This window comes from Pleurodeles waltl, chromosome 1_2, assembly GCF_031143425.1.
Source record: "Pleurodeles waltl isolate 20211129_DDA chromosome 1_2, aPleWal1.hap1.20221129, whole genome shotgun sequence".
NCBI classification, from domain to species: Eukaryota; Metazoa; Chordata; class Amphibia; order Caudata; family Salamandridae; genus Pleurodeles; species Pleurodeles waltl.
In genome coordinates, this window is record NC_090437.1 from 166140178 (window position 1) to 166663557 (window position 523380).

The 523380-nt window shown below is 45.1% G+C and overlaps 2 protein-coding genes and 1 long non-coding RNA gene across 7 annotated transcripts; 2 read left to right on the plus strand and 1 right to left on the minus strand.

The window, feature by feature from the left end:
* Nucleotides 1-52311: 52311 nt before the first annotated feature.
* LOC138298625 (zinc finger protein 813-like) lies at nt 52312-218205 on the minus strand. Of its 4 annotated transcripts, none has more exons than XM_069236892.1 (7): nt 217638-218205; nt 160271-160406; nt 158737-158847; nt 141977-142090; nt 137835-137912; nt 114523-114618; nt 52312-59980 (listed from the first exon to the last, which is right to left on the minus strand). In XM_069236892.1, exons 1-7 carry the CDS (start codon nt 217677-217679, stop codon nt 59397-59399), a joined length of 1161 nt encoding a protein of 386 aa, XP_069092993.1. In that variant the 5' UTR covers nt 217680-218205; the 3' UTR covers nt 52312-59396. The 4 variants fall into 4 exon arrangements, with proteins under 4 accessions (XP_069092993.1, XP_069092992.1, XP_069092991.1 ...); XM_069236891.1 differs by having other exon boundaries at nt 137802-137912; nt 160271-160379; nt 217638-218204; XM_069236890.1 differs by having other exon boundaries at nt 137802-137912; nt 141977-142087; nt 217638-218203.
* On the plus strand, nt 217906-272344 carry LOC138298671 (uncharacterized). Its single transcript, XR_011204708.1, has 4 exons — nt 217906-217953; nt 249493-249544; nt 253136-253280; nt 272020-272344. It is a non-coding gene; the product is annotated as an uncharacterized lncRNA (long non-coding RNA).
* Nucleotides 272345-273536: 1192 nt separating this feature from the next.
* LOC138298682 (zinc finger protein 182-like) lies at nt 273537-414438 on the plus strand. Of its 2 annotated transcripts, none has more exons than XM_069236893.1 (8): nt 273537-273684; nt 315796-315922; nt 339182-339292; nt 356698-356814; nt 379219-379323; nt 380740-380829; nt 399600-399710; nt 404913-414438. In XM_069236893.1, exons 1-8 carry the CDS (start codon nt 273661-273663, stop codon nt 405647-405649), a joined length of 1422 nt encoding a protein of 473 aa, XP_069092994.1. In that variant the 5' UTR covers nt 273537-273660; the 3' UTR covers nt 405650-414438. The 2 variants fall into 2 exon arrangements, with proteins under 2 accessions (XP_069092994.1, XP_069092995.1); XM_069236894.1 differs by having other exon boundaries at nt 380743-380829.
* The last annotated feature ends 108942 nt before the right edge of the window (nt 414439-523380 follow it).

Consider the following 523380-nt stretch of genomic DNA (forward strand, 5'->3'; position numbering starts at 1 on the left):
ATCCTGGTCAACACCCGATCCGTCCACAGGCACGCCATCGAACTGTGGAACCTCATCAACTCAACGAACCCGGACATCGCCTTCCTCACCGAGACCTGGATGAACCCCTCCTCGGCACCCGACATTGCCATAGCCATCCCCGACGGCTACAAAATCATCTGGAAAGACCGCACCAACCGCATCGGAGGAGGCATCGCCATCGCACCCAAAAGCTCCATCCGTATCTCGACACACACCGACAACTCACTCCCCGACGCCGAACACCTCCACTTCGCGATCCACAGCGACCCCAAGACTACCCTCAGAGGCACCCTCATGTACAGACCACCAGGACCACGCACCAAGTTCAGCGAAGACATCGCAGACTTCGTCAACCCTCACGCACTCTCATCCACCGACTACATCCTCCTAGGAGACCTCAACTTTCACCTGGAGAACCACACCGACAACAACAACACCGCCTTACTGGACAACCTCACCAACCTGGGACTGAAACAGCTAGTCAACACCCCCACCCACTACGCCGGACATACGCTCGACCCCATCTTCTCCTCCAGCAAACACACCACCTTCAGCCACACCACCGAACTCACCTGGTCGGACCACAGCTGTGTCCACTTCAGCTTCAAGAAGACCACCGTGCATCACCACACCCAGCAACCACCAAGAAGACACTGGAACCGAATCACCACAGAACAGCTCGCATCAACCCTCTCCCAGAACCAACCCACCAGCACCACCGACCCCAACAAAGCCGCCTACAACCTCACGAGCTGGATCGCCGACTGCGCCAACCTCCTGGCCCCCCTTAAGACTCAAGCTAACACCAACAACCACAAGAAAAACTCCTGGTTCACCCCCGACCTCAAGGACTCCAAGAAAGAATGCCGCACCCGCGAGAAGACGTGGCGCCTCAACCAGACCAAGGAGAACATGTCAGCTCTCAAGGACGCCACCCGCCAACACCACCAACACCTCCGTGCCACACGAAAAACAGCCTACCAGAACAGACTCGACAACAACGCCCACAACAGCAAGGAACGATTTGGCATCGTCAAAGAGCTCTCCAACCCGGACGCAGAAAACAACTCCATCCCTCCCTCACAGGACCTCTGCGACTCCCTCGCTGCCTACTTCCACCACAAGATCACTGACATATACGACAGCTTCACCACCACCAACACGAACCCCCCCTCGGAACCCACCACCGACATCACCACCATCCTCACCTGGAGCCCAACCACCACTGAGGAAACCACCCGAGTCATGAACTCGATCCACTCTGGATCCCCTTCCGACCCCTGCCCGCACCACATCTACAACAAGGCCAACAACATCATCGCACCCCACCTCCGAGACGTCATCAACGCATCCATCACCTCCGCCACCTTCCCAGAGACCTGGAAACACGCAGAGCTCAACGCCCTCTTAAAGAAACCCACAGCAGACCCCAACGAACTCAAAAACTACCGACCCATCTCTCTCCTACCGTTCCCCGCCAAAGTGATTGAGAAAATCATCAACGCTCAACTCACCACCGCCCTGGAATCCAACGACTCCCTCGACCCCACACAGTTCGGCTTCAGGGCTAACCACAGCACCAAAACCGCCCTCAGATCCCTGACCGACAAGGGAGAAACCGTGGCCCTCATACTCCTGGACCTCTCTGCAGCCTTCGACACGGTCTGCCACCGTACCCTGATACACCGCCGCAGCAACACCGGCATCAGAGGCAAGGCCCTGGAATGGATCGTCTCGTTCCTCTCCGGAAGAACTCAGAGAGTCCGCCTGCCCCCCTTCAGATCTACAGCCATGGAGATCATCTGCGGCGTACCCCAAGGATCCTCCCTCAGCCCCACTCTCTTCAACGTCTACATGACCCCCCTGGCGAACATCGCACGCAAACACGGACTCGACCTCATATCCTACGCCGACGACACCCAGCTCATCTTATCCCTCACCAACAACCCCACCTCAGCAAGGACCAGACTACACGAAGGCATGAAGGAAGTAGCGAACTGGATGACAGACAGCCGGCTGAAACTGAACACAGATAAAATGGAGGTCCTCATCCTCGGCCCTACTCCCAACGCATGGGACGACTCCTGGTGGCCTCCCGCCCTAGGCAGCACTCTCCAACCCACCGACCACGCACGCAACCTCGGCTTCATCCTGGACTCATCCCTCTCCATGGCCAGACAGGTTAACTCGGTGACCTCAGCATGCTTCAACACCCTCCGCATGCTCCGCAAGATCTTCCGCTGGATCCCCACCGACACCAGGAAGACCGTCACTCACGCCCTCGTCACCAGTCGCTTGGACTACGGGAACACTCTGTACGCCGGCATCACCACCAAGCTGCAGAGGAAACTGCAACGGATCCAGAACGCTGCCGCACGACTCATCCTGGACATACCCCGCCACCACCACATCTCCGGACACCTGAGGAAACTTCATTGGCTCCCAGTCAACAAAAGAATCACCTTTAGACTCCTCTTCCACGCACACAAAGCCTTGCACAACCTCGGACCTAAACTCATCAACAACCGCGTCTCCTTCTACACTCCTCCGCGCACTCGACGCTCAACCGGACAAGCCCTGGCAGCCGTACCCCACATCCGCAAAGCCACCGCCGGAGGAAGATCCTTCTCTTTCCTGGCAGCGAAGACCTGGAACTCTCTACCCAGCCACCTTCGCAGCATACCCGATCACCTCTCCTTCAGAAGGCAGCTCAAGACCTGGCTCTATGAGCACTGACCCCCCCCCCCCCCCCCCCCCCCAGCACCTTGAGACCCTTTAAGGGTGAGTAGCGCGCTTTATAAATGCGAATGATTGATTGATTGATGGTTCATTACTCAAATGTGTTCAGTGGTAGGTACAGGTGCAGTGGATGGGAACACTAGATTCTTCACATGGTACCCACCTCCTTATACACCTGCTTTGGTAATCCGTAACAAAATACTGAGGTGCTGTTAACATATTCAGAACACTGAAATTGTTTCTGGGTAGGGGTCCACAAATCATAGAGCCAGTGCAGCTGGGTTTGTTGCTAGAAGGAGAATCACAGCTGGCTATGCCACTCACATGGCAAGACACAGGTATACCATATCCTGTATGAAATTCTATATGGCTGTAAAACGTATGTTCTGGCCCGACCTGCAGGATGACTCACGTCTTGAACCACTGCAATATTTTCTGGAGACCAGACAGTGCCTGCCCAATGCGCAAATGCCTAACTGCTCCGCTCTGTCACAGCACTGATTAGCTTAATACCAAAGCCTGGTGAACGAGTCAGTGTGCATATCCTTGGGAGAGAAGCCTTCAGACCTGGCCTCTATTCAGCTACATTAGTAATTCGGGTTAAGGGCATGGGAACTATGATTTTGCTTCTACTGCCTGGGGGCAAAAATTACCTCACACGTTTTGAACAATTCTCTGGCACCTCATCACGTGGCCTGTTCTTGGTGCATTCTCAGTAGCAGCTTGATACTAAATTCCTGCACACCATCCCATGACTGACTTGAAATGTTCATTTGTACTATACTCAATGTAGGTCCTTGTGTAGAGGGCACAGGTCTTGCATGGGGCTATGCGTGTGTACCAACTAGCAGAGAGGACATAGACTGTCCTTGCAACTCAAGCCTTGTTATTAGTAGCACTCGCACCAACACAGGAGATAAGTGAGATTGTGAACTTGTATAGAGCTCCTTGTGAAACTTAAGAAAGTGAAGGGTCCATTTACTTAGCTGCTGTAGCCTTCCTGCCATATACTGAAGGTCGAAAACAGGCTCATGCATGTGCCCCTACAGCAGTCTAGCTTCTTTTCGGCACATAGTCAGTAGGTATACACAACTCCTCAAAATGATGGATGAGCATTAACTACTGTTCTTGAAGATCCTGACCAGGTTCAAGGTGAACCGCATCTGCTATCTTCATCACATTGTGTCTCATAAAACGTATTCCCTGTTAACCTCACTGTGCTTCAGTCGTGGATGGCATTTTGTGGAGTGAGGTGCAACACCAAACCCTACGTTGAGAAACTCTTTAAGTTCCACAACCCAGGATCACATTGTGTGCACGGGGCCGTTCAGCAGTAAAATGGGACTTTGGGACTGCCCATCAGCTCCTCATGGAAATTCACACCTTTTTATCCTTTCAGGATGGTGATCCATATCTGGATACCAACAACTACACAGACCTGTACTGCTTTAACTGGTAGACAGACCGCTACCTTCATGTTTTGAATTCCATTCGAGATCTCTCCCTTTGTGCAGCTGGAGCATTCACAATCACACGTCGGCAACATACCACTCTTTGCTATAAAATCTCAGTATTTTTATATGAATGCACATTTTACTTCAATGTGTTGTTTTATTTAGAGGTACCTGAAAATCTGACTTATACTTTATTGGCACAGCATTGAGTCTTATAGTCTTCAATCAAATTGAGAGGTTTGATATGATGCTTGGAATAGAGCTGTGTCGTTAAAATGGGTACTGAACGTTGGCATCTTCCTCGATCATAGCAATGTTTTCCTGTATCATGGTTCTGCAAGGTGTCATCTTTCTCAAACACAGAGTTCAACAGAATGAGGGCCTCATTTACAAGAATCTGACACATCACTGTGTGCATCATCTGATTTCTTGCGCTTTCCGCACATCCCCCAACGACGCCATAGATGCGCTGTATTTACAATACAGAGCTCCATGGGACACGTTTTCACAGATGCGTTAGAAATTCTGGCACATCTGCTGGCGATAAACTCACGCATTGATGCAGTAGCGTTGTTAAACTGATGCAACTTCAGCAATGCGAGGAGTCTCCCATAGGGAGAAGCCCTGCGTCAATTTTATGCCTGCACTGAGCAGGTGGTAAAATTTTGACGCAGTGAAGCCGCAGAATAATGCAGTGAAATTTTGTAAATTTCACTGCGAAAGTTTTGCATGGCTATTCCCGTGGGCACAACTATCCTGCATACATTATACCTGACACACATATAATGTGACGAGGGCTTCACAAACTGGTGCCCAAAACGTCAGTTTGTAAATTTGGAGCAGTGTAGTGCACCGCAAGTGCCACTGATGCGTCAAAAACAAAATTATGCAGTGGTGGCGCAAAGAACTGGTAAATGAGGCCTTAAATGCCTTGGCTTTGCTACACTCACGGAGCTCCAGAAATATTTAGCTCTATAACAGAAATACTCCCATTCCCCACATTGGATCTTCATCTGAATTAGTAGACGATAATACTTTGAGCGTTTTAACAAATGCTTCCAAAGGAACGGCGTTGTGAGCGATTCAGACAAATTATTTAAAATGTTTCTTATTAAGATTTCAGTTCCTTTGGTGAGCCACCATGACTTCTAGCTGTACACACGAATAAGTGATAACATACAGTAACGTTAAACTGTGTCATATGTGGTGTCATGTCAAGTCTTCGCATTACTGTCCGCATTGAAACCATAAAAAGAAATGTGGATATTTATATTTTTCTTGCAAGCTCCACACATTCACATCAAACAGAAACAAGACCTCTAAGCCGTACCGGTGCCTATTTTTCTAAGTCACCTTACTCGCATCAAGAGACAGCCAAATGCATTTGGGACAGTGATACCAACAACACAATGGCTGCTATCAAATTAATAGACAGTGATTTGCAAATATTGAATGAAAGGATGGATTGTCTGAGCTCGCTGTTTCTTCTCTTACACTAGTCGGGGATGATTTGGAAACTTTCAAACACGAGCAGCAACTACACGAAGCCATTTTGAATCTCTAGTGGGCTCTACAAGCTTTAAAATTACTGAGTGCTTTGGTCTTTCACCATTGTTCTTTCTGCCACATGGTTTCAAAGCTCAACAGGGCTTACAGTAGACAAGAGTATGCCTCACTGTACACCAAATGTAACTTCAATCACTTACTCCGTTTGATACACCTCATTTGCCATATATAAATCATAGCATTAATTCCTTTCTGGTTACCATTTGGAATGTTGTTCACTGATAGAATCTTTAGGGTGTTCTCTACATTTAGCTAACACTTTTGTGCGTTATCAGTGGGGAAACTCCATGACCCTACCATTGCCTCCCTAATGTATGTACTACTTCACCCACTGACCCTTTAGTCACGGACTTTGGGTAAACAGGTTATCATACACTCTCCATGGAATGCTTCAGTCGGAAGGAAACTGTACCCTTTGAAAGTGGCCCATAGACCCCTCATCCTGAAAAACGTTTCCCTGTTGCAAAATAGGTTTATTTCCCTAACCCATGTTGTGTTCTAGGACCTGTGGTAATTTATCTTGTCACAATCTTGCCACAAGTGCAGTATTGTGGGTTCACATTCTTTGCACAACCATGCAAAGCCTCACTTTCATTCAGTGTTCACACACACTAACGCGACTGCATGTGAATTAATTGGTTACTGTATTATCCTTCCACCGCAGGTTACAAAGTTACAAAATCTGAATTACCCCCTTAACTTTATTCGTGTGTTTTAACAATTTTTTCTGCATTCGGTATGACTGGCTCAGCTGTCTGGTTAAAACACTCAAGCCCTGAGCCCCTTCATGCCCTTAAATTTGCTCTTGGTGGTGTGCGTAATGTAATCTGGTGCTCATATAAAGCTCTCTAGATTCCCTTGGGCTACGTTATAAAACTGCAAAAAAAAATCTCGCCATATCCTTCTGTGTACCTCTACTGGCTGTCTAATGCTCACTCATTGGGTGTGCCCTGACAGCAGTTTCTCCTTATGATTCTATAGGTTGTTTTTTTGTAAATGCCCACCTGGATGGGCGATGTAGGAGGCTAGCCCTCTATGTAGTGTGCTAAGCTAGCCACACTGTGCAGGAGGTCCAGGCAGCCACATGTTGTTTTACAGGGGTAAAGACTAGATCACCTAATGCTCTACATTTTATGGTAGCTTGGTTGAGCAATTTTGGAGAAGTGCAAAGCATTTGTTGTACTCAGAGTATCAATGATGCAACTCACACATTCAAAGGAATAACTCGAGACCAATTTATAAAAATACTTTAGATTTTTATATACATTTTAAGACCAAGATTATCAAATTTGGTTAAGTACTTTTGGAGATATGGATTTTTGAAGTTTAAATAAAATAGTCTTTCTCTCCGTAAATATAGACCATAGGAATCAATGGTAAGTCACCTTTAAAAATACATGTAAAATCACACAGTTGCTTTACCAATTTCAAGTTCTCCTTATGCAGGTTGGTTGAGGTTGTCGGTAGATACACTGTGCTAGCTGGAGAAGTTCAGGCGGCTCCCAGTTCCGGCAGGAGCAGCGGGAAAAAGTCTCTGTGGCTGATGAAGGGCCATTGCCGGGGACCACTTGGAAAATGGATGTGCAGGTAAGTTTAGAGGTGGTGCCTTGGGAGCCACTTAGAGTGTTGAGGTCGCAAGTGGTGAGGGACCCTTAGAGCACAGCAGGTTCTTTACTGCAGGGCACAGGGTGGCCGGGTGAAGAGTGAATTGGTGAGCCAGGAGCTGTGTGCAAAGATGCCCTTTGGATCTGGAGATAGGTCACTTTAAGGGTCGCTGACAGGACAAGGGGGCACTCTGGCCGAAGGTCCAGGGTGACCCTGAAGTCCCTCGACTGGGGATTCCTCCTGGTCCTTTTTCAGTCCCAAGTGGACTGGTTTTCTTGGTGTCCAATGACAGCTGACCAGTACCCAGAGTTTTAATACGGTTCGGCCACTGGAGGGCCACCAAACTTGGCACACTTGAAGAGTTTGTCCTTGTGGTCATTGGTGTGTCATCGGGTCTGGCTGTGCCTTCCAGTTCATGAGTTAGCAGCCAGTTAGTGAAGTGACCCTCACTGGGTTGCTGGTTCCTTCTTGGTTGCAGAGTTGTACCTCCACTCTGGAGGGAGTTCTTGGGCAATTGGTGAAGCCTGAAGGTCCTCTGGGTTTCTTGATGTCAGTCCAGGTGTCCATCAGCTCTTCAGCAGCGATTGTCGGGTCCTGGGTGCAGCAGGCAGGGTTTGGCGCCTTTTCATTGTGCAGCAGGTCCACAGTGCTCGTGCCTTGGATCTTCTTTGTGCTGGTCTTCTTTGTGTCCTTTGAATCAGATTATCTGGTCTAGGGAAGCCCACTAAATACTGAATTTAGAGGGTGTTTTAGGGGGAACCTGGTAGAGTCCAAAGGGACAATTACTTTTGGGTGGCTACACCCTCTACAGTGACCACTTTCAGTGGGAAGGGTTACTTTCCCTATCCCTGATTGGCCACTTTCCTTCCATCTAAGATGGAGGAAAATGAGATGGAGTGTGTACCTTGCAGGCAATATCTTAAGGGGTGGTGCACGCCAGGTGGGGCCTCTCCTCCTACCCTTTGTGTGGTTCCCCCCTTTGCTCCCACCATAAGTGGGGGTTTGAAAAGGGGCTCACCATCTGCTGCTAGCAGCATGCCTAGGGGTCGAGTTTCAGAGGTGGTAAGCCCTTTGAAGCTCGCTGCCAGGGCAGTGCACATTCCTGAGGGAGGGGGTGTTCGCACCTCCACCCAGGAAGGGCATTGTTCTGCAAACCAGAGAGACAGGGCTCTCCCCCAAGGTTTGTAGATTGGGTGTCTGGAGGTGGCAGGCTGTATAGAACCAGTCAGCAACCATGCCAGGGTTAGTTCTCTCCTCTAAGGTGACCCCTGTGTACATTTAGGGAAAAATCCAATACTGGTACCAGTTTGGATTTATCATTCTGAGTTGTTTGATACCAAACAACCCAGGATTCAGAGTGGCCATCATTTAGCTAGGAAATCCGTGTTGACCAGTGTCCAGTACATGTATTAAGATGGCTGCTCAGTTCACTCACTATGTCCCAGGTTTGGCAAAGACACAGTGGGGGCATATTGCTCATGCAGCTATGCCCTCGTATATAATATGGTGCACCCTGCCTTAGGGCTGTAAGGCCTGCCACAGGGGGGTCTTGCCCATAGTAAATGCAGTGTATGGTGGTCAGAGCACACAGGTATTGTGCCATGTTGAGTTTGTGTTCTAGGTTTGTACCAGGGCACTCAGCCTCCAATGGCAGTGCTGGGTGCATCTGGATGCATGGCCCTAGAGGGTGGCACAATCAGTGCTGCTGCCCTCAGTACCCCATGACCTGGGTACCTAAGTACCCATTTACTAGGTGCCTAAGTATGCATAGTACCCCATGCCCTGGGTACCTAAGTACCCACTTACTAGGTACCTAACTACCCATAGTACCCCATGCCCTAGGTACTAGTTTACTAGGGTTACTAGTGGTAGTTAAGGTTGTATCCAATTGTGCCAATGCATCACAACAGTTTTAGAGAAAGAACTTTGGCCCAGGGAACCTGGTTAGCAGGGGCCCTGGGAACTACATCTTCTAGGCTACATCAAACATCAGTCAAAAAGTGGGGGCTAACCATGTCAAAAAGAGGCCTTTTCTCACAGGCGATGCCCCTCCCTCTTCACTTTCATCTTGCGCCCGAGTGCACCAACATGCTGCACAGAAGACTAGGATTTCTGTTGTAGGTTCATTAGGTCTCCCTATAGCTTGCATCTCATGTCTTCTGGAATGAAAACATTTCCTTCAACAGTGTTGAAATGAGCACTGAAAAACTGAAATTTATGGGCAAGATCTTGTCGGCTTGATGATCTATGCATGTACCAGTAGAACAGGGTATTTTTCAATATATGTTCCATAACGCATGTTGCTGTGATGATGCCACAATTATTCGTTTATCCAGGAAAACCAACAGCAAAGCAGCCAGCACTGTTGTGAACACTCAAAGTGCGGAAATCAGGCCAAAATACAGGCTATAAAACTGAGATTGAACCATGCATCTCAGGAATTACTGATGCAGACGATATGGATGATGTATCTCCAAGGGACACCAAAAGAATTGTGTTATCCAGGAACATATTTTTCGACATCGCAAAGGCTACAATCCAATATGCTGGTCTTAGTGTAAACTTCCTGATGTCTTGTGAATGTTTGCATACCTGGAACAGCACTGAGTTAAGCTCATTCCCAGCATCCTGGCAGGTAAGGGGGTGACTGCAATCTACTCTAGCAGTGCTACTGGTCCACTCATTAGCGCCTTATCCTTGTAGACACTGGGGCCCATATTTATGGGCATTTGGTGCAGGGCAGCACAGCAAGTCACCTTGCTTTGCTGCCCTGTGTCAAAGCGAAAGAGTAGAAGTGCCCCATATCAATGGCATACTGCACATTCCTGTACTTTCCCACTGCGCTGGCGCCATTTTGGCAGCTGAACACCATGGCAGGCACCCTTGCACCAACACAATTCTGCGAGGATTTTTTCTTTTTCTGTGGCCAAGATTTAAGAAAAGTGGCGCTTCATTGCATGCGCAATTCATTCATTCATTGCGGCCCCTAACGCCACCATGTGTGCCCAGTATTAATGATACAGCACACCATGGCGCATGTTAGGATCAATAGCATCAGAATTTCTGATGCTATTGTGGTACTTTGCAGGATTAGCGCCAAACATTTTGATGCTAATCCTGCATAGTACATAGAGGCTCAATATAAACAATGATGTGCCTCAATTTAACGCCTGCACTAAGCAGGCATTAAAAATGACGAGAAATATGGCACAGTGGAATCTCATAGATTCCACTGCATCATTTTTCTGGGCCTCCTAACAGAAGACCCCCTCCCCTTGAATGCATTATGCCTGGTGCATGCATAATGTGGTGCAAGGGTTTACAAAGTGATGCAATGCGTGCATTGCACCACTTTGTAAATTTGTTGCAGCGTTTTAGCTAACCTAGCAGCATTTTAGCATAAAAGAATGATGCTAATGTGGCTCTACGTGGCGCTGGGCCCTTTCTAAATTTGGGCCTATGTGTGCTGTATTCTCCTTGTTGCGCCTCCCCTGGGAAGGTGTACATTTTTGGTACAGCCGCAGGTTTACAAGGTCTTGTAAATCTGGGGATGCATCAGAATTCATGGATGTTGCATGGGAACATCTACCTTATCGTCCATGGAACACCTCCCTTGCACAGAGTAAGGCAACACAGCGATTTGTGCTGCTTTGCCTTACTCCATATTTATGAGGCAATTCAAAGCCACACAAAGTGGTTTTGCGCGGCTTCATAGATATGAGTTCAAGGTTTGCCCCACCGTTGCATCACAAAAAGTGACACAACGGTGGCCCAAGGGGCTAGTAAATATGCCAATGAGTATCTTTGTTAAAACTGGAGAGGAACCTGCAGGTAAACATCGAAGGTTGATTAAAGTTGTCCCTCATGATCAGTTCTAATAAGCAGAGATCAAGGATTCATAACTGAAAGAATTGATGCATCTGAAAAGGAACCTGCACTAGCTGGACTAGCTGACCATCAATGGCATAGTCACAACTTTGTCTGAGCTGGAGTGAAAGTGAAATGAGGCTTATTTTGGAACACTGTTAGATGTCCTTGAGCCCTGTCAATTAAGGTTTTTTTCTTAAGCTTAACACCACCTAATGACCACCTAATTCAGGCACAGTTTTGATCAAATGAATGGCATATAAAGTGTCTTCTCTTTTGAAAGGCACTTGCCTTCCAGGACTGGCGTCTGAGATTGTTGCGCGTAAAACTCAAAGATATTGGCATCTAAGCTGTGGTTTGAAGGATATCAAGCATTGTTTTCAAATGTTACATTGCTTTGAGCTATATTATTTTCAGCAGGTTTTGTTCGTTTGCACCAGATTTGAATGCTTTGTGAGGAGTCTGAAACACATTTAGTAGTTTTGCTGTATATTACTTTTTCAGCGATCCCTCTGCATTTTTGTGAATCAGATCTGATGGACAACCTTCTACTGCAGTCATTTACAGAGACCCCATCAGACTGAAAAGTGAAGAGTCACTCTTGAGTGTTGAAAGTAACTAGTTTAAAGTCACACAGAGAGTATTGGTACAAAATAATGCCTGGCATGCTTTCTTACTGTATTTTCTTACACTCTCAAAGGCAGATATCGCACATTGCCTTATGCAATGGTATTGCGTCCTCCACAGGAAGCTTGAAGTAAGAAAATGCTTCTGAGATCTCTTACAGCACTGTTAGAGTAAGGCATCAAGTTGAGCAAACCTCTAACAGCTGGAACTGTCGCATAAATGAACTAGAAGTGGAAGGTCTATTCTCTTTTGGGCCTCTGCTCCCAGCTTACCTGCCAGTATCCGTGTTTTGGAAGTTATAGTAGAATAGTGACTGAGCATACCTGTTGTGACTTGAATTGTTGCTATGCATTCTATCCTTAGTTACTAGTTCCTTGCTCCTCAGCCATTGTGTATGTGAGGTCACAGAATGTTGATGAGTGGCTGGTTGTTGTGAACGGGTCAGTTGGTGAGAGTGGGTTGAGCAGCAAGGATGCTGCTCCTGGTGGGGTGTTACCTGTAACCTGTAACTAAGCTGAATAAACCCACATCTTACAACCTACAAAGGATCAATCTTTAATTACAATACCAATGTGTGGGAAGAGACGAAGAAGTGACCTCCAACCAGCAAGGAAGAGAGGGAATATTACTGCTTCTCTTCTGTTTATACTTTTTGTGGTATTTGTCAGTGGCTACTTTTGTTTGTCCTCAGAGTCTACATTCTTGGATGGCATCTTTGATCAGCTAACCCTTGCATAGAAAAAGAAGAAGAGTCCCTCAACAAATGCTTTAAAAGCACATATGTTCCTCACACTCACCCAACAGGCTCAGCCATCCTTCTGCCAATAACATTAAGCAGTCACTATGTGTGAAGAAGGCAGCTCTACAGTCGCCTCAGTGGGCAGCTCCGACCCTTGTGTTATTCTCACCTTCATGAGCTCCAGCCTTTCCTGCTGCTGCTCTAACCACTATGCCATTTACACACATCAGAAGCCTATAAGCTTAAGAGGGGCATGGATGTCAGTATAAGTCCTTCTCAGGGTCATCACACAACTGGCTCCTCCATGGAAGAGAGACAGTTCCCTAGTGAAGGCTCAGTAAAAACCACCTCTGCAAACCCAAATGAACATGCTTGTCTGGCTAAGTCACTGTCTCAGAAAAGGCATAGCAGGAATGCATTTATACATTTAACAGCAATTGAGCTGTGTAACATGCATGTGTACTGTAGTGTTGTGTGAGTTAGAAATGACGGAACCCTTTAGGCTCCTGAGGGACTCCATAGAACTGTTACATATGTGTTAGAGTGTAGTGAAGTGAATGCAGGCTTACAATGTTGAGTTTGCGGTTATACGCAGAGAAATAAAGACATGTAATACCAAGCTCATGTGTGGCGTAATCATTGGCAGATACGTAGGCTGGGGAAGACGCTACAACTCGCAACGAGATAGGGCAGAGGTTCCCAACCATATGACTCCTGGACCCCCACTGAATCACTACTGGAAGCCGGGGACCCCCGAGCAATTTGTACAATTTAAATTGTAAACATTAAAAAGGTAATTCACAAAAAATACACAAAGTACACACAAACCAAATACTCAAATTACTAAAGATACAATTATTTTATATTGAAAAAATTATAAACAAAATCGAAATATTTGAATGGGAAGGTTGGTGCTGCATCTCGGTGAATAACTTTTGAATGTTTGGTATTATTCCGAAAGTTGACTCCTCAGGTCAGATTCCACATTTCACAAGCAATTTCAGTATTTATTGTAATTATGTTTTAGGTACATAAGATCTGAGAAAGCTTTTTCACATAAATATGTGGTGGGTAAAGGAAGTAAAACCTTATGTGCCTCTCAACTCTCCATAGCCTCTCTGTGATGTCTTTCCTTTGTTTTATGGCACCTCTCATACCAGTGAAGGGTGCCAGAGCACTTTACATCACACAAGTACAGAGACAATGAATCATACATGTGTAAATCAGTGCATAGAAAATGTTATATAAGGCAAAGGGGACTACAAGGTGTAGGATTCACGTCATCTATACTGGTAGACATTTTCTAGGAGTGCTTGTTCTAGAGAAGCACAAACTCAAACTCCAGATCATAACACAGTTGTTAGGGTTGACTTTAATAATACAAATTTATTTCTACGTAAGCAAACCTTTTTTAGCAGCATCAGGATAATGAAAGACTGGGACAAAACATAAATGTATAACTTGCACCATGCAGTTTTCATGCAACTCTTTGATTGCAGTTTATAGCTCATTGTGCTAGATTAAAATTGTAACTTATGAACTGCACAATAACAGAAGAATCTCCGTGCCAAAATCAGTGACCTACTGGGCAATGCACATAAAATACTGTCCTTTGATATGCATGATACATGTTCTTTGCAGCAGGCATATTAACCATCTGCACTACTTTAGATGTGTCAAAACTGCCACTAGGCAAAACTCACATCTCTCTCCAGCAAGTAGATTATTCACCAGAGTTATCTTGATACTTTTATTTTTGCCGGCATCCTGCTGGATATACAATGAACTCTTTAGTGCTTTTAAAACTGCTACACAAATGAAGTAACTAATATAAAACATTCACATGTTTCTGTCGAGAGGCCCCAGCGGGAGAAGTGCCTTTCTGCTGGCTGAGGACTTGAGATGTCTGCAGGCCCCCTGTGAATGTGTCAGGGACCCTGGGGGTCCGCAGACCACAGGTTGGGAACTGCTGAATTAGGGGATTGACAGTTCTCTTCGAGAGAGCTTGCTGTGGTTCAAGCAAACAGCCTGTGCATGCCACATGTGCCTCCGTTGAAGTGCTGAATCAGCATTTGGGGTATGTGGAGTCAAAGCACAACTCCAGCTGGTGTGAAGCATTTGAAGATAAAGAAAAAAGCTTCACTGAGAAGTCTACAAATCACTGGCCAAGTACCTGCTGGTAAAGTCATAAAGAGACGTACTGTGCTACTGTGAAATCTAAAGCTTTGCATCATATGGAGTGATAATGCTAAAGGCAGATACAAGCAGGTTTTGAAAGAGCAGCAAATAGCAACATCAAATTGCAAGATAACTCTGCGATCAGAAGTGCTACAAGGCAGTGATCAACCAGATATCAGATAGTACAAAGAGATGCATAAAAGCAAAGCAATATAGATAAAAGAAACAATCACCTGCCTACCAGAACTGATTAAAGAGAGTCATCATACCACAGTGTTGGGTGAGGTGGCCGGAGAAGCAGTGGCCGGGGTTCTGCTTACAGAGCCGTCCACACATGAGGCGGCACACCACCAATCTGCAGGGTGGGTCCCCCAGCAAATCTAGAAGTCTCCAGAAAAGTGAAGGTCACCAATGGAGACCAACAAAGAGGTGAAAGTTCCAAAGACTGTCCAAGAAGATCCGGAGGCCAGCACATCACAGGGCCTTAGAGATAGTACAGAGGAAGTGGTTCCTATTGGACAGCAGACAGTATCGGAAAGAACTCCATTCTCAGTGTCAGCCAATCCTGTAAATTGTTATAATGCTGCCACCTGCCTGAAACTACCACCACCATTCGATACAACCAAAAAGCAGAATATTGATGACAGATGGACTGCTTGGATAGAGAAATTTGATGATTTCATTGATGCCTTAGAAAAAAACAGATAACAAGATGATTATCAAATACCTTAAGAAGCCTGCTGGTGAAGGTGTAAAAGAAGTCATTAAAAAAATGCTGCGATCTGACAACATCATATACCAACAAATCAAAGAAGCTTTCAATCTCAAATTTAATCCAATGTCAAATGTAGATTACGAAAGGTACATTTTCAGTCATGAATGACAGAGAATGGATGAAACCATAGACACATTTGTTGAGAGATTGGATAAGCTCATCAGACACTGTAAGTTCAGTGTGTTTAATGATGAGGCAGCATACGTCTACAAGTTATTGATGGATGCCTGTCAAATTCCTTCAGACAACAAATGCTGAGAGAAACTCTTAGCCTGTTGTGAGTTCTCACTACTGCCAGAGCTGAAGAGCGTGCTGATCGGCAAGCTACTGAGCATGGAGGCAGGAGGTGCCTAGAATGAGTCAGTCATGAATATGAAAATTAATCAGAAGCACAAAGCTGAAGGACACTGTGATGTTCTGAGCCCTAGGCCTGCATACCAAATTAATGAATGACACAGACACAGCGTAGTATTTTAATACAACTGTCCCCGGACTCGAGCGCCTGGTTTATTTTATTAGCAGGCGCCACGTCACTCGTAATGCCTGTGTTGGATGGGTGCGGGATAGGTGTAAAGCCAGCCCTCAGGGAGTCACTGGAAAACAGTTACGTGTCGGGAAACACGTATGTGTCTAGCAGGACACTACATTCTTCCCAAACTTTAATGAAAAGAACAAGAGCGAGCCCAACATGTGGAAATAAATAAAACAAATTAGACACCACTGAGTTTTTAGAGGCAGTTGGCAGGACAGCAATCAACAAATGGACAGGTGCAGCTGGCAGCACCCTAACATCACTGCTGACAACCATGGTTTAACCACTTCTGTGCCTTGGACGAGGTGGATCTGCCCCCGGGGAGGGGGGCGAAATCCACTAGACACCAGGGATTTATTTTTAGTGTAAAGTTTGTTTTGGGGGTGACCCCTTGGGCAAGGGTTGCCCCACTGGGGGGCTATTTTTTTTTGTATTTCGCCCCCACCCCCCCCTCTGGGGGCAGATCGCAGAATTTTCGGCGGATCTGCACTCAGGGGGGGGGCGAAATCCACTAGACACCGGGGATTTTGATTTTATTGTGTTTTTTGGGGGCAACCCCTTGGGCAAGGGTCGCTCCCCTGGGGGCTTTTTTTTTTTTCTGTTTCGCCCCCCCCCCTCCCCCCCCCCCAATAGCAGACCAGCCATTTTTTTGGGCGATCTGGCCCCCGGGGGCTGGAAGCACACTAGGCGCCAGGGATTGTGTGGTGTGTGTGTGTGTGGTGTGTGTTTGGGGGCACCCCTTGGGCAACGGTCGCCCCCCTAAAGTGGGGAAAGTTCGTATTGGCCATCTCTGCCCCCTTTGGGGGCAGATGGGCCTATTTTTTGTAGGCCCATCTGCCCCCAAGGAGGGTAGAAACCAACAATACGCCAGGGATTTTTTTTTTGTTTTGTTTTGGACTGGGGGTGCCCCCTTTGGGAAGGGTCGCCCCCTAAAGGGGGCACAGAGGTGTTGCCCATTTCTGCCCCCCTTGGGGGCAGATTGACCAATTATTTTACGCCCATCTACCCCAGAGGGGGGCAGGATCCACTTAGGTACCAGGGACAACTTCTAAGTTCTTGGTGGTGGGGTGTTTGTCAACTGGCGAAGTATTTGTATTTGTGATTATAACAATTTATTTCTTCTTTTTCTTCTAGTTCAACGCTTTTGCTTCCTTTGCTGTGGATCCTTGCGGTTTTGGCAGTAGTTGTCCTGCGGTTTGCATAGTTGCATGTTTTAGGTAAGTGAAAGCAATTTACTCCAAAGGAGTATTGTTGACATGCATGAATGACATGTTTGTAGGTGGTGTACTAAATGCAGTATTGTGTGTTTGACATTGTCCTTAGATTTGAGCACAGTGATGTTTGTGTTGTCATATGTCTAATTTTCTTTTTTCTTTTTTCTTTTTAGTGGGATATCATTGGTGATTGCTGTGTCTGTGCAGAGTAGTTGCTTGGTGAGTAGCTTTTTCAGGCAAGTGAGTGGTATAGTTTTTTGTAGTACATAACTCTTTGTGATAAAGCTACACTTTGTTTATTACTTATTTTAGTGCTAGTTGTTGTTGGCAATCCATTTGTTGTTAGTGAGGATCATGGCTAGCCGCAAAGTGACCGCTCAGCAGGTTGTTTGCATGCTCTTTGAGTCGTCTTCAGAGCATGATTACGACACTGACTCTGCATCTGAGGCAGAGGAGGAAGCAGGAGATTCTGGAAGTGAGTTTTCTGTCCGAGAGTATTCTTCTGATGAGGAAGCTACTCTCAGTGCAGATGAAGGGCCTGTGTTAGAGGAGGACATTGATGTGCCAAGAGTGCAGCAGCCTGGGGCTTAAGGGTTTCCCATTAGAAGACCTGACACCTGGATTGCCCCAAACATGGAGCAGCCACAGTTACCTGCATTTACTGGTCTCCCAGGGTGTAGAGTTAATACGGAAAACTTTTTGCCTATCTGTTAGACCTGACAGCCTTAGGGTAGTCACCCCTAACTTTTTGCCTGCCTCCCTCCTCTTTTTGGATACTGTTTTTGCTGGTTTTTAGACTCTGCGCACTTTACCACTGCTAACCAGTGATAAAGTGTATATGCTCTCTCTCTGTAAACATGGTAACCTTGGATCATACCTGATTGAACTATTTAATCTACTTATAAGTCCCCAGTCATGTGCACTCCAGGTGCCTAGGGCATATAGATTAAATGCTACTAGTGGACCTGCAGCACGGATTGTGCCACCCACTTAAGTAGCCCCTTTTCCTTGTCTCAGGCCTACCATTGCTAGGCCTGTGTGTGCAGTTTCACTGCCACCTCGACTTGGCATTTAAAAGTACTTGCCAAGCCTAGAACTCCCCTTTTTCTGCATATAAGTCACCCTTAATGTGTGCCCTGGGTATCCCCTAGAGCAGGGTGCTGTGTAGGTAAAAGACAGGACATGTACCTGTGTAAGTATATGTCCTGGTAGTGTAAAACTCCTAAATTCGTTTTTGCACTACTGGGAGACCTGCTCCCTTCATAGGCTAACATTGGGGCTGCCCTCATACACTGTTGAAGTGGCAGCTGCTGATCTGAAAGGAGCAGGGAGGTCATATTTAGTATGGCCAGAATGGTAATACAAAATCCTACTGACTGGTGAAGTCGGATTTAATATTACTATTCTAGAAATGCCACTTTTAGAAAGTGAGCATTTCTTTGCACTTAAATCCTTCTGTGCCTTACAATCCACGTCTGGCTAGGTTTAGTTGACAGCTCCTTGTGCATTCACTCAGACACACCCCAAACACAGGGTACTCAGCCTCACTTGCATACATCTGCATTTTGAATGGGTCTTCCTGGGCTGGGAGGGTGGAGGGCCTGCCCTCACACAAAGGACTGCCACACCCCCTACTGGGACCCTGGCAGACAGGATTGAACTGAAAGGGGACCTGGTGCACTTCTTAGCCCCTCTTTGAAGTCTCCCCCACTTCAAAGGCACATTTGGGTATAAAACAGGGCCTCTGCCCTACCTCATCAGACACTTGCTGGAGAAGAAACCGGAACCAGAAACTACATCCTGCCAAGAAGAACTGCCTGGCTGCTCAAAGGACTCACCTGTCTGCTTTCTACAAAGGACTGCTGTCTTGCTGTTGCCCTGCTGCCTTGCTGAACTCTTGTCTGGCTGTGAAAGTGCTCTCCAAGGGCTTGGATAGAGCTTGCCTCCTGTTCCTTGAAGTCTCAGGACCAAAAAGACTTCTTCCTTTCACTTGGACGCTCCGTGCGCCGAAAATTTCGACGCACAGCTTGTTTCGCGGCGAGAAAAACGCCGCACACCGACGCTGATCGACGCGACGCCCTCGGGACGATCGAGACTTCGACGCACAACCTCGCAAGGACAAAGCCGCTCGACTTTCCAGGAGAAATCAACGCGACGCCCACCGTGAGTGCGAAACTTTGACGCACGGCCTCGCAAGGACAACGCCGCCCGACTTCCAAGGAGAAATCGACGCAACGCCTGCCGTGAGACCAAACTTTCGACGCACGGCCTCGCAAGGACAACGCCGCCCGACTTCCAAGGAGAAATCGACGCGACGCCTACCGTGAGATCGAAACTTCGACGCGCAGCCCCGCAGAACGACGCGCAGCCGGAAAACAAGCAGGAGAATCCACGCACAGACCCGGGACATCTGGTAATCCCCGCGATCCACAAAAAGAGACTGTCTGCGCGCCGGAAAACGACGCCCGACTTCCCCGCGTGGAAAAGAACGACGCAAGTCTGTGTGTGCTGAGGAGAAATCGACGCACACACCCCTTTTTCCACGCATCTCTTCTCCTGTGGCCCTCTGAGGAGATTTTCCACCAGAAACCAGGTACTTTGTGCTTGAAAGACACTGTATTGCATTCTAAAGACTGAAGACACTTTATATCACTTCCCTGTGATATTTCTACAATTTTCCATTGCAACTTTATTCTCTTGGACCTACAATTATCCTGATAAATATTATATATTTTTCTAAACACTGTGTGGTGTATTTTTGTGGTGCTATATGGTGGTATTGTATGATTTATTGCACAAATACTTTACACATCGCCTTCTAAGTTAAGCCTGACTGCTCGTGCCAAGCTACCAGAGGGTGGGCACAGGATAATCTTGGATAGTGTGTGACTTACCCTGACTAGAGTGAGGGCTTTTGCTTGGACAGGAGGTAACCTGACTGCCAACCAAAAACCCCATTTCTAACATTGGTGATCAGCGGTGAGGATAGGACTTGTATTTGTGCAGTGACATACAGTAGCTAAGTATTTCACTACCTACCCACAGTTGAAGGTCAACTTGGTTTTTATCTCTTTTTGAAAATCCGTTTTTTCCTGACAATTTTCAAAAACTAAATCCTCACTCAACATGTCTCTGACTGGGTCTCAGACAGGGGACTTTGACCTAGTCCAGTTGGATACATACACGGTCAAACAACTAAGAGGATTCTGCAGGGCATTAAGGGTACCCACCCAAGGGGCCTCCAGAAAGGAGGACTTTCAAGTGGCGCTGAGGGCCTGGGCAGAAGCCCATTTAGAGGATGATGAGGAAGAGGAGCCAGAAAATGGCCCCTCAGAAGGATTTTCACTATCTATGGATGGTGTTACCACTGCAATTGTGCACCCTTCCAGACCAGGGAGCAGTGTCTCCATGCAAAGCCTGACCGCAGAGGAAAGGAGAGAGGAAAGGGAGTTCCAATTGCAAATGGCCAAACTGAAAATTGAGGCACAACAGGAAGAGAGGAGGGCAGAAAGAGAAGCCAAACAAGCTGAGGCTGAAAGAGCAGCCAAACAGATTGAAGCTGAAAGAACAGCCAAACAAGCAGAAGCTGAAAGAGCAGCCAAACAAGTGGAAGCTGAAAGAGCGTTGGCTGAAAAGAAACTATTGTTGGCTCATGAACTGAGTCTCAAGGAGCTGGAGATCAAGGCAAGACAGTCTGAATCCAGCAATAATGGTGGCAGCATACAGACAGGACCTGCTGGAGAAAAGAAGGTTCGTATACCCAAAAATGTGGTGCCCAGTTTTGTGGTGGGAGATGACATAGATAAATGGTTAGCTGCTTATGAAGTTGCACTAAGGGCTCATGAGGTTCCTGAAGGGCAATGGGGGGTAGCTATGTGGGGTTATGTGCCGCCATTGGGGAGGGACACACTTCTCACATTGGATCCACCGGATCAAAACACATACCCACTCCAGAAAGCCACTTTACTTGCCAAGTTTGGGCTGACCCCTGAGGGATACCGTCAGAGGTTCAGGGACAGCACCAAACAAACCACACAAACATGGGTAGATTTCTTTGATTTCTCTAGTAAGGCACTGAATGGATGGGTGCGGGGCAACAAAGTAGCAGATTATAAAGGTTTATATGACTTGATCCTGAGAGAGCATATGCTTAATGTTACTTATACCGATTTGCGCCAGCACCTAGTGGATAGTAAGCTGACTGATCCCAGGAAGCTTGCTGAGGAGGCGGACCTCTGGGTTAGCACCAGAGTGTCCAAAAAGGTACCTGGGGGGGACTCCCACAAAGGTGGTCAGGGTTCCCAACAGAAGAAAGAGGGGGGAGATAAACTTACAGATAAGGAACTCTCTAAAGGCCCCCAAAAGAATTCCCAGGGAGGGGGTGGCAACCCTTCCTTTTCCAAATTTGGGAAGAAGCCAGGGACATTTGACAGGTCAGGAAAATCTAGCCCCAAATGCATGGAGTGTTACCAATATGGTCACTACAAAGGCGATCCACAGTGCCCCAAGAGGGCACCGTCCACTACCGGACAGGCACCTGGGTTGACTAGTGTAGCACTCGGGGGGGAGATGGACCCAACTAGCTTTGGGGAGCAGGTAGAGATTTCCCTAGTGTCCCTGGGAGAAGGAGAAATGATGTCCAAGGTCCACATGCCTAAAAATACTTCCAAGTACCGGCAGTGGGTCCTCATTGATGGGCAGAAGGTGGAGGCTCTGCGTGACACAGGAGCCAGTATGACTACTATCAAGAGTCAGCTGGTGTCCACAGAGCAGATAATCCCTAATACATTCCACCAGGTCATAGTCGCTGACAATCGCGAGAGTCACCTACCGGTGGCTCGGGTTCCCTTTGAGTGGGGGGGGGTCTTTGGTACTCTGAAAGTAGCTGTGAGTCCTGCCATGCCTGTAGATTGTCTGTTAGGCAATGATCTAGAGCATACTGCTTGGAAAGAAGTAGAGCTCAGATCTCACCTGGAGATGTTAGGGTTACCTGAGTGGGTCTGCATGACCACCCGGTCCATGGCTGACCGAGAGGGAAGTCAAGGGCATCTGGAGCCTGGAACGATGGCCCAGGGAACTGCCCAGAGGAGGGACAAGGGGCGCGGGAAACCGGCCCCAGAAGTTCCCACAGTGGCTGACGGGGCTCCTGAGGAGGAGACTCCCGAGCCAACTGGGGAAGACATTGCCACCCTAGGTGACTTACCGGAGCTTGCTGGCTGGCAAGTTGAGGGTGGACCCACCAGGGAGGAATTCTGCAAGGCGCAGAAAGAGTGTCCCACTCTAGAAGGGTTGAGGAAACAAGCCTTAAACCAGGCAGCAGGTGACGCCTCTGGCAATCACCACCTATATTGGGAGAATGATCTCCTCTACAGTGAGCCTAGGGTTCCGGTCTTTGGGGCAGCACGTGTGCTGGTGGTCCCCCAATGTTACCGAGCCTTCCTACTGGGTCTGGCTCACGACATTCCCCTGGCAGGACATTTGGGACAAGACAAGACCTTCAACAGGCTTGTCACCCACTTTCACTGGCCCAAAATGAGGACACACTCAGACAAATTCTGCAGGGCTTGTCCTACCTGCCAGGCTAGTGGTAAAGCAGGAAAGAGGGTTAAAACCCCCCTGATTCCACTTCCTGTCGTTGGCACCCCCTTTGAAAGGGTGGGCGTCGACATTGTTGGCCCCTTGGACCCCAAAACTGCCTTAGGCAACAGGTTTATCCTGGTTTTGGTGGACCATGCCACCCGGTACCCAGAGGCAATCCCTCTGAGGACCGTAACTGCATCGGTGGTAGCCAGAACCCTGATGGGGATATTTACCCGTGTGGGATTCCCCAAGGAGATAGTGTCTGACAGAGGCACTAACTTCATGTCCGCGTACATGAAGCATCTGTGGGATGCGTGTGGTGTAACCTACAAGTTCACCACACCCTATCACCCCCAGTCTAATGGGCTTGTGGAGAGATTCAACAAGACCCTGAAAGGCATGATTGGTGGCCTCCCTGAGGCCATGAGGCGTAAATGGGACGTCCTCTTACCATGCCTTCTCTTTGCTTACAGAGAGGTCCCCCAGAGGGGGGTAGGGTTCAGTCCCTTTGAGCTTCTCTATGGGTACCCCGTCAGGGGACCCTTAAGCATTGTCAAGGAGGGATTGGAGAACGCTCCAAAGACACCCCCTCAGGACGTGGTCAGCTACATGTTGGCCCTCCGCAATCAGATGACCCGCTTCTGGAAAGAGGCCCAAAGTAACCTGGAGGCCAGTCAAGAGGTGATGAAACAATGGTATGACCAGAAGGCCACTCTGGTAGAGTTTCAACCTGGAGACAAAGTGTGGGTAATGGAGCCAGTAGAGCCCAGAGCTCTCCAGGACCGCTGGTCTGGCCCATTTGAAATAAAGGAGCGGAAAGGGGAGGCCACTTACCTAGTGGACCTCCAAACCCCTAGGAACCCCCTAAGGGTGCTCCACGTGAACCGACTAAAAGCTCATTTTGAGAGGTCGGAGATCAACATGCTTCTGGTCACAGATGAAGGAATGGAAGAGGAGAGTGAACCTCTCCCTGACCTCCTCTCTGCCCAAGAAGGTGATGGGTCCGTAAGCGGGGTCATTCTGTCTGACTCCCTGACTCTAAACCAGAAAGGAGACTGCTATGAGCTGTTGGAGCAGTTCTCCCCCCTCTTCTCCCTTACTCCTGGACTGACCCACCTCTGTGTTCATGATATTGACACCGGTGACAGTCTCCCTGTGAAGAACAAAATTTACAGGTTGTCAGATAAGGTGAAGGCCAGCATCAAGGAGGAGGTCTCCAAGATGTTGACGCTAGGGGTTATTGAGAAGTCCAGTAGTCCCTGGGCCAGCCCAGTGGTGTTGGTCCCCAAGGCTACTGCCCCAGGCGCGAAGCCAGAACTCCGGTTCTGCGTGGACTACCGGGGTCTCAACTCAGTCACACGGACTGATGCTCACCCCATCCCCCGAGCTGATGAGCTCGTGGACAGGCTAGGCGCTGCCAAGTTCCTGAGTACGTTTGATCTTACTTCAGGGTACTGGCAGATCGCCCTGACTGAGGGGGCTAAGGAAAGGTCCGCCTTTTCCACCCCTGACGGCCATTACCAGTTCCGGGTGATGCCGTTTGGATTGAAAAATGCCCCCGCTACCTTCCAACGGTTGGTTAACGGGGTCCTGGCTGGCAAGGATGCCTTCTGTGCAGCCTACCTGGATGACATAGCTGTCTACAGTTCCAGCTGGGAGGAACACCTGCTCCACCTCAAGGAGGTGCTTCAGGCCCTGCAACAGGCAGGCCTGACCATCAAGGCTAGTAAGTGCCAGATTGGGCAGGGTTCCGTGGTGTACTTGGGACACCTAGTAGGTGGTGGCAAGGTGCAACCACTCCAGGCCAAGATCGAAACTATCAAGGCCTGGCAACCACCTCAAACCCAGACTGAGGTGAGAGCCTTTTTAGGCCTCACCGGATACTACCGCAGGTTTGTCAAGGGCTATGGTACCATTGTGTCCCCCTTGACAGAACTCACGTCCAAGAAGCAACCTAGGTTGGTGAATTGGACAGAGGCTTGTCAGAAAGCCTTTGACGCCCTGAAGGAAGCCATGTGCACGGCCCCCGTGCTCAAGGCCCCTGACTACTCCCAGGAATTTATCGTGCAGACAGACGCTTCAGAGCATGGCATAGGGGCAGTCCTAGCACAGCTAAATGAGGAGGGCCAAGATCAACCGGTAGTCTTTATTAGCAGAAGGCTATTACCACGGGAACAGAGGTGGAGTGCTATTGAAAGAGAAGCTTTTGCTGTGGTCTGGGCACTGAAGAAGCTGAGGCCCTACCTGTTTGGGACTCACTTCCTAGTTCAGACAGACCACAGGCCCCTCAGATGGCTCATGCAGATGAGGGGTGAGAATCCAAAACTTCTGAGGTGGTCCATTTCCCTACAGGGGATGGACTTTACGGTGGAACATCGCCCAGGGGTTGACCACGCCAATGCTGATGGTCTCTCCAGGTACTTCCGCCTTAGCGATGAGAGCTCCCAGGAGGTCGGGTAACTCTCCCCACTTTCAGCTGGGGGGGACACATGTTAGACCTGACAGCCTTAGGGTAGTCACCCCTAACTTTTTGCCTGCCTCCCTCCTCTTTTTGGATACTGTTTTTGCTGGTTTTTAGACTCTGCGCACTTTACCACTGCTAACCAGTGATAAAGTGTATATGCTCTCTCTCTGTAAACATGGTAACCTTGGATCATACCTGATTGAACTATTTAATCTACTTATAAGTCCCCAGTCATGTGCACTCCAGGTGCCTAGGGCATATAGATTAAATGCTACTAGTGGACCTGCAGCACGGATTGTGCCACCCACTTAAGTAGCCCCTTTTCCTTGTCTCAGGCCTACCATTGCTAGGCCTGTGTGTGCAGTTTCACTGCCACCTCGACATGGCATTTAAAAGTACTTGCCAAGCCTAGAACTCCCCTTTTTCTGCATATAAGTCACCCTTAATGTGTGCCCTGGGTATCCCCTAGAGCAGGGTGCTGTGTAGGTAAAAGACAGGACATGTACCTGTGTAAGTATATGTCCTGGTAGTGTAAAACTCCTAAATTCGTTTTTGCACTACTGGGAGACCTGCTCCCTTCATAGGCTAACATTGGGGCTGCCCTCATACACTGTTGAAGTGGCAGCTGCTGATCTGAAAGGAGCAGGGAGGTCATATTTAGTATGGCCAGAATGGTAATACAAAATCCTACTGACTGGTGAAGTCGGATTTAATATTACTATTCTAGAAATGCCACTTTTAGAAAGTGAGCATTTCTTTGCACTTAAATCCTTCTGTGCCTTACAATCCACGTCTGGCTAGGTTTAGTTGACAGCTCCTTGTGCATTCACTCAGACACACCCCAAACACAGGGTACTCAGCCTCACTTGCATACATCTGCATTTTGAATGGGTCTTCCTGGGCTGGGAGGGTGGAGGGCCTGCCCTCACACAAAGGACTGCCACACCCCCTACTGGGACCCTGGCAGACAGGATTGAACTGAAAGGGGACCTGGTGCACTTCTTAGCCCCTCTTTGAAGTCTCCCCCACTTCAAAGGCACATTTGGGTATAAAACAGGGCCTCTGCCCTACCTCATCAGACACTTGCTGGAGAAGAAACCGGAACCAGAAACTACATCCTGCCAAGAAGAACTGCCTGGCTGCTCAAAGGACTCACCTGTCTGCTTTCTACAAAGGACTGCTGTCTTGCTGTTGCCCTGCTGCCTTGCTGAACTCTTGTCTGGCTGTGAAAGTGCTCTCCAAGGGCTTGGATAGAGCTTGCCTCCTGTTCCTTGAAGTCTCAGGACCAAAAAGACTTCTTCCTTTCACTTGGACGCTCCGTGCGCCGAAAATTTCGACGCACAGCTTGTTTCGCGGCGAGAAAAACGCCGCACACCGACGCTGATCGACGCGACGCCCTCGGGACGATCGAGACTTCGACGCACAACCTCGCAAGGACAAAGCCGCTCGACTTTCCAGGAGAAATCGACGCGACGCCCACCGTGAGTGCGAAACTTTGACGCACGGCCTCGCAAGGACAACGCCGCCCGACTTCCAAGGAGAAATCGACGCGACGCCTGCCGTGAGACCAAACTTTCGACGCACGGCCTCGCAAGGACAACGCCGCCCGACTTCCAAGGAGAAATCGACGCGACGCCTACCGTGAGATCGAAACTTCGACGCGCAGCCCCGCAGAACGACGCGCAGCCGGAAAACAAGCAGGAGAATCCACGCACAGACCCGGGACATCTGGTAATCCCCGCGATCCACAAAAAGAGACTGTCTGCGCGCCGGAAAACGACGCCCGACTTCCCCGCGTGGAAAAGAACGACGCAAGTCTGTGTGTGCTGAGGAGAAATCGACGCACACACCCCTTTTTCCACGCATCTCTTCTCCTGTGGCCCTCTGAGGAGATTTTCCACCAGAAACCAGGTACTTTGTGCTTGAAAGACACTGTATTGCATTCTAAAGACTGAAGACACTTTATATCACTTCCCTGTGATATTTCTACAATTTTCCATTGCAACTTTATTCTCTTGGACCTACAATTATCCTGATAAATATTATATATTTTTCTAAACACTGTGTGGTGTATTTTTGTGGTGCTATATGGTGGTATTGTATGATTTATTGCACAAATACTTTACACATCGCCTTCTAAGTTAAGCCTGACTGCTCGTGCCAAGCTACCAGAGGGTGGGCACAGGATAATCTTGGATAGTGTGTGACTTACCCTGACTAGAGTGAGGGCTTTTGCTTGGACAGGAGGTAACCTGACTGCCAACCAAAAACCCCATTTCTAACACTATCCATTTCTTTCACTTGTTTATGGACGATGTATTTTTGGAAGAGATTGTGGAGCAGACAAATGTGTATGCAGAGCAATATTTGCGGGACAACATTGCCAGACTTAAGCCTCAGTCTAGAGCTACTCAGTGGGTTCCCACATATCTGGAAGAGATGAAAAGGTTTTTAGGTTTGTCTTTTTTAATGGGGTTGATCAGGAAGCCGTCACTGGCTTCTTATTGGTCTACTAGTCCCTTGATGGCAACTGCTATATTTCCTGCAACTATGACACATAATCGGTATTTGCTTCTTCTTCGTATGCTGCATTTTGTAGACAATGCTTTGGCCTTGCCACGAGATCACCCTGATTGTGACTGTCTTTTTAAGATTAGGCCTGTCCTTGATCATTTTGTGGATCGGTTTTCAGAGGTCTATGTTCCAGGCAAAGAGATAAGTGTGGACGAGTCTTTGGTCCTTTTCAAGGGGCGTTTAGTTTTTAAGCAGTATATTCCTAGTAAGAGGGCACGGTATGGGATTAAATTGTATCTGCTGTCAGAAAGCAGTACAGGATATGTGTATAATTTCCGGGTCTACACTGGTAGGGATTCCAGTATTGACCCTCCTGGTTGTCCGGCCACTTTTGGAGTTAGTGAAAAAATTGTGTGGGAACTTGCTAGACGGCTGTTTAACACAGGTCACCATTTGTACGTAGATAATTTCTACACTGGAGTGCAGTTGTTCAAGGAGTTGTTTAGAGTGGACACTGTTGCTTGTGGCACAATCCGTTCTAACCGGAAAGGCTATCCAAGGGAGCTTGTCTGTAAAAAACTTGAGAGGGGACAGTGCAGTGCCTTGCGGAATAATGAGCTGCTAGCTCTGAAATTTTCAGACAGGAGGGATGTGTACATGCTATCGACCATACATGATGAGAGTACTTCCCCTGTGGCTGTTTGGGGTCAGGTTGCGGAAGTGCGCAAACCTGCGTGCATTTTGGACTTCAATAGGCACATGGGTGGTGTTGATAGAGTAGATCAGAGGTTGGAACCTTACACTGCTCTTCATAAGTCTTATGTGTGGTATAAAAAGTTGGCCCTACATTTCTTTCATTTGGCAACTTTTAATGCCTTTATTGTATACAAGGAATGTTCACCTGAGTCAAGGATGACATTTGTTAAATTTCTGGATAGAAAGCCTTATTGTGGTGATAGAAAGCCTTATTGTGGTGGAACCGGCAAGAGTTCCTAGAGTAGAAGTGGTGGAGGATGTGGCTAGATTGAAAGATCTGCACTTTCCAGATCACATTCCTCCCACTCCCAAAAAAGACTCGCCCACAAAGAAATGTAGAGTATGTGCCCGGAGATTAATCCGGAGGGAGAGCCGGATGTACTGCCCCGAATGCCCTTCAAAGCCTGGGCTGTGTGTGCCCGGCTGTTATAGAAGTTACCATACCAAAAAAAAAATCTGGGAAATACCGTGAGCGTAAGCTGTCTGTTTTATATTTTCATATGTTTCACGGTTGGCATTTCTGTCATGTATTTAGTTAGAGCTTTTGTGTTTGTAGTTTTGTGCTTATTTTATAATTAGTGGTTTCTTTGTTGTTTATAAACAAAAAAAGTGATGGCGGTGTGCGTGGGGTGGCGCTTGGCTGGCGGTGTGCGTGGGGTGGTGCTTGGAAGGCGGTGTGCGTGGGGTGGCGCTTGGCTGGCGGTGTGCTTGGGGTGGCGCTTGGCTGGCGGTGTGCTTGGGGTGGCGCTTGGCTGGCGGTGTGCGTGGGGTGGCGCTTGGCTGGCGGTGTGCGTGGGGTGGCGCTTGGCTGGCGGTGTGCTTGGGGTGGCGCTTGGCTGGTGGTGTGCTTGGGGTGGCGCTTGGCTGGCAGTGTGCGTGGGGTGGCGCTTGGCTGGCGGTGTGCGTGGGGTGGCGCTTGGTTGGCAGTGCCAGCCAAACGGCAGTCCACACTCCCATCAGCTGGTGTGATTCTTGTATCAGGCATGTGGGCGTATGTAAGTGATGGGCCCTTGAGTGGTGCGGTATGTCGATGTGAGTGTTGTAATGTGCTGGGCCCGTGGCTGGCGGTGTGAATGGTCTTGTGCGTGTCATGTATGAAAGGTGTGTGAATGGACTGTAAAGCGGCTGGTGCCTTGTCGCGGCTTTACAGCTCACGAGCTGTGCGTCATTAATTCCGTTTTTTGCCTTTCAGTTATTAGCAGTGCATTTCATTTTTGTGAAATCTCTTGTTAATAAAATTTGATCCACTGAACCATCACTCACCCTCGTGCCAAATCCAACCAGTATGTGTGGTAAAAATGACAAAACCTGATCCGCTGTAATCAGGCGTCGCAGCACACCTGTGACACGCTAGGTGCCTCGGGTGGGACCCCGATGATGAAGCATGCCACCAACTTGGTTGGTGGGTGAGGGGTCTTCTTCACATAACCTAAGTGTGTTTCCTTTCACAATTTTAGTGTTTGGCACATCACGGACGTATGTGCACACATCAAAATGATATTTCACAAAAATACCTGTGTTTGGGGGGGAGGGCCCACCTATGGTTTTGGTCCTGGGTGCGGCATTCATCTAGGGAAACCTACAAAACCCAGACATTTTTTAAAACTAGACACACCAAGGAGTCCAGGGAGGTGTGGCTTGCGTGGCTCCCCCAAAATTTTCTTACCCAGACTCCTCTGTAAACCTCAAAATTTGCATAAAAAAGCATATTTTCCTGACTTTTCTTAGTAGGATCACCGCTCCAGCACAAAATTCCTACTCCCCAGTTTTCCCCTCAGTCTCCCAAGTAAAATGACACCTCACTTATGTGGGTCCCCAAAGCAAAGTCCGTCTAAAGATGTATAAAAGAATATGCCCTTATAAACTTGCTGTGCTATCCCCTCTATCTCTTCAAGTTTTGGGCCTTATTCTGTTGCAGGCACCTGGCCCACCCACACAAGTGAGGTATCATTTTTATCGGGAGACTTGGGGGAACGCTGGGTGGAAGGAAATTTGTGGCTCCTCTCAGATTCCAGAACTTTCTGTCACCGAAATGAGAGGAAAGGGTGTTTTTTTAGCCAAATTTTGAGGTTTGCAAAGGATTCTGGGTAACAGAACCCGGTCAGAGCCCCACAAGTCACCCCATCTTGGATTCCCCTAGGTCTCTAGTTTTAATAAATGCACAGGGTTGGTAGGTTTCCCTAGGTTCCGGCTGAGCTACAGGCCAAAATTCACAGGTAGGCACTGTTTTCTTTAAAAAAAATTGATGTGTCCACGTTGCGCTTTGGGGCGTTCCTGTCGCGGGCGCTAGGCCTACCCACACAAGTGAGGTATCATTTTTATCTGGAGACTTGGGGGAACGCTGGGTGGAAGGAAATTTGTGGCTCCTCTCAGATTCCAGAACTTTCTGTCACCGAAATGTGAGGAAAAAGTGTTTTTTGGGACAAACTTTGAGGTTTGCAAAGGATTCTGGGTAGCAGAACCTGGTGAGAACCCCACAAGTCACCCCATCTTGGATTCCCCTAGGTCTCTAGTTTTAAAAAATGCACAGGGTTGGTAGGTTTCCCTAGGTTCCGGCTGAGCTACAGGCCAAAATCCACAGGTAGGCACTGTTTTCTTTCAAAAAATTGGATGTGTCCACGTTGCGCTTTGGGGCGTTTCCTGTCGCGGGCGCTAGGCCTACCCACACAAGTGAGGTATCATTTTTATCTGGAGACTTGGGGGAACCCTGGGTGGAAGGAAATTTGTGGCTCCTTTCAGATTCCAGAACTTTCTGCCACAGAAATGTGAGGAACATGTGTTTTTTTAGCCAAATTTTGAGGGTTGCAAAGGATTCTGGGTAACAGAACCTGGTCCGAGCCCCACAAGTCACCCCATCTTGGATTCCCCTAGGTCTATAGTTTTCAGAAATGCACAGGTTTGGTAGGTTTCCCTAGGTGCCGGCTGAGCTAGAGGCCAAAATCTACAGGTAGGCACTTCGCAAAAATCACCTCTGTTTTCTTTAAAAAAATTGGATGTGTCCACGTTGCGCTTTGGGGTGTTTCCTGTTGCGGGCGCTAGGCCTACCCACACAAGTGAGGTATCATTTGTATCGGGAGACTTGGGGGAACGCTGGGTGGAAGGAAATTTGTGGCTCCTCTCAGATTCCAGAACTTTCTGACACAGAAATGTGAGGAACATGTGTTTTTTTAGCCACATTTTGAGGTTTGCAAAGGATTCTGGGTAACAGAACCTGGTCCGAGACCCACAAGTCACCCCATCTTAGATTCCCCTAGGTCTCTAGTTTTCAGAAATGCACAGGTTTGGTAGGTTTCCCTGGGTGCCGGCTGAGCTAGAGGCCAAAATCTACAGGTAGGCACTTCGCAAAAATCACCTCTGTTTTCTTTCAAAAAATTGGATGTGTCCACGTTGCGCTTTGGGGCGTTTCCTCTCGCGGGCGCTAGGCCTACCCACACAAGTGAGGTATCATTTTAATCGGGAGACTTGGGGGAACGCTGGGTGGAAGGAAATTTGTGGCTCCTCTCAGATTCCAGAACTTTCTGCCACAGAAATGTGAGGAACATGTGTATTTTTAGCCAAATTTTTAGGTTTGCAAAGGATTCTGGGTAACAGAACCTGGTCCGAGCCCCACAAGTCACCCCATCTTGGATTCCCCTAGGTCTCTAGTTTTCAGAAATGCACAGGTTTGGTAGGTTTCCCTAGGTGCCGGCTGAGCTAGAGGCCAAAATCTACAGGTAGGCACTTCGCAAAAATCACCTGTGTTTTCTTTAAAAAAATTGGATGTGTCCACGTTGCGCTTTGGGGCGTTTCCTGTCGCGGGCGCTAAGCCTACCCACACAAGTGAGGTATCATTTTTATCGGGAGACTAGGGGGAACGCTGGGTGGAAGGAAATTTGTGGCTCCTCTCAGATTCCAGAACTTTCTGCCACAGAAATGTGAGGAACATGTGTTTTTTTAGCCAAATTTTGAGGTTTGCAAAGGTTTCTGGGTAACAGAACCTGGTCCGAGCCCCACAAGTCACCCCATCTTGGATTCCCCTAGGTCTCTAGTTTTCAGAAATGCACAGGTTTGGTAGGTTTCCCTAGGTGCAGGCTGAGCTAGAGGCCAAAATCTACAGGTAGGCACTTCGCAAAAATCACCTCTGTTTTCTTTAAAAAAATTGGATGTGTCCACGTTGCGCTTTGGGGTGTTTCCTGTTGCGGGCGCTAGGCCTACCCACACAAGTGAGGTATCATTTTTATCGGGAGACTTGGGGGAACGCTGGGTGGAAGGAAATTTGTGGCTCCTCTCAGATTCCAGAACTTTCTGACACAGAAATGTGAGGAACATGTGTTTTTTTAGCCACATTTTGAGGTTTACAAAGGATTCTGGGTAACAGAACCTGGTCCGAGACCCACAAGTCACCCCATCTTGGATTCCCCTAGGTCTCTAGTTTTCAGAAATGCACAGGTTTGGTAGGTTTCCCTGGGTGCCGGCTGAGCTAGAGGCCAAAATCTACAGGTAGGCACTTCGCAAAAATCACCTCTGTTTTCTTTCAAAAAATTGGATGTGTCCACGTTGCGCTTTGGGGCGTTTCCTCTCGCGGGAGCTAGGCCTACCCACACAAGTGAGGTATCATTTTAATCGGGAGACTTGGGGGAACGCTGGGTGGAAGGAAATTTGTGGCTCCTCTCAGATTCCAGAACTTTCTGCCACAGAAATGTGAGGAACATGTGTATTTTTAGCCAAATTTTTAGGTTTGCAAAGGATTCTGGGTAACAGAACCTGGTCCGAGCCCCACAAGTCACCCCATCTTGGATTCCCCTAGGTCTCTAGTTTTCAGAAATGCACAGGTTTGGTAGGTTTCCCTAGGTGCCGGCTGAGCTAGAGGCCAAAATCTACAGGTAGGCGCTTCGCAAAAATCACCTGTGTTTTCTTTAAAAAAATTGGATGTGTCCACGTTGCGCTTTGGGGCGTTTCCTGTCGCGGGCGCTAAGCCTACCCACACAAGTGAGGTATCATTTTTATCGGGAGACTAGGGGGAACGCTGGGTGGAAGGAAATTTGTGGCTCCTCTCAGATTCCAGAACTTTCTGCCACAGAAATGTGAGGAACATGTGTTTTTTTAGCCAAATTTTGAGGTTTGCAAAGGATTCTGGGTAACAGAACCTGGTCCGAGCCCCACAAGTCACCCCATCTTGGATTCCCCTAGGTCTCTAGTTTTCAGAAATGCACAGGTTTGGTAGGTTTCCCTAGGTGCAGGCTGAGCTAGAGGCCAAAATCTACAGGTAGGCACTTCGCAAAAATCACCTCTGTTTTCTTTCAAAAAATTGGATGTGTCCACGTTGCGCTTTGGGGCGTTTCCTGTCGCGGGCGCTAGGCCTACCCACACAAGTGAGGTATCATTTTTATCGGAAGACTTGGGGGAACATAGATTAGCAAAACACGTGTTATTGCCCCTTGTCTTTCTCTACATTTTTTCCTTCCAAATATAGGAGAGTGTGTAAAAAAGACATCTATTTGAGAAATGCCCTGTAATTCACATGCTAGTATGGTCACCCCGGAATTCAGAGATGTGCAAATAACCACTGCTCCTCAACACCTTATCCTTTGCCCTTTTTGGAAATACAAAGGTTTTCTTGATAGCAATGTTTTACTCTTTATATTTCAGCAAATGAATTGCTGTATACCCGGTATAGAATGAAACGCACTGCAGGGTGCAGCTCATTTATTGGCTCTGGGTTCCTCGGGTTCTTGATGAACCTACAAGCCCTATATATCCCCGCAACCAGAGGAGTCCAGCAGACGTAACGGTATATTGCTTTCGATAATCTGACATTGCAGGGAAAAGTTACAGAGTAAAACGTAGAGAAAAATATATGTTTTTTTCACCTCAATTTCAATATTTTTCTTTTTCAGTTGTTATTTTCTGTAGGAAACCCTTGTAGGATCTACACAAATGACCCCTTGCTGAATTCAGAATTTTGTCTACTGTTCAGAAATGTTTAGGCTTCTGGGATCCATCATTGGTTTCATGCCCATTTCTGTCACTGACTGGAAGGAGGCTGAAATCACAAAAAATAGCAAAAATGGGGAATGTCCCAGTAAAATGCCAAAATTGTGTTGAAAAATTGGGTTTTCTGATTCAAGTCTGCCTGTTCCTGAAAGCTGGGAAGCTGCTGAGTTTAGCACTGCAAACCCTTTGTTGATGCCATTTTCAGGGGTAAAACCACAAGCCTTCTTCTGCAGCCACTTTTTCCAATTTTTTTGAAAAAAACGAAATTTTCACTGTATTTTGGCTAATTTCATGCCTCCTTCAGGGGAACCCACAAAGTCTGGGTACCTCTAGAATCCCTAGGATGTTGGAAAAAAAGGACGTAAATTTGGCTTGGTTAGCTTATGTGGACAAAAAGTTATGAGGGCCTAAGTGCGAACTTCCCCAAATAGGCAAAAAAAGGCCTGGCACAGGAGGGGGAAAAGGCCTGGCAGCGAAGGGGTTAACCAGATGACTCTGGGCACGAACACAGTATAGATGGAGTCTGGATCTTTCAACAGCTTGTCGGTTGGGTTAAAGTCCACCTATACAATGTTAGTCAGTCCTGCCTGCTCTCTTGGTGTTGGAGTTGAGTGTAATGTTCAAACTGGGGTGCGCAGTGGAGTCCGCTGCAGAGTTTTCTCTTGGGATGTCTTGGCTCTGTGAAGAGCAACCCTGCAAGGATTGGGACGACATCAGCGATGTTTGAATGTCTTCCTCTGAGGCTCCGGTACCTGTCGGTGAAGCAGCTTCAGGCCAATTTCTTGTGCAGGGATTCCCTTGTGTGGGGATTCCTTTGAGGCCCTTTTCAATAGGTTTCCACGGGACCCCGTGTACTGTGCTGGGCTGCATGTGAGCCACAAGGAGGCCCTGCAGGATCACCAACAGCCATTGCTGAGTTATTTGTGCAACAACAAGGGTAGATGACACATGGTCAGGTGTGCTCACCAACGGGACCCAGGTGTGGGTGGGGCAAGTAGATAGTCCTTGGATAATTGGACCCCCACAGTGCCTGGAGTGCCTTCTTGGTCTCTTGGTGATATACTGGTGTAAGACTCCACTATGGTGGTGAGATGTTCCTTCGATGTTTACATGTAATGCACATGGCATGATGGTGTTGTTGCCATTAGACAGCCTGTACGACAGGTGATTAGGACTTGCAGGAGGTATGGTGAATGAAGGGACCTCGCCTCCATGTAGTTCAGTGTCTTGGTGCTGTTATTCTCCTTTGGCATGGGCGGTTATTGGCGGAGATGCCATTACCCATCAAGCTGCCGGTGATTGTTACCAGACGGTTGCACTGAGAAGCATAGGGCATTTACTGTTTCGCCCATGGGGGCATCTTTCATTTGGATTTCCCTCTGGGCTGTCACCAGTGCCTTTGCTCCATATCAGTGCTTGTTTTTGTCGGTGGGTGCACTCTCCTGTAGTGGTAAGACTCCTTGGTCTTATCACCTTTGATCATTTCTCCTGCGCATCTTTGGTCATCAGGTTCTTCAGTGTGACATGGCTGGTCACTCACCTTTCTCTCCTCTCCTCTCCATTTTCAATTGTCCTGAGCAATGTGGCCTCCTGCCACACTCTCTTCTTCTTCTGGTGCTAGCTCGCATCAGACCACGTGTTCCAAGTGTTCTCTTCTTCATCAGGTGTGAAGTGGTTTCAGGCCCTTCAGTGGGAAATGTCTGGTCAAACACTCTTCTTTCCTCTCCTTTTTCAGTTCTCTCATTGCAATGTGGTGTCTGGCTACACATTGCATGTATTCTCCTCTTCTTCTTATTGCAGTGGTTTTCTAGCACGGGCAATGGGACATGTACTGTGGACTCACTTTGGCGCAGGTAGGTGATGGAGCATCTTCAGAGACAAACTGCTGTTCACTTCTTACTTCTCCTCTCACAGGTGTATCAGCCTTTCATGGACGGTTCCGGAGGTAGGTTTGCTTGCTTTGATCCAGTCTGCAGCCTTCTCCATACTTTGCTTCTCCTGGCCAAAGTATCTTGGGTGCAACATGGTATTTCTATGGGGGCGAAGGTCTCCTTCTATTTGAGGTGGTGGCAGCTTGCCAGTACAGGACGTGCAACTCTCATCATGCCTGTAATGGGCCAACTAGCGACTCACTCTTCAGGCAGTGTGGGGGCACTCCTTCAACAGTCTCTGGCCCGCTGCGGGGTGGTGCGACTTGTAGTTAGGGGCAAACAAACCTCTTTCTGCATTCAGGGCACACTGGGCCTTTGCACCTCTCTTGTTTCTGGGAGCACTGGTGGTGCTGTGTATGTGTGTAAGGTAGATTGCAGACGGCCGTTAAGTTTATTATTTCTCTGGTCCTGTTCATGGGCAGTGGACCCACCTAGTAGTTCTACTCCTTTTTGGCCTCTCTGATATTGGTTTACTCCATGCTCAACTCTCCCTAGCAGCAGGCAGTCAATTTGTGCCCTCATTCTTAGCCACTGTGGCAGGTGGTTATCTGGCAATATGCGGTGGCAACGGATGACCACCAGGTGGTGTGCAGTACTCTACTGCAGCATGTGTGGGGGGGGAAACTGCCACAAGGGGCTATGCAGCACCCTCTCAGCTAGTCTCAGTTCTCTCAACTGTCTGTGTTGTACATTGGAAAACGGGGAGCTGTGCAGACCACTACCCGCATCTGGTGAGTTTGTGCTGGGGAAAACGTGGTTACAGTTCATTTTTAGGGTCGAGCCTGCGTTGCATGCGCTAGCGCATGCGTATCGCAGCAAGACGCTTTAGTGTTTAGAAAAGGGCTCGGAGCCCTGTCAACGTGACGTCCGTGTTTTTCATTGGTTCGTGGGCTTGCCTATTAAAATCTGCTTGCTTTCATTAGTCTAAGGCATGCATACGTCATGCCTTTTCCGGTGGCTAGCCCTCCTCAAGCTCATCGACCAAGTACAGAAAACATGCGAGGCTCGCTGTTTTCTGTCCGGCTCGTGGACTACTTTTTCTCTAATTTACTAGCGCGATTTCACTTGGCAGAAGTCGAGCGCTTTATATAGTTAATTGCACTTTTTCGGGTTACGTGCATAAATGCACTTTTGCTGATAGGTGAAAAATCAGGTTATGAGTTTACAACGCTATCAGCTCTAACATGAGCAAACGCGAGACCCGTTGCATTGCAAATGCTTGTTTTTATTGACACATTCTTTTGGGCAGAGGCATGAGCTGGGAGCCTCCTGTCTGGACCTCTCTCTTCCCTGCTGATTATGCCACTGCGGGTAATGTATATCAGTAAAGCAGGGCCTCTTTCATAGTCTCTGCCTTTTCGCTGCCTAAGGTGAGGTCGCAGGGCACTGCAGGCACTTACGTTGCCGGGCTACAAAGCGGCTTGTCTTTTTCAAATGTTACCCCCACCTGGGTTGCCTTGTATGTGTCACTGTCCACGTCAGGTGTGATGCAGGGAGCAGAATACAAGGTGGTGCTGCAAATACTTTAAACATGGACTGCAGCAACCTCACCGACGCTTCGGGCTGTGCTGTGTTTCTTTCACATGCAGGTGGAGCTACATGGTTGTAGGTAGTGTCTTCTCCACTAGGTGGTGCTGCAGCCACTTCAAAAGGCCTTGGCAGCGTTTCCAGTGCTGTGGTCCTTTTCACCCACATGGGCACTGGAGATGTTGATTCAGGGTTAGGTCACTCAATGCAGGTGCTGCCTGTTGTACTCTTGCAGACGGATCATGGCTCTTGGCCACCAGGGCTGCTGTGGGAGATCTCTCTTCCCCGCGGCAGTGTAGGCAAGTGGCCATCAGGGGGCATGCAGTGCTCCCAGCGCCTGTCCTGGCTGTTTCTCACAGCCTCGCTCTCCAGTCTAGCGAGGGAGTTGGTGAGCTGTTACGGTACAGCTGGGACTTGGGTGAGTTGTGTGGGGAAAAATGTGGTTCAGGTTTGCTTGTCTGTTTGCAGGCATCAGTCGCATTTTATAGAGAGTATGAGCCCAGAGCTTCATGTTCGGCCCCGTTCTCTCACTCGTATTCTGATTTCTTGGGCACCGTATGTGGGCATAGCAGGGGCTCTCTCTCACTTCAAAGTTACTCCAGAGGGTGCATCTCTTGCATGTACTTCCCTCTGTCTGGGCACACTGGGCCGCCTCATCAGTGTATTCCTCCACCTTGTTGGCATTGGAAGATGGCGCACCCAACTGAGACTGTGCTATGATGGCGCTGCACCTCTCTTTCTCTTCACCAGTGTTGGCCAGCACAGGCAGCAGGGCCTCTTCTCTGCCCTTATGTGGCTCTGCCTTGTGCCACTCTCCCCTGTTGCGGGCACTAGGCCTACCCACACAAGTCAGGTACCATTTTTATCAGGAGACTTGGGGGAATGCTGAGTGAAATGAAATTTATGGCTCCTCTCAGATTCCAGAACTTTCTGTCACCGAAATGTGAGGAAAAAGTGTTTTTTGGGACAAACTTTGAGGTTTGCAAAGGATTCTGGGTAGCAGAACCTGGTGAGAACCCCACAAGTCACCCCATTTTGGATTCCCCTAGGTGTCTAGTTTTAAAAAATGCACAGGTTTGATAGGTTTCCCTAGGTGCCGGTTGAGCCAGAGGTTAAAATCCACTGCTAGGCACTTTCCCAAAAGCACTTCAGTTTTCAATGTGACATGTCCATGTTGCGTTTCGTGTTGCGGGCATTAGGCCTGCGTCCACGCAAGTGAGGTACCATTTTTATCGGGAGACTTGGGGGAACACAGAATAGCAGAACAAGTATTATTGCCCCTTGTCTTTCTCTACATTTTTTCCTTCCAAATGTAAGACAGTGTGTAAAAAAGACGTCTATTTGAGAAATGCCCTGTAATTCACATGCTAGTACGGGCACCCTGGAATTCAGAGATGTGCAAATAAGCACTGCTTCTCAACACATTAACTTGTGCCCATTTTGGAAATACATAGGTTTCCTTGATACCTATTTTTCACTCTTTATATTTCACCAAATGAATTTCTGTATACCAGGAAAACCTATTGCAGGGTGCAGCTCCTTTATTGTCTCTGGGAACCTAGGGTTCTTGATGAACCTAAAAGCCCAATATATCCCCACAACTAGAAGAGTCCATCAGATGTAACAGTATATTACTTTTGAAAATCTGGCATCGCAGGAAAAGTTACAGAGTAAAACGTGGAGAACAATTGCTTTTTTTCACCTCAATTTCAATATTTTTTTATTTCGGCTGTTATTTTCTGTAGGAAAACTTGTAGGATCTACACAAATGATCCCTTGGTGAATTTAGAATTCTATCTTCTTTTCAGAAATGTTTAACTTTCCGGGATCCAGCATTCGTTTCACACCCATTTCTGTCACTAACTGGAAGGAGGCTAAAAGCACAAAAATAGTAAAAATGGGGGATATTCCAATAAAATGTCAAAATTGTGTGGAAAAATGTGGTTTTCTGATTCAAGTCTGCCTGTTCCTGAAAGCTGGGAAGATGGTGATTTTAGCACTGCAAACGCTTTGTTGATGCCGTTTTCTGGGGGAAAAACCACAAGCCTTCTTCTGCAGCCCTTTTTTCCAATTTTTTGAAAAAAACTACATTTTTGCTGTATTTTGGCTAATTTTTTGGTCTCCTCCAGGGGAACCCACCAACTCTGGGTACCTCTAGAATCTCAAGGATGTTGGAAAAAAAGGATGTAAATTTGGCGTGGGTAGCTTATGTGGACAAAAAGTTATGAGGGCCAAAGCGCGAAGTGCCCCAAATAGCCAAAAAAGGCCTGGCACCTGAGGAGGAAAAGGCCTGGCAGCGAAGGAGTTAACATCATCCTGCAGTCCTGCAATACTGCACTCATCTGAATCACTCTCAAAAAACGTCTCATAGAATAAATTGACATGCATCTAAAAAATTCTCTCACTGTATTCTTTACTCCTTGTACATACTGCACAGTATATTTATAGTCATGCAGCCTCATGGACATACAGTCAAAACCTATTAAAGCCTTGAGCAAGCAACTTGTAGAAGGACCTTTCATCAGAGGCGTATAATCGATTTTCAGAGCCATTTGCTTACTCCAAACACATTTTCGGAAGTATTTTAAATCCTATGCACACGCTAATGTCTGTCTTTTCTCTCCCTTTTACATTGTATTTTACTTCAGTTGGTACCAGCAAAGAAGATACAAAGGTAATCATTTCTTCTTTACTTCCCTTATCAATCTGGGTAAGTACAGCCCGAAACTGTTACCACTTGCATCCATGGTGATAATGCTTTTATCTGAAGGTTCAAAACCGTGTGGGTAGGGGTTATCAATTTTAATTTTTTAAATTATAGAAATCTCTTAATCATTCTTGGGCCCACATGAATTTTACTTTGTTATTCAGCAATAGTCTAAATGAGTATACTTTCTCCCAAAATATTTACAAATTTAGAATAGATTTCTGCTAAGCCTTAAAGGCTCATACATCATCCTTTCTTTTACCAAGTAGTGCCTCCTTGATCGCTACAATTAGTAATTTTATTAGCTTAATTCCATGTTAGCTTTCCTCAGTACGTCAGACTATGTACTGCAACTTTGCATTTACGATATGGTGCTGCCAATCTCTCCCGTTCTAAAACCCTCAACACTTCTTTCAGTCTCAAATTATACTCCTCCATGTTCCTCCCCATACAAAGATGTCATCTTCACGGAAGGTAACACTTTCTATGTCTTTAGACATGTCATACAATAGTGTTTGAAAGACAGCAGCTACTGAAATTAGCCCAACAGGTACCCTCATAAATTGAAAACATCATATTGGAGTTATGAAAGTAGTCAGCCTCATACTTTTAGGTTTTAAAGATATCTGATGACACGCAGCTGAAATATCAATGGTAAAAAACAACTGATACCTTTAGTCTTTGACAACAGCTTGTTAATTGTTGGCAGGGGAAATTTGTGCACCAAGCCATTAATGAATTCGCTCATGTTTATGCAATGTTTCATTCTCCCATTCACTAATCTAGGCACCACAAATGGAGTCACTCATTCTGATGATTCTACTAGTTCTGACATAACAGCATCTCGTAATTTGCATAATTCTTGCTTAACTGTATCTTTTAATTCTAACTGGTACACTCTTCACTTTGTGAATAACATATTTGTTGTTCTTTAATGTGATTTTATGTGTAAAACCATCCAGTGTCACGATTGTATGTCAGAATACCCCCCAGAAACAAATTCTTAATTCTTTCCCCTTTGCTCTCACTTTCATCAACAATAAAAACTTTTCAAGAATATTTGGGTCCAAAACTATGTCTAGCATACATTGATCCAATCACCCAAGTATCAAGAGTCCCTTCACAGCCACATATTGTTTGCCTACTACCCGTCTGTTCTTGAATTTTAATGTTGACTACTTCCAACCTAGTATTTCTATGGTTTTACATTAAAACTCTCTGGTCTGATGTCAGATGGTTCTACCTCATCCCTTAGTTTCCTAACAAACCTATCCTTCCAAACGTTCATGGTTAAATATTGTGTATGGGCATCCTAAATCAGCTACAGTGCACAGCCAGTACATTTCTGATTCACACATTGACATTTCTTACTCTGAGCTAGAAGGAACACGGTGCTAGGTTAATTGTGTTCTGGTTCAGGGAGGACATGGCTTTGCAGTTTGGGTTAGCCTGCTCCCATGCGGAGCGGGGTCAAGATTGATTTGCATATGACTGGGCCCAAACTGAGGTGACATGGAGAACAAAGAAGCAAGGGGTTGGGATGCTCCCCTGACCAATTGCCAGAGGTTAGACAAATTGGAAGCGTTCCTCCCATCACCCTTTGTGTGTTTCATGTACCACCCTAAGTGACATGGGTATGCTCAGATGTGGGTCCCATGCACACTGTGTCACTGGAACCAAGCTGTACCTGGCTGATGAGTCCATAACTAGAGCAAAACTGGTCCTGAGTTGCTCATGTTCTGGTATAGGGAGGTGCTGGCTTGGCAATTCGGGCTGGAATGTTCACAAGAGGAGCAGGGTCAAGACTGATTGGCACATGGCTGGGTTCAAACTGAGGAGGTATGGTGAACAAAAAAATTAGCCTGAGCAATTGCCAGTGGTTAGACAAATTGCAAGCATTCCGTCCATCACCATTTGTGGGTTTCAAGTATCGCCCTAAGTGTCATGTGTATGCCCAGACATGTCTTCCATGCTCACTGTATCACTGGAACCAAGTTGTACCCGGCTGATGAGCACATAACTAGCACAAAACTGGTCATGGGTTGCTTGTGTTCCAGTTCAGAGATAACCTGTCTTGACAGGTCCGGTTGGACTGTTCCCATGAGGAGCAGGGTGCATACTGATTATCATATGGCTGGGCCCAAACTGAGGTGCATGGTGGGCAATGGAACTATGGGTAGGGATGCTAACTCAAACAATCATCGGTGGTTAGTCAATTGCACGCATTCTTTACATCAACCTTTGTGTGTTTTATAAAAAGATGGGCCATACTTACACATCTGTAAAACCTATTACATATGTCACTACCCTTTTGCCATTCATTGTTCACATTCTTTGCATCCTTCGTTTTTTCTCTTGTACTTACATACCCATTATTCTTTATTATGAAATTGACCACGTTTGTTTGATATTTGTCTCCCTTATCTTTGCCCACTACGTTTCTTCACTCCACCCTTTCTAGCACTTCTTCGGCACACATTCTAGTTAAGTCAGTCTTATGTCCTATAGCCTACAACAACCTTCAGCTGTAACTCTCACTCAGCCATAGTCTACCTTGAAAATGAGGATTATCTGAGTGCATGATAATTTGATCCCTAATTAACTCATAGATTACCAAAGCAACACATTGGCTATTTTCGTTAGATTGGAGACATAGGGGGTCATTCTGACCCTGGTGGTCACTGACCGCCAGGGCCAACGACCGCGGAAGCACCGCCAACAGGCTGGCGGTGCTTCCTGGGCCATTCTGACCGCGGCGGTAAAGCTGCGGTCAGAAAAGGGGAACCAGCGGTTTTCCGCCGGTTTCCCCCTGGCCCAGGGAATCCTCCATGGCGGCGCTGCTTGCAGCGCCGCCATGGGAATTTCCGACCCCCTTCCCGCCACCCTGTTCATGGCGGTTGTTACCGCCAGGAACAGGATGGTGGGAACGGGTGTCGTGGGGCCCCTGGGGGCCCATGCCACTGGCATGGGCAGTGCAGGGGCCCCCTAACAGGGCCCCATAATGATTTTCAGTGTCTGGTTTGCAGACACTGAAAATCGCGACGGGTGCCACTGCACCCGTCGCACCCCAGCAACTCCGCCGGCTCCATTCGGAGCCGGCTTCATCGTTGCTGGGTCTTTCCCGCTGGCCCGGCGGGCGGCCTTTTGGCGGTCGCCCGCCGGCCCAGCGGCAAAGTCAAAATGACCGCCGCGTAGTCATAACGTATTATTATGAACGCTTGGAAAATGCACACTGTGCAATGTCTTCCTCATATGTGAATGTCATCAATGTCTCATACAGCATTTGTTCCATTTTATGAGCACAATGGTCATGAACCACCCAAGACGGTCTGCACATAGGATTACACAAGTGTGACCTTATGCATTAATAGTCACATGTCTGACGTCAGAATGTAAGCAATAAGGATTCCTTTTCCCAGGAGCTTTCTTTCCATCCATCACTATATCCTGATGTGAAATTCATGGGTTTCCAATCCAGTTGTCATTTTGTCAGCATTAATATAGGATTGTTGGTCATGGGTTTTTGAATTCCTGAGGCTAGGGGGCCTTCAGCTTGCATGTGTGATAAGATTATTATAATATCATGCATCTCCTGAGTAAGATTTAGCTAGCAAATAAGAGTTTGTTAGTATAAGAAAAGCACAGAAGTCCATGTTGAATAGCTCATAACCCAATACCACTCAAAGTTGTTTAGTTTATAACTTTCCTCTTCTTTCTTACTACCTTACTATCAAAAACTAAAGTTGTTTTACCTAACTAGTACCTGGCATATTACAGAGACCTTAATGTTTGCAGTATCTGTTATGATTGTTTATTCTTATGACTGAGAGTATTACCTGGGGTTGTCAGGATCAGTAGTGTACCGGATCCTAATACTTATTTTCCACAGATTATCAAAGTGGCCCTTTATTGCCCTCATCGTGGTTACACCATATTGACACAGCAAAACTGTTGATAGATGGTTAAAATTACAGAGCAAATTAATGGATTGTGGTAAGGAGATGTTGTAAAAAGGACCCCAGTCCCACAGCAGACAATCAACTATTTATAAGCGACAATTATAGTTCACTTTTGTATTTCCCACCCCATCTGAGTTCATTTGTATTTTCTGTGTTTAGACTTTTAGTAGTTTGTCAACTTAATTCCAAAGGCAATTGAAACACTGTTTATTAATGACAAGGGCTCAAGTTGAACAGAACCACACCAAGTTCTGCAAAGGCTCCATAGTTTGCTTTGTGTTAGGGAACACTACTAGAGAAGGGGTGCAGTCAACTTTGGTAAAGTCCAAACACAATCGCCAAAGGTATCTCTGAAAGAGTTGAACGAAAGTACAATCTCAAGAAAATAATAAATGCTGAACTGAGCCCATACCTTGGCATTAAGGGCTGCATAGGAACATAAGCTTATTTGTCTGTAAATAATTCTCCACAATTATGTACCATTTATGTTCCATTTACCTTAGACATTTTACCCCACACACATACTGTCAACTGGCGAAGGACAAGATGTGTGTATTCCTGTGACAAGAATAACAGAGAAAGTTTTACCTGTTTACATTCTTTGTCCAATTTTCCAAGCCCAGGAACAGACAGTGGCCTCTGCGTGATCAGCATGGAGACTTACAATTAATGTGCTTATCATGATTATTCAAATATAACTAAAATGTAACTGATCTCAAAAATTAATTTACGTATGCCTGTTTACTGCATCAAATGTTTGTTTTTACCAACATGTTCTGGTGACACAATACTTTTAATTAAAACTTATTTTTACTTTACAATCAACATCTCCTCCTCTGGAATTTGTGAAGACAATCAAAAAATATATCATTTGTTGAACCACTATTGGCGATCCAATTTTATAAATTTTGATAATTATCTCTCTATTGATCATAAAAGATCAAGGTAGTTAGGTCCATCATAGAATGTTTTTTTCCAGGAATGTTCCTATTCCTTACATCCAATGAGCTCTCTGGTTTACCTTGGTGAGACACGGTTACCTCATCTGACTGCAAAGCTCAAATGTTGGGCTTCAGGTTTTAGAACAGTGATTTGGTACAACTTTCATAACTTATAAAGTCTATATACCCAGGACCAGTACTTCATATCAAACCTTAGACTTAGATTGGAGCAGATGTATGAGTTAATGTTATTTTTGTCTTGCCTACCAGATAACTCTTAGCTGTAAGTGAAAGCCTCTTGTGAACCATACTAGAACCTTACAGTAGGATAAGAGCCCCCTCCCAACTGCTTACCATTGGTTGGCTTTATTGTCACTCTGATTTGTTACTTCTTATTCAATGGCTTGCCTTCTACTTCTTGAGTCCCTCCTCTAGTGCACAGCGTCTTTACCATCTTTCTGATTTGTTGACTAGTATCCTTTAACTGCTCACATTCAGGGAACTATTGTTTTAAAATTTTCGCTTAGCGTTTTCTTGCTCTCATTCTTGTACTGCTTCCCCTCTCCTCAAACTTAGCCATTGCTGTTCTTTACCCCTTGGCAACATAACTTATGATTCCATGACGGACACTCATTTTCTCTGAGAGTTACCAACTAGTTGTAGCTTGCCCTTAACCTTTTGTATATTTCACCTGCTATTTATTACATGTTGTATATTATTACCTAGCACGTATGCATGCGTGATTTGTAACCAAACAAGTTTCACCTGCAGCTTTCCTATAAATTACTCTTGACACAACAGTTTCTTTTATTCTTTTCTTTTTGACATGTTAAACATTTTATTGTTGGAAATCTCACATGTATCACTAACAATGACTGGAAGCTTCTCTCTAGTCAGGATGCATTCTTGTGTTGATTTTAATGTCTAGTCACTTCATCCTTTTTAGGTTCATATGTCCAAAACTATGTGTTTATTAGAGCGGTCAGATGTAATTTTCTTGTCTCTGTTTTGAAATGTTTTGTTTTGATTGTAATAACTTTTTTGTTACTATCTTTATTACCTTGATGACCAAAGCTCACATATAGGTCGCACATGATGGCGAGGGGTTGTGTCCAATTCCCTTCATTATAGAACATTGTTCCATTAGGAGGCATTTGCCTTTCTTTTCTTCAGTTTTTAAGGATAATTACGTTTTAGGAGAAAATGTCAAGAGCTCATGTCAGATACTGTGTGTGTATGTGTCTGGGGTGATGGGCCCACAGGGCAAACAGGGGCTACTGGGCCTCAAAAGTGGTAGTTGTGATAATTTCTTCATGGTGTCCTGGGGTATGTCCTCCTATAGATGTAAAAAATAATGGGCTAAGTAGAGCTCCTTACACACCTGACTCTGAAGGTAGTGAGGACGAGAATTTAAAGACGTCTTTGAAGGGTAACCTGTGGGCTAGAGATTCTGACCTCTAGCAGTCATACAACAGGAAGGATAATTCATTGTTCGGACCAGTGCTTTTCTTTTAGTATAAAAGAAGAACTTTAAACACAAAACCCAAGATACAAAGACAAAAAATATTAATCTTAACAGGACATTGTTCTACAACTGGTATGAGAGTTATCTACACAGAGATCAGTAATCTAGAGTAAAACGCAGGATCTTTAAGGTTGCCGATGACAGCTTCCCTGTGTGGCATATTGCGCTGACTCATGAACATCATAGTGGAAGTAGAATGTGAGGGATGCAATTGAATGTAGAATGGTGTGGGTTGAAAAAGAAGCTGGCAGTTGAAGATGTCTGGGGTGTCTGAATAAACAGTACCTGAAATGATGTGGTCTTCCGTCCTTCATTGGCTACATGCAACAATGACAACCCAATGTGTGGCGATCGTGATGGGATACAACAGACTCAGACACCTCAGCATGAAAGAAGGGTCTCCCAACCTCCTCAACATGAAAGAAGTGTCTCCTAAATTTCTCCTTTTTTATTTGGAATTTGACTGGAAGGTGAACTGTGGGTGAGATTTGAGCTGCAGCAAGTGGTAAAGGTTTGGCTCACTCAAGTCTGACATGAAATGTGTGTAGCAGACTGTCTGTTAACTAAGGCTGACTGGGTGTTAGCGCATGCTAGTCGTGTCTAGGTGCGCGTACATCCTACGGAGATTCGAGCTGCCTTTTGTTATGTGTTTACTGCTTCTGTTGATTTGCAGGGTGACTCGCTGTCATGGGGGCAGCATGTCATAGCGCTAAGGTAGATGGGACCATTTTGAGATGATGGCAAGTCGCTTTTTTAGTGTAATGAACTCCTACTGAAAAATAATCAAGCAGTGCTCTGTGACATTTTGAAACATTGGGAAGTTTTTGGTGAGCTTCCAATCTGCAGTATGACGGCAACTTACAACTGAAAAAGTACAAGCTGCGCAACATTGGAAACAGATCAGCCATTTTGTGAGGTTGGAAAACTGATCAAGGATGTCGAGGGAACTGATAAAAGGAAGATATCATCACAACATCCTTAGTTTGTAGGGACAGCTGAACAGTGACTTGTGGAGAAATGGCCGCCTACATCATGAGCTTCTGTAAATTGCATTTAACTGTGCATATGCAGAAAACGTACAGAAATAAGTTACACTAGGTAAACGGGGTAACTAGTTTAACAAATCTCACTATTCAAAATAGAGATTTTTAACCTATGGAAATTCCTGAGCAATAAGGAGTAGGGCCAATAAAATAAACTTCACAGTAATTACACTTTTGTCGATGTTTCAAAATTAGAGTACCTACTGTGGAATTTGACCAACATGCAGAATGTTACAGCTCCACCATTTTCCCTGCCATCTCCTGGTGAACCAAATCTCAAATGGAATTCTCCAAATAAGAGGTATATCCAGTGCCTATCATAATGAGGCTGTAGCAACTGATGGTGTAAACGTTCATATGAAATTTGATTCTTGTTCTCAAATTACTATAATGTGAAAGGACATGTATGATAAGTCCTTCTCTAAGGAAAAGAAACTGACAAAGATGGACTTCAAACCTGGTGTATATGGTGGCTCATCCATTAATATGCTGCCGTACTTTAAAGTGTGTACAGAAGTGGGAAACAAGTATACCACTAAAAAAGTTTACGTGGGGGACGATTGGCTAGGGCGGGCTCATCAGGGTACTTTGGGTGTCATTTTGAATCTCAACAAAGATCCACAGGTTCAAGTTGTATAAGGAGTATCAACAATCAACACATTTGTAAAGGAGTTTCAGAGTCTTTTTCAAAACAAACTTGTTTAGCTCATAGGCTATAAGCACCACATAAAACTGAGAAAAATGGCTATTCTGGTTGTGGCTAAGTTAAGACATTCTCCTCTAAGTATACAGAATGCAGTCCCTAGTGAGTTAGAAAAGTTGTGTTCTTGAGTGGGGAAGTAATTGAACCAGTGGAAGCTACAGACTGGTTGGCCCTCATAGTTGTAGTTGATAAAGGTAATGGTGATTTTCAGCTCTGTGTTGAACTTTGTGCAGTCAGCAAAGAGGTTAAAATCGACAAAATTCTATTGCCCAGTATTGAATAAATAATTTCAACCTTCCCTGTAGCCAAATTTTTAACAAACGTGGATTTAGTATCTTGTATTGTCAGGTATTACTGGATGAGGGGTCCCCAAACTTTGCAACTCTGGGTAGGGGGGGGAGGTGTATAAATATAAAATGATGCCATTTGGATTGATATCAGCTGTAGTAGTATCTCAGAGCCATGATATCAATAATAAATGGTATTCCTGGAGTCAAGTCCTACCAAGATGATGTGCAAATACACAGGACAACTGTGAAAGAGCATGATGAGAAAGTACGTGAGGTACTTATACATTGCAGCAGAAAGGTTAAACTTTGAAGGCACAGAACTGCATGTTTAGAGCCAATGAAGTGATTTACTTAGGTTACAAAATATCAGGGGCCGATATGCATAAATAAAGAATTAGTAGATAAGTTCACATTGTTGAACGAACCAGTGAATAAGGAAGATGTCATTCTTTCTAGGCGTGATTAAATATCGTAGCAAATTTGTGAAAGACGTTGCCAGTAAAACCTACATGAGAAAACCTTTGAGTAAAAAAGTAGAGTTTATATGGGGACCAAATGAGAAAAAGAGTTTATTTTTGTTAAAGAAGAACTCAGCCATGCGCCTTGTCTACAAGCCTTTATTCCTGGAAGTGCTACTATTAGACCTGTCATCTCTTGGCGTGGTTTCCCCTGTCTTTTTGACTTCTAATCTCCTGTTTTTGATCCTGTGCTGAATTTTGTTTTTGCTGGCTTTAAGACTCCAGGCACTTTACTACTGCTGACCAGTGCGAAAGTTCAAATGCTCTTTGTCTAAATGGTATTGGTGATTGGTTTCTCCAGGACTGGCATATTCAATTTACTAGTAAGTCCCTGGTACAGTGCACAGTGTGTGTCCAGGGCCTGTACTTCAAATGCTACTAGTGGGCCTGTAGCACTGATTGTGCCACTCACATGAGTAGCCCTGTAAACATGTCTCAGACCTGCCACTTCAGTGTCTGTGTGTGCAGTTTTAACTGCCAGTTCGACCTGGCAAGTGCACCCACTTGCCAGGCCCAAACCTTTCCTTTTACTACATTTAAGTCATCCCTAAGGTAGGTCCAAGGCAGCTCAATGGGAAGGGTGCAGTGTATTTAAAAGGAAGGACATGTACTTGTGTGTTTGACATGTACTGGTGTGTTTTACATTTCCTGATAGTGAAATACTGCTAAATTTGTTTTTCACTATTGCAAGGTCTATCTCTCCCACATGAGGATTGCCTTGAAATATCTTTCAAGTGTAATTTCCCATTGGGAGCAGATGGAGTTGTGGTGTTTGGGGTCTCTGGACTCACAATTTAAAATTACATCTTTTGGTGAAGCTGGTTTTTAAATTCTAAGTTTAAAAATGCCACTTTTAGAAAGTGTGCATTTTCTTGTTTAACAACTCTGTGCCTGGGTCAGGATGACAGTTAAGCGGTGGAGAGAATTCACTTTAGAAAGTCACACAAAGGGAGCTGAGGTGCACCGTGCATATTCTGATGGGTCTTTCTGGGCTAGAGTGGTGGGAGGAGCTGACACTTGCACCTGAACAGGGCTGTGCCTGTCCTTACACAAAGCAGTCTCCAACCCACTGGAGAGTGTCTGGGGCCAGGGAAGGAAAGGCAGGGTATTGTGCACTACAAAGACTTTCCTTAGAAGTTTACCTAAAGACACAGCAGCACCTGTTGCACATATCACTGCCCGTAAATCGGGCAGTGACCTGTGCGAAGGGGCTTTGCATGAAGGCCCCTGCACTGCCCATGCCAAGTGCTTGGGCAGTGCAGGGGCCCCAAGGGGGGCCCCGGAGCACCCCTTCCGCCAGCCTTTCCCTGGCAGGGGTAACCGCCAGGGAAAGGCTGGAGGAAAACGGGTTCTTTATCCAGTGGGCAGCGCTGCCCTGTTGGATAGAGAAATCCACCATCGTCAGGCTGCCTGTCAGCAGAAGCCTGGTGGTGGCGGAGGGCCACCTGTGGCGGTCTTCCCTTGTTTATTATATGGCGGTTCAGATCACCATGACGGTTGCAGTAATTTCCGCCGCTGCCGTCATTGCGGTCTGGACCCCCATTTTCATAATGAGGCCCATAGTCCTCCTATTAGAGAGTAAAACTAGTTTTTGGTCATCCTTTCAACTCTTAAAGAACAATTTATGCCTATTCGTTTCCTCCATGCAGTGCTTAATATGTAAAAGAAACCGTGCCGGTGAAGCCGGCGGTTGCGAAATAAATGTCGGTGCAGCTAAAGACAAGGCCAGTAGTCTCTAATCCACTACAAGATACTCGTTGCACCTTTTTCTTGCGCTTGCTGACTTCTGCCTTCTCCTTTTGTGACGTTTTTGCTGCCTTTCTCTTCCTCCATCTTTCCGACATGTTTTCCCACCTCTTGCTAGCGGGCAATATCTGATGAGGGGAAATAAGTGATGGTCCCCCAAAAAGTGCTGGTGTCCCTCACTGGCAACCAGCGGCTCAAATTCAGCACTGCACCAATGTTAAACAGAGTTCCATTCTGCAGACACTTGCTGATAGTAGAGATGGATACTTGTAGCAAAGATAAGGCTATGCAAACAAATGCAGGAGTAAGAAGAAAAATAAAGCACAATCTTGAAAGATCACAAATCACTTTTACAAAACAGGATTAAGTCACAGGGCTTCATTACCTGTTGTAATCAAAACAAGATAGATACATTACAATCAGCTTTTGTAAACCTATCCACATTTGTAAGTTATAGTAATACACTAAACCTTGATGTTACTAAATGAGGCACCATGTAAGCTGTGAGGAAGCATTAATTCATACCAATTGGCAAAACACTTTCCATCATCACAGACACATTGTTACTTTCTCATGTCTTATCTACATTTGGTCTTGCACTATTTTCATAGCCAGCATACAGCTTGACTAAATATACTAACTGAAATAAATTCAGACCTTTAAGGACGTTTCCAGTGCCCAAATTACTGCAAATATAAATATGACAGTCCACTAAGCAAATGAATACTGTCACAGTTTACCAAGCATAGGCAGCAGCAATTGGCCGATCAATACTATAACCATTTACTGCCAAATTATAAGCTTCCACACTAACCCCCTTTTAGTAACTTTTATTATTTTACATTTTGTACATTCATTATTTACAGCTATAAAAAAATACTTTATGAGTAGTTCTTTTTCACCTTGAGGCTGACAACCCGGTTGCCACATTATACAAATAAACCTAACCCATAAAACGACCATTTAGCAAATCATAAAACAGTTTGGGCAAATTTATTCTGAGAAATTACTGTTCTGCGCGTATCGCACTAAAAAGGAAGAGTGATACTTATTGATGAAAATAAATCACATTCTGTGAAACATTTAATTTTTGGATCATATCTTGTTTAAGCATTTCTGTCTTTTGCTCAAGGTATTACAAGTGGTTAATACCCTCAATAGAGAGATGAAGCTATTTTCTTCAAAGTGCAGTTAACAATGGCCATTGATTGGTAGTGGATTTCATGAATAGATTGTTGATAAAACAATGGTCACTCCTGGGAGTCAATAGATTTATGCCTTTCATGGATGCAGTTTTTAAATAATTTTTGATTTACAACTGTTACCTAAATTTGCAGATTTCACAAAAAGGAAAATGTTGCTTATCCTGTAAGCATTTGTTTGTGGCATGTAGTGCTGCAGATTTACATATTCTGCATTCTCTTGCCATCTAGTGTTGGATCTGAATGTGTGCAGGTTGTTTTTTTAGAAAGTTAGTCTTTTGAATCACAAGGTAGAGTGACTCCTTCCTCTAGGTTTTACTGCCCACGGGCATCGACGCATTGTTGGACTGTTTTCCCGCAAGAGGGTGAGAATGTAGTCCATACTAAGTGTAAGTAATGAGATGTCATTGTGAGAAAGAGTAGAATAAACTGGAACGGCCAGATGTCCGAGGAGGAAGGTGGGCACATGTGAATCTACAGCACTACATGCCACAAACAAATGCTTACAGGTTAAGTAACATATTCAGTTTGAGGCATGAGCGGCTCTAGATGCACATGCTCTGCACAGACTGTAAAGCAGTCCCCCTCAGAAGTAGTGGCTAACCTGCGGGTGTTGCAATTGTTTGAAAAAGAGTATGTAGCACTGCCTGACCTACATTGGCTTGTTAGCGTGCTAAACATCCACATAATAATGTTCGGTGAAGGTGTGCGGTGTGGACCATGTAGCTGCTTTACATCTGTCAGATTTGGGAATGTTTTCTAGAAAAGCCATAGATGCTTCCTTTTATCAAGAAAAGTGTGCTCTGGGAGGAGCAGGTAAAGTTATTTTGCCCTTAGCATAAGACGTTTGAATACATTTTACTATCCAGCTGGCTATGCCTGATTTGGATATAGGGTTGCCTTTATGTGGAGGTGAAAAAGCTACAAAAAGTTCTTTAGTTTTTCTGAAAGTTTTCGTTCTATCAATATAGATTATATAAAAATCTAATGTATTGAAAGCTCTTTCCGCAACACAATCTGGTTGCAGGAAAAAAAATTGGCAATTCAATTAACTGGTTGAGGTGAAATTGGGATACCACTTTAGGGAGAAATTCTGGATTTGTGCGTAGAACCACATTGTCTCTATGTAGTTGGAAGATAGCTTTTTCCAAGGTTGAAGCCTGAAGCTCACTATGATAGCGTCTAAAAATGCCACCTTCCAAGAAAGACATTAAAGGGGGCATGAGTGTTGGGGCTCAACTGGGGGGGGTGGCATCAGTCTTTTGCGAATAACATTGAGGTTCTATGAAGTTGCAGGTGGAAGTGAAGCAGGTCTTACCTATACACTGGATTTGAAAGGGTTGATTTGTTCGAGTGAAAGCAGCAGACAAAACTTTTCCACTTTGCTGCAAACCAAGCTCTAGTGGTAGGTCTACCGGCTTCTTTAAGAATGTCAATACATTCTGGTGGCAAATTAAGGTTACCAAACTCTATGACCTCAGGAGCCAAACTGCTAGGTTGAGAGTTTTGGGATCTGGGTGCCTGATTTCTCTATGGTTCTGAGTGAGACAGTCCGGCCTGTTGGGGAGCTTCTTGTGGGGAAATACAGAGAGGTCTAGTACTGAACCAGGGTTGACAAGCTCAGGTGGGACTACCAAGATCATTGTGAGAGACGTTTGCTTGAGCTTTCAAACCAGAAATGAAAGGAGAACGAGAGGAGTAAAACTGTAGGCAAATATCCCTGACCAACTCATCCACAGTGCGTTGCCCTTGGATAATGGGTGTGGGTAGCTGGAGCCGAAGTTTGGCATTTTGTGTTTTCTGAAGTTGCAAAAACATTATTTGAGGGAACCACCATTTGTGGAAGCATGGAAGTAGGACTTGTGGGTGGAGTTCCTATTCGTGGACTTGTTGCTGCACCCTGCTTAGCAGATCTGCAAAGTTGCTGTCAGTGCCTGGGAGATACTCTGCTATTATGTGAATGTTGTGACGCAGGTCTTTCAGATGTGCACTCCTGTGATCCTGTCATTAAGACCACTGATGATCTAGACATTCCTGCAAGGGATGCATGTTTAGACGGCCATGGGGTACTATAGCAATACAAAAGGCCATCATCCCTAAAAGATGCAAGACTGTTATTTCCTGGTTTGGTTGAAAAAGACGAAATGGACGTAATGGAGTCTGAAAATTCTGAACTCTTGTGGAACTGGGATAGGCTAGCCCGATTTGTGTGTTCAGAATTGCACCTAGATATGGTTGTATCAGTAGAGGTTGGAGATGGGATTTGGGAACATTAATTGTGAATCCCAGGCTGTGAAGTAGGTCAATTGTTACCTGACTACACTGGTGACATTGTTGCTGGGTTGTGGCTTTTATAAGCCAATCATACTGGTAGGGCAACATGTATATGTTGCCTACGGAGTTGAGCTGCTACTATTGCCAGACATTTGGTGAAGACCTGAAGTGCAGTTGTGACCCCAAACAGAAGGACTTTGGATTGGTAGTGTTTCCCATTCACCATAAACCTGAGATATTTGCGATGGGCTCGGTGGATTGGTATGTGAAAGAATGGATCTTTGAGATCTACTGTAGTCAAAGTTCGCCCAGTTGAAGCAGTGGAATCACATCCTGCAAAGTGACCCTGTGAAAATACTCTGAAAGAATATATTCGTTCCGTGGCCTTAGATCTAGGATTGGCTGCAGAGAGCCTTCTTTTTGGGGTATGAGGAAGTACAGAGTATACTCCCCGACCTTGGAGCTGAAGAAGTATGGGTTATTACAGTAGCAATTACTTTGAGAAGGACAGACTGAACTTCCTATTTGAGTAATGTTTGATGATTTATTGAGAGCCGATTGGTGAGAGGTGAAATCTTGGTAGGTGTTGTAATGAGCTCCAGACAATAACCATGTTGGATAATATCCAACACCCACTGGTGTGTTGTTATCTGTGGCCAGATGGGTAAAAAAGTGTGTATGCGCCCCCTGACAGTTGCAGTGTGAACAGGGGGAAAGTGAAGGTAGTCCTGGTTTACTGGTGGTGGCGGCACCACGTGGGGAAGCACTTTTGCCTCAACCTTTATTGTTCTTCCCTTTATAGGGGCCCCTGTAGTAGGACTTTGTGGGAGAGTACTGGCTCTGGCCACGCTGGTAGGAGACGGAGGCTTCTGGGGTGGTAGTCTTTGAGCCCCTGCGATAAATGAAGCAGTAAAAGGAACCCCGAGATGTGGGGGTCTGAAGAGCTCCCATGGACTTTGCTGTCTCTCCTTGTCCTTTTTTATTTTTTCAAACATTTCATCGACCTGTGGGCCAACAAGATGTTCCCTGTCAAATGGGGGATTTAGAATGCTCTGCTGGACATCAGGCTTGAAGCCTTGAACACGCAGACATGTTTGTCTTCAAAGGAGTATGCTTATATTAATACTCCTGGCTGCTGTGTCAGCCGAGTCAAAAGCACGTCTAATTGACATGTTTAAAATTAGTTTGCCTTCAACAACTTATTCCTGCCCCCCTTTCCTCCGCTTATCTGGGAGCTATTGAAGGAGATGCCCCATTTCATCCCAGTGAGCACAGTCGTATCGGGCTAGTAAGCCCATGAAATTGGCGACGTGCCATTGGTTTGCAGACTGCACTGCAACCCGTTTACTTGCAGCGTCAATTCTTTTGCTCTCTTTATCAGGCGGCGGGGTGTCACCTGACGGTTGGGAATTAACTCTTTTTCTAGCTCTTAATGCCACCAGGGAGTCAGGTGGTTCTTGACCTCTTAAGTATACAGGGTCTAAGAGAGAGGCCTGGGAGTGATAACGTATGCTCTAACATGGACCTTAAAGATGCCCTTTGTATGGGGGAGCATGCCTTTTAACATAGGCAGGTATTGTGTGCATCTATGAGTGGAAGAGAGTGTCTCAAATAAGAAATCCTCTTCTAGAAGTTCCTTTTGTAGTTGTAGCACATGGAAATTATCTGCCCTCGCTATAAGCTCCTGGTATGTGGCAGAGTCATCAGGAGGTGATGAGTGCCTTTGGTACAGGTCTGGTAACTTGGGGAACATGAGAAGAATCATCTGCAGTGACATGGGGGCTGGTGTCATCTCCAGGGGAACTTTGAGGGGAGATAGCTAACGGCTGTACATCAGAGTGTGGTGAAAGAGACATGGTTGTTAGAGGTGGTGGAGGTGGTTGTGGTAATGTGTGGTGGGGAAGGCAGTGACGTAAGCAAAGGGCTGCCTTTTTACTATTTAGATGCAACAGGTACATCCAAAGCTTCCTAAAAGGAGAGTTGCCTCTTGGAAGAAGGTGGAGGCATGTTTTTGGCTGCATCTGGATCTGCTGTTATTTAGAGTCCAGTCTTTCTTGCAGTTTGTGGCGAATGGGGTTCACAGCCATTTCAACAGTCTTTTTCGGCACCAACTTTTTTGTTATGGCATTGATGCCGTCAATACTTACAGTTGCGTTGTGTGGGGGGTGGAGGCCGTAGATGTTGTTGGCACCAAAGCTTTCGGCTATGAGTGATGTTTCCGCGCCAAGCCGGAGGGCAGGGCATCTGAACTGGATTATCATTGCCGACCATGGCCTACAGGCAGTGGTGGTCTGAGGGCCTCTTGATGTGGAGGCACGAGTCTTTCGGCAGGTTCGATTTGAGACTTAGGGGCAGAAGGTAGTGCATTTACTGCGCAATACTCCAATGATAAGCTGGTTATCTCAAACTTGAACTCGGGATCACATTCTTAGCTAGCCTCAACAACAAAAAAACACCTCTTCAGTCACTGAAGCCTCTGGGCGTTGCTCGTGCTCGACATCCTGATGTTCGAAGAGGTCGGGAGCGTTGTCATCAGATCTTCTCTGCAGCTGGAAGTGGCATGCTCGATGATCATGGAGTGTTTTCGTCAAGCAAAATGCCTGACAGGCTTCACAGTCAGCCTTTCTGTGGTCCAGGAAGGGACACAGATTACAGACCTAGTAGGAGTCGGTCCGGGGGTACTTTGCATGGCAACGCAGACAGAATCGAGATGGCGTTCGTTCCATCACCAGAAGGGCATTGTTGGAAAACGGATCCAGAGACGAAGATAGAAGGCCTCGAAGAGTGAGGCCCTTGACAAGCCGTGACAAATTTGCATTGACTTAGAAAATAGGATCAATAACAATATAGATAGGAACAGACTAGAACCAAAAGAGATCCAACAATGATCTTGACAGTAGCACACTTGTACAAACAAGCTGGCGGAGAAAAAAAAAAATCTAACAATAGAGTTGATGCCCATGCACATATCACTGAGAAGGAGTCACTCTACCTCATGATTCAAAAGACGTTCTTCAAAGAAAAACAACCTTCACACATCCGGACCCAACACTAGATGGCAGGAGCATGCAGAGCATGTGTATCTCCAGCCACAGATACCTCAAACAGGTTGTTTCTAGTCCTAATGGATGAAAATAACATGGCTACAGAAAGTGCAGTATAATTTGCCTTTTTTCATGATAATTCAAATAACCTTACTGCATACTTTAGATAATCTTGTTGCATAATCCAAGGGACTTTGGCAATGGTATAAACCTCTGCAAGTGGGTTGTGGCTGTCATTCTGAGGATGAAATCAGTATTTCACAGGAAAACATTACATTTTCCAAAATTTTAAGGTTCCCTGTGAAATGAGGGGTTTACGCCACTGCTTGTTGGGCAGTAAAAGCACCCAAACTTGATTATAGATTTAAACACAAAGAGTTAAATACGCTATTTTTACCATTGTTGACTGTGTTTATGGGAAATTAGTCTTGTGCTCTTTCCCTCCATAAAAAATGGTAACAAATTAAAAATAACACTCTGTGCATCTACATATACGGTTTATGGAATAGAATTGTTTGATGTGTATTTGTTTCAACAAAGACTACTTAACTCAACCAGAATGCAAAATATTACATTTGTGCAGTATGGTAAATCATATTGAGTTGATTCTCTGTGTAAATTAAGTGTTTTACACAATCTGTGAGACAGTAAAAACAGTTTTTCAGTGTCAAGTTTGCTGTAATGTGGTAATAAACTCAAATTTGGACGTTGCGCTGTAGTATTAAAATTCAATGTGAATTTATTAATATAGTTGCTCTAAATATCTAATTAACATGTTATTGAGCTACATTTATGTTCACTGTCATAGAATGTTTTCAAGTAAATATTTTTTCAACAAAAGCTTATTAACCAACACAAGGATTCAGGGGAGTAACGTTGTGATGAGCATTAGGATAATTGTTTCCCTGGGTTAAGTGAGCATTGCATGTATTTTGTGAGGCAGTAAACAGTGGTTTCATGAAGTCAGTTTTGCTATACTCAAATTTGATTTTGGCACTGTAGGAACAGCATTCATTTAGAAAGTAGTTACACTCTTACTCGTATAATATGTTTTGACAATGTGTAGTGATTTTCTGCCCTACCGTTCCCATCACTTACAATACATCTATAAAACACATTACCCATCTGTTTCTTTTGTACTTTTTTTCTACTCCTCTTCAACATTTTCTTTTTAGAAATCATAAACGTATTATTGGCAAAAACATCGACAAACTCTTCTGTGAAATGGATGTAGTCTTATATACCGGCTGTGCTCTCTTCTGGGGTTTGCTGTCTCTTGACATTTTTTTGAGTTTCTTTTGAGATTTTTAATTTTCAATAACATTATCCTTTTGTGAATTAGTGGTTTCACTTGATGGCAATTATTTTCAGTTAGGTTGCATTTAAGAATGAAGTCTTCTGTGTTTATCAAGGCGGCTTTTCCGAGTGAAGCTTCTGTCACATTCTGTACATTTAAATGGTCTTACTCTAGTGTGCAACAGTAAACGGTGTTCATTAAGATTGCTTCTCCGGCTAAAGCTTTTTTGACAGTCAGCACAAGTGTATGGTTTTTCACCTGTGTGTATTCTCCTGTGTGCACTAAGATTTCCCTTTTGACTAAAGCTTTTGTTACATTCAGTGCATGTGTACGGTCGCTGGTTTCGCTGGAGGTTTGGAACACGATTATGACATTTTGTATTCCTTCGAATGCTTTGACATTCATTATATGTATTTGGTAACTCTATTGTAGGAGTTATCTGATGCAAACCAAAACGTGTAGGGTTATTGAAACCCAACTGGAAAAGTGCAGTATGCTCTCCTTGAAACTCCCAACCGTCTTCTGTCATTGGCTGATTTCTAGAGGTCATTCCTCTGTGGGAACCTCGGTGCACATTCACTTCAGCTTTTGAAGCTCTGCAGAGCAGTCTGTCTTCAGAATATTTTGTAGAATCAATCCCTGTTCTTGGTCTTCGCAATCCTCCGTCTTCTGTTAGAAATGAATAAAATGGGTCATTAGTTTTCTACAAGTTATAAATCTTTCAAAGAATTAACAAACTGCAGCCCTTTATACAATGATTATTGTTCTGTTGCAATGAGGCCTGTATATATAGATATGCAGTCTCTATAGACAAGTGGGACAATATCATTAGCTTTTGAGCAGAGCTGGAAATTTGCAACAGATAGTACTGATGTCAAAGACATTTGTAGAGCATACTACCACCCCTCACTAACATGCATCCTAATGTGCACCTGCACCCAGCATGATTTTTTTTAAATGGTTGTTTGCGGCAGTACACAACTATTAAAAATGAAATCCACATTGATATAACGATTATATAACGAAAATATATTCCCAGACGGATGACCAGTGCATTTGCCCTGGACTCGAGTGCATAGTATGGTCAAAATATATTTATACAGTTATGGTTCTTACCACTTTGTTATGGAGTTATATGACTGTGAGCAGGTTCAGTTTTAAAGACAAGCGAGAGAATGCACCTCGTAGCAAGTCTCAAGGCTGTGTGGGGAAGGCACAGTGGTCAAAGTGCAGGGCTCAGGAGAAGACTCAGGCACATCTTACAGGAAGGGATTCATGGCAGGTTCTAGAGCAACATCATCTTCAACATCAACTTCACCAACAGGTAGTGCCAGTAGGGAGGGTGGACTGTCCTTCAAGATATGGCAACCTTCTATATTACCCCATTCAGCTTTTTCATCAAGCATAAGGGATTCTCCATCAGAATCAGCAAAGCAACAGCAACCTTCCCCCCCAATAGTGGGAAATATTATTAACAACACTGTAGTCATTAATCGAGGTTCTAAATTTTTAATTGAATAAGCCTGACGTGCAGATTGATCTAATGAACCTGATGGCAACCCATATCGCTACATAAATTTAAAATTATAGTCCTTAACAACTTTAGTCACAAGGGCACAAGTTGACCACCAATCTTCTCCTATAAATTCTTCTTGTGAATCAATCATTAATACATTTTATGACAAGACCGGAGACTCCTATTATGCGTTTCTTTTCTCGCTTTAATGAATCAGCAGCAGTCAAGAAGAAACTACAAATCCCATAAGGCTTAACACAGATAGCCAATGGGATCAAAAACGTAGTATAACACACATGAACCAATAGGAATACTGCCATGCCATTATGATGTCACTTGACTGCAAGCAGTCCTCTTTTCTTGCTGCTGCACTCAAGATAAGTCGCCTTTTCATTTCTCTCATATCTTTATTGATTACTGAGTGCACAGTGTTTTCATTGCTATTTGCTCTTATTGTGTATAAATTCCATGTTGTCGGCAAGTTGTCGCATCTTGCCTTAATCGTTCATTTCTTCTTGCTTTGGTTCAGTCTCAGACATCAGCGGTAGCGCTGTTTCTGAGCCGAATGTTTAGTTTTTTATGTTGACATTCCAGCGCGCTTCGCGCGTGCGTCGGCGTTCTTCAAATTCTTTCACCTCAGGCAGCAACCAGCATTCGGGTTGCACCTGAGGCGAAGATAAACCTCCTGAAGTGCGCGCTCGTTTATTTTTCCCTCTCACCTCATAAATCTTTATCCTTTGTCTCACGCTGCAAGTCCCCGTCTGGCCAACGACTCCTTTACTCATTCAAACTCCGCCCAAAGGAGGGGTTTTGGCCCTTTTCCAATTCCCTCTTTGGAATATTAACCCCTGCTTGCCTGATAAGGTTTTTCTTTACGGAAACACTACTAGAGCCTTAATTTTTGTCATTTTTACTGTGGTTTTTCTGTGGTTTGGTTTAGCTCCAAAAGTTATTTATTTTTCTATCATGGAGCCTGGTATCTCCACAATGGAACAGGGTGTTTCTACTGATTTAGAAGACATTAGACACGAACTCTGTAATTTTATTAGGAGTTCTGTCCATCAGGCAGTTTCGTCCTCTATACAAAAATCATCAAAAAATTTAGAAACCAATTTTTCTACAGGGAGTGCAGAATTATTAGGCAAGTTGTATTTTTGAGGATTAATTTTATTATTGAACAACAACCATGTTCTCAATGAACCCAAAAAACTCATTAATATCAAAGCTGAATATTTTTGGAAGTAGTTTTTAGTTTGTTTTTAGTTTTAGCTATGTTAGGGGGATATCTGTGTGTGCAGGTGACTATTACTGTGCATAATTATTAGGCAACTTAACAAAAACAAAAATATACCCATTTCAATTATTTATTATTACCAGTGAAACCAATATAACATCTCAACATTCACAAATATACATTTCTGACATTCAAAAACAAAACAAAAACAAATCAGTGACCAATATAGCCACCTTTCTTTGCAAGGACACTCAAAAGCCTGCCATCCATGGATTCTGTCAGTGTTTTGATCTGTTCACCATCAACATTGCGTGCAGCAGCAACCACAGCCTCCCAGACACTGTTCAGAGAGGTGTACTGTTTTCCCTCCTTGTAAATCTCACATTTGATGATGGACCACAGGTTCTCAATGGGGTTCAGATCAGGTGAACAAGGAGGCCATGTCATTAGATCTCCTTCTTTTATACCCTTTCTTGCCAGCCACGCTGTGGAGTACTTGGACGCGTGTGATGGAGCATTGTCCTGCATGAAAATCATGTTTTTCTTGAAGGATGCAGACTTCTTCCTGTACCACTGCTTGAAGAAGGTGTCTTCCAGGAACTGGCAGTAGGACTGGGAGTTGAGCTTGACTCCATCCTCAACCCGAAAAGGCCCCACAAGCTCATCTTTGATGATACCAGCCCAAACCAGTACTCCACCTCCACCTTGCTGGCGTCTGAGTCGGACTGGAGCTCTCTGCCCTTTACCAATCCAGCCACGGGCCCATCCATCTGGCCCATCAAGACTCACTCTCATTTCATCAGTCCATAAAACCTTAGAAAAATCAGTCTTGAGATATTTATTGGCCCAGTCTTGACGTTTCAGCTTGTGTGTCTTGTTCAGTGGTGGTCGTCTTTCAGCCTTTCTTACCTTGGCCATGTCTCTGAGTATTGCACACCTTGTGCTTTTGGGCACTCCAGTGATGTTGCAGCTCTGAAATATGGCCAAACTGGTGGCAAGTGGCATCGTGGCAGCTGCACGCTTGACTTTTCTCAGTTCATGGGCAGTTATTTTGCGCCTTGGTTTTTCCACACGCTTCTTGCGACCCTGTTGACTATTTTGAATGAAACGCTTGATTGTTCGATGATCACGCTTCAGAAGCTTTGCAATTTTAAGAGTGCTGCATCCCTCTGCAAGATATCTCACTATTTTTGACTTTTCTGAGCCTGTCAAGTCCTTCTTTTGACCCATTTTGCCAAAGGAAAGGAAGTTGCCTAATAATTATGCACACCTGATATAGGGTGTTGATGTCATTAGACCACACCCCTTCTCATTACAGAGATGCACATCACCTAATATGCTTAATTGGTAGTAGGCTTTCGAGCCTATACAGCTTGGAGTAAGACAACATGCATAAAGAGGATGATGTGGTCAAAATACTCATTTGCCTAATAATTCTGCACTCCCTGTAATTTGCTATCCAAATCTTCGTCCCAAACTGCGGGGGAATGCAGTAAACGTCCACCAACAAAGTCAGGTGTTGTGACGCAAAAGGAGAGTGAGTCTATCTCACACATGTCAGAGGACGCGTTTCCTCACAAGGCTCCTCCCAAGGAGTATAACAATATGGCTTCAAAACCTTCTTTAAAACGAAAATCCAAAGAACGTAATGTTGTTCTTCCTGTTCTTACTTCCACCATCCAAGATACAGATGAGGACATGCCTGATGTGGATTCAGACTCTTATATGATGATGATGATACTTTTTCCGTTCCTCCTCCAAAGAAAACAAAAGTAGCCTCTGCTGTTCCCTCTCTTTTTGATTCAGAAGGTTTTCCCATGTTTGATCCCTCTCACATTAATCACCCTAATTCTACGGAATGGTTTCCAGCTGACCATGTGGGTCCATATGTGGCTCAAAAAAATTTTCACCTCTAGATAAACAAACTGGGTCCAAGCTGAAGTCGGAAAGCCCTTGTCCTGTCCTTCCGAACAAGGCTACCATTACCCCTTCTATTGACCAGCAAATCTTGACCTTCTTTAATAAGCAGGGTAAGGACCCTCGCAAAGGGTTGGACAAAGCGTGGTCCTCCTGTCAGGACAAGCTTTTGGACGTTACTGGTCCACTTACTAGGATTTTCGATCTGGTTGAGTCGGCCAGGTTAGAGGGTACCTTTTTAGACCCAGAAGAGTTATCGTTGTGGGTTCAACGTTGCTTCTGTCTACTGGGGAACGCAAATTCCTCTCTTATTCATGAGTGACGCAAGGGCCTACTTATCAAACTGGATCCCAAATTAATTAACTTAGTGACCGTACAACCTCACATTCAAACAGATGGACAACTTTTGGGGGAATTTTTCATAAAAGACCTCAGTAAATACGTGGCTACATTTACTTCATTGGACAAAGCTCAACAGTCCATGAGAAAAATGTTTCATCAAGGTGTTTTTGCCAGGTAGAGGCAGGGGCCGCTTTACCGGCCGCGGATTCGCTAACCAAGGCTCCAGAGGTTACCACAGTTCCTACCAGCAGGATTTCAGGCCACAATTCTACCCCACGCGTGGCAGAGGTTACCGTGCCAGGTCCGCCAGACACTCCAGAGCCTCCAACCCAACAGGTCAGCCCTCATGTTGGTTTTTTCCCGACAGGGGGTCGTATCTTCCATTTTCTATCAAATTGGTTAACAATTACCGCAGATGTGTGGGTGCTAGACACGGTGCAAGGTTACAAAATAGAGCTTTATTCTACTCCGGTGCAAACTTTTTTCCAACCTCCTCCCCATTTCTCAATGGTACATCTGATATCTCTCGAGATAAACACTCTGTTACAAAAACAAGCGGTTTCAATCACTCGTCCTCATCCATTGGGGTTTACCAGCCCAATTTTTCTAGTTCAAAAGAAGAACAAAAAGATGCTTCCAGTCATCAATCTAAAACATTTCAACCAGTTTGTGGTATACCGACATTTCAAAATGGAGGCAATTCTCCACCTCAGAGATATACTTCTTCAAAACGACTGGATGGTCAGACTGGATTTACAGGATGCTTATTTAGTGGTTCCTGTACATCCGGAGTTCAGAATTTTTTTTCAATTTCAATGGCTGGGCCAAATGTATCATTTTACCTCTCTGCCCTTCGGTCTCTCGCTGCCCCTTGGTGCTTCACCAAACTCATGAAGCCCGTAGTTGCTTTTCTAAGAGCTCAGGGAATAAGGTTATTAATTTACCTAGACGATATCCTCATTTTAAGTCAGTCTCCTCAAACTCTTCTAGAACACTTACAAATGACTTTCTCTCTTTTAGAAGACTTAGGTTTCATAATAAACAGAGAAAAATCTCTCCTAACACCCTCTCAAATCATAGAATTCTTGGGATTCCAGATCAATTCCCTTTCGGCTACTCTTCTTCTGCCTACGACAAAAATAAAATCCATAAAGTCAGAAATTTTACAAATTCTTCGCAGTTCTCTCATTTCTCTCTGAACTTTAGCTCGAATAGTAGGCCTTCTCTCCTCTTCTATCCAGGCAATCTTTCCAGGTCCCCTTTATTACCGCTCACTTCAAAGACTGAAGATTCAACACTTGAGGAAGAGGCTATCGTATTCCGACCTCGATCCTTCAGACGTAGAGTCACGCACAGAGTTTCAATGGTAGATAGACCATTTAGATGCTTGGAACGGGAAAAGTATTTTTCCATCAGCCCCAGATCTTGTGTTAGATTCCGATGCAAGTCGTCTAGGTTGGGGGGCCCGGTGTGGTCCCATCTCGACTGGAGGTACATGGTCAACCGAGGAGTCCAAATTGCACATCAATTGTTTAGAGATGCTTGCCGGCTCCTTTGCAATCAGAAGCCTAGCAAAACACAAAGTGCATTGTGCAATCCTTCTCAGGATGGACAATATCTCTGCAGTCAGATACATAAATCATCTTGGGGGTACAAAATCTAAACCTCTGGCAGATTTAGCCAAGAGTTTTTGGGAGTTCTGCCTCTCAAACCATCTTTCGGTTCATGCAGAGTACCTTCCAGAACTCTGTGGCAGATTGGCATTCTCGTCATCTTCGAGACTCCAGCGATTGGAGACTCCATCCTTCAGTTTTCCACAAGATACAATCACTATGGGGCCCGCTCTCCATAGACCTATTCGCATCTCGACTGAACACACAGCTTCCTCAGTTTTACAGCTGGCGACCAGATCCCTTAGCCTTAGCATCAGATGCTTTCTTACAAAATTGTTCTCTTTCCGTCAACTACGCCTTTCCCCCTTTTATCATGATCAACAGGGTCCTAGCACACGCCAGACGTCAACATGCCTCTCTCATTCTGATTGTCCCTTTTTGGCAATCCCAGGTTTGGTTTCCTACCCTGTTGGAACTCTCAGTAGATTTTCCCTTACTAATTCCGTCCTTCCCAGATTTACTGCTGGACCCTCTTCAACATTCTCACCCCCTTATTGTGGACAATATCCTCACTCTATCCGCCTGGAAGATCTCGGGTATTCCCAATCTTCCCCTGTCATTTCGGCGGAGTCTTCCCAATACATCTCAAATTCCTGGGCCCCAGGCACCAAGAAAGCCTATAAGGCAGCCTAGTCTTTATGGAACGGCTGGTGTTTGGGAAGGCAAATTGATCCCTTTTCAGCAGATGTAATTTTTGTTGTTAATTTCTTGGCCACAGAAGCCAGTAAAGGTAAAGCATTCCGCACTATCAATCTCTATAGATCAGTGATTTCTTCCAACCATATCCATGTCAATGGGAAACCGATAGGCGAACATCCGATGGTATGCCAATTACTGAAGGGAGTAAAATTTTCCAAACCTCCTCTACCAAAGTATAATCAATTGTGGGACGTCAATGTTGTTTTAAAATTTTTGATTTCTTTGCCAGACAATCCAATTTTATCATTAAAGATGTTATCCGCTAAATTAACAATGTTGTTATGTTTGGTTTCCATTAAATGTTTATCAGATCTTAAAGCACTCGACGTCTCCAACCGTCAATTCACTCCTTCGGGGGTGTTGTTTTCGGTTGTATGACGTACCAAGACCAACTTATCGTCAGTTTTTTATCCTTATTTCCCGCAACATCCGAAATTATGTGTAGGCCAGTGTCTCAAGGTTTATGAGCAGAGGACTGCAGATTTGAGAACATCCTCCTCCCAACTTCTTATCTCTTTCAGGAAACCCTATAACCCGGTTTCGTCTGCTACGTTGGCTCGTTGGGTGAGATGGATTATGTCCTTAGCGGGTAATGACATTTCCAGATTTGGAGCTCATTCTTCCAGAGGAGCTATGGCTTCCAAAGCCTTCTGGGCAGGCTCTTGGTTAGAGGATATTCTGAAATCTGCAGACTGGTCTAATGATAATACTTTTAGAGTTTTTTATTGTAAACCTGTTGACAATGTTTCATTGACTGCAATTAATATGCTTTAAACTCGCATAATAGGAGCCTCCGGTCTTGTCATAAAATGTAGATTTTCCTAGTTTATGACGGAAAGTCTTAATTTTATTAAAGACACAGAGGCGAGTATTATCCCACCTCTGGAATAACTTTATTTTTTCTCCCTCCCTTTCTTCCAGCGCCAGTTTCGGCCACTCAACCAGCGTCCTAGTTGGATCTCCTCGCATCAACTGAATTCTCCGTTTACTTCAAGTTTTGGATCGTCTCCTCCTGTCTTTCTGGAACACTCCTTCCTTTCTAGGATTTTGGACTTTTGTTCTGATGTGTTTGCATTTCTTATGGCATTGTTTATTCTTTGTTCATTATTCCTGTTATTCATTACTAATTGACTTTATTCGCAAGAAAAGAGGGCTGCTTGCCGTCAAGTGACATCATAATGGCATGGCAGTATTCCTATTGGTTCATGTGTGTTATACTACGTTTTTGATCCCATTGGCTGTCTGTGTTAAGCCTTATGGGATTTGTAGTTTCTTCTTGACTGCTGATGATTCATTAAAGTGAGAAAAGAAACGCATAGTACTCGCCTCCGTGTCTTTAATAAAATTAAGACTTTCCGTCATAAACTAGGAAAATCTACATGGTCTTCACTTCCAGACATTTTGCAGGCAAAGTTACATTCCAACTGAGCTGGCTCTAGTTAAGGCAAACCTAACCAATGAATAAATAGTCTGGCTCAAAAATCTCCAAGAGTACACACTGACAAAGCTGGCTTTAAAGAGAACCCCATCATTGCAATTCAAAATAAGGACACTCAGGGTTTATCCACATCATTATAGGAACCCCCACTGGACAGGTTGCTTCCAACGAATACGCCACACAGAGAGAAGGTGGGCTGAGAAGAGGATGTGCAAGCATTACAATTAAATGGGACCAATTCAAGCTCCCCTCCTGCTAAACTAAGAAAAAGACAACAAAAACATGCAAGAAAGGCAAAATCTAAGCAGCCGCAACCTGTGAAGAAGGTTCGTAAACAAACACTACCCAATATTTACACAGAACATTAAAAAGACAGAAGATATATTAGCCATACGTACATCTTTAAGCAATATAAATGATCAAGGGATATCGTCCTTAGACCACCCACTCTCCCAAAGTAAAATAATGCAGGAAAATTATAATCTACATATTCAGCATCCTAGATCAAAGCAAAGGGCCAGATGTAGCAATGTCAGAATTTGCGATTCTGAAAATTGCGAGTCGGTGCGACTCACAATTTCAGAATCAAAAATCCTGATGCAGAACAGTGTCTCAGACACCATCTGCGACTCACTATGGGGTCACAAAGACCCACCTCATAAATATTAATGAGATGGGTTGCATTTTGCGACCCCATAGCGAGTCCCTGCACTCACAGGGATGGTGGCCTGCTGAAGTCAGCAGACCTCCATGTCTGTGACTGCTTTTTCAATAAAGCAGTTTTTAAAATTTTTATTTTGCAGCCCGTTTTCCTTAAAGGAAAACGAGTTGCAAAATAAAAAAAATAACGAAACCATTTGGTTTTGTTTTTTCAGTGTAGGCAGTGGTCCATAGGACCACTGCCTGCTCTGAAAAAACCTTTTGGGCATCATTCACGAAGGGGTCCCATGGGGAGCCCTTCCCTTTTGCGAATGAGTTACCACCAGTGTGACACTGGTGGTAACTGCAAATTGCTTTGCGACCGCATTCGTGGTCACAAAGCAATTCTGCATTGCGATGCGAGGCGCAAATAGGAAGGGAACACCCCTTCCTATTTGCGAGTCGCATTCACAATTTGCGAGTCGGTACTGACTCGCAAATTGTGAATGTGCATCACAGAAGGCTGTTTGCATGGCGCAAACTGCGATTTTCGCAGTTTGCACCGTGCAAACAGCTTACTACATCTGGCCCAAAGCTCAGTAAAATTTGCTCCAAATTACCTATGGTTCAGCCAGAAAGGGAGCCACTTTGGTCAGTGACTATTCTCAGATGACCGTTATCCAGTCAGCTGAAGCAGATCATGAGCTGGAATCAGGTGTGCGACAGAACAAACATGAGGGAAAGTCCACTAGCAGTGCACAAACCCCGAGCAGAGTTCAAACAACTATCGTTCTGCTCGATTTAATAACTTGGATGACGTACATTTCCACACAAGAAGTGATGCGCACTGTGGCTCTCTAATAGCTCCAATTGTAGATAAAGCAAGCCAGTCCTGTATATTGGTTTGTGTAGAGGGGCGAGGTAGACTTTTCCTTCAACAAAGATAGAGACCTTAAGAGATTAATCCACCATCCAGGCTGGCTCACAGCTGGCAAGTAAGCACAGCCCCCAGAAACACAGCCAAACGGACAATGTGCTAGAGCAACAAGCACCCCCCTGCTTACAGACCCTGTAAACAAAGTTCAAAGTTTAGCTCGTTCAGATCCTTTTAATCTGCAGGAAGTTTCAATCACAGTGGAGGGCTGTCCCTCCAAACTCCTGTTTCAGCCTGAATATCACTCTCGAGGACCACAAGACACTCTCAATAAGGGGGAAATATTTTAAGATTGTTTAAAGAGATTCCAGATTTAAGAGGCATAACATCTGCGGATCTACATAATTCCAACCTGCAGACAATTGTCCCAAATCAGAAGAGACCCTTACAATCTGGAAATCAACTGAAATTGCAAACCTGATTTACTTGTTCACCTCTTCATTCGAAAGCTGTGAAATTTCCCTGGAAAGACCTTATTTGTCATGGGTTCAGTCCAGGCCACTGAATCCTTCCTGAGGGGTGAAAGAAGCACCACGGCAGGGTCCCTAGAGCCTTCATGCCTGGGAACGCCTGGTCTAGTGGTTCCTAACCTTTTGACTCCTGAGGACACCCACTGAATCACTACTGGAAGCTGGAGACCCCCAAACAATTTGTATGACTTCAATTCCAAACATTAATACAATCCTTAGCAAAAAATACACAAACAGGTACACACCAAATATATACTCGAACTAAAGATATAATTATTTTATATTGGAAAAAAAAAGAACATCGAAAAATGTTAATGGGCAGGTTGGCGCTGCATCTCAACGGCTAACTTTTCAATGTTTGGTTTTATTTAGAAAAGCTGAATGCTCAGGTCAGATTCTACATTTCCCAAGCGATTTCTGTTTTCACTTTGTAGATACATAAGATTTGAGAAAGCTTTTCCACACAAATATATGGTGGGGAAAGGAAGTAAAACCGTAAGGGCCTCTCATCTCTCCACAGCCTCTGTGTCACATGTAATTAATTTGTTTTATAGCACCTCTCATGCCAGTGTAGGTTGTCAGAACAGTTTACAGAGAACTACAGGGTGCAGGATTCACATGTCATCCATACTGGTAGGCATTTTCTAAGAGTGCTTGGTTTTGGGAAGCACAAACTCAACATTCAGAAATTTATTTTAGGGCATTTCTGCCCCCCCCCCCCCGGGGCCGGCTGAGCTACAGGCCAAACTCCACAGGTAGGCACCTTGCAAAAAACACCTGTTTTCTGTGAAAAAATATGTTGTGTCCACGTTGTGTTTTGGGCCATTTCCTTTCGTGGGCGCTAGGCCTACCCACAGAAGTGAGGTACCATTTTTATCGAGAGACTTAGGGGAATGCTGGGTGGAAGGAAATTTGTAGCTCCTCTCAGATTCCAGAACTTTCTGTCACCGAAATGACAGGAAAAAGTGTTTTTTGGGTAAAATTTTGATGTTTGCAAAGGATTCTGGGTAACATAACCTGGTCAGAGCCCCGCATGTCACCCCATCTTGGATTCCCCTGGGTTTCTAGTTTTCAAAAATGCGCTGGTTTGCTAGGTTTCCCCAGTTGCCGGCTGAGCTACAGGCCAAAATCCACAGGTAGGCACTGCTTTTTATAAAAAAAATGTGATGTGTCCACGTTGTGTTTTGGGCCATTTCCTTTCGTGGGCGCTAGGCCTACCCACACAAGTGAGGTATCATTTTTATCGGGAGACTTGGGGGAACGCTGCGTGGAAAGAAATTTGTGGCTCCTCTCAGATTCCAGAACTTTCTGCCACAGAAATATGAGTAACATGTGTTTTTTTAGCCAAATTTTGAGGTTTGCAAAGGATTCTGGGTAACAGAACCTGGTCCGAGCCCCGCAAGTCACCCCATCTTGGATTCCCCTAGGTCTCTAGTTTTCAGAAATGCACAGGTTTGGTAGCTTTCCCTAGGTGCCGGCTGAGCTAGAGGCCAAAATCTACAGGTAGGCACTTCGCAAAAAACACCTGTTTTCTTCCAAAAATTTGGATGTGTCCACGTTGCGCTTTGGGGCGTTTCCTGTCGCAGGCGCTAGGCCTACCCACACAAGTGAGGTATCATTTTTATCAAGAGACTTGGGGGAACGCTGGGTGGAAGGAAATTTGTGGCTCCTCTCAGATTCCAGAACTTTCTGCCACAGAAATCTGAGTAACATGTGTTTTTTTAGCCAAATTTTGAGGTTTGCAAAGGATTCTGGGTAACAGAACCTGGTCCAAGCCCCGCAAGTCATCCCATCTTGGATTCCCCTAGGTCTCTAGTTTTCAGAAATGCACAGGTTTGGTAGGTTTCCCTAGGTGCCGGCTGAGCTAGAGGACAAAATCTACAGGTAGACACTTCGCAAAAAACACCTCTGTTTTCTTCCAAACATTTGGATGTGTCCACGTTGCGCTTTGGGGCGTTTCCTGTCGCGGGCGCTAGGCCTACCCACACAAGTGAGGTATCATTTTTATCGGGAGACTTGGGGGAACGCTGGGTGGAAGGAAATGTGTGGCTCCTCTCAGATTCCAGAACTTTCTGCCACAGAAATCTGAGTAACGTGTTTTTTTAGCCAAATTTTGAGGTTTGCAAAGGATTCTGGGTAACAGAACCTGGTCCGAGCCCCGCAAGTCACCCCATCTTGGATTCCCCTAGGTCTCTAGTTTTCAGAAATGCACAGGTTTGGTAGGTTTCCCTACCCACACAAGTGAGGTATCATTTTTATCGGGAGACTTGGGGGAACATAGATTAGCAAAACAAGTGTTATTGCCCATTGTCTTTCTCTACATTTTGTCCTTCCAAATATAGGAGAGTGTGTAAAAAAGACATCTATTTGAGAAATGCCCTGTAATTCACATGCTAGTATGGTCAACCCGGAATTCAGAGATGTGCAAATAACCACTGCTCCTCAACACCTTATCTTGTGCCCTTTTTGGAAATACAAAGGTTTTCTTGATAGCAATTTTTTATTCTTTATATTTCAGCAAATGAATTGCTGTATACCCGGTATAGAATGAAAACGCACTGCAGGGTGCAGCTCATTTATTGGATCTGGGTACCTAGGGTTCTTGATGAACCTACAAGCCCTATATATCCCCGCAACCAGAGGAGTCCAGCAGACGTAACAGTATATTGCTTTCGATAATCTGACATTGCAGGGAAAAGTTACAGAGTAAAACGTAGAGAAACATTTATGTTCTTTTCACCTCAATTTCAATATTTTTCTTTTTCAGTTGTTATTTTCTGTAGGAAACCCTTGTAGGATCTACACAAATGACCCCTTGCTGAATTCAGAATTTGGTCTACTTTTCAGAAATGTTTAGGTTTCTGGGATCCAGCATTGGTTTCATGCCCATTTCTGTCACTGACTGGAAGGAGGCTGAAAGCACAAAAAATTGCAAAAATGGGGTATGTCCCAGTAAAATGCCACAATTGTGTTGAAAAATTGGGTTTTCTGATTCAAGTCTGCCTGTTCCTGAAAGCTGGGAAGCTGCTGAGTTTAGCACCGCAAATCCTTTGTTGATGCCATTTTCAGGGGAAAAACCACAAGCCTTCTTCTGCAGCCACTTTTTCAATTTAAAAAAAAAAAAATGAAATTTTCCCTGTATTTTGGCCAATTTCTTGGCCTCCTTCAGGGGAACCCACAAAGTCTGGGTACCTCTAGAATCCCTAGGATGTTGGAAAAAAAGGACGTAAATTTGGCTTGGTTAGCTTATGTGGACAAAAAGTTATGAGGGCCTAATCACGAACTGCCCCAAATAGGCAAAAAAAGGCCTGGCACAGGAGGGGGTAAAGGCCTGGCAGCGAAGGGGTTAATCAGCAGAGTTATCTTGGCGCTTTTATTTTTGCCCGGAAGCTGCTGGAAGTATAAGGAACATTACAGTGCTTTTAAAAATGCTGCACAAAGGAAGTAATAAATATAAGAACATGCACGTGTTTGTCAGAGGCCCCCTCTGGAGAAGTGCCTTCTTGCTGGCACAGGCCTGTGAACCCCCTGGGAATGTGTCATTGACCCCTGGGGGGCCACGGAACACAGGTTGCGAACCACTGGGCTAGTCTAAATAAAACAGAGCTCAGCTGGAATTGGCTTCCAACAGCCTTAAACGCTTTTCAGTTTGCGTGAAGGACACAATAATTGGAGCAAGATGCGTTACACCTTCTACTGTGGAACACAGCCTGTGCAAAATCAGAGCTTCAAGGTGTCACCCCTCCAATGGCCTTGGCAAAGATGGAGATAATTGCCTTCAATAAACTTGGTCATTGGTAGATCTTCCGATGGAAGGGTTTTGCTCTTACCAAATTTTGGCCACTAAAACAACAAAACACAGCAGACCCATAGGTGGCCTTGTGGTCTACATCTCTCTTCGTTTAAAAATTATCATGAAAGAACTACCAAACGTGGATCCAAATCTTCCGATCATTAACTTGAATAACTGGTCGTAGTCCAACAGAGCTCCAGACTTACTGATTAACACATATGTCCATCCTAATAGTGCCAAGAAGAAATGGTTAATAGAAAAGGTATTATCCACTATATCTAGCTACAATTAACTCAATCCCACCTGGGATGTAATAATGACCGATGACTTTAACTCTAACTTAATGCAGACGTCAGAAGATGACAACTTACTCAACCATGATAATAAATTCTATAACATACAGACTCAGATGATTATTAAACCCAGGCATCAAGACCTAAGAGGTGGGACATTTGTTAGGTCACTAGAGTTTCTTAGGAAGAGGGTTGTATTATAGTCCGATGTCACAATTACTGATTGACTGTACAATAATCTCAGTATCCTTGCTTCCGTTGGTCAAACATTTTTCAATAAAATATACCGCAAGCAGTGATCATGCGCTCCAGCTTCTGACAGTAGGATCTGCTCCTTGCCTGCATGAAGTACATCCAGACCTTGGCCTGACTAAAATATCAAACCTGACACATGTGATGGTCGATTGACACTTTTCCCAACCTCGCTTGGCTAACCAAGCCAAAACATTAATCACTAACCTCATCAGCACATCAGAACACTATACATCTGCCTGGTTAGCCTTTTGAGAGGTTTTACTGATGCAACTCTCCACATCTACAACACAAACGTTTCAAGATTGTCAGCTCTGGAGAAGACCTAAATATCAGCTCTCACAACGGTGCTTACAAATAAAAACTGAGCAAACAAAATTAGCCAGGCAGCAGAAAAAGCATCCTTCCAGCAGTCTGCTGTTGAAGTGTCTACATGGGCTCAAGAAAACGTATAAAAAGCAGCTGTAGGAAGAGAAACGAATGGCAGAGGACTATTTTTGGTTAAAAATAATACACAACGCTAAACAATGTAATGCAAGAAATTTTTGGGAAACCATACATAGGTTACATGGAGGGTCAAGATTCTTAAAGACTCGAATATCCCCACAATATCCCCGAAATTGCATGGGTTTCCTTTCTTGCCACAACTTTTGCAATACATCATCAGCCTCCAAGCAAGAGGCAGAAAGCTCTCATAATCTGTTATCTTCTCCAACATCAACATTTTCCAGAGCAACCAAGAGTTGGAAGTACATACTTACCATCATCAGTAAACAAGATCTCGTGTAAGGGTCATCTAGAAAGTGCCCCTAGCCAAAATGGCCTGCCGCAGGCGATCTTCAAAGAGGACACAGATTTCTGGTCAACAACACTGGCCTTATTATTCAGAGAAGAACAGTGCCCAGTGGTAATATCTTGGAAAGCAGGTGGGGTCGATCATAAATCCTACCTTTAAGGCAGGGGACTGGGCGGACTGATCGCCCTCCTTGACTTGGAAGCCAAGTACTTCGTATCTCGGATGTTAGAGGATTAAACAGCTTGGTCCAGTAGCAATGAAATTATTCCACCAAACCAGACTGGTTTCAGAGAGGGAGTAGGAACAAGCACAAACATACTGGTCACATCTATCCCGATAGACCAATGCAAACAGGATAAAACCAAACTACACCTTGCTTTTATTCATTTCAAAGCTGCTTTTGAGCGTATGAATCGGAAATAGTTATCGCACAAGATGAAGAAATAGGCAGTCCCAGAACCCATCCTAATGGCAATTCAGTTATTATACATGGGTACATGATACATGGGTACTTATTAAAATAGGAGATGGCTCAAGATTGTCCGGAAAGATCCCAAAGTATCAAAGCCTAAAGCAGGGGTGCGTATTAGCACCCCATCTCTTCAACCTCTTCATGGCGGATCTTACGCCTGTCCTGGACCAGGAAAATAATCACCCTCCAAGACTGGGCCCGCTCCGTCTTACCCACTTATTATAGGCAGCTTTTCTAAAGCAGCCTTGCAAGTTTAGCGGGACCTCCCGTACGCAGTCTACGAATGTCACTATGTGGCACCCGAACGAAGTACGAATCGTCACATGATCTGGTATGCATCCCAAAAGTCCTCCTTACCTGTGGCGACAGGAAGAAAAAAAATATCCCCGACATATGAAACATAGCACAGTCTCCCGCATAGACTGGTTGAAGACGAGTGGGTTGTAGGAACTGTAATGTTTTTTCCCCAGTAGAACTTTGTGTCTAGATGCAGAGATCACCTTGAACTGAGTAGGCTTTATGTCCCCTGAGCCTCTCTTAGTACACTTCATAAATTCCAATAACTCAGACTGAAGAGGTTGATTGCTCTTCTAATTGCAATGTTTGCTAAATTTAGCAACAACAGAGGACTCATAATACTTTGATTTATTAGCAGTTGTTTTGCAAATGCTTCTTTCTTCCATGTCACTGTGAATGCCTGAAAAAAGACCCATACATACGTTTTTGATACTTTAAACTGCTAAGGTTCCCTCCACGTCTTGGTGGGCGCATCTGTGTTTAAAACATCTGCTTTATACCTTTAAAACAACAAGCTATAAAAAAATACATCCTATTATGGTAATTACTTTACTTTTTTAACTTCACAGGAGTTCAACTTTGGCCTAAAAGGCCAATCGTCAAAAGCATAATTATATTCACCTAAAAACACATGCCTATTAAGCTCCTTCCACTATATTTAAAAACAAACATATTCTGATTCTTTGTTTATTTGACTGTATTTTCTACTCTTGACAAAAAAACTACTCCTTTTTGCTGCCAAAGGAAAACATTAATTGCTCTTTTACTCACACATACTGTCCAATTTGTGCAATAACAGCAACTGCATTCACGCTCTTGTCCTTTACATTGCATTTTTTGGTTTGGGTCCCTTTAGGTACACAGCGTTTCTCTTCGTATACATACACAAAGCTTTATTTTTCAGAAAAAAACATTGCCACTTTTTTTTTTGTTTTGTTGAACCACTCCACAGGATGGCATGTGTTTCCAGGCCATCTCCTTGATGTGCTACTCTCCCTGGCCTCCATGTCCCTCTCTCTTACCCGCTTGCTTTTTTTCCCCTCTGTGTTGTTTCTTGCCCACCCTCCTCCCACTGTCAATGGTGCTGCTTGCCCCCACCCTCTGTCCATATCATGTTGTTGCCTGCCCGACAGGTTGTGGGTGTTGTTGCTTGTTTTCTGTGTTATTATTCTGCCCCTTGTTAATCCATGACGGTTATACCACCAGATTCATGGCAAACGCCCACCGTGGTGTTAGATACCAGGTGTGATTAGCACCATCCTGCTTCTTAATGCTATGAAATACCCATGAGTACTGTAACCAGGTGACTAGACTCCTTTTCTCTTGGACGCAACATGTCCGTATCTGGAATTTTGGGATGGAGGAAGAAGGTATAAATTGAAGTGTTTTAGTTATATGCAGGGCCACTGGAATTATGTGACAGAAAAAGACCCAATTATGAGGCAGGGTTGACAAATCTATTAACAAGAAAAGTCCAGTTATGAATTTACAACGCCAATAGCGTTAACTCAATCAAATGCGAGACCTGGTGCATTGCAAATGCTTGTTTAATCCTCTGATTCCTAAACTCCTGGAGCTCATTTCAACAATAAAATCACATCTTCTGCCACCTCCACTTGATACCACCTATTTAGCATCTAAAAGATGCACCCCCAACCTTCCTCTCTGACTGATCCTGATTAACAGCTGGTAAATGTAAGATTAGCAGTTAAGTTTGACAGCCATACCCTTTTCAATGATTTCTAGATATTTAGGGGGTCATTCCAACCCTGGCGGTCGGTGATAAAGCGGCGGCCAACCCGCCAACAGGCAGGCGGTCAAAAAAATGGGATTCTGACCCTGGCGGGAACCGCCAACACAGCCCGCCACTTTAACACTCCGACCGCCACGGCGGGACAAACAAACAGCGCGGCGGTCACCGGCAACAGGCAGGCCCACCCTATCACAACTCACCAATCCGCCACCTTTTCCGGGGCGGGAGCCCCGCCGATAAAAACACGGCGGAAACAGACTACGAACGGGAAAACGCTCACCTCTACACACTCCACGAGGACAGAGGACAGCATGGAACCCGAATTAAACATCCTACCATCTATTGTCTACCTGCTCACCTACCACGAGTACGAACGCCGGCACAGACGACAACGGTGAGTACTGCATCTACGACACAGGGGAGGGGGGAGGAGGAAGGGTTACGGGCACACACATACGCCATACACCCACCCCCCCACCCCAAATACCTACACACCAATGCCGAGCAACAAGTCAGAGTGACACCCCCCAAACCCCACGGAATAATGCAAAGACAAAATAAAATGATCATTAAAATTGAAGTATATAATAGCACAAATGAAGTAATGTGAAATATGAAATATGAAAGATACAAAATAAGGAATGAACATAGTTAAAAATATATACATAGGCAATAAGTCCTGCCCATTCTGTCAAAGTTCCATAGTCCGTGGGCCAATGTGCACAAACACAGGGGCAAAGCCCACACAGGAGACCCAAATCCATTGGAGAGAACACTGCTGGGGCATCAGATGATAAAACTACAGGCACCACAGGGGGAAGGGAAGGGGGGGCACCTCAGCCACATGAGTCCACGACACCAGATCCACGAGGGGCCTCCATGCCCACTGTACCATCCTGGGGAGTGCAAAGCCACAGTCTCACAAGTCTCTACAGTGGGTGGCTTGGCCACTGTGCCATCCTGGGGAGTGCAAAGCCACAGTCTCACAAGTCACTACAGTGGGTGGCTTGGCCACTGTGCCATCCTGGGGAGTGCAAAGCCACAGTCTCACAAGTCACTACAGTGGGTGGCTTGACCACTGTGCCATCCTGGGGAGTGCAAAGCCACAGTCTCACAAGTCTCTACAGTGGGTGGCTTGACCACTGTGACATCCTGGGGAGTGCAAAGCCACAGTCTCACAAGTCTCTACAGTGGGTGGCTTGACCACTGTGCCATCCTGGGGAGTGCAAAGCCACAGTCTCACAAGTCTCTACAGTGGGTGGCTTGGCCACTGTGCCATCCTGGGGAGTGCAAAGCCACAGTCTCACAAGTCTCTACAGTGGGTGGCTTGGCCACTGTGCCATCCTGGGGAGTGCAAAGCCACAGTCTCACAAGTCTCTACAGTGGGTGGCTTGACCACTGTGCCATCCTGGGGAGTGCAAAGCCACAGTCTCACAAGTCTCTACAGTGGGTGGCTTGACCACTGTGCCATCCTGCGGAGTGCAAAGCCACAGCCCATCAGATGGATTATTGACTCCACTGTTAATGGAGGAGGCATGGTGCCCAGAGTGCTTCGTGAAGCCCTGCTCGACACAGAACCGGCACTGTCAATGGGCCAGCGGTGCTTGAGACGGCGTTGCCCAGCGGAGCGGTGCTTGAGATGAAGGGCCCAGCGGAGCGGTGCTTGAGATGAAGGGCCCAGCAGAGCGGTGCTTGAGATGAAGGGCCCAGCAGAGCGGTGCTTGAGATGTAGGGCCCAGCAGAGCGGTGCTTGACAGGAAGGGCCCAGCAGAGCGGTGCTTGAGATGTAGGGCCCAGCGGAGCGGTGCTTGACAGGAAGGGCCCAGCGGAGCGGTGCTTGACAGGAAGGGCCCAGCGGAGCGGTGCTTGAGATGTAGGGCCCAGCGGAGCGGTGCTTGACAGGAAGGGCCCAGCGGAGCGGTGCTTGACAGGAAGGGCCCAGCGGAGCGGTGCTTGACAGGAAGGGCCCAGCGGAGCGTTGCTTGACAGGAAGGGCTCAGCGGAGCGGTGCTTGACAGGAAGGGCCCAGCGGAGCGGTGCTTGAGATGAAGGGCCCAGCAGAGCGGTGCTTGAGATGAAGGGCCCAGCAGAGCGGTGCTTGAGATGAAGGGCCCAGCGGAGCGGTGCTTGACAGGAAGGGCCCAGCGGAGCGGTGCTTGTGATGAAGGGCCCAGCGGAGCGGTGCTTGTGATGAAGGGCCCAGCGGAGCGGTGCTTGACAGGAAGGGCCCCTGTTCAGCGGTTCTTCTCACAACGGGGCCCAGTTCAGCGGTGCTTGTCACGGCAGGGCCCAGTTCAGCGGTTCTTCTCACGGCGGGGCCCAGTTCAGCGGTTCTTCTCACGGCGGGGCCCTGTTCAGCGGTGCTTGACAGGAAGGGCCCCAGTTCAGCGGTTCTTCTCACGGCGGGGCCCATTTCAGCGGTTCTTCTCACGGCGGGCCCAGTTCAGCGGTTCTTCTCACGGCTGGGCCCAGTTCAGCAGTTCTTCTCACGGCGGGGCCCTGTTCAGCGGTGCTTGACAGGAAGGGCCCCAGTTCAGCGGTTCTTCTCACGGCGGGGCCCATTTCAGCGGTTCTTCTCACGGCGGGGCCCAGTTCAGCGGTTCTTCTCACGGCGGGGCCCAGTTCAGCGGTGCTTGACAGGAAGGGCCCAGCGGAGCGGTGCTTGACAGGAAGGGCCCAGCGGAGCGGTGCTTGACAGGAAGGGCCCAGCGGAGCGGTGCTTGACAGGAAGGGCCCAGCGGAGCGGTGCTTGACAGGAAGGGCCCCGCGGAGCGGTGCTTGACAGGAAGGGCCCAGCGGAGCGGTGCTTGACAGGAAGGGCCCAGCGGAGCGGTGCTTGAGATGAAGGGCCCAGCGGAGCGGTGCTTGAGATGAAGGGCCCAGCGGAGCGGTGCTTGAGATAAAGGGCCCAGCGGAGCGGTGCTTGAGATGAAGGGCCCAATGGAGCAGTGCTTGACAGGAAGGGCCCAGCGGAGCAGTGCTTGACAGGAAGGGCCCAGCGGAGCGGTGCTTGTGATGAAGGGCCCAGCGGAGCGGTGCTTGAGATGGCGTTGCCCAGCGGAGCGGTGCTTGAGATGAAGGGCCCAGCGGAGCGGTGCTTGACAGGAAGGGACCCTGTTCAGCGGTTCTTCTCACGGCGGGGCCCAGTTCAGCGGTGCTTGTCACGGTGGGGCCCAGGTCAGCGGTTCTTCTCACAGCGGGGCCCAGTTCAGCGGTTCTTCTCACGGCGGGGCCCAGTTCAGCGGTTCTTCTCACGGCGGGGCCCTGTTCAGCGGTGCTTGACAGGAAGGGCCCCAGTTCAGCGGTTCTTCTCACGGCGGGGCCCAGTTCAGTGGTGCTTGTCACTGCGGGGCCCAGTTCAGCGGTTCTTCTCACGGCGGGCCCTGTTCAGCGGTGCTTGACAGGAAGGGCCCCAGTTCAGCGGTTCTTCTCACGGCGGGGCCCTGTTCAGCGGTGCTTGACAGGAAGGGCCCAGCGGAGCGGTGCTTGACAGGAAGGGCCCAGCGGAGCGGTGCTTGAGATGAAGGGCCCAGCGGAGCGGTGCTTGAGATGAAGGGCCCAGCGGAGCGGTGCTTGACAGGAAGGGCCCAGCGGAGCGGTGCTTGACAGGAAGGGCCCAGCGGAGCGGTGCTTGACAGGAAGGGCCCAGCGGAGCGGTGCTTGACAGGAAGGGCCCAGCGGAGCGGTGCTTGACAGGAAGGGCCCAGCGGAGCGGTGCTTGACAGGAAGGGCCCAGCGGAGCGGTGCTTGACAGGAAGGGCCCAGCGGAGCAGTGCTTGACAGGAAGGGCCCAGCGGAGCGGTGCTTGAGATGAAGGGCCCAGCGGAGCGGTGCTTGAGATGAAGGGCCCAGCGGAGCGGTGCTTGAGATGAAGGGCCCAGCGGAGCGGTGCTTGAGATGAAGGGCCCAATGGAGCGGTGCTTGAGATGAAGGGCCCAGCGGAGCGGTGCTTGACAGGAAGGGCCCAGCGGAGCGGTGCTTGTGATGAAGGGCCCAGCGGAGCGGTGCTTGAGACGGCGTTCCCCAGCGGAGCGGTGCTTGAGATGAAGGGCCCAGCGGAGCGGTGCTTGACAGGAAGGGCCACTGTTCAGCGGTTCTTCTCACGGCGGGGCCCAGTTCAGCGGTGCTTGTCACGGCGGGGCCCAGTTCAGCGGTTCTTCTCACGGCGGGACCCTGTTCAGCGGTGCTTGACAGGAAGGGCCCCAGTTCAGCGGTTCTTCTCACAGCGGGGCCCAGTTCAGCGGTTCTTCTCACAGCGCGGCCCAGTTCAGCAGTTTTTCTCACGGCGGGGCCCAGTTCAGCGGTGCTTGACAGGAAGGGCCCCAGTTCAGCGGTTCTTCTCACGGCGGGGCCCAGTTCAGCGGTGCTTGTCACGGCGGGGCCCAGTTCAGCGGTGCTTGTCACGGCGGGCCCTGTTCAGCGGTGCTTGACAGGAAGGGCCCCAGTTCAGCGGTTCTTCTCACGGCAGGGCCCAGTTCAGCGGTGCTTGTCACGGCGGGGCCCTGTTCAGCGGTTCTTCTCACGGCGGGGCCCTGTTCAGCGGTTCTTCTCACGGCGGGGCCCTGTTCAGCGGTTCTTCTCACGGCGGGGCCCAGTTCAGCGGTTCTTCTCACGGCGGGGCCCAGTTCAGCGGTTCTTCTCACGGCGGGGCCCAGTTCAGCGGTTCTTCTCACGGCGGGGCCCAGTTCAGCGGTTCTTCTCACGGCGGGGCCCAGTTCAGCGGTGCTTGTCCTGTGTTTCTAGGGAGCCAGACCTGGCCAAGACTTCCCGCTCACTCGGCATCCGACATAGCTGTCGCGGGGCCCTCCTGTAATGGAGTCCTGGGCCCGTGGGTGTCGTCCGTCACAACCGGAATGGGGCTGGTGGGACCCTCCTGGGCAGCTCGCCTGCTGCCTGACTTCTCCACCCTGCTGCCCTTGCCCTCCTTCGCTGAGGCTCTGTGGCCCTTGCCTCCCTTTGATGATGTGGCAGGTGACGGGGCAAGGCTACTGTCCTTGGTGGCAGCCGTCTCAGGCTTGTCGCGCTGGCTCTTATTTTTTTTTGTCCTCTTCCCAGGGGGTGGGCTGGCTGTCCCCTTGCTGCTGGCCGATGTTCCTGCCCTAGGAGCTGGTGGACTCCAATAGCCCTGCACTATGGTCACAGTAGATGCAGGGCTGGTGGTGGCTGAGGTGCTGTTTGGACTCTTACCAGATGGAGGGGGTGGGTCAGGTGAGGCAAAGAGGTTAATTTTGGAGAGGAAAAGTTTTTTAGGAGCAATGGGAAGGGTAGGTGCAGTGGGTATGGGAGTGGAGGAAGAGGATGTGGTTGTAGGAGAGTCAAGTGTGCTGTCTTTGGGTGCAGGTGCTTGTGACGGAGGCTGTCGTGAGGTGGATGACTGTTGGGTGGGTGGCTGCCTGCGTTTGTGTGGTTTGGAAGAGGGGGTGACAGACACACTGGAGAGGACACAGGGGACGTGTAAATGGCAGTGGGGGTGGTGACTGCACGTGTGCGGACTGTAATGGAGGGTGTGCTGGTGATGGAAGTACTGGATGATGGTGGTGTGCATGCAGGTGTGAGTGGAGACGTCACAGGGAGGGAGGAGGGAGATGAGGAGGTGGGGGACACAGAGGTGGTAGTGACTGTTGGCATGGCTGCATCTGGATGTTGCTTGGGTGAATGCTTGTGGGATCTGTGGTGCTTATGTCTGGATGAGCTGCCCTTGGGTGTAGAGGTGTGTGCAGGCTGGTCTGATGGTGTGGATGGGATAGGCAGAGGAACAGGAGACTGGGACTGGGTGGAGGGAGTCAGAAGAGGGAGGCAGGAGACAGGGACAATGGCTGCCGTCAGTGCTGAGGCCAGAGCGTTGAACGATCGCTGATGGGCAGCCTGACCCGAATGAATGCCCTCCAGGTATGCATTGCTCCGATGCACCTCCCTTTCTACACCCTGGATGGCATTCAAAAGGGTAGACTGCCCAACAATGAGCGTCCTCAGGAGGTCAATGACCTCCTCACTGAGGGCAGCAGGGGTAACTGGGGCAGGGCCTGAGGTGCCTGGGGTGAAGGAGATGCCCGCCTTCCTGGGCGAGCGGGCACGGAGCGAAGGCTGAGGGGCTGCTGGGAGGGCGGCGCTGGTGCGCTGGGTGGCGGCTGTACCTGTTGTGGCGGTGGGCACGGATGTTGCCGCCACCGCAAGGGAGCTCCCTTCCGAGGACGTGTTGGTGTCGCTGACGTCTCCACGGGTCCCCGTTGTGGAGCTCCACTCGCCCTCCATCTCACTGGTGTACTCGGAGTCTGTTGCATGGCCCTCCGGGGCCATGTGAGATGCAGCTCCCTCATGCGCCGATGCCACTTCTCCTCCGTCTGATGATGCTAATGCACACATGAACAGGAAGACAAAGAAAATGGGGGGGGGGGAGAAATGAAGACCGGTTGAGTGCATGCATTGGCAACACCGTTGGCGGAGAGGACAGACACAGAAGCCCCCTGCACTAGGCCGCACAATCGGGGTACACTACTCAGTTATTGTGACTAGGCCTACAGGTCTATGGACGACAAATGCACACATGGTTGAGGCCGGACCATGGATAGCTGTACTTGGCACCCTACAGAGGTGGGGGCCGGGGGCACAAGGCCATGCCTAACGGAGGGGCCTAGCCTACAGAATGCGCCCTGGCCTAGAGATAGCCACAGCCCTCCTCCCCCACCCAGACACCTTCACTGCGCGCAAAGATAACAGATTGTGCTGATACTCACCCCCTTGTGTCTGCTGTGATGTCCTCACGCGCCCATCCAAATCGGGGTAGGCCACCGCCAGGATCCGGGACATCAGGGGGGTCAATTGGCGGCTGGCACCCCTCCTACGTTGGGAGACCATCCCCAGCAGAGACTCGGCGGTCTTTCTGGTCCCGCGGCGGATGTCCTCCCACCTCTTTCGGCAGTGGGTGCCCCGTCTGTTGTGGACCCCCAGGGCCCGGACGTCCTTGGCGATGGCACGCCAAATGTCGATCTTCTGATGGGCGCTGACCTATGTGACATGTACAGGGTGGTAAAGGAAATCTCATTACTTTTCTGCCTGGTCAATGTGAGTGGCCCCCCCCTCCCCAACCTTGCCATGTGGCACATGCTCTCATCTTTCGTGCGTTGCACTCCTCATTCGCTCACCTCCCCACCAACTTACATCCACCCCACTCAACACAGGCATAGCCCATTCAACGTGCACCCTGTGTACTAACCTGTTGGTCTGGAGGACCGTAGAGTAGCGCATACTGGGGGAGGACCCCATCAACAAGTTTCTCCAATTCTTCTGAAGTGAAGGCAGGGGCCCTTTCCCCAGTCGCAGCAGCCATTGTATCTCCCAGACCGAGGTCACAGCAGCACTTGCAGTATAGGTCCTCTCCTGTGGATGATCAGGTCTCGAGTGATTAATCAGATAGAAAATGGCGGTCACGCCCGCGGCGGTGCGTATCGCCGCGGTGCGTACTGCGACCGCCAGCACACATCGTCATTGGCTACTGAAACCCATAGGGTTCAATGTTAACCAATGCGGCTTAGCACCGCGGTCTTCGACCGCCTACCGCCACGGTGTGCCACGCCAGCGCATTGACCTCACATCCCACTGTCACACTTCACAGGTCAGGCAGCCGCCATTTCAAGGGCCCACATGGCTTAATTTCTACTGCGTCACACAGGCCTAGGCCTTGCATTGCCACTCATACAAGCCTTTCAATGCATAGCGAATCGTGTACTGTGCAAGCTATGCGAACGAACCTGTGGGTTGCTTGACTGTGTGCTCCATGTTGTCCTTCCTAGGCACCGTCCGCTGGGACTTGCGAGGAGAAGGAGGAATCCTCCCGTGTACCGACCGCTGGTGGACCTGTCGACAATGGAAGAACGACATATCATACTTACATACCGGCTTGACAGAGCAACTATACATGAACTATGTGCCCAGCTGGAGCCAGACCTGATGTCCCCCATCCGCCAACCCACAGGGATTCCCCCTCTGGTGCAGGTTCTGTCAGTACTCCATTTTTTGGCAAGTGGGTCTTTTCAGACAACAGTGGCCATGTCATCTGGGATGTCTCAGCCTATGTTTTCAAAGGTTTTGTCCAGAGTGTTGTCTGCCCTGATGAAATACATGCGGAGCTACATTACTTTCCCTGAGGTGGGCGATTTGGCTACAGTGAAGGGTGATTTCTATGCCCTTGGACATATCCCTAACATCATTGGTGCAATTGATGGGACCCATGTGGCTTTGGTTCCCCCCAGTGAAAGTGAGCAGGTGTACATAAACAGAAAAAGTTATCATTCGATGAATGTCCAGGTGGTCAGTTTGGCAGACCAGTACATCTCCCATGTAAATGCCAAGTTCCCTGGGTCAGTGCATGACGCGTATGTCATGCGAAATAGCAGCATCCCTTATGTGATGGAACAGCTACAGAGACACCGTGTGTGGCTAATTGGTGACTCTGGTTACCCCAACCTGTCGTGGCTACTGACCCCAGTGGGGAATCCCCGGACCAGGGCAGAGGAACGGTACAATGAGGCCCATGGGCGAACTAGGAGGATCATAGAAAGGACCTTCGGGCTCCTGAAGGCCAGGTTTAGGTGCCTGCATATGACAGGGGGATCCCTTATGTACTCACCAAAGAAGGTGTGCCATATCATCGTGGCCTGCTGTATGCTTCACAATCTTGCTTTGCGACGCCAGGTGCCTTTCCTACAGGAGGATGGTCCAGATGGGGGTGTTGTAGCAGCTGTGGAGCCTGTGGAGAGTGAAGAGGAGGAAGACGACGGGGACGACACGGACAACAGGGATACAGTCATACAACAATATTTTCAGTAGCACACAGGTAAGAATCACCCACGCCATATTACATTTACTTAAGGCCTCATGCGTCTGTACTGTCTGTGTTTCCCCCCAGTTCCTGTTTACTGATTTGTGACTTTCCCTTCCCTTTTCAGAGCTGTATGACCCACTGCGTGACTTCTGCTTTGTTTGCCCATGGACTAAAGCTTATTGAAATTGGTATGTTGTCATCACAAAGTAACTGGACATTATTGCACCGTTATGTGTAATACATTTGTTAAGAATACAAGCAGACTCCTGTTTTTTTAAGTGCAATAAGTGATTTATTTTAAGTGCTACATATAGGTACATGATTGTAAAACGGTGATGGGTGGGGGTGGAGTAATGTCCATGGCAGAGTCCAGTTCTCAGACGCACAGGTGCATTGTCCATATGCCTGTGGAAGGATGGAGCAGGGGCAGTTAAAGGTTGGACAGGGTGGCAAGGTGGGACAGTGGGATGACATCAGGGGGTATCTTATGCTGGCGGGGGTCTTGCAATCCTACTCTGTCTTCTTGTGAGATCTCAGGTTCCGCTTGCGGGGTGGTTCTTCTTCTGCAGGAGGTGGGGTTCTGGTGGCCTGTTGTTGTGTGGGGGCCTCCTGTCCACTAGCGCCGGCGGAGGTGGTAGGCTGTTCCTGGCCTGGGCTAGTGACAGGGGCCCTTTGGGGTGCCACATGGTCCCGCAATGTGGTAACTATCTGGTTAAAGGCCACGACGATGGTCCCCATTGCGGAACCGATGTTCCTCAGTTCCTCTCTGAACCCCATGTACCGTTCCTACTGCTGTGCCTGGATCTCCTGGAACCTGGCCAGTACCGTAGCCATCGTCTCCTGGGAGTGGTGGTAAGCTCCCATGATGGAGGAGAGGGCCTCTTAGAGAGTGGGTTCCCTGGGCCTGCCCCCCCCCTGTCGCACAGCAGCCCTCCCAGTTCCCCTGTGTTCCTGGGCCTCTGTCCCCTGGACGGTGTGCCCACTACCACTGTCCCCAGGTCCCTGTTGTTGTTGGGGTGGTGGGTCAACCTGGGTGCCCTGTAGTGGTGGACACACCGCTGATTGACGTGTCCTGGAGACAGAGGCATGGGCCCGCTGGGTGGGAGCTGTGCTGGTGTTCCCAGAGGGGGTTAGGTCTGCTGTAGCCTGTGGCTGTCTGTGGGGAACAGACTGTCCAGAGGTCCCCGATGGGCCGGGCTGGTCATCTGGGTCCAGGGAGACAGAGCTGCTGTCATGGCTGGGGGCCTCTTCTGGGGGTGGGATGGACATCTCTGTACCCTCCGTGGCGGTGTGGTGGCGTTCGGGTCCTGCAGGGGTATAAGGGTATGGTTATTGCTTCTGTGTGTGGCATTTCATGTGATGGGTGGGTGTCCGTGTACCCAAGTGCAGGCATTCCCTTGTGGGGGCTTTTGTGAGGGTGGCTTGTGGGGGTGATGTGTGTGTGCAGTGGGCATGCTTTGGTGATGGGTGTCCATGCTTTGTGGTCGCATGCAGGGCTTGGTGTTGGGATGGGTGGGTTGTGATGGTGAGCCATTTGCAAGGAGTTGGTGTGATGGGGGTGGGGGTGAGGGTGGGGGTATGATTTGGCATGCAGGTGGGGTGGGGGGAATGAAGTAGTGAAAATTTGACTTACCAGAGTCCATTCCTCCGCCTACTCCTGCGAGGCCCTCAGGATGCAGGATGTTCAAGACTTCCTCCTCCCATGCTGTGAATTCTGGGGGAGTAGGTGGGGGTCCGCCGCCAGTCTTCTGCACCGCAATGTTGTGCCTTGATACCATGGAACGCACCTTCCCCCGTAGGTCGTTCCAGCGCTTCCTTATGTCATCCCGATTGCATGGATGCTGTCCCACCGCGTTGACCCTGTCCACTATCCTTTGCCATAGCTCCATCTTCCTGGCTATTGTGGTATGCTGCACCTGTGCCCCGAAGAGCTGGGGCTCGACACTGACTATTTCCTCCACCATGACCCTGAGTTCTGCGTCACTGAACCTGGGGTGTCTTTGTGGTGCCATGGGGTGGTGTGGATGAGGTGTGGGGTGGCGTTTGTGGTGATGAGTGTGGTGCGTGTGGTGGTGTGTGGTGTTTGGTGCGTGGATGTTGTGTGGGTGATGGTGTTGTGTGCCTCTGTGTTGTGGCATTGTCTATTCTGAGCTCTCTCTCTAGCCTTCGTCAATAATTTCGGGTCGTAGGGGTTTGTGGGTGATGTGGGTGTGTGTTTTATATTGTGTTGGGTGTGTGGGAGTGGTGTTAGTATGTGTATCAGGTGTGTGTGTTTCAAAATGACCAATGTGGCTGAGTTTTCTATGTGTGAGTGTATTTTGACCGCGGCGGGGTGTACCGCCAATGGAATACCGCGTTTGAAAGACCGCCGCGTGGATTCGTGTTTCGTGATAGTGTGGGCGTATTTCTGTTGGCGTGACGGTGGAGGTATGGTCATCGCCATTTTTTCGCCGACCTTTGGTATGGCGGACTTTTGTGGATGTCGGGTTTTTGGCGGTTTGGCAGTTGCGGGTCAGAATGACCGTGGCGGTTTACCGCGGCGGTGTTATGGCGGTCTTCTGACCGGCGGTAAGCGCCTTTTACCGCCGAGGTCAGAATGACCCCCTTAGTCTTGTACCCCTTTTTCCACTCACTGCGGAAATAAAACAAGCTGGCTTACTACGGGCAAGGGGTCAATGCATATCCTCCTTCCACTAATGTACAAATCCATAGCTCCATACCTGCTGAAGCCACTACCTTCCACAATGTTTACATAACCCCAGTGCTGCTTCTAAAGGCAAACCACCTGGTGCCATTCTGTGAATAAGAACACTCCACACCACCCTCAACTGGCAACGTTATCCCCCACATTCAATTTAACACAGAGTACTTCACTATTATGGTTAATCCCCACATCCCATTTTATGTCATTGTTCCTGTAATCTAAACAATCTAATATAATCTCTACAAAAGACATCTTTTGCTGGCTATCCAAATAACGTGTGGAGATTATGAAATCCGAAAACCTATTCATAAAACTATAAGCAGGTTCAAAGACAGCCATTCTTCGCTGATTATGGGTGCTACACAGTATAGGCTAGATGAACATGATCAGTGCTGAACAGCAGGGGTCCGCAGACTTCTGGCCTAGTGGACCTTGTGGAGAGGCTGCACACACTTCCTTCACACCCAGAGGCGCTTATACAAAGGACACTTTGTGCTCTTGCAAAGTGGGATGCATTGCTGAACAGGAGGGGGGCCACAGACTACCGGCCCCAGTGGACCTTGCAGGGAGGCCGCACGCAGTTCTTTCGTGCCCAGAGGCGCTTGTATGAAGGCCGCTTCATGCTCCCACAGTGCGGGATGCATTGCTGAACAGGAGGGGGGCCGCAGACTACCGGCCCCAGTGGACCTTGCAGGGAGGCCGCACGCAGTTCTTTCATGCCCAGAGGCGCTTGTATGAAGGCTGCTTCATGCTCCCACAGTGCAGGATGCATTGCTGAACAGGAGGGGGACTGCAGACTACTGGCCCCAGTGGACCTAGCGGGGAGGTCTGAGAGACAAGAGCTGGTCTGACTGCGACCGAATAAGGCCCAGTCCCTCCTCTTGCACTGAGGTTTTAAAAACTGGTAAGGTTTTCTTTGCTTCGTTTTCCTTCTTTCTGATTACTAACCTACTAGCCAAGGGGATTCGACATGGGCAAGCGTAAACTTACGGCAGGCACCGTTGGGAAGGGCACAAAACCTGGAGGAGCAGATATCTCTCTCACAAACTAGCTTTCTAACGCCATGGTGCTAAGAATAATCAAATAATCAATGCAGAAGAACAGCTGCCTGCAACTGAGACATCTTTGAGCACTGCAATTGAGGATACAAGGGTTAAAATTGCTGTTCTAGAAGGTGGACAAAGTGTCCCAAGCAGCCCAGTTGATGAGACACAACCGATAGCTAACACTTCTACCCGGCTGCCATGTGTCTCAAACACCCCGTCAGAGATATCTGTACTCTCATGCAGTAACAAGCTAACCTCTCCCCAGGCAAAGAAAAGCAGACAACCAACAGAATCCATGACAGACCTACAAATACTGGTAATTTTGTAAAACTCAGTAACAAGAGCAAGAAAACCCAAGGGCAGGACAGTGAGCAAACTTTAAATCATACTAAAAACTTAAAGGGGATGTTGAAAAAGGTACATGCCAAAATTGACATTATCGAAAGGAAACCCTTGTCCCAAATAAAAGAAGACACAGATAAAGTAGAACTAATAGAGAAAGCAGTAAAAGACCTTATAGACTTTTGCAAGGAAAGACTGTTACTCCAACAGCTGCACTGGATGTTTTATGCACCAGCTAGGGATTGGCTAACATCAGCTCTTGTGAACATTTTATGAGTGGCCAGCCCAGCTATAAGCCATCTAGCTTATCTATTATGGGTCATGCACGGGGGAATTCAATCTCATGCCAGGCAGTAAGAGAAGTTGCCTGATATTATAGACAATACAGAAATAATAAACTCAAAACCCCTAATATTGCCCAATACACTTCACATCTATTGCCTGAGGCAGCGCCATATGTAATTATCCTGCAAAATGTGCCAAAGTTGGCACCCCACGTTATAGAGTCCTGGAGGAATTTGGAAAAAACAAGATTGTACATTGGCTCTCGAAGCATAATTGTGATACAAATCTTTTATATCAGTAACTTATAATGGTGAGAAGAGTGAACGGAATAGGCTTTGATAGAAAAACATGCAAGAGAGCTTGTGTCATTAATTTTCGCTCACCAACTGTGGTTGAAGTCCTTATCAGCGACCTCTACTGCAGACAACAACCAATAGGATGGCAACCAGGTGTAATTACAACGGTACTACTTAATCTATTTTATAAACCCCCTGCGGGAAACTTTATTCATAAAAGACTGGCTCTGACATCATTTATGCCAAAGTCTAATTTGTATACCCCCTTACCTACATCTAACAGATCTGCCTTACCTAGAAGCTGTAGCGAGCTATGCTGACTGCAGGAGATTCCAGTACAGGAACAGAAAATAACTCTGAATTACGGTAGTGCCTCTCGTCCTGGGTGCCAACGATTAGATTGAGTTGCTATGTATGAATTCTTTGAATAAAAAAAGTATCATTAGATCATGGAATGTTGCTGGGGCTAGAAAAGAGCTAGAGGATGAAGAATGGCTGAACACGGTAATAACTTCTCACTTGACACGTTTGCAAGAAACCTGTCATGTGGGGGCTTTTCATATTGAAGGGTATACTTCCGTTTTAAAACCAGCTATAACTTCTAACAATGAAGGGCAAAGGGAGGTTTAGCTACTTTGGTATCCACAGAAGCCCCCTTGTCTCTAAAAAAGACCTAAACCAGTTCGCCATTTTTCCAGCTTCTATTGTTCCAAATTGCTGAAAAGATGAATATAGTATTAATACGTTTTTATAATAATCTCTTTGACAACACTAGAAGCCAAGTAATTGCAGTCCTGGAAAGGGAATTGGATATATTTACTAAATGTATTAGGTATGACTGTATTTATATATGGGCAAGAGATTTTAATTGTTGTAAATGTGATGCCCTAGCTGGAAATATCTTTGGATATAGGGGTGAACATGGAGATGCCCCTCCTCATTTTTCCCATAACCCCTACGATGAGGCAAATAATGAAATGATATATAGGTATAATCTAGAGCTCAGGGAGTCGACCCATGATGCAGGAAGACCTGTGCAAGTCTGAACATGTTTTCTCCATGTTAATTTCCATAGGTTTTTTTCAACAGGAATAGAGGCCGAACCGCTGGAAGGAATAACACCAAATTTGGCAGAAAGCTAGCGCTTGGTCCAGAAAGAGCCCTTTTCATTATTTGGTGCAAATTCGTTCAGTAGTTTTTTAAATATTAAAGAAAAAACAAATTTGTATATATAGGGACGCAAAGGATCCGCGAACCCTCCCAATCTTGTGCTGCGATCTGACTGGCTGCTAACACTTCAACTAGGACGTGTTGGAAGCCATTTTGGGACCCAGCTTCAATCGAGTCCCACAAAAAAAGATAAAAAATAAGAAAAGGGGCCGAGGTAGGAACAAAAAACACTTAAAAAAAAAAAAAAGTTTTTCAGCGAATTCACGACGGGGTCACGAATCTACAGCAAAAGTAAAAAATAAATATATATATATATATCCAAGAAATATATATACACCGTCTGTTTGAGTCACTTCTTTCTTGGATATATATGGAAAATGTCACTTACCGAGTCGACATCTGTTTGTGGCATGTAGTGCTGCAGATTCACATGCGCCCTCCCTCCTCCCTGGAAACCTTACTATCCATTACTATCCATCTGGCTAATCCCTGTTTTGAAATAGGATTACCCTTAGGAGGCTGCTGAAAAGCCACAAAAAGTATTTTGTTTTGTCTATATCATACATCAGAGCTCTTGTGACATCAAGAGTGTGAAGAGCTCTTTCAGCAGCTGAATCTGGCTGTGGAAAGAAGACTGGCAATTCAACTGACTGATTGATGTGAAATGGTGAAACCACTTTGGGTAGGAATTTTGGATTTGTCCTAAGTACTATTTTGTGTTTGTGAGTTTGGAAGAAAGATTCTTCTAAAGTGAATGCTTGAATTTCACTAACTCTCCTTAACAAAGTAATTGTTACTAGGAAAGCAACTTCCCATGAGAGAAATTGTAGAGTGCAAGAATGCATGGGTTCAAATGGTGGCGTCATAAGCCTTGTGAGCACAATGTTAAGATTCCAGATAGGGGCTGGTGGAGCTCTAGGTGAAATAACTCTTTTAAGGCCTTCCATAAAAGCTTTTATGACAGGAATTCTAAACAGAGAAGTATGCTGTATATTTTGGAGGTAGGCTGATATTGCTGTTACATGAATTTTAAAAGATGAATATGCAGGATTTGCTTTTTGTAAGTAAAGCAAATAATAGACAATATCCTGTACTGATGCTTTAAGTGGATCAATGTTTTCGGTTGACAGTAATATACAAAACATTTCCACTTAGTTGCATAGCACTGTCTAGTTGTAGGTTTACACACTTCTTTTAGAATGTACATACATTCTGATGGAAGCTGTAGATATCCAAACTCTATGACCTCAAGAGCCAAATCGCTAGGTTGAGCATACTGGGATTGGGATGCCTGATCTGACCTTTGTTTTGAGTCAATAGATCTAGTCTGTTTGGGAGCTTGTAATGTGGTACTACAGACAGATCCAACAGTGTTGTGTACCAGTGTTGACGTGCCCATGTGGGAGCTATGAGTATCATAGTGAGGGAGGTGTGATGGATCTTGTTGACCAGAAATTGAATTAGTGGGAGAGGGGGGAAAAGCGTAGCAAATATCCCTGACCAATTCATTGATAAAGCATTGCCCTTGGATCGAGGGTGCGGGTACCTGGATGTAAAGTGTGGGCATTTTGCGTTTTCGCTTGTTGCGAAGAGGTCTATGTCTGGGCTTCCCCACATATGAAAGTACTGTTGAATCACTTGTGGGTGAATTTCCCATCCGTGTATTTGTCGTTGCGCCCTGCTTAAGAGGTCCGCTAATTTGTTGTGTATCCTTGGGATATACTCTGTTAATAGTGGAATGTGACTGTGAATTGCCCACTTCCAAATTGTCTGTGCTAGAAGGGATAATTGAGATGAGTGTGTCGCCATCTGTTTTTGCAGAATATACATTGTTATCATGCCTGTGTTTATCAACACTGTTTTGTGGGTGATCTGTGGTTGGAATGCTTTGAGTGCTAGAAACACTGCTAGAAATTCCAAGTGATGTATGAGGTAAGTTTGTTGAATGGAGTCCCATTGTCCCTGTATGGTAAGATTGTTGAGATGGGGTCCCCAACCGGTCATTGATCGGTGGTAATTATGGTCTGTGCCACAGGGTCCTGAAATGGCCGCCCTTTTGATAACTTGGTGTGATCCCACCATTGCAGAGAGTTGTAAGTGTGGCGGGCCAACAACACTAGATTGTGGAGTTGTCCCTGTGCCTGAGACCATTGTTGCGAGAGACACTGTTGTAGGGGTCTCATGTTTAGGCGTGCATTGTGTACTATTGCTATGCACTATGCCATCATTTCCAACAGTTTCATGATAAGCTTTACTGTGTAAGTTTGATTGTATTGTAGCTGTGATATGAGATTGTGGAAAGCTTGAATTCTCTGTGGGATTGGGTATGCTAATGCTGACTGAGTGTTCAGAATTGCTCCCAAATATGCGCTGGTTGGCAGATGAGATTTTTAGTAATTGATTGTGAACCCTAGGCTGTGTAGGATATGGATTGTGTATTGTACGTGCTGTTGATAGGTTTGAATGGTGCTGGCTTTTATGAGCCAGTTGTCCAAATAGGGAAAGACATGCATATGTTGTCTACTGAGGTATGCTGCAACCACTGCGAGGCATTTGGTGAATACCCCTGGTGCTGCTGTTACTCCAAAGGGTAGCACTTTGAACTGGTAGTGCTTGCCTGCTATCACACATCTTAGATATTTGCGATGTGCTGGATGTATGGCAATGGGGGAAGTAAGCATCTTTTAGATCTAATGCTGTCATGTAGTCCTGTTTTTGTAGTAAGTGAATGGCATCCAGAAAGTGACCATGTGGAAATGCTCTGAGAGGATGTACTGATTGAGTGGTCTGAGATCCAGGAGTGGTCTGAGAGTACCATCCTTTTTTAGTACAAGGAAGTATAGAGAATATACTCCTTTCCTTTGTTGAGGTATAGGTACCATCTCTATTGCATCTTTGAGTAGAAGTGATTGTACTTCTTATTTTAATAGAATGAGATGCTTGTGAGTTAGTTTGTATGAGCAAGGTGGAATGTTTGGTGGAGCGGAAATGAGTTCTAGACAATAACCATGTTGGATAATTGATAGAACCCACTGATCCGTAGTGATGTTGTGCCATTGTGGATAGAAATGTACCAGTCTTCCTCCCACAGGGGTTGTGGGCTCTGTGGGGATGGTGAGAAAGTCACTGGTAATGTGATTGCAACGAACCTCTGGATGTGGAAGGTTTACCTCTTCCTCAATCACTGGATCCTCTATAGAAACCTCTAAATGATCCTCTAGTTTAGAATTGTGAGGATTGTTTTCGATGGGTAGTTGCTGTTTCCATAGCTGATGGTTTGAAACCCCCTCTAATTGTTGTCTACGAAAAGTATCCCTGATGGGTTTGGTATACAACGCCCCCATGGCTTTAGCTGTTTCCGAATCTGTTTAAAGTTTGTTTTTGCTCAGGGCCAAATAAATGCTGTTTATTAAAAGGCATGTTTAGGACTGCCTGTTGTATCTCAGGTTTGAAAACTTAACATCCTAACCAGGTACGTCTCCTAATAGGCACACTCGTGTTAAATAACCTTCCTGCTGTATCAACTGCATCCATAGCCGATCTAATAGCATTATTGGATATTGCTTGCCCTTCGTTAACTTTTTGCAGTCCCCTTTTTTGATGTTCTGGCGGGAGGTATTGTAACAGCTCCTCCATTTCGTCCCAGTGTGCTCTGTAATATCTCACCAAAAGTGTTTGTGAATTGGCTATCCTCAAGTGATTTGCAGCTTTTGAAGCTACTCTTTTTCCAGCTGCATCTATTTTCCTGCTTTCCTTATCATGAGGAGGGGCATCTCCTGTGGACTGACTTTTAGCCCTATTCCTCGCTGCACTAACTATAATTGAATCAGGAGGTAGTTGAGATCTTATGAACACAGGGTCGGAGGGTTTTGGTTTATATATTTTTTCCATTCTAGGAGTGATAATTCTAGCTTTAACAGGCTCTTGAAAGATATCAGAAGCATGTCTGAGCATGCCTGAAGCATAGGAAGACATTCGTATTGCTTATGTTGTGATGCTAGTGCGTCAAACAGAAAATCCTGCTCTATGTGGTCAGTGTGCATTTGCACATTATGGTAGGCTGCAGCTCTAGCCACTACTTGATCATATGCTGTAGTGTCTTTTGGTGATGGTCTGGCAGGATATAACTGAGAGTCATTTGATGAAATGGGATCAGATTCATATGTATCTCATGGATCTGTGTCCTGTTGGTCATCACTAAGATCATCCCCATGTGGTGAAATTGAGGATGTATTTGGTGTTAATTGTGCCTCATATGTGGGTGATGGTGGTGGAAGTGGTGTGGAAGGAGGAAGAGGAGAATGTGGTGGTGAAGGCTGTTTCTGCTTTGAAGTCTCTCCCTGTTGTTTGTCCTTGAAGACCTTCTTTGGTGGAGGTTTTGAAGTGTCTTTAAAAGTCAATTTCCTTTTAAAGGACATTGGAAGGGAGGCAATTATTCTTCCTGTGTCTGTTTGGTGTCCATCACCTCCAAAATAGGTTGAATGTCTATGGATTCTTGGGTAGAAGTAGTTTCTTTACTACTCATGGCTTTCAACTCCGAAAGCTTATGTTTTCGTCGAACTAAAAGTGTTGGCTCTGAAGATGTTGTAACTTTTTTTGGCTCAAAGATGTTACTGATCTTTTCAGCTCCGAAGATGTGGTTTCGGATTTTGTGCTCGACTCCAAGACTGGTATGGGAGTCTGTTTGGTCGAAGCCGAGTGAACCTTAGTCTTAAATCTTGGTGACGAACCTGAAGGCTGGTCATCCGGACTTTCTTTTAGAATCCGACTATGACCTGAAGGATCTTTTTAATCATTTTTGTGTGGTGTGATGGGGCAGTTGTACTCACGTACTGCGCCACAGCACGTAGTGGCTGTCGTCATCTGAATGTTCTTTGTAGTTTGAGTCTTGGATGAAAAAGATTGCCCCTTGTCGAACTTCTTCTTGGGCATGTTCTTCGCTGAAGATGTTCGCTGTGTCTTCTGTGGATTTTGACGCCATCTCGAGACAACGAGCTCTACAGTCCCGAAGAGTCTTTTTGATTGAAAAGATTTACAGGCCTCACAATTGTCCTCTTGATGGTCTGGAGATATACAAAGATTGCACACAGATTGCTGATCGGTGTACGGAAATTTAGGGTGACACCAAGGACAGAATGGAAATGGAGTTCGTTCCATCAGACTCACATTGAAGTAGGCCCTCAAAGGGCGTTGCCCTTGTAAGGACGAGAAATCCGTCCCCGATGGTCTAAATCGGATCGAGTATAGATGGAAACACGATCGAAAACAATACCGACGATATTATAGAAAGAGTAGAATAAGTTCTGAATTACCGAATCGAGATTCACCGGATCAAGAAGAAACACGTCCAAACCCAACAGCGGAAAGAAAACAATCTAACAAAGGACTTGATGCCCATGCACACTACCACCGAGAGGAGGAGTCACTCGATCTCGTGACTCAAAAAAAGCTCCTTTAAAGAAAAATAACTTGCAACACTCCGAGCCCAACACTAAATGGCGGACTTATGCATAACATGTGTATCTGCAGCTACACATGTCATCCAACATAGATATATCCAAGAAAGAAGTGACTCAAACAGATGGTCTCACTAAAGAACAAAAATATATTTCCACTACAACGTTTCAGCTTCCACCTTCCTCAGGTAGTAGAAGATGGTTTGCTCAGTGGCTGCACAGCTGATACTTGCAGCTTATATATATATATATATATATATATATATATATATATATATATATATATATATATTCCTAACCAAAGTCCACTAAATGCTGCTGAAACGCGTCTGTGGCGCAATAAATTGGATTTAAAGTACCCGTGAGTGTTCCATCTCTTCTTGTTTTATATATATATGGAAAATGTCACTTACCCAGAGTACATCTGTTCGTGGCATGTAGAGCTGCAGATTCACATGCTATGCATAAGTCCGCCATCTAGTGTTGGGCTCGGAGTGTTACAAGTTGTTTTTCTTCGAAGAAGCCTTTTTCAAGTCACAATATCGAGTGACTCCTCCTCTCGGTCATACTGTGCATGGGCATCGACTCCATTGTTAGATTGTTTTCCTGCAAAAGGGTGTAGGAAGGAGTGATAGAGTGTAGGAATATATATGTTCTATAAAATTAGTAAGTAAAAATAGATGTCCATGCAAATGTAAATGTATCTAAATATGTACAAATAATAAAACTGCAACGACTACAGGCTGCCGGGGAGAAGGGAGGGTGCATATGAATTTGCAGCACTACATGCCACGAACAGAATTACATTCGGTAAGTGACATTTTCAGTTCGATGGCATATGTAGCTGCAGATACACATGCTATGCATAGACTACAAAGCAGTTACTCTCCCCAAAACTTGCGGTGGCTAGCCTGTAGGAGTTGAAGTTGTTCGAAATAATGTTCTTAAGACAGCTTGGCCACCATTGGCCTGTTGCTTTGAAAATACATCTACATAATAATGTTTCGTAAATGTATGAGGAGTGGACCATGTGGCAGCTGTACATATGTCTACCATTGATATGTTTCCTAAAAATGCCATAGACACACCTTTCTCTCTAGTGGAATGTGCACTAGCTGTGATCAAAAGTTGTCTTTTTGCCTTAATGTAACATGTTTGTATGCATTTAACAATCCATCTTGCTAATCCTTGTTTAGAGATAGAATTGCCTTTATGTGGTTGTTGAAAGGCAACGAAAAGATGTTTTGTTTTTCTAAATTCTTTAGTTCTATCTAGGTAGTACATTAGAGCTCTTCTAAGGTCAAGCGTATGAAGGATTCTTTCTGCAACTGAGTCTGGCTGTGGAGTGAAGACTGGCAATTCCACTGCTTCGTTTATGTGAAAAGGTGATACCACTTTTGGCAGAAATTTGGGATTTGTTCTAAGTACAACTTTATGCTTGTGTACTTGGAAAAAAGGTCCTTCAAGAGTGAATGCTTGTATTTCACGAACTCTTCACAATGAAGTAATAGCTACTAGAAAGGTGACCTTCCATGTCAAAAATTTAATCTAACAAGAATGCATGGGTTCAAAAGGTGGGGCCATGAGTCTGGTGAGTACGATATTTAGATCCCAAGTAGGAACAGGTGGTTTTCCAGGTGGAATAACACATTTTAATTCTTTCATGAAGGTTTTTATAACTGGAACTCTGAATAGAGAGGTGTGCTGAGTAGTCTGCAAGTATGCTGATATTGCAGTAAGATGGATTTTAATGGATGAGAAAGCTAGATTTGATTTCTGCAAATGAAGTAGATAGCATGCAATATCTTGTATTGATGCTTTAAGTGGATAAGTATTTTCAGATTGACAGTAGTAAACAAATCTTTTCCATTTGTTAGCATACATTGTCTCGTGGTAGGTGTACGTGCGTGCTTGAGCACTTCCATGCATTCTACTAGAAGTTTTAGGTATCCAAATTCTATGACTTCAGGAGCGAAATCGCTAAGTTGAGAGCACTGGGGTTTGGATGCCTGATTTGACCTTTGTTTTGTGTTAACAAATCCAGCCTGTTTGGAAGTCTGGAGTGAGGTACTACCGACAGGTCTATAAGTTTGGTGTACCAATGTTGGTGTGCCCATGTTGGGGCTATGAATATCATGGTGAGAGATTTGTTGACCAGAAAGGGAAGTAGTGGGAGAGGGGGAAAAGCGTAAGCAAATATCCTGACCAGTTGATCCGTAGAGCATTGCCCTTGGATAGAGGATGTGGGCGTCTGGATGCAAAGTTTTGGAATTCTGCATTTTCGCTTGTTGCAAATAAGTCTATTTCTGGTGTTCCCCACTTTTGAAAGTACTTTTGAAGTACCTGAAAGTGAATCTCCCATTCGTGTGTTTGTTGGTGGAGCCTGCTTAGGAGATCCACCAGCTGATCATGTATTCCTGGAATTTATTCTGCTAATAGATGAATGTGATTGTGAATTGCCCATTTCCATATTGTCTGGGCTAAAAGGGACATTTGAGAATGTGTCCCGCCTCGTTTTTTCAGGTAATACATGGTCGTCATATTGTCTGTTTTTATCAGAACAAACTTGTGTTTGAGAAGGGGTTGAAACGCTTTTAGGGCAAGGAACAAAGTTGATAATTCTAAATGGTTTATGTGAAAATTTCTCTGTTTCAAATCCCATTCCCCTTGAATGGTACGGTTGTTGAGATGAGCTCCCCAACCTATCATTGATACATCTGTTGTTATTGTGGTCTGAGGCACAGGGTCTTGAAATGACCGCCTCTTCATTAAATTGCTGAGATTCCACCATTGAAGGGACTTGTGCGTTTGGCAGTCCAACAACACTAGATCTTGCAATTTAACCTGTGCTTCAGACCATTGTTGTGAGAGGCACTGTTGTAGTGTCCTCCTGCTGAGTCTTGCATGTGGTACTATTGCTATGCAGGATGCCATCATTCCTAGGATTCACATGATAAATCTTACAGAGTATTGTTGATTTGGCTGTATTTGTGGTATGAGATTTTGGAAAGCTTCTATCCTTTGTGTATTTGGATATGCTGGGGCTCTTTGCGTATTTAAAATAGCACCTAAGTAAGGTTGTACCTGTGCTGGCTGAAGATGAGATTTTTGGTAGTTGAGAGGGAACCATAGTCTAAGTAGGCCCTCTATTACGTATTGAGTGTGTTGTTGGCATTGTAAAAAATTGCTTGATTTTTTAGCCAATCAACTAGATATGGAAAGACATGTAGGTGTTGCCTTCTTAGGTAGGCTGCTACTACCGCTAGACAGCTGTTGGTATGCCGAATGGTAGAACTTTGAACTGATACTGTTTTCCTGCTATGACAAACCTGAGGTATTTTTTGTGGGCTGGATGGATGGGTATATGGAAATTCACATCTTTGAGGTCTAATGCAGTCATGTAATCTTGTTTTTGTGGTAATGGAATGACGTCCTGCATAGTTACCATGTGAAAGTGTTCTGACAGGATATATAGATTCAGAGATATGAGGTCTAGGATGGGCCTGAGTGTGCCATCCTTTTTGGGAATAAGGAAGCATAGTGAGTATACTCCTGTTCCTTGTTTAGAATGTGGGACTAATTCTATTGCTTGTTTTAGTAGTAGCGTTTGCACTTCTTGTTGTAATAGAACATTGTGTTCTGGGGACAGCCTGTGGTAATGTGGAGGAATGTTTGGAAGGGTAGAAATCAATTCTAGGCAATAGCCATTACAGATAATTGACAACACCCAATGGTCTGTGGTGATGTTTTGCCAATGGGAGTGGAATTGCTGCAGTCTTCCCCCCACAGGAGAAGTGTGGGGTTGAGGGATGGTAAATAAGTCACTGTTTAGATGGTCTAGTGGCTTGTTTTGAGGTTTGGAACTTGCCTTTGTTTCTAAAGTACTGGCCTCTGTAAGACCCTCTAAATCACCCTCTCTGGTATTGCTGCTGCTGTTGTTGCCCTTGCTTTGCCTGGGAGTTAGAAGCCTCAGTGGATTGTGGCTTGAATCCTCCTCTAAACTGATGCCTGCGAAAGGAGCCTCTATACGGTGCTGTGTATATTGCTCCCATTGTTTTGGCAGTGTCTGAGTCTTTCCTCAGTTTTTCTATGGCCGTATCGATTTCAGGGCCAAACAAATGCTTTTTATCAAAAGGCATGTTGAGTACTGCCTGCTGAATTTCTGGTTTAAAACCAGAAGAACGTAGCCATGCATGCCTTCTTATAGTAATGGCAGTAATGACACTTATGGCTTTTGTATCTACATGTTCCTGCCATCTAGTGTTGGGCTCGGAGTGTTACAAGTTGTTTTTCTTCAAAGAAGTCTTTTCGAGTCACGGGACCGAGTGACTTCTCCCTTTCGGCTCCATTGCGCATGGGCGTCGACTCCATCTTAGACTGTTTTCCCCGCAAAGGGTGAGTTAGGAGTTGTGAGTGTACTAGAGGTGCCCATGCAATGGAGTAGCAATGTATGTACATAGTGTGTATTAAAATAATAATTATATATATTTACAATTTTCATGCAACTAAAAACGGCTACAGGCTCCCAGGGAGGTGGGAGGGCGCATGTGAATCTGCAGCGTCTCATGTACACTGGGTAAGTGACATTTTCCGTTCAATGGCATGTGTAGCTGCATATACACATGCTGTGCATAGACTACAAAGCAGTAATCACCCCAAAAGTGGTGGTTAGCCTGTAGGAGTTGAAGTTGTCTGAAATAATGTTCTTAATACAGCCTGTCCTACTGTGGCTTGTTGTGTTGCTAACACGTCTACACAGTAATGCTTAGTAAATGTACGAGGAGTAGACCAGGTGGCTCACTTACAAATTTCTGTCATTCGTATATTTCCAAGAAAAGCCATTGTGGCGCCTTTCTTTCTAGTGGAATGTGCCCTTGGTGTAATGGGTAATTCTCTCTTAGCTTTAAGGTAACAGGTCTGAATGCATTTAACTATCCATCTGGCAATGCCTTGTTTGGATATAGGGTTACCTGCATGAGGTTTTTGGAAAGCTACGAACAATTGTTTTGTTTTACGAAATTGTTTCGTTCTGTCAATGTAATACATTAGTGCTCTTTATGTCTAATGTATGCAAGGCCCTTTCAGCTACTGAGTCTGGTTGCGGAAAGAAGACTGGGAGTTCCACAGTTTGGTTTAGATGGAATGGTGATATGACCTTTGGTAAGACTTTTGGATTTGTACGGAGAACCACTTTATGTTTATGTATTTGTATAAAGGGTTCTTGAATAGTAAATGCTTGTATTTCACTCACTCTTCTAAGTGATGTGATGGCTATTAGAAAGGCTACTTTCCAAGTTAGAAATTGGATTTGACAAGAATGCATGGGTTCGAATGGTGGGCCCATGAGTCGTGTTAATACAATATTAAGGTTCCACGAAGGTACTGGTGGTGTCCTTGGGGGTATGATTCTTTTTAGTCCTTCCATAAATGCTTTATTAACTGGGATTCTAAAAAGCGATGTTGTATGTTTAATCTGCAGATAGGCAAATATTGCAGTGAGATGGATTTTAATGGAAGAGAAAGCTAGATTAGACTTTTGCAAGTATAGTAAATAACTTACAATGTCTTCTGTGGAGGCATCTAGTGGCATAATTTGATTAGTCTGACAGTAGCAAACAAATCTTTTCCATTTATTTGCGTAACAATGTCTTGTTGTAGGTTTCCTCGCTTGTTTGATGACCTCCATACACTCTTGTGAAAGGTTTAAATGTCCGAATTCTAAGACTTCAGGAGCCAGATTGCTAGATTGAGCGATGCTGGATTCGGGTGTCTGATCTGTTGTTTGTGTTGTGTCAACAGATCTGGTCTGTTTGGTAGTTTGATGTGGGGTACTACTGATAAGTCCAACAGTGTTGTGTACCACGGTTGGCGAGCCCAGGTTGGTGCTATGAGTATTAGTTTGAGTTTGTTTTGACTCAGTTTGTTGACCAGATAAGGAATGAGTGGGAGAGGGGGAAAAGCGTAAGCAAATATCCCTGACCAGCTGATCCATAGAGCATTGCTGTTGGACTGAGGGTGTGGGTACCTGGACGCGAAGTTTTGGCATTTTGCGTTTTCTTTTGTTGCAAATAGATCTATGTTTGGTGTTCCCCAGCGGTGGAAGTGATCCTGTAGGATCTGGGGATGTATTTCCCATTCGTGAGTTTGCTGTTGATCTCGACTGAGATTGTCGGCTAACTGATTCTGAATGCCTGGTATGTATTGTGCTATTAGGCAAATGTTGTTGTGAATTGCCCAATGCCAAATTGTTTGTGCTAAGAGACACAGCTGTGACGAGTGTGTCCCCCACTGTTTGTTGAGATAATACATTGTTGTTATATTGTCTGTCTTTACAAGAATGTGTTTGTGGGCTATCAGTGGTTGAAACGCTGTTGATGCTAGAAATACCGCTAACAGTTCCAAGTGATTTATGTGAAGTAGTTTTTGTTGATTGTCCCATTGACCTTGTATGCTGTGACTGTTGAGGTGTGCTCCCCACCCAAGCATGGAAGCATCTGTTGTGATAATGGCGTGAGGCACTGGGCCTTGAAATGGCCGCCCTTTGTTTAAATTTATAGGGTTCCACCATTGAAGCAAAGAGGGTGTTTGGCGGTCTATCAACATTAGATCTTGTAGTTGACCCTGTGCTTGCGTCCATTGTTTTGCTAGGCACTGTTGTACGGGCGCATGTGTAGTCTTGCGTTTGGGACAATTGCTATGCATGAAGACATCATGCCTAGTAGTTTCATTACAAACCTTACCGTGTAGTGTTGGTTTGGTTGTACGCTTGATCTTACATTTTGGAACGATTGTACTCTTTGTGGACTTGGAGTGGCAATTGCTCTTTGTGTGTTGATTGTTGCTCCCAAGTATTGTTGTATTTGGGATGGTTGCAGATGTGATTTTTGGTAATTTATAGAAAACCCTAGTTTGTGTAGAGTTTCTATGACGTATTGCGTGTGAAATTGACATTGTTGTTGAGTGTTGGCTTTTATTAGCCAGTCGTCCAAATATGGGAATACGTGTATGTGCTGTCTCCTTATGTGAGCTTCTACTACGGCTAGGCATTTTGTAAATACTCTGGGGGCTGTTGTTATCCCAAACTGTAGCACTTTGAATTGATAATGTTTGCCTTGAATTACAAACCTTAGGTATTTCCTGTGAGAAGGATGGATGGGTATGTGGAAATACGAATCCTTGAGATCCAGTGTTGTCATGTATTCCCCCTTTTTTAGTAAGGGAACTATGTCTTGTAGTGTTACCATGTGGAAATGATCTGATTTGATGAAGAGATTCAGGGCCTGATTACAACTTTGGAGGAGGTGTTAATCCGTCCCAAATGTGACAGATATACCACCAGCCGTATTACGAGTTCTATAGGATATAATGGACTCATAATACGGCTGGTGGTATATCCGTCACATTTGGGACGGATTAACACCTTCCTCCAAAGTTGTAATCAGGCCCTCAGTGTTCTGAGATCTAAAATAGGCCTTAACGTTTTGTCCTTTTTTGGAATGAGGAAATATAGTGAGTAAACGCCTGTTCCTTTTTGGTGATTGGGTACTAGCTCTATTGCTTGTTTTTGTAACAGTGCTTGGACCTCTATATGTAATAGGTCTAAGTGTTGTGGAGACAGTTAGTGCGGTTTTGGTGGCACATCTGGAGGAAATGTTGTGAATTCTATGCAATAACCATGTTGGATAATTGATAGGAACCATGTGTCTGTGGTAATATGTGTCCAATTGTGGTAGTATTTGGTTAGCCTCCCCCCCACTGGTGACAAGTGTTGGGGTGTTGTGACATTGAGGTCACTGCTTGTAGGGCTTGGTTTGGCGGGCTGGAATTTCCCTCTTCCTCTTGGGAATTGTCCTCTATAGGAACCACGAAATGCCCCCCTTTGGTATTGTGATTGATAGGTGGGTTTTGTTTGGGAGGTGGAAGGTTCAGATGTTTGTTACCAAAACCCCCCTCTAAATTGTGGTTTCCTAAAAGTGCCTCTGAATTGTGGGGAGTAGAGCGCGCCCATGGCTTTGGCCATGTCCGTGTCTTTTTTCATTTTTTCGATGGCAGTATCGACTTCCGGCCCAAACAACTGATGTTGGTTAAACGGCATATTTAATACCGCTTGTTGAATTTCTGGTTTGAATCCAGAACTCCGCAGCCAAGCATGTCTGCGAATCGTTACAGCTGTGTTGACAGTTCGTGCTGCTGTATCTGCAGAGTCCAATGCGGACCTTATCTGATTGTTAGATATGGCCTGTCCCTCTTCAACTACTTGCTGGGCACGTTTTTGGTGTTCCTTGGGCAAGTGCTGGATGATGTCTTGCATCTCGTCCCAGTGTGCCCTGTCGTAGCGTGCAAGTAGGGCTTGCGAATTAGCAATTCGCCATTGATTGGCTGCTTGTGATGCCAATCTCTTACCCGCTGTGTCAAATTTTCTACTCTCTTTGTCAGGTGGTGGGGCATCCCCTGACGATTGTGAGTTCGCCCTTTTTCTTGCCGCCCCTACAACCACTGAGTCCGGTGTGAGCTGTTGCGTTATAAACACTGGGTCTGTTGGGGGTGGTTTAGATTTCTTTTCGACCCTAGGCGGTATAGTTCTTCCCTTTGCAGGCTCTTGGAAGACCTGTTGTGCGTGCTTGAGCATGCCCGGTAGCATTGGCAGGCTTTGATAGGATGCATGGGTGGATGCCAGAGTGTTGAAAAGGAAGTCATCTTCCACTGGTACAGAGTGCATCGTTACGTTGTGGAATGTAGTTGCCCTGGCTAGTACTTGCGTATATGCTGTACTGTCCTCTGGTGGTGACGGCTTGGTTGGATAACACTCTGGGCTGTTATCCGATATCGGTGGATCATATAAATCCCATGCATCAGCGTCATCTTGGGTCATCCCAGTATGTGTGGGTGAGTGCATTAACAGTGTTCCCACTGGTGACAAGTGTGGTGAGTGCAGTGGGGATGGTTGTGGTGAGACCTGTGGTGGTTGTGACTTGTCTCTAACCACTTTGGCCTTTGGTTGCATCTCTGTTTCTTGAAATGTAAGTTTTCTTTTAGATTTGAGTGGAGGTAAAGTCTGAATCTTGCCAGTATCCTTTTGGATATGTAACCTTTTGTAGACAGTCCCCACAGTATAGACACTCAGGAGAGGTAAATTTGGGTTTTTGAGGTAAGTATTTATTAGTAATTTGAAATAAGAACCGATGAAAAGTCAGTACGACGTTTAGCGCCGGTTTCTTCTCTGGAGTGGTGAATATCTTCCTTCTAATCTGTGTCCCTTTTCTTCCTTTTCTCTAGGTGGCGTACCGGATCGTCCTCATAAGGTCCCGGATGTGACATACAAGAAAAAGGGAACACATACCGCTGGTGAGTGGAACGAACGCCTTACAACACGTCTTCTACTTATTTGTTTTACTGGGGAAAAGGTTTAAGGAGGGGGGGGGGGGGTTTTATGTGTGATATAGGTGCCAGTGAGGACTTCAGGGCTTGTGTATATTCCGTACTTTACCCTTTTGTGCTCTCCCGGTGCTCTTTAAAGTGCCCTTCTCTCCTCCCTCCCCTCACCCTGCCTCCCTCCCTTCCCCAGCGTTTCTCCCCTTTTTATTGTGCCCCTCGGTTTGTCCAGAAGGACCGTACCTTGTAGAGCCACGACCCTCCAGGGTCGTGGCTGGCTCTGTGGAGGTCCTCTCGTCGGTCTGGGCTGGTCTCCCCTGCTTCCGGTCGGGCGCTGTTCCTCTGGGTTCGGGTTCCGCCGCTTCCAGGCCACTGGGGTCCTCCTCCGATGTCCTCGTCGCCGTCTCTCTCTTCTTTCTTCGGTTCGTCGTCGCCGCCGTTGTTCTCCTTCCTCTCTTCCTCCCCGGCTCTCCCCCTCTCGACCGGAGCTTCCGTCTTTTGGCCGCCTGGTGGCCAATCCGGAGCCTCCTCGTCATCGGAGGTTGCCGAGGCAACCTCAGGACGCTGGCCTCGTTGCGGACGCGTTCCGTTTCTGCCGGTTCCCCGCTGTTGCCCGGGGCGGCCCGGTCACACCTTTGTTGTCTTTGATCAGGTTCCTCTATATCCCACTCTTGCTCAAATCTATGTCTTTCCTTGAGTTGCATGGAAAGCCCTTGCTCCTCAGTGTATGAGGTTCGTTTCAGCTCCGAGGCCGCTTTTTTCGGTACCGAAGTTTCTAACTTAATAGTGTTTTTCGGTTCCGAGAAGCTTTTACGGGGTTTGGTCGATTCGATCACTCAGTGTCGAAATTTTTCAGTGCCGGAATCTCGACCGGAGTCAGAAGTCTTCGGCAACTCTTTGGCCTTTTTCGGTGCCGATGTTATCTGGTCACCTTCCCTTCTGTGGGTTGAGCCATGGCCTGCTGGCGGTGGCGTCCCCATGGCCTTGAGTTTCTTGGTGTGACCCTGAGTCTGGGACGGGGCAGGTTTACTTATGGTTTGTTGCACCGTCGAGGGTCGTTCACTGTCAGATTCATCTGAGTCGGTTTCTTGGATGGAGATTCTTCCCCCTCGACGTCGAGCTGTTCTTTCGGTTTCAACGCCATCTGCAGTCTTCTTTTGCGTCGATCTCTCAAGGTTTTCTTCGATCGAAACGCTCAGCAAGCTTCACAAGTATCCTCTCTGTGTTCGGGCGACAAACACAGGTTACAGACCCTGTGCCGGTCTGTATAAGGATACTTTGCGTGACACTTAGGACAGAAACGGAAGGGGGTACGGTCCATTAGTCTGGGACGACGGGTGTGGTCGGGTCGACCAGGCCTCGATGAAGAGTGGAAGCCCCGAAGGGCCACCGAAGTGGTCTTGATGTCGGTGCCGATACACTAACACTAAACCGGTACTGAACGAGAACAATACCGTCGAGTTTTCAATACTTTAGCTAACTTTCCCAATTCGAAATACGGAGCGAAAAGGAACACGTCCGAACCCAATGGCAGAAAGAAAACAATCTAAGATGGAGTCGACGCCCGAGCGCAATGGAGCCGAAAGGGAGGAGTCACTCGGTCCCGTGACTCGAAAAGACTTCTTCGAAGAAAAACAACTTGTAACACTCTGAGCCCAACACTAGATGGCAGGACCTGTGCATAGCATGTGTATCTGCAGCTACACATGCCATCAAACATATATAACAAAGGGGCTTAGTTATAGTTAGGAAAACATATTTTCCATATACAAACCAAGTTTAAACTACAAAAACTTTTAAAATTCTAAAGTTATAGGTATAATTTTGATTTACAGTTTATTCACAGCCTTCAAATTATTGTAAGAAGCAGGCCTCGTTACACACACTTTTCAGCTCGCTAACCAGACAATAGGTAGAGCGCTGTGTCATACAGTGGTGGATACTGTAAAGTGGAGTACAGTGTCTTACAATAGAGTGTACAGACACAGAGCTGAGTGCAAATTTGGATGGTGAGTGTACGTGGATAGAGTAGAGTCTACTGTAGTGGCATTGAGTGTAGTAGAGTTTTGTAAAGAGGAGTTGTATAGAGTGGAGGGCAGTACACTGGAGTTGAGTAGCATAAAGAATAGTGGTATAAAGTGAAACAGTGTAGAGTGGAGTAGTGTAGACTGGAGTGGTATACAATGGAGTGGTAAAAAAATGTAAGAGCGTACAGTGTAGTAGCATACAGTGGAGTGGCGTAAAGTGTAATAGCAAATAGCTTAGTAGCATACAGAGAAGTGCCGAACAGTGAAGTGCTTTAGACTGGAGTGGTGTACTGTGGGGTGGAGAAGAGTGTAATACCATACAGTGGAGAGGAGTAGAGTAAAATACCATACAGTAGAGGGGCAACGATTAAAGTTGTATACAGAGTAATAGCATGAAATTAAGTGGCATACAGTGGAATTGCATAAAGTGGAGTTCAAAGGAGTGACGTAGAGTAGAATAGTCTAGAGTGGAGTGGCATACAATGGAGTGGTGCAGAATGGGGTAGTATACAATAGTGTGGGGTAGAGTGAAGTAGCATATATTGGAGTGGAGTGGTGTAGAGTGGAGTGGTATTGAATGGACTAGCATAGACTGGAGGCGTAAAATGGAGTGGTGTACACACGAGTGGACTTGAGTGGAGCAGTGTATATTGGAGCAGCATACAGTGGAATAGCGTGGAGCAGGGTGGTGTACAATAGAGTGGAGTAGACTGGAATGGCGTATAGTGGTGTAGCGTACAGTACAGTGGCATACAGTGAAGTGGTGTAGACTGGACAGGCGTGTACTGGAATGGGGTAGAGTTTAATAGCATACAGTGGAGTGGAGTCCAATAGAATAGCATAGAATGAAGAGGCATAGAGTGGAATGCCATATGCTGGAATGGCGTAGAGTGAAGTACTGTATAGTGGAGTGGCATACAGTGGAATAGTATAGAGGGAGTGGCATACAGTAGAATGGTAAAGAGTGGAATAGCTACTGGAGCATTGTATAGTAGAGTGGCATACAGTGAAGTGGCATACACTGGAAAGGAGTGGAGTTGCATATAGTGTATTAGCATAGAGTGCACTGGCAAAGAGTGGAGCTGTGCAAAGTGTAATAGCATAGAGTGGAGTGGGGTATAGCGAAGTGTTGTACAACAGAGTGGTGTAGAGTGTAATAGTGTATAGTGGAGTAGCCTACAGTGGAATGGTGTATAATGGAGTGGTGTAGACTGGAGTGGCATACAGTGGCATTGGGTAGAGTGTAATAGCATACAATGGAGTAGCATACATTGGAGTGGAGTCGAATAGTGTAGAATGAAGTGGAGTACAGTGGAGTGCCATACACTGGAGTGACGCAGAGTGGAGTAAAGTGCAGTGGAGTGACATACACTGGAATACTGTGCAGTGGAGTGTTGTTGTGTGAGTGGCATACAGTGGAATAGGGTATAGTGGAGTAGCATCCAGCAGAGTGGCATACGGGGGAGTGATGTAGATTGGAGTGGCGTAGAGTAGAATCTCATACAGTGGAGAGGCGTAGAGCCAGGTGGCGCAGAGTGGATATAACGGAGTGGGTACAGAGGCATGGCATGACATACATATGAATCTGAAATTTAGCAGCAACGTAGAGTATGGTGTGTGGCAAATTGTGCTGCCCTGTGTTTCACCAGATTTACCAATCAACGCACTGTCACGTATGGTGGCCTTGTATTCCTTTGTAAATCTGACAGTGCTCATGCATCACCATGAGTGACGCAGGGGTACTGCAATCTAATAATACAGCTAGGTCTTAGTTATATTTTGGGCCATGGTATACCGTGATAACTTTGCAATCTACCTAGGTATATGGTCATGACAAGCCAGTATATAATTAGGTAATGTCTGTTTTTACAGAATGAAAAGTCAGCCATATTGTTTTACTGCACTTTGGCTGTGTTCAGTGTCAATACCTGTTAACTGTAAAAGGTGGTCTCTAACAGCAGTAGAGAGGCTTAGTTCAGTTTGTTTGTTTTTCACAAATGCTTAATCTGTAGTGGCCTTCAATGCTCGTCTCCAGGAAGTTCACCTATAACCTTACCTTAACAAATGGCTGATAAAGGTCCAGTCTCTGGAAAATGGCCTAGAATTTAAAGGTGGTATCCAACACCTTTCACAACTTAGGATGGTCCATAAACATCAAAAAGACGGAGTTTGTTCTTGCCAAAAGGCTAGGATTCTTTGGCACTCGTCTAAATACTTCCATGGGAATGGCCTATTTGCTGCCAAAGTGAGGAGATACTGAAACAATCGCCTACCAAGCATTAAAGCCTAGACTCTGGCATTGTGGTTTCAAAGGCTGCTATGCCTCAGAGGCTTATGCGGCTACCTAGTTCCTCTTGCTTGCCTGAAAATGGCAGAAATAGAGCCCTGTCTAAGACCAACTTTGAAATCTGCAGTCCAAGAACATTTTCATTTCAATTCTCATTCCAAATAAAATTAGGAACTATCTCTTTTAAGGGTCTGGCAGTAAGAAAATTATCTGAAAGGTTAAAACTTTCCCACCATATACTATTAAATTAAAAGAGGACAATCCATGCCCGTCATTGACCCAACTTGAATGCACAGTCTTTAAACAGACCAGCAACTGAAGCTCCATAAGGCTTATTTGGAACAAAAAACATGTTTCAGGGAATGCAATTATTTCTTCCTCATCTCGAGGGGGAATTGTCAGATTCCTCAAAGACAAAAAAGCAACTATGTTCGTATGAACAACACCATTCTTTGCAAACTGACTGATCATCTAAAGCACAGTGCGATTAATAACAACGTCTGCCATATTGTTTTTTTATCTGCAAGTGGAATGCAATATAAAAGCAGGAATTGGGTCCAGACTGTACAATGTCCAACAGGAGACAGCAGGGCATGCCTCATCTCCTCTGTTTATCATCAAATTACTCTTTTTAGGGTCAAGCCTGCGTCACATGCACTTGCGCATGCGTTTCGCTTGCAAGACGCTTTAGGAGTTAGAAAAGGGCTCGGAGCCCCGTTCACGTCACGTCAGTTGTCTTTCATTGGTTCGTGGGCTTACCTGTTAAACTCAGCTTGCTTTCATTAGTGCAAGGCACACGTATGTCATGCCTTTTCCGGTGGTTAGCCCTCCTCCAGTGCAGCGACCAAGTACTGAAAACATGCGAGGCTCGCTGTTTCCCATCAGGTTTGTGGACTACTTTTTATCTTTTGTTCGCCGAGCGATCTCGCTTGGCACAAGTCGAGCACTTTGCATAACATCGACCCTGTTACATAGTTCATTGCACTTTTGCCGGTTACGTAGATAATTGCACTTTTGCCGATAGGTTTCATTACGAGTGAACTGTAGCAGCGCTGTTTTTTTCTTTCAATGTGGAAAGAAAAATCTGGTTAAGAGTTTACAACTGATAATAGCAGCGTGATTGCGCAGTTTTTTTCTTTCAATGTGGAAAGAAAAATCTGGTTGAGAGTTTACAACTGCTAATAGTTGTAACTCAGAGAAATGCGAGTCCCTTGTGCATTGCAAATGCTTGTTTTCCTTCCAACTACCAAGGCTCTAAAAATATGTTAAAAATGTCCAACACCTTAGAGATGGTACTTTTATCACTATTCTTGTCAAAAGCGGTCTGTGACCTGCCCTTGCTATCCAAAGAAAGAATCTACCACAATAATAGTAATAATAATTATCATCATAAAAATAATGATAACTTACTTTTCACTTCATAACAGTTATTCTGTCCTTATGTATTGCAAATGATTGGTATTTCTATTACCTATCCTAATGGTACTCAATTTAACAACCTCAGAAGTTGGGAATTTAACCTTGCCAGGATTCACACTTGTGACATACCTGTCACAGTGGATGTCAGTGGCAAGGGTTTATTTCCCTCATCCACCTTGCCAGCTTGTCAGAGCGCAGAGCTCTAAAGCGCTTGGAAGATGGAAGCCTGTCTGTGTTGCTCAGACACTGCTCTATCAGAAATCAGGCACTTCTTCCAGATGGGCTTGTGGGGATGGGTCGCTGTGCGATCGGCGTACAGAGAAAGCAGAATCTGCATTTTAGTGAGCGTAACGGTACTTACTTGCCTCTGATGAGGGGACAATGGCAGTGGGAAGCTGTGATTGTCGGGGGGAAGCTACGGGATTAGTTTTGACTGTGGGTTCGGCATGGACAGTAACAGCAAATTTACAGGGCACACAGCCCTATGTAGTAAATGGAAGCCACCACACCCCAAAATTGTAATATTCGGGGCAAATACTCAGACAATATAGAGAACGTCCTGCTGACAACAACCAAAGATCTCTGTTCCATGTGTAATTACCAAAGATATGAAAGGGCGGCATGTGATACATACAGCTGCTGGTGGTTTAAAAAAAACTCATTCAGCCTATCATGATCGCTCGCACAACAAAGATCAAATGAACAATGATTCTTGGACGCTATAAGGTTGTTTCATGCTATCTCTAAATCAATCGCTCCCATTCACAAGGTCTGAAGCCTCCAGCTAACAATAAAATCCTGTATAGCACCGCCAGCACACACTGTGAAATGATCCTTTTGGACAACTTTTATGACTGAAACGATTCTCAAATAAATGAATAGTAACAAACAATAAGAAGCCCCCGTTTCTTCCAAGTATACAGCAATGAAAGTCTGGAGATGCCTGGCACCCCGTATTAATGTTAGCACACTGTTTGGCCCTAAACTTAAAATGTACTTCAAAACTTCACCGGAGGATTCTCTGCACTGACAAATGAGGCCACTGCATCTGTACATAAGGTAAAACTGTGACTTCCTGGGAAGGGATGTGAGCTCTAAAGTCCAAACACATCAAAGTAGCATATACTGCAGTATTCCATGACTTACACCCAGAGAACACAATCCCATGATTTTCTTTGCCCATCATAGTACTGGGCTTCTGTAATGCTTCCTTAACCTCTGTGTTACGACAAGGCCCCTGAAAGTAGCATCTCATGAGGAACGTTTTTAAAGGTTTGAAGCAACAGAAAAATGCTTTCCCCAACCAATATGCATGTGGAACCATCTCCCTAAGCAGTACATCTGTCTTCTACCTAAGCTTTTTCTTTTGAGCCTTGTCCAAACTGAGTACTTAAATATAGAAAAGGTCTCCTAATTGCACAGTGACCACATACTCAATCTGGGACAGTTACAGTGCTTGCATGCTCACCTGTGGTTATTTCTTCAGGCTGCAGCTGTTCCATAAAATGTGTGTCTTCTTTATTCTTGATGTCTAATGGAAACACAGAGGGGACGTCGGGTCCAGCTGGTGGCAGGAGAAAATAAAATATATTCTTCCACAATATAATAACAGTGAACTAGTATAAGGTTATAAGAACATCGCTTTCAATTGTCAAAGTCAGTTTACAAGTCAGATGTAAAAAAATATCAAAGCATGATCTGATAAACTTTAGTCTGTGGGAAAACAATTACACTTGGAAGAGGTAGTGTAGTCAACAGTAAAGTGTGTCAGTAGGCGATGTTCAGAACGACAAGCACCAAGTAGCCACAGAAATGTCTCCAAATGCAGAAGATTATTTTCCTTTTCAATGGCATTTTAGGAAAATAATCCTGGATGGATTCATTCTATTAGGAAAATATCTAAAGGATCATCTTGGAATGTTCAACTGAATGAGGCAATTTGATTTTATATCCCAAACTTCTTTCCACTATAAGAATTTGCGCTCTGTGGACCCAGGAGTCTGTGCAGCAGGAGGAGGGCTTCCCAGGCACTCTGGCCCTCCATATAAGCGCTCTAGGACTCATAGCTCATGGGATGCGTCCGGGCACGTGCCAGGGAGAAGATCAACCCAACAGCAGACAGTCATCATCAGGAGGAGGCCGAGATGGGCCACACCCTTTTCATCGCTCACCAGGTACTGTTGGTTATTCCTTTTATTTTTTAAAGACCTGTAATCCTTTCTGAAATGGGGAAGCACGTACCTTCGGAGATTACCCCAAAACTGCTCCTGGTACCCTTGACGATTTTGTATAGAGGGCAATTGGAGTTATCAATAAGGAGATTGAGTTAGCCAAACACCTTTTATCCCTCTCCTCCACCTATTTCACATCCCCTGGTGTCTCCTCGGTACCACAACCTGCACCAACCACCTATATAAGAGTGGCAGTTAACATCTGAAGTGGGGCCGGGTGCTATAGATATGCCAGTCAGCCCCCCCTACTGAGAAAACAGAGGAGGCAAACCCGAATCTTATCTATGTGGAGCCAAAACAAGGGGTAAAGTGGGTAAAAGAAAGAGAGCTGAAGTTGGGACTAAATCAAAGAGGTCAGGCCCTTCTATCCCCTCCTCTTGCAGGGACATTGGAGTAGCAGAAGAGGACAAACTAATGGACACAATGAAAGACATGTGCAGTAAAATACTTTAGTACTTGATGGGCAACCTTGAACCAATTTTGTATTGGTTGGGGGCAACAGAATTAGAACTGTGCAAGTTGAACTCTCTTTGTTGCCCAGTAGTCGGCGTTTGTACCACCTATTGTGCCATCTGCTTTTTTACACCAAGGGACCACCATCTCTCGCTCTGCTCCTACCCCACCGGACAGCAGCAGTCGAAAGTAATTCCTTGACTAGTATGGCCATAGTGCAATCTAGGGTGGCGGCGAGTGAGCAAGTAGCAACAGTTACAGCACCGCAGGAGGGGTCAAGAGGAAGAGGAAGGGAAATAGATTCTGGTGAAGCTAATTAAGCATCTGAAATCATGACAAATACCTTTCCTCTGCTTCCATCGGAGCGTACTCCGTATGTAATAGTCCTAAAGGTTGTTCAGACTCTAACATCATCTATGAAGGAAGATCACTAGGCCTTGAAAAATAAGGTAATCTACTAGTTAAGGAAATAAATCTGTGTGGTGCCTTGACTTTTCTACTGAAGTTTTAATTGTAAGAAGAAACTCCCTGGATCGGTCCTGATAATAAGGAAGTAAATGTCAACTGTGTGATTATTAACTTTAGATTACTAAATACAGGTTTAAAACACTTCTTAATTGTCTCTACAACTGGACACAAATTCCAGGATCCATTTAGGAGCTACCCTTTGGCTACTTGTATAGGCCCGCTGCCCACACATCCAATCATGCAACAGTAAAAGCCACTCACCCTGGGATTGATAGGTCAACTTACAATGTGAAAGCCCGGAATTTCTTTGAAATGCTGGCCTCTCTGGAAGATCTGGACTGACTCTGTCCCAAAATGGGGATGGAAGCACAGTACTGTCCCAGTACAGAAGTAATATGAAAGGAGGGTCAATTAGTTCTGGGGCAAGATGTGATCTCTGGAGTGGCTTTGTAATGGTCGTAGGTGACCCCAGGAAAATATCAAGTAGGACCATCAACGAGGCCTTAGAACCTTCTCATGGAATACTGCTGGTATTCATTCTAAGTTCACAAACACTGAGTGTCTCTCTCTAATTATTAATGTAGACACTGTTTCACTGCAAGAAACTTTGTCTATTGAACATTTTGTGTTAATGGTATCAGTACTATATGCCGGGCAGATATTTCATCACATGAAAGAAGAGCCAAGTGGGACTTAGCCATCTTGCTTTCTGTAAAAGGCGTAGATCTCTCCGCCAGAATAATTCATTTTACATCCAATTTCCAGTTGGTTGCAGACCACTTATTCATTTGATGCAATTGTGGTGAATTTTTATAATCATATTTTGACACAGGGGTTACAACTGTTGTTGATGATCTTAAGGACGGCTTGACAAATGTTTTAGATAATCACAAAACGGAGGCACCAATAGTTTAAACAGAGGATTTCTACACAAGAACATGTGAACATAGTGAACACTCGGTCTGTGGAAAAAGGTTGTTGGAGGGGGCAGACAGTCTACATTTCCAGCACACCACATTTGGGGACTCCTTGAATAGTTTCCAAACATTTGGCATTTGCTAAAAGATATGGGGTAGATGCAGTTTCTCTTGTCCCAACCTCCAATGGGTCCAATCCTGGTAGTGAGATTAATTTTATTATTCTGTCCTTGGATTTAACTGAACTAATATTGGAATATAAGGTCGTTGGCTCTTGTATAAGTGACAATTATCTGCCCGTCCTGGTCTTGATTTGCATCTGTCGGGTGATATCTGGCAGATGGAGAATTTGCCATTCACCTGTTCACGCAACAAGGGTATCAGGACTGAATGGGACAGAGTAAATAAGGAGGCTTTCTTGAATAAGCTTATAACAGATAATAGCAAAGCTATTTCACTATTGACCTCCTTTGAGTACATATTAGCAGCCTTTGGTACCCTATGCACTTCAGTGGCTAGGAGGCTGAGTCTAACTAAAGGTTCTAGAAACCCGCCGCCACTAGGCTGGTTTAATCATGCATGCACATCAACCCATTAGAATTTAAAATCTGCACTGTTCAAAATTCCATGCGCTAAGAAAAATATTTTGAGCGCAAGGAAGTTTTACACAGTTACCCTTGAGACCAGGAAAATCGAGTTAAGAAAGGCAGCTTAGGAGGAGCTAGAAAAGCTTGTTAAATTGAGGGATAGTGCAGTTTTTTGGGTCGAGCCTGCGAGAGCATGTGCAAGACGCTAGTGTGTACAGAAAAGGGCTTGGAGCTTGGCCGCAACTTACCATTTGTTGTGTTAACATCACTGTTCTTTACCACTTTACTGGCTCCATAACTGGCCAGTGCAGAGGAAACATCACTTCCAGTGCTTGCTGTGGACCAGAGACCAAGCACAGATGAATTCAAGTTAATTGATTCATGTTAATCTGTGCCTGTCCGCTGTTCCCGACGTGACTGAGGTGCTATTTCTTGACCCCACTCTTGCACCTTGCTGCTCTGTCCATAGCACTTGCATGCATTTCAAATTGCTCTCCCGCATGGCGCATTCCTGCTTGTCCTGCCACCCAATCATGCTCTTTCGTCTGTTGCTTCCTGTGCCCCCATACCTCTCCCACTGTCATGGGTGTTGCTTGTTTTTCCGGTTTTACTGATTACAACTTATTTTGAAACATTTTAGCCAACTGGCCACCACTGCCCTCAATAGCCATTGGAGGTCGGTCATTCTGAGCCAAAACCACATTATGTGTGACGTGCCCATTTTAACTACTAGAGCTTTGAGGAAATGTGGTCATTTGGACTGGATAAAATGCTGAAGGGAGGAGCACGCTCTATTGTTTAAGCCACTGATTCAGACAAAAACTCCGGAGTTAAATCTAGGATTCCTCCCTTCACCAAACTTTCGGATCCTGAACGGTGTGTTAACTCCAACTGTGATTCCTCTCTTTTGGCTGTAAATATTGGCACAGCTTGGAACGTGGCTACCAGTTTGAAGCCCAGTGTACACAGAAAAAGATATGTGTTCGTATTTGTCGATTATTGATCATGTGATACTAGATAAAAGTTGGCTTGGAAGAGCCTCTCTCTTCTGCAAAGTGCTTAAAAGAAGGTGATGCATTTAGTGGCTTGAACAGCTGCTGCGGAGACCTGTGTGTGACATCCAGCTCAAAGGTTCCAATCACACGGAGTCAACGCCGCCTTTCATCCTTCTCAATGGCACGCATCAAGCACAACATTGCAAACATGTCCAACACAGCACAGACAGGCCACATACTTGGCAAGTAGAAAAGTGCTGACAACGAAAACATACACAGCACATTTGTTACAAGAGTACACATTAAGACAGAACTCTGAAATCCTCCTCTGCCTAGGATGGAATCTATACACTAGCTGCAAACAACCAACAGCCCAGTCCACCAACAAACAGCAAAGAGCTTTGCCACTGCAATGTACATCACACAGTACAAAAATGTAGCGCAGGAGTAAACTCATTTCACTTCTACATTAATAACACAAAAATGACTATCCTAGGTATTTAACAAAGCACACACAACCAGACAGTCATATCATGGGAAACCCAGAAGCGTATGAAAATGCTAGCCGGACAGAAAAGTGCTTCAGTGCCATAACCTAATTGTAGAAGGCAGTTTAGAATTGCATATAACATAGCAAAGGCCACGGGGTGAACACGCACTGTAGAATCGTGGAACATGACTGGAGGGACACTGCAACACAGTACGGCTACATGGACACGGCCTCAGTAACCCACGCACTGGAGCTGAGGTCTGATGAGTCACCGACCCTGTGAAAGAGGCACTTCAGTGCTACAAGAACAGCAGCACTGTCACAGATTTATTCATGTTTACACATCAGTCATGCTCCACTAATAACAGGTTCCCTTTGTATTTCTCAAATTAGTTTCCACCTATGTGTGTATTACTCTCACCTTCAGCAGCCCATGCCGCTACTCCCTCTAACAATCTTCCTTTCTTAGCTGAACTGTCCCCCAGGCCCACAGAGAACCACCATCACTGACACCACTGTGAGAAAAACGGGTGCACCTGCTGATGGTCAAAACTGAGAGGTCAAGAAGGGAATCGGCATGAAATATAAGTTCCCCATTCAGCCTTCTGACCCCACCCAAGCACCTCAGTGGACAGCATGAATAGCTCATATTCCACCGAGGGCCCACAGACCCCACATCACTCATTCTGGCACCAAAGACCAAACCCATATTCTGAATTCTCATAAGAGCCTATAAGCTATTCACTTTGGGTGTAAATGTCGCCAGTCTCTTGCTGCAGATGTACTCCTGGGAAAGTTTGGATAATAACGTTACATGTGTGTGTAGTCATCTTACCCTAGACCACTTTACTCTGCATCACTCCACTCTATGCCACTGCATTCCACGCCACTCTACTCTTCACCACTAGACTTCACACCGCTGCACTCTACTCCACGTCACTCTACTCTACACCTCTGCACTCTACCCTGCACCACTCCACTCTACGCTACTCTACTCTGAAACAATCTATGCCACCCTACTCTGAAACAATCAACTCGACACCACTGCAATCTATGCCACTCAATGTCACTCCACTCCACACCAATGCACTCCACACTGCTTTACTTAAAACCAGTGTATAGTATACCACTAAACTCTACACCAGTCTACTATACACCACTAAACTTTACCCCACATCACTCTAGGCCACTCTACTCCACTCTGCTCTATGACACTACACAGTATGACGATCTACTCCATTAAACTACTCCACTGTATGCCTCTCAACAATTCTCTACTCCACTCTAGGACAATACTCCACCCTATGATGCTCACCACAACTCCCTCTGCGCCACTCCATGCCACTTCATTCTATTCTATGACACACTACTCCACTGTATGCCACTCTGTGTCACACCACTCTACGGCACTCTACACCACTCCACTGTATGCCATTCCACTCTACTATACTACTCCACTCAATGACAATCTACTCCGCTCTGCAACACTCAACGCAACACCCTCTATGCTACTCTACTCTGCTCCATGCAATTCTAATCCACTCTGACACTGTACTCCATTCTAAGCCCTTTCACTCCTCAACACTCTAATCCCTCCACACCACTCTATGCCACTCCAAGACACTCCACTGAACTCTACGCCACTTTAAGCTACTCCATGACTCTTTACATCACCCCAATATAGTCCACTCTACTTCTCAACAGTCCACTCCATTCCCCACCACTTTCATTTACCCTAGTAATCTTTAACCAGTCTAAACAGCAGCCACATTGGTGTACGACATGGCTAAAACATGTTGGCACAGCCAATAGCTCTTGCACAGGTGCAACCTATTTGCTTTGTCAATGCATTTTTTGAAAGGTTGTTAATCAACATTTCTTTACTGGTCACTGCTACACCGCTGAAGCATGGGTAGATCATTGTAATAATATTTTAACCCACTAAATAGACATTCCTATACAGGAAACTGAAATGTAGCAGGCTGTACTTTTGAGATGTGCTCCAGTTTTAGTGAGACCACTTAAGTTAGGGATGTAGTTGCAGCTATCAATCAAAGCCACTCAGGCAAGGCTCCTGGACCAAATGTAGTGCCACTGGACCTTTCCAAGGCTAATACTGGCTTGTAGGCTCCAAATTTAGCAAATGTTTTAAAGGCCACTATAAAAGGGACATTTGTCCTATCATGGAGGGAAGTGATAGTTGTTCCCGTTTTTAAAAAGGGGATAGGGGCATTGTAAGACTTGCTATCGCCCAATTTCCCTTATGTAAAGCTCACTTAAAACACTTGGCAGGATCCTGGCAGTAAAACTTGAGGTATGGCTAGAGAAACATCAGGCCTAGTCGAGAATGCATTATGGGGTTCGCCCTGGGGTAGGCACGGCGAAACAAAGCTTTAACCTCCAGCTGATTATACCTTTGACATGGTGAATAGACTGAAGGTCTGGGATATTATGGCAAGGATGGGAATTGACAGGCTCTAATTTTATTAGTTCAAAGGAAACATTGGGACACCATAGTTATGGTCAGATATGGAATAAATAGTGAACTCTCCCCCACAAATAAATCTTTACTAGGGCTCTGGCAAGGATGTGTGATGACTCCTTTACTGTGTTATTTATACTAATGGCTTAGAACATCACTTGTGCAAAATAGGGAAAGACCTACCCAAAATTAAATCCTGTGCTTTACCAGTTTTACTTTATGTGGATGGTGCAGAGAACTGCAAATAGTCTACAACTCCTTCTAGATGCTTTCTTTAGTTTTATGAGGAGTTAGACCTTAAAACTAACTTCGGTAAATCTTTTGCAATTAGCACAGATCCTAAAAACGTCAAAACAAGATTTTTTCATTTGGGAGGGACAGAAACCTTTAAGTGAAAACTTTCACCTATTTAGGTTTTCCCTTGGACTCTAACTTAAACTGGAACTGTTTACTTAACATCAGGGCTACTCAGTGCCAAAGAACTGTAAAGTCAGTCTTCTGTTTGGAGCTAGAGTTTGGGGGTCAAGAGTGCTGGGGCACTACAGCAGGTTGAGAATAAATGTCTGCGTAGAATCCTGGCAGTCCCTCAATCTGCACCATCCTTTATGTGCCACTCTGAGGTAGGTCTGGCCCTCGTGGTGGACAGAATTAAGCTTGAGACTTTACTTCTTTGGTTCAGAATCTGTGGAAAACCTGGGAGCACACCTTTCTAGGGACATGCTGGTAGACTGTCTTTTCTTGGACAACACCATGGCAATCTTGGACAACTCCATTGCAATTCCCTGGATTAATTATGTCAAAAATGTTTTTTCTAGATTTAGGCCTCCCTGACCTTTTTTTTAATCCTGAGAATGCAAAGGCGAGAAATGTGCTGCAGGTGAAAGCGGTATTTAAGGAAAGGCAGGGAAGATTCCATAAGGCGGAGTTTTACAAATATGTGCTCCAGTTCAAACTATAATCTAATCAATCGTCTCTGGGCTGTCAGTTTTATTTGAAATTGTTTTTTAATGTTAATTGTACGTTCTGTCTCACAAGATTTCATTTTAACATGTTACATTTTTTAGTGGCATTCCCCAGGAAGGCTGGTTGGAGCTGAACATTGCCAAAGTGCCCATGAGATAATGTTTTCTCTCAAAGCACACAGCACTTTATTCTCTTCTATTGGTTATATTCCTACATATGAAAACACTTTTTGGTTACAAATTTGTGTTAATCTAAAATCAGATTACACAAGGAGGCTCTAGTCTTCTTGCAACAACTAAGCAGTAAGGAACTGTGCCAAAATGTGTCCATTGTGCCTTGAGGATTAGCAATACATGTGGGTCTACTTAAATTCATCTGTACTTTAACTTTCAGATATTCTTCCTATTTTACTGGGTTTTATTTGTGCTTTTTTTTTTAAAACTTGATTATTTATGCATAAAAAGAGACTCATATAACCATGCGCTACATCATAGCATATTACATTGAAGGAGATTTGCTGTCAGTCGACCATCCAGCAACTGTACACATTAGAGGTCCCCATCCAGGTTCAAGAATTGTTCCTTGTCCGTATTAAACAGAAGGAAAGAAACACTTATAGTATCAGACATGGTCAAGTCCATCAAAATCAACATAATGGACCCATTCGTTAGTGTCGTCAATCGCTATACATTTCGTGTAGTGCATTTCAGTCCCACAACTAACAAACAGAGCAGAACACTGTAATCATAAGGAGAACTGATCGAACAGATAAAGTGAGCATCAACGTCCATATGACATCAGTGTTTAATTGTTACCTGCATCCGAACAGCTGTTACCTCCCCAAGTGCCCCCACTACCCTATGCCAAAAGGGTTGAACAGAGCTACAGACCCATGCCATATGCACAAAAGAAGCCGACGGCGTCCCACAGCGGCCACAGCTGTAAGGTCTCAAGGGGGATATTCTATGCAGACGTTGGGGCATCAGGTATGCTCTATGCAAATAATAGAAGTGTGTCAATTTAAACCGAGCATTGCTAGTCGCATCTTGTACCAGTGAACAGGCCCTATTCCATTCCCCATCTGTGAGCGCTACACCCAGGTCAGCTTCCCAGCAGCCTCTGATTCTCTGCATCCCCGTTAGCCTATCTCCCTTAAGCGCTTTATACATTTGGGACAGGAGACCTCGTTCACCCTCCGGGTCCAGAAGAGTGACCAGGAGATGAGACTCCGCCGGCTCCTCCAGAAAAGTCGTCCAAGTCTCTCTGGCCGTTCGTGAAATATTCACATACTGTATGAACTGCACCCCTGCCTACTCCGAACAGGGATTCCGCTCCTTCATTTATGATGAACGCGCCGTTTTGGTACAGGTCACCCACATTAATACAACCCCCTGCGTGCCACCTTTCAAAATCCATCACCTCAGCGGCTTTTACAAAGGACCGGACCCACCATAACACTAGTAGACGCGCGTATGGGCCCTGCAGAGAACCCGCACAATCGCACTCTCCCAGGCTCTCAATACCTGTACAATCAGATAAGGTATGCCCTGCAGAATCCTAGAGCCCCCCATCAAGATATGCAGGAGCTGCTCCACCCTGATCGAGCCAGTCAACAAATCTATTTCCCAGTTAGGAGTATCCTCACACCGCCGGACTGCGTACTGTAGTAACCCGGCCAAATAATATAGACAGAGATCTGGCAGTCTCAGCCCCCCATTAGCCAGGTCCAGTTTCAGTACCTCCAAGCAGACCCTGCACAGCCTACCTGACCAGACCAGGGATAATAATAATAATCAATCTAACTGCCGAAACAATGATAGAGGAAGCTCACAGAGGGAATTCTGCATGACATACAAGCATCTGGGGAGAACAATCATTTTGCTAAGTGCAACTCTACCCATAACCGATTATGGAAGTGAGGTCCAGAACTGAACAGAGAATCTAAGACTTTCCAATACTCTCCCCATGTTTAACGTAAACTGCAGCTGAGGGGAGTGCGTCACTCGAATGCCTAAATATGTAAAGGACTCTGTCTCCTAAGACAGCCCCACAATTGGTAATTCAGGAGTCGCCGCTTTCGATAATCCTGTTATTGGAAGTAATACCGTTTTGCGTCAATTGATTCGGAGGCCTGACATCTGTCCAAAAATATCCATCATACCCAACAAGAGGGGAACGCTCACTCTGGATCAGTAAAGTATACCAGGGCATCGTCAGCATACAATGATATTATATGCGTTCTGGGCCCCACCCAAATGCCGTCCAATCCAGATCGCAACTGTATGGCTAGAGGCTCCATGGCTAACGCGAACAGCAGTGACGACAAAGGGCTTCCCTGCCGCGTGCCATGCTCGATAGTAAAGACTCCGACACTATCTCTCCCGTACGGACTCTTGCCTGGGGCACTGTATACAAAAGACGCACCCAGGATAAAAAGACCGGCCTGATGCCCATCTGACGCATCACCTTCCAAAGATATTCCCAGGATAACGTATCTAATGCTTTCTCCATATCAAGAGCCACCAGAGCTGCGGGAAACGCGGAATCGCAAGTCTCGTGTAGCACATGGGCTAGGTGCCGTATGTTCATATGAGTCCCCTTCCCTTGTATAAATCCACATTGATCACTCTGTACCAAATGGGACACCACTCGACTCAAACAAGAGGCCAAGACCTTGGCCAACAACTTAACATCTACATTCAACATAGATAATGGCCTATAGGAGCCAGGGTCGTTTCACCGCCTTCCCAGGCTTCGGTAGCATGACTATCTGCGCCTCACGTATATACTCTGGGAGAAGTCCTGCACCACGTGCCTCATTGGGCGTCTACAACAGATGCAGCAGAGTCGCAGCTGGGTAAGTACGGTCAAATTCAACAGGTAGCCTGCCGGGACCAGGTGCCTTCCTGGATGCCATTCCTCCCAACGCTTCCGTCAGATCATCCAATGACACCTCCCCCTCCAGTTCCTCCGACTGGGTCTCTGTAAGGCGAGGTAGCCACAGACCATCCAAGTACTCCCCCACCCGGGTCACATCTACACCCCATGGTGCGGTATAAATAGCCCGCAGGTGTTCCCTCAGGTGCAAATTCACCTGTAGCTGTCCCAGGATCAATTCACCAGAGAGACCACGGAGCATCTGAATAATAGGAACAGGGTGTTCCCGCCAAAGAATCCAAGCCAACATATGCCCGAACGGTTCCCCTCCCGATACAACCGCTGTCTATAACTCCGGCGGACATAACTATCCAGTCTATCCCAGAATTCTATAATTCAAGGCACACCGATTCCGACGCGTCGCCATTATCTATTTGCCGCTGCAGGGCTGTCAATACATCCGCCTGCCATGTAAGCTCCTGGTCCAAGCGCCTCCTGATACCATACGTTTTACTAAGGCTTTCCCCTCTAATAACTACCTTCAGAGCCTCCCATTCGACGCCCCGGATCGCGGCCGTACCCCAATTAGTACTAAAATAGGCATTCAGCTCCCCTTGGAGGTCTTGTTTATATTCGGGATCACTCAGTAGGTCTGGCCGCAGATGCCACAGGGGGACTGCTGGCTTGGGTACGTGTGTTTCACATTCCAGAAGGAGAGGGGCATGGTCTGATGAAAACCTGACCTGATAGGTAACACGGCGAACGTTAAGCGATCCGTCATTGGCTAGAAGGAAACGATCCAGGCAGCTATAAGCCCCATGGGTGGGCGTGTAACATGAAAATATTCTGGAGGTAGGGTACATGTCCCTCCACACATCCGCAAAATGTAAATTCCTCATAACCATCTGCAACTTGGTAGTCATTTGCAACTTAGTGTTGAGCTTTGGCGGGTCTCTATCTGGAGCCCCGTCCAGGACACAATTGAAGTCACCAGCCCACAGAATAGGCATCCCTGTATAAGATATTAATTCCTGTTGGAGCTGATGATAGAACTCTCCATCATCAGTGTTAGGGGCAAAAATTTTCAATAGACAAAGCTCCCGGCCATCTAGTACCCCATGCAGGAATATATATCAGCCTTGAAAATCCGCCTTTAAGCTACTTATTGTGAATGGAGTCCCGCGGGCAATCCATACAGAGACCCCCCTAGCGTAGGAGGAGTATGTTGCTGAATAAAACTGCCCCCTCCATTTTTTCTGTACTTTTTGTGCTTCACTTTCTATCAGATGCGCCTCCTGTAGGAGCGCAATGTGCTCTCCAAGCCGCTTAAGATATGTGTGTACTCTGTAGCGCTTCTCAAAGGAGTTCAAGCCTCTAACATTCCATGTAACTATACGTGTCAGAGTACCAGCCATATTTTGGTCCACACCACCCGAACCCTCACCAGGTTCAACAGCCCCTGCCCCTACCCCCCCCCCACATTTAGTCCCTCCAACCCCACCCCCGGCCACGGCGCACGTGCAACCCAATGATCTGATACCTTCTCAGAAGGAGAATGCTCAAAATGCTCCGCTCATTAAAAACAAAATACCAACACCAACTAGAACCCACATAACACTCCCCCATCCCACCCCGAGTAAACACCACCCACAACTAGTGTCTGCCTAATCGTGTGTGTACCCCGCTACCACTTCCAACGCCGCTCCCACTCGACAGCCAGTGTCCGGTCCGAATTACACTGCACTCCATCAATCGTCCAGACCGCACACACACTCCCCCCAACAATAAACTAACAACGGAGGGGGGTGGGTTCACAGGCTCACCACTCTGCCACGGCCCCCATCCAATCACCTAACCCGGACCCCCGCTTCCCCAGCACTTAAATAGAACCAACAGTAGGAGGACCCCAGACTTGACCCCAAACCAGGGTACTTGAGACTAATCACACAAAAGGTCCAGTATATTGGTCAGGTGATCTTGGCTTCCCCCTCCGGAGACAGACCACTTACGGCACAGGGGGAGCCGGAGTGCGAAGAAGCCTCTGACGTGACAGTTCGTAGCAACAGTTTTGCCTCCTCGGCTCCTGTCTCTTCCACTCAAGGATCAGAGTACCGTCCGAGCGCATAATCACTTGACTTCCACGGCTGGCAGGATGGCGCCTGGTGCTCCTGCGCGCCGCAGTTCGCATTTCCTCCTGCACCTGGGGTCTTCCACCACTCGCCCTCCGCGGGGACCCCAGCGGTCCTGTCCCATCGCTCCGCTCCGACCAGTCCCACACTGCTTCAGGAGATTGAAAGAAGTGAGCATGGCCCGCATGTAGAACCTTCAGCTTTGCTGGATACAACAACAAATAAGTATAGCCCAGGTCTCTTAGCTTTCGCTTAGCACCAGCATATGACTGTCGTTCGAGCTGTACCGCCCTAGTATAGTCTGGGAAAAACAGATAGTGTGGTTCTCAAATGTGGGATCTACATGCTTGCGTACTTCCTGCAAAATTGCATTGAGGTCTCTGTAGTTAAGGACCCTGGCTATGATCGTACGCGGAGGGGCCCCCGGCGGCGGCGCCAGAGCCCTGTGTGCACGCTCCACCATAAACACAGCCGACAGAGGGGCAGCCGGCAGAGATTTCCGGATCCAATCCTCAAGGAAGGCCTCAAGATTCGCCCCCTTCACTCCCTCAGGGAAGCCCACTACACGGAGGTTACAGCGCCTCGCCCTACCCTCCGCATCTTTGACACGCGCCTCCAGTTTGCGTGTTTGGGCATCAAGGGTGGCCACCGAGGCCTTCAATATGTCCACATCCGTCTGCACGCAAGCCACTTTTTGCTCAGTGGCCAACGATCGTTCCGCCACTACTGTCATATCAGCTCTCAGCAGGTTGACATCTACTGCTATGGCCGCACTCTGGGCCTGCGTTGCCCGGCTAGAGGATTCAATGGCAGCCAGGATCTGCGCCCCGGTGGGCTCCGCTCCTTTCTCCGAAGTGGCAGGGGATTCCCTTTGCGGATTTGCTTCCGTGTTCTGCGCTGTGTATTGGTCCATCCTTGTTTGCTGTGGTCCCTTGTTAGCCCTGTCCTTCCCCATGGTGTGTCCCAAGTGTGGCTCCCGCCACAAGCGGTAACTCACAATGCCGTGCCTCACACTACCAGGTACAGCGCAGTGGTCGAATCTCGTGTCCCAGCCACACACCATCGTTGGGATCCCAACTGTCACACCCGTACCAGTGCACCGCGGGGTGATCACCATCATTGGCAGGGTCCGCACAGGCATCGTACTCCATTCAATGGGTCTGTCTTACCACCAGCCAGACCCGCCATCCAGGAGCCGGCCAACACAGGGCTGCCCACTCACCCGTCCGCCACAGACGGAGAGGCTAGGGAAGGGGGGGGAATCCCTGCAAGCTATGTCCAGCAAAAGACCTCTGTTACTGCCGCCCCTTCCGCGCCGCCCCGTCCCCCACCGGCCCTCCAACTTCCTCCTCAGATGCTCAAGGGACGACACCCTTCAAAGGTCAGGTTACTGCGATGGGCCTCCAGGCCTACCAAGAGGGCACCTCTAGCTGCAAGCGGGGGGAGAAGGGAGGGAGAAGGGGGGGCTTTAGGTGTGGCACAACACCGGAATCCCACTGCAACCACATCTTGCAGGCCCCCTCAACTAGGTCACTCCCCCTGAACCGCGCCCCCACTTACTCCACAAGCAGCGGAATTCAATTGCTGCTCAAAAACACACCCGCGATCGCGGCCATTTTGGGGTCAGGCTCTCACCAAAATGCACTCCCCCCTGCGGCGTGATCGCGGCGCCGAAATACAGCTCCCAATAGTCTCACCACCTCCCCATCGCTCCGGGGTGGGGGGTAGGTTCCAGGTCCCCACTGCCGACTCCACCACAGTCCGCAATGGCCTGATCAAACTGCAACCTTGTCCGCGATCACAGGATCAGGCACCCACCTTGTGTGCTCCCCGCGTGGCACCCAGCTCCGGTCGTCGGTACGCTCCTTGCCCTTCCCTCCGCTCCGTGGTGCTGCAGGGCTCGGATGCTGGGTCCGCGGGGGCTCCAGGTGGCAGGATTACAAAGGATGTCAAATCTGGGGCCTGGAGCACTCCTCTAGTGCTGCTGGTCGGCCATCTTGCCAGCCACGCCCCCTCCTATTTTACTGTTAATTTATTAAATCTGATTGTAAAGTTTTTAGATTTGTGTCTATGAACAGATGTTTTTATTATGAGCTTTAATGGCTTTATTTTAACAAGCTGAATAAAGTTCACTGACTGACTGAGAATTTATCATTCAAACAGCAAAAGGACATTTGGATGTCAGCAGAGAGTGCTGGGTGAGATGGTATTTATAAAATAAAAATAACAGCCTCCTCCTCCACCACACAAATGTAAGGAAACAGGCTTTTTGCAGGTTTCCCTCCACCTTTTGCCCCCATTTGGAATATTAGCTGCTGGTTATTTGAGTCTGAGAGTGCACCGAGACCTGCTGTCCAGACCTCAGTGACAGTGTTCAGTCTCTCAACAAACGTTATGTTGAATTGGGTGATCCTTATTCTGTCTATTAACCTTAGTCTTATGCTTATTCAAATCCAGTGTCTAGGAGGGGAGATTCCATGTTAGTTAAATTTCAATACGATTCTTGCAGGAATAGAGAGACCAGTACACAAGATTTGGATGTGATTTAGATATACACACAAAGTGGTGAGTGTGATTTAATTATATTATTTAATATAATGAAAGCGTTTTTTGTGAACCTTGGGCAGGGCTTATTGCCTATTTAATAATATACATGAGAAATTATTTGTGTTACAGCCGGATACAGTAGAAATTAGGATACTCTAGGATACACTCTTTCGTCTCTGTCAAATATATAAGTGATTTGAGGTACGATTAGTCGGACTATGAGTCACATATTGTGGATCTTTTGGGAATGTATTTGGTTTTTTTTAGAAACACATTGGGAGCACAATATTTTATGTAGGAGATTTGCATGTTTATGATGATAAGTTTGATGGTTATATCACTTGCAATGGTGTAATTGTGCTATCTAGAGGGCTAATATAAATTGATCTCATTACTAATGATAATAATTACTCAGGTTCCCACTGTTTGAATTTTAATTAATTTTATATTTCGCTGTTTAATTCAATATAATAAGTCTTAATCTAGACTGGCATGTAACTGTAAGTGATTTATTGTAATCTTTTTGTATAACACCATTTATGAATATGTTATCACAGGAGGTCCTGAAGAAGTCCGAGGGATACTCCCCGGATGAAACACGTGTTGACGTTGATGTTGGACTGAATTGTTAATCTTTGGGATCAATTACGTAGGAAATACATACTGGATATTTGGAAGAGATTATTTGGACTCTGGAGAAAAAATTTGATATGAACTTCAATGGATGTTGAATCCAGGACTGTATACATTGGAACATGTATGTTAGGAGGTTATGATTGCACTAATCTAAATATCTGGATGTCAGTATTCTGATGATATGTAATTTACTTTAAGTACCCTAATATAAACGATTTTGGAGTAATTCATATTGTTCATGTGTGCAGAGGTATAGTACTTTGTGTAGATAACTTTATGTTATCGTTTTTGGGGGATATAGTGGGTGTAACCCCTGTCCTTTGCACCGTGCTTTAGATTTGTGTTCAACATAATTTCTTTAGAGTAGGAGCGCCTAATACTCACTAGGCACACCCCTAATGAGTGGATTGTTACAACACATTCCTTTACCACGCAAGTCGTTTCACAACATGCCTTAGGAAAGCACTGGAGTTTGGAATAGTATAATTTACTATTCCAACTGCAGTCTGCCCAACAGTAAGGGATGTGTTGGACTTAAAATCCAACACCAGTCCACCAATGCATTCCCGAAAGCAAGTGGTTGTAAAGACTTGCGTGATTCAGGAATGCGTGATAAAGACACATTTGTTGTTGAGAATGCGTTCTAAAGGCACTGCATGGTTCCCGCTGCGTGGTAAAGGCTCTTTCCCCTCCCCACAGGGTTGCAGCATTGGTTGTGTCACCTGTGTGTGACAAAGTGAAAACATGGCACCCAGCCGGCCACTAAAAACTGAAACAGTGTCACACTCTCAGTTCAACTGCCATTGCCATTAATGGCAAAGCCACCCTATCCCTTAACAACATGAGTAAGTCTTCCCTAAGGAAGGCCTATAGAACCCTTTGGCACGGAGCTGTACTTTGTTAAGTAAGACATATATTTTTCATCTGCCTTTGCAGAAACACTTCCAAATTGTCATTTTGCTGTGGAAAATGTTAGTAGCTCCATTGGCTAACAAAGGGTTACCGCCTGCAACTCCAACCCGGCTAACTCCTGAATTGGACTACCTAACTGTGTCACTTAAGGGATCATATTAATCATGGAATTACATGCGACTTAATGGTCAAGTCAACATTTATGTCACTTTTAAAGCTAAACAACTTTTAGGAATTTGCCAAACTGTGCCCCAGCTAATCCAGTGGCCTCACAAAGGCCCTGGCACACAGACAGCTTACTGACCACCTGGGGAGACGTGTGAATGACTCCCAGGCTCAGGAACAAAAGCAGTAGTCACAGAGTGAGGAGTGACTTTCTCCCCCAGGAGGACCAATCTGGGTATTAGCCCAAAAGGCAAGCTTCAGAGGGAAAGCCGCCTTTGAAGGGCAAATGGGGATAACACTCCTAGAGCAGGCTGACTTTTTTTTCTGTAGACAGACGGAAGATAGGGACAGAGAGGGAAATCCAGTGCTCAAACCAGTTTAGCCTTAAGTTAGCCACCCCTCTGGTGCTGGCTACCATGCTCCTGACGACGAAAGAAGGGACGTGGCCATCTTGAAAGAGGCAACCTTTTTGCAGTCTGGGATAGCCAGATGCCACTTCATCACCCAAGAGGTGGGATGTACTAGCCCACTGGCTAGAGACTACATTGTCCCCCAGGGGCACTTTGAAGGGATGAATATGGCACCCTTGGAACCCTAGACTTCAGTACACTGTCAATTTGGAGAAAAGCCTAACAGAAGACCATCCTGCTAGTGTTGAAAGTGCAAAAAGAGATGCTGCACCATTTGAAGGATTGCACTTTGGGCTACTACAGTTTGGACTGTGTCCATAGCTCCTGGCTTAGAGAAAAAGCTGACTCCCAGCCCTAGATCGAAGCAGTGACTCGAAGGGGCAGTTGGCCCTCTGGAATAGCATCACAAACATTAGAGATAGAAGAGCCCAAATCGCCAAGTTGTTAGCCACCGCAGAGGTTTTGCAGCTACCGGACACCAGGCACTTCAAAGACTTATCTGAGATGGCATGTTTTACTCTGCAACATTTTGAAACTGGGACTTATGATACATTCACATGTAGAATTCTCTAGACCTTTTGGACACATAATTCTTAGGTGTACAACTGAATGCATTTAGAGGATAAAATCCCAATTCTGATTAACAAAATCAACACTGGTTGAATTTTACTCTGGCAAATAGGGCTATCAATTATGGAAATTCGTGGGGGGTTTATATGTTTGCACATGTAGAGTGAAGGACAGGTTTGTGGAAAATCCAGTGATGTCCTACCTGCAAACTTATGTGAAAACCTACTATGTCTGATGGCACTCACATACCCTCTGAAGAACGTTTACCACCCTGCAAAATTCATTCTGGCAAGGGCAGGATTATAAATAAGCATTTCCAGGGTGAAAATTGAGAGGGTTAACAATAAATGTAATGGGGGATTACAGACAGGGGGAAAACTCACACTTGCTTCATATTTAAAAATGCATTTTTTTTTTCAAAGGCTGGAAACGCTACAAGAGTAAATATCACAGTTTTCAAGGTCTACTTTTGGAATGTTTTGAGAATTTCATAAACAGACGGAAACGCAGGAGTATGTCTAGGGAAGCCACTTTCTTAGTTGATTTATTATACTTCCGGTCTGCTAAATGAATAATTGCCTTTGCTCAATTCTGTTAGGACATTTTACACTGATTTAGGCTTCTGCTCATTGCTTCGCACTGTGTTCAAATTATGGGTTATGAAATTTTCCTAAGAAATGTGGAATTACATAGGTTTCTTGTCTCCATTCTTTGTAATATTTATTTGCATTTTAAGTAACATCTTTAGTATTCTGAGTGGGCTTTAGCACTCATTCGTCTTAAAATTACAGAACATGGGGACAGATGTACAAAGCTGTTTAGATGTCACAAACAATTTGCAACATCTAAAAAGTTTTTAGGCATGTACCAATGCAAAATTGCAATCCATTAACCTGTGACCGAAACACAATTTGGCTTTGTGATTTGGTATTGGGGAGGGGTGTGTTTAGGGCATCCATTCCTAATACCGAATCGCAGTAGTATGTTCGAACGTTTTGCAACCAAAATGCAGTTGCAAAACATTTGCAAGTTACCTCCAATTTCAAATTGGTGGTAATCCATTTGCAAATAGGAAAGGGTCTCCAAAAGGGCCCCCTCCCCCTTGTGAATGTCTGTAAAAGCATTTTTTAAGCGCAGACAGTGAGCTCCTGGACTCCTGCCTACTCTTAACCCCTTCGCTGCCAGGCCTTTTTCCCCCTCAAGTGCCAAGCCTTTTTTCGGCTATTTGGGGCAGGTCGCGCTTAGACCCTCATAACTTTTTGTCCACATAAGCTACCTATGCCAAATTTGCATCCTTTTTTTCCAACATCCTCGGAATTCTACAGGTACCCAGAGTTTGTGGGTTCCCCTGAAGGAGACCAAGAAATTAGCCAAAATACAGCACATATTTCGTTGTTTTTTTTTAAATAGGAAAAAGGGCTGCAGAAGAAGGCTTGTGGTTTTTCCAAGAAAATGGCATCAACAAAGGGTTTGAGGTGCTAAAATCACCACCCCAGCTTCCAGGAACAGGCAGACTTGAATCAGAAAACCCAAATTTTCAATACAATTTTGATATTTTACTGGGACATACCCCATTTTTATTATTTTTTGTGCTTTCAGCCTCCTTCCAATTAGTGACAGAAATGGGTGTGAAACCAATGCTGGAGCCCAGAAAGCTAAATATTTCTGAAAAGTAGACAAAATTCTGAATTCAGCAACGGGTAATTTATGTAGATCCTACAAGGTTTTCCTACAGACTATAACAGCTGAAATAAAAAATATTGAAATTGAGGTGAAAAAAACAGCCTTTTATCTCCACGTTTTACTCAAACTTTTTCCTGCGATGTCAGATTTTTTAAAACAATATACCGTTACATCTGATAGACTCTTCTAGTTGCGGGGGATATATAGCGCTTGTAGATTCATCAAGAACCCTAGGTACCCAGAGCCAATAAATGAGCTGCACCTTGCCATGGGTTTTCATTCTATACCGGGTATACAGCAATTCATTTGCTGAAATATAAACAGTGAAAAATAGGAATCAAGAAAACCTTTGTATTTCCAAAATGGGCACAAGATAAGGTGTTGAGAAGCAGTGATTATTTGCACACCTCTGAATTCCGTGGTGCCCATACTAGCATGTGAATTACACAGCATTTCTCAAACAGACGTCTTTTTTACACACTGTCTTACATTTGGAAGGAAAAAATGTAGAGAAAGACAAGGGGCAATAACACTTGTTTTGCTATTCTGTGTTCCCCCAAGTTTCCTGATAAAAATGGTACCTCACTTGCGTGGGTAGGCCTAATGCTCGCAACAGGAAATGCAACATGGACAAACAACATTTTTACATTAAAATCTGAAGTGGTTTTTTTGCAAAGTGCCTAGCTGTCGATTTTGGCCTCTAGCTCAGCCGGCACCAAAGGAAACTTACCAAAACTGTGCATTTTTGAAAAGTAGACACCTAGGGGAATCCAGGATGGGGTGACTTGTGGGGCTCTCGCCAAGTTCTGTTATCCAGAATCCTCTGCAAACCTCAAAATGTGGCCAAAAAAAGCTTTTTCCACACATTTCGGCGACAGAAAGTTCTGGAATGTGAGAGGAGCCACAAATTTCCTTCCACCCAGCGTTCCCCCAAGACTCCCGATAAACATGGTACCTCACTTGTGTGGGTAGGCCTAGTGCCCGTGAAAGGAAATGCCCCAAAACACCATCTGGACACATCAAAATTATCAAATACAAAACTACCTGTTTTTGTGGGGGGGCCTGTGTTTTTGGTCCTGGGCTCAGCAGCCATCTAAGGAAACCTACCAAACCCAGATATTTCTTAAAACTAGACACCCGAGGGAGTCCAGGGAGGTGTGACTTGCGTCGATCCCCCAGTGTTTTCTTACCCAGAATCCTCAGCAAACCTCAAATTTAGCTAAAAAAATAAAATCAAATTTTTCCCACATTTCTGTGTGGGATCACCACACCGGGAAAAATGTTCTACCACCCAACGTTCCCCTCAGTCTCCCTGTAAAAATGATACCTCACTTGTGTAGGTGGGCCAACAGCCTCTGACAGGGAAGAGCCAAAAACATGTCGAAATTGAGGGGGAACTAAAGCAGATCCAAAAGGACTGTTTGGAAAAAAAACATTTTTAGGCTGACAAGTGGGGCAGAATTTTTATCGGTATAGATGAGACAATGCTGGGTGGTAGGAATTTTGTGGATTCCTGCAGATTCCGGAAGGTTCCATCACAAAAATATGGAAACAATGTGTGATTTCCAGCAAAGTTGGAGGTTTGCAGGGCATTGTGGGTAAGAAAATGGTGCAGGGTGCATGTGAAGCACACCACCCTGGACTCAACCAGATGTTTAGTTTTCAGATGTGTCTAGGTCTTGTAGATTTTTCTACATGGCAGCGTCCCAAAGTCCAAAAAGTGCAGCCCTCACCATTCCAAGTGGGACGATTTTGAGAGTTAGCCAAGCTCTCATGGCCCAAATGTAAAACCAAAACCCAAAATAATCAAATGTCCTCTTGCTTGCCATTGGTAAGATGTTATTGTGTGCTGGCGGGGGGAGCTGAAAGACTGTTACCCCCTTCAGTTGGGTTAGGGGCATAACCATATCCCTACTAGTTGGTAGCCACCACCACACAATTGTTTTTTTTTTTTTATCCCCTGGCATCTAGTAGACTTTCTGCACCACAGGGTGTGGATTGTGGGTAATTGCCCAATCTGCCCACTGGTGAGCAGAACAACTTTGGCCCCATTTCATTGGGGTGGGGGTATGGCCATACCCCTGCCCTCTTATTTTGAAAAAAAAATCTTCCCTGGTCTCTGGTGGGCTTTCTGCACCCCTTGGGAGCGGATGGGCCTTCCAAAAATAGGCCAATCTGCCCCTAAGAAGGGCAGGTATGGCCAACAGTAATGTGCCCCCATGGGTAGCTACCCTTGCCCAAGGAGCTTCCCCCCCAAACAAAACACCCACACCAATCCCTGGTGCCTAAGTGGTTTCTTGCCCCCCCCCCCCCCAGGCAGGTCGGCCAAATGGAAATAGGCCGATCTGCCCACAAGGGGAGCAGAAATGGCCTAAAATAAATCTGGCCCCCCGGAGGAGCGACCCTTGCCCAAGGGGTCACTCCCCTTATGTATCAATATAAATAATAAAAAAATCCCATGGTATCTAGAGGTTTCTGCCCCCCTTGGGGGCAGATTGGCCTAATACAAATAGGCCAAAGGGGGGCAGAAACAGCCTAGAATTAATTTTGCCCCCAGGGGAGCAACCCGTGCCTAAGGGGTCGCTCCCCACATATAAAAACAAACAAACAAAAAAAGATCCCTGGTGTCTAGGGGTTTCTGCAACCACCCCTGGGGTGGATCGGCCTAGTTAGAGACCGTTCAGAACAGAAATTAGGGTATGCAAATGAGCCCTCAAAAAAGATGTATGTGAACATTTGTCAGGAGGGCAGATACAACTTTTATAACTGTATCTGAATTATCTCAAAGTAAAAACAGTTCTGTATTCCTTCACATCTAAAAATATATATTGTCATTAGTGAAAAGTACTTGTCCAGCCCTTAAGATGAAAAGCAAAATGCCAGTATTGTCCAACACTTGAAACGTTTTATGAAGTATTTTCCCTGTCTGCATATTCACCACCTACCCTCTTCCACAGGCACATGTGCCTTAAGGCTTCATGGTTGCATAAAGAACTGGTGACCAGCGGCTATTAGCAAGACACAGTGAGCCTCTCACACTCATAAAATCCATTGAGATGTAATCGGAGAGTATCAAAAGACTTGTGACTTCATAGCAGTGGTTAAGCATATTTTTAGAGTACATGTGCATTGCACGTTATACAGAACTCAGGCTTACCCAGTTGGCTGGAGTTATTGCAAGGCAGATATTGCACCCCATTGAATCTAAGGAAGTTAAACCCTTTTTACTCACGTATTAGATTACAGGTAGATTCTGTTCTCTCACTTTCATGATGATCCATAGCATAGGTTTCTGCTTCTTCTTTTATGCAGAATGAAACAACAGATGGTATGACTACTTGACCTGTTATGAACATAACACATTTAATTAGAACAATAAGTGAGATTCAAACATGTTCAGTTTAATAGAAATGAGGGCATGAAATCACACTGCACATGTTTATTGGGCGTAACAGAATGGGAAATATAAAGGAAAATGTATCATTTAGGGCTTTCGGTCTGTGAGTTAAATGGCCAAATACTCTTAAGTGAAGAAAAAATAATATTCTTTTTACCTTTGACATTATCTCAAAACAATGAAAAAATAAAAGAGAATAGTCCACGACTCAGGGGTCCAGCTATACTTAATGTTTAAATGGCCTTATTATTGCCACTTGCATGTAGTCCGGAGAATTTATGTTAGCTGTGAGCTCCTGGTTCCTGTATGTCATACAAAACAAGACTTGTGTCTTCTTAGCAAACATCATGTAGCTCAATTTCCACATGCATGGTCTTTTAACATGCCTCCACTGGCAGCAAATACCCATGCACTGCTCTGTCCACTAGCGCCTACATTGGTGCCTGGTGCCCCCCCGGAGAAAGATGGTGAAGATGTCAGCTCACCCTTCCCCTACATGCACTGGTCCTTCTCCTGCTCTTGACAGTCGTGGTCCGGCTCCAACGTACCGAAACGGTTGTTCCTGTGGTCTCCCACCCCCTATTCAGATTGTCTCCCACTGGCTGACTTGGCTGTCATGCAGAGGCTCTGCCACTTCCTAAAGTGTTTTTCTCTCCTCCTTTTCACTGTCTCCTTGCTCTCGAGGTCTTTTGTGGCTTCTAAATGTCCTCGTGCTTCCTCGTCTTCTGTTCCCGTATGTGGCAGCTGGCTGCACCTGGAACTGGTGACAGACGTGCACCTGCAGCTCCCCACACCATCACGCGAGCCCACCTCAGCAACAACCCACCCCGATCAAGCAGATGGGGTCCTGTGACGCTGCAGCTGTGATCCCTCACACTACATTATCTACCTAGTGCAGAGGTTCCCAACCTTTTCACTTCCCGTGGACCCCCACTTTTATCATTACTGGAACCCAGGGACCCCCCCCGATTCATTATTGGAATCTGCGCCCCCCCTCTGACCCCCCCCCCCCCATTGAGCCATTAATGAAAGCCAGGGGCCTCATCTGTTAATATTGTATTTTCTATGTAGTCGCGGACCCCTGTAGAGGCTTCACAGACCTCTAGGGGTCCCCGTACCACAGGTTGGGAACCACTGGCCTAGTGAGTACATTTGGCAATTACAAAAATATCGTTAGTAAGTGCCTACTGCTGCATGTAAAAGGCCATTTTTGTTAGTCAGGCAAACATGAGCTTGAGTCACAAGCAAAACTGAAAGGAATACTTAATAATAATAATTATTATTATTGGTGATATTATTTGTATTTTATATTGGTGTGAACGGATCCTGGCTAAGTCTATTTCAAACACACAATCTAAATATCGATTTCTTAATTTTCAGTATTTTAATACTGCCACTCCTCCAGAATACAATGCACAGATAAGACTTTAATATCAGATGTACAGGAACAAGCTTCCTTTTACAGACAGCTTTTAGTCTAATTCAAACATTTGGAACACGTGAACGCAAAAAATGAACGTCAGGTGGACATTCCGTGATGCTGTTTCACAGATTCACAGTTAATGATCATTTCCGCTCACAATAAACTCATAAAATATCCCGGCACTGCATGGTGTCCAGGGCTGTAATTGCAGATCAGAGGTTGGCCGCCGAGGGCTGCAGGCAAAGGGAACAAGAGCCCGGCTACGCATTAATCCATAAGTTTGTCGGCATTGGCAAACTGTTTAAAGCATTAAAACATAAAAATGTACCCCTGTAAAACATAAGCACTTTTCCAGGGTGGAGAAGGAAAGAATACTGCTCATGGATATATGGGAAGGGACCCTGCAAGTGGACATCCTCTTCCCATGCAAAAGAAAACGGTGTTTTGCATATTTCAGCAATGCATACTTCAGTCAGTTGTCTGCCATAGAGTGAGGGAGTACTTGCCTGGAAATCAGTGGTTCTTAGAATTTCCCACTTTTCGGGCAGTTACCCGTTTGTTACTATTCGTGGCTGTGGTGATTTATCATGAGTAAAAAAAGTCGGAGACTATAACGTGCTTCACTTTTGTAAAGCCGAAATATATTATTTTCTTGGTGCTCCAATGACTTAATTGTATGCAAAATAGTGCAAATAAGAACTGTATTGATAAATAGTGTGCTTTCAAGGATGCACACTTTGTACTTTTTTACTTGTGAAAAATCATTATGAGTAGTAAATTAATTTGCTTGCGCTTTTTGCCTCCTCTGTTGGATCTTAGTATGTTTTCAAAATATACTGTTTTATTAGGTCAACCTTCTGAAAAGCCTCTTAGTCATTTTACTTCTTCCATAAAGAAATGTTAAGAGTTTCTAAGCAGAATTAATAAGTCTCCAGATAAGTCAACTTCATGTGACACGACCCAGCACTTGACACCACCCTCTTTATAACTTTATGTCCATCCTTTGTGTGATGTCTTCAGAGCAGTGAACATGGGCGTTGATGCCTATGCCCACAGCACAAAGCTCAATCTGACACAGAGATGGACAGAACAAATTCATATTATTCTGAGATTTTAAACTGGGTTGGGTGGTGGCTTAGATGTTTTGTTTGAACATTATCTGAAAACAGTTTTGACATTCTCCCACCTCCAATGGGCCCTCTATACTCTCCTCTGCAGCCACTGACCTGGTCAAATTTTAGTGTTACAGATTTACTCTTGCATGGTACACGATTGTTGCTTCAACATCATCTATTTGTGTACCGCAAACCCTTCTAATTACTGCTGTGGTGCTACAGCCTATGTCTTGTTTGTTTTTTTGCGCACAACTTATTTGGTGTTTACCTGCAGAACCTCCTGTTGTACAGAAAGACTTGTTTGGTGTATAGTAAGTTGTGAAAAACACATCATGCAAGTGTCTAGGAAAGACACAGAAAATAAACCCACACCTTACTCTAACAACATTCTCCATAACAGCTTTGATCCAAAAATCCACACTCATTTGTCTTTTATCAAACTGGGCCAATGACCAGCTCTGTAAATACGTACAACCTGCCAGTTAGGGCCAATGAATTACGTGATTGGGCAGCCGCAGCACTTTCTGCATAATCATGGATTTCCTGCACTTGCCATAATATAAAAACTAAAACAAAGGCCTATACGCTGTGCAGCGACAGACCATTTGCAATGCTTGTTAAATTGTTTTTATTGAAAGTTTTTAAGCATATACAAAAGCATGTACCAAATTTGCATTTGCAATCAAAAACTGCAGTCCCCGAAAAATCAGTCAACATGGCATAATCATTTTATTGAAAGATTCGCCTAGCAGCAGCGCACTGCAGTTCCAATCCACAACCCTCATCCTGCCGGCTCATCCCACAGGTCTCTGGCAATAGTAATTCAAGGAGGCCGTTCACTGAGGGGATCTCTTTTTTGGTGAGCATGTCTCCCCAGGTTACTAAATCGTCTGTAAATGTATCATCCCTCTGGCTAAGATTCATGCGTTGCTCATCAGTGAGCGCACAGTCCACAAAATCTTTTTTCTAAACTTTAATGTCTGGGGCTCGAGATGAAGGGCTGTACAGCATCTCGCCAACACCATTCCTAGTAGTACTTTTCAAGCTTTCATTTTAAGACATATCTGTGGTGGCACGATACCCAGCAAGCACAATTTTATGGATCATTCCAGCCCCACAACGTGTGACAAGATTTGCATACGTCCTCCCTGAAACTCACAATCGGCAGACACACACGCGCCATGTCCTGTAAATCTGCAGAGGGTGCTTCCCTTAGCAATAGTTAACAGGTCACTTACACTTGCTGGTAGCGTTACTCAGATGTTACACTGGTACTAATGAGATAGGTGACATTTTTGCCTAGAAAAGGCATGGTGGTTTTGTTAACATTCCTAAAAGATAGAAATAGCAAAGAAGAAGCGTATGCCAAATGACACCAGTGCATCAACCGGAAAAAGATATATAACTTAAAAAGATATTAACTACATAGCCAGCTTCAGTGATTCAAGAACCCAATAGTATTTCTAAGGTACCTGAGCTGTGGGATGCCAAGCCTTTTTCTTCTGTATGATGCCCATCTGAGAGATGCACAGATGACACATCTTCGTTCTTCAAACACAATTCGGTACTGACAAACTGAACGCCTGCTGAAAGAAGTATATTTCAGAACAAATTGAATAGTTTCAATGTTAGTAAAAAAAATGCGATTTCAAACCAATAATACTATTCACTACAAATCCAAAATTTGAAAACCTCTACTGTTTAATCAGTTTATATATGTTATCATTGGAGGCAGGATTGAATCCTTTAGGAGATTTCTTATTCATTTCCATTCCTTGCAGATAACCAGGACATGTAACAACATATGTAGTGAATCAGGCCCATTTGCACAGTGTACTGGTTTGCTTACAATAATACAGACAATACTATGATGACTCCAGTGGATACCTTAGTGTAAGAGGGCCCAGGTTTCATGTTGTTATATGGGCACAATGGTTCGTACTAGAACTAGAACACATGAAACATACACAACCCTCCCAATAGAAACCACTTGACAGATCATCATTCACCCATCCCAGCGTAGCTCAGGTGCCATTTATATGGTCTATCACATAGCACATATCACAATAGCACATTTCAATAATGTCAAACATTTGACACTTCTTACATAAATCGGCTATACAGTGCGCTAGTAAGCCATATTTCTGTATTAGTCCAGAAGATTCATAGGTAATTGGTAAAGCCTTGAGCATCAGTCCTTAGACACCAAAAATCATACATCCACAGTCCAATAAGCTAAGACAAAACATAAAGAAAAACGGAAATCCCATCATTATCATCACAAGTTGAACTAGACTCCAGGCCCTGGTCTCCAATGTAAATCTTGTAACCATGTTAGAGGTCACTAAATGGAAGAATGATCTGCAAGGCCATACCAATGCCAAAATATGTTCTATAAAAATGGCAATAGCTTATACAAAGTATCAGAAATCGTTTTCACCTTTTCGTTCTTAAGTTTGATGGTGCTTTTCTCTTAATGAAGTTCACTCACTGTGAGGGAGTGTGTACTTTGAAGAAAAGATTAACGTGCACTTCCTAAGTGTACTGTGTAGTGGCCACGTGGTACAGTCCTGTTACATATCGGTATCTTTATTCAAGTAGGGACAACGGGCCTGCCACCACACCAGGAGCAACAGATGCTCACAACTTAGTCTTGGCCTTCATCTCCCACATTCAACAAACTATCCACACTGAACACTCAAGTATCATCACATTCCACTAAGACTACAAGTACAAAGAGAGACACACACACAAAGCTCCAACCCACACAAATACACAGGCCCCCCTTACTTATGCTCAGTTTTATCATACACTTTCACATCTCACCCTCACAGGAAAAACTAGCATTGCAAAAATGCTACACACTCCTCCGACACTAATCACCCATGTAGGACCCACACAGGGTAAAACGGCAACATTTCACTCCTCAATTCTGCGCCATCTCGTCACACAACGCATTCCTTCCTCACTCCTTGCACACACAGGGTCCCAAGGAGAACCAATGGGAAGTAACTAGTTCTATGTGTGAAACACAAGGTACAGTGAGGACGTCAACCTACACCAATAGCCCACCCATCAAATGGATTCAAGTATCTTCTATGCACACAGCAAAGAACAGTAAACATAACCAGTGCAGTTAAGTGCCACATACATGAAGACAGCGCATCCATTGGCGAAATCACCTTCCATCCATAGAAAGACTGCACAGCAACAAGCATCCTGCAAAGTGGAGCACAGCACTCACATCATAGAACGGGTATCTCCCCTAGCGGAGTACACACTCTCCAAGCACAAAACAGCACACACCTAAAAAGCACGTATAAAAACAGCAGGGGTTGCTGCCCCGATGAAACATACACACACCTCTGCAGGACTTATTCATACTTCCTGAGCAAGGATAATTCAAGGATCAAGTGTCGTCACTTCCCTAACCACTCCGGGCACAAATGATTAACATTAAAGTTATGCAACATGTAACAGCCACACACATGCACACCAATTTAGTGCCTTAACACAACAGAACACAGTAAAATGCATTCTACATGCAGCCATTTCAAGTAAATTGAACTAGAATCCATAACTATGTAAGCTACATTTTACCCCCACATAAACAGCATAGTAAAGGTAAAACCCCATAACCACAGATCAATATTTACTAAAAACCAGAACAACCATATCCAATGAACAGCTTGGAATTCAAGGTTAGGGCACAGATATCACATGGACAGTTGCGCAGTAACGGTTCAACACAACATCCACATGCACATGCACTGATAACAGATCGTTTGAACAAACCACACTGAGTCCCAACGGAATAATATGTAAATAAATCGCAGAACTAACCAGTGAAAAGAGGGTAACAGTATAGAAAAGACGGGAGCGTCAGCAGTCAATGTGAAAAGGCAAGCAATGAAGCCATGCAGCACAGTACTTCCAGAACACAAGCACAGGCAGCAAGCTAATATTTCTCGAAGGGACAACTAAAGCACATGCACACACAACCTCAGTTGAACTGCTTGTGACTCTCCGAAGAAACAGCACTAAGTGAGCTGCAACTGTGGAAAGACCTTACAGTGCTTCAGCAAACACCCATCCATCCCCCCTTCCATACTGGCACTGCTCTCAAACAGAGCCCTGAGCAGAAAATGTAACTGCGGGATGGAGGCAAAAGTATATGCTACACACGAGACTAGCCCATGTCCCTGCACCAAATGGCATTGCACACCACTAAATCACCTATGTGAGAGTACGTGTAAGGCTGCTGCTCACTTCAGAGACAACACATTCAAGGAATGCACATTTATTTTGAAAAATTGGTAACTGTGCAATATAAATTGCACTTTGGACGCACACATAGTACGTCATATAACTCGTAGTGGAAATAAAAAATCTTTCACATTTTTTTCTGAAAACAGTGTTCTTTAGAGCCTCGGTACTCAACACAAAGTACACCTGGTTGGTCTGGTGTAAATGTACTCTCTTCCCCTCAGATGGATGAACAGGTACACCCAAAAGACGAATATGTATATTAGGATGTCAGCAGATAACAGCATCCACTTCCTCTTCACAGCTACAGCAGAGGTAAGTAAAAGCATCCAGAAAATAGGTTCTAAAAAAATCAATTTCCTGGGACCCCCAAAAGGTGATAGGATGTGGTCTCCAACGGTGCAACATCATCTCTGAATCACCTTCTCCCAGTCAGAGCAACTGCAAGGTTTCAGTGCAGAATCTTCCATCTCCTTCTGAAGCCCTTGCTCTGCTTCTCGATGTGACTAAGAAGCGTAGCGCGGAGAAGTCAGCCCCGTCAATCAGCAGCACAGACACGTTGTCAAACAAGCATTTGCAATGCAAAGGGTCTTGCATTTGCTCGAGTTGGAGATATTAGCGTTGTAAATTCCTAAATGGACTGTTCTTGCCACATAAATTGAAAATGAAAAGTAAAACAGTTGACATAAGCAAGCCACCTCAAAACGCCAAATTGCAGTTTACCCATTATAAATGTTTATTTTAATCCTGCTGCTGCATATGGGGTCGTTTTGGACAATAAAGTAGATGTGACCAGCAAAAGCAAAGAAATGTTATTAGCTAAATAAAATATTTATTGAAATCAGGAGACATATTTAGACGCCGGTTAGGGTCACTTAATAGCATTGGTTACGAGTACAAATATGCAACAGGAAAACCCCACCGATATGGAAAAATTACGCCCGCCTTTCAGTGATCTTGAATCTTGAGTGTTTTCCAGCCCTGTCCAGGAGGATGCACAAAGCGAATCACTTTGACTGGCAAACAGTGATATTCTCCCAATGAAACGGGTTGCGCTGGGAGGTGATGTGGGCATTGAAACATATTAAAATCATAAGTTCAGTAATGGATCATCGTGTGTGGCAGCACAGAAAGTACATCCCTATTTTCTCGTACTCTACGCATTTGCCAAGCTTCTTTTCTCCGTTATTGTGGACCCTATGCTGCCCCCTTGCCCTACTTAACTGTGATTACTGCCCATTTTACCCTCGTGCTTGTCTACTGTATGCCGATGGTCCTTCCTGCTTGTTTTACTTTCCTGCTCTCGTTTATTGCGCGCTGCGCATGGAACCTGGACTCCAGGCGCTTGTTACGCATTACAGGTACTAAACAATGATATGCACTTTCGAAGATCGCCGGGATGCCACAGGTGCTCTATCCACTCAGCGCAGCCGGGGATGCTGCATGCTTCTCGTTGGCGCTCGCAGGAAAAAGACAGCCCGTGCGTTCAGCCCATCGGGAAGCGCCAGTACCAGAAAACTGTACTGCACATCGCCGGTGGGGTTCCTGTCCACACAGCCCGCGCCGCCCAGGTCAGAAAGGCTGCAAGCCACCTGTTTCCGCACAGAAACTCAATGCCTGGTCTTTGCCTCGGAGATGGATGGTGAACATTCTGAAAGGTCCCCACTGAAGCAGTGCCCTGCCTGTGAGCGGAAACAGTGCAACTATCCTCCTTCAGTGTTCAGTCAGTCAGCCCGGCTGTTCACCTGTATGAGCGCCTTCCTCCGCTTCCCGTGGTCGGTCACTACCAGACGGAAGCACTGTACCCCTTGAGTAATAAGCAGGCAATGGTAACAAGCCGATTCAAAGCACCACCGCCGCCATGAGCTCCCTGCCTGAATGTCTAGAAAGGATTGGGCTGGGAGGAAAGGCAAACCGGAGGAGGGGCCATCACAGCTGTAACAGGAGGAAGCATGAGGTTGTGTGATGGTCAACAGAATGTTCACTTAGTTAAAACGTGTGGGGAGGGAGCTCAGCACACAAAGGAGGGACATTTCACAAAATGCACCAATAAAAATGAAGCATTTAAGACAAGCACAACAAAAAACCAATAGCAAGAGTGGGCGTGGTTAAAAGCCCACAGAGAGATTACAATAGGCTAGAGCAATTGCGTGCTCGACCCTAAAAAGGATGCGCGAAGGACGCAAAGCACTGGTGAAGTACGAAAAGATATCATTGTTGCTATCCAGGTTTTCTCTTCCAGTACACGCATGTAGTACAACCTATGCTCATTGTCAGAACTTTCCTGTTGTTAATTGATCTCTAAAGTGTACCACGAAGATGGAGAAGGGCACAGCCCTATTATGAATAGGTTTCTTTATTCAAGCAGGTACCAAAAGTACTAACACTCACACAGTGCATTAGATGCTTTCATTCACCTCTGTAAACACACTATCCTCATAGAACACTTGTAGCATCACATATTTCACAGAGACTAGAGCTATACAGGGAGACACAGGAAAACACACACCAAACATAGTGAAGCTGGAGCTCTGAAGTGCTACAAGCAGCAACTGAGACTGCCTCGATAGAAAGAGCCAGTTGACACAATGGTACATAATGTAGTGCTATTTGTGACACGTTATTCTCCCAGAAGTAAGTGATTACTCATGTTCTGAGCCATCAAACATTTTCAATGTTAATTTACTTGTGTTCATTAGTAGTTAATGATTATGTCTATATACAAAAAAATGGATGCATTGTTTTGAAGCCAACCCCACACATGACATTATTTGTATACATTTTTCTATGTTCTGTTCTGTTCTGTACACGGAACCATCCATCCCTGTAAATGGACAGAGACTGCAGGCAGTGGACCACTTCACGTACCTGGGCAGTAACCATTCCCGAGCAGTGTCAATCAATGCTGAAGTAAACAGCAGAATTGCCAACACCAGCTCTGCCAGATTGTGCTCCAACGTTTGGGAATATTGCAGCATCGGCCTATCAACAAAGTTGAAGGTCTACCAAGCAATGGAGCTTCCAACTCTGCTGTACTCCTGCACAAAGTGGACTGTCTACCGACGGACACCCTGAAAACTCCCCATCTCCTTCTTTTCCACAAGTAGGCAGTCGTTGATTAATAACTTCTCAAAAATAAACTTGTAGGAATTCCATATGAATAGTTTCATAAAACATATAAAATCCAGAGAAGGGAAATCATCTTCAACAGAGCACCTCTACCCATTATGTTGAGTGAAACCTTCCAGCAGTTTAAAAGTCCTTCTGTACCCACAATAACAACAGGGTCACATTTAGCTTTGAGCTAATTTGTCTATCCCTTCAGCCATATACACACACCCAAGCATTCCAAGGCAAATTAACCGCTTTGAAAACGCATGAGAACTAGTCAGTGGAATCTCAATGGACTTATACCAGTTCAATCCAAGTTCGGATGCCTCTCTGGAAGCCTGCAAGAGATTCAAAGAATCTCAATCTGAAATAAAATCTCAAAGAGAAATGCAGGATGAATAAGTCCAGTCACTTTATAATAACAGCATATCGTCGCCTGTTAGAAATGGGATCTCTTGATTTTTCAGCGTGCCCATCAACAAAATGTAGAGAAAACTATTGCAGAAGGCATGAGTAAGTATATTTTCAGGTTGGAAAAGGGAAGAAAAGATCAGTCCCCTTATTTTATTATAGCTGAAAGGGTTTCTCTACATGGAAAAAATGTATGAAGTGGAGAAAATAGCAAAAGTCAGAAAAATGTTATTAGAAATGGGGGTCTCTAGTTGGCAGTCGGTTTTGCACCCTGTCCAAGTAAGGACACTCACTCTAGTCAGGATAAGGGAGATACCCACTGCATTGGCAGGTCACGGTGCAGGCCAGCGGCATCGTTGGCGGCGTTGAGTGTTTTTTCTTCTTGAACAGCCCAAAACACACAGTTCCCGGTGCTGTAGGCAGATGAAACTAAAGTCTTTGGCGTCCCTGAGACTTCCAACAGGAGGCAAGCTCTACTCCAAGCCCTTGGAGAACTCTCATGTGCAGGATACACAGCAATGTTCACTCTTTGTTCTCTTTTAAGGCAGAAGCAGCAACTGCAGGCCAACCCAGCAAAGCAACACAGCAAAGGGGCTGTACTCCTCCTCCAGCACTTCTCCTTGGCAGAGGTTCCTCTTGATCCAGAAAGATTCTAAAGTTTGGGGTTTTAGGTACACTACTTATACCCATTTCTGCCTTTGAAGTAGGCATACTTCAAAGGAAAGTCCCTGTTGTTCACAAGATCCTGCCTTGCCCAGGCCTGGCCCCAGACACACTCCAGGGGGTTGGAGACTGCACTGTGTGAGGGCAGGCACAGCCCTTTCAGGTGTGAGTGACCATTCCGCTCTCCACTCTAGCCTAGATAGCCCATCAAGATATGCAGGCTGCACCCCAGCTCCCTTTGTGTCACTGTCTAGAGGGAATTCACAACAGCCCAACTGTCAGTCTCACCCAGACGTGGAATACACAAGAAGGCAGAGGCACAGAATGGTTTAAGCAAGAAAATGCCCACTTTCTAAAAGTGGCATTTTCAAAAAACAATTTAAAAACCACGTTTACCAAAATATGTGATTTTAAATTGTGAGTTCATAGACTCCAAACTCCACATCTCATTTGTTCTCAAAGGGAAACTGCACTTAAATGATAATTAAAGGCAGCCCCCATTTGAACCTATGAGAGAGATAGGCCTTGCAACAGTGAAAACCGAATTTGGCAGTATTTCACTGTTAGGACATGTAAAACACACCAGTACATGTCCCACCTTTAACATACACTGCACCCTGCCCAGGGGGCTACCTAGGGCCTACCTTAGGGGTGCCTTACATGTAGTAAGAGGGAAGGTTGGAGCTTAGCAAGTGGGTACATTTGCCAGGTCGAACTGGCAATGCAAGACTGCACACATAGGCACTGCAGTGGCAGGTCTGAGACATGTTTACAGGACTACTTATGTTTGTGGCACAATCAATGCTGCGAGCCCACTAGTAGCATTTGATTTACAGGCCCAGGCCCTGGGTACCTCTAGTGCACTCTAGTAGGGATTTACCAGTAAATCAAATATGCCAATCATGGATAAACCAATCAACAGTACAATTTATATCGGGAGAACTTGCACTTTAGCACTGATTAGCAGTGGTAAAGTTCACAGAGACAATAAACCAGCAAAAACAGAGCCCAGTATACCATAAAAACGGGAAGTCAGAAGGCAAAAAGACAGGGGAGACATGCCAAAAAGCTGCTAGGTCTAACATCGCCATATAGTGAAACTGTCCTCATGTCCCTGCAGCCAATGAAAGCTCCATGTTTGGCATCCCTGCAAAGCAATTCGTCCAGGGCTTCCTTCACTAGAGCAAGCAGCATAAAGAATAACTGACACACCTCCCATGTGCCCCTCTCTCTTACGAAAGTAGGTGTGAGAAGTCGGTTAACACAGACGTGAGACCATGGCGCCACATATAAGGGCAACGTAAGTCTCAGAAAGAGAGGTCCAAAGTCCATCTTCTCAACTATCTAAATCATAAAGGGAGAGTGAACCGAGTCGAAGGCTTTTTAGCAGTCAATCGAAACCAGGACATTGCCCTTCAGATTTCTGCCCTATGCCAGAGCCATATGCAATAGCTTAAAACAATGGCACGTACTACGACTAAGCATTATGCCATTCTAGTCATGGTGAATCAGTGTTGGTATAATTTTAATTGATCTATTTGCCAAAATTTGGGCTAGTAGATTTGTTTCAATATTTATAAAAATAAGCGATATAGTACTAATTTGCCAAGAGCTTGGGCAACAATACTATAGTTGCCCAGTGAAAGTCATTAGGGGAGTGGCCCAGTCTGGATGACTGCTTCGTTTAAAGCCACTGGGTGGGGAACCAGAAGTGGCCATTGCTCTTAAGGAATTTCAAAGGGTTAGGGGGGTCTTCCCAGAGGGCATCATAACAATTGCCTATTTTAATTATCCAGGCATCATTTTGACCTCCAAAATTTCTCTACTGATTGTGAAGTGACCAGTAGGGCACTTATTATTCGATTTCCTTCTCTGTCAGAGGGGGGGGCAAGCTTTTTAATACTGTCAGTGGTAATGCACAAAAGCTTTGGCTACTGCGAGGGAATCCATTGCTCTTTAACATAATCTGTTATTCCTGGAATTAGTTGTGCACCCTGTTCCTTGTTTGCTAGCCAATACAGTAGTTTTCCAGACTTGTCACCAGCTTTGTATGTTTTATTACTGGATTGCTGCCCAAGCCAATCTTCCTGTGTTCAGCAATGTCTGTCAAACTGAATGATGTCCAGCTTCCAAATGTGCATTCAAGGTCTGCTCGGCAATCAATGTCTCAAGGGACAGTACCTCCTGGTGCCTGTCCTTCCCTTTGCCTGACTAATATGCTTTTTAGAGGGAGTTGCATGCTTGTGTAAAGAATGCATTTACATCCTCCTGTAGAAAGTCCTTGAATTTATTATGAAGGAGCCATCATGTATTTAGGTGCCAGATGTTTCTGCAGCCCATCCCAAACCAATAAAGTTGCAACTCCAATGGGGAGTGATCTGACACGCACTTAGAGAGCATTCTCAGGAGTCCAGTCTTTTCAGCACTCCATTCAATAAATAAATAAATGTATCAGTCTTACATTGTGTATTGTGGAGGTAACAGTAGTTTGTACATGCCCAGCCTACTGGGTGTTTTAAATGCCATGGGTCAGCATAGCTTACCTTTCGGGCCAAACTGGCCACAGGGAAGGACCTATGGGCCACAGCAGTGCTGAATAAGTAAAGTGAGTGTTGGGTCCATGATTGCACTGAAATCCCCTGTATATTTGTTCCCAGTGTGGAGTCTGTTAGTTGGTCTGATATGTAGTATAGCTTGTATTCAAGCAATGTGGGCAGGATGCAATTGCTGGCAATCGTCAAGGGACAGATTTCCAGACGACTGCTAACCACTGACCAGTGGGCTCAATGTGGGTCTGGCAAACAGACAAAAGAAAGAACATATGTGTTAGAAATAAATGGGATCTTTTGTTGGCAGTCAGGTTACCCCCTTTCCAAGGAAGGACCCCCACTCTAGTCAGGGTAAGTAACACACAATCCAAATTATCCTGTGCTCACCCTCCGTAGCTTGGCACTGAGCAGTCATGCTTAACTTAGAAGGCAATATGTAAAGTATTTGAGCAATAAATCATGCAAAAACACAGTGGCACACTACAAAAAAACATCACACAGGTTTAGAAAAATATACAAAATGTATCTGATAAAAAGCAGGTCAAAACGAACAAGATTTGATGAGTATATGTCAAAATATCACTGTTAAAAATTATAAATAGTGTCTTTAGTTCTTAAAAAGCTATAAGTGTCTCTTGCAAGCACAAAGTAACTGGTTTGCATCTAAATTATCCGCACGGGACTGCAGAGGAGGGGGTGCGTGGAAAACGGGGAGGTGTGCGTCGGTTTCTCCGGGCGTACATAGACGATGCGTTGATGCTTTTCCACGCAGCATGGACTTTGCATCGATTTCCGGCACACAGGCTTGGATCCTCTTCGGGTTGTGGGGTATTTGGACCCCCCACGGACGATGCGGAGAAATCCTGGGCGTGCAGGACAAAGTCAAAGGAGCTGCATTGATCCGGTGGGCGATGCGGGGAAATTTCTGATGCACGGCAAGCGCTGCGTTGATTCCTCTCGTAGGAAGTCGGGCTGCGTCGTTCCAGTTCTGCGATGCGTCGATCTGATGGGCAGTGAGTCGACGTTCCGTTTGCAACACTGGTGCTGCGCCGATCTCCACTCAGGGAGCCGGGCTGCGTCGTTCCGGTTCGGCGATGCAGCAATTTTTGATAGCAGTGCAGGCTTTGCGTCGTTTCTAGCAGGCTGTGCGTCTAATTTTTGGCACACAAGGATTTCTTTGCAGAAAGTGAAGTCCTTTTAGTCCTGAGACTTCAGCAACAGGAGGCAAGCTCAATCCAAGCCCTTGGAGAGCACTTCTCAGCAGAGCCAGAGGGCAGCAAGGCAGCAGTCCTTTACATAAAAGCAGTCAGGTGAGTCCTTTGGGCAGCCAGGCAGCTTCTCTTAGGAGGTTACAGGTTCTGGTTCAGAGTTTCTTTCCCAGGAGGTATCTTGTCAAGAAGTGTCTCAGTTGGTAGGGTCAGGGACCAGTTTATATACCCACATGTGCCTTTGAAGTGGGGGAGACTTCAAAGAGTGGCTCAGAAGTGCACACAGTCCCATTTTAGTTCCATCCTGTCTGCCAGGGTGCCAGTAGGGGGTGTGACAGTCCATTGTGGGAGGGCAGGCCACTGTCCTATGACATGTAAGTGTCAGGACCTCCACCCTCCCATCCCAGGAAGACCCATTCAGTATGTAGATGTGTGCAGGTGTGACTGAGCATCCTGTGTTTGGGTTGTATGAGTGAAATACACACAGGAGCTGTCAACTAACTCAGCCAGATGTGGATTGTAAGGCACAGAAGGATTTAAGTGCAGAGAAATGCTCAGTTTCTAAAAGTGGCATTTCTAAATTAGTAATATGAAATCCAACTTCACCAGTCAGCAGGATTTGTATTACCATTCTGGCCATGCTAAATATGACCTTGTTACTCCTTTCAGATCAGAATCTACAACTCAAACACTATATGGGGGTAGCCCTAATGCTAGCCTATGAAAAGGAGCAGGCGTCACAGCAGTGTAAAATGAATTTAGGAGTTTTACACTACAAGGACATATAAACTACACAGGTACATGTCCTGCCTTTTACCTTCATAGCGGCCTGCCCTATGGGTTACCAAGGGCCTACCTTAGGGGTGACTTATATGTAGAAAAAGAGTAGTTTAAGGATTGGCAAGTACTTTTAAATGCCAAGTCGAAGTGGCAGTGAAACTGCACACACAGGTCTTGCAATGGCAGGCCTGAGGCATGGTTAAGGGGCTACTTTTGTTGGTGACACAATCAGTGCTGCAGGCCCACTAGTAGCATTTAATCTACAGGCCCTGGGCACATGTAGTGCACTTTACTGGGGACTTACAAGTAAATTAAATAAGCCAATTGGGTATGAGCCAATGCCACCATGTTTTCAGGGAGAGAGCATATGCACTTTAGCACTGGTTAGCAGTGGTAAAGTGCACAGTCTTAAAACCAGCAAAAACAGTGTCAAAAAGTTAGGGTGACCACCCTAAGGCTGTCAGGTCCAACAAAATGTAACAGTATGGCCACACCACTCGACCCCCCAGAAAAACCTGCATAATTTGCCAGTGAAAACGCATAATGACTGTAGAATATGCACTGAGAACACAGCAAGTGTATCTCTTGCAAGGGGAGAACGTTAGGGAAATGTGTTTTGGCATGTTGCTGAATTGCCCCCTTGTAATCTTATCATTCAAGTCATTCACATTCCATGAGAGGATGCAGAACATCTTTTTCAATATGTCAAGTAACATAATCGTGACACCCAAACTGCTGTTGTGGGTACTAGTAGTAACTGCTGAACTAAACACAACTGGAAAATATTGCAATTTATTGCTATCTCTCAACTCCTCCCATCCATGCGGTTGCACCCAAGGAGCATCTTTCACCCATAAAACAAATCAATGAGTCTAACTCTATTGGTCTACATGGAGTTGAGTTGGTGATCTGGCTGCGTTTGGGCCACTGTGATCCCCATCATCATACTGTCTCTCAGCCAAGAGAAAGTCAATGTGACAGCAACAACAAAGCATTATCAGCATTGAGATCCATTTTTATTTAAGCAGTTATTTCTAATCTTCAAGTTGGAGTCCGTTAGCATCTGAGGCAAAATTTATCACAAGATGCACGGGATCTCTTTTGCACTGATATAACTGTCCACAATGTTTTGCTGTTTTTGTATTTTTATTAAAGACTTACTTCGATTACCTCAATTGGTCCTTGACATGTGTCCCACTCGGGACCAGGCGCACAGTGTGGTTCCTGACTCTCCTTTTCTCTCGAGGCCTCTCCAAAGCTATGAACCTAGCTCTGAATGAGATAGACTCTGAGTTGACCAAGTGCTGCAGCAGGGGCACACGTTCCTCCACCAATTCTCAGGCAACTTAAGAAACAGTGAAGAAGACAGCTTCACCCCAAAAAGTGACATTCAGTTTTGTTGGGAACATGGGTACGTAGCTCACCTCCACGGCTCTCAGCTTTTGTTTAACTTCAGTAAACAAGCACCTCTGCTGCTGGACTCAGTGGATAAAATCTGGACGTAGCAGACTGAGCCCAGTGCTACCTCACTCCCTTTCCTGCCAGTCCTCAGGATGCCGCCTCTCGAAATGTAGTTCAATAGTTTTATCATGATTATACAGGGTGGCACCCTGGGGAGGGAGGATGCAGGCAGAGTCCTGGGGCGCAGGAGAAGGGTATAACGTGCTCTCTCAATCACAAAGCAGTGAAAAAGCTTTTCAGGTAGAGACAAAGTGTACCGGGTTCACCCTTCCCTGGCCTTGGGTATTCACACAACCTGCATCTTGTTCCTGTGTGCTTGCCCTTGTGCATCCTCTATCCTATCCTCAAGATTCTCACCGTCATCAAGAAGTGGGTTACTGTTTGTTTGAGAATTTGCAGGGTATCTTCCGCTATGGAGAATTGGCCCGCCACATCTGTAATCTGGTCCACTGCCTTCCAGAGTTCATACAGGATCAGTGAAACATCTAGGATTTTACTTTCAGGGATGACCTTCCATCCTGTATTGCCAACAAGAGGTTTTCCACTTGTAGCTGTGCCATTTCCACCTGGATGCTACATGTATACACCCCAAGATTGAGTTTTGCAAATTTCTCTGACTTTGCGGAGTGTGCACTGTGGCCTTGTTTCCAACTACTGCCTCCCTGCAGAGTTCTCTGCTGTGCCTATAGAGAAACATCTAGGCCTGTAGCAATCATTTACATATTAAGTCTATCCCTTAAGTGCCGTCCATCCAATTTAGAGCAAATGAGTCAATGTGGTAGTGGTGCACCCACTTACCACTAAGAGTCAACCAAACATTACCTGATTAGGGAGTTGCAGGGCAATGACAGTAAGTCAATTTCAATTTGTCTAAAATGGCAAGGCCCTTGTGGTCTTGAAGGGCAGGGAAAACCATTCATATGCCTGAGACACAGACAGAACACTGCACCACTAGGTTTACAAAGTCTCCTGACAGAGCAGCGCCTAGACAAAATCATCCATTCCAATACAAGGCCCTCACCGTTAACATCGGACTCCACTCACTGCGCTCTTGGGCCAGCCTCAAGTCCACTTGAGCTGATCTATGAAGTTCACCTCCTCCACACGTCCTCTGTATTGTATTAGGGGCTAGGCCTATCGTACATGTCACTTCATCACTGTCACTGTTGGGGAGGCAAGAAGGGAAGGGATACTTAATAGCTCAAAGGGCTCAAAACTTGTGAAGCTCGATCCTCCCACTCCTCCGTCCCACCCAGTCGGTCTATGAGTTAAGTTCAGCACATTTTAAGCCCATCTTGAGTGCCATCTCCATCAAGGCATCAAGCACTGGGGCTCACTGCAGCTGCTGTGGCCTATGTGTACCTGACCAGGCCATTCATGCCCTTCAAACTACTATCTCCCATCCAGGTTCACTGTGCGCTTAAGAGATCTTCCATCTGGTATAGCTCACTTTCTATTGTGCGCAGCCTCTTTCCTGTAAGGAACCGAACCTTGTTGCTGTCAGTTGGAAGATGTCGCATTTAGGGGCACTGGAGAGGAAACTTAGTAAAGCCCAGGCGCCAATCTTGCTAACTAGCCAAGCTCCATTTTCGTTTTATATTTATGATGGTTGTTTGCACTGCTGATTTCAACCAAGTATAAATGTTACTTACAAATAAATAAGGCAATCATTCCCTGGTTTGTTCATTATCATCACCAGTGATTTCAATGATAACTCAAGTGTTACCTTCCACTGGCCCTCTAAAGTGGAACACTTCTGGAAGGCAATCCATTAAGAATGCAAATATTTGCATGTTTATATTGAGCTGCATTTCACTGTATATTGTGGCTAGCCCATGTAATATGGTTTTGTGCTATTCGTGAAAGTTCACGTTACACAAATTCCAGAGATTTCAGAAGTTACACTAGTGTGAAATTCAGCGTGGTCTGTTTCAAGCAAAAAAAGGCTTGTAAGAGACTAATTTGAGCACATAATGGCATAAGGATTTCTGCTTGAACACGTTCCTTTATTAATAATATGGATCACCTTGATGGATGTTTGAGAGGTATATTAGGTAAATTGGTTCAATCAAACAATTTATGAATGAGGAAGCTGAGGCTGACAACAATATGAAATAAACTATCGTAAACAGCCTTGTTGTACTTAATCACACAAATAAAGTAATATGGCTCATGACCAATGTCTTTCTTACAATGCTAAACTTTTAAAATGCATTTATGCTGTAGGGGTATTCTCCATATGAACTAGGACCATGGTCACCCATATCTGTTTCCTGGATCTGTTATCAACTCTAGTTGGACATTCTATAGTGTTTCTTATTGCACTAAATCAATGGCTATGTATACAATGTGTACATTTATTTACGCTTAAAGAGAGGTCCACATACAATATGTGTGTGTCATTAAAAAAGATTACTAAAAGAAATCCTGCTGGGACTTGTGTATAACGCACTGGCCTACTAAAGTTGGCAGCGGCGGCTTTCAGCATGGTTGCAACTCCTTCCCCTCTGTACTCACAAAGAGCCCTAAGTCTTTTGTCAGCAACTATAGCAACCTGTTGTAGGAAACTGGGTTCTGGTTGCAGAAGCCCCCCCACTTTTTGTCCGTTTTTGATGCAACTTTGACTAAAGTGCACTGGGTGCTTGCTAACCAGGTCCCCAGTGCCATTGTTCCTTCCCCACAACAAGACATCTGGTTACTTGATCCCCAAGTGGCCAGTCCCTTTAGCACCTCTGTAAGTCCTTAGCAAATAGTACCTCTAGTGCCTAGGTGCTAAACGAGTCCCTAAGAGCTGTAGCATAAATTGTTCCACTCTAAAGCACCCAGCATCAACCTCATGCAGACTGCCATTGCAGACTGCATGACAAGCTGCTTCCAAAAGTGAAAACACGACGTGTGTACCATGGCCCCTAAACAATGCATGTAATATTTTTAAGTCACCCCTACAGCAGGCCTTACAGTCCTAAAGCAGGGTGCATTATATTACATGTGTGGGCACATATGCAAGAGCAGGTATGTCCCTGCTATGACTGTCGAGTCTTAGACATAGTAAGTGAACAGGGAAGCCATTTTAAATACATGTGCTGGCCACTGGTCAATACAAGTTTCCCAGCTACATGATGGCTTCATTGAAAATAGGGATGTTTGTTATCAGACATCCCATATTAATAAACCCTCACTGATTCCAGTGATGGATTTATTAATACATGCACCCAGAGGGCACCTTAGAGGTGCCCCCTTAAAATCGACTAATAGCTGGCAGGCTAACTGACTAGTTGTAGCTAGTCTGCCACAAACACACAAGATTCTGACCCCCAAGGTTGAGAGCCTTTGCTCTCTGGAGGTGAGAAACAAAACCTACTCTGGCAGGGGAATTGCACACTCCTCCCAACAGGCTGACTTGCAAATCTGCACTCTAAAGCAGGGGACCTCAAAGAAGCCCACCGCCAAGTTATGCTCTATGAACAATTCATAACAGTTTGTGTCAATGGCAGCCAGTGCAGATCTCTCATATAAGAAGACAGGGAACAGTGCAGAGAGAGATGAAGTAGACGCCTGGCAGCTAAATTCTGTTTATCGATCTATTCAGTGCAAGGGAGATTGTTCCAGTTACACATTCAGAGTTACTGTTCTAAGAACAATATAATATTTATCATTTATATTGCTTTGACCATGCACTGAAATGTCCAACTAGCACTGTTCGCATTTGTGTGCTGCTATGTAGAAAAATTGTTAACATAACTTTAACAACACCACTATAGCACTGATGTGTCGCTTTCTCACCTGGAGAGTGGCTGATGCTGTGTCTTCTTTCAGGGCCTCTGTGGTCTGGAGGATCAATCTTGTCCTTTTCAGGAGGTCGTATTGAAAAGACAGAAGTAGCAATAAGAGGACCTGTTATTAGAAGCAAAATGGCATTATCAATTAATGTAAACTTCATGTAAACGTCATAGGCATATACCAGTTATCTGTTGTACTATGCAATACATTATGGGGACTGAATGGCTGACAGGGGTGGGCAGATAGAAATTTCAGTGTTTCTTCTGAGTGCCAATTTTGTTGTTGCAAAATAACATTAATTTATCACACAGCTGTTTGGTAGGCATGACTGCTGAGATTGAACTTTTTTAGTCTTGGCACAGACTGTTTTGTAAATGCAGGCATAATTTATGCAGAGCAGTAAGGCTGCAGAAAAGTCTCCAGGCTTCCGCCACTTCATTTCATGGTGTGGCAGGCTTCAATGACCCATTTGTCTCTTTCTGCTTTTTGTTTAAGCTTGCTGTATTTCAAATGGAACAACTGGTATTGCTAATTTTTAACACTGGATTCCAGATGGTCAAGGAAGATCTTAGTGAGTTGGATATGAGACAGGCATGGCTATGCAGAGCTTGCATGAAGGTCTGAGGATTCAGAAATTTGCAGTGCCTAGATAGTATATGTTTTTAGCAAGATGACTAGAGTACTTTTATTAGTGGATCCATCTGCGATGGTAATGCAGATGCTTGAGTGCCCAGACCAGTAACCTAAGACCAGTGAGTCAGTTATGAACGAGTATAGGAGACCCAAGTCTGGGTCTTGTTAGTAGGTGAATACACTTGAGAGATGTGGGAAACCAATATTGTCCAAGTCCACAATGATAGATTGGGCAAGCTTGTTGCCTAAATCTTCTGCCTGAACGTTAAAACGACCAGGAATAAATACTTGCTTTGCAATGGTGGAGATGTGGAAAGAAGGTTCGAGCAACACAAGTGAAGAAAATTAAAGGGTTAGAGATGCATCTGAGTAATAAGAATTCAAAGGGTCCAAAGGAAAGGTCCTGAATTTCTCTGCAACAAACCAAAGTATGGTAAATGTGTCCAACTCCATGTTTTCATATCTATATTTTAAAATTATTTGAACCAAGTTCCCGGGAATAACAGGAGATGTACGGAGAATTACAAACCCAATTCATGTACTTATGCAGCATTTTTTTTTTTTTTACAGCTGATCAGGCGTTTACTGGTAATTTTAAAAGGATAACAGAGTTGAGGTCTTTTGCCCATTGCAAAAAGTACAGCTTTGAACCTGGAGAATTTGCTCTTTTTTAGTTTTCTTTAATAATCCACTTCGAGTAGTGTTTGGAGGTAATAAACACAACAATGTTAGAAAAACAGATTTGCAGAAAACAACATGTTAGAATCAAAGAAAGCAATGTATGATTTTGTAAAAAACTTATCAGAAACACATTAAAACTAAAATGTGTTTCTCAAGTGGGGTCTCAGTAGAGTACTTCTTACACCATGAAACTCATAGTAAAACAAAGAGGGTACAACTTTACCCAGAGAAATCAAGGCCTGGTGAATTTCCTTCATCACATTCCTGTAAAGTTCCTTCTGCCATTCATGTAAAAGCTTCCACTCCTCTTCAGAGAAATAGGCAGCAACATCCTGGAATGTAATTGGTGCAGGAAATTTCTGAAACAGCAGATATTACAGCACTCTGTCAGCAACGCCACTGATTTAAATTTTAGAGACACCTATTGCCTGTGTTTATTTCAACATTCAGAAACCAATTATAATTAAATGAGTGATGAGATTTCCACACCTAACCATTTCCGTATTATGTTTGTGTTAAAAAGAATAATTTAAGTCAATGATTGCTAGAGTCACAAGCTTACCAGTCACTCAGGAAATTGTAAGATTATCAGGTGTGCGGTACCAAACTAGTCAGTCCTCACTTTTATGAACGTATTTGCTTATCTTCTATTGAGCTCAGATTTCTGCCAATTATTACTTTTCTACTACATTTTATTTTGGACTTCAAACATGGGAAACTACAGTTCATATCAAGATTTGGTTATGGAAACAATTCTGAAACTTCAACTACATCTCTCATTAAACCTTATTTTTAATTTTTGTTGCTTCAGATAATTCACACTGACACTACCCTTCCATCCTCAATCCTAACTCGTCTGGGTTTATTATATAATAACAAGCAAACATACTGATTATACTAACTTAATAATGGTTCTCAAAATTAAATATGACCTCTACTTTTTCAATTTCACAAACTCAATGCTTTCAGACTACCATCCCAATCTTCCATTAGGTATGCACAGTAGCTTATGAAAGTTATTGACTGCTTTGCTTGCAAATATATGTATATGTATATATATTTATTTTATATTACCTACTGGTGGTCGCCAGTAGGTAGTTATAGGTAGGACAATGTTTTCATAGAAAAAGTTTTTTTTTTTTTTTTAACTCGTCTATATCTTTGACGCTGTTTGATTAATCTTCAAGAAATTTTCCCAAAATGTGTGCGGGTGATTCAAAAAAATGGGTGTTTCCCATGATAATTCCCATAGGAGTTTTGAACACGACTCCACCCCGAACCGCTGGACGAAATTACACCAAATATGGCAGTAAGGTGGGCTTCAGTGTGTAGATTACTCTTTTAGATATTTGGTACAAATCTATTCAGTAGTTTTTGAGATATTAAAAGGGAAATAAATTTGTATATCTCGGTGGCAGATTCATTGTGATGTTTTCACAGCGATCGCAGCATATTCGCGAATGTGCGCGCTAACAGAAATGTTGTGATTGGTTGGCCACAACCTGATCAGAAAGTTGTGGCTGCCATTTTAGGTAACAGGATGCAGTCCTTGTGGCTGAAAAGTACAATGAAAGGTAGCATAAAGCGTCAGGGTGAAGGTACTCTGGCTCCAGTGCTGTGGTATATGGGTCTTGAGGGTGAAATTATGACCTTAAAATAGTTTTTATTCACGACATGCAATATTTGTGAATATGTTGCAAAACTCAGCGTGGCCCCTATATGTAATGTAACAAATTCACGAATAACGCCGAAAAACTTTTTTTAAAAACGGACTCATTCATACACACACCCACTAACAGACGACAAACACTCATGCACTCACTAACAGACCCACAGACTAACTTAGACACTAACGCACCCACTGACAGAACCACTCAGACACTCACATACCCACTAACAGACCCACAGAGACACTCACGTACCTACTTGCACACCCAATCACACCATCACGCACCCACTCAGACCCTCACACACCCACTCACTGACCCACAGAGACCCTCAGCTCCTCACAGAGCCACTCAGACATTCGCGCACCCTCTCAAAGACCCACTCAGACTTTCACGTACCCACTCACAGACCCACTCAAACACTCATGAACCCACCCACAGACCCACACAGACCCTCACACACCCACTCACATACTCACTCAGACCTCAGACACTGATGCACCCACTCACAGGCCCACTCATACCATCACACATCCACTCACAGAACCACTCAGACCCACACACACCCAGTGACACAATCTCACACCTATTCGCACACCGAGAGAGACCGACCCTTCAGCTGTGCTTGTTTGGGTGACTATGGGGGTTAGCCGCAGGGCACGGCCAAAGGCTGTGCACGGCGTGGGGTTGGGTTGTAGGAGTTTGGCCGCATGGCCTAGCTGCAGTCCAGGCCCTGCAGCTAACCTCAGCTGCACACGGCCATTGGCTGTGCGCAGTGGGAGTTGGATTAGCGTATAATAATTAATATTACTTTACGTTAAAAAAAACATAGAAATTCACTGAAAAAAACAAAGGTTAGAAGGATGTTATAGTTAAGTTCTGAATTTACTTGTACAAAACCATAGCAATTCAACAGTTAAAGTTAGAGTTATTTCAGGTAACTATAACTCGCATCCTAAGGTAACTATAACTCATGCCCTCGCCCATGCACTGTTATTTACCCCAGATATTACAGCTCTCATGACAACTTCTATACCTTCATTAAAAATATAAATGAAGCATTAGCAATCAAATTATTGAAGAAAAAACTGTGCATGGTGGGGAGGAAGACCAGGCCAAGTGCGGGCCCGTCTGCGTCCGTCCACGGCCAGCCGAAGCTGGCCTGGGACATTTCCCTTGGCTTTTCTCATTCAGGAGACTCAGTGAGTGTTTCTCTTTAAAGACCTTGAATTTAGGCAATTTTGGACTAGTGTGTTTGAGGGTGTTACCTGTATAAATTCAGTGCGGAGTTGGGTCCAAGCGTGCTGACTGAGGTTTACTTGGCAACCTGACCATTTCCCAGGAGACATTACTCAAGCAGTTACTTTATTCTATAGGATGGGTAAGAGGAAATTGATGATGGAGGCTAAGGAATTGGCGGGACCTCAGAGGGAGCCCATGAGCACACCACTGGCTTCTTTTCTAGCCAGGGCTGTTGGGGGGGATCACAAAGGAAATTGATCTAGCTGAGAGAAGACTCTCTTTCGAACTTAGCGACTGGCAGTATGCCTCTAGCTCATGTATTGGAGCTGAAATGGTTTTGAGGGAGTTCTGGTTCCTTCAGAACGCATTGTAGATGGTGCAGGAATGATCACTGGGGACCAGGATGATCCCCTGTCAGGGGATGGAACAGCAGAGTCTTATTAATTTGTCCCTGAGTGTAGAGAAAGCTCCACCCAAGATGAAGCGCCAACTGACTAAGCCTTGCTGCAAAAGGAACAAGGGGAAGATAAGAAAGGAACCATCAGCCATAGCCATTACCACTGAGGCCCCTACTGATTCCAGAATACGCCCATTAGAGGCTTAGGTATAGCAACTATAAAAATCTGCCTGAACTTTTTTTGGAGCCATTTAAGGTATATTTAGCCCCCCTGAAAGAAAAGCTCAACTCGCTACAATCCATTATTCTGGAATTGGTGCCCAAGCTGGGAGATCATTTAATACTGGGAACTAATCAGGAGAGCAGTGTTCTTACCACTGGCCACCCAAAGGGAGCTATCTAGTTGCCTGGATTCAGGGGTCTCCAGTCCTGTGGGCCCTCAAAAAACAGCAGCTATTGTGATTCACACAGGCCTACTTTGTCTATGCCCAGAAGGGACAATTCTGCTATGTTGGGTAAAGAACAACAAAATGGAAGACCCAAGTATAATAAACACTTCCATGTTACCGAGGGGGGTAGGTCTGGAATGGCTCAGTCCTCTAGTTTACTATCGCAACTCAGTTTTCCTCCAGAGTGTTGCCTTATGTGGCAATCCTTACTAATGTACCATTGCAGTCACCGGATGGGAGGGAGTCCACGGAGCAACAGAAAAACAAGCTCTGCTCTTTGCTGGGCAAGAACATGGATTTTCTACCAGAAGACTATAAGGATGTCCTATTTGTAAGGAGGATAGAATGGGTGGGGCCATCACCTAAACAACTAAAAGGGGACTGTGTTAATATTAACTGCTGATGCCCCAGACCAGCCCATAGCTTTATTTTTTCCTGTTAGCAGCATTATCCACTGTCTAATGGGATTAATTTGATACCCCTTGGGGCTTTCTATAGGCATCTGCGGCCCCCAGGGGTAACTGCTGTCTCATCTTCCACTCCTTAGGGGAATGGACCCTTGCTGGCTGTCCGTAATAATGAGGTTTCGCTGGCGTATGAAAGGGTGGTTTGCCCATGGCACAGTTTATGTATTGAAGAGGATTCCCAGCTGCTTATTGTTTGTTGGACTATTGCACGGTATGAATCCAAATTGCATGTTGGCGACTGGATGAATATATCTCTCTGTATCATTTTGTAATGATGTAGGAGACCTGGTCTACTGGGACTGCAGAATGAAATAGGGATTCCAGCCACAGAGCTGGGGTTGGGCTGTTGACACTGATATGCATAGCCAAGATATATCGTGCCACCCATATTGATTGCAAACACTGGGGAATCTTGATTGTGTGAATTATTCTTTTAAACTAAAATAATTTCTTTGTAGTTAACTTTTATAATCCAGTGTGGGATATGGGTTGCCAAATTAATGCTCTGTTTACTGTTCTGTCCATTTTGCAACAAAGAGCGGCTGCCATCTCAATGGATTTTTTGGCTGTTGTGTCGGGGGACTTCAATGTGAAATTAGGGATAGCAACTGTCCAGACGGTCACGTTGTAGATTACAGAGGGGTTGGGACTCCTGAAGGCCCTTTTGTGCTTTGGGTTGATTAACACAATTGATCTGGAGAGTAATCTCTCCACCCAGATACCGGCATTTGTGGGTTGGGGCTCAGGCACTGTTATTGATTATGTATTTGTTTCCAGATCCTTGAATCAGAATGTAATTGCGGCAGAGTTGAGATGGAGCATAGTGACCATAACCCCATTGAGATAAGGCTGGACTTACCTGTTCCTAGCAGTCCCCATAGAACGATTGGCCCCAAGAGTATGGAGTATTAGGACAGTGGGCTTAGGGTCTGCTGGCGACATATTAATATTTAAGTCGTCGTCTGTGCTCTGGTGAAAACAAATCTCTGTTTCATCATGGATATTTTGCTGACAGAGAACACATCTCCTCATGAGATTTTGAATGCTGTGGAAATGTTGAATAGTTCAACTAGCGATTTCATTACTAACCCAGGTAGATTTCAAAGGAAAAGTCCCCCTGGATTGTTTGATTCCACATATAGAGCTGCAAATAAGAGGTTACATAAGGAACTCAGTAGCAAGCCCAGAGATAGCTTGAGGATTAAAAAAGCCAGACAGGAATACAAGTTAGCTGTTAAAAAAATAGGAAACTGGGCCTCAAGAAGAAAATGTCGGAGGAGCTTGTGCAGGCATGCCAGACAAAAAACACTACGAGATTTTGGAAATTGTAAATAAAGGGTCATTCACAGCCAAGATCACGGAAGGTACCATGGGATCTACTATTCCACCTGAAAGATGGTATGATCACTTAGCAGGATTTATTCCACCGGTGAAGTCCCGGGGAGCAATGGGTCATCATCTGAGCCCTACCCTAATTTGGAAATTAAGTTTTGTTTAGAAGAAGCGAAAGTGGCAATTCAGGAAAGTCTATCAAAAAGGCACTTGATAGGATTCCGATAGATTTATATAAGAAAAATGTTGTCTTATAGGCACCTAGCATTACCAATATTTTAAACAATGCTGTAACATAGTATTCCCTCATCTTCGAGAACAGCATGTATTGTTCCTATTTATAAAAAAAGTTGTTATAGGGCCATCTCACTGTTGGATTCCATGATGAAGATTGTGGGGTGTATTGTTCTACGGAGATTAGAGTTGGGCCAGTGATAATGCTATTATGAGTCCTGTACAGTTTGGGCTCCATGAAGGCTTAGGGACACAGGAGCAGTGCTTAAATCTACATTTACTAACTGGGAAATATGCAACAGCCAAGAAAAGCGCCCTGTTCATTGTGTTCATGGACCTTAGTGGTGTGTTTGATAGGGTCAATCACACCAAACTCTAGGGAATCCTATATAAACTGGGTGCGCCACCAAATATAGTGGATTTTTTATGGGTACTCCATAATGAAATTAGAGCCTCAGCTAGGTATGGAATGGAGGGAGAATGCACCAAATCCTTTAATCTCATTAGGTGGATGTGGCAAGGGTGTGTTTCAGCTACCACTTTATTTCTTTTGTACATTAATGGTCTACACTCTTATTTAGTTGCCCATTGTAAAGATATCCCAGTGGTAAATGGCAAAGGCATTGCGGCCCTGTTATATGCTGATGACGCAGTCCTTTTGTCTTGGATATCTAACGGCTTGTAGGGAGCTGTTGATGCAACGGTCAGATTTATGGAGGACCTGGATTTGAAAGTTAATATATCTAAAACATATTATATCGTTTGTGGATAACTACTGAGCAAACCAGGTCCAGTTGCAATTAAGGGTCAACTTACTAGCGAGACACATGAGTTCTCCTATTTGGGGGTAACCTTTGATGCTAGGGGAAACCGTATATGTCTAAGCGGTGTGCCTACTTTAATGCTGCTGTAGGCTCTGTTTTTGAACTTTCAGCTAGAGTTGGTAACAAGCCCACTTTGCCCTTGCTATAGGTGTACCGACTAAAGTGTATACCAGTTCTAACCTATGGGGCTTCCATTTGTCGATATCAAAAGAGCCATGCTCTGTAACTGGAAGAAAATTAGTTTTGCAGGCATTTACTTGGAGTTGGGCCCAATAGTCCCCATTTTGCACTACACAAGGAACTGGGTTTAGTGTATGTGAAGGCTCCTATTATGCTTGCCCCTTGCTTCTACGGATTTCGATATGGGCCAACAAGTATGCTGAGCTCAGTAGGGAAATTATTTTAGACTGTCTGTCCTGGGATCTGGGACTGAAAATATCTTGGTTGAAATATACTAGGCAAATAGCCAAAAGCGTGGGTCGATCGGAGGTATTTGTCACTTCACAGTTGTGGAATAGAGAGGATAGGTTTTGGGCCAAAAGAGAGTTTAAAACTTTGCAGGGGCCGCAAGGAAATCTAAGGAGGCTGAGAAGTCAACTGTGTGAGATTACTTTTTAGTTACTGTTTGGGCCTTGAGCCCTACCTTTCCCTGACTGACAATGTGTCGGAGACGGGTCTTATAACCAGATTTCGGTTAGGTGTAATTAATGCTTATAGCAGTTTGATCCTGACAGCATTCTTGTATGTCCTTGTGATGGTGTTTACTGTCAAACTTTGCTGCACTTTACCCTGTGTTGCTAATTTTATGAAGCTTTTAGACAGACATTTTTACTATTTTAAAAAAGTATGGGTTTTCTCAGTGCAGGCCAGCCTTTTATTTTCTTTCTATGGTGGCTGATGCTACAGTGTGTTTCACGGTGGGAGCTTTTAAAAAAAAGGCAATATGTTGGTGTAATGATATTATTGATTTTTTTATGTTTTAATGCTCCATGTATTTTATGTCTTCTTCTTTATTTTTATGTATGTTTTTGTGATGAATTTGTGCTCTTTTATGGTTATATATTTTAACTGAATAAAGATGATCACTCATCATGTTCTATGATATTTTTCTCATGTTGCTGGCAGCCATTCAGAGTGTGTCTCCTGTGGGAGCAAAGTGGCCCAAGGAGAAAAAAGCTCCCTGGGCTAACTAGAACGCTCTGTTTTTTAAAATTGGATTTGATGGAACCTTGCGGGAATCGCTTTAACCCAACTGTCCAGATGTACAAATATGTTTTAACCTAAAATTTTCAACAAATACGTAACAGATTTACACCAAATCACAAAAAGTACAATCTGCGGTCTAAGATCTAGCTTTCTGCCAACTATGGTATAATTCCGTTAAGTGGTTTTTGCGGTAGCACTGTCTAAAGAAGTCTATATAAAATGCATATGGATTTTGCATTTTGGGATCCCTTTTCTTCTTAAACCTCGCTTGAAGGATCACACTGAAAACTTCCATGCACAAACTAGGCAAAAAAGAGCACTTTTTTTGCAAAGTTCTGTGAAGATTCGTCAAAAAGTGCCAAATTTAACCCACTGTCCTTTACTTTTTCCTCATTTTATGTTGAAAGACATCACTTATTAGCACTTCGAACCAATGAACATTTCTACTTCTCTCATATTGACATCCAGTTGCTTATCTAGATACATTGGCTATCACATTTCCTGATTACAATTAATTTCATATACTTGTCATGGTTTCCTTTTAAAAGCGGTTCCAATGAAGAGTGCACAACCTCAGTCTCAGAACTACTACTTACCTTCCTATTTTCTTTGCACGGAGGTGATCTTTACTATGTTGGACTGCACTTGTCATTTATTTGTTTTTGCATGATTCATAGGTTTCAAACACACATGTTCCTATTTAATTGAGAGAGGGCCTGACCCCTATTTCTGCTTTCTCAAAGCTGTGAAGTAGTTCCAAAGGGGAACGAAACATGTGCCTGCTTTGAGCCTGTGCTTTCTCTCAAGTGGTTGGATGGAACGTTTCACTGAAATCTAATTAAAGGACATGGACTGCAATAATGTACAATACTGATGTGACTGTCCATTAATCAAAGTCCAGGAAAACTGACAACACTATATACGAATTGGACTTTTCTGATTGTCTACTTAGCATATTATGTTCGCATTGCACTGTAAACACAATCAATGAAATATAATTTAAGTTAAAAGTTTACATCTTGTCTATGTTATGATTACAATATCTGAATATGTACACTTTCTTAGCAGTATTACAACACATTTGTTTTTTTTCAATATGCACACACATTTGCATTCAATCGTTTTACTGCGTTACCTTTTGTGAATATGCAACAGTTTTTCAAAATGCACATTAAGTGCTGTTGTATTCCCTAACAGTCAGTTAAATTGTGACAGTAGAGGAGGAAGAAGAAAAGGATGATGAGGAGGAGGAGGATGAAGACAAAGAGTACATAATGTTGCATACAACTAATTCCAATTGTTTAAAATGCTGCCACAAAAGTAGTAACATCCACTCACCTCTCCACCTCTCTTTTCAAACTACAGTGCAAGAACTTACTGTCTCCCCAACTACTCCATGGTTAGTTACAAGAGTCTTACACATATGGTTTATTTTTTACACTTAACACCATCTGCACTTATGTATTCAATTTTGGCAAATCTGTGGCCTGACAGCTTTTTTTGTCTGCCATGACTGTATCAGAGCAGTTGTGCTTCATGCTGTAACTAAGCTGAGATAGGGCTCTGATCTTCACATCCATATTATTCTGTATTTTAATGGCACTTTCACTGGCAAAAAAGTGCATGCTTGCATTCAGTTGAACCTATCTTCTTTGCAACATAAAAGCATATGGTCAGCATCTCCTCCAGATTTGGGTAGAAGGTTGATTATCTGAGACGTCTACCTGGTCTCAGTGGAAAGACTTTACTAATAAGGAAATTTTGAAATCCTTGAGTCCCACTCAATCATTTTCTGTTTTGGCTGCAAGCTGCAATAACAGACTTTTTTTTCCAATTTAACGTTTTAACTCCATTATGTTGCAGCTTTGAAAGGAAATAGAATCTTTTCAATTTAAGAATTCACTTGCAGTGTTTTTTCATCTTGTACTAGGTTAAACTGCAATTTGTATCAATTGTTTTTAGCGTTAATGTATGCATATTGTCTGCCCCACACTAGTGGCTCTACAACTTATGATTACAAAAATATGAGTAAAGAAATAAATATACTTCTACAGCAGTGGTTCCCAACCTTTTGACTTCTGTGGCCCCCCACTTTATCATTACTGGAACCTGGGGACCCACACGAATCATAATTGCAATCCAAGGACCCCCCACTGAGTCATTACTGAAGGCTGTGGATCTAACTTGTTAATATTTATTTTTCTAAGCAGTCGCGGACCCCCAGGGGTCCGTGGACCACAGGTTGGGAACCAATGTTCTACAGAGTCAACAGGTTTGCCTAAGGGTTATTGTTTTATAGTGTACCACTCCATGGAGCATGTGATAATTTGTGGAAGTTTTCACAGTTTCCCAGGGCCACCAATGAACGACAGCATGTTTCTATAATATCTGTGCCAGTGGCAACCACTAGAAGAGAACCGACTGTGGCGGTACACCGCACCCATCTTAACACACACCAGCCCGTAAAGGTCGGCTGGATTTGTGACGTGTTCTGGCTTCCCGGGTCCATCCAAGAGTGGTCAGAGGTACTGATGGGACTACTTAGTAAATGACGGACCTTTATGGCTGGTTAAATTCCTTACATATAAAGTTGGAGTATACAGAGATGCTGTACAGAAGATTTGGTTGGTTATCTTACCAACAGAGTAAGTGAAAATTCAGGCGGGATGGCCCATTCAAGAACAACTGACTACTTTTAAGTGTATAAAAGGCTGATTTAGTGAAATAGGTGAACAGCCATTAAAACATAAACCTTGCCTTACATACAAACCTTCAAAGTCCGGCCTCACTATACATCTAAGCTATCCAGCCTCCTCCCCCCTCCCCTAAGTAACCCCTTACAAACCACATGTTCAATCATAACTTTCTGCATTCAAACTCCAAACTCCCTGTATCCAACCATCGTGCACACATCACACCACCCACCTCACCTGGGTCTCAACATGACAATAACTTTCAATTTCTGTGAACCCCTGCCACCAGAAAAGCCACTAGAGTTTTTCTGCCCACCCTTCATAACTTGTAGCGCATTTACATCCCCACTGACAGATGGAGCATTCCTGCCAACATTCCTCACCTGCATCAAATACAGTTCCACCCTATAAATTGACACATGCACCCCATCATCACAAAATAACTCCACTGTTTCATATTTATTGTCATTATGTTCCAGGAAAATTAGACCTTCAGCTTTATAAAACGTCCTAAGTTCTCTGTTCCATTTCCGTCTTGCCCTGTCAATTGCCCCAGGTTTCTGCACCCTTTACCCTACAAGGCCCTTACTGGAATTAACTCGGTCCACACTATAGTGGTACAATACCAGCATCTTTTGAGTTCCAACAAATCAGCCTTTATGTACTTTAACAGCACCAAACCCTTGATCCTCAATCAATTGTTTTCTCCTCAATATAGGAGTAACATAACTGGACTTTGACATCCCTGAGACAACACACTCAATTTTGGCAACAACTCATGTCATTGCATTCCCCCTTTCCAAACAATTGTAGCTCCACCATAGTGTCCACAAAGCCAAGTTGTTTTCCTCCATGCCAGGTTTCGGCATGCCAGGTGGCCCATTTTACAAAGGAATGCCCCCATATCAATTCTTCAATGGTCTCTCTCCCCAGTCCTGGGATGCAACCTAGGAGGAAACAACAATGTTTACGCAAACTGTGGAAAACCCAACCAAACGAAAATAACACTGGTAACAATCAGACTGCCATCTCCCAAAGCACCTTACTTCCGCAGCTGGCCAGTGAACTGCTCTCTGCTTCCGTGGCCATGCTAATCCGGAAGGAATGCGTGTCAAAATCCTGAGGGTGATAACAAAATTAACTGGAAGCCTTCCTCAAAACACCCAGAACCTGCAACGCTGTAAACGTAGACCCATTCACATCCCTACAAACCGCCTCTGCCCCCTCCCTGACCTCCTTCAGCGTTACCAACCATGCACATGGACAAACCTTCATGTCTCAAATTGATGCAAGTGCCCCAGCCCGACTGATGAGTTTTAGATTTTGAAAGCCACGCCTGGACCGCCCAGGGGGGACTCCGCATGTCATGCCAGCGAATTCCTGACCTGGACTTGGATCCCACCACCTCCATGACCCAGAAGACTCCTAAAAACAACCAAACCATAATAACAGAAAAACAGTCTCTCCAATTCGTCCCTACTTATGCTCAACAACCTGCTGCCCGCCTGCTTCAGTATATCCAGTGTAATCGGGTGCTGCACGCTGACCCAATGCCCCTTCCCAGCCCTCCAGAATCCTCCGCCCCTGTTCCCATGCCGATGGCTCATTGGCACACAGCATCTTACTGTAAAATGCTACGCCCGCAAACGTTCCAGCAATAGTGACCGCTGACAAACCTTTGTCAGTCAATTTCATAATGAAGTGTACCACATCGTCCTTATGGGCCTCCCGCTCTCTCTCAGTGTCCCGGACCGCAAGAATTCCTTTCATGCAAACCTGCACGCCCTGTGTGTACAGTCCATCAAGGAACTGAGGGCCAGCTGCATCGGGGGCTCTCGCTCACTAACCACAAATGAATCGGCATCACCGTTTTCTCCTCGTTGGCCCATGGCGCAAGCCCACTGAAAACGAGAGAGAACATCAGCAATTTCATTGTTGACTCCCACAATGTGACTGGCCTTATATATCACATTCACACGCAGGCATTCCAGAGAAAATATTCTCAGCCATTAAAACACCTTAGGGTCATTAGCCAAATTCCCTATGCTCACCACTGCCATACTGACAACATTGAACATGACAGTCTTGTTAGCAAAATGCTTTCCCCACAGACAAACTGCTACCACCAATGGAAATAGTTCTAGAACAGCAATGCTCCGCCCCCCATGTTTCCACTCCTCTGCACACCACCAACCTTGCCACAAAAATGACTAAACCATGCCCGCCAGCTGCTCCAGAATGCAGCTCGACTGACTACTCTACCTGCTCACCCACTCCAGCCATCGGGATGGCATTACACTAACTGAAGAAAACTCTCCACACTTGCAAATCGTTGTTCATCCCCGCCTTGAGCCGCACCCTATGGTGAGGGAGGGACATCTCTGCCGATGACCAAGGGAAACATCAACAAAAAACTCTGCCAACTCTCACTGCTCTGCATGCAAAGTTCAAATGACCCAGCAAAACATGGATATCTTTCACCTGCACCTGTACTTTTGCCAACACTTTGTCCAGCAATTCCACACACTTCTGTTTCTTGTCCTCTGGTAGCCTAAGCTCCATGCAAGTGGAATCCAGCTCAATGCCCAAAAAAGTGATCAGCTGTACCTGACTGTTTTTTCAGGTGCCAACGGGATTCCTACATCTTGCATCAAATACTGAAACAACAATAAGTCCTCCTGACAGTCTTCTGACCCCAGTTTCCCCACTAAGAAGAAATCATCCATGTAGTGTGTAATTGCTTCCTTCCCCACCACGTACGTGAACAACTTCTGCAGAAAGCAGCTAAGAGCTTCAAACAAGGAACAAGAAATCGAACACCCCATTATCAATGCCTTGTCAACAAAATCATTACCACCAAAATGCACACCCAACAACTAGTAATCCTCAGGATGAAGCGAACCAAGCAAAAAGCTGACTTTATTTCATATTTTTTCATCAAAGCACCTGGGCCAAACTTATTCACCAACCAGATGGCAATGTAGACAGAGGTAGAATGCACTCTACTGCAAGCCTCTGGGATTAAATCATTGACCCGCAGACCCTCTGCCACAACAAATGATGAATTAACCAAAACTCTCCCAGTTCCTTCTTAGGGACCATCCTAATTGGGGAAACCCTTATATTTGCCAATGGCTGGTCATCAAACAGCCTCTCCATCTGTTCTCCTCTCACCTCCTTCAACATTCTGTCCCACATCAACTCCTCATGACCTCTCACTCTTAAAATTGCCCGCCTAGGACCGCACTCTGGGACCCTACTAACACAAACAAAACCTGAACTCAAAACCATGCAATACCAACTCCTTCTCACTGGCTGTTCCCAACCCAAGCCAGTACTGCAACCTCCACACCTTAACTGGTGTAGGTGCCCTTGTCCATGGGATTCTGGCCTCTCCTTCCACTGTCCCTCTCAATGTGCACCTGCCACTGTCCTCCTGACCCACCCTTCTTGACTAATCCACTCCCCTTGGGCCTGCACTGCTTGAGCATGTGTTTTACTCCCATAAGCACTGGCTTCTGTTGTATGAGCAGCACGCTCCCCCCAATCTCCAGCTGTCATCTGCCTGCCATACCCACCCCTGTATGGTGGGACGCCCTCGAAAAGACTTATATATCATCGGCCACCCACTTGCCATATATGTCAAGGGTGTCGGACGCTCAGGAGTCATCGTCTGCAAGAGCTCATTATCCAACTGACCCTGAATACCATTTGCATCCTCCGCTAACCGTCATATCTCACCCACGCCCAACCACAAAAGTGACCTGAGCCTTTCATACTACATCCAGGTATTTGAATAATGCCACTGACCACTCAGGATACTTCTCAGGGTAAACACTTGAATATATAAGGAAAGCCACTGCCCAATTTTCAATATCTACCGGGACCTTAGGCTGCTGTATCAGCTCATATTCCTCTTCTTTAGAACCTTCCTTTGCCCTTATCTCCCTGTACAAGAGCTTAAAGATTTCAATGTACGACCCTTTCCAAATTCTCTTTTTGGTAGACAGCGTCAAATGAGCCCCCAAAGGCTTGGTAATCCCCATGTAGGGGAGCTTCTTGCTTTTTAACTCCTTGGATTCCTTCTTGTTCCCTGCTCTCCCCTCTGCCCCCAATGACCAACCTCCAACCATGCAGCCTGCACCCCCACCTCCACACACCCCAGTAGTGCCCCCATGCAAGGCTTCTTACCTGGCCTATAGGTTAGGGCCTGCATGAAAGTTGTCCGTCCTGACACTGGCTGCCCCTCTATTTCAATGGACACCACCCAAGTTGCCTCCAAAGCCGGTTCTGGCTGCTGCAAAACACAAATACTCCCCATCCGATTAGGAACAATGCGCCCATGACGTACATCAGGCGGTGCCGCCAACCAATCAGTCTCACGCACCTCGTCCTCCACAAGTTCACCTCATTCAACTCCTCATCTTCAAAATCCAGTTCCACTTCAGACTCCCCATCTGCACCATAATGACCACCACTCGTACCAGGCACTTCCCCATCCCCACACCACCATTTCCAAATTGTTCATCATACAGCTCTAGGTAAAAATCAGCCTGCTGCAAGGGGAACCCAGATCCCAGTCATTGTTGCTCGGAAACACAGTCCCCTGATGTCCTAGAGCTGGCCACAAAGATGCGAGGTCTATCTTTGGACCGAGGTCGACAGACCCTCCTGGCTGTCTGGAAGCTGCTGTATGCCCTGCCTGTACCACCTGGCTGGTGCTAGGCTGATCCTGCCGCCATTGCTCAGACCTCCTGCAAGGCCTGTCCTGACACCCCACCCATCTCCCTGTCCCCCCTACCTCACACTTCCTCCGCCCCTGCCAAACCCACAGGACCAAGTCCCTCCCCTGAGGACCTTCTCTACCCCATATAGCCTTTTGGGGGACCCAACCCTCCCCTGACTCATGAACCCCTGCACCCTCCCCTCAACTGCATACCCGAGGGCCCCATCCCACTCAAAGCACAAACCCCCAAGGCTGGCTCATCCCAAAACCCCTGGCCTCCCACAGAGGGGAGAAACATCTTATCATGCTGAGTCCGACCCCGACATCAATACGGTCGCCTCCCCGTGGCCCAGAGGTGTCACCTCACTCAAAGAGGGGCCTCAGGCACCAAGTGTGCTTGCCTGCCGTGCGCCAGCTAATTGCCCTGCGCTCTCCCAGCCTTTCCGGATCCTCTCTTCACTCCTCCCCGCCCACGCCTGGCAGCGCACAGTCTGGGGCAGGTGCCATCAAAGGCTCTGCGGGAGGAGGCTGTACAGGCCTCACGGCCCACTCGCCCCTGCCATGACCACCCATATGGCTGCGATGGCCACCATGAACTGCACACCCCCTCCCCCTTCCAACAGCAGTGCGGCGAGGCACCGAGGCCTGCGATGGCTGGCCCACTGCGTAACCGATTTACCGATTCCCCCGCCCACAGGCCACCTACCACTTTCGCCACTCTCTTTTGCTTATGGCTTGGTGGGGGAGCAAGACATTACAGCTGCCACCACCGCCTCTCAGCTGACTGCCACTTGGCCTGCTCGCCATGGAGCACACCTGCCATACCCAGTGCCCCATCAGCCAGAAAGTCAGCCCTGCCAGCCTCCTGCAGGGTAAGTAATACTTGTCATACTTTCACTGGTAAAGACGCCATGGCATGCAATAATTACATCAAGCAATGGTAGTACTATGGAAAAACCTTCACTAGCTGACCCTTGCCAGCTGGTGTGTCCTTACACTAAAATGGCACCTGTGTCACGTGTCAGGGGATCGAGGAAGCACTTGCCACACCCCAGAGGAACCCTAGCCAATCATGTTACTTCTTGCCCTTGAACCCTACTGCCCGTCCGAAGACCTCAGGGTGGCGGGGCATTCTGCCTAAACACCCTCCCAAACCCTATTCCCTTTTCTCATTTTGTGGTGATCTTTTCTGCCTGCCTGGTGAACTGTCATATACGCTCCCTCTCAGGTATTCGCCATATACTGTTACCCTGCCATATAGCTACCCTGAGACCACCCTGGACCATGCAGCCTCTCTGTGCTGGTCCTACCAGTCCCGAAAAGAACTCCACATTCCAAACGAGTTTGAAATGTCGTCGGCTACATAGCACACTAGTTGCTAAAAGCTTCTAATGAATAGCTACTTTATAGTTTGTTCATAAGTGTGCATTTGGAGATACACATTTCAAAGATAGTCGTTTTATTCGTGATCTGCTTACTTCTATGTACGGTCTCCGCATTGGGACACTGAGCACTTTCTTTCATATGTCCCTATCTTATGATTATATGTGTACACTGGTCATTTGTATATATATATATTTTATATATCATATATATAATTGTTTTTTGTAGAGACCGTATATACCTACAATAAATTAAAAATCCCAAAAATAATTACAGTGCGAGGTGTTTTTTACATCGATTGTTGTCTAATCTTTTACATTCAGTGATTGCTTCAGGAACAACTTTGCTGATCTGTAAATGTATGCATTAAGAAAAAAACAAGTCAACCACTGTGTTTTATTTATGGGTGCCCATCGAAGCCTGTGATCCCACACTAATGTTCACTAGCACCTGTACTTTTCTGTGCTGTTCCAGCAAATCCGGCCTTCCGTTTCCTAAGGTTGTAACTACTTTTATTATTGCACCATGTGGGCAGAAAAGGGGATTACCATTCTGGTCATCAGATATATTGCAATAACCATCCCTTCTGTTATTTCGACCCCGAGGGGGGCAATAATAGTCCCTCACAAACCACCACAGTCAAATCTGGCACCAACTGACGTTTCCACTCTGCAAGACTAACGGAACCACAGCGGTCTCTAAATCCTAGAAGACCTGAGCACATCCAAATAGCTATCAGTGACACCTCACCACGACATAAAACAATGAAATAACCAAATAAATTGGCTATGCTTGTGTATTTAAATGTAGTTAACTCCCAGAGGCCTCTAGCTTGCTCCAAATTATGAAGAAGCTCTGTTTGCAATTTGACGCACTTAAACCTAACAAACAACGTTCCTCACTGAAAGCTACAGGAAAAGGAGCAAGCATTGGCAGAGCCATTCGGTTTCAGCTAAGCGAAAGCTGTTGCCTTTGCCAATGTCTTTTAGCCATGTTGTACAGCAGCGGGGAAAAGAGGTGGGAGGGGTTGAACAACATGGACAACAGGAGGGAGGGATGATGAGATCAGGCATCGTGGAATACGGAGGGTGGGATATAACTGCAGAGTACGATAACAAATAGGACCATGTCATAGCGCTTTTTTTCATGTGACTGGTTGGTGTTCAACAGATACAATGGGAGGGTAAGACGCAACACGGACTAGAGTGGAGGGATAAAAGAAACACAGACAAGGGTGGGAGGGGAAGTAACAAGGACAATGTATGGGGGTGGGAGGGGAACCAGCAACACAGATGGGAAGAATACAGAAAAAAGCACCTAAATCACAGCGAGCAGTGGATGGACAGTGGAAGGGCACTAATTAAACTAAATTCAATCAACACTTGCTCCAAAGGAAATACAGGAATTGACATTGGTAAGTGTTGGCTAATTAGAAGGAAGCAAATAAAAGTGACAATGATGCCACCGAATGGTAAGCAATGGGCGGGCTCCAAGCTCCTTGCAGTACACAGTACATCTCGCAGTGACAGGGCATGTTCTGTCCTCAAAAGAGACCTAAAAAATGGAACTAGTAATCAACACTGTTAAACTGATGAAAGCAGAAAGGGTTTTGAAATACTTAGGAAAGTTCGGCAAAGACTGTCCTAAACGTTGTGGTACTAGCAGGAGCCTCAGGTAAGATGGCGATACAATCTGTTAAGTTTACCAAACAGAGGTGATTTCAACATATGTATGGGTCCACTTGTAATAGCCATGCACCAGCTAGAGATGTTAAATTTCAGGGCAAAGGAAACTGGAGTGCCACACCTAATAGCAAGGACATAGCTTCAGGGGGTGTTTGGGGTGTAACATCCCTCTAATGAATGTATGTTCTGATAAATAGTTGTGTACGTGTCTTTTCGGTCGGGTATTGTGAGATGGCAGTTGGAATTTAGCAAGAATTTTTACATACATTCGGACAAAAACGCACTCACACACTCTCACTCTCTGCTTTGAAAGTCCTCAAAATTGTGTTTCTCTCGTTGTACTCCTACCAACCCGCATTCCTCTCCCTTTCTACAGCCTGTTAGCTCCTCTCATACTCCCCGCTTGTCCTATAATGTATTTAAACATTATATGCCAGCGTGATTGTCGGAAAAACTGAAGCTTACACCACCACCCCAATCTTACTGACCAAGCTACGCTACTTAAGATTTAACTTGTATTCAGAGACAGGTGGCCTAGGCTATGCACAATAGAGACAATAGTGTGACATTTTCAGGAGCGGTTCTGGCTATATTGTGAAGAGCGACTTTAACTGATGGATAGAGGACTTCTGAGGACCAGCCCTTACTCCATTCCCTAGGCAGATTATAACTAAAGGTTGCACAAAATTCTTAAAGTGGATGCTGCTAAGCACAACTGACTTTCCTCAGCATAATAAAAGTGTGAAGTTATCAGAGTTATCGAGCACCCATACCATCAATAAAGCCCATAAACGTGGCTTGAACATCCAAAACTGTAGAGGACTATGTCAACACACTGCGACCAGTCTCTCTAGATGTTAATGAAATACATTCATAGCGAGAATGCACTGGATATGAATTAGGAACCATCCAACACTTTCCGACTTCCTGGCTGCATTGTGACAAACTGGAAGCAAGTCACATGCAGGTACTTATTGCTGCTTCAATTGTAAGGGTTGTCACCTGTTCTCGGAGACTGATTCATAAAGACGTTTCAAGACCACTGCTTTGCCATGCATTTAGTGAGACGGAGAATAATGAGGATGAAACAAGAAAAGTACAAATTTCATATGGAATGATGTAGTTGTTCGGTCTCTGCTAGCTCTCCTCATAGGAGGTTTTCGCTGCCACAGCATGCTATGAAAGGATTCCGAGTCATTATGAAGTAACAAAAAAAGGTGTCCAAAAACTACATTCGTTACTCGTCGTTCCATATACAATGTTATTCGACTTCTGGGAGGAAGAATATAGAGGTAGATGTATTTCATGGCATGTTTCATCATAATTCTGGTCATATCTACTCTGACTGGTAAAAACTGTTTTCCACTTTGCAGTGAGTATTTCCATCAAAATGTGCTGAAACCAACACAGACATGAAAGGTAGGAGAAATTTAGTGAATGAATGTTGTGTGTCTGATGTCTAAGAGAAATGTACATTTTTAGAACTTGCCTGAGACAGTGCATGTGCTATCGCTTGCAAGACATTATGGGCCAGATGTTTCAATTGTTTTTGCATTCACAAACGATGCGAATCACAAAAATCGTCCGTTTGTGAATGCAAAAATGCCTTTTACGATGTATGAAAGGCATTCGCAGTGGAAAAATAAGGAATCGCTAAAATAGCGATTCCTTGCAACTGCGACATGATTTTGCGTGTCGCAATCTGCGCATCGCAAATATTGACATGATTTTACGAATCGCTATCTGCATAATGCAAATTGCGACCTAGATGTGTCAATCGCAGATACCGATCCACAAATTCTTCTTTTTAAAAAAAAAAAATATTTTTAGTGCTTTTATTCATTCAACATAGCATTACTTCTTTTAATACACGCCCATTCGGCAGCGACAGTCTGTAAACACATATAGTTTATGCATCATGTATACATTTGAACTCCCTGTGGGAGAGTTAACGAATTGTGTTTGGTTTTGTAAAGGAATAGTGGTGTTGACAAGCTGCACAGCCATATTGATTTGACAGATAAAAGAAAATGAACTGGAAATCAGCATCGTGCAAATGGTAGCTCAATACATACTGTAAACCAGCTCCAGAAAACCAGGTGTCCTTACAATTCTTGAATAAACGAGGTCTTCCATTCAGAAAGCTACCAATAAACTTGTGGATTCAGCAATGTTAAGAAAGAGAATTGTATTTAACAATAAAAACAGAGAACTAAACTTAGAGCCCAGTCTCAGAGTCCCCCAACTCCACCGCCCAGGGGCCTCCCATTGTGTCTGCATTACTGTATCTCCACCCGTGTCCAAGGCACCATAGATAAATGGGCTATTATCAATTTAGCTGGACCGCTAGGGGCCTATGTGGGAAAATATGCTATTAATGGACCAGGTAGCAATTGTAACATGTAAGTTGACTGATCCTGCACTAGCTCAGTGTCATGTGCAATTGTGCCGTCAGCATCTATGCTATGTTCCGCTCTATGTAAATGGGTCAGCATCTCGTCCCAGCTAGCAGAGAAGGATATTTACACACTCCTATAGCATCTTCGTGTCGCAATGCAACCCCCCTCTGCCTCCGCTCATATCAGAAAAAGGCGTTCCCAAGCTAGTATTGATGGGGGCTGAGTGGCTTTCCACCTCATAGTGATGAGGTGCTTGGCTGCGAGAAGTCCCAGGTCCAGGAATCGTGTCGAAGCTTTCCGCTTTTTATTTCTCGGGAAGAGATCCAGGAGACAGGAGACCCAATCCGTCAGCAATGGACAGGATGTGCACTTTGATAGGGAAGATGTGACTCCATGCCAAAAAATGTTTAAGGAACGGCAAGACCATAGCATGTGAAAGAAGTCTGCCCCTATTAGGTTAAAGAGAGGGCAGGTGGCATCCACACAATGAAAGTATTTGTTAATGCGGGCTGGTGGGAGGTAATCTCTGTGAAGAATATAAAATTGAATAAGGCGGAACCTGGAATTGCGAGGGGACATCAGTATGACTGGATAGCGCCATTGACCTTGCAGCTTTAGTAAAAGGTTCAGTCAGATCATCCTCCCAGGTGGCGCGCAAAGCAGTGTGATTAGTTAGCGTATGCGTTCTAAGCGCATCGGTGAACCACTGTATCAGGTGTCTACCTTGCCCCATAACTTTTATGTATTGCACTAGCAAGTGTGTGGGGGGTTCAGGTGTCATATCCCCCTCTCTGCACGATAGCACCATCAACAATGAGTTGTATAGCAGAAACTGCCCCGGTGGCAGACCCATCTCTGCCGTGAGCTCGCCAAACGGAATGAGTCCACTCTCGCTATAAAGATCACCCAGTGAGTGTAGATCGGCTGTGTGCCAAGGCCCCAGTTCAGCGGCAGTTGTAAGCTGTGCGCCGCGCTGCAAACCCAACAAGGCCAAAGCTGGTGTTTAGGGAATCGTGATGCTTGTGAGGCGCAGACACCTACGGTAACAACGGTGAGCCACATTTAGTAATAGTTCTGCAAGTGACCGCGCAGTCGTTAGGGGGTGGAAGAGGTGCAGAATCCGAGTCAGTGTTCAGGGTGGGGAACTGGTTGCAGTGTCAGCAAGCTGAAAGCCTGTTAGCCAACGCGCCACCCACTGAAGCTGAGAGGCCACCTTGAGTGAGGGGTGAGTAGAGTTTTTTTAATGCCACTCTGCAACTACTTTTGTTCCAGATAAATCCCCGCATTCTAGGCACCAATTAACGGAAGAAGCCGGCTGGGACATAGTAGGGCAGATGGAGAAGTAGTACAGAAGGCGGGGAAGCACTACCATTTTCAGGAGGGCGATCCTTCTGGCTACCGAAAGCGGCAGCATTTGCCAGAAGGTCATCCGAGAGCGGATGGACGGCACTGCCTTGCGAAGGGTGACATTGTGAAGGTCCTTCTCCTTGTGAAATACCTGTATGCCCAGTGACTCAAACAGTTAAGACCATTCCAAGGAATCAAAGGCCTTCTCCAGATCGAGCACTAGACATCCTGCACAAGGCCAATCCCGCATTGAGTATTTCAGGACTCTGAATAGGCGCCTGATTTTGTGCGAAGTGTCCCACGCTGGCACAAAGCCGTTCTGATCCGAGTTGCGGGACCAGAGGCGCCAAACGCATTGCCAGAACCTTGGCTAGGATTTTGTAGTCAGTTTTGAGCATCGCTAGTGGCTTATAGGAGCCCAGTTCCGATGGATCTTTGCAGGTTTTGGGAGCAACACCAGTAGCGCCTCACGCTCTGAAACTGACAGGGATGCCTCCTGTAGTGCTTCCTCAAAGACAGGGAAGGCAAAGCGCTAGTGTGTCGGAGAAGGTCTTGTAAAAGTCAGACTGGAGACCGTCCGGGCCTCGGTTTTGCCTGCAGATAAGGCTCGTATACTATCTTGCACTTCAGCCAATGTTAGGGGCGCCTCCAGCTCTTCTAGTTTGTCATCCGTCAGTTGGGGTAAGGTAATCATTGAGAAAAAGTCAGTTCTTTCCTCTGGATCTGCTGTCACTGTAGAACAGTAAAGCGACTGATAATGCCTAGTAAGCTCACAGTGGATCTCTTGAGGAGTGTGGAGCATGTTTCCCATTGCCGAACGGAGTTCCATAATAGGACCTCGTTCTTGATCTTGGCGAATAAGCCAGGCCAACAATTTACCCGATCGGTCGGCTGTGGCATGTGTGCGGGCCGAATGAGCTGCACAGTTTAAACAGCGCAATCTTTCTAGTAAGGAAATAGGTCTGATGCAAGTTGGGAACGGTACATCGTCTTCCCCTCCTAATCTTCGGTCTCACATTTTGCTGCTTCCAGATCTCAAACCCTTCAGTCATTGCTCCAGCCATCCCATCCTACCATTTTTGTTTCCAGCAATCTCTACCACCCTGCCAGAAAGAAAAAAAACATTGGCAAAGCTCATAGGCCTCACCTATGTGACCTATTGGGATTGTCAATGTGTTTACACAATCTGGTTGCACAATAACTTGGATACTGTGCAGCATGGCTGAAATTTAGTTTTTTGTTTTTGTTGAAAAAAAAAAAGCACTATGTAGCGGCCAGCACTGGTCCCGTCTACTGCTTTTTTTATTGCCCACAGAAGGACTGGCTTGGAGGCATCTACACCCTCCTTAATGCATGCCCTCCCTCCCCTTGAGATGCTGTGTAACATGGCTAAAAACACTGACAAAGCCAAAAGCTCACTTAGCAAGACCTATTGGCTTTGCCAATGCTTGTTTTGTGTTTCTGCTCTCAAAGACACCATTTACAGCCACCAAGGGGTTTCAACCTACTGTAATCATTTAAATTGTTTACACTGGGGTTTATGTTTTACCACTTTTGCGTCAAACAATGCTGAAATGGGGACGTAGTTTGACTTGGAATGGAGTAGATGTGTCTCGTTTGAGCTCCATGCTTCCGTGCGTCCTTGCCTCGGTCCAAGGCTGCTGCAGCGGGCCGACACCAATCGATGACGATGTGTGCGGAGCAGAACTAGGCTGGATCACGAACGATCACCCAGGGTGACCATAACGCCTTCAGAAGCTTGTCGATCCACTGCATGTCCCCTCTCCTGGGGGACAGCAGCATCTTGTTTCTCCACTGCGGCAACGTTGCTCATCTAACCCATGCCGGGAGCCCTCTTCTGCAGAATGTGCAGCTGACCGCAAGCCTAACGTGGTGGCCTCTGGGGGCAGTGCGGGCCTGGTGCGCTCCCAGCTGGGCCCCCTATGAGGCCATTACCACCGCCGACTGGCCCGGGAGGGTGCCTGGATCCCACTGCCCCTTAAGAGTTACTTGGGGCTGACCCACTGTGTCGAGTCCTCTGGACACACACATATACCTATGCTACTATCCGGAACTGGGGACCTCCAAGGGTGGCCCTTCACTACACTTTGCATCCAGCCCTGAAGACTTATCCTTCTGGTGTGTACCCAGTCTAGAACATTTTCCTGGGAACCCCAGCACTGGTCCATCCTGTTGCGGACCTCCGTTTGCCAGGTGCTGCTGCAGCCAACCACTACAGAAGCAGGCCCCCTGTCGCCCTTACCTGTGTTGTGGAGCCGCATGGTCCTGGGGCCCCTCTCTGCCTGGAAGGGTCTGACAATTCCTGAGCCTGTGGAGATGACGCTGAGGATCCTGAGCGATGAGGGGGTGGAGCAGGAGTGCCTCACACTGCTTTTGTGGGCCCAGGGGCATAAGATAGGCCCGGGACCCATGGGTGGTGGTGCCTGCCGTCTACTGTTCTCCAGGCAAGAGTCCCTGTCGCCCCCATCCAACAGCACACAGCCTGACTGGCGTCGCTTACAGGCTCCTTTCACCTGGTTTGTGGGAGAACAGTGCAACTTAAAGGTCTTTACCCTGGACCTTCCTGGGCACTGCAGACTTTCCTGGCCACCTTGCAACCACCTATTGTGGCTGCCACTAGAACAAATGTGCCCCGAACAGACAATAAATTTCACTCGCCACTGGAGGAACCCCAAACATACCACTAACCGGGACATAATTGTTTTGCCGTACCTAGGTGCTATCCCTTACCAGCTTCTGGAAGTGAGCGGAGGCCGTATACACCCCTGTGGTGTGACCCACTGCAACACCCTTGGACTCCCCTGGGTTTGAGCCTCCCCACAAAAGAACTCTGGACCAATATTTTCAGACAGTGCTCTGCCCCTTTAGAGCCTGTTCCTCTGTCGAATCTCAGCCCTCCAGCCGGGGTGACACCTCTGTCTCTCTCTCCAGGGGAGTTTGACTGGTCAAGTCAAAGCTGATCCTCTTTCTACTATGCCCTGGGGCAAAACCGCTATGGACAGTTCGTGATCTCTCTCTGGTCCAAACCCACCGCCACAATCATGGGAAATAAAACTGAGCCTCCTCTACTGCGCCGCCTTTCAGCCCCGCTATCACTCAAGACTACAAGGTTAGATCCCTGGGCGAAATCCGTCAAGAAATTACCTTGCTCAAAACAGACTTCAAAAGCTGTCTCACTGACTTGTGTAAGGACATCACAGCTGTGGGTGACAGGGTAAACAACCTTGAGTGCACCATGGACTCCCGAGCAGAAGACCAGGAAGCACTGTGGAGACATTTGAAAACTCTAGAGGAACAACACATCGACTTCCAGGTGAAACAGGAAGATTTCAAAAATTGCGGACGCGGCAGCAACATTTGCCCAAGTGGGATTCCATGCGGCGCCGAGGGCAAAGACACCCCGACAATCATGAGAGACCCCCTCACTGCCATCTGGGGAAGCAAGGCAAGCCAACCCTTAATTCCAGACAGAGCACACAGAGTGCCCGAATGCCCCCCTGATATCTTGGCACAGGTCAATTTCTTTCAGGAAAAAGAATCTATCCTCAGGGGGCCCAGGGTAAGGTGGACCTTGTCTTCCTTGGCCATCCGATGCAAATCTACCAGTATCCCTCCCCACCAACACTCAAAAAAGGAGAGTTCAAATCAATCACCAAAAAACTGCAGGGCCAAAGCATTAAATATCAATGGACTCCCCCCACCCTTTCGCACACTCTTTCAGTGGAATCGCAAGAAATAGACAGTTCCATCTCTAACAGAAGCTAAACGAATACTCAATCTGCCAGACAACACTGATGAGGATCTTCCCTCCTCTTACTCCAATGACTGCAGCAACTGGGGACCTGCCTGAAGAACTGTCTGGGGGGGGGGGGGAAGTCCTCGAGTTGGGACACAGCAGCTGGAGCCTCTTGATCTGCCAAAGAAGACATCATCACCCACATCCAAAGCATGAGACAGGAATCTTCTAAGTCAGACAATGACCAGTGACTCCACCGGTGTCCACTATAGATCCAGCTAATCCAGGCTGCCAAACCATGCAAGCTACACAGTGGCCTCTCTTCTTCACTTCTGGGCCCATGATATGGGGCTGGACTCAACTCGTCCGAGACACTCTTTGCTCTATTTAACCACTCCTTCCCCTTGTAGGTTGTTTTGTACTGGTAACGTAACCTGTCCGGTCCACTTCCCCTCTTATTGGATCATTCTCTGTTGAGGGTTAGACCTTGGAAGAGACTGAATTGGTTCCCTCCACTCATCTCTGGATGGAGAGGTCCTTATGGATTGGCCCTGTTGGCCCTTTAGTTTTTCTACCACCCCTTCCCTCCCTGGCAAGTTTCCCAATGATTTCTTCTACCTCAAGAGACAGCCAACTGTGGAGCTTCGACTCATTGGCTGTAGAGACAGAGACTGGATAGGTGTCCACCCAGCCACAGCCTCACCCTCCACCTACACACTTCCTTGGGCACCACAACTCCTGTTAAACTTCTCTCCCTTCATTCCCAGGGACTCAATTCTCCCAATGAGCGGCAACAGGTGTGGCGATACCTATTACAAAAGGTTCTCAACGTCATCTCCTTATAGGAGACACTTCTTCGCAGGGAAGACTGCTGCCACATGCTTCACCATAAATACCCCTGTCAACAATGGGCATACACAACCACCAAGACACTGGGGGTAGCTATCCTTTTCAAACGGGGCTTCTATTCCAAAGTGGTAAACCTCTCTAGAGACCCAGATGGGTGATACCTAGCGGCAGAGAGGAACAGAGACACCCTAACCTTTCTTAATATCTATGCCCCTAATCAGGCGCCAGATGCCTTCCTCCGACAAGTTCTTAAGACCCAACTAGACCGTGCAGGGGGTAGCCTGGTGGTTGGGGGTGATTTCAACCTGGTCTGGAATCCTGTGCTCCAAAGAAGCAAGGCACACTTTTCAGGGTGCAGGTGCCATGTCTTGAATGCTTAGAAAGGAGTAAAATGAAGCAGATCTGGTTGATGCTTATCGTTATCTCCACCCTGATGTGAGACTACTGTTTTTACTCTCATGTACACGTCTCCTACTCCCGCATCGGCTAACTCTTTATCTTCCACTCCCTTCTGAGGGACTTGGACTCCACCCGAATATCCAACATCTCATTATCAGATCATGCACATATGGAACTCACCTGGACATGACACTGCAATGACCCTCGCACCCCTCCACACTGAACCCCCCCAAATTCCTGCGGGATTCAGTCGATAAGGCCTCCGTCAAACAGACCATCGCTAAATATATTACACTTAATAAGCTTCCCAACACCCACCTCCACACATTATGAGATGGCTTCAAGGCCACAATCCTAGCCCGAGAGGCCCGCCTAATAGAGGCCAACCTCACGAACGAGATTAGCTCTCTTGAACACACAGACAAACATCTCCCTACCAAACGCACTAAGCAGCAACTAACCATCTTAAGGAGCCACCTCCAGACCCTCCATACAAACAAGGCTGAAAAGTCACTTTTGGCACTCAAACAAAAATTATATGAGTGGGGGTGACAGGGTGGGTGCTCTCTTAGCGCACAAACTGCAACAACAATAGGACCGATCCCATATTTCCAAGATTCGAGACTTTCGGTTGGTTGTGAGGGAACCGGACAAGCAGGAGGCATTTGATCATCCTTTCGAAACCTATATAAAGACAGGGGGAAGACCAAACTGCTAATGACTCATACTTGGCGGACAGCCATTGGCCCCCTCTGCCCCCAATGTCACCAGCGCCCTGGAAGAACCCTTCTTGTTGGATGAAATTCGGAGAGCCCTCAAAGAGAACCCATGGGGAAACACTTCAGGTCCAAATGGCCTGCCCCTGTTTTTTTACACAATTTTCTTTCCTCAGCTGCGAGACCATCTTTTAAAACTCTACAACTCCTTCTCTCGAAGCACCAGCCTCACACTGACGATGTCCGCTGCTGAGATTGTCCTCTTCCCAAAACCTGGTAGATATCAGACCCTTTGTTCTTCCTTTCGCCCAATAGCCCTTCTCAAAAGACGCAAAAATCTATGACAAAATGTTAGCCAAGCGACTTGAGGCGCTCCTGTCCGGCATGATAGACCCAGATCAGGTGGGCCTAATTAAACATAGGTAGGGCTCTGACAACATATGTCGGCTGACACACCTTATCGAGAAGCCATGCAGATATGACATCCCAGCCCTTCTGCTATCCTTAGAGACAGAGAAGGCTTTCAACAGGTGGAGTTGGAAGTTCCTACAAGCACTTTTGCACAAACTAAGGCTAGGACCCAACATAATAAATTAGATAATGGCTTCATACTGTGCCTACAGCAATCATTAGGTTAAACGGGCAATTGCCAAAATCCTTCCATACTGCTCAAGGCACTCAGCAGGGTTGTCCCTATCCCCCCCACTATTTGCCCTAGCCGTTGAGTCCCTAGCCATCTATCTCCAGCAAACTAATGACATCAAGGGCATCCTGTTTGGCGGACAGGATCATGAAGTCTTGCTATTCGTAGATGACCTACTCCTTGCCCTGTCCAAACCGGAGTCTTCTCTTCCTGCAGTAGTACAGGCTCTTCAGGCCTTTGAATCGGTATCAGGCTATAAAATCAATATGTCCAAAGCCCAGGTTCTTAACCTCACTATCCCATGGGACCCTCTCCCACACCTCCAGACACTTTCCCCATTCTAGTGGGCTACACACTCCATCCAATTTTGGGCCTTATCATTATCAACACCCTTAATACATGGACAAAGGCCAATTGGCCCTGTTGCCGCAGATCAATCCTTTAAGACATGCAACGGTGGTGCCCTCTGCATATTTCTTGCCTTAGACGCCTCAGTGTGATTGAAATGAACATTCTACCCTGGCTCATCCACTTGTCCATTCCCTACCCATGTCTATCCCCATGGAAGACATCAAAGCCTTACAAAGAGACTTACACACCTTTATTTAGAGGGGGAAACGTCCTTGCATTTCCAAGGCCCTTTTCATGCTCCCCAGACACCGGGCAGGTTGGCATGCACCAACCTCCAAGACCATTATCAGGCTGCCCATCTCTGCTTTATTTCGGAATGGGTGGTAAGAGAGAGCGAAAAACATTGGGCACATATTGATAGGTCGTTCATGTGTCGATCCCTTTGGGACCTGGCCTGGCTCCCCAAACACCTGCACCCACGGAGCACGTATATCGCCATTCCAACGCGAATGGTCTTGGCGGTGTTGAACAAACATGCAATTTGATGGAATTTTACCACCTTTCCTTCTCGAAACACACCCATCACACGCAATCTGGATTTTACACCCGCACTAGCCCGTGATTCTTTCCTGGCATGGGTGAAGTGAGAATGCAGAACCCTTCTAGATCTCTTTCGGGGCGAGTCCATCAAATCTGTTGAGCAGTGCAAAACTGAGTTCGGACACCCAGACGGTACCAGACACCAATACTTCCAGTTATGACACGGGGCCTTACACACCCCCAATGCTTTAGCAGCTACAAGCACCCTCACACATTTTGAATCTCTTGTCCACAATTTCGAAGGCACTGGCGGACTAGTGTCTAAGACTTATGCAGTACTGCAACAGTCCTGTCACTTGCCTAGCCACCCATATCAACAGAAGTGGGAATTAGAGTGCACCCAAGACATCACAGGTAAACAAAGGGAAACACTATGGCATAATATTCCAAAGATTTACAGAAGCATTCCCCAGCAAGAAACAGCCTATAAGATCATGGGCCAGTGGTACTATTCCCAGTCCGCCTACACTATCTACCCGAACACACCGTCAGATATTCATGTCCGCCTATTGCCCATTATTAAAAAGAAATCCTAAGCCACATCAAGCAAACTTTGGGATACCCGATCCCAGCTGACTAGAGCACTGTGCTGTCTATAGCACTGTAATCCTAGGGTTGCTCCTCCTAGCACGTAAAGCCATGACACATGCAGACTGGTTCCTGACTCAACAGATGACTGGCACACTCAAACAGCTGATTGCACTGGCTTGGAAGTCCCCTAATCCCATCCAATTGCCTCCTGGTACACAAAGCTTTGGCACACTCTAGCACGGGAACAGCTGACCCACAAGTTGGCTAGCTTATACAAGAAATTTACGTACCTCTGGCAGCCCCTTATTGATTACATGTCCAGGCTTGAACATTTATGGTTCCAACTGCCTGACAGCACACTCTCCACCTCTTTGACTAGGTGCAGAGTGACTGGAAGCCACATCCTAACCTTTTTCACCAGATCAGCGGGTAGATGCCTGCACTTGGGGTTACGTCTGCACCAGACCCCCCCCCCCACCCTCTCTTTCCTTTTTCACCGCAGGACCGCCCTCTCTGCACTCTGCCCAAACAACTTGCCCACCCCCCATGTCCCCTTCTCATGTTCATCACCACTCATAGTTTTCACCGTTAGCTTCATTGTCCCCTCCCGTTCTACCACTCCCCCCTCCTAGATGTGAAGGCCCATTGTCCTCATCCCCCACCTCCCCCCAGCCCAGTGTAACATCAGAAACACCCTTGCCCTTTTAGGAGAGCAACTCCTCACCACCCTCCCCCTCGTTTCTTCGGCAGTACACATCAACCCATTATATCTTTATGCCTCAGAGATCGCTGCCTACGTTTCAGGATGACCTTGTGGTTTGTATGTTCCATGTTTCTATGTTCAACCATATTTGCTCTGGTCTCTTGTATGCACACCTCATCTGAAATGGGAACCCCTGCAATTTTTTCATTTTCATACTGTTGTACCACTTAATGAAAAACCTAATAAAACAGATTTTGAGAAAAAATACACAATGATGAGATACTTTGCTAAAGAGAAAATAATACTCTTTGAAAGAAGTTAAGTGGATCAAAAAGATTTCTACAGATAAACAATAACACATTTGTGTAGGATATGCTTAACAAATTTCTTCACAGTCAGAAGGGACGGATGACAAATCTTCTAAGAACATTGAAAAAAGGCTGTTTTGGTTCCTGTATCTAGCTCATACAACTTTAAGGGGGTCATTACGACCCCAGCGGTCGGTGCTATAGTGGAGGTATTAACGCCAACAGGCTGGCGGTACCTACCTCCTCTATTATGACATTGGCGGTTTGGCCAAAGCCAAACTGCCAAGTCAACACACAGACTGCCATTGTGTTAATGACTGCCGAGCTGGAGACTTCAGTCTCCAGCCCGGCAGCCGTCACTAGGCCGCCCATGGCATTTTGATACCGCCCACCGCCATGGTTTCCATGGTTTCTGTACCGCCACAGAAACCATAGCGGTAGGCACTATCAGTGCCAGGGAAATCGTTCCCTGGCACTGATCGGGGTCTCCCCCGTCCCCCTCCCCAGGGTCCTTCCCCACCATCCCCCTCCCACCCCCCTCCCCACATATACACACATACAGACACATACATACACACCCATACACACACATTCACACATGCATGCATACATACATACACACTCACTGCAAAACTCACAAACATACATCCAGGGACACAGGCAATCACACAACACAACATGCACATACACACACACACACCGATGCATGAACACACGCATTACAAATGCATGCACACATTCAAACACAGTCACCCACACCCGAACAACATCCCCCACCCCCCCTCTCCTGTCAGAGAACCCGACTTACCTGCCTGCAGGGGGTCCTCCGGCAGGAGACGGGACTCGGCGCTGCTGCCAGCAGCAGGGTCCGCCACCAAAACACCACCAGGCTCTATCATGGAACATGATACGGTAGGTGGGGTTTTGCTGGCATGGTGCTGCTGCTGGCAGCAGCACCACCTTGCCGCCATGACCGTCGCCGGAATTCCACCAGCCTTCTGGCCGAATTCTGTCTACGGTCATAATGGCATGGATGGTCGGTTGCCACAGCGACGGCATGTTGGCGGCCGTCGCCGTGGCGGTAGGCGGTTTTTGCTGCCAATCTCATAATGAGGGCCTAAATATGTCCTGTGATGTGTACTGGTGTAAATGATTGCTCCACCACAATAGTTGAATTGCATCAATATAAACAGGAAGGGAGATACATTTTTAGAGAGGTGTCATTTACCCTGTGATCAATGATGAAGGTGGGGGCTAGTGATTTTGTGCTGTGTACTTCCCCTTCAACGGTTACCTTCATTGTCACTTTATGTACTTCAGCTTCTGTTTCCTAGAGACCTGATTTCAAATGGCAGCTTTGGCACTCAACTAAATACTGGGCAATTCTGGGCAACTGACATCATCGCACTATGTGTGAAATTGTAGATAAATATTAAGAAGTATGAATATGTATATCCTAAACTATGTGTAATGTACTGTAACAAATGTATCCTCTCATTCTCCAAATATATCCATCTGAGCTCTACGCAACTATTCTATTACCTATCATCTACTGTACCATCTTGTTAATATGTACAACATTTCTGGTTAGCAATGCTCAGCAAACGAATGAAAGCAGGTTGTTTAATGTTACCACAGACAACAAAGGCTACAAGTGCACACATCGTCAGAGATTAAAGAAAATGTGCTAACAAATGCATGTCCTATCTATTGGGGATTCAAATACTTTGGAGATATCTGAAGTGAAGGATTAATTTAAAATAAAATTGAAATATGAAACATACCTTCTAGTCAATTAGGATGGTCAAATTAAATAAAGAGTTGCATGCTAAATGCTGCAGTGGAGCAGGCGAGTTAAAACGTCTCAATAATTTTCACCCCTGATGAAGACCAAATCACATATCCTGTCTGAAACATATATCAGTCTTAGAGTGACACTTGATGTGACAATGTAAAATTTTGATGAGATTTCTTTCTCACGTTATTTCCAAGCACACTTATTGATAAATAGATATACTTTGTACAGACCTAAAGAAAATAGTTTACCATCACACAGACTATGAAAAGTTGGACTTCAATTCTGAAATTTGGCAGTAATAAACTCTAAGTGCTTTTGGCAGTTTCTTCCACCACTCAAGACTACCACACATTGGGTTTTACACTCTTAGTACGCCATTACTTACTCTCCAACCATAGTCAGAATTGTATGCAATGTAGATTTAACTCTAGGATTTACAGAGAATTACTCCTTTGTTGAACAAACACAAAACCCATGGAATATATGTATAAATCTATGAAAGTTACAGATTTTCGCGCATGCTCCTGTTCATCCAGTTGCACAATTGTGAACTGTCCTACCGGCAGACCAATTCAAGAGTATGCTGACCAAATTGTGCCTTAGCACATTGTTGGAAACTGCCCTTTTTGCAGGGTTAACACCAAACTTTTCGCCTTCTTCCTCCTATTTTTTTTCTGATTTGTTTTTGCTGGTTTGTTTCTGCGCACTTTACCACTGATGATCAGTGTTAACGTGCAAGTACTGCCTATGTAAATTGTATTGGTGGTTGGTTTATCCAGGATTGGCATATTTGATCTACCAATAAGTCCCTAGCAAAGTGCACTATGCGTGCCCATGGTCTGTAAATCAAATGGTACTAGTGGGCCTGCAGCACTGATTGTGCTACCCGCATCAGTAGCCCTTTAAACACGTCTCAGACCTGCCACTGCAGTGTCTGTGTGTGCAGTCTTGCACTGCCAATTCGGCCAAGCAAGTGTACCCACTTGCCAGGCCCAAACCTTCCCTTTTACGACATGTAAGGCACCCCTAAGGTAGGCCCTAGGTTGCCCCGTGGGCAGGGTGCAGTGTATGTTAAAGGTAGGACATGTACTAATGTGTTTTACATGTCCTGACAGTGAAATACTGCCAAATTCGGTTCACTGTTGCAAGGCCTATCTCTCTTATAGGTTAACATCAGGACTGCCATTAAATATATTTTAAGTGTAGTTCCCAATTGGGAGCAGATAGAGATCTGGAGTTTGGAGTCTCTTAACTCACAATTTAAAAACACATATTTTGGTAAAGTCGGTTTTTAGATTGTCAGTTTGAAAATGCCACTTTTAAAAAGTGGGCAGTTTCTTGCTTAACCATTCTGTGCCTCTCCCTGCTTGTGTATTCCACTTCTAGATCAGACTGATAGTTGGGCTGTTGTGAATTCCCTCTAGACAGTGACACAAAGGGAGCTGGGGTGTATCCTGCATATCCTGATGAGTCTCCTGGGCTAGAGTGGGGAGGGAGGAGCTGACAAACCTGAAGGGGCTGTGCCTGTCCTCAAACAATGCAATCTCCGACCCCCTGAAGTGTGTCTGGGGCCAGGCCTGGGCAAGGCAGGATCTTGTGAACAACAGAAACTTTCCTTTGAAGTTTGCCTACTTCAAAGGCTGAAAGGGGTATAAGTAGTGGACCATAAATCCCAGACTTTTAGAACACTTCTGGATCAAGATGAACCTCAGCCAAGGAGAAGAGTTGAAGAGCTGGATGAGGAGTAATGCTCCTTTGCTTTGTGTGCTTTGCTGGGTTTGCCTGGAGTTGCTACTTCTGCCTTAAAGAGGACACAGACTGAACTTTGCTGTGTATCCTGCTTGTGAAGTTTCTCCAAGGGTTTGGAGTAGAGCTTGCTGCCTGCTGGAAGTCTCAGGGATATCAAAGACGTCAGCTTTGTCTGTCTACAGTAGTGGGAACCATGTGTTTTGTCCTGCAACAAAAGAAAAACCACTGCGACGCCATCAACGACACCGCTGTCTGCACCGTGACCTGGACACACCGCATGTCACACCACACCGCTTCACACCACAGCCCTAGTCTCACCAATGCGCAGGACGCCATCACCGAGCTGCTGCCTGCACCGTGACCTGTGGCCACTGCACGTTGCCTCGTCCTGCTTTGCACAGCAGCCCGACGCCATCCACGCCAGATCTCCCGAGTTTGATCTGCTATCGTGTGACTTCAAGGGCCCGACGAACCCTGCACCGACCTCCAGGGCCGACAACTGCGACGTCGCACTCCGGATCTCATCGCGAGGATCACTATGCCCTATATTTCCAAGGTACTGTTTGCTGGTCTTCTCGACACCGTACCTAATCCTCAAGACCACAGCTGGCCTGAACTGTTGGATTTGTTGTTCACGACAATGTGATAGCCCCAGACGGAGCTATCAACTTCAAGGTGTTTTGTATCCATTTTAGTTATAGCTCCATGCACGTTATTTTAGCATACTAGGCCTGCTGCTGTACACTTTAACTTAGATGTATTTTATGCAGCTTTGTTTTATGATTCTTACCAGAACCACTTTTACGGTCTTCTTTTATTTATTTCTATCTAGCTGTTTTTGTTTAGGCCAGCACTATTTTCTTAAGACATTCTTGTTCACTTTGTGCTTCTTTCAAGGCTGCAGTTAGATAGGTTGCCGGTGAATGCTCAACAGAGGTTTCTGTTAAAAAGGAAGAGAAACCTCCCCAACAAAAACCCCAATTTAATAAGAAAAAAGTGGCAGCAGTTACAGTTCGACATGCCACTCAGGAAGAAGGCTCTATTGAAGAACAGGAAGTGGACACTAGCACTGTTAGACAGCGCGGCAGAGGTTACAATAGTTTGCTTGAGTCTTCTAGAGCATCTGGAGGTGAAAGCAACTGATGACTTTCTACAATTAGAAACTGCGGACATGCGTGTCTCCACGCCTGACAGGGTGTACAAAGTAATGCTACAGTTAGAAGGAGACACTGAAAGCACAATAGACACAATCTTTTGGGATCCCGTGGTAAATATATATGATATTTTGTTGGCCGAACAAGATTGGCCACCTGAATTTGTCTGTACCTGCCCATATGGGGAAGATGTCATCAAACTTTCTTTCTCGCCTCTTGTTCCCGAAGAGCTTGCAGAATCCTACGCCATTGATTGGGCACTGGCGCAGGCACCCGCGTTATATTGCAATCACATAGGATGGGACAAAGATTCCCCCTACCATGTAATACCTGTTAAAAATCAACCCCAACCTCAACCACAATATCCAATAAAACATGATGCTAAAACACCCGTGGGGGAAATCCTCACACAACTGGAGTAACAGGGCGTAATTGAACCTGCGTCTCAACAATGAATAATCCTTTATTCCCAATTGCTAAACCGAACCATTCATACAGAATAATCTTAGACTACAGACACTTAAACAGTCATACACAGACATATGCTATACAAAACTCACATAGCACAGCACTGATGAAAAACACAGTGCACACAAAAATACAAAACAACACTGGACATTTCCAATGGTTTTTTCTGCCAAAATATAGTGCCTGAGAGTAGAGACTTAACTAGTTTCAGCGCACTAGGCTCTCAGAAAATATTCTGTTTTTTACCCCAGAGGTACAAGATACAAGAACAGTCCAGGACTGTTCACAGCCGTGTGACTTCAATATTGCACGACATTGACCCTGAAGCAATGTCCTATGTATCACACAGATGATGAATTGCTGCAACATTTAAGACGGGTAGCCCGCATTGTTGTGGGATTTGCTGAATTTGGCTACAAATTCAATTTAAAAAAAACAAAAATAGCCTTCCTCAGCGTCCTGTTTCTGGGATATGGGCTATCGAGGGAAGGAAAGAGCCTAGCGCCACAATTCTTGGAAAAATGCGAAGTTACAACCTCCAAATACCATTACAAAAACTCCAATCTTTATTGGTTTTTCTAAATTTTGGACAGAATTTACATTCCTGATTATGCATCACGCATAAAACCTTTATATGACCTAATACGCTCTGACTTTTCAAGTAGATTTTGGACAGTCAAACACACACGCATTCTCAGAGACCTGCAGACAGACATGCTTGCAGCACAACATTTACACACAAGGGATAACAAAACACATTTGGTCATCAGAGTAATTGCTAGTGCCATTGGTTTCACCTATGTAGCTTTCAATGAGGGTGAGACAGCCCCTATTGCATACAAATCACATTTGTACTCAGCAGCAGAACAACGCCTTGCTCCCACTGAGAAAATTCTCACTGCTGTTCAGATGGCTGTCATTAAAGAAAGACTTCTAGCCCACGGCAAACGCATTATTGTCATCTCTCCGATCCCAGCCCTTGAGGCTGTCACCAAAGCCAGCATTCCAAATGCTAAAGCATTACATCCACCTTGGATACAATGGGCGACGTCTTTGACAGCCACTGATGTAGACTACATTTTTTAACCAAAATTACAAACTCAAGAATTTTTACAATATGAACTAGAATATCCAATTCTGACAAATACACTGGCTATTGATCAGTATCAAAGAGTCATGTACACCGATGGCTCAGTGCAACCTGCAATTGGCACAAAGCATCAATACTCCGCTGCTTGTGCAGTCGTAAGTGGATCCATGGAGGATAATGGGGATTTTGTCCCCAACATACATACACACAAACCCTAGGGGATTGCACAGCACAAATAGCAGAGCTAAAGGCTCTGGAACATACGGATCCTGCACGGTTAACACGGATTGTTTGCGATTCGTACTATTGTGCCCAGTCCTTCAATGAATACCTGCATTACTGGCATCAGAACGGGTTCAGAGATTCTAAAGGCAACACCATTAAACACAGACTTCTGTGGGAGAAAGTAGCAGATTTGAAGGAAGCGCTACCATCTGTCCATGTCGTACATACACTTGGACACCAGCGCATTGGAATACACATTGCTGGGAATACACTGGCTGATGAAGGCACAAAGTCAGCAGTAGTAGTAATGACTTTATTCGCCTTTCAACAAGTCATAAAAGTATCAAATATAACACATCTAAATATAATAACACAATAAATAGAATAAAATAATAAAAAGATAAATAACAAAAATAAAACACATATCATTAAATTTCCCATTAGCAGATATTTAAATAAGCTGATTAAAATTACACCACTACCCCCATAGACTTTCTTGTAGTTAATACAGAACATAAAGAGTCAGCCAAAATTCCACACATCTCAATAGAAGATAAAACCTGAAGGCTAACATACGCAGTACAACACTGGGGCAAGTTAATTGATCTCAAAAGGGGCACTGATAAGCGTTTTCTCTGCTCAGCATAGAATTTGCAGAATAAGACCACATGGAACATAGTTTGAGATGTCTTTGCGTCACAGGGACATACCCTTAAAATGGTACTCCAGTCATTCATAGTTGGGAAGGTTACTAAGTGGTGAAAAGTGTCTAACCTTAGTCTTGTAAGAACAAAGCGGTGTTGGTGGTTTACCACGTTTACCAAATAGGCCCATGCCCTCCGCCAACAGAATTAATTGGTTAGACATAACACTGACCTTTTTTGATTCTGCCTCCCGTCGCAGTTCTTCTAAATACTTTAATGTCAAGGCCCTCAGTTCCTTCCTGGTGATTTTACTCAGCGAAGCTGGGATTGTGTAATAATCTTTACTACCCATATTTTCATAGAAGATCATATTATATTTCAAACCAGGGGACTCTCGATGAGTATGTTGACACCATGCAGTCAGACAAAATAGCCTTATTTAGTCCGGTGTGCTCAGAAGTCCAGACTTTATGCCATAACAATAATGGCTGGATCTTTATCAAATCAGCTAAAAAAGGGACCCCCAACTCCGAATGACTGATATACGATGATGTACAATTTGGTGCCATTAGCAGGTATCTAAGAAAGTCATTTTCCACTGTCTGGACCGGGTTACAATTGATATATCTCCAAATTCCTGACCCATACATAGCAGCCGGAATACACTTGGCTTTATAGATTTTTATCATATTCAGCGGGGTAATCCCCCCGAGCCTTTTTGAAAAAAACCTTAGAGCCGCTGTTGTCTTGATGATCTGGTCTCTTTCCGTTTTCATACAATGTGCCCAAGAAACCGGTTTATCAAACATTAAGCCCAAATATGAGAATGTTCGAGCTATTTCGACCCTCCTGTCCTGGGTGGTGGTGTTGTAAGTCTTACCGCATTTCCTACCGCAGTTCATGATAAACGTTTTGGAACGATTAACGGTGAGACCCAGGTCTGACATAAAAGTAATACAAGTAGTTAAAAGTTTTTGAAGAGCTAATGGTGTCCTGGCCATAAGTACTGCATCGTCTGCATAGAGTAATGCCGGGACAGCGCGATTACCTATTTGAGGTAGGTCTTTGCATTTGCTTATCAATTCACTTTCTAGGTTATTTATATACATTGAAAACCGGAATGGAGCAAGAACACAACCTTGACGCACTCCTCTATGTATGCCAAAGGGGCGAGTGCATTCCCCTCTTAGCCCGTACCTTACTCTAGCTCTACACCCTGTGTACATGTCCCATATTAATTGAATTATAGTTGGTTCTACCCCCATGTTGCTTAAAATGTCCCATAGCTTATCATGTAATACACAGTCAAATGCTGATGATAAGTCTATAAAGGCCAAATACAAATTACCTGCCCTAATCCTTGTATACTTTCCGATGATAATGCTTAAATTCAGACTCTGTTCCACCGTACCTATTACTGTGCGGAAGCCATACTGTACTGGAGATAAAGGCCCTCATTCCGACCCTGGCGGTTTCAAACCGCCAGGGTGGAGGGCAGAGGAAGCACCGCCAACAGGCTGGCGGTGCTTCCCGGGCCATTTTGACCGCGGCGGTAAAGCCGCTGTCAGAAAAGGGGAACCGGCGGTTTCCCGCCGGTTTTCCCCTGGCCCAGGGAATACTCCATGGCGGCGCTGCTTGCAGCGCCGCCATGGGGATTCCGACCCTCTTCCCGCCAGCCTGTTCCTGGTGGTTTACACCGCCAGGAAGAGGCTGGCGGGAATGGGTGTCGTGGGGCCCCTGGGGGCCCCTGCACTGCCCATGCCACTGGCATGGGCATGGCCACTGGCATGGGCAGTGCAGGGGCCCCCTAACAGGGCCCCACAAAGATTTTCAGTGTCTGCTCTGCAGACACTGAAAATCGCGACGGGTGCCACTGCACCCGTCGCACCCCTGTAAATCCACTGGCTCCATTCGGAGCCAGCTTCCTCTTTGCAGGGGCTTTCCCGCTGGGCCGGCGGGTGATCTTTTGGAGATCGCCCGCCGGCCCAGCGGGAAAGTTGTAATGACCCCCGCGGTCATTTGACCGCGGTGCGGTCTTTTGGAGGTTTCCGCCCGGCAGGCGGCACCCGCCGCCCGCCGGGATCGGAATGACCCCCAAAATGCCCTTTTCTTCCGCCCATATCTGCAGTCTGTTCAGAATAATTCTCCCTGCTAGTTTAGCTGATGTATCAAGCAGGGAGATTGGCCTGTAACTGGCTGGATTGAGGCGATCTCCTTTTTTATATATAGGGACAATGATAGAGTCTCGCCACAATGGTAGGGGTCCTTGAATACAAATGGCCTTTAGTGTCTGTGTCAGTAGGGGACCCCATAACTGTATATTGGCCTTATATAAATCTATCAGAACGCCATCGGGACCCGGCGCTTTCCCTGCTTGAATTTATGGCTTCCACTACCTCCTCTAGCCTGAACGGAGGGGTTATGGTCAGACATGGGCCTTCCTGGGGGCCTGGGCCCTTTTTGGAATCTGTGGGATTTATATCACTGGCCTGCGAATATATCTTGGAAAAATATGCAATCCAGTCCTCTTCAGAGATTGCAATTTCCATCCTAGGGGTATCTCTATCCCATAGCACAGGAGAGTTTATTATTTTCCAAAAGAGGATATTATCCTTCATACAGCTTGCTTTGAGTTAAGTTTCCCACAAGGTTCCTTTCAAAATCAATTTCCTTTTTTTCATGGCTATCTTATACTCCTGTCTGCACATACGTATTTCGGTCAGGCATCTTTTTGGGGCACTTAAAGCCTTTTTTAGTCTCTTATGTGCTTTTGTACAATTATGGTCGAACCAGCCAGTTTCCCTTTTCTGTCCCACCTTTCCTCTTCTAGTAGTAAGAGCTTCTTTTACGGCTTGCGTGATCTGTGTAAAAGCATTTAAGTATTTTCCTGGGTCTAAATTCTCACTAAGACAGTCTACGAAGGCTTGATTGCAATCACATATTAACTGCCTCAATAGAATCTTTGGATCTGTCTGAGACCATCGCAATGTGTATCCATGGCGCGACACTAATTCAATGTCATTTACCAGCTTGGCCCTATTACCTTTAGCCAAAATAAAGGAAGTTAGTGAGAAATTCAGGCTCTGAGGAAAATGATCACTAATTGCAATGTCATGCAGAATATAGTTGGTAAAATAGTGTGCAAAGTGGTTTAACATTAAAACATAGTCAATCACAGTATTAGCACCCCTTCCATTATAGGTTGGTTTAAACTGTGATTCTTCAGAGTATAATTCATTTACAAAAGACAAATTGCAATTTTGAGCCATTAAATTCATTGCATCTCCTTGGATATTATGTGAGAAATGAAGTCTTAAACCAGTGCCTTCATGATCCCAGCCGCATACCTTTTCCGAAATTTCTTTACAAGGATGGACATTAAAATCACCGCCCCAGATAATAAAGATCTCACATGTATTATTTACACATATTTTTTTTTAATCCTCTCCCATCGCCATTAAAATATTAGAAAATTCTCCTGGGGACACATTGTTATAAAAGTTAATGATTACTAAATGAGTCTTATGAACCAAATTACTCTCTATCATTTGGTAATACGAGCTCATGGTTTGCATCTCTAAGTTCTGTAAGCATAACTTATTAGAAGTATATGTACACAGGCCTCCTTTTGGCCTGCCATGTCTGGTCTGCACGGCTGGAGTGTGGAATGTTTTATAGTTGTTTATGTGGACAGGATTTAATAGCAAAGTCTCCTGGAGACATATACATGAGACATCTTCTATAAAATTCACCCAAATCTCATTGCTGATCTTGTTAGTTAGGCCTGCAATGTTCCAATAAAGTAAGGCCATTTCCGCTTTCTGTTGAGGTTGACAGTGCGGGTCATTGGAAGAGGTATGCCGCCATCTGTTGAGTGAGTTACATTTGGAGGGAGGTTTCTCTGGTTTAACTGAATTCCTATTGTATTTCTTACAGGTACCACTTCGTAGGATATATCTCCCTTAGTCATGCCAGGCCCTTCTGTATGTACTTCCTGGGCCATTTCGTGGGAGAGGGCTTTCTTCTTCATACTGAGTCAATCTAGATCTTCTAAAGTTGTGAGGGGATGGAATCTATTATACGAAGGGATAGGGTCTGATCTGGTTAAAGATGTTCTTCTTACTGGTTGTGGATTCTTAAAGTTATACCCCACTGGTCTTTGATAAAAAGAAATCCAGAGGTAATAACGAAATTCCTTGAGGTATGGCTTGCCTTGCTCCTAAATCGCGGATAATTCTATCCACTAAATCTGGAGACTAAATGAAAGGACCACACAATCTCCTTCCAATGCTTTCTTGCTACTTCCTATCCACTTAACTCTTCTGACCATTTTTATATCATCAAAAAGGACCCCCACCATTCCAGAGCCCAAATGTGTTCCTATCCAGTTAAGAGCCTTGTTCCTCAAAGCCGACCATGATTCCCGCTGTTGGTCATCTATGGATGGGACGTTAGCCAAGACCACTACATACGGAGTTACCTCCAGGGGGAGATGTAAAAGGTCACTTGGGAGTGTAGAAGCTTTGAGGATCTCGTCCTACTAGATTGACTCCCTCCTAAATTTAAGTGGGGCTGAGTTATCACAGTCCTAGGTAAGATATTATTTGGTGGCTTTGATGATCTGGCGTTTGGTTCTGATGAGAGTGTTTGTACTTTAGTCAAAGGCATTGAAGTCAGATATAATTGACTAGGATTTGATACTGATGCTGGTAGTTGTAGTTTTATCAGGGGCTTTTCATTTGAGTATAGATCATTTGTCCTATCTTGCGTAGCGAGTTGGGTATTACTCTCATAATTTGGGGTCAGCAGTGGTGTACTGGAATCTTTTTTCGCGTAATATATGTCTTCAGGTTGTAAGGACTTTATAATTCCTAGACCTGCCTCGAGATTACTCTCCACCACTTTTAAGCACTCTGACATAGAATCCAAAGTGGCCCAATAGATGATTTCAAAGTATTTACTACTTCATGAAGATTTATGAGGAGGGATCGAGTCGTATCTCCTACATTACTTGAAGATTTCTTTTGAGGTAATTTCTTTAATGGCTTCTTAACTAGGGTGGTTATTGAATCTTTCTTTGGCAGTTTTTTTGGAGTCTTATCTACCGTTCCTTCTGCCATTTTCCTTGGGCGTTTAACTACAGGGGAAAGATCATCCAGGGGGTGAATTAAATTCGAGGTATCTTTAATACATCCAATTACGTGCCTTACTTCTACAGGGAGTGCAGAATTATTAGGCAAATGAGTATTTTGACCACATCATCCTCTTTATGCATGTTGTCTTACTCCAAGCTGTATAGGCTCGAAAGCCTACTACCAATTAAGCATATTAGGTGATGTGCATCTCTGTAATGAGAAGGGGTGTGGTCTAATGACATCAACACCCTATATCAGGTGTGCATAATTATTAGGCAACTTCCTTTCCTTTGGCAAAATGGGTCAAAAGAAGGACTTGACAGGCTCAGAAAAGTCAAAAATAGTGAGATATCTTGCAGAGGGATGCAGCACTCTTAAAATTGCAAAGCTTCTGAAGCGTGATCATCGAACAATCAAGCGTTTCATTCAAAATAGTCAACAGGGTCGCAAGAAGCGTGTGGAAAAACCAAGGCGCAAAATAACTGCCCATGAACTGAGAAAAGTCAAGCGTGCAGCTGCCACGATGCCACTTGCCACCAGTTTGGCCATATTTCAGAGCTGCAACATCACTGGAGTGCCCAAAAGCACAAGGTGTGCAATACTCAGAGACATGGCCAAGGTAAGAAAGGCTGAAAGACGACCACCACTGAACAAGACACACAAGCTGAAACGTCAAGACTGGGCCAAGAAATATCTCAAGACTGATTTTTCTAAGGTTTTATGGACTGATGAAATGAGAGTGAGTCTTGATGGGCCAGATGGATGGGCCTGTGGCTGGATTGGTAAAGGGCAGAGAGCTCCAGTCCGACTCAGACGCCAGCAAGGTGGAGGTGGAGTACTGGTTTGGGCTGGTATCATCAAAGATGAGCTTGTGGGGCCTTTTCGGGTTGAGGATGGAGTCAAGCTCAACTCCCAGTCCTACTGCCAGTTCCTGGAAGACACCTTCTTCAAGCAGTGGTACAGGAAGAAGTCTGCATCCTTCAAGAAAAACATGATTTTCATGCAGGACAATGCTCCATCACACGCGTCCAAGTACTCCACAGCGTGGCTGGCAAGAAAGGGTATAAAAGAAGGAAATCTAATGACATGGCCTCCTTGTTCACCTGATCTGAACCCCATTGAGAACCTGTGGTCCATCATCAAATGTGAGATTTACAAGGAGGGAAAACAGTACACCTCTCTGAACAGTGTCTGGGAGGCTGTGGTTGCTGCTGCACGCAATGTTGATGGTGAACAGATCAAAACACTGACAGAATCCATGGATGGCAGGCTTTTGAGTGTCCTTGCAAAGAAAGGTGGCTATATTGGTCACTGATTTGTTTTTGTTTTGTTTTTGAATGTCAGAAATGTATATTTGTGAATGTTGAGATGTTATATTGGTTTCACTGGTAATAATAAATAATTGAAATGGGTATATATTTTTTTTTGTTGAGTTGCCTAATAATTATGCACAGTAATAGTCACCTGCACACACAGATATCCCCCTAACATAGCTAAAACTAAAAACAAACTAAAAACTACTTCCAAAAATATTCAGCTTTGATATTAATGAGTTTTTTGGGTTCATTGAGAACATGGTTGTTGTTCAATAATAAAATTAATCCTCAAAAATACAACTTGCCTAATAATTCTGCACTCCCTGTATGTTTGCAACCCCATGGTCACTAGGCAAAGGATTATTAGGCATCCCGATATGTTTTAACGATTCAGAAGTTTGTTCGTTAGGCATCGAAAGTTTCTCTTCCACAGTAGCGATTTGTTTATCTATCATCCCCATCGCCCCTGAAATATATTTTAATATAGATGTACTATCTTTTAGGTTTGAAGGGTGATCCAATTTTGAATGCTTCCTTTTACCCATATTTTATGTGGTACCAAACTTAGGGCCAGATGTAGCAACCTCCCAAATTGCGACTTGAAATTTGCAAGTCCCAGCGACTCGCAAATTGCCAGTCGCAATTTGGGATGCAGAAAGGTGTCTCAGACACCTTCTGCGAGTCCCTATGGGGTCGCAAAGACCCACCTCATTAATATTAATGAGGTGGGTCGCAATTTGCGACCCCATAGCGACTCAAGGCACTCACGGGGATGGAGGCCTGCTGGGAACAGCAGACCTCCATGTCCGTGACTGCTTTTAAATAAAGCAGTTTTTTTTTTCAAAGTGCAACCCGTTTTCCTTAAAGGAAAACGAGCTGCACTTTGAAAAATAAACCGACACCTTTTGTTTCTGTATTTTTCAGGGCATGTAGTGGTCCATTGGACCACTGCCTGCTCAGAAAAATTATTTTTTGGTCCAGTCACAAAGGGGAAGGGGTCCCATGCGGACCCCTTCCCGTTTGCGACTGGGTTACCACCCACTTTAAGTGGATGGTAACTGCGAGTCCATTTGCAACAGCTTTCGCATACCATTGTGACTCGCACCCCTTCCTATTTGCGACTCGGAAATGCATTTTGCGAGTCGGTTCCGACTCGCAAAATGCATTTCTACATATCAGATGGGCTTTAGCGATTCGCACATGCCGTTTTTCGCCATTTGCGAGTCGCTAAAGCTTTGCTACATCTGGCCCTTATTCCAATAAGGATGTTAGGACAAGACAAAAAATGCCAATTGAATTAGCTAGCCAGTCCACTACAGTGCACTGCCCCAATTAGATAACTTAAGGATTACGAAGTAACAGTCAACACTCCGTAATCGCATATCCCAAATTGCTCAAAAGTCAAAATGTCATATATAAAGGAACGTCCTCACTTGTGTAGCCAATGTGCAGAAAGCCTCTTAAAGTGCTCCTGGGCCCTCGCTCACTGTCGAGGCTAAACAAGACAGGGGAAATCCTCATCTGACCCAGAGTAACTTAGGCTTCCTCTCTTCCCCCTTGTAGATCAGTTAGCAGCAGAGTTATACAAGTCTGCCCCGGGGGGGCCCAGCAAAACATGAAGGAGGGGGGCCCAGCCTCTTCCTGGCGATGACGGGCGAAGGACGGGCCCGCCCTTGGCCCGGGCATTGCCCGGGCACCACCCGCGCGTGTCCCAGGCAGCGGGAGCGCTCTCCAAAAGTTAAAGGGCTTCCCTTGCCCTGCAGCCAATCGGAGCGTCCCACAAAGTGGGCGCGCTCCAAGAAGTTAAAGGGCTCCTGCCCCGGCACCAGGCGTCCGATATAGCGCGACTGCAACTTATGAATTTACAAACAAACAAAAAATACCAGCGTGCTGTACAGCAGGCCTTACGGTGGACACGTACAACGAATGATGGAAAGGTACTGAGGGCGGTCGAAGCTTCCATGCCAAGTCAGCAGTAGCTGCGGTCACTGTTGCTGCAGTAACCCACTTAGGTGCGAAACCGGACAAGGACATATGGGCTGCTGTGAAAGCTACAGCTGAAGGTACACCCTATCCAAAAGCAGTTCCTGCTAAAAATTCCTATCGGTTGCGAGGCTGCCTAAACGCTGAGGTTAAGATACCAGGCATAGAGGCTCGAGATATTCCCAACAAAGATATAAGACCAGAGTTGATTAAAGCAGCGCATGAGGGGGCAGCATCTGCCCATGCTGGTGTGGCAGCTTAAATTAAAGTTTCCACTGCTAGGCGCCCACCGCAGACACCCCTCCTAATTTCCAACAAACCTTTACAATGTGTGTACTTGGACCATTGTGGTCTCCTAACACCAGATAGTACATACAAATATATCTTAGTTGCTGTTCACTCCTGCTTCATATTTCTATGGGGGTGGCCACAACGCTCGGCTGATGCTCGGACTGTTGTTAAAGATCTGCGAGTCTTTATCGGTACATATGCAGTTGCGGCTTTCCACTCGGACCAGGGATCTGCTTTCGCCTGAAGAGCATTCAGGGTTGCCATGGTTTTGTTGGGGGTCCAACTCCAATACTCGTCTCCATTTCATCCAGAGGAAAATAGTGTTGTGGAGCGACTAAACCGTGATTTAAAGCAGTCCTTAACAGCCAGAGTCGTAGGTACAGGTGGTAGTTGGCATAATCACCTGTATGGAGTCCAGAGAGCACATAACAATGTGCCTAGAAGGTCCCTGGGGGGTCGTACTTCATATGAGTGCCTGTTCGGAACTCAAATGTATGTTCCAGATCTTGATGGTCGTGGCATGGAGGCGGCAGAAGTACCCTTTGAGATAAATTAACGTGTCACTGTCTTACAGGAATTGCAACAGTTCCGTGACGACAACGCTTCTGCAAGTGCTGCTTCCACAGGAATTAAGGATGTACCTGTAATGCCTACAGGCTGGATTCCTAAAGTTGGGGATCTAGTATGTGAAAAGGTTGCTGTGAAAAAGGAGTTTGGTCCTTCTTATTGTGCACCAGTCCCAGTCTTGGGAATACACGGTACCAGAACTGTCATTCTACTACCGTTGGCAGGTGCCAAAGAAAACCGCTTTGTATCAATCGACAATGTCAAGTTACAATATGTGACCGATCCTGCACAGCCGACCAAAAGGAACAGCCAGTGGTTCACGAATCCCTCTCACTACTGGTCAAGAAGTTCCTCTACAAGTTGTAAGCAGCAACATGGACAATTCTCTGAGCTTGGGGAGGGTGGAAAATGATCTTGCATTGGTTCCACTGACATATAACAATACAGAATTAACTGATCAGTTTGACACAACTTCAACACAGACGGATGGTGTCATTTATTTTGAGCCACCACGGGAAACACCCACTCCACCTACAAACACAGCTCCAGCTTTTACACAAACTGCTTCTGGATACTTTGCCGACATGAACGAAAACCTTTCGGACTCATTTGCCTCTTCGACACCTGAACTGTCAAAAACACGTAAGCTGATAAATTGGCTTAAAACAACTTACTTTATTCTTCCATGGAACTACCTGTGGCTTTCCCTGACTTTACTGCCTTTCTTGCTTTTGATTGGGTTTGTGATAACATTCTATTTACAAATACATGGTCTTTTCTTCCTGAAAAGTCGACCGTTGAACTGGTGGATGAGGTCCTAAAACCACATTTTTCTTCTCACAATGTCCAGAGATACTCGTCTTTTGTGACCATTTCCGCGATACCAATTCCTGATGGGATTGTTTGGGATAAAGTAACATTTGATTTATACGACCTCACAGAGGTCATTCAAATACCTTATGTGTTTAAACTTTCAATGAACGATGTAATAATACCCGGAGTTGTTTCTAATGATTGGGATGTGAGAACAGTTGATTCTATGATGATTGAATTGCAGTATTATACTGTATTTGAAAACGAAGATGTTTATCAATCAAAGAGAATTATGGTGATATGCTTTGCTATAATTATTATGGGCATCATTTAATCCACAGATCAAGTACCCCAAAGACTGTTTTCAATTACACACAATGAGAACATTGTCCAACTCCACCCAAAGGGAGTTCTAAAACATACTCTGAAAAGTTTACATATTTTTCTGGGCACAATGTTAAAAATCCTGAGTCATATTATTTTAAATTACCACTGACAGAAAATGTACGCATATTATTGACAAATACTAAATGTATTTATTTGGATTCCTTTGTTTCCCGGTTGACTATAGAAGGCTACGAATATTGGCTGAAGTCGATTGACTTAAAAAGTGTTTGGGGAACTAGACACTGGCAAATACGGGGGAACGAAGCTTTATTTAGAGCATGCCTGATACCTGTTCAAATGATCTTTTTTAAATGAAACTGTACAACAAACAAGTTGTTTTGGCTTAGCAAAGATTAAGGAATTGAACACGCCCAGTATTCCTGCACCTGCAAAATGTCATAAATGTCAAAAATACATCAATGCAACTGAAGATCAGCTCGATGAATGGGTCCAGAATGGCACGTTTAATGTGGCACTGTCACATCCTGGCAGGTGGTTATTGTGGCCAATAGGTGTCATAAACGTTTTATAAACTCCATGGGGGGTTTTAGAACTAGTAGGCCGGATCCTCGGTATATATCCTCTGAACATGTGGGTATATTAACAACATACAGTGTAGGGAAACTATGCCAGCAATGGTTAAAGAGTTCCTCACTAGATGCAGTTAGAGAACAACTCAGTCTCCTGTCTAATAACACTGATTTACAGGACTTTCTGTTAGGCCCCAGAAAACAGCACAGAAAGCGCTTCCCATATGAAGTATATAATGACATTTTGAAGCTTTCCCAACAAGAAGCTGCTGCTCGTTTAAGGCAAATAGACCAAGAAAATTTACAGAAGGCATTAGCTGTTGTAGATAATGGGATTAATACCCTTACCGACAAGATATACACCTTAAATAATATTGTCTCTTCTGCAATAGACATTATACAAACAGATATGTCTTCCTTACACCATGGACAGAGTCAACTAAGGTCCATTATGCAGTTGGGTTGGACACTTCAAACACTGAAGGCAGGTCGCGTTCCCTGGCAACACGTTAGCTCAAGGTACATATTTTCTACATTTAATTTAACGCAACAACAACAACTAATGGCTAAGAAAGAAGCAACTTATGTCATGCTTAACATCGAAAGTTAGAAAAGTTGCCTTTTACTGTGGCTGAAATACCATCTGCTGAGTGGTTAATAAATGGGGTCATTAATCTGCCTATTTCAACACTTCAATTCACGTCCAGTTTAAAACTCATTCCAGTAGGCAGATATGAAAGGGTGGGAGATAGTTACATCCATGAGGTGTGGGAGCTTCTCATGTCTCAGTGGCATGAAAGAGGTCTTTCTTAGCGGTAGTGAATGCAAGACTTCTGTCAGCCATTTGATGGTTAGTAAACAGCTGTCCTTGCATGGGGCGTGTAACGTGTCTGCAGTGAACTTGGCTTGTTATCTGAAGGGAGTTCCAGTCCCCTCGATTAGACCTACGTTCCAGGTGCTTTCAAACGGCAGCTTTATTCTCCTCAATGGTGAAGACTATTGTGGGACGCAAGCTGGAATAGTTTATGTTGTTTCGGTCTCCAAGATTGTTACATTCTGCGGGAACGTACTTTCCCTCCCACTAGATTAAAAGAGGTAGCTGACATCTGGCCCCATATTGCTACTTCTAATGTGAATTTTGACAAGTTGTGCAGACTCAAGTCTTTACTGTTCCAAAAACATGTGGCTCTCACATCTGCTCGCGAGACCTACACACTTCAGGTGGCAAGGTTGTCAGCATAGACACAGTCCCTTTTAAGTACCAACTTTCTGAGACACTTTTGTGAACTCGTGGGATGAATATTTAATGCGTCCAGTACTACTGGAATCGCAAATTTCTTTAAGGCTGTTGGATCTGGATTTGTTCACACCTTCTACTCTATATTCGGTTTGATAACATCAGCCATCCACTCAATATTCCCCAGTATTTTCGGGGGATTTCCAATAACTTTGGCTATAATAGTTGGCATTTTGCTGTTGCTGCTTTTCATGTGCAATGGTTGTCCTGCCGCAACAAGGAGGAATGAAAGTGTTCCACTAGCGCAGCTGTGTCGTGAACTCATGATGCAGTACTTTGGAGCAACATTTCTGCAGGAATTGGAGTGTGACTGGTCTCTGTCATTCAGCCCGGTTTTGCATTGTGTGTAGCCTGTGTTTCCGTGTCTTTGGTGCTCTTTCAAACATGCACTGAAAGTTTGCCTTTCTACGCAGCACTTGCTTTCATTGGACGCTGATCTGTTGATGTTCTCACTGAGGGTTCATTATCAGACATGCACGTTGAGGGTGCGTTTGCTATGGGAAGCTGCATATGAGTTGCCCTTCCTGGAGGATGTGGCTCTTAACTCATTATTGGGCACACCACGGAACACTGCTGCCTTGGCTGAGGCTTAGGCTGTGAAACACAACTGCTCCTTGGTCCTTATCGGCGATGCCTTTCCAACTTTAACACCTGCCGAAGTGGAAGATCTCTTGTCCTCCATTGTCCCGGATTCAATTGTCAACTTTCAAAATGACTCTGACTCTTGAAATTTGCCCCCTTTTTTCACCACGTTAACATTTTAAATTGTCCTTTTTATATATGTTCATGTGTCCTTTTAACTTGTCATTATTGACATTTTTTACATATATAATTTAGATTGGTTTTAGTAGCTTTTTTATGTTTAGGCTTTGAACCACCTTCAACCGACAAGGGGAGGGCATTGTGTAGCCATTTTAGTTATAGCTCCATGCACGTTATTTTAGCATACTAGGCCTACTGCTATGCTCTTTAACCTAGATATATTTTATTCAGCTTCGTTTTAGAATTCTTACCAGAGCCACTTTTGCGGTCTTCTTTTATTTCTTTCTATCTAGCTGTTTTTGTTTAGGCCAGCACTATGTTCTTAAACAAGACATTCTTGTTCACTCTGTGCTTCTTTCAAGGCTGCAGTAAGATAGGTTGCCGGTGAACGTGGTACGAGTTTTGTCTCAGACATTCATAGAAAACACACATACTTAGGTAGGGCCATTGTCTTAGAACATCAGCTGTTTTATTATAAAAACACCTGTCCCTTACATGTTAGATGGAGATTCCAGCCAGAGAACCACAACTGTATGCGGATTGCTGAACGCTTCGCTACAGCTGTTTATGCAGATTTCAGGCCTTTGCTCAGGTCTTCCCAGGGGAACCTGAAGGGCAGAATTAGTACTTAACATGCTATGCTCTATTATAGCCTAGGTAGGAATTAGTCCATTGACTCTAGTCACAATATGGTAGCGTTATTTCTATGCTTCACTCTTCTTGTCACAATTCTAATCTTGTCATGCTGTATCGTTCTGGTTATTGCAGTACATGCTTTGCTTTCTAAGATGCAGTTGCTTCATTAAAACCTTATTGAAACATATACTGCCTCTGTTTGTCATTGTGTGTTCGAGACTAGTGTAACTGAGAGAAACGGATGAGACCTGAGTGACCACGGGTTTCCCTGAGAAATCAATTATGTCATGCACTCGGCTGCCCAATCATCCTTGCCCCTGGGTAGAGATGAGGCACTGCTAGTTAGCTGGAGCAAAACCCAGACTAGGGCCACATATGTCACCTGTAGTGGGTCAGACTCAGACTCCCACACCGCAGGTGATTCTGCCGCTCAAAATCCAGTAGTCTCTTCAGAATGATGAGAGCCTATGCGACAAAGGAACTGTATTTTTAAGTTAATTCTTGCAAAATTCATATCTTTATCACTGTATATTGGATTTTTCTCGCTTTGATCTTGTTTGACATAGATAAATATTTTCTAAAACTAGTGTGGTGTCCTTTTGTAGTGTTTTCACTGAATTACTGTGTGTTATGTGCAAATGCATTACACATTGCTTCTAAGATAAGCCTGACTGCTCGTGCCAACCTACCAAGGGGGTGAGCGGGGGTTATCTGAGCTGGGGATCTCCCTTATCTCCCTTATCCTGACTAGAGTGAGGGTCCCTACTTGGACAGGGTGCAAACTGACTGCCAACTAGAGATCCCACTTGCAACAACATTTTTCAGAGTTTTACTTTTTTCTCCACTGCATACATTTTTTCTATGTAGAGAAACCCTTTCAACTATACTAAAATAAGGGCACTGATCTTTTCTTCCCTTTATCCAACCTGAAAATATAGTTACTCATGCCTTCTGCAATAGTTTTCCCTACATTTAGTTGATGGGCATGCTGAAAAATCATACAAAATATCTGTTGAGTTTTTATATATTTTACAGTTTCACACCAACTCTTCAACCCCCCTGTACTACACGGCTTCCTAAATTTAGTACGGCAGACAACCTCATTGTAAGGCAGATTGTTGTTCTCCACAGTACTTAGTTATACCTAAGAATTTAACTACTGCTGATCCCGATTCTGCAAAACTCAAGGCTTCAGTGCTTGCACTTGACATTTAAGTATGCCTTTGTTCTGCTTGGAGCGAATAAATATTTGGGAATCTTGAGTCATATAATTACGCTATTGACACCAGTAAGTTACATACTGATTGTTGATTAGAGATTTCGTAACTGTCAGGATGAATAATTAGAAAGGTACACAACAAAAGTACTGTTCCGTAGATTCGAAATTTATCAGTGATTGCAAAGAGTAACAATTCTGGTTAATAACACGTTTCTCCTTTTCATATCACCCATGTTTACATTTTTACAGCCTTTAGTTGGTAGTAGACGATTCTTTCGTACAAAATAGTGATAAAAGCTGTTTTATGTAGTGCTAGACAATTAATGGAACATCGAAGCAACATAATAACATAATAGTGGATTTGTACAAAGTATGCCCAAAAATGTGCTAACGCTGCTGTGCCAATTGTGTATTCTCTCTGCCTATTTCTTTGTGGCCAATACTCTGAAATGCCTTTTCCATGAGACGAGCATGAAACGTACATTTAGTTATATAGTGACCTAGTGAGACAGCCCCAAGATACACACCCTTGTGGGTGTGCACCAGAGATGCAGGACATCTGTAATTACTTCCAAGGTATAAAGGATGGTGCATAGTTACCCAGTTTCCCGGATCCATGTGTGACTAGTTAGTCCAATATCATTTTCAGGTTTCACTTGCAAAGTGCTTGTAAACTCTCTTGTAATAAAAAAATAAAAACGTAAAACGGGCTTAGAGACGCCCATTAGTTACCTTTACTCACCACTGGTAGGCTTTCACGTCACACTTGTGTCCAAGTCTTCCTATTTTGTCAGAGGCTCCTTGTGGCCTTCTAGGCTTCAGAGTCTTCGTCCATGCTGTGGGGCATGGACAAAGTACTACTTCAGTGTCCTCCCACTTGCCACAGGTACTCTTTTTTCAATTTTCCACACGTAGAGTGCATGCGTCTCCAGTCCCTATCCTTCCCACTCCCCATGGTTTCACTTAAACTTGCTTTAGATTTGGAGTTATACGTGGGGATCAAATTGAGGCCAGTCTACCGGTCCGTGCCAATGTTTTCTCTGTGATACCTTGGCCAGAAGATGCAAGGAAGCTCCAAAGGGCCTTGGCTTCTAGGTCATGCGCCCATGCAGCAGCAGCCAGCCATGTTCAGAGGCAGAGCACTCTGGCAAGTCCTTTGCCTGTACATAGAACAGAATGTGAGGATGAGTAGGAACACAGTATATATGAATAGGGACATTCCAGGCCTGCTGTCTCATCAAGGGGATAATCCTAGAATACACAGCTCTGCCTGGTTTTGTTAAGTAATCCTGGTTAGATTGTTAATTGGGAAGATTCGTTACTTGGTTAATGCATCTGTTGCCGAAACCTGTGCACCCTCACGATCACAGGTCCACACCCATGCGGGCTGAGTTTGTTTTATCTCATTCCGAGTATCATATGTTGGTAAATAGGAACATAAGAGTGCGGCCCAGAGAAATATAGGTGTGCATGCTGATGTCGGCTGTACCGTCGGTAAAACGTTGAAGTACATTTTTTTGCAATCAGGCCATGGAATTTAATTTTGCAGAAAATAAGTCCTCCTTCTGACATTTGCATAACAAATCAGACTTTTTCCTCACGGGGTACTGCTTCCTTGTGAGTTTACCTTCCACAGACCTTGCTTCCCCCAATTTGGATATCTGCCTACTTCACATACCAAAACAAAACAGAAACTAACATTGGCAAAGTCAATAATTCCATTCATGCAAGGTCTATTGGCTTGTCAATGCTTTTTATATATGTTAAACAGCAGTACAAGCTGCTGTGCATCATGGCTTAATGTAAAAAAAAAAAAAGTGGGCAGTCACACAGTCAATGCTGGCTGCGATATAGTGCTTTTTTTCTTGACTTTAAACAGTAGCTGATGCTGCTGTGCAACATATCTAAAAACATTGACAAAGCCAATAGATCTTGCACATGCAAAACCTACTGGCTTTTCCAATGCTGGTTTTCCTTGGAATTCTGGGACATGTAGTCCAGTTATATTTTTTACTGTGGGTTAACTAAGACTACCAGTATTCAAAGAATAAAAGGGACTGGCCTAACTAGTCACGCATAGACATGGGAAACTTGGCAGGTATGATGGTGTACAGAGCTAGTGGAAGCAAACGATTAAAGTAGGCAGAGAAAACATAGAAGCATCTATAGTAAAACTGTGTGTCTACACTGTGGCTCTTTTGATGAAGGTTGTTGGCCACTGGAAATTTTTAATAGGTGAACGAAAGCGTCCTCAGACTGTTTAGATTGTGTTTATTTAGGTATCCATAAATGGGTGACTTTAACAGCAGGCACAAGACAAATAACTACTTCCTTTGGGTTATTGTCCTCTTTTAATGACTCATTAGGCTGTTCTAGTAAAAGGGCAACAAGCATTTGCAATGCGATTGGTGTCGTATTTGTGAGAGTTAGAGCTATTGGCGTTGTAAATGGCAATGTCTTTTACCTATGTGTTTTGGTTTGAAGTGTAGTGGATGTATGCCAGGTGACACAGCAACCCTCCCAGGCCGGTCACTGCAGTAGAGAGAGGACACAACAAGGCCAACATCTTGGGAGTGTTTTTGCCTCATTTCTACAGACTGGCTGTGATATTATACATAGGATTCCAGAGAGTGACAGGGAAGCGCTTTGCGCCTGTGACAGCGACTCTGGGAGGTATTTAAGGTGGGGTCTTTTCAAACAGGAAGCAGTGCTATTTGAGCACTGTTTTAGACAGCGCTTCCAGAAGTGGCATCTACAAGGTCGCAGTAGCTGTGAGGGGACTGTCAAAGCAATGACACCAGTGAATTCTGAGAGGAGGAAGTGATGGAGCTTGCTCCACTTTTGTGCACTATGATACGCTGTTCCTTTCACTGTGGCACTCTTGTGTTAGCTTCTTTGCACTTCAGGGTTAGGAAAATGGCTTCCACTACTAACTGAACTCTATTTGAAGAGGCCCAATTTACATCCAAAAGCTACATGTTTTTTGCTATCCAGTTGAGGCCGTTAAGTACTTGGGTCTGGAGCCACGACCTCTTTTCCGTCATTTTGGAGACAACACCTTTCCCCATCTTCTTGCCTAGAACTGACCTATGTGCTTGGTTGGTGACCCTCTGGAGGTTATCAAGAGCATGTGCTATTGCCTAGTGTTAAGCTCTACTCAAGTCAGTTGGTTAATGCACCCACTGCAGAGGTCTTGACAGAATGAGAATGTCACAGATTACAATCCTGACATAGCTTTTCCACCTCTTCATCTCTGCAAGGTCGATGAAGATGAATTGTAGCGATTTTGTTAAGAATGGCACCTACTTTGCAGCGCTATAAAATGGCTGAACCTGTATTACCAAGTGCTATATAAAAAAAATAGTTATTCACAGACTGCTCCAACACGCACCAGACAAAGAAGATGTGGAGTAAGGGCCAGAGCTGGGAACTTTGGAGCTGGGGAACACGGTTTGAGTCTCAGTGCCGGCTCAACATCATGTGATTCTAGACTAATCACTTAATCTCCCCTTGCTACCAAAAATGAATGTGTTCTTGTGTAATGTAACTGATGCTGGTGTAAAGCACAGTAATACCTTTGTATCGAGTTTGCGCTATTTAAAACTGCAAAGTAAATAAAGTGCTCCAATACCTTTGTGTCCATTCCGCGCTACATAAAACTGCAAAAAAATAAAGCACTTTAATACCTTTGTGTCGAGTTCGTGCTACATAAAGCTGCAAAAAAATAACAAGCATTTTCAATGCAAGGGGTCTCGCATTTGTTAGAGTTAGAGCTATTAGCGTTGTAAAGCAAAAAAAAACGCAGCATGATTGCGCTATGTAAAATGCAGCACGATCGCGCTGTGTGGAAAATAAACAGATAAAGTAGTCCGGACTCCAGGCTGAAAACATCGAGCCTCGTATGTTTTTGGTACTTTACTGGTGCTGTGTAGGTGGGCTAAACACCAGAAAAGGCATAACGTATGCATGCCTTTCACAAATGAAAGCAAGCGGATTTTAAAAGGCAAGCCCACAAACCAATGTAAGTGACTGACGTGTCATGGGCGTGGTTTTAAGCCCAAAGAGAGATTACAGAATGGACAGAGCACTTTGTGCTCGCCCATAAAAAAGACCCCGTAGACATCGCAACGAAAGAAGCAAGATGTCCGAGAATGAAGAGGAAACAACATACGAGCGGCGAGGCAAAAGAGAAAAATAGTGCGCTTCATTAAGTTACATGGCCAATCGTGCAATAACCTATGTAAAAGGGTCAGTCTCCAAAGCGGTAACGAACGAACCTCAAGGCGGGACAAACGTAAAGCATATACCAATGACATCAAGGGATTTTTGAAAGGCAGGCCTAAAGCCAATGAAAGTGATGGGTGTGATTAAAGCCCATAGAATAAATTACAACATAGGGAGAAGCGCAGCGCTTGCACGCTACTATGCTAGACCTACAAATGATCTACGGTACACCCTGAAGTAATGACATCATCACTATATACATATGCTTATAAAAACGAGTATGGGAATTGTTCAGCAGATGTTGGCTAAACAGTCACGTTAACTATGCACCTTTTACCGCCCGAAATAGAGACCTACCGCACACAACACAAAGCGTTTTAAAGATATTTCTGACCTTGTGGGAATCCTGCTCTGCCATTTCTGTCCTGCTATCCATAGCAATGGTCCGGCTGAAAGTTTGGTTTGTTTGCTAGAATTGGAAAGAGGGTGTCAGGAGGTATAGTCCCGAAATACACAGTTCCCCCTCTCTATGGACGGTCCAGAGAGGGGAAATATACCAGACAGACGTGCGCAGCTTCCTTTATTGTTAGTCTTAACACATATTAACAGCCAGTAGAATTGAATGCCCTGATGTCGTCAGCAAACCCAGAATTATTTCGTGTGGGCACAACTGAGCATGCTCGGAAGAAAGACGCCATTCAAGTGCACAGGTTCAGTATAACATTAGGTAACAGGATTTGGGGGCTCAGTAAATTGGTAGTAAATGTCCGTCTTTCTGTAGGTCAGCAAACCTACGAGTGATGGCAGCTGAGGTTGCAGTTCCGTTCCGATGACTAAGGGAGCACAGCTCCAAAGTTTTCATTTTTAACGCGTGAGCATCCGAATTATTCCAATGTTATTTTTTAATCCTGTTATAGTGCTACATGTGATACAATAACTGTAGTGCTGCGAATCCTAATATGAACAAAGGAGCACGAGTATCAGAATGCAAAGAAACAACTTACACTTCATGCAGGGCTTTAAGTGAGATGAAAATGTGGACGTTTTGGGAGTTTCCGCTAAAGGGGCGTGGGCTGTATAATTAAGAGCGTGCCTTAAACGCGTAAACTACATTGCTGAGATATCCGCGATGTGCCCAGGGAGATAGATAGGTTTTACAACTGACATACACCTAAAACGAACCAGGGCTATTGACTTTGTTAGCTGTTTAGCATCAATGAGTAACAACGATTTAGCTGTAAATAATATCAAAAATGTTTCAATTTAGAAATTATGAGACTGTGAATAAAAAATGTTCTACCTTACATGTCAAGAATTTTCAATTCTATCACAGGACCGGAGGCGAGGATTATGCAGATCTTTCTTCACTTTTAATTAAACAGCAAGTTCAAAGTTAAACAAAACATGAACAAAAAAACTACAAGTTCCATGAGCCCGCCGCCATGGTAACGAGTATCCAATGAGGTGCACTCCTTCACGTTGGTATAAATATCCCGAAATGCGTCACACTTCCTCTTTCTTCACTGCTGTGAGCCAGATAAGTGCCTTTTTCTGCCTCCGGTTGGGAGTTCTGTTTATTGCCTTGGCGCGTTTCTGCTAAATTGCATTGTCCGTGTTATTTCGTTTCGTTCGAGCGCCCGGAACGAACGTTCCGCTCGAGCGTTTTTTCATTTATCTTTCCTTCGGCGTGTTTAAATACACGTCGGGCCCACTAGAGGGCGTGCGCACGCTGTTTTTTCTCGGAGAGCGTGTAGCTCTCAGCGCTCGGCGCTCGCGCCTCGCGTTTGTTCTTTTTTCTTTCCAAATTGAGGGTTTGCCCTCAATAACACGTTGGTACCTTTGGTACAGTTTTTGTCCCTACCTGTGACACCCATTTGGGTAAGGTTTACCCCATTAGGGAAGACATTAATTTCTTGCATTTACAGTGACAGAGAGGGTAGGGATTTACCCTATATATCATATTTTTTTGTTGGGTGTACACTCTGTCCAGTCCTCATTATGCACTCTTCTCAAGAGAATGAACCTTTTACCAACAAGACGCAGGTCTTTATTGATCAAAATTGACCCCAAATTAGGGGAACTATCTAACTCGGAGGCAGGGGCTGTTGCCCAAGGCAATTTATTTGGCGACCCTTTTGTCAAAGAATTAGGAAAATATGTGGCTACGTTTTCGGCTTTGGATAAGGCGCAGTCTTCCATTAAAAAGATTTTCCCCAATAAGGTTTTTGGCGGGGCCGGGCGAGGCAGTGGTCGCTCTTCCGGCCGTCCTTTCCAGCAAGGCCCCAGTTCCTTCCGGAACAACGGTTGGAGAGACGGCAGACAAGGAACTTTCTTCCCCAACAGAGGCAGGGGAAGAGGCAGAGGGTCCAGAAACACGCGAGGAGCATCTAACGCCCCTGGAGGTCCCTCTGGTGAGGCTTATCCCTTTTTCCCCAAAAAATTTTGGAGGGAGATTGAGGTTTTTCAAGGACAATTGGAGGCGCATTACCTCTGACGCATGGGTTCTCCAAACTGTCTCAGGTTTTCAGATAGAATTCTGGGGTACCCCACTTCAGGAGAAACTGCCTCCGCCCATCGTGTTCTCGGCAGAAAACTCAGAGCTCATAGAGTTAGAGGTTCAGGCCCTTCTCCACAAGGGAGCCATTTCCTTCACTTCCCTTCACCCCACAGGTTTCGTAAGCAACATCTTTTTGGTGGAGAAGAAGGTAAGGGGTTTCGTCCCGTTATCAACCTTCGGGCATTCAACGAATGGGTGGTTTACAGACATTTCAAGATGGAGGGTATTCACATGCTCCGCGACCTCCTCTTACAAGGAGACTGGATGGTTCGTCTGGATCTCAAAGACGCGTACCTCACAGTCCCTATTTTTCCGCCCCATCGCAGATTCCTGCAATTCATATGGAACGGCCAGATGTTCGAATTCACCACACTCCCCTTCGGCCTGTCATCGGCACCTTGGTGCTTCACAAAACTTCTCAAACCAATAGTGGAAAAACTGAGGTTGCTAGGCATACGCCTCATAATTTATCTGGACGACCTCCTTTTGATGGACCAGTCCAGGTCTCAGTTGATGTTCAATCTGAACACAACTATTGCGCTTTTCCAGGACCTTGGTTTCGTGATCAACCAACAGAAGTCGCAACTTACTCCGACTCAATCGTTAGTCTTCCTAGGGTTTCTAGTGGATTCCCGATCGGCGTCTCTCAGTCTCCCGACGCCGAAGATTTCCAAGATAAAGAAGGAACTGAGAAAAGTCATTCGACGAGACCACATTTCACTACGTCAATTAGCCAGGGTGGTCGGCCTGCTTTCCTCTTCGATTCAGGCCATTTTTCCGGGTCCCCTACACTACAGAGCCCTGCAACGCTTGAAAGCGTTTCACCTTCGCCGAGGGGTAACGTACTCCGAGTTGATCTCCCTGTCTCCAGAGGCAAGGACGGAGTTGTTTTGGTGGCTGGACCACATGGAGGCATGGAATGGCAGGGCCATTTTTGGAGCAGCCGATCTGGTGATCGAGTCAGACGCCAGTCGCCAGGGATGGGGGGGCTCGTTGCGGAGACATATCGTTCGGGGGACGCTGGACCCCGCAGGAACTAACCATGCATATCAACTGCCTGGAACTCCTGGCGGGATCTTTTGCGATCAAATCTCTCACGAGAGACAAAGTCTCATGTGTAGTTCTACTACGGATGGACAACGTATCGGCGGTACAGTACATAAATCGTTTAGGGGGAACAAGATCAAGAGCCCTAGCGGAACTGGCGAAGGATTTTTGGCATTTTTGCCTTCAACACCAAATCTCAGTCACAGCAGAGTATCTTCCGGGAACCCAGAATGTATGGGCAGACTGGAATTCTCGGTTTCTCCAGGATCCCAGCGATTGGCGACTACATCGCTCGGTTTTTCAGCCGATCATGGATCGTTGGGGTCCCTGTTCAGTGGATCTCTTTGCGTCTCGTTGGAATGCTCAACTTCCCCTATACTTCAGCTGGCGTCCGGATCCGGGAGCGGCGGCAGTAGATGCGTTTCTCCAACATTGGGGTACCCTTCAGGGTTATGCTTTTCCCCCGTTTCTCCTTATTCCGCGGGTTGCGGCTCAGGTTCGCCGCCAAGAGGCGACGGTGGTTCTGATAACCCCCTGGTGGAGGTCACAGCCGTGGTTCCCGACTCTGTTGGAACTCTCGTGCGAGTGTCCTCTTCGCCTCCCGGATTTTCCCTCAATACTCCTGGATCCGTTGGGTTCCTATCACCCTCTGGTCCTTCAAGGTCATCTTTCCCTCATAGCTTGGAAGATTTCCGGCATCGTTGGCAAGACAACCGACTTTCGCAGGAGGCTAATAACTTCATCGCACAGGCCTGGGCCCCTGGTACATGCAAACAATATAGATCTGCATGGAACAGATGGTCTCGTTGGTGTGTGGGCAAACACTGCGATCCCATGGGGGCCAGTATTACCGACATCATCAATTTCCTTGCAGAATTAGGGGAATCTGGCTTAGCGTATCGCACTATCAATTCTTTTCGTTCGGCCATCTCTGCGGGCCACCCGCCCCTTAACAATCTCCCGATCGGGGAGCATCCCTGGATTTGTAAACTTCTTAAGGGTATTAGACTCTCCAGACCTCCGCAACCCAGATATTCGGAACTCTGGGACGTGAACTTAGTTCTTATTCTCTTGTCCTCTTGGCGGGACAACCAATATTTGTCACTGAAAGAATTGTCGGCCAAATTAGCCATGCTTCTCTGCCTCATTTCCTGTAAGCGAGTGTCCGATGTCAGAGCATTGGATGTTTCCGCTCGTGTCTTTACTCCAGAGGGAGTCACGTTTACTATTGCAAGGAGGACAAAGTCTAATACCAGGTCGGTATCCTATCCCGCTTTTCCTGATTCCCCGAAGCTATGTGTGGTTCGATGTCTCAAAGTCTATGAGGAAGTGACCAGTTCTTGTAGACCTCCAGGTGTCAATCAATTGTTGATTTCTATAAAGAAACCGTTCAAGGCGGTTTCTTCCCCTTCCATTGCCAGATGGATTCGATGGATTCTCTCTGAGGCAGGAGTAGATGTTCAAGTTTTTGGCGCCCATTCTACTCGGGGAGCTATGGCTTCCAAAGCCATACAAGTGGGGGGCAGATTGGAGGACATCATGCATGCTGCTGATTGGTCTTCAGAGTCTACTTTTAAGAAGTTTTACTTTAAACCAATTCATGAAGCAGCCGCACTTGTGGTGAGTAAGCTTTAAACTTGCATAATCCTCGCCTCCGGTCCTGTGATAGAATACAAAATTTCCTAGCTATCGTGAAGGAAAGTTTCAATTCTATTAAGGACACGGAGGCGAGGATTATCCCACCCACATGCATTACGCTGGTATGTCCCCTCCCGATTACATCTACCTGCGTAGCAAGGTAGTATACTTGAGTTTGTACATTTGTTTATTGTTATTCTGATCATATTCTAAATACATCATGTAGTACTTGATTCAGATGTAATCACATTCTATTTAGAGGTATTTTAAGGTTCATGACTTTATTGCAGTCGGTATGTGTCTGTGTTTTATCGGATTTGCATCTAATTATACCTTTTTTGGTAGGTTCCGAAACTACGACCAATTGACTCTACCAGGATTCCTTCCGCAGTGAAGTCGAGGAAGTGTGACGCATTTCGGGATATTTATACCAACGTGAAGGAGTGCACCTCATTGGATACTCGTTACCATGGCGGCGGGCTCATGGAACTTGTAGTTTTTTTGTTCATGTTTTGTTTAACTTTGAACTTGCTGTTTAATTAAAAGTGAAGAAAGATCTGCATAATCCTCGCCTCCGTGTCCTTAATAGAATTGAAACTTTCCTTCACGATAGCTAGGAAATTTCGTATTCTATAGCAGGACCGGAGGCGAGGATTATGCAGATCTTTCTTCACTTTTTATTAATTAGCAAGTTCAAAGTTAAACACAAAATGAACAAAAAAACTACAAGTTCCATGAAGCCGCTGCCATGGTAACCAGTATCCAATTAGGTTCCTCCATTAACGCCGGTATAAATATCCTCAAATGCGTCACACTTCCTCTTTCTTCACTGCTACCAACCGTCAGATAAGTGCCTTTACTGCCTCCGGTTACTTTTTTCTATTGTCCTCATAGTGTTTGAGTTGCTTAGCGCGTTATTACCTTTGAATTGTACTGTTGTAGCAACGAGCGTTGCTACCGGCGTGTGCTCGGCTCGGAACAAGCGTTCCGCTCGAGCGCTTTCATTATTTTCTCAACACGCGTCGGGCCCGACAGAGGGCGCGCGTGGTGTTGTTTCAAGCGCGTTTGAGCGCTCTTGTGTTTAAAACACTCGGCGCTCGTTTGGCATTATTATTTTAAGTTTAATTTTTAAATTTTCTTTCACACTACTGTGTTTTCTTAGTTTCCCTACCCCGTGACACCTATTTGGTAGGCATTACCCCAGAGGGGAAGAATTTTTTACTTCCAATAGCTACTGCTTGACAGAGGGGGTAGGGAATTGTCCTTTATATATTTTTATAGGGTGTACTCTCTGTCGCACTGTTGTGTGTCGTCTGAACCTCAGCATGCAATCCTCACAGGAACATGAGCCTTTTGCCAACATGTCCCCAGGTGAGGGTCCCTCTCACCGTACCCTTCCCCCTGGGGTGGACGCTTTGTTCTCGCAAGCGATTTCACACGCCTTGGCCCCTCTTAGGGAAACAGTAGCTAAACTCACGGAACAGGTGTCCAAGGGTACGGGCATGTTTGGTGTGAGGGGAGCGGAGGGTGATACCTCTACCCTTTTGGCTCCCAAGAAAATGCGCAAGCGCGACGCGGGGCACCTGGAGGATAGCGATTTTTTTATCAAACTCCAAGAGTGCGCGCGCGCATAAGCGTTTACCCTCCCGTGAGGGTTGGTTGCCCGGAGTAATGGGTGACATGCTTCACCACCTATGGAACCCTGACTTGGGGTCACCTAAAGGCATCATGGGAGGTTCAGACAAGGATTCCTCATCTTTGGATGATGACTCAGGTCGCCCTTGGCGTCCTAATGCTACCCTACCGGATCCTTCTGACCCGGGGGATTCTGACTCCGATATGTTTGAACCGGAGGGTATCTACCATCCGCGTTCCTCGGAGTGGCGTCCAGACCACAAGGTGGCCGAATATGTCGCCAGTAAAATTAGACAACCTTTGGACCAAGAGGTGCGTGCTCGTTTACGGGCGGAATGCCTACGCCCGTCTTTATCAGATAAGGTCGCTTTTACACCTGATATAGACCCAAAAATGTGTACCTTTTTTGCAAAGTACACCAAAGATCCCAAGAAGGGAATTGATCGATCCTAGAGGGCATGCCAGGACAAACTTCTCGATGTGTTGGGACCCCTCACACAGATAATTCAATTGGCAGAACGCGCCAAGCAATCAAACACTCCCCTTCAGACAGACATTGTCGCAGGATGGGCCCAGAGAGCTGTCTGTCTACAGGGCAACGCAAACTGTGCCATTTCGGCAGAAAGGCGCAGATCTTTATTAATAAAAATAGACCCCAAATTAGGGGAGCTTTCTAACTCGGAGGCAGGGGCTATTGCCCAAGGCAATTTATTTGGTGACCCTTTTGTAAAGGAGTTGGGTAAATTCGTTGCTACTTTTTCGGCTCTCGATAAAGCCCAATCATCCATCAAAAAGATTTTCCCCAATAAGGTTTTTAGCGGGGCCGGACGAGGCAGGGGTCGCTCTACCGGCCGTCTTTACCAGCAAGGCCCCGGTTCCTTCCGAAACAACGGTTGGCGTGATGGCCGACAGGGAACTTTCTTCCCCAAAAGAGGAAGGGGGAAAGGCAGAACTTCCAGGAATGCACGAGGAGCATCTAATGCCCCAGGAGGTCCCTCTGGTAAGGCTTATCCCTTTTTACCCTCGAAACTTCGGAGGGAGATTGCGGTTTTTCAAGACCAATTGGAGGCGTATTACATCCGACGCATGGGTTCTACAGACAGTGTCAGGGTTTCAGATAGAATTCTGGGGTACCCCGCTTCAAGCAAAACTGCCACCGCCAATAGTGTTTTCTGCAGCAGACTACGAACTCATAGACTTAGAAGTTCAGGATCTACTGCACAAGGGCGCCATATCCTTCACATCCCGGCATCCCACGGGTTTCGTAAGCAACATCTTCTTAGTAGAAAAGAAGGACAAGGGTTTTCGGCCTGTTATCAATCTTCGGGCATTCAACGAATGGGTTGTTTACAGGCATTTCAAAATGGAGGGTATTCATTTGCTCCGCGATCTCCTTCTACAAGGGGACTGGATGGTTCGTCTAGATCTCAAGGACGCATACCTCACCGTCCCTATTTTTCCCCCTCATCGCAGATTCCTGCAATTCATCTGGAACGATCAGGTATTCGAATTCACCACTCTCCCTTTCGGTCTCTCGTCTGCACCATGGTATTTTACCAAACTCCTCAAACCAGTGGTGGAAGCACTGAGGTTGCAAGGCATCCGACTCATCATTTACCTGGACGACATCCTTTTAAGGGATCAATCCAGGTCTCAACTTTTATCCAATATGAACACAACTATTGCTCTTTTCCAGGATCTGGGGTTCGTAATCAACCAACAGAAATCGGAACTTACTCCGACCCAATCGTTAATCTTCCTCGGTTTTCTCATAGATTCTCATTCGGCATCCCTCAGTCTTCCAACGACGAAGATATCCAAGATAAAGAAGGAACTGAGAAAAGTCCTTCGGCGCGACAAGATTTCGCTACGTCAATTAGCCAAAGTGGTCGGCGTGCTTTCCTCCTCAATTCAGGCCATCTTTCCAGGTCCCCTACACTACAGAGCCCTGCAGCGCCTGAAGGCCTTTCACCTTCGCCGAGGGGTGACGTATTCCGAACTCATCTCCCTGTCTCAGGAGGCAAGGACGGAATTACATTGGTGGCTGGACCACATGGAAGCATGGAATGGCAGGGCCATTTTCGGAGCCGCCCCAGACCTAGTGATAGAGTCAGACGCCAGTCGCCAGGGATGGGGGGCTCGATGCGGGGACATCTCGTTTGGGGGACGCTGGACCCCGCAGGAGCTCACCATGCATATCAATTGTCTGGAACTCCTGGCGGGATCGTTTGCGATCAAGTCTCTAACGAGAGACAAGGTCTCGTGTAGTTCTTCTACGGATGGACAATGTATCGGCGGTACAATACATAAATCGTTTAGGGGGGACGCGATCGAGAGCCTTAGCAGAACTAGCAAAGGATTTTTGGCATTTTTGCCTCCAACACGAAATCTCGGTCACAGCAGAGTATCTTCCGGGAGCCCAGAATACTTGTGCGGACTGGAATTCCCGTTTTCTCACGGATTCCAGCGATTGGCAGCTACATCGATAGATTTTTCAGGCGATCATGGCTCGTTGGGGTCCCTGCTCAGTGGACCTTTTTGCGTCCAGATGGAATGCTCATCTTCCCCTATACTTCAGCTGGCACCCGGATCCAGGAGCTGCGGCAGTAGATGCGTTTCTCCAGCACTGGGGGACGCTTCAAGGTTATGCTTTCCCACCGTTCCTTCTTATCCCGCGGGTCGCAGCACAGGTTCGCCGTCAGGAGGCGACAGTGATTCTAATAACCCCCTAGTGGAGGTCTCAGGCGTGGTTCCCGACTCTGCTGGAACTCTCCTGCGAGTGTCCTCTTCGTCTCCCGGTCTTTCGCTCGATTCTCCGGGACCCATCGGGGTTTTATCACCCCCTGGTCCTTCAGGGTCATCTTTCTCTCATAGCTTGGAAGATTTCAGGCATCGTTGGCAAGACGGCCGACTTTCGCAGGAAGCTAAAAAGTGCATTGCACAGGCCTGGGCCCCTGGGACATGCAAGCGATATAGATCAGCATGGAATAGATGGTCTCGTTGGTGTGTGGGCAAACACTGCGATCCCATGGGGGCCAGTATTACAGACATCATAAATTTCCTTGCAGAATTAGCGGAATCCGGTCTCGCTTATTGTACAATCAATTCTTTTCGTTCAGCTATCTCCGCGGGTCCCCCCCCTCTGAACAACCACCCGATCGGCGAGCATCCCTGGATATGTAAACTCCTCAAGGGTATTAGACTCTCCAGACCTCCACAGCCCAGATATGCAGAACTCTGGGATGTAAACATAGTTCTTAATCTTTTAACCTCTTGGCAGGATAATCAGTATTTGTCGAGAAAGGAGTTGTCAGCCAAATTAGCCATGCTTTTGTGCCTCATTTCATGTAAACGGGTGTCAGATATCAGGGCACTGGATGTATCAGCTCGAGTCTTTACTCCAGAAGGAGTCACGTTTACTACTTCAAGGAGAACGAAGAATAATACCAGGTCAGTATCCTACCCAGCTTTTCCTGATTCCCCAAAATTATGCGTCGTTAGATGTCTCAAGGTCTATGAGGACGTGACCGTGAATCATAGTCCTCCAGGTGAAAATCAATTGTTGATTTCCATAAAGAGACCGTTTAAGGCGGTTTCTTCTCCTTCCATTGCCAGATGGGTCAGATGGATTCTGTCCGAAGCAGGTATCAATATTCAGGTTTTTGGCGCCCATTCTACCCGGGGAGCCATGGCCTCAAAAGCCATACAGATGGGGGGTAGATTAGAGGACATCATGCATGCGGCTGATTGGTCTTCTGAATCTACTTTTAAAAAGTTTTACTTTAAACCAATTCATGAAGCAGCCTCACTGGTGCTGGGTAAGCTTTGAACTTGCATAATCCTCGCCTCCGGTCCTGCTATAGAATGCAAAATTTCCTAGCTATCGTGAAGGAAAGTTTCAATTCTATTAAGGACACGGAGGCGAGGATTATCCCACCCACATACTACTCACGAGTTTCTTCCCACCCGAACACTTGTATCTTCGTATTGAGGTGGTATATTTGCATCTATCCCCTTATTTATTTATTATCTTTGCTCATATGTCTAGTTTACATTAAGCGGAGTTGATAGTTATTATGCTTGTATTTATGATTCAAGTTTTAAGATGCGTATATTCCATTCTTTATTGACATTGGAATGCGACATTGACTTATCGGTTTGGGCCCTAATTACACCATCTTTTTGTAGGTTCCGAAACTACAACCAATTGACTCTACCAGGATTCTTTCCGCAGTGAAGTCGAGGAAGTGTGACGCATTTGAGGATATTTATACCAGCGTTAATGGAGGAACCTCATTGGATACTGGTTACCATGGCGGCGGCTTCATGGAACTTGTCATTTTTTTGTTCATTTTGTGTTTAACTTTGAACTTGCTAATTAATAAAAAGTGAAGAAAGATCTGCATAATCCTCGCCTCCGTGTCCTTAATAGAATTGAAACTTTCCTTCACGATAGCTAGGAAATTTCGCATTCTATTAAGGACACCGAGGCGAGGATTATGCTATCTCTTTCTTTACTGACCCAAACACAGCAGCCAATCAAATAACAGTTAACAAAAAACTTCACATCCCATGATGCTCTTAACCCAGTATCACATGCTCCAATCACCGAGCTGACCTTAGTCTATAATATTCATGACCCTCAAAGTCATATCGTCTTTCTTTATCCAAACAGATAACCAATCAACTTCTTTCACAAACTACCTCTGTAGATGCTGGTTTATAACTCTTCTCATCCAAAACCAGTCGTCTGTAGATAACTCAACAGGAGCTGCAAGTCGAATCAAACATCCTACGAGCTGAGGTAAAAGACCGTCTTCCACCAAAGCCATCGTGATCACAAATCAGGAATTCTTCTGATCAGATCCTAGGATAAACAACAATAAATATAATACCTCATATTGCCAGGTTATCCAGCAAAACGTTCTTTAAATACTTCTCTAAAGATAACAAAGGGAGGGCATAAATATATCACATTCGAAAAGGTGAACACATCTGAATATAACAACAATAAACAGGAGGGATAATCCTCGCCTCCGTGTCCTTAAAAGAATTGAAAATTATTGACGCGTAAACTAGAATTTTTTTTATTCTATGTCAGGACCGGAGGCTCAGATTATGCTAGTTCAAAGCTGATCAATAACAACAGAGGCAACATCTACAACAGGTTTATAATAAAACTTACGAAAAGTACATTCAGAAGACCAGTCTGCTGTCTTCATAATATCCTCTAAACTTGAGCCTAGAGTATAAGATTTAGAAGCCATAGCTCCCCTAACAGAATGGGCTCCAAATTGACTGGTATTAATACCTGCTTCACTCATTAATCATTTAATCCATCTCAAGAGCGTGGCTGAGGAAACTGGTTTAAACGGTTTCTGCAAAGAAATGATCAATTGGCCATCCATGGTCTGTCTAAACTCCTCAGTAACCAGTTCATAATCTTTCAAGCATTGTACCACACATAATTTTGAGTTATCCGGACACCAAGGGTAAGTTACTGACCTGCAATTAGTTTTAGTTCTTCTGAAATATTAAAAGTAACACCATTAGGAGAGTAAACTGTACCAGATAAATCCAAAGCCTTGACATCCGAAACTCTCTTACAGGAAATTAGGCATAACAACATAGCCAACTTAGCTGAAAGCTGTTTACGGGATAAAAACCTGTTACTAGGCCAAGAATCTAAACATTTTAACACAATGTTCACGTCACATAACACTGAATATTTGGCCTGAGGAGGATTAGAAAATCGAATGCCTCTCAATAACTTACAAACAAGGGGATGTTCACCCACTGGTTTACCATCAATATGTTTATGCCCAGGAGAAATAGCTGATCTAAAATTATTAATAGTCCTATAGGCCAGACCTGAAGAAGCTAGCTCGGCCAGAAAATTAAGAATCAATTCAATATTTGACTCCAAGGGATTGATACTCCTTCCATTACACCAACTATCCCATCTACGCCATCCAGATGCATATCTCTTGTGAGTGCTAGAGGCCCAGACTTGCTTAATAAAGTTCTCAGCTTGCTGCGAAAAGCCTGGGGTTTTCCATTTTGCCCTGAAACCATCCATGCCATCAACGTGGATGTTGAAGGCCCTCCGGACTCAATAAAAGATTCTGACGCGGAGGAATGAGCAACCGAAGAGCACAAGCTAACTGAAGTGCAATGGGGAGCCAGTGTTGAGACCTCCAAAATGGAGTCACCAAGACTAGGTCTGGTTTCTGTCTCCGAACCTAAGACAGGACCCTGGAAATCAATAGAAACGGAGGGAACGCATAACCCAAAAAGGGGACTAATTCTGTAGGAAGGCATCTGTCACTAAGGCCAGAGGGTCCGGTCTCCAGCTGAAGAATTTCGGAATCTGAGTATTGAGGCGAGACGCAAAAAGATCTGTCTCACAAGGACCCCATTCCCAGACTATCTGCTGGAAGAAATTGGATCCAGCCTCCAATCGCTGGGGTCCGTCAGATATCTGGAGTTCCAGTCTGCAATAGTGTTCTAAACTCCCGGTAGGTATTCCGCTAGAATTACCAACCTGTGACTCAAGCAATAATGCCAAAACTCCTTGGCTATCTCCGCTAGGACCCTGGACTCTGTTCCCCCAAGCTTGTTGACATATCGTACTGCTGAGATGTTGTCCATTCTCAGAAAGATGCAGCAGTCTGTCTTGAAAGGAGACAAACTCTTTATCGCAAACGACCCCGCTAGGAGTTCTAAGCAATTGATGTGGAGATTTTGCTCCGTCATTGACCAGTGACCCCCAATCACTACAGACCCACAGCGGGCTCCCCATCCCCACTGACTGGCGTCTGATTCTATCACAACCTCTGGATGGGACCCGAATATGGCTCTGCCGTTCCATGCCTCCATGTGGTGAAGCCACCACTGGATCTCTTCCTTGACCTCTGTGGATAATGGAATCAAAGCCGAGTAACTCAGACCCTGTCTTAAGTATTTGATCTTCAATCTCTGTAGAGCTCGATAGTGCAGGGGGGGCAGGAAAGATGGCCTGAATGGAAGATGCCAAAAGACCCACCAATCGGGCAATGTTCCTTAGAGAAATAGTCAGACTGGCTAAAGCTGATCTCAATTCCCTCTTGATATTGCGAATCTTTAACGAGGGAAGCATCAACTGTGCCTGAATTGAGTTGATCTTGAAACCCAAATCTCTATCACTTGGGTTGGATTCAACAATGACTTCTGCGCATTGATAAGGAAACCCAAATCCTGTAATAGACTGATTGTCCATTTCAAGTGCATCAGCAAAGTCTGTGGATCCTGCGCCATCACTAAGATGTCGTCCAAATAAATGATTAGAAGCACCCCTTTGTTTCTCAACCTTTCCACCACTGGTCTCAATAATTTTGTAAAGCACCAAGGTGCTGAGGACAGGCCGAACGGGAGAGCTGTGAATTCCAAACAATGACCTTTCCACTGGAATTGGAGAAATCTCCTGTGAGGGGAAAAGATCGGAATTGACAGGTACGCATCCTTTAGATCTAATCTTACCATCCAGTCTCTTTCTAGAAGGATATCTCTTAACATGTGAATCCCCTCCATCTTGAAGTGTCTGTACACAATCCAAGAATTGAAGTCTTTTAGATTCAGAACTAGACGATGACCTCCTCCTTTCTTGTCTGCCACAAAAATGGGATTGCAAAACCCAGAGGGATGAGGGGGTGAGGAAACGATCGATCCTTTGTCTAATAACGCTTGCACTTCTACATCTATAAACCTCTGACTTTCTTGGGAAAAAATCATTTGTGCAGGGGGAGCCAGTTGAAACGGAGTGCTGATAAACTCCAGATCAAAACCTGACACCATCTGAAGGATCCAAGGATCTCCAGAAATCTTTCTCCAGTTTTCCACACACAATTCCACTCTTCCCCCAAGAATAACTTGAGAAGGTTGAATAAGGCTTACCAGAATAGGAGGAGTCCTGAATCGCTCCTTGTTTACCTCTGCGATGTCCCCTGCGGAATCTAGGTCTACCACCTCTGGAACGAGTCGGGTAGAAGGTGGCATCGGATTGGTCTCCAGACCTGTTACCCCGTCCTCTAGGGTAATAGTTTTGGGGACTTCCAAAAGAGCCCCGGCCGGGCATTCGTCCACCATAACGCCAGGCCCTGACAAAAAGGCCTTGCTTAAAAACTTTTTTAAGGGACATTTGCGCTTTGTCGAGGGTGGAAAAAGTGGAAAAAAAAATCACCAACTCTTTAATAAAGGATGATCCAAACAGAAGACCTTCTGCGTCTGGTCCCGCTTCTGAAGAGGCTAAATCGACTAGTTTAGGATCCATACGCATAAGTATGGACTTCCTGCGCTCAGCATTAATAGCACAGTTGGTGTTACCTAACTGGCACACGGCTCTCTGCGCCCATCCCAATAAGACATCTGTATCAACAGGGATGTCGACTCCTTAGAGACGACAGCCAAGTCTAGAATTTTAGTCAGAGGGCCTGACATGTGAAGCAGCTTGTCCTGACACAAACGCCATGACCTATCCAAACCTTTTTTAGGGTCCTTTGAAAATTTCTTCAGGAAGGTAACCATTGTAGGGTCAAACTCAGGAGTGTCAGCCACGTTATTATCTAAATCTGGTCTAGGGCATTCTGCCCTGATGCGTGAACGGACCTCTTTATCAAAGCTTCTTCTTAAATTAACATGGACATACTGCGCAACTTCCGAAGATGGGAGCCAATTGGAAGACCTAGGATGCACAATCTCCGAAGGATCAAAGTCTAACAAGTGGGAAGTGGAGTGCTTTTTCGCCTTCTTACTAGGAGCTGGGGTATTGAGACCGTCTGAATCCTGATTAGATAATTCCTCCTCTTCAGGAGACTCTTCTGAAGTGCTATAATTATGCTCCGAATTTAATTTCTTGCGCAGTCTCTCAAACACATCCGCATGTAAGTCCTCGGAGGGATCATCAATTGAAAGCTTCTTTGTTTTAGCCTTAGATTTTGAGGCTACTTTAGGATTATTCCCCTCAGGGATAGGAGGTGATTTATCAGACATCCAGCCTTGAGAGTGAGCGTACTCTAACAATTGTCCAGAAAAAGGACCTAGCGCTCTCACCAAGGCATCATTTACTGACTGCTGCACTCTAGAGTCGAGCGCTTCCACTAAATTAACTTCAAGTTGGTTATCATTATCTTCAGGGTAATAACCCGTGTCTTGGTCACTCCATTGAGCCATAACACTAAACAGTGTATGTAGTTATGCAAACAAAAACAAAGCGGAAGTGATAAAACCCCTTACAGGCACCAAAATGAGACAAGAGAGCCCTTAGTAATAAGTGGATGGAGCCGCCTGTTAGTCACTCTGTGCAGTGCCTTAATGAAATTTTACAACCCAGAAATCTAATATCTGGGCTTCAGGGAGACACTGGTCACACACACCTGAAAGGACTGTGCCTACCCTCACACAATGCCGTCTCCAACCCCCTGGTGAGTGTCTGGGGCCTGGCCTGGACAAGGAAGGATCTTGCAAACACTTGAGAATTTGCTTTGAAGTTTGCCAACTTCAAAGGCAGAACTGGGCAAAAGAAGAAGATCCAAAACCCCAGAATGTTAGAATCTTTCAGGAATCAAGAGAAACCTCTGCCCAGGAGAAGAGCTGAAGGAGGAGTACTGTCCCTTTGCTGTGTTGCTTTGCTGGACTTGCCTGCAGTTGCTGCTTCTGCCTGAAAAGACTGCAAAGTGTGAACTTTGCTGTGTGTCCTGCTTGAGAAAATTCTCCAAGGGCTTGGAGTAGAGCTTGCCTCCTGTTGGAAGTCTCAGGGACACCAAAGACTTCAGTTTCCATGACCTGCAGCACTGGGAACTGTGCGTTTTGTGCTGTCCAAGAGGAGAAACCACTGCGCCGCCGCCAACGACGCTGCTGGCCTGCACCGTGACCTGCCAACGCCGCACGGAGTCGCATTGCCCCGCTTCGCACCGCGACCCTGGTCTCACCATCGGACGACTTCACCGAGCCGCTGCTCGCACCGCGACCTGTGGGCCCCGCACTCCGGCGTCACCTGCTCACACCGCAGCCTGGGCATCCCCAACGCCGACGCTCCTGCTGACACCAGCGCCGCTGCCTGCACCGTGGCCTGTGGACACCGCTCGTGAGGAGCACGAAGCACCGTCCCATCCTGCGCCGCAGCCCCGGTCCACCGACGCCAGCACCATCGGCTCCAGTGTCGTCACCAGGCATCCTTGCCTCCACCGTGGCCTGTGGACACCGCTCATGAGGTTCACGAAGCACCGTCCTGCACCGCTGGCTTGGGCCTACAGACGACAGAGCTTCCGCAACGACGAAGCCGCTGCCTGCACGTGACCTGTGGACACCGCACATTGCACCGCCTGCTTCACGGCGCAGCCCTGGTCACACCGACATTGCTAGGCGCCATCACCGAGCCGTTGCCTGCACCGTGACCTGGGGGCACCGCACGTTGCATCGTCCCGCTTTTTACCGCAGCCCCGACGCAATCCCTGCCAGCGCACCTGATTTCATCAGCCCGGAGTTCGATCCCCGAGGTGTGTGACTTCAAGGGCCCGACGACTCCTGCATCGACTCCGGAACCGACGCCAGCAACGCCGCTCTCCGGAGCTCACTGCGAGTACCAGCTGATTAGAAACAAGGCATCATTTTCAGGATTTCAAAGAAAAGAGCATTCACCAATTGTAACAAATGTTGTGGAATCAAACTTTTGTCAATCCTGAGTAAAATCCTGGTGAAAATAATTATACAATACATTTCTGATGTTGTGGACAAACAGTTACGAAAAGACCAGACTAGGGCGGTCATTACAACATTGGCAGTAAAAGCTGCTTACCGCCGTGCAGAAGACCGCCAACACACAGCCGCGGCCGCGGAATTCCGCCACAGCTATTATGACCCACATCTCGGAATCCGACAAAATTCAGACATCCACACAAGTCCGCCACACCAAAGGTCAGTGATAAACTGGCGAAAATAAAACCTCCGACGTCACGCCAACAGAAATACGCCCACACTATCACGACACACGAATCTATGCGGCGGACTTTCAACTGCGGTATTCCATTGGCGGTACACACCGCCGCGCTCAAAATACACACACTCTTACAAAACACAGCCACATTGGACAATTCGAAATACCCACACCTGATACACATACACACACCACTCCCACACACCCAATACAATATAAAACACACACCCACATCACCAACAAACCCCTACGATCACTATTACAGAGAGAAGGCCAGAGAGAGACACCATCATCCACAAACTAGCATCCACAGGCACACAACACCATCACCCACACAACTTCCACGCCCAAAACACCACACACCACTACATATCACCACACTTATCACCACAGACACCACCCCACACATCACCTACACCACCCCATGGCACGGCAAAGACAGCCCAGGTTCTCGGAGGAGGAGCTCAGGGTCATGGTGGAGGAAATCGTCCGGATAGAGCCACAGCTATTTGGAGCACAGGTGCAGCACACCTCAATTTCAAGGAAGATGGAGCTATGGCGAAGAATGGTCGACAGGGTCAACGCAGTGGGACAACACCCAAGAAATCGGGAGGACATCAGGAAGAGGTGGACCGACCTATGGGGGAAGGTGCCTTCCGTGGTCTCAAGACACCACCAGGCAGTTCAGTGGACAGGCGGCGGACCCCCACCTCCTCACCCACAACTAACAACATGGGAGGAGCAGGTCTTGGCGATTCTGCATCCTGAGGGCCTCGCAGGAGTTGTTGGAGGAATGGACTCTGGTAAGTCAAAACTTTAACTACCATATCCCCCACCCTACCTGCATGCTATCACATACCCCCACCCCTATCACTCCAACTCCTCACAAATGTACCAATATCACAAACTACCCATCCCAACACCAAGCCCTGCATGCAACACCAACGCATGGACACCCATCACTAAAGCATGCCCACTGCACATACCCATACACCCCCCTAAACTATCATCACACAAGCCCCCACACAGGAATGCCAGCACTGGGGTACACGCTCACCCACCCATTGCACACCATGCCACACACAGATGCAATAATCATGCCTTTCCACCCCTGCAGGACCACTACCCAACGTCACCAGATAGGAGGGTCCAGACATCTCCACTCCACCCACAGAAGAGGCCCACAGTGATGACAGTACCTCTGTCCACCTGGATCTAGATGACCAGCCCGGACCATCGTGGGCCTCGGGACAGTCGGTTCCCCTCACACAGGCCACCACAGACCTTCCCCCCTCTGGAAATACCAGCACAGCACCCACCCAGCGGGCCCATACCTCCATCCCCAGGACACGTCAATCAGCTGTGTGTCCACCATTACAGGGAACCCAGGATAACCCACCACCCCAACAACAACAGGGACCTTGGGGCAGTGGGCACACGGTCCAGGGGACGGAGGCCCAGGAACACAGGGGAACTGGGAGGGCTGCTGTGCGGCAGGGGGCGGACAGGCCAAGGGAACCCACTCTCCACGAGGCCCTCTCCTCCATCATGGGAGCATACCACTGCTCCCAGGAGACGATGGCAACGGTACTGGTCAAGTTTCAGGAGACCCAGCGCATGCAGGAGGAACAGTATTTGGGGTTCAGGGAGGAACTCAAAACCATAAGCTCTGCCCTGGGCACCATCGTAGGGGTGCTGAAGGAAGTACTCAACACCAGGAGGGACACTGTGGCACTACAAGGGGCCCCTGACACTAGCATGGACGATGAACTGCCCACCACCTCCGCCTGCGCTAGTGGACAGGACGCCCCGCCACAGGACCACCACACCAGCAAGTCAAGCACCGCTGAAGAGGGCAAGGACCGCCAAGTCAAGCACCGCTGAACATGGCAAGCACCGCTGAACAGGGCAAGGACCGCCAAGTCAAGCGCCGCTGAACAGGGCAAGCACCGCTGAACCGGACAAGGACCGCTGAAGAGGGCAAGGACCGCCAAGTCAAGCACCGCTGAACAGGGCAAGGACGGCCAAGTCAAGCACCGCTGAACAGGGCAAGCACCGCTGAACAGGGCAAGGACCGCCAAGTCAAGCACCGCTGAACAGGGCAAGCACCACTGAACAGGGCAAGCACCGCCAAGTCAAGCACCGCTGAACAGTACAAGGACCGCCAAGTCAAGCACCGCTGAACAGGGCAAGGACCGCCAAGTCAAGCACCGCTGAACAGGGCAAGGACCGCTGAACAGGGCAAGCACCGCTGAACAGGGCAAGGACTGCCAAGTCAAGCACCGCTGAACAGGGCAAGGACCGCCAAGTCAAGCACCGCTGAACAGGGCAAGCACCGCTGAACAGGGCAAGGACCGCCTACTCAAGAACCGGTAGCCCATGAGCGGCAGGGGCACTGATGCCACAGGGACTGTCACGGGTGAGTGATGCACTCTGGGCACCAGTCCCCCTCCAGAACCAGTGGAGTATCACATCCACTACCTCTGTCCTTGGCAGGATGAAGCACTCTTGGCACCAGTCCCCCCCCCCCCCCCAGAACCAGTGGAGTATAACATCCACTACCTCTGTCCTTGGCAGGATGAAGCACTCTGGGCACAAAGCCCCCTCCAGAACCAGTGGAGACTGTTATCCACTTGAGAGACTGTGGCTGTGCACTCCCCAGGATGCAGCAGTGGGCAAACCACCCACTGTAGAGACTTGAGAGACTGTGGCTTTGCACTCCCCAGGATGCAGCAGTGGGCAAACCACCCACTGTAGAGACTTGAGAGACTGTGGCTTTGCACTCCCCAGGATGCAGCAGTGGCAAACCACCCACTGTAGAGACTTGAGAGACTGTGGCATTGCACTCCCCAGGATGCAGCAGTGGGCAAACCACCCACTGTAGAGACTTGAGAGACTGTGGCATTGCACTCCCCAGGATGCAGCAGTGGGCAAACCACCCGTTGGAGAGACTTGAGAGACTGTCTGTGGCTTTGCACTCCCCAGGATAATGCAGTGGGAAAACCACCCACTGTAAAGACTTGAGAGACTGTGGCTTTGCACTCCCCAGGATAATGCAGTGGGCAAACCACCCACTGGAGAGACTTGAGAGACTGTGGCTTTGCACTCCTCAGGATAATGCAGTGGGCAAACCACCCACTGGAGAGATTCGAGAGACTGTAGCTTTGCACTCCCCAGGATGCAGCAGTGGGCAAACCACCCACTGTAGAGACTTGAGAGACTGTGGCTTTGCACTCCCCAGGATAATGCAGTGGGCAAACCACCCACTGGAGAGACTTGAGAGACTGTGGCTTTGCACTCCCCAGGAAAGCAGCAGTGGGAAAACCACCCACTGGAGAGACTTGAGAGACTGTGGCTTTGCACTCCCCATGATTGAACAGTGGGCAAACCACCCCCTGTAGAGTCTTGAGAGACTGTGGCTTTGCCTTCCCCCTCCCCTGTGGCGTAGGTGCAGTACTCACCGTGGTCTTCGCCGCCAGCATTGGTGCTCCTGGTACAGGAGCAGGAAGACTATCGCAGGAAGAATATGGAGTTCCGGCCCCATGGTGTCCTCCTTACTCGTGGAGTGTGTAGAGGTGAGCGTTTTTCCTTCGAAATTCCTGTTTCTGCTGTGTTTTTATCCGCGGTGAATCCGCCCCGGAAAAGGTGGTGGATTGGACTGTCATAATAGTGTGGGCGGTACATTGTCCTCCGCCTGTCTGTTGGTGGTGACCGCTGCGCTGTTTGTTTGTACCGCTGTGGCGGTCGGAGTGTTAAAGGGGCTGTCTTTGTTGGCGGTTTCCGCCACGGTCGTAATTCCCAAATTTTTACCGCCGGCCTCTTGGCGGTCTTACCGCCGCTTTAACACCGTCCGCCAGGGTTGTAATGAGCCCCTAGGTTCCGCAAGGGCAGAGGTATGTTGAGCAGATCCTTACTCTACTCAACCTCATAAAGCAGGGAATGGAGTAACAGAGACAACTATACATCAACTTCATTAATTTAGAAAGAGCCTTTGACAGTATCCATCGTGAAAGCCTCTGGCATACCCTGAGAGCCTCTCACATACTTGTGGTAGACAGGTTTCCTTATCAAGAGCTTCTATGCTAATTTTACCTGAAAGGTGGGAGATAGTGACTATAGCTTTGAAGTCAAGACCGTCTGAGACAGGAATGTGTGATGTTAGTGATGCTCTTCAACCTAGTCATAGACCAGACTGGGTGATGCAACACAAAACAGAAGACCAAGCGGGAGGCATCAGATAGACCTTATTGTGTACACTGGAGGAACTTGACTATGCAGATGGCCTAGTCTTACTCTCTCACACACATAAGCATATGCAGGAAAAGATGCCTTGCCTCAAAATAAATACACAGAAAGTGGACCTGAAGATCAACACAAAGAAATCAGAAGTCATGCCACTCAATATCCCAGACAGTTGACTAAGGTGTGTGGAAATGACCTAGCCATGACTGAAGAGTTTGCCTACCTAGGCAATAGTATAAGACATGATGGAGGGACAGCCAGTGAAATTAAGAGAAGACTAAACAAGGCCGTGAATACCTTCCGAATGCTGAACAGTGTATGGAGATCATTTCACTACAGCACCAACTCCAAGTTGAGACTTATCAAAGTTGTGTTCTGTCCACACTTGTATGGCACAAAATGTTGGAAAATGGTGAAAAGCAATGTCATCACACTATCAACCTTCAACACCAGTAACCTGAGATGAATCAGACACTTTTTCTGACTGTAATTGGTCACCAGACGCAAGCAAGAGAGCATGAACACCATCTGTTAGACCTGGCAGCTTTTTGGCGTGTCTCCCCTGTTTTTTTGCCTTCTGACCTCCTGGTTTTGGACTCTGTTTTTGCTAGTTTATTGTCTCTGCGCACTTTACCACTGCTAATCAGTGCTAATGTGCAAGTGCTCCCCATATACATTGTACTGTGGATTGGTTTATCCATAATTGGCATATTTGATTTTCTGGTAAGTCCCTAGTAAAGTGCACTAGAGGTGCCCAGGGCTTGTAAATCAAAATGCTACTAGTGGGCCTGCAGCACTGGTTGTGCCACCCACATAAGTAGCTCTGTAATCATGTCTCAAACCTGCCAATGCAGTGTCTGTGTGTGCAGTTTTGACTGTAACTTCGACTTGGCAAGTGTACCCACTTGCCAGGCCTAAACCTTCCCTTTTCTTACATGTAAGGCACCCCTAAGGTAGGCTCTAGGTAGCCCCAAGGGCAGGGTGCAGTGTATGGTTAAGGTAGGACATATAGTAATGTGTTTTATATGTCCCGACAGTGAAATATTGCTAAATTCATTTTTCACTGTTGCAAGGCCTGTCCCTCTCATAGGTTAACATGGGGGCTATCTTTAAACCTGATTAAAGTGTAGATTCCCTTTGGGAGCAGATGGACGTGGAGTTTGGGGTCTCTGAGCTCACAATTTAAAAATACATCTTTTAGTAAAGTTGATTTTAAGGTTGTGCGAAAATGCCACTTTTAGAAAGTAAGCATTTTCTTGCTTAATCCATTCTGTGACTCTGCCTGTTTGTGGATTCCCTGTCTGGGCCAGTTTGACAGTTGGGCTGTTCACACCTCTCCTCTAGACAGTGACACAAAGGGGGCTGGGGTGTAGCCTGCATATCTTGATTAGCCATCTGTGCTGGAGGGGAGGGGAGGAGTGGTCACTCACACCTGAAAGGACTGTGCCTGCCCTCACACAATGCTGTCTCCGACCCCCTGGTGAGTGTCTGGGGCCTGGCCTGGACAAGGAAGGATCTTGCAAACACTTGAGACTTTGCTTTGAAGTTTGCCAATGACAGGCTGGCCTGCACCGTGACCTGCCAACACCGCACGGAGTCGCATTGCCCCGCTTTGCACCGCGACCCTGGTCTCACCAACGCCGTCATCGGACGACTTCCCCGAGCCGCTGCTCGCACCACAACCTGTGGGCCCGCACTCCGGCGTCACCTGCTCACACCACAGCTTGGGCATCCCCGACGACATCGCTCCTGCTGACACCGGCGCTGCTGCCTGCACCGTGGCCTGTGGACACAGCTCGTGAGGCGCACGAAGCACCGCCCCGTCCCGCATCCCCGGTCCACCAACGCCAGCACCATCGGCTCCAGTGTCGTCACCAGGCATCCTTGCCTGCACCGTGGCCTGTGGACACCGCTCATGAGGATCACGAAGCACCGTCCCACACCGCTGGCTTCGGCCCACAGACGATAGCGCTTCAGCAACGACGACGCTGCCTGCACCGTGACCTGTGGACACCGCACATTGCACCGCCCCGCTTCACACCGCAGCCCTGGTCTCACCGACGTCGCTGGACGGCGTCACCGAGCTGTTGCCTGCACTGTGACCTGTGGGCACCGCACATCGCATCGTCCCGCTTCGCACCGCAACCCCGACGCCATCCCCGCCAGCACACCTGATTTCATCAGCCCGGAGTTCGATCCCCAAGGTGCGTGACTTCAAGGGCCCGACGACTCTTGCACCGACTCCGGAACCGACGCCAGCGACGCCGCTCCCTGGAGCTCACTGCAAGGATCACAACGCCCTGCGAATCCAAAGTACTGTTTGTGGGTCTTCCTGACACCGCAGCTGGCACGCGACACAAGGCCAGCCTGAACTTTTGGTTTTGTTGTTCACAACGCCGTGATAGCCCCAGGTGGAGTTATCGACTTCAAGGAACTGTATTGTTAAGTACATCTTGCAGCTTTCATATTTTTATTACTGTATGTTGGATTGTTATCGGATTTGGTCCTGTTTTATATAGATACATATTGGCTATTTTTCTAAAACTGGTGTGGTGTCCTTTTGTGGTGTTTTCACTTACTACTGTGTGTTATGTGCAAATGCTTTACACATTGCTTCTGAGATAAGCCTGACTGCTCGTGCCAAGCTACCAAGGGGGTGAGCAGGGGTTATCTAAGCGGGTATCTCCTTTATCCTGACTAGAGTGAGGGTCCCTACTTGGACAGGGTGCAAACCGACTGCCAACTAGAGACCCCATTTCTAACACCATCATTATGAGAAAAAGATGGAGATGGATAGGGCACAACTTCAGAAGAGAACAAGACTCAGTCACAAGAACAGATCTCTACTGGACCCTAGGCGGTGAATGGAAGGGAGGCAGACCAGAGAATACCTGGAATACAACTGTGGAAACAGAAATGAAGACCCTGAACCACAGCACTATACAGAAACTTGAATAACAGGCAGTAAGTAAGTGACTGAACTGAAACATGAAGGACATCATGGAGTTGTTGCCAAAAATGGGCTGCTGTTTTAAGAGATATGGTTTCCTTTCCTTGATCAGACGGTTTAGAAAATGTGAGGCAATTGTAACCTATGTAAAAGTCTTGGAAATGAAAGACCTCCTGAGTCTCTTCCGATGTCACCTCTCCAGAAAACAATGCAGGACAAAATATTTGTTGAATTTTACGGAACTATTGTCTCAGTTCAGCATCTTGTAGTAGTATTGGATGAATATTGCAGATTTCCTGAAGTGGTGTCAATACCTAGTATGGCTGCCAATCTCACACTTCCCGTACAAAATTACATTTTCTTGAAGTTTGGCATTTCACATGGTGTGAAATCTGGCAACAGTGTTTTTTCTGAATACGTGTGGTCAAGCATCAAAAGATTACACTTTTATGACTTTATGCAAATGGTATGGTTGAACATCATCATCAAAACTTTATTTCGGTTAACGTAGCCATAGAAGTACACATAAAAATTGTAAAAACATTAAAATATTGACAGCTCATAAAAGTGCAAAATGCAGTGATATGGTTTACTGGATCAATACAACATTCCAGACATACTGAGTCAGTTAAAATAAAAAATAAAAGAGAGATGATACTTGACAGATATAGTAAGCAAGTCTAAAACTAGTCAGCAAAAACCTCAAAAGGGTCCACTATGCTCACCAGAAGACATTGGAAAATTCACTGGGCAGACTTGTAAAATATACTATTTGCTCATTTGCCGGGCTCTGGCCCAAATCAATTAACTATCAATCATTTCTCTCTTATAAGATCATATTGTTTACAAACTTTAGCAGGGAAGCCTATGTTTGTAGGGAAAGCATCCTATTGTACCAAAATTCACTGCAGGGAAGACCTACCAAAATTAATTCAGAAAAATTGTATCTAAAGTGCTCTGTGCTTTTGAGGTATGTATACAAATCATAATATGACATCTTTCTCAGAATGTATACGCCAGATTGACTGGAAATATTTTGAAATTGAGAGAACAATGCAGCTTTTATTGTCTGTCATGCATATTCTTAGTGCATTGTGTCGCTTTCTGATTCTCAGAGTACGACAGAGGGATAATCCACTGAGCACGATGCTTCGCATAAACTCTGCAAAAAAAGAACACGTGCTCCTCAATCTCTTCTGCCTGACTACCCACAGGACATAACTTAGGTAAATTGCTTTTTTTGATCTATGAACAGGTAAAAGCAGCAAGTGAGAGAATCCCTAATCTAAATTTGATAAAACAAAGCCGTGCTAAACAGAAGATTAATGCCAGAAATGAATTTCTCAAATTGAAATACGCACTTAACCGCCACAGACCAAAAGGCTGCTGTCAGAACTTAGAGCTTAGTACAGTGCTCCAGTATCTTGATTTCACAGATTTGCATGCCCTTGCTGGAACTGATGAGGGATGCAACCAATACTCACTCAGTCCCAGCCAATGCAATCATGTTTTTATATAACATAGCCAAGGGATTGTGTGTAACGAAGAAGTACCTAATATGTCCCCCAAACATTCTCCAGAGGGCACTAATTCCTTTGTTGTCCATAGGCAATTCCAAAACAAAATTGGTTTAGGTTGGCAATATTAATAATTGATTTAAAATTTTAATCAAATCTTAATGGGAGTAACGGTGCACTAGTTGGGAGTTTCAGCATTGTTTTGATAAAGGTGTAGGGTTGCTGAGTGCAATGACGACACAGGAGTTGGGTACGTTTAAACGGCTAGTTTATCAACTTATGGCAGATAGCCTGAATTACTTTTCCCGCCCTGACTCACACCTAAAAGCCCTTGGCTACGTCATGCCAGGGTGCAGCCATTCAGACCCAAAGAGGAGGGGCAATCTTTATTGAACCCCTACGAACCCTCGTAGGGTGAGCTAGCCCAGACACGGGCCAACACTACATTCCTCCCCAACTGGAAACAAATGAACAAAACCCAAAAGTATCTCACTCAGAGAACATAGTAAAAATTCAGTGTACACAAACTGAAGTGGTCAACCCCAAAATGTTCCTTAAGTGTCTTTGTTAGTCAGCTACGAAATCTGCATAGCGCCAGGAAGGGTTGGGGGTTGTACCTCAGAAGGTACTGCCCGCCTCCAGACCTCCCTGACAACAGTCCCTGGCTCCTCCCGGTGCTGGACGGCTCACCTTCTAGGGTGGGGTCTCCCACTGGCGCTGACAGTGATGATTTCATAGGCACCTGTTGGCTTGCCGCAGCGCCTGCGGCTGCCGAGGACCCTTGTCCTGCAGGGGTGTCGGGCCGAGGTTGGGCACCCTCCTGATCACAGTGATCCCCAGATGCTGCCAGATCATCAGCGCAGGCTGAGGGAGCAGCGGAGAAAAAACGCATGAACTGGGACACATTCCGGGTCACATTTGCGGCTCCTCTTCTCTCCGTCACCATCGTTCCCTTCACAGCAGTCACAGTCCATGGGTCTGTCTCGAAAGGCAACCGGAACTTCCCTCCAGGGTGGCGGTCTTTCACCAAGATGGTGTCTCCCACTTGGAAAGAAATTACCTGGGCCCTCTGCTTCCGAGAAGCATATTAATTGTTGCGAGATCTCCGCCGCATAGATTGGCTCTAGGGCGGTGGCTGAGTTGTGCAGACAGGGTGATGCGGGATGCAGTTTATTAACTTATGGCAGATAGCCTGAATTACTTTTCTCCCCCTGGCTCACACCTAAAAGCCCTCGGCTATGTCATGCCAGGGTGCGGCCATTCAGACCCAAAGAGGAGGGGCAATCTTCATTAAACCCCTACAAATCCTTGCAGGGTGGGCTGGCCCACACACTGGCCAACACTACAAAAGGTATTCTCACTTTTCTCAAGTGAATCTAACTTGCAACTAACCTCCAGTTCTGCTCTGTAAACGCTGGTCCACGAGCTTGCACCTTATAGATTTCTAGGGATAGAGAATTAGGATAGGTTGAGGCCTGACTGGCAACCCTGATTATTTCTCAAGCTTGGTGCTTCAAAATTAATGAGCTTTTCTCAATCTGGGCCTTCCAGTTATGACAATCAGTGAGTCTCACCCCTGAACAGTAAAATTCAGAAACCCTCTTTATTACCTTTTTTTTCAGTGCTACACTTCCTTTTTTCTTTTTGCTGTGAGTGGAACAGCATATATTTCATTTTGGTTCCATTTATTTCCAGGCCATGACTCTTACAGACACGATTAATGGCCTGATTTAGAGTTTGGCAGAGGGGTTACTCTGTCACAACAGTGATGGACATCCGTCCGCCGAAAACGAAATCCCATTATATCCTATGGGATTTCGATGGACCGGTTATCCATCACCATTGTGATGGAGTAACTCCTCTGCTAAACTCTAACTCAGGCCCTAAATATTTCAGAAAGGACACATAAACCCTTGGAGGTATTTGAAAGAAGTGTATCATCGGCGAATAATAAACGTGGGACCTTTGAACCAGACATTTTTGGTGAATCGTTTTTACAGTCCATCAAATATGTAATGCAGCCAACAATGAACAGCAAGAAAAGGGTGGGCACCAGAACACAGCCCTCGTAAATTCCTGTTCTGATTGGAATGTCCTCTGTGGATTTCCCATCCGGAGCCCACCTGCCCTTGGTAAAGTTATATGTGTATATCTGTTGGATCAAGAGCAAAAGCCCAGATGAAGCACCCATTTTATCCATTACCTGCTGGAGTTTTGCCCTTGGAACTAGATCAAAAGCAGCCCACAGGTCTACAAACGAGACATACAGGGAGTCTTTTTTAATAAGATTTTTTTACTCAAAACAAGGCAAGTACACATAAAGCACAGTCGGTATGTATCATCAAAGACAACTGCGGTAGTGGAGAGGAATTCACAATATTACATCGCCAGCAGGGCATGCTCGGGCCCCCTACCCTACCTGCTCATGGATACATTCGACCAAGATGATCAGGGTTCCACATTGTGTCCAGTTTCAAGGTCAGGGAAGTACATAAGTGCCCTCTCTAGTCATTCCGACGTGCCCAAATTCTAGCCCATTTTTTCGGGCATCCCGACTCTAATAAACGACTTTCTCAGACATCATGCACTAATCCATATCATCTTTCCAGTCTTTTAATTGCGGTGTCAATCCTGTCTGCTGTGGGTACCCAGTGTAGATGACGTCTGGCCTAACAGGCGGAATGATGTCTCAGGTTGTTGTATACAGTCTGTGCTGCAGAATTTTGGATTACTTGAAGTTTCTTTAAAGTGGCTTTGGTAGCCCCCAGATACAGTGAATTGCCATAATCCAGGCGTGACAAAACGAGAGCCGGGACAACAAACCTCCTTGAGGTAAAGGGAAGAAGAGGCAGAATCTTAACGCAACATCCTCAAAGTTGCGTGGCAGATGGCAGCTAATTTTATGACTTGGGAGTCAAATGCTAACGATCCATCCAGCCACAGTCCAAGACATTTTACAGCTGCTTTTGGAACAGGAGGGGGACATAGACGTCTAGGCTAACAGATGTCAAATGCAGTGTTCATGTTGTTCCCCTGGATCATAAGCTCTGTTTTGTCTGCATTCAATTTAAGGAAGGAGCTTTCCATCCATTTGGCAACCGACTCAAGGCAGGGGCCCAAAGTGGAAGATACTGTGTCTTGATTCTGGGTCAGTGAGAATACCAGTTGCGTGTGTCTGCCTATGAAATTATTGAGATCCCAAAGGGGAGGCAATGTCAGCCAGTGGATTCATACACAGATCGAATAAGGCAGGGCTTAATGAGGAGCCTTGGAATACACCGCATTTAAGGGGAAATACATCAGATATACAATCCCCCTTAAAAAACTGGAAAGTCCTGTCTTTCGGGAAGGATTTTAGCTATGCTAGAGCGATACCTGTGACTCCTGTATTCTGAATTCTCTCCAAGAGTATATCATGACTTACAGTGTTGAACGCTGCACTAAGATCTAGGAGAATAATTGCTACTGATCTTGCTTGATCTAGACACTTTTAATGTCTTCACTCACTGTCAGGAGAGCTACCTCTCTGCCATGATAGGGGTGAAATCTGGTGCGTGTCACTTGTAGAAATTGTTTCCTCTAAGTATTCAGAAAGCTGAATGTTGACATATTTTTCAAATGTTTTACTTATTCCAGGCAAGAGGGAGATAGGCCTATAATTCACTGGCTCCTGAGTGTCGAGGTTGTTTTTTTTTCTAAAGCACTGTTTTCACAGGCTTGAGACCACGCCCTTGGTTAAAGAAAGATTACCCCGGTCAAGCAGCAAGGGGAAGACCACATCAGCTACCTTAGTTAAAAATAGATTGGCACCAGATCTTTCGAAGAGCCTGATTTAATTTTACTTTAGAGCCTAGTAAAACTTTCCCAAGTTAGAGGGGAGAATGTGGTAGGTATGGCCAGATTGGTACCCGTCAGGATTTCCTTGAAATTAGCAGTAGTTATATGTGAAGCACTTCGAAACTTGTCATTAGTAGTCTGAATTTTCATCTGAAAAAAGTTGCAAGATCATTACACCTTGTGGTGGAGGCTTGTGGAGCTGGACTATTAGAAATGGGCTCTGAAATAGTTTTCATCAGGTGGAAAATTTAATGTGATGAATTTGAGGCCCCATTGATTTTCTCTTAAAAATATGCCACCTAGGCTTTTTTTATTTCATCCTTGTATGCTCTAATGGTGTCACAATATTTCTGCTTAGATAACTCCCCATAGTCTTTCCTCCAAACCGTCTTAGCTCTTTTACACTTTTGCTTGAGTTTTCAAAGATTGGAGGTGTACCAGGGGGCTGAATTTACCTGGGTGTTCCTCGTGTGAGTTTTTTTTCAGGAGTACCGAATCAAGTGTAGACTCCAGCCAATCTGCAATACTATCATTTGCTAAGGCTGTATCGGACCCTAGCAGAGGTCTGGAAGACTGAACTGCATCTCTCCAGGTGTCAGTAGGTAATTTGGACCAAACTCAGCTTGTTTTGCAAGCTGGTTTGGCATTGGCAGATGATTGTCGAAAGTTCAGAATAACCAGAATCAGAAAATGATCTGACCAGGTAATAGGCAGAGTTTCAAGGGCCTGTAGCACATTGTCCAAAGAACAAATTGGATCGAGCAGGTGGCTTCTCTCATGAGTGGGTCCTGGTACCCTTTGTGACAGAGAGAAGAACGTTCCCACTTGGACCGGGGGTCTATGTAATAGAATCCCAGAGAAAGTGGTTGTAGAGGAGAAATGTATCACAAACGTCATGCTTTCGCAGTCTGCGATGTGTGCAGTGTCAGTAGTACAGCTGAATTCCTCCTTGAGAATGATGGCTAGCCCTCTTCCATTCTCGTTCTCATGGTCTTTGCATATGATATAATAACCTGGGGTAAAGCCTCAACAAGATCAAGTCCAGACTCACCATGGAGCCATGTTTCCATAAGGAAGAGAGCATCAGGTTTCTTGTTATTTCTCAAGGTGTAGATATCTAACTTGTGTGCCAGTAGAGATCTACAGTTAATTAAGAACATGTGCCAGCTGATTTTATCTAAAGTGTGTTCTTTAATAACCTGTTTCTCGAGCAAGGAGAAGGGACAGTTCCTACAAGATGATTCTCTGGTATGAACATTAATAGAGTGAAACAGTTCTCCTCAGGATTCCCTCGTACCACGATTATTTGCTCAGGGAGATAAGACTATCTTACTTACTGAGGGAGAGACATGGTTCTTTGCCCCTGGTCCTGTTTGGGCATGGACAGGTGCAGATATGCTTGCCTTTGGGGCGCTGCACACCGCCTGTCGTTTTATGGAGCAAGCAAAGGCTGGAGCACTAACAAAAAATGGCATCTCGCAGCGGCCCCCAAAGTGCAAATTCAATTGATGTTAAAATATTATTAAAATACAATTCTTTAGCAGCAGTTTTACCCTTGCACAGCTTTAAAACACTAAACAGATACCCTAAAGGTTAAAAATGAAGGATTACCCCCTGTGTGGGACGCTAACTGCACGTCCTCGCTCCACCGATCATTTTATGGAACAAGAAAGGCTGGAGCACTAACAAAAATGGCATCTTGCAACAGCCCCAAAGTGAGAATGCAATCAAGATTAAAACATGCTAAATATGAAGCTTTGATACAGTATCAGCAAGGTAATGAACAGTTTGTCAAGGCTGTCTCTCCTGATGGTTGGTGTTATATGGATATTTATCTCTTCTTGTATTCCTTTTTAGTTCTTGCAAGATGGTTGCAGACAGCACCCTCAGAAAACAGGAGAAGGTTACTGTAAGTAAAATGAAGATTAATGCAATAAAGTAGCTGAGTCTCTGTAACCCCTGTACTTCCCATGGATAATCAGTCAGTGTGGAGTTTTGATCTCCTTTATCCCATCACCAATCATCCATGAGATATCAAGCGTATAAAGTAACTGAACAAAAAAGAAGCTGTACGGCCCTATCATATTGAGTATATTTCTGGGTTATCTCCCATAGCTCATGTGGGATGTTTTTTTTTTTCTCTTATCTCCCCTAATCTTCCAGGATTTCTCTCTGTCCTGGCTTTGAGCAAATGCTGAATGTAGGCCTCGTATGTCGTATGACCTGGTGGCGCATTCAGAAACAAAAATCCACCAAACAGAACTTGTGAGTAAGGGTATCCTTTTCCCTTTGTACACAGTGCCCAAGGTTCTCCCTAAGTGGCCTTGTGATTGTGACTCCTTAAAGAAAGAAAAATAAATAAATCTTGGGTTCCCTCTTTCAGACCTTTCTGGCATCACTCACTGACAAAGCCACACTCTCCAGAGTTGTGGCAGGCTCCTGAGTGAAGGCTGGCAGTGTTAACCACTCTTTGCTCCAGTCCTCAGAAGTCTTCCTCTGTAGACATAACTTCCTCGAGTTCTTTCCCGGGCCTCCTGATATCGCAAACTCAATACCTTCTGCACTTTCTGAAGCTTCCAAGTTATCTCTGTGTTCTCTCTCCTTGTCCGTGGCCTCTAAGCCGGCATCGCTTCCTGTATCTGGGACTCTCTCCTCCTTGGTCTGTAGCCTTTCCTAGCATCCTTGCACTTCCCCCTGATGTTGAAGGAAAGAGTCCTTTTTCACTGTCACTGTCTTTCTTGATGACGTCGGCGTCATCTCCTCCTAACACTTTGGTTTGTCTTTTCCAGCTGCTGTCGGTGTCTGTTGTGGAACTTGGTGTGAGCTGTGGCCCAGTTATCAGTTAATTGCATGGGGCGGGATTGAGGTCTCTCACAGATTTATTCATGCTGTCTCCTCGAACTATCCATTGTGCTAGAGACAATTTCTGGGGTCAGTTTATTGTCTATACACTCTTTAGGTTTATACGAATTTCCTTGGGTATCTGGATGGATAGTTTCATCACTTTCCTGACCAGCCCAATAGATGCCATGATGAATATCTATCAGAGCCTTGTCTTCCCTTAAGGCAAAAAAGGCTAAAGGCAGTCAGTCTAGTGCCGTTGTGCCTCTTTCTATGAATGAAGTTACAACCTGCATAGCTTCACAACTCTTGCCTTTATTGTGCCCGGGTCCCCCTTGAGGATCACTCAGGAGTTCTAGCTTGAACTGAATTTCAGATCCCTCTGGGGGAACTGCGCTGGTCTAGCATAATCAAGCCTTCGGCTAACTCTGCGTCTTGTCAATTTTACCTGAATTGAATCTCATTGACCCCCATTTGCAGCATAACATTTTACATAAACAATACCTGAATAAACAATTGCATAACAATGTTGGACATTCCAAATCCAGTGTACAATTTTGTTTGTTAAAGAGTCTGCTTTCTATGACACCAAAATATAGTTTTGGGACTTTCATCATATCCAGCATTTGACCCAGTTGAATTCATTATCTGGGAATAGAAAAACTAATGTTCTGAACTGATTTTGAAGAAGTGCAGTGGATGTAGGAGGGATTTGTTAAATTCAGACAGGGAACTTTAAAAATACAAGGAACTAGAGATGGATCTGCACCTTTATTGTTGGGAAATAAATTATTCCTTCCTTTGTAAACATAACCAACATGTTCAAAGTTCCTTCCCACCCCTCTGGCAGTACCTCTAGCATACATCCTTTAAGGTTCTTGGAAATTATTTTCAAGTTTATTAGGACCTCCAAGAAGTACAGCAGTAGTGAAATCAAAGTTTAAGGTGTTCAGAAGTTTGCGACTCATGTAAGGCCCCCAGGTTGGTTTGGCCAAAGTGTCCACAAGCCTAAGGATTATTCGCTTTAGGTCGCTTATCTCCCCTCTCAGTACATTAATGGGGTTCAAAATAAAGGTAAACTGCGACTGTGCTATTGTTGTTTGCACATCCCAAGACAAACCTACAAATAATAGAAGTACTGTTATATATAGAAAATACTCTTTGCTTATGGTGCCATCCTGGTGTACACGACTAGCCACCTAGGGTGTAGATGTCCAGCTGGAAAAGACCCCTAGTTAGACTGACAAGTCCATACAAATAACGAAGCAAAGCGCACAATGAATGTCCTGCGACCACACGTCTCTTCCAAATAATCAGAATCCTCCATCTCATTTTGTATGACAATCCATGATATATTCTCATAGACAGCTCTTTCAATGTGTTCGAACAGCCAAAACCTGTTTCGTCATCATGACGTTTTCGAGGCTGTAAAGATAATACATACGGTGTCACAATTATGTACAGGTATATCAAAAGGGATATTTGTTAATAAGTCACACAGTAAGTGTGAAAAGCATCAGTCCACCCGATAGTGGGCTAAGTCCCCCATAAGAAGTGGTACACACCAGCATCAAATTAATCACCCGTGTATAATCAAGATAGTTCCCGGATGTACAATGCACAAGATTTCCAGATTGTAATGTTTTTAGCCGTTGCGATAAATGGATAGATCCGAGAAACCAGAAAGAAGAAGCAGCCAGTGCCAGACAGAATAACTAAATCAGTGATTAGTAGAAGTAACCTTAGAAGAATAGTACAGTACAACCTACCCCAGATTTAGAGCAAAAATCCTTGAAGTATATAAAAGTGTATCTTTTTCATTTCACGGATAAACTGGGAAAAAGAGGGATCAGAAAATCATAGATTAAATCAATCTGCAAAACAAAGCCCTACGAAATACATGTCTACACCTGCCCCTTTGTGGAGCCTGTCATGTTATACATTTGGAAGCCCGAGGGAATATTGGTCAAGCCCACGGCTGAGGCAGAAGTCATGAGTTCTTATATACATGAAAGAACTCTCTATTATCAGTAGGTGCAGAAATCTAGATAATAACTCCAACCCCATATCCGTTGGTTACAAGTCCACCCCCACTTCCTTTTTAATAACAATAAATCATAGCGTGCAATGTTGAACAACATTGACAACCTACCCTAATAGTAGTTGGGTTGTGAAAAATTACAATAAATACGGTTGTCGTGGAAAAAAGGCAGCGAGCCTTGAATTTGATCGTTTTTCAGGTCGAGCCTAGGCAGCGCGCATGTGCTGTCTTTGAGACATGCTGTATTCACACTGTAGCCTCCTGCTTTCGATTTGCTTTTGTCAGTGTCATTTAAAATTCCTTGCTTCTAAGTGGCTAATGCTTGCTGTGTGTCCCACCTTTTTCACAATTGTTAACTCTCATGAAGTATTGTGGGCCGACATGTTCACTTCCACTTGTGCCATTATATTTCATGTCTTTGGAACTTTTCTTTACAGGAACTTCTGTGGGTGCATGTGCGGCCGCACCTTTTAACAGCATGGCGCCCACTTCACGGCCATGTTTCATGAAGAGCAGCGGCAGTGAAGCGGGCGCTGTGTTGCTTAAAGAAAGGCACGCAGCCGCTTCTTCTGACCTCCAACTTCAAAACAAGGCTTTAATTCCTGTTTTTTATTGCAGCTCTTTGTCTCGTCCATACGCTCCCCTGCACGCACATAGGCTCTTCTTACTACTTTTGCATCCTCTTCCTTCACTGGAATCAGCTGGAGGAAGGGCTGGAACACCGCACTGATCACAGCATTATGAGGAGCTTAAGCAAGCCCGGGTAAGCAGAAGCACTTCCTCTCACAACTGTATGGCAGACAACAGCTTTGTGCACACATTCACAGGATGTCCCCATTTAAATACTTGCAGAAGCCTGAGAGATGTTTCCTGGAGTTTATGCACAGTTCTGCAGGTGCACCTCTTTTGTAGCCTGCAGCATCTTTATTCCAGAATTGGATGCATACACAGCTCTACAAATCCTCGATCATAGCTCTCCTTCATAATACAGCACTGGAGACTTCACTCAGCTCTGATAATGTACCTCAATCACGTTTACAACAACCCTTTTCCTGACTCTACTCCCTCTAAAGCTGTACTGGCAGTGCACACAGTGCTTGCAGACTCCTTTACCTGTTAAACTGCCACTGGTGACAACAAATTGTGCTCCAGTGCCCCCCAATCTTTACCCAAAGCACCCTTTTCTAAGTAAGTACCAGAGACTGTGCATAAATCTTTACTGTGCACCCCACTTCTTGTCTGGTCTGTCATTCCAGTATCCAGGTATAGATTCATCAAGGCACCTCAGCTCCAGAACTCCTAGGGTTATCCCATTACTGGATTTACATATAGCGCTCTGCCTAGGCACCTTAATCATAACTTCCTGGCCCCTGGCCCTGGATATTCCAGTCTTGGGTCCCAAATTAAAGCGGGTCCCTCATTCCTTGCCATCTGCATTTCATTATTACTGTACTGAAACAAGAAGCAGCTGTGCCCATGTTTGTCAGCTTTGTTAGGAGCAGAGTACAGAGACATACAATTGCTTTCAGATGACTGTGCTGTGACAGGATGAATGCTGGGGGTGGGTATCCAAAAGAGACACAGACTGCATTGTATATGGAGTGCATTGGCCGATCAGTGTCCCCGCGCTGTTCTGGGGTGCGCCAAAGATGTCTTCTGTCCCCTATATGTGTATGATGGGCCCGTCTGCCAACTGCTGACGCCTCTTTGTCACCCCAATGGCCTCCTCATCTGCTCACATGTCTGATACCTGCCTGGTTATCAGCCTAACAAAGCATACCTCAGACCCCTCCCAGCCAAAGCGGACTCTGGCACGCAGCATGTGTTTATTTAAGTGAGCCCAGTCCCTCCCCCGCTCCTGGACCATTGCCTGGATTTGTGCATGCTAGATATCTTTCTAAGAAGTATCTCATGAGATTATGCAGCGCTGACACCCTGCACCGGGGCTTCAAATCCTGACTTTTCTTTTTTATCCTAGGCAGATCTTCCTATGTCCCACACCTTGGTTGTTAACTTACATTATAAACCAAAAGGTGAGAGTACGTAGTTTTAGATGGCAGACACTAGATTATTAATAGTGGTGCAGGCCTCCCTTCAAACCTGCCAAAACAAAAAACCCACACCTGACACAAATACACACACCCTATACACCCACCAACAGCACTATAAAACACCCCCCACATTACCCACAATCCTTTGCAAACACAAAAAGACTGCTACACCTTGCCAGGCCAATCCCATAGAGAACTGCACACACACACAGCACAACTACCTATTCATCCGTCACTCATCACACACCACACACATCACCACAACACTGAACACCCTCTGCACAACACACACAACAGACATATCCCCACAAAAGCACCCCCATTTCACTGATGAGGAGTTGCGGGTGATGGTGGAGGAAATCGTCAGGGTAGAGCCACAGCTGTTTGGTGCACAGGTCCAGCAGATCTCCATTGCCAGGAAGATGGACCTATGCTGGAGGATCGTGGACAGGGTGAACTCCATGGGACAATATCCACGCACAAGGGACAACATTCGAAAGAGGTGGAATGACCTACGGGGGAATGTGCGTTCCATTGCATCAAGGCACCAGCTAGACATCATGAGGACTGGCGGTAGACCTCCACCTCCTCCCCCACAGTTGAGAGCATGGGAGGAACAAGTCTTGGCAATCCTGTATCCTGAGGGCCTAACTGGAGTCACTGGCGGGCTGGACACTGGTAAGCCACCATACTACCTTACCTCCACCGATACCTTCATGGCATGTCACTCCCTCACACCGTCTCCTTACACCCCACTTTATCCCACACAGTGCACCACCCCAATTACCACACCCTGCATGCCCTACCCACTGCAAGCACGTCCCTCCCAGCTCTGCATGCACACCCACCAGCAATGCATGGACAGCATGTAGAACTACCAATCCCACAATCAATCAACATACACCACCAAGGAGGAGAACATCAAACCCAAAGGGAAAGATAGTAGTGCGGAATATGTGACAGACAATGACCCTGACATTACACTTACAATCTCCACAGGTGCCCCAGCCAATGTCAGTGGCGAGCAGGAGCCACGGCATCCCAGTCCTCCACCAGAAGATGGCCTCAGTGATGATAGCAACTCTGAATGTCCCGAGCTCGATGAACTCGCTGGCCCATTCTTGGACCTCTGGTCAGTCGGCTTCCACATCCCACAGACAGTCCACCACAGGCCCACCCCTCTCCCACTCCAACACAACAGCCACTCAACATCCCCAGACCCCGGTCCAGAGGACACATCGATCAATAGTGTGCCCACCTATACAGAGACCCGAGTTGACACCAAAGGGGCAAGACGATGAAGGTCCTGGTGTAAATGGGAATGAGCAGACCGTTTAGGGGACACAGGCACATGGGACCAGGGACAGGGGATGGTCAGCTGTGCACCAGGGGGAGGCCAGGACCAGGGAACTGACTGCCCAGGAGGCACTCACACATGTCCTGGGGGCATACCAAAAATCCCTAGACAGGATGGGCCAGGTGATCCCCATCATGCAGGAGATCCAGCGGCTGCAGGCGGTACACCATCAGGAGGTCATGCAGCAGTTGCAGGGCCTAAATGCCAACTGGCCTCCATTGTAGGGGTGCTGGTGACATGGCCAACACCATGCGGGAGAACAGAGCACACCAGTGGCCCACATCCACTAGCCAGTCCACTCAACAGCCATCAACATCTGCTGCAGCTAGTGGACAGGAGGACCTGCCACAGGACCCACAGGCCACCAGCACCCCTTCCCCTGCAGAAGATGAACCACCCCACAAGCGTTCCCTGCAACCCAGACAGACATCAGAGGCTGTTGCCAAGACCAAAATCACCCCCAGGAAATGAGCCGCTCCAGAATGTCCCCCTTTTGTGCCACTGAGTCACCTTGTTCTGCCATTGGTCCCCTCCCTATGGCCCCATGGACACTGGACCTGTGCTACAAACAAACTGGACCACTACCCTGAACTTTTCCTCAACCACCACCCCACTCTATTGAACCATTCCTTCATTATTGTCCCTTCAATAAACACAACTGGAGTATTGGTGATTTATCAGACAGAAATTTCCAATGTATTGAACTGTACATTTCCATGCAAATGTTCTGTAATGTGTCAATCTATCCATCCAATGTGTCACAGCAGTCTGTAGTCATCACATCGGTACACAGTAGTAACCACACCAACATCTGCAAAAAGGGAAGGCATAAGTGACAGTCAGTTATAATGCAAAGGTAGTGATTGGCACAACACAGCTGGCACACAGCACTTAACTAAAATGGAGACATGAGCAGTTCAACAGTCTTACCCGAGTGTCACTGGAAGTACTGCTAAATTATATGTTTCCTGTTGTCCACATCCTACCCCTTTTCCTCCTCCTCACTGTCCTTAGTGTCCACTGCTGCCACATGTGCATTGTCACCCCCTCCTACTGCAGGTAGGGCACATGGTGTCTGAGGGCCAAATTGTGCAGCATGCAGCAGACCAACACAGCCTGGCAGACCTTCTTAGGGGCATAGCATAGGGATCCCCCTGTTAAGTGGAGGCACCTGAACCTGGCCTTCAGTAGACCAAAAGTGCGTTCCACAACCCTTCTAGTACGGCCATGTGCTTCATTGTACCGATTTTGAGCCCCTGTTCTCGGATTCCTAACAGGGATCAACAGCCAGGACAGGTTTGGGTAGCTGGAGTTACCTGGAAGAAGTGAGGGACACACATTAGCCATGTACAATGGCATGGGGTACAACTCCAGTAGGCATACACTGACATACATTGGGTAGGGACTCAAGCTCACCTATGAGCCACACTCTGTGCCTCTGTAGTCGCGCCATCACCTGTGAGACAATGCTATTCCTCAATACATAGGCATCATTCACAGATCCAGGAAACTTGGCAGTGACGTGGGAGATGTATTGATCAGCGTGGCACACCATCTGGACATTTAGAGAGTGGTAATTCTTCCTATTCCTGTAGACCTGCTCATTTGCCCTGGGTAGGACTAATGCAATATGGGTCCCGTCAGTGGCCCCAATCATATGTGGTATGTTTCCCATGGCGTAGAATCCAGCCTTCACAGTGGGCAAATCTTCACTCTGGGGGAATGAGATGTAGCTGCTCATGTTTTTGACCAAGGAAGCCAAAACCCTTCCTAGCACAATCAAGAACATTGGCTGTGACATTCCTGCAGCCAAGCCCACAGTCACCTGGAATGAACCACTCGCCAGGAAATGGAGCACTGACAGTACCTGCACAACAGGGGGAATTGCTGTAGTGCTACGGATAGCAGGAACCATATTGGGCTCCAATTGTGCACACAGCTCAGTGATTGTGGCCCTGTCCAGACGATAGGTGAGTATGATGTGCTGGTCCTCCAGTGTAGCCAAGTCAACTAGGGGTCTGTACACGGGTGCTTGCCTCCTCAGCCTCATCCTCCGCAGTGGTTGGTATCTAAGTGAGCCGAAATTAAAATGTATATGACTACAGGAAGTATGGACACACATCACAGTACACCATGCATGTATGAATTGGGTAGGTGGGTACAATCCATGGCATTGACGCACATATTTTGGTCCCACATGAGTACTAACATTGGGAAATGACAACCGCCTGTCCTGTATGCAGGGACAGGTGGAAGTGACCTCACTCCGCCGGCGCTTGACGTCATGGCAGAAGGCAGTCTACACCGCTGTGGAACGCCTCATTGGCTAACATGGAGCTCTATGGAGTACAGAAACCAATGATGATCAATGCGTGTGACCGCCATTTCGTGCAAACCACTTCACTTGATTCCTGACTCTCTCTGGATCAATATCTCCACTGCGTGTGCTGCTGTGACCTGTGTCTGGAACCTATGATGCCCGTGCTACAGGGAAAATGGCCCCAGCCTTCACAACGGAGGAGCTGGAGAAGCTTGTGGATGGGTCCTACCCCTGTATGGGCAGCTGTATGGGCCCCCAGACTAACAGGTGAGTACATCATGGGTACATTGGATGCAGCATGGCTGCATGTAGATGTATGTGTGTGCTGGCAATGTGTCATTTGGGGGGTGGGATTGGTAGCATTCAATGTGTATGCAGCGGTAGGGGTAATGTGTGTGCTAAATGTGGGTTCTATGCAGTCTTTAAGCCATTCCTGTCACAAGATGGATTGTTGAGTTCATGGTGTCCTTCTGTCTGTGTGTCCTCTGCAGGTAAGCGCCCATCAAAAGAAAGGGTTGTGGTGTGCCATTGCCAAGGATGTGCAGACCCTGGAGGTCCATAGCCGGCGGAGCACCCACTGCAGGAAACAGTGGGAGGACCTGAGATGCTGGGCCCGCAAGACCGCGGAGGCCAGCTTGGGCGGCCTCCCAACGAGGGAGGGCTGCCCGCCAGAGCCTGAGCCCCTAATGGACCCAATACCCATCCACCTCACACATGCACACTGTCCATGCTCCTGCACCCAAGAACAGCACACCTACTCCTCCTACATCTACTCCCTCCACTCCCAATCCTCCTCCCACAACCAGACCCCCTGGTCCTAGGAAGCATTTCCTTTCCCACCTTGACCTCTTCCCTCCCCCCAGCCGAGTACCTCCACCTCCCGTTCGACTCCTGTCCCTTCCCGTAAGACTACAACTGCCACTGAGGGGCACAAGAGTGGCACTCCGGCCACCTGCCCCAAGCCCACTCCTCCGCCCCTAAACGGAAGGGTAAAGACATGCCCCCTCCTAAACCCTAAGACATGCCCCCTCCCAAACCCTAAGACATGCCCCCTCCCAAACCCAAGAACCCCCTCCCAAGAAGAAACCCTGACAGCCTGCCCACCCCCCACACCTTGACCCCTGAATTACCTGCCTATTTCCAACATGATGTCCCTGCCCAGTGGAGTCCCTGAATTGTCAGGTTGGGCCTTGGAAGTTGCCCTGTGTCATTGTACTTCAATTGGACTGGCCCATGGCCCTATCTGTAAATATTTATATTTGATTTTCTTGATGTCGCTATACCCAATGTATTACAGTGGTTACACCAAAGGTATGTGTCATGGTTTTCTTTGCTCCTAGTTTACGTTGTTGTTGAATTTCTCTGCAGATGGTTCTTGGTGTGTGGTATGTGTGTATGGTGTGTTGTGCATGTGTGAATGTAACTCTCCCCTCCCTCCCTTGTGTGCTAGGCGGCTGTACTCACCGGCGTTGGTGCTCTTGGACTCGCCAGGACTTCCAGTTCGGGTTCTATGGCGGCCGTGTACTCCTCTGTGTCCCTGGAGGTGAGTGTCTTCTTCATATGATTTGTTTCCACCTGGCTTTTGGTGGCGGTGGTCCCGCCCTGGAAATCCTGGCAGTCTGCTATGTCATTCCACCTGCCTGAAGGGGGCTACCACTGTGGTCAGTGGACGGACCACACTGGCGGTTGGAGTGGTACATTGGCAGTACATGAGAGGGATCACCGCCATTGTTATAATTTGTCAGTCTTCACCGCCAGCCTGGCGACGGTATTACCACCTTCGCCGGCTTGGCGGTCAGCTTACCGCCAATGTCATAATGAGGGCCTATATGTGCACAAATATAGCGTTTGTTGCCATGAGTGTGTCTATATTATGTGCACATCTCTACTAAACTAATTAAGTTTAGGAACTTTTACATTATGTGTTCCCAGCCAAGCAGGATTTATGTTTGATTGGAAAATGTCTTTAGTGAAATGCCCATTGCCAGTCCTCCAACCCCTGCCCCACCATTCTCCCTTCTCGGGAATGAGGAGAAGTGCAGGTTTTTTTAGCCAACTGGTTATTTAATTGCACTTCTCTTTGCTCCTCCTCTCCTTCGAAGCAGGTGCATGTTTGGAGTTCTTTTTTCACAATCACCAACCTATTTGACTTGTGGAGTCCAGAGTCTAAATTTAACTTGAGCAAGAGTACAGATGCCTAGTGCTGACTTTGTTGAGTTGGACAGAATGGCCCAGGCTAACCAGCTAATATCTGTAGGCTGTGCATTCAGATGCTTTGAGTGTACTGTGGACGTTGACATCATTGCCCACTTCAGGCACCTACTGCAGTGCTTGTCGCAGGTAAGGCATCACTCAGCACCGGCTGTATGATACAACCACGCATGCCTAAACAACGCATGCCTGAACAACGCGGTTGGCTCCATGACTACATCTTTACCACGCATGCCTTTACCATGCACGCCTTTACAACTAATTTAATTGTAAAAACATAGGTGGTAAAGAAATATGTCTGGTAAATTCCCCCCGCCCTACGCCCTAACACCAGACACCCCTGCCCTGCAATCCACCCGGCCCTACCTTAAAACTACTGTGTACCACCTGAGCCCTAAATCCAAAAAACGACCCTGATTCCCTCCACCCTCAAAACTACCCCGCCCAACCCTCGGAGCCCTAAATCCAAAAAACTACCCTTACCCCCTGCCCTTAAAACTACCCCAACCCCACCATCCTGAGCCCTAAATCCAAAAAAGCAACCCGACCCCCCTGCCCTGAGCCCTAAAACCACTGATTCACCCCTAAAACAACCCCCTCCCCAAGCTACCCCATCCCCCACAGAACCCTAAATCAACACCCCTGCCCTGCAGTCCACCCCACCCCTGCCCGTAAATCTACCCGACCCCCCCCCCCCGGACCCTTTGCCTTTAAACCTACCCCAACCCCCCTCCCCCCCCCCCAGCCCTGAGCCCTAAATTTAAAAAACTACAGTGACCCCCCGGCTCCCCTGCCCTTGAAACAACCCCAATCCCCACTCCCCCACCCTGAGCACTAAATTAAAAAAACAACCCCAACCCCCTGCCCTGAACCCTAATTAAATAAAAACACACCAACCCCCCCCGCCATGAGCCCTAAAACCTCCCCCACCACTAAAAACAACCTTCCGCCCCAAACCTGGCCCCAGCCCCACTTACCTTTCACGATCCTTCTTCTTTCTGCTCCTGATCTGTGCCCGCCCATCCTCACAGGTCTGCACCATCTCACTAGCAGTACAGCACCACCTCAGCACAGCACCACTTTAGCACCACCACAGCATCATCGCAGCACTACCTCAGCACCAATGCATCAGTGCAGCACCACCACAGTATCAGTGCAGCACCACTTCAGCACCAGTCAGTGTCACTCACCATCACTTCTGCATCACTGAGCAGCACTACTGCAGCACCACCTAAGCATCACTCAAGCAGCACCTGAGCACCACCTCAGCACGAGCACAGCATCACCTCCGCATCACTCGACCCCAGAGCAGCACCACCTCAGCGCCAGTGAAGCACCACCTCAACACCAGCGCAGCACCACCTCAGCACCATCTGCACACCACCTCAGTGTAGCACAACCTTAGCACCAGCACCTCAGCACCAGCGCAGCACCAGTGCAGCATCTCCACCTCAGCATCATCTCAGCATGTGCACCACTGAAGCATGACTTAGCACCATAGAAGCATCACTCAGCACCACCAAAGCATCACTTAGCACCACCTTAGTAACACCACCACCTAAGCACCACCTTGTTCAAGCACACCACCACCTCAGCATCAGTGCAGCACCATCTCAGCATCAGTACAGCACCACCTCCATGTCCGTGCACCCTCACCTATGCAGCACCACCTGAGCACCAGCGCAGCACTACCTCCGCACCAGCACAGCACCATCTCAGCATCAGTGCACCAACACCAGCGCACCTCCCACTTTCACTCATTCTGTCTCTCGCTTCCTCTATCTCTCTCTCAAGCACATACACACACACAATTTCTTGCTCTGTCTCTCTTGTTCCTCTTTTACCTTTTGTCCTTCCTGTGGGTATCATTCTTTCTATTCCATTGCTCTCCTCTCATACTAATTTAGTCTATTCTTCTTATATGTGTATTTATTCCCCCTTACACACAACCTCTTACTTCAGTTTTTTTTATTCTCTATCTATGGCCTCAATCCTTCTATATATATATTATATTATACTGATTTCAGACTATGTCCACACAGTTTCTTATGTACCCTATTACCATAAGTGGAGTCTGTCCCTCAGAATCTGGCATTTGTTGATTCTCCCCTAATGTCCGTCCTTTGCTTGTGTTGTAATTCAGGTACAATTATCCCACCTCCACCCTCCCATTATGTCCCCCACCACACAAAAAAGGTATAACAAACAAGCATTAGAACAGGCAGGAAACATTTTCCAGCATTGCAAGTACAAAAAAAACTAGAAGACATTTTTTATGTTTTTTAATAGGGTCGTTCGGTTGTACATATTATCTTCTTGGTCATATATAAAGTAACAAAAAAGTTTATAACACTTTTTTTTAATAACTTTTCAACATGCTGCATAGCAGTAACGCTGCTCTACAACATAGCTGGCGAAGCCAATTGCTACTGCTACACACTTATAAGGTTCCAAAGGGGAGACCTATTGGCTATGCCAATGCTTGTTCCTCTGGCAGATAATAATGGTGGGCTAAATGGGAGGAGACTAGCTGCTGTCTGGAAATTCCCAGTAGCAGGTGATAAACGGGATTTTGAATGGTTTGTCAACAATTTAACAAAGTCTGTGCCATACCCAGATATAACATGCTCCTGTAGTTCTGGCGAAAAGTGATAATAACCTGGACCAAGTTTTTTAGGTGAAAGAAGGTAGAGCTCAGACTTGTTAGTCAAACTGAAAGGCGGGCACAAGGTCTACAGGCAGTCTTACATCATAACTGATATCAAGAGGTCCATGTTCATAATGTGGAGAAATGGTCACACAGCATCTAGATAACTCCTTGTATTTCCTTGCTCACAACAGTGATCTGTGCTATGAGTCATTGCAAGATGAAGATGAAAGCACTGACCTCAAACATCTCCGAAGAAAGAGCTAATGGATGAAATATTTTTCAGGGACAATATTTAGATGAATGCTCCTATTGTTGGGCTAATGACTCAAAGGACGAACATCCAAGTCCTATCCTTAGCACTCACAAGGGCGACAACGATTGTGCAGGCCAGGGCTCACCAGAGCTGAGCTGACAACTTTCAGGAGCGGACGCTTCCCACTCAAGTGCCCCCTAGAGAAGCTTTTGTTCTATGTGCAGTCTACAGACACAATTAATAATAGTTCAACAATAAACATAATTTCTGCTGTTAAAAATTCAGTGTTAATGCCATCATGGTCTTAGACAGTGCAGTATGTATACAGATATTATTCAGAAGCATAACGTCTCAAGGAGCTGGTTTTGCTGTGTCACATCCTGCCATAGCAGAGGCCGTTTGAAGTAATCTCCTGTAATTGCTTACAACTATGCCGTGTCCTTAATGGAACCGAAACTTTCCTTCTCGTTAGCTAGGAAATTTTTCATTCTATGTCAGGACCGGAGGCGAGGATTATGTATGTTTAAAGCTTACTGACAACTAGAGATGCAGGTTCTAGAATAGGTTTAAAATAAAACATTTTGAAGGTGGGTCCGGAAGACCAATCCGCTGCATTCATAATATCTTCAAGCCTACCACCTACCTGAATGGCTTTAGAAGCCATTGCACCTCTGGTGGAATGAGCTCCGAATCTACGTATGTCAATACCTGCCTCTGCCATGATCCATCTAACCCATCTAGCAATAGTAGGAGAGGAAACAGCTTTAAAGGGTTTCTGCAAGGCAATAAGAAGCTGATTCTCACCTGCGGGTCTGACGTCCAAAGTCATTTTCCTCATATGCCTTGATACAGTTTACTACACATAATTTTTGATGATCGGGAAATGCGGGATAAGAAACCACTCTGATATTGGTTTTGGTTCTTCTAGATATAGTGAAAGTTACACCCTCTGGGGTAAAGGTTCTAGCTGAGAGATATAGGGCTCTAACATCCGATACTCTTTTACAAGAAACAAGACAGAGAAGGATCGCTAATTTAGCCGAAATTTGCTTACGAGATAGAAGATGGTTGTCATGCCAATGGGAGAGGAAATTTAAAATAACATTCACATCCCATAGACCCGAATACCTGGGTTTAGGGGGTTTAGAAAGGCGAATGCCCATAAGTTTAGAAACCCATGGATGTTCACCCACTCGTCTGTTGTTAATGGCAGCATGACCTGCTGAAATAGCTGACCTAAAGGTGTTAATGGTACGATAAGCAAAGCCAGAGTGGGCAAGTTCTGCTAAGAAATTTAAGATATACGTAAGTTCTGCCCCCAAGGGATCAATACATTTCGCCATACACCAACGATTCCATCTGTTCCATGCCAGTCTATATGTTTTGGTGGTACTTGAGGACCAGGCCTGTTGGATGAAGTTATTAGCTTCCTTACAAAGGAGTCTGTTTTTTCAGCGTCCCCGGAAATCCTCCATGCCATGAGTAGAAGATGGCCTTGGAGAACCAATGGGTGAGGAGATCCCTGGTGATCGAGAAGGATTGAAGGGAATGACGGTAAGCGAATTGGAAGATCCCAAGACAGTTCCATGAGAGTCGGAAACCAAGCCTGAGATTTCCAAATCAGAGTCACTAGAATTAAGGATGCCATTTGACGTCTTACCTGAGCTGCTACTCTGGGAATCATTATGAAGGGGGGAAAGGCATAGGGAAGGCTCTTTGACCAATCTTGGAGAAAAGCATCTATCGCTATAGCTCCCGGCACCGGTCTCCAGCTGACATATCTCGGCAGTTGGTGATTGAGACGGGATGCGAAAAGATCTATATCGCAAGGATACCATCTGTCCATCAGGGCTTGAAAAACCTGTGGATTTAATTCCCAATCTGTGCTGTCCGTGAAGTTCCTGGAGTTTCAATCTGCCACTATGTTCTTGGTCCCTGGAAGGTACTCCGCCACTACGGAGATCTGTTTTTGGAGCCAATAATGCCAGAAATCCTTTGCTATTTCTGAGAGGGCCCCAAAACGAGTGCCCCCCAGGCAATTTATATATTGGACAGCGGAAATGTTGTCCAGCCTCAAAAGAATGGAACAGCATACTTTGCCTTTGTGAGGGACTTGATTGCAATTGATATGGAGAGAGAGTTCCTCCTGTGACCATCTGCCTCCCATGGAGACTGTCCCACATCTGGCTCCCCATCCTAGACGACTGGCGTCCGAATCTATGGTCATGTCTGGGGCTGTGCTGAAAATCCCCGTGCCATTCCAGGCTTCCATGTGGTCTATCCACCACTGAAGTTCTGTTCTGGCCTCAGGAGATAAAGAAATCATCTCTGAATAAGTAAGACCCCTTCTGAGATGGGTTGCTTTTAATCTCTGCAATGCACGATAGTGAAGAGTACCCGGAAAGATGGCTTGGGTTGAAGAGGATAGGAGTCCCACAATCCTGGCCAATTGACAAAGTGAAATTCTGTCTCTTCTGAGGAACTTGCTGAGTTCTTTCCGAATCTTGGAAAGTTTGGATAATGGAAGGCTGAGAGACGCTGCGACCGAATCTATGAGGAAACCTAGAAATACTATTTTCTGAGTTGGAATTAACTCCGATTTGGATTCGTTGATCACAAACCCTAGATTGTGAAGGAGAGCAATAGTTATGCTCAGATTGGATTTGAGCTGAGAAAGGGACTGATCCATCATAAGAATATCGTCCAGGTAAATTATCATCCTTATTCCCCTGGTACGAAGAAATTCTACAACAGGTTTAATACGTTTGGTGAAACACCAAGGGGCTGAGGAGAGGCCGAAGGGGAGAGTTTGGAATTTGTATATCTGATCTTTCCATGAGAATTGAAGAAATCTCCAATGAGGGGAATAAATGGGGACTGAAAGGTAAGCATCCTAGAGATAGAGTCTGATCATCCAATCGTTTGGAAGTAGAATCTCCCTCAATAGATGAATGCCTTCCATTTTGAAGTGCCGATAAACTAGCCATTTGTTGAAATCTCTCAAATTTATTACCGGACGAAAACCCTTTTCTTTCTTTTGCGCCAGAAAAATGTTGCTTAGAAACCCTTTTGGATGAAGGGTTGATCTGCAAATGGCTTTTTGGAATAGGAGATCCTGTACCTCCAGATCTATAAGGTTCATCTTGAGATGGGAAAACTAAAGGTATGGGCCGCGATTGCTGAATTGGAGTATCATAGAACTCTGTATGAAAACCTTGAACCTTTTGAAAGATCCAAGGATCCCTTGTAATCGTGTTCCAATTTTGAGCAAATCTGCGAAGCCGTCCCCCCAACTCTAGAGGGGAAGAAGGGATAATGCTTACCAGAAGCTCCTCCTGCTGTGTTAGCTCCTCCTCTGATGCGATTGCCTTTGGCTTTGCCAGAACCTCGGGAGGGGTAGAAAGTTCCTTGGCGACCATCATTCCAGCCGTTGTTCCTCTTTGGGTATCCTCTAGAGTGAGGTTCTAACAGTGGCAGTCACTGGGTCAAAAGACTTTGTTCAGAATATGTGGTTATCCAATTCTATATCAGCACCGGAGGCTCATATTATGCTATCTCTTTCTTTACTGAGCCAAACACAGCAGCCAATCAAATTACAATAAGCAAAAAATTACATTTCCCAAGATGCTCAAGTCCTAGCATCACATGCACCATCCCCGAGTGTGACCTTAGCCCACATAAGCCATAACCTTAAACGTCACATCCTCTTTCTTTGCTGCTTCGCAGCAGATAAGTAACTTTTGCATTAACTCTACTTTAATTTCATTGTTGTATTGATTTATTATACTTATATTTACATTTAAATCAAGCGACGCGATTCCGCTTGCTTTTTGCGTTTGATTTGTATTGTAGTCGGCGCTCTGCCGATCTTATGCCTTTTGATTTGATGTCCGATTTTGATGAAAGCGGGAGCGGGGGAGCTGTATGTGCTATGTGCGTAGTCTGTTTATAGTGGCAATGAGTGTTGCCCAGCGTGCGCGTTTTTACGAGCCAATCTCTTTTCCCCGAGTTCTTTGAGGAGATCGGCTCGTTTCTTCTAGCGCGTCTGGGCATTAGCTGTTGTTTCACTAGCACAGGTTTGCAAAGTGCCTCCCTGACACCCAGAGTAATCCTCTCTGGGTTGTAAAATTCTAATAGGGCTGGGCCTAGAGTGAATAACAGGCAGTTCCCTCTACTTATATATAAGGAATTTTCTTGATTATTTTGGTTCCTGTAACGGGTTTTTTCACTCCCCCTTGTTTTTCTGACCTTGATTTTTGGGCAGATTATTAAGGATTATGGCTCAATGGAGTGACCAAGATACAGGGTATTACCCTGATGATACTGATAACCAATTAGAGGTTAATCTTGTTGAGGCACTCGATTCTAGAGTGCAACAGTCGGTAAATGATGCCTTGGTGAGAGCGTTAGGCCCTTTCTCAGGGCAATTGTTAGAGTACGCTCACTCTCAAGGCTGGATGGCCGATAATACATCTCCTATCTCAGAAGAGAACATTCCTAAGGTAGCCTCAAAGTCCAAGGCTAAAACTAAGAACTTTGTAAGGGATGATCCCTATGAGGACTTACATGCTGATATGTTTGAGTAGCTGCGTAAGAAAAGAAGTGGGGAGCATAATTATAGTACTCGGAATAATTCCTCCTCTTCTGGAGACTCTGATGATCAAGATCATGATGATTTAAATACACCAGTGCCTAGTAAAAAAGCGAAAAAACAACCTCCACCCCTTCAGTTGTTAGACCTTGACCCTTCAGATATTGTACATCCTAGGTCTTCTAATTGGGTCCCAACTTCGGAAGTTGCTCAGTATGTTCACGCTAATATACGAAGAAGCTTTGATAAGGAGGTTCGCTCTCGCCTCAAGGCGGAATGCCCTAGACCAGATCTGGACAATAATGTGGCGGACACTCCTGAAATTGACCCTACCATGGTAACTTTTCTGAAAATAATTGCGAAGGATCCCAAAAAAGGTTTAGACAGATCATGGCGCCTTTGTCAGGACAAATTGTTAGACATGTCAGGTCCATTAACAAAAATTTTAGATTTAGCTGTCGTCTCCAAAGAATCGGGCATCCCTATTGACACAGATGTTCTTCTGGGCTGGGCTCAGAGAGCTGTGTGCCAGTTAGGTAACACTAACTGTGCTATTTCCGCTGAGAGACAAAAGTCCATCCTTATGCGGATGGATCCTATATTGTAGATTTAGCCTCCTCTGAAGTGGGACCAGCTGCAGAAGGTCTTCTTTTTGGCTCATCTTTTATTAAGGAGTTGGCAAAATGTTGCTCCACTTTTTCCACCCAGGACAAAGCACAGTTGTCCCTTAAAAAAGTTTGTAGGCAAGGCCTTTTTCTCAGGGCTGGGTGTTATGGTGGACGAATGCCAGGCCAGGGATCTTTTACCAGTCCCAAAAACGACTACCCTAGAGGCGGGGGTAACTGGTCCGGAGACCAATTGGATGCCACCTTCTACCCCTCTCGCTGTAGAGGAGGTAATCCCTGATTCCACAGGGGGCATCGCAGAGGACAGCAAGGAGCGATTCAAGACTCCTCCTTTACTAGTAAGCATTATTCACCATTCTCAAGTTACGCTTTGGGGAAGAGTGGGATTGTTTGTGGACAAATGGAGAAAAATCTCTGGGGATCCTTGGATTCTTCAGACGGTGGCAGGTTTTCTTCTAGAGTTTATCAGCACTCCGTTCCAACTGTCACCCCCTGTACAAATGTCTTTTTTCCCTAGAAAATCAGAGTTTTATTGATGTAGAAGTACAAGCTTTACTAAACAAAGGAGCAGTAGTTTTTTCAGCTCCTCACCGTTCTGGGTTCTGCTATTCCCATTTTTGTGGTAGACAAGAAAGGCGGAGGACATCGTCTGGTTTTAAATCTAAAAGACTTCAATTCTTGGATAGTGTAAAGACACTTCAAGATGGAAAGGAATTCACATGTTGAGGGATGTCCTTTTAGAAGGAGACTGGATGGTACGACTAGATCTAAAGGATGCGTACCTCTCAATTCCGATTTTTGCCCCTCACAGGAAATTCTCCAATTTCAATGGAAGGGTCATTGTTTGGAGTTCACAGCTCTACCGTTCGGCCTATCCTCTGCCCCCTAGTGCTTCACGAAGCTGTTGAGATCAGTGGTGGAATGGCTTAGAACCAAGGGAGTTCGACTAATCATTTATTTGGACGACATCTTAGTGATGGCGCAGGACCCCCAGACTTTGTTGACGCATTTGAACTGGACAATCACTCTGTTACAGGATTTAGGTTTCCTTATCAATGCATAGAAGTCATTGTTGAAACCAACTCAGGTGATAGAGTTTTTGGGCTTCAAGATCGACTCAGTTCAGTCACAATTGATTCTCCCCTCGTTAAAAATTCGCAACATCAAGAGGGAGTTGAGATCGGCTTTATCCAGTCCGACTATTTCTCTAAGGAACATTGCCCGACTAGTGGGTCTTTTAGCCTCCTCCATTCAGGCAATCTTCCCTGCCCCCCTACATTATCGAGCTCTACAGAGACTGAAGATTCAGTACTTGAGACAGGGTATGAGTTACTCGGCTTTGATTCCTTAAACCTCAGAGGTCAAGGAAGAGATTCAGTGGTGGCTTCATCACATGGAGGCATGGAATGGCAGGGCCATATTTGGGTCTGACCCGGAAGTTGTCATAGGATCAGACGCCAGTCAGTGGGGATGAGAGCCTGCTGCGGATATGTAGTGACAGGGGGCCGTTGGTCGATGACAGAGCAAGATCTCCACATCAATTGTTTAGAGCTTCTAGCGGGCTCATTTGCAATAAAGAGCTTGTCTCCTCACAAGACAACCTGCTGCATTCTTCTGCGAATGTACAACATTTCAGCAGTGCGTTATGTCAACAAGTTGGGGGGAACGAAGTCCAGAGTCCTAGCAGAAATAGCCCAGGAGTTTTGGCATCATTGTTTGAGTCACAGGTTAGTGGTCCTGGCGGGGTACCTTCCAGGGGTTCAGAACACCATAGCAGATTGGAACTCCAGATACCTGACAGATCCCATCGATTGGAGACTGGATTCAATTATTTTCCAACAGTTAGTCCAGGAATGGGGTCCTTGCGAGATAGATCTCTTTGCGTCTCGTCTCAATGCTCAGATCCTGAAATTCTTCAGTTGGAGACCAGATCCTCTGGCTTTAGCGACAGATGTCTTTTTTTACAGAATTGGCACCCTTTTCAGGGTTATGCGTTCCCTCCATTTCTTTTGATTCCCAGGGTCCTGTCTCAAGTTCGGAGACAGAAATCAGTTCTGGTTTTGTTGACTCCATTGTGGAGGTCTCAGCCCTGGTTCCCTATTGCACTTCAGTTTGCATGTGCTCTTCCGTTGCTCATCTCTCCTCGCCAGAATTTGTTATTGAGTCCGGAGGGCCTTCAACATCCAATGATTGCATCAGGGAATCTAACGCTGATGGCTTGGATGGTTTCAGATCAAGATGGAAAACCCCAGGACTTTCGCAACAGGCTGAGAACTATATCAAGCAAGCCTGGGCCTCTAGCACTCACAAGAGATATGCATCTGCATGGCGTAGATGGGAAAGTTGGTGCAATGGAAGGGGTATCAATCCCATGGAGTCAAGTATTGATTTAATACTCAATTTTTTGGCTGAGTTAGCTTCTTCAGGTCTAGCCTATAGGACGGTTAATAATTTTAGATCAGCTATTTTTTCTGGTCATAAACACATTGATGGTAAGCCTGTGGGGGAACATCCCCTTGTTTGTAAGCTATTGAGAGGTATTCGTTTTTCTAATCCCCCTCAGGCCAAATATTCTGTTTTATGGGACGTGAACATTGTGTTAAAATTTATATATGCTTGGCCCAGTAACAAATATTTATCCCGCAAACAGCTTTCGGCAAAGTTGGCTATGTTGTTATGTGTAGTTTCCTGTAAGAGGGTTTCGGATGTCAGAGCCTTAGACTTAGCTGGTAGGATTTACTCTCCTGATGGTGTTACGTTCAATATTTCTAGAAGAACTAAAACTAATTGCAGGTCAGTATCTTACCCTTGGTTTCCGGATAATTCAAAGTTATGTGTGTTACAATGTTTAAAGGATTATGAACTGGCTACCGAGGAGTTTAGACAGAACATGAATGGTCAAGTGCTAATTTCTTTGCAGAAGCCTTTTAAACCGGTTTCCTCAGCCACTCTTGCGAGATGGATAAGATGGTTAATGAGTGAAGCAGGTATTAATACCAGTCAATTCGGAGCTCATTCTGTTAGAGGGGCTATGGCTTCAAAATCATATGCTTTAGGTTCTAGCCTTGAGGAGATTATGAAGACAGCAGACTGGTCTTCTAAAAGTACTTTTCGTAAATGTTATTTTAAACCTGTGATGGATGTTGCCTCTGTTGTTATTGGTCAGGTTTGAACTAGCATAATATGAGCCTCCGGGCCTGATATTGAATTAAAAAAAATCTATCTTACGCGTCAAGAGTTTTCAATTCCATTAAGGACACGGAGGTGAGGATTATCCCTCCCTTAAATGAATAAAGAAATACTGTCAATGTGTATGTGTTTATAAACTTAATTCATTTATACCCTCCCTGTGTTATATATTGAAGTTTGACTCGGAAAATAAATTTTGTTGGATATGTCTACCATTTTGAGGTATTACCATTTTTATTTATTGCTTATCCCAGGTTCGGATCAGAAGAGTTCCTGATGGTATTATCCTGGTGTCTTGATGTTAGACTTTCTTTGCTTCAAGGAGTAAGAAGTTGCCTCGAAGATCAGTCTGGTTGAATTTTCGATAGACATTTGATTCAGATGGGAGGAGTTTTGAATCAACTATTGCAGAAGAAGTTTCATTGAAAAAGTTGAAAAGTTATCGGTTTGGACAAAGAAAGAGGATGTGACGTTGAAGGTTATGGCTTATGTGGGCTAAGGTCACACTCGGTGATTGGTGCATGTGATGCTAGGACTTGAGCAGCTTGGGAAATGTAGTTTTTTGTGTATTGTAATTTGATTGGCTGCTGTGTTTGGCTCAGTAAAGAAAGAGATAGCATAATCCTCGCCTCCGTGTCCTTAATAGAATTGAAAATACTTGATGCGTAAGCTAGAATTTTTTTTATTCTTGGCCTCTGCAGAGCGCACAAAGCAATGGCCAAGCATACCAGTTGCAACTGTGATTCTATGCAAATATGTGTGAAGGAACGAAATAAGCAATAGTAAGAATGTTGACACGGTGTAAGAAAAATATCATGCATTGCTTACAGGTAAGTGGGTGCTTTTGAGTGTTTGCGGGTGATGAAGGGAAGGAGATGCCAGAAAGTAAATACTGGGGAGAGTGAAAAGAGTGCTGAAATGGAAATAAGGTGAAGTGTGAGATTTCAAAAGCGGGATTTCAGAAAAAATATGAAGAGAAAAAAGGGTGTGATGTTAGGGGAAGAACGGGAGTGATTGAAACACTGTGAAGACCACTATCACTTCTACAGATCGCAATGAAGTTTAATTCACAGCCCCATGATTTCAGAATTGAAACAGTTTCAATATGAACTATTTGCGACAAAATTATTATCGTTTCTTATTTATCTTAAATAGGTAATGACCATTGACAAAGTCAATAGTTCTGACGTGTTAGTTGTATGTCAGTTCCTGTAATACAAATCTGGATACCGTAATAGAAAACAGAGAGACAGCAAAGTACCAGTCTTACAGCACAGTAAATGGAGCACAGATTTGAGGATTTCATGTTTTCACCCTGCTCTTAATTACACTGCACACGCCCCTTTCAGAGACCTCCCAGGTTCTCATCACACTTAAAGCCCTACCGAAAAATATCATGCACACTCCTCATAGGAGGCTGCCAATTCTAACCTACTTTACAAGTTCGAATGTGGCCAATCCAAAAATAGCATTTAAAAGCCCGCAATGTCTCCTTATTAAATAACCTTCTGGGAAACGGATGGTAGCGAAAGGCCGCGTATCGGCATTTGGGCTAAGGGTGGGATAGTAGTCGAATAAACGCCCGCCTTGTAGTCTGCGCTACTACAACCACGCAACAGACACCCAGAATACGATAACGTATACAAAGGGCAAGGGTGAATTGTCTTACTCGGTAGGGAATCGGCACCTCTGAGTATGCGCTAAAGATTAGTGTACTGCGGTATGCGCATGTTCAGTAGGTGAGGATCGGTTTTCTGTCAACTCTGTTCCTGTTTTGCTCGCGGGGAGGGGTGCAGTGTGTCCCGGTCTGATGCTCATCTCATCCCCTGCTCAGTTACAGTTCATACATTCATTCGTCTTTTACTTGGGGAAATAAACTCGCAAACGGGAGATAAATGGCCCGACGGCAGTCTGATAAGGTAGGTCATACACTGTATAGACATTGTCCGATCCAGCCGTACTGTTTTTGACATCAGACCTGCAGCCATTGTTTTGGTACCCTTAGGTGATTTTTACATAGCTGCAAAAATTGTCATACTGCTTATTTATAACATTTCCATGGTTTTAATGTACTTATGAGTTACATTTTAAAGCTAAATGTGTGACACTTACACGGTGTGTAATACAACTTGAAAATAATGGTTGCATGTTCACAGTGCTTTCTCAGTTGCTGGATGGGACTTTGTAACTCTCCAAACACGCAATTCACAAATGCCCATTGTTCCAACCAGAATTCAATACTGTTTCTTTCTGGTTACACACACAGGCATCTGCAGTGGTTGCATTATTCAAGTGAGGTTTCATAATCTGGAATATTGCATTTCTCACTGACTATCGTAACTTGCATTTATTTTTCATTTAAGTTGTGTGAATTTTTTGATATGCAGTTACCTGAAGGTGACATACTCACAAAATAGTTACATCATATTTTGTCTGTTTAAGCTACGAATTTGATACCATCCTACACCCTGACAGCGCCCACATTGTACTCAGAAAGTGTTAAGTGCTCTGTTGGACTCACCAGTGCCAACCAGAAGTGCATCCCCCACTGACTGCCAGGCAGAGCTAGAGAGACACTAACCAGATTAAATCCACTCCGAAGGACAAATACAAGTCCATATAAGCAATACGGCGTGCTACTTCTTTATAAATGAGACCTGGGACGAGGAAGAATGGATGCAGGGGTATACCGTTAACCTTTTTACTGGCAGTCTTTACTGTAGGTCTGCTTAAAGCAATATCGATTCTGCCCTCTAGTCAGTATCGACTGAACATTTGAAGATTTTTAAACACATTTTTTGTGGGCCTTTTACTGTAATTATATGAAACATGCTGCAGGAATGATTCATACATTATGCGTGTCATAATACAGAGCTCAGTAGCAACTGTTTACCATCAGTTAACATAGTCAAATAACCAATAAATGAAGAAAAAAGATTGAGGTCAGACATACTGGACAGTCACTAGGTATTACATAGCATAAGGCGTTGAGCCCAAACCAGGATCCGGGACTATGAGTGCGTTCCATCCTTGTTAAATTTAAGCTTTTGGGGAGATTATTAGGTACGCAGATTGCATACACCCCACAGTACCTCCACCCACATCTCACAGCCGTAGCAGCCCCTTAGCTGAACACAACGGGGACCACCCCCTGTATATATAGTCCTTTGTATTTTAGTGCTGCCTGCATACAACAAACATTTGGGATGGCTACGTGTGGAAATACAGTCGAACTCGAAGGCTATTCATGGACAGACAGCTCAACATATATATAAAAAAAAAACAATAGCACCAAACACTTAAATAGCATGCACTACCGAAACGGGTTCTCTTGGAGCTGGGCTTATACATTCTGTTACCCAAAGGCCTTCAGCTTTGCCTTGAGAGGGCAAGTGAGAAGGAAAGCCTGGCATTCAAAGGAGGTTCCTACCACAAAAGAGCTTGTGCTGAGAAGGCACAACTGTCTCGGGAAGTAGGATGGAGCCTAGGAGTAAGTAGCAAATCCTTTGATTAAATAGCAGAGCTTTATGATTTCAGGTTGTAATTTGGAAGTCATGGTAGTAATTTGGAGGTAAGGTAACATGGGGCTTGGTGGTTTTGGTGCATTGAAAACAGAAGCTGGTCGGTTCGTAAAGTGGACCAGATGGAGGCCCTCAAATAACACCTCCCTAAGACGGGGTGGGAAGCCACACACCCCAGAAAAAGGCCCCTTGTGATTGGCGGGTGTCTTTTAAAGCCACTAATCACAGGGTTCTAGCCTAGGATAAAATGGGGGCCCCTGAACGTTCACCCCATGTTTGAATCCTGCAGTTTGTCCCACCCACATCACAAAAAGTGGGGGGTGTCACAGCTGCAGGGTGGAGCAATGCTGAGCAAGCAGAGGAAGAGATGGACTCGGACAGCCAGAAGCATGAAAGCCTAAAAAGAAGCCAGCTCCAAAAGGGTCCTTGGAATGCCTTACAGCAGGGGCATGTTTTGCTTTACTTCAGACTGAGACAAGACCAAATGAAAGGAATGCCAACAATTCAGCACTCTTAGTCTGAGTAATACATTTATTAAATCACTTTCCATGCGTGCAGGTCAAATGCAGAAACACGAATACACTTTTGAAAATATTCACAGCAGTACAATAATAATGATCATAGAAACAAACAATGAAAATACACTACTTCAATCATGGATAATATATCTACATAACTAGTGATAATATATTCAATCATAATGCAAAGCTAAAAATAAGAATGAAAAATGCATCACCATGGGGCAAGGCAGGGACATCATCTCTTTGCCAACTTCAAATCGAGAACCCAGATGACTGCCGAAAGAGAGAGAAAGACCCTCAATGGGAGCCAGGCAAAGGCATCCCTTTCCCAGAATGAGTTCTGTCTATCTCCTGTTGCCAAGTTTCCCCTTTAAATTCCTCAAACGAGCTGGAGAAGAGAATCCTAGAAACTCCCCCCTCCCATATTGTAAGTTGTTGTTCAAATGCTGGCTGTACCAGTCTGCGCAGAAAGAGCAGGTTAAAGATTGGCCACATCCCAAGGTGCACTCACAAGACCGAACTGTTTACTGCCGTGCCATAAACATTCTTCTGGTACATCCTTATGTTTCTGTCACTCCTCCGTGTTTTGTCCCTACCTTGGTGAGAAAGAGAGCAAAAACATGTTGCACAAGTGGTGCACGGAAAAATACCTGACAGTGACGGTGTATAAAGCTTAGTTAAACACGAAATGGAGTCAGTGGTCAAGATGGAGCTGGTGGTTAAATACGAATATCATTACGGGGCATGAGGGGAACAGGCGAAGCAAGGGCCACAAAAAGGTCAGTGGCGGTTGGCCACGGCAATTGCAGCCAACGGGGGTCCACAGGGGCTGCTCATCTGTAGCAAAGAGGAGGAGCCTTGTAGCTGCTTAATGCTGGAGTAGCTGACAAGGAAGGCCAGTTTTTGGAGAGATGGCAGTGCTTGATCTCCAAAGCACCATTTAAGGGTGTTGAAAACTAAGCATCTTTAAATTACGTGCTGCAATACAGTGAAACATTCGCAGCACATTTGTTTCCTTTTGGTGTGTCATGAGTTTATAAATATTATAAAAGTATTTTACAAGCCTCAAACATGACAAGAGTTTGGCCTTTTTTGCTAGCTAGTCTGTAGTAGGGTAGTTGATGGGCCTCCTTGAATCAGGACTGTTATCTTTCTTTTCTCTATGGACATTTACATTGCTCCAGGTTTTGGATCTATTTCCTCCATGTTACATGGTCTTTCTACAAGTTTGTCTATTCTTCTTCTCCAGCATTGCCATATTTGTATAAAGATATCAAATAGATGGGACCTTATTCACTTGGTTTGCCTTACTCTCATTATGTTCCTCTGAGTCTTTTATTTTACAACATTTACGACATTTTCATTGGACCATTGTACCTTCTGTGGGTTCTCTCTTCCTCCGTGTTAAATATATGTCCTTTGCATTTTACTAATGAGTGGTTTGTTGTAGATCTCTTTGTGATTCCTGGAGTGTTCTTGTACTCCTGTTGGTGTGTCCAGCCTTATATTTCCTTTGATCATTTATTTATAAGGTCACACATACAGGGTAACCATCAGTTACCCTTAGAGGTCGACACAAATCTTTGGACTCAGATAGGAGTGTGATAACGTCCGAATAAACAGCATTAACAATATCAAATCATTGAATATCAATTTCAATTTGGAGTCAGTAATTTATACACACCATGACCTATGTGGCCATGAATAACCACACCACTCTAATAATCATTTATTGCACTTTATATTAACAGTACTAAGAACACATAAATCAAAGACAAGAACAAATTATAAAAATATAAGAATAACACAGGCTGACCAAATCTACGGAAGAATCTTAACCTAGACAGAATATTTATCATTAAACATTCTATAACCACAATACAGAACAACAACAATAACAGATAAATTATTGACACAGAATGCATTTTGTTATTGCAGATAAATTGTTTACAATCAATTTATATTGTTGTGTAGCCATTTTAAGTATAGCTCCATGCACGTTAGTTTAATACACTAGGTCGCTGTGCACCTTGACCTAGATATATTTTATTCAGCTTCGCACTGTTATTTTTTACAATAACCAGTTTTACGTTCTTGTTTTAATTTCTTCTATCAAACTGTTTTGCTTAGTTCAGCACTGTGTTCTCAAACAACGCATTCTTGATCACCCTGTGCTTCAGTCAAGGCTACAGTCTGGTACATTGCTGGTAAACGTGGTAGAAGTTTAGTCTCCAACTTTCGTAGAAAATACACATCTTTACGTAGGGACATTTTCTTAGAACATCTGCTGTGTTAGTTATAAAACACTTTCTAGTCCTATTACACGTTAAGAGCGAAATTCCAGCCAGGGAACCACAACTGTATGCTGAATGCTCCGTTGCAGATGCTGACGCAGATTAAAGGCCTTTGCTCAGGTATGAGGGTTGATGTCCTCCCGGGAAACCTGAAAGGCAGGATTAGAGCTTAACATGCTGTGCTCAAAATATGATTTAGATAGGGAATAGTCCATCGATCCTAGTGGCACTATGATAGCATTATTCTTATGCTTCACTCTCATCGTCACTATTTTAATATTGTTGTGTTGTGTAGTTCTGGTTATTGCAGCTCACGCTTTGCTATCCAAAACACAGTCATTTTATTAAACCAATCTTTAAAACTTATACTGCTTCTATTGTCATTTATATATGAGCCTGCACTGTGTATGAGAGAACCAGTTGTGACCTGAGTGACCACGACTTCCCTGAGAAGTACCAATATGTCATGCGCTCGGCTGCCCAATCGTCTCTACCTTTTGGGAGAGATGAGGCACTGCTAGTTAGCCGGAGCAAAGCCCGGATTTGGAGCGACAAGTATCATCCACTGTGGGTCAGACTCAGTCTCCCACACTATGGACGATCTTGCTTCTCAAAATCTAGGAGTCTCATTAGAATAATGAGAGCCTACGCGACATGGCACCGCCAACGTTTGGTCAGGCTCTAATTTTCGGGTCCACCGGAGTATCTCAGTCTCATTTTATATGACACCTCAGTGCCGTATACAGGGACGTCCGTGGTACTGGGGATTTCTACCACAGCCATATAGGTAATCTTATTACAGCTGACGGTTGTTCAAGCTAGAACTTTAAAAGGAAAACCCCATCTTGGTGTGCCTTCTCTGAACTCATAGTGCTTCTAACATGGCGAATCCCCAAATTGTACAAATAGCTGTTAACATGAGACAACCTCTCACAGCACACTTATTAGCAAATGGCCTAACGGCCCAGGGAGGCCCAGTCACGTTTGTGGTGGACGCCCATGCATCTTATAGAACAGAACTTTTTTACTCTTGGGTCACATTTCCAGAAGTTGATGGGAACACAAATACATTTCATACATATACAGTTACGAACACACCTGAACAATTCAGAGCGTACGCATATTTAGAGATACCTCTATCTTATCAAGAACATAATAATTGGCTTGATGGCGCCCTACCCCATACAATATTACCAGTTAGGTTAGGTCCACTAAGAAATGGTGTTCCTACCTGGCCTTTATTGGCCACTTATACACCACATCCTGCAGTTGGGAATTTAGCATTCGCTGAGGTTCGTCGCTTATACATTGAGTTAATAGCAAAATATAGACAATTAGTGCAATTTGTGATGCAAACTTTAAATACAAACCCAGCACGTGCTGCTCCAGCACATCCATATGCAGTAACACCGGGTATAAATCCGGCGACTGTACATCCCATTATGGGTAAAGTACCGGCCAAACGAAAGGAGACTCCGTTTTGGCTAGCACAAAAAATAAGTACGCTGGAGGCAGTATTTCCCCATACGGGACCTCAGGATAAACATAGAATATTAACAATGTGCTTGCCCTCTGGGATGGTCACTACAGTAGAGAACTGTAATACATGGGGCACGGTATTTTCCACGCACTATACAACTGCACATGGTACACCAACGCTGGCCAACCTATCGGAAGTGCTCAAACAAATTCAAGATGAATACGGGGCTGCCCCGTCCCTAGATTTGGGGATGCAACTGATGGGCATCTTTGCCACAGTATCCTCAATCATTTTAAATAATCTTAAAGGGGAAGCAGTTGCACTCGCAGTGCACATGCGGCTCAGTGACGTTCCGCAACAAGATCAAGAATACGAGCTGCCTAAAATAATAGCGGAAACATATACAAGTATCGATCGAGATAGCCTAGGGGCTAGACCACAAAAATCTAAATTTCAGGGTAAAACAAATAAAGACACCTCAAAACAACAGCCTGAGTGTAATAAGAAACGCTGGGATAAAACACAACAAATGCCTAAAAAAGAAAGGGGAGAATCTCCACGTACGGAGACCCCAAAGAATAGGTATAATCTCAGAAATAGAGATAATATCAAAACGCCTGATAGATACCAATATACTGATACACGCCAATCTCGTTCCTTTCAGGACTCATCGGAAAAGAGAAATGAGAGAGGTGGGCGATCAGAGCGAAGACCAGAGTACGTGAAACCGAGATAGGAATCACAACGCTCTTTGGAGGTTTCTGTTAAAAAGCAAGAGAAACCTGTCCAACAAAAACAACAATTTAAAAAGAAAAAGGTGGCAGCAGTCTCAGTTTGACATGCCACACAGGAAGAGGGTCCTCTTGAAGAACAAGAACTGGGCTCTAGCATTGCTAGACAGCGCAGCAGAGGTCACAATAGTTCGCTGGAATCTTCAAGAGCATCTGTAGGTGAAAGCAAATGATGACTTTATACAAGTAGAAACAGCGGACATGCGTGTCTCCGAGCCTGATAGTGTGTACAGCATAACACTGCAATTAGAAGGAGACATTGAACGCACAATACACACAATCTTTCGGGATCTCATAGTTAAAGTGTATGACATCTTGTTGGCTGAACAAGATTGGCTGCCTGACTTTGTCCGTACCTGCCCATATGGAGAAGATGTCATTAAGCCTTCTTTCTCGCCCCTTGTTCCAGAGGAACTTGCTGAATCCTATTCCATTGAATGGGCTCTAGCACAGGTACCAGCATTGTACAGAAATCACGTAGGATGGGATAAGGAATCCCCATACCATGTAATCCCCATTAAAAGTGAACCTCAGCCACAACCGCAGTATCCTATAAAACATGAAGCAAAAGCACCAGTGAGAGAAATACTCACGCAATTAGAGTACCAGGGTGTGATTGAACCCTGTGTCTCACCGATGAATAACCCTTTATTTCCTGTAGCTAAACCGGACCATTCATACAGAATAGTCTTAGACTACAGACATTTAAACAGTCATACACGCACATATGCTATACAAAATTCACATAGCACTGCACTAATGAGCAACATAGTGCGGAAAAAATACAAAACAACTTTAGACATTTCAAATGGGTTCTTCTGCCAGAATATAGCGCCTGAAAGCAGGGACTTAACAAGCTTTAGCGCACTAGGCTCTCAGAAAAAATTCTGTTGTTTGTTTTGGGGGTATAAGAACAGCCCAGGACTGTTTGTGTGACTGCCATTTTATACGAGATTGACACTGAAGCATTGCCATATGTAGATGATATATATCTCACGGATGATGAGTTACTACAACATTTAAGACGGGTAGCCTGCATTGTTGTGGGGTTTGCCGAACTCGGCTACAAATTTAACTTTAAAAAAACAAAAATTGCCTTTCTCAGCGTCCTGTTCCTGGGATATAAGCTGTCGAGTGAAGGAAAGAGCCTAGCGCCACAATTCTTAGAAAAATTTGCATAATTACAACCACCGAATACAATTAAAAAACTCCAATCATTTTTGGGTTTTTAAAATTTTGGCAGAACATACATTCCCGACTATGCTATGCGCATAAAATCTTTATATGACTTGATATGTCCTGATTTTTCAAGTAAATTCTAGACAGTTGAACATACACGCGCTCTTCGAGAGTTGCAGACAGATATGCTAGCAGCAAAACATTTACACACAAGGGACAACAAAACACATTTGGTCATCAGGGTAATAGCTGGGCCCATCGGTTTCACCTATGTGACATTCAATGATGGTGAGACAGTCCCGATTGCATACAGATCACATTTGTATTCAGCAGCTGAACAACGCTTTGCTCCCACAGAGAAAATTCTCACTGCTGTACAGATGGCTGTTATTAAAGAAAGACCTCTTGCCCAAGGAAAACGCATTATTGTTGTTTCTCCAATTCCAGCCCTTGAGGCTGTTACAAAAGCTAGTGTTCCGAACGCAAAAGCACTACATCCACGTTGGATACAATGGGCTACGTCTCTGACAGCCACCGATGTAGATTACATCTTTGATCCAAAGTTACAAACTCAGGAATTTCTACAATATGAAGTAGAATATCCAGTTCCAGCGAATACCTTGCCCATCGATGAATATCATAGTCATGTACACCGATGGCTCTGCGCAACCGGCAATTGGAACTAAACATCAATACTCTGCTGCTTGCGCAGTCGTAAGTGGCTATATGGAGAGGGAGAAATTCTGTCCCCTACATACCTTTACACAGACTTTAGGGGATTGTACAGCACAATTGGCTGAGCTAAAAGCTCTGCTGATGGCACTAGAACATACGGATCCGGCACAGCCTACGCTGATTGTTTGTGATTCATATTACTGTGTCCAGTCCTTTAATGAATATCTGCATTGTTGGCACCAGATGGGTTCAGAGATTCAAAAGGCAACACCATAAACACAGACTCCTGTGGGGGAAGGTAGCAGACTTGAAAGAGACGCTACTGAAAGTCCATGTTGTGCATACACTTGGACACCAGCGCGCTGGAATACACGTTGCTGGAAATACTTTGGCTGATGAAGCCGCTAAGTCAGCAGTGGCAGTAGCCACTGTAGCTACAGTGACTCATTCGAGTTCCAAACCAGACGCAGACATTTTGGCTGCCATAAAAGCTACGGCTGATGGTATGCCCCATCCTAAAGGATTCCCTGATAAATATCAATACCATATGGGAAGTATGCTGAACACTGAGGTTAAAATACCAGGTGACATCCCTAACAAAGATATAAAACCACTATTGATCAAAGCAGCGCATGAAGGGGTGGCATCTCTACATGCTGGTGTGGCGGCTACAATATCAATCTCACAGGCCCGTTATTGGTGGCCCGGTCTCTATAAGGAGACTAAGCAGTATGTCCTTTGTTGTGACATCTGTCAACAAATCAAAGTTTCCACTTCCAAGCACCCGCCGCAGACACCCCTCTTAATTTCTAACAAACCGTTACAGTGTGTGTACTTGGACCACTGCGGTCCACTAAACACCTGATAGTGCATACAAATACATATTAGTTGCTGTTGATTTGTATGGGTGTGGCCACAACGCTCGGCTGACGCTCGTACTGTTATTGAAGATTTGCGAGTCTTTACCGGTAATATGCGGTTGCGGCGTTCCAATCGGACCAGGGCCCTGCGTTCACCTCAAAGGCATTCAGGGACACCGTGGCTTCATTGGGGGTCCAACTGCAGTACTCGTCTCCATTTCATCCCGAGGGAAATAGTGTCATGGAGCGATTACACCGCGATTTAAAGGCATCCTTAACAGCCAGAGTCTTAGGTACGGGTCGTAGTTGGCTTAATCACCTGCATGGAGTCCAGAGAGCACTAAATAACCTGCCTAGAAGGTCCCTGGGGGGTCGCACTTCATATGAGTGCCTGTTCGGAAATCGAATGTTTGTTCCGGATCTTGATGGTCCTGGCGTGGAAGCAGCAGAAACACCTTTTGACATAAATGAACGTGTCACTGTTTTACAGGAATTACAACAGTTCCGTGAAGATAACTCTTCTAAAAGTGCTGCCTCCACAGGAATTAAGGATGTGTCTGTAACATCTACCGGCTGGATTCCCAGAGTTGGGGATCTTGTACGTGAAAAGGTCGCAGTGAAAAAAGAATTTGGCCCTTCTTATTGAGCACCAGTCCCTGTACTGGGGATACACGGTACCAGAACTGTTATTCTACCACAGTTTCCAGGTGCCAAAGAAAATCGTTTTGTTTCAATTGACAATGTCAAATTACACCATGTGGCCGATCCTGCACAGTCAACCAAAAGGAACATACAGTAGTTCCCGAATCCCTCTCACTACTGGAAAAGAAGTTCCGCTACAAGTTGTTTATACCAACACTAATACCTCTCCGAGCTTGGGGAGGGTGGATGATGATCTTGCATTAGTTCCACTAACAACAAACAATTTAGAAACATTTGATCAAGTCAACTCGACTACGAGCCAGACGGATGGTGCTGTCTACAGTGTGCCACCACAGGAAACACCAACTCCACCATTTGCACGAACTGCCTCTGGTTATTTTGCCGACTTCATCCACGGTTTATTGGACTCATTCGCCTCTTCGACAGCTGACCTGTCAGGTGCACGTAAGCTAATACATTGGCTTAAAGAAACATACTTCATTTTTCCATGGAACTATGTATGTCTTTCTTTGACTGTTTTAGACTTTCTACTTTGGATTGGTTTTGTTATAAAAAATTTCTTGTTAATACTTGGTCATTTTCTTCCCGAAAGATCAGCGGTTGAACAGGTGGAGGAGGTTTTGAAACCACATTTTTCATCACATAAGATCCAAAGAGACTTGTCTTTTGTGAACATTTCCGCAGTGCCAATTCCTGATGGGATTGTTGGGGACAAATTAATGTTCGATATATATGGTCCCATGGAAATTATTCAAATACCTTATGTGTTAAAATTATCAATGAATGATATAGTCATACCAGGCATTGTATCTCATGATTGGGACGTGAAAACAGTTGATTCTATGATGACAGAATTGCAACCTTATATTGTCTTTGAAAACGAAGATGTTTACCAATTCAAAGAAAATAATGGTGATATGTTTTGCTATGATTATTATGGGCACCACTTCATACATAGAGCGAGTAGTCCCAAAACGATATTTAGTTACATGCAATGGGAGCAATGTCTGACTCCACCGCAAGGGAGTTCTAAAAGTTTGCATATTTTTCTTGGCATCATCAAAAAAATTTGGAGTCATATTATTTTAAAGTAACTCCTACTAAGGATATACATATGTTATTGACCAATACGAAATTGATATATTCGGAATCCTTTGTTTCCCCGTTATCAATAGAAGGTTATGAATATTGGTCCAAATCTATTGACTTGAAAAGTGTTTGGGGAACGAAAAATTGGCAGATCAAGGGAAAGGAAACATTGTTTAGAGCATGTCTCATCCCTGTTCAAATGATTTTTTTAAATGAAACAGTGCAACAAACAAGTTGTTTAGGCTTTGCAACAATCAGAGAATCAAACATGCCCAGTATATCTGCCCCTGCAAAATTTGACAACTGGCAAAAGTATACGAATGCAACTAACGATGAGCTCAATTAGTGGGTCCAGAATGGTACGTTTAATGCTTCACTGACATGTCCAGGCGGGTGGTTATTGTGGCCTGTAGATACCAGCAGGTGTCATCAATGTTTTATTAACTCCTCGGGGGAGTTTTAGGATGAGTAGACCAGACCCTTGCTATATATCACCAGAACATGGAGATATAATTAAAACATATAGTGTAGGAAAATTGTGCCAACAGTGGCTAAAATCATCCGCACTAGACACTGTTAAAGTACACCTCAGTCTCCTGTCTAACGCCACTGACTTACAAGATTTCTCATCAGGCCCCAGGATACCACGTAGGAAGCGTTTCTTATATGCAGTATACAAAGAAATATGGAAGCTATCCCAACAAGATGCTGCAGCGCGGTTAAAGCAAATAGATCAGGATAATTTGAAAAAGGCATTAGCTGTTGTAGATAATGGGATAAACACCTTGTCCGACCGCATATACACAATAAACAACATTGTAGCTTCTGCTATAGACATTATACAATCTGATATGTCTTCTTTATACCATGGGCAGAGTCAGACCAGGTCCATTATGCAGTTGGGTTGGACTCTTCAAACATTGAAGGCGGGTCGCGTTCTGTGGCAGCACATCAGTGCCAGGGAAATATTTTTTTCCTTTAATCTAACGCGGCAACAACAACTAATGGCTAAGAAAGAAGCGATTATGTCATGCTTAGCATCGAGAAAATAGAAAGATTGCCTTTCACCATGGCCAAAATACCTTTGGCAGAGTGGTTAATACACAGGGCTATTAATCTGCCTATTTCAACACTACAATTCACCTCTTGTTTGAAACACATTCCAGTAGGCAGATATGAAAAGTTGGGAGATAGTTACATCCATGAGGTGTGGGAGCTACCCTTCTCTAATAGATGCTTCAATGGCATGAAAGAGCTCTTTCTTAGCGGTAGTGAGTGCGAGTCTTCAGTCAGCCATTCAATGATTTGTAAGCAGCTGCCTTTGCATGGGGCGTGTAACGCCTGGGTTGCAAACTTGGCTTGCTGTCTGAAGGGAGCTCCAGTCCCAATGATTAGACCAACGTTCCAGGTGCTTTCAAATGGCAGCTACGTCCTTCTCAATAGTGAAGACTGTTGTGGCATGCGGGCCGGAATAGTTTACCTTGTTTCGGTCTCTAAGGTTGTTATATGCTGCGGGAACGTGCTGTTTCCGCCCCACTTAATTAAAGGAGATAGCTGATCTCTGGCCTCATATTGCTACTTCAGAGGTGAATTTTGACAAGTTGAGTAGACTCAAGGCTTTATTATTTCAAAAGCATGTGGCCCTTACATCTACACGCATACGCACTTCAAGTGGTAAGGTCGTCGGCAGAAATACGGTCCCTGTTAAATACAAACTTTCTGAGACACTTTGGTGAACTCGTGGGACGTATATTTAATGCGTCCAGCAAAGCTGGATTAGCACATTTTTTCAAAGCTGTTGGTATTAGTTTTGTTCACACCTTCTCCTCTATGTTTGGTTTGATACCTTCAGCTATCCACTCAATTTTCGGTAGTATTTGTGGGGGAATTTCCGATAACTTTGGCTTTATTAGCCGGCATCTTGCTGTTGCTGTTGTTTTTCCTCAATGGCTGTCCCGCCGCAACAAGGACAAATGAAGACGTTCCCATTGGCGCAGCTGTGTCGTGAACGTATGATGCAGCATTTTGGAGCAACACTCCTGGAACATATGGGGTGTAACTGGTCTCTGTCATTCAGACCAGTTTTGGATTGTGTGCAGCCCGTGTTTCGGTGCCTTTGGTGCTCTTTTGAACATGCACTGGAAGTTTGTCTTTCACGGCAACACCCCCCAGCAATTGATGCTGATCTGTTGATGTTCTCGTTGAGGGTTCATTACCAGACATGCGCACTGAGGTTGCGTTTGCTACGTGAAGCTGATAACGAGCTACCCTTCCTGGAGGAAGTTTCCATCGACTCGTCAATGGGCACTGCTCGGGATGCCGCCTTGGTTGCTACTGGGGCTATGGAACTCATCTGCTCCTTGGTCGTTTTTGGCGTGGATTTTCCGGTTTTGTCATCTGCCGAAGTGGAAGATCTCTTGCTTTCCATGACTTGTGCTTGATTCGGAACTACTCTAAATTTACATTTTTCATTGAATTCGGTTCTAAGCCGCTTGCTCTTTTTTTTTTAATTGTCAAGTAGTATGCTTGTGTGTCCTCTTAAACTTGTCAAAATTGAGTAGGGTTTTAAATATATTTTAGTTTTGGCTTGAACCACTTTCTACCGACAACTGTGCACGTTGACCTAGATATATTTTATTCAGCTTTGCACTGTTTTTACAATAACCAGTTTTACGGTCTTATTTTAATTTCTTCTATCAAACTGTTTTGCTTAGTTCAGCACTGTCTTCTCAAACAACGCATTCTTGATCAGCCTGTGCTTCAGTCAAGTCTACAGTCTGGTACATTGCCGGTAAACGTGGTAGAAGTTTAGTCTCCAACGTTTGTAGAAAATACACATCTTTACGTAGGGACATTTTCTTAGAACATCTGCTGTGTTACCTTCTAGTCCTATTACACGTTAAGAGCGAGATTCCATCCAGGGAACCACAACTGTATGCTGAATGCTCCGTTGCAGATGCTGACGCAGATTACAGGCCTTTGCTCAGGTATGAGGGTTGATGTCCTCCCGGGGAACCTGAAAGGCAGGATTAGAGCTTAACATGCTGTGCTCGAAATATGATTTAGATAGGGAATAGTCCATTGATCCTAGTGGCACTATGATAGCATTATCCTTATGCTTCATTCTCATCGTCACAATTTTAATATTGTTGTGTTGTGTAGTTCTGGTTATTGCAGCTCACACTTTGCTATCCAAAATGCAGTCGTTTTATTAAACCAATCTTAAAAACTTATATTGCTTTTATTGTCATTTATATATGAGACCGCACTGTGTATGAGAGAACCGGTTGTGACCTGAGTGACCACGACTTCCCTGAGAAGTACCAATATGTCATGCACTCGGCTGCCCCATCGTCTCTACCTTTTGGGAGAGATGAGGCACTGCTAGTTAGCCGGAGCAAAGCCCGGATTTGGATCGACAAGTGTCATCCACTGTGGGTCAGACTCAGTCTCCCACACTGTGGACGATCTTGCTGCTCGAAATCCAGTAGTCTCATTAGAATAATGAGAGCCTACGCGACAATATGAAATAGTTAAATTTAGAGTTTTACATCCTTAACTATTACCCCAATTCGATAAGCATGTTTGGACTTCATGCAAAAGGAAAAGAAGACAAAACTTAATTTGGAAAACATCTGACTATGGCACTAACCAAAAATAGCGGTTGGGTTTCTAAAAAGAGAAAACATAAAAATCTGCAAGATAGACAAGAGCACATTTGGTTATACCTCTCCTAAATGAATCAGAAAGCAGCAACATCTTAATCAGTGGAGCATCTTCTGCTCTTCTGGAACAGTTCAGTAATGTTAGGCCTTAATACATCTGAACTGACAGAGTCATAGGTAAAGTGCTAAGAAACATGAGCAGATTATTCATTAGCTTAGTAATGGAATATATGCACTAACTTCACCACAGTTTTGCTATATTAAATCCCTAGAAAGCAACTAGCTAAGCTTCTATTGGTCAGTTTAGGTCAGAAGCAATTAGCTTTTCTCCAGGTTTCAGAAGTATCTTCTCTTCATATTCTCTATTCGCAATTGGCTAATTTTCTCTCATTGCAATCACCAGTTTCCGCAGTAGGATACAATTGTTGCAGGTTATACATGAGCACTGAAGACTATTGTTCCTGGATACACATTATCTCATCCCAGGAAGACAGACAAATGGTACAACATAAGAACATAACTTTTCCACAGTGAGCAAGTCACACAGGATGTTTAGATAAAGATAATTTGCAGAGTTAACACTTTTAAAACATTGCCTCTGGAAAATTACCAAAACGAGAGGCCTTTTTAAAACCAATGCTAAAACTTGAAGAATAAAACATTTTATTAATATTTAAACTATTACTCCTTTTAGTACATATTAAGATGAATTTGTGGGTACATTTAATAATCATTAAACACAATACATTTCATTAGACCTCATCTATTACATTAGAATATGTTTTGTTTATGGTGTCCACTATCTTTGCCACTTTACACGTTGCACATTTTAAACACACATTCATTTTAAAAACAGATTTTTAATACACACTTTATTCTTTTAATTAGTAGTTTAATACTTCAAAATATTATTAATTAACTTTCTCTCCAACAATCCCTCCTCTGACGACTATATGTGTCATTACAAAATATACTTATTAATACTTGTATTAATACTTTGTGAGTCAGTTTAAAATTTAGTTTGTCTAAAATATCTATTGTTTCTTGTTTTTTTTTACAGTTTTCAGTTTTTCTTAAATCATGAAAGTATTTGCTTCTCATCTTTTCTAATTTAATTTCTTCTTTCCTCTGTTCATTTTTCATCCTTCGTCTTTTTATTAGTATGTACAGTTTGTAAAATCCAGATATACAGATGACACATAATACCATAATTAATAACGGTTTCAATATTTTCCCAACAATACCCTTACCAAGATTACCCAGACAGTTATTCACTTTAGTAACACCTTTGCCAATATTGTCCCATACCCCTGGTTCTTTCAGATCTTTTAAGTCTGAATTTGAATCTGTCAGGTTCTTAATCAAAATGTCTAATTCCTTTACTATTGTCAGGTATGTATGTGCAACAGTGTTTCACTTTCAGCGTCCTGCAGACCCTGCCTTCCTTTGCTAACAGTATATCTAACACAAGTCTGTTCTGGAGAACCCTAGAACGTACCACAGCCATTTCAGTATCCATTAAAATTACAGCTCCAGAAAAATCAGTCAGCATGTTATCTACAATAGTAGACAACTTTCTGATTTTCAGAGCATTCAGAACAACTCCTATAGAAGGAAAAATTGCTCCAAATATATCCCCAATTATTTCAGAATAAGTTGTTCTTTTTGATCTTGGTCTTTGCAATTCATACTTGTAATGTATGTCATCTATTTTGTCAATCTGGTAAATCTTTGGGAATACCACTCCCAAATAGCAAGTCCCATACCATCCCCTTGGGAGACGATAATAAGCATTCCTCCATAGATGTACTATACCCCCAGAATCGCAGGATCTTGTCCATTTAACGTAAAATCCCATGTATTCTTAAAAAGAAATACATGTCTGTACTCACTTGTTTCCACAAACTTAGTATCCGTTTTGGATTGAGGTCTCTCTCTTTCTCTCTCTCTCTCTCTCTATATATATATATATATATATATATATATATATATATATATATATATATACAGAGCTTCCCTACATGTTGAAAATCTAAAGCAAGCTTCCCTTGTGTTTGAGTCTCACTAAATGCATATTCATTTCTAAATGTTCTCTTCACTAACCCTTTCTCTATTTTCTCCTTTAATGCTTTTCTCCTGTCATCAGTTTGCTCTAGAAAAGATTTCTCTACTGGCGAAAGCAAGCATGTGAGATTATTGCGGTGTGCATAAGCCATACCAAATTTAGTTTAGGCTCAAAGAAACCTCCCACAATATCAATATTTCTTTCTTTAGCTAGGTTACTCAAGTGTTGGTTAATCAGAACAAAAGAAAACAGAATATCAAAGTTTGAGTAGAAATATTGTGTGTACTCTTGGTTATAGATCCTTGTTAGTAAAAGACTGCAACCAATTCCATATGTTAGTGGCAAACTATAGTAAGTAATTCCTTCTTGCACTGATGAAGGAATTTGCGTGCAAACATAACATTCTCTCACATTCATCGTCTCAACATATTCATACTGCATGCAATAGAAGACATTACAAGAAAGATCTCCTTTAGCGTTGTCTAAGTGCAAATATTTCACATCTCTACTAAACGTATCTAACTTCGAAGGTGTAGTAGTCTCTAAAGAAGGTGTATAATTGGTTTCAGCTTTAGTAGAAACACTCATATTCACACTCTTTACTTTACTTTACTTTATTTCAGTAAGTAAAAACATACCATAAAAGTACAATACACATCAGAAGATTTATTTTTTTTTTAAAGCAGGAAAACGCTAAAGATAGAAGCACAATAAAGAAATTAGAAAGGAATAAGAAAAATTTACAAGTCAAGCAAAATGAGCAACAGGATGAACACCTCTTAATAATGAAAAAGTCCACTCAACAAAAAAAAGAGCCAATTCCATAAATCAAAAAATGATCAATAAATATAAAGAACCAGTAGTTATATCCTGCAAGATAGAGGCTAAAATCATACATCCAATTCAATAAATATACATAAATAGATCTAAGAATTGGTTACCCAGTCTTATTCCTTAAATTTACTAATCCCAACTGGCAAATTAATTTGAAATTTTTTACCACTAATAAAACTATCTGGACGAATGAATCACATTTTAAAATTCTCTCAGGTTAAAAAACAAAAGACAGGTTCCATAAATCAATAAATAATCAATAATATAATGAACCATTGTCTATATCCTACAAGATAAAAACTAAAATCATGCATCCAAATTCAAAAAATATACATAAATAGGACTAAGCATTAACTACCCAGTCTTGTTCCTTAAGATTGCTGATCTAAACCGCCAAATTGATTCGAGAAATTTTGCCACTGATAAAACTATCTGGACGGATGAATCACATTTTAAAATTCTCTCAGCTTAAAGACAAGATCTGACCCCTATTTGTTTACAAAGTGGAATGAGCCAGAAAGCTCTTTGTTTATGATATGCATGACAATGAAAGAAAACATGTGAAACAGACTCTTCACTTTTGCAACCCATCGGGCAGAATTTAGATCTATTGATGGAACTAGACCATTTGTACGTTAAGGAGCACAGAGGGAGAGACCCAATTCTGAACCTAATGAAAAGGGCACGAGCAAATGGAGATAACGTTGCGTCCATAAAGGGCTCAAATTCGTAATGGCATTTGACAGATAAAAAATTATCAGACATAGACAGTGGGACAGAGCTGGCAAATTGGCCAATCTGGACATTGTGCCAAAAAGCATCTTTTAACAGCTACGCAGCATTACTGGGAATGGAGATGGGATTCTGCCAATAGGACCCTAAACCAAGCTGAGTAAAAGATCGTTCTACAAAGACACACCATTTGATTTTGATTTTGATGATAGGATCACGGCCCACCAAGTTAAGAAGCCCACATCGAAAAGGAATTAGGGCGTCTGTTGTCCATAACCGAATCCAAAACAGCAGAGGCCTTAAAGCAGCAATCTGCAAGATTGAAAAAAGGTTTAGGTCCATTCGGATGGGCAGAGATGGTGTGCTAGAGGGAACCTTTAGGAGCATTTTTAGGAACTGATTTTCTGCTCTTGGCAAATTCGCCAGGTTACAGTGGCTCCAAAGTTCAGCACCGTATAGGGCGCCCCCCCTAGCTTGGGATTTATATATTTCGAGGGCAGGGGACATTGCAAATTTGGGAGATCTAGAGGTAAATCTTGCAATGCCGTCCGCCCTTTATTTCAAGCACAATAAGGATTTTTGACGATGAGCATGCCAGAGATGTGAATCTTCCACTTTAATGCCTAAATAATCAAAGGTGCCCACTCTTTCCAAGGGAACACCTTCTAAATATACAGGCCTCTTCATTTTGTGCCTGGTGTCCCCAAAGACCATCTATTTTGTTTTTGCTGAATTGATAGACAACCCATGATCAATACAAAACTCCATAAATCTGGAGAGCAGTCTAGAAAGGCCCGTAGCAGTACGCGAAAGTAGCAGAGTGTTGTCCGCAAACAAAAGACAAGGGAGCTTCTGCCCACCCATGCTAGGGGCATCACTTTGGCAATCTGAAAAGTATGGCAAACAGGCATTAATAAACAAAAGGAACAGGGTAGGCGCAAGAACGCACCCCTGCCTCACGCCACGTGCTGTTGGAAAAGCTGGGGTCAGATCGCCAGTCGCACCCCAGCGGACTTTGGCACAGTTGTCAGAATAAAGATCCTTGATAATGTTAATCATAGAACCCGGAACACCAGTAATACTGAGGACCTCCCAGAGCTTGGCGCGCGGGACAAGGTCAAACGCAGATTATTCACAATCAATAGCAAACTTACTAGCACACATACAATTCCCAAACCGATACACATACATTTGCAACACCTTTTGTTTTTAATGCAATTGTGATTGTTATCCATGACCTATAAAGAAACAGAAAGTGTAAGAAAATTAAAAATATTCAACTATGCAGCCAAAAATCAAAACAAAAATAATCTTCAGTCTTTTTTGCAGTTATTTACAGCAGCTTTCAGACTTTTTCTCCAGAACTTTGACAAAAATTGGTTTAGCAGCTTGTCAGAAATCAGTTTTCAAAGTCACTTTCAGTAGATCATATTCTATTGATCAGTGATCAGGAGACACTAGAGACGTGAGGAGATGCTTCTGGGTGAGGAGATGTGAGGAGACGCTTACGCGCAGAGCACTTCCAGGTAGCAGAGCCGCAGCAATCCACATGAAGCAGGGCTACGAATATGCTCGAGACAGAGGCAGTCGGAGGGCAAGGGGTGGAGCTCACCCCAGACACCCGGATTACTGATTTTTATGACTTCGCCCGCCCTCCGCACTCCGTAACCTCACCCCCTGTGGCAGTAAGCTGAGGAAGGTAGGGGTGAGGTGAGGGGGGGCGCTGCGGTACTCTGTTGGCACTCTGTTGGATCGGAGTCCTGCCTCTGCTCCTGTCTGCTAATATCAGCTCATCAGCTCTCTCTGGTATTTCTGCTGATGCTGTTGTCCCTCAGTTTGCCTTGACAGCTTCTGCCTTTGATCTGCCCTTGCTCTGTTACCGGTATATTTAGCCCTGTATGCAGCCCTGTACCTGATACTGCACTAAATCTGTACTAATGCTGCACTAACCCTGCACTTTGCACCTTCAGCATCTTGGAAAACTGTCGGATTGTAAAGGGAGTGCAGAATGCTAGCGATTCTTTATTGATTATTTACTTGACTTACTTGATTTAATGACTTACTGCTACAAGGATATATATGACTACAGAGGAGCTGCAATTTTAGCAAAAGAAGGTGCATAGTGATTGGCAGACTGGCCTGAATGGCAACTTCCGCTGTTGGACATATAGAGCACATACATAGCGCATACAGAGCGCACTGTAAAATCTTATAAGACTCTTCAAGATACAAGACACAAGCCTGGTACTATAGATGGCGTGGTGCCCATGGTTGTGGCGTTACAGCCAGGGCCCTAAGGTAGAGCAGGAGGGGCACGGAAGCGGCCAGACTAGGTCTTGTTACGGTTTGCTCCACTCCGTGTGCTCCCACGCCACTTCAGTCCATGTGGCGGACACTGCCGAGAGTTCTCTAACTGGGATGCATTACTGGTGCAATCAGGTGCCATAAGGTATACAGTGGTTGGTCGCAGCTGGTCGTCAAAAGCAAGCAGCCACAACTGGTCAATATTGGTGACCTGGTTACTGGGTGCGACGCTGCAGGAGAAGGAGGAGAGGCACATGAGAAGAAAAAGAAAGCACTGGGAAATGGTGTTAAAAAACAGATGAAGTAACAGCGCAAGGCAGACGTTCCAGAGGCATTCAGTGAGAGTGTACAACAGGCTGATTATGGCACAGCAAAAGGTTGCGGGTGGAAGGAGCCGTGGACTGTGGTAGGGACTGTTGATGTACCCATTGGTCCTGTGTCTGTAGGGCCTAATTTCTTCTTCTCTGTGCTGCCACTGGATACCACTAAATGTAGTTGTGGTGTGATTGTAGCAAACACGGCCATCCCTAGACCTTCTATGAGGCTAATATCTAGTTTTTATCAGAAGGTAGATACAGTGCTATCATTGCAGCAGATTTTAGAGCAAAAAGGACTGGAGGAGCAAGTAGTGATGCAGGCATTTGCCCCAGAGGAGGATGATGGGAGAGTACCCTGTGGTGGTAGTACTGAGGGACCCAGTGTGATGAGGGTTGATGAAGGTGTCAAAACTGTTCTGTTTGGACCCCCGTCGGTAAAGTCTACATGTGAACAACCCAGCGAGAAGCCATGTTCCATGCCAAAGAGTCAGCAAAGTGAGACGGATAGCCTACTGGAGGAGATTGAACCTACGACTCTACCCCAGCAAAGGGAGGAGCACGAGGCCCTGCTCTTTGGCTGCCCTAATGGAGAGCTTATTGTGTTAAGCGACGACTTGGGTGATGGTGAGCAAAGGGGGAAATGTGACTACCTCAATGATAGTTCCTGCATGTTTTTGGATTATACACTCCCTGATGTAGCCTGGCAGCTACCAGGAACAAGGCAGGTGTAGGAAAGATTGGATCCTGCAAGTCGCTTGAGGCACCGATGACTCTAGACGGTGGTTCTGCGGCTTGGATGGAGGCTCCGTTAGGCACCAAATCTGTGTGTAACAGTTCCACACCCAGTGGGAGGGATTATTGAATTCCTCCTTATCTCAGAGCACCCTTGTTAGTCAGTGCCCACGGGTTAACCCCATATCGGCAGAGTCCCCACTAGGGGTCGTAATTTCTGAGGCTATAATTGTATTTAACAATGTTTTAACATCAATCCCCGCACTATTGGACAAATTCCTTGGGGGAACTGACGACATCAAGTCACTCTTAACTAAGATATTACAGGTCCTAGTTCCGAGGGGATGGGTGGTTGAAGGGAACCAGGATATTCTCCCACAGTCCCCCCGGCACGATAGCCATGACTGGATTAAACCTTTAATCCTCAAAAGGAACATTATACAGATGGAAATTCCAGATCTCAGCCCCGCACAAATTGAGAGCCAACTGCAAACTGGTGTGAATGGGTATAATTCCTGTGGTTACGGTGCCTGTGGAGGTGCCTATGGAGAGGGTGATTAGGGTATTAAAGTAGGTGGGGGCAGCCAGCCCGTAGGTGAGCATCTTGCTACTCCCTCTGCCAAAGCTGCAGCCCTTAGTCCCAAGCAGTAACTGGTCGGCACTGCGGAGCCCAATGCAAGATCTTTAGGGCCACAAGGTAAAATCCTAGGTGAGGCAGGGGACAAGCCAAGCAGGGGTACCACGAAGAAGGGGATGGCTCAAAAAAAGAGGAAGGATGCAACACCATTTCTAGTCTACTCTCTACAATGGTTGTTTTCCAGCACTAAGAGCCATATGATCAGTGGGCTAACCCCAGCTACCAGCTCTAAGGATTTGTCAAAAGAGGTAATTATAAGTGTTAGTAACCCAGCTACCCCTCTGCTAGATAAAGCCTCACGACAGGATGGAATGAGCCAGGATGACATACAGGGTCTCTGGAACCACCCAAACGCCCTTTTCTGAGAATAGTCAAAGTGGGGAAGGTCTAACTGAAGTCGTAACTTGTCCAGGAAACCCCGCAAGGGCAAGGATGTATAGGGAAAAAAGGCACTAGAAAAGAATGGCTGCGAGGAAGGGTTCCAGATTAATAGCCAGGGCCTGTAGCCCCTTGCCTCGCACTCAGGAGACGGCGGTAGCTGTGGCTGAGCAGGAAGATGTATGTACCTCAAACCAACTGAGGGCCCCTCCCGGCTTGAATCCGAATGCCGTACCATTTGCTATGTACCCAGGATCTAGCCATAGAGATAGATTGGAAGACCAAGATTTTCATAGTGTCAGCATGGCTGTCCCCAGTAGCACAATTGTGGAAATAAGGAACAGTGGGTGCTGTGTGGAATTGATTAGACTTTTTCCCAATGTTGGGCTAATTCAACCTTTAAATAGACCGCGGTTGTTAGCTCTTTTTTACGTTGTTCCAGAATTGAGAGTTCTCTCTTCAAGTGATATGAAATTAGTGAAGCTACAATGTTCTGACCATGGTGGGAGGTGTGTCCACCCTGCTGCCCTCCAAGGTGGTTCTTCAACCTCCTGTCCCACAGCTCTGGTCGAATTTGCCTTGGTGGGTATTGCTAGGCATATCTTTAACTATGCAGACTGTTTTCATATCATGGGGGTTGACATGTTGCCACATCCTGATATCAGCTAAGGGGACTCTGGCCTGGCTGAGCGGTGTAGGAGTATGTTGAGGGCTGGCAATTTACATGGCTACGGATCTGCAGTATGGGAAAAAACAAGGAGGGCTCCAGCCGTTGGCAATAGAGTGTGTGAAATTTTGACCATCACCACCCTTAAGAACAGTAGGCAAATCCGGTTCCCTAAACATGGAGAGAAGAAAGAAAGGAATGATTGTGAGGGCTGATCATGGGTAGCGGCTGTACTGGCCAGATATTCAGGAGCCGCTCTCAGAGCGAGATTTGACTGAGTAAAGAAGAAATCCCCCCCCCCCCACTCTGCTACTCCCCCTGTACCTATTGCTTACACACCACCCCCTTGTAACAACTTAAAGGGGGGTTGCTTTCAAATTCTGTCATGGAATGGAAATGCTAGCAAAATGGAAGATAATGACTGGTTAGAATTCGTTAGCTCATACGATGTCTGCTGTTTCCAAGAAACTTGGGGCACTGGCGAAATATGTATAAATGGGTTCTTGGGATTTTATATGCTTGTCACCCACTCTAGGAACGGGCGGCCATCCGGTGGTCTGCCAATGGGTCTCATGCAAGTTAAATTGCAGAGCAGAGCAAGTAGACCTGCTAGCCAGGATGGTCTTGGCTAATATTCAGGATGTGAGACTCAGACTAGAGGGTTTCTGGGTAGGGGGTGGTTGATATCCTGAACGTATACGTTCTGTCAGAATGGTCCCTGGAGGTCCAAGGGCTCTGGAAGGAGTGCGCTACATATATTGGAAGAGTCAGACGGGATATGACAGATGATAAGTGTACGAGGGGGTATGAAGGAGGTAGGATTCTGATGCTGATTTGTGGAGAGGTTAACACACAACCCTGGGATGCCATCAACAATAATGAAATCCTCATGGAAGATCGCAGTTTAGGGATCCCTGAGACAGCTATGGGCTGTTTCAAGTCCACAAAAAAGGCCGATGCCTTTACGCATCTTCTATTAGATAATTGTCTCCTCTTTGACAAATGGCGTACCAAGTCAGATGGTGTTACTAAGGCAACCTTCGACAATGGAAGATGATCCTCGGTCATTGAGATTGTTCCATCTAATTGTACGAAAAGAAGTAGGTGGGATGAGGAGAAGTATCAACGGGAACTACCAAAACTTGAATATATAATGGCCTAATACGGGGAATCTATTATAGAAGCGCAGACTAGTGAAAGCCCTCTGATTCCACCCACCGATGACCTGATGATAAGAGTGATGATAAGAGTGTTGAGGGCCTTGCGGTCTAAGTCTGTGGTATCTAAGCTTGTTGGCTGCAATAGAGAGGAGTGGTCTGGCTGCACAGGCTGGTTTGATAAGGAGTGCATGAGGGCAAAGAGAGATGTCTCACAGGCCTTAATACAGAGTCACAATAGCAGCAATAGTGAAAGGGAGTTTATAGAGTGCAGAAGAAACTACAAGTGCCTTCTGGCTGCCAAGAAACAGCTGCACCAAAATACTCTGTGGGGAGAACTGAGTGAGGCCGCAGCTGGGAATAATTCTAAGAAATTCTGGGAATTGGTAGCCAGAGTGGAGAATGGGACGAAGAATGTGGGAGAAACTTGTATAGGCCCAACTGTTTGGGTCCATCATTTCAGCACCCTTTATAGTACTGCTCTGGTTGATTCTTCGGATTCCATGCAGATGCAAGATGCTCTGTCTATCGCTCCCACTGCAATAGAGATACTAATCCCAGAAGTAATTAGAGCATTGGGAGCTATGAAGAAGCATAAGGCTCCTGGCCCCGATTTGGTTCCTGTGGATGTTTATTGCGAGGCACCTTAATAATGGGCTAGACTCCTCACTAAGGTGTTTAATGCAGCATTTGGTAGGAATGTGGTACCCCAATCCTTGTGTTCTGCTACTATTGTCCCGATCTACAAGAAGGGCGATCAAGGCAACCCCACTAACTATCGGCCGATCTCCCTCCTTGATGGAGCCGGGAAGGTTTTAGGGAAAGTTCTGCTTAATCGCTTGCAGGGATGGGGAGATGCCCAGGATGTGCTGACAGAAGTGCAAGCTGGCTTTAGGTCTCGGGTGGAAACTATTGACCAGGCCATTCGACTACATGATTTCATACAACTTTACAGTAATTAGGAGGTCCTCTTTGTACTTGATCTTCATAGAGTTAAAAGCCGCCTTTGACTCCGTGGACAGGGGCAAACTGTGGAAGTTACTGCTGGGTCTAGGGGCTGACGCTTTCCTAGTGAAAGCTATAGAGGCATTGCACTCCGATAACATTGCTAGAGTGAGATATGGGATGGGTGGAGAGTGTTCAGATCCCTTCTAGGTTCAAAAGGGCGTCCGGCAAGGCTGTGTCCTGGCACCTTTACTTTTTAGCCTTTTCCTGAATTATGTGGTTACTACCTCCTAGAAGAACAGGTAGATGTTTCTGTTGTAGTTGGCAGGAGGGTCCAATATTTTTATTTGCAGACGACCCAGTGCTTAAGGCACGCACTGATAATGCAGCTCATGGGTTACTTGATTGTTTTGTAAAATGCTGTGAGGAAAAATAACTGATCATTAACTTCAGTAAGACCATGGGGATGACCTTGCGGCCATCCCCCCACCTCCAGCGGAAGTTAGTGATCAATGAAAAACCAATTGAAATCATTAAGTACTTTGGTTATCTGGGTGTGTGGTTCTCAGATGATCTAAACTGGGACAACTAGGTACGGAAGGCAGCCATAGTTTTTAAACAAGCGACGGGGGCAATATTGAAGTTCTAGTTCAGGGTTGGTTAAGCTAGAATTATCAGTACCATCTTCAAAATATACGCCCAGAAGGCAGTGGCTGCTGCACTTAATAGGGCAGAGCTCTGGTCTTATGTAAACACCAGTGTGCTACAAGTAGCTGAGAATATATTATTGAGAACCCTACTAGGGTTAGGGCTGGGAACCCCTTTGAAGGCTCTTTTTGCAGAGCTCAGCCTGATACTAGTATCAGAATTAGCAGCCCTTAGGCCAGTGTTATATTGGGTAAGGTTAGCACCCAATTATATGGCTGCAGTGTATTTGGAAACCCTTGAAGATGCCACAGTGAGTGGCAGATCAGGGGAATGCTCGTGGGGGTCACACGTTAGTAAGATTCTGAAAAATCTCCATCCAGAGACATTGTGGGCAGAGTCAATCAAGACACTGCGAGCCAGGTAAAAGATCGGTACCGAGAATTAAATAGGGTAAGGGTGTTCCAGGTGGCCAGAGACAATTACAAGCTATTACTTCAACAACAACTACGACCCTGCCCCTCCTGATTATCTGGATTTGTTGCACCCAGAATTGAAGCGCTTGTTGTATGTAAAGTAGAGGCTGGGTGTGTTGCCTTTAAGGGGCTACCTGGTATGCACCCGCAGGCTGGCAGCTGGATTGGAGTACTGTTATTGTAGCCCTAGGGTGGTAGTCAGTGTTGACCATTTTATCCTGGTCTGTAAGAAATTTGAAACAGCTCAGCGTCGGTGGCTCTACTCCCTTTTTAAATTTAATGGGGTTAATTGTTCCACAACTGCATTAGCACTTTGTGCAAGGCCAGGTAACATCAATGCACATAATGTGGTAGCCTCATATGTATGTGCTGCTTGGCCCTGTCTGAGGGAATTACCAGTTGAATTGAGGCTAGCTGAATTTTAAGATCTTATAGGGCCCCATAACACTTCGCAGGATGGAATTGTCTGCTCCCATTAAACAAATGAGGTTGGTTTTAATAGTTCTACCTGATGCATTGTTGCAATAATACTGCTCTATGCATGTTATTATTAATTATTTTACGCACAAGCACTTTTTCTTGGGCCCACCTTGTAAAGTCTTGGTACTGCTGGGGGTTTACTCTGCAACTGTAATGTCTTTTAATTAACGATTGTTGGTTTTATATATAAGTTAAAGTTTATTGTTATGTGCATAGTTTTATATTATTGGTAAGGCTTATTGCTGAAACAATCAATAAATGCCTGTGCTTTTACTACTGATCAATGATTATCACCTGTGGCATATAATGTCCCTCTTGTTCAGTTGGCAATATAGTTTCAAATTTCAGTTCAAAAGTAATTTCAAGTTTCAAAATATTGTACTGGAAATCCACAATCAAAACAAAAAGACAAAAATTGACATTGCCACTCATCTGTTGTAAAATATGTCCATTCAGGAACTGAGTATCTTTGACTTGCAACTCTTGTTCTTTTTGATCTTCGATTTGCACTTATTTCTCCTTTACTCAGATCTTCATCTGTATCTGCTCTTGTTGTTGTGTCTGGCTCCTCAGTTATAGTTGAAACCACATCTGAAACCCTTTCCCTTGTTTGCAATTTGGATGACTTGTCTTCTTTCACAACTTTCTTTGGCAGTGTCGTTTGCAAAACTGGACTTACAACTCTTCTTGATTCTGTAGGATTTTGACTTTGACTTGATGTACCTGCAACATTATCTAATTCAGGAGAAGTCGAATCTGTATGACTTTGATTCAGCTGAGCACCCTCCTCAGCTGATTCAGGAAACGTGATTTGTTTCAACTGATCTTCCCAATCGTCTGCTTCTGGAAAAGTCCTCCTCTGCCTTGACTCTTTTGTTATGTTTACTGATCCTTGAGCAACTTCAGGAACTAGAGGTTCCTCTGTTTCATCTCTCAAAGGTGTGTTTGCCTCGTCTCTTGGAGGAGTACTTGGATCTTCATCAATTTGCATTGTACCTGTTTCTATCTCCACAGTCGCTCTTCTTGCTCCTTGAGACTGTATAGCAGTTGTTGGTGCTCTCAACAACTCTTCGTCATCTTCCAGAGATTAGGGCACTTTTTGAGTGTGGCTGGCGTGAATCCGGTTTGGGCTCCCTGCACCCTTCACAGCAGTCGTTGTAACAAGTACGACCTGGTAGGGCCCCTTCCACCTAAGTTACAGACAAGCTTTTCTCATGTGCTTCTTGACGACCACCAAGTCACCAGCTTGCAGACTATGGCACTGGTCTTGGGATAGTGGCACGACAAGTAGCTTCCACCTGATGAGAGAAAGAGTGAACACCATCAGCCAGACTCCTGCAGTAATCCAGCACCATATAATCTTTTATATTTGCAAAAGCATTTGCAGGAACAGCTGGCAGTCTCAATGCTCTGCAGACGAGGATTTCAGGGGGAGAGAGTCCAGTCTTTCTGTCAGGTGTGTTTCTCATGCTTATCAAAACCAAAGGCAATGCATTTGGCCATTAAAGATTTTTAGAGGCATACATTTTTGCAAGTCGTGCCTTCATAGTACCATTCATTTGCTTTACTAATCCAGAAGCTTCTGAGCGATAGCTACAGTGCAATGCCTGCCCAACATTTAAGGCTGAACATAGTAATTTAATCACCCCGTTATTGAAGTGACTTCCTTTGTCTGAAGAAGCCAGAAACCTCAAGCGAGGAATTAACTCCCTAAGTAAAAGCTTTGCTACTGTGAGACTATTATTTCTAAGTGTGGGATAAAATTTGATCCAGTGACTAAAAATACAGACAATCACTAACACGTATCTCAAACCACCACGCACAGGCATCTCAATAAAATCTATTTGCTCTCTGTGAATGGACCTCCTGATCTTCCAGTGTGGCTCAGATTAACAACTGTTCTTTTCCCCACATTCATTTGTTGACATGTAACACATCGGTGACAAATTGCTTCAGCAACCTGTTTAAACTATGGATTTCACCAGGACTGTTTAAATGTGAGAATCATTGCATCCCTGCCAACGTGTGCTTGACCATGATAGTATCTTGCCATTTACATCAGTAGAGAATTTGGCAAAACCACTTGCCCTTCATTTTAAACCCAGATTTCAACATTGTCTCTGTGAAAACATTTACATTTTATCCAACTTCTCTTTTCATCTTCAGAAACATCTTCTTGCAAACTTTCAATTTCCTCCCATGTATCAATTACTGCTAATGTGTAACTTGGGTTTACTTCATCATCATTTAGTTCTTTCCATTATTCATTAAAAGAGATGCAGTTCAACGCACAAAACCTTGTGAGTTGATCTGCATAAGCATTTCCCATTGAAACAAAATCATTTGAGTTCTGGTGGGCACTGCATTTAACCACAGCAATCCTCTCAGATAATTGTAGGGCTTGCAATAAATCACAAAATCGGTCACTAGTTCTAATTAGTGAGCCAGAAGAGGTCTGAAAGCTTTCTGTGACTACAACTGCCCAATGTCATGCACTACACCAAATCCATATTGACTGTCCGTGAAAATTGTAAGTTTAAGCTTTGCAGAAATACAGCATGCTCTAGTAAGAGCCACTAATTCAGCCACTTTTGCAGAAAATACTCTTTGAAGCCCTGAAGCTTCGAGCATATCAGAAATTGTGCACACAACATAACCAGACTTCAGTGTTCCCACTTTATCTCTTAAACATGAGCCACAAACAAAAACAATTTGATCATTTTCCTCTAACGGGATATCTTGAACTGGGCTTGAAAAATCATAAAAATGTTACTAGACCTGCAGGTCGAGTAACTTAAATAATCTACTCGACCTAACTGTAATGTACTTGACCTGTAAACGGTTCTCAAATTGTGTGATCCTAGGCAAATAGTTTACAGAGTCACCTTTTTCTTAATTCTGACATGTGATTGCACCTTCAAATATGTGAGCTCAGCATTTCTGCAGTACAAAAAAACGATTTTGTTTGATTAAGTAGACTAAAGTTTGCTGCATGCATCACAAGAATCTAGCCCACATACCCATGAGGTCTAGCCCACATAACCTAGGACTTCATTTTTACTAACAACATTGCCATCAGGACATGAGTGTTTCTCTCTTTGTTTAAACACTCAATTTTAATAAATATATTACTAAACCATGATGTGGTAACATTGTCATCTACACACAGTAAGGTTCCAAGAAATGTCCAAAAACCTCTCCACCAACTTGCAGTTTTACTGATAAAACTATATAGTGTATTAATTTGTGAAATTTGGTTTTCAGAAAACATATCCTTTGCACATCAACATGTAAAGTATTCTGATTTGTTTTCATCCTATTAAAATATTTTTTCATCACACAGAAATATAAAACAGAGCTTCCACAACTAATTAAATATATTTTGAAATGTTTGCGCAGTTGACTCATTTAAATGTTGTGTGTTAGGAAAAACCTTACACCCTATATCCTTTTATTTTAAATTCTAAGCAGCAGGTCACACAGTTCACCTTACAAAGTCTTGGAACTCTGCAGTCAGAAGGAAAATTAATTGTAAGAAAAACTGACTCTTGACCTCTGTCTGTGAATATAGAGCAAATGTGACATAAGAACAAGATTTAAAGGCATCATTTATTGCCCCTCTACTTTTCAACTGAACAGAATACCTGTTCAGTGTCAACTCGCCAGTAGAGACAGAGTAAGTATTAAAGATAGCTCGACCTGATCAAATAAGACTCGCCAATACGAGTGGTCGAGTGGATTTTTCTAGCCCTGTATATCAGGTCTGGGGTTTGTGCACAATTCAGTAACCTCCAGACAGTCATGTTAAACTTCTTTCAGTTTCTCAATTTCAACATTGTTTTATGAGAGAAAAGTTTTTGGGTTAAGCACTGTAAACCTCTTCAAAGTAACATTTGGAGAGCCTAAAATCAAAAGCTCATACTTTGTGAGCCTTGCATTTGTCAAATATTGGTTCTTTGTTCGGGTAAGCAAAACTTCTACACAATGCAGGACATAAACTGTTAAAGGATGTCCCATCACAATACTCTCACAATGAGTGAGTGTAAACCAACTTCTGCCACAGTCTGCAAACAGCCAGCTAAAGCTTCTGCAATTGGGTCCAGAGTAGCAGAAAAATACTGGGCGATTTACATCACCATGTACCTGTACAAGGACTGAAAGGGCACAAAAATCACGTTCATGGCAAAACAACAAAAAAGGTATCGTGTAGTCAGGCATTCCCAAAGCTGATGCTCTGCACAAACTCTCTCTCAGCTCAGTAAAAGCTTTCATACAACTTCATCAAAGGGCACAGGGTCAGAAATATCTTTGTGGGTCAATCTCTACAATTGTCATGACCACACAAACTTGCCAAGTCAAATCAAAGAAGTGCATGAGAAAAGCAAAGAGATATCCTCAGTGGAGACAGCAAAGCCCAAACTGGAAGAAGGTTTGCAGAGTAATCTTGCGCTTATTTCAAAGGAAGAATCAAGAAGAGAAGATCCAAGATGGCCGCTGTGAGTCCTGAGGGTTAGTTACAGTTCTAGTCTTGCAATTGGTTGGTTGCTAGGTTACGAGCTCTCCAGCTGGAAGCCTTGCACTTCAACTGAGGTCTGACAGGAATCAGCTGTGTGGAGAGAGAGCGCCTTCAGAACAGAAACTCCTGTGAGGTAAAATTACATTTGAAGATTATATTACAGAAAACGGATAAATATTGTCAAGGTTTATTCGAAGAGTTTGATAGTAGACCGTTCCCGTGGAAGTCGGCAAGGCTACAGAGTTAATGTATGAATTAACCTTATGTTTACAAGGTTCTTGTTTAAGATATTAAAGTCAAAGAAAAAATGAACTTTAAAAGAGCAAGTATCTACAAATGTCAAGGTTATAAACGAAGGCCAAGTTTAAAGGAGGAACGAACTGTTAACAAATAAGCATTTACAAATTCAATGGTAATAAACCAAAATAGAGTTTAAAAGAGAAACGAACTTAAATAAACAAGCATTTACAACTACAAGTTATCGACAGATGTCGAAGTAAGGAAGGAGAAACTAACTGTAATAAACAAGCATTTACAAATACAAGTTATCAACAAATGTCGAAGTAAGAAAGGAGAAACGAACTTTAATAAACAAGCATTTACAAATACAAGTATTGACAGTAGTCACAATAAGACAGGAGAAATTAAATAACATCAGCTGATTTGAAGAACGCATTATCACCAACTATATATATATATATATATATATATATATATATATATATATATATATATATATATATATATATATATAGCAACATAAAACCAATCTCTAACAAAGGTTGAGAAGTTCTTCCAGAATCAGTAATAAGCATTTTTTTTAAGAAGAGCTATCATTTATAGAGAGAAGCAAGGCTACAGAGAACTCAGGGTGAGTGAAGAAATAATAGAATTAAAGAGAATTAAGTGTTGAGAGTAGAAAGTGAAAAACTGATGTTGTATGTCCCTAGTAATTGCAACTGTGACTCTTGCAGGTGCTGTATCCAATCTTAGATGTGAAGAGGCAGACTGAGTACTGGCGTTCATCATCTCTGTGGCAGTCTCTCTACCATCCCATTCCCCTTTCAACCCTCCGGGGTACTCAGCATGAAGGATTAATATTCGTTGTGAGTAGCTCGGGTCGGGACTGAGGAGTTATCTTCTGCTTCTGAGGAAATCGAATTGAAGTATCCTGACAGATTGAAGTGCCATCACCCTAATTTTAGGGAAAAAACAGATTTCCTCCTGAGCAGAATGGCAGAAGGAATTGATATAAAAGCATTAGCCACCGTTTTGGAAGGGTTACAGAAACAATTAAATAACACCATAGAAGAAACAGTCCAAATAAAACAGCGAATAAATGAGTTAGGGAACACCGCTAAATCAAATGAATCTGTGTTTTCACAAATCCCTAGCCCTTCACAGTCTGCAGGTATATCCACTCAAGTAATTCATGCAGTTTCCCCTATTATTCCTTTGGCTCAACCTGAGCGCTTCGGTGGGGATCCAAATAAGGCGCAGATTTTTCTGACCCAATGCTCATTGCATTTTTTATGTAGACCAGTCATTTTTTCCGAAGACCAGTCCAAAGCGATTCATTTACAAAATAGCTGTAATTCTTTCTCTGGAAACTTTCCCTGCATCCTTTTCTATTTGATGTCCCAAGTATTTCACTTCTTTCTGACAGTACTGTAATTTCGCTGGGGACACTTTGGGCATCATTACGACCCTGAGGTGATGAGACCACGGGTGGACGGCCAGCACCGCCAGCTCACGACTTTTCATCGGTTTGGCAGTGCTGGCATTCCCAATCCGCGGGGATTACAAGTTCCTTCTCCGCCGGCGCTTACATGGCGGTAGTCCCGACATGTAAAGGCTGGTGGAGGAGTGGTGCAGGGTGCCCCAGGGGGTCCCTGCACTGCCCATGCCCTTGGCCCCCTGACCAGCCCTTTCACGATTTTCACTTTGCAGACAGTGAAAATCACGATGGGTGCTGGTGCACCCTACGCACTACAGCATTGCCGCCTGCTCTATTATGGGCCGGCGTCAGTGTTGTAGGCCGTTTCCCACTGGGCCAGTGGGCAGACACTCTGTTTCCGCCCGCTGACCCAGCGGGAACTCTTAATGGGTCCCGCTGGAAGGAGGCCGCACTGGCGGTAACCGCCAAACTCCTGCAGTCAGGACAGCCTTTTCTGTCTGCCAAACTCCTAATGACCTCCTTTATGTCCATTCTCATCCAAATGATTAAATAAGGCAATAGTATCTTGCCTGCATCCTTCCTTTGTCTTCAAAGAAACCATAAGATCATCAATGTACTGAACTAATGCTGATTGGAAAGGCTTTTCCAATGACTCTAATTTCTTTTTCAACACCTGATTAAAAATTGACAGGGACTCTGAAAAGCCTTGTGGGATTCTACACCAGGAATATACACAATTGCAGAATTTAAAACAGAAAAGAAACTGACTATCCTCATGAAGAGGCACTGAGAAAAATGCTTGTGATAGATCCACCACCGTGAACCATTCTGCATCACATGGAATCTGAAACAAAATCACTACTGGATATGGTACCACTGGACAACATTTGACCACTATCCCATTAATTTTCCTCAAATCCTGAACAGTTCTAAATTTCCCACTTGGTTTTCGCAAACCCATAATAGGAGAATTATATGGACTGCTGAGCACTTCTTTTAGGACACCCTGTTTCACAAAATCCACAATTACAGGAGTAACTCCTTCAATTACATCTGGTGCCTTATGACACTGTGGAAAAACTGCATTGGGCTTGACTGTGACTTTAACTGGTTCAGCTCCTTTGTTCAGACCAAGGTCTTTTCCAGAAAGAACCCAAATGTTTAAAGTAACTGTACCCTATAAGTCAATTGGCAGGTCTTGCACTGTAAATGCAAGATAGAAACTAATCAGTGGAAATTCTTCATTAACTAAATCACATTCAGTTGGCATAGATGAATTATCATCACTATTGATCTGAATAGCAATTCCATCATTTGTACAGGTAATCAAACATTTTGTTTTGCACAACGGGTCTGTTCCCTATAAGGAAACTGGACTTGAGTCACAGACTATAAATTTATACAAACCTTCAATTTGCCAAATTTAACAGGAACCGGTTTAGTAATTGATTTTCAACTCCTACAATCTGCACTCTTTTGCCAGAAAGTGGCACGTTAGGGACTTCTGCAGTTCTTACTGTAGGTTGTGTAGCTCCTGTCTCAACTAGGAGTGAAACCTGATGACCCATTACTTTTCCATTTACATAAGGACCCTTTTGATCCACTTCTAATCAAGCTGTTAACACACATTCTTCTTCATCCGAACTCTTGCTCATTCGATTCATCCTCACTGTGAAGTGTGAATTGTTGTACTATCTGATTACTTAGATTTAACTTTTGACCTGTGTTCTGCTGAGGAAGCATCATCTGCTGATGTGCCATTGGAGCTTCAGGTATCTGCATTTGTTGCTTTGGTATCATTTGCATTTGGGCCTGCATTTGCTGTGACTGTGGCATCTAAAAACGTGGCACCTGTATCTGTTGAATCGGTTGAGGACTTTGCATTTGCTAAGGAATCTGCATTTGACTATTCATATTTTGGACATTTAAATTAGGACCCCTTATTCTAGGGCCCGAGGCCCCTGCAAGCATGACAAGGTAACATCCTTTCCATTGTCTGCATATCACCTATGGATTAAAAATAGTATTCAAATCAACGCCTTTTCCATTTCCTCCACAAACTTTGCCAGTCCCTGATTTTGAAATACTTGCATGTTTCCCTGCTGCTGTGGAATAACTCCCTGCAGTCCTGATTGTGCTGCTTTAATTTGCATCACCATTGCCTTTTCCTTCAATTTATTCTGCTTCATTTCAGTCTCATCACTACAGCATTTAGCAAACTGTAATACTTCATCAACTGGTTTTGCTTGTCAGCAAATCATATGACTTAAGCATCTGGCTAATTTCTGGTCTCAACCCTTCAACAAAACTGAATACAAAATGAATCATGTCTTTGGACTAAATTGTTTCTTTACCACTGCAATGTTTAAATGCTTGCAATAATCTCTCATAATACGCATGTATTGACCCCTTGTCTTCCTGTGCTGTTCTCTTGATTCTTTGCCAATCAATACTTTAAGAGAAATTCGTGTTTTCAAGAATTCAATCACTTTGTAATAGTATTTAATTATATCAGGAGATGGTGTACCTTCACTGGATCTCGTGGTGGCTCTTTTGTTGGCCAGTCAACACTCCTTTTGCATTCGACACACAAATCACGTGGAACCACTATTTCTAATAAGGTATTCAAATCCTCCCACAGGCATTTTGCGAGCTTCACAAATCTAACTGTTTTCTGGTACCATTCCACTGGTTTCTCTCTCAATCTTGTGTAGCCATTTGTAAATGACAAAATATCTCTCCCGCTCCAAGCGACTTGTACATAAGGCCTTCTAGGAATTTCTCTCATTGGTAATATCTTTAACGGATTATCAGTCTACTGCACATCAGCATTTGAATTTGCAGACTCCTTTTTCTTGTGATCTTTTTTCTTTACCCATCTACCTTCCTATTTACCCAGTGCTCCCTGTGTTTGGATATTCTGAATTAATTCCTTAATATGAATATTCATTCCTGGTATTCTCATGTTCTTAATATCTTTTTAATCAAATTCTAACCTATAACTTCTTTTCAGTGGATTTGATTTCTCTATTTCTCTGCAAGTTCTGATAATTTCTGGTGTACCAGTCCTGCTCTGTTTGTAACATTTTTACACATGAAGCATAACTCATCGTCATCATATGAGTCAATTCTGTTTAGCTCAATTGTTCCTTCAGTCATCTCATTTAATTCTAATTTAAGTCTTGCCAGGTTCAATGAATTTCCCCCCTCAACATTAGATTGTGCCCCACTCATTTTTTTCAACCAGTCTGTTAGCTGCTGAGCTGTCAAACATTGTAATGAAACATTATTATTTACATTGGGCACACTGTGGAGTAATACATGGAGTCTCAGGAGTCATCAAAAGAAAATTTGAATTTAAATCCGCATTTCCCAAATTCTGTGAAGTCCTAGGATAATTTAAGTCAGTCAGTGGACCTGTCTTGTCAAAAGTCTGATTCATTGGAGACATGATTCCTGCAGTAACATTGACTCTCTCCATTTCTGCATTTGAATTCAAAAGATTCTGTACATTACTCTCATTATTTCCCTGGTCAAACAATGGTACAACAGGACCAATAGTAACAGGTACTGTTAATACTTCTGGACTTGATTGAACATTCTGATTTCTCAAGTAAATTATTCCAGAACTCTGACCTGACAGCATTGAAGAACTTGACTGTGATATTGTTACAGGTGTATATCTCAGCATTTTCTGAACCTGCACTTGAGCCATTGAATTAAGTGTAGACTCCACCTGAACCATCACCGTTTTTTTGGTAAATCTGTGATATCTGTGATGAATGTACCACTGGTACTGTCATGCTCAGTACAGAATTTACAACAAGAATTGTAGGATAGACTAAAGGTAGCTGAACATGAGTCATACGTGTCCGAGTTACAGTAATATTAGGAATGTGAGTAGATACCTGTACTTGACTCTGGGTTACTACAACTGGCACTGGTGCACTTGGACCAGTACTGGTACCTGGACTTGTCTCTTGTGCTGCCTATGAAGGAGGACGACTTCTCAGTAACTGTATTATAAATTAATCATCATCCGAGTCATCACCGTAAGTCAAAGATTTCCTAGCCTCATCTGACTTCGACTCATCTTCCTCAGAAGAATCCTTATTCTTTTTCTTTGTCTTTTGCCTGACACTGCTCTCTTTTTCTTGTGTAATTGCATGAAACATTTTAATATCCTGTAAAGTTTCAGTTCTCCAAAATTTCTGCTCATTGTCCCACCTTGCCTCTAATAATGTCTTCTCAACTTTTCTCATTCTCCTTTCAAATTGTAATTTCTTTTTGTCTGGCCACTAGTTACCAAATGGCTAAAGATTCAAATTGTGCTGGTCTAGGAGGAGGTCTTAATTCACATAGCACTCTCCTCAAATTCTCTAAAATTCTCATGTTGAAAGTTCAATAAACAGGAAACGTTAAGCTCCCTTCCTTCTCTGTAATTTTGCACCACTGTTTCAACCAAATACATGCTGTGGTACCCTTCTCTTCAATTATGATATGTGCAGGTGTACCTTCTGGCAGGGCAATTTCTCCTACTCTAACTGGAATAAAAGCATCTCCCTTGAGCACACTCTTCAACGCTTTGAAACATTTCATTTTTACTTTAAGCAGGCTTAAAACTACAATTTAAATTCAAAACAGGAAGTAATTCAATCCCCAAATCCTTTTCGCTTGCCTCTCTCAACCAAAACCCTTCATGGTTGTCCACCAATCTGTTCACAGCTCCTTCTCAGCAACCGACCTATCCCAGCGCAGACCTAGTGATGTCACACTCACACGCACAGTGGCGGACAAAATCTTGTGGCTTGTTTTTTTAAACCTCGATTCACACAAAACTAAATGCAAAATATTGTGAGCACCAAAGAAAAATCAACACACCAACTTCTCTTTTTACTACAGGTAGGAAACACAATCACTTCCGAATCTTCACGAATATTTTGATTGCGGGTTTTAGCTATGACAACTACTCATTCGATCTTTGCTTTCTCTGATTTGCAAGTAAAATTCTACCAGCAAATTCTACTTTTGACTAATAGTAGATCCTCCTGGTTCACTCAGGAATCACCAATATCTGTCAAATTAACACTCCCTTTGACATACACTCTAGGAATACTAGTTCTCAACCATGCCTGATAGACTAACTAAACGGACAAGTTATAACAACAACAACCAAGTGCCTCTTACACTTATATAATACTCCGGAGTCTTAGACCGTACAGGGTCCATATACCAACAACCACGTGGGAAATTATTTAGCACAAAGCGCCACTCTCAATTGAAGTATGATGACTTCCCTACATACACCCTTTAGAGTACACACACTCCCTAACAAATTACATTGGAGTACGCAAACTCCCTATTTCTCACAAACATCACAATTCACCTGCGATTTGCATAAGCACTGCAAGCACAAACCCTAACTCAAATGCAAATCACACTAGCAACACTGGGAACATCTCCAAACAAGCGTTGGCAAAACCAAATTTCATCCAAACAAGCATTGGCAAAATCAAATTTCAAAATGTCATCAAGCACTGGTAGAACCAAATCTTCCATTTCTTTCTAAATTACATATAACTATTAAGAAGAGGATGTTTCCCTTCTATTGAGACGTAACCATCAGATGATACTCTCCCATTGAGACATATCCATCCTTTGCTACCAAAATTGTGGGCATGTACAGCCTTCTATTTCTTTTGATAATTTATTCATAAGGTGACATGTATAGGGTAGCCAACAATTACCCTTAGAGTGGAGGTCTTCAAACTGGGGGGCGGGCCCCGCTAGGGGGGCCTCAAGTGATCCCAGGGGGGGGGCCCAGACTCTGGCCCAAAGAAATATTATACAGATAAAAGGCCTTTGTTTTAAGCAGAAGCATGTTGCAGTTTTAAAAAGGTAACAGTACTTAACTGCAATGTTTAAATAGGTTTAGACATATTTAAACATTGCCATGTTTATAAAATAATTGTGAAAAATTCTGAGGGGGGCCAGTGATTTTTATTTTTCAACTGGGGGGCGCAGCATTAAAAAGTTTGGAGACCTCTGCCTTAGAGGTTGACACAAATCTTTGAACTCAGATAGGAGTGTGATAACGTCCTAACAAACAGCGCTGACAATATAAAATCAATAAACATCAATTTAAATTTGGAGTCAGTAATTTATACAGACCATGACCTATGGGTCAATGAATCACCACACCAGTTTAATAAAGTTCAATCATTTATTGCCCTTTAGATTAACAATGCTAAGATCATGTAAATCAAATGCAAGACCAAATCACAAAAAGACAAGAATACCACAGGCTGACCAAATCTACAGAAGCATCTCAACCTAGACAGAATATTTATCATTAAATATTCTAGAACCGCCATACAGAATAACTACAATAACAGATGAATGATAGACAAGGAAAAGAAGACAAAAATTTATTTGGGAAACATCTGACTATGACACTAACCAAAAATAGTGGGTGGGTTTCTAAAAGGAGAAAACATAAAACTCTACAAGAAAGACGAAAGCACATTTGGTTATACCTCACCTAAATGAATCCATAAGCAGTGTCGTCTTCATCAGTAGCGCATCTTCTGGTCTTCTTCACTGAACAGTGACACAATAGGGAACAGTTCAGTAATGTTTGGCCTTAATACATCTGAACTTACAGAGTCATAGGTAAAGAGCTAAGAAACACGAACCCATCATTTCACTAGCTTAAAAGAATATCTGCACTAACTTCACCTCAGTTTTGCAATATTAAATCTCTAGAAAGCAACTAGCTGAGCTTCTATTGGTCAGGCTATGGGGTGGTTTAGGTCAGAAGCAATTAGTTTTTCTCCACGTTGCAGAAGTATCTTCTTTCATATTCTCCATTTGCAATTGGCTCATTTTCTCTCACTGCAGGCACCAGATTCCACAGTAGAATACAATTGTTGCAAGTTATTCATGAGCACTGAAGACTGTTGTTCCTGGGTACACAATATCTCATCCCAGGAAGACAGACAAATGTTACAACATATGAACATAACCTTTCCACAGTAAGCAAGTCACACATTATGTTTAGAGAAACATTATTTGCAGAGTTATCACTTTTAAAATATTGCCTCTGGAAAATTACTAAAACTTGAGGCCTTTTTAAAACCAATGCTAAAACATGAAGAATAAAACATTTCATTAATATTTAAACTAGTAATCCTTTTAGTACATATTAATATTCATTTTTCAGTACATTTAATTATCATTAAACACTATACATTTCATTAGAACTCATTTATTACATTTTAATACATTTTGTTTTTGGTGTCCACCATATTTGTCACTATACACGTTGCACATTTTAAACACATTAATTTCAAAACTGATTTTTAATACACACTTTATTCTTTTAATTAGTAGTTTAATACTTCCACATTTTATTAATTAACTTGCTCTCTAACACTCCCATAACAACCAATATAACTCTCTAGAGTGTCCTAGCTTTTCCATGGTAACTGTGAAAAGCAGTGACATCTTTTGACAAAAGAAAACCCAAGTATGTTGCAAATCTCTAGAGTTCTGATCAAATGAATGGTCCATGGATGTTATTTTGTACAACCGGAATGTTGCCATGTGTAGTGAACATTTACTAAAGCTTACACTGCACATTTTGCAATTGTGAATCATATGATTTTGCCCTGAATATGTTTTGGTAATCAAAATCATCAACTAAAACAAAGTGCCCTCATTCTGAAGGACACCAGGGAAATAACCCTACACAGTCTCAAAAACTCTGCTGAAGGAAACATTCCATCCCTAACAAAACATGAATACTTTCCTTCGGCAGGTTTTTGGGACTGCATAGCGTAATTTTCTGACTGTCCTTCAAGATTAGGGCACCTTAATTTGATTGTTGATTGTGTTTAGCTATTTGGGAGATAAGGCCCCATCCCCAACTTTCTCCTTTCCCCCCTGTTTTTGAAAATACGTTGTTGTAATCATCCATCACTGTAAGTATTTTCCCACCTGCAGCAGACAAACACATTTACTGGTTCTTCCGTGATCATCACTATAGATTTCTGACAACGAACGTGAGTGGATCTGGCTGGATGGTGGTGCAATTATATGTATCAAATAAGGCTTTGTTCTACTCTTTACTTAACATGGTGAACCACACGTTTTCCTCCCAGTATATTTGCCCAAAAGCAAGCACAATTGTTGTGAATCAGCTCACAAGTGCATCAGTAAGATGCAATTCAACGATCAAAATGGGTGGCAAAATGAGCTACCAGGGAAGCAAGGGTTTTTATTTGGCTAGGACAACTGCAGGATTATGTTATGATATGATAAAAGATTTGATATGACATCATATCTTATGTTAGGAAAATACATAGAACGCATGAACACCAAAGGGTTTCTTGATGCTGTGACAACCTGGCTGGAGAGAAGAGAGGGCTAAGGCTAATCAAAAGCTTGCCTAAACAGCCAGGCCTTCAAAAGCTTCTTGAAACTCAAGAAGTTAGGGATCCTCGACTGTTTGGCAAGAGAGGATCAGAGAGGTTGAAGAGGAACATACTTCTTAATTCTGCTTGCTACAAAGACTGGAGCCTAGTTGCTGGAAGGTTACTGGCTAACAGAATGAGTCAAATTATATAGTCGAAAGAAAATGTGTTGATTGGATTTTTTAGCATATCCATATTGTATTTAGCTAAATTATGTTTGCTAATGGTGTATGACTTGTACAATTGTTCTTCCAGATTCCAGTAACATCCTATGACGCTGCTTCCCTTTTCTCTGAAGAAGAGTGGAAGCTTTTACATGAATGGCAGAAGGATCTTTACAAAAATGTAATGACAGAAATTCACCAGGCCTTGATAGCACTGGGTAAGGTTATACTGCCTTTCTTTCTGTAGAGGATGGGTAATCTTTGAAATGCTGACAAAGTTTGTAGTTTTGGGGGTTTCTGTTTTAATTAGGTTATATTATTCTGTGCTGAATTATAAGAGGAGTGCACATTTCTAGCACACAAAAATTAGTGTAGCCTATTTGAATTAGTTCTCCCATCAACACTGCCACCACACCCTATTACCTCTGAATGTCTCTCCAGCCTCTTACCTGTTTTATCTTTTGACTGCAGAAGTGGTGAAGGTTCACTATATATCAATATATTCCCTTATTTCAGTGCACATAAAGCCCTAAATGGCATCAAACATGGATTCATATTTTAAAAAACGGTATTATTTAAAATATAGAAATAATGTTAAAGTAGACTCTCACACAATATAAAAGGATACAAAAGTTTTAATGACCAAGTCTAATTATGAACATCAGCATAGTGCAATCTATGAACCTCTCTAAAAGTATTAATTTTCATCTCCAGACAAAGGCTTTTATCCTAATAAACCATATTGCCAATAAAAAAGTTTTGTCCCAAATACCCTCCTCCCACCAAGCTTTGCTGGTCTTAATAGTTCTGACATACTCCCGTCTGGTTGTGGCAATCAGTGGTCTTTCCTTGAGCTTCAGATCATTGACCAGAGCGCTTTTAGCACTTTTGCACATATCAATAAACCACTAATTTGACCTCATGGTCCTCTTGTAATTTTTCACAAATAAGTTGCTCAACGTAGTAAAAAGATTATTATGGACTGCCACCACCTACCCCCAAATATCTTAACATCCCATGAGTACAGCTAATTCTTCATACACTAGTTGTGATAACTTCAATATTGATTCATCAGATTTAGAAAAAGCATCCCATTTTTCCGTATGTATATTATAACTAACCGCCACTGGAATTAAGGGGCCATTCCTATCTAAGACCTCTCTCCCTGTTTGCACCATCTTGTCCCAAAGCACCAAAATCAGAATGTGATCACTATTATGGCAATCAATAACTACCATGTCTGAAAATTCATGCCAAATTCTTAAATCCACTAGGACAAAATCAATGTGGCCATTTTTGTGCCCTCTAATATAAGTCGGTTTTGCACCACTAGCTTAGGGGAGTCACCGCTTTGCAGGTCTTAGGCCTTAAGAAATCATTTTATCTATTACCTGGAGAGCTGCTGTACTCATTTTAGGCAGTTTACACATTATACTAAGGGGTGGGATTCCCCAAGAGTGATCCTCCTCTTTAATGAGATCCAAATAGGGTGAGTACAGTTCAAAATAAGTATTACAATCACTGGCAATAACCACACGATGAGTGGGGACCAAATCTATGATAAATGCATTTAATATTTTCAAGGTGTGAGCTGCTTGGGCAAAAGGGATTGTTTTATTATATATATTTACCACCAGATATGAGGGTTTGCGCTTTGGTGTTATGCTGAGAGCTAATAGGTTGTGGGACTCAATACAGATTTTTTTCACAATGCATCCAAGAGATATTTTTATCCATATAGTGAGCCCACCTGATGGCCTTCCTGCAGTTGATGGTATGGCCTCTGTGCTATAAGTTGTAAAACCCTGCCTATGCACCTGAGTGATGGCCCACATTTCCTGGAATAAACACACGTCAAAAATATCAGTAAACTTTACCCAATCTTCATCATCTATTGTTGCCCTTAGCTCCACAGTGTTCCAGGAAATAAGAAGTGGAGGAGACCCAGAAATGTTCCATTGAAAATGGGGATCTAGACTTGGCACTGATATTGATGAAGCTGCCTCCACTAAAACTGTGGAGGACAGTTTCTGAAATTCAGAAGTATTGGTGTTTTTCCTTGAAGTAGACATCAAGCCCTTTCCAGTCTGCCTAAGGGCTAGTCAGTCCACCTTATTGCAATCTGATAGAGCTGCAAACCTGTTCTCACATATCAGGCCCCATCCAGGTTGGGGGAATGTCAATAAGCATTTTGAAGGAATGCTTGTTTGGCTGGTTTGTAAAAATACCCCAAGGGTAATATGACAATCTTAGGGCCATTTGTCATCTCTGGCGAGTAAGCAGCCCGTGCGTGAGCATCCAGTATTTTCCTCATACTGTCTGAGCATCTAAAATTACCTACAATACAATCCCCGGCTTTAGTTTTTCTTGATGGCTCAATCCAGCCAACTCTTCGTGCCATTATTATTTCACAGCTCTCGGTGGGAGGGAAGTTCCTATACATCGCGAGCCAATAGGTGACTTTGTTGCACAACTCACCCCAGGTCTCTGTTTGGTTTTTGTGCAAGGGTGGTACTCCTGCCAGTATTAAAATGTAAGAACAGGACTCAGGGGGTAAATTTTGTATTAAAGTACAGGGGGCTTTAGCCATGTGTGTGCCACCTCCCCCTTCTATAACATCCTGGGTCCGATGACCACACTTTCCATATCGGGTATCCATGTTACTATCTCTCCTGCCTTGAGAAGTCCCCAGAGAGTCCTTGATACCAAATTTCCTAGGCTGCAGCGCTGCACGTGAAGAAGGAGGTAAGTGTGTGGGGGCCTGCACAGTAACCCCATCCAGAGAAGACTCGCCCCTTCACGATCCAATGATCTGCCACTTAGTGTAGGAGCGGTTTATAATGCATGTACTCCAGCAACCGTTGTAACCCCAGTTTTCAGCATAGAGGCTAGATTGGATTTGATTGTCTTTAGGCGCTCTTTTAGTGGCTGTAATTGGACCTCTAATATATTTGAGAAACTCTTATAGATCTTCTCAATGTTTATATTGCCCATGAACAAGGAACTGGACCTCCCCTTTACTACTGGGTCAACTGTTTTGGATTTCACCCATAGGGTGTGTCCACTGGGCTTTTTCCATTTTGTGGCAGGCTCAACAGGGGGCGTGGGGGCTATTCATCCTCAGGGCAGGCAATGGAGTGTCATGGTTAGTTCTAATAATATCACTACCTCCTTGAAAAACTCCTGGGCAACAAGGAGACAATGTTCTCTTTGCAGCTCTAGTAACAGATTTCTCCATTGAGCTACTAGTTGTGTTAGGAAAAGTTACCTTACGTCCATTTGTTTTCCCATCAACACAACTCCCCTGTTCAAGAGACAACCTCCGTTCGGCTAAAGCAATTTAATTTGATATCACTGTTACTGCACATTCCAGCATGATACCAATACTGGTAGGTTTATGTTGAACTTTCTGTAGTCGGCCAAGCCCCACGCAGCCAGCAGGCTTTCATTTTCTTTCTTTTTTTTAATATTTTTTTTTTAATTGGATGCATGAGAAGCAGTTTATTACAAACACTGAGAAGAAGAGAAAGCAAAAGAAAAAAAAAAGAACTTCCATACGGTATAACAACAATACAATATGTTCAGAATAAAGTGCTTTGTGCCTTAATACATAAAAAAAAAGATTTTTTGTCTTTCAAATGCACACTATTTCACCAGTGAACGAAAGTAGTCTGTACATAAATTGAGTGAGGCATGGCAGGGAAACACTACCTAGACCTGATCCAATCCCGAAGAGCCCAAATATATCCTGCCCCTTGAGTCTAGCCTTCCTCCCCTTGCATTGATAAAGTGCAGTCTCCAAATGATATATAGTTAGAAGTCGTCCGAACCACTGCTGGAATGATGGGGGTTGTGGGTCTAACCATGCAGATGCGACACACAATCGATAAACAGCCATTCACATAAAAATAGAGGTTTTTTTTTGGCCCAGCCATTCGTACTTTCTCTGATACTCCTAAAACCATAATATCTGGCGTAAGCTCCACATCATATTTTATCACCTCTCTTAAAACCTGTTTGATCTCCCCTTTCAGTGGTTCCAGTCTTGTGAAGGTAGCAAACATATGTGTGATATCTGCCCCTAATACCTGGCATCTCCGACAGTGAGACCCCTCCAACCTTCCCCATTTGGCTATTTTGGATGGAGTAAAATATAGATCATATATTGTCTCATAATTGCAGTGCTTATGAAATTAAAACAGTACAACCAAGTTCAAGGGAATCATAAAGTTTAGTGCCTCCACCATTTAAGCTACCTTCCCACTTCTTACTATATTTCTCGAGATCATTAGGTTGCTCCAGTATGAGTATTGAATACAAAGAACTTATTGACAGCCGGGCCCCACCTGTTATCATCTCCATGAGTGGGTTTTTTGCAAACCCCTCTGGCCCGCCGGTTTTCTGACATAAAAAATCCCTTATTTGCAAATATGTAAAAAAATCCCTTTGCTCCAATCCATTCCTTTCTCGGAGGTCCTCAAATGTTCTCATCCCAGTTCCCTCATAAAAATCTCCTAACCTCTGAACCCCATGCGAGCTTCAATTGGCAAAGCAGCGATCTTTGAATATCTCTGGAACAGGGGGGTTATTGGGTTTTGGCGTATACCGGTTAAACCTACCGAGTCCTGCTCCAACATTTAAAAGCGGGCTCTAGTACCTTGAACCGAACTTTCTTATAATAACTGGGTTACACCAATGCCAACAATCAACCTTTAGATATTGGTCCAGTTAGTAGCTCGTAGATATTTGGCCGGTATTCTACCCTTGTGACGCCTCCTTTGCTTCCCATCAGCGGGTGCATATATTGGAAAGAATCTGCTAGTTGATATAATTTAGAATTTGGTAAAGACCATCCCCCTTTCTCTCTAGGTAGGGACATATATTTACTAGCACTTCTACTCTTGCCGTACACCCAGATAAATCTTGTTACTAGCTGATCTATTGCTATAAACCATGATTTTTCAAAGGCCAGTGGGATTGACCGAAAGAGATACAGCACCTTGGGTATAAATATCATTTTGATCATATTGCATCGCCCCATTACAGAGAGTGCAGAATTATTAGGCAAATGAGTATTTTGACCACATCATCCTCTTTATGCATGTTGTCTTACTCCAAGCTGTATAGGCTCGAAAGCCTACTACCAATTAAGCATATTAGGTGATGTGCATCTCTGTAATGAGAAGGGGTGTGGTCTAATGACATCAACACCCTATATCAGATGTGCATAATTATTAGGCAACTTCCTTTCCTTTGGCAAAATGGGTCAAAAGAAGGACTTGACAGGCTCAGAAAAGTCAAAAATAGTGAGATATATTGCAGAGGGATGCAGCACTCCTAAAATTGCAAAGCTTCTGAAGCGTGATCATCGAACAATCAAGCGTTTCATTCAAAATAGTCAACAGGGTCGCAAGAAGCGTGTGGAAAAACCAAGGCGCAAAATAACTGCCCATGAACTGAGAAAAGTCAAGCGTGCAGCTGCCACGATGCCACTTGCCACCAGTTTGGCCATATTTCAGAGCTGCAACATCACTGGAGTGCCCAAAAGCACAAGGTGTGCAATACTCAGAGACATGGCCAAGGTAAGAAAGGCTGAAAGACGACCACCACTGAACAAGACACACAAGCTGAAACGTCAAGACTGGGCCAAGAAATATCTCAAGACTGATTTTTCTAAGGTTTTATGGACTGATGAAATGAGAGTGAGTCTTGATGGGCCAGATGGATGGGCCCGTGGCTGGATTGGTAAAGGGCAGAGAGCTCCAGTCCGACTCAGACGCCAGCAAGGTGGAGGTGGAGTACTGGTTTGGGCTGGTATCAAAGATGAGCTTGGGGGGCCTTTTCGGGTTGAGGATGGAGTCAAGCTCAACTCCCAGTCCTACTGCCAGTTCCTGGAAGACACCTTCTTCAAGCAGTGGTACAGGAAGAAGTCTGCATCCTTCAAGAAAAACATGATTTTCATGCAGGACAATGCTCCATCACACGCGTCCAAGTACTCCACAGCGTGGCTGGCAAGAAAGGGTATAAAAGAAGGAAATCTAATGACATGGCCTCCTTGTTCACCTGATCTGAACCCCATTGAGAACCTGTGGTCCATCATCAAATGTGAGATTTACAAGGAGGGAAAACAGTACACCTCTCTGAACAGTGTCTGGGAGGCTGTGGTTGCTGCTGCACGCAATGTTGATGGTGAACAGATCAAAACACTGACAGAATCCATGGATGGCAGGCTTTTGAGTGTCCTTGCAAAGAAAGGTGGCTATATTGGTCACTGATTTGTTTTTGTTTTGTTTTTGAATGTCAGAAATGTATATTTGTGAATGTTGAGATGTTATATTGGTTTCACTGGTAATAATAAATAATTGAAATGGGTATATATTTTTTTTTGTTAAGTTGCCTAATAATTATGCACAGTAATAGTCACCTGCACACACAGATATCCCCCTAACATAGCTAAAACTAAAAACAAACTAAAAACTACTTCCAAAAATATTCAGCTTTGATATTAATGAGTTTTTTGGGTTCATTGAGAACATGGTTGTTGTTCAATAATAAAATTAATCCTCAAAAATACAACTTGCCTAATAATTCTGCACTCCCTGTATAGACATGTGCAAGTTGTTCCATCTGTTAAAATATTGTTTAGCTTCCCCTAAAATCGGCGACAGATTTAGACTAACTATCTTTTCCACAGTGGGGGTAATGTCTATACCTAAATATACTGCGTGGTCCACTTTATGAGTGTCGTGAGTAGTCGTATGTTTATTAACCAACGGCTGGGTTTTTTCTCTAGTCAATAAATACCCGGAACTCTCCAAACTTATTTGCCTCCTTCTCAGTTTCCCTTAGAGCTTCATTCAGGTTAGCTGTTACGCAGCTATATCATCCGCATCTGCTAGTATCTTGGTATTTCATCCATACCCATGAACTGGTAAAATGAGTGGTTTCTTTTCCAGCTGCCCGAGCAAGGGATCGATGTAAAATGCAAACAACAATGGGGAACATGAACACCCCTGTCTGGTGTCCTGCCCAATTTGTATACTATCAGATTGCCCAATCATGAGTTGTATCCGAGCATTCGGATGCACATAAATAGCTTTTATTGCCAACAAGAATTTATCTCCCAAGCCATACACCTCCCAGAATTCTCCACAAATAGTCCCAATTAACCCTGTCAAAGGCCTTTTCAGCATCTAATAATGCCACTGCCGTAAATTCTTCTGCCACACCAGTTGCATCAAACAGCGTGATGACTCTTCTAATATGGTCAGTAGTATCCCTCCTGGGAACAAACCTGTGTTGATTTGGTGAGACTAGTTTCTTAACAACAGTAGATAAACGCGATGCAAACATTTTAGAGTAGATCTTAATATCACTATTTATTAATGTGATGGGCCTATACGAGCTGGGGTTTAATAGTGTTTTACCCTTTTTAAAAAATACTACTATATTAGCAGAAGACAAGGAGGGGGGAGCTTTGCTATCTTGTTGCACCTGAATAAACAGTTCTACCATTACAGTCAGCAATAGAGTCTTAAAATATTTATAAAATTCTAGGGGGATTGCATCCGTTCCTACAGCTTTTCCAGTCATAGGGAGGTCGGAAATGATAACAAAATCCCTATAACCTACTCTGACCAGCTTAAAGAAGGGAAGGCTTCTAGGTAGTTCATTTGGCTTGCTTAGCATGTGCTGCAATAAAGTCTGGTACTAACACTTGTGTAGGGGTAAACAAAATCGATAGAAGGTCTCTTCCCACCTTGTCTTATGTTTACTAATGTTTCATTGGTCTATTACTGCTCTCTTTTAAAATTTCTATGTGGAAGGAAATTTTATATATCATTTCATTTTAAACACAGGACTTTTTTTCTTTTTTCGCTGTATTTGCTTTATCTACACAAAGATTGTTCTGTTGCCCTATTATTATTAATGCCTTATAGCACTAAGTAAGATCTTTTTTTGAATTTTTATGTGGAAGGAAATCTTATATACCATTTCATTCTACACTCAAGATCTGTAATTGCTTTATTACACTAAAATTGCTCTGTAAATTTTTATGTGGAAGGAAAAGTTTATGGTTTTAATTAACTAATAAAAACTTGTTTACCTGTTACCAGTGGGAAGTCCCTGAATTGCCTCCTCAAATGCCTCCATGCTGATTCTATCCCCCAGTGCCTTCTGTTCCCCCTTCGTGAGTCTGCCTACCTCTATAGTGCTTAAAAACCTGTTCATTGCTTGCACATCTACGGGAGGGGAAGCCTTATAAAGTTCTACATAATACATGCCTCCCTAATACCTTCAGGATCGGAAACAATCCGTCCCTGTGGGTCTTTAATTTCTCTGATAATACCAGCGGCTGCCTTTTGGCATGCCCGTACCGCCGATAGGCGACCCACCTTCTCACTATATTCATAACATTCAGAGCACCTTGAGAGGTAATTTTCTACCACTTTTTTTGCTGAGATCTCATTAATTGCTGCTTTAGCAATAGCAATCTTCTGTAAGGCAGCATTCACCTCCATGGCGCCCTCAATAACTAGGGTAAGTTGATTTTCTGCCTCTTTGAGCTTTAAATATGCTTCCTTAATCGGACTTTGGGTATGCTTCTGGCTTCTAAGACTGAAACTCAAACGTTTCTCCTTGTATCCCTGCCTTTAAAGTGTCCCATAAAATCTCCACTGGAGCAGTCCCCCTGTTAATTTCAAGAAATTCCTTCAGCCATATGTTCATACGGTGGTGGTATTCTAGATCATTCAGAAGCCCTTTCTCGGAGGTCCACCCCCTCCTATTACATTTAAAGCCCTCCATATTTATTTCTAATATTAGCGGATTATGATCTGACATAAACCGTGGGTATATTTCCATATGTGCCCCTGTTAACAATTCGGGGGACATAAATAAGTAGTCTAATCGGGCCAATTTCATATGTGGAGCTGAATAGTACGTGTACCCAGGATCTGGTGCGCAAAGTTTTGGCCATAAATCCACCATTCCTATTTCTTTCTGCAAACGACAGAGAGCTTTATACGTCTGTAATATCTATTGGGACTGGTACCAATTAGATCTTTTAAACCATCCCAAGAGCCAATCAAAATTAAAATCTCCACATACTATGTAGGGGGCCTGTCACTCCGCTAATTCTACTGATGTAAAATCTAACACCGATGGATCATCCATCACTGAGCCGATGGATCATCCATCACTGAGCCATAAAGGGAGCATAAAGTAAAACATTCTTTACTATGATGTCACTCTGCCATAACCCATCTTCCGTATTTATCTGCAATACTCTACATGTGTTTCCTGTAGGCAGTATATATCCGCCCTTAGTGTTTTCAAATCTTCAGCAATTTTTTGCCTTTTCTGGGGGTTATTTAGCACACATACATTTATAGATGCAATTCGCATCTTAGCCATTTGCCCATCGCCTCTCACCTATTACCCTTTGGCTCATACAGTTGTAAATAGTCGTAAACGTTTCATCATTTCTGGCTATCAGCTTCTTATACCATAAATCGTACTTCAACATTCTTTGTCTCTTGTTCTTCCCCTTTTCTCTTTCGCGATTTCCTCCTCCCTCTTTATCCCCTGCAATAGTCAATTCCCAGTCATCCTTTTATTTTTTAATGCCTGCCCTCTGCCCCCGTAGCCCACCCTCCTTCCCCCTTCTCTTCCCCCTTTCCAACCCTTCCCCTTTCTTTCCCCCCACCCTTCCACCACCTCCCTCTCCACCCCCCCAACAACCATTGGAGCAATCAGACCCCAACCGGCCTGAATGATGGTGTCCCTAACTGCTGCCTACAGGCCAGCCCCGATTGGACTGTGCTCCCACCAAATGTGTTAACACCCATCCTCGTTGCAAATTAGTGTCCTTTCTGTCTCTGCTTAGGTTTCAACGGATTCTGTAAATTCAGTTCATTCAGATACTCCTTTGCTTGAATCTCAGAGGTAAATACTCTAATTTTCCCCTTGATTATTGTTTGCAACCGTGCTGGGGCCAACAAAAAGGACTCCTCCCCCATCCCTCCCCCCCCACACCCTGACAAGGCTTAATCAGTTGTTGCAGCCTTCATCTGCGCTCTACAGTAACATGACAATAATCTGGTCGGGTAAAAAAGGTGAGGTTGTCAATACATCGTGGGTTATCCGGGTGGGCCTTTTCAAAGATAGCTTGTCTTAACAGATAGTTACCGAAGAAAACCAATATGGCTCTTGGATGTTTGGATTCAGGGTTATGTTCTCTCGCTCGCCCAATCGGTGGGAATCTATGGACCCTTTGTATTTCCGCCTCCCAGTCCCATTTTGTGAGCTCTGGAAAAGCGTTGCGTAGGAGATTAATCATAAATGTCCTGATATCGTTACCCTCCACCCCTTCTTCTGTACCTAAGAAACGCAAATTATTTCTCCTCTGCTGATTTTCAGTCTTCCAGTTTCCACATGATATCAGTTAGTTGCCCTCCTTGTGTTTCTACCTGCTCTTTCAATACCTCAACCTCTGCCTCCACCATAGAAGCTCTGTTCTCCATTGTGTTTAGTTTTTCTTCTACTTCCCCACAAGTCTTAGCTACCTTTCGCACCGTAACCTGCAGCTGTTTGGTAGCCACCTGGGTTCTCTGGCTCTCCGTACGCGTTTCGGTTGGCAGGTCCCTTATTGTGCCATATATCAATTGTAGCATTTTTATATCTGTGCTACCTGTATTACTTTTAGGGTCGCTCATACTGTTCTCTCCTGCATCAGCATTAGGAGGCAGGATAGCCTCAGGGTCCTTCTCCAGGTTCGAGAGTCTGATTCCTGAATTGTTCCACTTGAGGGTCACAGCACTCCATCCTGAGGGGCCTGTCCCAACTATTGAGCCAGACCTCGACTTTGTGCGCCTGCGGTGTCGCCGCTGCTGTTTTACTATAGGGCCTATAGCCGATGATAGACTCTAAGAACCTAATGAAATGCTTTCTTCATCTTTGCTTTGATTACAACTGCTACTAATGGCCTCTGAATCTTCGGTTAATGAGTAGAACTTCTCTCCTTCATCCTTAGACCAGTCCATATTCTTTCCGCCTCATTCAGACTTTCTGATCTCAACATCCTGGGCTTTTATGGTTTCACTGCCTTCTAAACTTAGTTCTTTTCTCTTTCTGATGTGGGATTCTGGGGGTTGGTCAGCAGTGCCCCAAATGTCTTGAGTACCTTTTTTCTGTTTTTTAGATTTCTATTTGCAACTGCATGCTTACATTGGTGGCTGCTTTGATCTGCTCCTTCAAGCTCCTAGACTCATCTATTTGACTCTCCCCCCGAGTTTGTGGCATGTCAGAGTCCAAGCTGCCTCCCAAGGGCCCTGTACAAGCTTGTGGCACCTCCTCTAGAGGGCTTATCAATTCCGAGTTCTCCTTCACGCACATTAGCTGGTCTTTAGATGCGGGTGGAGGGTTCGCATTACTGTTCTCTTGCCCTCCACTAGTAAAAAAGTTAGTAACAGCGGGCTGCGGTCTGCCCTTTGTGGTCGGTCTGAGCCACCCTACCCGTACTAGGCACATCTTTAAAGGTCCCACCACCAATTTTACTGATTGATTTAGTTGGTCCTGTTACAGGCTGCCTACCTGCCGAGCATCCATCACTGCAATCCTTTGCTGCTCGTGTTTGACGAGCCCCCTCCGCCTTTTCTCCAATGTTTTGTATGCTCATAGGCGCCATATCCACTTTATAGAAGCCAGATGGCACTCCTGGCCAGTCTCCTATTAGTACGCTGATCCTCCTTATTATCATATTCCAGCGCTCTGCCTCTCTTGCTATAAGAAAGAGTATGCCCCTCACTGGTGAGACCAGAGTCCATAGAGTGCTGCCCAGGGGGCCAATACTTTGCCTCCTCCGCCACGTCCTTCTCGCCGTGCGGTCCAGACCGTATTTTTCCCTGAAATAAAGGCTTCAGGTAGCATCAAGCCTCCCGGAGCCTTTCTTGCCGCCACACCACCTCAACACCGCAGCTCCGCGTCCTCTGTAACGAGGCGTTTGTTCGCACTGCAATCAATGGAGCTACGCGATCACCATCTTCCTCAGGTTTTCACATATTTAAAGTGGTTTCAAAGGGGGATACAAAAAATGCCCCACCTTAATATCCACAATTGCTTATACCAATATCAGGAGGTTGGCTCAGCCCAGCCTCATTCGGATGCGGTCAGGCGCAGAGGCGCCCGCCCTTGGCCCTCGTCCCGCGCCGAGGTGCGGCAAAGGCACTTTATAGTGCATGACCAGCAGCCGACGGTTGTGTGTTCTGAAATCCCCAATGGCATGTGTCAGCAGCTTCCCTCCGTGATTGTGGAAAGCAAGCAGTGCAGGTAAATCACCGCAGGTGAACTGGGCGGCGAAGACGATTTATAGCGCATGACCGGTGGCAGAAGGTTGTGCGCTCTGAAGTCCCCAGCGGTGTGTGTGTGGGAATCTGACACCCTGTTGCAGGCCTTCACCCCCATATTTGCTTGGTTTCTGGATTCAGCTTGGACTGGAGTGCACTGGGATCCTGCTAACCAGATGCCCTGTGCCAGTGTTCTTTCTCTAAAAACTGCAGAGGTATTGATACAATTGGCAAACACCTTTAGCTGCCACTATAAGTCCCTAGTAAATGGTACTTCGGTACCCAAGGCACGGGTACTAAGGGTAGGCCCCTGAGGGCAACAGCACAGATTGTGCCACCCTCTAGGGCCATGCATCCAGAAGCACCCAGTACTGCCATTGTAGGCTAGGTGTTCTGATGCAATCCTAAAAGACAATCATGACATGACAAACAGCCTATGTGCCCTGTCCACTACACATTGCATGCACTATAGGTAGGTCACCCCTCTGGCAGGCCTTCCAGCCCTAGGGCAGGTTGCACTGTATTGTATGTATGGGCATAGATGCATGAACAATATGCCCCTACCTTGTTCTTCCCAACCTGGGACAAAGTAAGTGAACAGGGCAGCCATTTTAATGCATGTTCTGGACAAGATATTAGATTCCAAGGACAAAAGAAGACCAGCAACAAAGCAGCCCCAAGGCTTGACAACTGTACTCCTGTGCACCAAGAAAAGGCGCCAAACCCTGCCTGCTGCACCCAGGACTCCACAATCGCAGCTGAAGGGTTGCTTGCACACTGGACGGACTCTACAAACCCCCAGAGGACCTCCACTCTTCAAATAATCGCCAAAGAACTCCCTCCACAGTGAAGGCATCACTCTACTGCAACAAGGATTCAAAGAGCCAGTGAAGGCCACTCCACTGACCAGCTGCTGACTAAGGAACCGGATGCCGCAGCCGGACCAACTCTACCCGACGGACCATGAAGATAAACCCTGCAAGTCTGCCAAGCTTGGTGGCACTGCACCCTCCAGTGGCCAAACCGTGCAATAGCCCTAGATACTGGTCACCTCACGTTGAACACCTCCATTCCAGACAGAAAAAGGACCAGGAGGAACCCACAGTCGAGGGACTTAAGAAACCACCAGGACCTCCCACCAGAGTGCCCCTGCTGGCCTGCAAGCATCCCTCAAAGAGACCTACCTCCTGCTTCCAAGAGCACCTTTGTGCAGAGCTCTTGGCTCACCGATTTGCTCTGCACCCAGCCACCCTCTGCCCTGCACTGAAGATCCATCTGTGCCCTAAGGGTCCTCCATCCCTTGCGACTTCGGCACTCCAAGGGGACCCACCGGACTTACCTTTAAGTCTGCCTGTGCAGTGCTTTTCCAAGTGGTCCCCCACAGTGGCCTGGCACCAGCTCCAACGACTTTCTGCAGCTGCTCCTGACAAAATCAGGAGCTGCCAAACTTCTCCAGCTCGTCCATACTGCCCACCAACGTCCTCGACCTACCTGCAAATGGAGACGTTGGTAAATGCATTGCCTGATTTTATATGCATTTTGAAAGTATTTTCTCCATTGATTCCTATGGTGTGTAATTATGCACAAAAAGACTATTTTTATTAAAAGTTCAAAAATTCATAACTTAAAAGGTACCCGATTTTGATGATCTTGGTCTTCAAATTTATATAAAAATCTGAAGTATTTTTGTAAGTTGGTCCAGAGTTATTTTTTTGAGTATGTGTCTTGCTTTATTGATATTGTGAGTAGAACAAATGCTTTGCATTTCTCCAAATTAGCCTAACTGCTCAACCAACCTTCCACAAAAATTAGAGCATTAGATGGTCTAGTTTTTACCTCTGTAAACCAATGTGTGGTTGCCTGGACTCTGCACAGTGTGCCTAGCTTTGTACATTGTATAGAGAGCCAGCCTCGTACAGTGTTTCAGCAGCTTTATAGCGCATGACCGGCAGTGTTGGGTTGTGGGTGCTAAAGTCCCCAATGGCGTGTGTCAGCAGCTTCCCTCTGTGATCGTGGAAAGCAAACAATGCAGGCAAATCGCCTCGAGGTGAATGGGGCGGTGAAGGCGCTATATTGCACGTCACCAGCAGCGGTGGGTTGTGGGCTCTGAAGTCTCCAACGGCATGTGGCAGCAGCTTCCCTCCGTGATTGTGGAAAGCAAACAATGCAGGCAAATCACTCCCTATTACTCCTGAATGTCTCTCTGGCATCTTACCTGTTTTACCTTTTGATAGCAGAAGTGGTGGAGGCTCACTTATTACTGCCATCCTCCAACTGCCAACACATCTTGCCTCTCTTTGGCTATATCATCCACAGTTGGACATGTTTGGCACACCCTCCCTGTATGTCTCTCCATCCCTCTCTCTGTTGTTTTACAGGCCTCTCTGGAGACATCCAAGCTGGTGGTTCACCTTTGACAATGGGATCTCCTTTGCTTCCTTTAGTGAGCGGTGTAAAAGAAAACAGACAATCAGGATTGTTCCTAATAGTCTAACACTTTTAGTGCAAAAATAATCAGCAAGCATTGAAAATAAGCAAATGCAAATTGCCTCATCAGTAGACCAGAGCTTTGTCTATAGTCAGATGGAGCATGTTATTTTAACACTGCTGATGAGTAAGTTCCAGGCTGCTTTTGTGAGAAGAATAAAAGAAGGCTTGGCATGCTGTTTCAATTTTCTCAAGCAAAAAGCTATCTACTGCTTTCTGCAATCCTTGGTTTGTCATGGCACCTCCAGAACAAGGCTACAATTAAATGTGCAGTGTACAACAAGTGTTTGTGAGCCTCAAGCAGGTATACAAATAAAGGGCCTAATTTATAGCTTGGCAGACGAGCTACTCTGTCACAGTAGTGAATCCAATCATATCCTATGGTAATATTTCGGCAGGCGGAAATCCATCACTGTTGAGAGGATCTCCTTTTTTGTGGCATGACCACTGAAAGGTCTTTGAAGAAAATCTTGTTATGGTGTCCTTCAAAGTTAGCGTCATCCTGTTCTCTTGTTCTTGTCGTGATGGTCTTCCTAATTTGGATGTGGTGAACCCAAATTAGGATGTCGGATTGTATGTGTTTGGATGTAGAGGCCCAGCCGTTTTTTGTTTACTATTCAACTCTATGTGCTTCAATTCTTCTGCACCCAACACATCTCCGAAGAGTTGTTATTGAGAGTCCACAGCGTCTTTGCTTTCAGCATCTCATGATACTCTAATAATCCTGAAGTTCTTCTTTAGAAGTGGTTTTAAATCTTCAGGTTTCGATTAGAGGGTGACATTTTGCACTGTAGATTGATAACTTCTTGTTGGAAGAATTCCTGTTCTTGCATCTGTTGTCATTTGCTTCTTCCAATGACAAGCACTCTGTTTTCAAGTGTGTTGACCTTTTTTAATGTCATTGATCTCCTCCTTCTCTGATCGCAGCAGAAAAAGTTCCTCCCTCAGGCCCCGGAAAGGCCCTTCATACACTGCGTAATTACAAGGCCATTAGCACTTGTTTCTTCTAGACTAGGCCATGCTGTCACATGGGAAACAGTAGATTTGCCCCTACATATCTGATCTTGTTTCTGCACGTTTTTTGCCAGCATATATTTTACTGAGTTGCCAACATGAAGTGGACTTTGTTATCTCTAGATGCACCTCCTTGCTTTGTGCGCAAGTCTGGCAGGGATTCTTGCTGCCTGCCTTTCCCTTCTGCATAAACCTCCTCTCCAGAGATGGCTCCAGACAGATAGGTTGCCCCTCAAGGGAACTTCATCGGACCCTGTGCCTTTAACTCAGCCTCTTTAGTCCCTCAATGTAGGCCTACCTCAACACTTTCTCTGCCACCGTTATTCAGTGAGTGTTGTAGGAGCTTCTATAAGTCAAAGTCTAGGGTGTCTCAAATAGTTGCTCTGAGCTAGGCACATGTGGCCATGTTGTTTGACCTACCTGCAGGTCTTTGCCCCTATGCTCCGGCTTCTGAAGAGTGTAGTTTGTTAACCCTTCGGTGTGACTTTAGTCTTCCTTTCCAATCACCTGTACTTCATGGAAGTCTTCATAGTCTCTTTGCACTCTCCTATGTCTCCAGGACGCCACAACGCCAGCTTGGGGTTCCAATAGGAACTCTCCATGTGGAAGGTAATATGGATCACTGCTATCAGGCTGAAGGTCCGATCCCGAGTACAGCACGGGACCCCTCTCTTGGCGCCCTAATATATCTTGTTGACAATTCTTTGTTTGCCCCTTCGGGTGTGGTGCTCCTGTCCTGATCTCTTCATGTCAAGCCTAAGGCCACAGCATCATTGGCTCCTCCACTTGCTTTTGCATTGCCCTCCACCAACGGCATGTGCATGCTTTCTTCTCTTCAAGTGGGAGGTGGGTGGAGGCGGGGTAGCGCTACTTCTCACTCTAATCCCGTGCTTCTTTGCCCACTGCTAAGGTCATACACACATGTCCATCCCAGGCATCCTCTGGTTTGCTTTGCTGGGGTTCATCTGGTAATTTCAATTAGTTCTGCTCCTGCAAGTGTGCCCTTTCGCAGCCTCGCCCTGGGCTGCTACTTTACATACATTTGACTGAGTCCTTCACCCTGATTTCATTCCATTAGGGGTGGGGGGCATCCCCTCAGGCTGACAACTGGATCTTGGCATGTTTGTTTCTGCCAAGGTCCGGCCAGGATAATGCCAATAATTCACTAACTCCCCTACAGACTGTCATCTTGTGTCTAACTTGTGCCGGCCATGGCAGAATGGTACCTCTTGAAATCCAGCAGCCTCTGACCAAAAGCTGAGCCCTGTATCTGCCCTGTGTTATAACTAAACACCTGTATTGGGGTACCCATGCCTATTATAAAATGTAGTGGGGTGGATCTCAACTAGGCCTCCATAAATAGGAGGATAAACAGATCAATGTACATCATCAGCATCTTAGACAGACCATGGGAGATTTTAAAAGTTGAGGAAGCATTTGTGAAAAATTTGATGGTGCAGTTTGGGGTATAATATGCAGCAAGAGTTTATTCAGTATTAAAGTAGGAATTATCCCCTTCTCTGTTTTTATTACCAGATTAGCTAGGAGGTTTTACAGGCACTATCCATTGCAGCGCAGCACAATAATGTGATTTTCAACTGCGAAAGGAAATTGAACACAAGAATTTTCTTGTAATGATTTTGGAGCCTCCTGCTGTCTTTGCAACCCTAAATAGTTCTCGGATACAATTTTCATTGAACAAACTAACCATATACTCTAACAAAAATGTATGTTTCTGATCCACACCTAGAGAAAGAAGTTTAGTTTTACCTAGTGAAACTATTCTAGGTGCACATAAATGGATTTAAGGATCATTTTTTAACTTTGAAAACACAGGTAAAAAGGCTGTGTAAGACAGACCCAAACATAGTTTACATTTGTATCTTCTGTTTATGTTTTGGAGATTGGTTCTGGGCAAAACTCCTTACATTTTATTACAAGTGCCATTAGAAGGTTCTATGGATACATTTAGTTTGTGATTTGTGTCTTGGAAGAGAGCACACTAACTCTCTGTGTCAGGCTTGTATCTATCTCACAGTAAGTTGAAATTGCAGAGCAATAAATGCATGCCACTCTGTGTATAACGGTGCAGGGACTGTACCTAATTGCAGTCAATTTGCGGAAAATGTACATCAAAATCCAGCCACGAACTGTAAAGCAGATAATCAGATGTTGAGGGAGCTGAGTCAGCTGAGGCTCACAGCAGATATAATTATGGATACTGCTTAGGATCATGTAATGGATCTAAGATTAAAATTTCACATAAAAGACTGTCCGTGTCCTTTATACCATACTGAAAGGCTTGAAGCCGCATTCATTTACAACATCAAAAGTTCTACAGGTGGTTGTATGCATAGGCTGCCCTTTTTACGCTATCAGTGAACTTGTCACCTATCTTTATGTTTTGTGCTTTGATCATAAAATAAGATATGCAGATGTGTTAACAATGACTATTAGAGCTACATCATAGGATACATTTAAAACATACAAGAGAAATGTACATAGAAAGTTGGGATTGAAGGACAGGAAGTGCTAAAACCAATGTTACTAGCAAGCCATGAGGATCGCTTTGATTCAGTTTACTGGAGTCTCGTTATTACAAAATGGAAGTGAAAACTAGTGATAGCCTAACAAGCTGTAATGAATATTGGGCATTTGATATAATCTGCCAGTTAATGTTTTGGCCTTGAAAAAAGTAGCAGGGAATAAGTGGCTCATAATGTATGGGTTGATGTCTTAAAAATAAATTTCATTTATTCTTTGGAAGCTGCACATTGTCTTACTGATGAATTTAAATTAAGTTTGAACCCTTTAAGGGTCTCTATTCGTTTTAATTTAGATTAAAAACAACACCATGGCCCTTTAAATCTTGATTCTTGTTTTAAAAGAAAAATTGGTACTTGTTAACACAGCAATATAAATATCATGATAGATATTAAAAATCAAGAAGGCATGGTCTTCTCTATATCTGCTAGCCATTGGATTCTGAAAGTGGATGTTAACTCTTTCAGAATCCCCTGTCGTAATCTGTTTTCCGGGAGTTAGGAGCACATACAAGTGCTTAGATCACTCTAAGCTTATTTACACCACTGAGAACACAACTGGAATGTCCCCAGTTACATCTGAATCAGATGATTCTTACTCCTGAGGTCCACTTCAAAGGCACCACTTTGCAAAATTAACATGGTTCAAGTGCCTTCGACCTACCTTTGTGTAGATGACTTATGTGTGATTTGTTGGTTGTGAATTAATCATGCTACAGCCTGTACACTTTATTTTCAAGTCTGATCATTCACAAAGCTATTAAGATTTCTAGAGCACTCAAATCATATCCCAAATTCTGGACTTGGTCAAACCAGTTTTGTCTCTCCAATGTTATCTCTCAGAGAACATAGTATCATACCCCTTCTCACTCCATTCTTGTTACAAGAGATTTACCACAATTCCAATTAGACCTCAAATATAGGTCTGTACCAAATCTGTGTTCGTAGCTGTGGAGGAACCCCACACTCGTAGTATCTTTCCTGAGTTGCTTACGGTAATCAGAACCTGACAAAATTGCTCAGCGATTATGGTCCAGAATGGTGAAAAAATAAGGGGAGAATTGGTGCGGAAAAACAGTTATTCCTCATTCCCCAAAGGACAATTTAAAATTCTGCAAAATCATTGCATCCTGCAGTCTCAGTTGTTCTAGGTGTGGGATTCCCAATATTGTGTTATCGTGTATCCTGTGCCTCAGAGCGATGTCTAGATTAGTCCTCAAACTTGCTACAACTGGAAGATTGGTTCCTAGAGATCTTACATATCAATGGTTAAGGTAGGGAGGACTCTACTGCAGTTTAGAACCAGATAGTCCTGTGTGTGTGTGTGTGTGTGTGTGTGTGTGTGTGTAAAGGCCATGTGCCCTCCCACCTCATAGGCATCCAACTTTGCACCAGCACCCAATTCCCCCTCCCCCCAACCATGTGTACAGCCGTCCATAGTGCACAGCAGTGGGTTGGCCGTGTGCCCAGCCAACTGCATGTGGCCATCCCCTACTGCTCACACCCTATGGCTGGCACAGTGGCAGTTGGCTGCAAGATTTGTAGTGCTGCTGTACCCAAAATGTTTTTTTTTAATACATTTGACAAAAAGCGTTAGGGGGGTCTGTTTGGAGCCCCTCACATGGTCCTGGGTGTCAGGATGTGTCCATCATGCCTCACATGGGCCTTATCAATTATTTTAGGACTCAGGGACCGCATTGGCCACAGCATTTTGTTCAAAGGTGTGGTCACTTGGCACTGCATTACCAGCCCTGGTGCCATGGTACTGAAATGGCCAGTGGGTGAAAAAACATCTGGGCCTGATTTAGATTTTAGAGGACAGGTTACTCCTTTACAACAGTGACAGTTATCCCGTCTGCTGAAGTATATTTACCATTATTTCCTGTGAGATTCATATTTCGATGGACTGGATATCCATCATCATTGTGACGGAGTAACCTTTCCCCCAAAATCTAAATCGGGCCCTCTATTGGCTGAACAGAAGGCCCTATTTTCTTTTTTTTTAAATGGAACCTTGGTACCCCTGCTGGACCAACTATTAAACTATAACTAACTTTTTCAGACTGTTAACCCCTTCATGCTCAACTTGAGCACCTCTTAAAAACTAATTTCTCAAAAACAGCTGAATGGATTTACACCACATTAATAAAAGCACAATTTCTGAGTGAAGGTCTAACTTTTTGGTGTTAGATATGTTGTAATTCTGCTCAGCCCTTTTTTCCTGTATTGGGTAAACACAATTTTGGGAACCCCTCTTTTACTTGCCAACCAACCACCCCTCTCACTAGACTGATCAGTGCAAAACCTTCCATATAGGAGCCAAGGTGGATGAACTTTTTTTTTTTTTTTTTAAATGCTCTTCCTATGGAAACTCTGACCAGACTAACTATACAGTGATGACTGCCCCTGTGTAATATAAACAAACACTGGTGATAATAGCGCCAGTGTAGTTATGGTTAGGTGAAGGTTTTCACAGGAAAACCTTTTTTTTTCGTTTCATAATAACTTTTCAAAGTAAATCCAGTTTGAGTTCTTCATGGCAAGTTTCGTACAGATCTTTCAAGGAGAGGCCACGAAAAAGGAGGGGTCATAAAAATGCCATTTTAATTACACTAGGATTCTTCGGTCTTCGATACAGTTAAAACGTCTGAACAAAATGACATCAAATTTGCTAAGAAGGTAGAACTTTACTCAAGGATTATACTTTTGTTTCTTTGGTGTAAATCTGTCCAGTAGTTTTCAAGAAGTTAGTGATTTAAAAGATGGTCTTGTTTGTCCTAAAGAGGTAAAATTTTAGAAATATCTGACATTGTTTCACAATTCCTCTGCGGACTCTCAAATCCATAGAATTTGTGACTCGATGTAAAAAAATTAAAGGCTCCACAATGAATTAGGAAGGTTTTCCTTCTTTCTTGCGATGCCTATTTGCAAATCTAGCTCCAGATCCAGGCATTCTGATTGGCTGGCCCTCAAGGAAACATTTCTGCTGCGGCTGCTATTACCCAACATGATGCACTGAGCATCATGTTTGGAAAAAGGAAAAGGGTATAAAGGGGCAGGGTGAACCTACTGTGACTCACCATGCCCATTAGAGGGGACCAAACCAATTGTTATCATGGGATTTGTGGATCCCGGATTTTCCCTTGTTCCTGCGAACCCTTGTGGGGCTCATGATTTGTATATCAAGCATAGTATCTGCAGAGCTTGCTAATTGTTTTTATTAAAATGTTTATTTAGAGCACTATTGCTTTGCTTCACCAATGGCCACACTTTGGGGGTGGCCGTACATGGCATTGTGGTTGCATAGTCTAGCAGTAGTCCCAGCCATGCATCAAACCCCTAGTAACTTATGGACGAAGGCATAGGGGAGGGCCTGGCTAAATACCGTGAACAGCCAGAGTTGGCTGCTCACAGACTTCAGACCAGGCCAGGTCCTTCATTCAACCCTCACTGCACAAGCAGATAGTCCATGCACAGTAGGTGTTGGGCAATCACATAGAGCTGACCAGAGTAGCAGAGTGGTAGTCTGGAGGCAGGGCCCTGCAGCCAACCCCACTCACCCAGCTGCAGTTGGGGTTGGCATGCCACATTGTGTTGGCTGAAGGCATGAGCCCTGAAGCAAACTCCCTATACGCACGGCTGAAAGTTGTGAGCTGCAGATATTGGCCGCCTGTGGAGAGTTTTGTACATAGGCCAGTCGAAGACCAGGCCATGGGTCAGTCCTGTTGCACATGGCCAAGTGTCATGTTTGGTAGATATTGGCTACCTACAGGGAGGTGAGCTTAGGGGCTGGCATTCAGTCAAACCCTGTGGCCAACCATACTCTCATATTACCAAAGGTATGGCGCTCAGACCCTGTGGGCAAAAGCACTGCACATGGCCGTGAGCAATGAGGCTGGCTTCCCTCAGAGTGTTTCAGTGTAGGTCATAAGCGTTGCTTACGGTCAAAGGCTATGCACTGCGGATTTTGGCAGCACATGGAGAATGGGACACAGCATAAGTCAGAAGTCAGGCCCTGCACCTAGTCCTACCTATGGCACAATGCTGAAGGCCTTGCGCTGCGAGTGTTCTCTGTCTGTGATGAGCTGGGTGCAGGGGCTGGCTGAAGCTGCCTGCACGTGGTGTGAAGCCTTTAGCTGTGCTCAGCGACTGTTGGCCACCAATTGAGTGTTGGTTGTAGGGCCTGGCAAGAGGCCAGGCCCTTTGGGCCCTTCCTGCCCCAATGCACAGCCAAATGGATGTGAGTGTTGGTTCACAGGCCTGCAACCAGCCCCTGTAGTGCATGGCCAAAGGCCATTCACAGTGGGGGATGGCCACCCTTGGAAGGTTGGTTGCAGAGAAGTCCTGAACATTGTATACGATTCAAAAATCCCCACAACTCACAGGAAAAATGAAGGTTAAAGTGAAGATTTGCTTAACGTTGGTTTTAACACCTCAACATATGTTTTAAAAAGTGTGAAAATGTTGTTGTTGTTACAAATTAAAACCGGAAACCCACTGAAATTTGCAGGTTATGGTTAGGAGCACAATCCACAACTCACACAACAGCCATGAAAACTATAACGCGCGCATCAAATGTAATGCTTATGACACCACAATCATTGTCAGTAAAAAAACACCTAAAAGTGAAATGCAATTAAACAACAGCACATAATCAAACTAATTAATTACACCACACTTGTTGTTGTCTGTGTCAAGGGTGATGTATTATGAAGTAACATCTGTAAGATGATTTAAAACATTTTCAAATGCATCGGTCTTATGAAGGGTAAGGTCATGGGCTTTACAATTAGTGTGTGAGTTAGGGCTTACATTCATTTTTAAAAGCCTTTGTAAATTGTCCTCAGAATATCCAACTCCATAGTTTAAAAGTGCAAAGGGGGCACATTCCTTTCTATTTGAATACATTGTATATGAGCATTTCTGAATATTCCCATCTTAAACATACAAGAGTACTACTTCACGTGCCTTTGTAGATTGTCCCCTCAAGAATGAACATGTGATAATCAGTAATCACACACTTTTCTCTATATTTTTACCACACCCAGTCTGATTATTTGTCCTTTTCCGTACTTTCTCCCAACAGGTCCTCTTATTGCAACCACAGTCTTTACATTACGAGCTAAAGAAAAAGAAGATTTGTGTCACTTGGACCAGGAGGACTGTCATCTGAGGCAAAACATTTATTGTTCCCCAAGTGAGTGAGATGTTTGGAAAAGCTTTAATGTCTTTAAGATGAGAATTGTTCAGGTTGTCATCCCCACATCTACCATACATATCAACACAGCTGTGTTTGGTGTGGGCCATAATTCCTGATATACCCTTGTGTATCCTACAAACATAATGTTTCATGTTGGCCTTCTAGCATAGTTATATCAGCATGACCAAGCCATTACTGAGCAACTCCATTTAAAATATGTGTATTTTATTCACATTTCATGCATGTTAAAAATAAGTAACACAACAACAAAACCATCCTTGGGTCCAGAATGTCCAGTAAGAACAAAGATTATAGCACTACCAATGAAATGATGATGGACAAAGGAATCACAATGGATATCTTTGCTTTTCATATTGAGGTAACTACATGAGAATCACAACCCAATCTTACAAGATTACTAGTACTTTGGGACAGTGGAGAACATTCTCCTGTAATCTGTGGTCGACCAGATGCTCCTGCAGTTTTTCATCCCTTCTACTCTGTTTCATCTTTAATGCCTTTGCTTTGACCCCATTTGGCACATCTCTCAACAAGGCCTCTGCTTTTGGTGTTATCAGCACCTCTGAGGCCTTACCTATGTATGTCTTGGGCAAAACTAATAAAAACAATATTTTCTCACTCGTTTTGCTTATGTCGGTTAGTTTAATAGGCATGCTTTCTATGGTCCAGACATTTTAGGCCAGCCTCTTGAGATAGCCATCCAGAAGGTCAGACCATAATATTTGGATATGATGGAATAGCCAAAAAAATCTGAAAGTAGTAGCCCATGTAAACGTTCAGTTAGGGCATTGGAATCATCTTGTGCCACACAGTATGGTGGAGGATATTAAATCTGAGTAACCTAAGTTATTGTTAAGGCCGGATAGGCTAATAACAATTAAATAAATGGTAAATGGAGTAACCTAAGTCTATAGCTTCACCTAGAAGTCTGTCTTCTATTTCTTCTTTACTTTCAGAGACACTGCCTGTCCTTTCTGAGAGCATTCTTTAGAGTTGATGTGTATCTCTCCACTTGTCCAACAATACCGGCAAGTAATGAATCTTCTTTGACATTCTTATAATCTACCTCAGTCCCTGAGTGTCTCTGGTGCATTTTGTTGACCTCTACTGTTTGTACAAATTGTCATTTGAAAAAGTTTTGTCTCCTGGATGTCCAAGAAAGACATAAACTTGTTCTTATACCTGTTCTCTAACCAGCTTGGGAAATCTTTGTCAACTGCTTTCTTCACAAAGCATGGCAGCCCTCAGAATTGAGTGTGCTGGCAAGATGGACTCCTCTCTACAGTTTTTTGCATGCCATTTCAATAGCTCTTGTGCTACCTGCTTACAGTGTGGGACATGGCAGACCTAGATGTGCCACCAAATAAAATCTCCCCCAGAGTCGACTGCAACAGTTTGCAAGTCATTTCCATGTGCTCTCTATCTGCAAACAACCGATCTACTATCTGGAGCCGATGGCCCAGATAATAAGTAGTATTCAAATTTGGGTGGCCCCAACCAACCGCAATCATGCAGAGGTTTTAAAATAGTCCTGCATAATCTATTACAGATATTGACCCCTCAACTGCACACTGTCCAAAACTCCAAATACCTCCTTGGGCAAGATACACATGACCTCCATGAAACATATCCAAGAATCTATGAATCATCACTATTGTGCCCGGCTCCCCTGAGCCCATAAAACATAGCGGCAGTGACTTCCTAAAGACCACTGACTCCTATCCACATCACCCCAAAAAAAGTCTCTCTCCATGTTACATGTCATATGCCAGCAATAATTGCAGGACTTCGTCTCCCACAGCAGCTCACGTTTTGAGAGGTTACTCAGACATCCCTGCGAGAAACCCCATGGAGAACAGAGTGGTTTTGCCTTACAACTTTCTCCAGGAAGCTTGGCATTGATTGTGTTGATTTTGTTCCAAATATACTAGATCACTGTCATGTAATTTGGCTGTGTGCCTCATTACCCACGCTGCAGGTTAAAGATTAACTGTTATTCATACCACTAACATAAATTTGACTGGGAAGAGATGTCATTATTGATGGGAATGGGCAGTCCAGTCCTAGCTCCCCTATATTTCCTTGTTGACTTTACTCTTGTTAGATGCCAATTGTGGGCACATCTTTGCCCTATCAGATGTTTTCAGGCCTGAAGTTCATGGGCTGATGTGGAACTGAATGATTATTCCATTCCAGTACATTCCCTCCCAAAGTCTTGGAAGTCTTGCCTATGCTTGGTGGCAGGCATGTTCTCCTCCATCAACAGTGGCTTCTCTAATTCTTCACTCTGCTACCAGGACAGCCTTGCTTGAAGTGTGGCCACTGTGGAAATTATAACTCCCAAATAAGTATGTGGGTGAAAATGTGTTGTCTTCTTTTCTTTTTTTTATTGCTGTATTTCAGAGTTATATATATATATATATATATATATATATATATTCACTTAAAAAAACAAAGAACAAAGGTTACAGGGATGGGGGATGGCATAGTTAGGTTCACATTTTAAACACACATTCCATAGAAATTCAACAATTATAGTTAAACTTATCTCAGGAAACTATCAATTGAGCCCCAAGGTAGCTATAACTCATGCCCAAAGGAAAAGCGTTTTTTGTTTTGCTAATAACCTTAAGGCCATTTGACAACTCTTCGTGAAATATTCAAAACTAGTGTACCGTGCTTTGGGGTGAATCGTGAAGCGGGTTGAGAAAAAGGAGAGATCCCAAAACACATTTGCCCCATGCAATTTCCGATATGGATTTTAGATATGGCTACAGCCCGAACAGCTGAACGGAATTACACCAAATTTAGCAGAAAGCTAGATCTTGGTCCAGAAAGATCTCTTTTTGTGCTTTGGTGTGAATCTGAGCAGTAGTTTTGGAGTTATTAAAGTAAAAAGATGTATGTATATCTAGCCACGTGGAACCACGCACCAACAACGTCATGATTGGCTGGCCACAACCTGAGAGAAAAGTTGCATCTGCCTTTTTGTGCACCTGGCTAGGTTCCCGGGGGGAGGGGCGGGGGGAATACAATTTAAAAGTGATAGAAGGAGTCAGGGTAGAGGTACACGACCCTATGGCGCTGATGGAGGGATCTATGAAGGACCCCTCATAGGCAAGAAATTGTCCTAAAACTTTTTTTTTTGCGTCAACAATCCCCGGATCTGCCATGGAGCAACACCATGTCTGCTCCGTGGTGGATTTGCAGATCCAGACCCCAATTAAAAAAAAAAGACACCCACACACCTACTCCTCACACACTCACACACACACCGCCACAACCACTCATGCACCCATAGAACCACTCACACCCCTACTCACACACCCACAAAACCACAAAATCACACACACACTCACAGACCCACACAACCACTCATACAGCGACTCACACACCCAGTCACACAACCACTCATACACTCATTCACACACCCATACAGCCACTCACACACCCACAAAACCACACCCCCTACTCACAGACCCACACAGCCACTCACAATCACACACTACCACACCCACTCACAGACATACAAAAAGACTCACACCTCCACTCACAGACCCACACAGCCACTCACACACCACCTCACACACCCACTCTCACACACACACACACACACCCCTGCAGACACTCATACACTCACTCACAGACCCATAAAGCCACTCACACACTCACTCATGGACCACACAGCCACTCGCACACACTCACACACCCACAAAACCACTCACAGACCCACATAGCCACTCTCACACCCATACAGCCACTCACAGACCCACAAAACCACTAACACATCCACTCAGACACCCACACAGCCACTCACAGATCCACTCATACACCCACTCATACACCCACTCATACACCCACTCACCCACTCACACACCACACACCCACTCACAGACCCACAAAACCACTCACACAACCACTCACAGATCCACACAACCACCAACACAATCACTCACAGCCCCATACAACCACTCACACGCCCATACAGCCACTCACACACCCACAAAACCACACACACCTACTGTCAGACCCACACAGCCACTCACACACACACTAACACACCCAGTCACATACCCACTTACAGACATACAAAACACTCACACATTCACTCACAGACCCATAAAGCCACTCACACACTCACTCGTGGACCCACACATCCACACACTTACACACCCACAAAACCACTCACAGACACACATAGCCAATCACATCACATACTCACACCCACTTACACACCCACACAACCACTCTCACACCCATACAGCCACTCACAGACCCACAAAACCACTATCACATCCACTCAGACACCCACTCACAGACCCACTCACACACCCAAGCATCCACTCACAGACCCACACACCTCACACACTCACACACCCACTCACAGACCCACACAACCACTCACATGCCCATACAGCCACTCACATAACATTCACAGACCCACAAAATTGCTCACACGCCCACGCAACCAGTCACACACCCATACAGCCATTTCAACATCCACACAGCCACCTACACACCCATATATCCATTCACACACCCACGCACATGCAGTGATAAACTTATAGAAATTGCAAAAGCATATGTTTCTATTAAACGTGTTGTTGTTTTAGTATTGAATGTGTGCTTTTGTTTGGGAATGGTGCATTGCATTTATAAAAAGACTACTTAATTTACCTTACCTTCGTTTTTTAATTTTTAGATTTCAAATATATAATAAGAATTAAATTGTGAGAGGGCATGGCCAAGCGAGCATGGCGGCCGCATTCTGAAGGCTCTCCGGCTCTGCCAAACCATCCTACCGGACAGCGGACCGCCCCCACCAGCCCACACGGGTGGGGGAGACACCCCGCGACTGGGTAGCCTGCTGAGGCCATTGGCTGAGCAAGTGAGGACCGCTGGGGAGCTGCGAATGAGGTGCATCCTGAGCCGGCCCCCTGTGGGCTAGATCCGACGGACTTGAGCAGCCGGGGCCCGGAAGAGGGTTACAGGTAGGCATGTGCTGGCTGCCTCACCAAGGCAGCAGGTGACGTCGCTGCTGCCGGGTAGGAGGTGACTACATCCCTGGCGATGCCTGGGTGCCAGGGGCTGGCGGAGCCGGGCCGGGCGGAGGTGGAGGCGAGGGCAGCCAGGGCCCAGAAGAACGCTTAGAGCGGAGACGGGCCTGCTGATTGGCGGACGGCGGAGGAGGTAGTGGTGCGGCCCCATCGGTGACCGCGAGAGGTCCCCGGCCACCGCAGCTGGTTTGGGCTGTTCATAGGAACACACTGCACGGCCACCCTGGTGATCTGGGGCAGCCAAGACAGAAGCTTCATTGAGGCCCAAGACTGCGGCAAGGTTGGCCTGCATTGGGTCGTGAGGTGGCATTGCCCAAGGGGCGGGGGAGATAGAGTGGGATCGGGTGTCACTGAGTGTGGGGCAGGACTCAGCCTTGTAGTCGAGGCCGGGGGCCCTGAAGCACGGGCTTGTGGGCTTCCTGGCCCCCCCCCGAGTAAAGACTATGAACGGAGTCACGCTACAGACTCAGCAAGCTGGGGGTGGCTAGATTGACTGAAGCAACATGGCCGCAGCTCCTGCCCTTGGGAGTGGTGGTTTGGCTGGCCTGTTGCCTGCCTCCCTGAGGTCTGCAAATGCTACCTTGGTCATCTGCACTTAAGAATTGAAGCCACACTTGCGACTGGCCAGGCCTAATCTTCGAAGGGACACAACGTGGCCGAGCACGTCCTTGGAGGTCTGGGGGTCAGACAGGTACGACTTTGGCGCACTTCATGCAGGTCCACAGACAATTATCCTGCCAAAGCCACATGAGTGTTAGTTGGTAAGCTCAGTGAAAACTGCTGGGGCGTCCCGGTCTGGGCGAGGCACGCTGCAGCCTTGGTGCGTGGAGACTGATAAACTGAGTGGCAACGCAGTAATTGGCCCTGGGGGTACTTGCCTCCATTCCAGGGGGGCGGCCCCTTGGTTGAGCGTACCCAGGGATATGGGGCACGACAAGCCCCCCCCCCCACTAAGGCGGCGCAGACAAAAATGGACCAATAAACCACGCTGAGGGGGAGGGGCACACGCTTGGCACCGGGCACGAAGAAAGAGGCAGAGGGGACCCCGGGACCCCTCTCCTGCTGGATATGGTGATGCTTCTAAAGGCTACCCAGGAATCCAGGGAGGCGGTAGAGTCCAAGGTAGATAGTGTCCGTGTGGACCTCTCCCTGGTGCGTCAGGACGTAAGGCGAGTGGCTGAGAGAGTGATGGAGACAGAGACTAGAATTTCCACCGAGGAGTATGTGGTGACCACTCTCCAGACAAGAGTCTCTCAGCTTACCTCAAAGGTGGCTGGCCTGGGGGAGAGGGCCAAAGATGCAGAGAACTGTTCTCGCAGAAACAATCTTGGCCTGGTGGGTTTGCCGGAGGAGTTTATGGAGTCCTGGTTCTGCTCCTGGGCCCCTCAGGGCAGGCTATCAAGTTGCTTTGTGGTGGAATGAGGGCACCGAGTGCTAGCAAAAAGGCCCCCGCCTGGGGCTCCTCCCCAGCCTGTGGTGGTCTGGCTCCTCAACGACAAAGACTGGGACACTATTCTGCAGGAGGCCCGCTCCCAGGGAGAGGTACAATACTCCAGTACAAAAATTCTGATCTTCCCGGACTACACTCGAGCTGTTCAACAACGTTTACAATTGTACGAGGAAGTTAAGCAGAAACTATGTGCACTGAACGTGCGATACATGCTTCTTTTACTGGCCAAATTGAAGGTTATCTACAGAGCTTCTACCCTATTCTTTAAAACACCGCAGCAGGCATGGGAATAGGCTATGGAGCAGCGGGAATTGTGCCCCTGGAGTGGATCAGTGGTGGGCGTCATGGACGGTTCTGATGCTGGACCGCCGAGGCCTGCCACAGAGGCCAGTGAGTGCCATCAGAGGTCTAAAAGGAGGTTCCCCCAGCATGGAGGCGGAGGGGGGACCTCGGCGAGGCTGGCTCCGGGAGTGGATCATCACAGACGGAGACCCAGGACTCCTCTCTGTCTGACACACCGGCCATCTTTAACTCTGATGGGGGTCATCCTTGACTGGTGCCCTGGAGCGGCCTTGCCCCAAGAAACTGATGCTGTCACTGTAGTATGTACTGCTATATGTCTGAAGAGGACTGGTTGCGGTAGTGGGTCATTTCCATCCTTGGAAGTCTTGGGGGATTGGAGGTGTTGACACTCGAGGGAGGGATTGATGATGCTAGATATTGCCTACCTTTATTTGATCATTGCTAATGTGGATGTAGCTGTCAGGCGGATCATCCGTACATGGGTGGGAGGTATCCAGATGTAGGCTTCTGAGTACCTCCACGAGTTACCACAGTTTTCAAATGTTTATGGGGGTAACAGATGCTTCTAGGGAGGAAGTGTGTGGTGGAAGGGAGTTGGGGAGGACGGGAATTGTTCCTTCTACTATAGTAGTTATTATCGAATGCTGTCTTCAAGTTCAGATGAAGACTACATGTAACACTGATGCTCAACGCAAACATGTTCCAGGACATGAAAGTAGAGTAAGTGTTGGTTTAAAGGCCTCTGCCTTTATGGTCCGCCACCCCCAGGAGTCGCCCTTTGTCCATTGGGGTGCGTCGTCGGCTGCACATCCACTCCTACACTCAATGGGCTACTAGATCGCATGAAATGGACTGCAGTACTTCGATACATCAAGAGGCATGCCCCGTAGGTGGTCTTACTGCAGTCTGGTTTCACACGTGGGTCCCGTGGAGTGGCCATGCTGTTGCACAAGTCGCTACCACTGACAGTGGCAAAGGTTCACAAGGACCCCTTGGGAAGGTACATTGGTGTGGAGGGTCAGATAGAGGCCCAGCAGTACAATTTGGTGTCCTGCTATATTCCCCCACAACTTTTGCAGCACACCTGTGAGGCGATTGGATCACTGTTGGCGTCGCTCCCAGCCAGTTTTACACCGGACCCAATTGGGGATGTCTCTGAGGAACCCAGTCCCACCCGACGCCTCCGACCTGCGTGCCTTAAAGCTTGGGCAGACTCATGGGGCCTCTGTGATGCGTGGCGGGTCTGGCATCCGCACAAACGTGCCTACACCCACCATTCTGCTGCCCATCACACCCAGGCCCGAATAGACATTGTGTGGGTCCCAGCAATGGACGTAATGAATTTGCAATCTGTTCAGATCTTCCCCAGGGACATATCAGATCATTCACCAATTTTAGCAGCTTGGGGCACAGTGGCCGACCTGGAGACTTAACGCATGGTACTTGAAGTCCCTGGAGTGTGCTAGTTTTGTTGAAGGGGAACTCAAGGCTTTCTTCCGCTGCAATGAGGACTCAGTGGACTCGGGTGCGATGCTGTGAGCGGCATGTAAACCGACAATGCGGGCATTATGAAAAGCTTCATCTGTGGGCTGGAGTGGCGCCAGAGGGCGCAATGTGCTCAGCTTGAGGCTAAGATACTAGAATTGGAGGGACAAGCCAGGCACTTGGATACACAGGAGATGCAACGTCAACTGGCTTTGGTGAGGTCTGAACTAAGCCAAATATCCTTTGAGGAGGATAAGCAATGCTGGCAGGCGTCGACCAGCAGAGTGTATGGGATGGGTGATGATTCAGGCAAGTTGCTCTATTGGCTGGCAACACACAGGGCAGCAGCCAGGGTTGTGCCATCCATACGCGATAGGAAGGGAAACACCCAAGTGGAATTGGTGGCGATAGCTCAGGCCTTTGCGACCTACTACCAAGACCTTAATGCTAGAGACCCCCTACTGCATCTGACAGAGGAGGGCTCTTTAGTTTGGGACCTTCCGGCACCGACTCTCCCATCCAATCTTGCTCAAGACTTTGATCAACCACTGACAGCGGAAGAGGTAGAAGCTGCAATATCTGAGCTTAACAGGGAAACAGCGGAGCCGGGTGGGTACCCAATAGAGTACTACAAAAGGTTCCGTTCATTGCTGGTGCCTCATTGCCTAAACTTTTATGCAGAAGCGCTGTCGAAGGGAGCTTTTCCCCCTGAACAAGATTGTGCTACGATTGTGGTCCTGCCAAAAGGAGAGACTGCCCCCAGACCAGTGTGCATCGTATCGGCCAATCTCCCTCATCAATGCTGACATAAGGATATATGCCAAAATACTGGCAACACGTCTCACCTGCTCACTGGCCCAAATGATTCATCCGGATCAGTGTGGCTTTATGCCAGGCAGGAGTACGCAGCACTCCATCCGCTGAGTTCAAGTGGCCCTGTCTTGTGGCTCACAGTCGTTTTTCCCTGGCCCTACTTCTTGTTGATTTTTGCAAGGCATTCAACACGATCTCATGGGAATACATGGACGTAATCCTACTATGTATGGTGTTTGATGCAGTTGCACCCCCAAATGATCCGTATCCTGTATCAGCATCCCATGGCCCAGGTCCGGGTAAATGGAGTGCTCTCCCCTAAATTTCCTATCCAGCGCGGAAAGCATCATGGATGTCCCTTATCCCTGCTACTCTTCGCACTGGCTATTGAACCCCTGGAATGCCTGTTGCGGAGCGATCCTCTGATGTGGGTCTGGAGATGGGGGATGGGGTGAAGGATAGAGTGGCGCCGTACGCTGACAATGTTCTGATATTCCTGGGGAATCCACCCGCGTCAGGCTCCGGTTGTGTAGAAATACTGAAGAGGTTTGGGGAGATATCTCGGCTTCTAGTTAACACCAATAAGTCAGAACTGGTGGAGGTAAGGGGCGACTGTGGGGCCCTCAATTTTCAGTGCAGAAGAATGCGTTTAAATACCTGAGGATCCACATCTCCCTTCTGTCTGAATTAGCTTGGGTACTAAACTTTCATAGCCTATGTACACACTTAGAGAGGGAGCTGCAGTGCTAGAAAGACCTCCCCTTAAACCAAATTGGGCACACTGCCTTCCTTAAAATGATGTGGCTCCCTCGCTACCTGTATGCCCTCACGAAGAATCCCTATCCGATACCAATGGAGTGGTTCCGAGCACTCACTTCTAAATGTAGTAATTTTATATGGAACGGGGGCGACACAAAGTGGCCTTTAATACAGCGCGGAAGTCTCCGTATGAGGGGGGGGCTGGGGATCCAGGATTTATATGTTTATTATTTAACAGCTCAGGTGGTTCCTATAAAAGATTAGTTTGCGGGGTTGGGATGACCCTGCATACCAGCTTGAAATCCATGATGTGGGCTTTGGCGGGCTGTTGGGTATGCTTTATGGAGGCAAGAATCCTGACCAAACAGCGTCATGTACCCGGGTTGCCGTGGGTTGCTGGAGGGCGGCCCTAATATTAATATAATGGGACCGGCACTTTACTCAAATTACCCCATTGTGGCATGGGGAATGGGTACACCAGCTTACTACACTTAAGGGCTTTCATTGCTGGGAGTCCATAAGGATCACCTACTTGGGGGACCTATACGTAGGGGATAGCCTTTTATGGTTTCAGGAACTGAAGGAACAATATGGACTGCACAAGACACAGTTCTTTCGATACCTGCAGCTGCGACATGCCTTGGGGGCCCATATTCCTTCAGACATCCAGCTCCCTGACTATAACCCGCTTGAGGCTAAATTATTAACCCAGAAATTGGGGAAGAAAGCAGTATCCCAGATTTATAAGTCACTACTTACGAATGCCCCTGATGGGTTTGACCACCTGCGACAGAAATGGGCACAGTGGGTTGGGGAGCTGGATGACGATGAGTCGCGGGAGGCATCACTGGCCCCCAGGGAACTAGCCATCTCAGCTAGGCTGCGGATGATACAATTTAATTGCTTTAATGCAACTTACTTAACCCAAGCAAGACTTTCAAGAATGTCCACCAGGACGCTTTCCACTTGTGCCAGGTGTGGTCTCCCTGAGGGAGACTTTTTCCATATGATCTGGAGTAGTCCTCAGTTACAGCCCTTCTGGGAGGGGTTTGGCAATGAAACAGCGGAGGTACTAGGGAGCCCTATAGACTTGAGTCCCAAATTGGCCATACTGAGCTACTGGAGGAATTGGTTGGCCACCGAGGAGATTGCACATTTCCAGGGGTGGTATGCCTGGTAGCCAAAAGGGATATAGCCTGCATGTGGAGACAACCCAGGAGTCCATTGTTGGCGGGATGGAGAACGGGGTGGACTGGTGCGCTCACCAAGAGAAACCGATCTATGCTGCCCATGGGTGCCCGGAAAAACATGATAAAATATGGGGGAGGTGATGGAGTTCTGTTGTAACACTTAATGTTGGTGGACCAGAAACGCAATGTGAAACTTGCTATGTAAATTTGGCTGTAGATATTGTTGGAGCAAAATGTGTGTACACTGTTTCCAAAATTAATAAAAATTTGGTTATAAAAATGAAATTGTGAATAAAAAGTATTTATAAAATGTTTATCAGTAAATTGAACTTATGGGTCAAATTGTAGTACAATTTATACTAAAACTGTGAAATTCACTGAATTACCTGTAACAAGAAGTGAAGAATGACCCAAACTCGAATCTCAAGTTATAAGAGTTTATTAAGGTGATATGGTAGAAAAGAATGTGGTTGAGGTAAGTTCCTGGTGTTTCTGATGCTGGTTCCCATCTGTAGAACTCTTTGTAAGGCTCCAGGGTGGATAAGCTCGGGGAAACATGAAGGGGGACAAACCTCAGTATCTTGATAACAGGGTAAAGAAAATACCACCACCAACACACCTTGGTGACTGTTTGCCTCTCAGAATCCATGGGGAATATCACATGCAATTTTAGGAAAGACATTCTTTTTCAATAGTAGAGTAACAAACTTTACAGGGTAACAGTTAACGATTGATCTAAACAGTAGGGTGGAGGCAACCAGAATCATCAGGCTCAGATAAAACTGCTTCAAGCCCTCTATTGGAGGCACCAGTTTGCAATATTAACAGCCTGGAGAAATCGGGACAGAACTACACAGTGCTTCTGCAAAGAGCGTTACTTCAGAGGCCTGGTGAGCTATTTTATTGGGATTTTCTTTCCCCAACAGATCAGTCAATGGGGCAGCCATTTCTGAGAAATGTGGATTAACCTGTGGTAATACACAGTGGGTCCAAGGAAAGATCTAACACTCTTTTTATCAACAGGTGGAGGTAGGTATTTTATGGCTTGGGCTTTGTCAACGTAGGGGCTGATTTTTCCCTCCTGTACTTGATGACCAAGATACCAGATAGAGTTCATAGCGAGAATATATTTCTCTGGATTAGCAGTCAACCCAGCTTCCCTGAGCATCGAGGGAATTGCCTTTAAGTGGATTGGGTGTTGTGTCCAGGATGAACCATTAATAACAATGTCGTCAAGACAGGCTACCGCATAGCCATGGTGGGGCCGTAGAAGTATATCCATCAATCTTTGGGATGATCCCGGGGCCCCATGTAGCCCATAGTGAAGGACTTTAAACTGGTGTAGGTCAGATGGAGTGGGAAAAGGCTACTTTTTCCTTAGCCTGAGGTTTTAAACGTATCTGCCAATAACCTTTTGTTAGGTCTAAAGTAGTGAGATAATTTGCTGACCCCAGGTTTCTATCAATTCATCTACTTTAGGCATGGGGTACATATCAAATTTTGACATACTATTTAGTTGTCTGAAATCAATACAACATTTAATTGACCCGTCTGGTTTTGGAACAAGAACCACAGGTGAACACTAGACACTAGTGAGGGTTCAATAATCCTGCCTTTCAACATATAACTTACTTCTTCCTCTACTGCCTTCCATTTTGCTTCGGGTATCTGATATGGTCTTAACAGAACACCCTGATTTTTCTCTACAATGATGTCATGTTGAATCACAGAGGTATGTCCCAGCTTATGGGAAAATACATTCCAATATTCGTATGTTATGTTCTTAAGGTGTTTTTGTTGGCTCAAATTTAGGGTGAGCCTTTGGTGTATGTTTATTTCTAGGAGAGACCTGTTAGTAGGGACAAACACATTCTCTAGGGGTTGTGAATTAGTCACAAGTATATCTGAGTGGACTTCCTCCCCTTGAGTATTTTCCTCCTTCCATTTTTTAAGAGGTTGATGTGGTAAATTTGCCCTTTCTCTGGGGTGTGAGGAGCAGCCAACTTATGGATGACAGAAGTAACTTGAGACAAAACTATATATAGACATTGCCACATTGCCAACAATTTGTTAACAGATGAAGGCAGGAGTACCAGGACTTTCTCTCCTACTTTCAACTCCTGGAGTTTGCTATAATAGTCATACCCCCTTTTATGTTTCTCTTAGGCTTTTTCCATGTTGTGACGAACATTGTCCCAAAGAGTATGCACTCTCTCTCCTTTAGTTTGGTTGAATAATCCAGTAATCCCAGACCCTCATCATCTTCCTCCTCCCATTTCTCTGTAGCCATCTCTAAACAAGTTCTCGGTTGTCGGCCAAACACTAATTCAAAAGGACTGTATCCAGTAGAAGTCTGCACATGGGTACGAATAGCATACAACACAAGAAAGGGGCAATTTGCAAATCCAATCTCTCCCAGTCTCTGAAACTAACTTCTTCAAGATGATCTTTATAGTGCGATTATATTGCTCAACCAATCCATCTGTTTGAGGATGATAGACCGAGGTCCGTATCTGGGTGACCCCTAAGATTTTCAGACTTGTGTTATGAGATTGGACATAAGGGAAGTGCCCTGATCCATACGGAGCTCCTTTGGGAAGCCTACCCATGAAAGGAACTCAATCATTGCTTGAGCCACTGCAATAGTAGTCATACTAGAGAGGGTAATTGCCCCAGGATACCTGGTTGCGTAATCAACTAATACTATTATGTATATTGATAGCCTCTCACCGAGGAAACTAGAGGGCCAACTAAGTCCATACCAACCCTGAGAAGGGAATGTCTTTAATAGGGAAGAGACATAAAGGGGCTTTTTCTGATGGTGCGGTGTTAACTAGTTGGCATCTAGTACAGGCTGCACAGAAGTGACATATAACAGAAAAGACGCCTGTCCAATAGAATTTCCTCAAGAGGTATTCCTCCGTTTGGTTCAACCCATAATGACCACCCCCAGCTTGACTGTTGGTCAAATGAAGGACCTGCTCTCTGAATGGTAAAGGAACAACCAATTGGGAGAGCGTATCATTGTGTTTCTTTACCCTCATATATAACAGGCATTTATACACACAGAAATATGGTGCTACCTGGCTCTCCTCAAAGTTAACTGTTGTAGTTTATGCTGTTTTTAGGTTGGCATCCTCTCTCTGGCCTGCACTGAAGCTATGCAGTTCTCCTGCAAGAGCAGCTATGGGACGAGATAGATATAGGGGATTGGAGTCACTGGCTAAGACATGCATTTTCTTTAATCTTTGTTTTTTCCTGCAACTTAATTTCTCTTTACTCTTCTCCTCAATAACTGCTCACCCTGAAAAAGGGCTTCTGTCAGCCATTGTAGGTGTTGTGCCTGGTCCCCAACAGAGGCAAGTAGGAGGGGGAAATTCTCATAGTCTATACCAACGATCATGTCTTCTACAAGGTGAGGAATAGCGCCTACCCTCTTGGTTTCCTCATGTCCCTGCCAGTTAAAAGTTATCTCAGATACTGGATATTCCTTGCTGTCCCCACGTACACCGGTGATCATAACTGTTTTGCCTTTTCTCCATTGTTGTGGTTGAACTTTCTCTGAGGTCCAAGTAACGACAACTGGAATCCACCAAGACTACTGTTTCTTCTTTATTGACTAGAAATGTCTTTTTATACCTTACTGCATTTTCCCCAACCCACAAGACCCTAGCCGGGCATACCCAATCGCCATTGGCTCTACAAGTGGGTTCATCTGGGGATAGTTGCGGGCTTTGTGTCCCCACTTTCCACATTGGAAACATTTGGGGCCTTGTCCTATCTCTTTTGTCAGTGGTCTTGGAGGATATGGAGTCTGTGTCGCTTCTTTGGGCGGGCACTTTGGGCCGGGGTGGACGGGTGTGAGGGTTTCTAAAGTCGGGAGAGCAATGAAAGGCACAAGCGAGGGCTATGGCTCCCTTGTTTGTTAGATTTGGGTGTGGTTTAATCCAACCCGAGCGCTAGGTAGGGCCTCTAAAAATTATTCCAGGAGTATTTTGTGTAGAACTTCGCTTGTACTAGAAGTAGTGGATTGCAACCACCTATTTGCTTAGTCCTGGAGGTGGTAGCACAGCTCTCAGGGATTAACTTGAGGATTTCATTTCTCTTTGCGAAGCTTCAACTGGTAGTGTTCGCTATCAAAAGCCAGTCTTTCAAGGATAATCTTTTTGATACCTTAATAGGGAGTCCTCCCCGCAGTGTTTGCAGCCTGGTAGGCGGTCTGCAGCTCCCTTGACTGAAGAGTAGCTATAGATTTGGCTCCATCATCTGGAGGTCAGGCTGAAGAAGTGGCAACTCTCTCAAAGTTAGTTTAAAAAAATCAGGGTCTTGCCCCACTTGATACTTCTGTAGGACATAGCTGGGTACATTGGAATGCACCGTAGTACTAGCAATGTTTTTTTGTCAGCCTTTGAATGGCAGTGTCCTGTACCCTTTGGTTATCGCCCACCACTGAGGCTTGTGATTTAATTGCTGCTTGTAAGTTCTCCCTATCTTGTTAGGCATTGTTTGCCTGCTGCTCCACAACCAACTGTAAGTGATGTTGCCCCTCAGCCAGCTGCTTGACCATTTCCTCGATACTTTTGACTGAGTCACCTTCACCTCCTTTTAGGGACTGGATCACACTTCTGACATCACTGTAATGGGAAGCAAAACATGACCCAGACTCAGATGTCAAGTTATAAGAGTATATTAAGGTAATAGGGTAGAAAAGAATGCAGTTGAGGTACGTTTCTGGTGTTTCTGATGCTGGTTCCCATCTGTAGAATTCAGTGTAAGGCTCCAGGGTGACTAACCTCAGGGAATAATAAAGAGGAACAAGCCTCAGTATCTTGATAACAGGGTTAAGAAAATACCACCACCAACACACCTTGCTACTGTTTGCCTCTCAGAATCCGTGGGGAATATCACATGCACTTTTAGAGAAAGGGTAGCTGTTTGATACAGTGCTTCAACCTAAAACATCACCCCTGTGCCCCCCTCAGTACAGTCCCGTCACATGAGCTCTTCTATTGGGTTTTCAAAATCCCAATAAATACCCTTGTGTTACACACCACCCCATCAACAAGAGTAAGCCTTTCAACTTTGACTTGCCTGTGTCCACGACTAGAGTTACGCCAGCTTCACCCTTGTCACCTCTCCCCATGTAGCTTGGTTCTTCCAGTGCCATGGCAAGGCGGTCATCTCTTCCTTTTCTGTGCAGCCTCTTCTCCTCTGGTCCTCGCAGTGGCATTTCGGCTTCCTCCCCTCCTGCTGCGCAATGGTCATCAGCTTCCTGATGTCCTCGGGCAATCACTTGTGACGTCTCCGTTTCTTCTCGCCTCTTGGTGCTAGTCTGTCCAACCGGTCCTCTCTCCAGTTTGCATGTGCACCTTCTTCCTCTATTGCCGTCCTAACAACATGATTGGTGCAGCTTGTATCGGCGTCCTCAGAGAACTCTAGCACGCTGACCAGTATATTCCCAGTACCCCCAGGTTTCTCGCCAAACCTGCCTTCTGACAGTGGCTTGCTGTCAACAGAACAATACCTAAGGTCACAGGATATAACAATAAAGTTAGGAAGTAACAGTAAAAACTTATAAATTCACTGAAAAAACAAAGGTTACAGGATGTTATAATCAGCAAACAGAATGTAAAAAAAACCTTAAGCACTCACTGAAAAAAAAAAAAAATTACAGATAGTTTATTGTTAGGTTCAGATTTTACAAACACAGAACCATAGAAATTCAGCAGTTATAGTTACCTGAGCTAACTATACTTACGCCCCCCGCAGCGCACTGCTTATGACATCGCATATTACATCACTCATAAAATGGTCAGTGACATCACTGATGACATCATACAGCAAAGTAAACTTCAATATACCTTATAAAATGCCATTAATTTTTTCCTGTGTTTGTTTTAATTTTTCTCCATGTGTCATACCCAATTGTTGTTAAGCTTAGCGTGTGCACGATATAAATAAATACTAATGCCAGTTCAAAGCTTTTTAAACCAATATTGTTTTGAATATTTTATCTATGAACACTCCATTAACTAATTCTTTGATGATTGGAAGACAGTAGAGGAGATCAAAGAAAGGTATTTGAAGTGTCAGATTTTTTTCTCCCCCCTCCATTGATTTCAGGCACGTTTGTCTTAGCTGTATAAATATTTGCATAAATGTACACAGAAGCTACATTAAAATCCTTAAAATGTTAGTAATTGAGACCATTGAAGCTGCTTAAGTCAAATTATTCTGTTAAATTCTTGCTTTTGAAAATAATGTAGAGTTCTACATATAAACTATTAACTTGGTAATTGTGATATTGTTTCTTTCTTTCAAAAGGGAGTATGTCCCTCCCCTCTGATGATGGATTGAACAGGGGGCAGGTGTCCGAAGTATGCTTGGTGGATCATCGTGATGGGTCAGATGGACTAGAAAGGAGCCCAGATCTAAGATCAGGTATTAAACATATAAAGCTCCGGCATTGTTGTGTTGCTGAGACTGAATAGTGAGGAATCCCTGTGTCTCTATTGGAATTCTTATAAATAGGTCTGAATACATGTTTCCAGTTGTCTTGAACGTAGATGTTGTGTCTGTTGGGAATGAAACAATATGGAATTGGAATATGGGTGTGTCTGGCCTGGACAGTTTAAAACCCTGCTCTTGGGGTGGTGAGGTCACAGGAACTCATATTTGGATAGTGGTGTTCCAGTGTTAGCAAGATGGTCTGGTTGATTGAGAGAACTTTTTTACAGCTGGACATTTGACAGAAACATACATGTCAGTGCAGCAGAGTAAAACCAATGGTGCTGTTTATACCTTGGAGGAAGCAGATCTTAGGGCCACATGTACAAAGGTCTCTAACATTTGCAAAGCCTTCGATTCAGTAAATCACAGGGTTTGTGATTTTTTTTTTCAAATGCATTAACCACATTTAGTGATTTGGAAAAGGTTTTCTGAATAACTGAATGGATTTAGAAATTATCCCAGGATCGCTATTTGGAAGGGGCGTGTTTTGGGCGTCCCTTCCAAACAGTGAATCTGACCCTGATGTATCAATGTTTTGTGCCCGTAATCCAGTTGCAAAGTATTGGAAGTTACCAGCTCTCAAATTGGAGGTTTTAACTGATTTGTAATGATGAAGTGATCCCTTCCCTTTTGTAAATCTTGAAAAAGATTCAGGTAGAGTGAAACTTTTATTGAAAAAGAACTTTTTGTTTTAAACATAGTCCATTTTCCTTCGAGGAAAATGGGCCTACTTAAAGAAATATTTTTATTTAGTGAAAATCATCAACAGATGCCTTACCAAATTCATCACTGGCCATGAACTCCTGGACCCCACTCAATCTGGTTTCAGACCCAACCACAGTACAGCAACTGCCCTCATTGCCGCTAAGGATGACATCCGCATGACTTTGGTTAGAAGAGGCATGCAGCCATCCTCCTCCTTGACCTCTCCGCAGCGTCTGACATGATCTCCAACCCCATCCTTATCCAATGCCTACATGACATCAGAATCCAAGAACACGCAGCCCAGTGGATGTGCTCCTTCCTAACTGGAAGGACTCAGTCAGTCAGCCTGGCACTGTACTCCTCGGATGCCCTGAATCTCATCTGCAGAGTTCTGCAAGGATTGCCCCTGAGCCTGGCTCTTTTCAACACCTACATGATCCCTTTAGCACCGTCAGCCACTCTTAGGATGTCAACATCCTCTCCTATGCTGACAAATCGCGACATATTCTCTCTGTCTCAGACAAGATGCCCAGTAATCAGATGAAGCTCAGTGCCTGCATGACTGAAACTGATAAAACCGAGATTGGAATCTTGGGGACAAGCACTTCAACTGGTGGTCAAGAGAGCTAAGACAAACACCCACTGCCACCACCCACGTCAATAACCTCAGAATCGTCATGGACAGCAAACTCGACACCATTACTGCCTCAGGCTTCCATACCCTGAAGATGCTGAGGAAGATTTTCAAATGGCTTCCAATCAGCACCTGAAAACAGTCATGCATGCCCTCCTCCCAAGCAAGCTTGGCTACAGGAACACCGCAGATCAACAAAAATCTCTACAGGGGGCTTAATTCAGTCCATTTGGTGGCCATATCCGCTCCCCGTCTCCCACGCTGCACTCACATCACATCTCCCCATACACACACAAGCAAAATTCCAACTTCTCACCCACACTTTCAAGGCACTACATAACACTGGCCCCATATACCTCAGCACTCACATCTGCTTTCACATACCTTCCAGACACCTCTGCATGTCTGGACTTCTACTTGAACACATCCCAGGCATACACACACCAGATCCAGTGTTCGAGCCTTTCCCTACATCGCTCCTAAATTGTGAAATGGCCTGCCACTATAGATAAAAGGGTTCTCCTCACTTCTTGAATTCGGCAATAAGCTGATGGCCTAGCTGTTCGAGCAACTCCACTAGGCCTTAGGTTTGACTAGACTCACACTTGTTCAGTGCCAGGGTACCCTCCGAGTTGATATTGCGCTCTGCAAATGTGCATAACATGCTTAAACTCAGCAATAGACATGGTGGCCTGCTGACCCTTGCAGGCTACCATCTCTGTGATTGTTGTCAATTTAAGGGGGTGTCAAATAACAACCTAACTAATCAATATTAACTAGGCAGGTAATTCTGCTACCTCCTCCAAATAAGTATTTTGTGAACAGACCTATTTGTACACAGTTCGGTTTGCGATAAAGCATTCCACTCGCAATAGTTGGTGGCCCATTTGCGACCACTTTTTGCAAATCCAATAATGGTACAGGAGGCCATTGATGTAGTAAATGTGTTGTGGATCCTTTTTGTTTTGTAATCTGTGGGTCTTCACGTTTGTCTTGCCTCACATGCACGCAATACTTGGCAATTGGTGATGAACCGCTGTAGAGTTCTTCACTCTCAAATATTTCAGCCTTCCTCAGTGTTGCTGTGTTGCAGAAAGGACAGAAATTAGGCACTGGTTTCAGAAACTGCATAGAGAAAGACTTAAGAGCATGTCACATTGCAGAGAAGGTATTGTCTGCTCTAACTGATGACTAAATGTACTTAGTTTAATTTCAAAGCTTTTCTCTATTTTAACCTCGGCGAGGCAGTTTGTGTGACCAAGAACAGTAATATATATGTATGTATATGACCCAGTGGCGGTTGCCACTGGGAAGTTATAGTTAGGATTACTTTTCCACAGACATTATGTTTTTCAGTTTGCTAATAACTTTGGTGCCGTTTGACGAATTGCGACAAAGAATTCCAAAAAAAGCAAGTTCACTTCAGCTCCTTCCTGAAAAGTTTTACAGTGATCTGTCAAGTGGGGGCTAAGAAAACAAAGGTGGGAGGGTCCCAAAATGAAAAATGCAATGCATTTTCTGTAGAATTCTTTAAGAAGGGCTACTGCAAAAATTGCAGAACAAAACTACACCAAATTTGGCAGAAAGCTAGATCTAGGTCAGCAGATTGTACTTTTTCTGATTTGGTGTAAAAATTAAGGTACATAAATATTGAAACATTGGGATAGCTGGGTCAGCAAGAGTTTTTAGAATCTCAAGGGTGCACCAGTTTAAAAATAGAGCGTTCTGATTTGGTCCAGGGAGCTTTTTTCCCTTGGGCCATTTTGCTCCTATGGGAGACAGACTTCAGTGGGAGCCTGTGCTCCAATTGGCATGTCAGCAACATGAGAAAATTGTTGCTGGCAGCCATTACAGGACTCGAGGACTCAGGGCCTGATTTAGAGATTGGTGAATGGGTTACTCCATCACAATGGTGACAGATTTCCCGTCTGCTGAAATATAAATCCCATTATATCTTATGGGATTTGTATTTCGGTGGACGGTGTGTCGATCACCGGTGTAACGGAGTAACCCCTCAGCCAAACTGTAGACCAGGACCTTATTCCCCTGTCCTGAAGTTAAAATAATAATAATATAAGGGGGCCTGCCCTCTTAGATCTCATAGGGAGACCCAGAGGGACCTCCAGGGCCAAAATAAAAGAAAAAATCAGCAGATTTTGCCAATATCCTACAGTGTGCTTGGTGGGTGCACTGGACGGACACTGGGGCACCAACCTATTTAAAATGGAGGCCCCGGGGTGTGTGGTCCCTGGGGCCATAATGGGCTCAGGGAGGGGGTTGAATGGCCCTCCTCCCCTTTAAAAAAATTACTTACTTGAGGGATGGGGTCCCTAGAGTCTAATGAGTTTCGGGAGGGGGGGCCTGAGCAGTCCCCTCACCTTTAAAGTAAATATGGCCCTGGGAGATGGGGTCCCCAGGGCCTGATGAGGCTCTGGGAGGGAGCAGTGTGCCCACCTCCTTTAAAATAAATACATCTCAGGGGCATGGGGTTTCCACGGCCTAATGAGGCTCAGAGAAGGGGGGGCCACAGCACCATCCTCTTTTAAAATAAATATGGCCCTGGGAATGGGATCCCCAGGGCCTAATGAGGCTCGGGGAGGGGAGCAACACAGTCCCCGCCCCTTCTTTATTATATGTGGGGATGGGCCTAATACGGTTCAGGGAGGGGGCCAAGTAGCCCCATCTCTTTTTGTTTTAGTTTGGCCCCGGCGGATGGGGTCCTCGGGCCTTAGAAGGCTTCGGGAGGGTTGCTGCAAGGCCCCCCGCTTTAAAAAAAATCATATTTGGCCCCTGTGGAAGAGGACCTCAGAACCCATTACGTTTTAGGGAAGAGAACATGCGGCCACTCTACCCCTTTTAATGGGTTTGATCCCAGGGGATGGGTTTCTGGGGCCTGATAAGGCTCAGGGAGGGTGGGGGCTTGTTTCCTCCCTTTTTCATTATATTTGGCCTCAGGGGGATGGGGTTCCTGGGGCTTCGTAAGGATCATGGAGGCAGGGCTGCACGCCCCACTCTTCCTAGATTTTGTCCCTGAGAATGGGGCCCCTGGTGTCTAAGAAGGCTCAGAGAGGAGGACTGCACAGACCTCTCCCCTTTTTGTATTATATTTGGCCCCAGGGTATGGGGTCCCAGGGGCCTATTAAGGTTCAGGGAGGGGGGCTCCATGCCATCTTCATCTGTTTAGTTGTATTTGGCCCTGGTGGCTGGTGGCCAGTGGCCTTTTAAGGTATGGGGAGGTGAGCCTAAGTCTCCCTCCCCTTTTTATTGGATATGGTCCTAGGGGATGAGGTCCCCAGGGCTTATTAAGGGCAGAGGAGGGAGGCTGCATGCCCCCTCCTATTAATATGTTTGTTTTGGCCCGAAAGCCAACCTTATACTGAGCAAATCAAAGACTGTGTGCGGTGTGGGGTTGGCAGCCTGCTTGGGATTTAGCCCCAGGGCCTGGGGACAGGCCAAGCTCTTTGGCCACCCTCCTACTGGCCACGACCAAAGGCCGTTTATGACTTGGGGTTGGCAAGAGCGACTCGTGCGCATAGTTGGGGCAGGGCGGGGGTAGGGACGTGTAGGAAGGGAGGACAAATTAATTAAAACATTTTTTTTTTTTTAATCACTTACCTGCTTCTCTGTCCCCTTGCCACTCCTCCCCTCCGTTGCAGACTGCAGGCACAGGCTCCCAGCCAGCCCTGCAGCCAATCCTGATGCTGCTTAAAGCAGTGTTAGGTTTGGCTGGGACCACCCAGCCAGGGCGCTCCTATGCAGACTGGGAGCCTGTGCATGCTCTTTCCAGCCCAGCAACTGTGTTGCTGGGCTGGAGAGAGCGTACTGCGCATGTATGTTTGGGCGGCCCGAGACGGCCGGCCAAACATACATGCGCAGTGAGGGGCGTGCATGGTGCACTCCCCTCATCTCATCATCCCCAATGCCCCGCCCCTTTAACAAACAAAACGATAATAAACGTGGTTTATTATCTTTTTGTTTGTTAAAGGATTTGGACTGGCTGCTGCTGGCAGGGAGTAGGGGCGATGCTCCTCCGCCCTAATGGAGGAGCTGCAACAGGGGATTGGCTGCCTCCATATGGGATCTGCGGGGAGTTGGACAAAGGGCCTGGCTGTAAGCCAATCCCTGTGGCCAACCTCACCCCACCTGTGACAAAAGGCTATGCACAGAGTGGGATAGGCTGCCTATGTAGGGGTTGCTGCTGGGTCTGGTCGAAGGTCCTTGGCCATCCCCTTGCCGCACATGGCTTTATGGGTTGCCTTTACATATGATAATAAAATATTACTTTATGTTAATAACCTTAGAAATTCACTGAAAAACAAAGGTTAAAGGAACATTATAGTTAGGTGTGATAAAAAGATCTGTTTTTGTGTAACAAAAACCTTAGAAATTCACTGAAAAAAACAAATGGTAAAGTAACGTTATAGTTAAGTGAATATGACAGTGACAACATTAAAGTTTTAAATAAAAAAAAAAACACGGAATTCCCCAGTTATAGATAGCAGAGCTAAATATAACTTGCGCCCCTGCCATGCACTGCTTATGACCTCACATATTACATCACTCATGATATGTTCCATGACATCATTTATGACATCATTGATGACATCTCAAATGACATCATTGATGACACCACTGATGATACCATCCGAGCTACTTTTGTACATATTATTTTATAAACCAGTATTGCATTAGAGCCTTGAAAGTAAGTACAAATAGCTCAAAATAAAATAAAGTATCATTAATGCCATCATAGATACAACTGCCTCAGGAGTAGAAAGCATGTGTTACATGCAATATTCACTCTACACAATACACTTCACGGGTAGGCAAGTTCACATAAAAAATCAGACACATAAATGGGAAACCCTCTTTGTGCACGGTGTTCAATATGTGCACAACTATTCATAGAAATCTAAGTTCAAGACACTTCTGTTCCAAAATGAATGCCCTACTATGAACAGCTTTTATCTGAATCAATCCCCTCGCAGTCACGCAACACCCCACAGTCATTCAACAAGGTCAGCCCACCACGCTTGGCCCAAAATGCACTGCAGCAAGATGCACATCAATGGATACACTCTTTGCAAGATGGCAGCAAATGTGAAGTAAAGTAACATCCTGATCTAGTAATACTAAAGCAGAAGTGGTGTTTCCAATGGGATTATTGTGCTTCTAAAAAGGAATTACTGAACTTAACTCCAGCTCAAAACAGCGGAATGTTTAAAACCGCCAACATCTAAGCATAGCTGACTTCATAGTGAACCTACCAATGTTCTTCAGCAAAATACTGCTGGTTGATGGAAAGGTAACTTAAGAGAGTCAAGCCTGAACGTGAATGTTGGGATGGAAAAGTCTTCTGCATGGAAACTGACATGTACCCCTTCCCTGACTTTCCAGCTGAACTTTTGGCTGAATCCCTAATGCTGATTTTATTATTGTCATAGGCATACACGGATCATGTGTGTGCACCATGACATAGGCCTGCGGATAGAGATCTTGTTGGATGGGGTGAAGTGGGGGGGGTGCCCAAAGCGCTACCCACATAGTGGTGGATGGCTACCATCATGACTACAAGGTAAGCTGCACGGGTGCAGTGGTGGCAGCACTCTGTGTAGTGATCAGTAAGAATTAATAGGTCCTATTTATCCTGTATCACTAGAGTGATACTCAATCCCCTTTTTTTAAAGTTCAACTGCTGTATGCTTAACTCACTGCTTGGCCTACATCAGTTGGCTGTGAGGTGCCATGCAGTGCAGGATTGGTGACTGTGTGCTGGATGTATGTGTGAATGTGGAGGGTACAGTACAGGAATAGAGCAGTGCTTTGCAGTGCATGCATATTGAGTGCACGTACTGGGTGAATGTAACCTATGAGGAATACAATTCATGAAAGGTGAAGTGTTGAGTAGTGCATGCATGATGTGTGTGTGCTAGCAGGTTGTGTGCTTGCAGGTGGCACATCATGACAATACAGAAGGCTGCCGTACTGAACAGTGCATTCAGAGTGAATGTGTGTGCTGAATGTATGTGTGTCTATGATGGCACAATACATGGAAGTAGTAGTGAATAGTGTGTGTGCAGTGTACATACACTGAGTGCAAGTTTGCCTATAATGGTACATTACATGGAGAAGACTAAATTCCTTTTTGGGAAGCCTTGGTCTGCCTGGTGAAAACATGATGGGTAGTGGGATCCCCCAGGCAGATTACTGTATTGCTGCATGCCTGTGAGTTGGGAGGACACATTGGAGAAGGGGGAGAGAAAGACGTACTCTCCTTGTATACTTCAAAGGTTGCTTTGATTCCGTAAAATATCACAATTAAGGGGCATGGACACATCTCAAGAAAGACATGGGGCTGATAAGGGAATTAACAAGAGTAGGGCTGGTTGCCTGAGATTAACCTTTTGACACACATATCACTGTGGCTGGCATCCAGGTGTAAACTCTAGCCACTGCCATGGCATGTGTTCTGGGACTGTCAGCTTTGGAGTCTCTCCTGCTGTGACAGACAGCCTTTTTAAGAGGAAGACGAGAGAGGAAGAGTGTACCCTACAAAAGAAGCAGAACCTCAACATAAAACCTCAATGTCCCAGGGTCCAAAATCACATTTGGTGTCTGGAAATTGACTATACGAAGCGTAGGGTGAGACCCCAAATATGTGTCATCTGCCAGACAGCCAAGCTGTGTGCAGAGGGAAAGTTCTGCAAGACTTCTGCCTGTGACATGGGCTGGGGGCCAAGTCCTGCTAGTCTCCCTGCTGGGTGAGGGGACATCACCCAGGGATACCAACACCACCTAGTCTGCATCCTAGAGCACCAGCGCTTGCAGAGACCAATATGTCCTGTGAGGAAGAGGAGAGTGTTGGAGTGAGCAAAGTCCAGTAAGGAGCCCTATATAGAGGACTCCCAGTGCAAGTTGTGAGGAGATGGCTGCTGCACTGAATGTTTCAAGGGCCACCATGAACTGAGTGCCGTGCGGGGAGTGTGAAACTGGATTGCATCTTTCGGTGACCCCATATGCAAGGATGGGCCGCTGTGGAAGTAATTATTACCGATCAATGGACCTTAGCAGTGATCCTGTATAGCAGAAGGGACTGCTGTAGTATAGGTTTCAGTGCAGTGAAGACTGGTGCCTTGATTGCGGATATTGTGGCAACTCCTGTATTGCTCAAGGGAATGTTGGCTCCACGTGAGATGAGAAGTTCGGGCCGTAGTCCATAGTAATGAAAGCTGTACCTGTTAGTCGAAACACACATCAAGACCTTCCTCTGACCTGCCCCATGAACTCAAGAGGACACGGAGAGGACATCACCATGTCGCTGGGACCAGATCAGGAGCACCAGGGTCAACCACCGAGCACTGAACATACCATGCTGATGGAAGCCCTGGATCACCTCTGATCACTGTTGGAGCTGGCCACACAGCTCTGGGAGACCCTGTATCTGCCTGGTCCTGAGACGTGTCCCATGTGCAGACCGACTTGACCGAGCAGGACTGGAGTATTATGAGTACCCACGGCTGGGGCACCCGCTAAGACACTGAACGCTTCATTGTTGCTGGAGGGGGTAAGATTTGTTACAGGCCTACCTGGCTCCACAGAACTCGCTGCTAAAGGTGCTGCTTCATCACAGACACTTTTGACTACTTTCTAAGAGCCAGAGTGGACTCTTGAGTAAGGCCTACTAGTGAGTAGTCTCTGGATGCGGCCATCAATGAATGGGGAATAACCCATACCACTTTCCACCAACCTTGCTTATTCAAGGTTTAGCTAGATGGAATGCTCAACCATGGAGAGGAGCAGTTGAGACAGGGACTAGAGCCCCTACCTCAATGAATGTTGTAATACTTCTTTGAATACGTAGAGTTAGACAAAAATACTTTTTAATATAAAATAAGTATTTAGCTGGGCATTGATTAATTGACATTGCTGTGTGTTCTTTTGGTCGTGATCACTAACTTGCAACTACACTTTCCCACAAGGGAGATTTTGACTGCTCATTCACAGTATCACTGAGAGTCAAGTGCAAAAGGGGCACTTGGCCCTGTTGCTCAGGATCGGTAGTAGGACATCAGGTATAAAAAACCTCAACCGCCACAGAATACCCCGGTAACCCCTGCATGCCCCTTGGCTCTCTGAAAGGTGTTCCGACAATGACCAATAACAGATTCAGCGGAGGTTGTTTCCTTCAAAATTAAAAAAAAAAGTCAAATGGAATAGTAAAACAAATTCATAAAGTTATATATTTTGGTTTTTTTATAGTGAAATATTTGGTCTTAAGCTACACTAACACACAAAACAGACAGCATGGCAAACATAGTGCAAGCTTTCCTCACATATGGAACGGTACTGCACAGTATCTAGAGACCAAGTGCTGTGAAACATAAAACAAGTTCAGAATTTCAGAGCACAATGCAAGCTTCCCTGGCCCACAGATCAAGTTTAATACCCGTAAACAGCAGTAGAAATTAACCTCATATGCAGAAAAGGTACAATACAGGCAACAGCAGTGAAACCATGCCTTATAGTTCAGGGAGAAAGGCTGGGAAAGGAACATAGAAAACTTACATTGATAGCTTCACAAAACATGACTAACAGTTTGCCATGCAAGGAAATGAGCACCAATAACGGTAATAAGAAGATCAATGAATTAGCATACCTCCGGCATAGTGGTTGTAGGCCAGCACCTGGGATAGAAGTTTTTCATGGATGTTGCTGGTTGTGTCTTCAAAAGCAGTAAAATAAAGAGAGAACCTTTGTCTCTCTTATTTTACAAATGAGAGGCAGGAAGTAGGAAATATCTTGAAAAGTGCACACGTCTGCCTGCATGTATTTACAAAGCCACTTCCCTGTTAGTGGTAGATACAGGATAGGTACACGGTGCCGTATGTATACTTCTCAATAATGTAGATTATTAACTCTCTCTGCTTGGGCACACTGATCTGGTATCCAACTAGAAACAGTTGTTATCTCAATGCAAGGCAAGAAAAACTTACAGAAATCTTTTGTGAACCAGGTTTTCTTAAAATGAACTAGGGGTATTTGGAAAAAAATACAAATAAATCACATTCTTCCATTGTACATTTGACAACAAGAGAATGTGCTGGCTTAAGCATAAGTGTTGGTGTATGTGGTTGTTGTTGTATATGCGCACAAGTCAAGGGCCATTCTGTCAATAATGATTAGGACTTCAATTCTGGTGCCATTAAATTTTAGTTTATTGCTGTCTATCCATAGCTAAATAGATCTCATCCACTGGAATGCTTGATGGGAAGTGGGATCAATGTCAAATCGAACAAATATTTGATTGTCATCAGTGAACATGTATAACATGACACCCATTCCAGCAAGTACTTTCACCAGGGGTCTAACATTAATGTTGAGAAAATGGGGGCAGTGAAGAGCCCTAAGGCACATCAAAGTAAATCAAAGCTTCTAAGCCAAAAAATAAATAAGCACAAGTTTAACCATTTGAGTATGCCCCAATAGGAAGGTGTGGTAGCCATTGTAGAGCCAGCCAGACCAAGTCAAGGTTTGGCAAGATGGAATGCTCAATCATGTCAAAGGTGGGTGAAATGTGGTGCTGTATGTTGTGTATGGGGGTCAGCTTCTCACTGTGCATGGGAGTGGTCTAAAGAACGTATAGGTTGTGGTGTGGATGTGTTAGTGCTGGTGTGGGGGAGAGGTCCCTCAGAGCAAGTAGCCAAGAAGGGTGTAGTATGTAAGTGGTGTATATTGTAGGTGATGGTGTAGGGGTTAAATGATATTGGCAGTGATGGAATATGTAGGTTGTGGTAAACCGTGTGGGACAGATGCGATGCCGGCAGTAGGGTATAAGTTGTAGTGTAGAGTATGATGTATGTAGTGAGTAGTGTAGTTATGGAAGGTAGGATTCATGTTAGTGTGAGCTGGTGGTGTAGGGAAGTGGCTTGGAGAGGAAAAGGGAGAAACAGTACAGAATGGGTGGCAAGAGGAGCACCAGTGTGGTCTACCCACAGCCTCGTTCTTGCTCCCCTAGCGTTATACACAGCCTGAAGGATAATGGAGAAAGAGCTAACAAGTGCTGAGATGGGTTTCATTAATGTTGTAGGATATTGTGTCATGTACCCCAGTAATTTTGGGGTCACTCCCTATAGGTTTCCAGAACCCCAAAAAGAAAATTGTGACCTTTACAGAGAAGAAGAAATCTGATAGGTGTTCCTCCCCACACCCCCTAACTGGGTTATGCTCACATAGAAAGGGGTGTTCAGAACCAGACAAACCTGTACAAGAATTACTTATATTAACTAGTGATATTATAAAGTCCCATCCTAATCCGGTCAGATTAGTGCACAAATACATTTTGGTATTTTAAAATGATCTAGAGGTTATTATTAGTTATTATTCTACGAATCGTGTGTGAGAATCATCCTCATAACATGAGAGGAAATGTTATAAACGGTTCAACCATTGCTCATCACACATCCCTAACCTAGGAATTTTTCCTGTGACATAGCTCATTAATTTAGAATATTTGCCCACAACATATATAATCCTCAGTGTGATACTATGCCAGACAGCTTCAAAACCAATCCTGCTTGACAGTGTGTCACCTAACACCCAGTTGACTGGTTGGCCCTGCACCGGTTGCTTGGGTCTTTTATACCTACTCTGCAATATTGAGTCTATGGGGCAAGTGGGGGGCTTCTTATGCTTGTCTCCTCCATTTTACAACAAAGTACAAAAGCAATACTCCTATTAGTTCATTAAAAAACCTATAGAAGACATATCTTTTGTATCTCTTGAATTCCAGGTGCACAGAACTTTCACTAGGTGATGCAGAGACCAGTCATTGGAGTGGAAAAAATCCTTCTTAAACACGAGCAACAGAAAAATAGTGACAATTTAGCATTTACAAACATTGTTAGCTGGAAAAATAAAGTTATTTTGTTAATGTAATTGAGGCCTAAAATCTGGGCCTTTAAATGAGTCATCCAGGTTCATAAACCAGGAGCCTGTTGACATACATCAAGTGCTGTGACATCTGTACCATCATCAAACACACAGAAAAGCATGCTCACACGTCAGTGGTGTAGGTAGTCATGTGGGTAGTTAAGGGGGTTGGTGGCTGAGTGAGGTGTAAGCTGGATGAAGTTAGTGTACCTTGTAGGAACTCTGAGACAGGTGATCTTTAATTAATTAATGTAAGGAAAATTATGTAATAGGTCATTGTTAGGGGTGAACATGTACTATGTAGGGCACTGCACAGAAGGCCCTAATTAATACACCATCATGGCGGTGAAGACAGGGCTTTAGTTTGCGTTAGATGTAGCATGTAAGCAATGGTGCCATAAGGCATATGTGGAGATGTGGGGTGTAGACCATGCTGCAATGGTGATATGGGATCTGGGTAGAGGCATTAGTGGTGTGGGGAGATAGGATAAAGGTAACATAAGTATACGTTGCAATGGTTTTAGTTTGTGGAGTTGAGATAGGTGAAGGGTAAAGTGGTTGTATAAGTGTAAGATTTAGGCTGTGGTGTGGCATGTAGTTGGGTTGGGACTTATTTAGGGGTTTAAAGTATAGGTGGTTGTATAAGCATTGTAGCTGATGTAGGGTATGGCTTTTATAGTCAAAGGTGTAAGTGAAAATATAGCTTTACTAGTTGTGGTGTAGGATGCAGATCAGAATATAGGTGGTGGTGCAGGCTATTGGTAGTGTGGGTATAGTAAAGGAAGGGGCATAAGGTATAGTTTATCATGCAGAGATAAATAGGTGGTATAGAGATATGTGATAATGTGGGTATTGAATCTGGGAGTAGGCAGAGATGTAGAAGGTGTGGTGTGGTTATTTAGTTTTTGGTACAGGAAGTCGGGAGTAGGTGGTGTTGCCTAAATCATGATGTTCAGGACAATGATGATATATGTGTAGGGATGACGGAGGTGTACAGTAGTGGTGTGGCGGTAGGTGGTGATGTAAGTGAGATAGCACAGCATGTAGTTGGTATTGGATATTGGCAGTAAAGGTGTGAGCTGATGGCATTTTGACTAGGCAGTTATAAAGTTGTAGGGTTTAAGCAGTCTCTGGTATTGAAACATAGAAAGCAGCATGGCCTGGAGGATGTAGGTGGAGATATAGGGACTAGGCTGCAGAATGTAGGGATGAGTAATGTTTTTCCTTTCCTTGGCATATGTGGAAGGGTACATCTACCTGTGCTGTATCTGCTTCAGTGATATACTGCAGGGGTCGCGGACTGGTGCAGGATTGATGGCCTGTATATACCATCACAGACCATGAGTGACTGTAATGCCAGTACCATTCTAATTGACCACTAAACAGCCAATCGAAATGTGATTGACTACTGGACAGCCAATCAGAATGACTAAACACTGAGACCTGTTCTGATTATTGAAAAACATCCAGAAGAATTGCTAAATAACCAGTTGTTTGTGCATTTGACAGCCTATTCCTTCTTACACCATTTTGTGGTCTGGGGATGCATGCGCATCCTCAGTACTTGTGGTTTTTGGTGTTTAGACGTGGAACCTGTACCTCAATTTTAGTGCACTTGCAAAGAGTATTTTGGTGTTTTTTCACAAAGAAAACCAATCTGCACTCTATTAAGGAATGGAGTGTACTCTGCTATAACTACCTTTTTAACAGATATTTGAACTTTTTTTGGCTTCACTGAAGGATAGATTGAACCGTATTGGTCAAGGTTTCACATTTTTTGCCTGCTCTGTTTGACTCTAATTATTCAGATTTCTTTCCGGACTTTACTAAACATAAATATAGTGGATGTAGAAATAGAAGTTTGAATATATTCATCTTCAGAGTTTTCTGTGCATAATGTGTGAGGTGTGGATGCGATCTGATTGGGCTTGGTTTTTCATTTGTTTTTGTGGCAGCATTTTGCTGTTGTGCTTTGGGTGTATCTGCATTCTTGTGGATGAATTCTTCTTCTTAAGAGCTATTTGTTGTTCTGGCCCATAGAGTTAGGTAGACTTCCTCTGGATTGTAGTTTAGGGCGTCCACCAGCATTGTTTTTGGAAACTAATTTTATAGGGTTTTTTGTGTAAATTCTCAGCCCTTTCCCTCGATAATTCATTCGAAACAGATAGTTCCTTGAGCTGAACAGATCTGTCTTTTTCAGAAGTCCATATAGAGCCTTTTATTCAGACCTGTTTTTTGATTTTGGCTAAATTGCAGAGTGCTTAAAATATGAGTAAAATGTATCATACCCACTGGTTGAAAGAGTTCCTCTTCTTTGTCATTAGAACTTGCTTCTGCCACAGCATTGCAAGGGCGAGGTTAAGAAGCTTTTGAATGAAATACGCCACCTCCTACTTGATCAGAAGTTTCTTGTTGGTTGTTGATGTTTCCTACGGAGCTGCTCTGTCAGTTCTCCTTCTTCTCTTTCATTGGAGTGGTTGTCGCTGAGCCAAATATGCTGCTGTTATGATTCTGCAGTTTTTTTCTGGTCTGGTATCTCTCTAGTCTTTCCAGTGGCGTCACCACCATTGTCATTGTTCATAAATTCAGATAGCCTCCCAGGTGTAATTTTGAATCTCTTATGTCTCCCTCTACCTTTGCCTATATTGTGTTTATGAAAGTCTACAGGTGCTAGTCTACCCATTGAACCTGTTCTGGAAGCAATCAATCAATCATGGATTTGTAGAGTGCAGTTAATCACCCGTAGGGTCTCAAGGCGCTGTATGTGGGCGTGCTGCTCAGTTGAAGAGCCAGGTCTTCAGGTCCTTCTTGAACTGCTTCAGTGATGCAGTCTGCCTGAACTTAAGAGGTAGTGCATTCCATGTCCAGGCAGCTAGGTAGGAGAAGGATCTTCCTCCTGCTGTACTTTTCCGGATCTTGGGGAAGCAGAAGAGTCTAGCTTAATCTTTGCTCCAACAATATACCTACTAAATTCATTCGCACACTAACACATTGATTAGGCATGCTTGGTCAAGCTGCTAAATAATTTGGCAGATTGTCAGACATAAACTTAAAACTAGTAGCAAATACATTGTTTTGACGTTGTAAGAAAAGAAAAACAAAAAGTGCAATAACTAGGATGATTGTTGATTCAAAATAGAATTACATTCAAATAAAATAATTTAAATGTGTTTCACCATGTTAGGCTACAGTTAGAAAGATGGAAAAATTAACTAGCATCATTAGTTGATAGTACCAGTCTAATCAAAATGAATATGCTTCCAAAACCATTGTACATCTTCTGCCAAATTTGACCAGTTATTTCAAAAACTGTGCATTTATTTGGCTGGTAAGGCAGCCCACACATCCATCACACTACTTACCTACCTATTACCCGAGGTGTATAAGCATTTCATGATTGGAAATTATTTTAATAGGTCATAATAGGTAAACATCTACAATCTTTGTATTTAACTCTCATATTCACTGAGTATTCAATTGAGAATGTATTTAATTCTAAAGAGAATCATCTTACCAAGAAATTTGGTAAACCAAAGTTCTTCAAAATAAGTCAGACTGAAGATTGTTTATACTTTAGGGAACATCTACTAACAAATCAAACAATATCTTAAAAACCAGACTTCTCTTGGTGGTGGTCTGAGCAATGGTAGGACAGAATATTTCTCTATGCTGATAACATCTTGCTTCATATGGTGGACCGTCCTGCCACCCTTTACAGGATCATTCACATCTTGACCCAATTTGGGCAGTGTTCCGGATACACCATCAACTAGACAAAATCTGCGATTTGCATCCTTAGAAGGGAGGTGCTCTGGCTGTCCCGGGATGTGCAGTGCAAATAGTCACAGATGGATTCAGGTATCTGTGCATCTATATCACCGCAGACACGGCTCGATTGCTCCCGCTATTGACAAGGCTGAAAACAACATCCAGCATTGGCGATCTCTGCCGTTTCTGGGGAAGGCAGCGCTTTTTAAGACGATGGCCCTACTCCGCTTTCTCTATGTCCTGCACAATACACCTTTTCCAGTCATGCCAACTTACTTCAAAGCAATAGACAGCGAACTCAGGACTCTGCTACTTAGTGAGTGCCCAGCGAGGATAGCATTGGCTAATCTGACCCAATGATGGTATGACAGTGGGATCACCCTTCCCAACATAAAGAAATACCACTGGGTGACACAAGTTTCGACTATTAACTGCTGGGTACACGCTTCCCAGGACGATCCAGCATACCCCATGGACAGACATCTAATGCAACCCGGGAGGTACCTAAAGGCCATCTATGCAACCCCCAGACAAAAACACCTCTGTGGTCCAACTGTGGTGACGATCAGCAACTGGCATACAGCGCTTCATGCACTGGGATGGGGGAAGAATAACACAGGCTACTCCCCTCTGGGACTCAAAGGCGCTGGGCACTTTGGGGACTCACACCGGATTCAACAAATGGGACCTCATTGGTCTTTCCAGGCTGTGGGACTTTTCGTCCCAGGGCCAAGTTCTTTCCTTTACTGATTCACAGAGTGAGTTTAAATTGGCATCCACCGAATGCTGCCTTCAGGTGCAACATGCACTCCAAACTGCACTCCCATAGAGGATACACCTACCTGAATCCTCCCCCTTAGAGAACAGGCTTCTGGAGAAAAAACCTACACAAGAAAGCTATAGCCCTCACATATCAGAAATTAGTCAACAACTCCCCAAACATGCTACAACACCTGAAGACATAGTGGGAACAATATATGTATGGCCTTGACGATGATTAACTGTGTGAAGCCCTGGACCCCTCAAACCCCCCCCCCCCAGAAGTGGGGATTAGATGCAAATTCCGCTTGGTACAGCTGAAAATACTTCACAGGTCTTATTTCACATGCACTGTCAAGGCCAAAATAGGCTGATCACCTGAAGCCCACTGCCTCAGGGTTTTTGGTCTCAAAGGGTCTTTCCTACACAGAATATGGGACTGTCCGGTGGTACAATATTACTGGTCATCTGTGATTGCATGCATGAATGAGTATGGGAGTGGGATGGAAGCCTCGGCGAAATGGTGTCTATTGAACATATGGGACGCAACAGACCTCCGCAGAATGGAGACTCTTTGGATGGCTTTTGGAATGGCAGTGAGTATAGGATACATAGCACGGCTGTGGGGGAGTCACATGCACCACAATTGAGGGACTGGAAATGGGGCATGGACTGGTGCATATTGGCAACGAAAGTGACCTCCAAAAGCCGAGGTTGCCCGCAGAAATGGGTGAAAATTTGGGGGCGATGAAACGCCTCTAGGGGAAGCCTGTGCGCCCCCCTTACTTCGGACTTCGTTGCCAGCTCCACCCCTGACCACTTGGGCCCAAAATGCGATGCTTGATGGTGGGGGGCTGGAACGTCACACTCATGCTGAGTTGTGTGGTCGATACATTCCTGATGACTGTATGATCGTTGATGACATGTTTTTCGTGTGTCGTATTGTGCACTTGCCTTATTTCTAATAAAAAAAGATCTTGTAAAAAAAATCCAGAGTCGTCATATCAAACACTTTTAATATGAAACAGTAAACCCCCCAGTATTTTTAAGGATCACTATTTTTAAAATTGACGTGAAGCAGAGATCATGGAATTAGGAGACCGATTTAAGGGCAAGGTGTTAAAATACTTTTCTAGTTTACAATATTAATTTAATTTGAATAGCCATGAATATTTAAAATACTTACAAATCAAAATGAGAAAATGTCCTTCTCAATTAGGATCTAGCAAGACTGTGGCACTTATATAGCATAAGTTTCCAAAACATATATTTAGTGAGGCACGACCATCTATATCTTATTTGTTTAGTTCCTTCATGGAAAGCTTGTCAAATGATCTGACAGAATAGGCAGATAAATGGTCCAATTGGTTATCTATGACCATCACAGAAGATCACATTTCACATACCATAGTCAAGACTGTCAGTCAAAATATCTTTATTCGACCTAAAAGACAGCCATAAATGTACATTTATTTGTTCAAAAAGAAAATAAATTACTGTTTAGTCCAAAGCAATTCATTACATTCTAGATACAGTTCTCACTATGCTGGACAACACACTTTCCTTATTTTTAGGGAGCTGTGAATACAATTACAGCTAGACGGATCATTTCTAACCAAAGCTACTGAAATGCCAGCAGAGCCAGTCTGGACTTTTTATCATTAAAGTGTGCAACAGTATTAACTTATGTTTCCTAGCTGAAGAGCAAAGTATGCAAAAGAACATAAAGTGCAAGGTGCATTATATTGATTGATTATCACATGGGCATGCAGTAAGATGCATCGAAATGTGGCCACAGTTAGAGAATGAGACTAGAAAGTGCACAGTATTCAATCTAAAACATGTAAAAAAAAATCTATGCTGAGGGTTCTGTCAATTACACTAAGTGGGATTTCACAGTGCTTTTACATGGTTATTGTGTTTAAGTATGTTTAAGGTAAGTTGTATTGAACTGTTTCACCTACTCTTTACAGGAGGTCCTGATGATTTCCGGGTTATTGTATAGCTTCATAACTTCTAATAAGTGGAAGGTACCTTTTAGATAGGAGAGCCAGGGGATACCAAGAGCATTATCCAACAGCAGACATTCTCTTATTATAACCTGAGTAAAACTCACCTCTTGTTTGGCCATATAGAAATCCATAGTAGTAGCAGCCGGATTTTAATTAGGGTCTGCAACATAGAGGAGTCAAGCTCAATGTGAGGTACATAGGTAGAGCAACCTCATTTCTGCTGGGAGATTTTTTTAAGCATTCACTACCTTAAATTTGTTCTAACGTTACTCTTGAGCCTAATCAGCCTTATTCAGACTCTTCATAACAACTAGTTCCAGGAATTAAAAATACTTGTTTCAGCTACACTTTATTACCTTTTGTAGCTTGAATGTCTCTCCACACATGAAATATTATTTGTTACCAACATTGAGCCTGTCCTGATGAACGTCTGTGGGCAGCAGTTTTGGGTAATATAGTGGCCAAAGCCTCCACCATGTAAAGGATTTTTCCTGACCTAGGCCTGTCCCTTTTCCAGCAACGTTCTGAAGAGACTTTGACCCAGGCACGAGGTGCGTTATGACAGGGCTCCACACTCTGATAAGCAGAGCATGTTCTGTCCAATTGCCACCGGGAATGCTATTTTTTTAACATTGAAAGGAGTCTCACAGAAAGTGGTTCAGCAAGATTAGAAGGTTAAGGAAATTAAAAAACTCAATTATGAATTTATCTCTATCAAGTCTCTCTCCACCATAACATATGCAGGCTGTTGTCAGGTGGCCAGTAGACGCTTGTAATGTGATTAGTCCTGTCTTTTTAACTAACAGCACAGTCCATGTTGGGCCTGTACTAACACAGGGAGATCTGAAACTACAGAATACCAATTGGTGTTGAGTTAAAAGTGAAAAAACAAAGTGTAACTATTTCCTTTTGCCTACTTCAAGTTCCTATCAAACTGGCAGAGATATGCTCAATAGTGTCAGTAGAATTTTTGAGTGAAATTAGGTGTTTAGAATGTAGATGTTGGTGTAATTTATAAGCTGTATTGGGTTGTGTTGGCGATTGCAGATGGTGCAGAAGTCATTAGGGTAGGTGTTGGGAGTGGTGAGGGTAGCCACCTTGATCTTCCCAGTAGCTTTGAAACACCTAAAGCTCCATAAACGTGCTGCCTGAGCCATCTAGCTTGACAATACCCAGTGGGATGCACATAGTGAATGGATATCTTAATAATTGTTGCAGGCTCATGAAATAAGAGAGAACAATATTGTGTTCCAGATTCTTTCAGGCAGACACCCAGGCATTGATGGAGAACAACCCTATAGGAGAACATTTTCAAAAAACTTGCTACAACAATACTTTATTGTGTTATCTGAAGAGGTGATAGCCACCAAAAAAATGCGCTTTTTGGACAAGAAGGAAAGATGAACCTTCTTGAATAGCTCAAAGGGAACCTTCTGCAATGCCTGTAGTTTTAAAGGTATATATCAGGAAATATTCTGTCATTATCCTAGCGAAGGTGGTGTTCAAAGTTCTTTGCAGAACTTAACATAAAAGGTTACATACAGGAATTATCTGACAGAGGCCTTCTTAAGCCCAGTTTGCTTTTCGCGTACTCACTTCTGATCCAATCCGTAGCGATCCTACGAAAATTAACATTAATGAGATGCAGACGTTTCAGAACACACAATTGGAAATATCTTGAAAGTAGGTGAAGGCGCAGGATACTGGGACTTCTAGATCTTTACTGCACTCCCTGTGAATAGTTACTCAAGTGCAAGTCAACCCTCTCAGTTTCCAAGTCACCACATGAAGATGCAACAGAGGTGAGGCTAAGGAGGCTAGAAAAGAGGTGACAGCTAAACTGGAAGGACTTGTGGTTCTGAAAGTGGCTGCTTCAGACTTGAAGATGGTCCTCCCTGAACTTTGTAGTGATCTTGCACAGTAAAGGCATTGGGAGGAAGGTGTAGAACACCCCTTTCTGACAATGCAAGTGGTTAAGTCCACCATTCTCCCCAGGTCCTTAAAGTCAGGACAATAAGCAACATGCAGGAAGGCACATCCTCCCCTCAGGTAAACACAGTGAGCCTGGTGTTGCCTTTCAGTAGGTTTACCATGTTGAATATACAGGGATGCAGACAGAAATGGCAGATGAGGACAATATTCAGCTGAAATGTTCCACACTCACTCTCTATATGGTAAGCTCTCTCAACGATTGGAGATGTAACTCTGGCCAGCAGCAAATGACCTGCATTACTGTTACTGAGAAGTGGCTCCTCAGCTTTCCTCCACTCACACTGGGATTCACTTGGGGTCTGTCCATCTGATTTTTTACATAGATGAAAACCTATGAAGAGAGAGTAAAACCAGTAGTGGCAAGTGAATGGTTATTAACTCGTACCATTTGGAGGATCTGTTGGCTTAAACCTGTTTCGATACACCTTGGTTCTAGTGATCCTCTGAGTATCATTCAAAACATTCTGACTCCCCTTGGTTATCAGAGTTGGCAGGGTTAGAGGAGTCAGAAAAATTATGTTGTGTTGTGTGAATTTGTAGAGCGCGACTAATCACCAGTGAGAGTATCCAGGTGCTGAGTAGAGCAGGCCTGAGGGGGGAGGAGGAGATCATGCCTGTTTCATCTGGAAGAGCCATGTCTAGAGGTTCCCTGAGAAGTTCATGAGGGAAGGGGAAGTTCTAAGGTGCTTTGGGAAGCCGTTCCAGGTCCTGGCTGCGAAGTATGAGAAGGAGCATCCTCTGCTTCTGGCCTTCTTGTTGCAAGGGATGTGTGCTCTTGCCTGGAACACAGACTGAAGTTGTCTGGTGGATTGGTAGAAGTTCAGACAGTGGTTGGGGTATGCTGAACCGGTTTTGTGGAGCGCTTTGTAGGCTTGGGTGAGTAGCTTGAACTTACATCTTTTCTGGACTGGGAGCCAGTGGAGAATGTTGAGGTGTGGAGAGATGTGGTTATTTCGCAGGATGTTCAGGATGAGTCCGGCAGCGGCATTCTAGGTGATTCAGAGTCAGTGTAGGACATGGGCTGGGATTCCGAAGTAGAGGGTATTTCCGTAGTCAAGTCTACTTGTGATAAGAGCCTGGGTGACCGTTTGTCTAGTGTAAAGTGGAATCTACTTGAAAAATTACTATTACCTGATGAGATTGTGCATGCCGTATTATGCACCCTCATTGTAGGCCACTATGAGAAGGAATGAGATATTCCTTAAATACAACATAGTACATTCATGATTATTTTCAGTGTTTTTAAGCAATGAAAGTGGGAAACAAAGGAAATAATGAGATTACCAGAGCTCAAATAAAAGTTCAGACCTGCATTTGGCATAAAGGTCAGAGCCAAACAGTAAAGGGAAAATAAAGAGTTAAAAGAGGCCCAGTACCACGGTGCACGCATCAGTGACTTGTAGTATTCATTCACATAAAAAAATCACATTCATGATGTTTGCAAGAAAAAAAACTTTCAGTGATTGTTAGTTATCTGCAGATTTCCATACAATACAGACGTTCCTGACTTATGTTTGTATACTTCTGTAATTACAGGCCACGAGGATGGGATTATTACCCTCAACATCAAAGAAGAGGAGGAATTTTATCCTGTATTCCATCAGGAGTATGAAAGAAGAGAAAACATTAATTGTTCTACAGGTGAGTAAAGTTACACTTTCAGAATAGTATCTTATGAATAGGATGCCAAATAAACCTTCATCAATACACATCTGCAAACATTCTAGTCCAACATTACTTATTCCCACCTAATGATCCACAGATTCTTCACTGCTGTACCCTTGGTTTCTTGATGCTCAAGACCCAGTTGTTTTGCTTTACTTTTGACTGAGCCAAAATACACTCACTGAAAGGAGTCGAAAAGATTCTCTGGAATGTACTTCTTAATCTGAAGAAGACATTTATTATTATAGCTTTTCGCGAGGCTCATGAAGGAAGGCTTGAATAGCCAAAAGTGTACTTCTAAAATGTGCAACAGTGAAGTAAGACCATATACAAAGAATCTTCAATCTATAAACAGCAAATATGTACATGCAAGGATACATACACTTATATTGATATATGTAAATATATACATATACAAGGCAAAGCAATGTATTAATAAAAATGCATCACCGTAGGGCCTGTCTGATGCTTCATCTTTCTCCTGCCTTTCCAAGCCGATGACCTTGTTCTACTGCAACGAGAAAGAGAGAAGTCTGCTCTCACAGGAAATATATCAGGCATTCGACATCTAAAATCCTGCTTGAGGTCTCTCAATCTCCTACTGTCGATCTGGGTCTCTTATATATTTTAAACAAATGGGGAAGGGGCTTTCTAGAAAACCCCCTCCCGCTGAGCAAGAAGTGTTCAGAAAAATTCTGGCTATTTTAGGTCAGCTGTGAAAGAAACATCAGGATTTGGCCAAAATCTCGAGGTGTCTTTCCCAAAACTAAACCGTTCCCTGCTGTACCATAAATATCAGTCTAGTACATCCTTATCTCTCTAACTGACTCCTCCACCTTATGTCCTAGCTCTTCGGGGGAGAAAAAGAACACGCAGAATAGAAAACATGCTGCATAACATGTTTGTACAGAAAACTACTCGCATCTTTAACATGGCTGTGAAGCTAAGGCTAAGCTGAATACAAAATGGAGTCTGTAACTGGTGACGGTGAACAGCTAAGCCAAGTGCAACGTGGTGCGACACAAAGTAATTGGTCAAAATACAAATATCACTACACCAGCCCTGATTATAGTTGAATATTCTGTTCTGCTGCTTGTGTTTTTTATATTCTGCATATGTCCAAAGTTAAGAATTTGTGAGTACAGCTGTGCCAAGGGTAGGTAGACACTTTATCTTTGGAGATTTCAAGTTTGGCCACCCCACAGCAGATCATATTTCATTGCAATAAATAAACACACAATTGTCTTTAAGTGGACTAAATCTCAAGGTCTGAGTTATAAAGGGTTCCCAGCTTACATAGGTATAGTGAAACAAAAATGAATTACATTGGAAGTTTAAAAACAAATACCACATTGTTAGCATTTGGATATTGTTCATTTCTGTCTTGTCCAGTAGGGTCACCCTCAGATAATTCTGAGTCAGTGTTGATGATAATGGATGATCGTGGTGATGAAGGAGAAGAAAGAACTACTAGTGGGCATGGTAAGTCAAAATTCCACTTTTATGTTAGAAGAGACAAACTAAATATTTCTCAAATTAAAAATTCCCCAAAGATGTTGCATCACCGGAATTTGTGCTGCATTCCTGTCAGATTATCAAGCAATGCAGACATTTTTGTGCAACATGCAAGTTGTAGGGTTGAAGTTCAGCAAACCCACACAGATGTGTTTGTTCCCCACCAGCTAAAGCAACAGAAAGTATCCATTGTCTGCGTCCACATTTTATATCCATAAGTTTAACCATTCTTATTCTTGCCACTTTATGTTTGCACATAAAATGTTTTCTTGATGTACTCTCAGTATCTTTGCAGAATTTGGGGAGATTGATCAATGAGTTGCTGGGATTGTTTCGACATTGAAGGCCATCCTAGAACATAGTATTCTCAATAAAATACTCCAAGAGAAGTAATAGAAAAGTAATTTACTTGCTGAAAAAGCTATACTAAAGTTCAACAAATATTTGGCAACAGTCAAGGTTTGCAGTGACCTAACATTTTATTCATGAATGTGATTTTGGTTAAACATTAATCATGCCCCATATTGATAAACTGATGGTTAGGTTAACACATTTATCCTAAGAACTTACAGTCGATTTACGTTTGCACATCTACTCCAAATTGGCTGAAACCTGCATCATACTCATTATCTTGACTACCTTTTAAACACAAGAAGGCTCTCAAATTTATAAAACATATATTAGGCATTTTACATGGTGATGTAGAGAGAGTGGCTAAAGCATATGACGTCTACTCATTTATTATAGAATAAGCATCTGTGAGGGAGACTTTCAAACTTAAGGTTGGTGGACCGTTAGGAAATGTGTTGACAAATAAGGGATTATCCTTGGGTTTTACTGACAAGAAGGCATTAGTTTGCTGACACTTAACCGATTGACTGCAGTCTACAGTGCCCGCATGTGATTAAAAGGAGATTGTTGGGATAGCTGTAAAGAAAAATGTGGGTATCTAAATGCATTGGACCAAAGGTTAAGAATATAGATTACAAAGTCACATCTCTGGAGAGTCCCTGTCACTGCTTAGTCAGAGGATCTTCATTACAAGATTTATCTGTTGAACCAGGTATGTGGAGAAAGCATTGCAAGAAGTATTCAGACATCTGGGTTAGTTTGCCTGAAGGCTTTCTCCAAAACAGGTAGAAGTCGTCATTAAGGCAAGCAGATCCAACAGGACCCCAGGCTCTCATGGCCTACTGACTGCCATATCCAAGGACTGCGCCAAATTCTGGACTAATCAGCTTTTTGCCTAGTTTCAATTTGATCTAATTCCTCACTCTTGGGGGTATGGGTGTATTTGATATCCACTGCACATTAAAGGCATGCTAAATGATTTGACACACACTATCTCTGAATAGCACTAAATGATGTTGAGGTTAAACTCTATGCTCAGATCCTTAATCAGGAGCTAGAAAATCAGGCAAAAGGAAAACCTCTTATACCCTATTTTTAAACTGTTCCAGCAAAACAGCTCCACGCTTGTCAATACTGCTGCCCTGCCCTTTCTTGTTCAGTGGACACCTTTCCTCACTAGCTCTTTGATAGCATAAAACTCAGCAAAACAGTCCACACTTGTCAATACTGCTTCCCTGTCCTTTCTTGTTCAGCAGCCACCTTTCCTCACTAGCTCTTTGATAGCATAAAATTCAAGCAAGTTGGAAATTAGTTGCAAATTACAAATACTCTGTAATCTATTTTGATGAGGCAGGTGGTCACCAATGCTTTGTGAAATCCAGAGCAAACTCATTGCATTTCACACTGTTCCGCTTGCTTTGTACTGCTATGTCATTCTTCTTAATACCAGTTTTCAACAGCCAGATGCACATTTTTCGTTAAGATATGTTTTTGAAATTAGGAATACCAATATGAAAAGAGACTCTTTTATTCTGTTTGAAGGAGACGTCACCCAGTTTGATTGATTGATTTCACATTTTATAGAGATGTGGTTGCCCCAGAAAGTGATGTCCTGGCACTGAATAATCCCAAAAGCACAGAAAAGGCCCTAACAACAGGTGGACGAAAAGGTGTCTTTTAAGTAGTTTGCAGAACTTTGGTAGACTTTTTTCAGATTGACGTTTCAAGGTTAGGATATTCCAGGCCAGGCCTTTGCAGCTTTCACAAGAAGAGTTTCAGTGAAGACATTTTTCCAGAAGCCGGATTGCAGAGGTTGTAGGAATGAGTAGTCATCTAAGTTAGAGTACAATTGTGAATTGTGTTCAGTAACTTTAGCAGTCAGAGGGAGTATGGAAATTGGCTGATTCTCGACAACACAAAGGTCTCCACCTTAGGCTTTTTTAAAGCACCACTGCTTAGGATCAGAGACAGAGTTCTGGGAACTTGAGGGCAGAAGGCTTGGAGATGAGTAAGAAGAAAATAAAGGTGACATATAGTTGTCTGCAGAGTTGCCTGCAGAGAGATCATGCAAGGTTTTGTGACAGTGGCATAAAGCTTTGAAAGTGCTCTGTTTGGATACTGGCAACCAGTGAAGATAGGTCAAATGGGTAGAAATGTTGAAAGGATTGCTAAGACCTAATATCAGATGGGCAGCAAGTTCTGTACTAACTGCAATATATCAGTCAGGTGAGATGGAGGACCCACAAATAAAAAATTGTGATAGTGAATCCTAGACACTCGTTAGGCCCTGCACTACCATTTACCTAGATGAACTGGGCAAAAAAGGAAGATTTTTTTCTGAAAGCAGGTGGAAGTGGGCTGAATCAAAGCAGCAACATAACCTGCATCTAAAATCATCTGAATATTTTTTTGTGGCTTTCACAAGAACATTTTCAGTGCTGATGTTTTTCTGGAAGGTGGTTTGCAGAGGATGTAACAAAGAATTTTCTTCTAAGTAGAGGGACAATCGTAATTCGACCATGTGTTCACTAACTGTAATGTTCAGCGGCAGTAGGGAAATACGTCGATAATTTGTCAAAATAGAGAGATTTGCTTTAGATTTTCTTTTTAGAAGGGGATGATGAAGGCCAATATCTAGGAGCTGTTAGTGCTGGGACAATTATTGTGTCCACTTTTTGTAGGTGTTGCACTGGACAAGGATCTCGTGGTGAGCCCAAAGAAGAAGATGTAACATTCCCCACCACCTGATCAGGAGTGGGTAGGCTAAAGAAACTCCAAGAGAGGGTAGAGCAGTCCGTGAAAGAGCAGGTGGGCGCAGATGGGGAGGACACAGTAGATAGAAACCAGCATCAAATTGATAAGTATTAATATTTTATCTTGGAACAATTCCTGGCTTGGCTGAATACAGAATACAGCTGCAGTTTGCAAGGCCAAACTATGGAAGAGCTAGAAAACTTATTTGGTGGGATTTTTGGAATGGCAGATACACTCATGAAAAATAATTAGCTTTAACCTTCCCAACTGTTTTATATAGATGCAGTTCTGACATATAAAATAAGAAATCTATGTTATAGTTAGCCATCCACTTTCTCTCCAGATTTGTGCAACTTGCAACACTGGTTTGCAAAGAGTAAGAGCCTGATGTAGATGTCAGCAGAGGGGTTACTCTGTCACAACGGTAACGGATATCCTGTCTGCTGAAATCTAAATCCCATAGGAAACAATGGGATTGAGATTTATCCGTCACTGTTGTGGTGGAGTAAACCCCTGCCAAAATCTAAATCAGGCCCTTAGTCTTCGGTAAACCATTGGGCTGGAGGGTTTAGACAACAGTGCATGCCTGATTTAGCCAAAATTAAGATTATCAAGCGAAGTAGAGCTAGTCATTAAAAAACTTGGTGTTGTTTGATGGGACATCAAGAGATAATGTAGGACTAGATTGTTCCGAAATATCGGACAAGTCATTATGTTTCAGTTTTGACTAATGATTTTGCAAAGTGTTTGGGTGAGCACCGACTGAATTTTATACAAGAGCTGGATAAAGAAGCATATGTTCTTAAGGTGGGAACAGGCCAGCTGTTCTGAACATAAAATTCGACTTATAGGAAACAATGAAATACCAGATTGATTGAATGTAATTTCAGGATCTGTATTGAGCCAGGTCCCAGTAAAAAAAAGTATTTTTATGTCATGATTGATGTTTAGGTTGTTTACCTAAAAATAATGTTTCACCAAAGAGCACAAATTTAAAAGCATGCATTTTAGCGGTTTGGGACTCGAGGAAAGGGGCTAAATTACTGAGGTGTGATTCACTTTTAGAGTAATATGATTTGATTTAAGGCAGGGAAAAGATGAATGTATTACATTCGTATCTGAAGGTACCATCAAGCTCAGAGTGGCAAGTTGGAAGCCAACGGAGTCTCACAGCTTACCTAGGTGGAAGAACTGGCAGATTTTCAGGCTTTAGGCTCGTTCGAGGGTGCAGACGGTCTTGCCTTTGGCACTTCTGATGCTTATTTAAAGGTTTGTAAAATTAATGGTCTACATGGAGCACGACAAAAAGTAATTTTATGTTTGAGATAGACTTTTCTGTTATGTTTTTGTGACAGCCTGTAAATTGCTTTGGTGTTATTTTCTGTACTTAGCCCCAGGCTTTTAAGATGAGCATGTTTGTGATTTTGAGATGGTTTATATATAAATAAGCAAAAATTCAGGTAAAGTATTCTTTGTTGGTTCCGTGGTGCTGATATGATTTCTTGAACAGTTCTTGCCCTGACTGCACTAAATGGTCCTAATACTACAAATGTATTAATTGTCTGGCATCTGACTGTAGTCCGTATCTGACCTACATACCCAAGTCCCTAAAGAGTTCAAGAGGTGCAGGTACATAGACCCAACTGTGCAACTCTGTGGGGATCTGAATTAACCAAACAAACTAATGGTCTAGCAAGGGTTCTCACATATAGATCTACTCCTACACATAGATGTAATTCTCCACTTTTCTTACTTCTGTTCACTATTTCTGAGTAGAGATTGTAGACTTAGGAGTCTTCATGCCATCAAACGAGGAGATGGAAATTTCTAAAACTGAATTTACAAGTGCAACTTTCCAACCATTGAGGGAGATCTCCACCACTCTAGCTAAGATCTCACTAAAGGAAAATATAGGGAAATGTACTAATGTTTATTTTTTAATTAAAAATAAAATAAAAATATTTTATGTAAAATGACATTTCAAATAAAAATATAAATGTATTTTATATATATATAAAAGTATAATTATGATAAATAATATATATATATATATATATATGTTCGATGGCATGTGTAGCTGCAGATACACATGCTGTGCATTAGTCCGCCATCTAGTGTTGGGCTCTGAGTGTTACAAGTTGTTTTTCTTCAAAGAAGTCTTTTTTGAGTCATAGGATCGTGTGGTGACTCCTCTTCGGTTCCATTGCACATGGGCATCGACTCCATTGTTAGATTGTTTGCTTTCCGCCATCGGGTTCGGACGTGTTTCCTCTCGCTCCGAGATTTCTATTCAGAAGTCTTTGCAAAACTTTCTTTTCAGCAGTATTGTATTGATCGGGTTAATATTTTTCCATCGACACAGCAATACCGTCCGGAAACAACTTTGTTCACCCTTCGGGGCGGGCGCGCCCAACTCGGGCCTATTCGGGCCGACCGAGTGGAGAGCCTCATGGATCGGACTCCATTCCGATTCTGCCCTCGGTGCCACGCAAAGTACCCATATTTAGACCTGCATATGGTTTGCAGCCTCTGCCTTTCTCCGGACCATCGGGAGGAAAACTGCAAGGCCTGTCGATTCTTCCGATCGAAAAAGACTTTACGAGACAGGAGAGCAGGAAGGCTCGAAATGGTGTTGAAGAGTGGAGAACATTTCTACGTAGAGGAAGAAGAACTACTGCAAACAGCGGTCTCAGTCCGAGATTCGGAGTCGGAGCAGGAATGTGAGGAAGACAGACCCATCACAGCCGGCCAGCATGTGAGTACGTCTGCCCCTGCACCCTCACAAAAGAAAAAACAAAAGGACTTGGGTATGCCACTGCCGGAAGGCCATGGCTCAGCCTGAAAAAAGACTGTCGGTGACCGAACCTCCACTTTGGCGCCGAAAAAGGCCACCCCTCCGAAAACCTCGGAGTCATCAAACAGCTCAGTTTCTGACTCCAGTCAACACTAAATTTCAGAGTCAAAAAATAAGAAAAACTGTTTTTGAGCCGAGACCTTCCTCAACCTTTTCGTTCTCGAAAAAAACCACTTCGGAGCCGACATATATAGAGGAACACAGACTTTCTAAAAGACTTAAAGAAAGCCACAAAACCTCTGAGAAGGAGTCAGAGATGAACCAATACTTCAAGTTATGGATGAGAGGCAATCCAGGATCCACATCCATAAAGAAACAGGGAGAATTGTCACAGCACCTCCTTTAGAAACCAAGAGGAAGCTAGCATTTCAGGGGGAACTGGACTCTATGCAGCCCCCAGCAAAAGTGCCAAAACAGAAAAAGAAGTCAGCACCTCCTCAGTCTTCTCCTCATCCTTCTCCGCACCTATCTACCTCTCCAATGCATTTGCCAACACATTCATATGACTCACAACAGGACACTGTTGATCCATGGTATCTTTATGACCCTGATCCCATCCCAAGCAATGATCCAGACAGCTACTCCTCTAAACCATCACCACTTGAGGATGCTACTGTATATAACCAGGTCAAAGCTAGGGCTGCAGCCTATCATGGGGTTACAATGCATACAGAGCCACTAGAAGAGGATTTTTTATTCAACACAAACTCAATCTAGGTACCAATGCCTCCCGATGCTCCCAGGCATGGTAAAACATGCAGATCAAATTTTTAATGAGCCGGTGAAAGCACGCATCGTAACACCTAGAATAGAAAAAAAGTACAAACCTGCACCTTCTGACCCTGATTATATCACCCATCAAGTACCACCTGATTCTATTGTGGTTAGTGCTGCCAGGAAGAGAGCAAATAGTCAGTCCGTAGGAGATGCACCCCCTCCTGATAAGGAAAGCAGAAAATTAGATGCTGCAGGGAAAAGGGTTGCGTCCCAAGCGGCAAACCAATGGAGGATAGCAAACTCACAAGCACTACTAGCTCGTTATGATAGAGCCTACTGGGATGAAATGCGAGATATAATACATCATCTCCCCCAAAGAACACCAGAAAAGGGCTCAACAGGTAATGGAGGAAGGGCAAGCTATCACAAATAACCAAATAAGATCTTCCCTAGATGCAGCAGATACCGATGCAAGGAGTGTCAACACAGCAGTCACTACCTGTAGACATGCATGGCTCTGATCTTCTGGATTCAAGCCAGAAATACAACAGGCTGTGTTAAACATGCCCTTCGATAAAAAAACACCTTTTTGGGCCAGAGGTAGACACAGCAATATAAAAGCTACAAAAAGACTCCGACCGAGCTAAAGCAATAGGTGCACTCTATTCTACACCATATAGAGGGTCATTTCGTAAACCTCAATTTCGAGTACTAACGAGGTGGTTTTAGGGGCACATATAGAGGACAATATTCCAGAAATAGAGGAAAATTCCAGACCTCTAAGCAGCCAGCAACACACCCAAAACAGTGACTTCCCTCACTCGCTTCCACTCCACACCTCGCCTGTGGGAGGAAGACTACAGCAGTTCCACACACATTGGCAAAATATTACCACAGACAACTGGGTGCTATCAACTATCCCCTGTGGTTCTTGCCTAAAATTGATAAACACCCCTAGACCTGTTCCACCAAGGTTTCACAAACTAACCACAGAACACACAATTCTGTTACAAGAAGAGGTCAAATCTCTACTACTCAAACAAGCAATAGAGTTAGTTTCACAGTCTCAGATAGGAACAGGAATTTATTCACTATACTTTCTAATTCCCAAAAAAGATGGTACCCTCGGGCCAATATTAGACCTCAGGCCCCTCAATCTTTACATCCTGTCAGAACATGTTCACATGGTAACTTTACAGGATGTCATCCCACTACTACAAAAACAAGATTTCATGACAGCATTAGACCTCAAGTATGTGTATTTTCACATACCGCCCACAGAAAATACCGCAGGTTTGTTATTCAGGGAAAACACTACCAATTCAAAGTGTTACTGTTTGGAATAACAACAGCACCAAGGGTGTTCACAAAGTGCTTGGCAGTAGTGGCAGCTTACCTAAGAAGACAACATATACATGTCTTTCCATATCTAGACAACTGGCTAATAAAATCAAGCAGTTGTACACAATGCCAAAATCATACACGTTATGTAACACAAACCTTACACACACTAGGTTTCTCAATAAACTACCATAAATCACACCTTCAACCAGCACAAACACAACCGTATCTAGGTGCAATACTAAATACTCAAAAAGCTCTAGCATATCCAAATACACAAAGGATACAAGCTTTCCAAAATCTACTTCCACAAATACAACCAAATCAACAATACACTGTAAGATTTGTCATGAAAATTCTAGGAATTATGGCATCATGTATTGCAATTGTTCCACATGCAAGACTAAACATGCGGCCCTTACAACAGTGCCTTGCACAACAATGGTCACAGGCACACGGTCAACTCCAAGTATTGATAGACCGCCAGACACATATATGTCCCTTCAGTGGTGGAATTCTGCCAATCTAAGCAAGGGGCAGTCATTTCAAGACCCTGTGCCTCAGACCATAATTACAACAGATGCATCAGTGATTGGTTGGGGAGCTCACCTAAACAATCACAACATTCAAGGACAATGGGATGTCAAACAGAAGCAGTTACACATAAACCATTTGGAGTTATTAGCTGTCTTTCTAGCCCTCAAAGCTTTTCAACCTCTTCTCACACAGAAGATTGTTCTTATCAAAACAGACAACATGACAACCACGTATTATCTCAACAAACAGAGAGAGACACATTCATCCCAACTGTCCCTTCTAGCCCCCAAAATTTGGAAATAGGCAATCCACAACCAAATTAATCTATTAGCACAGTACATCCCAGGGATATACAATCAGTTAGCAGATATCCTTAGCAAAAATCACCAACAAACTCACAAATGGGAGATTCATCCTCAAGTATTTCAAAAGTACTTTCAAAAGTGGGTAACACCAAACATAGACCTGTTCGCAACAAGCGAAAACACAAAATGACAAAACTTCGCATCCAGACACCCACATCCCCTATCCAAAGGCAATGCTCTATGGATCAATTGGTTAGGGATATTTGCGTACGCTTTCCCCCTCTCCCACTCCTTCCATTTCTAGTCGACAAGTTGCGTCAAACTTCACTCAACATGATACTCATAGCACCAATATGGGCACATCAGCCGTGCTACACAACATTACTGGATCTATCGGTAGTACCACATTCCAAACTCCCATGCAGACCAGATCTATTGACACAAAACAAAGGTCAAATCAGACATCCAAATCCCAAAGCACTCAATCTAGCAATTTGGCTCCAGCGGTCATAGAGTTTGGATACTTACAACTCCCGTCAGAATGTATGGAAGTTATTAAGCAAGCAAGAAAACCCACTACTAGACAGTGCTATGCAAACAAATGGAAATGATTTGTATATTACTGTCAGTCTAAAAATATTGTATAGACCCTCTTACAGCATCAGTACAAGATATTGTATGTTAATTTCTGCATATTTACAAAATATACAACATAGCTCTTATTTAGAGTTCCTGTCATTAAAGCTATCATGGAAGGCTTGCAACGCAATATTCCACCCAGAACACGACCAGTTCTATCTTGGAATCTAAATATAGTGCTTGCAAGACTTATGGGACCACGATTTGAGCCAATGCACTTGTGTCAAATTCAATTTCTGACATGGAAAGTTGCCTTCCTAGTGCCAATTATTTTTTAAGAAGAGTAAGTGAAATCCAAGCCTTTACTCTTGAGGAACCTTTCTTCCAAGTACACAAACATAAAGTTGTACTAAGAACAAATCCAAAATTTCTACCAAAAGTTATATCACCATTTCATATTAATCAAACAGTGGAACTGCCAGTCTTCTTTCCACAGCCAGATTCTGTAGCTGAAAGAGCTCTACATACATTGGACATCAAAAGAGCTTTAATGTAGTATATAGACAGAACTAAACCATTTTGAAAGACTAAACAACTATCTGTAGCTTTCCAAAAACCACATACAGGCAATCCTATATCAAAACAAGGTTTAGCACGATGGATTGTAAGGTGCATCCAAACATGCTATATCAAAGCAAAAAGACAGCTTTTAGTTACTCCGAAAGCACATTCTACACGAAAGAAAGATGCAACAATGGCATTTTTAGGGAATATACCAATGGCTGAAATATGTAAAACAGCTACATGGTCAACACCACATACATTTACTAAACACTACTGTGTAGACGTATTATCACAACAACAAGCCACAGTAGGTCAAACTTTTCTAAGAACATTATTTCAAACAACTTCAACTCTTACAGGCTAGCCACCGCTATTTTTTGGGAGAACACACTGCTTTGTAGTCTATGCACAGCAGAACATGCCACGAACAGATGTACATTGGGTAAGTGACATTTTCCATATATATATATGTTCGATGGCATGTGTAACTGCAGATACACATGCTGTGCACATCCCGCCATCTGGTGTTGGGCTCGGAGTGTTACAAGTTGTTTTTCTTCGAAGAAGTCTTTTCGAGTCACGAGACCGGGGACCCCTCCCATTTCGACTCCATTGCGCATGGGCGTCGACTCCATCTTAGATCGTTTTTTTTCCGCCATCGGGTTCGGACGTGTTCCTTTTCGCTCCGTGTTTCGGGTCGGAAAGTTAGTTAGAATCTCGGAAAAATCGTCGGTATTGTTTGCGTTCGGTATTGGGTTAGTTACAACAGATCGACACCGAATTAAGAAGAGCTCCGGTGGCCCTTCGGGGTTTTTTCTTCCATCCCCGTCGGGGCCTGGTCGGCCCGGCCACGTGTCTCTTCAAGGCTGATGGAACGGACCCCATTCCGCTTCTGTCCAGAATGCCATAACAAGTATCCATATACAGATCAACATCCGGTCTGTAACTTGTGTTTGTCACCAGAACACAAGGAGGATACTTGTGAGGCCTGTCGAGCGTTTCAGTCCAGGAAGACACTCAGGGACCGAAGAGCAAGAAGACTGCAAATGGCGTCGGCGCCAACAGGACAAGAGCATTTCGAGGAGGAGGAAGAAACATTCTCCACCCAGCAGTCGGACTCTGAGGAGATCGATCCCGAGGAAACGCCGAAAACCGTGAGTAAGACGTCAAAAACAAAAACTCACGAGAAAAGCGCTAAAGCCCAGGGGACGCCACCGCCAACAGGCCATGGCTTAACCCAAAAAAGCAGTGACCGAGCCAAGGCACCGAAAAAGGGCAAGCTGGTGTCGAAGTCATCGACTCCGGTCGAGATATCGCCACACAGCAATCTCGGACCCGAGACATCGGCTCTGAGAAATCTCGGCACTATGACAGCGGCACCGAACAAATTGGGCACCGAGACACCACCACGCCGAAAATTACAAAGGTTTCTTCGGAGCCTAAAAAGAACTCTGAAAAAGTTTCGGTTCCGAAACATCCAGCCTCGGAGCTGAGAACAGGTTCCTATACAGAGGAACAAGGATTAGCCTCACAAATGAAAAAACATAGATTTGGAGAGGAACTTCAAGCTGTAGAGCCAGACTATACTCAAAGGAGGCTCCACATTCATCAAGACACAGGGAAGATAACCACTCTTCCTCCAATTAAAACAAAAAGAAAACTTGCCTTTCACGAAAAGGACAAGGAGCCACAGGCAAAGGTGGCAAAGAAAACAACTCCACCACCTTCTCCACCACCATCAGTGCACACATCACCAGTAGCAACTCCTCCACTGATGCACTCACCGACTCATACTGCCATGAGTCAAGATGATCCCAATGCATGGGACCTTTACGATGCTCCAGTATCGGACAACAGCCCAGACTTGTACCCTACCAGGCCGTCCCCTCCTGAGGACAGTACATCTTACACACAGGTGATCGCAAGGGCAGCTGCTTTCCATAACGTCACCTTGCATTCAGAACCAATTGAGGATGACTTCTTGTTTAACACGCTAACCTCCACTCATAGCCAGTACCAAAGACTACCTATGCTCCCAGGAATGCTAAAACATTCAAAACAAATCTTTCAGGATCCTGTTAAAGGCCAAGCCATAACTCCAAGGGTGGAGAAAAAGTACAAGCCACCGCCAACAGATCCTGTTTATATTACAACGCAGTTAACTCCAGACTCAGTAGTTGTCGGGGCAGCTCGTAAGAGAGCAAACTCTCATACCTCGGGAGACGCACCACCTCCAGACAAAGATAGTCGCAAATTTGATGCTGTGGGCAAAAGGGTTGCAGCACAAGCAGCAAACCAATGGCGCATTGCCAACTCACAAGCGCTTTTTGCAAGATATGACAGAGCTCACTGAGATGAGATGCAACATTTGATAGAACACTTACCCAAGGAGTTCCAAAAAAGAGCACAACAAGTGGTGGAAGAAGGACAAAGTATCTCTAATAATCAGATACGGTCTTCAATGGATGCAGCAGATACGGCTGCAAGGACAGTAAATACTGCAATAACAATAAGAAGGCACGCAAGGCTCCGCACGTCAGGTTTCAAGCCGGAAATTCAACAAGCCGTGCTAAATATGCCATTTAATGAACAGCAGTTGTTTGGGCCGGAAGTCGACACTGCTATTGAGAAACTCCAAAAAGACACTAATACGGCAAAAGCCATGGGCGCACTCTACTCCCCGCAGAGCAGAGGCACCTTTCGCAAAACACCTTTTAGGGGAGGGTTTCGAGGACAACCTACAGAAACCACAACATCACAAACAAGGCCCACTTACCAAAGCCAATATCAGCGGGGAAGTTTTCGGGGGCAATATAGAGGGGGACAATTCCAAAGAAGTAGAGGAAAATTCCAAAGCCCCAAAAGTCCTCAAAATAAGCAGTGACTCACAAGTCACACATCCCCATCACATAACACCTGTGGGGGGAAGATTAAGCCAATTTTACAAACATTGGGAGGAGATAACAACAGATACTTGGGTACTAGCAATTATCCAGCATGGTTATTGCATAGAATTTTGCGAATTCCCTCCAACAGTCCCACCGAAAACACACAGTATGTCGAAACAACATATAAATCTTCTAGGATTAGAAGTTCAAGCATTGCTCCAAAAAGAAGCAATAGAATTAGTACCAAAACAAGAACTAAACACAGGAGTTTACTCACTGTACTTTCTGATACCCAAAAAAGACAAAACACTAAGGGGGTCATTCCAGGGGCCGGGGACCGCGGAAGCACCGCCAACAGGCTGGCGGTGCTTCCTGGGCCAGGGAATCCTCCATGGCGGCGCTGCTTGCAGCGCCGCCATGGGGATTCCGACCCCCTTCCCGCCATCCCGTTCCTGGCGGTTTTTACCGCCAGGAACAGGATGGCGGGAACGGGTGTCGTGGGGCCCCTGGGGGCCCCTGCACTGCCCATGCCGCTGGCATGGGCAGTGCAGGGGCCCCCTAACAGGGCCCCATAATGATTTTCAGTGTCTGCTTTGCAGACACTGAAAATCGCGACGGGTGCCACTGCACCCGTCGCACCCCAGCAACTCCGCCGGCTCCATTCGGAGCCGGCTTCATCGTTACTGGGTCTTTCCTGCTGGGCCGGCGGGCGGCCTTTTGGCGGTCGCCCGCCGGCCCAGTGGGAAAGCCAGAATGGCCGCCGCGGTCTTTTGACCGCGGTGCGGTCATTCGGCGGTTCCCGCCAGGCGGGCGGCTACCGCCGCCCGCCGCGGTTGGAATGACCACCTAAGACCTATACTAGATCTCAGAATATTAAATACATACATCAAATCAGACCATTTTCACATGGTTACATTACAAGAAGTATCCCACTGCTCAAACAACAAGACTACATGACAACACTGGATCTAAAGGATGCATATTTCCATATACCAATACATCCTTCACACAGGAAGTACCTAAGGTTTGTATTCCAAGGGATACATTACCAATTCAAAGTGTTGCCATTCGTAATAACAACTGCGCCAATAGTTTTTACAAAATGTCTAGCAGTAGTAGCTGCACATATCAGAAGGCAGCAAATACATGTGTTCCCGTACCTAGACGATTGGTTAATCAAAACCAACACGCAAAAACAGTGTTCACAACACACAAATTACGTCATAGAAACCCTACACAAACTAGGTTTCTCAATCAATTACTCAAAGTCACACCTTCTGCCGTGTCAAACACAGCAATACCTAGGAGCAACAATCAACACAGTAAAAGGAATTGCCACTCCAAGTCCACAAAGAGTCCAAACATTCCAAAATGTCATACAAGCCATGTATCCAAACCAAAAGATACAGGTCAAATTAGTAATGAAACTCCTAGGCATGATGTCCTCATGCACAGCCATTGTCCCAAACGCAAGGTTGCACATGCGGCCCTTACAACAGTGCCTAGCATCACAGTGGTCACAGGCACAGGGTCAACTTCTAGATCTGGTGTTGATAGACCGCCAAACATACATCTCGCTTCAATGGTGGAACAGTATAAATTTAAACCAAGGGCGGTCTTTTCAAGACCCAGTGCCACAATACGTAATAACGACAGATGCATCCATGACAGGGTGGGGAGCACACCTCAATCAGCACAGCATCCAAGGACAATGGGACATTCAGCAAAAACAGTTTCATATAAACCACTTAGAACTGTTAGCGGTATTTCTAGCTCTGAAAGCATTTCAACCCATAATAACCCACAAATACCCTCTTGTCAAAACAGACAACATGACAACAATGTATTACCTAAACAAACAGGGAGGAACACACTTGACACAGTTGTGTCTCCTAACACAAAAAATATGGCATTGGGCGATTCACAACCACATTCGCCTAATAGCACAATTTATTCCAAGGATTCAGAATCAGTTAGCAGACAATCTCTCTCGGGATCACCAACAGATCCACGAATGGGAAATTCACCCCCAAATACTGAACACTTACTTCAGAATGTGGGGAACGCCACAAATAGATCTATTTGCAACAAAAGAAAACTCAAAATGCCAAAACTTCGCATCCAGGTACCCACAACATCAGTCTCAGGGCAATGCACTATGGATGAACTGGTCAGGGATATTTACGTACGCTTTTCCCCCTCTCCCACTTCTTCCATATCTAGTAAACAAGTTGAGTCAAAACAAACTCAAACTCATACTAATAGCACCAACATGGGCAAGGCAACCTTGGTACACAACACTACTAGACCTTTCAGTAGTACCTCATATCAAACTGCCAAACAGACCAGATCTGTTAACCCAACACAAACAACAGATCAGACATCCAAATCCAGCATCGCTGAATCTAGTAATTTGGCTCCTGAAATCCTAGAATTCGGGCACTTAGACCTCACACAGGAATGTATGGAGGTCATAAAACAGGCTAGAAAACCTACCACTAGACACTGTTATGCAAATAAGTGGAAAAGATTTGTTTATTACTGCCATAATAATCAAATTCAACCTTTAGACGCATCTGCAAAAGAGATAGTAGGATACTTACTACATTTGCAGAAATCTAAACTAGCTTTCTCTTCCATTAAAATACATCTTACGGCAATTTCAGCTTACCTGCAAATTACGCACTCAACTTCATTATTTAGGATACCAGTCATAAAAGCGTTTATGGAAGGCCTAAAGAGAATTATACCACCAAGAACACCACCGGTTCCTTCATGGAACCTCAACATTGTCTTAACACGACTCATGGGGCCACCTTTTGAGCCCATGCACTCTTGTGAAATGCAATACTTAACGTGGAAAGTTGCATTTTTAATTGCCATCACATCTCTAAGAAGAGTGAGTGAAATTCAAGCATTTACCATTCAAGAACCATTTATTCAAATACACAAAAATAAAGTTGTTCTACGGACCAATCCTAAATTTTTACCAAAAGTAATCTCACCGTTCCACTTGAATCAAACGGTAGAATTACCAGTGTTCTTCCCACAGCCAGATTCTGTAGCTGAAAGAGCACTACATACATTAGACATCAAAAGAGCACTAATGTACTACATTGACAGAACAAAACTAATTCGAAAGACAAAACAACTATTTATCGCCTTTCAAAAACCTCATACAGGAAATCCAATTTCAAAACAAGGCATTGCTAGATGGATAGTTAAGTGCATTCAAACATGCTATCTTAAAGCTAAAAGAGAACTGCCTATTACACCAAAGGCACACTCAACCAGAAAGAAAGGTGCTACCATGGCGTTTCTAGGAAATATTCCAATGAACGAAATATGTAAGGCAGCAACATGGTCTACGCCTCATACATTTACCAAGCACTACTGTGTAGATGTGTTAACTGCACAACAAGCAACAGTAGGTCAATCTGTACTAAGAACATTATTTCAAACTACTTCAACTCCTACAGGCTGAACCACCGCTTTTGGGGAGATAACTGCTTATTAGTTTATGCACAGCATGTGTATCTGCAGCTACACATGCCATCGAACGGAAAATGTCACTTACCCAGTGTACATCTGTTCGTGGCATTAGTCGCTGCAGATTCACATGCGCCCACCCGCCTCCCCGGGAGCCTGTAGCCATTTAGAAGTAGATCTTAAACATTTGTACATTTGTAAATATATTACTTAAAACTTCATTATGTACATACGCATTCACTCCATTGCATGGGCACTATTACTAGCATACACAACTCCTACCTCACCCTCTGCGGGGAAAACAATCTAAGATGGAGTCGACGCCCATGCGCAATGGAGTCGAAATGGGAGGAGTCCCTCGGTCTCGTGAATCAAAAAGACTTCTTCGAAGAAAAACAACTTGTAACACTCCGAGCCCAACACCAGATGGCGGGATGTGCACAGCATGTGAATCTGCAGCGACTAATGCCACGGACAGATTACACTGGGTAAGTGACATTTTCCATATATATATATAAATATCACGCAGTAAATGTTAGTATTGTCCTTGGATCACTTCAGCAGCGGCCTGAGTCGGGCTCCCGCAGCCCACAACATCAGTCCTCACAATTCTTGACGCATTGGGAGGAACTACTTTTCTAAAATAAAAATGTATGCAATGACATGGACTGTCTGAGGTTATTCTAGTTGTCTCCAAACACCAGTCTGCTTCAGTCTTAATTCTCCAAAGAAATGCTGTGTCTACCTACGAGTGCTGATAAAGTGTGTGTATTGTTAATTTTGCTGCAAGTCCCGATGTGTTTCGGTGTTTAGCTTTGTTCACAGGAACCCATGACGTTGTGCATTACCTTCACTAATCAATGTAAAAAGGTGTATATATAATATGTATTTTAAATATAGAGCAAAGTAAAAAATGCTACAGCACTAATAAGTTAACTTTGAATTAAATATTTAATTAATGTAATTATATGAAATTAACATTAGGATTTATTGAAGAAAAACAATTAAAGTGTTTATATTTATTTATTATGTAGTCAAAATCACCAAAATGTATGTAAAGAATGTACTTAAATGTATTGAGACATTTACAAAAATAAAATGTAGTTTTAATTTAACAAAGCTAAAAAAATATTTTGTAATAAAATTATATCTATTTTCATTCATATATAATTTATTAACATAAAATTAAATGTATGTACATTTTGAAAAGGTAGAACTAAATTTATTTATTTTAACATTATTTCCAATGGGGTTTTAATTAAAGTCCCTGCCTCCATTATTTTCTATGGGAGGGGTTTGCTGCACCTATGGTTGGCCATGTGTGGTGCTTTATTTATTCCAGGTCTGAGCTGGACTGCCAGTGCTGCTGAATTCTGAGGTTACCTAGTCTTCATTCCACTTCATACCTCTTTGTTCCGTAACACTACACTTCCTGTATCTCAGTGTTGGAGGTTCTTTTTTCATCCCTGCTTTCTCCATTTGTCACTGCTTTCCTATCTTTCTCTTCACTTTCTTCTCCTTTTTCTGCCTTTGTCTTGCTTTCTTGAGGTTAAGGCATGATGATAACTAAGTTCTGATTCATAAAAATGAGTACCAGTGTCCACCCCTAGCATTCACTTGCACAAATCAAGTATGAATACTAAGCCAAATTAAATTTGTAGTTTCTGCTTTACTTTTCTTGTCCATCTGGAGATCTATCAAAGTTTGTAGGTCTAAGGGAAGAGTGGTGATTTATCAGGCAATGTATTGCAGCAGTCTAATCAGTATTTGTCAAACATAGCAGATGGCTGCCTCTAAGAGGAGCTAGGTAACTAACTAAATCAAATAAGCCAAAGACAAATTATCCTTTATCTGCAAACCCTCATTGAAGTACAAGTCCTGGATGGATACAACACTTTCAAGCTTCTCCTTTGTCTGGTACCACCATAGGCTAAGAATAGACGGTTATATGCTGGTGTTTTTGGCTACCTTAATTTGTATATTTTTTCTTATTTCTTCCTCATTTGTTCTTGATTTTTCTCTTCATTCCTGTTTTTCCTCTTTTTATGTCATTAATTTTTCTCTTTCTATTTTGCTGCCCTCTTCTTTTTTAAATACCACTGGCCATACAAATACAGAATCAGTGTTCTAAGATAAGCAGACAGTTAACTAATTAATTAATATAAATATTCACAAAATAGCTCCGCTTGCATGCAAAGTAGGGGTCTGCAAAGGTAAAGAAAAAAAATAAACTATGCTTTAAAATGAAGACTGTCAAAAAGGATAAGAGTGTATTGTGGAAGAACCTATGCACTGAAGATACACTAGATTACAAGACTGTTGGAAACATATACTAATTATCTGTTTCGTCTCATACAGAACACATTTTTAAAACACCAGTTGTGTCATTCTTTATTAAAGAAGAGGAAGAAGAATATTCCATGGCCAGTAACAGCACTGAAAGAAGGGAATGTGTCAGTAGTCGGACAGGTGAGCTGAAAGTGTTTTTTACTTAGATATATTTTGGTTATTAAAAAACAACATTGCAATACTATGGACTCAGGGAACCCCTACCTTTTTACACTCCAACAAGACTCCTTAACCATATGCCCACGGGGGATGGATGGATAGGGGGCGATGTTGAACCTCCATTTCATGAGACAACGTGTCCTTAGACAAGGCACCACACAACATATAAAAAATAGAGTTAATTCTCCTACTGTATGTGACTTATATGACGATGGTGAATAGGGTTCACGCGGAGACTTGACTGATAGCTTTCCATTGGCTCGATGAGACGCCTATAGACTATTTCAGGCTATCCAATGGGCAGGCAGGACGCAGGCACGACTGGCCCTGCAGCGGGACAATGCACCTCTTGAGCCCCTCTATCTCACTAACCCTCCATGTATAGGCATTTTGTTGTTGAACCAATACATCCTACAATTGAACCCTCCAAAAAAACATGCCTATATGCGACAATGGGAAAGGGAACTAGATACCGAACTTTCCGATGACATATGGGCGCTATATAGTGGAGGGCGGCCAAGTCTTCAATATGCATCTGTAACAAAGAGAATGCTTATAAGATACTAACCTGCTGGTACCACGCCCCTGTCGGATTAATAAATATTTTTGGGGGCCCTAACGTATGTTGGAAAGAGTGTGTCAAAAAAGGTACTTTACTGCACACTTTGTGGTCCTGCCCACTGATCCAAACTTTCTGGGTTGAGATTCAACGTACAGTACAGGTCATCGCTAATGTCCTGATGCTGCTCCATCCACGCATGATGCTTTGGGGGACCCAGGGACAGATGCACTCTTCCCTTCGACAGCACCTCCGAGTCGTCTGTTTTCCCATTTGTTGCTGGTGGCCAGAATGTGTGTGGCGCAAATGTGGACACAACTTTTACCTCCTTCCATGAATATGTGATGGGGGAAGATTTGGTCGCTTTATGCCACGGAAAAGTTAACCGCCATCCTCCTTACCTGAGTAGCCAAGTGCGATGTTATATGGCACCCCTTCAGCACCCACTTAATGCAGCTACAAATGGCAGGGGGACTTCATATGACAATGTCCAGAACTCTGAGGGCATCTGACATACACATCATGTCTCCACTGGACACCACAAGGGGTTTATCGGAAACTGACCTTCTAACTGGCTGATTATGTTGTATTGGGGTTGTCTGCGAGGTGTGGCGATTTCTTATGTATTTTATGAGTGGGACTGTGGTTTAAATTGACCAATTGCTTAGGACTGAGGGCGTGAGCAGCGCCTCCCACTTTATACTATTCACATTGCATCATGTGGAACGGTACAGTGTGTCCTATATCGTATCCTGTAGAAAATGCAAACAAAATAGTTTAAAAAAAATACAAGTACATACAAATTAAGTATGGACAGGCTTAATAAGTGAATTGTAGGGCAGAACTCTAAAATGTAGAGATACTTATTACAAAAGTTAAAGGGAGCAATACAGAAATGCAAAAGTACAGATGCATACATGATTGCCATGAAGGCTGTCAGTAATAGGGCAATAGAGAATAGTAAACAAAATCAAAACATTTTAAGTCCCAAATGAGCAGTAAGATCAGTAAGAAATTGGGCTGCATCTCTAGTAGCATTGCAAAGTCATCTGGTTCACCCACAATTCTTAGGGTTTACATAGAAATCTTCTCATATGAACACATTGAAAGTGCAAACTCATCATGGTGTGAGCAAAAAAATATAATTTTGGCAAATCAGAGCACAGAAATGTTTTATTTCGTCATACTGTGCTAATGCTCTAGGACTAAGCCACTACATGAATTTTCACTCAGCTTGAGTGCCTGAAATCATTCAGAGATGTCAAAGCATTATAGTTACAAAACGACAGTGAATTGTTGTGAATTAAGACAATACACCAAGCTAGTGGAAAAGGTCTTGAGCAGTTGGAGGAGGAAAACAATGTCAATTTATGTATGGCTTGTAACCGGTTGACAGTGTTACTTAGGGCAAGGAAGGGATGTCATCTCCCGATTGTGTTGTCTGCTTCTTTGCTTCGTTCTGAAGTCACAATATTATACTGAAGGGGCATTTTTCATGGGCTTTAGATTTTATTCCTAGAGAGGTGTTGAAGATTGTGTTATATAGCACTTGTATGGAGTGCAACTGCCACTAGTGTGGCACATTTTGTGGAGCCATTACAGATGGATTTACCTCACAGTGTGCCAGGGACAATGTTTCCCCAGAAAACATCAGGATTGAAGCTATGCCGCAACTGCAGAAAATAGATACCATTAATGGACCCACATGGCGATGTGTGTTTTTGTTACTTAGGTTCCAGTCATGAGTTAAAGTTGTGCAATAAATATACCCTCATGCACCTGAAGATGGTCCAGGGGCAAGAGGCATAACTCTACTTTGCCAAACACAAGAAGAGCTTGCAGTCGAAACGTAATTCCTCCTACCGTTAAGTCATTCAGGAATCCATTCCTGCATGAAGTCCCATTGTTGCTTGAAGTCTTAGTAAGCAGAAGTCAAAAATGTGCCATAGTGAAAGAAAGCTTAGTGGGACTCAATGCAATCGCACCACCCAAAATGAAGTGAGAAGGTGTGAGAATATCAGTGGAAGAATCATACCCCACAAGTGTCTTCAGACTCTAGTCCAGTCTTGCAACTGGTCCCAGCACCCGACCCCCCTCATCTGAACTGGCCAGGCTGTTATCAACCTCGCTGCAAACAGTGGGCTTCAAAGAAGCCATGCTACTTCTCTTTTAACACTTCTGTCTCCCTCTGGGACGCCTTTGGGCCCTTAGGGGATCCATTTGGACTCCCTCAGGCAGTTTTCTTTGTGCCAGCTGCCCCTCAGGGACCAAGCCTAGACCCGTACTAATGCTGAGTCAGATTTCCACCCTGGCTCCAGCGTCCAAGCCAGTCTTCACCATGCCAGCTTCGTTGCAGACTCTACCAACACTAGATCCTACTCTGGCATTGATCTCTAACCCTGAACCGTTCTTGGCCTGCCCTAGGCCTATGTTCTGCTACAAGATTACTAAAGTGCAACTGGTTAATATGTAACCAGACTTTCTGACTCTGCCCGAATTCTAACAGGGAGTAGATGCCTTATTCACATCTGTTGCAGTTTAAGGTGTGCCAAATGTTCCCCACAACATCAGTGATGTTGAGCAAGCGGACAACTTCCATCCCCTCACTATATCAATGACAGGTTATGCCTGGATTCACCTAATGCTAGTGGGCTAGATACATCTCCAAACACCAAGCTGGACTTGCCACCTTGGCCCTCAGTGTAGGAAAACACTTCTGTAGCTGTAATTGTGCAAGAGGCAGTAACTGAAATAAAAGCAGACTCTTCAGCCAGGCCCTGCCTCTACTGCGACACTATTCCCATTCAGCAAAGCTCTTATGGATGCTCTTATTGCCACATGGTTCTAAGCCATGCGAGACCCCGAAGGTGAGGCAACCTGTGGCCAGGCACATAAGTGCCGTCCGGTGATCCCATTCTGACAAGCTATCCTATGCTTGAGAGACTGGTGGTACAGTAGTAAGACGCTCCTAATGCCTTCCGGATCAGCCCTCCAGATAGGGAGTCAAACGTATTGATGCCTTTTTACCTTTTTAGCCAGTTTTGCCCTACAATTCTTGAATGGAGTATGCCTTCAGGCAGGTGTATCCATGTTTTATTTGACACAACAAGCAAAATATTGCTAGCTGTCCACGAAGGCTTCGGAGCCTCACTGGCCCAAGTGATGCATGGTGGTCAGAACGTAACCAAAGACTTTGCTAGCAGAGTTGTAGGAATCAAAACAGTGCTTAGAAGGCACAGTTAGGTGAAATCAACTGGATTTTCACAGTATGCTAAAGTGTTTCTTAATGGACATGCCCTTTGCTGGCTCCAGATTGCTTGGCGAGAAGGCTGATTCAGCGATCAAATGATTTTAGGATAATTGTGCCACAGAAATATGTTTGCGTATCTTGACTCCCACCAAGCATTTCTACCAACAGTACAAAACATTGCCAGCCCTCCCAAACTGCAGCAACAGCAGACCCAATCTTTTCAGGGTGGCACCGAGGCTGTTTGCACCTACAGGAAGAGATGTCCTTCAGTTCTTCTTCCCCTGCTGCTGAGTATGCCAGGCCACTTTAACTTGCCCTGACATGCCTAAACCCACGGATTAGACATTTCCTCTCCAGTTGGACATACATCACATCATACAAATGGGTCTTGCAAATCATTCAAAGGGGCAACGTCCTTCCTTTCCATTTCACCCTGCCCCCATCAGAACGACTATCAGCAGACCATTTCGAGAACTTGTTGTAAGAAATCAGCCTTCTGCTGGCCAAGGGTTCAGTTGAGCTGGTTCCAGATACTGAAGGGTAGAGGTCTCGGGCTTACACAGGACCCCCTCCCACTGAATGATTTTCTGAGGAAAGATACATTCAAAATGCTGTCCTGACCTGATTCTTGGTGCTGTAGACCAAATAGATTGAATACTGTCCTTAGACTTAAAGGACGCATATCTTCATATATTCATACTGTAGCCCCACAGGCGCTATATGCGGTTCGTGGTGGGGTGGAAACACTTCCAATTTGCAGTGTCCCCTTCAACACTACTTTGCCCCCTCAAGTGTACACAAAAGTGACTGTGGTGGTCACTTCCCATTTTCAAAGGCTGGAAATACAAAGGATCCTGTACTTTGATGACAGGCTGCTCAAGACAGGCTCACCTCCGTGCAACATCCGAACTCCTGAGATTGTTGGGATTTTCCATCAACAAGCTTTCATTGAATCTGTCCTAGATACAGTAGCGTTCTAGGCCTTTCCACTGCCCCAGTAAGTCCAGGATATCCAGGATATGATCCTGATGTTCGAGGCTCAGCTTATCAGCATGTGGAACATTGCTGTCAAATTTTGTGGATCCAGTCGGCAGCCTGACGATATTCAAAAGGGGAGGAATCTGTGGTTAGATAGATTATCCACAAGAATGAGCATTACCAAAGGTAAGCAACTTGTTCTTCTATGTCAATTCATTCATCCTCTTGTTTTGTAAACACCTGTCATATAGTATTTTTTTAAGTATTCTATGAGCAGCAAGAATATCCATTTGCAATGCAGAGTTTGCAGCAGAATGGTTTGTCTTTGAACATTTGGTGGAAAGCTAATGACATGGCTTGCATTTTCAATCAACAGGTGATGGAGGTATGAAAAGAAATAGCCAAAAAGAAGGTTCTCCAAAACATGCTGAAAACATACCAACGTGCAAAGTTTCACTAAGGAAATCTAAAGCAAATGCACATCAATGCTCTGAAAAAGGGACACATTCACTGAGTCACCTGTGGACAGAGACTAATCAAGAAATGAGAGGACATGATACGGATCTATGTGGAAGAGATTTCAGTAATGAGATACATTCCAGTGTTCACCAGGGCACTCACAAAGCCACCAGCTCTTACCTGTATAATGAGCCAGATGGTATTCTGAGGAACACTACGCTTGTTACTTATCCGCAGAAAACATCACGTAACTGGAGGCAATACATTAGTACTGAATTCGCTCAAAACGCCAGTAAGAATGGTCCTATTAATGTTCAAAGAGCAGATATAAGAAAAAGGCCATTTCAGTGTCCTAAGTGTAAAAAAAGCTTCATACAGAAGCGACATCTTAACAGACATTTGAACATACATACTGGCGAGAGACCGTATCAGTGCACCGAATGTGGTAAAAGCTTTATACAGAAACAGCATTTTATTGGACATCAGAGAATACACACAGGAGAAAGGCCTTATCAGTGTAGTGAATGTGATAAAAGTTATACTTTAAAACAGTGCTTAATTATTCACCAAAGAAAACATACACAAGAGAAAGCCTTCCAGTACACTGAACATGAGAAAAGGTTTAGCCAAAAGCAAAATCTTATTATGCACTAGTAAATGTGCAAGGATGTGAGAAAGCATAGTCCGAAACAAAATCCATCACTCCCTTGAAAAAATGGACTTTATTTCAAACTTGCATACAAACAAAAGGTACATTATACACTAGCAAATTGTACACAACTACATATGCAAACCAGATTTCTAGAATCTAGCATCCTTTCACAATCACAGCAATACATCTGGAGTACATTAAACAAGGAGCTTTGAAAGCAAAAGTCAACCAGCTTTATGTACAAACAACAGTGACAACTCCTGTACAAGAAAGGCAACAAGATCAGATGAACCTCGATTAATATCAAAGTATATCTTATCAATAAACACACATCGCATTGTGGCCAATATAGCTGCCTAACAGAAAGGGCTAAACTTGGAGTTCTTCTTTGAATCCACCATACCCCTCACACATCACAACAGTGTGGTTGTATGCAGTTTTCCAGATGAAGCAAGCAGAGACACACCCTAGTACTGTGGTCCATACCCATCAGGGCTCATGTAGTCAAGTACCTGTGAATGCTACAATGGATTATTGAAATACACCATAACCTGGTCTACCCTTTTCCCAACCCCGCCATCTCCAGAAGATACAGTTTAAGCTGATATGTTTAGTTCCTAAGTGTCTGCTTAATTTGTCTCTATACGCTCTCCCCACGCCTTTCCTGGCCCAGATAGCAGAAGTACAAACCTCTGTCCAGTACCTGGGCACCAGATGAAACGCCTGTCACAATAATATAGCTTTTCCTATGTGGATCTGCATTTTGGAATTCCATTCTTCTATGACTGCACCAGGTGGACTCCCTGGAGGCTCTCAGAAAGACACTAAAAACCTACTTGTTTTAGTAGGGTACACTCCATGGTACGTAGCAAAATCCAGACCAAGAGACACAATCAATGTACGTGAAGAGCTCGTAAGAAGTGTTCTCAGTTGGTGAATCAATAAAACTAAACACTTGGATTTTTAAATATATGAACATTTACAAAATACAATGCTTAATTTATAAAGTGTATTGAGATTATCATGAATGAGTGGCCGAATCCCCAGGACAATTATGTTCTCAGATGAAACTAACCAATATTTTAGGGATAGTATTTGTCACTTGGGACTGAACATACTGAATAGTTTCAGCAAGAGGAACACCTACCCCAATCTCCTGTATAAGGCTCTCCAAGGCTTATTTTGCCCTGGCCTACAAAAACAAAGATGTAGATGCTAATCACCTATTTGTAAGAGCCTATGTTAGGCTTTAAAACAATGCAGTCGAATGGTGAAAATGTAGGTGCCTCTGCTGTAATTAGTCCACAGCGTCCTGTGTTTACTGTAACAAAGGAGAAAAATGGAATTTGGATTCGGGAGAAAAGTATAAAGAACTTCTCTCAGTGTTGAAAAACTCTAACCACATGTTACATGTGCTCCTGAAGTTTAGTTAAGAAGCTCCTAGTAAAATGATCTTTATTTCATATGAGATTCAATTGTTAATGTATCCCATCTCATGATTCTAGTGCACAATTTACAGCTTCTTTCTTTTTTTGTCTTCATCAGCTTCACTTCAAAAAAAGGCTATTCTACCACGGGCATGCAATTTTGTGCCAAAATAATGCTGCAGACACATTCAAGACTCTTTGCTGACAGATTTAATGTAAGAATATTTGGGCCATTTCCTCCCTTAAGATATGTGTCATAATGCAGAACTTTACCATATGAAAGAAAAGGCCTCCTTTAAGTTTGGCTTTCTGTAGGCCCTCAACACATCTCCAACAGCAGAGTCTATCTAGTTATATGGATAAAGTACAATACAACAGTTTCTGATATTGGAAAGGGAGTTGTATGAACATGATGATCTAAAAAATTTAACTGCTGCATTACTCCACGCAGTTCAGAAGCCAAAACAAGAGGTAGTTCCATCAGTGCAAAAGCACATTACTTATTGATGTCAACCATATTCCCCCTTACGAATGTTGGCCGTAACACCAAGTGTAAATTTTGACAGAACTCCTACTCCCATGACTGTATATCAGCAGCATTTTCAATAAGTAATAATGGTAGCTTTTATAGGCATAAATATTGGATGCTGGTTAGTTATACAATTTGGCAACACACCGTGGCACACAGTTGGCTGCTACCCATAAGAAAATTGTGCCAACACTCTCAATAGAAATTGCTAGAGCTGAAACATTTCCGGCACTCTGAACCTAAATACAGATACCAGTTCACCCTAGCATAAATATTTGTCTATTTGAGATATATATATAAATATATGTTCAGTGGCACCTGTGGCTGTAGATACACATGCTTTGCATAAGTCCGTCATCTAGTGTTGGGCTCGGAGTGTTACAAGTTTTGTTCTTCGAAGAATGTTTTCGAGTCACAAGATCGAGTGACTCCTCCTCTGGGTGATAGTGTGCATGGGCATGGAGTCCTTTGTTAGATTTGTTTCTCTCTGCTGTCGGGTTCGGGCATGTTTTGCTCTCACTCTGATATTCCTTGGCTCAGTCGATTCCGAACTCTACTTTCTGTCTTTCTATCAGTGACGGTATTGTATTTTGATCACATATTGTCTAACGCAGCGGTTCCCAACCTTTTGACTTCTGTGTACCCCTTGCTTTATCATTACTGGAACCTGGGGCCCCCCACTGAATCATTATTGGAATCTGGGGACCCCCAACTAAGCCATTACTGAAAGCTGAAGACCTAATCTATTAATATTATTTAATTTTTTAAGCAGTCGCGGACCTCCTGAGGAGGCTTCGCGGACCCCCTGAGGAGGCTTCGTGGACCCCCAGGGGCCACCGACCACAGGTTGGGAACCACTGGTCTAACGCATTCAAAGCACATTTCTGCATCGGGGTTGGTTAACTGCCCTTCGGGCGCCCCCGCCCGTCTCAGGCCTATTACTCCATGTGGTGTTGAGAAATGCAGGGCTAATGGGACATACTCCATTTCGATTATGCCCTCCATGCCATTCCAAATTCCCAACACCCATCATCACCAGGTGTGTTATCTGTTCTTGTCCCTGGACCGCAGAGAAGAAACCTGCAACAACTGTTGGTCTTTTTGCTCCAAGAAGACTATACGAGACCGAAGAGCATGCTGGTTGGAGATGTCGTTGAAGAGGCCGGACAACACCCCTGGTATCTTTGGGGAAGAGCATGCGCAGGAGGAGATTCACAAAGAAGAGGCTTTTTCCATTGGAGAGTTGGACTCGGATGTTCAATTGGACATTGAAAGCCAGCCTCTTACCTCAGCGCTACCTGTGAGTACTACCCTGAGCCCCCGTGTAAAGATTTTAAGGAGCCATGTAAAACAGTCATTGGTCCACCACTGCCTTCAGGCCATGGTCAGATCCAAAAATTACATTTGGATGCCCCACCTTTGGGCTCTACATCGAAAATAACCAAGACTAAAACGTCTTCGGCATCAACCTCTGGCTCGACGCCTCATTCAGCCTCGGGATCAAATCAACCCTCAATCCGAGTGTTACAGCTCCTACCAAAAAAACATCTTCCTCTGTTTCGGACTCGAAGGCTTCTATCCGACAAAAGGCTCCAAAAGTTTTGGAATCTCCTTCAAAAGACTGAAGTCTTCCCTCTGACTTAACAGTGGAGCCTATCCTTGGAACAGTGGCTGCTCACCAGCGCCAGCTTCACATCCAAAAAGGAACAGGATGCATTATTGCTTATCCTCCAGTTCCAATAATGAGGAACTTACTTTCCAGGAAACTTTGGACACATCTCCTCCACCTAAGAAGCTCTACAAAGATAAGGCTCCAGTACAACCTAGGACTTCTCCTCCACACTCTCCTGGTCCTCCTCTTACTCCTATTCCACCTCCACAGTCTCCTACACCTATTGTCGAGCCACAATTCTTTCCACAAGGTTCACCAACACCACCGGGTAGATGACATAGAAGACATTCCACAGGACATAGACCGTTAGGATTCTTATGATATAGGCCCAATACTTCCAAATGATCCTGATTTATATCCTGTACGGCCTTCACTTCCTGGAGACGCAACATCTTATCAGCTGGTCATGGCACGTGCAGCTACTTATCATAATGTCCAAGTGCATTCTGATCCAATTGAAGAAGATTTTCTATTTGATACACTGGCTTACACCCACAAGGAAACTCCATTTCTTCCCATGCTACCAGGCATTCTTAGGCATGTTACAGGCATTTTTAAAGAGTCTGTCAGATGTACAGTAATTACTCCAAGAGTTCACAAAAATACAAGCCAGCTCCTACAAACCCTATATACATTAAGTCGCAATTGCCTCCAGATTCCATTGTGGTTAGAGCGGTACGTAAGCCAACAGTCAGTCAGCAGGAGATGCACCTCCTCCTGATAAGAAAAGTAACAAATTAGATGCCGAGTGTAAACGGGTAGCGCCACAAACAGCCAATCGTTGGCGTATCGGCAATTCCCAAGCTTTCCTAGTAGGATATGATAGGGCCCACTGGGACGAGATGGAAGACCTTCTCCTGTATCTCAGAGAAGAATACCGTAAAAGGGGACAGGAGATAGTTTCAGAGGTCCAAACTATTTTCAATAATGCCATTAGGTGTGCCACTGATGCTGCTCATACAACTGCATACTGCATTATTATTAGGAGACATGCCTGGTTAAGATGTTCTGGGTTCAAGCTTGAAATACAACAGGCAGTGCCTGATCTGCCTTTTGACAAGGAACATGTATTTGGACAACAGGTTGACACCAATACAGAGAAACTGGGAAAAAATTCAAGAAACAGCAAAGGCCATGGAAGCCTTATTTACAACACCACAAAGGGGTACTTTTCGTCGCCCACAATTAAGAGGAGGCTTCAAGACATCTACTGAGCTTTCCATCTCCCAAACAAAACAAGGCACACACTTTTATAATAGAGGTTCCTTCAGAGATTCCTATAGAGGTGCCAGTAATAAAGGGAGAGGGAAGGTATTCACCTCAAGCAGTTCTGCCTCAAACACACACCAGTGACAGGCTACACCTTCCACCAGCACACACTTCTCCAGTAGGGGGAAGACTACTCCATTTCTATCCCCAGTGGTCCAATAGCACCACCGATCACTGGGTTCTATCAATTATCCAACATGGTTACTTTTCTAGAAAACATTTCCATTCCACCAAATAGTCCCCCACATGCTCACAAACTTTCAGAACGCCCATCTAACTATCTTAAAAGAAGAGATACAATCCCTTCTTCTCAAAGAGGCTATAGAGCCTGTTCCCCTATCACAGTAAAGGAGCACTTCAACGTCATGAAGGAACTCTTGAACCCCAGCTCCAACACCAACGACATCCCGCCATCCCAAGACCTCTGTGACTCCCTAGCCTTCTACTTCCACCGCAAGATTGTAAACATCCACGTCAGCTTCAGCACCCAGACCTCCCCAGCAACCACCAACACCACAGATTCACCTCTGACAAACCTCCTGCTCTCCTGGACCCCCGTCAATGACAGCAACACCATAAAAATCATGAACAGCATCCACTCCGGTTCTCCATCTGTTCCCCTGCACCCTCACCACATCCTCAACAAAGCAAGCTCCGTCATCGCACCCCAACTATGGAAGATCATCAACAGCTCCTTCGAGTTCGCCACCTTCCCGGAGAGCTGGAAACATGCCGCGATCAACGCCCTCCTCAAAAAAAACAAGGCGAACCCATAGGACCTCAAGAACTGCCGGCCTATCTCCCTGCTCCCCTTCCCGGCAAAAGTCACAGAGAAGGCTGTCGACAGACAACTAACCCGCTTCCTCAAGGAGAACCGCACCCTGGACCCTTCCCAATCCAGATTCTGCAGCAACTACAGCACCGAAACTGCCCTCATCGCCGCCACAGACGACATCAGAACCATACTGGACAGCTGCCAAACCACGGCCCTCATCCTTCTGGACCTCTCGGCCGCGTGCGACACGTCTGTCACCACACCCTACGCTCATGCCTCAGAAATGCTGGAATCCGCGACAGAGCCCTGGACTGGGTCACCTCCTTTCTCACTGCCAGAACACAGAGAGTCCGCCTCCCCCCAATCTGCTCGGAGGCCATTGTAATCATCTACGGTGTAACCCAGGGTTCGTCCCTCAGCCCGACCCTCTTCAATGTCTACATGGCCCGCTCGCTAACATGGCCCGATCCCACAACCTCAACATCATCTCATATGCCGACGACACCCAGCTGATCCTCTCCCTCCCCAAGGACTCCGCCAAGACCAACCTCCACGAAGGAATGAAGGCCATCGCCGAATGGATGAAGAGCAGCTGCCTCAAACTCAATTCTGATAAAACGGAAGTCCTCATCTTCAGCTCCACCCCCTCTGCATGGGATTACTCCTGGTGGCCTGCCACTTTCAGAGCCGCTCTGACTCTCATCGACCACACATGCAACCTAGGATTCATCTTGGACCCCTCACTATCCATGACCCAGCAAGTCAACGCCATCTCCTCCTCCTGCTTCAACACCCTCCGCATGCTCTGAAAGATCTACGAATAGATACCCGCCAAAACCAGAAGAACAGTCACCCAAGCCCTCGTAAGCAGCAAACTGCACTATGGCAATGCCCTCTACGCAGGAACCACAGCCAAACTCCAGACGAGGCTGCAACGCATCCGGAACGCCTCCGCATGCCTCATCCTGGACATCCCCCGCCACTGCCACATCACAGACCACCTGAAAAACCTGCACTGCCTCCCAGTCAACAAGAGAATCACCTTTAAACTTCTCACCCACGCTCACAAAGCACTGCACAACAACGGACCAGAATACCTCAACAGACAACTCTCCTTCTACACCCCGACTCGTCATCTCCGCTCAGCCGACCTCGCCCTCGCAACCGTCCCACGTGTCTGCAGAACTACAACCCGCCGTAGATCGTTCTCGCACCTCGCTGTCAAAACGTGGAACACTTTTCCCACCCACCTGCGCCAGACCAAAGACCTCCTTACCTTCAGGAAACTTCTCAAGACCTGGCTGTTTGAGCAGTAGCAGCACCTCCCCCACCTTCTACCCTCTCCCTTCCTCAGTGCCTTGAGACCCTCACTGGTAAGTAGTGCGCTTTGCAAAGTCCTGATTGATTGATTAATATTGTCCTTACTAGACGTATGGGTCCACCATCTGAACCAATGCATTCTGATCTCTGCAGTTTCTTTCATGGAAAGTTGCATTTTTAGTGGTTATCACTTCTCTACAATATGTAAGTGCATTATAAGCTTTCACTTTATAAGAATCCTTTTTTCCAAGTACACAAAGATAGAGTAGTCCTCAAGTCTAACCCTACATTTCTACGAAAAGTAGTTTCACCATTTCACATTAAACAATCAGTTGAGTTACCTGTATTTTTCCCACAACCGGACTTAGTCACTGAAAGAGCTTTGCACACAATAGATGTTAAACAAGCTCCTATGTATTACATTGACAGAACTAAAAGTTTTAAAAAATCTAAACAGCTTTTTGTAGCATTTTCAAAGCCTCACAAAGGCAATCCAAGTTCCAAAAATGGGATAGAAAGATGGATAGTCAAGTGTATTCAAACTTGTTATATGAACGCTAAAAGACAATTACCTACAGCTCCTAGAGCGCACTCTATCAGATAAAAAGGTCAATCTATTCCAATAGCAGACATTTGTAAAGCTGCTGCTTGGTCTACCCCACACACATTCACTAAGCACTACTGTGTAGATGTTTTAGCTCGCCAGCAAGCAATGGTTGGCCAGGCAGTGCTCAGGACACTGTTTCAAACTACTACAACTCCTACAGGCTTGCCACCGTTTACTAGGAGGGGGCTGCTTTACAGTCTATGCATAGCATGTGTATCCAAACATGCCATCGAACGGAAAATGTTACTTACCCAGTAGACATATGTTTGTGGCATGTAGTGATGTAGATTCACATGCACCCTCCATCCTCCCCGGACGCCTGTAGTAGTTGTAGTAAATTATTCCACAAGTATTGTATATACACCAGATGGACATCATATATTCCTTACCTCACCTACCTGTGGGAAAACAATCTAACGAAGGACTCAGTGCCCATGCTCACTATCACCCGGAGGAGGTGTCACTTGATCTTGTGACTCGAAAACATTATTAGAAGAAAAACAACTTGTAACACTCCGAGCTAGATGGGGGACTTATGGAAAGCATATGAATCTACAGCACTACATGCCACGGACAGATGTCTACTGGGTAAGAAACATTTTCCATATATATATATATGACATTTTTCCTCAATTTTGACAGCACTCTTGAACATAAATATTCACAGTACTTCCTGGAAAATATGTTAGCAGCATCCTCAGACTTTAGATATAATGTTAGAATCAGCCCTTCACATATATGTTGACAGCATTTCCTGGCATGTGTATTGGCGGGATTCACTGGTATGAATATTTTTAGTACGGAGGGGCATATATTTTAGACACACTTTCAGCCCAACTTTGAATATTAGTAGGAGTCTCAACCACAAATTTTGATCCCCTGATATAGACCACTTGTTTACAGCCATTATGGTATATTCTTTGTTGCAGGAACTTCAATGGTATTTTTCTGTCACAAGAATTGTATATGATGTTTGATTGCAGAGGAACTATGATAACCTCATGCATCATTTGTCAAAAAACAACGTATTTGACAGAAATTGGTAAGTTTTTGCAATGTTGTGAACTTGTAAATATAATATTTTACAAGGAGAATTCTCTCCTTTTTAGGAACAACTTATGTTTTTCAGAAAAAAAGTTTTAAAAAATGTCTAACAATGTATCACCTATTTAAGTAAAGATGACTAAAAGCATATTTGTTTCTTACCCTCAATATTTATTTGATCCTTCTCTCTAGCAGTTCTTTTAAAAAGTCCATATTTCGTGAAAGTGTACTAAAATTACGAAGTTGCCTTGAGCTTTATCAAATCTGCAGAAGTGAAGACCCACAGTTTTGGAAATCTCTGCTTACACCTTGCATCACTTCTGATTGTCCGTAATTTCAGAATTAGCTGCGGCACAGTGCTTTAGCTTTGCAGAATTTCTCAGATGCACAGGTATGCTGTTTCTGGTAGAAGCAAGAAGATTCTTATTGGCACATAAATACATTGGGTATTGCAGGGGAATTAAGCACTATAGCTCAATGCCTAATGCAGTATCGTTTTTAAAGACCCTCAGCCCGAGATATAGGCCCAAGTGCTGGCGAGGGCCTATAAATAGGATGGGGACCTTTAATGAGCTGGTATTGTCTGAAGTAAAGAGGCTATAATAGTGTTCTTAACATACCCCCTCTAAAGGCATAATGTTGAACATTAAACAACGAGAAAAGACAAAGAGTTGAATGAGATATCTGAAGGTCTATAAAAACCATTATTGGCTCTCTACCACGCCATTGTCTATAGTGGAGTTTCCAAAAATTCAGCGTTGTAATTCTTGCAATACCCTGGGAAATTTTAGCCTATTGGTATAATTCATGAACTTCCTGTTTCAAATACCACTAAAGCCTACTACAAATAGATAATTTCCGAATATTATAATAAAATTGTAAGAAAATAAATGATTAATTGTGGTAGACAGTAGTCCACCACAATTAATAAAGTCACTAATCTGTTGGGCTCAGTCAATTTTTTAAAATAATTTAACACTGATCTCAACCTCTGGTAGCTACGGCACAAGGCAGACAGTCCTAACTTAAGAAAAATGTGTAAAGCATTTGGAAGTACGAAAATAGTTGAAAAGTCAAAAACACAACTTAATAAAGAAACCCAGTCCAATTTACAAAACTAAGGAAACATTTAATAAGCAAATGGCACCAAAACAACATAAATCCCATAAGGAGAACTAATATGGTTAAAAGTCATAAGTGAAAACAATGGCAAAAAGCACAAAGCACCAATTATAAACTATGAAAGTGGTAGACTAGGATCTAGGCATGATTTGAGGCTGACCACAACGGAGCCCTGTTTGGATACAAGTGGATTGGTCCTGGTGAAAAGTTTGAAGTCAGAAAGTAAAAAAAAAATTCTAAGTCCTAATTCAGAAAGGTCTGTGTCACTTTTTTGAAGAAAAGAGTTGACATTTCTGCTAAGTCCCATTTCAGTTTTTTTCCGAAATGCTGGGAGCCTTGACTGGAACAAAACTGAAATTCAATCTGACACCATGGTCGGATACTTTTTCCAACAGGTCCCCATGAAGCTCTGGGGAAGAAGTTTTTCGAAGGTTCTAGAATTTCTTCTGGGGCCCAAACAGCTACAGGAGTACATTTCTAAGGGCCCCAAGACCTCAGAGGAGCGCTTTTACAGACACTCAGGGTGTGATGGCAGAGGCCAACATTAAAGTCCTTTGGGTTGCACTGGTCAGCTGAACATTTCCAGGAAAAGGCCTTGTGTAGCTTGTTATGTCCCTATAGCCTCAAAAGTCTATCATCCAACTGACCTTTGGAGTTCATGTCTTTGTTTTGGGTACAAGAGGGAGCAGGTCCAGCCCTTCACAGCTCTTTTCAGGTCACGGAGTCCAGTCCTTTACCGATCTCCAGCAGATCCATAAAGTGTTCTCAGGAGGTTCCTTGCTGTGCTACATTTATGGTTGGCATCAGCAAGGGGATGGGGATGACTATTGGTTTCCCCCTGACTACTGGGGTAAATGTTCCTGGGAGAAACCGTACACTTTTTCAACAGTTTCTGTTTGCCTTACTACAAACAGGCCTAACATTCAACGTGTCAGGGCACTTTAAATATGGCAGAGGTCTCTGGCCACACTAAACTTGAGCTCTGAGGGCTGGGATCCACCCACACATAAAACTAAAATCCAGTTTTAAGCAGGCCCTGTCCCCACAACAGGCCAGGATAATGAGGTCTGTTTGCTCACTTCCAAGTGTGCCAAAGTCTTAAACGTTTGTGAGCCTAATGGGGTTGGACCCTTGTAACACAGGAGAAGCTGGATCTCAAGAAGATTACACAAGAATTGAGATGCCTCCACTGCTGTGGTTTTAGATAATTAAAGATCTGATTTAAATTTCAGAAGACAGGATACTTTTTCACAAATGTGATGGATATCTGGTCTGCAGTATTCAAGTGCATTATACCCTGTTGCACTTGTAATATGGCAGATAGGATATCTGTTACGATTGCGAGGGAGTAACCATTTGCCAAACTCTAAATCAGTCCCTAAATGTACAATGTAACCAGATCTATTGTATTAAGTGGAGAAATCACATAACTGTGAGCTACTTTTTCAAGGTGTATTTAAAAGTTTCTACATTCTGAAACATACTGTATATTACTTTTGAAAATTTAAAAATGTACATTAAAACGGATCTGCTTACATTGTTCGTTTAGTTACATTAGTGGAGTGTTTTTTGTGGCTCTATTCAGGGAGGATTTGACATTATGGTGTGAAAAGAATGGCCACTGCACACTTTTTTGCTGAGCTCAAGGGAGTTATCCGAGCTCATTCAGGTCAGCCTGTCAGTCATAGGGATCCATTGTATAGCTGCTGAAATTTCATACCTCATTCACAGCTCATTCAGGCCAATTACAGGCTGAGAGCTGCTGAGGAGTTCATGCAAGTTTGCTTCCACGAACTTCAGGCAGGAAAAATGTAATTTGTCCTTAATATTTATTAAAAGACTGATGTAATCATTAAAATTTAGTTTTGATAACTATCAAAATAGTTGTTTCATTATTTTCCCTTCTGGTCTCATGCCTGGGGTACAGTATTAGTATTTTAATATGTGCTCTGTTTTGTCTCATAGGACAGTCAGGGCCTTCAACTGTGAAAATAGCTTTTCGTAGCTTGTCGCTGCAGGGATTTGGTAACATTAACTTTATGTCTTTCCCATTTTAAATACCATGCACTTATTTTGTGGGTCTACGTAGGGCCCACTTATGTATTTTTAAAATGAAGGCTTTTTCCCAGGGTTATTTTGATAGTTGGACTGCAGGTTTAAACTGCAGCAGTGAGGCTACTTTGGTAGGCCTGAAGCTATGTTTTCGTCGTCACACTAGTGGACGATACAATAACTGCTGCAGGTGACATTAAACTTTCTATGTCATAGGTGTATTTTGTGCACCATATATTATGAACTTAGTAGAAAAATAAATATGCCAGTCAGGGTTTTGCCAGTTTTACATATTTTGGGTGTCAGAGCCAATGAACAAGTTACTTACCTTCGGTGACACATTATCTGGTAGAGAATATAGCTGCAGATTCCTTACCTTTAAATTTTCCCAGGTGTCAGACTGCATCTGCAGTACCCCTGTGTGTGCTGTCAGGTGGCTTCATTTGGTTCCGGGTGGCATTGTTGACATGTGATGTCGTCAGTTACTTTTTTCACTACTTTCCATGGCAGGAGTGCAGAGCCATAAAATGAACAGACAATTCCATGTCCAAACTAGGGCCCTCAAAGGGATCACCCTAACCCTAGCAAATGAGTCTGCAGAGCAGGGAGGCATGGGTAGGTGTAAGGAATCTACAGGTAGATATAGTCTCTACCAGTTAATGCTTTACTGTAGGTAAGTAACTTGTTCATCTAATGAGACTTCTAGCTACAGATTATTTACCTTGAATAGATACCCAAGCCATACCATCCTGGCAGTGGGGTGCGGACACCTTTTCCTACACTAGGAAGTCCTACATGGCCAAATGGGCGAAATGCCTATCTCTGCAGACCTCTGTCTAGGCAGTAATGTTTTTCAAACATGTGTAGTGATGCGCACATTGCTGTCTGACAAATGTCCAGGACTGGAACACTGCGAGAAAACAATTTGATTGCAGCTTTAGCTCTGGTGGAATGGCTCATTAAGCCCTTGGGAGGCTGCTTTTTGGACAGTGCAAAGGAGATTTTTATACAGAGAACGACCCAGTGCAAAATGGTTTGTTTCTGTACTGCCCGACCTTCCTTTGCTCCCACATATCCTACAAAGAGTTGGTCATCCACCTGGAATTCTTTTGTGCGGTCAAGGTAGAACTACAATGCTCTTTTTTGATTCAGTCGAGGAAGTCGCTCCTCTTCCTTAGAAGGATGCAGGGAGCAAAGAAGGTGGGCAGGGTGACAGTCTGCCCCGTATAAAATGGGATCACTACCTTTGGAAATAAAGAGGCACGGGTGCGAAGAACCAGTTTATCAGGAAACACTCTGAGATTCAGAGGTTTGGATGACAAAGCCTGCAGCTGACTCACCCTGCGGGCAGATGTTATGGCCACAAGAAAGGCTGTTTTGGTAGTGTGCAGCCTGAGGGGACAGTTATGAAGTGGCTCAAAAAGAGTACACCTCAGGAATGTAACAACCAGGTTCAGGTCCCACTTAGGCATAATGAAGGGCGAAGGTGGAAACATATGTACAAGCCCTTTAAAAAACCTATTTACAATAGCAGACTTAAAAAAAACAGGGATGGTCAGGCAACCGCAGAAAAGGCAAAGAGCAGACAGCCCTTAAGAGCGCCCAGAGCAGAGCCTCCAGCCAATCTCCTTGGCCTAGGGCAGACAAGACCTGAGCCAAAGTGAGCAATTTGAATTTCTCCTTCTTGAGGAAGAGATTGATGGTCTGTAGGTCTAGAATAGGGCAAAGGCCCTTGTTCTTTTATGGTATCAGAACGCAGCAGAAATAGCAACCACTGTCTACTTCTGACAACAGAACACTTTCTATGGCTCCCATGGCCAAGAGAGCTGTAATTTCTTCTCAGAGCAAAGTCATGTGATCCTCTGCAAGCCATTCGTGTGTTGACTGTGTTGGGGAAGGAAAGGATTGGAAAGGGAGGACCTAGCCCTTCTGAATTATCTGCAAGACCCATGCATCCAATGTAATGGACTGCCAGTGGAGGAGATGATGTTGAATTCTCCCTCCAACTGGCCAAGCATGGTCCTACAGAAACAAACTAGGAGGGCTTGGAGGTTGCAACAGTCAGGCCTGAGTGGCAGACAACCTCTGGCTTCCAGACCCTCTAGGTCTGACGGCACCGGGCCCACGTCCTCACCTAGCTTGGGGAGCTTTTGCAGGGCGGTGGCTGGCATAGGGATGGCACTGCTATAGCCACGAAAGGGGTAAAAGGCAAACTGTGGAAGGGTTGTTGTCGAGAGGCCCAAGCACTTGGCTGTGGCCTGAGAGTCCATACGGTTTGCCTGGTCATCCCCACACAAAGCCAGATGTTCTCACCCAGGCGTGGTGCCATAAACCCACCATTGACGAAACGGCTGTGCCCAACAAGTCAGCCGTATCCAGACCACACCTAATGGTGAACTTTGCTGCATCCCTCCCATCTTCCACTGCTTGGGATAGTATGGCCCGAGCCTCCTCCGGGACCTATGGCAGCACTTGTTCAATAAGCCTGAGGTGTTCACCAACCTCAATGCCTGGATAGTGGAAGAAAACATCTTTCCAAGTTGGTCCAGCCTCTTGGATTCCCTGTCCGGGGAGCAGAAGGGAACGTGCCTTGGGAAGTTGAGGCTTGGAATACCAAGCTCTCAGGGGTGGAATGTTGGCTGAGGAAGCTAGGATCACCCAGCACTGGCCAATGGTGGCGGGCAATTGTCCTGTTCACAGGAGCACCTGTGCTGGGCTTGGACCAAGTTCCCAGCAGGACATCAGTAGGTGCCACATTAAAGGGCAAAAGGGGTTCAGAAGAGGTAGCCCCAGACAGAAGCACTTCTGTCAAAAGGTTAGCCTTGACATCCACTGAGGGCAGTTCGAGACTAAGGACCTCCTCTACTCTCCACATCATCATTGCTTAAAAAGCACCCTCCTCCACAGCCACAGTAGGGAGATTGCAAGGCAGAATCTGAATATGTGTCCAGTCCACTAGCATCTTGTAGCTCCTCATACCAGTCTGAAGAAGTAGGCTCTAACTGGTGTTATAAAGGGTCCAGTGCCCCTCCCAATCTTCCCCCATGCCTGACTTTTGAAAATATTGCTTAGGCTATGATCTGGCACCCAGGGGTGCCGTCGGTGCCTGAATCAGAGTTGTCAGGATTGGTACTGGAGAAGGTCCAGATGGTACAACTGGCGCCAATCCAGATCTGTGATCGGATCCCTGAGACCCTGTAACGGAAGTCCTGTTATGACGAATACCAAGTGCTGGGACACAACAGAGAAGGATTCCCCTGCAAAGTGTCTTGGGGGCACAATGGGGAGAAACTCCCCCAGAGAAGAGGAGTGGTTCCAGGGTCACGCCCCAAAAGAACAGCCAGAGTCAGAAGTGGAAGACGGAGGCGAGACGACAGCGCGAGGAGGAGCAGCAGACACCGGAGATGCAGACGCGGAAGAAGCAGATGTGAAAGAATAAGACGTGTGACCCGACCAGAAGAAACAGAAACCGCATAAACGGGCGAGAGGGGGATGAGGAGAAGAAATAAAGCCCACCCAGAGAGCTGAACAGCACGGAGAGAGTTACCTCACAAGGCAGCCACGCCACATTTCTGGAGGGACGTGGCTAAACAAGGTTTGGCTGTATTTACATAAAAGAAGGCCCTTATTTAAGAAGAGTGAGGAGGGGGAGGGAAAGAGAGAGAATAAGGGGTTATTTATAGAAAAATAACTAGAGAAGGGTCCTGATCGGTGGTGGCAGAAGCCTAGTAGTGAGAATCTTTTTGCATGAGAATCACTCCTGAACAGTGAAACAGCATTATTGTATATACCCCACTTACCTCCACAAGCACTTCACTGGTAGCCCCATCCCATATCTTAAAATCACGTACCTGAAGCCAGTCCATGTTTCTTTGTTCCGAGGGGGACCAGTCGTGATTCTGACCCAGAGAGAGTTGTCAGACGTTGCGGAAGTGATTTGGAAGGCGTGGGGGCGCAGGATCCGAGCTAAAGAGACAAAAGAGAAAAACAGTATATGAAGCTACGTGTTCCACCTCTCCATCAAACTAAATAAAGATAAGTTAACTGGCAGTATCCCTAGTACGCCCTCATTCTTACAATATACCCCACAAGCCCCATCGGAGCCGAGGCCGAAGCTGTTGGCACGGAACCTGATAGGGCCTCCTCCAACCCCATGGGGCCCACTTAAATATGTGGTGCATAGCCATGTAAATGTCCTTGACTTTTGCGGTGGTCGCTCTACCTCCCGGAAATAGAGGGAGACCCGAGGTCGGACCTAGCAGTGGTTCTACAGAACCGTGCCTGGATCACCGACAGTCCTCACTCTTCGTGTCGGTTGACGGACGAGCTGAAGTCAACGTACACTTAGACTTCTTTTTTTTGTGCCTCTTCCCTGAGTGTCCCGAGGACCTTTAGTGGGACAAAGGGGAATTAGGGCTCTTGGAGTGGTCCTACAACCTTCTCCTCGACCAGGACTGTGACCTCTGAGGAGTTGCGCTTATCAGGTGGCAAGCATCTTTAAGGACCTCTCCCTCAAAGCCTTCTACACCAATCGTGGTCGCATTTGAAACTCTATAGGCAGACAAGGTGAGGGTGTGTAACCAACATGGCGCAATGACAGGCGCCACATGGTTTGAATCCTACCTTTCTGGATGACTTCCTCAACACACTTTGAAATTTTTTATGACAAAATGCGGAAAAAAACCTGTAAAAAAAAACAACAGCGGGTAGCTCTTTCCATATCAGCACTAACTGGCACAGAAAGAAAAAGAACTGATGTCCGTGCACCTAGGTTGCGCCTGTATAGGTGACCGTGACATCACATCCAACACTATACGGAACCAAATGAAGCCACCCAACGGCGTGCGCAGGGGTACTGCTCAAGCAAAAGTTTCCGGGTTGCAGGTAGAAGTCTCTATCAGGTACATTGAGCATGGAACAACAGTGCCCCAATGTGCAGTCTAAAAATAAAATTCAGCAACATTTGGGATCACCACTCAAAAATTGACATTTTCTTACAGGAATAAATACAATTTGGGCAAACAACACACAGAACATCACAGGTAATGAAGCATTTCATATCACTAGATCAAATTAAAATATACACTATTTCCTGAGGTAATTCAAACGTACATAACAAATGTCTCTGTAAAGATTCCTGTGCTTCACTGCCTAACTTTTGCTTTCTCATTTTGACAGATAGAGTACAACATTTGAAGTGCAAAGCAAACAATTATGTAATCTGGAGCAACTGTGTGAAAATAAGTTGGTCATGGGTGCCTATTACAAAACAAATCAGCACAGGTCCAATACAGTACTCCTGCCATGTAAGAAATACTGGAGTCCTCATAATTTATTCCAGTCTTACTGGGCCTAATTATCGTCACAGTTAGCAAATTGAATTAAAAGCAAGTCATTAAATTATTTGCAAGCATATTATCAAATTGAAGAAATGTTTCCCATTTATGCAGGAGCTGAGCTCTCACTTAATATCTTCTAGTTCTTCTATTTTTTCCTAATCCCCTTTTCAACTCAGGACCGTTTTGGCTTATCCTTTGGTTGAATCCCTTATGTATATTTGTAGGATTTAGATACCAGTTTTTGTTTCAATAGACTTCTACATTGGTACCTGCAAGCCGCAGTATTAATACAGTAAGCCTTTGTGGGCAAACATTGCAAATGATCACTACACCCAAGACAGCCCATTTGTTTGACAAAAAAACAGGACAAATCAGCAATAATGATTGCATTCAGAATCACTTAAATAATCAAGGCAATTCTCTTGATGGACAAGGGAGGTGTTAGATGATTGAGAAAGATTTAGGGCTAGATCTAGAGTTTGGCAGACTGTACTGCATCCATCACGGTGGCAAAGGACAGTATGCACGACACCCTGACCAACTACATCCACCTAATTAAGAGATCACTGCAGGCCCAGCAGTGATCTCTGAACTTTGACAGGAACTGACACAATTGTGTATCCTATCAAGGTACAAAATATTTGGTTAATGGCTACCGTCAGTTTTGATGGCTGCCATCAGTTTTTGTTAGCACCCACCGATCAAACACATTGTTTTATTTTCAAATTAAACTCCACTGAAAAAGAACACAAACATAAAAAAATACCCTTACACAAAGGTAGTTTTTTTTCAAGGATGTTGGGTCATTGTTTTTTTGTTCTGTCAGTCACCATCAGAAGTTACCTGTCAGTGAAGGGCAGTAAAGAGGTTGTTACACAATCCACCCTAAATAGGGCAGGGGTTCTGATGCCCTTCCTCTGGAAGCCCCTAATTTGTCTGGATGGCTGTCTTCTAGACCTTAAACAGGGTGGTTGGACTATCAGTTTGGCGGACAGTGTACTCAGTAATTTATGTTTGAGTCACATTTCCTACTGCTGAGGAGTCATTAACTCTATAAATGTCACTGCCCTGGAAGGGTATAGTCGTTTTGTTTAATCTTATACATATTTTGCATTGCTTCAGTAGATCTTACCTTATGTTTGTAATCACATTTGAATTCAGACCTGTTTGATTCTGTTATTAATGTACACTGCTTCTTCAAGTAATTATTTTATTTAATGATATATTAAAATTGACTCATAGATAGTTGAAGGAGTGGGAGTGGTTCAACATAGCCCAAAGTTTTCTGTTTCTATATTAGAGACATATTTAAATGTACCAACCATTAAATATTTTCCCATAACATGCCTGACCTCCAAGATGAAAAGGTGAAATCGGGAATATCATACTAAACACAAATGCCCCTCTTTCCAGTATTTATAGGCCAAGAGTTATGACAAAGTTGAAAGAAGAGCACTGCATGTAGGATCCCAAAAACTTAAAATATTACCAAGCAATAGAAAAGCAGTGTTTTAAAACACTCTAAAACATATAACAACATGCACAAACAAATAAACTGTACATCAACGTTAAAAAGAGCTCAAATATGTATATTAGTTAAAAAAAAAAAAAAGGCAATTGCATCCTTAGGCAAGAGGCTCTTATAAAGGAATTACACTCTTTCACTGAACCACACAAAGACTATTTTATGCAACCTGAAGACAAATAAATGACAATTTCTTGTGTCACCAACATGAACAAACCTGCTTGGTCAAAGGTACGCCTGCAAAAATGTCGAACGAAGGGATATTGAAGGCTGCAAAAAGAAGTTTCCAGAAGGGTTCTATGGCTAAGTCTGATGCCCAAATATTAAAAACAGCGTGATCCGATCCCATAAGCGTTCAGTTTTTTTAGTTTTCTTGCTTTACAAGCATGAGCATTGCTCAGAATATAAACATACGATCCCAAACACACATTGAAATGGAACTATTTCTATATGGTGTATCATTTATTTTATATGTAGGTTATTGCAATGCGTTTCTGAAATTAACACAGAGAAGCATTTTTATTTCACTAACACTTGTTCATCGTATGCGTTCGAGTGTCCAGGGCTTCATGTGAAAGTGATGTTTATGTATTTCGTGTTCTGTGTTAAATTATTAGAGATTTGTTTTGTGACCCTACCACGGTATGGAATGGGCAAAGTGAAAAAAAGATCCCACTGAGGTATACTTAATCACAGTGTGGAAGTAGCTGCAATTCTTTAGGGCATCTCTTGAACACCGTATCTCCCTTAGTGCTCTTTACTCTTCATTACTGGAATCCCAGCAGCACGAAAAATACATCCATACCATTAACCCTTTTGATTGCCGAGGTTCGTATTTTTCAGAAAAATGGTGTTCGGTTGTTCTAACACACATTAATTTTTTTAAACCCATACAAACTATATTTTTTCAGTCTTTTCATCAGTATTGATTGGTGCAAGCTCTGAATCAATATCGCTTTGTACCCTAAAGATGTAACAAAAAGGTGGTGTTTTTTTCATTTAACAAGTGTGGTTAATGTTTTGTTGTATTTCTCAAATGTACAATCAGAAATCCTGGAACTCAAAAAAAAGAATATGTTGATCTGAACGTCGGGAGTATGGAAATGATAAATATATTTGGGATTTCCTAGAGTATGTGGTCTTTACTATAAATTTTGCAGATGACTAGATTGCAGTAAAATCGCTGTTTATGGTGCACTGTCCATTTGATGGCACATATTAAACACTGGACTACATAGAAAGTATAAGTAATTTCGATTGTTTACATACTAAGGTTTTTACTGGTGCAAGCCATATTTCCCTCGGCCTGATTGGCTGGCATTGAGAATGCATTGAACATGACATTTCTTGGATTTTCAGCATATTTTTTTGGTATATTTTTGTAAGGTCACGAAAGTGGATATCTCTGCTCCTGCGTTTTTACTTTTTTGACTAGTTTTGACTTTTTTTTAATCATGCTTATGAAGTAGTTGTCATGCTTGCACACATAGTTTTTTTTAAAATTATTTATTGTAAAACTTTAACTAATCAAACAATAAAATCCTCACTTAGATTTTCAGCAATTTTCCCCATAACGTGGTAATTTCCTCATTTCCCTCATGCAGGAACATGACTTTACAAGGGTTTGACACAAATATGTGTCTCTTTGAGTGTAACAACCACAGGGTTATGAGAAAAATTGGTTTTCATGGCCTTATGGTGCCCACAAGCAATAAACTCCATGCAGTGCATTCAGAAAACCTCAAACGCAACTGATGCATAAGGCTTGTGTGTGGTACCTGTCTTTTGGGTGCAGGTGTCACAGCTGGGCGAGATGAAAGCCTTACCTGAACCATGTAGTTTCACCATCTCTATATCCTAATGCTTCTATCACTGGCTGCCAGACCTTCCTCCCTTTAATTGGCTGGATGGTTCGTGTTGAGTATAACAATAATCAGACATTAAGCAATTTATCCCCAAAATACAGTAATACCCTCCAGTCTTCCTCATGCAAGAACATATCCACTGTCAAGCCTAGACTTTCATCTGTCTTCCCCATGGGCTTTTGAGTATGGTGTTTTCAGGCTTGTGTGGGTTTTTAATGGGTTTGTAGTGTCCAAATCTGATAAACTAGGTGTAGCGCATTCTGGAAATGTGAAAAGACAATGAAAGCAAAATGTCAGCTTAGGGTACTGTTATTTTGGCCACAGATATCACACCTGGGTCACATGGAAAACTACAATATATTTTGAACATCTACACATGCTAACAGTTCTGTTGCTAGGTGCTAAACCGCCAACTGTCTGGCTATGATAAAGTTTTGAACATGATGTTTGTCAAATTTTTAACACTTTTCCCATAAAACATGGTAATTCCTCAGAGCATATCCCTTTCGAGTCCCCCTGGGTCTCCTTTGAGAGAGAGTACCAAACATTCACAGGTTTAGGGTTTTGAATAGGAATCCATCCACTAGACACGAGGAAATATTTTTGATTGAGCAAGCTGTTCAGCCAGATGACTGCAGAATTCGGGCCTGGGTTCAGCTAGCATCCAGGGAACCTACTAATTGGAAACATTTCTGGAAACTGTAGACTCAAGGCACTCCATAGTGAGGTAGCATGCATGAATCCAGGCACTTTTTCTTTTTATCCACAAACCCTTCAAAAGTCACAATATGGCCAAATGCAATTTGATGATTTTTCCTATGACAGGAAAAACTCAGAAGAAAAACCCAGACCATCTGGCAGATGGCAAAAGTCAATCAGCAAATGTTCCCACAGTACTCCAAATGAAAACACTACCCAACTGTATTTTTTTTATTAATTCACCAGTTAGTTTCTTTCAGTAATACTACAGCATTGTACACATATGATCCCTTGCTGAACTTGGAATTTTGTCTGCTATTCACCAATCTATAGCTCTCACGGATACACTATATATTTAACACCTCTCCCTGCAATATGTAAATTGGTCTAAAACACAGAAATATGATATGGCAATCTTCTGTTTTATCTCACAGTTCAAACCATTGTGGTAGGAAGGTATTGTGTGTCTGTCAACAGTTAAGGAGCCACTTGCTGTTTGCATTTTGTCTTACCCTAAACAAACCCTACCAGAGTCTGGATCCTTGCTGGAGTGTAGACAGACAGCTCCTTCCTGTCTCAATGCCAGATGTACATGGATTACACATGATGCAGCTCCACCCTGAGGATCCTGCCATCCTGAAAATGACTACCCTGAGCGCCAAGGAACTCCTTTTGAGTGGTAGCCCCACTATAAAAACTCTTTGTACTATTAATAACACAAGACAACACTTGGACATTGTAGATTAACTAGGTAACACATGTTATGTGTACAACACCTATTCTTGAATAGAGGAAAGCTATCTTTGTTTGAACGGGTTAAAAACCAAAGTCCTAATCAGCTGGTTCTGAATCATCTCCATTCAACGGCCTCCTGATTTGGACTATCCCCTAACCTATTCCCTGTAGGTCAGAAATTTGAGAGATAGTCTTGGATTCAGGTCTCAGATTCATCCCACAAATCTTCTCCTTGATCAATGGTATCAGCTACCAGCTCTCTTTCTTTTGGAAAATCCTCGCACTCCTGCAAAATGACCACTGAATGGAATGTACACATGGCTTGGTGATGGCCCAGCTGGACCACTGTTACAAAGTGTATACCGGTCTCCAAAAATAGTTTAGCACCAAGCAGTGAAGAGTGCACAATCAGGCAGCTGGAATTCACTTAAACAAGAACACATAAAGCCATTTCTGAAAGTTTTCAATTGGCCCCGCGTTGAATTCATAACCAAGGCCAAAGCATTTTGCATTATATATAGCATTACATATAAGACTTACACTTTAAATGTAAATGTAAAAAATGTAAATTAGCACTTGTATAGCGCACTACTCACCCGTTAGGGTCTCAACGCGCTGTACTCATACCGCTATGGAACCCCTCCTGGCTTTTCCCTGTGAGGCACCCACTCCTGAGCACCCCCAGGGTGAAGCCAGGCATCCAAGCGCTGTTGGGGCCATTGTGGAGATTAAGCAAGCTATTGCCCAGAGTTGCAGAGTGGGACCCATGAATTAGATTAGGCACCGAGGCGAGAATTATCTGGTCAAGGGGAATTGAGCCCAAGACCTGCCGAAGCGGGACTTGAACCCTGGTCTTGAGCCAGATCTCTGCTTCAGGGTCTGCCGCTCTAACCATTGAGCCACACTACTCTACACTTTGGTTGATTGATGGCATGTATACATCACCCATACAATTATTTTCTTGGTGTAGAAAACAGGCAAAAGTCCAAACTACCAGCCAGGAACCTGGGCTCATTTGCAGCACAACTGATCATACAATGCCCATTTAAAATATTAACGTAAGGAAGAGTAACCTTGGCGATCCAGGGTCCCAACTACTTAGTCTCCACCTTCAGATGAAATGTTGCTACCTTTAGTTCAGGAAACTCATTGAAAACCAAACAAACATTCAAGTAAGCAAGTACAAATAAATACATAAACACTTATTTTTCCTCTCTTACGTACGAATCTTATTTTTATTTACCTGTCTTATTTTTATTGACTTCTTATTTATTTCTTCCCAGTCAACGTTCTGAGTAGCCTAGATGAAACACAGCACTTCACAAAACTCCTTAATGAATATATAAGCAGATAAATAGTGTGTTGATCACTAACAATTGTTTATCTTGAAACCGGTATCTAGTTAAGTAATGTGTGCTTCATGCATTTGCCATGGTTTACATGTTTATCTGTTAGTGTTTGGTATGTTCCAATATCTTAATATTCTGTGTCATTGTCATATCGTGTTTAAACTTCAGTTTCATACTTGGGTTTTATTTTCTGTTAGCAGCACTTTCTCTTTCCTGCAACCACATTCTGAGCTTCCACAATGTTTATTATGGTTTACCCCTCCACTTTCCCCATAGTTCCAAAGAAGCGGCCTATCAGCAGGTTGTAGCGCACAGAATAAGGACATCAGTAAAGACTGAAAGGGCACTTAGACTTAGCATTGCTCTTCATTTTAGCAGTAAATGTTGATACATTTTCAGTGAGGTACTCTTTCATTTAAACAGCTAGTACTGTTCCATTTTCACTTATTTCATTTCCTTTCTGTTGTTGCTGACTTTGATTACTGTAGAATATTTCAAGTGACAAAATACCCTTTCATATTAATTCAGTAAGGCTGCAACCACCGATGTTGCCCAGGAGATGCATGATTCAAACAGACTTACATTTTTTTAAATATCTTTTTTATGGCAATCATTAGACAGACACAAGTTTCAACAATCCGTGAACCTTATCACAGTATGCCACATAGTACAAATTAATCAACAGAGTTTTCGTTAACAAAGCCCCATAAAGTAACTTCCCAATGAACCCTCTGAAACCAAGTACCCATTCTATCCACTCTTCACCCTAATCTGTTCCTGCCAATTGGTAATATGGGCTGCTCCTGTTGTGAATATATATACGTATCAACCTTGGTCGACAAAACCAACATATGCGTAGGGCTCCAATCTACTCAGTTTGTGAACTCACTATAAGCAGTTTGGGTTCAGACAGTTTGCAAAAGGGTGAGAAACAGGTGAGGTAGTGTGACTGTAGCGGGGCATTCAGGGTGGATGTGTATTGTCTTTGGTCACATATGTAAATTTCTCAACTAGAGAATCCCAGTCATGGGCGATAGGGTGCTTATGTAAATCAGCCCTCTCTTCTCTATGTAGGTGGACACTTTCGGCTGTCAACCAGGGAGCTGTCACCTCACTTCAGGACTGTATTGTTGGTGGTAGGGGGATCTTCCACTTCATTTTAATGTGGCGTTGTGCCAATAGTAGAGTTAGATCAATGAATGTAGTTGAGGCACCCTCCGAGAGACGGACAGGGAATAGACCTAGTATGAGCATCTCCAAAGAACTGCCCAGACAATGCCCAGAGACTTGGTTGAGTCTGGCGAAGACACCTGCCCAATAAGTCATCAGTAGTCTACATGACCATATCATATGGGGAAGATCTGCTTCGGAAGAATGGCCGCAGGGGCAAACTGACGAGGACCCAGGATAAATCTTCGAAATACGACGCGAAGATAGGCCTATTCAGGATATTGAATTGAATATATTTAAAGTGTGAATTACGAGAGACTATATGGGGGTAGGACAAGAAGCAGCACCATTCTGAGTCATGTAATGGGTGGCCGATATCTCAATCCCACTTTTCCCTAAGGGAAGTATGATGACCGTCCGCATGTTAAAGGTGAGCTTGGTATAACCAGTGAACCAGGTTTGTGGTGTCTCCTAATGTGTAAAGTGCCTGTTTGACTGCATTGGTGGGGGTGGGGGCTCTGTTTTGGACCAGGAATGCCATTATTAACACTTGTTTAATTTGGGCGTAAGAGAGAAAGTGGCCAGCAGGGACTGTGTAGTTTGCCTGAAGTACGTCATAGGATGAAAGTTCATAATTGAGAAGTAGCTCAGAAAGGGTAATGAGTCCCTGTTCAGCCCATTCCTCTAAGTGAGATAGGGGTATAGTGCTTTAATGGCCACAATTCCCACAGGAGAGATTGCAGGGGCATAGAGAGATTTATGTTTGTGGAGGGCTTGAGAGCATTAGAGGCAATATAAGCCTATGGCGGGAAGGAGACCTTGGGAAGGGGTTTGGTCTTTAGTGAGAGGGTTACGGTATGTATGAATCTCAGGTTATCCAGTATTGGATCTTTCATAAATTCACATGCTTGAATCATCCCCGTCGTCGAAGTGGGAGTCCCACGGTACATAAAATAGCAATAAATAATAAATATTTTTTTTTTGCCATAGGCTATAATGGAGTCAGAGCTTGCTCATATAGCCTATCCATGTCCTTTGTGAAAGGACCCAAACCTGCCTGCTGTCCAATCAGGCACCATCACCCTCTAGAACCTTCTCCAGAGAAGCTCCCTTCCTCAGATTTTCTACCGCACGTCGTGTGAAGGGAGTCTCCCTGAGCTCTGCTCAGTTTTTTCTTCTACTTCAGAGATTTTCTCTCAAGAAAGCTTCAAATATGTCAGATTCTTCTAGAAAAGGCCTTTTCCGCCCTTGCAAGACCTGTGGGAAGAAAAGGCTCCATGTGGATGACCCACATAAAGATTGTCTGTACTGTCTCTACCCACAACATCAGGTTAAGGACTGCAAAATATGTTGCACCTTCTCCACAAAGACCCTCAGAGACCGGGAGGGCAGACTCCTGACATGGTTACAGGCCAAATCCTGTACTTCAGGTGAGGAGAGTGGGTCAGAGAGGCCACATAAAAGGTCCAGATCTGAGGACCTAGGCCACATAGAGAAATCCAGAAAGAGGCAGAAATCTCATCATGGGAAGGGCTTACAGACTTCAGTCTCCTCTGAGCCTTCCTCTCCTCTTCAAAAGAAGGAGTCTTACCATCTATCTCCTTCTTCAGAGCCTTCCACTTCTGGAAAAATGGCTCTGAAAATTAGAACAACGACGACAACACCGTCGACGACTGTGACGATGACGACGGTATCTACATCTACCGTCTCCACTTCATCGTCGACGAGACCGTCGTCAGCGTCGACGACCCTAACATCGACGGTAAGGGGTCCGATCCCTTCTTTCCAGACTCCATCGGCACCGTCGGCGACTGCCCCGCCGACTATAACCTCAGCTACGTCATTCTCATCGGCGCTATCGCCATCGACGGGGTCAAAGAAACTACCGTCGACGACACTACCGTCGACAACACTACCGTCGACTAAACCACTGTCAACTAAACCATCGTCGGCGAGACCATCGTCGGCGAGATCATCGTCGGCGAAATCATCGTCGGCAAAATCATCGTCGACGAAACCATCGTCGTGACTCCACCGTCGACGAGACCACCGTCGACGGAAAAATCTGCACCATCCACGGCTGCATCAACTTTCACGCCATCGACAGCAGTGATGCCTAGTGGACACGCTGAGGCCATTCCTACCTCTTCCAGGTCTCCAGCTCTCCAAGCCATGGTCAGCATCAGAAGTCTACATGCACAGGACGTTTATCCAACCGACACATCTCCAAACAAGGTGTCAGCTTTACTACCCAGTCATCTTCTTGACTGGGAGGAATCGGACAAAGGTCCTTTTGGGGATGCACATAGCCCTTCGCAGCTCCATGTCAAATATCAAGACGACGATGAAGAGAATGAGTATGAACAGTATCAGCCATACTACTCTCATCAGGACCAATACTATGAAACACTGGAGCCTCAACACAGAGACACCGTAGAAATGCCTTCCTCCTTAATCCAGGATTTACAATCCATGCTTCAGGATTATAGGAGAAGGTTTCCAGCGGAAGGTCAACCACCGGCGCCAGTCTCTACGGTGACGCCAGGTAATGCTCCTCCTCCTCCAGCTACTCCAAGATCAGCATCACACTCGGTGTTAGCTGCACCCCCCAGAGATGAAGGTTCCACTTCAGGGGAAGAAGAATAAGAAGAAGGAGAAATTTCTACTCCACAACATCCTACAGATGAATGGGATGATTATTTGGCCCCCACTCCTTCTCCACCACCTCCTCGCCCCTCTGATTCTCCGCCCGAGGACATAGGTGGTTTCCATAATCTTATGGACAGAGCCGCAGTACGTTTCCACCTACCAACATCTGTCTCCCAATCGGAATGTTTCCTGCATGATTTCAAAGAGCAATCACAGAAGTCGATACGGTCCATTCCGATTATTGATTACATTTGGAGCGAGGGCACAAAGATTATGCGGAATCCGGCTACTGTTCCTCCAGTTCCACAAAAACTGGATAAAAAATATAAGGCGACCCAAGATTCTCCGGCATGCCTTATTGGCCATCCAAAGCCTGATTCGGTCATCTCACAGGCTGCTCAAAGGCGCTCCAAAAATCCATCAACGCCTATCTCCACTCCTCCAGACAAGGAAGGTCGCAGACTGGATAATATAGGCAAGAGATTCTCCTCAATGTAATGCAATCACTGTCAGGGCAGCGAATTCATTAGCAATTTTAGGCCGATATGATCGTCAAATGTGGTCCGACATGCAACCTTTCCTGGACCTCATCCCAGAAAATAAGCAAGAAGAGGCACGAAAGATCCTACAGGAAGGTGAGCGTGCGTCGGAAGAGATTATTGACTGTGCTCTGGACATAGCCTCTACTGGTTTCCGCCAACTAGCGGGCGCCGCTGTCTTACGACGACAAGGTTGGCTCAAGGCCACATCCTTCAGACCAGAAGTGCAGTCCCGAATTCTAGATATGCCTTACGATGGGGAATCTTTGTTTGGCAAACATGTGGATGACGCACTTCAAACCATTAAGACGGACACAGACACGGCCAAGTCCCTGGGTACCCTACAGTACAGGAAGCAGCCCTTTCGAGGGGCTAGAGGGAGAGGTTTCACCTCATTTCGAGGTTCCTTTCATAGACAGTACCAGCAATCCCAGTACAGGCCTTCATACCATCAGCAGTACAGGCAATCATCGACTGCCTCCTATACCAGACAGGGAGTGAAACGAAGACAGGGTTCACAATCCAGAGATCAACCCAGAAAGCAATGATTTTCCACAGGCACCGGCTATGCTCCCTCAATGCCCGCAACATCAACAAATAGGAGCAAACATTTCCAACTTCATCCAAGAGTGGAAGAAGATAACATCGGACAAGTGGGTGCTAGATATAGTGACAAGAGGTCATACCCTGGAGTTCACAGAAAAGCCACCGCTTCACCCACCAACATCAGGCAGATCTCTCCACCGTCGTCTGCTTCAAGCGGAAGTCTTCAGCCTTCTGGCCAAAGGGGCTATAGAGGCAGTTCCTCTGCAGCAACGAGGTCTCGGATTCTACTCCCGTTTTTTCCTCATAAGGAAGAAGTCTGGAGAGTGGCGTCCTATATTAGACCTCAGGAAGCTCAACAAGTTCCTTTGGAAACAATCCTTCAGGATGATCACATTGTCAGATATCTTGCACCTCTTGAATCCTGGAGATTTTATGACAACCTTAGATCTCCAGGACGCCTACTTCCACGTTCCAATACACCAAAAACATCGCAAATATCTCTGTTTTACAGTAGCCGGTGCCCATTATCAATTCAGAGTCCTGCCATTTGGCCTCTGATCAGCTCCGAGAATCTTCACGAAATGCCTTGCCCCAGTCGCAGCCTCCCTCAGAAGCAAGGGTTTCCAGGTGTTCCCTTACCTGGACGACTGGCTCATAAAAGCTCCGTCATCTCTACTAGCCTCAAAAGCCACAGATGCCTGCCTAAGACTATTCAACAGTTTGGGTCTAACAGTGAACTTGCAAAAGTCAGTCGTGTTCCCCGCACGCAGGAGAGTTTTCCTGGGAGCAGAATTGGACACTACCCAAAACAAGGCATATCTTACCCTAGCAAGGCAGCAGAAGCTGACCCAATTGGCTGTCACAATCTCCGCAAGAAAGTTAGTTTCAGTACGACTATTCAAATCGCTTCTGGGCATGATTTCCTCAGCCATAGTCCTAGTACCGCTGGCAAGACTCAAGATGAGACCTCTACAAGAAGAACTACAACTCCAATGGACCCAGTCACAAGGATCCTTCGACGATTTAATAACTATCACACCAAGGATTCGGCAGACGTTAGAATGGTGGTCCCACATCAACCACCTCTCCCACGGTCTAACCTTTCTGGCGCCAATAGCAGATTTCGTTATCACCACGGACGCCTCCCTGGAAGGATGGGGAGGCAACTTACAGGACATGCGCATTCAAGGCAGATGGTCCAAGCTCCAAAAAGAGATGCACATAAATCTGTTAGAACTGAAGGCGATTCATCTTACGCTCAAAGCTTTTCTGCCACGCATCGCAGGATCATCAGTGTTAGTCAGAACAGACAACACAACAAGCATGTTCTACATCAACAAGCAGGGAGGAACAAGATCCCTCTCCCTCTCAAGGGAAGCTCAGTCTCTCTGGAACTGGCTCACACGGAACAACGTCCGCCTCAGGGCAGAGAACCTGGTGGGGGTCAACAATGCTCTAGCGGACTCTCTCAGCAGGACAGACGACAACTGTCACGAGTGGGAACTCAACCAGACCATACTCGAGAGCATTTTTCAACGATGGGGTCGGCCGATCCTAGACCTGTTCGCCACCAACCTGATCGCCAAATGCCAGTTTTACGCCAGTCGATACCCACTCCCGGGGTCGTGGGGAAATGCTCTTTTGATAAGATGGTCCGGGATCTTTGCATACGCTTTTCCCCCCATTCCACTGATTCCCAGACTCCTCAGGAAAATGAAGACCGAAGGCTGCAAGATCATTCTCATAGCCCCCAAGTGGCCGAGGCAGTACTGGTACACGGAGCTCCTCCTCCGGTCAATAGCCAATCCAGTCCGTCTCCCTTGCAACCACAATCTTCTATCGAAGAATCAGGGTCTCATCTTACAACCCGACCCAACTTCACTGCACTTGCATGCTTGGCTCCTGAGTTCGGAGAGTTCCAAGATATGAACATCGACCAAGAATGTAGGCTCATATTATCTAAAGCGCGAGCGGAGAGCACGAATAAGACATACAAATTAAAATGGAAGAGGTTCTGTGTTTGGTGTTCTCAGAACAATTTTCACCCATTTCAAATCAATCCTGAGCAAATTCTTCCTTACCTGCTCTCCCTTTCCAAAGCTGGTCTTTCCTATGCATCAGTCAAGATTCACCTAGCAGCTATAGCCTCTTACAGACGATCAGCTAACATGCCGTCTATTGGTTCAACCAGAGTCATCAAACAGTTTATGAAAGGGCTGTTCCGCACCTTTCCTCCAGTTCGCTTACCTCCGCCAGAGTGGCACCTTAATATTGTTCTCTCCCAGCTCATGAAAGCCCCTTTTGAACCCATCCATAGAGCTGAACTCAAGCACATCACCTGGAAAGTGTCAACATTGCTCGCTCTCACCTCTACCAGAAGAGTCAGTGATATACAAGCGTTCACTACTAAAGAACCCTTTCTAGTTTTTTCTGAGGATTTCGTTATGCTCCGAACCAATCCCAGATATATTCCCAAAGTTCCATCTTCGTTCCACCTCATTGAACCAGTTATTCTACGAACCTTTTTTCCAAACCCTACTACGATAGCAGAGAGAACTCTCCATTCTTTGGACATTAAACGATGCCTAAAATTTTACCTGCAAAGTACCAAGAACATCAGGAAATCAGACCAACTCCTAGTATCTTATTCTCTGGGACATCAGGGAACAGGAGTAACCAAGGCCACTATAGCCCGATGGATTTCTTCCACAATCCAATTTTGTCACACCAAGGCAGGAAAACCATTGACTAGACGCCCGAGAGCCCACTCTACAAGAGCAGTCTCCGCATCGGCTGCTTTGTTCCAAGGTATTGCCCTTGAAAAAATTTGCCAGGCTGCGACATGGAAAACCACGCACTCCTTTACGCAGCACTATTGTTTGGAGTCATCACAAAGAACAGACTCTCTAGTAGGACAAGCTGTGCTACGCCATCTCTTTCATTAAGGTGAGACCTTTCCTTAGTTATAATCATATGGTTTAAGATGCAGATAACCATGTTTCTATTGTGCTTCCTGGTGAAATATCTAAAGTGTATGTATCTGTATTCCTTCGTAACTCACGCTCAGAAATATATGAGTTTTCTATAAATGTTATTATTATTATGATTATTATTAACTATAATTGAGATAGAGGGTCTTCATGCTCGCACCCTCCACCCACGCTGGATACAATGTTTATCAACCATACTGCTGTCTATTCAGATTCAAGCATGTGAATTTATGAAAGATCCAATACTGGATAAGAAAACAAGTTACTTACCTGTATCTACAGTTATCCAGTATTGGTATCTTTCATAAATTCACATGCGACCCACCCGCCTCCCCTTTGATGCTCGCATTCCTCTCAGGTTATAATTTTTCACTCTCGTACTGGAAAATCTGAGGAAGGGAGCTTCTCTGGAGAAGGTTCTAGAGGGTGATGGTGCCTGATTGGACAGCAGGCAGGTTTGGGTCCTTTCACAAAAGGACATGGATAGGCTATATGAGCAAGCTCAGACTCCATTATAGCCTATGGCAAATTTTTTGTATTTATTATTTATTGCTATTTTATGTACCGTGGGACTCCCACTTCGACGACGGGGATGATTCAAGCATGTGAATTTATGAAAGATACCAATACTGGATAACTGTAGTTACAGGTAAGTAGCTTGTTTTCTTCTGCTCCAGGTCCAAGAGACCGGTCTCCATGAGAGTTCCCTGCTATCCAGCGGGTCAGCCATTGAAGTTGAGCCGCAAGATAGTATTCAAACTGTGAGTCTTCAGCAACCAAAGTCAGTCGGAAGTTTAGGAGTGACCATCGCCACACATCTACACCCTTGTGCAAAATTAATTCACTAAGTATTGCATCCAAGTCACGAAAAAAGGAACAGAGAAGGGATAATGGGAGGTTAATAAAAAAATATAGCAAACTGGGAAAGGCTGTCATTTTAATCAGCGCTATGCAACCCATGACTGATAGCAGCTGTGTTGACCAAAAGGTAAATTTTGCTATCAATGACCTAATAGCTCTGCCCACGTTACCATCTCTCATGAATGATATACATTAATTCCGAGGTATCTGATTGTGACCGGTACACGTGTGAGCCGAGAGTATAGAGGAAGTGAGATTGGGAGAGCGTAACCTGAACCAAGTGGGAAAATGCAGGACTTGGACCAGTTAACTTTCAGTCCAGAAATCACTTCAAAGTCCGATAACTAGTGGGCTATGGGGGCAAGATTTAATCAAGCATCTAGAAAAGAAAGGAGTACACCATCCACATATAGCAACACTGTATGGAGAGTGGGCCTAAGTGGCATACCCCGGTGTGCTCGCTTTAATCTCAATTGGATTGCTAGTGGTTCCATTGCGCTTGCAAAGAGCAATGGTGAGAGAGGGTATCCCTGGCGTGTGCCCCTGCCTATGGAAAAGGATTGTGATATACACTGTCCTTTCTTGAGCCTAGTGGTTAGAACAGCATATATGGGGCAAATCCACTTCCACCAAAAAGGGCCCACACCAATCATCTCTTGAACCTCCAAAATATAATACCATCTAATGGAGTTGAAGGCCTTCTCCAGATCGAGGGCTACACACGCGTCCTCTGGAAGGGAGCTGCAGAACTTGCCATAACAACTCAAAGTCTACAAAGATTTTGTGACATGGTGCAATCTGGAACAAAGCCTGATTAATTGGGTGGATTAATGAGGTGAGGTGTGAGAGTAGTCAGTTGACCAGGAGTTTAGTAAGGATTTTAAAGCCAACGTTAAAGATAGATAATGGACGGTAAGAAGCAAATTCCATTGTGACCCTGTGGAGTTTAAGCATAGTAGTGATAATGACCTTATTCAAGGAATTTCAAGAACGACTCTTCTCAAAAGAGGTGGTTTCGAGCTGGAGTAGACAAGGTGCTAGATGAGTAGCAAAGAGTATAGATTTCAGATGGGATGCCCCCTGCACCAGGGGGCTTCCCTCAATGTAGGTCATGTAAAACCGCTCTGCGGTCGTGAGGAGAATGGAAGGTGGAGGTCTTCCTTAGCTGTAGGGGACAGCCGGAGAAATGGGAGTTGGTTGAGGAAACCAGTCATCATGTCAGGAGTGGAATCTGTGAGGTTGTATAAAGCATCTTATAATAAACAAGAAATGCATCATCAGTGGTGTACTAGGAAGTTAGTATTTCACTCAATGAGAGAGGGAGTCTGAGCAGGGTAGAGCACTGCGGCCTTGGTCTGGCAAGATAAGCCAAGAGTCTGCTTGCCCTATCACCCTCATTATGGGTTCTAGCACAAAAAGTGTTGTAATCAAAGCATCAGAGCTTTTCTGTGGTGTCCGAGAGGGAGCGTTTGAGGGGTATAATTACTGACGCTCTGCTGGAGTCGGATGGAAGCAGCTGTTCAAAGAGTATAGTGAGGTTTTTAGGTGCAAGAGCTTGTCAGTGCTCTTTGCACCCCAACTACTGATTTAATACAGAATCCATGGATGACTACTTTAAAGGCTTCCCATTTCATCAAATGGGACGAGACAGTGCCTTCATTGTCTGCGAAATAGGATTCAATTTGGTCAGTGAGTGACTGGCGAAACTAAAACGCTTTGTTCTAAACGTCAGGACTGAATCAGTGCCAAACTCCGTCCCCAAGTAAAGTCAAACAGTAGAGTGATATGGTGCGAAAGCAACCTAACCAGATAGGTGGTAATTACTACTTGTGGGTGGATCTCAGGGGTGCCTATAAACCTATCTATTCTAGAGTAGCTGTGGTGGACTGGGGAGTAATGACCAGATGAGAATTTAACCTGCCAAATATTGTCTAGGTGCCATTCGTCGAGCCATGCCTGGAGGGCCTGCAATGCAGGTATTACTGAGGATTGCGGAAGCGGATGCACAGAGCTATTTAGAAGAGTATCTAACACAGAGTTAAAGTCTCCTCCCAAAACCCAGTGGATCCCTGCCCAGTCAAGCAAAAATCTCATAAAGTCACCCAGAAACTAGGCTGGACAACTTGCGGGAGTAAATACCCCAAAGTGTCAAAGGGGAGCCATCTAGTCCGTAATAACACTTAGTGGCTGTCTATCTTGATGGCCTCAGCCTCAAATGGGACCCCAGCTCTGATCCAGAGTACCACCCATGAGCATAAGAAGAGAAGCCAGTACCAAAGACTTGGCCCTGCCATGTACTGCAAAGTTTGGAGCTCCCCAGAGCTATAAATCGGTTTCTTGTAAAGTAGCTATATGTAAGGAGCCGATTTTGTGACTTTTATGGGGTGAACTCATCCCCCTGACGATCCACTTCGGCAGTTTATACTGATTCATGAATGATATATGTGAGTAAGTCTGGGAGCCCTGTAGTGAGTGCTGAGCCAACCGTAATGGGGTTGGAGGAGTCAAAACCATTGGTGTTGATAAGGTGGAACTGTTGCTCTAAGTATGTAGAACATTAGCGGAAAAGGAAACCCCAGCAAATCAATCTCCCTAGTAAAAAACAGGGGTCAAGTCCAATTAAGAATCCCACAAAGGTAAGTCCCTTGGCTAGTACTAAGCAGAGGGGCATGACAAAGAAGGCGAGGTCCAGCAGTTGAGTACCCAGTGGCCTTGTTTAATGACCATATAAGGGAGCAGAGGGAGGATTAGGATTGATGTCATCAAAAGGGGGTGGGGCGAGTCTTTTCAAGGCCTCGAAAGTCGGCATCTTCAGGGTAGAAGGGAACCAAGATCAGCGCATTGCGGGAGAAAGAGGGGGCCATGGGCTCCCCGATCCAGGAAGATGGCATGAAAAGTGATAGTGCTGCAGATTTGTGAAGGAGGGGAGCTACAGTAAATCATCTGCTGTTCGCACCGTTATTCATGGGGTATCCAGTGCCTCCAAGTCAGGAACCCTGGAAGAAGCAGCATCGCAGGATGTACTGAAACCTGAGATAGATAAGCAGGGCAGTGGATAAGTCCTGTAGCGATGCTAGCACGTAAATTGTGCGCTATGTTTCCTGCCTGGCATGAGAGGGTGTGGCCCTCTATGGCAATCCCATGCTGATTCCGTGTCAGTAAAGAAATGGGATTACTGATCAGAAGTAACCCGCAGTTTAGTGGGAAATAGTAATATATAGTTGAATCCGTAGGAGCATCGTATTTTCTTGACTTGAATAAAGGAGGGCCGTTTACGTTGGACAGAGGTATCCTAGTCCGGGACGATCATAACTTTTGCATTATCTACTTTGATTCAGTCTATCTTCCAGGCTTTAGCCAGTATTAAGCCCCGGTCTTTGAAACTGAGTGGGTGTGCCAGGAAGGGCCTCTACTTTGGCCTTCAGTGGTACTCAGGAGTCCGTGATCGTTGTCTCAAGTAATCAAATGTCACCGGTTATGGCGAAGGGCCCTTCTCACGTGAAGGATCTGATGAGGCATGGTTGACGTGGTCTTCACAAGGCTTATATTGGCTAGTGGCTGTTGTGCATGTTGCAACGTATAGTGCATTATTTTCATGGCAGGCTGCGAGTGCCTAGTGGTGGACAACGGAAGAGAGAGAACATTGCAGGTATAAAGTGAATATTTGAAGTTGCCCCAGCCCCCAACATGCCTCAACCCGCTTTGATGGTCAAAAATACAGCAGGGGTGCATGAGCAGTCGGGGGCCTATAGGTGGGAGACAGAGGAAGACAGCAGGAGGGCAGAGAGTCACTCGTCACAGACAAGGATGTAGTGAGGTCTCACCGGGAGGGCAGTTACCACAGTAGATCCCAATGCGGGCCTGGTCCACATGCCAGGGACTCAGTTACTCAGTGAGCCCACGTCAACCCTCAGGCTGTGCAAAGGGGGGCACGAGCAGCCCAAGGCACCATTGGGCCAGCCATTCAGTGAAACAGCAACCCAAAGATAAGGGGGGGAAAGTAGGGGAGGCAAGTAACTCAAGCCATCCTGCGGGCCTCGAGGAAGGAGAAGGGAAGATGAAGCAAAAAGGCACTTATCCAGTATTAGGCCCTTGTAAAATTCTCTGTGTTTTTAGCTGGTGTCTCGTTCGTGTCTTCTATGCACCGTTTGGGGATAAGAGGTTGCTGTTTCTCGCAATCTGGTGAGGGCCCACAGGCTGATGGAAGGGGCTAAGGTGGGGGTTGCACCCTAATTTTCTAAGTGGCTTCCCAACCATCACCTTCAGGTACAACGGGGGGAAGGCAGGGTCTCTCTGGGCCGCACGCCTGGCAGTGATTACACAGCTTGAGCACAGCAGCAGGCCAGCAGGAGAGTTGTGGAAGGGTTCCCCATCCCTATGTTGCAGAAACCCCAAGGTGCGAAAGTAGTGCTGCCATTAACGAGATGGTGACAGCCTCATCTGTGCACGGCCGCCAGCTGAGTGAAAGAGAGTTTTCAGGGGGAAGGCTAGTCCCAGGCACCCATGGGGCATACCTGCCAACCCTCCCGATTCAGGCGGGAAACACCGATTTCAAGGCTAGTCTCCTGCCTCTCAATTCCTGCATGCAAAAAACAGATTCCACTGCGGGCTTCTGCTGACATGGACTGGTCTTGTGTGACCCCGAGTATGCACTGCCAGTAACCTTCTCCTGCAGGCCAGTGCACAACGTTTTTATAATGCTCTCTCTGCCTCCCATAGCACTTTCTTTGTGGTCCTGACAGGCAATGGGGAAAAAAAAACATAGTTTTCATTTCTGATATCCGACCCTGCAGCAGCACACTTGCAAGTCCCATACTTGATAATAGACCCGATTCAGGCCACTTGGAGGAATATATTATCTCGATTATGTTTTTTAAAATCTCCCGTTTTCCTCTTCAAAAATGTTGGCATGTATGATGGGGTACCCTAATGAGTGCCTCGGTGTTGCCGGACCATCAAGGGGGCGAGAGCAGGACTTCAAAGCCACCCAACAGGCAGCCACAGCACCCTCCGTACCAGCCGTGAGACGCATCAGACCACGGGCCACAGCATGTGGTTCTCTGCCCTGGGTCTTGCACCCAGTCAGGAACAGTAGGTAGGCCAACGCCTTGGATCGTATATGTAGTGTCGCTCCCATGACGTAACAAAGCTGTGAGCACTACCATATTAAATGATGTGCGAGGGGGTTTGCCATTGTCACCCCCGCATGTGTAACATTGTGTGCAAACCCTATGTATCACGTGATGGCTAAATAATTAAAGCGTGGGGGGTCCGGTAGGCGTGGTTAGTTAGTTAGTACTGCAGTGTTGCCAGATTGGGCTATTTCCCGCACAAATGGGTGACATTTATTTTCATTTGTGCGTGAAATAACTCTCCTCGCTGGTTGCACAAATTTGGGCTGTATTTGCCCATTTGTGCACAAAATTTGTGAATGCGGTGGCGACGCCACTAAATACGTGCCATAATCACTAATAGCGCAAAAGCGCTACCCAGCTTCATGCTGCTGGCCTACCCCCAGAGTGTCTGACTTTGAACCAATGTAGTCAAGAGGGACAGGCAAGCTATTTTATTTTTTGCTATGATTGGCCCACCCATGGTTTGGGGCAGGGCCGCAACTCCTGCGCACTCCACACTTGGAATCGAGAGGAAGGATGAGCGTATTGCTGCTGCCTGGCGTGCTAAGGTTAGGCGATGCCACAGGCATGGAATGTACAGCATGGAGGGCGCTGCCGGCAGTGTTAGATGTGGGCAGGTTCCCAGAGATCAGTTATGGTGAGTGCACAACGATCCAGACCTCCAGGGAGAGCTGTTTTTGAGGAGAATTGTGAGGGGCGTATCTCTCTGTATCCTGCAGGATCCTCGATTTGTTGACAAAAATTATGTTCATTTACATATATGTAAATTTTGCTGTGTGTTTGGAAAAATATGGAATTTTGCAGCATTTGCTTACCCACCCATTGTATCAAGTAAGATTATTGCAGAGTTCACCTAAGAAAATTCTCTAACTTTTCAGTGTGGGAAAAAAAATAAACACCAAACTGTCTTGTACGAAAATAAGCAGCGGTTTGTCATAAGTCATAGCCTTACATGTGACCTCTGTCTTTGAACAAGCAGAAAATGTGACTGGATATAAACAAAATTTAAAGGCATCTTTATTCTACTACACCTTTTGATCTCCAGTATGATTATTTTGGAGGTGCCAGGGCCTATGCTGTAATTACAAATGCAGGCATACACATAGATATACTTAAAACCAATCCTCTAGGAACAAACATTACCAAAGTGGGGAAAATGCAGCAGCTGCCACAGGCCTCGCAGTACATTACTGTGCAACAGCTGTGCTAAATCCCTGCAATCATCATGCTGTTGCTGGGGTCGTGCTGGGAGGCAGCCTCTCTCACCTCACACCAGGGGCATCTGTTCTTTAAGTAAGTTCTGTCCAACGCGACAGAGGAGTCCTCTGACAGAGGTGTGTCACAGTTGAAAAACAGGATGGAAGGAACTACAGGCCTTGTGACAGTGGTACCGCCTCTGAGGCAGCCGTGGCAAGGTCTCAGCTGTTTTCAGTACAGTCAGCTAAGCCCAGTCCGGTGTAGCAAGCACCCGAGGTGCATATAATGGCTACCAGTTACAGATTATATGTGGCTCCTATACCTCCTACCCCTCATTGCCTTACAAAAAAAAAACATATATATTGATTTACACACTTGTATGATACATTGTCTCTGTAGAGTAAGTTTATGTACTATAAAATGCCTTGACACCCTATAGTAGGAAAACAGAGCTATAAAAGGAATTAAATAAAAAAAGTAAATTAGTAAGTGGTATTTACCTCATTAGTGTAATTACTCATACAGACATACAACCCTCCTCACCCTCGACAGATTGCTGCTGTGAAAGTAAAGCAGACACATTACTCAGGGACAAATTCAACGTATTGCACTAATGCTGGCCCTGATCCAGCTCAATAATAGCTGCCTGATCCTCACATTTCCTACACAGATTAAAGGAAATATGTACAGAAGAAGAGTGGAAACCGATACTGAAGAGAAAAGGGGTGACAGGAGGTAAGCAAATGGAGAATTTCAAAAAGATACAGGGGTGAAAGGAGCCTACAGCCCTTGCCTCATGTTGCCCAGATGGTCATGATCCAGTTTCCTGCTGCACAAGTGCAGTACTTTCATTTGCACAGAGACCCAGGATTGCATGTGCATTTAATCTGAAAACCTTAAAGATCCACTGGCAGGCACAGTGAGAACCTTGTACTGCTTTCAGCCTGAGGGCTCTTAATCATGCCACACACAAATGCCCACCCATAATCTAAACTCACCAAGAGGTGACTCAGTTCGCAATATGTACTGTACAACTCCTATGAAAATAAAAATAAAGAAACACAACATCTGGGAAAAACAAATATTAATATGGGTGAAGTAAAGCATATGAAATATAAACAGGGACTGCTTTGCTGACATTGATTATCTTAGGGGTTTTCCAGTCTTCGTTGAGAAGTCAATGTTTTTCCCTTTAAAGTTAACAACAAGAATATAGGTATCCATTTTCAAAGCAGTTGTCGGACCTGTCACATTTAAAGTCCATTAAGGAGTTGCACAACCTCATGAGATTGCCCAGGTCAGTGATGGTATGATAGCAGGGCAGTGGCAGTGATAAAGTTGGATGGGACCAGAAGAGTGATGACAGCGTCAGCAGAGTTGAGGCAGCGTCACAGTTTAAATGTTGGGGAGAAGGTTTCGCAATAAGTTCTGGGAAAATGTATCTTTTTCGTTTCTGTTCCAATAGCTGTTACTTCATTTAGAACGAAAACCAGCCTATCAGCATCTTGCCAAGCCTGGAAGCTTTAGTATAGTTTTTGCTGCAAAATAAAGGCAACAACACAGGCCCCATATATCATTAAATTGCCAGATTATGTACTCATGTTGAAGGACTTTGAAGTGAAGGACAGGGAACTTAGGGGCATATTTATACTCCGTTTGCGCCGATTGTGCATCAAAAAATTTGACGCACAATCAGCGCAAACGTTGCCCCATATTTAAACTCTGACGCCCGAGCCCGCGGACGACAAAAATCCGCCGTGTGCGTCATTTTTTGGATGCGGCAACCCGCCCTGTGTTAATGATATGCAGGGTAGGCGTTCCCGTCCAAAAAACGACGCACACGGCCGTGCGTCGTATTTATGCTTCCGGGTAAAAATGACTCTCGGCTGGGAGGCGGAGCAAAAAAATTACGCAAAGCCCGATTTGCGTCAAAATTTAACGCCTGGGTCAGGGCAGGCGTTAAAATGGGAGACATGGAGGTGATCTTTATCCAGCGTGCACGTAGACTCAGAGCCCAGCAGCAACAACAGCAGCTACAACACCACCAGCAAGGACCCCAAAGGCAGCGCAGAAGGCAGGAGAGGATATTCCGCCCAAGAACAACCCTGCATGGCCTCAGGGAACACAACATCATACAGAGGTACCGGTTGAACTGGCAGGCCATTCAGCAGCTGCTGGGAAACATTGAACCGCAGTTGGCCCCCACTTTAGTGACACCCCGCACTATCCCAACAGAAACAAAGCTGCTTGCCGTACTTCACATGCTGGCAAGTGGCTCATTTTAAACAACTGGTGCCCTGGTTGGCGGAATATCACAACCATCATTCTCCGCATTTCTGCCAAAAGTACTGGATGCCATCATTCGCCTGACACCCCTCCACATCTGCTTCCCTAACACACTGCAGAAGCAGCAGGAAACAAAACAGGGGTTCTATGCCATCAGTGGCTTCCCACACGTCCTTGGTGCAATCGACTGCACACACGTACGCCTTGTGCCACCTGCTGCAACTGAACACCTCTACCGCAACAGGAAGCACACACATTCAATCAACGTGCAGGCCATAGTCGATCACCAGGGATTGATCAGCAACATTGTGGCTAAATATCCTGGGAGTGTACATGACTCATTCATCTTCCGTCACAGCACCATCAACCAACACTTCCAGGATGGACGGTATGGCAATGGACTACTTGTTGGTAAGTACAAAAACCTACTTATATACACACTTCACAGCAACCCTCTAGGACACACATCACATACACCACAACAGCAACATCTAGACAGGAACACACTGAGGTCCTTACATCACTAGCCATGTTTCTTATGTCACCATTGAACCTGTCACACATTGGAATTTACTGTACAGCCTAATGTGAAGACATTAATGAGTGTGGTTGCCTAAATGTCACCTTGCAAATTGTAAGTGTCACAATAGCCTTTACATTAATACATTGCATAAGTTTCAAGGGATGGGATGTACAGGGTACTTTGATATGAACGTGTTAACAACACTTCCAAATTTAAATGTGCATGGAACTATCATCTCATCCTCAGTGAAGACACACGGACACCTGTATCACAAGTCACAATGCTAGGGAGGGCACACTCTACTGCAAATCCCAAAACATACTGCTGACAAACGGTTAGCAGACAAACACTTGCTCAGCCAAGGAAAAAACACAATGCAGATGGTATAGCCTACAAGTATAGGATGCCACATTAGTACACAAAAGAGTCACAGACAACACAAGACAACTACTGCCATTAAAGGTCTTTTCAATAGTGCCAGCTACATCTACATGATCCCATTCTGTGTTTTTCTTTCAGCTGATCAGGGGTATGGCATCCAGCCATGGCTAATGACACCATTTGGGAACCCGACTACTGCTGCAGAGCGGGCATACAACGATGCCCATAAGAGGACACGCAGCATTGTCGAATGCACCTTTGGGATCCCAAAGTCAAGGTTCCGCTGCCTTGACATCACTGGTGGTAGCCTACTATATTCCCCAGAGATGGTCTGTAGGATCATACTCACTTGTGCCATATTGCACAACATTTGTGTAAAAAGGAACATTCCCCTCCTGGAACCAGACCCATACATGCCTGAAGACGACGAAGAGGAGGATGCTGGCCTGCAACAGGAGGGGGAACAACCAAACACGGCTGCTGGAGTGCGTAGGCGCCAACACATTGTAAATAATTTATTTTCATAACTATCCCTATCATCACTTAATGCACTATTGTAAATAAACACTGATAACAAACACCACATCATGGTTTGGCCTATTCTTTTCTGCCCACCTTTAGCTTTAAATAGCTGAAGAAGAATGTCGTCTCATTGAGCAATAATGATATAACAATCAGGACACTAAAAAATACACCACAAATGTAATAGCCACCATACAATGGTCAAATACACACACCATGTAAATGACAGACATCCTGTACAGTTCACCTTTGAAGGGCAATAGCTGAGGACCACACATATGACTCACATACATGTAGAAAACATGGATCATCGCAGCAGATAGCACACAACTAAAACACCATCACTCAACTAGGGGAAAACAGGCCTCATACATCAGGCAGTTCACATGCTAATGCTTCAGGAAAAGGAATGTAGTACTAGACTCTTGCCAACAGTAATTCCAACTACTTACTATCATTGCAATGACTATCTGTCACTAGAGTTACACATAAGCAGAACATACACAGCACAAGTGCTACACCTATGACAAGCATCCAGCACATCACATCCCATCTACATGTCAGCCCTTTTCTAAAAACATTACACACACTTGCAGCTTCTCACACCCCACCTGTCTGAAGAGGTCCCTGGAATGCCGATTTGTGTACACTGAGATTCCCTCACACACACACTCACAAGAGTCATCCAGTGTGCCACACCCTTTACTATGCCTACCATTGTCATACTACCATCTCACTGCATGGAACACAGCTCATATAATACACTGCCTTGGAGTTTATAAGGCCTGGTATCACCTGTAGATTGATTCTTCTGTGAAAGGTACTGTAGGCTATTTATCAGCAAATCACATCTGACAGGACTAGTGAGACACAGATGGAGGCCACACCTGTGATCCCCTCCATGCACACCACCCAAATGTACATGCCCCGTCCCTGCAGATGCCTCCTACTGCATACATGTTTGAATGTGAGCTATTACATCATTAAGCTTTGACACAAATGTTGCCGTTGAAAACTTTATCTGGGTTCATGTGTCACCTTCAAAGCAACACAGGACATACACAGTGTGACATCTCAACTGTCTAATACTCCCTCTGACCAGTCCTAGTCAGAACACGTGATCATGTAATTACTGAAAGAGCTTGCTCCTGATTGACCCAGCATCCTGTCAGCCTGACTGGCACCTGTCCGTGGGTCACTCTACAGATACCTGGGGTCCACCTATGGACCACACGTTCCGTCCAAAACCTTTTGTACCTCAGACACTAATTTGTCATTAGCCTCATCAATGTATACTCAAATGCATAGTAGTGCATCATCTGACTGTCATTTGCATCCGATTTGTGACAGTGCCCATGAATAGCCAAATCTTGGCCCTTCCGTTGTCTGACCTTCATTAATGCCTAAACTACAAAGTGTGACAGTGGACCAGGACCATAGTGTATGATGGTGTAAATGGCCTCCATCAAAGCCTGCAACCTCAGATAATGTCCATGAAAAGGTTACACATATGAGGACCCTGACTGTTCAAAAAGCTGAGTAACACTTTTTCAAATGATAAAGATGAGTTGTGTGTTGAATACCAGCCATTTACTTCTGCACAGAGGCTATGATGTTTCATGATACATTACCATCCACAGAGGCCAACTGGAGTAGAAAAATGACTCCCACCTGGTGGTTGCACCGCCGTGCGTCAAAGTATAAATTTGACGCCCGCACGGCGCATCGAAATGGCGTTAGCAGGCGGTAAAATTTTTGGCGCAAAACTGCGCAGGCGCAGCTTTGCGTCAAAAAGTATAAATATGGGCCATGGAGTGAGTGACTATCGCCTTTCTGGCCTTCTTAAATTTTAACTAGAAGAAATGGGACTCCTGTCGTACTGTGATGACCCAACCAGCTTGCCAAACCAGTCGTGCTAGAATTGCTTTAACCCCAGGGTGGTTTCTTTATGTGTGTATCATTGTGTGGTGTTAATCCTGTGAGACTTAAAGAGTTTCAACATATCTGCACTTCTGCTTAATTAAGATGAGTTATAGTCTGTTCTTGTGAAGTTCATTCATCAGTGCCAGGATCAGATTTGTGGTGATAGAAGTTCCAAATAGAAGGTTCTCCAGGAGACCTATCTTAACAATTAGTAATTATTAATAGAATTTGGACATGATTGCAGAAGTGCATAGGTGCCCATTGAAACGCCTCCCATTATACGCTTACTGTACAGAAATTAGATTTATGGTCAGAATGTTTCCTGAAGGCTATTTTTGCATACTTTGAAAATTGCAACATTGGGCTTGTTTTTGGGCTGATAGTAGTCTATTTGGGTTTGAACGTGGACAGCTTTGGGCTTGGGATGGGTCTCAAAATCTGGCAACACTAGTACTGGGCAGTGACGTGCCTTGATTGCGGACCCGGCCTCATTATAATATCCTTGTGTATTGTCATTATTTATCCTACCTACCGTCTAGGCTGTGTTGCAGCTAGCATACACGACAGGCAATCTAGCCGATAGAGGGATCAGCAGACTTCCTCTGACAGAGCGACCACAGGATAAAGCAGAACGCGTCTGAAGCTCGGTTAAACTGCACTTGCGTTAATCAGCAGCTCAGCCATGCCCCTCCTTCCCAGACAAACCTACATATATTGTGGAACACTCAGCCATTCAAAATTGATCAGCTAAAATGCTTTAATGAGAACAAATCCAACATGCTGCTGGCCTGCTGTCTGGTTCCACAAGGGCCGCGTGGATCATAGAAGGAAAGTAAATGACCAGAATGAAGCATTTGTTACACAAAACGGACCTCTTATCATGAGCAATAACTCCTCTGACAATGCAGCAATTTTCTACTTATTTTTTCATATGATTCTCGGGTATCTGCATTCAGTTTCAAATAAAACCGTGCCTCATTTTCCTGTTGATAGAACAATGAGACTGCACTTACTCACAGATTTAATCACCACCACCTAAGCTCGTCAAATAAGTGCCTTATCTATTATGTTAAATAGGAACGTGTTTTGTCTGTGAAGGAACGTGTGACAACAGTTCTCCTATATCTTTCGTGCAAAACAAGAAATATGTTTATTCCCCGGCCACATATTTGGGTTCAAAACTGATTTTAAGTTTTCAAAATGCCCAAGTTAATGGATCTTTCATTCAGAGTCAACTCACCACAGGTTTATGATACTCCTCCCATTTCTAATTCAAATAAATGAACTAAGTCCTCAAAGTCTCAAATCATTAAATCACCATCACACGTCACTAGATTTCAGAAAGTCCAATTTTCAGCTTCATTTTAATAATAAAGAAAGAATGTGTGGGTAGACCTTGCTTAGTGAGTTTTAAGTTGGTTAAATCGTTGTTCAAACCTTGTCTTAATGAAGAACTAAAGGGCAAATTTACGAGAATATGGCGCATCATAGATAATGCACCACTTTTCTTGCGCTCACCCCACAGGCACCTAACAACACCATGGTTTACAGTACAACTCACCATAGCAGTTCTTAGCATAGCAGCGTCAACATTTTTTATGCTATTGTGGCGCTTTGCTACACTAGCGTAAAAAATGTTGACGCTAGTGCAGCAAAGCAAAGGGACGCCCATTGAATATGATGGGTGCGCCATTTTAACACCTGCTCGGAGTAGGCGATAAAAATGATGGAAAAAACGGTCAGTGAAATGTTGCAAATTTCACTGCACCATTTCTTCGGGCCTCCCTAAGCCAGAACACCCCCCTTGCATACATTATGACTGATGTACGCATAATGTGGCATAAGGGGTCGCAAAGTGGTACAATGCAAGCATTGCACCACTTTGTAAATATGGTGCAGCTGAAAAGCAACCTTAAGGCAGCCTTGAGCGTCAAAAAAATTAAGCTAAGGTGGCAGAAGGGGCTTGTAAATATGCTCTTAAGTACACCAACTTCTTCTGAGGTAAGAGGATATTCAGACAAGTAAAGGATGCTCTTTATTACTTACTGACCCTAACGTTGCATTATTTCTGTTTTTATGAGAACCTCTTGTTCCTGCTTTCTTCTTTCCAAGGCTTCTCACACTAGTACCTCATTGTTTATATATCTGCAGTTTCAAGCCATTTTGTGCTTCAGGCTGGAATCAATAGAATGCAAGGTTGGAAGATACAAAACTCCACTCCTGACAGCCAAGAGACTCAGGTTGGATGACAAATTTCCTTGGATGATCACAGAAAAAGAATGATGGAGCAGTTCAAAGAAACTGTCAAGCCTGCTAAAACTGTGATTTATGTACACAGTGGAGTGTGGAGTGAGGGAAGACTGGGCTCCACCACACAAGCTGCTAATACGAACAAGCATAGGCAAAGCCAATAGGTTTCGTCTCTACGAAATATATTGATTTTATTAAGTGTTTTTTTAGACATCTCACAGCAGCGCTAGCTGCTGCGCATCATTTATTAAAGTTAAAAAAGAAACACGATGACAAGGTCACTGCTAAAGGTTAATGTGGTCAACGCTGTCCAAGTTATATCACTTTTTTTTTTTTAACATAAAGGGCCTTTTGGTGGTCTCAGGACCACCATGTTGGCGGTCACACCGCAGGCTGGCGGAGAATGCTGCCAAATTATGACTTTGGTGGTATTCCCAACAGAATACAGCCAAATCACCGCCACTGCGGTCAGACTGCCACAGACGATGGAAAGCACCTGAAGGCCGGAAGAGACCATGTTTCCACTGGACAGATTACGAGGCTGCACACCGCAAGATTTCCACCATGGTCGCACCACCGTGGAAACCCAGGCAGAAACAAACTCTATAAAAGGAGATACTCACCTTCAGGAAGCCATACTCCTCCGGATCCGCCATGGAACCACAACTAGACATCATCCCACTGCTTCTGCTCACCCAAAGACTTTGGAATCTTCACCGACGACAGAAAATGCAAGTATACACACTTACCTCTAACTGTTGTATATTTTTAATGTTTGTACACTTACACTTACATACCATTGGGAATGTGGTGCAAGAGCGACATGTGACTGTACACTGACACGCACACTCACAGCCACACACACAACTGCACATACACAGTACACATACTTCAACCACCACACACACACACATACACACGTCCAAAACTCACACCTACGCACGGAAACACAGCACAGGCCCAGTCTCACACAATACCACACAACACCACAAAATGTCCCAGCAACACAACAACCGCACCATTGTCAACACATTGGCAAGCACGCACAATAGCCACTACCCAGGGACACATCACACATACAATACAACTTACAACCAACAGGGAATGAATACACACAGTCACACAATCATACAACTTACCAATCAACACACACATCACACACACAGCACATCATACCATGCACAAAACATGCACACAGTCAAAGCACACAAAGCCACACAACACTGCAACAAACACAGCAACACAAACACCACTCAATACCATGACAACAACATGTTTCCTACATACACATGCCCATCACACAACACACACCCTATCCCTAGGGGACAAAAGCACTGCATACTCCCAAACATACTACCCAAACAATATAGGAAGCACAAGCCGCACACACACAAATACTGACACACAACCAATGTCAGCCAGGAACAACTCAAACCTTGGAAAATAAATGCATGACAAAGATGTAACCAGGAAACCAGCAACTGGTTGGTTTGATTATATTTAGTGAGATTTAACTTGAAAGTCAAAGATCATAGGCCAGTCCACAGTTTTTGTATTGTGCACCAAAGGCACATATTTGTGCCCCGAACTTAACTCCTGACGTCCATGTAACCTCCACAAATAGGGGCATCAAGGTGGCAGACAGGCACCTCAGGGATTATCTTGGGGGGGGAGGGGGGTTGGGGGTTTGGGCTTGGGGTGTGGGATTTAGTTTGGGAGGGGGAGGTTTAGGTTTAGGCTTGGGAAGGGCTGGGTCTTCTTGGGAGGGGTTGACTTCTTGGCAGGGTAGGGACATGGGTACTTGCAGGTGGGTAGGGGAGACCTTGGAGGTGGAAAGGATGGACTGGGGAGGGAAACTGAATGTTTAGGGGTTTCACAAGAGGGGAAGAGGAGTAGCGAAAAGGGCAAACTCCGAAAGGAAAGATTTCTTACATACACGGGGATGGTCATAGCAAAAGGATTTGGGTGTGGAGGGAGAGGGACTGGTTGAGGTGTTGCTGTGGATGTCTTGGGTGCATGTTTGTGGGAGGTATGCTTGTGGGTGGTGGGTATCGGTTGGGTGGGTGGGTGAGGGTGTTTATGTGTTTTGGGCTGAGGGAGTGGAGGTGGGGGATGCGGTGGTGGGTGGGCGATTGTTGGGGTGGTGACTAGCTATGTAGGTGTGGCAGTGGTTGTGGTGTCTGCGGGTGTGGTGACTGGGGTGTATGTCTGAGGGTCTGCTATGGTGCTGTCTGTGGGTAGGATAGGTGTAGTGGCTGGATCTGTGAATGTTGGTGTGGTGTCTGCAGGTGTGTCAGGTGTGCTGTCTGCGATGCTGGGGGTGGTGGGGGTGTCAGGGCAGGTTGTGACTCTTGCTATGTGTGCATTTGATTGTTGCTTGTGTGCATGCTGGTGGTGTGTCTTGTGGTGCTTATGTTTGTCTGAGCTACCCTTGGATTTTAAGGTGGATCAATGCCTGTTTGTTTGTGTGCTATGGCAGGGCTGGGAAGAGGGGTTTAGGATTGGGAAGGGGAAGGTGGTGGGGGAACGGTAGACAAAGGGTGACTGGCGGCCGTCAGTGTGGAGGCCAGACCCTGAAAGGATCTCTGTAGGCCGGCAAGTGCACCACGAATGCCCTCCAGGAACGCATTAATCTGTTGGATTTGAGTTGCCAGTCCCTGGATGGCATTCACGATTGGTCAACTGACCCACAGAGATGGACCTCAGGAGGTCAATAACCTCTTTACGGATGACTGCAGGGCTAACAGGGGCTTTGGCAGACGTGCTTTCAGCAAAGGAGACACCCACCCTCTTTGGTGAGCGGGCACGACCAACTGGGTGGGAAGCTACATGGAGGGTGGTGGTAGAAAGGGGGGTGGTGGACAGAGATGGTGCTGGGCTGGATCCAGTGGGTCCGTCAGGGAGTGTCCACTTGAAGATTCTGAAGAGGAAGAGGTGGATCCAGTCTCCCCTGTGGTACTCCCCTCGCCATCTGGGCCACTGGGTCTGGGTGTTGGTGGTCTCATGACTTGAAGTCCCGTGGCCAGCAGCTTCCCCACTCAGCTGTGCCCTGTCTCCTTCGCCTGCCGATGCTGATAATGAAAAACAGAGAGAGAAAGGTAGGGTCATCACATTCTTTTCATACACTCACATCACTAACATTACTTCTGGGTGTATTACACCCCCGTAGAACCAGGTTAGTGCCAACATCATGTCACAACAACATACAATCCACAACCCTATATAACAACAATGTCACACACCACATAAGGCACCTGCCTCTCAACAACAATACTGTCCTATCAGTACAGCTATCACACTAACCATTCCATCACAAGCTGCAAACATGGATTTGGGTCCCTATCCACAGCAAGCTAGTCAACCAACAACCAAGCTATGGCAAATAGTGGTAACATTGAATTCCGCATATCACATACTCCAAATCTACGTATACTTACAATATGACCTGAAGTAATGTTCCAGGAAAATAACTTTATCATATGCTAAACACAAAACAGCATGTTGCATACAAGGCAAAACCATTTCATGTCACAGTGTTCATGAGCTTGGCATATTCAGATTTGTAGTATGATAGAGTCTATACACATATCACCAACACATGTACGGGTAGTGTTGTAGAAAAGGATGATACAGACCATGTGTACCTTCTCACCTTAGTCATTCTCCGTCTTTAAACAAAGTCTTGTACACTAATAGGGGCCTACTTAGCCCACAGCATTTACCCACAGACAACCACAAGTAGCATAACAACTCCTTAAATACAGTGGAGACCTGTCATGTTCATGAAGGCCACATACAGTTCAACTTATCATGATGAGTGGCAACATCAATAGAGCATTGTTTAAGTGGCAACATCATTACCCACACTTCAGACATGAGTAATTTTACATCTGTATAGGACATTTTCAATGGCACAAATCACATCTGAGGTTACCATGATAGAGACAAAAAACCTTGAGGCAAGCCATATAACTAACTGCACATACCATTCCACCCACATGTTAATGTGATCTACCACACCTGCACCACAACAGTCAGTGCAAACAATAGGTTTCCATATAAAAAGCATTCAAGAGATCCGCAGAAGCAAAAGTAATTATGTTTAAGTTGAATCACAATGTTGATCCGTGGCAGAACCTAACAATGTACACATGATGTTGGCAAAAACCAATTAAGGTTGTACCTGTTAATAAGCTGTCTTGACCTGTTTAGCATGCCCAGAACACATTGGCTAAGGATATTGCTGAGTAGCCACTATCCATCCAAAGAATATGTACACGGCATTAATATTCTGAGCTGTGATATCAATGTATGTGTTGCAATAGGAGTCTAATAATACCACAATGTTTTCCAACATGTAGGATGCCCATACTGACAAGAAATTACAAGTGCTAATGTATAGTCCTCACTTACCAATGGGGACACCTCCTAACAGATCTGAGTAAGTTTAGCGAGTAGGGCATGTGAAATGTCAGATTGACATCACAGCCTCACATTAAGTTGTCACTCATTTGAAAACTCAGGAATATTAGGACTATCTTAAACTTGTCAGACTCTATGTTGCACTCGGATGCATGATTGTTCTCGGAGGCAGTACACAGCAGCTCAGGTTGTGGAGGTCTTGCTGGCAGCAGTGTCAGGAGTTAAGTGAGGGATTCTGCAGAAGATGGCCATCACGTCTGCCATGTACTGGACTGCCACTGCCGACGGACGTTGCCATTGGCTCAGGTCCGCCAAAGGCAGCAATGTGTTCCAATGGCAATGTCCACAGCGGTTGTATCCACTTACAGCCATGACAACGTCCACCGGTAGAGTTAGGTCACTTCCTGATGTCCAGTACAAGAAGGCATGAAAAATCTACTCGACCTCTCACTATGGCGAGTCATAATTGATCAGGTCAAGCTATTTTTAGGACTTACTCCCCCTTCTGGCGAATTGACAAAGAACAGGTGTTCTGTTCACTCAGAAAGTAGAGGGGCTATAATTGATGCCTTTAAATCTTGTTCTTATGTCAAATTTGCTCTGTGTTCACAGACAGAGGTCAAAAGTCAGTTTGTCTTAAAATAAATTTTCCTTCTGAATGCAGAGTTCCAGGACTTTGTAAGGTGAACTGTGTGACCTGCTGTTTACAGTGTAAAGTAAAAGGGTATAGGGTGTCAGGTTTTTCCTAACACACAGCAGTTAAATGACTAATCAACTGTACAAACATTTAAAAATATAGTTCAGTAGTTGTGAAAGCTCATTTTTGTATTTGTGTGATTAAAAAAATATTTTAATATGATGACGACAAATCAGAATACTTTGCGTGATGATGTGCAAATGATATGTTTTCTGAAACCCACCTTTCACAGATTGTTAATACAGTATATATAGTTTTATCAGGAAAGCTGCAAGTTAGTGGAAAGGTTTTTAGACATGACATTTCTTGGAAATTTACTGTGTGTAGATGACAATATGCTACCACATCATGGTTTAGTAATATATTTATTAAAAGTGAGTGTTTAATCATAAACTGAGAAACACTCCTGCCTTGATGGCAATGCTGTTAGTAAATTAAAAGCAAGTCATGGCTCATGTGTCCCCTATATGTGGGCTAGATTTTTGTAATACATGCAGCAAACTTTAGTCTACTAAATCAAACAAAAGAGGTTTTTTTTGTACAGCAGAAATGCTGAGCTCACATATTTGAAAGTGTAATCATATGTGAGAATGAAGAAAAAGGCGACTCTGTAAACTATTTGCCTAGGATCATACAATTTGAGACCTGTTTACGGGTCAAATACATTACAGTTAGATTGAGTAGATTATTTAAGTTACTCAACCTGCAGGTCTAGTAACATTTTAAAGATTTTTCGAAGCCTGCAGTAGGTCAGGCAGCTGCCATTTTAAGGCTCATACATGTCCGTTAAGGGTATGAAAGGTGCGTCATATACGAAAACTCATATCTATGATAATGTGTTAAGTGCAAGCTTCATGCTAACATGTAGCAATGTGCATGTCATATGTAGAGGATGTGAAAATGATGTAATCTGGGTTACGTACATGAAACAGTAGATAGCATAGTAATGACAATCTAAACATAGTATAGGTCCAACAAATATATGTCACATGTTAACTAGGTTGATGTAACTGTCAGTGACCTGTTTCTCCATTTAAAGAATATGCCAGGGGTTAGGGGATCTGAATACAGTGAATAGTCATGATATGCCTAGCTATGTGCTAAGTACCACTTTTTCACTGTTTCATTTGACATGATGTAGATTTATGTGTGACACTGGTGTGATTATATTTATGATGTATAGATTGTGTCAATCACATACATTCTGGGGTTATCTCACATAGTTACCCTGCATGAGGAGAGCAAAACAACCTCCAGTGTACCGTCCACTAGCAGACCTGCAGACTATGGAGGAGCAACATGTTGTCCAGATCTACCACCTGGATAGACATACAATCATGGATCTCTGTCATCAGTTGGAGCCAGATCTGATGCCTGCCATTCGCAATCCCAATAGCACACCTCCCATTGTTCAAGTCATGTCAGTGCTACACTTCCCAGCCACTGGTTCCTTTCAGAATACAGTGGCCCTACCAGCAGGGATGTCTCAGCCCATGTTCAGTCTGGTTTTGAAGGTTGTACTGTCTGCATTGTTAAAACACCTGGACAGCTATATCAGATTTCCCCAAAGTGAGGATTTGGCCCATGTGAAGGCAGATTTCACATGTGGTTGGAGCCATAGATGGCACCCATGTAGCCTTGTTTCCCCCAAGTGCCAATGAACAGGTATAAAGGAACAGGAAAAACTTCCACTTCATCAATGTCCAAGTAGTCTGTTTGGCAGACCTCTACATATCACCAGTTTCTACAATGTATCCTGGGTCAGTCCATGATTCCTTCATCATGCGGAGAAGCAATATCCCACTGCTAATGACAACTATACACAGAGAGGACCTGGCTAGTTGGTAAGTCACATATGTCAGGGGACTCTGGCCACCCAAACAGTCCTTGGTTATTGACACCCAATGGGGTACCCAACCACGCCAGGGGAAGTCCGCTTCAATGAGGCCCACGGAAGGATAAGGTGCGTTGTGGAGTGGACTTTTGGGCCCCTGAAGGCAACATTTTGCAGCATAGACAAGTCTGGAGGAGCCCTCCAGTACTCACCCTACAAGGTTTGTCAAATTATTGTTCCCTGTTGCATGCTTCATATCCTTGTCCTGAGACGTCAGATACCATTCATACCAGATGAGGGGGAACCATCAGATCCTGTGGCTGGAAATGCCGATTTGCCAAGTGAGGATGAGCATGATGAGGATGATTTGTGTCATGTCTATTGTTAAATTCTCACTGCAATATGTATCCTGGTTATACAGTACATGTGATGACCATGACAAAGGTTTACCATTAGAGAGGTACATTTAGCAAAAAGAGTTGTCTTACATGACAGTTGTGTATGGTTGATACATCACACTTACACAGGATCTGTGGTTAAGTGGTATTTATTTGGAACGTGCACAGAACAATGAATGAAATGGAACACAGATAACATAAAAGAAATCAAAACAAGGGGCAGTCATGGGATTAAATCATCAGGATAGCTGTTACACCATTTGGGAATGCAAGTCCAGTGTCCTTGCACCATAGAAAAATGGAGTTAGGTTTCAGATCAGTCAACAGGGTGTATCTGTGGAACACAAGGGGAACCAATCAGTCGAGGTTCATTTCCTGGCAGTGGGTTTGGCCTTGGCATGTGGTCCTCCTGGATGTCTGGGTGGAAATCCATGTTTGCGGGGGTTCTTTAACTACAGAGGGTAGGGTGTCTGAGACATTCCCTTCCCCTGGCAGGGCCTCTATTCCACTGGTGGCTATAGATGTAGAAGAGGCTGATGTTTCATTGCTAGTGGAAGAGGCCTGATGTTGGGTCCAAAACCTACTCAGGGTGGTATTAATGTCCCTCATCACCCCAGCAATGGAAGCCAGGATGGCATTTTAGCCCTGCCACTGCTGCATAGCTTCCTGGTGGTTGTCCCTCTACAGCTGTTGGATCTCCCCCATCATGGGCAGTACCTGGCCCATCATGCCTTGGGAATTTTGGTAGGCTCCCAAGACTTGGGAGATAGTGTCCTGGTCAGTTGTGTCCCCCAGAGACCCCATCCTCTGGCCCACACCATCCCTCCCATGCACAATACCCTCACATACCTGTATCACTGGCACAGTCTGCCCACTCCCACTGGTGGCAGGACCATCATTGTCAGAGGTGACAAGAGGAGACTCAGGTACCTGTAATGGGGGAACACGATCGAATAGACTGTCCTTGGGACACAGGTTTGGGGGTGAATGATTGCCTGTGATGTAGATGCAACAGGGCTGGGAGGAGTCGATGTGGGCAGGGTGAGGCTGACAGTTGTTGACTGACCAGTTGTCCCAGATGGGCCAGCTTCGTCCTCAGAGTCCAAACATCCATGGATGTTTTCCTCACTGGGGCCTTCATCCAGAAGGGTAGTGGCTGTCTCTGGTGTTCTCTCCATGTTGAGAATGGCAAGGTTACCTGTAGGAGTAGTGGAACACACAGTTGCTGTAAGTGATGCAACAAGTGAGGTTTAACTTTGTCAATTAGACTTGCTATGTGACATGCTCACAATGCTTTTACATGATCCCCTGATATGACAGCTGCTTCCAAATCTGGTTTAGAGCTATGTGGGACACAGAGAAATGCCATTGCATACACCATGCTCCACGCTCTTGGAGTATGTTGGTGTTTAGATGACTGCTGATAGCCTCATATATTGTCTGAGTAAAGAAAATAATATGAATGGCAACATTGATTCAACTCAAAGCTGAACAATGCACAATGGTGTCAGAGCTAGCAAACTATATAGGAGTTACCATTTGACCTGGGCCTCTGTCTGGATGTACTGCAAGTGCAACCAGTTAGCCATTTAGTCCCCCCTCACCCCTAGGTTAGTAAATGAAATTGTTATGCAGGTTTTTTCAAAGCCCTCCCCAAACACTGTGCCATTCCCAAGCAGTGTGGCCCCAAGTGAGTTTAGTTGACATGTGGTATGCAGGTGTCTGGCGGCCATGGACCGCACCTTCCCCCTGAGGTCATTCTACCTCTTCCTGATGTCCTCCCTTGTGCGTGGTTATCTGCCTACAGAATTCACCCTGTCGACTATTCTTTGCCACAAATCCATTTTCCTGGTGATTGATGTTTGCTGGACCTATGCGCCTAAAAGCTATTGGCTCTACCCTGACAATTTTGTCCACCATGACCCTCAACTTGTCATCAGTGAAATGTTTTTGTGGGGACATGCTAGTGGTGGTAAAGACGATGAGGTAGTAAAGAAAGGTGAAAAAAATGTAGTTGTGAGGTGTGGGTGCTGTGATATGAGTGGGTGATGGTTGTGTGTTGTGTGGGATAGTAAATTGTGTGTTGTATATGTTGTGCAGGTGTGGGATGTGTGCTGAGTGAAATGTGTATGGGTGCCTATTCTTGGTTTTTGTTTCTCTGTAAAATGTTTCTTATCTCTGGCTGTGTGTGGTGTTCTGGTTGCAAAGGATTGTGTGTTGTATAGGGGTGTGTTATATAGTGCAGTGTGTAGGTGTGTCTGGTGTGCGGATGTGTGTCAGGTGTGGTGTATTGAAACTGTCCAATGTGGTGTGGTGTTCTGACTGATGTGAGGTTAGACCGCTGCGGTTCGCAGGGCCAATGGATGTCTGCCATGGAAGTACCGCTGTTGTGATTTGTGGATCGTAATATGTTTGGAGGAATTTTGTCAGGCTGTCGTTGCTGGTGGTGAAACCGGCTCTTTTCCATCCTCTAATGTCATGGTGGTTTCAAAATTGTGGCTGTTTTTTGGCGGGCTGCTCTGTTTTACTCCTAATACGGCAGTCAGATTACCCCCAACATGGCGGTCTTTTGGCGACCGCCACCACGGCGGTCTTACCAAAAGACTGCCAAACTCAAAATTATCCCCTAAGATGCTGCACAGTAGCTAGCACTGCTGTGTGACATGTCTAAAAAACATTAACACAACCAATAGATTTCATAGAGGTGAAAACTATTGGCTTTGCCAATGTTTGTTCACTCTGATGCCATAAAAAACAGAGCACAAAATGCAGGCCAGACAACTCCAGCAGGCAAAAACTATACCAGATCATATAATCTACAAACTGCAGCTGATTTGCAAGGAGGGAGAATAGTTAAGCCGACCCAGACTACAAGAAAGCCTGCTATCAATAGGTAGATATCTCCTCACACAGCAAGACACAAACCAGGTTTCAACCCACAACATCACACTACATGCCCATATCCCAATTCCTATCTACCCTTCTTACCCTATGCAACAACTGGAGCGTTGTGCGAAGCCCAGCCATCCCAGTCACTAGAGAGCTGACATATGAACATCTTCACTGATGATCAGGCAGAGGCCATTTTAGGTGTATACAAAATCCTTGCTATTTCAGTTGAGGACCAAGACTTAGGAGTAGATAATAGACCGCTGTGTCTTCCTTTACCTTGTAAACAATTTCCTGCTAGCAAAACTGACACCTCAGCGGTCAGCTCGTGCGATCACATTCTCCTGCCAAAATTTCCTCATGTTCGCAAATTTGTATTTCCAAGCATTGTGTTTCTTTTTCATGCTTAAAGCATTTCATCACAGAGCTGTAACCTTCTGCGTCCCTTACTTGAACTTTACAGCATTAGCAGCAATATGTTTTACATTAACAAAGAAAGAAATCCTGACTTCAGGGGAACTGTTTTACGAGGTTTTCAGTTGAAGAGAATGTTAGTAAGGCCCATATTTATACCTTTTTAGTGACACTATTGCGCTGCTTTTTGACGCAAAAGCGGTGCAAACTTACAAAATACAATTGTGTTTTGTAAGTTTGCGCCGCTTTTGCGTCAAAAAGCACCACAAATGCGGTGGTAAAAAAGTATAAATATGGGCCTAAGTTTTTAAAAGGACAGTGCAGATGGAGTGTTCGATTGTAAAGAAAAAAGTTACCTGCACAGTGAAGTAGCCAGTGGAAGGACACTGGCCATCAGCCAATAACAAGTGACCAGAATCTGTACTTGGTCCAGACTCCACTCAACAACATTGATGGCAAAAGCTGATCAGGATCTGAAAGCAAACGACGTGAGAAAACGTCCTGGCCAGTGAGAGGCAAGTAAATGAGATTGACGTTGTAATGAACGAATGGTAACTCCTAATACAAAGTCATGGTTACGCTAAGCCTCTCAGGTGAGTTCACAATCTGTTTTAGAGATATTGTGCCCAGTCCTCCATTTGTGAATGCTATCCATCAACTATCCCAAATTTCCAATCAGGGGGAGAGCACATGCACATGTTATATGTTTGTCCAGAATCACCTGTTGATCTGGTTATATGCTGTGAGCAGTTATCACTTTTCACAGCATTGAGGATGAGAATCCATTAGGAATTACCTTAATCTGATACTTTAAGCTCGTTTTAGTATTTTCCTTTATTAACATCCATTCCAAGTAGACTCAGCCAACACGTTTTGTTCCGTCCTAGGAACTTCATCAGGGCCTATAAAATATATAGGACACAAAAATGGCATGATCGTGGGGCTATCTGAAGGTGTGAAGGGTGATGACATAGGCCCTCATTCTGACCTTGGCGGGCGGCGGAGGCCGCCCGCCAAAGTCCCGCCGTCAGATTACCGTTCCGCGGTCGAAAGACCGCGGCGGTCATTCTGACTTTCCCGCTGGGCTGGCGGGCGGTCGCCTTCAGACCGCCCGCCAGCCCAGCGGGAAAGAGGCTTCCACGATGAAGCCGGCTCGGAATCGAGCCGGCGGAGTGGAAGCTGTGCGACGGGTGCAGTTGCACCCGTCACGTATTTCACTGTCTGCGCAGCAGACAGTGAAATACATGTAGGGGCCCTCTTACGGGGGCCCCTGCAATGCCCATGCCAGTGGCATGGGCACTGCAGGGGCCCCCAGGGGCCCCGCGACCCCCCCTACCGCCATCCGGATCCCGGCGGTCCGACCGCCGGGATCCGGATGGCGGTAGGGGGGGTCGGAATCCCCGCGGCGGTGCAGCAAGCTGCGCCGCCGTGGAGGATTCAATGGGGCGGCGGTACACTGGCGGGAGCCCGCCAGTGGTGCCGGTCCGACCGCGGCTTTACCGCCGCGGTCGGAATCCCCATTGGAGCACCGCCGGCCTGTCGGCGGTGCTCCCGCGGACCTCCGCCCTGGCGGTCAAAGACCGCCAGGGTCAGAATGACCACCATAGTCTTGGTCCTCAACTGAAATAGCAAGGATTTTATATACACCTAAAATGGCCTCTGCCCGATCATCAGTGAAGAAGTTCATATGTCAGCTCTCTAGTGACTGGGATGGCTGGGCTTCGCACAACGCTCCAGTTGTTGCATAGGGTAAGAAGGGTAGATAGGAATTGGGATATGGGCATGTAGATTGATGTTGTGGGTTGAAACCTGGTTTGTGTCTTGCTGTGTGAGGAGATATCTACCTATTGATAGCAGGCTTTCTTGTAGTCTGGGCCGGCTTAACTATACTCCCTCCTTGCAAATCAGCTGCGGTTTGTAGATTATATGATCTGGTATAGTATTTGCCTGCTGGAGTTGTCTGGCCTGCATTTTGGGCTCTGTTCTTTATGCCATCAGAGTGAACAAACATTGGCAAAGCCAATAGTTTTCACCTCTACGAAATCTATTGGTTTTGTTAATGTTTTTAGAACTTTGGATGAGAACAGAGGTGGCACATTCTGACCTTCCCTCCTCATGTGCCCTGAAATGGGCACACATGGCCCCAGCAAGACCTTCAGCTCTGGGACAGTCACCGTGCCCAGTGGTGGCCAGGCTGGTCCATTATAGGGATCCTGATACCCAGCTACAAAAGCCTCACACAGTGGGCCCGTTCCGTGTATACAATGCAGCGGTGATCATGTTTCTGGACTTCACCGCGGCAGTCCAGGCCAAGAGAGCATCCTTCTTGGAGGTGAAGAGGGAACTGCGAGAAGTTGGGGTGCAATACTCCCTTTTATTCCCAGCAAAATTGAAAGTAATGCTCAATGACTCCCATCACATTTTTCTGACCCCCCCTCGGTCGGACACCTGGGACTGGTTCAAACATTAACTAAGATGAAGGACAAGGTGAGAGCGTGGCAAACGAAGAGGCCTGACCACGTGCACATTGCAGAGGAACTGCCAGGCCCCAGCAAGTTTTGCATGAGATGGTTGTGTGGCTGGTGGGGGAAATTGCTACGTTACTAGAATTGGAGGTTCACCCGCATTTCATGAAGGAGGAACCACAGAGAATTCCTGATAGGCTGAGGACGAGGCAGATTAGACTTAAGTTGCCCTGCCTTGCCGCCTGGGTCTAGGGGACGAGTCCAACCTGATGCCAACAGTGGGATTGTTTTTGCTGGCTCCTGGGGTTGTACAATGTAGGCCAACAAAGTGTGACTGATGCAGCCGGAGCCCTTTCCAGGATAACTGATAGTACAGGTGGCCTGAGGTGCTGGAACAGGGGTGGGGAGTCTTCACACACTAACTGTGCAACTGACTTGCCCCTTCCCATTGTCCACGGGCATGTGGATAACAGTAGCACATTGTACTTACAATGTACCATGCCTATGTTTGGGTGGGTGGCCATTGGTGGGCTGTTTTGGGGTTGGGGAATTGGTAACAGTCCGTCTGCTTACTGGACTCTGGGTCTTGTACATCCTGTTGTTTGGGGTTTGTTCGCGTAGGTAAGGGAGGGCTGCGAAGGAAGGACTGAGATGCAGGACACACGTTCTCATTATGGCGGTCACATGAAGATTTAAGATATTGACATGGAACATAAGAGGAATGGGGTCAGCAGTCAAATGTCACAAGTTCCATATGTTCCTGAAGCACCGGGCTATACACATAGCCTTACTCAAAGAGACCCATTCCACTAAAGTTGAGGCCCAATGGCTTCAGCGACACTGGCGAGGACAGGCATATGCTACAGAGTACTGTGCGTTTGTGAAGGGTGCACTAATCTGGATTACAGCAGTGTCCCCTTTGAGGCTTTGTATGTTTTTTTTTTATAAAGAGTTTTTATTATATTTAAAAGGAAAAGGGGAAGAGAAGTACAAAGCAGAAGACATATGCATCTTATGAAGTTCCATTGTCAACTCATCTTCAATATTAACCATCGACAATATTACGGACCATAAAGCAGGCAACAATTCGGGTCTCATTACAATATTACTAGCTGTGTGTTCCTTTTGGTCTACGTCAGTAATTCTAACCATCGTCCCCATATTTTCTCAAATTTCTGTGGGCAACCCCTGGATTCATATACCAATTTCTCTTGGTTTGCACAGCAGTCAACCACCCTTTTCCACTTCCTGAGTGATGGGCCCTTGGGGGAGCTCCAGGCAGAGGCAATATCCCTCTTGGCGACCAATAATGCAGTGGCCGCCAGGGCACGCTTTGCGCGCGTTCCTCCCATCTCTTCCAACACTCCCATTAGGACTAATTTCGCGGATTTCTGTACTTCTTGTCCCAGGGCCCTTCCCAGTTCCCGGATCACCTTATCCCAATATTTCTGTATTACTTGGCAGGTCCATACCATATGGAAGACGTTTGCTGGTTTGCTCGGGCATCTTGGGCTTTTGGCAGAGGGGCGGGCTCCCACCCTGTGCAGTCTGGACGGTGTCAGATACGCTCCGTACAAATAGTAGAATTGTACCATGCAGAGTCTAGCCAACACTTCCAGTACCCTGGGTGACATCAGGGCCTCCCTCCACTCCGCCTCTTCTCGGGCCCCAACCCAGGATTCCCACCTGGTCCTGATTAGACTTAAGTTATCGGGGGCGTTGTTAATTAGCGTTTTATAGATTTGAGAAATGCCTTTCCCCTCCAGGTTTCCCATGAGCAATTTGGCTTCGAGTGGATTAAATTCCAGCATGGGGCCCGTGGTGGGCAAGTGGATCCTCAGGGCGTGTCTTAATTGGAGGTATCTGAAGAATTGTGTCTGATTTAGCTGAAAGTCTACCTGCAGGTCTTGAAATTATTTCAGAGTTCCCCCTTTCCATATGTCTCCCACCAGGGAAATGCCTATTAGATCCCATTCTGCAAATCCTTCCAGCGCTGCAGGGGTGCTTAACCATCTCCCCCTCCATAACGGAGTCTGGAGGGTGACAATGGCGTTCCAGTGGGTGTATCGCAATGCGGCGCACCATGCCAAAAAGACCACCCTGGTTATTTCTTCCATACCACGGGGAAGTGGTGATCCGTATAGCATGTCAAGGATATGTGGGAAATCCAGGATCTCCAGTTCTGTCCGGTAGGCCGGGTCGTCCCAACCCCCAGCGAACCAATCATGGATCACAATTAATTGGGTGGCCAAGTAATATAGGTAGGGGTCCGAGGCCCCCAGGCCCCCGTCGTATACCCCCTTTCGGCAGTGTTGTATCGCTACTCGGTGCCTGCCGCCCCGCCAGAGAAATCGTCCTGTGATGCTTTCAAGGTTTCTGAACCAGGAGTGAGGAATAGGGAGGGGAAAGTTCTGAAATATGTATAGGAGCCTTGGTAAGATCATCATCTTATATAGGGCCACTTGGCCGATCACATTTAGTGGTAGGATTTGCCATCCCTGCAGATCTGTTTTGATGCGTGTTAGTAAAGGAGATAGGTTTTTGGCCCATGTCATTTCGGGCAGAAGGGACACCCAGATGCCCAGATACTTAAAACTAAGCCTGCGTAGGGGTCTTGCCAGTCAAAGCAGTCGCTTGAACTTGTCAGTGGGATCAGAATTGATTTGGTGGAGTTCATCCTGAGTCCCGATATTTCTTCATATTGCCGTAGAAGGCAGAGACTTTTCGGACCAGTTATACTGGGTTCCTCCATGTATAACAGGAAGTAATCGGCATATAACGCTATCCTGTCTTCTTGGGAGGGGCCCCATTTCCATCCACGATATGTTGGGTCTGTCTTGATCATCTGAGCCAAGGGCTCAATGGCCCGGGTGAATAAAAGAGGGGATAAGGGACATCCTTGCTGCGTGCCTCTGTGAACCTCAAACGTGGAGGATAAGATCTTGTTGACCTGTACGCAGGCCGTAGGGTTAGTGTATAACGCCTGGATCAGACGGTGGAATCTCGGTCCCAGACCCACGCGTCGGAGAACCAGGAGAAGGAATCCCCAGTCAACTGAGTTGAAGGCCTTTTCAAAGTCAATAAGCAAAAGGGTGAGATTTCGGGGCAATCGGCGTCTCTCCGCCAGAGCCACATATAATCGACGGATACAGTGTTGTGTACTGCGGGTTGCCATAAACCCACATTGATCTGGGTGGATTAGTTGCGGTAAGACCCTTTTGAGACGAGTGGCGAGGATGGAGGTGAAGATTTTAATTTCGGTGTTCATCAGTGAGATTGGCCTATAGTCCGCACAGTGTGGCGAGGGGGGTTGAATTTTGAGGAGCACTACTATCGTGGCAGTATCTAGCTCTCGGGGGAAGGGTCCCTCTTTTTCAACCTCTGCAAAAAGGTGCATCAGGTGTGGGGTCAGGTCTTCCCTATGTGCTTTGTAATATTCCGAGGGGAACCCGTCGGGACCTGGCGTCTTCCCGTACCTAGTGCCGAGATCACCACCCCAATTTCCTCTGCCTTAATGGGTCCTTTTAAGGTCTGTATTTCCGCAGCGGGTAACTGCAAGAAGGGAACCTCATCTAATAGTCGGCGGGCCTGACGTAGGTTTACCCGTATAGACGCCTGGTACAGAGTACGGTAGTAATTGGCAAAGGCATTCCCAATTTCGGAGTGTCCTGCAACGAGGTTCTCTTCTCTGTCATAAATTTCGGGGACAATCCTAGAGGCATGATGGTGGGAAACCAGCCAATACAGCATTGTCCCGGTTTTGTCCCCCCACCCATAGATTTTCCCCGTGCTGGCCCTCTGTATGTGTTTCGCAGCCTCCAGGGATTGATCACGGATTTCTTCCCGGATTAGGAGGAGTTGTCGCGCTAGCCCCTTGCTTGGGTTTATTGCACTCTCGTTTTCCAGCCACATCGCCCGGAGTTCTAACTGTGCAATCTGCTGGGTTTTGGTGCATTCCTGGTTTCGTATCAGATTTTTAGCCATGCCTCGTAACACCGCCTTACTCGCCGCCCACAGAACGCCCATTGAGCTCACTGATCCTTCATTTAATTGAAAGTATTCTCATTGCGCCTGTTGCAGTTGTTCCATATAACTTTTATCTTGGAGGTACCACGCGTTTAGCTGCCACATAGGGCGGGAAAGGGACTGAGCGGGGCCCAAAGTGAGCCAGAGCGGGGCGTGGTCAGAGACTCCTCTAGCTAGTATTTCAATGTGCGAAAGGGCGGTGCAGTCTGCTTGGGAGAAGCACCAGGTCTAGTCTGGATTGGGAGCCATGGGCCGCCGAGGTGTGAGTGAATTGTCCCCGTCTCAGGTGCCATATCCGCCAGGCATCACAGAGCCCCGTCGCAGAGAGCCACCCATTGATCTCCGTTGCTAGTGTGTGCCTATATGCGGAGAGTGGACCGGCTACATTTAAGGTCGGATCTGTGGTTGTGTTGAAGTCGCCTCCCAGCATAGTAAGCCCTGGGGGTATGTAAGGAAATGCCTCCTTGGCATGGTTACCCCCTGACTTTTTGCCTTTGGTGATGCCAAGTTATGATTTGAAAGTGTGCTAGGCCCCAGCACCAGTGTTCTTTCCCTAAACTGTACCTTTGTCTCCACAATTGGCACAACCCTGGCACCCAGGTAAGTCCCTTGTAATTGGTACCCCTGGTACCAAGGGCCCTGATGCCAGGGAATGTCTCTAAGGGCTGCAGCATGTCTTATGCCACCCTGGGGACCCCTCACTCAGCACATACACACTGCTTGTCAGCTTGTGTGTGCTGGTGGGGAGAAAATGACTAAGTCGGCATGGCACTCCCCTCAGAGTGCCATGCCAACCTCACACTGCCTATGGCATAGATAAGTCACCCCTCTAGCAGGCCTTACAGCCCTAAGGCAGGGTGCACTATACCACAGGTGAGGGCATAGGTGCATGAGCACTATGCCCCTATAGTGTCTAAACAAAGCCTTAGACATTGTAAGTGCAGGGTAGCCATAAGAATAAATGGTCTGGGAGTCTGTCAAATACGAACTCCACAGCACCATAATCGCTACACTGTAAACTGTGAAGTTTGGTATCAATCTTCTCAGCACAATAAATGCACAATGATGCCAGTGTGCACTTTATTGTAAAAATACACCCAAAGAGCATCTTAGATATGCCCCCTGAAAACATACCCGACTCCAGTGTGGGCTGACTAGTTTTTGCCAGCCTGCCACACACCAGACATGTTGCTGGCCACATAGGGAGAGTGCCTTTGTCACTCTGTGGCCAGGAACAAAGCCTGTACTGGGTGGAGGTGCTTCTCACCTCACCCTGCAGGAACTGTAAGACCTGGCTCACCCCCTTTGTTACAGCGCCACAGGGCATCCCAGCTAGTGGAGATGCCCGCCCCTCCGGCCAATGCCCCCACTTTTGGCGGCAAGGCTGGAGGAGATAATGACAAAAACAAGGAGGAGTCACTCCCCAGTCAGGACAGCCCCAAAGGTGTCCTGAGCTGAGGTGACGCTTACTTTTAGAAATCCTCCATTTTGCAGATGGAGGATTCCCCCAATAGGATTAGGGATGTGCCCCCCTACCCCACAGGGAGGAGGCTCCCAGACCTAAACACACCCCTAAATTGAGTATTTAGGGGCTCCCAGAACCGAGGAAGATAGATTCCTGCAACCTAAAGAAGAAGGACTGCTGACCTGAAGCCCTGCAGTGAAGACGGAGACGACAACTGATTTGGCCCCAGCCCCACCGGCCTGTCTCCCTACTTCGAATAAAACTCCAACAACGACGCATCCAATAGGGTCCAGCGACCTCTGAAGCCTCAGAGGACTACCCTGCATCTAAAGGGCCAAGAAACTCCTGAGAACAGCGGCCCTGTTCAAGAAACTGCAACTCTTTGCAACAAAGAAGCAACTTTTAAAGACCACACGTTTCCTGCCGGAAGCGTGAGACTTTCCACTCTGCACCCGACTCCCCCGGCTCGACCTGCGGAAAACTAACACTACAGGGAGGACTCCCCGGCGACTACGAGCCCGTGAGTAGCCAGAGTTGACCCCCATGAGCCCCCACAGCGACGCCAGCAGAGGAAATCCAGAGGCTCCCCCTGACCTCGACTGCCTGCTTCAAGGAACCCAACGCTTGGAAACCACACTGCACCCGCAGCCCCCAGGACCTGAAGGAACCAAACTCCAGTGCAGGAGCGATCCCCAGGCGACCCTCTGCCTAGCCCAGGTGGTGGCTACCCCGAGGAGCCCCCTTGTGCCTGCCTGCATCGTTGAAAAGACCCCCGGGTCTCCCCATTGATTCCTATTGAAAACCTGACGCCTGTTTGCACTCTGCACCCGGCCGTCCCTGTGCCGCTGAGGGTGTACTTTCTGTGCCTGTTTGTGTCCCCCCCCGGTGCCCTACAAAACCCCCCTGGTCTGCCCTCCGAAATCACGGGTACTTACCTGCTGGAAGACTGGAACCGGGGCACCCCTATTTCCATTGAAGCCTATGTGTTTTGGGCACCATTTTGACCTCTGCACCTGACCGGCCCTGAGCTGCTGATGTGGTAACTTTGGGGTTGCCTTGAACCCCCAACGGCGGGCTACCTTGGACCCAACTTTGAACCCTGAAAGTGTTTTACTTACCTGTGAACTTAACATTTACTTACCTCCCCCAGGAACTGTTGATTTTTGCAGTGTCCACTTTTAAAATAGCTTATTGCCATTGTTGTCAAAACTGTACATGCTATTGTGATAATTCAAAGTTCCTAGAATACCTGAGTGAAATACCTTTCATTTAAAGTATTGTTTGTAAATCTTGAACCTGTGGTTCTTAAAATAAACTAAGAAAATATATTTTTCTATATAAAACCCTATTGGCCTGGAATTGTCTTTGAATGTGTCTTCCTCATTTATTGCCTGTGTGTGTACAACAAATGCTTAACACTACCCTCTGATAAGCCTACTGCTCGTCCACACTACCACAAAATAGAGCATTAGAATTATCTCTTTTTGCCACTATCTTACCTCTAAGGGGCACTCTTGGACTCTGTGCATGCTATTTCTTACTTTGAAATAGTACATACAGAGCCAACTTCCTACATTGGCGGATCAGCAGTGGGGTACAAGACTTTGCATTTACTGGACTACTCAGCCAATACCTGATCACACGACTAAATTCCAAACATTGTCATTAGAAACTGATTTTTGAAATTTGAGCTATTTTTCTAAATTTTTAAAAGTCCTGCTAGGGCCTTGTGTTAGTCCTTGTTAGCATTTCTTTCAGAGTTTAAAAGTTTTGTAAACATTTGGATTAAGTTCTAGAGATAGTTTTAGATTCTTAAAAAGTATCCCAACTTTTAGAGAAATAATGTCTACTGCAGAAGAGATGGTGGAGGAGCTCAACCTCACCCCTTACCTGCATCTTAGGATGTCAGAGTTAAGGACTCTCTGCAAAATCAAAAAGATAAAAACTGGATCAAACCCTACCAAAGTACAGCTCCAGGAGCTCGTGGCAGAGTTTGCTAGAGACAACCCCTCTGAAGAGACCCTTACAGAGGATGATGCTAGTGAAGTGGAGGACAATCTCCTCCCTCCACTCCTAGTTAGGGAGACCAGGTTTCCTCCAACCCTGACTCCACAAGTGATAGTCAGAGATGCTGCTTCTCCCACAGGGGAATCCAGCAACTCTGGAAGCATTGAGGGCAGCCTCAATTAAGATGACCTCCTGTTAGCCAGGATGGCCAAAAGATTGGCTTTGGAGAGACAGCTCCTAGCCATAGAAAGGGAAAGACAAGAGATGGGCTTAGCTCCCATCAATGGTGGCAGCAACTTAAATAGGGTCAGAGGTACTCCTGACATGCTAAAACTCCCCAAAGGGATTGTAACAAAATATGAAAATGGTGATGACATCACCAAATGGTTCACAGCTTTTGAGAGGGCTTGTGCAACCAGAAAAGTAAACAAATCTCACTGGGATGCTCTCCTTTGGGAAATGTTCACTGGGAAGTGTAGGGATAGACTCCTCACACCCTCTGGAAAAGATGCAGAATCCTATGACCTCATGAAGGCTATCCTGATTGAGGGCTTTGGATTCTCAACTGAGGAGTACAGGGCTAGGGTCAGGGGGGCTAAAAAATCCTCGAGCCCGACCTGGGTTGATTCTGTTGACTTCTCAGTCAAAACACTGGATGGTTGGATTAATGGCAGTGGTGTAAATGATTATGATGGGCTGTACCATCTGTTTATGAAAGAACACCTTTTAAGTAATTGTTTCAATGATAAACTGCATCAGCATCTGGTAGACCTAGGTCCAATTTCTCCCCAAGAATTGGGAAAGAAGGCAGACCATTGGGTCAAGATTAGGGTGACCAAGTCTTCCAAAGGGGGTGACCAGAAAAAAGGGGTCACAAAGACTCCCCAGGGGAAGAGTGTTGAGACATCCAAGGGTAAAAGTAAAGAGTCTCCTATTGGGCCCCAAAAACCTCCTCTGGAGGGAGGGTCCAGAGCCTCTTCACAATCCAGTTTTGGGTACAAGGGTAAAAACTTTGATCCCAAAAAGGCCTGGTGTCGTAGCTGTAATCAGCAGGGACACCAAACTGGAGACAAGGCCTGTCCCAAGAAAAGTTCCACTTCCACCACTACTCCAGTTAGCACTGGAATAGCCAGTCTCCAGGTGGGATCAACAGTGTGCCCAGAGCAAATCAGGGTTCACACTGAAGCTACATTAGTTTCTGAGGGTGGGGTGGACTTAGCCACACTGGCTGCCTGGCCCCCTAATATGCAAAAATACAGGCAGCAACTCTTAATTAATGGGACTAGTGTAGAAGCCCTGAGGGATACAGGTGCCAGTGTCACAATGGTGACAGACAAACTGGTTTCCCCAGGACAATACCTGACTGGACTAACTTATCCAGTCACCAACACTGACAATCAGACTAAAGTACATCCCATGGCTATGGTAACTTTAGAATGGGGAGGGGTCACTGGCCTGAAACAGGTGGTAGTGTCCTCTGCCTGGAGTCCTCAGCATGGGCTGAGGTAGAACTCAAAACCCATGCAGCCATGCTGGGTATCCCTGAACTGGTGTGTGTCAAGACAAGGGCACAGTGCAAGGCTCAGGGTGAAAAAGAGGTGTTGGAGCCTGGAATAATGGCCCAACCCTCCAAGAGAAAAGGAAAGAAGACTGGGGAACCAGCTTCAACACAGCAAAAGAAAAAGAACCTCTCTTCCCAGGAAGAAGTTCTGCCCTCTGAGGGAACTGAGCCCATGGAGTTGGAACCTTATCAGGTTGAACTCTTAGGCCCAGGGGGACCCACAAGGGAACAGCTGTGTAAGGGGCATGAAACCTTTCCCTCTATTGAAGGCCTTAGGAAGCAAGCTGCTGAAGAGACCAAAGAAAAAATCAGTGGAACACATAGGGTCTATTGGGAAGATGGACTCCTTTACACTGAGGCAAGAGATCCCAAACCTGGTGGCACTAGGAGAGTGGTAGTGCCTCAGGAGTTCAGAGAGTTCATCCTGACCTTAGCCCGTGATATTCCAGTTGCTGGGCATTTGAGACAAACCAAGACTTGGGAGAGGTTAGTTAACCATTTCTATTGGCCAAACATGTACCAGAAAGTAAAGGAGTTTTGTGCCTCCTGTGCCACCTGTCAAGCCAGTGGTAGGACAGGTGGCCATCCAAAGGCCCCCCTCATTCTACTTCCAGTGGTGGGGGTCCCCTTTGAAAGAGTGGGTGTGGACATAGCGGGTCCACTTGAACCTCCCACAGCCTCAGGGAATTAGTATATCCTAGTAGTAGTGGATCATGCTACTAGGTACCCTGAAGCAATTCTCCTTAGGTCCACTACTGCCCCTGCAGTAGCCAAAGCACTCATTGGTATATTTACCAGAGTGGGATTTCCTACGGAGGTGGTGTCTGACAGAGGTACCAACTTCATGTCAGCATACCTGAAACACATGTGGAATGAGTGTGGGGTGACTTACAAATTCACCACACCATACCATCCACAAACCAGTGGTCTTGTGGAAAGATTCAAAAAGACATTGAAGGGCATGATCATGGGGCTCCCTGAAAAGCTCAAAAGGAGATGGGATGTCCTCTTGCCTTGTCTGCTTTTCGCCTACAGAGAGGTGCCTCAGAAGGGAGTAGGGTTTTCTCCCTTTGAACTTCTGTTTGGCCATCCTGTAAGGGGACTACTAGCTCTTGTAAAAGAAGGCTGGGAGAGACCTCTCCATGAGCCTTAGCAAGATATAGTGGACTATGTACTAGGCCTACGTTCCAGGATGGCAGAGTACATGGAGAAGGCAAGTAAAAACCTTGAGGCCAGCCAACAACTCCAGAAAATGTGGTATGACCAAAAGGCTGCTATGGTTGAGTTTCAGCCAGGGCAGAAAGTCTGGGTTCTGGAGCCTGTGGCTCCCAGGGCACTTCAGGACAGATGGAGTGGCCCTTACCCAATGCTACAGAGAAAGAGTCAGGTCACCTACCTGGTAGACCTAGGCACTAGCAGGACCCCCAAAAGGGTGATCCATGTGAACCGCCTCAAACTCATTCATGACTGGGCAGATGTAAACATGTTAATGGTTACAGAGGAGGACCAGGAAGCTGAGAGTGAACCTCTCCCTGATCTTCTCTCCACTGACCCTAAAGATGGCTCAGTACATGGAGTGATCTATTCAGACACCCTCTCTGGCCAACAGCAAGCTGACTGTAGGAAAGTCCTACAACAGTTTGCTGAGCTCTTTTCCCTAACCCCTGGTCAGACACACCTGTGTACCCATGATGGCCTTTCCAGGTTCTTCCACTTAGAAAATGAAGACTCTCTTAGGAAAGGTTAGTCTCATCCCCTTTGTTTTGGGGGGGTGGGAGTGTAAGGAAATGCCTCCTTGGCATGGTTACCCCCCTTACTTTTTGCCTTTGCTGATGCCAAGTTATGATTTGAAAGTGTGCTGGGACCCTGCTAACCAGGCCCCAGCACCAGTGTTCTTTCCCTAAACTGTACCTTTGTCTCCACAATTGGTACAACCCTGGCACCCAGGTAAGTCCCTTGTAACTGGTACCCCTGGTACCAAGGGCCCTGATGCCAGGGAAGTTCTCTAAGGGCTGCAGCATATCTTATGCCACCCTGGGGACCCCTCACTCAGCACATACACACTGCTTGCCAGCTTGTGTGTGCTGGTGGGGAGAAAATGACTAAGTTGACATGGCACTCCCCTCAGAGTGCCATGCCAACCTCACACTGCCTATGGCATAGATAAGTCACCCCTCTAGCAGGCCTTACAGCCCTACGGCAGGGTGCACTATACCACAGGTGAGGGCATAGGTGCATGAGCACTATGCCCCTCAATGTCTAAACAAAACCTTAGATATTGTAAGTGCAGGGTAGCCATAAGAGTATATGGTCTGGGAGTCTGTCAAATACGAACTCCACAGCACCATAATGGCTACACTGAAAACTGTGAAGTTTGGTATCAAACTTCTCAGCACAATAAATGCACACTAATGCCAGTGTGCACTTTATTGTAAAAATACACCCAGAGGGCATCTTAGATATGCCCCGTCAAAACATACCCGACTCCAGTGTGGGCTGACTAGTTTTTGCCAACCTGCCACACACCAGACATGTTGCTGGCCACATGGGGAGAGTGCCTTTGTCACTCTGTGGCCAGAAACAAAGCCTGTACTGGGTGGAGGTGCTTCTCACCTCCCCCTGCAGGAACTGTAACACCTGGCAGTGAGCCTCCAAGGCTCACCCCCTTTGTTACAGCACCACAGGGCATCCCAGCTAGTGGAGATGCCCACCCCTCCGGCCACTGCCCCCACTTTTGGCGGCAAGGCTGGAGGAGATAATGAGAAAAACAAGGAGGAGTCACTCCCCAGTCAGGACAGCCCCTAAGGTGTCCTGAGCTGAGGTGACTCTTATTTTTAGAAATCCTCCGTCATGCAGATGGAGGATTCCCCCAATAGGATTAGGGATGTGCCCCCCTCCCCACAGGGAGGAGGCACAAAGAGGGTGTAGCCACCCTCAGGGCCAGTAGCCATTGGCTACTGCCCTCCCAGACCTAAACACAGCTCTAAATTGAGTATTTAGGGGCTCCCAGAACCGAGGAAGATAGATTCCTGCAACTTAAAGAAGAAGAAGGACTGCTGACCTGAAGCCCTGCAGTAAAGACGGAGACAACAACTGATTTGGCCCCAGCCCCACCGCCCTGTCTCCCTACTTCAAAGAAAACTGCAACAGCGACGTATCCAACAGGGTCCAGCGACCTCTGAAACCTCAGAGGACTACCCTGCATTTAAAGGACCAAGAAACTCCCGAGAACAGCGGCCCTGTTCAAGAAACTACAACTCTTTGCAACAAAGAAGCAACTTTTAAAGACCACATGTTTCCCGCCAGAAGCGTGAGACTTTCCACTCCGCGCCCAACCCCCCAGCTCGACCTGCGGAAAACTAACACTACAGGGAGGACTCCCCGGCGACTGCGAGCCCGTGAGTAGCCAGAGATGACCCCCTTGAGCCCCCACAGCGACGCCTGCAGAGGAAATCCAGAGGCTCCCCCTGACCTCGACTGCCTGCTTCAAGGAACCCGACACCTGGAAACCACACTGCACCCGCAGCCCCCAGACCTAAAGGAACCGAACTACAGTGCAGGAGCAACCCCCAGGCGACCCTCTGCCTAGCCCAGGTGGTGGCTACCCCGAGGAGCCCCCTGTGCCTTCCTGCATCGTTGAAGAGACCCCCGGGTCTCCCCATTGATTCCTATTGAAAACCCGACGCCTGTTTGCACTGTGCACCCGGCCGCCCATGTGCCGCTGAGGGTGTACTTTCTGTGCCTGCTTGTGTCCCCCCCCAGTGCTCTACAAAACCCCGCTGGTCTGCCCTCCGAAGTCACGGGTACTTACCTGCTGGCAGACTGGAACCGGAGCACCCCTATTTCCATTGCAGGCTAGGTGTTTTGGGCCCCACTTTGAACTCTGCACCTGACCGGCCCTGATGCTGGTGTGGTAACTTTGGGGTTGCCTTGAACCCCCAACGGTGGGCTACCTTGGACCCCACTTTGAACCCTGTAAGTGTTTTACTTACCTGTGAACTTAACATTTACTTACCTCCCCCAGGAACTGTTGATTTGTGCAGTGTGTCCACTTTTAAAATAGCTTATTGCCATTTTTGTCAAAACTGTACATGCTATTGTGATAATTCAAAGTTCCTAGAATACCTGAGTGAAATACCTTTGATTTAAAGTATTGTTTGTAAATCTTGAACCTGTGGTTCTTATAATAAACTAAGAAAATATATTTTTCTATATAAAAACCTATTGGCCTGGAATTGTCTTTGAGTGTGTGTTCCTCATTTATTGCCTGTGTGTGTACAACAAATGCTTAACACTACCCTCTGATAAGCCTACTGCTCGACTACACTATCACAAAATAGAGCATTAGAATTATCTCTTTTTGCCCCTATCTTACCTCTAAGGGGAACCCTTGGACTCTGTGCACACTATTTCTTACTTTTAAATAGTATATACAGAGCCAAGTAACTTCCTACAGGGTAGGTCTGAAAGTAGTTTGGTGAGTGCCTGGAGAGTTCCACTGATCAAGGAGGGAGGAGCATAGACACTGATTATATTGATTGTGGCCACTTCGATCTTGCCGGTAATGGCCACATAACGTCCCTGTCTGTCTCTCCATATCTGAATGTGTGTCATGGGGAATGTACGGTGTGGTAACATGGCTACCCCCTGTGATCTGCGTGTGAACCCCGCGTGATATACCCTATCAAACCCCCCGCGGGCCAAGAAGGGGCAATTATCACCTAGGAGATGGGTCTCCTACAGCAGGAGTACTTCTGGTCGATATCTATGTATAAAGGTGAACACTGCGGTACGTTTGATCTTGTCAAGGAGACCATTAACATTCCACAAGATAATTTGTGTTTGATTCATGGGGGGTGGGTGGTTTTGAATAGAGTTCCATAGTGGATGTCACAACTCTTCATTATTGGGCCTTGAGACTCTGAAAAGCCTGTCTCTCGACCCCTCTGCCGCAGATCACATGTCCCCATTGTGTCAACCGTATCCCTGTGTTTTCTGCTCTGTATACTAACTAACAAGCATAAACATTGCATTAGCATAAAGACCATAACATTGGCCTCTGAAACTAGGCCTGAACTCCCTTGCCCTCCAACTCCCACCCCTCCCCATATTTACCCCCAGAAGCATCTGTCGCCCATATATATATAGCACCTCACTTCTAGAACTGGTCAGGTGGATCTTCAACTGATAGGGTAGTGGTGGTGGACCCCTCCATAGTGTCAGATCATGGATAGATATACAGAAAATGGTAGTTAATTAGATTAGACATAGTGCTCGTCTTCCCGATGGTTCACTTCTTTCCAAAAACAGTTTCCCGTTTGTGGGATCACAGAACAGGGCTGCGGGATAAGTCTGTGTACTCCAGGGGCCCCATCTTGTGGGCCCTGGCTTCTCGGTGTGTTGTCAGAGTTCTCTAATTGTTGTGGATCCCGTGGCTCCAGCTGGCAGGTCTCCAAAGGGGATTCTGACTGGGATCCACATCTCCCCCTTCGTCACCGAGAGCTCGTACGCTGGCGTCGGTCAGATTGTTGCCCCCTTTGGTGTGTTGGTATTGTCTTGGGCAGTGATCGTAATCCCAGCCTGTGCGTGCCCAGCAGGATCTTCTCCGTCAGCCAGGTCCACGCCGTGGCCGGCTGTTCAAAAAAGTAGGTCTTATTACTGTAGACCACTTGTAGTCTCGCTGGAAACAGGAGGCAGTATTGAATGTCCATTGTTCTCAGTTTTTGTTTCACCTCAGTGAATGAGCGGCGCTGTTGTTGTACTTCATATGTGTAGTCTGGGAAAAGGAGGACCTTCGCCCCATTGCAGAGAAGGTCCCCTCTGGAGTGTGCTTCGTGCAGCACCATGTCTCTGTCTTTAAAATTGAAGAGGTGGATTATTACTGGCCTGGGCGGGGAGCCGGACGGGGGCTTTACACGCAGTGACCTGTGGGCTCGCTTGATCGCGAACCATGGCGTGAGGCGGTCCTCCGGCATCCAGGATCGGAACTAGTCCTCAAGGTATGTGGCCAGGGATGATTCTGCGGTGGCCTTAGGGAGATCCACCATGCAAAGGTTGTTACGTCTAGATCTGTTTTTGGCGTCTTCGGCCCTCCTGTGCAGCTCCGATGTGTGCGTGGTCAGCGCTGAGAGTTGGGTTTTGAGAGCGGTCATCTCATCTTCCACAGTGGAGATTCTGGATTCGGCTTCTGTAATTCGGGCCGTGGCATTGTGAAGATCCTGCCGGACCAGCGCCACATCCACCCTTACTTCTCCTATCTTGGATTCGACAGCCACTTGGGAAGCCTGGATCGCCTGAAGGATTGCCGCTAGATCACCGGATTCCATCTGCGGCTCGCCACCTCCACTCGGGGCAGGGTCTTCTGTCCGGGATCCCGCTGCGCCTGTGGTGAACTGGTCTATGCAAGTTTGTGCCGTCGTTTGTTTGGCTGATTTGTCTTTGCACATGGTGTCTGGTCACGGTTCCGGCCCCACCAGAGTTTCAGCAGCCGGGTCGACCGCGCAGCCCGACTGGGCCGTCGCACCCCAGTTTAGGGCTAGGAGAGAATCTTCTTGAAGTCCGAGTTTAACTCTGCTGCGCCGTTCCACACATCACAGATCAATCAGACAACTTCAGTAGGCATCCGCCTGTCCCAGCGGCGCCCCAGGCGTCCCGCGATGAGGCACTTATTTATGGCTCGGGTCCAGGGCCTCTGTGTCGCTGGATTGCTGCTCGGCCCACGTCAGGGCCCCGGGCCGGAGAGAACTCCTCCTCCCTCTCCCTTGTCCTGCAGCGGGGGGGGAGGATTGGGGGCAATTCGGTCGCAGGTTTAGGGCCCCTACGGGGCTGACTTCAGCCACAGCGCGGTCCGGCGCGCGGATGCCCCCAGGCCATCGCCATCTCTCAGTCTCCAGCAGTCTGTGTCCCGGCCTCATCTCCCGGTTGCCCTCTTGGTTGTTGGTGGCCACGGCCAAAACGGCCAAAACCCACTTATTTGTGGGCCAGGAGGGTTAGAAAGTTTGCTGTTCATTTTCGGGTGGGGTAGTAGAACCCCGGGAGAGCGTTGACAGTGTTGATGGGATTGGATGATGTTCCCTACAGGAGGCGGATGACAGAGGGGTCCAGAGCACTACGAATGTGCAACCGCCATCTTGACGCCTTCAAGGCTTTGTATGTTAAAACTGGCAGGGAGGGTAGAAAGGGAGATTAGACAGTAGGCCATTAGCAATAGCCTCCATATATATGCCCCAAATCAGGACCAACTGGCTTTCTTCATTGGCCTGTCCTTCCAGCTGACTAGATTCACAGAAGGGAACATGCCGCAAGGGCGGGTTTACAACTGCGTGGCAGACACTGACTTGCACCGTTCCACTCTGGCCCTCTTGGAGGCCCCTGCATAAAGACTAGCATGTCCGGATCGACGTCCACTGTTGTGTATAGGGTTAGACCTCGACATTGGAAGATTCGTCGTGGAGAGATTACAATTGCAGCATCGAGTGAAGTCGAGGGCACGACCACCACTGAAGGCAGCATCAGAACTCGACGCCGATAATGGAGCCGGTAGAGAAGAATCAGGTGTGGAAGGTGGAAGCCATAGGAGGCCGGACACAGGTGCACAACCAACTCTGGAGGCGGAGTTGGGGGTCAGACAGGCACTGAGGACGAAGCCGCTGGTGAAGATCCCATCCGGGTACCTTCCACCTCCTTAGGGTCCAAAGGCACTACAGAGGGATGGGTTAAGGGCCAAAAATGGCAGGCAGGGATGAGTAACAGTCCCACATCTGGGCCGGAGTCGCCCCGGCGCCAGGAAAAAACAGTAGACACTGGGCGGACTCCTGCACAGACTCGTCCTCAGACGAACGGAGGGATCCACGTGGGGGTGGTGAAGCCAGAGGAGGACGTGACTTCGAACACATACGACGCTTACTTTGAGATGTCAATGGAGCTACATACAAATGACTCCTAGAGCGTTCGAAAAGACAGATTTTGGAAGGAGAAGGACTCCGATGCTTACAGGTGTTTTGGGAAGTCTGCGAGAACCACGCCGCCAGGAGCATCATCCACCACTCCCTCAACACCTTAGGCCTCAACTTTTGTCAGGCCCCGCACTCTTCGGTGTTGTGGTGGGTGCCACATACAGACAGAATTGTCAAGCACAGGACCCACTTGTCTTAAAGCCAGAAGGCATACACACTGTTCTAACCAATGATAAACCATTGAAAAAGGGAGGCCAAAAAACGGCTAGAGGAACCACTTCCCTGAATCCGTGTTGCAGCATGGAAAAGAAGAAACTGACGTCAGCGGGTCAGAGGAGGGGTTCTTTGGACTCTGTCGACGTCATGTCTGGTGCACGACTCCCTCTGACGACGCGCAAAGGTACTGCTGAAAGGTTTTTCCGATCCAGTCTGGTGCCTGGGGAGAATTCTAAGTTAAGGAATCTACAGCTAGTTGTCTCTATCAGATCTGAGCGTATATACCAGGCCACAAAAAAAGTTGCATTATGAATTGACTGGTCTTTTCTACCCCACAATAGCACACCAAGAGCTGGGAATGCGGAAAGAGGACTTGATTCCTGAAGTCAAGTTGTACCATAAGCTGAGGGTCTTCATTAGCCTTGCCAATACGATAGACTAGAGCAAACCTTTTTGTATAATGAACTGGGTGTAAGAAGCTGCTATGAGTGTTTTGGATGTCCCTAGCGCCATGCCAGACATTCTGCTGGGAACTGTCATTTAACTGGGCCACCCTGAATTGCTTATCTAATACTCAGGGTTCAGGAGAAAGGAGAGTTTTTTGGGGACAGACTTTTCTGTTCTCTCTATCTTCATTTATGGACTCCTTTTGTGATGTGCCACCACAGTTTTTGATATTATTTTGAAAGAGATCCAGGAAGTACGGGTTGTCTGTCTGCAAAATAATCTTCTCAAGGAGAGGGGGAAGTACTCCAACCTCAACGACACTTTCCTGCCTAGAGGTGTTGGTCAGAGTTAATTCGGCTATGGTGTAGGTTTTTGTGTCCTCATGTACACAACAGATTCCCACATATTTATCGGGTACTATCTGTGAGTGATAGACTAAATCAATCTTGACTACAGATCGCCTACAATTAGAGTCTAGAAGACCAGTTATCCAGTTACCATTGATAAGTGGACTCGCATAATAAATTGACCCCATCTCTTGGGGGTAAAGGACGGAGCAAGGGGCATAGCTGATTTCCATAGATTCTTCTTCTCCCTTCTCCTTTCTCTTCATACAGAATCGAGCGATTTTGCCCAACACCATGCATTCATAACATTGTGGGCCGATGTTGACAATAGAGTCAGGTCATTTTATCTTATTTCTGGGAGTCTCTTGGGTAATTTTATATGTTTTTTTTCTTGCTTTTAGGTCCAGGAACTGGTACTAATTTATTGGGTCTCTCACAGTCAGGCAGAAATCACCTAGCTAGTGGCCATTTCAAGTGCACGTTCTAAAGTTAGACTGTCATGTTGCCTTAGCCATTTCTGGGTATGGAAGGGTAGTGCTTCAAGATATTGTTTCAATTAGATTTTTTTCATAATTTTCTTCTTGCTGAATTCCAAAGGCTTTAGGCAACTATCAGCAGCATCCTTCATTTTATAAAATGTTTTGGGCGTATCTCCTGGGTCTCCTCTTTCCTGACACTCCTCTCTCCCTGCAGAATTTGAGCCTATGGGTTTCATCATCAACCTCTAGGTGATCCATAATAAACGTTTTGATATCACCATACCCTGAAGTCCCATCCTTATTGGCAATCTGATATGCCATATATGCATCTCCAGTCAATAAAGGGGCCAGGTAGAAAGACCATTGCTCAACTGGTCAACTGCTTGCTTTTGCGGCCTATTCAAAATTTCAAAAGAATGCCACGGTGTTTGTAAGGGTATCATAGTCCCTGGTGTGGGTTGCCCTCTACTTTGGACTATCCCGGCAGCCAATTGTATCTGTCCCTCTGACAACTTAGTCTGGCTTTCCCCCTAGGACCTAATGGCATTAGTGAATACCATCTGATCAAACTCAGCCTGAAACCTATGCTTCTCTAGGGCCCATTCTAACTTGCTTTGGACCTTGAGTTGTTGAATAATTTTCTCACTCTTATTCAGATGGCGTTTATGCCAGCATTCTCCACTACCTGTGAGCTTTTGGCTTGCTAACAAATGACAGGCACTAGGAAACTGTAGGTATTTATAGTGTTCACCAAACTTTTATTTAGGTTGTACAGACTAGTTTCGGTTTTGACTCCTTTTCCTTGCTTTTCCTCCTGGTCTGGTATCTGAAGTTCTCCCTACCAACTGCCTCTGTACAAGAGAGCAGGGTAGGTAAGTCAACAGTTGATAACCTTTGTTAATCCTCCATCATTTTATCCCACCAGGGAGTGTTAGTGTATAGGGAATTAGTGCTTCAATTACACATTTGCTTGAGTATTTCGGGCCAGCAAGGTAATCATGCTTCGCCTGGTCTTTAAGCAAGTGCCCATGAGGATGTGGTAAACACAGATTGACCACCCCTTCTCTCACCCTCACCGATGCCCAGTGTGTTTCCCTTGCCTCCATCCTCAAGACCAGAATTTTGCATGCACTTGCTCTAGCCATGCACCTCCAGGAGTGTGGCTGGGACTGGTAGTACGTCAACAAGTTGCTTTGTCACTCAACTCCTTAGCTTGCTTCTGCAGCCGAGGGTCTCTGAATCCCTCTGGTCACGTAGGCCAGGTGATGTCTTCTGCTGTGCCCAGGAAGATCACAGATGCTCCTTCCTTTGGCAGTGTCTCGGAATCTTTCGTCTGAATTCCTGAAGGCTTCTCGTTGTACTTCAACTAACGGCGTATCTTCTGGGTTGCTCATGCCTAAACCAGATTTCTCTTCACGATACAAGATGTGAGCCCCTCCCCTTCACCTTCCGATGGATACGAGTTGAAGGCACAGTATTCCTTCCTGGCCTGTGAAAAAATGAGATGGACGTCTTTTGAGACCTGATCAGAAGGAGGGCACCAGGGCAGGGAATCCTGTCAGTTATTGTAATATTCACACCTTCACTACCTGTAACACCTCTAAATCTAGTATTTAGGGAGGCCCTGGCAGCAGGAACATAGGGCCAGATGTACCAAAGGATTTTACCCATTCTGTGTCTATGGGAAAGAGCTTTCGTACATATGGCCCTAAGATTCTACTGACCCAAGAATAAGGAGGACACTGAAGACCTGTGAAAAAGAAGAAATGAGGAGCAGCTACTGACTTGGCACCAACCCTGCTGACCTGCCTGTTGTCCTTGACAATTGCACCAGCTTGTCTACCTCCAAAAGCCTGGGAGGACTGCCAGCACTATGAGAAACAACCAGCATCTCATGTGGAGTAGCAAATCTACTCCCCTGCACCCTGTAGGCACCCAAGAAGAACCGTGAGAGCCCTGGACCACAAAAACGAAACCCCAACACCTAAAAGCACCACTGAGCCTGAGCCCCCCAAGGTCGAAGTGGACCAACAGTGATAACTAGGTCCTAAGACCCTCCAGAGCTGGACCCCCACCTTGGGTTTGACTAGACTGGTCCCCCAGTCATCGCCTGCAGCCTTTTCTGTGCAGTAACCAACTGGCAGGAGTCTTCACAACCGTGACCCCACCCGATAAAGACCCACTGCAAATACACCCCCAGCCCAAGTTGCTGTGGACCAACGCTGTGGTCGCGTACCAAAGACCCTCAAGACTAACCCCCCATTTGGGTTCAGCCAGACTGGTCACCCAGTCCCCACCTGCAGCCTCTTTTCCCCAAGACCATTTCCCATTAAAATTAATGGGACATGCAATGCTGTAAAGCACCTCTGCAACCGTACGCCCCAGTGCCTCCGGAGGTGACCTGTTGGTGCTGCCTTGGCCTTGCCCCATACTTACCTTAAGCCCCGAAGGACAGTCCTGCAAGTCGTTGCCAAGTACCCATATGCTGTTTCTGTCCTATAGGATAGCATTAGGGTACCCAATGCCGAAAAGCACTTCTTCACCCAGATCCCCCAGTGTATCCCGAAATGACTTGTTGGTGCTGCTTTGGACCTTGCCCCATACTTACCTTAACTCCAGAAGAACGGTTCTCTAAGTCGTAGCCAAGTACCCGTATGGAGTAAATGCTTCTTCTCTCATAAGATAACATTACAGCATTAAAGTCAATGCAGGTGTATTTGCTGTATACTTAAAAACTGCTAACTTAAAAAGTATCTACCCAATAACGAAGTTCTTGGTGTTAAAAAAAATGTATAGGTGGTCATTACAACCCTGGCGGTCAGTGTTAAAGCGGCGGTAAAACCGCCAACACGCCGGAAGTAAAAAAATTGGAATCACGACCGTAGTGGAAACCGCCAACATAGACAGCTACTTTAACACTCCGACCGCCAAGGCGGGACAAACAAACACCACGGCAGTAACTGCCAACAGACAGGCAGAAGACAAGGTTCCGTCCACTGTATTACAACAGACCAATCCGCCACCTTTTCCGGGGCGGGTTCACCGTGAACAAAAACACGGCAGAAACAGGACTTGGAAGGGAAAACGCTCACCTCTACACACCACACGAGGAATCATGACGCCATGGAACCCAAGCTCCAGATACTCCCAGCCTTTATCTTCCTGCTTCTCTAGCAGGAACAACAAAGATGGCGGCAAAGACCACGGTGAGTACTGCATCTACGACACAGGGGAGGGAAAAAAGACTGACACACACACGCAACACCCCCACACCCACCCTCACCCACTACAACACACACACAAGTACATGTTGATACATTACATTAACAACCCCCAACCCCCTCTGGAAGAATGCCAGGACAAAAGGAAATGAGTCGAACATTTGTAATCTATTCAAATACAGTAATCAAAAATATATACATATATATATTTACACTAGAACCAAATATATACACCAAGAATACAAGTCCAAGGTATTCCACCATCATAGTCCGTAGACCACTGGGCCCAAAATGCATGGGCGAGGCCCACACTCAATACCCGATCAAAACGGAGAGAACACTGCTGGGGCATCAGATAGAAATACAACAGGCACCTCAGGGGGAAGGGAAGGGGGGGGGCACCTCAGCCGGATGAGTGCACAACGCCACATCCACGAGGGGGCTCCATGCCCACCGCTTTATCCTGGGGAGTGCAAAGCCACAGTCTCTCAAGTCTCTCCAGTGGGTGGTTTGCCCACTGCTGTATCCTGGGGAGTGCAAAGCCACAGTCTCTCAAGTGGATGTCAATCTCCACTGGTTCTGGAGGGGGCCTTGTGCCCAGAGTGCTTCATCCTGCTAAGGACAGAGGTAGTGGATGTGATATTCCACTGGTTCTGGAAGGGGCTTTGTGCCCAGAGTGCTTCATCCTGCCAAGGACAGATGAACTGGATGTGATACTCCACTGGTTCTGGAGGGGGCTTTGTGCCCAGAGTGCTTCATCCTGTTCGTGGCGGCCTCAGTAGCGTCAGAAGATTTGGCGCTCACTGGCCTGCGATGCTTGTTGCAGTGGTGTTATGTTCAGCGGTGCTGGTGGCAGTGGTGTCCTTGGCAGCGGTGCTTGTGGAGGCGATGTCCTTGGCAGCGGTGCTTGTGGAGGCGGTGTCCTTGGCAGCGGTGCTTGTGGAGGCGGTGTCCTGTTCAGTGGTGCTGGTGGTGGCGTTGTCCTGTTCAGCGGTGCTGGTGGCGGCGGTATCCTTGGCAGCTGTGCTTGTTGCGGCGATGCCCTGTTCAGCGGTGCTGGTGGCGGCGGTGTCTTTGGCAGTGGTGCTTGTGGCGGCGGTGTCCTTGGCAGCAGTGCTTGTGGCGGTAGTGTCCTTGGCAGCGGTGCTTGTAGCGGCGGTGTCCAGTTCAGCGGTGCTGGTGGCGGCGGTGTCCTGTTCAGCAGTGCTGGTGGCGGGCTTGTCCGCCGTGCAGGTTTTCGCAGACTTGCCTGTTTTACTGTGGCCCTTCCCCACCTTGGATGGTGGCGCAGCTGTCTTCACACTCCCAACTATACCCCTGGGAGAGGCTTTGGTGGAAGATGTTTTGCCTTTCTCCCACGGGCACTGGCCAACGTTTTGTGCTTTTGAGGTGGGGTACTGTCCGTGATCTGGCTCCTTGGCACACTGGCTGCCCTGCTGCCTGACGCACTCCAGAAGCCGGTTACTACTGACACCACTGTTCCCGCAGATGTTGTGGCTGAGGCGCTGGGTTGGGACCTGGAAAGGTGGGCCCTAGGAGACTGAAGGGGTGGGGGAGGTGAGGGGAAGAGGTCAAGGTTGGACAGGAAAAGTTTTTGGGACACACTGGGTCGGGTAGATGGAGGGGTTTGGGAGTGGAGGAAGAGGTAGTGGTTGTCAGAGGTGTACGTTTGGTGACTTTGGGTGAAGGTGCATGGGCTGGAGGCATTGTGCATTGAATGGCTGTTGGGTGGGTGTGTGGCTGCGTTTGTGTACCTTGGGAGGTGGGCTCACAGACACACTGGGAGAGGACACAGGGGATGTGTGAATGGTAGTGTGGGTGGTGAGTGCACGTGAGCGGGGTGTGGTGGTGGGTGTGCTGGTGATGGAGGTAGTGGCTGACGATGTAGTGCATGCAGGTGTGAGTGGAGACAAGACTGGGAGGGAGGAGGGAGACGAGGAGGAGGGGGACACAGTGGAGGCAGTGGCTGTTGGTATGTCTGCATGGGTATGATGCTTGCGTGAGTGCCTGTGGGATGTGTGGTGCTCATGTTTGCCTGAGCTTCCCTTGTGTGTTGAGGTGTGTGCATGCTGGTCTGATGGTGTGCTTGGGATAGGCTGAGGTACAGGGGTTTGGGTCTGGGTGGAGGAAGTTGGAGGGGGGAGGCTAGAGACAGGGACAATGGTTGCCATCAGTGCTGAGGCCAAGGTCTGAAAAGCTTGCTGCTGGGCTGCCTGACCAGAATAAACGACCTCCAGGTATGCATTGGTCTGTTGCAACTGCCTCTCTACACCGTGGATGACATTCAAAATGGTAAAATGCCCAACAGTGAGGGACCTGAGGAGGTCAATGGCCTCCTCACTGAGGGCAGCAGGGCTGACTGGGGCAGGGGCTGAGGTGCCTGGGGCGAAGGAGATGCCCACCCTCCTGGCTGAGTGGCCACAGGGCACACGCTGAGGTGCTGCTGGGAGGGCGGTGCTGGTAGGGGGGTGGCGGCTGTACCTGTAGATGCGGGGGGCACAGAGGGGCCCGTCACCGCAAGGGAGCTCCCATCAGAGGAGGAGTCGGTGTCGCTGATCTCAGCTCCTGCCCCCGCCGTGGAGCTTCCCTCGCCCTCCGTCCCACTGGTGGCTTCTGACTCCGTTGTGTCGCCCTCCAGGGCCATGTGGGATGCAGCTCCCTCTTGCTCCGGTGGCACTGCTCCTCTGCCTGATGATGCTAATGCACACAAGAGCAGGGAGGCCACAAAAAGGGGGGGGAAGACAGAAGAAAGACATGTTGAGTGCATCCAATACCACTACCGTGGCGGACACTACAGACACAGAAGCCCCTTGCACTACGCTGTGCACTTAAAGTTCCCTAATTAATCACAGGGACATGGCGTACAAGGCCTATGCCCGATTGCTGCACACATGGAAGTCACAGGAGCCTGACTATGTGTAGTTGGCTCTGAACACAGGTGGGGTGGGGTGCCACAGGGCTTGCCTTAAGAAGGGACCTAGCCTACTAATCTCGCCCTGGCCTAGGGGAACCCACACCTCCCCCACCCAGACACCTACAATGCGTGCTGAATCAGCAGAATGAGAGTGTACTCACCCCCTTGTGGCTGCTGTGATGCCCTCAAGCGCCCATCCAACTCCGGATAGGCCACCGCCAGGATCCGGAACATCAGGGGAGTCATGGTGCGACGGGCACCCCTCCCACAATGGGAGGCCATCCCCAGCTGGGCCTCCACAGTCTTCTTGCTCCAGCGGCGAATGTCCTCCCATCTTTCACGGCAGTGGGTGCTATGGCGGACCCCCAGGGTCTGGACTTCATTGGCGATGGCACACCAAATATCCTTCTTCTGGTGGGCGCTGACCTACAGGAATAGTACAGGGGAAAAGGAGAAGATATAACCGTCCGCACCGTCACAGTCATTGGCCCGTATCCCTACTGTTGCCATGACGCACATGCACTCACCGTCGTATCATGCACGCCTCATTCCCCCCCCCCTATCTTTCATCAACACCAATCCAAACAGGCATTGCCCATACAGCATGCTCACAGTGTACTCACCTGTTTGTCTGGAGGACCGTAGAGTAGCTTGTACTGGGGGAGGACCCCATCCGCTAGTTTCTCCAACTCCTCCGTGCTGAAGGCAGGGGCCCTTTCCCCAGACACACGAGCCATTGTCTCTTCCAGACTGAGGTCACAGCAGCACTTGCAGTGTAGGTCCTCTCCTGTCGAAGATCAGGTATCAAGTGATTGAACAGAGAGAAAATGGCTGTGACGTCCGCGGCGGTGCGTACCATCATCGCCGGCGTACATCGTCATTGGCTCCTGGGACCCATAGGGTCCAATGTTAACCAATGCAGGATTGCGCCGCGGTCTACAACCGCCTACCGCGACGGTGTACAACGCCAGCGCAGTTACCTCATATCCCCTTGTCCCACATTACAGGTCAGGCAGCCGCCATTTCAGGGGGCCACATGGCATTAATTTTGACTGCATCACACATATCTAGGCCTTGCTTAAACACTAATACAGCCATATGTCGATTTTCAAACATTTTCCGATAAAGTTGTGTTTACCTACCTCATGTTGGTTGACTCTCTGCTCGCTGTTCTCCTCCATAGAGCACGTCCGCTGGGGCAGGTGAGGAGATGGCGGCATCCTCCAGTGTACAGACCACTGGTGGACCTGTCGACAATGGAGGAGCGACATGTAATTATCACCTACAGACTTGATCGTACCACAATCCTGGAACTGTGTGCCCAGTTGGAGACAGACCTGATGTCAGCTATCCACCATCCCACATGAATCCCCCCTCTAGTGCAGGTGCTGTCAGTACTCCATTTCCTAGCAAGTGGGTCTTTTCAAACAACAGTGGCTATAGCATCAGGGATGTCCCAGCCTATGTTCTCCAACATGTTGTCCAGAGTGTTGTCTGCCCTACTGAAGCACATGCGCAGCTACATCGTTTTCCCTCAGGTAGAGGATTTGCCTACAGTGAAAGGTGACTTCTATGCCCTGGGACATATCCCCAACATCATCGGTGCCATTGATGGGACACATGTAGCCTTGGTCCCCCCCACGCAGGAATGAACAGGTGTACAGAAACCGGAAGAGTTACCATTCTATGAATGTGCAGATGGTGTGTTTGGCCGACCAGTACATCTCCCATGTAAATGCCACATTTCCCGGCTCAGTGCATGATGCTTACATTCTGCGGAATAGCAGCATCCCTTATGTGATGGGGCAACTCCAGAGGCACCGTGTGTGGCTATTAGGTGAGGTCATGGACCCAATACAGTGTGACTAGGTGTCTGGGTATGGGGATGTCCCTAAGAGTTTGTGTGTGTCTAACAGTTGTCCCTCGCCATTTTCAGGTGGCTCTAGTTACCCCAATCTGTCACGGCTACTGACCCCAGTGAGGAATCCCAGGACAAGGGCAGAGGAATGCTACAATGAGGCCCATGGGCAGACTAGGAGGATTATAGAGAGGACCTTCGGCCTGCTGAAGGCCAGGTTCCGGTGCCTCCATATGACAGGGGGTTCCCTATTCTACTCACCAAAGAAGGTGTGGCAGATCACTGTGGCCTGCTGTATGCTTCACAACTTGGCTTCGCGACGACAGGTGCCTTTTCTGCAGGAGGATGGTCCAGATGGAGGTGTTGTGGCAGCTGTAGAGCCTGTGGACAGTGAAGACGAGGAAGCAGAAGAAGAGGACATAGACAACAGGAACACGGTGATCCAGCAATACTTTCAGTGAGACACAGGTAAGAAGACAACACTGCCTGCTACATCTGATTTAATTCTTCTACCTCTCATCTGTCTGTCATTTTCACCCAGTGTATGGACACTCATTTGTCACTTTCCCTTTCAAATTCACAGATGTGGGTCCCACTGTGTGACCTCTGCTTTGTTTCCTCATGGACTAGAGCTGTGTGACATAGGTATGTTGACATTACATTGGATATAGCATTTTGCCACAGTTATTGCTAATACACATTTTCGAAAGCACAGACTGACTCCAGATTGTTTTGTGATTTAAGGGTGTTTATTTTAGTGCTAAATAGTGGAGGTGGTTGTAAAATGGTCAGGGGTGAGGGTGGAGGAATGTCCATGGCAGAGTCCAGTCTATTAGTCTCAGAGGTGCATTGTCCAAAGGGGCATAGGAAGTGGAGCTAGGGCAGTTTAAGTATGGACAGGGTGACAAAGTGGGACAGAAGGATGACAATCAGGGTGGTCTCATTTCTTGGCGGGGGTCTTGGCATTGTTCTCTGTCTTTGTCCTGGATCTCAGGGACCGCTTGCGGGGTGGTTCTCCATCTGCAGGGAGTGGGATGCTGGTGTAGAGGTCCTGTGGCGGTGCCTCCTGTCTACTAGCGCCAGCGGAGGTGGTGGGCAGTTCATCGTCCAGGCTAGTGTCAGGGGCCCCTTGTTGTGCCACAGTATCCCTCCTGGTGTTCACGAGTTCCTACAGCACCCCTACAATGGTGCCCAGGGAGGAATTGATGGATTTGAGTTCCTCCCTGAACCCCAAATACTGTTCCTCCTGCAGCCGCTGGGTCTCCTGAAACTTGGCCAGTACCGTTGCCATTGTCTCCTGGGAATGGTGGTAGGCTCCCATGATGTTGGAGAGGGCCTCATGGAAAGTGGGTTCCCTGGGCCTGTCCTCCCCCTGTCGCACAGCAGCCCTCCCAGTTCCCCTGTTTCCCTGGGCCTCTGTCCCCTGAACCGTGTGCCCACTACCACTGCCCCCAGGTCCCTGGTGTTGTTGGGGTGGTGGGTTAGCCTGGGTTCCCTGTAGTGGTGGACACACTGCTGCTTGACGTGCCCTGGTGACAGAGGTATGGGCCCACTGGGGGGGTTGCTGTGCTGGTGTTTCCTGAGGGGGGAATCTCTGTAGTGGCCTGTGCCAGTGTGAGGGGAACCGACTGTCCTGAGGTCCCAGATGGGCTGGGTTGGTCATCTAGACCCAGTTGGACAGAGCTGCTGGCATCACTGTGGGCCTCTTCTGTGGGTGGAGTGGACATGTCTGGACCCTCCTGTCCGGTGACGTTGGGTAGGGGTCCTGCAGGGGTGTAAAGGCATGATTATTGCATCTGTGTGTGCAATGGGTGGGTCACCCCGTACCCCAGTGCTTCCATTCTTGTGTGGGACCTTCTGTGATAATGGTTTAGGGGGGTGTATGGGTATGTGCAGTGGACATGCTTTGGTGATGGGTGTCCATGCTTTGGTGTTACATGCAGGGCTTGGGTTGTGTGGTTTATGATAGTGGGACATTTGTGAGGAGTTGGAGTGATGGTAGGGGTATGTGATAGCATGCATGCGGGTGGGGGATGAAGTAGTTAAAGATTTGACTTACCAGAGCCCATTCCTCCAGCTACTCCTGCGAGGCCTTCAGGATGTAGTATAGCCAAGACCTGCTCCTCCCATGTTGTGAGTTCTGGGGGAGGAGGTGGGGTCCGCCGGCAGTCCTCTGAACCGCAATCTGGTGTCTTGAGACCACGGAACGCACCTTCCCCAGTAGGTTGTTCCACCTCTTCCTGATTTCATCCCTAGTTCTTGGGTGCTGTCCCACTGAGTTGACCATGTCCACGATTCTGCGCCATAGCTCCATCTTCCTAGCTATGGTGGTGTGCTGTACCTGTGATCCGAATAGCTGTAGCTCTACCCGAATGATTTCCTCCACCATGACCCTGAGCTCCTCCTCAGAAAACCTGGGGTGTCTTTGCGGTGCCACGGGGTGGTGTGGGTGATGTGTGGGGTGGTGTGTGTTGTGATGTGTGGGGTGATATTTAGAGGTGTGTTGTGTGAGGTGCGTGGATGTTGTGTGAGTGATGGTGTTGAGTGCCTGTGGATGCTATTGTTCTTTCTGGTGGTGTCTCTCTTTGGCCTTCTGTCGCAATTGTTGTCGTAGGGGTTTGTGGGTGATGTGGGTGTGTGTTTAATAGTGTATTGGGTGTGTGGGAGTGCTGTGTGTATGTGTATCAGGTGTGTTTATTTTGAATTGTCCAATGTGGTAGTGTTTTGTAAATGTGTGTATATTTTGAGTGTGGCGGTGTCTACCGCCAATGGAATACCGTGGTTGTAAGACCGCCGCGTGGATTCGTGGGTCGTTATAGTGTGGGCGTATTCCTGTTGGCATGACGGTGGAGGTTTGGTTATCGCCAGTTTATCACTGACCTTTGGTGTGGCGGACTTGTGTGGGTGTCTAGATTTTGGCGGATTCCGAGCTGTGGGTCATTACGGCTGTGGCAGAATTCCGCGGCGGTCTGTTGGCTGTCTTCTGCACGGCGGTAAGCGGCTTTTACCGGCAATGTTGTAATGACCCCCATAATGTGTTATTTTTCTAAATTGGTGTGGATCTCCTTATTGAGTGTGTGTGTGTCATTTAGTGACTGTGTGTGTACCATAAATATCTAATACTTCCCTTTGATTACTGTAAGTTGCTCAACCACGCTACCCCAAATAGAGCACTTGGGATTTTTTGAGAAAGACCTGTTCACTTTTAAGGGGATACCTGGACTCTTTATACATTATACCAAAAAGGGGTAAGCTGTGTAAGGAGCAAGCTTCCTACAGTGGTAACAACTTTTTAAGATTCGCCTTGTCCATTTGTGACCAAGGAACATAATGTGGTGCCCAAGGTCCCTTATGTATCAGGGGCATCTGAAATATAGGAGTGACAAAATATTGGGCGTTGTGCTGTCTGGCTTATTTTTGTCACACGCACAAACATTTCTGTATTTAGGGATAATCCCAGTCTGGATCGCCCTCACCATAAGGAATACAATCTTCAGCATTCGTGATGTCATGTAGATCAAAGGACCCTTCTCGCGACCATAGACTCATCTGTGGAGCTAAACGTTCAGTCCATCCTGCTGAATTATCCATATAAGGAACAAAACTGTACCAACTATTTTCTCCTTCAGCAATTAGCTCACTAGAAGTGAGATTAGTGTTGCGCAAAACTGATTGAACACTCATCTGCTGCACTGGTTTATCATTTAGTGCCAATCCACCTATAGCTTCACAAGAGCCCATGCTGTGGTCTGGCTGACCATACGTTCCCTAAAACCGGAACTGCTCTAGCTCAGGGTTTTCTGGCTTTAGAGAACATGTCCTGCTCTCTTTCTCTAGTGTTAGTGCTATTAGGCAATCCCATTGCTCCCTCCTTTGTATGATCAAAATCAATAAGGGGCTTTTTCTTGAGTACTAATATCATAAATAGAGCATCAAGCCTCTGGAGAGCAAATTATTTCACCCATGCCATCTACACGCCTATGTATTGACTCTACTCTATTTGCCATTCTCCCAAAAGTTCCCTGAATCTACCCTGATAGATTATCATGATATCCTTATCTCCTTGTTTCTTTACCATCCTTCTATCCTCACTTCATGATAACCATCCCTGAACACTTTCTGGTGAAACTATTACATTTCCCCTTCTCTTTCTGCCAGGGTGGTAAATTATCTCCAGTCCTCCTAAACCCCCCATCTCTTTCTTAGGACACTTGCCATCCTGCCATACTAACAGCCCTGTCTACATAGTCATTACACTGAGTACCACCTAGTAGACATCCATTCCCCAACTACCCTTATTGTTACAGCCCTCTTCTGTAATAAGTGCAATGTTGCTGATGAAACATGCGGCTGATTGTCACTGTCTACTGAACCCCGCTCTTCACCTTTACCGTCCCAGAGAGAAGCTGGATCTAAATGCAGTGTAAACTGTGCTTCTAATTGTCCTGAAAACTGGGTCACCCACCCTTACTTGTTGTCTGGGAGTACATGTATGTTTTAGCTTGGACATCTGTGGGGCAATATTAAGGGATTCCTTTGTTGATTGTAAAGGGGTCTCAACTTCAGGATTCACTGCAGCTTCCTGTAGCTATGTCAGTGGGTAAATACTAGGTACCTTAGAGGAAGTACACATTGAGTCATAGGGAGGTGGGGGAACTGACAGGGTACTAATGGTATCAACCAACATTTGAGTAGTCCCTAGACTTCTCACAAAAAACGCGTCATAAGGCTAGGGTAGTTTCTTGCTTCTGCAATTCAGCTCCTGCTTAGTTACTCTTAAGAAAACAATGTGCTCTAATATTTTGTCATCAAATGTCACTTTCTTTGGATAGGGATATGTATGCTTCTGAGTAGCCTTAAACCACTCCTGACAATATTTCTGTAATTTTTGTTCTGGTCATCTGGAAAGGTCTTTTGCATGTGCTCTAAGGGAGCCTCCAAAATCCCCCAATATTTCTAACAACTTTGCAGTTTAACTTTTATCTGTCTACCCAATATTTGTCTTTTTAAATTTTTTATTCTAGTCCTTATAAACAAGAAATCTTTCACTTTGTCTTTTCAGTTATATTCAATCAATCAATCAATCAGGAATTTGTAAAGCGCACTTCTCACCTGTGAGGGTCTCAAGGCGCTGAGTTGGGGGCGGGAGGTGCTGCTACTGCTCGAACAGCCAGGTCCTGAGAAGTCTCCTGAAGGTAAGGAGGTCTTTTTTCTGATGCAGGTGGGTGGGAAGTGTTCCACATCTTGGCGGCGAGGTGCGAGAATGACCTGCCGCCGGTTGTAGTTCTGCGGATGCGTGGGACGGTTGCGAGGGCGAGGTCGGCAGAGCAGAGATGTCGGGTCAGGGTGTAGAAAGAGAGCCGTCTATTGAGGTATTCTGGTCCAGTGTTGTCCAGTGTTTTGTGAGCGTGGGTAAGGAGTTTAAAGGTGATTCTCTTGTTGACTGGGAGCCAGTGCAGGTCTCTCAGATGGCCTGTGATGTGGCAGTGGCGGAGGATGTCTAGGAATAGGTGTGCAGAGGCATACCAGCCTCTTCTGGAGTTTGGCCGTGGTTCCTGGGAAGAGGACATTGTCGTAGTCCAGTTTGCTGCTTAAGAGGGCTTGGGTGACTGTTCTTCTGGTTTTGGTGGGGATCCATTTGTAAATCATTCAGAGCATGGGGAGAGTGTTGAAGAAGGAGGAGTAAATGGCGTTGACTTGCTGGGTCATGGATAATGAGGAGTCCAAGATGAATCCTAGGTTGCATGCGTGGTCGGTGGGAGTTGGACTGGCTCTGAGAGTGGCAGGCCACTAGGAGTTATCACATGCAGAGGGGGTGTAGCCGAAGATGAGGACTTCCGTCATGTCAGAATTGAGTTTGAGGCAGCTGTTCTTCATCCTTTCGGCGATGGCCTTCATTCCTTCGTGGAGGTTGGTCTTGGCTGAGTCTTTGGTGAGGGGGAGGATCAGCTGGGTGTCTTAGCGAGCGGGCCATGTAGACGTTGAAGAGGGTCGGGCTGAGGAATGAACTCTGAGGTACGCTGCAGATGATTTTGGTGCTCTCCGAGTGGAATGGGGGGAGGCGGACTCTCTTTTATCTCTATTAAACATTATACCTCATACTAACACAATACAATATCAGGTAAAAAACTCACTCTGTGGCCAACTTTAAATTTACAAGCATAGACACACACTCTTTTAAAAATATGAACACTTCAACTACTTCTAAATGCTAATCACAATTGTTTTGTCTCAAAACGGTAAATACTATCAGCAGCAACTGGGCACTTCCCTCCACGCTAAAGAGAGGATAGCACTCAAACCTTGCGTCTCAAACCATGGAATGACTTCTGGACATAGATCCAGGACAGTAATTCGAGTGTTCAAATTGTATTTGGAAGTAAAGTTTAATGACGTGGCCTTTCAGCTATCCCACTATGTCAAAATATTGGAACAAATATTGGAAACCCAACTTCGAATCACCCACAGTGACCACTTCCAATTTTGACATTGAGATAAACACTCTACAGACTATGCAGCACCTTAACCTAATATTGTGCAGCACAAGTACACAATCTTGCAAGCGATAATCTTATATCCTTATATTTACATTACATCTGTGTTTACAATTTCCAGAGAGACAAGTCATATAATATATTCAAAACATGGAACGAAGTCTGCATTGCCCTCACCTTAAAAGACGGCAATCACTGGGTCCTATCCGCCCCAGTGAATAGGCAGAACTTTAGAGAACATGGTGTCTGCTTACCTCATCAATGATCTATGGAGTGGGGGGAGATGGTATTCTGGTGGTAGCAGTCGGTTTGACCTATGTCCTATGCTGGCTCACCAAATGTTGCGGGGAATCTTAAAATAAAAGAGACAAGGCTCCTCTCGGCAAGGCAAACACAGCTTTTTACTGTTGCGGCAGGGAGAGTAGCTTTCTCCAAACAGGTAAACAGCTGGTCTCAATTTGCTGCTTCACAGGCAGCCGCTTATATATCAGATTGAACAATGCTTGTTACAAAAGGTCATATAATATTTTACTTAGGAGTTACATTAACATCACATCACCGGTGTCCCTAAACTTTTAACCTATATCTTAGACATTCTTTATTGCAGTTCTGACAAAGCTTAACAAACTAACTATTCACTACCCTTGAATGCATGTGTATTTGCATGCGTGTTTTATAACTCTGGTCCCAAGACCTCTTGTCAGATTTTGTGTACCCTTGGCTAATTCAATCTCCTGCTCTTGTTCTTCAATTATGCTTTTAATTTACTAGGACAACAGTAAATGTGCCTGACTATAAATTCCTTCAAGCTTACAAACAGGGGTTTTCCTTTAACTAAGACCTTGCTGGTCATGCATTCTATTGCCAAGTGAACTCTTTACCTCTCTGGGATCAGCCCAAGTTTTAGGCCTGCACTGCTCTTTCACCTCATATCATTTTATATTGTTTTCTACCGGTGTCTGATGTAATGTAATTTCTTCACATTTTATTTCCTCTCCAACACCAACTGTAATAACCACTGATGCACAGCATTAATCCTTCTCAGGAACTGCTGTTCTTTTATGGTATTCTCTCCCTGCCAGCCTCAGGAGTAAAACAATTCTCTGAATATTCTCTCAACATCTAAAGGTGCACCTATTCAGACTGCATTTACCACAAGATCCTTAAATGTCTATTTGAATATCTGTTATCATTTGATTCCTTGTGCTCTGGCATCTCAGTTCCCTGATCTATTCTCCTCTCGCCCCATCCTCCCCATTGACTATTTAGTTCATCCAGACTTTTCCCTTCTTTTCACTCTGGATTGCTAGCTGTACCCCCCTCTTCAACTATCTTCCTCTGCCCATATAGGTACTGTGCCCCAAGGTCAGCTGTCTACTCTCATCTACTGGCCCTTCTTTAGCCTACTCTCCTGCTGTTCCTCCTCAAGCCCTTCATGATTACTTGTTGTGCACCTCACCTTCTATGAAATAAACCTGTTCTGACCTTTTGACTTCTAACCTCCCCACCATAGGTCACTTTCCTTACCGGGACTCCTGTCCTCTATTCTGTCGCTCTTTCTACCTAACCGAGTTTTTTTATTCGCCCAAAGGTCTCTTTTACAACTTCCTGGACTCCCTCTGGCCCCTGATTCCTCTTAATTCCAATCCCCATTTTTGCGATCTCATATTTCTTTCATGCTTTCTCTCCTGTGTAAGCTAGTTTTACCTACATTGCCTCTCCCCCAGTCTTTCTCCCACCTCCTTACAGGGCTATTTTCTTTTCATGACTAACTTCTTTCATTTATTCTTTCAGTCATACAGTTTTCATTATTCAATGGAAGACAATTTCATGACTGTCCTTTTAATATTGTAAAATGAGCACTTTTAAAAAAACGTTTATTTCTTATTTTAGCAGGTGCAATGACATATAATAAAATTTGAATAGATTATTCAATATAAATAAACATACAATGCTTAAATGAATTACGCAAAAATCCTCCAGCTGGGTTCCTATTGCATTTGTTTTAAGAACAAATGACTCATTACCCTCCCCCATAAATTACTCACGTAGCCCTAGTTTACCCCCAAATTCCCTCATATTTGCACAAAGCACCTATCCTCTGAGCATATAGTTTCTCTTTCGATTGCACAACTTTCATTTTTGCTTCCCGTGCTGCATACGTAGGAGGTACAGGTGATTTCCAGGCTTGAAGAATCAAAGACCTAGCTATAAGGGATGCAATAAACAAGGTGTGCTTTGCACGGATTGACAGACCTGGGAATCGTGAGATGCCAAACAAAGCTCCAGCTGGCTCGGGGGTAAAAGTAACCGAGATTGCGGAGCTAACCCAAAAAAGGTTTTTTCCCAAAAAATTCTGCCACATATTAACAGGTAAAGCTAACATGGAGCCAATCCCCCTGGTTTTCCTGGCAGTGTGGACAGGAGCTGGATAACTCAGGGTAGATTTCTTTTAATTTAGCTGGGGTGTAATATAGCAACTGTTTGGAATAAAATGCAATCTTGTAAAAGTTTGCCCCTCTAATCACTTTATGTGATAAGACAATGGTTCCCAACCTTTTGATTTCTGTGGACCCCCACTTTAACATTAATGGAACCCAGGGACCCCCACTATATCATCATTGGAATCCAGGGACCCCCACCTGAGTCAAGACTGGAAGCTGGGGACCTAATTTGTCAATATTTGTTAATATTTTTTAATTTTCTAAGCAGTCGCGGACCCCCTGAGAAGGCTTTGCGGACCCCCACAGGTTGGGAACCACTGTGATAAGATATTATGATTTTTCCACTGCTGTAGATAGATCTTACACTCTGTTGCGTTTTCGATTTTCACCAAAAGCTGGGAGATCATTTCCGATGAGAGCTGAGAATAAAGAATCTTGCACCAGCTACTTATGTCTCGCAAATTCCCGTAAAAGCCTGAAATATTTTGGAACTAGATGCCTCTGACTCTATCTTGACAGTCAGAAGAAAATGCTATATTTGGGTGATAAAAAACCTAGGATCATCTGAGATCGTACCCCTCGCGGTTTGGCACTGGGCCCGGATCTTGATTTGATTACCTAATAAAATATCTGATAGACTCTTGAACCCCGCCTGTTCCCAATTTTGGACATACGCCTGATTTAACTCCAGGCCTAGCATCCAGGAATCTTCAAGCCTAAATGTCGGATGAAAATTCACAATTTTGTATTTCTTCTGCACTGATACAATCCTATCATGAATAATTACCAGCAGCTTGTATCTCACCCGCTTGGGGAGACGAAGTAACTTAAGAAATCGGGGAAGCTGGATACTACTATCGTTTAGCATGCATTAAAGTAAAAATAGGAGTTAAGTGCTATAGAAGCACTTGATGCCCAGTCCAAAAAGGAGGCCTGCTAATACGTTTTGAGGTATGGGAGTGCTAACACCCCCCCATCCTACACCGTAGGAGCAAATTTTTCAAGTTGTAATCAAGGTTTTTTTTTGGCCCAAGCAAATTCTCTAATCATCGAGTCTATGGGGGTCATTCTGACCCCGGCGGGGGTCGGCGGTAGCACCGCCAACAGGCTGGCGGTGCTCCGCCGGGCATTCTGACCGCGGCGGTACAGCCGCGGCCAGAAGCGGAAAGTCGGCGGTGTACCGCCGACTTTCCGCTGCCCATGGGAATCCGCCATGGCGGCGCAGCTTGCTGCGCCGCCATGGGGATTCCGACCCCCTCAACGCCATCCTGTTCCTGGCGGTTCCGCCCGCCAGGAACAGGATGGCGGTGAGGGGTGTCGTGGGGCCCCTGGGGGCCCCTGCAGTGCCCATGCCAATGGCATGGGCACTGCAGGGGCCCCCGTAAGAGGGCCCCACTTTGAATTTCAGTGTCTGCTCAGCAGACACTGAAATTCGCGACGGGTGCTACTGCACCCGTCGCACATCCTCCACTCCGCCGGCTCCATTCGGAGCCGGCATCCTCATGGAGGGGTGTTTCCCACTGGGCTGGCGGGCGGCCTTTTGGCGGTCGCCCGCCAGCCCAGTGGGAAACCCAGAATACCCGCGGCGGTCTTTTGACCGCGAAGCGGTATTCTGGCGGTTCCCTCCAGGCGGGCGGCTCCCGCCGCCTGCCGGGGTCAGAATGACCCCCTATATCTTTAAAGAATTTCTGGGGAATTTTAAGGATCATACTCGAGAAAACAAAAAGAAACAAGGGAAGAATCATCAATTTGACTAATGGCTCTCGCCCTACAATTGTTAAGGAAGAAGTTTTCCATTTCAGAAGTAGGTTTTGAGCTTTTTAGAGCACAGCTACGTAATTTAGCTGGAAAAGATCAGAAACATCATGTGATAAAAATACCCCTAACTATCTAATAGGGCTAGATAACTGGGACTGGACTCATATTCCCGCTGGCAGAACCTACGTGTCTGCATTAAACAAAAGAGCCTCAGCCTTTGAATGGTTAGTCCTATAGCCACCAAGATGCGTGAAAGTCTTAGGGGGTCATTCCGACCCTGGCGGTTGACTACCGCCAGGGCTGGGGACCGCGGATGCACCGCCAACAGGCTGGCGGTGCATCCATGGGCATTCTGACCGCGGCGGTCAGAAACGGGAAACCGGCGGTGTCCCGCCGGTTTCCCGCTGCCCTAGGGAACCCTCCACGGCGGCGCTGCTTGCAGCGCCGCCATGGGGATTCTGACCCCCTTACCGCCATCCTGTTCCTGGCGGTTTTCCCCGCCAGGAACAGGATGGCGGTAACGGGTGTCGTGGGGCCCCTGGGGGCCCCTGCAGTGCCCATGCCAATGGCATGGGCACTGCAGGGACCCCCTAACAGGGCCCCACTAAGATTTTCAGTGTCTACCAAGCAGACACTGAAAATCGCGACGGGTGCCACTGCACCCGTCGCACGCCTTCAACTCCGCCGGCTCCATTCGGAGCCGGCTTCCTCGTTGAAGGCGCTTTCCCGCTGGGCTGGCTGACGGCCTTCTGGCGGTCGCCCGCCAGCCCAGCGGTAAAGTCAGAATGGCCGCCGCGGTCATTTGACCGTGGTGCGGTCATTCGGCGCCTCCCGCCGGCCCTGCGGTTACCGCGGCCGGCGGGAGTCAGAATGACCCCCTTAATCTTTGCAAAGGTTCTGGCTATATTATGTGGGTCCGCACGAAGATAAAGAATCATATCATAAGTGAACAGTTTGAGTTTGGGTGCTTGAGTAATAGGAGGATAAATAAGATTATCTTGCTGAATAGCCGAAGTCAATGGTTCAATAAAGAGTGCGAAAAGCACCGGAGAAAGGGGGCAACCCTGTCTCGTGCCCCGTGATATATGCACCGATCCTGCTATCTTTGTATTGATTAAAACCCTGCTTTGGCCTTAAAGAATAAGCCACGCAGGGTCTGAATATACTTCCCTGGAAATCTAAATCTTTCCAAAATCGTAAACAGGATCTCAGATTGAACCAAGTCAAATGCCTTCTCAGCGTCAAGCCCTATAATTATGGTCTGAATAGTTATTGTGCGAAACCCTGAACCAATAAATTAGTATTTGTAGACAACAGTCTGCCAGGAAGAAAAATCACACTGGTCCTCATGAATAAGATCTTGAACTACCTGTGTCATTCGGACTGCTAAGATTTTAGTAAATAGTTTATAATTCTGGTTTAAAAGACTAATCGGGCGATACGAGCCTGAATTCTCAGGTGGCTTATCCTTTTTTTTTTTTAAACTAACAACTATGGCCCTTGTGAAAGAGGGTATGACTTCCACTCCACCAAGTATTTCATTAAATAAATTGATCAAGATTTTGGCTACTTGGTTCAGCAAAAGTTTATTTCCTTCAGCTGGAAGACCATCTTCTCTGGAGGCCTTTCCACTCTGTGCTTCTCGTATTGCCTCGGTAACTTCCGAATATGTAATAGGAGCAGATAACAGAGCTTGCGCCTCTCTATCTAGCCCTGGTAGCTTTAGTGAGTTTAGATAATACATAATCTGAGATACATTAACTTACGCTGTGGCAATATAGAGATATCTATAATGGGAGAGCAAAACCTTCTCAATGTCTTTAGGCGGATGCACAATTACGCCTTGATCACCATCAAATATAGCTTTAATCAAATTAGAATTAGACTTTCTCTTTGCAGACCAGGCCAAAAATTTCCCTACGTGCTCATTCTCCTCGTACTGCCTCTGAAAAATTGTATGATGATTAAGTATTTCCTGCGATATAAAAAAATCTCTCAGACTATTCTGCACCCTTTCGAGTTTTGAAGCTGACTCTTGACTGTGTTGTGTTTGATAACTCCTGGATGCTTGATTCAATTCTTGTAATTTAAGCTTTTTTCTCTAGCTGTTTTATCCCTATGGGCTTTGTAAGATATTGCACCACCTTGTATGTGGGCTTTGGTGGCTTCCCAGATGATAAAAAAGGGAAGCTGAGCCTTTGTTAATATTAAAAGATTCGGTAACTGATGCTTTTAAGATTGCAACCCAGCCTTCGTCTAGTAACAGGGACTTATCAAAACTCCAACGCGGGCAACTTGTCTGATTATCGCTCGCAATAAAACTAGCCCAGGTGAAAGAGTGATCCAAAAACGGATTAGCAAGTATCCCTGAGCCCTGTCTTACTAAACCAAATGAGACTAAGATAAAATCAATCCTTGAAGCCGTTTTAAACCTTTCAGAGAAGCAGGTAAACTTTCTTGTCTGGAGAGGGTCAGCCCTCCAAACATCTACCAGTGCTAGGTCCGAAACCATCTTGGAAAGCAACTGATATGCTCTCGGTTTATTCTACTTTTGGTTCCTGCGTGATGTATCAATCTGAATGTTAGGTATGATATTAAAGTCCCCTCCTATAATATAAAAACCAGAAAGTACAGACAGTTGATTGTACAAATCTCGTGAAGAAGTTATATCGTCTTCAATAAGGCCATAAAAGCTCACGAAATGAATGTCTTTGCCTGCTACTGATGGGCTAATTATGACCCATCTTGCCTTTGGGTCACTAAATATCTGATTGACCACCCCAGGAAAGTCCTTTGTGAATAAAATATCTACTCCCCGAGCTGCTGAGTTGGCTGACGCAAAAAATTATTGGGTAATGAAATTGGGGAGTTTAGGCAGCTTCCCCTGGAGTTTTAGATGAGTTTCCTGAAGGGAAAATACATGAGTTTGCGATACCGTTAACTAATTGAGTATTGCTTGAAATTTCACATTATTATTGGCCCCATACATATTACATGGTGCTATTTTTAGATTATTCAATATAATTTATTTTGTTTAACCCTAATTAGAACATTGGAATGCTGGGGGCTCCATTGAAAACAATGGAGTGCTGCGGGCTTTTACTGGCCGGTAAAAGCCCGCAGCGCCAACATTCCAATGTTCGCTTTGTTCACAGCAACAGCTGTGAACAAAGCCTCACGGAGCCCGAGGGGATTTTAATCCCCTCGGGCTCCGTGAACATTTTTTTTTTTAATAGAACATTCTGCCCTGAGTGGCAGAATGGTCTAATAGCCTTAGAACCCGCCGTAGCGGGCTCTACCGGCTATTAAAGTCCCTCTCCCTTGTTAAATGCCCTCGCCTTCGGCTCGGGCATTTAACGCGGGGAGCGGGCCTTTAATAGCCGGTAGAGCCCGCTACGGCGGGTTCTAAGGCTATAGGGGAGTGCATCTAGTCTAATATAGGCCTGCAACCTTGCTTCTAGAACCCTTTTTTGTCTCACCTCCATAGCTCTGGACCAGTTCTTATATTAAGCCACACGAATATCACCTGCTTTTTTTTTTTCCTACCCAGTGAAAAAAAAAACTCACCATACAGTGCTCTCTCAACCCACCCACAAAACTTAGGCCTACCCATCTTGGCCTCATCCTCCCAGTGACCCCCAACCCCTCCCAGTGAAGAACCCCTCAACCCCTGGATGAGAGTGCACTGGTGTGGCACCCATTAGGTCTGTGTCTGGGAAAAGTGGTAAGTGAGAGCCAGTGAGGACCGGTGTATGATGGTACATAAAAAGAATATAAATCAATACAAATATCATCACATATTGTCAGAAGGTGCGAGGAAATAACATCTTGCTTTTGCCCATAATATTCATGGCACGCGGCAACATACACCTTGTACACAGGTTACTACTTGAGAGCGGCAAGCAAGTCTTTTGCCTGTTAAACGCTTTGGAAAATATGGGACTGACCCTTATGGAAAAAATTTAATTTTGCGAGTTGCCCCAGTGGGGGCCCCTAGTCTTTTGAAGCTATCGACCAAGCTAACAAATTCACATCGATGTGCTGTGGTTATAGACATATCGGAAAACACCCAGAAAGAGAAGTCACTTCCTACTTTAAACGTTGCTGCTTTTTTGGCTTGAGATAGGATCTGTTCTTTTATCCTGTAGTCCCCAAAATTGACCAGGATAGTATTTGGATATTGAGGCCCTGATTTATACTTTTTGGGGCAAAACTGCACTATCGCAGTTTTGCACCAAAAAGTTTAGCACCGGCTTGCACTATTTTTTTGCACCAGCTGGGCACCATATTTATGGAATGGTGCAAGGGTAGGCTAGTGTAAAAAAAAGAAAAATGACGTTAGTTGGATGGGGCTGGCGGTATGGAAGAAGGGGGTTTTGCACCAAAAAATCACGTTAGGCAGGTTAGAGTTTTTAAAAAAAGGACTCTAAACTGCCTAGAGTCATTTTCTGACGCAAAACCATCCATACCACATGACTCCTGTCTTAGAAAAGACAGGAGTCATGCCCACCACCCCAAGGGTCCCCTGGGCATGGCCACTGCACCCCGTGCCATGTGTGGGGGCCCGTTTCAGTGCCCCCTATGGCACTTTAAAAAATAACATAAAATACTTACCTGTACTTACCTGGGATGGGGTCCCCCATCCTCTGCTTTCCCACTGGTGTGGGTGTCCCTGGGGAGGGCACCTGTGTGGCAATAGGCCCACAGGTCCACTAACGCCTGCCCTGACCCAGGCGTTAAAAAATGGGGCAAAGGAAGCTTTGCCCCATTTTTTGACCCCTCCTCCCTCCCGTGCACCATTTTTGCACAGGAGTATAAATATAGCGTTAAGGCCGTACAGTCATTTTTTGCACGGGAACGCCTACCTTGCATCTCATTAAGGCAGTGTAGGTTTCCATGTCCAAAAAATGACTTTAACTCCATAAATTTGGCACTAGACGGATCTAGCGCCAAAGTATAAATATGGAGTTAGTTTTGCACTGAATTAGAGTTTTAAACAAATGATGCTAATTCGGTGCAAACAGAGTATAAATATGCCCCTTAGAGTTCTGGGGCCTTGCTGCTGGAACCCTATGGGCCCGCATGATGGTCAGGTCTGGGTGAGCCAGGGTCCTGTAGAGGAGAATATGGTTGTGAATCAAATCTGTTATCACTTTTGTAACTGAGGATGCAGTTTCTATTTCTTTGGGAAGTCAGACAAATTTCAGATTAGAACGTCTAGATCTATTTTGAATATCGTCCAAATTAAGTTGCAACTCCTCAAGTTCAGCCGGAGTCTGGCTTGCCAATGTTGTGGATCCATGATAGGTATCTTCAAGGTCAGAGACTCTCTGCTCCACTTGGGAGATCTGGGACATCAAATGTGATATATTGGTATTGGATTGAGCTAGTTGATCATTAGTTTTTTATGAGCCTGTTCATGAGTTAGTTTTAGATTGCGTAGCTCCCTTAAGATAAGGTTCTACATGGTCTCGACTGTGCGATTAGACGGAGTGGTTGACGATGGTTGACGTAGGAGAATTGGATGCAAAGCGGGATTGTCGTCCCCCGATCCCTAGTGACCAGTGGGTATAAAGTCAGAGGAGAAGAATTGATAGAGCCTGAGATGATTGAGGCAGTTGGAGCCGCCAAGCAGTTGGAAGGCTGATCTTGCGGGGGACCCCTTCTCTCTCTCGGTCCCCTTACTATTAAACATTGAGAACAAGAGATAAGAGGGTTTTCCTACAGACTGAGCCTCTTTATGCGAGGAAGCAGGGGGTAAAGCGGTGTCTAAATTTACCGAGGAGAGTCTCGTCCCTCTACTGAGAGAGAGACAAGAGGACCCCTCCCCTATTAGATCTGCAGTGGGTGTTAATGGTGAGAGCGAGCCCGGATTTGAGGATAATCCGGTCGTATCTGCTTCTCGATGGCTGGTATGAGAATTTGCTGAAGAAGATAGATGGGGTGTCGTAGATGTCGTAGCAGGATTTGGCCCATCCTGGGGACCTTCCACACAGTCAGCGTGGTCTTTCTTCGATCCCATTTTTTGCTTCCCTATAGATAAGGGGGTCAAGCGTTTTGTTTTGCTTATTTTCAAAGATCTGCTCACTGCACAGGTCCAGGAACAAGCATCACGAGCAATGCGTTTCATACTGTCCGGATGCAGAAGAAGAAGGGGAGGCTGAAGGACAGCCAAGATGCAACAAGACGCATCTGTGTTACACAGACCGCTTCCGCCGCTACCCTGAGCTCTCAATTCACCTCGAGAGCTGCCTAGAGAGCAGGACCCGGGTTGCCACACGCCCTACATGGTCCTTATACGATCCTTGAGTCTTAGAAGGAGGCAGTAGCGTAGTTCACTAGGAAGCTAGGGGAATCGCAAACTCTAATTTCACCTGTAGGCACAGTGATGCAGGATGGTGCCAACATACCAACATGCTTCATGACGTTTTGCCCTTAATATTCTCTTGGTGTCCTCTTGGTATTGTCCTCAGTGTCAATCAATTGTAGAACGCTAGCGCCAGTGCTAACGCCAACTTTGTGCCACTTAATGCTTTTGCCTTACTCTCTTAATCCTTGGAAAAAAAAAGCAAAGAAGAACAGGAGTGGGTGCAATTATTCCTAAGGGCAGGCATTTCCTTATGTTGTTTCAAAACCTTTCTATTGCCGGAGTAATTACCAACACTAGCAGCAGACTTTTGCTATAAAAATCACGACCAAAATCATTGGATCATAGAAAAATACAATGTATTTTCCCAGTGTTCACTTTTTTTCTTGATTTTATCTTCTTTCACCCCGCATAAGATGTAATAATCGTTCTTAGCCCTTCAGTTCCACTTTCTCTGTACACTCCGTGCATCCGCACCTGCTACCCATTACCTGCTGCTGTTACTCATTGCTGCTGCTTTGCTGCTTAAGCTTGCGCTGCTGTGGGAAAAGGAAGGGAAAGGCCACCCCAATAAAAGACGAGTTGAATTGGTGCCTCCTCAAGACTTGGCTTGAGTGCCCTCTTCAAAGCCACTGCTACAGGCTGTGAGGTTTGCATGCAGGCTTTCCGTTCTGCAGCATTCCAACGTCACGCGCTGCTCCTTACTCGCCGCTGCCGCCAAACAGCACCAAGCCGCTGTTCCTTTCCTTTCTTTTCTCTCTTTCTTTCACCGAGCCCCCCACTGCTGTTCCAGGGCGCTGACACCCAAGCCGGGTTATTGCTACCTTGCCACACTTGCTCGACCGCACCACCTCACACCTCACCTCAGCTCTCTGCTTCACTGGCTCCCCGTGGACAAAAGGATCACTTTCAAGCTTCTTACCCACGCTCACAAAGCGCTCCACGACACCGGACCAGCCTACCTAAACAACAGACTCAGCTTCTACACCCCCACCCGTCAGCTTCTCTCCACTAACCTCGCCGTCGTCGCCCGCACCCGAAGAAAGATCTCCGGCGGCAGATCCTTCTCATACCTCGACACCAAAACCTGGAACACCCTCCCCACCAACCTGTGACAGACTCAAGACCTACTCACCTTCAGAAGACTCCTCAAGACCTGGCTCTTCGACCAGTAACACCAGCCCCCCCCCCCCAGCGCCTTGAAACCCTCATGGGTACGTAGCGCACTTTATAAATTCAATGATTGATTGATTGATTGTTCACCAGCCCATCATCCTGCCCTCTGACCCAGATACATACTAGTCATGGAGCATGACGGGATCTCCATGTGGCTTTCTCCCCTAAGTTAAGTGAGCACTTATACTTTACAGTTCCTGAACACTTCATAAGAATAAATAGATAAGGAAGTCATTTCTTTTTGGGAATGTAAAAGTATTTCTACTGAAAATATAATTGCTGGATAAAAATTAACAACATTGAAATAAGAGATATTTCTCATTTCTTAATCAAGCAAATTGTTAGATACTTGAAGCAATAAATCATATTTGTAAACATTTTTATTGAAAGGCAGTACTGACAGAACAGCTTATCAAAACTTCCACCTTAGCTAATGAACTACAGGAAAATATTACAAACCCACTAATAGAAGAAACAAAGCATTTGAAACACAGCTGCTCCAGAAAAGATAATATAAGTATATTGTTTATTTTTCTAAACAGGCACTAGGAAAAGGCTGTAACGAAGACTATCAATAAGCAGACAGCCTCTCATCTTCAAGCAGAATGAACCATTAACATTACACCTATAGCTTGCTAGGTGAGACCAAATTCAATGCGTAAATGTGAGACTCAACGCTTGCACGAGGGTGTGACAATGTGTCAAAAAAATGCCAAACACCGTCTTGAAGGCAATTTACTTACAGCAGTATTGATGAAGTAATAGCTTAGCTTTTTCTAGCCGTGTGAATGGTGTCTTGCAGAAGAGGGAGAGCAACACATTACCACACCTGACTATGAAAATAGCACAATGCAAAAAGAAAAAACATCCAACTTTTTTTGTTTTGGTTCAGCTAAAAGGAAACAATCACATACAAAGCTGGATTTTTCCAGCTCTCTGCTTCAAAATGTCTCTTCTAAAGCAAACAGAGAGCTAGCAAAAACTAATGGACAAAGTTTCTTTAGGAGAGTTGGATAAATATTCATATTAAAAAGTACTCTCATCTCGGTGTTAAGATGCCTTCATATTTGAAACTGGAACAAGGAAAAAATCTTTTATAATTTGTTGTGGCATAATCTCTGGTATTTTGTTTTATGGGGCCTAACATAAATGTAATTGAAGTATGGAAAGATTTTTTTTATAAAAATATTTTGCTATTTTATAACAAACAGCTTTGAGGACGTGGCCAAGTTCTGATGGAGTGAGGAGCGATGATACAGAGCTCCAGCCACAATCCTCCCATCCGATAACATCCTGACCTAAAGAACGGACCATGGGGGATCACTGAAGTCAGGCCACAGTGTACTGCCCTCTCCCCACTCCTGTGGCCTGGACTGGGAGCATCCAGTTTAAGGGGGAAATCAAGAAAACACAACTTGGCCGACTAGGGCTACATGGCAGGTAAGGTGGTAGCGAGGGGTGACCAGTAGTCTCTGCGCAGCAAGCACTGATTTGATCCAGCAGCAGAGATCGGGCTGCCTCCCGATAGAGTGGCGCAGGTCCATTGGAATTTCATGGATTGAAGGCGGACACCGGGCAGCACTCAGAGCAAGGCCGCAGACAGTAAGGTGTGGGCGCGGGGCACCACAAGGAGTTCTCCGCCAGAACTGGTATCATAGGCCGAAGTCGACTTCCAGACAGTGTAGCTAGGGGTGAGGAGCAGCAATGAGGAGGCTATCTGACTTTTGATTGTCCTGGGGACTGATCCGCTTGTTAGCCGATTGTGGCCTCTCAGAAAATTTACTCTAGTGCCACTAGAAATCCGTAGGTTTGCTAACATTGAGTGCGAGTGGCAGTGGATCAGTCGTGCTGAGGAGAAACAGGAGACACTCCACTGGTGCTGAGAGTGGTGCCAAAGACTATGTGAGCCTTGGAGGAGAGATGCCTGAGCCCGATGCCTGAGTAAACGTAACACAGCCAGGGGCCTCGCGGGGAGATGCCTCAGCAGAAGCTGGGCACCGAAATTGTGGAACTACCATTATCACCCATGAAGGGTTGGGTGGACCCAACTTGGCCCTTGGTGGAGCAGTTCCGGAGCATTAAAGCCCACCTTGACAGACCCCGAGAACTTCTGGGGCAAGGGAACATGGGCAAGATAGCTAAGAGGAAGGGCCCGTCCGGTAACGCGAGGCTTATGAACAAACGGGTTGATCTGTCAACTGACACTGGGGAGATAACGGAGGGTCCCACCTAGCAGGATATACTTCAGGTAAGCAAGTCCTCCTCATGCTTGGGATGGAACTGAGACTCCTGAAGGATGACGACTGCCATTTAGCAGAAAGGGTTACAATAGCTGAGAGGACGATCAGAGATATCCTTGGTGACATAACTATCCTTCGCAAATGCCTTACAACAATGGAAGGAAAGATCAGAATGCTGGAAGTCCGAGCAGAAGGTGCGGAAAACAGGCCTTGGAGAAATAATATCCTCATTATAGGTATGCCAGAAAGGATTGAAGATACAGACATGGTGAACTACCTGGTTGAGGGATGTGGTGGCCTGACTGGCCTTTCTCAGTTCTTTGCTTCTAAGTGGGCTCACAGGGTCCTAACGCACCAGCTGCCGCCTGGAGAACCCTTGAGACTGATAATAGCTAAGCTCCTACATTACAGGGACATAGATCAGATCCTAGCTCAAACAAGAAAGAATGGAGACCTCACTGTTGAAAGCAGTAAGATAGTGATCTTCTCGTATTTAATTAGTAAAGTCCAAGAGCAGAGGGCGACATTCTCAGAGGCCAAGAAACGTCTAACACAGATGGCTATCCGCTACGCTATGCTTTTTCCTTTCCTTTTGAGAGCCCAAACACCCGACGGAGTACATTTCTTTGGCACGCTGCAGACAGTATGGGACTTGACTGACCTACAACCACAAGTGGACCCTAGCAGAGACCTGCGTCAGCATGACCAAACAAGGAGGAACAAGCTTCACAAGCATCTATCCCATCAACAGAAGAGGCTGTGAGAGAACAATAAAGGGCAACTGAGGAGGAGGCAGCTCTGTGCAGAGAAAGTGTGAGCCCGACAATTGACTCAGAGACCGGGTCTGAGATCTTGTCGGACCCAGAAGTGTCAATACATGTGGTGAAGCCTGGCATGGCTGATGAGTTGATCTGAGACACACATGGTGATGTACTATTAATTATTATATGTGTGGAGATTGTTATTTAGAACCTGCAAATGACATTACTGGAACACAAAAGTGAGGACCCCTTGGGCCTTTGTGGCAGAGTATCAATGACACTTGAGATGGGAGGAGGGGCAGAGGGGGGAACATAATCACCACAGCCTCAAGTGTTTCTTGTTTGTTTGCATGGGTACCCCGGTACGAGTTCCACACTGGACTGAAGGTTTGGAGGGGGAGACAATTCCTGCTTGTCCTGGGAGCGGGAGTTGGGATGTTCATTGTTTTTAGTACACTTTGATGAGGAATTACTGTTAATGCCTTTTGCCTTGGCAAAACCTGGTATAGTCGACGGGATGGGTCTAAGTGGGATGGAGAGCTGGGAGACAGGGGAGAGGATATGGTTCAGATGACAGTACACAACACTTATAAGCTCATGAACTGGAATATCAGGGGGATATAGAACATTTCAAAGAGGTATAAGGTTTTCTCCTATTTGGGGAGGCAGGGAGACCAAATAATGTTTCTTCAAGAGACGCACTGAACAGCTAGTGATGGGGCTGCCCTCCAGAGAAGATGGAGAGGTCAGATATATCATACCACGTACTCGGCCTTCGCTCGGGGCACGCTAATTTGGATTAAGCCTGGCATTCTATTTAGACACACGAGGAGTGGTGGACCCAGAGGGGAGGTACACAGTGATCACGGGCTGCTTAGATGGTAGGGACATACGCTTATTAACATATTGCACCAAATATAGACCAGAGGTCATTTTCTGTTTTCCGAGTCCTGGCTCCTTACCTGCTTGGCATGGTGGTAATGGGAGGGAATTTTAATTGTGTCTCCAGCCCTGTGCTGGATAGATCTCACTCCTCCCACAAGCATATTATCCACCTGTTAGAATAGCCTGTACGTTTGCTTTTGCGGACTGGCAAGCGCAATAGGTCCTGGTTGATTCCTGGAAAAGACAGCATCCTCAAGAGAGGGATTACTCCTGTTTTTCAGCCCTCCATGACTTCCATGTAGGTCTCAACCCCTTTCTATGCATTCCATCACTCCATGGTGCTGTTAGATCTCTGTAATATTTATCCTGCACAATATCTGACCATAACCCACTTCTCATGGGCTTAAAATGGGGAGGGGAGAGACCTCAGATACCAACTTGGAAAATAAAACTGTAGTCCTTAGCGAACTCAATCTTCCGGGAGGCTTTGTGTACTACCATTCCTCAATACATCACAGAAAATGAGGGAACTATGGGCCTGATTACAACTTTGGAGGACGGTGTTAATCTGTCCCAAATATGACGGATATACCACCTACCGTATTACGAGTTCCATAGGATATAATGGTCTCGTAATACGGTAGGTGGTATATCCGTCACATTTGGGACGGATTAACACCGTCCTCCAAAGTTGTAATGAGGCCCTATGTCTACTCCTCAAATTGAATGGGATTACCTGAAAGTCGTCATCAAGGGTAGATGTGTCTCGGAAGTGGTTGGAATGCAGCGGATTCTGTTGGCAGAAGTTACAGCGGCCAAAGAGGTTGCTGCCAAGGGCTGAGTTGCTAAGGCCGGGGCACCCGGATATATAAAATGAGTTGTTGGAAGCTAAAGAAAAGGTAGCAGAACAGGTAGAGCGCCTTAGAAGGTTTGACTATAGGAGTTACATGATTAAAGCCTATGCACAGCAAGATCACACAGGAACATTGGTGACATCTCTAGCAAACCCAGCTAATTGGTACTTGGCGATCTTGGAAATTGAAAGACACTGGTCAAAGGTTATCGTGCCAAATAGACATTAGTAGAGGATTCAGGGATTACTACTCTGTCCTCTATACTAGTTTGTTTTGAGACCTTGAGGCAGATGACCTTTGCCCAGCATCTGTTTCAATTTCCAAGATCACCAAGTATCGGCCGCTGTAACTTCTTATATTATATTATAACAGCTTTTCTGGAGCTCCTAATTCTCACAACACAAACACTTGCAGAAGCATAAGGCTTGGGAGAGGACATAACGTTGCCAGAGGTTAGAGTGGCAATAAAAGCAATGGCAAGGGGAAAAACGCAGGGCACGGACGGCCTCCCAATATACTTTTATGCAACTTATGGGGAGACCCTAGCTCCTTAATTAGTAGACCTCTTCGATTCTTCTAAACATGCGGGGGTGCTCCCGGAGTCCACTCGGGGTCAATAGTGGTTCCCCTGTTAAAACCCAGCAAAACTGGCACACGATAAACAGGCATATCACCCTTTATCAATGCTGAATATAGACTACAAAATTCTCAGCAGGATTCTCGCCACACAGTTTCTTCCCCATAGACCCACCCTAATACACCCGGATCAATCAAGCTTCATACGTGGCAGTAATATGGCCACTAATATCCGCAGGCTGCTAGCCATATTGGAATCTGACGCATATGACCGGGCATCAGTGGCAGTATTCACTGTCGATATTGAGAAGGCTTCTGATAGCCTCGAGTGGCTCTTCCTGTATACGATCATAAGGCTGTTTCAGTCGGGCGAGAACTTTATAGCCTGATCTAGACTCCTATATACGGCTCGAGTTCGCACTCAGGGTTATGTGTCAGACTGCTACCAGGTGGGCAGAGGCACCAGACAAGGGTACCCTCTGTCACCTTTGTTATTTTCCTTAGCAGTGGAGCCACTGGCTCCTTTGGCAAGGGCTGGAATGGTACACAGGGGAATCCTAAGTGGAGGGCATACCCATTATATTGTACTGTATACAGATGATTTATTTATTATCCTTAGCGATGCAACCAGAGAACTAGCCCACAGTTGAGAACTGCTGGACCGCTTTAGACGTTACTCTGGACTAACGGTTAATTGGCATAAATCGCAGGTATTCCCCACAATGTTGAACCGACCTTCACTGCCCAACCTGTAGCGAGTACAATGGGAACTGACTAGCTTTAGGTATCTGGGAGTCCACATCTACCATGACCCGGTGGGCTTGCAAGATGGCAACATAGGGAAGGCAACAAGAGACCTAAAGAGTTCTATGGAGTTTTAGAGAACCCTCCCCTTATCTGTAGCATGTAGAGTGACACTACTAAAGATGGTGGCCCTCTAACAATTACTTTGGGATCCTGCCGGTGTGAATACCTGGGAACGTGTTTAGAGAGCTGGATTCCCTAGTGGTGGTTTTCCTATGGGGCTGGGCCGGTGGCGTGTTGCTCTGAACACCTTAAAGAGGCTGAGTGCAGCAGGGGATCTGGCAGTGCCAGATTTTGAGAACTACTATTTGGCAACGCAGTTACAATGGCTGAAACAGTGGGTGGCGAGTCGACTGACACCAGGACACACCCTCACCTCTACAGCACCTGATATTAGCACATTGATTTGTGCGATACTGAGGATATGGCACCCGAAGGAGAGGGACTCGACCGAGTTCAGGGTGCTATGCTGTTGCTGGAAGACAGTACTACGGAAGGCCAATTTGAGGATTCCATATTCACCAGATATTCCGGTGAGACAAGTGAAAGCCTTACCTCATGGGTGGGATTGGAGGGGAATAGCAAGCTGGGTGGAGGAGGGCACATCAGTGATCAGAGACCTTTATAGGAAAGGGAGCTCACCTTCTATTTGAAGACTTTGGGTCAGAATAGGACCTGTAAGGGGGCCAGTTTTTACTACATGGAGTAGTCACTTCAGCAATACAGAGACACTGGGGAAGAGGACTAGAAGAACCTCAGCACCATAAGACCTGTCAATATATTTTTTTACGGCCACTGGGACATATAAAGCTATTGCTTGTATAGTGTGATTGGGGAGGATGGACGGAAGCCCTCGACGGGTCTCCAAAATTAGTGGGAACCAGATCTGGGGAGGCCCATACCTGACAGAGTGGGCATACATTGTCGAGAGGGTACCTAAGGTATCGTGGAATGCCCGCTATAAACTTATTAACTATTACGTAATCCAACTGGCCTACTTAACACTGGGAAGAATATATTATTATTTCCACATTGCCAGGGCAAAAGACCTGAGGTGTGGGGAAGTGGAGGTGGAACTTTTACACATTTTGGACCTGCCCACAGCTCGCTACCTATTGGGAAAGGATCACTGATATGCTTGCTACTGCTATAGTCTGGGAAGTACCATGTACCATCCAGCACTGTTTAATCAACTGGTTCCACACATGGCCAAAATCAAAGCAACAAGCAAATTCCAAGACCTTGCTTTCCTGCTTGCAAAGAGAGAAATAACACACAACTGGAAAACCCTGACGGGCCCCATGGCCACAGTATGGAAAAATTAATTAGAAAGGTGTGCAAGCTATGAGAGGGCAGTTTTGCTACGAGAAGCAAAGAGAGGAAGGGGATACATGGAAATGGCTAGAGCTTGGGAAACGTTGGTGGAAGGTTTGACACACCTGAAGGCCTCTCCTGTGGGTACACCGCAGGGCACACCATGAAAAGGGGAGGAACACGCCCTACCCAGTCTAGTAGAGCGGAGAAGTATGGAATTGTATCTGAGAAACCTGCTCCACTGCCCATTTAATGTGTTATAAGATTACTATATTTTAGTTCTTAGACTTATCCACCATGAATCATTCCCGGAATAAGTGATGTTATACATAGCAGGAGAGGGGCAAGATGGGAGAGGGAGGTGGGTGAAGTTTAGGGTTTGTAATGACACCGTGACAACTGGAGTTACAAAATATTTCTGAAGCATTGCTTGCAGTGTGTTGTGGGGCAACGGTGGATACTTGTAGGATGTATGTCAAAAACCTTAATAAAATCTTTTTTTTTTTTTTTTTAAACAGCTTCTCTAACCCCTGCCGTGCACTCTGGCCCCATCAACACACTGACGGCCACTGTAGTATAATTACCTTAACATAATGGTTGATTGGCCTATTCCAATTCTCTTTGTAGTCAATCCATGCTCCCTCATGTTTTGGCAGGCATACCTGACCTCATGGACATGCTTCTCTCACATCCCGTGGCAGTCTAGTTTTGTTCCTGCTCTGCCTGAGTCAGGCACAGTATTGCTGTGTCTTGTTTTGCTAGAGCTGGACCAATTTTGACAAACGTGTTTATGTTTTTGTTCAGTTTGTTAAAGTTGTTTAGTAGTGTATCTGAGGTGTTGGCAGTATTGTACTCCCTGCCACTTTCAGTGACCTTTGTAGAAGTGATTTGTAGAGGGGGGCGCACAAGGGGAAACATGTAAAAATGATTCTCCTCTTCGCACCATTTTCTACTGCAGGTCCTCAGTTAGACACAATTTTTTTTCCTGATATCTTTCGGAAACCCTCCATCTGCATATCTCACATCTCATCTCTTTCCTGGTCAGCCCCCCTTTTTCAATGTGAAATGCAAAGAGGAAGAACACTGCTGTTCCCAGGCTGAGAGGTCAGTGTCCATTTTTGTTCACTGCAGCTGTTGTCCGGTGGTAGGACACAAGAGAGCAGGCAGTACAGTTACAGGTGGGACACTAGGCGAAACCAGCACCCCCTAGTGACTCCACTAACTAATTCCCATAGTCTTCTCTACTTTCCCCCAGAATGTTTGGATGATTCTTCATCCCCACAAAGTGTACAGGAAGTCTCCCTCCTCGGCTTAGCATCTCAGGCAGTGAGGGCGGGAAAACCTCCAAAATTGCTGTGGCTTGTATCTGGTGAGGAAGATGCAGAAAATAATAAAATTGTATTAGCCGTATCGTATAGTTCAGACTTAGCTATTTACCCTCAGGCCATGAGTGTTGTCTCTACTCTGTACGTTTGAAAAAGCCTGCCTCTTTTTCCCATGAGGTTCCCAGAACACAACACGTATCCTTGATTTTTAAGACCAGGGCCTTGTAGAATCTGCCAATCATTTTATTTGAAAGCTGGGAGAGGGTTAATTTAGCCTCTAGATGGTTGCATTCCAGGAGGGGCTATACTGTGGACAGGCAAGGTCCTCGAGCATGGCAGGGCAGGAGATATCTTAAAAAGCTTTTTGGAAGGGAGAAGTCCAAACTCCTCTTGTACTTCTGTAATAGATTTTCGTTAAGGGCAACTACTGCCTTTAACTTGGAGATTCCTAACAAGACCCACCCTTTGAACCCTCTAAGGGACACAATCTAAGGGAAATCAGTGCCCATCCACAGCAGAGTTGCCCCAGTCAGCCTCCCTCCATGCTGCCAAAACCATCATTGTTGCAGACCGAGACCTGTCAGTGGTTTGCCACCAAAGACATCATGAGGTCAAGACAGAAAACAGAAATGGAAAATTGATCCATAGTCAAGCGGCCTGTTGTCAATAACTCTCTTTGGTAGGGAAACATGAGAGGTTTAAGAAACACAAACCCCTCTAGTAGAATCAGCTTCTGACTAAAAAACCCAGACAGGTAGCTGTCTGACAAGTTAAACAATGACTTTGGCGGAGTTCTCAGAATCAGAAAAAGGAAACACTGGATAGGGCTTCTTCTAAAATACATTCTTTTTATGATCTACAACAGATGGATGTCACAGTTACTGAGTGCCTAAATGCAGAAAGGGAGAGTCTGGATGGCTGCTGCCAGGCCAGTGGAATGATACTATAACCTAACTCCACGAAACATATATATGACTATCCTCTATCAGTTCCTGTTGATAGATTAGGAGTGAGGCGTGAAAGAGAATACTGCTAAAAGTGAGATTGCATCCTATGATGCACTTACATGAAGTGATTCCTGATAACATCGGAGATGTTAATTTATGAAGCATCATAGTTTGGTAGCTATAGTCTTCTTGTTTTTTTGTCCATGAGGGGCAGAGGAATAGGGCTTCATTAAATTAAATAAGAAGGTAATTTGCTTATTGATGGCATTTCACAACACAATATATTTTAAGGAGGTGTTTATGTTGACAATTGTTGTTGGACTGCTAAACGAATAAAGAGGGCCACATCAGACTGTTTATGGGGATGCAGTGCCTTATTATTCTGGCTGGAGGTTTCTTGTGGGGTGGGTCCAAGAGTGATTGGCTTGCCAATAATCTCAGTCTTTAATGGCAAAGTGAAATGTGTACGGACAGAACCTCGCTACAGCTTTCAGAGTCTATTTGCACCTCAATGATAAGGCCTTAAGGACATCTCTGTACAGGGTTCCCTTTGTGCTCACTCAATAGGGACATGACCCAGATTTGTGAACTGTAGTGTCCTCTGTGGGCTGGGTCAAAACTGATTTGCAAATATTATGTTAACAGATTAGTATGGTGTCTTCTATCCTACAATGGCACGGTTACAAAAAGCAATGGAGGAATTAACCACGCTTAAGATTAAATCATGCATCAGTCAGTTTCTCATTTCTTAGTAATAGTCTCTAGGCAGACTGAGTTCGGCTACTTTAGCCTACAAAATGTTTGCATTATAATTTAACATTTTGGTGTGTTGTGCAGTAATCCTCAATGTGTCTAAACTACGGTTCATTTTATAGCATGAGAGACTGACTGATTTAGCTGAGCATTGAGGTTGGAAGACATCTCTCCTGAGTTTTTGTTGAAATCTATAGCTCGCTTTCCCAACATGTGTAGTAGAGGCCAGATGCTGCAAGCATACTGTGCCAATTTCCATCTTAATAGACAATAATGTTCAAAGTGAACAAGGGATTTTAACATTTTTTACATTAATTATCTGTGCCACGAGTGGAATTATACATTAAACATGTTACCCATTGGGTCAATATTAGAGTTTAATGAGTAAACCTGATGATGTTAACTACGGCGGTTCCAGACACCATGGGCTTCAGTGCCCTGAAGGTACTGGAGAGAACACTGAGGTCTTTAGACAGACGACTTTGATGACAAGAGCTTATTCAGATGTAGAAAGGTATTTAAAAGTAATCTGGCTAGTATACCCAAGGAATACATTACTTACTGTGTAAATATCTCTTTGTGGCATGTAATGCTGTAGATTCATATGCTTTGCATCCTCTTGCCATGTGGTGTGGGGTCCGGATGTGTGCAAGTTGTTTTTCTTCAAAGAAGTCTTTCGAGTCACAAGGTAAGGTGACTCCTCTTCTTGGTGATAATGTGTATGGGCAACAACTCCATTGTTACATTGTTTCCCGCAGGCATGTAAGAATGAGTGTAGAGTAAGTGTAAGTAATGAAATGCCCATGTGAATATAAAGTGAAAAACTGCAATGGCCATAGGTGCCCGGGGACGAAGGTGGGCGCATGGGAATCTAAGGCAGTACATGCCATGAACAGATGCTTATAGGGTAACATATCCCGTTTGAGGCATGTGTGGCTGTAGATACATGTTTGCAGAGACTGCAAAGCAATTCTCCTCAGAAGCAGTGACTAACCTCTGGGTGTTGCAGTTGTCTAAAAAAAGGGTATGTAGTACCATCTGACCTACATTGGCTTGTTCGCGTGCTAGAACAGCCACCTAAGAATGGTTAGTGAAGATGTGGTGTAGACTATAAAGGCCTTTTCAACACCTAATGTGTGAAAAACCCCCTCAGCAACTGAATGTGGTTGTGGGGAACAAAACAGCAATTCAATTAACTGGCTGAGGTGAAAATGAGAGACAACCCTAGGGAGGGATTTGGGGTTGGTGCAGGGAACCACTCTGCCTCTATGGAATTGAAAGAAAAGTTGTTCCAAGGTTAAAGCTTGAAGCTCACTAACATATCTAAATGAGGTAAATTCAATTAAAAATGCCACCTTCGAAGAGAGGTACTAAACAGAGCATTTATGCAGAGGCTCAAATGGAAGGCCCATAAGTTGTGTAAGAACAATGTTAACGTTCTGTAAGGGCGCAGGTGGAACCTGCGGTTGAATAACTCATTTGATCCCCTCCATGAAGACTTTAATGACTGGTACTTTGACTAAAGAGGTGTATTGTACATTCTGTTAATAGGCAACCATTGCAGTGAGATATAATCTTATGGATGTGAATGCCAGGCCTGATTTTTGTAATGAAGTAAGTAGCAAACAATGGCTGGTACACTGGCTTTGAAAGGATCAATATGTTTTGAATGACAATAAAAGACAAACCTTTTCCATTTTGATACGTAGCACGCTTGGGTGGTAGGTCTACGGGCTTCTTTAATAATGGTCATACACTCATCAGGTGGTAGACTGAGGCATCCAAACTCCTTGACCTCAGGCGCCAGATCCCCAAATTGAGAGCTTTGGGATCTGGGTGTCTGACCTCTCCATTGTTCTGAGTGAGAAGGTTCGGCCTGGTGGGAAGCTTCTCATGGGGAACTATAGAGAGGTCCAATAAGGTTGTGAACTAGGGCTGACTGGCCCAAGTGGAAGCCATTAGTATCATTGTGAGGGATGTTTGTCTGAAATGGAAGGAGAGTAAAAGGAGGAAAAAAACCATACAAAAATATCCCTGACCAACTCATCCATAGTGCGTTGCCCTAGGAAAGTGGGTGTGGGAACCTGGATTCCAAGTTTGGGCATTTTGTGTTTTTTTGTGGTTGTGAAGAGGTCTATTTGAGGGAACCCTCCCTCTGTGGAAGTATGGGAGGAGGACTTGTTGTGATGTACAGCCCATCTCCAAACGGTCTGTGATAGATGATATAATTGTGGAGACCGAGTCCTTCCCTGCTTTTATAGATAGTACATGGCTGTAATATTGTCCATCTGGACAAGGACAACCTTGTGAATGAGGTGAGGTAGGAATACTTTCAACGCTAGGTGAATAGCTTGAAGCTCTAGGTATCTGATGTGGAGACCCCAGTGCTTGGCATCCCGGAGACCCTGTAATTTGAGATCCTTCAAATGTGCACCCCATCCCGTGAGGCCGCCCTATTTATAGGTTGCTGGTATTGCACCATTGCAGATAGTGATGAATTTGGCGATCTATTAACACTAGATCCTGTAACTGACCCTGTGACTGAGACCACTGCAGTGTATAGATGAAGCGTGGAAAAGAGTTGTGACACAAGCTGCTAATCATTGGCGCATCACCAACTACCAGGGCCTTCTGGCACGTTATGACCATGCCCATTAAGATGAAATGGAAGATCTCGTCCAATGCCCATGTGCATTATTACCAAGAGGAGTCGCCCTACCTTCTGACTTGAAGGGCTTCTTTGAAGAAAAACAACTTACACATATCCGGACCCAACACTAGATGGAAGGAGTATGCAAGGCATGTCTATCTACAGCCACACATCTTGAATATAACCTTTCACTGGATAGTAGATTGTTGCTACACGTAACTAATATGTAGAATTCTTGCTGCAACCAGAAACATGGCAATTATATATTTATGTAGATGTGATGTTTCTCGGTACAGTGAAACCAGAAGGGTTTTTTAAACATTTCTGTTCTGGCATCTTAAAAAGAGATATCTGTGGAAGATGTAAAAGGAGCATATTCAAAGTACTTAGAATTGCTCTCTGTTACAGTAAGATACCAGCCGACTGATTTGCACATTGGGGTGAAATAAAGATTGGTGCTAGGCCTGAC

What these genes read in the sequence shown, in the direction of transcription:
- LOC138298625 (XM_069236889.1), bottom strand. Translation starts at nt 217,679, where the DNA reads ATGGATAGCAGGACAGAAATGGCAGAGCAGGATTCCCACAAG. An exon ending in CCAGGCCTTGATTTCTCTGG is followed by an intron (nt 158,848 to 160,270) that starts GTAAAGTTGTAC and finishes TTCTAATAACAG; the next exon opens with GTCCTCTTATTGCTACTTCT. An exon ending in CAGCATCAGCCACTCTCCAG is followed by an intron (nt 142,091 to 158,736) that starts GTGAGAAAGCGA and finishes TACTTCTTTCAG; the next exon opens with CAGGCGTTCAGTTTGTCAGT.
- LOC138298682 (XM_069236893.1), top strand. Translation starts at nt 273,661, where the DNA reads ATGGCCCGACGGCAGTCTGATAAG. An exon ending in CCCGACGGCAGTCTGATAAG is followed by an intron (nt 273,685 to 315,795) that starts GTAGGTCATACA and finishes TTGTTCTTCCAG; the next exon opens with ATTCCAGTAACATCCTATGA. An exon ending in GAGCCCAGATCTAAGATCAG is followed by an intron (nt 356,815 to 379,218) that starts GTATTAAACATA and finishes CTGTAATTACAG; the next exon opens with GCCACGAGGATGGGATTATT.